Source organism: Hetaerina americana, unplaced genomic scaffold (assembly GCF_022747635.1).
Source record: "Hetaerina americana unplaced genomic scaffold, ioHetAmer1.1.p SCAF_22, whole genome shotgun sequence".
NCBI lineage: Eukaryota > Metazoa > Arthropoda > Insecta > Odonata > Calopterygidae > Hetaerina > Hetaerina americana.
This window is the reverse complement of record NW_027286786.1, coordinates 6,930,126-7,506,841: the sequence shown is the minus strand read 5'-3', so window position 1 is coordinate 7,506,841 and position 576,716 is coordinate 6,930,126. Positions and strand designations below refer to the sequence as shown.

Here is a 576,716-nt window from a genome sequence, read left to right as displayed (position 1 = left end):
CCATAAACCATGATCTCAGAAAAAATTCCTTTTTCACTCACAGGTGGCGGCATATGTTTCGCTCAGAATTAAGTTTTGAACTAGGCTTTAATAATTAGTTTGCCTCAATGGTGACAATCCTTTTTTGACAATGGCACGATCCTTTATGTCGCTATTAGTTTATAATTTATTAATGTACATCATGATTTTTGCCAACAGCTGAGCCAACGTACACTGTAAACAGCTGTGTGAATATTTGACTGTCTCGGATTATTTATTTTAGAGTTTTTAAGTGCATAATTTTCGGTTGATTTTTAGGGCAAAATTTGATCGTCGCGAACCATTCTTTAAAAGATGACTTTTAAATTGCATCAGTTTTCATTATGCTTGAAAAAACCAATGTATCTATCTATCTGGTACCCATTAGCCACTGCTAGGGTGTGTAGCTGGAGATGATTGACACTAGGCATTCAATATTCACAACTAAGGTTTTCTTTTCTCTTGGTTACACTTTAGTTTTTCGAGATTCTATCCTTATGATCGATTTCATCTTCAATTTTGAATTGTATATTTACCTCCTTAATCCATTGAGTTAAAATTTTATTTTCAATGAGTACGAATCCATGCCCTGAGAAGAAATAGCTGGGTAAAATTTTCAGTGGTTATAAGACTCATATTCAATAGTTAAGAAATAATTTCTTATTAGTGGGGCTAATGAATAGCACTCTGAGCTTCTGACCGCAAGGCCTGGGTTCGATTCGGGGTAACGCTGCTGGGCACACTCAACTTGTGTCTACGATACCTGTATAGTAACTATTCGCCGCCACTAGGGTGAGTGGCAGGGGTGATTACACACTAAGCATGCGACTTCAAAAGTGGACTTTCTTAAATTTTAGTAAAAATGATAAAGGTAAACACAATTATCACCCTGAAGTTCGGTTTGAATGGTGAGGGTGGAGTCCCGCAAATACTTAGAATAGTTACAATTTATTCCTGGTTTTGTTTTGTGCGGCAAGGAAACATAGGCATTTGATCAGGACGATAGACGTAGATTGGAGGATTTTTGAAAAGTGGGTGCGGAGAAGGATGGAGAAGATGAAATAGACTGAAAGGAAAACAAACGTCGAAGTGCTAGTTGTGGTGAAAGGGGACGACTCAGGAAAATCCAAAGGAGGCAAAAACAAGGATTCAGAGCTCTCTTGACATTGTAATCGATTGTATATATATATATATATATATATATATATATATATATATATATATATATATGAACTCCTTCAAGGGAGAGAATAAAATCTGCAGTTCCTTCTCTCCTTTGAGAAAGGTGATTTGGGCACCAAAAATTCGGGATACGTTTGAGTTTCATTAATGTGTGTTTCTCTTTGTTTTGTTCACTAGCGCTATTTAACTTTGCTTATGCATATTTGAATTCATATTAACTTTTACTGATTAAGATTCCTAAAAGAAAATTCAATCGATATATTTCAATAGATAATTAGTTTCATTTGGAATCATTGTTTATTCATCTAAACATTTTCAATTAGCGCCTTAAAATTATTTCACGGAGGAATAATTATTACGAAAATCGCATTCGTAACGTATGACATGCAAACGCATATAGTGGAGCGGGGCGCATTTTTATTCTTCCGAAACGCCAAAATATACAGTTATGCGATACATTTTGGGATGAAGCAGCTTTTATCTTTGTCTCTCTTTCGCTTGGCATGTTTAATTTTCGATGAATGACTATACGCGATAACATCTCTCTCTTCCTAAACCCTGTTCATTTTAATATGTGTAAAATAAAAAATTCTGTCTTAAGACTCTTAGAAAGTGATTTATTTCAGGATAGATGAATAAAATGAGTAATTTTTGCAATGGAAAAAAATGTTTTTGACCGTTAAATTTCAAATCTAAGTTCGACTTACCTCTAATTCCGATTTTTTATATTTACGTAGAGTGGTCAGGAAGCTGTGTAGAGCCAAACTGTGATAATATCATATGTATTTGTCGCAGAATTTTAAAACGTCTCCGTCTGGAGACGCAGGTGCGATTTATGACCCCCCCACTCCATGTGGTCCAAACATTTTCTTCAATCGCTGTTGAATTTCTTGAGTTGAAAATATAATATACTCTGACCAGAGTGAACCTAAGATATTTATTGCTAAAAGGATAAGTAATAGTATCGTAGAGAAAGCACAATAGAAATGTATTCCTAAGATATAAATCAAGAGTTAGATTAGCTGTAATTTGAATTTGAATGATAAAATGTAGCTGAGTAACGACGAGGTCTGCGGTAGATGAAAGGGGCGTTCGGAGGAATTTTAAGTTGAAGAAGATGGGAAAATAATTTAGTTGAAAAAAATGGCTAAAGACAGGCAGAAAAAATGCGCTAACATATTTATTAATTTAATATTCAGAGAATGCGTCGCAAAAGCTTGGCGCGCTGGTGAACATATCAGTACAACTTCTCAAGTACTAAGGGGAAGAGGCGCTGGGGGAAATCCATGGAGTATTGGAAGACGGTTACAAAAGAGAGAATAATTAATAGCAGACTGCGAAACGAGGACAACGCAACAAAATGCAGCAATTATAGAACGAATTTGCTACTCTGAGATGCAGTAACAGTGTTCGTTTATAGAAATAATAAAATTAAAAAGAATATTGTTGTGCATTGGAATGGATCAGTTTGGATTTAGAAGTGGACGAGGATCTCAAAAAAAGTGTTTAAAGTGAATGAATATGATGAAACCGTTGGGGTAATGGAGGATACAAAACTTTTCAATTTTGAGCCTTGTTGCTTGACATGATGTAGATTACACAAAAGATTACAAACAGATCACTTCCACCATTCACATATTTATTACGACCCAGTTTTCGCTTATGGCAGCACCATTAAGCCTGATGATACTGTAATTAGCCAAACCTGGTTTGTAATAAATATTTAAGAGGGGGAAGTGATCCGTTTGTAATCTTTTGCGTAATGCTCTGTTTGCAATATTTTGAGAAGTTTCGTTTCCTCTCAGTAATGCTTGGACTTCAGACTTTATGACAGATAGCATTGATGACAACACGATATAAATGTGATTTTGGAAGGGAAAATGTCGAAGGAAAGGATGTAAGAGAATGGCCAAGAAGAGATACACGTGGCATTCCCACACTTGGGAATGGAAATCTCCTTCTTTTTTTCCGCTACCTCAATGGACCGCCGCTTCAGGGTTGCTCCCTCGGGAGGTTTTCCTCTCTCAAGTTCGCACTCCTTCTCCGTCAGGGCCCGTCCAAGGCACTCCCGAAGCTTTTTTCATTTCAATCGCACATCAATGGCACTCTTGATCCAGAGATTGAAGATGGCTCAATCACCCTCACTCTTTCCTTTCCTCTCTTCTCGCACATCCAATACAGGGTTCTAATTTCATTGCAACGACATCGAACAGGATGTGAATAACTATCATATCATTTTTAAGAAACACCTATGCGCTTTAATATGCGAACATTTTCATTTCAATCGAAGTAATTCAATGATTTTGTGGCATCGATTGGCGTAATGAATGGCTGTCGGTTCTTTCCACTCTCTTTTCTATTATTAAATTCAGGGTAAAAATAGCTTTTCTTGTCGGCTCTTTATCTTAAATCCGAAATGGCGACCAACAAGTTACTTCTCTGATTTACGCTCCATTATTTTTGCTAATGAGTCGACCGATGAATTTTACATCAGACTCATGTTTGATTAGACTCACGATTCGAAAATTTCGCTTTAATCATTCGCATCTTTTTTGAAAACATTGTTTTTAAATAAGTTCTTCCGAGCGTACAGTTCATTCAATTTCATGAGTCCTTTTGTGCAGTTTCCTTAAAGACTGCTCTCGGCCATTTTTAATCAGCCCGGAGGGAGCGTCTCTTTACGAGTAGGATTATCGTATTGGCTTCTAATGCGCGTCCCGTTTCTCTCTTCTTTTTCCTCTCAATAATAATTTTTCTCCTTGTGCTTTCAATAAGTTATATCTTAGCATTTTAGATGTTCAATATTCTCCGTTCTTTCTCTTCATCGTGAAGTGCCTCTCGCTCTTGTGCTATACTGTGATTTTGTGTATTCAGCATGAGGATGTGAATTATGAATTTTGCATTTCTTCGCCTAAATTATTTGTCCATATATTATTGCCTTCCAACTTAATTATTTCTCATCCTTTTGTGAAGCAGCTCCCTTCCAGATTTCGGGCTCTTCCGACTTCTCCTTTCTTCAGATACACTCCCACTCCTCCTCTGTGGGCTTCCTCTTGACGGCCTCTCCCCTACTGACTGCTTCTTTTGTGGCTTCCACAAGTCTTCTTTCAATATTTTGCCATCCTTCTGCTCTGCCTGGGTCAACATGGTTTTATTTTTCAAAACCTCTTTAAAAACCCTTCGGAAGGTCAGCTTCGGTTGAGTTTTCGTCTAATTTTCTAACGGCCTTCTCTTTACATTTCTTAGTTCCTTCGAATTAAAATGATGCAGTTTTGCCACTACACTAAGATCAGCGTCGATATCAGGTTTTTCAAAGTATTTTACATTTCTCATGATATTGACTCTCATATTTGCGATAATGTAGTTGATTTGAACTCCTATTCGAACATAATAAAGAACAGATGGTAGCCATTTTCCATTGAGAAATTTATTAATTTAATTTTTTATTATTTTATTAATTATGCACTGGAAAATTGCTACTATCCGTTCTTTATTGCGTTCGAATTCCACTCCATCGCGTCTGAATCTACTCAATTGGAACTCCTATTCTATTTTATTGAATTCTCCTGGTCCACATTTCTCCACGGCGTGTATTATGCCCTTAATCTGCCACTGCTAATTTAAGTTGCGTTCTCAGCTCGATTATTTTCTTGTTCTTGTTCCACATCCATACTTTCCGTCAGCTTATCATTGAGCTTTCATTTTTTTTTTAGCGAGAGCTCCACATTCTCCCAGGATAACGATTTTTCTTCGGGTTCTTTTCCTTCCACGGCAATTTCGTTCGTTAATTTCAGCGTGGGTTATTAACATATGTACTGCTATGAACTCATCTGAGTAGATTTGCTATTTAAACATGCATTCTATTAGTAATATGATTGAAATATCTTACCTCCTGATACTCTACTTGGGCTTTATGGACTAGAGTAACTGTACCGGGGCAAATGCTGCACCTTGTTCATATATGAGTAATGGTTTTTAGTTTCCACCGTAAACGCGCCATCTTCTTCAGACGGGACCTTAGGATTTTATCTTCTAATTGCAAATATTGCGCAATCCCATTATTCGCATTATTTCCGTCGTAGGCGGGTCCGTTCGGGCTCGAATCCTATAGTGTCCATGAAAAACACACACCAGGCGACCTCCAACTGTGCCCATCAAACATCCAGATTGATTACTGTAGCTGGCTGATAATTGATCAGTCGTTATCACAAAATCTTCAGAATGCTACTGGGTTATTTTTCGTTGAGCTAGGCGTACCACCCGTTAAGTAATTACTGTTGAACTGCATTTATAATAATATCATTTGAATGAGCTTTTAAGATTACTCTTCCTTTCTTATCCTATTTTCCTGTCCATATGGCCTCGTACTGTTGTCCAATCACAGTAAAGGGACACTGCAAATATATTGCAGAGTAATATGGTATTGCAAATCAAAATCGCTGTAATTTTTTATCACAGCATAAATGAATATTAACTTTTGTTAAAATATAATAGCTTTAAAAATTTTGTTATTTCACCAATACTGTCTATGCACACTCCGTGCAACTCATGACCTTTTACATAATTACCTGGACAAAGTTATGATGTATATTAAAGTTTTTCATGAAATTATGTCAGTTTCTTGGTATTTGCTGCTAATAGGTCTTGACCAATACATTCCCTTCTTATTCAATTTATTTACTCATATTATTATTAGGTAATCTACCGGTTAAGGTAGGTTTTTGGATGGATGTAATTACTAAAATAAATAATTTGTGACCCCTAGCAAAACACAACATTCTACTCTACATTAGGTCCCTCTTCATCTCTGAGTACTTTCTTCCTCCCTTCATCCCGTCCAACATCCCTATCCAGTTCCTTCCCTTTCCTCGTTTGCCTAACATTCTCCCCTCTATTATAGTCCTCAACATCCCACTGCCGGTCAATACGCCAATCATCCACTTTTCCTGCCTCCATATGATTTCTCCAAACAAACCCCTTTCTTCGGCCACCATACCAAGTACTTCCTCATTTGTTTTCTTCTCTGTCCAGTCTACGTCTATCCTCCTGCTTCAATGACCACGTTTCCGCACCGTACATATCTACACTCCATATCAAAGTTTTTACCAGTTTTTTCTTAATACCATTACTCAACGCCCCTGTCATCAACTCCCTCCACCTTGTGAAAGCCTCTTTGCCTAGCGCAATTCTTCTCCTTACGTCCTTACTACTTTGACCGCGTTGGTCCAAAACACTACCGAGATACGTTAACTGTTCTACCTGCTCTGTTCTACCTGCTCTAGCTCTACTTTTGCTCTCCTATTTTAATGTTTAGCTTAGCCTTTTTCTTTCTAGAAATTCGCATAACCTTTGTTTTATTAATATTGATTCTCATCCCATGCCTGTCGCACTGAATTTCCAATTCACTCAGCAATGATTGCAACCCCTTGGCTAACTGACAAACCTAAGCTTGATCATCAGCAAACCTAACTGATTTTACGAATTCCCCGCCCACTTTCATTCCTACCTCCAGTTCTTCCCACACCTCTCTTATCATTTCCTCTGCATAGAGGTTGAACAGCAACGGTGATAATGGGCAACCCTGCCTTATACCTCTTTCTAACACTGCCCATCCGGACTCCCCGTTCCCCGAGCGCACCTTAGCAGTCTGAGGTATGTCAAGTTTACAGATTAGCCTCCTTTCCTTCAATCTATTCCCATTTTCTGCAAGATACTCATTAGTTTTCCCCAATTCACTCTATCAAACGCTTTTTCGAAATCTACAAAACAGACAAATACCTCCTGGTTGTGTTCTATATTCCTCTCGATTAATATTCTCATTACTGCAATGGCATCACGCGTACCTCTCCCCTTCCTAAACCTAAACTGATCATCCGCTAAGTAATCATTTGCCCTACTCTCTATCCTTTTCTTTATGATCCTGAGAACATTTTTAGCTGCGTGCGATATCAAAATTATCGTCCTGTAGTCCGCACATGAGCCTTTACCATTTTCGGAATAGGAACTAAAACTGATCTCATAAAGTCTTCCGCCCAGATTCCTTCCTCATAAATACTACGGTTCCGCCAATATAGCCTCTTCCTCCCACATTTTCCTAAGCATTTCAATAGTTCCGCGGGAATGTTATCCACCCCCCCGGGGCCTTATTTAGTTTCATTTCCCTTAATACCCCTTCTATCTCATCGCCGAGTATGCCTGGACCTAAGCTATTTTCCTCTACGTCATATTCTTTATCAATGTCTAACTTTGTTGGTCGAAGATCTTTACTATACAGTTCTTCTATATATTCCTTCCATCTCTCTTGGATCTTCCCTGCGTCAACTATTACCCTACCCGCCTTATCTCTAATTGTTAGTATAGGTCTCTCTTTCTTACTTTCCGATAAAGATTTGCTATACAGCGCACCAACATCACCCTTACTCTGCAGACTTTCCAGACTGCGTCTTCCCCCGGGCTTTTTGGCTTTATTTGTTGCCCGCCTCAATTTATTGTTTAATTCTTTGTACTTTATTTTTCCTAACTCTGTGTTAACATTCTTCAATTTTCTCCGCTCATCCATCTTTGTCATCATCTCATCCGTAATCCATGGTTTCCTAGTCCTTTTAGCGTTAACAGTTCCAATAGTGTCTTTTGCGGCTTTAGACAAAACTTTCTTGATACTTTCCCATTTTTCTTCGATAGTACTTGGCTCTTTACGATCCTCCATGATAACTCTACCGCCTGTTGGTACTCCTTCCCTTTCAAACCATTTAATGCTTCTACATTCCATTTTTTAACTCGCCGCCTCTTCCTTATCTTTTTGAAACGGACACTACATTTCATAACAACTAAATTGTGGTCAGAGTCCGCATCCGCTCCCGGGAACCTGTGCGAATTTATCACACTGTTCCTAAACCTTTGCCTAACCAGGATATAATCTAGCTGATACCTCTCTGAGTCACCTGGAATTTTCCATGTATTCCTACGTGTTTTGTGGTGTGTAAACCAAGTGTTGGTAACGACTAATCCCTGTCTCCTGCGGAACTCAACTGCTTTCTCCCCGCGGCCATTCTTCGTGCCTAAACCGTAGTCTCCCACCTCATCACCATCTCTTCTTTCGCCTACCGTCGCATTCCAATCCCCCATCAATATCAAATGTTTCCCCGCGGTAACATCCGTGAGTATGTCCTCTAACTGATCGTATATCCTATTGACTTCTTCTTCCTTATGGTTTCTCGGTGGCATGTATACCTGAAAAATAACCAAGTCCGTCGGTTCTGCTTTTATCTCCACTAGTAGTAATCTATCCGTTACCTGCTCTATGTTGACTACGGTTCTTCCTACCTCTTTATTTAATACTACGGCAACCCCTCGTTGTCTCTCGTCCCCGCCGCTGTATATTACTCTATAATTATCACTCCAGTAATCCCCGCTATCCTTCCATCTCACCTCGTATAGACCTAAAATATCTATAATCTCCCTTTCCATCTCTCGCTTTACATTCTCCAATTTCCCTGTCCTAACATTCCACGTTCCTATTCTAACTAATGTGGTCTTCTTCTCCTGCGTCTTCTGTCCTGCTGCTGCTGGTTTTCCCTTGCAAGGTTTTCGTGGGATGACGACCGCGGAAGCCTTGCCTCCCCCGCTGCCGGGCACGACACACGGCCGTTTTGGCGGAGCCCCGTAGTTGCAAGGACTCAAAATCTCTGCATTGTCCCTCATGTAAATCTTGGGAATGATAATTGAGGTGGTTTCCCGTTGCCTTCCTCAATAGTGTTTTTAACGTGACACCATCACTTACTGGTCGCCCCACTGAGGTCAGACGCCATTGCAGCCGCCTCACTGAGGAACAGACGCTGCGTGGACTACCTTTCGTCTGGCTCCTAACCTTCGACCTATCTGGCATGGGTGACCCTACTAGGAGCAATTTTTATTACTCCCGCCAGCACAGCTCTAGGGGTCATCGGAACGCACAAGCCCTTCCACCGCGTCAAGGTTGTAGTCCGGGGAGGGAGTTACTCTTATATGATTCAAAATACAATAAAATGAATAAATATACAGTAAGGTGGTTTGCAGTCTATATATAAACTTCCGTCATCAAATGTATGACAGATAACTTATAAATAATAATATTAACTCCCATAATGTATTTTAAATATACAGTGTAGAAATTTATTTAAATATCTTCTTCATTCCCTTAATTTAAATAAGTCCTTACTAACCAAGCAGCGGCATTTGGTATGACGGCTACGTTTTGATATTTTTCAAAACCATTTCCAATCAAGAAAAGGCAAGAAAGCATACAATTCAAGGAGAACAGAAAACTTCCTTTCAACTTCTACACATAAGGGGGGAATTATTGAATTGAGGGCATAAGAAGCAGAGTTGAATGGCGTGGCGTAGTCGCGAACATGTTCTTACAGTCATTCAGTCCTACTGTTCTTGTTCTTACCACGAGACTACAGTGGACCTGAAACCGCTATACCTTGTAAGTGGTATTACGTGACTGTAGCTAGCAATCAATTAATAATTCGTATCTTCTAGATTAATAGAAAAATAAATCTTGGTAAGACGGTCGGGAATTGTTTTTTCTTAGCAGGATCAAATGGAAAGGGTAATTGAAATGAAAACACTGTCGAAATAAATTAAAAAAACAAGGGAATAAATATTTGTGGCGTATATCAGCCCGCAGTTTTTCAGTGATAAAAATGACAACATTTAGCTGAAGGAAGTTGAAATAATATCAGTTTTCAATAAGGAAGATCCCTCTTTTTCTAAGTCTCTTTATTTCAGGAAGTTTTCCTAATTACCGGCGATCTTTAAGTGAACAGTAAATTGTATTGTTTTGGAGGATTTTTCACTAAGAGCGTTCACAGAGGGTGAATAATAATTTCTTTCGGGGTGTGAGGGCTATTTTCTATTTTATCGATTTGGTAGTCTACCGTTTAAGGTAAGTTTTAGGTTGGAAACTGACTGAACAACGATACATTTCTTTACCTCTCCTAACCAAACAAAACTTCAATACACCCTCCGACACTTTAATACACCCTCCTACAATTTTGCAAACTCCCTCATTCTATTCCTTCCACTTTCTTGCTCGTCCAATACCATGTCCCATGCCCCTAACCCATAATAAATCACCTCCTCATGCTCACCTCACCATCAAAATACTCCGCATAAATTTTATGACCTTTTTTCAACATTCAACTAAGCCTTGCTCTTTTTTGAAAACCACATAAACTTTGTTTAGTTTACATTCGTTCTTATCGAAAGCCGTTTGCACTGACTTTCCAATTCTCTCAACCACTTTTACAGTTGTTTTAAACAATAAATTAAATCACTAACATGCTGCAATGTAAACAGCAACGCAATAGTTACGTTAAATACAACCTGTATCACTAAATTTTATTATGCATATCCCGGAGAATACATTCCGATGGGGGAATTGATTCGATAGCAATCTACTGCATTTCGTGAAGTGTTGTGTTTTTCTGAAGTATAATGGTTCCACTTTCTTTGAAGACATCATATTTATGAAAGACGTATTTAGTACCTATTTATACGCGACGTTTAGCCAGTATAATGTGAATGAAACACACTACTAGTACCTTTTCCTTTGCATTCGACTATATTCATATGTATTATTTCTAGTACATTTTATTTAGTTTTTATCATATTAAAAATCGAGTAAATTTTTCTCTAGCACTTTCATGGACAGCTTCTTTGCGTTCAAAATGTCATCATTTAAGCAAGTGAAGATTTAAAAATAATCAAGCTTGATTTAGTTTTAAGTGCACTATCTCTCTTGTGTTATGGCGAAATTATATCAAGAACGTCTACAGTTGATGGTGAATTGGAATTTTAATTCTTATTATTGACTCGTGTATCTCTTTCTATCTTGCGTCATGTGATTGTATTTAAGATTCATTACTTAGTCTTAACTTTCAATGCATTGTGTCTCATTGGATCAGGAGTTAAAAGGCAACCACTCTTTTACATTTCCATCAGCGTTATGTAATCATTTACTGGACAAATTATGATGCATAGAAACACTGGTTTGACCAAGACATGGTCATTTGATTACAACGATTCATGATTTTTCACTCGTTAAATGCGTGAGCCACCATTCGAATGAATCATTGAATGGAAAACTTATGTGCCAATGCTGCTAAGTAAAGTAACGCTTACCTAAAAAACTAACGTTAGTAGTTTCCATTATTTTTCAAGGTTAGTTGAAGTTTGTGATGAACATGCTTCTTTCCTCGGCAGACAAAAAAATTCAATAAAATCTTTCCGCTCGTCGAATGAAGTCGTACAAATGCCAAATGAGGAGTGGTATTTGTGAATGCTGCCTGACCTCTGTTGAGTCATCACTTACTAACCTGTGGTATTTGTCACCTCGTATTTTTGGTGTGATATTATTTATTGTTGTTTCTTTACAAATTTAAAATACCCGATTTGAATAGTTTCATTTATGCAAATTGCATTAGAGAGCTCATTTTACAAATGCTTCCTCAACTATTTTGCAGAGTTACAATAGATCCCAAAGTTACCTTCCATACCAATGGGCAACTCTTGACACCACTCTGCCCCTGCGTACGGTGTTTTTCGCCAAAAAAGGAATAATATACGCTCAATTTAGTCTTTATCGGTTTTTCTTCACCATTTTGTATTTCCACCATGAATTAGATATCTTATACGAGGGTCATCCGGAAAGTAGTACCCGTTCGTGAAATAAAGACACAAAAGTAAATATTAACAAACATAAAAAATTTTATTTGAAAGAGGATACTTTAAACTACTTCTCAACATAATCTCCAAGCAAATTAAGGCATTTGTCATAACGTGTGACAAGTTTCTGTATTCCTGCTGCATAGTCCTTCGCCGCCAGCTCATTGAGATACGCGAGGGACCCATCTTGCACAAATTTTTGCATAATGCAGATGGTGTTTAACAATTTCATGAACAATTGTTCGAGAAACATTGGGAAAATGCTCACAGATGTCATCAATTGTGACGCGCCGATCGTTCCTCACGAATTCGTCAACTGAGCTCACCAGTTGGTCTGTAATGACAGACGGTCTCTCCGAACGCTCATCGTCGTGTGTGTTCCCCCTCCCCATGTTGAAGTTGCGACACCACCGCCGAACAGACGACTCGTCCATTACATTGTCTCCATACACCTCCTTTAATTGGCGATGAATATCACATGGGCGAACGTTTCTTGCATTGAGGAATTTAATCACTGCCCTCACTTCACAACTGGCGGCGTTCTCAATTTTTTTAAACATTGTAAACAATCACAGAAACAACACAGGCAATGCTAGCGTCACGCAACTTGGCTCAGAGAAGGCAGACAAGCCACTGAAGCTATCTGACCTCGTCCAGCGGCTACTCGCGTCGTCAGCACTTCATGCGGCACGAACGGGTACTACTTTCCGGATGACCCTCGTACATTTGAAAGGTTTTTCATTTGTGGCAATTAAAATTTCATGAAAAGATTTGTGAAAGAATCTATTTTCTTGCGCTGTTAAATCACCGAGTCCAGTTAAATTCCAAAATGTTTTAAGTACTTTGTCATTGTGCTTTCTACAGGCCCATTTTCTAATGAAAATGGGCCTGGCAGGCTTTCGTAGGCAATATTTGTAAAAACCAATAAAAAGCTGAAAAATACACTTAAAAACCATTTGAAGGAAACTAACCGTTTAAATGCTTAAAATACTTCTCTAATTATTGGCATTTTAAATATTTATCGCAATGTATATTTAACGAGGGATTTTATTTATTGTCGAGTATACGTATAATGACCTGTTTGACTTAATGCGCGTAAAACTTTATGGATCATTAGATAAAATGATCATGAAAATTAAATTTATTACTCTCGACAAAGAATCAATTAAATTTACTTGCAGGATTATGAACACCGGTTTCTGTACTTGGTAAGAAGATTTTTCAAATTAATGCCAGGGGGAAGAAATAGCCTTGGCCTTTGCTGTAATTAATATAAAATCTTCCGACAATCTCCCTCTTTTGGTGTTCAATGACGACCATTTATCAAATGTAGTCGCCAATAATCCTGGTGTGAAATTTCAATGCTAATGTTTCACCCATTTTGATGATTATTACATCCAATTTAGAATTTATAGATGTCTATTTCATTACAACAATTTAGACATCCTCAGCCCTATTAAGTTCAAAGAGTCAATTGAGTTTACGTTTCTTCCCGTAAGACCTTTCGGGCAATGACTGATGTGAATAAAAACATCCAAGGTTAAGGAATTAGAAAGGTATTTTTAATTTTGGCAGAAAAATAATGTACAGAGGAGATGTACAAAGGGGATTTTTGGCGTCGGCAGCGGGGCGTTCTCTTGGGGCGACGGCGGGAGGGATGCGGGTGCTGGCCTTAGGCCTTCTCCTCGGCGGAGGCGGCGGTGCCGGAGGACTGGTTGTCGGCGGGCGGGGCAGGCTCGGCGGCGGCGCAGGCCAAGAACGGCAGCTTCTCGTTGAGAGCGGCTCGGTATTTGGGGTGGCTGCGAAATAATAGTGAGTCGAGTTGAAAAACACAACTTGATAGCACTTAGACTTACAGACGAATGGTACCAACGAATCGAAATTAGCCAAAGTTGCCGGAATCTTTCCTTGGAATTGTGGCTCATAGTGACTGTGTGCATAAAATAAAATTGACGGCGAATGCGTGCATGGCAGATAGTTTCAACACCATAAAACAGCGCCGACAGATATTGCCTGAAACTCATCAAAGCCGATTTTCACGTAGCATGTACAGGTGGACTAGCGGGAAAAAGATTGTAACCACCCTCAGGACGAATATTGGCAGGAGTTATTCCGGGTGCCTGCTCAGAGAGAGAAAGAAAGAGCATCTCGCGGCATTTCTCCTTCCGCAATATCTAAATGATTTGAGGGCGTGCTCCGGTGTTTACGGCTTTGGTCTCCTTTCACCGAGGTCGCAGTTTGGACAGGCGATTGCAGAGACGAAAGGACAAAGGGTGCCGCTGACCCAAAGAGTGGTATTTAATAAGCAGATATGCACGAAACACCATGCCATTGAGAACAGACTCTCATGAATAAGTCATTGTATTCCCCCAACATATTACCCAACAACTCGTGACATGAAAAATGGGCCGGAAGGAGAGTGGTCGCAAATTATTTTTCACCAGAATAATTTACTTATACTTTATTCAGCAATTTAATGGAGAACTTAGGATTGATAATTGCTCCAAAATAGGGTCATTTTAATATCAAAGAATTAACATTTAACGCAAGGACCCTTAATTGGAGCATGTTCCTTCTTGAGTGGAAAGACTATTCTGGCTAAAATATGTGTTCTTAATTTCGATCTTATGTTTTTGCGAATACAAGAAAACTCTTTTTGGGGTTCTACTGCTCTGTGAGAAATTTATAGATTTTGATATCCCCATTAGACACTATGTCATTGTTACTAATCTGTTATTAATTAAAGATACTAATTATGGTTAGTTTACTGGTTGTCTCTGCTAAATGACAATATGTCGGGTGATAATAATTATAATTTACGGAAGAATTTGTAATCCAGATTCAAGTATTCGCCAATTAAAATGCAGGACGCATCTAATAGCAATTTTTCTTTGTTTTCCTCCTTCAGTTTCTCAAAGAAGGTTCCTCGCAACTATTATCACGACTTTTCTCACCTGATACCGTAGACAATTGGGTTGTAGACGGCGTTAGCCTTGGCGAAGAGAGATCCCCAGATGGTGACGAGGGGGCTGATTGTCATGGTCTCAAAGATTCCAGCGAAGTTGATGATGAGGTACGGGGTCCAGGCCATGAACCAGAGGGAGATGGTCATCAAGGCAATCTGAGGGGAGAGAATAGAGAGAGAGGTAAAACGAGGCAGCGGGGTGGCGAAGGGAATGCTGCTCTTTCCCCCCCGACTCAAGAGAAACTGCCCGCTGTGCAAAGTTTAAGGACTCAAACGCAGGAGATTCGACATTTTCAGAGGGAATTGGTATGACGGGCAAGAAGGATCCTATTTCTCTCACCTTGGCCAGCTTGCATTCGGCGCTGGTGTTCTGTGCATCCGCGGATCGAAGGGATGCCACGTTCATCTTCTTGGCCTGCTCCCTCATAGCCTTCTCGTGGGCAGCCACGGCCTAGAGCAGAATTGATTTATGCCGAGTAAATGATAACATTCTCAACCATCAGCAGAAAAAAACAAACTCGTCTGAATTATAGTCAGTCATCAAGACGGGGTTTGTGTCTTTATCTTCGCCAGTAGTGCTCATATTGCAGTGCTAACCTTGACGATGAAGGTGTATGAGTAGATGATGGTGAGGAGAGGCAGCCAGTAGCAGAACACAGAGTAGACGAGGATGTAGCTCTTGTGGAACCAGTCCTTGGTCAGGTAGTCAGTTCCGCAAGCGGTCATGTTGCCCTCCGGGACGTACCTGGGCAGACGTTTCCGTAAACCATAGTTAAAATTTGGACATTGCAAATCAAAATAAGTTTAGAATTATATTGTCATCGAGAGTTTAAGAGTTTAGCTAATATTTAAACAATAATAGATGCAAATATCTGCTTTTACATACATTTAGTTTCACCTGGCATTTCAAATTGTTATTTTACAAACCTGTTCCAGCCAACCATTGGGAAGATGGTCCAGACGGCAGCGTGCACCCAGATAAGAAGGATCCAGACAAGGGCTCTGCTTACTGTCAAAGGCTTACCGGAAAGACCCTGAAATAAGCATTAAATTTGAATTATGCACTTCTCTTTCATGACGGCGGCCGTTATTATCCACTCCTACCGATAATTCTCAAATGAGAATTGATAAATCATTAATAAATGACCACTATTTCAGCGTACCTTGACGATGACGTTGTATCGGTCCATGGCAATGGATACCATGGTCCAAATCGAAGCGCAGCCGAAAAGCGAGCCAGCAAAAGCATAAAGCTCGCACATGAGGGGACCTGCAACACGAGAATCGGCCGAAAACCATTATTACAGTCACTTTTTGTTCTGCTAAGTATATATATATATATATATATATATATATATATATATATATATATATATATATATATATATATATATATATATATATATATATATATATATTACAAATTTTGCGCTATTTTTCCTGAAAAGGTGTTCATTTGAAAGTTTTGGTAGGAATATATTCAGTAGCGTCGTACTTAGGCGCTAGAAAAAGTTTTTTTCATATCATGCAAGGGAAATTTTTTCCCTTGCATGAAATATTTCATTTCTCACATGTTTTATTTCAAGGATAATATGCCAGAGTTCAAATCAAAAAATCTTGCGTAAAAGAACTTTAGTATCTTTCCTTTACCTCAACTCAAATAAATAGGCTGGTGGTAGGAGTGTGACAGGAAAACATTCCTTTTTGCTAAATTAACTCTTAAAAACTCAATGAGTGAGCGTAAGTTAGGGATCAGAAACAATTTTAACTTCTGCAAGATGTACTTTGAGAAATTTGACTCACCGAACACCCACGTCTCATGGTGGCAGTTGACCAGCATGAAGGGGCACATGACGACCATCATGAGGAAGTCGGAGAAGGCGAGGTTGACGACCAGCAGGTTGGAGGGGGTTCGCAGGGACTTGGTGGTCGAGAAGATGTAGATCACGACCCCGTTGCCACACCAGGAGACCACGCCAAGGCACCCGATGACGAATCCCAGGATTCCGTGCCACAGGGGGTTCATGGGAGGGAACTGGTACCTGGGGTGAGAAACAGAGTGCCCCCGCGCGAGGTCAACGTGTACTTAATAATTGAAATTTCTTCATTAAGGCAATGCGTTTCACCGAAGGTATATTTGAAGCTTCTTTCACACTTCCATTACCATGAGTTATTTTTTTCTTTTTAAAAGATTTCCCCGATCAGCTCCTGCACTGATTTCATCAAAGTATATACCCTTCACAAGTTCAGTGTTATGATTATAAATTTTTAATAGCATAGTTCATGGCTTTTTTTGATAAATTATTTCCTAAATTTCGAGAAATTGATTCATTAGATAATGATTGAATGACATTTTATAATCTTTTGACACATTACAAGTATAATGTTGGATGGAATCGGATTGTAAATCCAATAGCTGAAGTCTGCGGTGTTGGGGAGACGTTAAGTGGGAGTTAACGTTGGAGTTGGTGTTCTCCGCGGAGGTCTTTCCTCCCTTCAAGGGCGCCGCGAGCACTCCACTCCAGCCTGGTGCTTTTAATGCCCATGGAATCATTGATAGCACTCCAATATCAGGCAATTCACTCCCCTAATGCGCCAAAAAGGAGAACTTTAAAGCCAGTAATTGTGTGCATCGATAATTTGTCTGATTTTTACGAGGTAGTCGATAATATTTTCTGTTCATTCAATTTTGTGATGTCATTATTAAGGTCACTACTATAGTTCACTGAATTTTACACACTTGTGTCACCGTTTTGCGGACAGTCATTGAGAAGTAATTTTTTCATTCATTCAATAAACGAGAGCCCACATTTAGCATAACTGTAAAAGAATTGAAACGAATTTTTATAATGGAACATAAATAATGTCATGCAACGCTTAGTCAAAAAGAGTAAAATGGAAAATACGGTTTATGACGAACAAGAAATGTTCACTTCCTGTAGCAAATCGACAAAAGAAAATAATTTTAACCGCCATAATTTTGGACAGGAAATGGTGAAATACTTATCGTTAATTATATATTATTATTTTCATCTGTAATATAATTATAGTTATTCATCATTGTAATGTTAATCATCGATTTTAATCCTCCTTTTTTTATCATTCTCCAGGCACTTTTATAATTCAGTAATATAAAATTTCCACTTATTGAAAAAAAACATAAGTACAGTATTCATGTAAGCTACTATTTTTACCATCAAAGTTCCGTATTTTGCTGAAATGGGAACGGGATAAAATTCAGTGGAATAGCTAATTTAATTTTTAGCTGTCACCAACTCACATTCGGATTGAGAAGGAAATGTGAATCTTTAATCTAAAATCAACGATTCGATTTGAGCAATCATTCGAACCCCTCCTCTTGCCATGAGTGAAATATGGTTTTGTTCCTTAAGCTCCCTTATTTTCTAGAGGGAAGAGTCGGCCACTCATCGTACACTGACGGTCGGCCCCTGCGCATCGCATGAGGGATTTCTCGGAGACTTGAACGCCCGGGGCTTACCAGTGAGGGTCGATCTTGGAGAGCATTTCCGGGAGGACCATGTCGACGACCGTTTGGTTGGAGAAGCCTCCGCTTCCCCAAGCGGCCGCCCTTGGTTCACCCATGAGAGCTGCGGTTGCCATCTGGAGGAAAACAGCAAACAATTAATACTTGAGGCCAACTGCGACGAAATACAAGATATTTCTTGCATAGGCCATTAAAAAAAACACAGAAATCGACTAATGCTTGATCTTCAAAGTGTGCAGGAATCATCCTTCTTTCTTAAGAGTTGAGCTATACACTCTCAGCCTCGAGCGAATTCAAGTAATTTCTAAAATTTTGGGAGACGGTGAACAGAGGTGACTTATGAATGTGATATCCATTTCCATTTATGTTTATGATTGAATTGTCGAAATATTGTACTATACGTGGATTCATGTAATGTACTAACAGGGGCCCACTGAATAAAGGGTACGAACAATAACTTACTTTTTTGAATGCGTTTTGCGTTTAAAAAAAGGGAGTCACGTTGCCACACCCCGTATATCTGCTTAAAGGATTTCTATTTCATGCTTCGAAAGTGAAAGAAGAATGAATGGTTGTAAGGCTATGTTTGGTGCCTTTTCGTTTTTAACTACTAATTTTATTATATTGCTATAACTGGAAAAATATAAATATTTCGACTCTATGAAAGGGCCCATACTGTGCTCAAAATTTCACAAGCTCTTTTCACAAGTGATATGGACGAATAGGAAATGAAACGGAAAAGTGAGGGGAAGTATGGTGAGAGGGGAAGAGAGGGGATTCTTGAGAGGAATCGCGAGGAGGCAGGAAAGATGAATGCAAAGCATATTAAACGGCGGTGGGACGTTGAAGATTGTTATAGAGGTGAGAATGTTAGGCAAACGAGGAAGTTGGGATAGGAATAGAATGGGGGATGTAGGACGAGAAGAAGGAAGGAAGAAAGTATACTAAAACGAAGAACAGGCTATTGTAGTGTTTGAAATCAGCTTTTGTCTTACCAGGCGATGCCAAGGAATGTAGCAGTGTCCATCTGAAGCGGAATACATACTAACAAATATAATAACCGTTAGTATTATGAATATATGTTTTTGAATATATATATATATATATATATATATATATATATATATATATATATATATATATATATATGTTTTTATAACTACTCAATATGAACTTTTTTCTCAAATAAATATGTGAAATAACTTATTTTTCAAAACATATATACGTTTGGTCCGTCACTAAAGTAAATTGAAAATAAAGAACAAGTTTCCGCAAATTAATGAAGAGGATTCTCATCAAGGGATATTCTTACTGATTTAGATATAATAGCATTTGTATTGCCTTTTGAAAAACTGTTGGAGAGAACCTACCGATAAACTCGCTTGACTGAAGGTACTAAGTGCAATCATGGAAGAGAATCACGGGACGAGACTCAAACGTGACATTTCGGGAAGGTAGCTCCGTGACAAGAACCCCGCACTTACTTCTGGTTTAAACGTGATGGGATCCTCTTAGGTCAGTCCAGCTGCTGCGTGTGGGCGGAGATTCGCACCGTTGCCTCCGGAGATGCGGAGAAGTGGAGTTACCAGCGACGACGAACAGGCGAGCAGCAAAGGGGCGCTGAAGCGTAGGTCAACTCTCGAGAGAGGCACACTACGTCTCTGACAGTCGGACCCTTCCGCCGCCGGCGGTTATATAGGGAGAGCAGACACTCCCCCCCGGCACTCTCCTCCTCCCCATCCACCCTTCGCCCCCTATGGCAAATCCTTTGAGGTGATTACTCTCCCATCCGCCCTCTGGGGGTGAGGGGGAGGGGAGGAAGTGCATGTGCTATATTTCAGGGATGTCCGTGTGCAGGGATTATCGCTCCCACCTCCGCACTCCTATTTCTTCTCCTTCAAAGCCGCTTTAAAGTCGTGGAAATGCAGAAATCACCCTTGCCCTCCTCTTATAGCTTCGCCACGCCTTTGCTCATGCTTATCTGTGTCACCGCTTTTGCATATGATGAGCACCTCCAAGGCGAATGAGGCGGGCCTTTAATGTCGCAGCAGACGGAATGAATCGTTTTGTGGATTCCTTATTGTAGTCATTATAGTTTACTATGTATTTTAATTTTAACCACGTATATTTCAAGTTTTTAAATTTAAATACTCATAGACATGGAGACTGACAGACATCATATAGTATACATATGTGTGTGTGTATATGAATATATGTATATGTGTATATTTGTACACACACACACACACATATATATAATATATATATTATATATATATATATATATATATATATATATATATATATATATATATATATATATATAACACTTTTTGAAAGACTCACGGACGTGAATAATAATGTATAACACTTAGCACTAGTGGACACAGACAAAAACACAGAAACACACAAAAAAAGAGACTCACTATTTTTCGAATTTTCGGTGGTCGTTGCCACCTTTATCAAGGAGGAGAGGGACAGAACTGCAGTTCTGTCCCTCTCCTCCCCGGACTACAACCTTGACGTGGTGGAAGGGCTTGTGCGTTCCGATGACCACTAGAGCTGTGCTGGCGGGAGCAATAAAAATTGCTCCTGGTGGGGTCACCCATGCCAGACAGGTTGAAGGTTAGGAGCCAGACGAAAGGTAGTCCACGCAGCGTCTGTTCCTCAGTGAGGCGGCTGCAATGGCGTCTGACCCCAGTGGGGCGGCCAGAAAGTGATGGTGTCACGTTAAAAACCCTATTGAAGAAGGCAACGGGAAACCACCTCAATTATCATTCCCAAGATTTACATGATGGACAATAGAGAGATTTTGAGTCCTGGCAACTACGGGGCTCGGCCCAAACGGCCGTGTGTCGTGCCCAGCAGCGGGGGAGGCAACGCTTTCGCGGTCGTCATCCTACGAAACCCTTGAAAGGGAAAACCAGCAGCAGCAGGACAGAAGACGCAGGAGAAGAAGACCACATTAGTTAGAATAGGAACGTGGAATGTTAGGACAATGATGAGGACAGGGAAATTGGAGAATTTTAAGCGAAAGATGGAAAGGGGAAATATAGATATTTTAGGTCTATGCGAGGTGAGATGGAAAGATAGCGGGGATTAATGGAGTGACCAGGGTAGAATAATATACAGCGGCGGGAACGAGGACCAACGAGGGGTCGCCATAGTATTAAATGAAGAGGTAGGAAGAAGTGTAGTCAACATAGAGCAGGTAACGGATATATTATTAATAGTAGAAATAAAAGCAGAACCGACGAACTTGGTTATTATTCAGGTATACATGCCGCCGAGGAACCATAAGGAAGAAGAGGTCGATAGGATATACGATCAGTTAGAGGACATAATCGCGTGTGTTCCTGCAGGGAAACATTTGATAGTAATGGGGGATGGAATGTGACGGTAGGCGAAGGAAGAGATGGTGATGAGGTCGGGGACTACGGTTTAGGCATGAGGAATGACCGCGGGGAGAAAGCAGTTGAGTTCTGCAGGAGAATGGGGCTAGTCATCACCAACACTTGGTTTTGACACCAGAAATGACGCAGGTATGCATGGAAAATTCCAGGTGACTCAGAAAGGTATCAGCTAGATTATATCCTGGTTAGAAAAAGGTTTAGGAACAGTGTGGTAAATTCGCACAGCTTCCCGGGAGCGGATGCGAACTCTGACCACAATTTAGCTGTTATGAAATGTAGCGTCCGTTTCAAAAAAATAAGGCAGGGGCGGCGAGTTAGAAAATGGAATGTAGAAGCATTAAATGGTTTGAAAAGGAAGGAGTATTAAGAGGCGGTAGAGGAAATCATGGAGGATAGTAAAGAGCTAAGTACTATCGAAGAAAAATGGTAAAGTATCAAGAAAGGGTTCTCTAAAGCCGCAAAAGACACTATTGGAACCGTTGAAGCTAAAAGGACTAGGAAACCATGTATCACGGATGAGATGATTACAAAGATGGACGAGTGGAGAAAATGGAAAAATGTAAACACAGAGTTAGGAAAAATGAAGCACAAAGAATAAAACAATAAATTGAGGCGGTCAACAAAAAAAGCAAAAGAAGCATGGTGGAAGACGCAGGCTTAGGGTATGACCAGTTTGAGTTTAGGAAGGGGAGAGGTACGCGTGATGACATTGCAGTAACGAGATTATTAATCAAGAGGAATATAGAACACAACCTGGAGGTATTTGCCTGTTTCGTAAATTTCGAAAAAGCGTTTGATAGAGTGAATCGGGAAAAACTAATGAGTACATTGAAAAAAATAGGAATAGATTGGAGGGAAAGGAGGCTAATCCGCAACCTGTACATGTCTCAGACATCTCAGGTGCGGGTGGGAAACGGGGAATCCTGCTGGGCAGTGTTAGGAAGAGGTGTAAGGCAGGGTTGCCCATTATCACCGTTGCTGTTCAACCTGTATGCAGAGGAAATGATAAAAGAGGCGTGGGAAGAACTCCAGGTAGGAATGAAAGTTGGCGGGGAATTCGTAAAATCAGTTAGGTTTGCTGATGACCAAATTTTAGTTTGTCAGTCAGCCAAGGGGTTGCAAGCATTGCTGAGTGAATTGGAAATTCTGTGCGACAGGTATGGGATGAAAATCAATATTAATAAAACAAAGGTAATGCGATTTTCTAGAAAGAAAAAGACTAAGCTTAACATTAAAATTGGAGGGCAATAACTAGAGGAGGCGGAACAGTTTACGTATCTCGGTAGTGTTTTGGACTAACACGGTCAAAGTAGTAGGGACGTAAGGAGAATATAATTAAATTTTTATATGGTAGTTGTGTCCATCCAAAAACCTACCTTAACCGGTAGATTACCCTAAAAAGTGTCATTGGGATAGGAGGGAGAACATTGGGAAAGTAGAAATAATGATTAGTGTAGTAGATGGAATATGGTTGTGCTTTTTCAGTTGTGGTTGGGAATTATAGCGGTATATAGTATTTAAGGAGAAGAATTGCGCTAGGCTAAGAGGCTTTCACAAGGAGGAGGGAGTTGACGGGGACGTTGAGTAAGGATATTAAGAAAAGACTGTATAATTGATGGTTTCAGGCGTTATTTTATGAAATCGGTTCATTCTTAAGCGGATAAAATAATAATACTTTGTATTTCCACAGATTTATTTCACAAACACACGACCCGGGTTTCGACGTACAACGTCATCTTCAGGTAATCGTCAGGGTTCAGGTTCATCGTCAGGGTCATGTGTTTGTGAAATAAATCTGTGGAATTACAAAGTATTATTATATTATCCGCTTAAGAAAAGACTGGTAAAAACTTTGATATGGAGCGTAGCTATGTACGGTGCGGGAACGTGGTCATTGAAACCGGAGGATAGACGTAGATTGGAGGCTTTTGAAATGTGGTGGTGGAGAAGAATGGAGAAGGTGAAATGGACAGGGAAGAAAATAAATGAGGAAGTACTTGGCATGGTGGGCGAAGAGAGGGGTTTTGTTGGGAGCAATCCTATGGAGGCAGGAAAAGTGGATGAAGGGGGTATTTACCGGTATTGGGATGTTGAAGACTGTGATAGAGGGGAGATTGTTGGGCAAAAGAGGAAAGGGAAGGAGCAGGATAGGGATGCCTGACGGGATGAAGGGAGAAAGAAGGTACTCAGAGCTGAAGAGGGACCTGAGGTAAAGTAGGATGTTGTGTTTTGCTAGGGGTCAAAAATTATTTAATTAGTAAATATGTCCATCCAAAAACCTACCTTAACCGGTAGATTACCTAATTATAATATACTATATATATAAATAAATAAATATATATATATGTATATATATAGGGAGGGAGAGAGAATGAATACCATTCAGCATGATATGCCGCGACATTAACTTTTAATGGAGTATTCCGCTAAATGTGCGTTACAATGCAAGTTTCAGATTGTAACAATCATACCCCGTGACCGGGATCAAACCCGGATCCCTTGATACCGAGGTGTCTTCCTACACTCTAAAATTCGTTGGACGCCTTGGTAGCCTTACTGGATAAAGCACTCGGCCGGACAACGAGGGATCCGGATTCGAATCCCGGTCGGTACGAGTGATTTTTACACTCTGAAATTGTTGAACTGTAATATCGATGGTTACCATATGACCATATCATCATCATTTACAAGAGAATTTATTATGTATATTTTTGTTTCTGTGGATATTCTACTCCCGGAATTAACTCCCGGAAATCTTGGACGCCCAATAAACGGTTTACCCACAAAAGAAATTTCGCAAGTGAGAAGAATATAAAAATTAAAAAGCCAAACGATAAAGCTTTGCCTTTATTCCACATACTCAAGAGTCCATATTGGAAAGTATCATCCAGTTTTCTCAGGAATTGACCTGTTTGGGGGAAAGTATTGACTTCGTTTTCCGAAAAATTACATTAATGGTTACAAAAGCTAATTGGTCATCGTCATATACAAAGACACTGGTTTGGTCCTTAAGGTAATAAGTTATTAATTTGGAATTTGATGAATGTTGTGAAAATAAATCCTGTAATTAGTATCTCGCAGCAGACTTTTGAGATTTTTGTAAGGAGAAAATGAAATGGAGGGAGAGAATGGTTAGCAAAGGCCCATGTTAAGAAAGTTGTGAAATGAACGAAGTTGTGGTAAGTAAGAAATTATGGGGGGAGGTATCTAATGTGACGTTGAAGGCTGAGAGGGAGAGTTGGGAGAGCGTGGGAGAGGAGATTGCATGCATAATAAGCGTATTGGTCGGCATGGAGGAAGGTGTGAGTTTTGGTGCGCAGAAGGGCAAACTGAAGGGAGAAGGCGTTTACGTTTGGCCTTCCAAGTCTTCAGAAATTCTTGCCTTTATATTATATTTACGAGGGCTCAAAGTGTGCACCTAACTGATGGCAGAATTTGCCGAGGCTTAGTAGTTTCTGGATAAAACTGAAGGATATGACTTAGACAGTGGAATGGTTTTTTTCGGTTAACAAATACCAGATTGTCTATCACAAATACTTTTCTATACCGCTGCCTGAAAAACCTCCATTGTTGAAAGTACATTCTATTTCTCATCAGAAGCCCATTAGAAAGAAATTGATCAGCACAACAATTGATAAAGGTTTAGTTGGTTCGGGTACATAAAAACGGCATTGGAAATGTAATTTTTAGTTAACAGTGGTACTGATTCTAGAGCCCTACATTTTGGAACCAAATTTCTCTTCTATTCTAAGCCAATCGTTTATTTTGAAAAAAGCGATGAAAATATGTTCCCATCTTTTCAAAGTTCCATACTTAAATCTATCAAGTTTGAAGTGTTATCCTCTCTTATTTTATCTTTTTATCATACATTGTATAAATTCACTTACTTAAATAAAAGCGTTTATCCCATTGAGTTGCCTTTTGCCTCATATGTTTATTTTGTTGGTAAGTATTAAAAAGCCACGATCAAAGGATAAAAGTTTAACTTAATTTATTCTGAGAGAGAAGAATTAATGCTGGAATTTATATATTTTAATTAAAATTAAAATTAAAACACCTTTTTTTGGTAAAAATATTTTGTCTGCTCTCTTTTGTAAAAAGTATCTGTTAATTTTCAAGCCAAAACAAATTAATGCATGCCTGTATATCTTGGGGCGATTACATGCATTTCAAGTTTTTTTATCTTAATATGATACTATAGGCGCGAAAATTCAAAACGTTGGTGCTCCTCAGGAATAATTTTCTTTCATGGCGGCTATCACATTTAGGGAATTAAAAAAATCATTTTGTAGAGTCGATAAGTCAGCCATTCAAAGGTGTGACGTCTATAATTATCCAGCAATAATATTCATTTTTCAAATGGCCAATATATTTCATTGTCCCTTGTAGCTTACCCATTGCCCCTGCAGTTACCCATTGCCCGTTTAGTAGTCCCCTTAGCCAATCAGTACACGTGTGCTAACGGCTCCCCAAAATACAATGCCATCCAGATCCTGTGCATTGGCGGGAAAACATAAAACCAGACGGAATCATAATCTAACAAATTCACACTCATTCATATTATTAACGCAGCACTCTGGTAAATATTAAGGTAACAGAAATTCGGTAAGATTTTAAATGTCATTATAGGACTTATTTATAGATACAAAACTTTTTTTTTTTGAAAAAAATGCTTCTTAGAATGCAAAATAATAAATATATAATTTGATCTTAAAGTACTATGATAACATAAAACAGCTCTAATAAAAAGGTTCCGATGAAGAAGTGCATACAGGTATAACAAATAGCTTGAATGAGATTCATCCTTTGCATTATTTTAAAAGTCCGTCATAGTTAAATTTAGGCTGTGTGGGCAAAAGGGAAAAAGGACAATATAAGTTCATCAAGCAACATAATATAAACGATTACTTATAATACTTACAACCTATATACGGCATATTTAATAAAAACAACCAGTTTCCAAGTTCTCCGTTCGGCCCAAAAACTCTCAGTACCGTTAAACACAACAGTATTATCATGATCTGAATAATTTGAATACAAATAAATTTAAACATTGATCTAAATTAATTAGTAATTTTAAACGGATGAATTAGATTTTTTAATTTGCCTATGCTTTGATAAACACTTCTTACATGCTTTTTTCTTGCTTTTTAAATTGTATGCTTACCTACTCATTGACTAATATTACTATCCCATATCTCTCTAAACAACTTTCTTGTTGTGCCATTTTACCCGCACCGCCATTCAACCATCTTCTTCATCCCAAAAACTGTAGCCCGATGTGCTTCGTGGTGAGATCTGAGACGCATGGAAATGTGAGTGCAATCCTGCTTCCTGTGTTTGCCTCCTATCCACACCGTCTCAAATGACACCAAAGTACTAGGACGAATGCTGTCCCAGACCTCTTCCTTGTCCATTTGCCCACGACCCACGTTCAAGCTGCCCGCCTCACTCGGAAGGCAGGAGCGCTCCCACGGCGAGCATCACCTAACCCGGACACTCGACTCCGGCGATCGATTAGGAAGCGGTTTTCCGACGTGGACGGACACTTGCCCTTGACCTTTTTCGTGAGTTTTTTTACTGCAGCACTTTATTTAGCCTTTAGCAGCCGTTTATATATATATATATATATATATATACTATATATATATATATATATATATATATATATATATATATATATATATATATATACTATATATATATGTATATATATATGTATATATATATATGTATATATATATATATGTATATATATATATATATATATATATATATATATATATATATATATATATATATATATATATATATATATATATATCTTCGAAATGGAACGCTCTTCGGCGACGCACAAATATATAAAAACACGGATGTAGATTTGTAGAATATAGAGCCGGAGAGGTGAGAACCCGCGAGATGGCGCATATCTGGGTGGCCCAATCATTTAAACCTCCCGGGCTGAACCAAGCCCATTGAATGCATCATATGGTTGCCCCCCCCACCCCCTTGTTCATTTCCTATTGGTCCCTTTACCTCTCCTTCCTCCACCTCTCCCCCGCACATCCCCTCCGCTCTTCCCCGAGAACGCCATTCTGAAGACGACAGCCGTGCTGTCGAAACGTCAAATAACATATTGTGAGTGTCCCTATATAATGTGTCTCTATATTCTACAAATCTACATCCGTGTTTATATATATATATATATATATATATATATATATATATATATATATATATATATATATATATATATATATATATATGTTCGAAAACGTTTTCTTCCTTCCGCTGAGAAAGATGGTTGTACGACAAATATTTTGCGTTTCTGAGTTTTATTTACCATCGCCACGCTTGTGACTGTTATATATATATATATATATATATATATATATATATATATAATTATTATTATTAGGTAATCTACCGGTTAGGTAGGTATTTGGATGGACCCAGCTAATAAATAAATATTTTGTGTTTCCTAACAAAATACAAAATCCAATATCCTACTCTACATCAGGTACCTCTTCATCCCTGAGTAAGTTCTTTCTCCCTTCATCCCGTATAACAACCTTATCCTGTTACTTCCCTTTCCTCTTTTGCCTAACAGTCTCCCCTCTATCAGTCTTCAACATCCTACTGCCGGACACTACCTCCTTCATCCATTTTTCCCGCCGCCATTGGATTTCTCCCAACCAACCCCTCCCTTCGCCCACCATACCAAGTACTTCCTCATTTGTTTTCTTCTCCGTCCATTTCACCTTCTCCATTCTTCTCAAAACCAACATTTCCCAAACCTCCAGTCTCCGTCTATCCTCCTGTTTCAATTACCACGTTTCCGCGCCGTACATTGCTACACTCCATATCAAAGTTTTTACGGAGCTTTTCTTAATATCCTTGCTACGTCAAGAGAGGAGGAGGAGGGTGTTGATGAGAGGGACGTCAACGTCCCTCTCATCAACACCCTCCTCCTTGTGAAAGTGTATTTGCCTAGCGCATTTCTTCTCCTTACGTCCCTACTACTTTGACCGTGTTGGTCCAAAACACTTCCGAGATACGTAAACTGTTCCACCTGCTTCAGTTTTTGCCCTCTTTTTTTAATGTTTAGATTAGCCTTTTTCTTTCTAGAATATCGCATAACCTTTGTTTTATTAATATTGATTCTCATCCCATGCCTGTCGCACTGAATTTCCAATTCGCTCAGCAATGCCTGCAACCCCTTGGCTGACTGACAAACTAAAGCTTGGTCATCAGCAAACCTAACTGATTTTACGAATTCCCCGCCCACCTTCATTCCTACCTCCAATTCTTCCCATGCCTCTTTAATCATTTTCTCTGCATACAGGTTGAACAGCAACGGTGATAATGGGCAACCCTGCCTTACACCTCTTCCTAACACTGCCCATCCGGACTCCCCGTTCCCCACTCCCACCTGTGCAGTCCGAGACATGCACAGGTTGCGGATTAGCCTCCTTTCCCTCCAATCTTTTCCTATTTCCTGCAATATACTCATTAGTTTTTCCCAATTCACTCTATGAAACGCTTTCTCGAAATCTACCAGACAGGCAAATACCTCCTGGTTGTATTCTATATTCCTCTCGGTTAATAATCTCATTACTGCGATGGCATCACGCGTACCTCTCCCCTTCCTAAACCCAAACTGATCATCCCCTAAGTAATCATTTGCCCTACTCTCTATCCTTTTGTTTATGATCCTTAGAAGAACTTTAGCTGCGTGGGATATGAAACTTATTGTCCTATATTCCTCACATGACGTAGCCTTTACCTTTTTCAGAATAGGAACTAAAACTGATCTCACAAAGTCTTCCGGCCAGATTCCTTCCTCATAGATACTACGAATCAGCCAATATAGCCTCTTCCTCCCACATTTTCCTAAACATTTCAATAGTTCCGCGGGAATTTTATCCACCCCCACGGCCTTTTTAGCTTCATCTCCCTTAATGCCCTTCCTATCTCATCGTAGAGTATGCCTGGACCCAAGCTGTCTTCCTCTACGTCATATTCTTTTTCAATGTCTCACTTTGTTGGTCGAAGATCTTTACTATACAGTTCTTTTATACACTCCTTCCATCTCTCTTGGATCTTTCCTGTGTCAACTATTACCTTACCCGCCTTATCTCTTACTGTTAGCATAGATCTCCCTTTCTTACTTCCCGATAAAGATTTAACTTTGCTATACAGCGCACCAATTTCACCCTTCCTCTGCAGACTTTCCAGACTCCGTACGTCATTTTACCTAACTCTGTGTTTACATTCTTCCATTTTTCCTTTCATACATATTCGTAATCACATCATCCGTGATCCATGGTTTCCTCAATCTTTTTGCGTTAACGATTCTAATAGTTTCTTTTGCGCCTTTAGACAACCCTTTCTTCATACATTCCCATTTTTCTTCGATATTACTTACCTCTTTACCGTCCCCCGTGATTTCCTCCACAGCCTATTGGTACTTCTTCCTTTTTATAACATTTAATGCTCCTACGTTCCAATTTCTAACCCACCGCCCCTGCCTTATCTTTTTGAAATAGACGCTATATTTCATAACATCTAAATTGTTGTCAGAATCCTCGTCCGCTCCCGGGAAGCTGTGCGAATTTATATCACTGTTCCAAAACCTATGTCTAACCAGAATATAATGTAGCTGATACCTTTCTGAGTCCCCTGGCATTTTTCATGTACACCTGCGTCTTTTGTGGTGTCTAAACCAAGTGTTGGGGATGGCTAACCCCTGCCTCTTGCAGAACTCAACTGCTTTCTCCCCGCGGTCATTCTTCGTACTTAAACCGAGGTCCCTCACCTCATCACCATCTCTTACTTCGCCTACTGTCACATTTTAATCCCCCATCGCTATCAAATGTTTCCCTGAAGGAACACCCGCATATTATGTCCTCTAATTGATCGTATATCCTATTGACTTCTTCTTCCTTATGGTTTCTCGGTGGCATGTATACCTGAAAAATAACCAAGTTCGTCGGTTCTGCTTTTATCTCCTCTTGTAGTAATCTATCCGTTACCTGCTCTATGTTGACTACACTTCTTCCTACCTCTTCATTTAATACTACGGCAACCCCTCGTTGGCTCTCGTCCCCACTGCTGTATATTATTCTATAATTATCACTCCAGTAATCCCCGCCAATCTTCCATCTCACCTCGCATAGACGTAAAATATCTATAATCTCCCTTTCCATCTCTCGCTTAACATTCTCCAATTTCCCTGTCCTAACATTCTACGTTCCTATTCTAACTAACTTGGTCTTCTTCTGATGTGTATTCTGTCCTGCTGCTGCTGGTTTTCCCTTGCAAGGTTTTCGTGGGATGACGACCGCGGAAGCCTTGCCTCCCCCGCTGCCGGGCACGACACACGGCCGTTTTGGCGGAGCCCCGTAGTTGCAAGGACTCAAAATCTCTGCATTGTCCCTCATGTAAATCTTGGGAATGATAATTGAGGTGGTTTCCCGTTGCCTTCCTCAATAGGGTTTTTAACGTGACACCATCAGTTACTGGTCGCCCCACTGGGATCAGACGCCATTGCAGCCACCTCAATGAGGAACAGACGCTGCGTGGACTACCTTTCGTCTGGCACCTAACCTTAGACCTATCTGGCATGGGTGACCCTACCAGGAGCAATAATTATTGCTCCCGCCAGCACAGCTCTAGTGGTCATCGGAACGCTCAAGCCCTTCCACCACGTCAAGGTTGTAGTCCGGGGAGGTATATATATATGTATATATATATATATATATATATAACTTTTTTTTGAAGTCTCACGGACGTGTTTAATAATGTATTACACTTAGCACTAGTGGACACAGACAAAAACACATGAACACACAAAAAAGAGACTCACTTTTTTTCGAATTTTCGGTGGTCGCGTTCACCTTTATTAAGGACGAGAGGGCTAGTAATAGAGTTCTATCCCTCTTTTATATCTTATATATATATATATATATATATATATATATATATACGTATACATATACATTATCCTATCTTATATATATATATTCAAGTTTACCCAGTAATCACTACCATGGAATACTATGGGCACAATGCAGTTTTATTCACTCTATTTTGCTGTCTAGATCTGACATTCATTTTTTTTACTTAAGACACTGCAGATGACCATTTCAGCGGGAATGAATACAATTTATCTTATCTTTTATCCTAAATATTGTATAGCCTCTCAGTTAATGCGCACAAAATGATCCACACTTCGCTTGTTTCTCCAGTTTAATTTTCATTATTCTTCCTATTCTTCTAATCAGGCAAGACTACTCCCGTTTCAGCCCAATCGATTTGATTCCTGCAATTTCTCTCCCTGTTTTTGTCTTTTACTGTGATACTATCAAGAGCCTCACGCAGATCTGATGCGCCCTCAGCTGGCAGTGCCGCATGTTTAGGCTGCGATTAGGAGGGTGGGTCTACGCCTCCAATCACTATGCCCCCTCTTTAAAAAACTTCCCCCACGGACACCCTGTACAACCGCGTCGGCGTATTTGTTTCAAACTGTACCTTATTTGAAACTAGTGAATCATGGCCACCCAACTCATTCGCGTGCCTGATGCACTGATTTGCGCATTTGTTTTTGAGCAATCTATAACTGCTCATGGATCGGAATCGATACCAAATTGGAAATCAGCCTTCCGCGAGGACTATCGGAAAATAAGTTTGATGCTTCATGCGGGAGAGGTGGGGAGCAGGTACGCACTTGGGGGGGGGGGGGGTCACCAACTAAAAAACGAGAGAATGAGAGAGATCTTAGTAGAAGATCACTTTGGGTCTAGGAAGAGCATGGCTGTAGAAAGGAACTCACAGAACAGCCATATGTATTATGAATTATGTCTTGCGGATTTTAAGATGGCTTTCGGCGGAGTAAACTGGGCGCCATTGAATAGAATTTTTCAGAAGGTAAGAAAAGACTCTTCAAGACTCAGATTGCAGGCATACGGATAGCGTGACGAATCGGGATGGCCAGTGCTCGTCAGGGGAGTAAGACAGGGATGTCTATTACTACCTGTTTCTTTTCAAAACGTATGAGCATCCTGAGTAAATAGTAAGAGAGGCTCGGAAAAGACTAATAGGCAGGCGTGAAAGTAGGAGGAGAACTCTCAAAATCAATTATGTTTGCGGATTATTAAGTATTAGGAAGCCAGACGGCAAATCCTTTCAAATACAAAATTATGCGGATTCTCCAAATATTCGCCACTGCAATATCTCGTATTTCCTGCATCTTTCTCACGAAATATCACTTGTTTTCAATTATTGTCATCAAACTTCTTTCTTTTATTACAATCATTGACGTTCATTTCCAAATGCATTCTGATTTCTTTTACGTTTTCATTCCGTATTATTTCATTTCTTTCAAAATATTTGGTGGCTACTTGTTGTCACTTTGTGGTCATCATAAGCTCTCTCCCAAATTCCTCATATTTTCCGCAGTCGCTCTTTTATGTGTCTGCTTCATCACTTCTTCAAAATGTTTCACTTTTACCTCAGCCAATTTTACATATTCCCATCCACATTTCACAAAAATATAACATAAACACGCCCAGTAATTCCTTTTAAACTCTCGCTAGCACCATTCACAATGCCGTTTCGATATTATCACCGTATTTTGTCTGGATTGAGTTCAAATCAACCTCAAGCACGAATTTATAAGACATTATTGCTTTTTTCGACCGCTGCTTTATTACTTTTACTCTGATTTACTTCTCTGACGTCCACTCTTCCGCAACGTCCACTTTGGAAACTGTTGAATAGTAAGCTGTGCGTTGCATAGAACCTTTTTTGTTCTCGCATCTTTTACTCACGATTTTTGTTTGCCATCATATGTAACCAAAAACCCCATTTGCTCTTAACAACACTATTACTATGTGTATTACACCATAGCCACTTATTCAAGAAAATCCTTTATATTTGCACAAAATCGCAAACGTTTCACCCTTATCATCCACGAGCATGTACTCGTACCATCATTTTTTCAGTCTTAGGTCACCGAGTTCTCTTCTGATGTATCTCATTCCATCCCATCTCAAATTCCCCATAGCACCCTTTCACCTCTTTAGTCTTGCTATTTAAAGGAGCATAACTAGAATTAAATCTTTGAGTAATAGGAGCCATGAGGACATCGTCATGAAATCGTGTTTTTTATCATGCATCTTTACCATTGCACTCAGATTCATTCCTAAGGTCTGACTGTTGCATCAGCTATCGTCAACTCATAGCAGACATAGTGCCATATTATTCCCAAGCAGTTTAAATACCATCAGCACTATTGGCCATTGTGTCTTACTCGTACATAACGGAGCATTCATTTCTCTCACACTCTTCCTCCGAGTATTGATCAATTTCATTTCACACGTCTCGTATTTCAAGTGCAGTTTATTAGAAACAAATATTGTGATGATTTTAGCTGCATTGTAACCAACACAAGCACAATTAATGCCTCGTATTTGCAGCATTAGTTTTCGTCGAGATAAGCATTAGGATTACATGTTTGTACCCATGAAAATAAATTTTTTGAAATAAATTAATATCACAACTATAATTGCACTTTCATCTTAAATTCTCTCAAAAAGAGTTTTCCTATTTGTGAACTGAAAAACGGAATTGCATGGGGCATTAAAGCTGGGGACGTTACGAACAGGAGTGAAATAAATATTAAATTTTTATTTTGAAAATTATTTTTATTGATGTTGATATAATCAACACATTTTTCATTGCTTCACTGTTTCTTCCTCAGGTTTACAATATCCACTTGCTGCTCTTCAGCATGGTTGGTTGGAAACATGGTTGGTTTTCATAAGTATCGTGTTCGTGCTGGTTTTATTTTTATTTTTTTATTTATCGTGCGTTTTATGTATAGTTATAGTTTATAGTGTCAGTCATAGCGGTGTCATTTGGCGGCGGGGGGGGGGAGAGGGTTGTGTGTGGCATGGCGTCGGCCGTAAAGGAGTGCCGGGCGGGCGAGCGTCCCCTCTCACGCCTTCTCCTCGGTGGCCGTGCCGCTGGAGGCATTGTCGGCAGGGGGGGCTGGCTGTTCGGCCCCACCGCACACCAGGAACGGCAGCTTCTCGTTGAGGGCGGCCCTGTACTTGGGGTGGCTGCGACCGATGAATGAGGAAAAGAGAGAGAAAGGGGGGGCAGCAGGTGGAGGAAGGTAAGGAATAGTGATTATCCGAGAATATACTCTTAAATGCTTGATGCTCCAGTTTCATGAATGTGAAAGACAGAAACACAAAAGAATAGAACCCTTCAGTCAAAGGGTCTGGAGTGAATATTGTTTAGAAATTCACCCTTCAGATTATATATCTACTTGAAAATACGACTTGTAATTTTAGCAATATTTTTTATTGACCCAAGAGAACACTTTCTACCCTCTCTTCGTGAATTACTGGGTCGGGCACGAAATACAAATTGCGAATATAAAACCTCCTCGGTGCCCAGATTATCCCCGCGTAAAACTATTATTTCATGATTTTCCTATAATATTAGGCATTATATTTCGTCTGTTTAAAATTTTCACATTAATAATTTCTTCCTAATGTATTCTACCAGTCCATGCTGTGCGTACTCTGGGAATAATTTTTATTCTCTTGCATTAGGTTTTCCCTTAGAAAGAATATCTTCTGCTGCGTCCAGGTTGCATTGAGAGAATAACTATATTTCCGGTAATTTATATCTTAGACTTGCTTGCTTGTACGTTTGCCTTACCTGATGCCGTAGACAATTGGGTTGTAGACGGCGTTAGCCTTGGCGAAGAGAGATCCCCAGATGGTGACGAGGGGGCTGATTGTCATGGTCTCAAAGATTCCAGCGAAGTTGATGATGAGGTACGGGGTCCAGGCCATGAACCAGAGGGAGATGGTCATCAAGGCAATCTGAGGGGAGAGAATAGAGAGAGAGGTAAAACGAGGCAGCGGGGTGGCGAAGGGAATACTGCTCTTTCCCCCCCGACTCAAGAGAAACTGCCCGTTGTGCAAAGTTTAAGGACTCAAGCGCAGGAGATTCGACATTTTCAGAGGGAATTGGTATGACGGGCAAGAAGGATCCTATTTCTCTCACCTTGGCCAGCTTGCATTCGGCGCTGGTGTTCTGTGCATCCGCGGATCGAAGGGAGGCCACGTTCATCTTCTTGGCCTGCTCCCTCATGGCCTTCTCGTGGGCAGCCACGGCCTTTAGGGGAAAATATGACAATGAATTAAGCATATGGACTTAACGGGGTCTTGCTCTGTTTTGGCGATTCCAGAAGGAGATGGAATTGCTCACTCCTCAACTTTAAACGGTCTAGAACAACTTTGAACCTTTTTAATTCCTCGCGTCCTATTAGATATTGGAATTACTTGGACTAATTGTGCTCGAGTTGGCGTGGGTGGGGTCTCGTACGTACCTTAACGATGAAGGTGTAGGAGTAGATGATCACAGCCAAAGGCAGCCAGTAGCAGAACACAGAGTAGACGAGGATGTAGCTCTTGTGGAACCAGTCCTTGGTCAGGTAGTCAGTGCCGCAAGCGGTCATGTTGCCCTCCGGGACGTACCTTGAGTGGAAATTATGTGAATGAAATCGGTTGCAGTTGAAGTTCGGCGTCACATTCATTGAGTACGAAAATAAAAGTGGATATTGAAATGGTTAATATGCATTTGCCAAATACTTGGCGATTTATGTACCGAGTTGAGAGTCCTGTTTGATCGTGGTTACTTTGTTATCGTTTGTGATGAGTGAGTGAGCTGCAAGCAATGAATGAGGCAATGTCGTCTCTCGGGGATGAGAACTGACCTGTTCCAGCCGATCATTGGGAAGATGGTCCAGATGGCGGCGTGCACCCACACAATGAGGATCCACCCGAGGGCCCTGCCGATCGTCAGGGGCTTCCCAGAGAGACCCTGCAGCAGAGAAAATCGTCAGTCCGTCCCCGACCATCCCGTCGGTGTCGGAGTAGTTGCGGTCAACTATCCCTACGAGTGGCTTCATTGAATGTAATTCCGAGACAGGTTCACACAACTTTGTTGGACATTTTACTTTCGCTATTCATCAGCTTAAAGGCTACTCTTACCTTCACGATGACATTGTATCTGTCCATGGCGATGGTGACCATCGTCCAGATGGACGCACAGCCGAAGAGGGATCCCGCAAAGGCGTAGAGCTCGCACATGAGCGGACCTGCGAGATACGTCAGAAGGGGGCGTGAGAGTTAGTTGCGCGGCATGGCCATGTCACGTCAGCCTTTGATAATTATGGGAAGGGTAGTAATGTCGCATGCTTGTATTCACTTAAGTATTCGCTTAGCCTAACGTATGGCTTTTTCGTAAGTACGAGCATTGCTTTTCAATGAAAATGAAAGGAGGACACTCACAGCGAGAGGCGATAAAAGAGTCACATTTTTGGAGACTTGATGTTGGCATTATGAAATAATTTCCAGAGTTAATTGCAATTAGCATCTTGAATTGCTCAGATGGGCTGACCTGGGCCCAGTTGACGACTGAAGAAGCGTAATTGACCAATCATTAGTGAATGCTTTAATAAATAAGTCCCGCCATCAAAGTGCGGCATCATGGTACTTACTGTCTACGTTTCTGAAATCAATGTTTTGGGACTTCCCAAACACCACAATAGACCACCGCAGCGCAGCGGGTGGGGTGAAACCAATCTGTAAAACTCCTAAACCCTTTGTAAAACCCATGTCTAGTATAAACTAACTAGGTTTGGCAATTGAATTTTACAGTACTCATAACATGCACTACTGAATGTGTGCTCTTTTAAAAATAATAGTGTTATTTATTTCTTTTACTCTGATGTAAAAAATGAAAGTGTTGTATATCACGGAGAATACACGGAAGCATTCTATGTACACGGTCATCATTGTGAACCTCAGTGCCTTTCGATGCAACTTTTCAATGCAATTGGGATCATGCATTCAACGTCTTTTTATTTGAAGCGCACATGATTCCCTATTACCTAATCTCGCGTTTCCCTTGTTTGAGTTTCGAAGTATGTTCAGTACTATTTTCAATTTCAATATTCAAGTATTAATACCCGTACCAGCTGTTCCAAAACAACTTTCCGCCGTCACACGTCTGCCTGAAACCCGGTTTCTTCTCTGTGGCCAGAGCCGGTGTCCCGAGACAGATCATTTTTGGGATAAATATTTCATATATAGTAAACTCACCAAAGACCCACGTTTCGTTCATGCAGTTGACCAGCATGAAGGGGCACATGACGACCATCATGAAGAAGTCGGAGAAGGCGAGGTTGACGACCAGCAGGTTGGAGGGGGTTCGCAGGGACTTGGTGGTCGAGAAGATGTAGATGACGACCCCGTTGCCGCACCAGGAGACCACGCCAAGGCACCCGATGACGAATCCCAGGATTCCGTGCCACAGGGGGTTCATGGGAGGGAACTGGTACCTATTTTTCGTTAGGATTATTGAAATATGAGAATGAACATTGTGTATAAACAAGTTATTTTAATTTTTTCTTGAGTTATTTAATCTCCTTTAAATATATAATATTTAAATAAATGTAATAAATGGTGATTTAAACAAATATATTTTGTAGGAAAAATCAGATCGGTCTACGTTCTTCCGTCATGCTTTCATTTCCAAATTCCAGCCGGCCTCCGAATTTCATCTCTTTTCATGCTCTATAACTGCCAATAAAATCAATCGATAACTATATACATGTAGTTACAAATAATTTTTCCCGTACTTGCAACTATCAAAATGCAATGCTATCAAATTTTTACTGATAGCGGATATAACAGTCTCTTTAAATTATGAGACTGTAAATAGTGTAAAAATATCATGAATTACGAATGAGTCCTTAATGCTTTTAATTTAATCCATGCCATATGAGATTTTTACAACTGGTGAAAGTGTAATTTATACGTTTGATTCCATTTGTTCCAAAACGTACTTGGGTAGATAGCTGAAACATCATGATATAGGCAAACAACAATTGAATGACATGATCAATGAAATTTTTCTGTAGTGGTAATATATGTGTGTTTCATGTTTTTTTTTAAATGCCCATGTCTTAACTAAACACCTATTCATTGTTATAAATTTATTCATCATTATTCATTTAAATGTTAGCCTGTTTATTTTTCAAAAAATAATCGGTATATTGATTTCATTCATAAGGTTTTTGAAGTCAGGAGTTTGGGAGCTGGGAACGATTGAGGTAAAGTGGGGTCAGCTCTTGACGTTTCGATATCTAATCCCGTCACCGTCGTCAAGGTTTGGGTACTGATGGAGTTTACCATGCGTCGAAACGTCGTGTTGGCAGTGGAACCCTGACCTTGACCGGTGGAAAACGCCAAACCTTACGGTCAGGAACGATTTCAACTTGGGCATAGTAGTGTCGATGATGATGTAATTAGAAACGGTTCTTTGATGCTCCGTCGCAATTCCGCGCAGCATCACTCACCAGTGCGGGTCGACGAGGTGGAGCATTTCGGGCAGAACCATGTCGACGACGGTCTGGTTGCTGAAGCTGCCTCCCCACTGGGCAGCCGCCTTGGGGTCACCCATCGAAGCGAGCGCCATCTGCAAGGAAAGAACACGGGTGTGGAGCTACATTCAAATATTAGATCAATGGGCACTTGGGATAAAGGTATACGTGCCTGAGTCACGTATGTTGGCAAAACTAGTTCAAAAAAATATGAGTTATAGGGAACTGGGTACCTTTCTGCGGGCCCGTCTTGAAAAAGGTAATTTTTCAGAGTTTAGCGCACGAGTAGATAGGCCAAATCCGACAAAACCGACGTCTAGCTGGTTAGACTACATTGTTTTCAGTCGAGATTTATTTATCGTAAGCACAATAATAAGATGTTTATTTAGAGCTATCTCATTAAGAAAAAAACAATCATCTCTTTCATACTGTAATGCCGAGAGCGTTAAGATGAACAGTTCAATTCAGTGAGGAAATACCCGATCCGAAATTATGTCCTAAGAAATATATTTTGTATTTTAATATGTGATTACATCATTAAAAAGATGTTTAATTATAGGCCGACATATTAATAGCTGTTTTCGCATACGAATCAACCACGGTCTCAGGTACTGAACAATTCAATTAAGTCAAATCACCCCAACAGATCTTCAGATATGATACTGTATTATAAGGAATATGAGGCTATTAATGTAAACCTTAGAGAGGTCGATGATTAGTTCCCTTGATGGTTATACTGAATCAGAATATTTTCCATTTCAGTTAATGCAACCAATAAATGCACGACTTTAATTTTTAATTTAAACTTGTACGTTGGAATTGGGTCAAATGTTTTATAACCGTCATTAGCTAAGAGCGTAATCTTTGGGAATGAATTACGCGTGCGCCTTTATTTTTTCTCTACACTTGAATTGTGTCGCGCCAAATGCTTCGACGTCACTGTCATACATTCAGGTACATCACAGTAAATATGTACCTAAACATATGACGTAGTACCGTAAAAATGCATTGTTCATTGTGGTAAAAGTGCAAAAACAAAGTTCAAATCAAGATTTTTTCTCATCAAGCAATGCCAGAAAATTTGAGCTTGCCACAGTGTCCAAGGTTGGGGATGAAGGTTGTCGCACGGAACGTTTTGGAAGGAGGCCATTTAAGGAAACACCATTTATCAGTTAAATTTGATCAACATTTCAATATCTTGTTCTATCTGTAGTATTCGATCAGAACTAACATACACACACAAATTTCCTAAGAGAAATTATATTGCTGTAAACTATTCAAATGGATAGAATCTCGACTCGGCACACAAAATCTTAGTTAAAGAATAGGAATTATATGCATCGGAACCCTGGGAAAATGCAATTACAGAGGAAAATATGTTTTTTTGATGAATGAGCAAATGAAGCGACGAGCACTTATACTGTGGATGGCATGGATTGTCCAGGTTGGGATGAACAGAGCGATCGAGGGGCCCTCTCTGTTTCCGCAAAGGCTGGGGTGTAGAATAGTCGGCGTTGGTCGCCTGCTAGAGAGGACCGGAATCACACGCAGAGGCCAATGACATCGACTTGAGTAAAACTTACGGTTTTTTCGCCGTCGGGACCACTCATGTGCGGGAAAATTCTTAAAATGGAGGAGTTCACCGGAGAGGTAGGGTCGGGGCGAACGCTAAAGACTATGACTCCCTTCAATGGCTTACGTCGAGGTTTGGATCGAGGAAGTCTGTGTTGGTCAGGAGAGCAGGAGAGAGCCGGACAACTGGCGAGCCAACCGCCAACTATTCGGAGAGGATCTTCTCAACTTAGTCGTTCCTCCGTCGACGCCGGAGGGAAAGCGAAGCAAAGTGGTGTTTGCGGTCGGTTCTTCTTCGCACTCACTCTCAATCTCCGAGATGGGTTGGGCAGTCGGGCACACCAGTTGAACTCTCCAGTGCTCGGCCAAGTCTCTCTGACGAGGAGCGCTCCTCCGCCGCGGGTATATATAGCGGGGCGCCCCCTGGGCTGGACCCGCCCCCGCCCTCCCCCCATCCCTTGAGAAGCCTGCTAAGATGAAGGCGGGGAGGAAGATCAGGGCGCCTCGGATGACGGAAGGCCACCTCTCCTTCTCCTCCGCCGGCGGCGGGGGGATGGGCCCTGGGTGGGGGGAAGGATAGCCTCCAGGTGATAGATCACACAGCCCCAGGTCCGAGCCGGAGCCAATGGGAGGAATTAAGCGAAGGCGTGATCAAGGTGAGACGGTTGCATCGTTTACGAGTGCCTTCGCTCTTGTCCATTTAGCTCAAATAGATCAAATCTCTGTTTTCAGACCCGGGGTATTTTTTCTCATGACCTATCTAGCCTTCCCAAAGTAATCATTTTACAATGTGTGGTACTTTTTCTAAAAAAATGGAAACACACGAATTCAATTAGTTCATAATTGGCTTTAATCACATTTTTTCCATATTATCTCTCATTATATGAATGTTCGGCCGTGAGATTTTCCTGGGAGTTGTTTGATCGCGTCGGTGGATCCTCAAAAATTTAGCATATTATAGCAATTATATACAAGAATTTTATAACAAATACGGGGAATTACATTTACTTTCCATTATTAATAAAAATAATCGAGTAGTAGTAGTTTTTAGGGGAGGCGACCGACAGCTGAGGTCATTTGCGCCATAGGGGATGGACAGGAAAGGACGAAGGGTGGAGAGAACCCGGCGTCGGCATTAGCCTACTCTTAACGAAAGGTGCCAAGGGGTCCGCAGTTTAACGTCCCATCCGACGGACGGCGTACTCACTCAAAGTGCCCTCCACAAAGCACCTCAAGTAGGGATCGAGATACCTCTGAAATATATTCAACACCGCCGGGATTTGAACGCGGGGCCTCTGGGTGGGAAGCCAGTACGTTAGCCACCGCACCATCTCGAACCCCAAAATAATCGAGATAGAAACATAATTAATATTTGTTATCCTTAAGATTTCTCAAATTTGTCACCCATACATACTTAAATTTCTTAGTGTACTTCACCTCTAGAAGGTCGCCATTTGTGCTACAGAACAAAGTAGATTGTGCCCAAAAACATAGTTCCATCTGTTCAATGACGTGAGTTTTGCTGTCAAATCTCCACCCCACAATATTTTTGGAGTTTTTGGAATTAGAGAGAGTTGCTTGGGGTGGGATCGAGAGAATAGGACGGATGTGGCACAATTCAAAAGCCACATAGCTTTGATTGTGGTTGCAATTGCAGGTCGATTGCGCCGTGCTTGCTTCAAAAAAGGAGTCGGCAATTAGGAAACTAACATGTTGACACATTTGAAATGCACAGTTCTTCGTGAATAACTTTCCACACATTTCCGTGCTAACTACATTCAGTCATGATCCTTTGGATGACTGCTCTCCGGTCAAATAGATAGGATGAAGTCCTCTTTCACTTTCTTCACTGAGACTGCTGGGTCCGTGAGAGATGGCTTTCCACTTTTTGGATCTTCTGTGAGGGACCCGTGGGTCGTTTGAAAGTTTCTTTTTCACCTCACAACCATTTCAAGCAATGGCGGGCTATCATTGCCAATTTTCCGGGCACTGTAACCTTACAAATGAAGGAATTTAATTACACAGCGAGCCTCCATCTTCTACTTACTTCGAGTTACTTCAATCTACGGCATCCTATCACAAACCAAACCAATATTAATAGATGCATTACACAAAATTGTGTAAATAATGATCAAATTAAATGCAGGATAAAATTGATCCGGATATCTTGGTTATTTCATAGCAATAGTTACTTAAAAACAATTCCTCCACGTAATCTTTGAATTTCGTGAAAAGATATTCAACATTCTTGCCTCGCATCGATTGCAAGATGGCAATGCGTTCATTGTGGCCCACTGCGGTCTGCGTAAGGCGATGGGCGTGGCGTGGGACTGCACCCCTCTTAGCGTCTGCGATGCGTGCATTTTAAGATCTCTTGTCAGAATTGGTATTATTTAAACATTTTATTTCTATTTTTCTTCTAATCTATGGTTTTAAGTATAGCCACAAAATTTTCCGATCCTTGAATCAATGCTGACAAACTTCACCATGTAATCAGTACTTACCTTGACCTGGACTCGGAAACCCGGTTTTCTGATCAGCAGTCGAATTTGCTAAATGCTCATGGTATTCGCTAGGGGCTATTTTCCTGATTGAATGGTACTCGCAAAACTGATGTTGACTTTTCAAATCCATTACTCGCGACTTAATAACTATACTGTGCCAAAAAATGTCGCGAGAAAAAAATGGCTCCTTTCGGATTTATTAGATATTTAAAAAAAGTATACCGAAAGCTATCAAACTCTTTGATTCTTTTGGGCATCGATATATACTTCTCGGAGTTCACGATGTGATTCAGTGAATTAGCGCAACTTGAAAAAAAAATTAATCACACCGTTGTGGTAAATGGTATGTAATTATCAGTGTGGTTTTAACTTCGAATTCTTTATAAATAAAAAGCGAACATGAAGCTTCCTGTATGCTGAGTGTATCCCCTTGATCTAAGTATTTCTCCAAATTGCACGTTTCAAAAGGCACTAAATGACCAGTACATTTTAATTCCTGCAGTTCACTTATGCTGACCCACTGATACACTTTCATGCACCCACACGAATGAGTATGCCCCCCCCCCAAAAATATGCACTGCAGCTAAACATTCTTCCATTCCGCTTACTTACTGCCTTTGTCCATTTTTTTTGTTTTAAATTTATAGAAACGCCCTATCTTTAATCCCCTACCCTGTCCATGAATTATTCATTCATTTTTATTGTTAATATATTATATGTAACAGGAACTAAGATTTGGAGCGACATAAAAGTATTCCACGCATGTAATATTTTGCTAATTAACTTCCTACTCCCTAAAAAAAGCGTCGTTACCCAAAGCAATACATTTATATGTGTACTGACAACTTTCTTTATTTTCGTCCACAAGACTTGAAGACGTCCTAAGTAAATGAATCTCTCTTCCCGTTGCAATTCATGCCCATCAAATTTAATGAATAACTCTTACACTCCTTCTACCAAACTCTCACGGGAGGTGGGGGGGGGGTTGGGGGTTGCCTCCTTTCCCCCGCCCCCCTCTCTTGGGGGGGTGCAGTGCAGTGCGGAACGGAAGTTCAAGCAACGGGAAGGTTCGCGCATCATCGTTTTTTGTACAGTTGAGTCATCCATCGCCCTCGGCTCGGCAACCATTCGCTAATTCATTCTGCGGCGATTGGCTGGCACCCGGCGTTGTTCAGTGGCCGAAAGAGAGTGCACGGGAACAAAGGGCCGCAGTCAATTCGCGGCCCACTTGATCCACGGTCAGTTATGCTTCTGTCACCAATGGCAATGTTTATGGTAGACTTACAACTAGGAGGGAGTACAAATATCATGCACACGTCAAAAATTTCAAACACGCTTGTAGCAACCTATCTTACAAGTGAGGAATCAGTAAACTTCCGGGGGGTATACAAAATTAAAGATCGCTTACAATCATGGATGTTGATTACAAGTTAATTATCTAAGCTCTTTCTATAAAAGGGGTGATTCGTTGCGTCATCTGAGGAAAGCCACTTCTCTCCAGTTGATTTTTGATTCTGTTCCACTTTTTCGCATTGTTACACATTGGAGGAATGACCAGAGTTTACTGCTAGTCATTCTGTTCCTCGATCCGAATAAAGCTTTTAATAGAGCCCAAGACGCATTTTTACATGGGTTAATGAAGAAAATACGTTTATTGAAAGTGATAGCTTCATTGGCAAAATAGAAATATTGTATAATAACGCTATCACTCACGGCCCCTTTCTCATTCACCTCCCCGAGGGGATAAGACGAAACTGCTAGCTGCGTTCCTGCAGTGCTTTGATGAACAGTCTGAGTTATCTGGAGCTAATATGCAATTTGTAAATATTAGCAGACTATGAGCAGGGGGGTGGGAATAACCCCTGGACTGACGTAGAGGCGAAATACCTCGGCTTGCCAATGGCGTAGCAGCTGAGGTGCATGAGACCAACGGCTAAACAGCACCATAGAAGATATAACTACTTTAAGGCCGCACCAAAGGTCGCATTACTGCCATTTAGTGGTAGGATTCTGGAAGTCAACAAGTTTACTGTAACCATATGTGTTGTGAAACATACTCCGGTGCAATTATCGCCCTCATGAGCCATCTGCAGAGTCTCATACTGCAATTTATTTGGTCTGATAGAAAACATTTTAGCTTAAAGGTACAACATTATAACCGTGTGTAGTGTACATTATGTTCAAATCATTTCACCAATGGGGCGTTGTGTAACGTTTAGTAACCTGACCCGAAACAGTGAAAATTACACAGACTTGGAACTCAGGAAAAAGAAAGAAATGACTCGCTTATTATATTTCGGTAGTCTCAGTCACTTTTTTTAGCTCGAGGGTAATAGAGACGACTTTGTAAGGAAGATTATGTATATATTTATGTATATGTTTAGGTATATATATATATATATATATATAAATAAATATATATATATATATACATTCAAACACGAAATCCCGCCAAACGGCGAACAAATACTCATTTATATAGAAACAGATATAAGGAAAAGGGATAGGAACATACAGTCCCGTGTTCGTCCTTTGTGTGTGTTCCTATCCCTTTTCCTTATATCTTTTTCTATATAAATGAGTATATATATATATATATATATATATATATATATATGTATATACCATATGCACAGTAATCAACCCGAAGGTCGGTTTGGTAGGTGATGGTAGACTTCACCCAGTACTAAGCCCGACGGCGTGTGAAATTCACACATAAGCAGGGTAGGGGGCCAGTTCCTTTCCCTGTGCCGGTTGTGGTGTCCCAGGAAAACCTGGTACCCGAAAAGTTACATCGCTTGGGTGGAGCTGCAGGTGCCCAGAGTGACATGCCCGGGAATCGCACACGGGACCCTCCGGTCAATAGTCCAACGCTCTACCCCCTGGACTACCGCGACCCACCATTAATATTTTAGATTATATATATATATAATATGCTTGTTTATTAAAATTAATGGCGCTTAATCATATTGATATTTATATGTATAGAAAGATGTAACTTGTACATCTATATTTTACACAATCAGGCTATACTCCATTGAATTGTTTGATACCCATATTAAATGGATTAAAGTCTGTGAAAAATAATAAATTAATTTAATATGAGCCCTTAAATCTATATTGATAACGAAATTAGACTAATATACAATTGCATTTCGTACTTTTCAAGCATTCTCACCTTTTTATCTAATAAATATGCTCTATATATAGTATACATTTTAGATGCACATAGCAACGTTGATGTAACTGACTAAAAAGTGGAGGTGAATACATTGTGTGCTTGTTTGTTACTGTGAGTACGTCATTGTTCGTAAATAGTTGTGTTGCCGATTTAAAATCCAATTGGTATTTGTGCGGGCTCATTATTTCCCTGCGGTGCACGAAATTATTTTCGTGGAGTGCCCAATGTTCATTGATCGTCGCTCAGGTGAGAATCAAAGGCAATGAATGAATGGGGGTCCCGGCGCGAGCGGGGCGAGGCGCGGGCCGGGTGGGAGGGTTGCGGCGGGCCGCGCGGAAATTCACAGCAAACGAGGCATGGGTGGGATTTCAGTGAAGAGCAGTTGAGGGATCGGAAGCGCCCCTCAGCGAGTCGTTGCTGCAAATAGGATCGCTTGGGGAGGGACTTTCGAGGGCTTCCCACCAAGGTTCCGCCCCGGGCGCCACCGCTCTTGTTTATTTTGCCCCTCGATTTCCGGCGAGCTCAGACTCCTTCCGATTTCTTCTCTTACCAAGCGAGCATTCATGCCATTCCTTCGAAGGCCTATTGTGATAAACTGAAAAAAGTGATCAATACAGTAAAGCTTGTTTAATATTATCCACATGGCACTTGCATTTTATGCAGTAACGCCACATATGCGTAGTAGACGTGAATTAATTCATCTTGTGGATAGTTTAAGAGGTTTGGCGTGTTTTGCAGTAATATTAAAACTTCAAAGTGAATTATAAAAGAGAACGAATGAAGTTGGCATACAACTAAAAACGAATCGATGCAAATTAAGTGGCATCGACTTTTTCACGCGAAGTTAATATGTTCATGTATGCAATGCACCTTCTGGTGGATCTAAGGCTTTGAGACTTCTCCGCTTTAAGCTGGATGTTGCTCAATGCAACCCTCAACTTGTGTTCCTCCCCATTTACGGTCGCATCAGATGAGCAGTGACACGTGAAAACAGTGTGCCGTGCACGCCCGTATTGGACATGCATTGCAATTGCACGCTGCGGCGCCCACATTGGCTGTGCGCCCGAGAAGAGAGTAGGCGGCAACCGGCAACGCAGACAAATCCCGCGGGTTGCATAACACGAAGGACACTGCCTGGGCCCGCGTCACGCTTTCTTAAGTTAGCGCCCAACAATTCATCCAAAATGGATTTATATTTCGTACGGTGCAGCCGGCCCCTCTTTCCCTTCCGACGCTGGAGTGTAGAAGCAGCTGACGTTCCCTTGACCTTGCCCTCATTTCGGGGTGGGAGGTGCTTTTCGTGTTATCACCTGTTTTCGTGTTATACCCTGCTATTTTCGTGAATGACGTCATTTTTGCGAAGCTCCTTTGCCATGAAGCAACACAGCACTGCACATTCATACTTTGCAATCAAGTCAAGAGCGAAGAAATATTACACTTGCATTACATTGTTAGCTGCCGGGAAAAGTAAAAGAACAAAATGTTGACCAAAGTAAGTTTCGTCCTTCTCTCCCCTGGAGTCTCTTTCACCACTCTCCCCCCTCACCACTGACTGCCGCTTTGACGCGGAGGAAGGCTGTTTGCGCTCTGATGTACCCTAAGGCTGTGCTGGTGAGGGAAATGGTAGAAGCTCGTGGACATGCTAGATTGGACGAAAGGCAGTCTGCGCAGTGTCTACATATTCCTCAGTGAGGCAATTACTGCAAAGGTATCCCACCTCCTCCATCCCACCATTGTGTGTATATGTATATATATATATATATATATATATATATATATATATATATATATATATATATATATATAATGGTGAAGGTTTTGCAAAAGTGGATATTATTATATTAACCATATATATAATGGTTGTCAACCAAAACCTTAATTTTAATTAGGTTTTTAGGTAATTAGGCGAAACACTCTCACAATGGTATTGACAGCAGAACCAAAGGAGACACAGAAGAGAACCGAGCCTTTTAAATGTTTTGAATGCTGTTACGATACTGAGGACAGGGAGTTAAATATTTTACTATGTGTATTTAATTTTATTGTGTACCCCATAAGTATGTTTTAGCTTCGTTCAGTTTTACTCCCCAAACGGGAACTGTGAAGTCAAGTTCTCAATAAATCTTATTATTTTCTATAAAAATAAGAAATTACACACCACGTGAGCATGTTATAGGCTGCAACGTCGAATAAATTGAGGATTATAAACCGGGTCCGAATAGGTTTTTCTATCACTTCCCCAAAGAGTTGCTTTAAAATTTAGCTAACACTTTTATGTATGGTAACCTACATTAGTAATATCATTTGTTTATTTTCAGTTAATTATCATAACAAAAGCAATACATAATTATGTTTACCAGTCATTATATTCTTAAAGAATAAACGATAACACCAAGAGAGCTTTAGTTGTGCAGTGGTACGTGGAATGCCGTGAAAATGCCGTGAATACCTGTTAATGGATAGATAGATAGATAGATAGGATAGATAGTGGTCTTTATTTGGGCGAAATTGAGACCAAATGGTCCCTTCTTCCATTTAACCCATCGTCGTATACATATTACATTAGCCATCAAACTTATAGTTACATTAATATGTACACATAAATACATATAGACAGACATCAATTCATTAACACAGATTTGCACATCGAAAAGAAAAAAGTATATACATATATATAGACACACACATACACATACAAACACATACACACACATACATACCTATATTCATGCACATACCTACACATATACATACATATCCACACACACATACATATACACACATAAACATACATACATGCATTCATACACATACATAAATACAAACATAAGTATGGATGGATAAATACATAAATGGATGTATGAATACGACAAAAGGCATAGTTTAATTTTTTTTCAAACGACTGTTTAAATGTTATACAACTGTTAAATTTTTAAATTGAATTGGTCATGTAATATAAGACCTATGCGCTACGATTGTACCAGATTGCGTGCTTTCACATAAAATTTATATAAAATACCAACAGCTGGTATGCAGGATACAAACCTTAAACCTAACATCTCGTATTTGGTATGCTTAAAATAAGTATAAAATGGTAAAATTATCCCACATTTACAAAGAGTACAGGTGCTTACAAGGGATTCATTTACTTTTCCAGAGCGACGTGCCCAGTTCTGATGTTCCACACCTCCATTCGTTCCCCTTCACCCGCCCCCCCCCGGCCCCCCGCGCCCCCCCGCGGCCTCCTTGTTTCTTAAATCGGATCTTCTTCCCCTTTCCTAAAACTTACAACTTCTCTACCTTTCATCCAGCGCAGCCTTCGTTCCTCCAATCCAAGAGTCCAAACCTTTTCTTTTCCATTTTACCAAGAGTCGCCAACTTGACTGTTTCACAGTTGTAGTCAGTCATTTAAGGAAAGAAAGGTAAGATTTTGGCACTCTTTAATCTGCACACCCGCCTCAGCATCCAAATCTCAGCAATCTCCATCTTCCCCCACTATTTTCGTAGAAATGGCCGCGTCTCTCCCACGCAGCGCACGGCTCCGAGGACGTATAGGACTTTCCTTACATTTCACCTTCCTGCTTGCACACTCTCCCATTCAAATATTATCTCCCGTCAGTCCATCCACATGATATCTGCTTTCAGTAGTCTATCACTGTCAACTCTTGTCTCAAGGATTTTATTTAATAATTCCTGATCAAATGATTTAAGTGTGCTTTTATAAAGATAATAGATATTTTAAATTCATTATATTTAAATAATATAAATTGCCACAGTCATTAAATATTACATTTTTTCACTATTTTAGCAAACAAAAATAAGAGGGTGTTTCTTTAAGAATCATGGGACTTTTGGATTGATTGTTGAGAATTCCATTATTTTGAGCAGCAAATCTGAAAGTTACAAAAATTACAAAGAGAGTAATTTGACATAATAGAGGTTTGCCACTGTTATTTACACATCAGTACAAACACACGTTCACGACATACGACGTCACGAATGACGTCGTATACCGTGCACGACGTCTGAGAGACTTTATTTACTGAATCAAATGCCATCTCGGAATCAAATGGCCTCAATGGAGCATCCCCTGCCATTGAATTATTGGGTGAATAATTCAATGAGACGAATGCAGGGCGAAATTAATACAGGGAAGTTACCATCTCTCCGAAAGCATTTTATCCTTGCAAAATATGTGTAGATAAATAAGTAGAGTTTAGCAAAGATGCTGGATTTTCAATAGTTTGACATTAGTAGAATATGCCTTTAATTTTTTTATGACACACGACGAGTTGAAATAATTGATTAATGCTATAATATTCCATATTCCTCGAATAGTAGAACTGAGAAATTAAAGGGCTTGATGTAGATAATAGTACTAATAGAATCATCCTAATCCTGAAAATATCTTTAGATTAAGATAATATACCATGAACAATATTTTGTGTGACACAGTGTTGAAGTATTCATCTTTATTAGTATCCGTAGGTACTAATAAGGAAAACTAGAAAACCCCAAGTTAGTAAAAGAGATAAACAGAGGTAAGACACCTTGGGGAGAAAAAATAATAAATTGAAGGCAATGTAAACAGTTCCCTATTATGAAAGTGCAACTATCAGAATCATGAGAATCTCTTATCAAATGGGGAATCCTTAAGTTCTACACGAGGGAAATGGCTATCAGACGTGAACATGGAGAGAAAAATGTCGTCAGTTGATGCAAAAAGGTGGGAAGTGGCCGAGGAGAGTTCGTTAATGGGTCAAGCCAATTGGATGCGGAATACTGTAAGCGAAGTTCTTTTGTGGGTCGCGCGAGGCTTTGAACTAGGTATGACTTCGCGAGTGAATGCGGCCGCGAATGGCGTTCAAAGCTGTAAAATGCGTTACCTCACTGCTGTAGTCGTTGAAACTCAATGTGAAATCGGCAGTGCCGGTGCCCTCCCCCCGTCGGCCGCGCTTTTTCCCCATCGCTCTGTGCACCGCTCGCACCGTGCTCGACGCCCCCCTCACCGGCAGCCCTTGCTTCTTTTGCCTCCGGGAGAGTGAGAGTGGCATTCCCCCGAGGAGGAGGAGGAGGTAATGTAACATTCAGTCATCACGTGATGTCATCATTCAAGGTGATAAATTCGAGGGTTGCTCTGCAGCAGCCAGTCTCTGTTCTCCATCTTGCTACCTTCCTATCATAATTCCCTCACAGTTTCCGGGCATGAAGTCTCCCACCACCTCTTCTAACTTACTCGTACTCGGCCCTCCTCTGTCGCACCTCCCCTCAGTGCTTCCTTCAATCATTTCCTTCGGTAAACTATGATTCCTCAGAACGTGCATTGCGTGTTTTTCTATTCTTCTTTTAGGCATCATTCATGCGATTCCTTCTTTCTGCGTACTATTCGTATCTTACATACTTCATTAGTTACCGTTATTTTGCCATTCATTTAATTTTACCCATTTCTCATTTCAGAACATTTACATTGCGTCAAATTTCCTTTCCTATTGTCCAAGTTTTTGTCGTCTAAGTTTCACATTCGTAGAGAAGTGAACTTCATTGTTACGTTGCAATGAATCTCTTCCGTATATCTATAATATTAGTATTTGTCGTTACTAATTCCTTTATCTGAAAGAAAGCCTTATTTTTAATTTCGATTCTAATTAATGCATTCCTCTTTCTTCTTTCATCGATCGCTCGTGATTTTGCTGCTCCAATATAATTCATTTTCCACCTGCTCTAACATGCCATCCGCTAGATGTCACTTACGTATTATATTCGAAACAACACAATACGCATAAATATATCCTTGCAAATTACGTGGTTTTAGTTATTTGTTTATTCCTGCGGTGTCTTTCAGAATTAGCTTGGTCTCGTCATTTGCTTCCTCAGTCAAAATATCAAGGTGGTAAATAGAAACCCCCTCTTATTCGTTTATAAATTTGATTGTTGGCACCATGTCGAATCACTACCATTTACTCTCTATAGAGAATGCATTCCACTGCTTTTCCAATTTCCATTAGGAAATGTAGCATTATATTCTAGTTTAAGCCACCGCATCTACAACTGTGACAAAGAATGTTTGTTCTTTCTTTAATTACTGCCCTACCACTAATCTGAGTGCATGAATTCCCTCTCTCGTTCCTCCAATTTTTTCAAACGAAATCCCAACTGGTGCCAAATTGAGTACTCTTCCTCTCAACTCTTTGGCATAATACTCTTGCCAAAAGATTTGGCGACTCGGTGTTCAGGATTCTAAAGCTTCTAAATATTTCGCATGAATCTTTTCTCTTTTGTTCTGGTGAAAGTGACGCTTACAGTGTTCCTAATATCAATTGGTAGTTGTACTTAACATAATTGTACATATTAAGTTGCATAGCACCCTCAGAAGTTTATAATTTACTGGTATTTCATTATCAATGCGAACATATTTTGTCAATCCCTGGCGCTATTTTCCCCTCGCAGTATCAAGTACAGACCTCGAGGATTCCCTTCTCATCTTCACATAATGCTCTTCTACCAGTATTCTAACATAAAAATTTGCATTTCGCCAATTTACCTTCTCCAAAAATCATTCTAGTTATTGGTCTTACCTTGATTTAAAATAGAATTAGAATTTTCTTACCTTTCGGACAGTAAGCCACTCAAATCAAAGGTCGGTGATAGGTGTGAGTATTGAGGGTTCTCTTGGTACTAAGCCAAGTGGCATGTTAAATTTACACATCAGGGTAATAAGAGGGGTCAGATCCTTATTCCCTGACTATGGTTTCCCATGTGAAAGACCTCGCACTAGAAAACACTCGCGTCTCGAATGAAGCCGAGGCTGTCGAGAGGCGTTAACCTGCAATCAAATCCTGGCCCTCTGGTCGGTAGGGCTACACTCTAAACACTGAAATTCCAAGCCTCCCCATCTTTCAGATATCTTCCGCGAAAATCTCCTTTACAAATTTATTTGAAATACTTTGTTTCCCACCCACAATTTTTGTTTATTGCGTAACTCTAATATATTTCTTTCTTGTTTTTCTTCCCTTGGAATACTATGTTCCCTCTTGAGTGTCTTTCCTTTTGTTTAATACTTTTACCTCTCTTAGCTGGTGATTGCATTTCAGTATCCAAGTTCTATAGGTTTGAATAAAAAGTATCGGTAACAATTCTTTCCCTCACGTGTCCGTGAAGTGCTGAATACAGACCGTGTCGGTTAATTGTGCGCATGATCGCAGATCGTATATCGACATTGATAAGATGGCAGTGTACGCCATTATCACCGAAACTTTGTGGCCGCGAAAGATCTGCGTTAAACTCACCACGAAGTTCTTGACGGAGAGCCAAAAGCGGAATCGAGTGTCTGCTTGCGAAGACCTTCTGCGACGACATCGCGACGATTCCCCAACCCACATAAAGTCCCAACTTGGCCCCAGCAGACTGTTTCCTATTCCTTGGTGAGATCCTCCCTCACTCAAAGGACACCACCACCATGGGGCCCTAGGTGCCGTCAAAGAAGCTTACATGCGTGCCCTTAAGGACCTTCCACCTACCAGGGAGCCTTAGAGTGGTGGAAAAGCCGCTGGAAAAAGTGTTTCGACGCTCAAAGGATGCACTTTAAAGAATCTCCAGATGCATTGTAGCAGCATCTGAATTAAATCTATTTTTTCCTAAAATTTCCCGATACTTCTTATACGAATGATGTCTCCTCCTCTTTTCCTTTTGTGCCACCTCGGAAAAATCGTCACTCGCTCCTTCGCCATCTTCGTAATCTGCCATCGCCGCATGCACCACTAATGGCTTCGTGAATATCTTAGCCACAAAATTTCTCTTATTACTACCGCAGGAATCTCTCCGATCTCGAGGCAATTATCTTCCGCCATGTATCATGTGCCAATTTCCATCACCAATTAGCCATTTAGCGGACACATACTCATTTACATGGAAATAGATATAAGGAAAAGAGATAGGAGCACATAGAGGTATTACCTCAATTCAGCACAAAATGGAGTAAATTTCGGAAATATTGGTGCATTCTATTACTATATGTACATGGACTCAACATTTCCAGCCATCTGCATGACTAAGATATGCAGTTGATGCACAAAAAGGGCTTTAAGCATGGGAGTATCAAAAATTCCACTATTAATCCCATTTTTTGCATACAAAAATATTTTCATCCTCTAAAAATACCAGTGGATTAGGGATAAAAAGAAAACAATGGCCATTAAGTCTTATAAGTATTTGTCTAAAGAAAAAGAACCTTGAAAAAATTTAATAGTGCTAAATTTAAATGTATTCCTTAAGAGACGTTAAAAGCCTCTACAGTAGGCCAACTGAACTTGTCAATGCTCTTATTTTGCCGAATTAAAATTTAATTTTTATTCTGGTCTTATGAGGTTGCTTTATAAAAAAGTACCGTGTACTACCAACTCTAATCCAACATCGACACGTGTCTTCCTTCATATTGTTAATTTTATTCAATAAACCCAACTTTTTCTAACAGTTCTACAGCATGATTTGAATATTCGTATCCTGTTATGGCATGTAAGTATTTTCTTTCGTGAGATTTAAATGTATCGAGTGCATGATCAAACAAATATTTGTGTAGACATGATTTGGAGTGTGCATTTATGGCTGGTGACCTAACACCCCCCGCCACACGCCCTTGCCGCGGCTAACGGGTTATTGAGTAAATGTAGATATGATGTAATTTGAAACTTCCTTGGCTCAATAAAGCTTCTGAAACCAGCTTGTGCTTTCACCTGCCTCTCCTCATTTCTCTTCCCTTTTCACATGAGGTGACGTTAAGTCCGTGCAGTAATTTAAACGAAAATATGTAACTTTGTTTTCTGTTATGCATCAAAGAGGTCAAATAAGTCACAGCGAATCAAAGAAATCTTATTGAGAATGCAGTAAATCCTGCGAAAAACCTCCTTTATAGCTTTGTTTCTCGCGGCGTATTCAACGAGGGCTTAGTTGATTTTAGAATGTTGCTTGGATTCAGATGTCATAGGAAGGATTTTTATAATTATCTATGTAACGTTGCTCTAATTTTACATGTACTGGGCCATTAAGGGGATGGTTTTATTGTCTAGTGTTTTTTTATCCGTATTTGATGAGAGAATGGTTTAGGCTAAGAATGCATTCCTCGAGGGAAAGTGGTTCAAAAAGCGATGACTGCGGATGAGGAGTGAAAGAGGAATGAAACGTTATTTAGTGCTCGATGGATGGCAACTGCTGAAGTGTGGATAATGTTTGTTGGTTTAATATGGACAGAGGTGATGAAGTTATGGTTTTCAAAATGGACATCGATCGATATAGGGAAGAGTGCTGGAGTTGGGTATGTGAGAAATAAATGACACCGAAAAGAAGGAGTTGAGTGAGGTGATGAAGAAAATTAGATTTTCTCTGCCGTGGGGCCAGAGGAGAAGGAGCTCCACGATATATCAGTCCCCGAAGGAAAGATTCAAAATTTGGGATTCTAGGAAGGTAGTCTCAAGATGGCGCACGGTAAGATTGGCGTATGACGGAAGTGTTCCGTACCCGTTGGTGCGGTGTCGTTTGTTTGAAAGTGGTCTGAGTTGAAGCATTCGGAGTCGGTTTTCGTGAGCACGAATTCTGTTGGGCGGACGAACGAATCAGTCGGAGGGGGTTAAAAGGAGATTAGGCGCGCATAATGCAGGGAGTAAGACTCAGGTAATGTCGAGGGAATTTTGGGCATTCCTTATGAGGGAAATGGAGAGAGATTGCCTGAAGATCGTCATCTTTGATAGGAGAGATTTCGTTCGTTGAGGGAATCGGTACCATTGAGGATAGAGAGCGCAGGATACTTGGGTTTGTGAATTTATGTCAAAGAGATAGGAATGTTTGAATGCTAATAAAACAAAGGCTATACGATTTTCCAGAAAGGAAAGGGCTTAGTTAGACATTAAAATAAGAGGGCAAAAACTAGACCAGGTGGAACAGTTAATGTATCTTGGAAGTATTTTCGACCCAAATGAACAAAGTAGTAGGGACTTAAGGAGAAGAATTTCGTTAGGCAAAGAAGCTTTAACAAGGAGAAGGGAATCGATGACAGGGACGTTGAGCAAGGATTTTAAGAAATGCTCGTTAAGACTTTGATTTGGAGCGCAGTTATGTGTGGTGTGGGAACACGGTCATCGAAGCAGAATGGTGGAAGTAAATTGGAGGTTTTTGAAATGTGGGTGTCTGGAAGGATGGAGAAGGTGAAGTGGACCGAAAGTAAAACAAATGAGGAGGAGCTAGGTATATTGGGGAGGATTGGGGGTTGTTCGGAGACATCATGAGGAGGCAGGAAAAATGGATGGGAAGCATATCGATCAGCTAGGGGTGGGGAAGACTGTGATAGAGAGGAGAATGTTAAGCAAACGAGGAAGGGGCGGGGATCGGATAGGTTTGTTGGACGGGATGAAGGAAGTATGAGAATTAGAAGAGGGGATCACTCTATTATTGGGCATCTAGTTGTGTTTTTTATCGCCGTCAGGAGACAAATGAGAAGTCTTTACATTGTTGTATACACATTTATTCAGTTCAAAGGTCATAAATAAAATAAAATCTCCTCCTTCCTCTCCAGATGATTGCCCTTCCGTGGCCATCTCGCCCCTTAACGACCGAGTCTCTATGCATCCGATCCTCTTGCTCTGGATGAAGGGCGAAGACGACGTTTGACCTTGGAAACGACGCAGCAAATGCACGCCCATGCATTCCGCTCTCGAATCAGAGTCGTTGTGGAGGTGGAGAGTTATAGAATACCTATACATACATATATTTATATATGGATATATAAATGTATATATATATATGTATACATACAGATAGATGTTCATACAAAGAGTTTACTCAAGACTGTTCTTATGGCAATGAGCGCCCAGGGAGGAGCAGCGGTGGTGGCGTCTTCATCTCTCCCGGGAACGTCCGGTCGCCCGGCGCCTACGCCTTCTCTGCCTCGGCGGCCGTCGCTGAGGACACGACCGTGCTCTGCGACTGCGTGTCCGAGTCGCCGCTCTTGTCTCCGGCGCACACCAGCATGGGCAGCTTCTGGGAGAGGGCGAGGCGATACTTGGGGTGGCTGCGGAGAAAGACGACGGAGGGCAAAGGGTCACGCCTTCGGCGGGGAGGCGGAGGCCGCGACGACCAGGGCGTCGACTCCGAACAACCACCCTTTGGTCGTCACCTGCATTTCAGCGACATCATGACTTTATTTTGCCATGCCCATCGCTATTATGGCCGCAGTTTGCTCTTCGGACGTTTTTCGCATGTTGCAGTTATTTTTTATTGGGAAATCTCAAAAATCACAATAAAAATGAATCGTAATCAAAAATAAAAGTTAAAGACCTATGGGTCATATGCACTTTTAAATTTCTACGGTTGCTTAATTTTATCCGCCTCGACCCACAAAGATATATATTTATATATATTCTGCACTCATTCTTAGAGGATATCTCTTTGAGTTCCGTTGCAAATTCGGTTACGACGGGTGCATATAGTTATGGCCGATCTAGAGGGCAAAGTCCAAAAACTTTCATTGAGTAAGTTACGCATATTGTCAATTAATCAGATTGCATAATCAGTGCCAATAAAAAATGAGTTTGCTTGAATAGTCAACCGTGCAGAGTAAGATTTTGGGTATTTCGTGTAAAATAACACGCATCTGATGGATAAAATCATTAAACAATACTATACGCCTCACTTCATACCTTTAACTCTTTTCCTCGCGACGTTATTTGTGATTTATTCTACATAACAAAAATCCCATCATAAATACCGTTTATTTTCGCTTCAATCTCGTACAGATAATCGAGAATTCAGTTGTTCCATTCTGGAATGTGCTTGTGAAGTGAATTCTGTTGTGCCATGAAAACAAAGTTCTCAAAGTGTCTGATTATGCTCCGGATGAATTTAAGTTTGTCAGTTTTTGTTAGCTACATATTTGTTTAATTTGTATAGCTCCTCAAGTGTCAATAAACTGAAACATATTTCATTTCCGTTACTAATCATGTAATTCTTTATATTGCAGTTCAACCCTAAATAAATATAAGCTGCAGTTTGAATTAAACCAATATGCGATGAATTATTCTTCATTTATTCGAGGCATGCACATAAAAGGGTGAATATTTTTTCTCAGGCATTTGGTATCACTGATTTCATTCTTTCTTTCAGCGTTAATACGTCGTGAACAACCTTTAACTAGTAGAGCGTAATACATTAGTTAGAGTAAGTCCTGGAAACATGCATTATATAACAACCGTTTGTCCATCGAAACTAAACTCAGTCATATGTTTTTGCTGGAGTGAATAATCTGCCGACCCAAATGTCGCTCCATGAATGTTGTTCCATGCCCAATGACTTTTCATTGTTTTATTCAGAACGGCGAGATGAGGCGAAGGCGAGGAATCGGAGCTGACTAAGGGCCCAAATACCAAAATCAAGTCACTCTCGGTGAAAAACGCGATCGAATCGTCCAAACTATGGGGGCGATGAAAACGCAATTGCGATCAAGTTGCAGTAATGCGGCAGTGGTAGGGAGAGAACTAATGCCATTCTATGGACCGCGCATGCGTAGTCTGAGTGGTGCAGCACCAAGCCTCCTTTTTCCTTCAATTCTCTCACCTGATACCGTAGACGATTGGGTTGTAGACGGCGTTAGCCTTGGCGAAGAGAGATCCCCAGATGGTCAAGAGTGGACTGATGGTCATGGTTTGGAAGATACCGGCGAAGTTGATGATGAGATACGGGGTCCATGCGACGAACCAGAGGGAGATGGTCATCAGGGCAATCTGGAATGAGAAACCGCTAAGATAGACTCTTTCGCCTCCTCGGGAGAAGTTTAAAATGTTCCTGCAATTAATTTTCCTGAACATTTCAATATGAAAAGCATTCATTGAATTCTTGACACATCAGCTGCCGCTTCGATTGAAAGTGTTGAGCCTGGGATGAAATGAGACATGGGTGGAGAAGCACTGATACTTTTTGTCTGAAAGCGACGCATGATATTGCAAATTGTTACAATTTTTAAAATTTTAATAATATTACATCTATGATTCGGAAACCATTGTCATGCCAAAATCAAAGGGCGGCAAGAAAACTCTTAACGATTTTCATCCCAACGATTATCGATTTCGTGCCTTTCCTTTAATGTCTCAATGGCAAATTCTTCTTTTTTAAAACCTAAATATTAAATTTATGTGTGGAGGTCAAATGAAAATCAAACCAAAGAATTTGTGATACACGAGGAAAATTTAATTTTCATTACGTTTATCCTGTAACTGGATAAAAATTTGAATTATATGTAAGAATTCAATGCTTATTTAAAGAAAGATAATTGTAAATACATAACTATATTTTTTTCAACTATTTTAGACTCTTTTACTGTAAATTTTGTGGATTTAAGTGCCAGAAATCACTGACATTGAGAAACCTTTTTTCGTTTATCTTCGTCACTCTGCTGTTAGTTTCCTCACCTTGGCCAGTTTGCACTCAGCGCTGGTGTTCTGAGCCTCAGCGCTTCGCAGAGATGCGACGTTCATCTTCTTTGCCTGGTCCCTCATGGTCTTCTCGTGAGCGGCCACGGCCTGATATCATTTGGACACAAAAGAAAAGAACATTGCGTTACATCTGTCCGACTGTGAAGAGGATACGCTTACTTCCCCCCATCCACCATATGATAATTCGGAGCTGGGGATAATTCGTACTTTCCTCCATCATACACGTTGAAATTAACATTTTTAGAAACATTTACGCCATCAAATTTTTTGCTACTGAAACTCGGCATACTCATCGGTGATATCTTTAATATTTAAACAAATATTGCGATGCGTTACTCATTTAAAACGGATGGCCAAGCAGACCGGCTGAACAAAGCCAAAGAGAGGAATCTCTGAGTCGTGAGCAAGTGCACATGGTTTTCTCGTTAACGATATGTGATTACATTTGGTGCAAGAAATAAGCCTTCGTTGAGTATAACCTTACTTATACTTTAATAGTATGATATTTGTTCCAAATATCATTTCACTATAAAACAAATATTGAGCAACAAAGAGAAATTCATAGCTATTAAAACTTTTGATTTCTAAAATAAACGGCCTTTGGAACTCGTGCTGTGAGACGAATTAGCCTTCACCCGGTTGAAGTAAGAAGTTATAGTTCCGAATGAGGAGAGTACGAGGGAGCGTAGTCGCTTTGCTGCTTGCTAACGGACGCAGTTTCGCTGGAGGATGGCTCACCTGGACGATGAAGAAGTAGGAGTAGATTATGGTGAGGAGAGGGAGCCAGTAGCAGAAAACAGAGTAGACGAGGATGTAGCTCTTGTTGACCCAGTCCTTGGACAAGTAGTCAGTGCCGCAGGCGGTCATGTTACCCTCCGGCACGTACCTTGGTGTTGGAGGAAAAGAAGCAATTTCATTGAGTGTTTTTTTTATTACGTGTGCGTCTATACACATTGCACGCGTGAGTGTGTGCGTGTGTGTGTATACTTGATAATCCTATCGCCAGCAACTGGAATTCTCGGTCGTTTTCTGCACCAAAGTGCCGGTCACCCTGCGGAATACATGGGGGCAAACAAAATGGAAAGATTACGAAAAGGCAAGCAAGCAAGGCTAAGATCCCAATGGGTGCCATTAATCATCTTCTTGCTATTGAAAACGACGTGCCTTGGCTCTGGAATGATTTTGCGACGGTCAGGAATAGCAGGATACTACAGTGATAATCTCCATTTGAATATAGGATTCAATTTCTTAATTTGTGCTCTATTGTAACAAGAGCGTTTTCAAAAACTAGTGCAAGGATTGAATATTCAAGAAAAACATTGAAAAAGAAGAGTGAATTGGCGGCAGGGGCTTACATGGAAATGACGATGGCGATGGAAGTTTGAGATGGATTCGAACGGGAGGTGGACGCGAGGGGTCGGGAGGGGAGGCGGGAGGGGGGCGGGCTCCAGGCGGGAGGGGTGGCGGGAGGGGGGGGCTCCAGGCGGGAGGGGGAGGGAGGGCGGGCGACGGTTCGCATCTCACCTGTTCCAGCCGAACATGGGGAAGATGGTCCACATGGTCGCGTGGGCCCAAATGAAGGCGTTCCACAGGACGGCCCTCTTCGTCGTCATTGGCGTCCCGGAGAGTCCCTGGGGGGATGGAGATTACGGATGAAATCAACTCTGGATTTATTCGGCACGATGTGACAAACTTTAAGTACTTTGTAAGCTTAAGAGGAGTGTATTAAAATAACAAATGAATGAAACTTTGCTCAAAGTACACACAATTGCTGACTTTGATACGGTGCCAATGATCTAGTGGAGAATATAAAAGGAGTCATTAACAGGGTATTGGAGATGAATTGATCATGCAAACGCATTCAACATGAGAATATTATGGCAACCAGTATATTTAATAGAACCATTAATTATTACAGAATCTAAACTATTCACAAAGCAGTTTAAATAAAGTAATCTCAGTAAATCCCATTGATAATGGTTGCAAAGTGTACAAAGGGAGCGAAAAAACGATCTCTTTTGAATAATTTGAAATGATGGAAAGGGGGTCTTCAGGAGGAGGCATTTACTTTTAGTGCTGCTTTTCGGAGTATGCATGTAAATATTATGAATGATTTTTCACTCGCAAAGTGACTTTGAGGGGCAGCGGTTACCCAGTCCATACGAATTAACGGTCACACACACATTTGTGAAAGAGGCAATTGGAGGCGTATTAGCAGGGTTCTTACCTTGACGATGACGTTGTATCTGTCGAAGGCGATGGCCACCATGGACCAGATGGAGGCGCATCCGAACAGCGAGCCGGTCATGCCGTAGACCTGGCATGCGAGAGGCCCTGCCGGTGAATAAAAATTCATCTCCTGGTTTCCGATATTCCGATTGTTTTTACAAGTTATTATTTAGAGCTGCTAGAGCTAATAACTAAATATTGTTAAGCTACCGCTTTGAGTTGGTTTTGGTTGGACACAGACTAAAAAATGATACATATCTTTACCTCTCCAAAGTTAACACAACTCGATATTCGGTTCTACAAAAACCTCTCTTCATTTCCGCATACATCCTTCATCCCGTCCAACATCCCTATCCTATTCCTGCCAATACCTCGTCTGCTCAATATTTCCCTCCATACGAGTCTTCAACATCCCACCGCCAACAAACATGCTTTACATCCATCTTTCCTGCTTCATTTGGATTTATTCATAATATTCTCCTCCCTCCCCCCCATTCCTAGCACTTCCTCGTTTATAGTCCTTTCTATCCTGTTCACCTATTCCTTCCTTCTCCACACCCCATTTCTTGAGTCTCCGATAATTTACGCCTATCATCTTGCTTATGTAATCTTTTTTCTGCGCCTTAATAAACCACCCTCCACATCAAAGCTTTCACGAACCGTTTCATAATTTTACTCCTTACTCAGCAAGACTCTTCCAGCGACTCCCTCCTCCTTGTGAAAGTAATAGTAGTAGTTGTTGATTTGGTTTTAGGGCAATTCGACAGTTATGGTCTTTTGCAACAATTTCAAAAGGTTTATACCCTCTAAACCCTTATAATAAACAACAATAAATAAACATATATTAAAAACCAAAAACATCCCTGCGAGAGCTTTATGGTCTAACGCAATTCCTTTTATTACGAGTATGTACCAACTACTTGAACCATCTTGTTCCCAAAAACTGACATGGTGAGTAAGCTTTTTCTCATGCCCTAACTTTTGTCCTCCTATTTTATCCTTTTATCTTAGCCTTTAACTTTCTCAAAAACTTCATTACCATTTTGACGCATCGATTCTTGAACCATAACTATTAAAATGATCTTATAATTCACTCAGAAATGCTTTAAACCCCTTATCTTACTGACTTGATCTTCCGCAAACCTTACTGATTTTATGAATTGACCATTGTTGTTTCTTAAGATGATTAGCTGCGGTGGTTTCCCGTTTCCATTCTCAATAGTGTTTTTAACGTGACACCATCACTTACTGGCCGCCCCACTGGGGTCAGACGCCATTGCAGCCGCCTCACTGAGGAATAGACGCTGCGTGGACTACCTTTCGTCTGGCTCCTAACCTTCGACCTATCTGGCATGGGTGACCCTACCAGGAGCAATTATCATTACTCCCGCCAGCACAGCTCTAGGGGTCATCGGAACGCACAAGCCGCGTCAATGTGTAGTTCAGTTAGATCTAGCTGATAAATATATATCAACCTAATACTTAGGAATTTATATGGTTGGAATACATGATTTTCTCACAAGCAATAAAATGTTGAGTGCTTGCCGTTGAATTTTTCTGCAGTGCCCTTAAAAATCACCATCATCAAGTATTCACCACATTAAATCTGACTCTTACAACAATCTTTTTAATTAATTATTTATGATGTCTTTAAGCCTAATTTTTTAATAATTTTTTAGAACTACTGACTTCCTTATTAGTATCGTATTTTCAGTCAATAAATAGTTCTAACGGCAATTAATCACAAAACTAGGACAAGCACAGCGACAACTGTTAAAAGCACGCTAATCCACCATTGAAACCATTAACCAACCAAGTAACCAAATCCACCATTAAAAAAATTAGATTAAGATTTTGACTAATTTTAATGTTTTTAAAATAAAAAAATCTTATAGCTTGGATTAAGTTTTAGAGAGACAATTTGAAATAATGCCACTTTATATATTTAAAATCTAATGGCATAATGTTATCCTTAAGTCAAAATTGAGCAGCTTATAATGATCTGTATCTCTCCTTTTACAATAAGCGTAAGATTAAGAACTCCATTTGTTCACTTTTGACATATCCTTTCAATGGACCTACTCCGCGCACGGTAACGTTGAAAACGTGAGTGGCTCCATCGCAATTACCGTCGTCGGGCTATTATGGCCGCCGAGACAGGGAGTGATTGGTGATAGAAATAAAAAATGGAAATTAAAAAATCATGCCGCACTGTAATATTATATATGAACTGTTATATATATATATATATATATATATATATATATATATATATATGTAACATATGTATATGTTATATATACATGTAACATATATATATATAAATATATATATAAATATAAATATAAATATATATATATATATATATATATATATATATATATATATATATATATATATATATATATATATATATATATATATATATATATATATATGAACAGTTTGGTCGGGAAGGACGAGGAATTAGTATTGCATGAATGAAAGCCCTCAATTTGCTGTAGAAGATGTGATGAGGGTGTGCCACTCACCGAAAACCCAAGTCTCATAATAGCAGTTGACGACCATAATTGGGCACATGAAGACCATCATGAGGAAGTCGGAGACTGCGAGGTTGACGACCAGCAGGTTGGAGGGGGTTCGCAGGGACTTGGTGGTCGAGAAGATGTAGATGACGACCCCGTTGCCGCACCAGGAGACCACGCCCAGGCACCCCAGCACGAATCCCAGGATTCCGTGCCATAAAGGGTTCAAGGGTGGGAACTGGTACCTGGAAGAGTTTAAGGACGGAATGGTGAAATACATGAATAGCCCAATTGTTTTAATTAATATCACGGTTGAAATTACTTTTTTTGCCTAAAAATTGTCTTTTCTTTTTAATGCCCATTCAAGCTTGGTGCATGTCTTCGCATTCCACTACTTCAATCATGAGACCTCCCAACCTAATTTCTTCTCGAGCATACCTGTCAATCCTGCCACTCTCTCCTGGTCGAGATATTCAATAATTTTAATTAAGTTTCATAACTTTTACGCCAAGATGAATGCATAGTTTTCAGTCGATTACAACTCACAAATTGAATTTTAAATCAAACGCAAATCATAAAGTAATATTAACAGGCTTCGGTAAAATTGTGTATGAGCAATTATAAAGCATAAAAAACTGTGTTCTAATTTAGGTTGTTCCTTCAAGGTGATTTAAGAACAGCATGTCACATTGCTTTATTCTTTGCTGCCTTTGAAGGAAACCGTCGTTATCGTATCTTATAATCTGAATCGTTTATCACTTAAGATCGAGCGACATCAAAAAGTGAAAAAGTTTCGTTTCTTTTGGGGGTCTAGCTAGAGGCACCGACGATATTCAAAACTAGGGGCCTAATTGTGTTTTGCAGCAGCCCGAATGTTTCAATTTCGATGCATAAGAGCACCATGATGAACCCAAAGTTTGGTTTAGTCGGAAGTTATGAAACTGACCTCCCCTTGAGTCCTAGGGAATGCGTTCTAAAGTCATACAACAGTAAATTAGTGGGTGTAGTTTCCCATTTACTGCGTGTCAACATCCGGTTTCCCAGGAGGAAGATCTGGCGGATCCGATTATCCCTCTGTTTGCGCGAATCTGGGGCGGATTCGGAAAAGGAGCCCACCAAAAGGACACCCGCGTCCCCTATTCTTCTCATACGAATTATGACAACTGCCCGTCTCCCCCCCGTCGCGCTCTCCGGATGCACTGCGATCGGCGGAATGGGGAGGGGGGGGGGTGCAGAGTGGACTCACCAGTGGGCGTCCACCCACGGCAGCATATCCGGGGGGACCATGTCGGCGACGGTCTGGTTGGAGAAGCTGGGCCCGCCCCACCGGGCGCCCATCATTGGCTCGCCCATCAAAGCCGCGGCTGCCATCTGAAATCACGAGAGGACGCAGCGTAGAGTGGGGGTGAGGATCAACTCACTCTCTGGACTTGCGAGTCGCCCATCGCATGTACTGGACATTTAGTTCACAGCTGCGGAACATTTGCTTTTGGCGCCTCGCCGCGATCAGCACGGGAGTTCTTGTTAGACGTTAATTCTCTGCATCGAATCGTCGTTTCATGTGGGAGCCCATTAATGGAACACCATTTAACTTAGACATATTAAGTGAGGAGATTTTAAACTCCAAAATCTTGCAAAATATAGTTAATGACAAATATTCAATTTTACTCTTATGCACACATGGAGGGATAATAAATGAACAGAAACTTGCGATGCCACTCGCTCGCCCAGGCATTGCTGTCTATAAGGAGGCGTGTGTTGAGGGATGTCCAGAGGGAATGATTCTGTAGGAGTTGGAATTTGCCGTGAATTGGATCTGTAACGCAAGGGTTCATGCAACTTCATGGTACGTACGTTAATTGAGGTGTTTCCGTCGTACAAAGGTCAGTGAAGATGGCACAAGCGATCTGCCGCCTGAGGGAAGGGCAGCGCCGGTATAATCCAACTCTGCGTCACTCCGGAGAAGCGGAGCCGGGAAGAGGTCCTGGCGGGCAGGTTCTCTCTCTCTCAACCGGGGATTCGCAGACTCTGGACAGCGGTCGCTGGCGGGCAGTCGCCGGAATCGTAGGTCAACTCACGGAGGAGGCACGCTACGCATCTGACACCGAAAGCCGGCGGCGCGGGAGCATTTATACTCTGGGGCGTGGGTGGTGGTGCCCTGGGTGTGGGAAGGGGTCGTCAAACCCCCGCCCCCGAAACCCCTTGCCTTCGCACGTCGCCCCCTCCTCCTTGCCATATTCCTCAAGGGAATTAAGGTAGGGAAGGAATTATGGGAACGGGAAAACACTCAAGTGACGCGGTGCGTGAAATATTCGCGGCTGTATCGTACGTGTGTGGGGAATTTGGAGGGGCCTGTGTTGCCGCGACGGTCATCGATTGGGCACCGCAGATGTAGTCCCGAGGAACATGTTGCGAAATTGATGATGGCAACTGGTGAGTTTGCCAGTACTCGAGTCATCGTTCATAATATTGCCTGCGTAATGGTAAGAAGTGTACCAAGGTATGAAGAGGTATCTGTTGGTAGGTAGTAAAAGTAAGAGACAGTAACCCAATTTGAGCAAAAAGACATGTCTGAAACTTTGGAAAGATGTTTCACGTGTCTGAAAGTCTTGGTTTTGTGGATAAATTGCTTCTTTTTCATAGAATTTTATCTCGAAATTAACTGTCAAAAAATGACGCCATGCTCCGATGGGCGGAAGTACCGTGCGAGCACGAGTTCACCAGACGATTATAATTACTGACTCCTATTGCATAAATGTCGAGTTAATTGCAACCATTGTGAATTTTAATTGATTTCAGAAAAACGAGGAAGCTGGGCACATAATTTGTCCAGCGAAGACATATTTTACATAAAAAAACGTTAAGGTCCTACATGGTAAAATAAATTCAAATGTCTTCTCAAAAATAAATTTATTTTTAAATTTTATTTAAAAAAATCAGCAACTTCTCTCCCCAGCGATCCCGCAATCCATTCGATAATACACCGTTGCTGGCGTGATATTAAAAAACTCGTTAAAAAAAGGCTTAGGTTGAAGAACGCGGTTGAAAGTGAGGGAAAAGCACCCACAGGGCCAGTGTAATGGGTTATCATCCCAAGCAATGAGGTATTCAATTTCCAAAATTACATTGACCCGATTAATATATCAGGTGAATGAATTAATTCGGAAAAACAATGCGATTAGATTCTAAAATTTGCTCTTTTGGTACAATATGATCGTCACTCTTTGAATGTTTCTCGATGTGTATAATCAAGGATAGTAAACCTGTAGCCCTTATATACTAGGAGAACTATTTTATGGAATTAAGTGACTTATTTAGTTTTCAAAGTGCAATTTTTTCCTTGCATGATCCTTAAGTCTTACATTTCTCCTCCCCTTGCCTTCTGGGTTTTTTACTTTATTGTCATACATATTTTTGCACTAGATCTTGTAATCCGAAATATCAGTTTTTAAAAAGTATGATACGAGGATTCATAAGGGAAAATAGCATTTAAAGGCCGAGAAACCTCTTTTGAGGTTTTGAGATTCTTCTATATAGAGTGAGATGTTTTGTAACATGATTTTTGAACTTTGGTATTCCTGACATCCTGCAGATCGCTCCTTCCTAATAGTTTGTTTTTCTCAAGTTCAGATCTCACAGAAAGCATCTCTTCACTCCAATGGACCCTAGGCCGGCAATACTTACGCGCGCTCTTCATTGAAGAATGCAGATTGATCCTTTGGCGACACCCGGCGATTTTCTCGAACAAGGGCGAATTGGTGCTGCCAATTTCTTCAACACTCCAATTTTAGTTTTTATTCATCATTTTTCAATTATTCGGCTGGCAGATTCACTCGAAAGACCAAGTGGGCTTTTTTGCGTGGTAGAATTTGGGGCGGTCCGTGTTTCATTGCGTCTAGTCGTCATATCGAAGTGAATACCCGGGAGATCGATTCGAATTCATCCCGTGCACGTTTGCGAGTGACATTCCAACATTCATTGGCCCGCGCACTCGATTGGGGCGGAGTGCAATCCCTCCTTGCGGTTTTTCATACTAAAAAGAACACTAGTGTGCCCAAAACGTTTTTCATAAAAATCGCCGATGGTGATTGATAGGTCATCTGATCTTCTTTTCCTTTTTCGAACGCCTCTGCGTATGACGCGGTTGAATGACCTCTTCCACTGCGTCACCCCTCAGTCACACCAAACGCTCATCACTCTTTAAGCTTCCATCAACCCCTGCAATGCAATCATTAAACTGACCCCGTTGACCCCTTAAGCCGTCCACTCCTGCCCTTCTCCCTCCGCTCCGATCCATCTCCTCTCCTCGTTTATGGCAACCAAACCTCGCTCCTTCCACGGTCCTCTTATTTGTTGTCCGTTAATTGCTCGTTTTCTTTGTAATATGTCCAATGTATTTGGCGTGTTGCTGTTTTTGGAATAAATGAATAAATTTGCCAAACACCCTCAGGCCAACCATTGGCCTACCACGCAAACCCTCAAGTAGACAAAGTCATAGTGTGCGACATGAAAAATAATGAGCCTTTTCGGCTCATTAGTTTCGTTCGAACCGCGAGCACACCCACATCCCGCCCTGTGACCACACTCGGGGGTGTGAGGGGGTGGGGGTCTTCTCGCCCCTTATCCGCTTTGTTAGTGGGGGGCAGGAGGAGGGCTTTCCCTTCAAGAGCGGTGCGTCAGCCGCGCTCGTGCGTGCCTGTGTGCGTGGGTGAAGGGGGGCGAGGAGGCAGCAGCCCCTAATCACGGCCGAGGATTCCTCTTCCCTCCCACCCCACTTTCTCCCTCCCGCCCCACGTCTTCCCGGGGGAAGGGGGCTTCTTCCTCGAGAGGGGTTCGGGGGGCCCTTCCTCCCTCGAGTTAATTGAATCGAACCGGCGGAGAAGGAGGGAGCGAGACGAACCTCCGGGGGAGGGGGGTGGTGTGGTCGAGGTGGAAGCACCCTGGGCGACGCCCGCGCTGAATTGGGCCGCGGGCCATGGGTGAAAATGAATTCAAGAACAGAAATTGCTCATCCATGCTTAGAAAGAAATAATCTTTAGCGACCAATTTAATAAAATACCTTGACTCGATTGAATCGGCATATCCCAAAAGTTTTGATGATTTATTATTACAAGGAAACTTCAGTAGATATGAATGTTGCTCAAGGAGCTTTTGTAATAAAATATATAAAAGATGCATTAAAAAGTCCTCTCTTGTCTGGCGAAGAAATTTATCAAAAATTGAAAAGACGTATGTTTTGCATTTATCGTGAAATCTCTTCTTGCCTTATTTGAAGACGATACAGCATGATCTCAAAAGACGCAACATTTCCGTTCGACCGCCCTGAAAAATGTGACGAAGGTGAAGCAAATCCTCAGTGACGATTGACCCAATTTTGGCATCGAATCAGCTCAATGTGTTATTTGCAATGTGTATCAATTGGGGGGGGGGGTAGTTTCCTCACGCTACTTGTATTTAAAGAAGACTGGGAGACAATGATCGAGGACCTCATTCTGGGTGCCTTTCTCCAGTATGTCTTTGATTTTTCCATTCCTCCTCTCTGTCTTTCGAAGCTGATCTCAAGAGGGAAATATGGCTGATGACCCATTGTTTCTCGATATTAATTCTGTTTGATATATGGCCAATCATAAGAGTGTTTTAGTTACCTTCTCCCAAGTTTTTATGCTATGTATCCCTGTGGAACTCGAATTTGAGTTGCATTACGACTTCAGCAAACCACTAGGTTTCCCGTGAAAAATACTTACTATTATGAATGATTGGTCAGGAAAATAAGGAAAGGAAAACACAATGGAAGTCACTTCATGAAAGTATATTCTCGTAAAGAAACAGGCAAAGATTTTTCGAGGCATGACTTTATGCGTCCGAAGGTGTTCACCCGGCACCGGACTCCTCCCCCGTCCGATCCCATCCCTCGCTCCGGAAGCGGCCGGCGGCATAAGGGGGAGGCCTTTCTCTTGCCTCGCGACGCCTTCAGGCCTTCCCCTCGGCGGTGGTGGCGGCAGTCGCGACGGTGTCGGAGGACTGGGCGTCGGCCGCCGACCCCGGCGGGGACCCTCCGCTGCATGTCAACATGGGCAACTTCTCTTCGAGGGCCGCGCGGTACCTCGGGTGGCTGCGGGAGAGAGGCGGTCTCAAAGCAGGACCCTCCGTGGAGGAAGTCCTCGAACACCGGGGGGGGGGCGGTTGAATTCGATTTGTTCTTAATCTGTCTGCACTCGGGAGCCAAGGAGACGTTATTTCCGCGAGGGAAGCATTCGACGTGGGGCCTGCCTGCATTGCTTCCTCCTCCAATTCGGGTTTCTCGTTTTACGCTCAGAGATAATCACAGAATTGAAGGATTGAGGGCCATTTCTTGTATTTCTTACTTCCATTAAAATCTCATATTTTTTTTGCTTTGAGATACACAAAAGAGATATAGTGTAAGCTTTCATTACACTTCATTCTTGGGTACGTAGTTAATTGAGAAATCACTTTTCTTGTGGCATGATACGGATCCAGCGTTCGCCCCATTAAGGAGAATGGATCACTGATTGCTTGCATGTCTCTATGGTGACCACATTATAAATGGGCCATACAAATCATTAGCCAATCGCGACACAATTACGAGCAGGCCGACGTAATGCCGGAAACGGCTCGAGAGTGGTGACGGAACCTGTTATCCATGGCAATGCCCAAGTCGAATGCTTTCAAGGAAACGAAATTTTCCCTATATGGAAGGGGGGAAATAAGTATGAAAAATTGTCAATAAAAAATTATATTTGTACAATTTTTACTTATAATTTTGAATATATTCATAGAATTTGTAAAATTTTATTTATTAAAAAATTTCTAACAATTTCAGCGTAGATGAATGACGATCCATAACGGCTGCGAGTACTTCTAAGTATCGCGAGAACTGGTTCTTTCATTGATTGTGTTTTAAATTTATGTCGAATCATTATATACTTATAATCTAACTAGTTCCTCCCTATTTCCTCCCGGCATATTCCAAGTGTGCCTACACCTGTGCTGATGCTTGTGCCAGGGGTCAGTCATTGCCGAATTCCTCCTCCTGCTTCATTCGACTGCATTCTCTCCGCGATCATTTCCAATTCCTATACCGTACCCTCCTCCACTCACAAACGAACTGCTTTCCGAAACATTATATCCGTGCATTGCGAAAGGGTTTATTCCATTGAACATGACGGCAAAAGAAATATTTATATAGCATGGACATCTATTTTTCATATATATATATATATATATATACTATATATATATATATAAAACAGATATTATATCGAAAAGTTGTTTTTTTATATTTAGGTTTTTTTTTATATTTAGGCACATATCTTTTTTGACGCTGCTACTAAGTTGAGGTCAACCTTTTCAGAATATTGAGCGGCAAAATTTGCATATATAAATTTTTCTTTCATTGATTCTTTTATTGCTCATATTAACTAATGATGTCAGTGCGAATGAAAGTCGTGAGGTGAAATGGCATTTGTATTTTTACTCGCTGATTTAAAATTATATGCAAAGGGTAGATGCGCTTAGTACTAATATATGCGTGAGCATTTACGTGGTTCCTCCACTTACCTAATGCCATATACAATCGGGTTGTAGACGGCGTTAGCCTTGGCAAACACGGAGCCCCAGATGGTAAACAATGGGCTGATGGTCATAGTCTCGAAGATTCCGGAGAAGTTGATGATGAGGTACGGGGTCCAGGCCATGAACCAGAGGGAGATGGTCATCAGGGCAATCTGTGGAAGTCATTGGTTTCATCGCTAATTATGTTCTGAATTGTACAACTTTCGTAGGCCTTAATGCAGAATGTGAATATGCCTCATTGTTTATGATTCAGAGTGGCATAAATGTCTTCATTTAAATCAATGCATAATTTGACTTCAAATATTACAAGATGTCCTTATAATTACACTTTAAGCTAGCAATTTACAACACTCTTTTTTTCTTCTTGATACTTTTGAAAGGGAAATCGTGATGATGCGACGGCTTCCCACCCAGAGGGTACGGGTTTGAATCCTAGAGACAACAGATATTTTTCAGTGGTATTCAGATCCCTTCTTGAGGTGTTTTGTGGAAAGCACTATGGATAGGTACTTGATCTGCGGATGGGATTTAAGCTGTGTGGCCCCTTGGCGCCGTTAGTTAGGAGTAGGCTAATGTCGACGCCGGGTTTCCCTCCACCTTTCATCCTTTCCCATTGATCCCTAATGGTACAAATGACCTTACATGCCGGTCACCTCCCTTAAAACTACTACCACTGCTTTCGAAAATAATCAAAATGGTGTGTTCTAATTTGAAAATGAACATTAACTGTTGACCCTTACAAAGGATATCCATTTTAAAGTATATTTATACAGCGATTAACCAGAAGATTTGTTTCTGGGGTGAATCTGACATCACCGCAAGCACCCGCACTGGGGGCCAGATCCGCGCATCTATTGAGAGCGATGGAGGCTCTTCCTTGTTACCTACGCCACTCTTCGCGCTCCATAGAACTTTCAGCCACAGACAAATAAGTTGGCTTTCGAAATGAGCTTTTTGGACCCAATACTCTTACACTAATTATTCTGGATCCCAACCTTCCAGTCATCAGCCCAACGCTTTACCAAATATGCTAATACGCTGCCTTATAATGTTGACATTAATTAAGTTTATAATATTGTTTAAGCTTAATCAATATAATTCGTTTCCAACTGTCAACAACAGATTAATATTCTTATAGTCGCTCTCTGGAGCCAACTTCTTGTTTCAAATGTTTATTTTTTTAAACTTTCCCTTTGGAAATCAAATGCGGACAAGTCTAATTTCACCTTGGCCAGCTTGCATTCGGCGCTGGTGTTCTGTGCTTCCGCGGATCGAAGGGATGCCACGTTCATCTTCTTGGCCTGCTCCCTCATGGCCTTCTCGTGGGCAGCCACGGCCTAGAGCAGAGGGAAGAAGAATCCGTCGGGCGCTTGACTATTAATAAATTGTCAAAACACAAGTTCATTTTATAAATATTTGAAACATCAAATTGAAGTGTTAATGTTGCAAAGGTTGAATTTATTAATAGTTTCTGATATTATAGTTTTCCATTATTAAATAGATATTCTTTCTCCATTTTAATTTTAAATATATTGTTTTTTACTGAGAAAATATTTCATAAACACTTTAGTATTGAGTACTTAGAAGACTAAAAAAATGGTATCTATGTATGATATAATGTTTCTGGATTTGGGAAAAGTATATACTTATATACATAATGTGTGTATATACTATATATATATATATTACTGATTATGTGTTCTTTCCACGAAAGAAAAACTTTTGTACGATTTATGAAGGGCGTTTTCTTATGTAATTCACAATTAAAACACAACCAACACGAAAGCAGTTTCATTTGTCAGCTCTTCAAATGGCCGTCGTCAGCTCTTCAGAGCGCCGCAGAAAATGCTTGATGACACTTCTTGGTTCGCCTGATATTCTGTCTCCTACCACAGCCGGCTCCAGCAGCAGCGCCAATGCCTCTCAACCAACCATCCTTTGCTCTCGCCACTTCCTCTGTTCTGCTGCCAACCCCTACCCCTAACCCAACCCTCAACCCCTCCTCCTCTCCCCTAACCTCTCGGAACTATTCTATGTAGTCCGCCCACACAATCCCCCCACATACCTCCCTCCCCCTCTCCTCATGGACCACATTTTCCAATACGTTACCGGCCTTATAAAAGCCATAACCACTCCTTCTTATTTTCCCTCTCATTAGGCCGCCTAGGACCTGTTTCCTCCTCTTTGTAAATACCAGTGTTACTCAACAATCTCCTTTTGTTCTGAAATATCGAATTATATTTTGAATAGTTTTCATTTGCATCAATTTCATTGTTTTCTCCCTCCCACATTCCCCCGAACCCCCGGCCCATCTCTCGTAAACCTTCAGACCAATCTCATCCTGAACGACCGCGCCACATATGGAAATATTTACCTAGCCTTCCTTTATGTCTTTCATTAAAAGTTCAAATCTTTGCCATTAACTACAGCCTTTTTGTAAAACTATATTCTACTCGCGCAATTCCTCTCTTACAAGCCCCTACTAATTGGTCCATTTCAGGTCAAATCTCTTCCAGAAGAAGTGCTGGTTTATTTATGCTATATGAGCACATATTCATTCGCATGGAAAAAGCAACCAGGAAAAAGGAAAGGAATACATATTTAAGACGAGTACAGGAATGGTGAGGAAGGTTACCTTCACCGCCATCCCAGTGTTCTTCTTTTTTGTGTGTCCCTATTCCTTTTCCGTATACCTATTTCGCATAAAAACATATGAATATACATACACATATGTAGGTATATGAACCTTGTCAGCTTTGGTTTCCCGTCCTTGATTGTCACCCCATACCTATCAGTTTCTGAATTATTCGATTCCCCACCCACTTTCACTCCAACCTTCCTTCAGTCCTTACCATACTTCTCTTGCCATTCCCTCTTTGTATGCCCTCAGAAGCTTGGGCGATAATGAGAAACCTTATCTTACTACCTTGATACTCACAACACATCCATCCAAACCCTTTCGACTACGATATGTTTCGAATGAGTTGCCTCACCCTCTATTTTACTCCTGCCTTCCGCAATATTTTTTTTTTACTCTATACAACTCACTCAGCCGCGCTTTCGAAATCCATGTTGCAAACAAATCCATCATTGGATTTTAGAGGTTCCTTCTTTCTTTGACTCCTTAGTATTACTTTGGTATCACGTACAACTCACTACTTGCTAAACCCAAACTGATCTACCTCCCAGTAATCATTAGTCCTCATCTTCATCTGTATATTGATGATTCCAAGTACTGTTTTGCTGATTACCAATAAAACTAGTGGTTCGCTTATGGTTTTGTCCTTATCTACGGGCAACCATCACCAAAATTACCTGGACGATGAAGGTGTAGGAGTAGATGATGGTGAGGAGAGGGAGCCAGTAGCAGAACACAGAGTAGACGAGGATGTAGCTCTTGTGGAACCAGTCCTTGGTCAGGTAGTCCGTGCCGCAAGCGGTCATGTTACCCTCGGGGACGTACCTATTTAGGGTGGAAGAGCAAGGAAATATCAGTAAAAGTTCCATAATGATCGACCGTATTATTATTAGGCGTGGTGAGTAACCGACAAGCTACTAATGATCACGCTATTTGAAAAGATAAACATAATTATGCATAAAATATTTCGACTAAGTCACGGCTTGTGGATTGTGAATGTGGACTCAATGTTCAAGGCTAACCGCACCCCCATTCTTGGTGTTGCTTTCGAGTGAAATGACCCTAAGAAGTTCTTCTCTAATCCACCCAGACAAGCTTAGTTATACTAAATGAACGACGTATATCTTTATATGACTCCTACGAAATTTTGTTTTTACCACTGAACTTTTTAATGCAAACACAACCATACGGATTGGACATAAATGGTATGATTTGAGTACTCTAAAGGCACAATGCCCAATAGATATCTCTGAAATAATATTTTCATAGTGACGGCTTATTTCTCGCAGATTTCCAATGACTCTCAGAAACTCCTCTCTCCTGAATCAGGGTTTTTGGCCAGAAGGAACCGTCCAGTGTCTGGGTTGTGATATGCACGAGAGCTGTCTTCTTTCTGGGCCTTAATTTCTCTCAGATTTGCTCTTAGCAATAAGAGAGAGTTATTTGTATTTATTGCTTGAAAAAATTAATTCGACGTATTCGATTTTTCTTTTCTTACTTGACAATAGTTCTTCTCTTTTCTTATTAGACGAGTCCTCGATCTTTGATCATTTAAATTTTATTTAAAAATTCTTTCGTTAGTCATCTGCTCCATCCCAAAAGAATTAAGCTTTGACGGGAACTCATGACTCAAGGACTTCCATTTTTCCATATTATTGGCCATATTTTCATTGCATATAGCAAAATAAGAAAACTCATAGCATTTTAGAATATTTTGTTTTTATCCTTAAATCTGTTTTGATTACTGCCAAGCTATAGGTGTATATTGAATCCCTCAGCCTTTGGAATATTAATAACATCACGATTACTTTAAATTTAAAGTCTTCATTGAAATGTAATACTCACGCATTTGATTGCTATAAAAGAGAAAAATAATCTCACGTAGTGTATTGGCTGCAGATAAAATTGTATTAAAGATAACAAGCGAGCAATATCGAGGCACATTCACTTGGCTCTACATGGTGACCATCGAGAGGGGGAAGTGCTGTAACATGTAAAGAACATTCACCCGCTTTATTTAACTAAAACTTACGGCGATGTTTGATCATCCCCAGCGCGTTATTCTGGATAATTGTCGTAGCAAATTGCTCGCGATATTCCTCAAACAATAGCAGCAACGATCGCTAGTCTGAATTTTGTTTCGTAATAGACTTCTACGGTAAATAGGGACTCTCGGAAGCAGTAAATTGCCTCTTTCCGTAAAAGAATCAGCAGTATGGCATAGGACATTCCCCTTTACTTGAAATTCCTTTGTCGGATCGTCGAACCGGCCAATCATATTTAGAAAACGCGGTGCAGGGGGTAGCGCTTGCCAAATTCCCGTGGTTAACAAAGTACATAGGCAATGAGCATGATTCATCAGATTTGACCATACGCTATGCTTTTCATATGGAATTAGCCGAAAAAACAGTTCATTGATGACACTTCAAAGCGAAAAAAACATTCGTATTGGCGATTTTTGCAGCTTTTATAATTCAGTGATGCGAATTAAAATATGTGAGAAAAACACCAAACGGGATCGGTTTTCGAGAGTAACAGCTAATTATAATGTGTATACAACTGGGGATTTACCGGGGCTGGAAATACTGAGAATGAATGGAATCAAAAAGGAAATTTGAACTAATTAACATAAAATGCAAATGGACAGCGAATTAAAACAACTTACATACAGCGTGTACAGCGACCGGAGAACTCACCTATTCCATCCGAACATGGGCATGATCGTCCAGGCCGAGGCGTGGATCCACACGATGAAGATCCAGGCGAGCGCCCTCTTCACTGTCAGCGGCGTTCCAGACAAACCCTGGAAGCAAATTCAAAAATCTCTCGGATGCCATTGAGTGCTCGTGTGCGCTCGGGAGAGGACCCGAACCACAGCCGCAGCATCCCTTCCCCAGAACCTCGAATCCGAAACATCGCAGCAACACACCGAGTCTCGGAAATCAGTTTGGCAGCCGCAAAGCTTGCATTTATGCTGAATTAATTTTCTCATGCTGAGAAATCACTTTGTAAGCGTGATGGGAACTTGAAAGCATTTTCGTAAATGGGAGAAATACTCCCTTTCAACACTCAGTATCATTTTACGAATCAATTCGTTATTATCAGTGTTACCGATAAGTAGTTATGGGTAGTAGAACAACCCGCACTCCGCAAAGGCTGGGAGCCAGCCTTTCGTGAGACTCCCCTTCCTTGAACCCATCCGGAGAAACCGCTGCCCGTCCAACCGTATATCCCGGTACAAATAAATCACACTACTTTTGGGACATATCTTGTAGCTCTATCCGAATAATTCCCACTACATAATTAGATTGCGTATTTTATGGTAATTTGCAGGCATTAAAAATTCCACTTGCCTATTTTAATTATTATGTGAGAATAAGCTGTAATTGTAAAACAATTAATAGTAATCAGGTTCGAATAAATCCTCAATTGTTTTGCTTACCTTGACAATCACGTTATATCTGTCGAGAGCCACGGTAACCATGGTCCAAATGGAGGCGCACCCAAAGAGCGAGCCAGCCATACCATATATCTGACACATGAGCGGACCTGAGGAAGTGAAAAAAGATTAAAAATTAAATCATTTACATAAATTTCATTTTTTCAGACAGGGATTTCACCTTCAGCGGTAAAAGCTTTCACTTTCTTCGTTATTAAACCCTTGTCCGAAAATGAGGATGAAATGAAACTGCTGAATTATAGATAATTTTAATTAATAATGTTTGCAGACATAAACTTTTTCTTATTTAATTATTTTATTTGTTATAATCGTTTAATATAATTAGAATTCGTCTGGATTCATGCTCTACGAATACCTGATAATGTTATTTCCACTAATTAAAAATATTCAACACGAGTTAAAACACTGGAATAGTCTGAAATGAGAAAATCTAGATAGACGTACATAATGCGGCGGATTTTTAATATATTATGCAACATGCCTCCTTCATAGTTTCCGTGACTACATAGATATTATATTTACATACTTTAATTGCCCTTATATATATGATTTTACTTCAATTTTTAAGTGTAATGGTGACTTCAATCATTAAAAACCACCAGCTGTGTCAAAATGTCAAATTTGTATGGACTTCACCTGAGAAAACTGGATGGAGGGGGACAGGAATGAAAGAAGTGATAGGTTTGGCGTGGGAAGAAGGAGGACATTCGAAGGAAGCAGAGGAGGTGGGCGGAGGAGATGCACTGAGACAATGGGTCGAGTCGTTGAATGCTGTGATGGAAGAGTGCGCTTTGGGTGCACTGGGAAGATACACGGAAACATCAAACATTTGACATTAAAATAAGAGGTTGGAAACGTGCATTTGAGGAAAAAGAAACCGAGAAAAATCATTGTTAGATATGTGGCGCTTGGGGAGGATCAATTTCTTCGAAACACGTTTGAATTATGTTTAACGGCCTCTCAAAAGCCTACAGCTATTAGTTATTCTACATAACTATTATAGGTACAATTTTTGCCGGAAGGTTCTCTCACCAAACACCCAGGTTTCATGGTAGCAGTTGACCAGCATGAAGGGGCACATGAAGACCATCATGAGGAAGTCGGAGACTGCGAGGTTGACGACCAGCAGGTTGGAGGGGGTTCGCAGGGACTTGGTGGTCGAGAAGATGTAGATGACGACCCCGTTGCCGCACCAGGAGACTAGGCCAAGGCACCCGATGACGAATCCCAGGATTCCGTGCCACAGGGGGTTCATGGGAGGGAACTGGTACCTGTGAAATATTAAGAGCTCATGATAAATGATCATATTTACTGCTGTAGTCTCAATCTATTTACCCTCACAAAGCGTAAAAATATCTATGGAAATTAATACCGATAAATGCGGAGGATAATGATTTCCATTGTGAAAATGGCATATTCCTAGGGACTGTTGAAAATAATGTAATTGTGTTCGGAGAATATTGACAAAATCATTCTTTGCACAATGAAAATGGGACTTCTATTCACCAATGGAAAAACCTGAAAATTGGGTAATGAAAATGCTAAGCCTATTAACTTCGAATCTTGTTCGAAAAGTAAGGACCGTTTGGTCATAAAATATATACCCATTAGAAAAAGTATTTATTTTCAATTTTATTTTCCTACAAGCCTACTCGTAACTTTTCTGCATAATTGCCATTCACTTCTGAGCACTTTTGTTATGCTGAATCATCTTCTTTTATTCCTCAGCATAGAAGTTCGCCACCTGGTAAAGTAACCTGTTGACAAATGGCCATCTTGAGTTCCTCGTCTTCAAACACTTGTCCACTCAGCCAGGGTTTAAAGTGTAAGAAGAGGAAATGGTCAATGGGTGCAAGGTTGGGACTGTAGGGCGGGTGGTCGAAAGGTTCCCGACCAATCTTCTCCTTCCCTCGGGCAGCGGCGAGAGGACGAGGGCTATTCCGGACCAAAGCCGTCGATTTTGGATCGCACGTCTCAGCTTGTTGTAGCGTTTTGCAATGCACTCAAGTCAGCTCTAATTATTGTTCCACATTACATGAAATAAACAAAATGAACACCCTTTTCTTCTCAGAAATCGGTAGCCATAGTTTCTCAGCTCGAGCATGAAGATTACGTGATTTTTTTTGGTTTTTGTTGATATGACTGCATTGACTGTTATTTATTTTCTGTATTGTGTAGGATGTCGACGTCTCATCGCCCGTAATGATGAGGGAAAACTAGTAATTTCCGTTTTGTTGACAGCGTTCCAGAAACGCTCGGCCATTCAGAATTCTCTGCTCTTTATGCTGATTGATAAGAATTTTCGGTGCCCATCTTGCACACATCCTGTGACATCAGAGCTTTTCCGTAAAAATCATGCAAGTATTGATTCGTCCAACAGGGGGAAATTTATCAGCTCGAGCACTAATCGTCAATCGTCGATCACTGGGTAGTTCTAGGCCCTCGAGTTGAACGGTTAAATCGGCCTGGATACTGGGCCTGCCTCTCCGCTCTTCATCAGACACATTTGTCCGGCCATTTAAAAGTCTAGATACCATCGTCTAACTTTCCATTTACTCACTACTGTAGGTCCATGATGAACTAGGCGCAACTCCCGATGACTTTGGGCAGTTGACGACCCATTGAAGACAAAACACGCACTTCGCAACTTGCGGAAGCAACGATTTTGGCGGGCATCGTTATCTGCACTCACCGACAGGCAAACGACTAATAAATAAAAAAAAATTAACTGGCTCCGAGGAAAATCAATGAACGGCGCTTCATTAGCAAAACTTTGTTCCATCCGCCAATATTTAAATATAAGAAAACGGTCATTCCTTTTCAAATATTCATCGTAATACATTGATTTCAACATTTCCTAGTACACTTGGTAAAGTTTATATTAATATCGCATCTGATTAGCGAACATCTCAAAATATGAAATCAAAAGATAAGAATCAATTCCAACAAACCAATGACAACAAAATATACGGCGACTGTGCTCAAATATAGTGATTATCTGCTTGAGAATTATAGTTATATTTCAAGGGAACAAAATTCCGAGTGGTACTCAGATCGTTGCCCGTGACTTATATGGAGTGAACTTCAAATTCATTGCACCTCTTGGTATGGCGTATGGCAGGGGATACTTTCATCAATCGTAGTAATTAAGTTTAGTTCCCTAACTTTTATCTTTCCATGTCCCATTTCCTCCTCTCACTAATCCAGTATATAGCTACATTTTTCCTCTATCAAAGGGACAAAGCAATTCAAAATACCGAAGACTACGATACTTGCAATAAATAATTTTTCTGAAGAACTTGAAAAAAACAGGGTATCTTGGAGTGAAAGCCTAGACAGCCACCAGGGTAATTATTTCCTCTCGTTAAATGAATGCCTCAAAAATGCTTAGGCACTTAGTGTCTTTAAATAAACTCATTTAAAAATATACTGTAGTCTCAGAGGATAGTTTTTAAATCTATAGTTTGCATTGATATAGGAGACCGGTCAATTGCCCACCACTCATAATCAATAGTAAGTAACCAAGTATTTCATTAAATGTGAATCTACCATTTAGCTTCACTAATTGGGAAAATATCGGAAGTCCGAGAATACTTCCGCTGTGGGATGACCGCCATTTTGTCCGTCGAGGCTCATACCAGTGGGTGTCGATCCAGGGTAGCATCTCTGGCGGAACCATGTCGACGACTGTCGCGTTGGAGAAGGACACTCCGCCCGTCCACCTGGCCGCCGACAGCGGGCCGCTCGCTCCAATGATGGCGTCCATCTAAGTAAGAGACGGAGGACATACATTGTGGAACATCGAAAATGTTCACACCTGAAAATAACTTAAAATTTAAACGATACTGTATTGCATTCACAACCGTTCCACACAATTACTTCCTCGCTAGAAACTTCAATCGCACTGAAAAACCATAACCAAGGCGGGGTTGGATTTAGTGTTCCCATTGCGGATATACTATATGATATCATGTCGCTATTTGCTAAACGAAAATGTTTATTTATAATCCCTATCCATGATAAAATGATAATTATTTTCCATTGTATTTTTACTGTGTCGTGAGCGCATATGTAGCATAAGCAGCGCCTTCTTTCTGATATGAGACAAAAATAATATGGAGACTTGTGTCCAGGTTTATGCAATTGGGATAAAAAATATGGAGAACCGAAGTGGTGCAGTGTTTATGCTCGGAGCATAGTAATTAGTCTTTTGTATCTCCGAGATAGTCATTTCTAATACCTACATGGCATACATTGGCAATTGGTGATGGCATACATTGCAATTTACTTAATATCCAGTAATTGATGAGCAATTCGTATTAATAAGAGAAATTCTGTTTTTGAGGCATGATTTAGAATGAGATGAAATAAGCACATAATTTCAATAAAAAGAAATTGCGATTCTGAAACACCAAATAGCTTTTTAATTTGTTAATATTCCTTATGTAAAGGTAATTTATTATAATTTTATTTATTTGATTTTTCAACAATTAGATAGCCTGACTGTGTCAGATTCATTTTTATTTCAGTAGCACATGTGATTAATGTGCAATAACACTAAACCATTTAGCAATACGCAAATGGGCGCAATTATATTTAAAAAATCAGTAATTTCTCGTTATCTAATGATCCATTTGACAGGAATCGTGGTCGAATATTCGCGCAATTCGGGAGAAAAAAAAACAAATAAGAGTGGTGACTTCAACGCTCGTCTTACGAAAATTTAATTAATGTTTGTATAACGAAAATTGGCCGGTATCTTTGTTTTAAAGTAAAAACGAAAATCGGGAACTACTATGCACAAATATGTGGCAAAAATTAACATGTTAAGACTGTTATATTGAATTTAAACATTTCAGCTACTTAATATGATCATAATTTTTTTCTTCGCCCTATATTTGTGGCAATGGAACAAATTTTATTATATTTTGTTTCGAGAAACTGAAGAATTACGAATTTCGGTATTGAATTAAGTCTGTAGTGGTGAAATCTTTTTGATACCGTTTGGCACTTAAATATTTGCATTACAAGATTAACATGATGATTTAATTGTACCGCATGGGAAAAACAAAAGGATGCAAGTTCGTTATGATATAATAAATAAAAAAATACATATCTATCATATTACTCATTTTATGACATCTTAAGTTCTTGTAAAATAAGATACTGCGCGTGAACGTGAAATTATTAAAGCTAGAGATGGTCGAAAAGTTTTAATGATACATTTTAAATCTTAATTCTCTGTCGTTTGTGTAAGTTTGTTGCAGGAATCGTTTGCCTTTCATGTACTCACGATTTAGAGCGAGCAGGTATATCTTCGGCAAATAGCGAGATGATCGAAGGCGGACTGTGGTGCAGTGGTAAGTGACGGTCCGAACTCTCGAGGCGAAATGACCCGGGTGAGCGTCGATGGGTGCGTCGCCTTCGTCTCTTTGGAGTATGCTCTGGGTAAAGAACTCTCTTGGGTCAGCTCGCTGCGCAGACACGTCTCGGCGACTCTGACAGCCTTGCGCCCCACGACGAGGACTCTTTATAGCGACGGGGTTCCGGCTCCGTGGTCGAATGACTCGAGGAAAGAATGCATCTCAAAAATTGAATCGTCTCGCGTCCTTTGTCGGGTGCTCCAAGGCCAAGGACGCCTAGGGTCATCTCGCAGCCGACCTTCTCCTCGTCGTACTGCGCATTTTTTGTTCTATGGGCTCACATTATCATAATACCTCTCCGTAATCTGTTTGCGATTATTGCTATACCGACTGACACAATTGTTCAAGGACCCTACCGCTCGCCTTTTTCCAGCAACGAGGCGTGTTGCGAGGGCGAGTGATGTCCTCAGCCACGGCGTACCTCCCCCCGCTTAGGCTCCCGGTCATCCTTTTTGGCAGCGAATGCATTGATTGAGCGATGCACGTGGGCCCAGCACTATGCGTCATCCGCGGTACTACTTATGCATGCAATCTAGCGGAAGGCCAAACGGGTGACCGCGCCCGAGGGGTCAAATGCAGCAAGAGGCCTCGAGGTCACCCGACCTCTTCTTCTTGAAGACCTTTGACGCTGGCCGCTACCAGCTAAAGAATGAGGATGCCAAGTGAGTGACATCAGCCATGTAATTGCCATTCTTCCCTTAAATTTAGGCAACTTAATTCAAGTGTGCTCATATTTTAATTTTAATTGTTCGTGTGTAATTAATTTTCTGGAATTATTTGTTCAGTTTTATTTTTATTGCATTATGTAGGGTTTCTGTAATAGAAAAATAGTTATTTTAAGGTTTAACTTGTTTATTCAAGATTATAAATGAAGTTAAAACGTATGCATACATTATTCAAAAGGTTAAGTATTACTTAGTTCTATAGAGTATTATTTCAATTTAATTTTCTCTTATTTTATTTTAATTATTTTGCCCTTCAAGTGGAAAAAACTAAACTTCACACATAACATTTTAATTAAAATCGTGTTGAGCCTTTTTCCTATCTTAATTTTTAAACGTGATAATGAAACTGTACTTGCAAGTTTCAGGTTAACTGCACTTCATCTCACTTACTCGACGGTTAACCATCTCAACTTTCAGCATTATTTTTAGCTTGGGATTATTTCACGAACCCAATGTAATCATTATCATTTTCCAGGAGCAATTTCCATATTCACAAAGCTTTCTGTGCTCAGAACATTCTCATTTCCATTTTTCAGTTGAAGTATAGATTTCCAAGCATCGGAAACAATTATCTTACACTCAGTTCACCCATGCTATCCATGATGCATCTATAACTTTTGACGCAATTAATTCTAGTGTATCGACCATTGAGGTATTTGAGAGACTTTTACAATTTTCTGCACTTGCCCAGAAAATCTGATGGAGCATAATCCTATGATTAAATATCACTTTACAAATGGTTCCATTCCACCCTAATGCGTTTAGGACGGATATCGTGGAGGGTGAAGGTGCCAGAGGGGGCTAACAGTGAAAACTTTTCTTGGTGAGTGACACATTGAGGGAAGTCACACATTATTCCTTTCATCTTGTTGTCATTCATTTTTGTTTTTTGCTCAAAATTATGGCACCCGCTGGATGCATAAGAACACTCTTTTTTTCATGTAAAATGATTTCAATTATTTTGCAGAGATAGGCAAAGTTATTGCCATCACCACCGCTATTTCTTCTTGAATAGAACTCTCCCAAAACAAGCTTCAAATGGAAATACTCCTCTCGCTCTCCAAACCCGTTTTTAGTTCGTGGCAGTTACCCTCCACCCCTGCTCGCGCTCGTCAGCTGGCTTGAAAAATTTTCCCTCTGTCTAACTTGGATGCTTTTGTCGGTATCAATCCTTTTCTCCCATTTAAGATTTTCCTACCGACAGAGGTCCCGCCTTGAATTTCTTCCCTACCCTATCCTTCTCTTATACACATAAGACTCTCCAGATGACCAAATGTTGTCACCTCTGCTGAACCCCTCCTTTGCAACATCGTCCATGAACTCAGCATCGCCTTTCCCTGGACTCGGTGTCGTCGCGGCGCCGGGTTAGACGCCCCTCCTTCGGGGGACAAATACTTTCACACTCGGCACACACACACACTTCCCCTCTCTCCCTCTCTCTCTTACACACGCACTTAGGCGCAAGTATTCACTCTTGATGCTCACCGAGCGAGTACAATATTGACACTTAAAAATTTTCCATACACTCCTAATAGTTCTTGGATTTATATTTTAGTTCCATCGACGGCTACTTTTGATTTGTCAAGGTAAACTCCAGCTGCAAATTTGATTGTTTTTCAAGTATCTTTTACAATTTCTATTCCATTTCTAAGGATATCGCCGGATTATCTCCGTATTCATTGGCATTTTGATTGAATTTCTCCAATTACTCCTGACCTTTCATAACGCTCTAACTATTAACTTATCTGCACTAATATTGCATGAAACTGGGGGAATTATAGCCTCCCTGATCCTTGAAATTATGCTCACGCTGATGTAAACATACATTTACATTTTGCAAGCCTTCGAAAAAAGGTGTGGCAGGGGGTGTTAAGTCGCCAGGCATACTATATCTAATCCGATAGCTACACAGCCACATGACACCCTCTGATCCACTTCAAGGACACGTGAATGAGGCAACCGGGCATCATTGATTCAACATCTGCCATACACTTTAAGAATATTTGTCTATTAGACTACCAAATATACGGTACGAGAAGAATTCCAATAAGACAGGACGGCATATTCCCAAATGCATCAGATTTACAAATGTATTCCTTACACGCAATACACCACCCGGCCCTGGGGCGCGTGGTGGAGGCGTTAGGGGGCCTAGGGTGATAGCGCACTATACCACTGTTGTATAGGTTTAGGTCATCTATTTAAGTCACTGTGTGCTCAGGATTACGGAGATCTCTGTAAACCGCCGTTAATCATCGTTGGAAATTGAACGTATCCCCATATATTATTAATAATTAAAATTATATCTTATCCGAATCATATCTTCTATTCCGGATTCAAAACCACTATTGATCGATATGTTCGCAATAGGTTAATTCTCTCTCTGGGTCTTCCTATGCCTAGTGGTTTCCATCCCCGGCCTAAGGTGGTAAAATTGTGTTCCTTCATGACTTTTTGTGACAATTTTCGCGAGTTTCAGGCGCCCTTTTTGCCCTGCTCAATTCTGTAGTCAGTGTTTTTTTTATATGGATCCCATGTGCTCGCCGCACACTCTCCATCGGAGTCTTAATAAAGACAAATATCACGTCTTCTTCACATTTTCATCGCCAAATTTACCAAATACGAGTGTATATTTTACCTTCGCCAACTTCTTTAGAACCTCTTTACAAATACTGTGCATGTCTTTTCCCATGTCAGATACGTTGTAATGGTGACGGACAAGTATTATACGTGGTCTCTAGCGTTCATCCGAACACCTCCGATGTTGGTAAAGTTCGCTTATTGTTCAAATTAGTTCTTGCCCGCACATTTTTAGCACTCAAATTCAAAGCTATTCTGCACGCAGTTCTCGAATATGGTTTAGGCCAATATTTAGTATTTGAATGACTGTGTCTTTTGCCATTTCCAAGTAGGATAGGGCATCATCAGGAAACAGTCACTTTATTGTTTTTCAATTTTGATCCGATATCATCAGAGTAAATAAAAACCAATATTCCTCGACGCTGCCCCGAGGTACGACGGATACTAATTGTAAATAATTAGAACTTAAGCCATCTATTACTAAACTTTGTCTGCAGTTGTTTAAGGAGGTAAATGATTCAGTTAATTATATTTTCGTTTATTTTGTAATCTCTCAACTTGTAAATCAAACGAACAAATGGAACTTCAAAAAGACTTTTTTAAAATTCATGAAAATCGCGTTTATTCCTTTCCAACGGTTGTAGGATATCATGTATAAAAGATCCCTGCTGCGTTTCTAGTTTCCCTTTCCGAATTCAATTTTTTCCCTGAATATAAGGTTGTGAGTGTCGATAAATACTATTAAGTTCCTAACAATAATTTGTCCTAGGATTTTACAGAAGAGGGAGTGTGAGGATATTGATCTTGTTCGTTTCCACACTTGGAGATAAACATGACGTTAGCTATTTTTCGGTTAAGAGGAAGTTTGTCCCCCGCAATGCCATATCATATCATCATTTATTCACCAGCAGATCATCAGGTATAGGTTTCGTCAAAGCAGAAGGTGCAAAAATGTATGTACGAGGGTAATCCCAGAAGTACCCGACCCAGCAAAGAAAACACAAAAATTTGGAAAAAATATATTTATTTTTCAACATAATCTCCTTTAAGCTCTATACCCTTTTCCCAGAAATATTCAATAAGTTCAATGCCCTTTTTATAGTATGAACTGTCCTGCTCTTCAAAATAGCCAATAACTGCCGAAATCACTTCACGGTTGGAAAATCTTTTACCACCGAGCCATTTTTTCAAGTTTGGGACCAGAAAAGAATGCGAGGGGGCTAAATCTGGCATGAGGTAGCAATTCAAACTGTAATTCATGAATTTTGGTCATTGTGTATGTCAATGGATTTGTGGGCCGGAGCATTGTCTTCAAGAAACAACACTTTCTTCTTAGCCAAATACGGCAGCCGCTTTTGCTTGATTTCTTCGCTCAAACGTTGCAATGAGTTCGCATAATAGTCGCCGTTGATAGTTTTTCCTTTTTCAAGATATCCAATGAAAATTATCCCACGCGCGTCCCAAAAAACCGACATCCTGACCTTGCCTGCAGATGAAATGCTCTTCGGCTTCTTTGGGGCCGATTTTCCCTTTTGAATCCATTTTTTGATTGTTCTTTTGTCTCGAGGGTGGTTTTGCTCTAGTGTGAATACCCATCTTGCACACATCCTTTTCATGTCCACACTTTCAGTTAACATGCTATGTGCCGCACTTTTTGAAATACCTACTCCGTCTCTTTGCTCGCGCACTTTCAGTCGACGATCATCCAGTATCACTTTGTGGGTTTTCTTCTCCGTTTCTGGAGTCGTCACCTCATTTGGTCGACCAATGCGATGCTCGTCTCGACAGCAGGTACGGCCTCGTTTAAACTCTGCTACCCAATATTTTACTGTTTTAAACGAAGGAAGAGTAGAGTAGAATCCAGTTCGGCTTATACATTGGTTGGGCTGAGGCCTTTCAAATAAAAGTATTGTGTTACATAACGATGACCAATTTTCTCCATTTTCACAAATTCACTGAAAACGTTCACTATTGGTGGCTTCCAAACAAATACTAAACAACATAGCATCTTCAAACTTGAAACATATAGTTAATAAATTGCATAATTTTTAATACAGTGATATTTGTTAAACAACCACTGCCAATTCTAGGCCAGGCCGGATACATCTGGGACCACCGTCGTAAAACAATAGAAACATGAGGATACAATTCAAGTTGAATTCAGACACATTCATTGGCCATAAGACAGGCATTCATCCACGCTATAAAACATTCTTTCGAATACAAAATCTCTTAATTTGCTCTTAAAGGTTACTAAACACATTTGAATTCAGAGAAAAAGGAAGTTCGTTGCACCAAATGAGTCCCATCTTCCCTTAGGGCTAGTTGCATCTTGGACGCACAAAATGGACGCATAGATTTTCTATATTTGGCGGGTGCCGTGATTGTGAACCTCAGAATTGGTAGGGAGAGACTTTAGGTTTATTATTGTGTATACTAGAGTAGTAAACATATAAAAATCATGAAGAGGTAAAAAATTCAACTGCCTAAATAATGGAAAACTATCATATCTAACATTAGCTATCAATCGTACAACTTTTTTTTGTAATTTAAAAATGGATATGGCCTGTGAGAATGAATACCAGAAAATAATTTTATTAGAAACTGTGAAGCTGATTGTCCGGATTATGGAACACAGTGGATTGAGTTTCTGTCAATATGAGAAGCCCTATAAACATGAGGATTTAAATGTGTACCAAAAATTTCATTGATTCAACCTGAGGCAAATATTTACCTTCTAATGGTATGTTCAGCACTTGGATGGAGTGTTCTTATGAGCAAATTGTATTACTTGTGATAAATCAGTATTCATTTTGAGGCAATTGTTTCTATACCACGAATAAATTTTCTGGGTTACAAGAATACTACTGTGAAGGAGTTGCTTAGGTGAGGATGAGGAAATAAGAATGTTAGTGTCATCAGCATATAAAATGGGATGCCTGCTTGGTACACTGTTCAATATATTGGGTAAATCATTAATAAATATTAAAAAGAGTGTGGGCCCAAGGACTGAACCTTGGGGAACACCTTGATTGATTATTTTAGGGGGAGAGGTATATTTTGCGCCATCTTTATAGGTAATAACATGCTGAACTCTGTCGTGTAAATATGACATTAACCAGTGTTTTTGTGAGCCTCTAACACCAATCCTATGTATTTTTTAGAGAGTATATTATGATTGATAAGATTAAAGGCTTTGGTGAAATCAAATAATAAAATGCAGGCAATAAATTTAGCATCCAGAGCATTGTGTAGATGATTAATTGCATCATATATGGCAGATGTGGTGGATTTGTTCTTTCGAAAGGCCTGTTGATATGGTGTCAATACGCTGTAGGATTTTAAGCAAGGAGCCAACCGTCGATAATGGGATTTCCAGATATTTTTGAGAATTGGTTTTGTATAGCGAAGGGTCGATAGGAGTTGAGATCCAGAGAACTGCCTTTTTTCTGAAAAAGAGGAATGACTTTTAAGGTTTTTAATGCTGAGGGGAAGATACCCTCGGTAAAGGAAGTGTTGATGAGATGGAACAAAGGGTCCTTAATTGAATCAAACCAAATCCTGATGATACATTTAGTTATTTAATCAACGCCTGCACTGTATTGACTACCACAGCTATTAACAGCAATTTTGAGTTCGTTTGCGGAATAAGGAAAGAGGAGAAATGAGGTGGATGAATTAAAAATATTTGTATAATTCAACTGATTAGTAGGTTGGTCAAGTGATTGAAGAGTAGTAGGAATGATTATTGAAAACTGTTGCGGCAATATTTGGGTTAGGCGTATGACAAGGTTGGGACACGGATAACTTCTTCGATTCATTTACAATCTTCCAAATTTCCCGAGACTTGTTGGAGTAGTTTAACAATCAGTCATTATTGTATGTCAGTTTAGCAGTGTTGAGAAGTGTCCGGTATGACCTTGTGAGAGATTTGTATTCAAGCTCCCTACGACCAGAAGATTCATATTTGACGAATAGGTCCTTGAGGTTCGTTGATAGGGTACAAATTTCATCTGCAATCCATTGATTTTTTGGATTTCTTCTTGAAATTTTGCGTGAAAATAAAGGTAAAGCAACATTAAAATAGTATACTAAAACCTTTCATAAAAGAAAGAAAACTTTGTTTCAAAGTCATTACCAACATTACGTCAGTTCATGCTCCTGCATTCCGCATATTAATAAAAGCGGTAATATTGAGATCGGAATGACATCTGATTTTATCCGTAATGGATCCAGGTTTGGTTTTGATGGAGAAATACCAGTGAGTGAAAACGGGATAAAGATCAGATACACCAGAGTGGATAACTTCGGATTTTACATTGTTGGGATCAAGATTTGAAATTGTGAGATCGAGTGGAGTAGATGAGGAATAGTTCAAACGAGTGGCGTGGTTTTTACTGACATTTAAGTTATATGACCTGAGTAAATTGAGGAAAGGGTTTTGGTTATTGCCGGTGCAACCTAAATTGTAATTTAAGTCACCGGTCAATGTGAGGAGTGCCTAAGGTTTCCAGTTGAACATGTAGTCAAGCAAAATATCGAGATTTTGTATAAACAAGTGAAAGTCACCCTAAGGAGAGCGATAAATACAAATACAATGTTCGTATAAATAAAAGAACACACGGAACACCGGAAGTTTTTCTCTGGTACTAGGTGCTCGGGTATCGTCGGCGGAGCGAGCGAAACTAAGCCACCCCTCAACAGGATCACTGGAACGTCATTTTTAAAAACAGACCGGCAGTAAATATCGGCTATGAAATAGCCATAAATACACAGATCGGCGACACCAATAGAAGTGAGCCAATGCTCGCACAAACAAGAAACGTCAGGTATTGAGTTATCCAATAGAACTTCCATCTCAAGCAGCTTATTTTATAAGCATTGAACATTAAGGAGGAACGCAGACAGAATAGTATCCTTAGCTAGTTACAAAGTCTTGGATTTGTTGATACCGCAAACAGACCTTGTTATTGTCCTGCTAGAAGTGGTATTAAAAGGCATTGCTGTTGTCGTAACCCGAGAATTATGCGTCGATACATCGGACGGTAGAATTACTTGAGGGGACAGATCTCCATTATCAGTTGGCTCTGCAGTATCGCGATTTGGGACAAGGTTAGCACTTTTACTCTTCCGACCTGATTCAGCTCTGTCGCCCATAGATATCGAGTAATCGAGTTGATACATATCTATCCGAAGACGGGCGCCGTTACAGGCGCGATTTCTTTCCGTACCCTTGCGGGAAAGCCCTCTGTTCCGGGAGATTTCCTTCTGTCAATGTGATGAAGTTGCTGTGTTATCCCTTTGCGCGTAATTAAGATGCCATTCATCTTTGTTTATTAGGTCTGGGTCATCACTGGGTGTGATTTTGTCGTGAGAATAGACGCTTTGAAAGAAATTGTTAACAACTTTCCCTTTTTTGTGCTGTCGGTAATCATATTACCTTGTGACCTTTAAGAGACTCTATTCGTACTTCGTCTCTGCGATTCCCTATTGTATGACTACAAAGTCTTAGGGTTTTCTTCAAAGTAGTAATCACACAGATATTTTACCCGAATTATTCTTTAGCGGTTTGACTGACAATCTTTGATCCCATACGATGCGTTTAGTATTTTTTCACGTTTTTTCAAAAGGAGTTCCTATATCAATTTTGAATGCATTATTGTATTTCGAATGATATTTCCTTCGTTGCCGTAATATTCTAACCTTACCATTATAGCATCATGGATTGTTGTTTTAATGTTTTGTTTTTGCCAGGAATATGTGTCTCTATATTGTGCTGAAATGGTCCAAAGGACACTTCCATGTTGTTTTAGTGCCAGCATTTTGAGGTTTCGTAATATCGTAGATTTTTTAAGAAAGTCGGTCAAATCCTTGAAGTTCCCTATTTCGAAAATAAGCATTTCGTCTCTGGGTGTAACGATTTTGCTAACCGGCGCATGCAATTCATCAGCAACATCTTTGCGGTCACTAATTCCTCCGGTTAAAATAAATGCGTAATCATTTCGGGGTAGTTTATGAAATAGAGATTTCGAATGTTGTTTCACCTGGTTGGTACTCATATTATTTGGTACACCGGGTGGGTGGTGGCCATGCTAAGTGTTACCTCGAATCAATTGCGGTTATTCGCTTAATGTTAACCCATTCCATTAAAAGAAAAGTGAATCCAAGGGGTTGTTCGCAAGTTGAATATTTACTTTTACTAATAATATTCGGAAAATCGCTACCTCTTTGTACACCACACTTCTTCCTACCTTTCTCATTTGATATTATTGCCACCCCTCCCTCATTCTCTTAAACTGGTGTTTACGTGGTAGGAAGAGTTTTTATGGCTTTTTTTTAGCATTTATGAAGCAGGATCCGATATCAGGCAAGATTTGGTCAGATCATTGTTAACCATCCCGAAGAAAGTAAAGGCTACATCATGTGAGGACATTCCCGCGGAACTATTAAATTGATTTGGAAAATGTGGGAGGAAGAGGCTAAATGGGCTCAGTCGTAGTATCTATTAGCAAGGAATCTGGCCGGAAGGCTTTGTGAGATAAGTTTTAGTTCCTATTCCGAAAAAGGTAAAGCCTATATCATGTGTGGACTACAGGACAATAAGTTTGATATCCCACGCAGCTAAAGTTGTTCTTAGGATCATAAACAAAAGGATAGAGAGTAGGGAAAATGATTACTTAGGGGATGATGAGTTTGGGTTTTGGAAGGGGAGAGGTACGCGTGATGCCATTGCAGTAATGAGATTATTAATCGAGAGGAATATAGATTAAAATCAGGAGGTATTTGCCTGTTTCGTAGATTTTGAAAAAGCGTTTGATAGAGTGAATTAGGAAAAACTAATGACTGTATTGCAGAAAATAGGAATAGATTAGAGGGAAAGGAGGCTAATACGCAACCTGTACATGTCTTAGACTGTTTAGGTGCGAGTTGGGAACGGGGAGTCCCGATGGGCAATATTAGGAAAAGGTGTAAGGCAGGGTTGCTCATTATCACCGTTGCTGTTCAACTTGTATGTAGAGGAAATGATTAAAGAGGCATGGGAAGAACTGGAGGTAGGAATAAAAGTGGACGGGGAATTCGTAAAATCAGTTAGGCTTGCTGATGACCAAACTTTAGTTTGTCAATCAGCCAAGGGGCTGCAAGCATTGCTGAGCGAATTGGAAATTCAGTACGACAGGCATGGGATGAGAATTAATATAGCAATATGAATGGTACGGTATAACTAAGATTATACGGTTTTTCGGAGAGACAAAGGCTAAGTGAAACATTAAAATAGGAGGGCAAAAACTAGAGCAGGTTGAAAAGGTCATCTTCACGAAGATTAAAGGCTTTTGATTAGTGGATGTGGAGATGGATGGAGAAGGTGAAATGGACCAATAGAAAATCCAATGAGGAAATGTTACGTATGGTGATCGAGACAAGGGGATTGTTAGGAGAATTAATAAGGCCAGGAAAAATCAGGAGAGCTCGTTCCTTCTATGCCTTGAGGAAGGTGGCTTGGGCCACCGAAAATTCGACAACTAATGAGTTTATTTTCTTTTTTGTGTACTTATGTGTTTTTGCCATTGTTTGCAAGTGCTAACGTCATTTACATTTATATACATATATATATATATGTGTGTGTGTGTGTGTGTGTGTATGTGTGTGTATGTGTGTGTGTGCGCTAACCATTAAAATAAGAGGGCAAAAACTAGATCAGATAGAACAGTTTACGTATCTCGGTAGTGTTTTGGACTTACACGGTCAAAGTAGTAGGGAAGTAAGGAGAAGCATTGCGCTAGGCAAAGAGGCTTTCACAAGGAGGAGGGAGTTGATGACAGGGACGTTGAGTAAGGATGTTTAGAAAATACTCGTAAAAACTTTGATATGGAGCGAAGCTATGTACGGTACGGAAACGTGGTCATTGAAGCAGGAGGATAGACGTAGACTGGAGGCTTTTGAAATGTGGGTGTGGAGAAAAATGAAGAAGATGAAATGGACCGAGAAGAAAACAAATGAGGATGTACTTGGTATGGTGGGGGAAGAGAGGGTTTTTTGGGAGAAAAGCTTTGGAGGCAGGAAAAGTGGATGAAGGTGGTATTGACCAGCAGTGGGATGTTGAAGACTGTAATAGAGGGGAGAATGTTAGGCAAACGAGGAAAGGGAAGGAACAGGATAGGGATGTTGGACGGGATGAAGGGAGGAAGAAAGTACTCAGAGATGAAGAGGGACCTGATATAGAGTAGGATGATGGTTTTTGTGTTTTGTTGGGAGAAATAAAATGTTTGTTTGGTAGTTGTGTCCATCCAAAAACCTACCTTAACCAGTAGATTACCTAATATATATATATATATATGTATATGTGTGTGTGTGTGTGTGTGTGCTTACATGTGCACTTGTGCGTGCATGGATACCCATACCCACATATGCAGAGTATAAACACGTGGGGACCGTGGCAGCGCCCCCTCGCGGAACCGGCCTTCCCGTCTCCCATTCCCCCCTCCCACGGCATCGCCTTTAAGACGCAGAAAGAGAAGGACAAATCGAATTGAGAGGGTCGGGGGGAATCCCTCTCTAGAGTGAGCCTTCCTTTCCTGGTGCGCGCGTAAGGTTTCCGCCGGGTGGGCGGGAGGGTGTCATGCCGGAGCCGGTTTGGGAGGGGGGACATGGGTGTCCATGCACCCGGTTTGAAGCGCGAGGGCACCGGGGCGGATACCGTGGGGAGTCGAAGTGCGTTCGTTGCCAATGGGACCGACCGAGCAAAAGTGCGAACGAGTGCCCAAATATGTGGATAAATTATGTAAAAGTGGCTTACGGTTGGTGTTTCTAACCCCGGTCACACACTTTGGTGGATGGCAGGATATTTGTGAGGGTGCTCATGTGGAAATGGTAAGGGATGAGGAAGGCAGAGGGTTATTAAGGGTTCGGCGAAAAGGAAAATTATCATTCACTTAAAACCCCTGAAGAGAATGAGCAGTGTAGTTATTAGAGGAACCCAGAATGTTCACATACACATACACACGTGTATATAACTTGCCACAAGTTGACTAATGCTTCTACATTCCATTTTTTTACTGCACCTGCCTTATCTTTTTGAAACGGACGCTACATTTCATAACAACTAAATTGTGGTTAGAGTCCGCATCCGCTCCCGGGAAGCTGGGCGAATTCATCATACTGTTCCTAAACCTGTGTCTAACCAGGATATAATCTAGCTGATACCATTCTGAGTAACCTGGCATTTTCCATGTATACCTGCGTCTTTTGCGGTGCATAAACCAAGTGTTGGTGATGACTAACCCCTGTCTCCTGCAGAACTCAACTGCTTTCTCCCCGCGGTCATTCCTCGTGCCTAAACCGTAGTCCCCGACCTCATCCTTCGCCTACCGTCGCATTCCAATCCCTCATCACTATCAAATGTTTCCTTGCAGGAACACATGAGATAATGTCCTCTAACTGATCGTATATCCTATCGACCTATTGCTCTTTATGGTTGCTGGGTGGCATGTATACCTGAATAGTAACCAAGATCGTTGGTTCTACTTTTATCTCTACTAGTAATAATCTATCCGTTACCTGCTCTATGTTGACTACGCTTCTTCCTACCTCTTCATTTAATACTATGGCGACCCCTCGTTGGCCCTCGACCCCGCCGGTGTATATTATTCTATACTTATCACTCCAGTAACCCCCGCTATCCTTCCATCTCACCTCGCATAGACCTAAAATATCTATATTTCCCCTTTCCATCTCTCGCTTAACATTCTCCAATTTCCCTGTCCTCATCATTGTCCTAACATTCCACGTTCCTATTCTAACTAATTTGTTCTTCTTCTCCTGCGTCTTCTGTCCTGTTGCTTCTGGTTTTCCCTTGCAAGGGTTTCTTGGGATGACGACCGCGGAAGCCTTGCCTCCCCCGCTGCCGGGCACGACGCACGGCCGATTGGGCCGAGCCCCGTGGTTGCCAGGACTCAAAATATCTCTATTGTCCATCATATTTTTCTTGGGAATGATAATGGAGGTGGTTTCCCGTGGCCTTCCTCAATAGTTTTTTAACGTGACACCATCACTTATTGGCCGCCCCACTGGGGTCAGACGCCATTGCAGCCGCCTGACTGAGGAACAGACGCTGCGTGGACTACCTTTCGTCTGGCTCCTAACCTTCGACCTATCTGGTATGGGTGTCCCTACCAGGAGCAATTATTATTACTCCCGCCAGCACAGCTCTAGGGGTCATCGGAACGCACAAGCCCTTCCACCACGTCAAGGTTGTAGTCCGGGGAGGGCTATATATATATATATATATATATATATATATATATATATATATATATATATGTATGCACACGCGAGGGTTTTTGAAAATTAGATGAATCTTGTAGGAAAAAATACAGGAAATTGGAAAATCTTGTGTCGAAGCGTTTATTTGAAGTACACGATTATATGGAAGTGAAACTTGGACATTGGGAAAGAGGGAAAAGGCTCGGTTGGAAGCAATAGAAATATGGATTTGGAGAAGGATAGCGAGAACATGATGAACAGTCGAGGGAAGTAACATAGAAGTACTGAGAGAAAATAAAGAGGAAAGGAAGCTAATAAAAGTGATTGAGAAATGGAATGTATGTTGGACATGTTCTGAGGCATAAAAACTTCCTGGAAAATAAAATAGAGGGGAAAATAATAGGAAAACAAGGAATAAAAGGCCAAGAAAAGAAATTTATAGATGATATAAAAAGATCTTTGAGAGTAACAACGTACAATGAATTGAAGGGAATGGAAACGGAGAGAGACCAATCGCTGCAACGACAAGTCTCCGCCTTTGTGAGATCGGAAGCCTGCTGATAGGAGCCGATCACGAGAGGCATCATCGCCACCGTTGTCATCATCATTCCCGTCTGCGGAATCGATTTATGTAGTGCGTATGCATTTCAAGGCGATACTCACTGTCAGTACGGATGGCGAAGTTAACATTAATGCTAATCTGAAAAAAGGCACTGCTAACAAAATCAAACCTTGATAGGTATTCGGAACGCACATGCAACGGCAAATATATAGCTATGGGCTTAATTAAATATTGAAATGTCTGTCTTGTATTAAACTGCAGAAGCCTAGGAAATAAGAAAGCTGACTTTGTGTATCTAACCCAGAGTAACTGATATTATTATAGGCACAGGAAGACTGATGGACACAGGACACAGGCTACCTGATGACTTGGGCGACCGCGAAATTTTCCGAATTGACTTCACAGTTTACCGACGTGATAGATCCGGAGAGAGGGCTTCATTGGCAATGAAAAGCATTTTCGACAGCAGGCCATTCCTATCAGATAATAATAACATTGAAAGTGTTTGATGCACCTCATTGGGATCAAATCAACCTGACGCTAATTTATGCATCTTCTATAGGCCTCTGCACTTAAAAAATGCATGCACTCGATATCAGTTTACACTTGAATATAACAAAAAAGTCACCACAATCGGGCGGTCACTTGAGCCTTCGCGGTATGAATTGGGGCAGTAATAGCGTTAAAGCTCAGATCCGTGACCGCGATTCTTGCAATTCACTGTTAAAATTAGTGCAGAGAAGCCCACTCCATTAAGCAATAGCAACCCGTGGAAAAAAACGCTTTATATTTATTCCTCAGAAACACTACATGCATTAAATTCTTTACTAGCTAAATTCAAAATTCGCGTATACTATTTTAACAACGAAAAAGATTGGACTCCATTTCAGAATTATGAAAAAGGGGCCCTCACAGATGCTATCCCTAGAAAATACCCTGAAACAATCTCGATTCCAGGGAGTACAATGATAATGTTAGGTAAGCACTTCGAAAACAGAATATTATGTACATTCAGGAGTAAGGAGAGCGGGCAAGGGCATGTCGTCCTTGGGGAATAAGTAGCTATTGGAACTAACGGAGCGAGCAGCTCCCTTTTAATCCATCATCCTAGTGTTTACCAAAGTGATCGAGGCCGAAGTTAGTCATTAAAAAATCACGCTGGTTGTTTTATTCCACTAGAAACGATGTTGGCACCTTGAGCACTCATTTTGAACATGGTAAGTGGTGAAAACGAGATAGCCGAGACCGTAAACTTAATTGGCACAAGGTTTGTAAAGGGGGTAGGTTTAAAAAAAGGTTACAAGTAAGGGAAAAGATAGAGAACACACACTAGGTGACTTGGGTTTGTTTGGGAAACAGTGACCCACGTATACTTCAATCACTTATAAAAAGGCAAAATCAATAAAAAATAAAACAAACTTACAAACCACTCGATCACTAGGGTGTGTTAAGGAGTAACAGTCACTATCGTGAATCGCATTCACAAACACACACTCAGGGTTTCACGCAATGGTGACACACAAGTACTTTACTTGCTCTCTAACGTTCCTCAGAACACCTTCGAGTGTGTGTAAGTTGGTATTATCTGCTCGTGTTTTTATTTATTCAGATATGTATAACCATAAATTGAACATGGAAAGTAAAGATGTCGTCGAAGATGGGAAAATTAAATAGTATTACCCGAGAGATGGAGAGAGAAACTATAAATATTTATGGATTGTGCGAGGTGAGATGGAAGGATAGCGGGAATTACTGGAGTGATATTTACAGAGTAATACAAGTAATACAGAATAATACTTGTAAACGGCAGAAATGAATAGAGCAACAATATTAAGCAAAAAGGTAGGAAGAAGAGAATTAAAAATTCAGCAAGTGACTGATGGAATATGATTATTATATGTAAAAGCTGAATCATCGTACTTATTCAATATTTAGCTGTACATGCCATTAAGGAATTCTAAAGAGGAAGAAGTCGATAGGATACACGATCAGTTAGAGGACATAATTGCGTTTTTTTCTGCAGGGGAACATTCGATAGTGATGGGGGATTGGAATGCGACGGTAGGGGAATGAAGAGATGGTGATGAGGTGGGGGACTACGGTTTACGTAAGAGGAATGACCGTGGGGAGAAAGAAATTGAGTTCTGTAGATGACACGGACTAATCAACGCAGTCAATATAGTTTAGACACCATAAATGGCGTAGGTATACATGAAAAATTCCAGGTGAGTAAGAAAGGTATCAGTTAGATTACATTATGATTAGGCACAGATTTAGGAACAGCGTGATCAATTCGCTCAGCTCCCTGGGAGTACATAGGAAAAGTGAATAGGAATAGGATAAGTCAATCATGAATCATAAATGGGATGATATGAACAATAGACGAGAGTAAGGAATGGAATGATATAGACACTGTGTTAGGTAGAAGGGAACGTAAGGGGTTGATTAGTAAACTGAGGCGGGGAAAAATAGTGCGAAAGAAGCTTGATGGAAGACACAATACTCGGATATTGATAGCTTACAAGGTAAATTATGAAATTAGTTCACCTTACAGGAATGTGAGAGCATTTTCAGGATGTAATGAAGGAAAATTCGTGCAGCAATCGAAGACAGGCCACGATCAAATTTAATGGAGGGTACAGCTGGCCAGCAAGCTTAGGCATAGAAAGAAAATACGAGGTAAATGAAGATAGCTTAGGCCCAGGCATACTCGATGACGAAATATAAAGGGCATTTAGAGAATAGAAATCAAATATGGTCGCGGATTTAGTCCTCATTTCCGTCGAACTATTCAAAAGTTTAGGAAAAAGTGTAAGGAAGAGATTTTACCAGCTATTTCGTATCATTAATTTGGAAGGTATTGGGTGGGAAGATTTCATCGGATCAGTGTTAGTTCTCATTCCAAAAAAGGAAAGGTAGATATAAATGAGGGCATTATAAAACTAATTTTTTGCTAGATCTCTCCTACCTTAGTACGATTGGGGTAATAACATATTTTCAACATCAGTCTCAAAGAGAATCCCTTCCAATTCATATGCAAGAGCAATCTGTAATTTAACCTTCGCTCCGTGAGTGAATTGATATGGCATTGTGTAATGCTCAATGGATTCCTATAGTATGCTCAATTAACAGTATGTACGTCAGTACTACATGCTGATACACCATTCCCTGAATATTGGAAAATGATACGGCCATATTTTTCCGGCAGAAGGCTTTTTCGGCGTTTGTGATTTCCACGCCGAGCTTCGCTATTTGCTCTCAGGGTCGAAATGATGTGGCCAAGTTTTATTTACAGAATGAATTCGAAAGAAACTCCCCATCTTCCTGCAGGCACATCCGCGAGCGAGCCTGTCGTGTAGGCGTGCGTCGGCGAGTGAGAGCAGCCGCGGCACCCGCCGAATGCAAACGCCCCCTGTGCGATATTTCTGTTGCCAACGAGTCGATGGCACCCAATGAAATTCAAATTTTTTTTATAGTGATCGCAACGATTTCCGAATATCTTCTCCAGCAATAGCAACAGCGATACTTCCGCATCAGCAGCGGGCTGAAAGTTGGTCGAAATTGATTTTCTTTCCTCTTTAATTACCTTAATCCACCCTCTTGGTTGTGTTGCAGGGAAGGCAAGGCTCTCCATAAGCCTCCTGTAGTATTAAATAGGTCTGTTCTGGCGATTATTCAGGCGAAAGTACATTTCTAGAGTAGTGTATTGCTGGTCGAGTATTAGCTTCAATGTGGGATGGGAGGAGCACGGACAGCGTGCTCCCACCTCCCTCTCTTCAAGGTCACACTCGTGAAGGCGACGAACGAGGCCAAGGGAAACATTCAACGTCACACTTCAAAAACTGAGAAAGGATATGCTTGCAGCGGATTGAGGACAAACCCTGGCCGGTTATTCGTCCATCAATATTTTATTTCAGTTTCAATATTAGAAAAATGTTTGAACTCAGATTGGATCTAATTTTTAAAAACAAGTAATTATTAAATATTACAAAATTATTGTGTAGAGGTGACGAAAATCTTCTCGCTGCTAAGCTTACTTGATTGGCACCCTTTGGAGCCTTCCGAACTCAGACGAGGGGATAAGTGGCTGAGTTCTTTCGTCCAGGCAGCAAGGACACTCATAGCGAGGGGTGACGCGGCAGAGTTGGAGTGAAATGAAGAATGTAAGCGATGGACATGCGGCGTCACAGACAAAGGATAGTAAAATAAAAGAAAAGACAGAGTACAGACAAATGAATACGCAGTTGAAACAATGGGTGGAGAGCCTATGGAAGGCACTTACAAGGAGAGGGTTTTTTATTTTTTTATTATCGACTTAATTGGGCGAGGTAGGGACCTTCCACCTAACCCTACATTACAGACATTTGACGACAATCACATACAACCAAGCCCTAGATCCACCTAGGTGGGAATCGAACCCACGACCTCTGGGTTGGTAGGCGAGGACGTTACCCCGCCGCCACCGAGGCCGGCGGGGGTAACGTCCTCGCCTACCTCGAGGGTTGGGAAGATTGGGCATATCCTGGGGCACGAGAGCTTACTGAAGACTATAACTGAAGCAAAGTACGGAGAAAGAGGAAGGTCAAGGGTGAATCACGACAATTGAGTGATGTGAGTGATGTAAGAAGTAAGCGTTGAGGACTATGGCGGGAATGAAGGGAATGGCAGAGGGTAAAAAGGATCCAGAATGGGAGGTCACTTCTGCAAACAAATCCTCGGATTCACAACCTGTCTTGGCTCCAAGAATAATTCAAGACAATGAAAATAAATGAAATTACAAGATTCATTGTTGCATTCACGAATAAGTACTGTAGTTCTATTGTACGCACATACTGGAAACTTAAGGTATGAGGATGTCCAAATAAAACAGTCGCTGGAATGTTGAAAATCTATTTAAATGTGAATGATTTCCATTCCATGAAAAAACACCTTAGTTGCCACGTAGTTGAGTATGCAAATTATGAGTTTTTGGAAACAACGTATTGCTACACTTAGAGGTAAGTAATTATGGCATCGAGGAAGCAGAATAAATCAGCTTTCGACTTTCCTGGCACCATAGCAGGAGCCAGCCATTGGATTGGTGGAATATAACACTTAATTCACGAGTGTTTGGGACCATTTCGTCAAATCCATCGTATTACATGATAATGATACACGAGGTCAAGGATAAAATGGGAGCAAGGGCATGAGATGGAATAGTAAATAAAAAGATACTTTAATAATAAGAGTAGAGATGGAGAAATTTCAAATGAAAATAGTATTTTCAAATGAAGTATCGAAATAAAATAAAATTTGTCATGTTGATACAAATTAACGACAGTTGTGTGGTGTTTTCTCTAATGCCGCACTCCTTATGTAGAGTTTATGCTAAACTCCTCGCTTCTTCAATATTTAGCGTTAATTCTTTTTGACCTCATACTTGAATGAATGAATTGAGCCCATAATAGTAACCATTCATCACCAAAAATACTATTATAAGTTTCATGGTCGCATCTCCTCTTTTTTCTGTTTAAGTGGGTTTTGTGCCTTGATTTTTCCCATTCGCCCTTACAGTGCCTCCTCGGTTATATTAAAGATAAGGGTCATATTCGGGTGAAAATTAGTCTGCTGTGTATTCACACCATTGCGGTAGCTTGTGGGATGCTGAAATAAATAAAATAAAAATAATCCGTGTCGTACAACTCCGAACACATTTGCACCGTATCCCTTCCGAGGATCCAGTGGGATCCAAAGTATCTTTAACTCGAAAATAGCGAATCAATCATTGAGGACATGGACCTCCCATAGTTTGCAGATCAAATAAGGAGAACACGAATTGTATTTGCAAAATCTCCTTCCGCTCTGCCACAGGCAATAGTAATGAAAAGTTGCCGGTCCGATTTGCAACAGCCAGCCGCCGTCACACTTTTTCCCTCAATTGGGCACTGAAGCCATTGGGCTCTTGGAGCTCTCAAACGTTTTGCGGCTACCCACCGTGGCCAAAGTTTAATCAAGATGATGTAAATATTTCCTTTTTTTAGTAAGACCATTAGTTCCACATTTATTCAACCTCCACAGTAAGTGGAAGTGAAATGCATATTTATACAACGTGATTGAATTGGCCTTGCGTGGCACGATATGAGTGCTCGTGAATCGTGGTTTCCTCTGAGAATTGACCAAAACAAGGATGAATTGGGATGTCGATGCGTGACTTTTCAACAATTCAGCGACTTGAATTACGTTTCAAGTGAAAATGCAACACATGATGGCTTTATTTTTTAGGGATATTTCGGGCTCTGCAAAATAGTTATCTATATGGAAAAGTAACCTTTCTCCAAGAAACGCGAATAATGTGGCACCACTGATCCCATTTGTGACACTTAAGTAAATTATGGCTCGGAGGTAGGCGTGGGAGGGAGGGCAGTAATTGGATTGCAGGAGGCGGCCTGCGGAGACCGAGAAAAGAAAGTCGGCGGGAACGGAGCCGCCGCCTCAGCAACACACCCCTAATTAACATATATATACATATTTTTCCTTCGCGAGGATTATTTCCGCCATCTTCGCAATTGCTGTAATTACTTAAAGCTACTTGGCTCACTGAAGTTTGAAAACCACATCTCTAGCATATGAATCCTTATTTGAACAAGAGAAGAGATTCCAAGGCAGCAGAGAGCTGGGAAAGAGGTTCGCATGTGAAGAGTAGCGAGTTTGTCTTTACCCTGACAAACCAGCTTGTCCATTAAAAAGGGTTTTTTTTTCATGGCAAGTGATTATAAATGGGCATGTCAAATTTAATATCCTGAAACTGGCGCCGTGAAAAATGGAATGAAATATGCAAAATTCCGGTTGAAGTTTCAGAAAAACTCTATGGCCCTTGGCGCATACCAAGTCCAGTTGCATATAATTACTTCAGTAGCCATAAAATATAAGTGAAATAAATATCACATGTTAAATTACAGTAGAATTTTTGTCAATTTGAACTCCACAATTTAATTCTTCAAGTGTTCTACTCCTCCCACCAGCCGGGCCTCTCCTTTTAAGAAAGACGGATAATTGAGGGAACGAAAACATTTCTGAATCACGTGGCCACCACACTTTTGATCCGTGCTTCTTTGGTTTCAAAGGCTTACGCTCTTTGATAGGATTTTACTACTTAAGGAATATCCTACAGACGCTCTGTCATATCACAAATATTAAGGACCATGACTCAAAGGAATACACTTTGTATTTCCACATAAATTATATCTTTAGACGACCTAAGTTTCAACGTGTAGTGAGGTCCACATGCAGGGATTGCAATTAATATAAAGCGTGAGTGGATGGGGTGGAAGGTGGGGACGGTGATGGTTATTGGCGGGTGTTCGGAAGAGGGTTGGAGGGGAAACGCGGGATTGGGAGGGGTGGAAAGGATGACGAGGGCATGCAGGAGGGAGGGAGGGGGTGGGGGGGGAGGTGGAGTGCCCTAACTCTGTGGTTCAAGTGCTCACCGGTGCACGTGGGCAAAGCAGGAAGGACGCCCAAGGGAAGGGTGAAGGAGTGTGTCTCCTGAACGGAACCAACTTCGCCAAGCACCCTCTCGACACCTCACACTTCCACAAATCTGCAAGCTATGTGCAAACGTCATAGTAGGGACTAGGGCATTGTATACACTTAAACAAAAATTAGCATAAAGTTTGTTGCATTATGCCACGATTGGAGCACACTTTTCTGACTGTGACCTTAGCGTCAAAGTGGATAAACTTTAGTAAATATTTGAAGATTTCACCCAAGCCAAATTACGTCTTTAAATTTTAATAAATTCCAAGATCAAGAAATTGTGTCCTGTAATTCACAGAACCTCTAAATTCTTTGATATATTCTAAGGACTGAGAGGAAATGACTTTGAGGAAATTGAGCACTTTTCTTTATTTGGAGAACACATAGAATTAGGCAAGCATAAAAGGAAAATATCAAGTTTTAAATATAATATTAATTATTTATAAATTTTCAATCTAAGAACAACAAATACATATTTTGTTATATGTTATTATTACTCATGATAAATAGCAAGGGATTGTTTGGTTTCGCTTCTACTCCTAACTAATAATATTCTTAAAATGCAGACGCGTCAAAGAGTAAAAGTTATTCGCCTGAACCGGGATTCGAACTCGGATCCCTCGATGTCCTGCCGCGGGCTTTTGCCAGTTTAGCTACTCAGGCATCCTCTTACACTCCGAAATTTTGGGTATCGAGGATCAGGGTTCGCATCCTAGTATCACTCTAAAAATTCTTCATTTTGATGCACATTAGCAGATGACTACGTAAAAAGTTGCGGTTGCAGCATATCCCGCAGTTCTTTAATTTTAGTAATATTCTATCATTTATCTGACCTATTCTTGCCTCTCCTCATTACGTTTCGTTTCATATCACTGCTTTTTCTCTATGAATCTTTTCTCCTACACTCTACTCGTATATTGCCGTATTGTTCCATCGATTACTACGCGCGCATTATCCGTACAAAAATGTTCAGATGATCGAAAAAATGTCGATACGCATCATGCAATAAAAATTGTAACAATCCAAACATTAACATACCTATGTACACAATAATTTATAAACGAGTTTCGAAAAAATAAAATAGGCTGGAAGCATGTCATTCTAATTGCATTCTATTTTATACATATCTGCTACTGTTACAGTTGTTTCATCTCATAAATCCATGAGAAAAAGAAGAAAGATAATTTCTATACATCGTTTATTCTAATACGCAGTACTTATTTATTCTAATACATAGTACTTCACGTTCACGTATACGTCGTATTATGTACACATACGTATAAATATATGATAGGATTGGTAGATCACACTATTCCAAGAAATTCGTCGCCTGCACCTCAATTAAATGAATTAAGTGCGTTTATTAGCTCTTCTGGCACATCACCAAGTTCACTCTTCAAAGTTAACTTTTCCTAATCTTATAGCGTTAGCCCCTCCCCGAAATACAACCTTGACGTGGTGGAAGGGCTTGTGCGTTCCCATGACCCCTAGAGCTGTGCTGGCGGGAGTAATAATTATTGCTCCTGGTAGGGTCACCCATGACAGATAGTCCAATTCTCGTGGACGGACCCCCGTTACTCCGGTCGGGGCTCCACTGTGTTGCCTTTCCAGCCGCCTAGGCTTCTAAGGCAGGGCGTCGTCTTCTGCGTTGTCACGGCGTTCTGGCGATCCCTGCTACTGAAGCCTGGGCCTCTTCTTCGCTGGGAGGGCATCTTGGCGATCCATGCTCGCAATGGGGCGCTTATAGCGGTCCCACGTTGAAACCTGGATCTCTCCGAGGCGTCGGATGGTGGCGACGTCTGAATCCGCAGCCCTCTCGAAGAATCTTCGAGACAGCTCCGGAAGAAGGACGTTCAGAGGTTCCATGTTCCCGTCCTGGTGCATCTCTTCCACGCGGGCGTAGCGCCCGCATCCCAAGATGCACCGTAGCGCAGAGTTCTGCACCACTTGGATGAGAGCGAGGGTAGACTTCGGCACTCCTGACCATACCGGCGCTGCGTACGTGATGACAGGCAACACGCACGCTCGGTACAGTCGACGCTTCGTTTCCGAGCTCAGGACCCCCGGACGAATAATCGGCCGAAGCCGGTTAAGCGCCGCGAAGGCCTTCCCTCGGACACGTCGCGCTTGGGCGTTCCAAAGGAGTTTCCGGTCCATCAGCACTCCGAGGTAGAGAACCTCGGATTCCCACGGAAGGGTGACTCCATTCACCGACAGCTCCTCTTCTGTCGGCGCTCCTCTGCCGGTATGGAAGACGATTGCCTTCGTTTTCCCGGCATTGACTGCAAACCGCCAGCGACGATACCACGAAAGTAGCTCGTCGACGACGATCTGTAGCCTCTCCACGGCGAAAGATATTCGCCGGGAGCTGCACAGGAGCGCCGCGTCGTCCGCGTATAGTGACAGGACCTCGTGCCTCCCATGACTCCTGGGAATGTCATGGGAGAAGATGTTGAATAATACTGGCCCGAGAACCGAACCCTGGGGGACACCAGCGGAGATCCGGTGCACCCCAGAGAACGAGTCAGACCAGGAAACAACGAAGGTCCTGTCTCTTAGGTAGGAGCGGATCACCTCGATGATCCACGTCGGGAAGTGGAGTCTCCGCATCTTCAACAGCAGTGCCTGGTGCCAGACGCGGTCAAACGCCTTGCTGACGTCGAAAAATGCGCCTGCCACCGACATCTTCCTGTTGAAGGCGTCCGTGATGAAGTCCGTGGTTCTCACCAGCTGATGGACCGTGGAATGCCGCTCGCGGAAGCCGAACTGCTCATCCGGGAGGATGTCAGCCTCTCGGACGAAACCTACTATCGGCTCCAGCAGAAGTCTCTCGTACATCTTCCCGAATCCGTCGAGTAGAGAAATGGGCCGGAAGTCTCCGGGTCCCACCTCCGTCCTCGACGTCTTCGGGAGACATATGATCCTCGCTCTCTTCCAAGTGGTCGGGAAATAGGAAATCCTGACGCAGCCGTTGTAGATGCTGGTCAGGTACGCCACCGCTGCATTCGGAAGTTCCCGGATGACGATATTGGGTATATCGTCATTTCCCGGGGCTTTCCTCTTGCGTAAGCAGCGTATCGTGCCCAGAACGTCCTCCTTCCGGAACTGGGGAGCAGCCTTAGCATCTTCAGGGGCAGCATTCACCGCTTCCTCCGACACCGCGATCTCCTCCTCGATGGCCGCCGAATCCGCGTTCCCGGGGTTAGGACTGAAGGTGCCCTCGAGATAGGTCGCAAGCATTTCTGCCTTCGCCCCGGGAGATGTCGCCACCTCATCACCGCAGAATACGATGGGGTCCAGTCGCTGGCTTCCTCGCAGCTTCCTGCAGATCTTCCAGATCTCTTCCATGTCCTCCGCGCCATCCTCCCGCAAGAGATCTTCCCGTAGGTGCGCCTCCCAGTTGTCCGAGCGGACTTCCTGGAGGGCGCAGCGGACTTCCCGGTCAAGCGCATGTAGCTGCTGCCGAAGGTCGTCGGTCCTGTACCGCTGCCAGCGCCTGCGGATGTTATTCCGGCGCGTGATGAGTCCGCGAACCGGGGGAGGAAGCGGCACACGCAAGTAGTACGAGCGCCTCTCCCTTCTAGGAATCGCAGCCTCAATGGCAGCGGTGATGGTAGCAGTGAGATGACCGACCATTTGGTCTGCCATCTCCTCCGATGTTGGTAGGTCGAAGGTTAGAAGCCAGACCGGATCGAACACCGGATCTTTCCACATGCCGGGCGGATGCTCTTAACCACTTGAGCTATCGAGGAAAACCTGAGATGTGTGGGTTTAATATGTCGCCTAGCGCCCCTATTCTTTCGCCAAGAGATGGCGTCAGGGGGCTGTTTCACCCACCAAAGGAGAAATAGACACCACACAAGAGGAGAGGGCAGTGGGTTAGAATTCACTGACGCCATCTCTTGGCGAAAGAATCGGGGCACTTGGCGACATATTAGACCCACGAATCTCAAGGTAAATTACGTTTCTTCGATAGCTCAAGTGGTAAGAGCATGCGCCCGGCAAGTGGAAATATCTGGTGTTCAAGTCCCGGTCAAGAATATATTTTTTCTCTTGTGATCCGTTCGATTCCGCCTTCCCCACCTCTATTGTGTTCGTCCTTTATTTGTGTTCCTATCCGTTTTCCTTATATTTATTTTACCATGTGAAAGAATATTTGTTCGCCTTATGGCGGGATTTTGTGTATATATATATGTATATATATATATATACATGTATATATATATATACATGTATATATATATATATATATATATATATATATATATATATATATATATATATATATATATATATATATATATCCCTCCCCGGACTACAACTTTGACGTGGTGGAAGGGCTTGTGCGTTCCGATGACTCCTAGATCTGTGCTGGCGGGAGTAATAATAATTGCTCCTGGTACGGTCACCCATGCCAGATAGGTCGAAGGTTAGGAGCCAGACGAAAGGTAGTCCACGCAGCGTCTTTTCCTCAGTGAGGCGGCTGCAATGGCGTCTGACCCCAGTGGGGCGGCCAGTAAGTGATGGTGTCATGTTTAAAACACTATTGAGGAAGGCAACGGGAAACCACCTCAATTATCATTTCCAAGATAAATATGATGGTCACTAAAGAGATTTTGAGTCCTGGCAACTACGGGGCTCGGCCCAATCGACCAAGTGTCGTGCCCGGCAGCGGGGGAGGCAACGCTTCCGCGTTCGTCATCCCACGAAACCCTTGCAAGGGAAAACCAGCAGCAACAGGACAGAAGACGCAGGAGAAGAAGAACAAATTAGTTAGAATAGGAACGTGGAATGTTAGGACAATGATGAGGACAGGGAAATTGGAGAATGTTAAGCGAGAGATGGAAAGGGGAAATATAGATATTTTAGGTTTATGCGAGGTGAGATGGAAAGATAGTGGGGATTAATGGAGTGACCAGGGTAGAATAATATACAGCGGCGGGAACGAGGTCCAACGAGGGGTTGCCATAGTATTAAATGAAGAGGTAGGAAGAAGCGTAGTCAACATAGAGCAGGTAACAGATAGATTATTACTAGTAAAGATAAAAGCAGAACCGACGAACTTGGTTATTATTCAGGTATACATGCCACCCAGCAACCATAAAAAACAATAGGTCGATAGGATATACGATCAGTTAGAGGACATTATCTCATGTGTTCCTGCAAGGAAACATTTGATAGTGATGAGGGATTTGGAATGCGACGGTAGGCGAAGGATGAGGTCGGGGACTACGGTTTAGGCACGAGGAATGACCACGGGGAGAAAGCAGTTGAGTTCTGCAGGAGACAGGGGTTAGTCATCACCAACACTTGGTTTATACACCGCAAAAGACGCAGGTATACATGGAAAATTCAAGGTGACTCATAAAGCTATCAGCTAGATTATATCCTGGTTAAACACAGGTTTAGGAACAGTGTGATAAATTAACAGAGCTTCCAGGGAGCGGATGCGGACTCTAACCACAATTTTGTGGTTATGAAATGTAGCGTCCGTTTCAAAAAGATAAGGCAGGTGCGGCGAGTTAGAAAATGGAATGTAGAAGCATTAAATGGTTTGAAAAGGAAGGAATAAAAACAGACGGTAGAAGATATCATGGAGGATAGTAAAGAGCTAAGTACAATCGAAGAAAAAAGAGAAAGTATCAAGAAAGGGTGGTCTAATGCCGCAATAGACACTATTGGAACCGTTAACGCTAAAAGGACTAGGAAACCATGGATCACGGATGAGATGATTAAAAAGATGGATGAGCGGAGAAAATGGAAGAATGCCAATACAGAGTTATGCAAAAAGAAGTACAAAGAATTAAGTAATAAATTGAGGCGGGCAACAAATAAAGCAAAAGTAGCATGGTGGAAGAGGCAGTGTGAGGACATGGAAAGTCTGCAGAGGAAGGGTGAAATTGGTGCGCTGTACAGCAAAGTTAAATCTATATCGGGAATTAAGAAATGGAGATCTATGCTAAGAGTTAGAGATAAGGCGGGTAAGGTAATGGTTGACACAGGAAAGATCCAAGAGAGATGGAAGGAGTATATAGAAGAACTGTATAGTAAAGAACTTAGGCCAACAACGTTAGACTTAGAAAAGGAACATGACGTAGAGAAAGATAGCTTAGGTCCAGGCATACTCGACAATAATAATAATAATAATAATAATAATACTTTATTCATTTTAAAAATGGTACAACCATATTAAATGTCGTCAATCATAATATTACTTAATATATAAACATAAGTTCTTAAATGTGATGAAGGTTGTCACAAAAGAATTCATCCAATGAGTAAAGTGGGTGAGCAAGTAACCAGGTATATACCCTATTCTTGAAACTCTGGATACCATCTGATTTCAACTGAGTAGGCAGATAGTTATACAGTCGTATGTTCATATTGTGAAATGTGTTGTAAGTTGATGACAATCTACAATAAGTAGTATTTAGATTCGATTTACCTCTTGTGGAATAGTTATGGAGGTTGGATCTTAATTGGTAAGTTTCTAGATTAACTTTCACATGAATCAGAGCCTTAAAGATATACAAACAAAATACAGTCATGATTCTATACCTAATAAAAAAAGGTTTGCAGGAATCACGTGGTGGTATATTAGCAAGAGAGCGAATAGCTCTCTTTTGCAGTAGCAAAATTTGTTTAACATGAGGGGAATGACCCCATAACTCAACACCATAATTCAAATGACATTGAAAGAAGGCATGGTAAAGTGTTAAACGATACTCATTTGAAATGATAAAGTTGAGCTTTCTTAACATATAAACAGCTTTACTAAGTTTATTACAGGTCTGACTGATGTGAGTCTCCCAATTAAGTTTTGTATCAATATAAATTCCTAGTATTTTAGCAGTTTCAATATCAGTTGTTTTTGATTTAAGACTGCACACAATATGCTGAGTTTTGTTAGTATTTAATTGTAAATGATTAACATCAAACCATTCCTTAGCCTGTTTTTGGGTAGCGCTAGATCGTAACTTTGCATCTTCTGGATGTTGACACTTTTGCACAAAAGTAGTGTCATCAGCATATAAAACAGATCTAGGTTTCATATTACAGGGCAAATCATTAATCATGATAATGAAAAGTACTGGGCCAAGCACAGAGCCCTGTGGTACACCACATTTTACTTTAAGAGCTGCAGACCGACAGCCATCAAGTTCAACCAATTGGTGGCGATCATCCAAATATGACTTCATTAGTTTCAGTGCAACTCCCTTAATACCATAATATTCTAGCTAGCTACTTATGAGATAGTAAGGGCATTAAGGAAGATGAAACTAAATAAGGCCGTGGGGTGGATAACATTCCCGCGGAACTATTGAAATGTTTTGGGAAATGTGGGAGGAAGAGGCTATATGGGCTGATCCGTAGTATTTATGAGGAAGGAATCTGGGCGGAAGACTTTGTGAGATCAGTTTCAGTTCCTATTCCGAAAAAGGTAAAGGCTACATCATGTGAGGATTATAGGACAATAAGTTTGATATCCCACGCAGCTAAATTTGTTCTTAGGATCATAAACAAAAGGATAGAGAGTAGGGCGAATGTTTACTTAGCGGATGATTAGTTTGGATTTTGGAAGGGGAGAGGTACGCGTGATGCCATTGCAGTAATGAGATTATTAATCGAGAGGAATATAGAACACAACCAGGAGGTATTTGCCTGTTTCGTAGATTCCAAAAAAGCGTTTGATAGATTTAATTGGGAAAAACTAATGAGTATATTGCAGAAAATAGGAAAAGGTTGGAGGGAAAGGAGGCTAATCCGCAACCTGTACATGTCTCAGACTGCTCAGGTGCGGGTGGGGAACGGAGAGTCCGGATGGGCAGTGTTAGGAAGAGGTGTGAGGCAGGGTTGCCCATTATCACCGTTGCTGTTGAACCTGTATGCAGAGGAAATGATCAAAGAGGCATGGGAAGAACTCGAGGTAGGAATGAAAGTGGGCGGGGAATTCATAAAATCAGTTAGGTGTTCTATTGAACAAGCTTTAGTTTGTCAGTCAGCCAAGGGGCTGCAAGCATTGCTTAGTGAATTGGAAATTCAGTGCGACAGGTATGGGATGAAAATCAATATTAAAAAAACAAAGGTTATGCGATTTTCTAGAAGGAAAAAGGCTAACCTAAACATTTAAATAGCAGAGCAAAAACTTGAGCAGGTGGAATAGTTTACGTATCTGGGAAGTGTTTTGGACAAACACGGTCAAAGTAGTACGGACGTAAGGAGAAGAATTGCGTAAGGCTAAGAGGCTTTCACAAGGATAGATAGATAGATAGATAGATAGTGGTCTTTATTTGGGCGAAATTGAGACCAAATGGTCCCTTCTTCCATTTAACCCATCGTCATATACATATTATAATAGCCATTAAACTTATAAATACAGTCATATGTACACATAAATACATATAGACAGACATCAATTCATTAACACAGATTTGCACATCGAAAAGAAAACAGTATATACATATATATAGACACACACATACACATACATACACATACACACACATACATACCTATCATACACATACCTACACATATACATACATATCCACACACACATACACATACACACATAAACATACATACATGCATTCATACACATACATAAATACAAACATAAGTACGCACATACACACCCATACATACATACATATACATATACATATATAAATTAAGAATACACCTACATATACTCAAATTAAATGACAGTGAAGTCAACAGTACAATAAAATGAGGAAAGTCTGAGCAAAGAATGAGGTTTGTGGGAAAAGCTAGGGAGAGCGTGGCATTGCTCAACTAGTAAAAACCCACGCAGGAAAAACACCCACGAAGAGAAGGGGGGTGTGAAAAACCTGCGAAAACCCTATTACTTAGAGGAAAGATGCATGTACATTGTAACAATCATTTTTACAGAGTATACATATTATTAAGTTACTGAAATTGAAATGGAGAAATTAAATACATTGACAACACATGCGGAGTAATGAGAAGCTTGATGTTTCTAAAAATAATTACGCAAACTCCTACCGCTTGAGATGACAAAACAAAAAGCAGGGTAAAAAACAAAGTAGACACAGTGATCTGTATAACAGCTGAGTGGAATGACGGAGGGATACTGGTTAAGTTAAGTACCTGAGGAAAATGAACTTGTGAAGTGCTCTTCTAAATGTTGTTGTTGATGAAGAGTTTTTTATGTCATCTGGGAGAGAGTTCCACAGACGGCATGCTGTAACATGAAAAGATTTGTGATAGATTTCCGTGCGATGGTGGGGGACAAGAAGTTTGTTATTACCCCTGGTATTTCTGTTGTGGATTGAGTTGATGAAGAGGAAGTTTTTGTATAGATAATTAGGGGTGTGCTTTGAAAGTATTCCGTAGAGAAGTGAAAGAATATGTAAATGCCTGCGGCCTTCTAGCTTTAACCAGGATATTCTATTAAATGAGTCGGAAATATGATCGTACTTCCTAAGATCACATATGAACCGCACACAGGAATTATGGGTCTTCTGGAGTTTGGTTTTTAGTTCGCCTGAAAGGTCTTGGTATACTACATCACAGTAATCAAAGTGGGGTATGAGAAGAGTGGACACAAGAAGCATCTTTAAGGAGGGGGGAGCAATGTGCTTTAACCTTTTCAGTGAATGCAGGGATGAGTTAATTTTTCTGCAGATAGCAATTGCATGATCAGTCCAAGATAATGTTTCATTTATGGTTAAGCCTAAATTATTTACTGTCCTTAGGTATGGTATGATAGATCCTTGCAATTTTAGTGGTGGTAGTTTATCAATACTTATTTTAGAATGTATTTTATGGTATCCAATTATGATGGACTGACTTTTGATTGGGTTTATTTTCAATAAATTTTTTATTCCCCATAGTGACAAAGCAGCCAGATCTGCATTAATTTCGTTTATAATTGTAGGTAGGTCTTGAAGGCGGGAATGGTGATATATTTGTAAATCATCGGCATAAAGGTGATGATTGCAATTTAAAATGCATTTACTAATATCGTTTATATACAGGGAAAAAAGCAAAGGTCCAAGAATGGATCCTTGTGGAACACCCCTGTGTATTTGAAGCCAGTTAGAGGATGAATTAGGTGTAGTGACACTTTGGAATCGGTTACTTAGGTATGAGCGAATCCACAGTAAAGACGAGGAAGAAAAATTCAGGTTTTGAAGTTTTGCTAAGAGAATATCTTTGTCAATAGAGTCGAAGGCTTTGGTAAAGTCTAGGAGAGTCATTATTGTCACCTCTTTGCGATCCATGGATAGTCGGATGTCATCTGTTATTTTAAGGAGAGCGGTAGCTGTGCTGTGAGAGGACCGAAAGCCAGATTGTAGAGGATCAAGTAAGTTATTTTCATTCAGAAACTTTGAAATTTGTTCGTGAATGAGTCTCTCGAATGCTTTTGATAAAGGAGGCAAGATGCTGATTGGTCTGTATTCAGCAATGTTAGTGGGTGTGGATTTTTTGGGGATGGGACGGACGAGGGCACGTTTCCAGAGGGAGGGATATGTTTCAGTTAAAATAGACCAATTAAAGATATGAGTTAAAACAGGAAGTACAATGGGAAGTAACTTTTGTATGAGAATAGCTGAAATTCCGTCAGCTCCATCTGAGGAGGACTTGATTTTTTTGAGGGCCTGGAGGACTTCCATTTGTGTGACGGGAGAAATTTTGAATGAGCTTCCAGCAGAAACTGGAGTTGGTTCAGAATTTTGCAAACTGTATATGTATTCATTTTTTGCATTAAAGTCGATTTCCGTCGGTGGGGTTGTGAATAAACGGTTTAGGTCGTCTGGAGAAATGTCAGCAGGTAGGGAGTGTTGATTTTTAGTTTTTCCAACACCAAGGTACTTCAAGCTTTTCCAAATATGTGACGGGGGCTCTTTAGATATTTGGAAGGCATATCTGATTTTGGAATTTCTAATGACTTGTTTAGTTTTGTTACGCAGTTTTTTGTAGATATTGAATACATTTTCGTTTTTATGTTTTTTAAACAGGCTATAGACTGCGTCACGCCTACGCATCAAGTATTTTATTTCATCTGTTATCCAAGGGGAGCGTGGTTTGGACAGTCGGATTTTTCTAAACGGTGCATGTTTGTCTCCTAGATCATTTAAGAACGTATTAAATAGTTCTACTTTTTTATCTATGTCGTTGATGAATTCTATAGACTGCCATGGAATGGTAGCCGCATCGGATACCAGGTATTTGTCATCTATGGACTTGAAATCGCGAGTAAGAATGAATTTCTGCTTAAATTTAGGACATCTAACTGAGTATATTAAAAATAACACATCATGCATGGATATTCCTGGGGCAGAAAGTTGCCCATATGTTGTGATTTTGTCAGGGTTGGCTGTAATTATTGCATCAAGCCAAGTGGCTGATGAAGATGTATGATGGGTAGGTTCTAGGGGAAGTATACTAAGACCGAGGGATGACATAGAGTTAGTAATTGTTTTAGAGTCATGAGTTGAGGAAAGAAAGTTGGCATTGAAGTCACCAGTAATAATAACATGGTCATAGTTCGGAATGAGGGAAGATAATGCTTCTTCCAAGTCGGAAAAATAACCTATCTTGGGTGGGCGGTAAACTATGCCTAAAAGAATTTTTTGTAGGTTGAAGGTTATCTCTAAGAATGCAAACTCGGGTCTTTTGCAGTAAACGGAAGAACTTTTTGATATAATTTTGAATGAGAGATCTTTTCTCACGTAGACACCTACGCCTCCACCACCCTTGCCGATACGATCATGTCGATAGAAGTTGTAGCCAGGAATGTCGATGGATGAGGTAGGCATATGAGGCTTAAGCCAAGTCTCAGCGATGGAAATTGCATGAACGTCGTTGTCAGGAGGGAGTTGATGACAGGGACGTTGAGTAAGGATGTTAAGACAAGGCTTGTAAAAACTTTGATATGGAGTGTAGCTATGTACGGAGCGGAAACGTGGTCATTGAAGCGGGGTGATAGACGTAGATTGGAGGCTTTTGAAATTTTGGTCTGGAGAAGGATAGAAAAGGTTAGGTGGACAGAAAGAAAAACTAACGAGGAAGCCGTAGGCATGGCGAGGGAAAAGAGGGGTTTGTTGGGAGAAAATCCGACCGGCAGTGGGATGTTGAAGACTGTAATTGAGGGGAGAATGTTAGGCAAACGAGGAAAGGGAAGGAACAGGATAGAGATGTTGGACGGGATGAAGGGAGGAAGAAAGTACTCAGAGCTGAAGAGTGACCTGATGTAAAGTAGGATATTGTGTTTTGCTAGGGGTCACAAATTATTTAATTAGTAATTACAGTACCTGTATGTCCATCCAAAAACCTACCTTAACCGGTAGATTACCTAATATAATAGCGTTATCTTCGAAATATTGCTTAAAGCTTTTTCAAATCCATTTTTTAAATAAGTCCCACTGACATCCTGCCAACTTTCCAGGATCCACCGGCTTATTTCTTCATAAGACACTGTTTTAATCCTTCCCGATTCTGTGTAGTCCTTTATACCAGATATTATCCACTTTTCACAACTAGAGCGTAACTTTGATTTGAAAGATTTATTAATGGATAAATCCTGGCAGCCTCGCGATTTCCTTTTTCTTTCGCGAAATTGAGGACTTCTAGCTTAAACACCGTTGTATACGATTTTCTTCTCCATGGGCAGTTTTCTTAAGAAAATTCTAAATTATTAAAGCTTAACACAAGTCGGGTTTGAAATAATCAACTTGTAGGCGGCACTTCTATAGAACTTGGAGGGTGTCTAGAACAGCTGATGGGCGATACTTACAAAGCGAAGTAACAATAACAAACCAAGAAAATTCTATTTTATTTATTCTCTTATTTTTTATATTTGATTTGCTGAAAGTTAATTTCTATAGTAAATAAAAGGGCACATAAACCTATGTCTCGTTTCTACTTACGAATTATAGCAAAAAATCAATAAGGTGGCATATTTTGCTGGCTAATAATTATTGTTTAATTTTTGATTCTTCTGTTAGGTGGAATTAATTTCAATCTCCTGACCCTCATCTTCTGTATACTTACGGTAAATATAGCCACAGGCGATTAGGATTCCATGTATTCATTGGCTGTTATCATCTATTAGTATATGGATATAGATGTATTTTTACACACTTTATATATATATATATATATATATATATATATATATATATATATATATATATATATATATATATATATATATAAATATATACACACACTCAGATGCACTGCATCTTTACACGTTGAAGATAACTGTGAAGCCCTGGGCGAGTGGTATCTATACAAATTCATGATAACTACAAAGTTCTGGCTGCACGGTATACATAAGGTGTGTGTTATCGATGGGAAAATACGGTAATTTATTGTTATCACTTCAATACAGCCTAATACCCACCCTTTACTCTCTATGGCTTTGGTTATCCTTGAGGGATCAATTGTGTTTCAATCTCAGAACAATAAATGCAAAACAACCAAGTACCTTAATAAAGTATCTGGAGATCCACTCACCTTCATTCTTGGCTTGTAAATTGCGTTCCTTGATCCAAAAGGATCTTCTTTGGCTACCTACCCTCAAGGCAATATCATTGGCATAGTTGCTACAAAGAATTGCTAATGGTGAGTTTATATGAAGGATAAACTTATGTTAGGGGTAAACACACCTGTTATAACAAAAATATACATATTAGTTACAGAAGTGCTATGTAGGTGTGGGGTCTTATAAGTCGATGGGGTAGGTGTTGTGGGAAAATTCAGGAATCATGATAGTGATCAAATGCCCAAACTTATTTGCAAATTTTGTTTTCTTGCAGAGGTTCAGACATTCAATAATCATGGAATATACTGCTCTTGCATTTTCTCCCAGCAATGCCAGCCTTGTGTTAGGTTTTCTAGTATTTCCTGGGGTCAACAATTACCCCGTTTCATGTGAATATATTTAATGTTCAGAACCCTGAGGGAAAGTGTAGCCAAATACAAAGACCCTTACTTTTTTGCCAGTGAAGTTTCATACTTTCTCTACAAGAATGTGGTACTGGAGTTCATAGTCTGTGGAGTCAGCTTTAAAGAAGGGCCCATGTATTTAATTAGCATTGGATTTAATACACCCTTTGATAACTGGAATAATTGTTATCTATATGGAAAGGATAATTATGCATTTTATTTATGATAATATCCAGAATCTATCATTATACCCTCCAAATTAAGAGCTAGCAATCCCCTTCTCCAACCCTGCCCTCTGATTCACACTCACCCATTATCCAACTGAAGTGGATCCTCAATACCCCAATTTGTCCCCGTGTCCTTGCTCACCCTACACTGATTCCAAGAAAGAAAACACAATAAACTTCCTCAAGTCCCATTCCATCGCAGAAGTAAGACCTCAAACATTGTTTCTTTACAATTGACATTTAATTATTATGAATGGTATTTTACCAGTTAAGGTAGGTTTTAGATGGACATGGCCTAAACAATTAGATAAAAATACTGTTGCCAGCCTCTCCTAACAAAAAAACACCTGAAATCTGCTACCAAAGTTAGTCACTCTTCAATTCCATTTACTTCTTTTCTCCTTTCACTTCTTCAAATATGCCTATCCTATTCCTACCCCTTCCTCACTTACTTAATGTTCTCCCCTCTATCAGTTTTCTACAGTCCAATGCCAATAAAAATACTCTGCATCCATTTTTCCTGTCTCCTTATGATTTTTACCAGAAATCCTCTCTCCTCCCCCACCATATCCCAGCACTTACTCATTTGTTTTCCCTTCTGTCCACTTCACCTTCTCCATCCATCTCCTCACCCACATTTCAAAAGCTTCTAATCTACGCCTATCATCCTGTTTCATTAACCATGTTTCCATGCTGAACACGACTACGCGCCATATCAAAGTTTTAATGACATGTTTCATAACATTCTTTCTCAACATTTCTGTCATCAATTCCTCCCTACTGGTGAAATCTTTTTTGTCCAAAAAAATTCTTCTCCTTACATTTGAACTACTTTGACCATTTTAGGCCAAAACACTTCCAAGATAGGTAAACTATTCCACCTGCTATAGATAATGAACTCCTACTCTTTGATTTCATTATTCCCATCTGATTTACATCCCTGCCGGCTGTCCTCCCTATACCTTTTTAACCATTTCTTCCATGCATACGTTGAAAATCACAGGTGATAATGATCATCCTTGTTTTACTCCTCTTCCTAACACTCCCCTTCCTGATTCTCAATCTGCCAGTTTAACCTGAACAGTTGGAAACATACACAGGCTGCAGATAAGTCTCCTATCCCTCAAATCTATTCCTGTGTTTTGCAATGCATTCATTATTTCCATGGCATTCACTTTATCAAATGCTTTCTTCAACTATGAAACAGACAAATAAAACCTGATTGTATTCAATGCTCCTTTTCATTAGTGACCTCATTACTCCTATGACATCATATATTCCTCTCTCTTTCCTGAACCTAACGTGATCATTCCCAAAATATACATTTGCCCTGTTCTCCATTCTATTGATGACCCTGAATACCACTTTATCTGTGAGAGAAATGAAGCTTATTCTTCTGTATCCTCATTTATTACTGCCTTTTCCTTTTTGTGGTAGAAACTGAAACCGATGCGATGAAAACTTCTGTCCCCATTTCTTCTCATAAATTCTATGAATTGATCCATTAAAAACTTTGCCTCCCACCTGCTCTTAAACTTTTAGGTAGTTCCACGGGAATGTTGGGTTCCCCGCAGCCTTACTTGATTTTAATTCCCTTAACACCCTTTCTATCTCACCATTCAGCCTGGACCTAAACTATCTTCATTTGCATCACATTCTCTTCCTATGTCTCAGCTGGCTTTTAGCATCCCCTATATATTCATTCCATCTATCTTGAATCTTCCCTGGGGGGAAATAGTATTTTTCCTGGCTTATATTTGATTATTTACAACCATTTCCCTTTTTTACTTCCTGGCAGTGCTTCCAGCATCCTTTACTGCTTATAAATTTCATTCTTTCTCTGTTAACTTTCCATATCCTCACACTGCATCTTCCAAAATGCTTCTTTTTCTCTATTTGTTTTGTGTCTTAGTTTTTTATTGATCTCTTCAAACAACCTTCTGCTAAACTCAGTGTGTATATTTTTACATTTCCTTCTCTCATCTATCTCTTTAATCATCTTGTACATCATCAATGATTTTCTTATCCTTTTCTTATTTACTCTTCCTTTAGCTTCTTTTTTGGCTTTCAATATCCCTTTTTTGTTATGTTCCCACCTTTCTTCTCCAGTATCCAGCTCCCTTTCATTGCTCATAATTTTCTCTACAACTTGCTGATAATCCTTCCTTATTAATCTGGTTAATACCTCTACATTCAACTGACAAAAACATCTTCCCTGTTTTATCTTTCTGAATCAAATGCTACGTTTTATCATTTGCTAAAAATTAACCGAGTCCCTAACTGCTCCCAGGAAACTGTGGAAATCGATTATACTGTTCCTAAATAGTGCCTTACTATAATGTAGTCTGATACCATCCTAATTCCCCCAGTCTATCATCACATTTTGGTACCCATAACTATCATAGGTTTCACCCCAGGAAAACCTGCAATGATATCCTCTGACTGATGGTATACCCTATTGACTTCTTCCTCCACATGATTGTTTGGTGGGATGCAGACCTGAACAATCCACCAAGAAGTTCATCAGTTCAGCTTTTAGTTCTACTTAAAATACTCTATCAGTCACTCACCCTATGTTTACTGTGCTTCTTTGAGCTTTTTTATTAAATGTAATTGCCATTCTTCACTGGTTTTCTTCCCCTCCTCTCTCTATTACTCTATAACACTACCACTCCAGTAATCCCCACTATTCATCCATTTCACCTCGCAAAACACTGAAACGTATGTATTTCCTATTTTCATTTCTCACTTTAAATTCATTAAATTCCCTGCCCTCATCATTGTCATAATATTGTTAGTCCCTATTCCAACTAATCCGGTTCTTTTCTGCATCTTCTGTGTTGCTAATTTTGCTGTCCCTTTTCCTTGGAAAGTATTTGTCCATCATAAAAATTTGGGATTAATAATTGTAGTAGTTTCCTGTTGCCTTCCTCAATAGTGTTTTTAATGTGACACCATCACTCAATGGTCACCCCACTGGGGTCAGATGCCTTTGCAGCCATCTCACTGAGGAACAGATGCTGAGCAGATTACCATCCATCTATCTCCTAACCGTCGACCTACCTAGCATGGATGACCTACCAGGAGCAAATATTATTGCTCCTGCCAGCACAGCTCTCTAGGGGTCATCGGAACACACAAGTTCTTCCACCCCATCAAGGTTGAATTACTTAAGAATGATAATGACTAGTATCATTGTAGAAAAAATCTGACTGCAAAGCATTTCTTGAGTAGTGAGTAAGTCATTGCATGAAATAATCTACACTCTACAGACAAGGTTATGTTATATTTCACCTCAAATTTTTGAAATTTTCAAACTTCAGTTTCAAGGTGGGAGGAAAAAATATTGATTGATTGTTAAAATATTTTCATTGGATGATAAAGACATCCATTGGCAAATATTAGGCACAGGGCAAATCTGGCTCTGAAAATATTGATTTTATCATCATAGTTCTCAGAGAGTTCAAATACAAAATCTTGTGGTAAGAAATTATTATTATTCTCCAACATTTCTGGTTCATAAACAAGGTTGACATTCACATAAATCAATAAAATGTCGGCAATATTATTTCATGAATATTTTTATTATGATTTCTCCATGGAACTACTTAAAGGTTTGGAAAAAGGTGGGTGAATAGTTTTTATAGATTGATTTATTACACTAATGAAAGAGAAATTTGGCTGGAAGACTTATTCCAGTCAGATTGGTGTTAATTCCTTTTGAAAAAAGGGAATAGTAGTAAGAGAACTACAATGTATGAGAATAACAAAACAATTTGTTTGATTTTGCAAACAGCTAATAAGGTTCTCAGAATCACAGAAAATGGAGAACAAAGCAAATGAGGGGATGATCAGTTTGAATTCAGGAAGAAGAGAGACATGTGATGCCATAGCAGTAATGAGATCACCAATAGAGAGGAACAGAGAATTAAATCAGGATGGGAAAGTCTGTTTCATAAGTTTTGAAAACCTATTTGATAGAGTGAATTGGTAGAATTTATTATTGTATTGCAGGAAATAGGAGTAGCTTGGAAGGATTGGGGACTTATCTGCAATCTGTTCATGTCTAAGATCCCAATGGGTGTGAGTGGGGAACGGAGAATCTGGGTGGGCAGTGCTAGGAAGAGGAGTACGGTGAGAGGGGTCAATTATCACCTGTGCTGTTCAATGTATATAGTATGCCTAGGAAATGGTTAAAGAGGCATGGGAAGAACTGGAGGTAAGAATGAAAGTCGATTGTGGATGCATTAAATTAGTTAGGCTTGTGAATGATCAAGCTTTAGTTTGTTAGTCAGGTAGAGAATGAGAATTTATGTAAATGAAATAAAAGTTATGCTGTTTTCAAGAAAGAAGATGGCTAAGTTAAATATCATTATGAAATAAAGAATTGCATTATGCAAAGAAGTTTTCACAAGAAAGAGAGTTGATGGTAGGGACATAGAGTAAGGACGTCAAGAAAAGGTTCCACAAAACTTTGATATGGAATATGGTTTTGTATGGCCCTGGAATATGGTCATTAAAACATAATGATAGGAATTGATTGGAGGCTTTTGATTTGTGAGCGTGGAAAAGAATCGATAAGGTGGAGTGGATAGAAAGGAAAACAAATTGGGGAGTCCTGAGCATATTGGGGGAGGAGAAAGGATTGTTGGGAGAAATCCAAATGATGCAGGAAAGATAGATTCAGAGTGCTTTGATTGGCAATGGTAAGTGGAAGACTGTGATGGAGGGAAAAATGTTAGTTAACACAAGGAAGGGGCAGAAATAAGATAAAGGGACATTGGACCAAATGAAGGAAGGAAGGAAATATTTGGAATTGAAGAGAGCTCATTGTAGTGTTCGATTTTTGGTTGTGTTTTGCCGGAAGATGCAAGAGAATTGTTGGTGTAGCATATAGTTGTTGAGCTCATATTAAACCTACAATACCTGATAGGTTCCCCTCCCCGAACTACAACCTTGGCATGGTGGAAGGGCTTGTGAATTCCGATGACCCCTAGAGCTGTGCTGGCAGGAGTAATAATAACTGCCCCTGGTACGGTCACCCATGCCAGATAGGTCGAAGGTTAGGAGCCAGACGAAAGGTAGTCCACGCAGCGTCTGTTCCTCAGTGAGGCGGCTGCAATGGCGTCTGACCTCAGTGAGGCGGCCAGTAAGTGATGGTGTCACGTTAAAAACACTATTGAGGAAGGCAACGGGAAACCACCTCCATTATCATTCCCAAGAAAAATATGATGGACAATAGAGATATTTTGAGTCCTGACAACCACGGGGCTCGGCCCAATCGGCCGTGTCTTGTGCCCGGCAGCGGGAGAGGCATGGCTTCCGCGGTCGTCATCCCACGAAACCCTTGCAAGGGAAAACCGGCAGCAGCAGGACAGAAGACGCAGGAAAAGAAGACCAAATTAGTTAGAATAGGAACGTGGAATTTTAGGACAATAATGAGGACAGGGAAATTGGAGAATGTTAAGCGAGAGACGAAAAGGGGAAAAATAGATATTTTAGGTCTATGCGAGGTGAGATGGAAGGATAGTGAGGATTACTGGAGTGATAAGTATAGAATAATATACAGCGGCGGGGACGAGAGCCAACGAGGGGTTGCCATAGTATTAAATGAAGAGGTTGGGAGAAGCGTAGTCAACATAGAGCAGGTAACGGATAGAATACTACTAGTAGAGATAAAAGCAGAACCGACGAACTTGGCTATTATTTAGGTATACATGCCACCGAGCAACCATAAGGAAGAAGAGGTCGACAGGATATACGATCAGTTAGAGGACATAATCGCGTGTGTTCCTGCAGGGAAACATTTGATAGTGATGGGGGATTGGAATGCGACGGTAGACGAAGCAAGAGATGGTGACGAGATCGGGGACTATGGTTTAGGGATGAGGAATGACCGCGGGGAGAACGCAGTTGAGTTCGGTAGGAGACAGGGGTTAGTCATCACCAACACTTGGTTTAGACACCACAAAAGACGCAGGTATACATAAGAAAAAGGCCAGGTGACTCAGAGAGGTATCAGCTAGATTATATTCTGGTTAGACACAGGTTTAGGAACAATGTGATAAATTCGCACAGCTTCCCGGGAGCGGATGCGGACTCCGACCACAATTTAGTTGTTATGAAATGTAGCGTCCGTTTAATAAGGTGAGGCAGGGATGGCGGGTTAGAAAATGGAATGTAGAAGCATTAAATGGTTTGAAAAGGAAGGAGTACCTACAGGCGGTAAAGGAAATCATGGAGGATGGTAAAGAGCCAAGTACTATCGAAGAAAAATGGGAAAGTATCAAGAAAAGGTTATCGAAAGCCTCATAAGGTATTATTGGAACCGTAAACGCTAAAAGGACTAGGAAACAATGGATCATGGATGAGATGATTACAAAGATGTATGAGCGGAGAAAATGGAAAAATTTAAATACAGAATTAGGCAAAATGAAGTACAAAGAATTAAACAATAAATTTAGGCGGGCAACAAAAAAAGCAAAAGAAGCATGGTGGAAGACGCAGTGGGAGGATATGGAAAGTCTGCAGAGGAAAGGTGAAATCAGTGCACTGTATAGCAAAGTTAAATCTTAATCGGGAAGTAAGAAAGGGAGGTCTATGCTAACAGTTAGAGATAAGGCGGGTAAGGTAATAGTTGACACAGGAAAGATCCAAGAGAGATGGAACGAATATATAGATGAACTGTATAGTAAAGAACTTAGGCCAACAAAGATAGACATAGAAAAGGAACATGACGTAGAGAAAGATAACTTAGGTCCAGGGAAACTCGACAATGAGATAGTAAGGGCATTAAGGGAGATGAAACTAAATAAGGCCGCGGGGGTGGTTAACAATCCCGTGGAACTATTGAAATGTTTAGGAGAATGTGGGAGGAAGAGGCTATATGGGCTGATCCGTAGTATTTATGAGGAAGGAATCTGGCCGGAAGACTTTGTGAAATCAGTTTTAGATCCTATTCCGAAAAAGGTAAAGGTTACATCATGTGAGGACTACAGGACAATAAGTTTGATATCCCACGCAGCTAAATTTGTTCTTAGGATCATAAACAAAAGGATAGAGAGTAGGGAAAATGATTACTTAGGGGATGATCAGTTTGGGTTTAGCAAGGGGAGAGGTACGCGTGATGCCATTGCAGTATTGAGATTATTAATCGAGAGGAATATAGAACACAACCACAAGGTATTTGCCTGTTTCGTAGATTTCGAAAAAGCGTTCGATAGCGTGAACTGGGAAAAAGTAATGAGTATATTGCAGAAAATAGGAATGGATTGGAGGGAAAGGAGGCTAATCCGCAACCTGTACATTTCTCAGACTGCTCAGGTACGAGTGGGGAACGGGGACTCCGGATGGGCAGTGTTAGGAAGAGGTGTAAGGCAGGGTTGCTCATTATCACCGTTGCTGTTCAACCTGTATGCAGAGGAAATGATTAAAGAGGCATGGGAAGACCTGGAGGTAGGAATGAAAGTGGGCGGGGAATTCGTAAAATCAGTTAGGTTTGCTGATGATCAAGCTTTAGTTTGTCAGTCAGCCAAGGGGTTGCAAGCATTGCTGAGTGAATTGGAAATTCATTGCGACTGGTATCGGATGAGAATAAATATTAATAAAAGAAAGGTTATGCGATTTTCTAGAAAGAATAAGGTTAAGCTAAACATTTAAATAGCAGAGCAAAAACTTGAGCAGGTAGAACAGTTTGCGTATCTTGGAAGTGTTTTGGACCAAATTGGTCAAAGTAGTAGGGACGTAAGGAGAAGAATTGTGCTAGGCAAAGAGGCTTTCACAAGGAGGAGGGAGGTGATGTCAGGGACGTTGAGTAAGGATATCAAGAAAAGTCTCGTAAAAACTTAAATATGGAGCGTAGCTATGTATGGTCCGGAAACGTGGTCATTGAAGCAGGAGGATAGATGTAGACTGGAGGCTTTTGAAATGTTGGTTTGGAGAAGAATGGAGAAGGTGAAATGGACAGAGAAGAAAACAAATGAGTATGTACTTGGTATGGTGGGGGAAGAGAGGGTTTTATTGGGAGAAACCCTATGGAGGCAGGAAAAGTGGATGAAGGGGGTTTTGACCGGCAGTGGGATGTTGAAGACTGTAATAGAGTGGAGAATGTTAGGCAAACGAGAAAGGGAAGGAACAGGATAGGAATGTTGGACGGGATGAAGGGAGGAAGAAATTACTCAGAGATGAAGAGGGGTCTGATATAAAGTAGGATACTGGATTTTGTATTTTGTCAGGAATTACAAAGTATTAATTTAGTGGCTGGGTCTATCCAAAAACCTACCTTAACCGGTAGATTACCTAATAGTAATAATAACCTGATAGGTTACCAATAGTTATTGTGAATTTATCCCTTTGAGTAATATGCAATTTCATAAGTGTAGTGCAACTATAAGAATACCATAGAAATGATAAATATTTTTGAGTCATCATTTTCTTCCCCAGATACGAAGTTTTGTTTTAAATTGGTTGAGCCCACCACTGCCATCACATACCCATTTGTCTATTATATATGATGATGCTATGCATGCTGTTGTTATTCTAATGGCATGGTGAAACCCAGTATAACCAGCAATGGCTCTTGTTCCAAAATCACATGTTATCTGGTTAGACAGGTTATGACTTGTAACTTGATCATGGCTTATGGCTCTGAAATTACTAGATGATTTCCATAGTCTGCATGCCTTTGTAGGGGATGAATGTGCTCTGAGATAGTATTATGGTCAAAATTTAGTTTCAGGAAATTTCAATCCAGAATTTATCGAGTGCCAGTGTTCCAATAGGAACCTATAATATTTCCGAGAGCACTAATTTAATTATTTTTTGAAGTAAATTTTGAATAAAGAGTTCAGAATGGTCTGTTACACATTTCAATTAAGCTATGATACCTGGACTGGAAGTTCTTAAACATCATTACTTTTACATCAGGCTACCCTTGACCAGGTCAGGCACACATCATGTTGTGACAGTAGATTTTTTTACTTGTAGAGCAGTTAAAACTATCATTTTCCTAGAGTTATCTGTGTACTTTTGAAGCGCTGACTTCTATTGTATGCCAAGGAGATCACATATGGAAATTGCATGAGGGAGAGGCTTTAGTATTTGAGTAATTATGAGAAAAAATATTTAGGTTATAAGGTTTTCATTAACCCACACAGCTTTTTCATTACTTTTTCACAGGACATAGTTCTATATGCCCAAAAGAATAAAATAAAATGGAATTATAACTTAGCTGTGGAAATTATCACAAATAGTTGGTTTTATAGCAGCAAAATATTTTTGAAGCAATTAAGTACCTCATTCAAAGTTACCCCATGCAACAGAATGTGTTTGATTACAAAATTTTTTTCTAATAATTATTTATGAAATAAGTTTTTTCAATTAATGTTAAAATGCAGAATTAGTTTATTATATATAGTATGTTTCGTATGTGTGATGAGATTTCCAAAATAGGCCTTGGACAATATTTTGGCCATTTTGTTTCTAAATTTAAAATGTAACATTATGTCATTCCATAAACTGCAATGTGAACATTATAAAATGACTCTCAAATGGTGTTACTGGGAAGGGGATTATTGAAAATCTCATCAAAATTTCCCCGAGGTTCTGTCGGAGGGGATTGCAGTTCTGAGTTGGAATCAGAAACTAATCTAGATAGGCATGAAAGAGTGTGAGTTGGAAGTGGATTCAATGGGAAATGCAGGGAATATAAAAATAAGGCATTGTGACTCACATTGCCTTGAATTTACCCTGAATATCTTAGTGCTTGCAATTTATTAATCTCTCCTGCTCTGAATGAAACTGTGACTCAATATGGATGCAATTGCTGTTGCCTTAGAGCCCACAGAAGGCCAACTGGGTGTGTTCGTGGGTGCTAATGCAGCAATGTTGCAGTGGACCCTCCTGGACTGTGCAGACACCTTCCTGCTTTGCGTGACATGCATGTTGTTGAGGTGGTGTGCTCTAAAAGTGCTGTTAGAGAGTGATCTATTCCTAATCTTGGGGAGCACTTTCTGGACCAGGCATTAAATCTGCCCTGGGTTTCATCCTTGATGCATTAGAGGCTATGAGATGGCAACCACAGGCTCCGAAGCAGCACAGCACATCTTCTTTCAGTTCCCAGTCAGGAAAGAGCATAATCTTTCTTTGGAATTCCTATCATCTCCCATGGGAAGCATTCTGTTTAGCTCATCTCCTACATTGTCCCTACTGCTATGTAGCATTGGTTCTTGGTTGTTTCTCTAGAGATCTTATCCCTGTTTCAAATTGTATCCATCCCATAAAATAAATAATTTTTCTGGGCAAATTGTGTGGGAAATCATTAATGTCTTTATTGAAGAGTAGGGGTGGATTTTTCTTGGAATTCAACATTTCACTCTGAACAAAAGTTATCATTTTAGATCTATGAGCAACTCTTTAACTATGGACTAGTAGTTTGGCTGGACATCTAATGGTTCCACATCTTGAGACTTAGCATTAAATATCAAGAAAATTTGTGATGGTACTTACATAGCTTCCAAATGACAATGTTTCATCTGATTTGGGTAAAATCATGTTTCAAATGATGCATGAGGATACCAACAGATCTTTTGGCACCACCTACCATTGATCTGGGTGAGTTTGATTGGCGAAGTATCACATTCCAAAAATTTGCATTTTTGTTCCTTACTTACTCCTAACAATAAAACTAACTTGTTAAATTTGATACATTACATTTTTACAATTTATATCAACTTCCGGACTTTACATATATCAGATCTAAGCATGAATAACAGTGCTTACTTGTGGAATGCAATGCAAAAATACCTAACTCTTAACGATATCCATATGTATTGTCAATTTCTTTGTATGTTTATGTATTTGGTGGAGAGCTGCGATGTGTGGTTGTAAGCAGGGGAGTAAGATAGGACCGTCCAGCATGACACATGATATTCATTGTATATTCAACTGGGAGGAATGATGGGAGTGAGAGTAGATGGGAAATCTATAGAGTCAGTTGGATTTGTGGATTCCATCATGGGTTGCCATTAATATCTCACAGAATGCTTTTCCAGTTTATTTTTCTCTGTGATTGCTTATGCTGATCTGTATGCCTCTGGAATGCCAATAAGTTACTTGTTGCTTTGCCATCAGATTTATCCGGAAGGCACTTGGCCAACTCTGGCACTCACCCAATTGGCAGTAATTATCCACAAATTGAGTTTTTTTGCAAATATATGTCAGTAATGAGAGATAGCTATATGGATGAGATATTATTAGTTTTCACCTATATAATACATACTCTTCTTTTTGTTCTTCGCATCTGAAATATAATTAGGAATGAATTTTCTACGTATTAGCAATTACAAAGATGTTTCATGCTTGATTGCTCAGAAAAATATTACTCATGAATTCATCCTCAAATAAAAATCAGTGATTGTCCATAGAGACATGTGTACGGTGTGCAATTATATTATTATCGGAAGGTTGTCTTTCAGGGTTGTTCAAATAGTTCCATTTTGCCCTTATATTACAGTTCAATAAGAAAATGATGTGCCACAAATTCCATTTTCTTTTGTGGGTGTTTTTTCTTGGAAAAGTATTATTAGGAGAAGAAGCAGCTGCACAATATTTAAATAAAAGCCATATGAAAGCTTATTTGCTGCACACTTAGATGAAGTAATTTTACACAATTTATTAACTCAATACGTATACAGTTTTGTTGTAAATATTTTATTAATTTTATCCAAAAAACAACTCAACTTATTTTGAAAACAACATATTATATTATGTGGGTTAATCACTTAATGGACATGACATTTCAAAACAGTAATGATCATTTATACTACAGCTCATGCTTACATTGAGATTTTCCTTAGTTTTTATTTTTGCTTCTTAGGGTGGTTATAGCAGCCATCCTAAAGGAATTGAATTTTGTGATATTTGAATTAAACAATATGAAATAAATGTATTGGCATGATATTACCTTGAAGAAGGTAACTAGCTTTGAACAAATTTAACAATTTTACATAAAGTCAGATATGAATTACAATATCCTCTTTCAGATCTGTTATACTTTTGCCTATGCTCTGGTGCTATTGCACTAGAACTTACTATAAGATATAACTAAAATAATTATAATCTGGTCGTCTTTTTGTTTGATATTGTTTCTATTTTAAATTTTAGACAGAAGTTTACGTTAAATATACCCAAGTTGTCATTTTATGGAAATGCATATTAGAAGCCACAATGCTTGATTGATATCTGTTCACAATGTTCATTACATTTCGGAGGTAATGATTAAAAAAGAATAATGAGAAAAAATACTTCTGGTTTTATTTACCAAGATTCTCTTTTAAATTTGTTGTAAGTTAAACATGCATATTTTGAAAGCATTTACTGTTTTAAATTCTCTTTCAACCAGTATTGAATATTTGTCAGACCATGTAATTGAATCATTTCACTCTCCTACAATGCTCAAAACTTAGAATTACATAGGAGCATCAATTGGTTTTTTTTATGGTGAATATCTGTTGCAGGTGTCCTCATGGCATAGTTTTCCATCAATCATTTGCTATTTACTTACTAATTAACTAGCTAGCTAGCTAGAGAGCAGTCTCCTCATTTTTAGAGAGAGGAAGAGAGAGAGTCATGATCAACCCAAACCATTGTGCATATTAGGTCATTGCTGAAGAAAGTTATCTTTCCATAGCCCTGAATATGGAATCCACCAATTGTTTGGTCCTAACTTAACCAGGGAGCAATAAACAAGCCTTTCTATTTGTAATAATTCATTAGCAAGGAATAAAGTATCAATTAATGTATTACTTAATAGCTGATCCTGCAGCTCATAAAATATACTCTTTGAATTATTAGCACATTTCCTTTTCAATACATCCTTAAGTTACAGCGATTTGAGAGGGCGAGGCACAGCAAGTAACTATGAAACAAATATGCAAATCTTAATTTTAATGAAAGGATTTTTGGGAAAGGAATACTGTTGGTAGAAGAGTTAGTATAAACAGATTGAGCTGGCCGTAGGACTCTCCTGATTGTATGTTGTTGCTGTTGCTAGTCTTCGGCCCGTGCCATCCATTTTAACTCCTACATTGAGGATGGGGTCTGCAAAGGAAAGAGTAAGCATTAATAATGTTGGCATGAACTCGGAAATCATCATACAATAGAGAAGCATTGTAGGTTCAGATGACCTATTGACCCTAATTAATGTTGATAAATTAAATATTATACATATGGAAGGCAGTAATAAATACTACAACATAATTATTAGATTTGATTTTTTTTTAAATGTTCGATACATATTTGCAGGGGCAGTTTACAAAATTAATATTTTTAAAAGTTTGCCAGTAAATATCATCAACACTGATGATTGACTGTATGCTCAAAGAAACATGAAATTCTCGACATGAAGGCAATTTAATATGCTTGAAAAAAAGAGAAACTTTCTAAAACTAGGGAAATATAGTGATGGAGTATTACAGCAAATGGTGGGGAGGTGATAAAAATGCTAGTGTGTGTCAGTGAGCCACTTCATTTGCAATCCTCCATCCTGAATTGGAGAATACCATTGTCAAGGGACATTTCTTCAATTTTCTAAAGATTCTTAAAGGAAAATGCTTGGCAATTCCATGGTAAATAATATTTCTTTAAATCTATGTGCAATTGTTTTCGTTTAGATATTCAAGAATAGAAATTGTTCGCATTGAAAATTTGTACAATCATAATGTAGATTTTGACATTTTTGCCATAAATATGTACTCAAAAATATTCCAATTATATCCCAAATCATATAGTTCATTACAAAATCAAAATAGTAACAGATAGCTAATGAAAAATAAAGTTTTATTCTTTGGAAAGTTAATAGACAAAGAAATCACCATGCAATTTGATGTCATAAATGTCTGTGTCCATTTATGAAAAAGGAGTCAATTTCAGTCCTTCTACAGGAATTTTAAAGGCAATGTAAAACCTTTCAAGCAATTAATATGCTTTATATGAGGGTTAGTCAAAGGAGTCACAAATGCCAGCAAGACAAATGCAGGAGCTTTTACAAACATTTCATTGGGAATGCTTGGAACATCCATTGTCCACAGTCCCATCTTAACCCCTCTCCCCAGTGATTTTCATCTGTTCAGGTCCCTAAAATCATTTGTGTTGCCAACGTTATGAAAATGATGATGCCGTAGGCCATACAGTTTATTCATTGGCTGTGTTGACAAACAATGGCTTCCTTGCTGCCGACTATCGAAGACTTGTAACGAGATGGGATGAGTATCAGAATATACAGGGTGAATGTGACATTTATAGCCTGATCAGCAGGCTAGAGTTTTAAAAAAGGTTTTACCATTGAAGCATTCAAGCAGTGAATGTCTGCAGTAAATGAAATATTACAGTGCAGTATTATAATGCAATATTTTAGAAATTTGGGCATTTAATACTGAGAGGAAAAAATCCCAGACAGCACACCAATATCAGCATGCATACAAAATATAAAGATATTGGGGATACTGTTGCATCAACATCTGGCATGGTTGCAGGATAAGAGGTGTAGTTATATATTTTACATATGCATCATGTAAATCCTACCTTCCAAATTTAAATGGCGAATATTGGTTTCAATATATGACATAAAAATGATGTGATGGGGTTTACTTACTTTATTAATCCATTGAGAATATTTGAATGAAATATGTCCAACTTTAGTGTTTGATTTAACCTTCCTATTTTTTGAGAATCTCACTGCCTTTGCTTTTTTATGATTGGTCTCATCTCATCATCATGCTGATCCTGAAATATTACCTGAAATATTCCTGAAGTAATGATTCTAATCCCTAGTCTGACTAGCCAATTAATGCGTAATAACGTGCCAGTCTCATCGTTTAGAAAAGTTCCCCACCTCCTTTCACCGCTAGACGAAGCCCTCCCCATGCTTCCTTCCCCTTCCTGTACTGCTATATTGAAAAGAACAGATAATAGTGGGCATCCTTGTCTTACTTCACTGCCCAGCCCTATTCATCCTACCTCCCTATTTGTTGTCCAAACCTTTGCAGTCAGGTGCATGTGCCAACTCTGAGTAAGTTGTCTATCCCTTCTGTCTACCATTATTTTACACAAAATGCTCATTAATTGTACTCCATATATGCTGTTGAACACTTTTTCAAAATCTATGAAGTATATGAGTACGTCTTATGTGCACTGTATATTCCTTTCTATTAGTGGCTCATTACTGCACTGGCATCATGCTTTTCCCTCCCATCTCTAAACCCTAACATCTTCACTTAAGTACTAATTTGTTCTCTTCTCCAGCCACTTATTTATGATCCTAAGTAATAACTTTGCCGCATGTGAAATCAACCCAGTGTCTTGTAGTCCTCAAATACTATTCTTGTAGTCCTTCCCTTTTTTTTAGGATTAAATCAGTACTTATCTAACAACTTTTTCCAGCAAAATTTCTTTCCCATAATTGGGAAATCTATCAATGAACCCACAAAAACTCATCCTTCTCAACTTTCCTAAATTCTTGAGTCGTTCTGCAGGGGAATAATCAATGCTCACAGCCTTCTTCAATTTCATTTCCTGTAATGATTATTATACATTGCAGTGCAGCACTCTTGATCACATGCTATCCTTATCAACATCGTATTCCCTTTCTATATTCAAACTTACTGCCTAATATCTTTACCATATACTACCCACATGTCTGTGTATTCTTCCCAATTTGTCAAACTATTTTCATCTTAGATCAATATTTTAACAATTGGATCTCTAAAATGGTAGGCTAATTTTCATGTGTAGCATCTTAGCAGTTTCTCCACCATTTTGTGTGGCCCATTTTGTCCATTCCACCCCGTCTCTGGTAACTCTTCATATCCTTGCACTTTCTACCATGCTTACTTTGCGCTTTTGATTTATTGCCTCCATTTATTCATTAATACTATATACTTTCATCTTCCTAATTCTGTGTTCACATTCTTTCATTTCCATCTCTCATTCATCTTCCCATGGTTTCTTCTCTTTTTCTCTATACCATTCCAATTGTTTCATTCACCACTACCTTTCATTAATTCCCATCTATCGTCTTCTCCACCCATCCAATTATCCTAGCTCAGAATTGTATCAGCAGTATCTTCCTGTTCTTCCTTTTCCATACAGGTGAGTATTCTAAATTTCTTATCCTTTAACTCTTCCCCTTCCTCAATCAGTTAAATTTAACATTACATCCCATGAGCCTTAAATGTAGATCAAGACCTGCACTTGGAAAACTGTGAGTTGATCATGCTGTTCCTAAATCTATGCATAACCCTAATTTAATTTAACTGAAGTCTCCCTGTATTCTGGGATATTTTTCAGGTGTACCGATGTCTTGGGTGGTGTTCAAACTGTGTGTTAAACCAAATAAGCATATTTATTCAGTCAAACACTACAGCTTTCTCCCCACAGCCATTCCTTATGCTAAACTGTTTTCTTTTACCTCACTCCCATCTCTCATTTCACCTCCGCATTCCAGTCCCCCATCGCTATCAATTGTTTTCTTCCATGTGTATTCACATCCCAGAACTGGGGACCACAAACATGTGAGAGGGCAATGGGGTAATATGTTTGATTTTGCAAGCAGTAGGGGTTGTACTTTGAATTATCGACGAAAGAATGGAAATGAGGCCAAATGGTTAATTAGAGGATAATCAGACTGATTTCAGAAAGGAGAAAGACAATAATAAGGTCACTAATTAGAAGAACATGAGGTAAATGGGTGAGTGAGGTGAGCAAATGAGTCATTGAAGCAGGATGATAGATTTAGATTGGAGGCTTTTAAGATGTACGTGTCAAGAAGGATGTAGAAGGCGAAGCAAGCAGTAATGACAACAGACGAAGAGATGCTGGGTATGGTGGGGGAGGAGAGGGGATTGATGGGAGAAATCATGCAGAGGCAAGAGAGATTAATTTGTTGGGAGAGACAAGATATTCATTAGGTATTTCCAGCAGAAACCTTCCTTAAGAGGCGAAGTGTTTAATAAAAATAATACTAATAAAGATAACATGACAAGCAACACGCCTCGCACGGCATCCAGTGCCTTCAAGGGTCGTTGAGGCGTGAGCAAGGGCGTTACCCGGGTGTCCTCGTCGTCCCCCTCTCGGCCAGCCTCCCGCTTCCCGATGCTCTTCAGGAGTTCCCGGTTGGCCTGGATCTGGTCCTCCGACTCGCGCATCCGCCGCCTCGCTATCTCCAGCAGCAGCCTCTGCCGCAGCACGTCCAGCGGGTTGACGATGGAGAGAGACGGGCCCTCGCTCATGCGCCCGCCCATCTGCGGCCCCAGGCGCCCCGGCCCCCAGGCTCCCCCGCCCACGCGCATGCCGGAGGAACCCGCGAAGCCACCGCCGTTGCCCCCGGTGCGGATCCTTGACCCCCCCGACGCGAAACCCCCGCTCCTCTTCGTGCGGTGCGCCTGTAGGGGCAGAGCCAATGCTTCACTCGCCCGCCTAAGGATCGGGCCCGCCACACACAACGCCCACTTGCTTTCAATCAACTTGGGCGGAAATTAACATCAAAACAAGGAAAGTCCTACGAAGAAAGCCTACCTACCCCGATAGCCATTTCATTTTATTCCGATATTGAAATCATTGCAAAAACACCTCAACTACGAGTTACATTTAGTCACAAATAATTGTTTTGAAGTATCTAAAGGCAGGCGATGAGGAACCGTGAGGTAAATGAAATATGAAGCTTCGTTCGATCATGTCACTGATTTTGAAATATTATTATCTTACTCGCGACTCTCTGAATCTCTAGGTTTTCTAAGTGTTTACCGCCTTCTTTCTCTGAACTTAATTGCTGAATTTTGTTAAAAATATTTTGTTGCATGTTGTGTGGTCAGATTCATTGTTTTCAGTTCTCACGCTTCAGATAAAGCTAAAGGCACCATTTTTGATAGCAAGAACTAATTATGGCGATGACGAAAGACAGAGGTTGATTGATTGTTTTGATCAATTACTAATTAGATGACTTTACAATCAGTAAATAGGCTAATGTTGCCTGTTGCTTTCCATTTAATGGCATTTGTGTCAATGAGAAATAGGAGACGGAATGCGCTTCCCTGCAGAACATCAGAGGCTATCGTACTTTCGTATCACCTGAAATAATTGTATAAATCAGTGGTTTTGCTGATGATCGGAATGAATAAAACAAACTAAATTCCTTGATTTGTCATATATGCTACTTATGGGCAAGAGTTAATTTTAGTGGTACATGGGAAAAAGTTTTTTTTAAGTCTTTGAGTATAGCGTCCACTTTTAATTTCTGATTTCCCGAATTGGAGGGTGCCGTAAATGGACAATCAGAATTACTCTATATCTAATGCACTCCTTTAAAGGCTTTTGAAGTGTGGGTGGGTAGACGAATAGACAAATAATATCTAGATGACCGTTCCATCGGCGAAAAATCTCAATTTGATTCTTACTTCACCATGATGTAGCAGGTCACGTCCTTGTGACCTGCTGCGCCATTTTGGACTTGGTGCAGAAGATGTGCTTCCCAATATGTTCAAGGCCAACCTAATCTCCCACTGCAGCTAACAGATATTGTTTCTCGGTGTCACATAAAACAATGAAATAATGAGGAATTGGACAGGTCACACTCTCTCTTATCCTTGTTTGGACCTTAGGAAATATTGCGACTTATAATTTCAAAGTTTTGTGTGGAATGTTTATCCACAAAAACTGCGAAAAATTTCCCTTATCCTTTCACTGGCCTTCAGTTTCCATTTAAAGACAATTGTTTATTTCAAAACCTTAATAACAAAATCTTGGCTCTCTACTTCAAGGCATATGCGAAAATTAAACGGTAATTAAAATATATGTACCATGGTAAAAGTTTTTATTCCCGGTTTTACATTCCTGCAAACCTACTTTATTTTCTATATAAACACCGTTTACCTCTAAGCACTTTTCGTAAAGCTACGCCAGTCTCTTTAATCCCTCAGCATAGATGCTTGCCCCATGGTAATTAAACCAGTTGAAAACGACGGCCTAGATCTCCTCGTCGTTCTCAAATGCGTGTAGTGCACCACACCACTGTTTCAAGTGCACGAAGAGGAAATAGCGTACTAGGTTTAAGGTGAGCCTAGGTTTCGTCTCTTTGATACTGACCCAAAAACGATCAGGCACTGCACATTCTTTGCTCTTTATGCTGGTCGAAATACGGATATTTTTATCCAAATTCATCGAATGGCAAATGGCTGTTGAATCGAAACAATAACTTTAGTGATCTCGTAGAGAATCAATAGATAACACTACATACGTGAAACTTGTTTCTGACCTACAAATATTTAAATTTAAGAAAACGGGCCTTTCCTATCAAATATGCTTTGTATTATAATAACTAAAAATATTAACCAAATACGATTACAGCAATTGTGATGATCGACAGTTTTAAGAGTTGAACCAAACCGTTCACTAAACACGATTCTTAATAATTTACAGTGCTCAAACCGTGCATGTTGTACGTGTTTTTTTTAAAGTGCTAGTGTTAATAAATAACGTCGCATACATACTTGTTGCATACTCGTTTTTATCGATCTGTTGGCATTGGGGACGCTTCGAGACTGGGCGCATGCTTTTTCCTCCGGAATCGCCATCTCATGCGTTCATTTTCAGGCGGCAACAGTTACGCCCTCTCCCCTCGAGAAAAGTCAAAGGTATCTCGTCAGCCCCGAGGCAATTTCAGCGGAGAGGAAGTGAAACTGTTGTCACCTAATGCAAGGCAATTTTTAATTTTCTATTTTGATATTCGTTGAATCTATACAAATATTTGGATATAATGTTGAAATTTTACCACGAATATATGAATATTTCATTTCAACCAATTTATTTCCGCTATTGTATATATATATATATATATATATATATATATATATATATATATATATATATATATATATATATATATATATATATATATATATATATATATCCATATGTATCTGCATACATATGTGTATATATATGATATATGTATATATATATTTATAGTATATATTAGTTTTAGGGGAGGTGACCGACAGCTGAGCTCATTTGCGCCATTACGGCTGGATGGGAAAGGATTAAGGCTGGGGACAAATAAGGCTGAAGTCGGCATTAGCCTACTCATAAAGAAATGTACCAAGGGATCTCCCTTCCCTCAAACCTGAAACCACACCCAGAGGGTTGGGGGGGGGGGGGTGCTGGGTGCAGTGGCTGACCTCCTGGGATGCGTCCCTCCTTCGCCTTCGGCTCCCCGCCGCGGCTGCTTCCTCCTCGGCGTCACCCACCTCCGTCAGCAGGAACAGGTCGGGGCTCCTGGGGGTCTCCCACTCCTCGGCGCCGGGGCCCCCCACCGACCCTCCCCGGATTCGGTCGCTCTCCAAGAGTGCTACGTCGACACAAAGAAAAAATATGTACAAATGTGTGTGTTTAATTTATATAAAAAATACATATATATATATTTCTGACCACAATTTTGTGGTTATGAAATGTAGCGTCCGTTTCAAAAGATAAGGCAGGGGCGGCGAGTCAGAAGATAGAATGTAGAAGCATTAAATTGTTTGAAAAGGAAGGAATACAAACAGGCGGTAGAGGAAATCATGGAAGATGGTAAAGAGCTAAGTACTATCGAAGAAAAATGGGACAGTATTAAGAAAGGGTTGTCTAAAGCCGCAAAAGACACTATTGGAACCGTTAACGCTAAAAGGACTAGGAAACCATGGATCACGGATGAGATGATTACAAAGATGGATGAATGTAAATACAGAATTAGGCAAAATGAAGTACAGAGAATTAAACAATAAATTGAGGCGGGCAACAAATAACGCAAAAGAAGCATGGTGGAAGACGCAGTGCGAGGATATGGAAAGTCTGCAGAGGAAAGGTGAAATCGGTGCGCTGTACAGCAAAGTTAAATCTTTATCAGGAAGTAAGAAAGGAAGATCAACGATTGCAGTTAGAGATAAGGTGGGTAAGGTAATAGTTGACGAAAGGAAGGGAAGAGGGAAGATCCAAGAGAGATGGAAGGAATATATAGAAGAACTGTATGGTAAAGAGCTTAGACCAACAAAGTTAGACATAGAAAAGGAACACGACGTAGAGGAAGATAGCTTAGGTCCAGAAAGAAAGAGCATTAAGGGAGATGAAACTAAATAAGGCCGTGGGGGTGGATAACATTCCCGCGGAACTTTTAAAAGGCTTAGGAAAATGTGGGAGGAAGAGGCTATATGGGCTGATTCGTAGTATCTATGAGGAAGGAATCTGGCCGGAAGACTTTGTGAGATCAGTTTTAGTTACTATTCCGAAAAAGGTAAAGGCCACGTCATGTGAGGACTACAGGACAATAAGTTTGATATCCCACGCAGCTAAAGTTGTTCTCAGGATCATAAACAAATGGTTGAGAGTAGGGCGAATGTTTACTTAGGGGATGATCAGTTTGGGTTTAGGAAGGGGAGAGGTACGCGTGATGCCATTGCAGTAATGAGATTATTAATCGAGAGGAATATAGATTACAATCAGGAGGTATTTGCCTGTTTCGTAGATTTTGAAAAAGCGTTTGATAGAGTGAATTGGGAAAAACCAATGGGTATATTGCAAAAAATAGGAATAGATAGGAGGGAAAGGAGGCTAATCCGCAACCTGTACATGTCTCAGACTGCACAGGTGGGAGTGGGGAACGGGGAGTCCGGATGGGCAGTTTTAGGAAGAGGTGTAAGGCAGGGTTGCCCATTATCACCGTTGCTGTTCAACCTGTATACAGAGGAAATGATTAAAGAGGCATGGGAAGAACTTGAGGTAGGAATGAATGTGGGCGGGGAATTCGTAAAATCAGTTAGGTTTGCTGATGACCAAGCTTTAGTTTGTCAGTCAGCCAAGAGGCTGCAAGCATTGCTGAGTGAATTGGAAATTCAGTGTGAAAGGTATGGGATGAGAATCAATATTAAAAAAACAAACAAACTTATGCGGTTTTTTAGAAAAAAAAGGCTAAGCTTAACATTAAAATAGGAGGGCAAAAACTAGAGCAGGTAGAACAGTTTACGTATCTCGGTAGTGTTTTGTACCAACAGAGTCAAAGTATTAAGGACGTAAGGAGAAGAATTGCGCTAGGCAAAGAGGCTTTCACAAGGAGGAGGGAGTTAATGAGAGGGACGTTGGGTAAGGATGTTAAGAAAAGACACGTAAAAACTTTGATATGGATCGTAGCTATGTACGGCGCGGAAACTTGGTCATTGAAGCAGGAGGATAGTCGTAGACTGGAGGCTTTTGAAATGTGAGTGTGGAGAAGAATGGAGAAGGTGAAATGGACAGAGAAGAAAAAAAGCGAGGAAGTACTTGGTATGGTTGGCGAAGAGAGGGGTTTGTTGGGAGCAATCCTACGGAGACAGGAAAAGTGGCTGAAGGGGGTTTTGACCGGCAGCGGGATGTTGAAGACTGTAATTGAGGGGAGAATGTTAGGAAAACGAGGAAAGGGAAGGAACAGGATAGGGATGTTGGACATGATGAAGGGAGGAAGAAAGTACTTAGAGCTGAAGATGGACCCGATGTAGAGTAGGATGTTGTGTTTTGCTAGGGGCCACAAATTTTTTAATTAGTAATTTCGTCCATCCAAAAACCTGCCTCAACTGGTAGATTACCTAATAATAATAATAATATATATGTTGAACACAAATAGTATAGCAACTTTTAATAGGACACTCACCCGGTAAATTGTTCGAGCATTCGGCCCTCTCAGAGGCCTTCTTCAAGTGAGACTGAAAATATGCTGGAGAGTGGAAAGGGGTATGGGCAGGCAGGGGAGGTGTGGAGCAGGGAATGCTGGGAGGGAAATTAAAGATGGCTGGATGGTTAAGGGTGGGACTTTTGAAAGATCGGAAAGCTAATATGTAGTTGGATTCTCGAGTTCTCACCTTTATATTGGTGGCTGAATCAGGTAGGGATTCTAGGATGCTAAAAGCAAACCTCTGGTCGAATGTAAGGTTGTGGGAATTGGCGTGTGAAGGGATAGGAAGAGAAGAGAGTGAGGCAGAATTGCAGGAGTACCGGTGATTATTCATTCGAACGGATAAGGGTGTAATGCATTCGCCTACGTAAAAGGAAGTGCAATGTTTGCATGACAAAAGATAAATAATTTTGTTGAGAGGCAATTAGCGTGGGAACGAGGTGAGGGGGCGATGAAGGTATGTGGGGAGATGGGAGTAGATCTGATAAGTAGAAATGTTTTACATCGGGGGTAGTTGCAAGTAGGGGACATTTGTCAGGGGGGCGCCCCAAAGGGTTGGTGGATCTCAGAAGGTTTTTGAGATTGGCGGGTCGTCTGTATGCGATAGATGGGCATTGGGGTAGTAAGGATGAGGTCGCGTCATTGTCATGTAAAATTGGAAACAGTTCTTTAAGGAGGGTTTTCAGTCTGTGTGATCCGGGGAAATAGGTGGTGCAAAGGTTGAGTCCTGCGTCAGATGTGGGATTGTTTTTATGCGCTGTGTCTGGTCGGGTGGAGCGGTGGATTATATTCTGTATGAGCGTTTCTGGGTAACCGCGTTTGTGGAGTGCAAGGTGTAGGTTGTTGAGGTATTTTTTGAGAGTGGGTGTGGTGTTGCAAATTCGGTGTCCGCGGATAGAGAGAGAGTTAGGAATCAAGTGTTTCGTGTGTTGAGGATGACAGATTGTGTTAGTGGTTTTGTTTTGGTTTGTGGTTAGTGGCTTTGATATGTACTGAAGTGGTGAATTTGTTGTTTTTGTTGTGGCTCTAAGTTTCTCAATAATTCCTTATGGCCCTCAAATTCGTCTTTCACTGTTAAATTCACCTCTTCCATTTCAGACTCCACCATCACCTTTCTTGATACTGACATCTCACTTCACAACAACAAATTCACCACTTCAGTTCACATCAAAGCCACTAAACATCAGCAAAACCTACACCACACAAGCTGTCATCCTCAACATACCAAACTCTTGATTCCCAATTTATATATATATATATATATATATATATATATATATATAGGAGTAATAAAATATCTATTTGGTAGTTGTGTCAATCCAAAAACCTAACTTAACCGGTAGATTACCTAAATAATGATAATAATATATGTATATATATATATGTATGTGGGTATATATATGTGTATATATATATATATGTACATATATAAATATACATATACCCACATACATATATATATACGTACACACACACGTATATACGAGGGTAGGCTGAAAAATAATACACAAATTCTTGTAGACTACAAACGAAAACAAATAACAAGATCGGGTGAAAAGAATATTCAAGTACAATTCTAAAGTTTCAAAATTATGTGCTTATTTTTCAACATAGTCACCGTCAAGGCTAACACATTGCTCCCAACGTGTAACAAGTTTTTTCATTCTGTCACTGAAAAACTCTTTCGGCGAATCCATGACTTGACGGCTGCCTTCACCTCATCATCCGAGGAAAATGAATTACCCTTTGAGGTGTCTCATTAGTTGAGGAAAAAAATAAAAATCGCAAGGCGCTATATTGGGGGAATAAGGACGGTGTGGAATCGGTTCGAATTTCAGGTTTCGCAGAGCCTCTCCAGTTGCGCGCGAGGTGTGTGGACGAGCGTTGTCATGCTGCAAGATTATTGGCGCCAGGCTGCCTTTAACACGACAAACTCGACGTCGTAGGCGTTTTAGTCTTTATATACTGGGAAGAATTAACCGTTGCCCCTCGTTCCAGAAAATCGGTCACATCAACTCGTCGAGCATACAAAAACACAGTGAAATAAGTTTTTTTTGCGGATGGCTGTCTTTGGAACTTTTTCTCGCTCGCAGCCACGAAATTTTACTCCTTATCGATTAACAGTACCTATCAACAGCATCGTCGCCATAAACAGCCTTTAAATGACGAGGAATCTAAGTAGGGGTCACTTTTTCAGCATTTAAAAATTCGACAACAGCACGCTGTTTAATTTGCGTCGACATAGAACTAGATCATGTCTCCATACTTTCTCTTCTCAAAATACACTGGATGAATGAAACGACGTGAAACCTGCGCATGCGTGTTGAGGGGGAATGTTAATTCCACATACCACCAGGAATGCTTCTGAGGGTCATTTCGTTTGCGGTCTACAAGTATGTATGCATTATTTTTCAGCCTACCTTCGCATATAAATTCAGACAAAGGAGCGAGATGGCGTTGGCCAACAAAAGTACAGAGAAACACATACAAAAGGACACCTTCACGTATTTCGAAATTTTCGGTGGCAAGGCCACCTTCCTTTGCGGTAAGAAGGAGCTGAGGAGAAGGCTTGCAGAGGAAAGGACAGGAAGATTTGCGAAGGACAGGCGAAGTTTTGGAAGCAAGGGATTGATATTGAAGGTTAAGGGAATGGAGAATGGAATGAAAATATCTGGCAGTTGGGATAATTAATGTCTAGTATTGATTCCCGGCTCATTCCAGGAATCGAGGAGCCATATGTATTCCTATTCTATTGTTTCGAGTTTGAGGGGAGGGTGGGAGGGATGCTAGAATAGAGACACTATATTTATTTATCAAAGGGAGTGTTATGTTCGGAGGTGTGATTTGGGATCGGGAGCATCCCAACATGAATGAATTCTTGCCCGAGGCACGGTGCTTATTGATCCTAACATGTAGAGGTGTGGTACACTGTTCAACATAGAAGGCAGGGCATAGTTAGCACTTCAGAAGGTAAAATACATTTTTGGAGATACATCTTAGAATAGCAACGCTCTGTCATTAGAATTTTAGTCGCAGAAGGTATTAAAGCTAGTGAAATACTTCTTTCATGTTGACATTGAATTAAAGGGAAAATTTGTATGAACTGTGCAAATGTTTAAAAAAGGTTTGATCGTTTTAAAAGTGGCCGAACAAGTGTGGGGGGTGAAGCGAATGCCCAGTCGGAGTTTCTGGTCCCTTGTTGGAATCGAGGATCGATGATATTATTCGTGATAACAAAAGAATTACTGTTGAAATGATAGCTAAAGCAGTTCAAGTAAGAATTGGAGCTGTTCACAATGTCATTCATAAAATTTTAAATATAGAAAACCAAATGCGAGATGGTTACCCTGGCGGCTTACCATACTGATTCTTATGAAGAATCAGGACTTTCAATTAGTTGAGACTTAAAGCAACGAAGCTTGTTTGAAGGAGATGCTTTTTTGAAAGAATATTAACCTGTGACGAGGTCTGGATCCATTACTGTGTTCTTTATACCAAAACACAGAGTATGGAATGAATACCCACCAGCTCTCCCGTTCGTAAAAAAATCAAGGTTCAACCCCCTCGCGGGTAAAGTGATGCTGACAATCTTTTGGGACTCACATGGTCCAGTCTACTGCGATTTCCTTGAAGATCAGCGAGCTATCAATGCCTAGCACTACTCTGATATACTGGAACACAAAATTAAACCGTACATATAAAAAAATGTAATAGGACGCATTGCAGAATACACTTATGCTTTCGGTCTTTCACTTAGGTCTTGTTCACGTCATGCTAGAAGGATTCGGGCGGAAGGAATGCGAGGGCTGTGGCGGGTGCCAGTGCGGGGCATGCTGGGAAGGGGAAGGAAAGCGGCAAGAATCGAATGGTGACTGCTCAATCCAGGAAATTCACCCGCAGACGATCTGAATGCCCACAAAAATGCGGAATCGCGAGTTTTCATCTCTATAATGGAGACAGATTTGGGAATAGATTTTAGCATGGTTTGGGAGAAGCACTAATCGAATGAAAGGTTGTGGGATATCGCGTGCGAAGAGAAGAGAGCGAGTCAGAAATATAGGAATATCGGTGATAGTTCATGTGGATAGACAAAGGCCTAATGCATTTGCCGATGAAGGAAATTGAACAGTGGAGATGGATTGCAGTTTGGGAACGGCGATTGGAATGGGAGCGAGGTGGAGAGGCAATGAGGGGTTGTGGGGAGAGGGGAGCAGATCAAATGAGTGGACATGTTTTACATTGGGGTCGTTGCCAGTCGGGAAGCTGACTGAAGGAAGTCGGTGGATCCGAGGACGGTTCTTGAATAGTCTGGTCGTCTGTATGTGGGAGAAGGGCATCGGGGCAGTGGAAATGAGGTAGCGTCATAGTCGTTCAGTCAAGCCAGGCTAAGCCATCTTCAGCCGTCGGCTCAGCCTGATTTAACCAAGCACTGCAAGGGAATGAAGCGGATGAACAAGGTTGGATGGCGCTCTCACCTTGCAGTCGCCTCTGGTCCCCGGGCGTCGACGCTGGCAGGTAAGGGGCCTGTCCGAGGGCCTCGAGGGCCCCGCCGACGGTGGCCCCGGGGACGCCCTCCGCCCACGGGACGAGGAAGGAGAGCAGGGGTGGAGAGTGGTAGGCAAAGGAGGGAGAGATGAGGAGGAGGATGAGGAGGAGGGAGGGCAGGAGGGCGGGGGGCCCCCCCGGAACGCCCCCGATTCCGCTGCTGCCTTCTTGCGGCCGTCGCCTCGGGTACATGCCGGACTTTCGATCACCTCGAGGGAAGAGAGAGAGAAAAGGATTACTTCATCACCACTGCTGTTGAAAACGTTATCATGCAATGAGTCACTTAAATTAGATTAATTGTGACAATTCACTCTGAATTATCATGCATGGAGGGTGAATGGATGAAACCGTAGGCATGGAAAAAGAATTATCAAAATACGTGGAAACCGAAACGCAACGTTGAAACGAAACATGATAAAATATTTCAAGAACTTAAAACCATGATGCCGAATCTTAAGATACTATGTGAAATGAAGAAGAAAGGTAGCGAATGCTAAGGATAGTACGTTAGAGTGTATTATTGAGCAGATAAAGGCCCAAGAAGAGCCGAAGCCGGAGTGGGGATTGTAGCGAGAATAAAATATTTAAAAAACTGGATCCCACCCAGTGTAAGATAGAATTATCAAAATGGAGATAGAACTGTTTAGTGAACCAACCGACTGTGATCGTCAACAAATACTCCTTGTACAGATAACGCAGCTGTGCAAAAGAAAAGATGGATCTGCCAATTCCTAATGAACGAATCAATCAAGATGAATTTGGAGAGTTTTCTGTTTTATGTGTGAGATTAGTTGAATTGGGTGGTCAATCGAAAGAACATGAGGGCATATGATATGACAATTTCGTTTGACATCATGCTAAGGAGATAGCAAATGACAATTGATGCATAATGTAATCAATTTTGAATGGAAATTACAATAGCAAACCTTAAAATATCATAAAGTTAATAGAAAATATTATCATGGTACACTATTTATAATTGACATGGAGTAGAATGTCAAAGGGATAACTTTCTTCAATTTGTATGGAAGGTTTTTCAATGACCCGAGAAAGCAAATAAAGGTGGAATTACGGGACAGAGGGTCTTTAAAAACCAAATATTTAATATGGAAAACGATTGGATATGGTACGCGCAAGTTTTATGCAAGTTGAAATTAGCGAGAAAATTTTAGTCCGAGATAGGGATTAAACATATAAGGAAGGGTAATCAAATATAAATATGCAACTGAAAAAGAGCATATTTCAAGTGGCGACAGACGCTTGGAAACCTAAAGTGATATGCGTGTATATATATATATATATAACATATATATATGTTATATATATATATATATATATATATATATATATATATATATATATATATATATATATATATATATATATATATAACACAAAGAAGATATATACGACATCCGAAATATGTTAAATACATGGTGTACAAGAAGAATGAGAATTATTCAAATTGGCTGTCAAACATTTGATACAAAAGGTTGCAATCGATGAGTCAAACAGAGGAGTTTCGTTCTCCCCATCCGACCTGTCTCACTCTGCCCACCATCCGACCTGTCTCTCATCACTATGAGCCACCATGGTACCTAACGATGAAGCTGATGCGTTGAAACTAGTAATGCCTGGTAAAATTATTTGGTGGTGGGATACATTGTTGTTTCACTTCAGAGACTATTTTATATCTAAGTAATAATTTTATTTATTTTTATTGTACTTTAATGTGTAAATCATGCAGATGCACAAAATTCAAATACATAAGTTTCGGTTGAATTAAAATTTGACACAAAGTACAAATTTAATGTTGTGTTCATTGCACACATGTCCATTGCATTTATGGCAGCATTCTTTCTGCGCCTAGCTTTTAGCTGTGAAGCGTATAAAAAACGTGTGTAAACGTATAAAAACATCCATTTTTTGTTGAATTTTTATTTATGTTTGCCTAAATTGCCATCAGAAATGACAATAGATACTTTAATTTGTGTATGTAGGCTGACCCTGATTGGATCGTGATTGAATATTATATTGTCCTCCATAGGATCTTCTGCATGGTTAAGAATTAAAATTGCCTCACTCTTTTGTGTTTTTCTCTCAGTCATATCTGAAGTGCACCATACGTATAAACAGCACAAAAATGCCAAATCCAATCAATTCAAATTCCATGCAATATGCCAAAAACCAGCGATATGATTTCCTCTTGCTCTGGTTCTCACGAGCCAGTTGATCTCGGAAGTAAACGCCTCCCTTAATTTCGTTGTAGTGCATACGCATTTATGCCTCACCATTTTCAGTGATTAATCATGAATCGTGCATTGATCATAAATGTATTACACCTTTATTCTTTAGAAGCAGAGGAAACAAATGGTGATTTTTTCTAATATCAAATATTGAAGAACCCTCCTCTTTGGTCTTATTAGGAAAAGATCCTGACTAAATAATTGCTTTGCTCTTTCCTACCGTGACCAGTGGGATTAGTCCATTTAAATTACATATGTATCTGGGTCATCCGAGGAATTTCTATACGCTCCTTTTACGACTCGCCAATAACTCCTAGGGAGCTGATTTGGTAGGACAAGGGCGCTCCCATTCTGATTGATGTCACCCTCCCAATAGTTCTCGCCCGGAAATCAGATTAGGCGACTTGAGTACATTTGTCGCCAATTTTCCCTATCATTATTTCAAGGGCAATACGGCCTTCCGGAAGCTTGTGGGGGGAATTGTTTGGATTCAGATTTATATTGAAGCAAATTGTGAATAGGTGCCAAAGGCAAAAACTATAAATGGAAAGTTTTGATATGTTAAAGGGAGAGATTTTAACTAAAATGGTCTAATTTATGAAATAATTCCATCTTATGTCTATATTATTCCTGTAAAATTGCCATAATATGTATGAGCAAGATTAAAAAGAACAAAACGGCGCCAAAATAATTCTCGTATGCAGTGACGTTGTCGTGGTTGCCTCCGATGACTTTATTTGCTACTATTCCAGTGATTTCGAAGCAGAAAAATGTCGATATTAACCCATTGACCGCCTTTCCCTCATTGCATGTCATCGGCAATCCGGTCATTCTGGATACAATTTATATATATATATATATATATATATATATATAAATAAATAAATATATATATATATATACATATATATATATATATATATATATATATATATATATAATTATATGTACACACATACACTCGCATAACTGGTGCTTCGCGGAATTATGTAAATTTTTATAGCCTAGAGGTACGAGGAGGTCAGGCAACATAAATTCTTTCAGAAATGAGCCGTACGCCCAAGTTTACTAATTGCACTAGAGGATTTTTTGAATTACATTAGCAGATTCAATTATCAGGATGAAACAAGAGATCATAAGACTCCATCACTTGACTGACGGATTCAGCGGCTCTGGCGTTGTTGGTATTTCCAGGAATGATGAATAAATTGTGCAAAGAGATTGCCTTCCCTGGAGAGCGTTTTTATTTATCGAATCACAAATGATACTACATCAAAGGATGAGTTTTCGTCGTCCCCCCCCCCCTTCCAATCTCCAATTGACGAGTGCTTGACAGATACGAGGGAGAGGGGTGACCTTTGCCGACTGCATTGGTTTTACTCAAGTTTTCTCTTTTTATGTCACATGAAGTTCATTGCGGGGTTTTTTCGCTGCTTTTTCCCGAATATAAATGCATGTTTTAATGAGAAATACCGGTTGGCAGGTATTTTCCACTTTGATGGCCTTTTGGGCGTTTGGGTCACCTTGCCGGGAAATATATGGCGGCTTTTGATGGAAGGGGTCTTTGGAGTGACGCGTCGGGGATTTCCGCGGAGATGTTCCGAATAAAAAGAGCGCGTCGATTATTCAGCCGCTGCTTCCTGCAACATATCAGTTCTCCGTCAAAGTGGCGCTGCCGCTGGTCCGTCAAAAGCAGCTGATTGCTCACGTCGGCCAAGTCCGTTCGTGGCGCCGGGGGTGGCTCTTCCACCCAATCACGGGGTTAAACTCATCTGCACATGGCCCGAGGACGCCATCCACAGCCTTCAACGTGCACTGAAATAGTAGAATCGTGCACTCGGCGCCTGCATTCCATTCGACTCCCGAGTTGGACGCTCCCCCTCCGAGTGATTTGAATTAATGTCCACCATAATCTCTCAAACTTAATCATGCTTTGGCCGCATGCGAAGGAGCGAAGTAGGCTTTTCCAATTTAATACGCAGCTTTTTCGGAGTTTTCCAGTCTGTACACAATAAACGTTCTTTCAAAAGCGCTGAGCCCTGAATAAAATTCACCTGATGACCAGGTGGCCATAAAAGAGCGAGAACATATCGGGTCACCCCTTGGTTTGGATTATTTCTTTTATCTGGTTACTCCGTGACAAAGAGATAAATAGATAAAAGTCTTTATTAGGGCGAAATTGAGACCAAACCCTTCCATTAACCCATAATTGTACACATTATATAATGCCATAAGATTTATAAGTACATCCATACAAAACACCGATACACGTGCATACACTTAAATAAATATATACAGACAGACATATATTAAGTTAAGATTTGCATAACTTAACATATATATATATATATATATATACACACACATACATGCATAATTACAAGTATGCAAGTATATAGTATATCTACATACATTATATGTATGTAGATATATATGTATATGTATATACTGTATATACACACACATACATACATACATATATTATATATATATATATATATATATATATATATATATATATATACATGTGCGTGTGCGTGGGTCACGGTAGTCCAAGGGGTAGAGCGTTGAACTACTGACCTTAAGGCCTGGATTCGATTCCTGGGCAAGCCTCTCTAGCCACCTGCAGCTTCCCCCAAGCTACGTGATTTTTCGGGCACCAGATCTTCCTGGGAAACCATAACCGGCATAGTATTGAGGAATTGGCTCCCCTACCCTGATGCGTGAATTTCACACGCCGTCGGGCTTAGTACTGGGTGAACTCTACCATCACCTACCAAACCGACCTTCGGGTTGATCACTGTGTTTATATTATATATATATATATATATATATATATATATATATATATACTCATATATACAGAAACAGATATAAGGAAAAGGGATAGGAACACATATAAAGGACGAACACAATAGAGGTGGGGAAGGCGGAATCGAACGGATCACAAGAGTAAAAATATCTCCTCAACCGGGACTCGAACACCGGATCTTTCCACTTGCCGGGCGGATGCTCTTAACCACTTGAGCTATCGAGGATATGTAATTTGCCCTGAGATCCGTGGGTATATATATATATATATATATATATATATATATATATATATATATATATATATATAAACATATATATTACTATTATTTAGGTAATCTACTGGTTAGGGTAGGTTTTTGGATGGACATAATTACTAATTAAATAATTTGTGACCACAGTCACGAATTATTCTGTTCCTTCCCTTTCCTCGTTTGCCAAACATTCTCCGCTCAATTACAGTATTCAACATCCCGCTGCCGGTCAATACCCCCTTCATCCACTTTTCCTGCCTCCTTAGGATTTATCCCAACAAACCCCTCTTTTCGCCCACCATACCAAGTACTTCCTCATTTGTTTTCTTCTCGGTCCATTTCACCTTCTCCATTCTTCTCCACGCCCACATTTCAAACCCCTCCCGCAGGGAAACATTTGATAGTGATGGGGGATTTGAATGCGACGGTAGGCGAAGGAAGAGATGGTGATTAAGTGGGGGACTACGGTGTAGGCACGAGGATTGACCGCAGGGAGAAAGCAGTTGGGTTCTGCATGGGACAGGGGTTAGTCATCACCAACACTTGGTTTAGACACCACAAAAGATGCAGGTATACATGGAAAATGCCAATGGACTCAGAAAGGTATCAGCTAGATGATTATATTTTGGTTAGACACAGGTTTAGGTATCGGCCGGAAGACCGATATTCCGGGAGCGGATGCGGACTCTGACCACAAATTAGTTGTTATGAAATGTAGTGTCCGTTTGAAAAAGATAAGCGAGGGGCGGCGGGTTAGAAAATGGAACGTAGAAGCATTAAATAGGATGAAAAGGAAGGAGTACCAACAGGCTGTAGAGGAAATTATGGAGGATGGCAGAGTGCTAAGCACTATCGAAGACAAATTGGGAAAGTATCAAGAAAGGATTATCTGAAGCCGCAAAAGATACTATTAGAACTGTTTACGCTAAAAGGACTAGGAAACCATGGATCACGGATGAGATGATTACAAGGAATACATAGAAAAATGTATAGCAAAGAACTTAGACCAACAAAGTTTGACATTAAAAAGAACATGTCGTAGAAGAAGATAGCTTAGGTCCAGGCATTCTCGACGATAAGATAGAAAGGGCATTAAGGTAGATGAAACTAAATAAGACCGTGGGGGTGGATAACATTCCCGAGGAACTACTGAAATGTTTAGTCAAATGTGGGAGGAAGAGGCTATATGGGCTGATTCGTAGTATCTATGAGGAAGGAATCTGGCCGGAAGACTTTGTAAGATCAGTTTTAGTTACTATTCCGAAAAACTTAAAGGCTACATCATGTGAAGACTACAGGACAATACGTTTCATATGCAACGCAGCTAAAGTTGTTCTATGGATCATAACAAAAGGATAGAGAGTAGGACAAATGATTAAATTGGGTGATGACCAGTTTGGGTTTAGGAAGGGGAGAGGTAGGCGTGATGCCATTGCAGTAATGAGATTATTAATCGAGAGGAATATAGAACACAACCAGGAGGTATTTGCCTGTCTGGTAGATTTCGAGAAAGCGTGTGATAGAGTGAATTGGGAAAAACTAGTGGGTACATTGCAGGGAATAGGAAAAGATTGGAGGGAAAGGAGGCTAATCCGTAACCTGTACATGTCTCAGACTGCACTGTTGGGAGTGGGGAACGGGGAGTCCGGTTGGGCAGTGTTAGGAAGAGGTGTAAGGCAGGGTTGTCCATTATCACCGTTGCTGTTCAACCTGTATGCAGAGGAAATGATTAAAGAGGCATGGGAAGAACTGGAGGTAGGAATTAAGGTGGGCGGGGAATTCATAAAATCAGTTAGGTGTTCTATTGAACAAGCTTTAGTTTGTCAGTCAGCCAAGGGGCTGCAAGCATTGCTGATTGAATTGGACCGGTATGGGATGAGAATCAATATTAATAAAACAAAGGTTTTGCGATTTTCTAAAAAGAAAAAGGCTGAGCTAAACATTAAAATAGGAGGGCAAAAATTAGAGCAGCTAGAAAAGTTTACGTATCTCGGAAGTATTTTGGGCCAACATGGACAAAGTAGTAGGGACGTAAGGAGAAGAATTGCGCTGGGCAAAGAGGCTTTTACAAGGAGGAGGGAATTGATGAATGGGACGTTGAGTAAGGATATTATGAAAAGGGTCGTAAAACCTTTGATATGGAGCCAAGCTATGTACGGCGCGGAAACGTGGTCATTGAAGCAGGAGGATAGACGTAGACGGGAGGCTTTTGAAATGTGGGTATGGTGAGGTATGGAGAAGGTGAAATGGACCGAGAAGAAAACAAATGAGAAATTACTTGGTGTGGTGGGCGAAGAGAGGGGTTTGTTGGGAGAAATCCTATGGAGGTAGGAAAAGGATGGGAAGGAGCAGGATAAAGATGTTGGACGGGGTGAAGGGAAGAAGAAAGTACTCAGAGATGAAGAGGGGTTTAATGTAGAGTGGGATACTGGATTTTTTATTTTGTTAGGAATCACAAAATATTTATTTAGTACCTGTGCCCATCCAAAAAACCTACCTTAACCGGTAGATTACCTAATAATAACTCATTTTCCCTCTTTTCTTTTCTTTTACATCCTAAGTATACTTATCAGGCATGGGATCGAGCTGTTTAGCACTCTAGTCATCCCTAACTCCTGCTCTTCCCTTTTTTGAATTGGTATCAATTTGATTGGACAAGGTCTCCGGCTAAATACCTCCCGCATAAATGCTTTGAAAGCAGCCTCGCCGGGAAGACACCTGGAGTTCGACGCTTCCCTTTACCTAGGAGACGATACCGCAGGGTCTCTTTCCCCCCTCCCTTTGGGGCCTGGATGTCAATCTCCCCTCCTCGCGAAGAAACGTCGTCCTTCCCACATTTTCCTTCTAGCCATTTTTCTACGGGCAATACAATGGCGCACTAGTCATTCCCCGGTAATCGGATTCGAACCCAAATCCTTCAGCGAGCGACGGAGAATGCCCCGAGAGTTACAAGTGATAAAGAACCGAATGCCGTCCTCGGCGTATCACGGTAAAGTATCTCTTTAATTCTCATTGTGCTCACTTCAATGGTTTACACTCAAATTTGCGAAGTTTGTAGTTTTGGATCTCGCCGTGGTATTCGCCGTCGAATTCGTTCGCTCGCTCTTGCCCGTCCGAGAACCGCTCCCCTCCCCCCTTTCCCCTTCCCCCCTTTCTCTCTCCACTCCCCCCCCTCGCTACTAGCGATCGAGCAGAGAGGAAGATCCCTTTCACTGCTTGTTTGGTGAACCGCTTTTATCTTAAAATTATAAAAAAAGAGAAATTGGCGCGATCAATGGGGGGAAAAGGGCGTAGAGGCGCGTGTCCCAAGTACGTGTATCCCAAGGCCCTATCCCTGCGCAAGTTTATCGAATCCAAACAGAAGAATGTTAAACGGGATCCGCGTAATACATATTCCCCCTCTCAGACGCGATGCTCTGCAAACACAATATCGCGCGGTGCGTGGGTGAACGAGGCCTGGTGTGCGCTCCCCCGCCACCCCCCGTCCTCCCCCGAAGGGGCGCACGGAGATTCATTTTGATCATCCCCTCGCCTTTTAATTCCTCGAGGCGAAAGTGCGACTGGTTTCTTATCGCCTCCCTTCCTTTTCCGCTGGATATCCCGCGAGGGCGCGCGTCGCGGGCGTCAGAGTGGGAGGGAGGGAGGGATGAAGGAGGGATGGCGGGAGGGAGGGAGAGCGTCCTTCGCCGCCGATCAAGGGAAGCATTCACCCCCACGACCGAACCTTAAATGCAATTACGAATTTCAAAAGTTGAAAAAAATGATTAAATTCTCAACGTAGATGTTTGATTAGAAATGTTTTTATAGCTTTAGCAATGAAATTGGCATTTCGCATTTGTTTCAAAAGCATTAAAAAAGTTAAATATTTAATTTTATTGACAATTTCATCTGTTAAGCTGTATGTAGTTCAAGTACAAAAAATATTGTTGCTGGCCCTTCATGAAGCGGAGGAATTTCAAAACAGAAATGGGATATACGTACATTCGTGCATTTTCTGGATAGAATAAGTTATATTATGATTGTGAATAAAGGTAATCATTTTAAATAATACTCAAATGCAAATTATTTGAATCTGAATAAAGAAACGTGTGTTTCAAAGACGCCGCAAGTACTCGCCGGAAGCATCATGTCTTCTAATCCAAAAGCATAGAAAATTGAATATTAAAAAAAATGTTGCGAGACACATGGTACATTGTAATAAAGCACAATTTATAAATATTTTAGGAAAAATGAATGCATGTTTCGTAAATATTTTATTGCGATCCGAAGGCTAGTTAAACCAGGATAAGTTTATACAAGCATAGTGCGCCATTAGGCCTTCAAGAGCTTCTTCTCCTGAAAGTTGATATTTGGCCAGTTGAAGTGAAAGAGGGGAAATTTCAGCTCTCCAAACCGAGAAAAGTGACTCCTACTCATTAAGAGACAGAGTTCATTCCGGACTGTGCAGCGGCGGTAATAAACCGGGGGAATTCCGAGTTGAAAAATTGTGATGCCCCGGCATCCACTTCAGCAACAACAAGGGCCCACAACGACAACACTACGGAAAAGCGTTCATTAGGTAAGCATTTCACCCGCCGCCAAACAGGAATATCAAAACCAGTCCTTCTGACTTCGTCATTCATTTATTTTGCCAAAACGTCTTATCTCTACGAAATAAGATATCTGAGATAGAGGCAGTTGTCAACCATGGTGGCTACAGTGTACCATGTCTCAATGAACATTGGATTACAAAAAATGAAGTTGATGAGTATATCATTAGTGAAACGGCAATACCTGTATTTATGTCTTGAAAAGTATGCCCTTTAAAGCAAATGACTTAGAAAAATGCTGTATGGAACTGCACTTTGAAATATCTGCGATCATGTTGAAAGACCAGAATCTGATCATTGCTTCTGTGTATCGCTCCCCTAATGGTGTATTTGAACATTTCTGTGATCAACTGGTACTAGTTCTATCCATTTTTTTACTCTTAAAATCAATATTATAATTTGTGGACATCTCAACATTGACATGACACTAAAAACTAGTGATTGTCAGGTTCTTGAGAATATTTTGCTTTCTTTTAATTGATAATGTTCAAACAAACAGCCTACTCAATTTTCTGCCTGCCTAGATAAGTTAATTACCAATGTTGGTCCTGAACTATATAGTATAAGTATTATTAACTATCTCCCATATGACAATCGTGGTATAAGCTTCACTTTTAAGACTCAAATAACTTCAAAGATATTCTCAAATAGAGGTAAAACCATAACCATTAGGCCCATAACAATGGAAGGTTTAGAGAGTTTCAGACTGCTTCTATCTTGTATCAATAGGCATAGTATTTGAACAGACTGTCGAGCAACCTTGTTTTCAAGTTTTTAGGCAATTTCCCAGACATTTTTGAGCATTGCTTTTCTAAAAAAAATGCTCAAAATTTTTCCTGCCACTCCAGACACTGTAAACAATTTTTTTTAAAGCTGTGGAAGGCAATTTTTTCTTTCAAAACATTGATGCTATGAATGTTGGCAATATGGTTCAAAATCTTCCTCTAAATAATTTAAATTTTAAATGGTATTTTGTTACTCCATTCGAGAAATAGAAGAAAAAGAAAGGTGATAAAGATGATTTAACTAACTACCGCTCCATTTCCATAGTCCCTGGTTTTGGTAAAAATTTTTGAAGCTATAATGAAAGATTAAATATGTGATTTTTTTCTAATCTAATTCTAATAATCTCTTTTCCAAATCACAGAATGACTCTCGATCTGGGAAATATACAATTTTGGCAGTAGAGTCCATAGTTAATTATATCATTAATGCATTTGAAGAGAAGGAGTCAGTCTCGGTAACATTATGTGATCTTAGTTAGGCTTTCAACTGTGTTAATCATTCAATATTACTAACTAATTAAATGGCCATAGAGAACGTGACATCAACTTGGCCCTAAAAAGGACCTTCGAGAAGCCGGAGAGGATGAAGGATGAAGGAGAAAAACCCATCGCCAGAGCCTGCATCCCGTTCGTGTCCACCATATCGAATAAGATTGGCAGGATCTCTAAGGAACATAAGGTGGAGACAATACATAAACCTCAGTGCAAGTTGAAATCCTTCTTATCCACCGTGAAGGACGACCGGAATCTAAAAAGAGCTGGAGTTTACGAAATCCCCTGCGAGTGTGGGAAATCATACATTGGGGAAACCGGGAGAACAGTGGAAAAGCGACTCATCGAACACGAGAGATGTATCTGACTGTGCTACCCCGAGAAATCGGCGGTGGCAGAACATTGCATCGAAAAGGAACATAGAATAGAATTCTCCAAGACAAAGGTCCTTTGTCAGGCCAATGGATACTGGGAACGGATTGTCAAACAAGGAGTCCACATAAGATTGAACAAGAACCTGGTAAATCGAGACAACGGATTCCAGATCAGTAACGCATGGAAACCCGTACTCAAAAAGATCGCGGAATCACGGAATCGAGAGAACAAGCGTCTCGACCAATCACGAGACAGCGGACTCCACGTCAAACATATAAATACTGGGCACAATCCTGGCAATGTCACTTCACCCTGAAGACGATGGCGGAGTGAGCCACATGCTCCGAAATGGTACGACAGTGACGGGGTCCTTCGGGAACTTCATCCTTTCGGCCTTTTCGAGCATTTATGCTTTGAAAAGGTTCGATATTGACGGAGTCCCTTAGGATTCCGGGCGTTTCGCCGAGTGCATCACCGCTGAAGAGCAGAAATGCTGGGCAGCGGAAGGAGCCGGCATCGAGAAAGCCGGTGAAACATCGTGGTTGGTAGCTGTCGAAACGTTGGTGCTACCCAACCTGACCTGGTGCGAAACCCGAGAAGCCTTCATCCACAGTATTCGCCAGGAAAGCCTCAGATCATTCTTCACTCACTTACATACAGGTATACCTGAGATCTTTATCACATTTATGAACTCATGTTTATCTATTAAGTATTATTTATACTGACGACATTTATTATGGTTCTACCATTTTTCAAAATAGATAAATTATTACTATTACTAATTTGATGACGGGATGATATTTCAATTAGTGTTTTTAGGCCCGATTTTGAAGAGAAGTAGGGAAGAAAATATTCCTTCCAATTGGATATTGCAATCGCGACCCTTTCTGAATGGGTGCCCTTCTCTACATGTGGTGCACTTTGACCGCAGACGCTTTACAAGCTTACGAAATAATTTCTCCGCTGTTCGCTCAACATTTTTCGGTCCTCATATTCCCTCGTGCGAAATCAATATTGGTTTTGCTAATCTAATCACGAGCGGAATTTCGGCCTTTGACGATATGGACTTCAGCGCCCCGTTCCTACAGAGGTATAGAAACGCCTCAGAGCGAGCGTTAATTGTTTCACTGATATCAGCATCTTTGCCCCTTATGAGATTCCGAAGCAAACCCAAGGGCAGAGTGAAATTCAGATGCCAGAACAGTTTACGGCATATTGGAGGAAAGGAAACGCCACCCTGGGTTGAAATTGCTTCCTTTGAGTCGACCACTGTCTTTTCGAAGATCAATGGAAACTTGTGCACGACAAGATTTGTAAACATATTTTAAATTCTTAAACATTTTCTTTGTTTTAAATTCATAAAATTTCGGGAGAACATAATTTACCCTTCAGATTAAACAATGGCTTTAGTCGCCTTTGTTGAACGCCACCTTTCAGGCCACCCATTGCAGTCGCGCTGTCGCAGGTTTAGGTGACGACCTTGACGTTTCGATGGAGTCATCAGTTCAAATGGATAGGTAATCAAGGGGCCCGCATAATCATCCTAGAGCATCACATAAAGATGACTTTGGCGAAACTCAAAATCCTCCCCGAGGAAATCCACTGCTGCGAAAAATGTCTCTGAAGACAATCAAGCTTTATTAACATCAGTTTTCTCTTTCATGTGGCCTTAATTTGTCTACTTTATTCAATTGCAATATGACTTTTGAGCAAAATATCGGATGCTCTTGTTACAAAGTCATTCTAAATGGCATGGAGGTAAATTATGGGCTTTTTCAAATGGTGAAGAACCATTATCTTTGTTTCTCCTAAAAAAACTATTATTTCTCTTTAAGACAGTGGCACTATCACTATTCCCCGTGCATCAGATGCTTACCTATCGCATTCTCCCGAAAGAAATAGCTCTTATTTTGTTAATATGCCAATTGACGTGTAGGCTGAATAGATTCATCTCTTGCTCCATTACCCTTTTCTCTCATGTCCTCGTCTCACCGACTGCTTCCTGGATGAATGAACGCCAGAGTTCGCATGTCTTTTCATGAAAATTTTATTTTATATACATGAATTCCATAATAATATGTAATATATGTGTAGAATAGAAATTTAATGGGTGCAATGTAATCATTTTTGACAAAGTAATATTTTCATAACAGCATTTGTCTTGACGCTTCACACTGGCCTGTACGCTACATCACGGATCAAACAAACGCGAAAAATCTCCAAGAATGTGGCCGGGCAGGTGTGGATTCAAATCTCATTCTGGACCTAAAACCCTGATTCAGGATTCAGAAAGTCGCCTGGTCACCTTGGTCAATGCCTCAGCGGCTGCAGCGAATGCAATGCTCCGTTTCCAAAGCAGAGAGGGATGGAGAAAGCTCGTTCCCCTGTGCTCGTAGATATAAATTATGGCTGTACTGCGGGATGACTGGAGCAGGAGGAAGCAAGATAAGAGAGACAGTAAGAGAGATAGCGCTGGCAAAGAATAAATCCTGTCAGAAGTAACAACTGCGTCAACTTCAGTTGATGTCTTATGCTTACATCTGAAGATGATGTAGTGCATTGAAACTGGTCATGTAATAAATCAATACCAAGTATAAAAGTGTTATCGTTTATTTTTACATTATTCCTGTGGCATAAAATAACCTAAACTACTAACAAATTTGTGCGTGTGCAGTGTAAACGTAAACGTATTCCCCAGGGATGATGAATCAAAGATGGCTCCACCTCAAGTGGACGCACGGTATTAAGTGCAGCACTCCTCCTTTAAACAGGAATTTCGTCTGCTTCACTGATTTTCCCAATTCCTCTCTTGCGACTCGAAATGCAATGACTTAAAGGCGTCCTGTTTTCCACCAAGACTCATGTGATCAGATCAGATTGCGGCTTTTCTATGTTGCAACGTTTCCTGGAAAATCTTAACCAATTACTTCCGCCCGAGCGAGTTTCCTCGGCGATTTGAACAGAGGGAGGAAAATTTAGCGCCAAGGCAAGAAAAATTCGAGAGTGAAGCATTCTCAAGATTCCTGACGGCTTATTTTCGACCCAAGTTCTCTCCGTTCTTACTTCAGAAGAAGTTTAAATGCATCTTTCGCTTTACGCTCGCCCCTCAATTTTTTCCGATAAAAATGCGGGATAAAAATATTCCTTGCTTTGCTGAAAAGTGTGTCACTCCCGTTTTCACGTAATTTAAGAAGTGGAGTTTATGGAGCGCTTCTCTCTTATTCGTTTTCAGTTTTATCTTTCGTGTCTCGCTCAACGAAGTATGAATGAGAGCCTAATTCTCTGGAATCACTTCCCCAAAAGAACAGCAAAGTGGAAATTTGAGAACGAGAGATTGTATGAATTGAATGAACGACGAGTTCAATTAGAAATTCTCCCCCGAGGGCCCCTTTTGCCCATTGAATGAATATCATAAGGATCATTTTGGCCATTTGTCCGAACTCAATTAACGAATATAAAACGCGTACTGCGACTCCACTTAGATGATAAAAATATTTAACGGACCCTTTTCCGTTGGAGGGTTTTAAATCATTTACATTAGAGAGGAAAAAAGGGGATCAGGTTTGATCCTCATCAAAACCCAGTTTAAGTAAAATTTAAACTATTTCGTTTAATGGGGGAATCGGTTTAATACTGAAAAAATAGCAGAAAAAAAGGACAAATAAGTTTACTGCGCATAAAAAATTTCGCGCAGTATATCTTAATTGCGACTCGAAACTGGATCTTCAATTAATTAACTAAATTTTATAAAAATAAAATATTCGCGTAATAGAAATAGTGTGTACCCGTAATATCAGTAAATACATCAAACTAATCAATATAACATTGAATTTATTCAAATGGCACTCTTATAGTTTCTATCCTCTTAATGTGTGGTCCAGGGTTGTTTAAGAATTGCAATGAACATGATGCGCTTTTCATGGCCATCAATGTTTTTAATGCCTGTCTGCCTGGACGACCTCGTTACGCTCCTGGTTCAACACGATATGGGAATCCAATGAGACGCAATGGCTTGAAATGGATCTGAAAACCGTTCATATTTCTTAGCGCCAAATGCATCTAGGATTCTGAAGCACGCATCCTCTTTAATACATGTATATTTCAAATGGCCGGTCGTTACTTAATTAACAACTTTTAATCCAATTTTCATTTTATTTTAATGGATCTTTTGATTCTTAGAGGAGGGCATTCGTGCGAATTGAACAATGCCTAATTATATTTCCCCATGACTCATCACTCTTTTATGATTTAAACTTTACTTTGACTTCGGTGATCACTGACCTCCTTAACGACTTCCACTTTTTGACTGACTTCCACTGATTTACCATGACAATATATTGTAGCAGGTTAAATAATTTGAATAAATTAGACACCTCGTTCAGTTTTTCCACAATTTCATAGTAAATAAATTGTTTTCACCAATCATTTCATGCATCTAACTTCGTAACGGATTTTTACCAATGCTCGGGTTTCCAAATGGTGTTTTGATTGGAGTGGAGCAAGAAAGAGTAGTTTTCAAACAATCGTTTTCATTTGTCGATCTAATTGCTTTAACCTTATTTGAACGTTTTTCATTCTCAGTTGACATTTTCTCAAAGTTTTCTACTAGTTTACGATGCCACAGATGACCATGCGTGAAAAAATTTCGTCCATTTAATGAGAATTCCGGACTTCTCAGCTGATCTCAATTAGACTGGGCAATATCCAAATCAAATCTCTGGGAATAGCGCCAATCAAACGATGCAGCAGAGAATTCCTTCCGTGCGGCGGTGACCAATCCGGTGTACTACTGTCTTCTCCGGTCAAATGCCCTGCTCTTGGTGTCAATGGCTAAGGTCAGTATCTATTAAACGGTGAGTCAGGCTTTCTCCATTTGTGCCTCCGCTCGCATTCATATTAACACTTGTTTCACTGGTCTTACTGAAGAAACTATTTCTCTATCATCACTGACTGGTTCAGATTACGAGATGCTTCGCTGCGAAATCACTAGAAATTCATTTCCATTGACTTTGCTTCCAACTCTTTCGTCAGAATTTTGGACGTGGCGAGCTATCGGACCAGCAGCTTCTTGTCTTCTTACGACGTAAGTTGAATCCGCAAGAATGGCTGGAGATATTTCGCAGTCACCCTTGAGGACTCGGCGACAAGCATCTTCTAAACTAGTAATGGGCGGAGACCATGAGTTGCATTTCCATGTGGTGGTAGAGTTTACCCTTCTTGTTTTTCAATTCTAATTCGCATATTATTGGCTGGAGTAAATATGGAGAGGTAAAATACCTAGATGTTACTCACGACTCAACTTGCGGCATCCACATATGTAAAATCTACGGGCAAGCAAATGAAGAACTGGGATTCATTAGGCACATTTTTGGCAGAAGTGAAACCAAGGTCAAAGAACGTTGTCATCTCGCTCTTTTAGAATATATATGTAGCATATGGGATCCGAGTGAAAAAGGCCTCATCCGGGAAATTGAGAGGGTTCAACGCCGGGCAGCCCGCTGAGTTAAAAACTCTTACGATAAAACGAAAAACGTCACTGCAATGCTTCTGGAGTTTGGATGGGAATAATTAGAAGAAAGATGATTTAATGCAACCTTAGACTTACTGAATAAATTCAGATCCGCACTTTTCAGCGTCGAGGTATCGCAAATTATTTACACTCCAACATACATTGGTCGCTTGGATCGTGAATTCAAAATTCGGGAAATAGAGGCCAGAACTCGCCGACTCAAGGACTCCTTCTTCCCACAGTAAATACGGGATAGCAACTGCAGGGTTAGAATATATGTAGCAAAATCACTCTTGTCACCCACAGCGTCTAGAGAATAATTGGTTCTACTTAAATGCATGCACTCTCGCTAATCTCGTGTGTTTTGTTGCCAAATCCCAAATTTATTTATTCTCTGCTGTTTCCGAGCTTCTCCCTCCATCCCTCGTCTCTCTCCCTTTGAGGAAAGGGGGAGGGGAGTCCACACCGTCCGCTGCCTACAGAGGTGTGGCAGAGATTCCTCCCTTGTGACTTTAGGGGCGGAGACTATGATTTCCATGTCCATGTAATATTAGAATTTCCCCCACTAACTTTCCACTTCTGCATTAACTGTTTCGGTGAAGGTCTGTTTGTGGTTCATTTTTATTCCCTTTTTTCGGATAGCTAATAACTAATTTATAAAGCGAAGTGACCCTTGTTTTAATATGTCTTCCTACAGCATTTATACAAATTTACAAGTTATTTGATAGTTTTTTTAACGAACATATTTCCCTCTTCCCTTCCTCTCCCACATCCTTCCTTCCTTATCACTCACCCTTCCCACCTAGTGCTTGCATCACCCACCACACACCTTCCTGGTGGATCGCGAGGTATTTATGATGATGTAGATGTCGAAAAATAAGCTCGATTTTGGGTAAATCTAAAGTGGTTCCCAGGATCATCAATAAGCGCAGGGGAACTGATTACTTAGGAGATAATAGGTTTATATTCAGGAGAGGGAGAGGTATTCTGGATACGAGAGCAGTAATGAGCTATTTATTAGAGGAGAGAAACCCAGAATATAATGAGAATTTGTGTTCGGAAATGAGTGCAAAGGTGAACTGGGTGGAATCGATAAATGTAATGCAGAAAATAGGAATAGATTGGAGAAGGATGGGAGACTAATCTGCGACCTCTACATGTCTCAGACTGATCAGGTGCGAGCGGGGAACGGGAAGTCCGGATGGTCAGTGTAAGGCAGGGTTGCCCATTATCACTGGTGCTGTTCAACGTATATGTGGAGGAAATGATTAAAGAGGTATGGGAAGAACTGGAGATAAGCATGAAAGTCGGTGAACAATTTATAAAATAAGTAATGTTTGCTGATTACCAAGCTTTAGTTTATCAGTCAGCCAAGGGGTTACAAGCATTGTTCATTTTAATAGAGAGTCATTGCGATATACATTAGATGAGAACAATTGTGAACAAATCAAAGACTTTGCGATATTCGAGAAAGAGATATACCTAAGCTAAGGCTCGTATAACTTTGATTTGGAGGTTTTTTGCAGCGCAGAAACTTGTTCAATAAATCAAGATGATAGGCGTAGATTCGGAGGCTTTTGAAACGCAAGTGTTGAGAAGGGAGGACAATGTAAAATAGACGAAAAGCAAACCAATGAATATATTCAAAACAGGGTGGGGGAGGAGAGGGGATGGCCGGGAGAAATCCAAGGGAGGTAGGAAAGATTTTAATTGGAGATGGGATGCTGACGACTGTGATGACATTAGGAAAACGAGAAAGGGGAAGGAATAGAATAGGGATGTTGGACAGGATGAAGGGGGGAAAGAAGTACGTGGAGGTGGTGTTATTAAATCGTCGGATGCCATGCTGTTTCTCTTTGGGAGAGGCAAGATAAATTTTGTTGTACCGTTGTAAGGCTTGTGTCAACCCAAAACCTACCTTAAGCGATAGATCATAAAAAATAGAACACATCTTTTACATGAAATATACCTCTGAGGTGGTATCTGAAACGCTAAAAACTTTCCGAAATCTGCTGTGAAATCATCTGCATATATTATAGACAAAAAAGAGCAATAAAATTTTAAATATTCAGAACCACGTTTCCGAAATTTCTTGCACAATGTTACGGTGAAAATTACCTTTCCATAACCTCCGCGAAAGTTAATAGGGAGTTGATTTAACTTTATCTTGTTGAGACATCGCGGTTGAAGACGATGAATCCCTCGTCCTGGCGTAGCCGATTCCTCACTCCCAATTGAGTCGCGTGAGGAGTGGCCTCGCATCCCTGGCACCCGGCGTCCCCCCCGCCCGGCGTTCGTCTCCCCGCCACCCCCCCCGTCTATGATGCAGTCTACGTCACAACCGAGCACCCCTCCCCTCTCCCTGCCCTCCCCCCCCATGGTCTTAATCTCCACCTGGGCCTTGCGGAGGCCGCAGCTCTTCCATGCCTCTCCCAGCTCGCCATCCACTCTTTGAAGGGTCCTGTGCCCGCCTGGTGGAAAGCACTCCCACCCCGCCCCCCCGGCCCCCTCTCGCGCACTTCTCTCCGCATTCTTCCTGGTTGCGCCCATCTCGAGGCTATTGCCATGCCTCTGCTCTTTCACCGCTCTGTGTTACTTATCCCGTATATAATTTGGGAGATGGGAAACGGTTGAGTGAAAAAAATGGGAGGCGCTGTCAAAGTGTGCATTAAATGTGTTTCATTTTCATTTTTCGGTGGCAATTAAGCAAACTGCTTCTGCCAATGTGCTCGAATGCTCATCTATATACTTTTGCGTCTATTGTCACCAACTTTCTCATAATGCGAACGCTCTTTTTCCGCATGGCGGCATCAAACTAGCGATTGGAATCGCCCTTTCAGTGCTCGGGGGAGTTTCCGCTGAGTTTTATTTTCCATGCGTTCGCCCAAAATTAATGTTAGCAAAACTGCTCACCGTTCGATTCATTTAGTGTAGCATTCGTTTGAATCGCTGAACAATCGCGCTGGCCCTCTTGTTGAGTTTTTTACAGGTCTTTTTCAAAGCTTCACCAGTGACGCCGCCGCAAAAACAACAGTTAAATAAAATGGGATATCTAAGAACTTTTCTACTAATCTGATTAGAGTATCCGTTAAGTACTTTTTAGTTTTTTTTCATTTGAATATGATAGAGTTGAGTTATTACAGTGAAACTTTAGCATTAGATAAAATATTACATTTTGTGTAATGTCCTCCATTTATTGTATTTCAAACGGAACATTCACGAAACCACCTTTAAATGGGGATATTTAGGGCTTCCCGTGGCCCGTGTCGGTGTGGTTACCATTGAAATGCCATCGTCGGCGTCGGCTTATTCCTCTTGCTCGGACGAGTACTGAACCGTTGCTACCTCGAAAAGAGACTTATTAAAAACTACACTTTTAAGAATAAACCGTAAGATGAGATTATTTATAACCTAGTTTTTTACTACATCTTGCGAAGGCACACATTTATAACAGTTTTAAGTACACAATGTCATAAATTACCGTAATTTAGTGATTATGAATATTTTATGAAAATATTTTTTATATATTAAATGTATAAAAATATTTATCTTAGTAAAAATCAACTTTATCGTTTCTTCAGAGAGTACAATTTCGGTGTAACCCGCCTATTGTGCACAGGAATAACTCGTATAACAGTATCAGAGTGCGAAATCCTAATTTGAAGGTAAGAATCTTTTTTGGAAATTAATATTTACATAATCCTAACTACTTCCCAAACGTTTTCCACTCCTGAAAATAAGTGCAAAATATTTGGCTGCTTCATAAATATATTTTGTCACAAAAAATAAACATTATTGGTCATGGACGAAAGTGATAGAAAAATATCGTCCTACATTTTTATAACACACTATCTGAACCCAATCGGGCAAAATGCAATAAGAAAAAGGGTTTTGGTTTTATTTTGTGATTTAAAACATATATGAAAGAATAGGACACATCCACTGTAGATAATATGGAACGATTTCAGAGGTGAGGTGGTTGAGAATGAATGCCTAATAATTAGTTAAACTGCCATAAACTGATGCATTTGGATTTAAATACTTTATTTTCATGATCTGTTAGGGTTCATAAAATTATTTTGAAGTAGAAATATAAGAAAAAATATATAAAATAATTTGTTATTATGCGCGAACTGTTTGCCATTTTTACCGTAACAATGAAATACTGATACAGAGCATATAATTATTCAGATTTTGGATTTAAATGTTTTCTCTTCCTTTTTTTATAGATTATAAAGATCTTCAGCTAATTTACTTTAATATTCTAGTAAGTACGTATTGCTTCCGGACCAGGTGCTTTGTTTGCTTTGATACTACGGAGCAGATGATTCCCTTCCTAGGCTGTGTAATATGGCCCATGTGTTCTTGAAATGCGCATGGATGTATTTGTATTCTCTTGAGATTCATATTTTTGCGTCACTAAAATTCCGGCAGTTCGTTGCTGCCTAAGCGTATATCAGGCGCATGCGTTTTTGTTCGAAATCAATACTTTTATCACTTTATTGGGCTACTTTAAAAATATAATAAACGAATGGTGATTTAATGGGATCTGGTATTTTAGTCATCACCATGACCAGAGCAGTCAACCCGAAGATTAGTTTTCATAGGCGAGGGTGACGGAGCTCGCCTAGAACCTAGCCCTACGGTGTAAACTTACAGTATCACATAAGCCATTTCCTCCTACGGCTACGGTTGATGCAAAGGAACTGAACATTTTGTTTTTTTTTTGGCCGTACCAGTAACCTGGAGTAGCGAGAGGAGGGAGCCGGGCACTCCAGCCCCCGCTTTAACTTCGTCATGATGCAGTTACCTTGTCGACTGTTTTCATTCGAAGCGAGTGATTTTATTAAAAATGACCCCTACTCGTTGCATCAATGTCCCTTCTTGCCCTTGCCGCTGAGCAAGCGATGCTAAACCTGCCAGACCTATTGACATGCGAGGGTGACTAATATCGTGTAACTGCTGGCGCAGCTGCCATGTCAATGAGGTAACTGACGGAGGTGGCTCTTTTCCACGGTGTGTATTTGAAACAATGCAACAGGTTTTACCCAATTAAAGCATCTTCCGACACTTTTCCGAAGCATTCTTATCGGAGAAGCATGGCCAGTGAAGGAATGGGTATTTACAGGTGAGGTGCGTCGCCCCCCCAGGAGAGAGGGGGTAGCCGTTGAAAGGATGAGAGTTAGTCTTTTGAAAATACAAGGGGAGTCAGTCACCCTTCTCCCACCCTCATACAATACTTGCATGAGGGGGAAAGAAGGGGGACTGACTGGGAAAACGGCAGATGTGAGGGCGGTGTTTGGCCCCAGATACTTGACCCCTCCCTTGGCCCACTGACGATTTGGGGCGCAGTTGGGGGAGAGATAGATAGATAGATAGATAATGGTCTTTATTTGGGCGAAATTGAGACCAAATGGTCCCTTCTTCCATTTAACCCATAAGAGGGGGGGGAAGAAGAGCACAAGCAAGAGGGGGACCCGGGGGGGGGATGCCGATGGAATGGTTTATTTCGGGAAAGGGGGCTGATGGAGAGCAAAGAAGTTGAGAGCTTTGGCTCCTTACTATGAATACATCACTTAAGACATTTGGGAAATTTCCGACAGACCTTATGTGACCATTTTTTAACCACTGTTTAAGAAACGTAAAACTAACTTTCACCTATAGATCGATGGGATTTGTACACAAATCAGTTGGAGTTGACCTAGAAATAGTCGATACGGTAAAATACCAAGGTGTTACCATCACTGAAGACTTTGACCGCGGAAGGCTCGTTTGGAGCCGAATAGAGGGTTTAAACTAAAGATTGTAGGGATGTTGTCAATAAATTGGCGCTTTTCGTTACTTCAGATCAGGTTATGCTTCTCAGATCCCAAAAATAATAGAAAAAATGAACACTTGCTTTAAAACAACATAAAACCCACGTAGAATTAATAAAATTGGTGCGTCAAAATGTGTAAAAGATAGTAATGTGGGCGAATGTAATACTTATGCCTCTGTTCACCATGAATCCTCATGAAACAGTTTTGGGAGCATACAAAAAGCTGTCAAACAAAAAGCGATGCGATAGTTCGAATGCCCGTCGTGTGATGGCTCCATTGAGGGATAGGGCGCGCCGCTTAGGCGTGGATCAACGGGTGACCGCCTGGTGGAGGGGTTCCTCATGCGACGAGGCGGCGGTCAGGGGCACCAAGGGCTTTTAGCTGCTGGTCGTGGCCATGTGGGCACCAACGACGTCACGGACCGTGGATCCGAGGAGGTCCTCCGTTTCTTTTAGGAATTGAGCTCCGAGATGTAGCGCGTCCAGGGCGTCGAGGGTGCTCGGCTGGGACTAACGGTCTGCAACATTGCTCCGAGGGAGGATCGCGGGCTCTGGTTTGGAGCCGAGTGGAGGGCATAAACCAGAGGCTTTGGCGATTCTGCTCGGGCATAGGAGCCTCCTTCCTTGACCTAAGGCGTGCACCTTCGGATGGTGCAGGACTGCCCTGAACCGATCTGGGGTCCATTACACGACGGAAGCGGCGAATTTTATACCAAATTTTATGGTCACTCAGGCCCTCGTCAGTTGATACACTCATAATACGTCCCGGTGTGTTCGTAAGAAATAGATCCAATATCAAAATGAAATACACTATGTTATCCCACAGAAGAGCTTTATTGTACGACCCGGGTTTCGTCGAAGATCGACATCATCAGGTACAGAATATTCCCAGTCTGGGTTTAAATACATTTTTCAAACTGTGAGAGGGGGGGGCTGGAGGGGGTGAGGGAGGTTTGCAAAAATCGTTAGGAGGTGATTGGGATGAGAGGGAGAAAGGGTTAGGGTGTGGAGATGAGTGTCCAACTTGGGAAGGTACGGCGGTTGACGGAGAGGGGAGGGGAGGCACCACAGGTGGTAAAGCACCTAGGTACTTACCTAAGTTAAGGAGGGGGGAATGGGAAGAGTCTATAACATCGTTAAGGAGAATATTTGACCCGGACACATTTCTTAATATTTCAAATTTCTCTAAACAGTCGAGCTTGAGTCCCTTATTTTCCAAGTGTAAAATTTTAGGTCTAAAATCACTCTGATGTTCCTGTTCAAGGAGGTGTTTCGCGAACAAGGAGGCGGGGTTCTTTTTGCGTAAACACGCTTCATGTTCCTTGATCCTTTCCTTGAATTTACGCCCTGTTTGGCCAATGTATATGGCAGAGCACTCGTCACAGTGTAACCTGTAGACCCCACTTTTTTCCATGATATCCACCCTATCTTTGGTATGGCAAATCATGTTTTTCAGATTGGACCGGTTGTAGAAGGCGAATTTATATCCGGGCATGAGTTTCATGACTTGGTGGCTAATGTCTCCTAAATAGTTAAGTTTTTGCCATTTATTATCCCTCTCCCTTGTCTCCCCATAGATATTATTGATGGCTTGCCTACGTAACTTTTTCTTGTGAAGGTTGTCTATAAGACTAGAAGAGTACCCATTGCTAATGGCTATTTGTTTAATTATCCCAAGTTCTTTATTCTTGTTTTTTTCTCGGATAGGGGGATAGTTATTAGTCTATGTAGAAGAGAATGGAAGGCTGCATGTTTTTGTGTATGGTGATGTCTGGAGGTTGCGTGGATGACTTGATCTGTGGATGTGTGTTTTCTGAAGATATCGAATTCTAATTTTTTGCCTGAACGCGTGATTTTTAAATCAAGGAAATTAAGGGACCCATTTTGCTCTAATTCTGTAGTGAACTGAATAGATTGGTTGACTAGATTCAAGGCCTGATTGAATATACTCAGCTGTCTTAGGGAACCACTCCATATACAAAAAATATCATCCACATAGCGGAACCAGCGAAACACATTTTTTGCCAGTTTGTCATTAGACAACAGTTCCCTCTCAAAATTGTCCATGTATAACTCTGCGAGAAGCGGCGAGAGAGGGGATCCCATGGCCAGCCCCTCGTTTTGCACGTAAATGTTGTTATTAAACGAGAAATAGTTTTGCGAAACACACGCGTCCATCATGGAGCACAATTCACTAATCACTGGGGCCGCCACGCCCTTTTTCACTAGGGTGGCTTCAGCTAACATGACTGCTTCTTTACACGGGACATTGGTGAACAAATTGTTGACGTCGAAAGAAACAAGCATACACTTAGTTGGGATGGTTAATTTCGCTAGTCTTTCAGCTAACACCTTTGAGTTTATCACTCCGTATTTGGGGGCGAATTTAGTGTAGTCACGGAACAGAGAGTTCACTTTTCGGGCAATCAGGTGGTTGGGTGCGGATATGTTGGAAACCACTGGTCTGATGGGATTTTCTTGTTTGTGGATCTTGGGCAGACCGAAGAAACGAGGCGCTCTGGGGTTCATCTGAATTAATTTAAGTTTCTGCTGGCGTGAAATCGTTATTTCACATGAATTAATTACGTTCTTACAATGTTTCTGGAAGGCGATCGTGGGATCTTTCGGAACGATAGTCATTTGGTTGTCACTGATAAATTTTAGGCATTTGTCGATGTAGACATCTTTCTTTAAAATGACCATTGAGTTCCCTTTGTCTGCTTTTTATATCACTAAGTTATTTTCCTTCAGTGTCCTCTGGATGGATTTTATTGCGAGGAAGTCACTGTCTCCCGGACTCCTATTTCGTCTATTCTCCTTCCGGTAGTTTAAGATTTTATGCGCCACTGCTCTTTTTTCTCCGTGACTGTCTCTGCCAAGAATTAGCTCGCAGTCCATCGTAATGTTCACATAATCTTTATCAGACAAGGGAACACTTGGTACAAAATTGAGACGTTTATCCATAAGGGAAGCTACCCGTGGTTCGAAATGATGGCCGGAGAGATTCACTACTCTCTGGTGAAAACAGTGTGATGTAGGTACCTGATTAGCGTTGGGGTGGTGACTCTGGTGACACAGCTCCTCGAGTTTTTTTATCAGGTTCAATCTTTTGGTGTGGGCCACCTCACTGCTGCGTTGACGTATCTTGTCGTCCAGGCAGATCCACTCCACCCAATGTAGATTCTTTGTCAATTCCATGTGCAGTAGAAGGAGGTAGTGGGAAATGGCATCCCTCTTCACGTACCATTCGTGAAGCTCTCTCCTGACCCAAATCCGATGCGTCCGAGTTAATCCGAGAATCCGATCCGTGGAGATGAGTGTCCAACATTGTTGGACACTCATCTCCACACCCTAACCCTTTCTCCCTCTCATCCCAATCACCTCCTAACGATTTTTGCAAACCTCCCTCACCCCCTCCAGCCCCCCCCTCTCACAGTTTGAAAAATGTATTTAAACCCAGACTGGGAATATTCTGTACCTGATGATGTCGATCTTCGACGAAACCCGGGTCGTACAATAAAGCTCTTCTGTGGGATAACATAGTGTATTTCATTTTGATATGAAGCAATTCCACAAAGTTACTATGGATACAATTAACCATAGATCCAATATGTCCTTTCCTCGGGTAGGCTATTGCAGTTCCAATCGATAACATAGATGTTAAAGTCACCACCAACTATGTTGATGCTGCTATTATTTTTACATGTGATTTTGTATATTTCTTCATTGAGGGTATGAAGTGGTTTTAAAATCTGAGTCTGGAGGTCTAGAGAAAAAACATAAGTTAATATTAGATTGATTAGATCGCAGTAAGGTAAACCAAACACTCTGTTACCACACCATGTTATTATTTCCAAACACACACAGTCTGCTTTCAAAAATACTTTTCATTGCCACGCAAACTCCTCCTCCGGGTCTCGTACCTCCATCGTGTTGGTAAACTGTGAAATCTCTTGGGAAAATTTCTTCGTCGTTTATATCATTACACAGCGGCTGTTTTGCCCAAATCTGCTTAAACTGATTCGAGTGGTGCTTTGATTAAGTTCTGCATTTATAATAAAAGCGTGTAGCTATTTTTCTGCGCTGAAAGCATGCGCGATCGATCGATTATGGTTTTATTAAGAATGTTTTGATTAAAGTGCGCATTTATTCTTCCGATTTGTACATCCCAGCTATTAGGGCTGGAACGGTAGTTGTGTTCATGTGGACACCGCACTCTTTTGAATTAATAGCAGCTAATAGTGATCATTTTGATTTCTTTAGGGGAGCTTACACCAATGTTTGCCAAGAGTCCTCCAATACTGCTCCTTTGGTGGCCCTAGGCATGCATTCGCAGCGAGGGTTTAGCATAGCTGGTAGGCAAGAGCGTAGGTCATATATTGGGAAAAATAAAGTAGAATCCAGCGCTTTTTGTCAATTCAGTTCAGGTAATGCCTCTCAAATCCCCAAAAATATTGAACAAACAAGCACTTGCGTTAAAACAACATATAACCCACGTAAATTTAATAAAATTGGTGCCTCTACATACATAACAGATAGCAATGCAAGTGAATGTAATTCTTTTGTCTCTGTTCACCACGAATCGTCTCAAAACAGTTTTGTTAGCGTACATAAAACCGAAAAACAAGAAGTTATTAGCCATATTAAAATTATAACATTAAATTGCCGTAGCATTAGAAACAAAATATCGGATATTGAACATATTTTTGTCAGTACAAACGCAGACATAGTAGTTGGAACAGAAAGTTGGCTCACGGGAGATATAGCAAACAATGAGGTTTTTCCAAACGGTTTCACAATTTACAGAAGGGACAGACCAAATAGGTTGGGTGGGGGAGTATTTATTGCAGTAAAGTCACATCTTAGTAGCCAACGAAATGAATGCGACGTAGATGACATAGAAAGCGTTTGGTGCAACATTAAGGACTACAACGGCAGAAGCCTATTCTTGTGTTCATTTTATAGACCCCCAGATTCTAACACAGATGTCCTACACAAGCTCGACGAACAAATATCCACTATCAGCAGCAGACAAAGCAACAGTATTACTATAATCGCTGGTGACACAAATCTACCGTCAATTGACTGGGAAAACTACTGCGTGGGAAAATCTGCCAAAAACAGAGATTCATGCCAAGAACTCCTTCATATATTCACAAAACACTCCTTAGAACAAATAGTTAAATCACCAACACGGGGCCAAAGCATACTAGACATCTTTGCGACTTCTATGCCCGAAATCATTACTAACATTGAAATAATAGACGGAATCAGTGACCATAAGGCTATTCTTGTGGAGTTAAAAACTAAGTTCGTCAAAATAAACAAAGAAAAGCGTAAAATATACCTATACAACAAGGCAAATTTTAACGGACTAAGAGAATATTTAAAGATAAAATTACCGGAATACAAGACAAAAACACTGACAACAAATACAGAGAACACTTGGAATTATTTCTTAAATATTTTACGCAAAGGAATAAAGACGTACATCCCGTCCAAACTCAAATGCGACAGTAAGGAACCTAGATGGTACAACGGGGAAGTCAGATCGGCATTAAGAAGGCAAAGAAAGCTACAGTCAAATTTCAAAAAGAGTTTAAAAAGTGACGATATAAGTTTTGTGAATACAACCAAACAGCTACTAAAAGAATGTCGTAGTAAGACGAAAAGTATTATGCGCACAGCACTACACTCTTTTAAATCTAAAATGCTAAGCGAATATCTTGAGGAAAATCCAAAGTCATTCTGGTCCTATGTTAGGGAAATACAGGGTAAACGTCCCACTGTTCACTCTTTGAAGACGGAAAATGGAGAAATCATTACAGATAGCGTGAAAAAGGCAAATATTTTAAACCATTTTTTCCAGAGCGTCTACAACAAAAACACAAACGCACCAAACGATCCTCCACACCCACCCGGGGAACACATGAGCGATCTTACACTGACCAAGCAGGGAATAGTACATCTGCTCCGTAGTATCAAAGCACACAAGGCACCTGGTCCGGAAGAAATACCTGCTAGAATATTAAAGGAATTAGCTGACGACATTGCCCCATTTTTACATATTGTTTTTCTAAAATCGATAGAAGAAGGCTCAGTGCCTCGCGACTGGAAGCTAGCCCATATAACTCCCATCTATAAAGGCGGCGATAGGGATAAACCAACCAATTACCGACCCATTTCTTTAACATCGATCTCTTGTAAAATATTGGAACACGTTATTGTCACTAACATTATGAAATTTCTTGATAGTAGGAAAATACTAATCCACAACCAGCACGGATTTAGGAAAAGCAGATCTTGCGAAACACAACTTGGTCTCTTCATTCACGATATACTTAGATCGGGAGAAAACAACACCCAAGTTGATGCAGTATTCCTGGATTTCAAAAAAGCCTTCGACAAAGTCCCACACAATAAATTGTTACACCAACTTAAATACTATGGGATCAATGAGAAAATAATTAATTGGATTAGGGACTTCTTGTCAAACCGCAAACAAATAGTAGTCATAGATGGGTTGTGCTCAACGGAGAGAGATGTTACTTCGGGCGTCCCCCAGGGAAGTGTATTAGGGCCTCTTCTGTTCTTAATATACATAAATGACTTAAGCACACACGTTAGTAGCAATCTAAGGTTATTTGCTGACGACACGGTGATATACAGGGAAATAAGGAGCCAACTAGATCGCGAGCTACTCTCTAGAGACTTAGACAATATCTCGGGATGGTGCAATAAATGGGGATTAACACTTAATATAGATAAATGTGCAGTTTTGAAATTTTGGAATAAAGGAAGCGAGGAACAGGATATAAACTACAAAATAGAGGGTTCAGTATTGACTACGGCAAATCAAGTTAAATATTTGGGGGTTGTTCTAACACCACGCCTTTCATGGGGAGCACATATCAGGACAATATGCGGATCAGCTTTAAAGAAACTTGGCTTCATAAAACGGGTGGTGGGGAAATGTAATGAAAAAGTTAAAGAGAGGTGTTATTTTGCTCTAGTTAGACCTCATTTGGAATATGCCGCAAGTATTTGGGATCCGTGGGAGAAAATTTGGCAAAAAGAATTAGATAAAGTCCAGAGAAAATCCGCTAGATTTGTTAAAAATTGTTATGATAAAAACACAAGTGTGACAGGTCTCTTAGGGGATTTAGGCTGGGAACCACTTGAAGTGCGGAGAGAACAAGCGAGGCTTAGACTTTTAGAAAGGTTCAGAACAAACGAGTTTAAATATGACACTGAAGGAATTATAATGGCCCCACACTACTTAGGTAGATCAGACCACAAAGATAAACTAAGGGAGATAGATTCCAAGACAGATAGGTACAAATACTCATTCTTTCCCCGAACAATCAGTAATCATAATAGCAAGAAACCGAAGTCACTTTAGAAATATTAAAAACTTTGAATTTACAAGTCGGAACAAAATTAAACACTATAGAGATGTTAGGTATACTTTCAGGTGCATGTGTATGTTAGTTGGTAGTTTGAGTGTTTGCATGTGTGTGGGGTGTAAGTGTTCATGCATGAATGTATGCCTAGTTTTTTTTTTTTATATATGATTTTGTCGTTATTGCATGCGATTTTTTTTTTATTATTTTTCTTTTCTAAATTATGGGTGGTGTCCTAGCACCCCCCGCCACACGCCCTTGCGGCGGCTTGCGGGGTATTGAGTAGATGTAGATGTAGATGTAGATCCTTGCCCTCCGCTCTCTCCCCTTATTCATCCGCACAATTTCCATCTACCCCTCCTCTCTCTCCCTTTCAAGCCCATTACCCTCTTTTCTTTTCATCGACCTACGTACATCTGCTTGGTTGAAGATTAGAATCTTGTCCATTCTCCAACGACATGAAAAAATTAGCATAGACGCGCCCTTCTTTAACGCACATTCGTTTATTCACCGCGGCATACGATCTACCTTCTTGCTGATTGACTCCTTACCGAGGGAAAATAAACGCTTTAAGCGTGATATGGTGGAATAACATGATTAACTAAAAATATAAAATTTTCCACAAATTATTTGTGGAAAATCGCCAATTTTTAATTAATCCTTACAGAGCATTTTTCTATCCTATTTACAGCCTTTCAAATGCACATTGTTAGGGAGGCTTCGATGACTCCAATAAAAATTCTGTTATTGTAATTTGTCAATTAGTTTGCATCCTGTCTCACTCAAGCCTCCAGAAAGGGACTTTCCAACTTTTGGACAGCATCACAGGCCGACCAACATATCATATCCACATTTGCAGGTTGATAGCGTTCATCGAATAATATATTAAATTTCACTCTTAAAATTTTAGCTACGTTGAATCTAGAGCGGATAAAAAAGGTATTTTGAGAATATATCAACTTACTGGTTGTGCTAAATTAAGATTCTTGTCCCCAAGAAGGTGGCCCCCGACCCTCATTGGGCCTCTGGGAGGGCGAACTAGAGCGACCGCCCCCGGGGGCGAACGCGACGGATCGACGAGCTGACTGACTCGGGGAATGTTCCCCGAGAGGACAATCCCCGACGTCTCGAGAGAGAGAGAGAGACGTCTCGGGCCCTCGGTTGCAGCGGCGGCGGCGGCCGTGATGATTGAGTGGATGGAAGTCGCAGTCCCGGGCGCCGCTTGGAGGAGATCCTCGGCGCATCTTAGGGGTCGATTGGAAGTGATCAAATGTGCTCGTCATCGCTCTAAAAATCATATTCTTTTCCCACATCATAAGACTTTTCGAACCAATCCCTCTACGGCGTATGTTATTGTTTCCATATAATGTTGAATTTCAACTCACTCTTTACTGTTATCCCATTAGAAGGTGGGGGATCTTTTGAGGGGAAACTAATTTCATAAAGAAAAGTAGCACTTCTTTCCTTTGTGTCCCACGGACATTGCTATGAGACTTCAGCGTGCTTGACCTCCCGCAACGTATCGAGTGGGGGTTGAGAGCCATTCCGCGTTGCGGGGTACACTTTGAAGGGAATTCTCCGAGTGTAACTGCTTTCTCTCGCGGCGTTGGCCTTCGTAAAAAAACTCCCACTAACCATGTGGTAGTGGTGGAAATCCGCCTTCTCACTTTTCAAATTGTGGCTTGCACGTCAATGAATACATTTTTTACTGCATCCAAAGGTGCGATTTTTTATTAGTTGATAGCATATGTATTATCATGCGTTTTAGTTTTGCATGAATGTATAAGCCACTGTGGGTACAGGTTTGCATGGATGTCTTAATTTCGCATATGGTTTTTTCCCTTTAACGGGTGATGACTTAACACCCCCCGCTACGCGTCCGTGCCGAGGCTTGCGGGGTACTATGTTGGTAGATTAGCATTGAAATAAGCATCGCGTCATTTGTCTTGCATGCATGTAGGGATTTAACAAATTGAATTGAGAATTGGATGATCGATACATGCGTTTTAAAGCTTGCGTTTGTCTCATCGTGGTGAAATTCTCTCAAGCGTTCCCCTCCCCTTTCGTCTCGTGCACATTAAGTCATTCGAATCAGATAAGGGGGGCGTGTCCTTGCCGTGATGCGCCGAATGTCACGGCAGTTTGACGAAGAGGATGCTATTCGAGTCGGGACGCGACCATGTTCGAGCATTGCCCGCGCAATCCTCCGGAATGAAAGCGAATGGCCTCCTCCTCCCTCGATTGCATTCCCCTTCAATCGCCCCCCCTCGCTCCCGCTCCCTTAGGCCCTTGTGCTCGCGCGGGCCATCGCAAGATTGATGCATTCTACTTTCTTAACGCTCCACCTCGCGCTGGCAGTTCAGATATTTAGGATTAGCTTCATGTTCCCATTTATGTTAGTTATATTCGAATAATTATCTGGTTTTAAAATTTTATCAATCGGCTTGATTTTCAGCTTTAAGACAGCGGGTACTTTTCAATGCGTAACTGCCACTTAACTGCAATCTAAATGTAAATGAAGGAAACTTATTTATTTTAGGACTCCGTTGACTAAAATTCAAACCTATAGCCCGTACAAGCAATAAATGACATCTGGTGTGAATGAAAATACTAAAGTTGAAACCATAATAGTTGATTATCATTTCTCTCCAATATGGAAAGTTTTCACAAATTAAAGCCTGAAAATATACTGTCCCTTAAGATATTATCAGTGATGAATTGAAAAATATGGCGGTACTTCCCTTGTTTGTCTGTTTTTAGCTCAAGTTGCAGGAAAAAACATTCCAATCAATTGTAATCGAGGTGGGCGGATTCTATTTACACCAATATCTCCTTTTAATATCGGATTGTTCCCCATGAATATCCTGCTCGCGGTTTATTGGAACAATGGCCCTGGGTGCCTAACATTAAGGCATTGGATAGCAGACCTATGACCCATTATGTCTTTGATCGTTTAACCCAATGACCGAGTGTCGAAAGCATCAGTGCCCTGAGCGCCCCTTATCCTAATGGTTCAAACCTAACGCAATTTAATATTGACAATTGGTGATGTCGTGACAATATGAAACCCGGTATTGGGAGCTAAAGAGTCATTCGGGGAGTGCGAAGTATCTTTGCTCATAAGCAAAGTAATTTAAATAAACGAACACCGACCCCGGTGGTGGCGGGGTCGGCGTCCTCCAACCCAGAAGACGCGAGTCCTCATAGGTTGGGTTCTCCTCCGCCCAGGGCTTGGGTGTATGTAATTGTAATAGTTTTATATCGTTGCTTAAAGTCTGATGTAAAGGTTGAAGTGCTGTTTTCGAACTAATACACAATAAATAAAAATAAATACACATAAATGATTTTTTTCAGTTTTTCTACCAATTATATTAAATGCTATTTCCAATAATTTTTCTACATGCTCAATAGATTAAGTCAGTGAATTGCGATTTCATCTGTAGTAGCTGTTATCTGTATGGTAGCCTTCAAAGCCTTTGGTTTAACTCCAAAATTTTCATATTGATCGTTGTTGTTACAACAATTGATATGAAAATTTTGTTGAAATTTATCATGGATAATTTAATAGCTTAGATATTTTAATTCATAAATTACATTCCCGGTCAGAATTCCAAACGGTACGAACTTATAAGATAACCCTGTGAAACGCGCATTGCACCATGATATTCTTTGAGAATGACTTTGCTCCGTGGACCGGATTGAGTGAAAGAATAATCAGCGCAAGAATAAAATGACTAAATGAAAACATGGATAAGACCGTGTACAAAGATTACGCAAAGGTTGTGTTGGCAAGAAACCTGCGCGCTATATACTCTGCGTGTGTTTAATTTCTCTCTGTCCTCCTCTCTCAGGCACTTTATGTCCCCTTTCGCTTCGGGCACCTTAAACGATGCCCTCAATGTCCATTCTATTCTCGCTACATTCTGCACATATAGTATTTAGTTCATTACCGCCGGAGACTCTTTGCCGAAGACACTGTAATCTATAGGAAAATAGCGAATGACGCAGATCGTGAATCACTGCAAACTGACTTACGCAATATTCAAAAATGATGTGAAGATTTATGGCTGGAATTAAATAGGAAAATTTACCGTCATACATTTCTTAAGCAATACAAAGCACAACCTAAATTTACCAACTTACAAACTCAGAGGTGTTCGGATGAGCGTCGTGGACGATGTAAAATACTTGGGGGGTCACCGTTGTATCGGATTTTTCTTGAGGAAAACATATACGCATGATTTGTAGAGGGGCGCTAAAAAGGCTGGTATTCGTCAAACAAATAGTTGGAAGGTGTAGCGACGAAAAGGAGAAGGAAGTGTGCTATTTATATTTAGCGAGGTCTCAAATTGCGTTCGTGGCGAGCGATTGGGATCCTTTCCGAAAAGTATTAATTACAGAATTGAATGGGGTACAGAGAGAGGGCGCTATATTCGTGTGATTACAGAATTGAATAGGATACAAAGAGTGGCCGCTAGGTTCGTGAAAAACTCGTACTGAAAGGCACAGAGTGACAAATATTTAACTAAGGGTGGGAGCCTTTAGATATGCGAAGACTCAGGGCTAGATTAAACTTATTACAAATATATAAGACGTGTGGTTTTGCATCCGACGTTGGAGATGTAATCAGGCCCCCTGATTGCATTGGGAAGGCCGACGATTGCTACAAAATTAGAGAGTTAGATTGTCGAACTGATAGATTCAAGTATTCGTTCTTCCCGCGCACTTTTCACGACAAAAATGAAAAGGGAACCCCTAAGAAAATAATAGGTATACATTGTCGAAAATAGGGGCTTACACGATTAAATTCCTAAAAAATACTCCCCAAGTCTGGCGTCCTAACACCGTGCACCCTTGTGCCGGGTGGGGTGTAGGTGAACGTATATAAAGCCTATTGTATTTGTGAATTCTTCGTACGGAATGCGTAGGATACTAACCGGTTATAAGTGTCGGAATTGCACGTGTGCCTGCCCACTTTCCTGCAGTGCTTTCTTGTGCTCTTTGTGTAGGCATAGGAATGGCTGCTAACCATTTAATACTCGGAGGCATGTTGCATGATTGGGGCTCGGTTGCCTCCTTGCCACGTCGTTTTTAACTTGGCAATGCGACACTCTTCCTAGGTATTCATGGCAACTATGCCAAAAAATATAAAAAATTCCAAATGATCAAGCTGGAGCGTTTCATGAACGCCGTTTCCTATGGACCTTCTTTCTTTATTTTCCACGCAAACACGGCCCTAGTTGGTGAAGTGATTAGTTGATGCATGGAGTTTAAATTAAAAGCAAGGGAAAGCAACTCGCAGATATCTTTGTCTTTAGTCCCCAATTTAAAACTATTATTATTAGGTAATCTACCTTTTAAGGTAGTTTTTTGGATGGTCACAGCAACCAAATAAATATTTTGTGATTCCTAACAACATAAAAAATCCAGTATCCTATACCACATCGGACCCCTCTTCATCTCTGAGTACTTTCTTCCTCCCTTCATCCCGTCCAACATCCCTATCCTGTTCCTTCCCTTTACTCGTTTGCCTAACATTTTCCCCTCAATTACAGTCTTCAACATTCCACTGCCGGTCAATACCCCCTTCAGCCACTTTTCCTGCCTCCATAGGATTTTTCCCAACAAACCCCTCTCTTCGCCCACCATACCAAGTACTTCATCATTTGTTTTCTTCTCTGTCCATTTTACCTTCTCCATTCTTCTCCAAACCCACATTTCAAAAGCCTCCAATCTACCTCATCACCATCTCTTCCTGCTTCAATGACCACGTTTCTGCACCGTACATAGCTAAGTTTTCACGAGCCTTTTCATAACATCCTTACTCAAAGTCCCTGTCATCAACTCCCTTCTCCTTGTGAAAGCCTCTTTGCCTAGCGCAATTCTTCTCCTTACGTCCCTACTACTATGACCATGTTGGTCCAAAACACTACCGAGATACGTAAACTGTTCAACCTGCTCTAGTTTTTGCCCTCCTATTTTAATGTTTAGCTTAGCCTTATTCTTTCTAGAAAATCTCTACTAGTAGTATTCAATCCGTTACCTGCTCTATGTTGACTACGCTTCTTCCTACGTCTTCATTTAATAATATGGCAACCCCTCGTTGGCTCTCGTCCCCACCGCTGTATATTATTCTATACTGATTACTCCAGTAATCCCCGCTATTCTTCCATCTCACCTCGCATAGACCTAAAATATCTATTCTTTCCCTTTCCATCTCTCGCTTAACATTCACCAATTTCCCTGTCCTCATCAATGTCCTAACATACCACGCTTCTATTCTAACTAATTTGGCCTTCTTCTACTGCGTCTTCTGTCCTGCTGCTGCTTGTTTTCCCTTGCAAGGGTTTCGTGGGATGACGACCGCGGAAGCCTTGCCTCCACCGCTGCCGGGCACGACACGGCCGATTGGGCCGAGCCCCGTAGTTGCCAGGACTCAAAATCTCTGTATAGTCCATCATGTTAATCTTGGGAATGATAATTGAGGTGGTTTCCCGTTGCCTTCCTCAATAGTGTTTTAAACGTGACACCATCACTTATTGGCCGCCCCACTGGGGTCATATGCCATTGCAGCCGCCTCACTGAGCAACAGACGCTGCGTGGACTACCTTTCGTCAGGCTCCTAACCTTCGACCTATCTGGCATGGGTGACCCTACCACGAGCAATTATTAATACTCCCGCCACCACAGCTCTAGGGGTCATCGGAACGCACAAGCCCTTCCGCCACGTCAAGGTTGTAGTCCGGGGAGGGCTTTAAAACTATATGTGCCCCAATCCATAGAGGATGATGATGGCATTGAAATCTGCAGAGACTACTATGGCCTCTTTCGTTGTTTTGGCATTAGGAGTTTTGGTGATAACCTTGCCTCGTTCTAATATTGAAGCAACGTTGGTGCCCGGTGCTTTGCCAAATGTTCATGCGTAGATTCCTGCGGGAGGAGGTCTTTTATTTGATCACTAAACATTCACACAACAATCGCTTGGATTCCCCTCCCCCCTGCTGGCTCGAGAGTTCATAACCGCAGTGCGCACTTTGCTACTCTTTGCACACACTCTCATCATTCCTGTTAAAGGGAAAGGACACTGGGGAAATTTCACCTTCAGCTAATTACATGCTTTCGTCTCTTTCGTTCGTTCATTTTCTTTGGGTTTGAATTTCCTCACCGCTCATGCATTGCAATCGCACTCACTCAGTATGTTGTTGCCTCGGTGTTGATGCCCCCGGGGTTACCACACTTTTTTTCTGCACTCAATTTGCCTATTATTTCTCTTCAATTTCGGTTATCTGGAGTATTCCTCTGCAGATTACTTCGGTAGCAGTGCGTAAACATTTCCATCTATTAATTTCGGGAGCAATGCTCACATTAGTGTCACGGTTTTGGTTTCGCTCAGCGTACAACGCTTTTCCCGATTTGCGTTATTTTCTACTCTGCCCGCCTGGCGGTTTTGTCCGTGAGGAAGGGGAAGTCCAATTTCCCAAGCCGCCCTCCCCTCCCGTCCCTCACATCAAAGAAAGCTCTCTCCGGGATGACGCGTGGTTCGGCTTCCGATTACAGCCGAGTCATTCAGAATGGGGAATGAATTTTGCAATAAAAACACAGAGGATAAAAACGAATAGGGAAGTCTATCATTCACTGCATCATCTCTCAATCGCTGTCACCGACTTCATCGATTCCATCCGGTCCGCTCAAACACACGTGAAATGAACCTAGACGGCTGATGGACACTGGTTCGCCATCGCTGGGCCGCAGGCATTCACAAGGTCATCTCTCGGAATAATTCAATCAATATCTGGAGTAATTTATCTCACTACACAATACGCCATCTTCATCTTCCAAGCTTACAACTATTCCATGTCAACGGCCTCTGCTTACGTAATACTGGATAAATCAGAAGAATTCGTACAAGAAATATCAAGTCGAAGCAAAAGCTTTTGTTGGTGCGCCAAAGAGTTCTTGCTCTGGGCTGTACAATCTAGCAAAATGTGTTCTCCGTGATGATTACGTGTCGGAGATTGAGTTTATCGTGACTCGCTGTCAGCGTGGGATTCCCTCGTGCACCACACCACACCCATCACCTCCACTTGTTGCGCGCAAGTCCATCCACCGTCGCGCACCTCAACAAACCCTCTTCGAAGCACCCCTCTCTCACGAGAGAGATGCTTATCTCTACCTTACCCGATGACACTACAGTCTAACGAAAACGTTTGAGTAATTTCTCTCCTTCCTGAAAAAACGCCATTTACATTTATTACATAGTGCATGTTTGCAGGTCTTCTGGATTTTAGATGGTGGTAACTTGGATTTCTCCTGATTTTATGCACATCATATATATATATAAATATATATATATATATATATATATATATATACATATATATATATATATATATATATATATATATATATATATATATATAATGTATAACACTTAGCACTAGTGGACACAGACAAAAACACAGAAACACACAAAAAAAAGAGACTCACTATTTTTCGAATTTTCGGTGGTCGTTGCCACCTTTATCAAGGAAGAGAGGGACAGAACTCTGTCCCTACGATATACGATGAGTTAGAGGACTTAATCAATCGTGTTCCCGCAGGGAAACATCTGATAGTGATGGGAGATTGGAACGCGACGGTAGGCGAAGGGAGAGATGGTAAAGGTTGCGGACTACGGTTTAGGCATGAGGAATGACCGCGGGGAGAAAGCAGTTGAGTTCTGCAGGAGACAGGGGTTAGTCATCACCAACACGACAAAAGGTGCAGGTATACATGAAAAATGCCAGGTGACTCAAAAAGGTATCAGCTAGAATATATTCTGGTTAGACACAGGTTTAGGAGCAGTGTGATAAAGACGCACAGCTTCCCGGGAGCGCATGCGGACTCTGCCACAATTTAGTTGTTATGAAATGTAGCGTCCGTTTCAAAAAGACAAAGCAGGGGCGGCGGGTAGGAAAATGGAATGTAGAGGCATTAAATGGATTGAAAAGGTAGGAGTACCTACAGGCGGTGGAGGAAATCATGGAATATGGCAAAGAGCCAAGTACTATCGACGAAAAATGGGAAAGTATCAAGAAAGTGTTGTTTTAAGCCGCAAAAGACAATATTGGAACCGTTAACCCTAAAAGGATTGGGAAACGATGGATCACGGATGAGATGATTACAAAGATGAATGAGCGGCGAAAATGGAAGAATGTAAATATATAGTTGGGCAATATGAAGTACAAAGAATTAAACAATAAATTGAGGCGGGCAGCAAATAAAGCAGAAGAAGCATGGTGGAAGACGCAGTGCGAGGATGTGGAAAGTCTGCAGAGGAAGGGTGAAATTGGGGCGCTGAATAGCAAAGTTAAATCTTTATGGGGAAGTAAGAAACGGAGATCTATGCTAACAGTTAGAGATAAGGCGGATAAGATAATAGTTGACGCAAGAAAGATCCAAGAGATGTGGAAGGAATACATAGAAGAACTGTATGGTAAAGAACTTAGACCAACAACGTTAGACATTGAAAAAGAACATGACGTAGGGGGAGATAGCTTAGGTCCAGGCATACTCGATGATGAGAGAGAAAGGGCATTAGGGGAGATGAAACTAAATAAGGCCGTGGGGGTGGATAACATTCCCGCGGAACTATTGAAATGTTTAGGAAAATGTGGGAGGAAGAGGCTATATGGGCTGATTCGTAGTATTTATGAGGAAGGAATCTGGCCGGAAGACTTTGTGAGATCAGTTTTAGTTCCTATTCCGAAAAAAGTAGAGGCTACATAGTGAGGACTAAATTAATGAGTATATTTCAGAAAATAGGAATAGATTGGAGGGAAAGGAGGCTAATCCGTAACCTGTACATATCTCAGACTGCTCAGCTGCGGGTGGGGTACGGGGAGTCCGGTTGGGCAGTGTTAGGAAGAGGTGGGCAGTGTTAGGAACATGACGTAGAGGAAGATAGCTTAGGTCCAGGCATTCTCGACGAAGAGATAGAAAGGGCATTAAGGGAGATGAAACTAAATAAGGCCGTGGGGGTGGATAACATTCCTGCGAAACCACTGATATGTATAGGAAAATGTGGGAGGAAGAGGCTATATGGGCTGATTCGCAGTATCTATGAAGATGGAACCTGGCCGGAATACTTTTTGAGATCAGTTTTAGATCCTATTCCGAAAAAGGTAAAGGCCATAAAATGTTAGGACTACAGGACATTAAGTTTGATATCCCACGCAGCTAAAGTTTTTCTGAGGATGATAAACAAAAGGATAGAGAGTAGGGCAAATGATTACTTAGGGGATGATCAGTTTGGGTTTAGGAAGGGGATAGGTACTCGTGATGCCATTGCAGTAATGAGATTATTAATCAAGAGGAATATAGAACACAACCGGGAGGTATTTGCCTGTTTCGTAGATTTCGAAAAAGCTTTTGATAGAGTGAATTGAGAAAAACAAATGGGTACATTGCAGAAAATAGGAATAGATTGCAGGGAAAGGAGGCTAATCCGAAACCTGTACATGTCTCAGACTGCTCAGGTGCGGGTGGGGTACGGGGAGTCCGGTTGGGCAGTGTTAGGAAGAGGTGTAAGGCAGGGTTGCCCATTATCACCGTTGCTGTTCAACCTGTATGCAGAGGAAATGATCAAAGAGGCATGGGAAGAACTCGAGGTGGGAATGAAAGTGGGCGGGGAATTCGTAAAATCAGTGAGGTCTGCCGATGACCAAGCTTTAGTTTGTCAGTCAGCCAAGGGGCTGCAAGCATTGCTGATTGAATTGGAAATTCAGTGCGACAGGTATGGCATGAGAATCAATATTAATAAAACAAAGGTTATGCGATTTTCTAGAAAGAAAAAGGCCAAGCTTACATTAAAATAGGAGGGCAAAAACTAGAGCAGGTAGAACAGTTTACGTATCTCGGTAGTGTTTTGGACCAACGCGGGCAAAATAGTAAGGACGTAAAAAGAAGAATTGGGCTAGGCAAAGAGGCTTTCACAAGGAGGAGGGAGTTGACGACAGGGACTTTGAGTAAGGATGTTAAGAAAAGACTCGTAAAAACTTTGATATGGAGCGTAGCTATGTACGGTGCGGAAACGTGGTCATTGAAGCAGGAGGATAGACGTAGACTGGAGGCTTTTGAAATGTGGGTTTGGAGAAGAATGGAGAAGGTGAAATGGACAGAGAAGAAAACAAATGAGGAAGTACTTGGTATGGTGGGCGAAGAGGGGGGCTTGTTGGGAGAAATCCTATGTAGGCAGGAAAAGTGGATGAAGGGGGTATTGACCGGCAGTGGGATGTTGAAGACTGTAATTGAGGGGGGAATGTTAGGCAAACGAGGAAAGGGAAGGAACAGGATAGGAATATTGGACGAGATGAAGGGAGGAAGAAAGTACTCAGAGATGAAGATGGACCTGATGTATAGTAGGATGCGGGATTTTGTGGGTGGTTAGGATTAATAATAAAATATATATTTGGTAGTTGTGACCATCCAAAAACCTACAGGTTACGGTAGGTTTTTGGATGGACACAACTGCCTAATATATATTATATATATATATATATATATATATATATATATATATATATATGGACGATGGACATGGATGGATGGACACAACTACCTAATATATATTATATATATATATATTAGGTAGTTGTGTCCATCCAAAAACCTACCGTAACCTGTAGGTTTTTGGATGGTCACAATATATATTTGTATAGTGTTATATATTTGGATGGTATATATATACATATATATGCATATGTATATATCTATATATATATATATATATATATATATATATATATATATATATATATATATATATATATATATATAGATATATATATATATATGATGTTGTCGACGTAATACGGAAGAGCCGAATAATAAATTGGACAGCAATAAGCAAACAATATAGAAACACATAAAAAGAACACTCGCACATTTTTTCTTGATAATTTAAACGGAATTCTGCTCCGTCTTCATCGGATTACTCCTCTCTCATCGAATGAATGACGCCAAGGACTCCATATTTACCTTCTCGAGAAGTACCACTGAAAAACGAGGAATGTTCAAAATTTTGTATACTATTAATGCATTCTTCTTATTTCCGACTGAAATATTCTTCGAAAGAGGTTCACTATTGATTCGAGGGAACCAACCATCGCCTTTGATAAGCATCCGAACTTCATCGGCATCTTGTGATGTGGAAAATATTTTACCATATATATTTCTTTTGGAGGCATTTTTTTTGGCAATGGATGTTTGGCGAAGTGGGGAGGGAATGAGATGCATATGTTTGACATGGAAGAGGGCGATAGAGAAACCGATTTACCGAAATAAAAGCATTTTGAGGAGAGTAGCGCCTCCACCCCGTCCTCCCCTCCTGTTCTGCTTGTGGGCACCGCTGGAGCCACCAATGCGATGAGTAGTGGTGGAGGAGATGGCCGACTTCCGTCCCTCCCCCCTCATCTCCTCTCTCAACGTTTTATTTGGAATCATTTTTCCGTTCAACTCTTCCACTTGTTCCTAATTTTCCCCCTCCTCTAACGCAATTCACAGCACTGCTACTTCATCACTTTTATCTATCATTTTTACTCAACACTTTATTCACTCTATGATTAAAATGAAGTCTATATAATAATTAATATACTCTACTGGTGCTCTCTGATTTATGAACATGTTAAAAATAATTCCCCCTATTCCTGCATCGTAATATTAAGTTCTCCAATACCTTCTTTGCATTTGCCCATCCGGCTGCGTCGATAAATTTTCAAATAAATCCTTAGGACATACTAACAATAGAATATTCTTTATATTGGATTCATATCCATCAATATTATCTTCACAATTTCTTTTCCCTGCCCGAGCCCCAACTGATTCGTGGATCGTTCAATAAGTCCATACGAGCAATTAGAAAAACAAAATATTGTGGCTATTTTTTTTTATTTTTCAACAACCTTGTTTCAACTTGACACACTTTATTACTTGAGTTTCTCAAACTTTTTTAACCCCTCCAAAAAGTAGGATTTCGGAAGGTTCTCAAAATACGCATCTGTGCTGGAGATGACCTCACCGTTCGATGTGAATCGTTTCCCGACGAGACATTTTTTCAAATTTGGAAATAAAAATTGTCGCCGGGGTCCAAATATGGCGAATACGGTGGACATTGTAACAATTCGAACGTTATTCTCATTATTTTCGCCGTCAAAACTGCGCAAGTGTTCACCCATGCATTCTTTTGTTTGGGAGAGAATAATATTCTATGCCAACTAAGGACGCTTTTGATTGCTTAAGTCAACCGGTGCAACAACGACGCATAATGCGAGCTATCCATTTGCCGTTCGTCCCTTATGCAATTTATTGATGATATAATGATTAACCGTGCATCCCAATGCACCGTGACTATCATCTTGTCTGCCGATTTCACCGTTTTCACCACCTTTGGAGCTAGATTGCTTCCAGAAACCCGCTGTTTCGACTGTTTTCTTTTCACTGGAATGCAGTAATATATCACTATTTCGTTCGCAGTTATGCATCGACGCAGAAACTCGTCAAAATTGCAACCGAATAGCGTCAAACCAATCTCCAAATCGACAACACCAGAAAACGCAGCACCCATCTTGCCGAGATTTTTTTCACATCCAATTTTTCGTTCAAAACTCAAAACACTCTATCTTGTGATATGCCTCTGGCCTAAACTCTTTTGTTAAATTTGGCTCGTCTATCACAAAAAACTATATCGTGAATGTAGCCAATTATTATGGGTTACTTCCAATGAACACACCGAACCACATTCATCACTTTTTCGACCACATTTAAGCTCATTTACCCAACTATAAAGAGTCGCAACACAGGAGCAGATGTGTCATGAATTAATTGCATCCAAATCGGTTTTAATATCTTTCGGCGTTAAATCTTTCATATACCAAGTGCATATTTACCGCACGAAGCTCTTTTTTTATCATATTTGTAAATGAATAAGAGTTTGTGGCTTCAATCAATTATGAAAATGAATGATGATAAGATGGCTATGTAGCTGAAAGTTTAACAGCAGTCAAAGGGGACACGAGGTTTTTCTATAGGCCAACTCTTCCGATGCTACGAACGCCTTATATTCGATTCTATAAGAAATGATTGAAAGATCTAAATATATACCCAAAAGTATAACCACATATCTAACTCACTAGCCTCGATACTCATACCCGCATTCCTTGCACTTTGGCAATGTTCTCCTTTCGAATAGCATGTTGAAGCCGGCGAAGGGATTCTTCTCCCCAAAAGCCCTCCGCCCACGCGGTGCGAGGCTCCCTCACTCTCTTTCCCAACTATTAATCGGTCAATCCCCGAGACCCGTGGGTTTCCACGTATCTCGATCGCCTTCATCGCTCTCGATTATTTTTCTCTTTCCTTCTCTGACTTGATTAAGGCCGACTACTTCCACATCCAAACAAGTCGAATTCATTGCCAATAAATGCGCATATGGACGTATTGGTCCATAAAGACAAGTACTGAGTATCAATTGTTTTCAATATAATATCGAAAAACGGAACTTGTAAGGTCACGATTATATAACTCCTTTGGTAAATGTTTTTCATTTCTAAATGCAAGTTACCTCCTCTCGACTCGAAACGTGAAATGAAGAGACGCAATATTTGGTATTTGGTGATGGAAGCGATATGAAATACAGTTCGAAGAGAATTTATTCCTGTCACTCCCGCGGCGATGGGCGCTGAATTGTCAAATTTAAGCTTATTCTGCGGAGATTAAGGCGTGGAGGGAAGGTGTCTGCAACTCAAGGACTCACTGTTTGCCAATGGATCGCGTCGGAGAGAGCAAAATTCAACCCCGCCGCCTTCCCCTCCATAATCCAGATTCACGCGGGGCGCGCGCTCCTAGTGGCCCTCGACTCTGACTAAACATCTCGTGGATTAGGGGAACATTGACACTGTACCCTTGCTTGCTGATCCTTCGTGTCGGCGCCCTCCTTTGCGCCACCTGGGCGAGAAACACTGATCTGGCTGGGACGCTTGAATCTATTCCTCCTCCAAGCCTATTTGGATATCAGCCGAAAGGGACCAGTGCCAAGCCGAAAGAAATTGCAGATCTCTCCCAAAAGGTAAGTTGTAATGAACTTTTAAAATTGGTAATTTTCTAATAAAGGTTAATTATTTGGTCCATGATGGATTTCGGGGATATGGATGTTCACAATAGAGGATGTGGAGCTATTGGCTGTTGAACAAGTTGTCACAAGGGATAAAATCCTATAGCCAAGAAAAATAATGAAGAAGAACTCCAATACCGGTATTTTGGTCACCAGGTGACCATCTACGGGGAGCGAATCGAATGGGAACTTGAACTTGGAAGAAGACCAAGACATTGTCCAAAGTCAAGTGGGTGTTCAGGTCGAGGGGTGAGGTATATATACCTGGAGGGGCAAAGGGGGAGGGGGTAAGTGATGGTCGGTGGGGGGGAGTTTGTTGAGGTCACGTGGGAAGGAGTGGGGGAAGATTGGTGGTTATTAGGAGGGGGCTGCCTATTTTTGAATTGACTAACGAAGTTAAAAAGTGAACTGTTGATGATGCCTGGTTCATTGTTCATGAGTTTATTCTTGTTTAAGTGAATGTGTAAACTCTCGCATGCATCGATTTTACGGTGTTGTATCGGTTTTAATAATGTTCTACATCTACATAATACCCCGCAAGCCGCCACAAGGGCGTGTGGCGGGGGGTGTTAGGTCACCAACCGTAAAAAAGAAAAATACCACATGCAAAAAAACAACACGGAAAATTACACCCACAGCAGCGCACACACTCATGCAAAAATCCCTTCATCCAATACTCATGCAAACACATATACCGCAAAACAACTAAAAAACTGCATCCCATGAAGCAGCACGAAAGCCATCCTACAACACGGAAGCCAGGACACAACAAGCAAGAAATTGAAACATCACTACCACATGAAAATGCACCACGAAACACTCTACCCCCAAAGAGTCTCTAAATGGCAGGGAATGCGACCCAACGTTGCAGGTAGCAGGAATTTGCCCCCGCGGAGAGGGACGAGGGATTGAAAGGGAAACTTAAAAACAGATGAACAGAACATGAATGAGGTCATTCGGAAAGAATGGGTTATTATAGCAAAACACATAAGGTTAGTGGAAGAGCATGCATTTAAATACAACTAATTATTTTTTAGACGCTGAGGGTGGCAAGTGGAATTTTTGCTATCTATAACCCTGCAGTTGCTATCCCGTATTGTCCGTGGGAAGGAGTCCTTGAGTCGGCTAGTTCTGGCATCTATTTCCCGAATTTTATATGCATGATCCAAGCGACCAATGTATGTAGGAGTACGAATAATTTGCGAGACCTCGGTGCTGAAACATGCGGATCTAAATTTATTTAATAATTTCAATCTTGCATTGAATCGTCTCTCAGCCAATGATTCCCACCCCAAATCCATGAGCATTTCGGTGACGCTTTGCGATTTATCGTAGGAATTTTTTACAAAATGTTAAGTCGTTAGGAGTGATGGAGTGTTCAGTTTCAAAAATGTGTTTGGCGACAGCTGATCTTTCGAAACGTCCGTTCTTAAAGTGTGCTATGTGTTCCTTAAATCTGATTTTGGGATTACGTTTCGTCTGTCCAATGTAGGAGAGTTGGCAGTGTGAGCAAGTTATTTCGTAAATACCCGATTTGTCTAAATGTGGTGTTTTGTCTTTCGGGATCCCTAAACACGTAAGAAGAGTGTTACGGTTAGAGTAAGTGACCCTGGTGCCAATTTGTTTAAAGACCTTATCAAGGCCTCAGGTTAATGAGGGGTAGAAAGGTAATGCGATAAATTTGTTATTGTTGTCTTCCCGTTGTGGTAGGAGAGTTGTGTGTTTATTAGCAAGTTTTCTTTTTTTTGTTTCTAACTAATTTGTCTATAATTTGGGGTGTGTATCCGTTGTTAATGGCTATTTGTTTGATGTTTTCCAACTCTTTGAAATAGCGTTGTTTGCTGAGTGGTGTCGTCAGTCATCTGTGTATGAGAAAATTAAAAGCTGCCATTTTTTGTTGAAAGGAATGTGAATCTGCTTTGATGTAGTTTTCGGTGTGGGCCTGTTTTCTAAAAATGTCAAACTCTAAGACCTCTTGGTTTCTAATTACTAGTATGTCCAAGAAAGGCAGTGAGTTGGGTTGTTCGACTTCAAAGGTTAATTTTATGGAATCGTGTTTTTTGTTCAGCCGGTCCAAAAAGTCATTTATGTCACACTTGCTGGGTCAAAAATGGCAAAAATGTCGTCTACGTATCTAAGCCAAGTGTTAGGGAAATAGTCAAACGTGTGTCTACAGTCTTTTGCAAAGTAGTGTAGGAAAATGTTAGCGACAAAGCAGGAAAGAGTATTTCCCATAGCTATGCCTTGCGTTTGTTTGTAAAATTTTTGGTTGAATTGAAAGTATGTTATGTCCATGCAAGTTTTAACCGCACTCAACCACTGTACTACAATCATAGACAAAATATCACGTTTCACCTTAAAAACGGAAAACCCTATGGTACCTAAACTCTACACTTTGCCCAAAATACACAAAGCCGGTAAGAAAATGAGACCTATCATTTCAGCTTTGAATTCCCCCACCTACAAATTGGCTAAATGGCTCACCAAACAGTACAAACAATTAGGGTCCGAAAAAACCTTCGGGGTCAAGAACAGCAAAAATTTCATCGACACCATAAAACACCTACGCATCCAGCCCCATGAGATTCTTGTCTCTTATGACGTGGAACAACTCTTCCCGAGCGTACCCATTGATATTGCCCTTGAAAACATCGCAGATTGGCTACACGCAAAAGACATAACACCCATTGAAATTAAAGAATACGTCACTCTTACTAAAACTTGCATGACCATAACATATTTTCAATTCAACCAAAAATTTTACAAACAAACGCAAGGCACAGCAATGGGAAATCCTCTTTCCTGCTTTGGTCCTTTGCACTTCCCCACCCCCCCCCCCAGGGGATGGGGCGCCACCTCCTCTCTTTGACGAAGACCACCACTTATTAAGGTTCCGCACATGCTCCATATTATTTGACTTTTTTCAAATAAGGTACAGATTTGAAAAAATTACTGTGTTAGAAAGTATACCATCAATAAAGCATAAACAGGGTCCGTACAATAAGTACCGTAACTGGTTCGCTGTAGCCTCAACGGAGCAGTGGATGGGGATCCGATGAATGATGACGAAACATAAAATAATGGATAAGCACAGGTGCCTTTGTTCCTCCCAGTATAATAATTGATATTGGATTAGTCACTGAGAATTATTAGAGGAGGCGAAAGAATGAGATGGGTGTTCGTAAGGAAGGCGCGTCGATCAATGGATGGCACACCTTGGTAATTGCTTCAAATCAGGCGCATGAAACATTATGAAGACAATAGTGGAAGGCGATCAGGATAGAGTTCAGGCAGCTTGGAGAATCGTGAAGACGTCGGAGGGGCGCACACCGCCTCTTGAATGACTGCCTATGTCCCGTGAGTAATAGGGAAGTAAAATTCTTGGGACAACACCTCGCTTACTCAGGGTGTAAGGCCTTCGAGACCTTTATCCATTAAATGTTCGAGGCAGTACATCTTCCCAATCCATTCTTTCCCTTTGCCTCTCCGGGCGGGAGCCTTCCGCACGTCATCGCCATTCAGAGAGGCAGGGGCGGGTTAAGGGGCCCACGGCGCAACAGGGGGCCCCCCCCCCCAACCTCCCACGTGCAGTCGGCCTCCAGCAACCGCCCCCTCCCGTCCAGGCGCGGGTGGGCGCACTCGCTTGGGCGACTTCCCGGCGTCGCCTTTCAACCCCCGCCATTCCGTTTGCTGACCCACGATTGACCCCTTTGCCCGCCCAGAAACACCGCTTCCCCCTCCTCCTCCCCCGGGGGAAGGGGACTGCCGATTGAATCCTCCCTCCCCAGCACTCGGGTCGTTTGGACAGAGATTGGGGGGTTTGGGGGGGTGGGGCGGGGGACGAGACGAGGGGGTTGGTGGGGGGGGGTCGGGCGTCTCCCCTGCTTCCTTCGGACGACACGTCCGCCGTCCAGCACGTGACTGCCTCTCGGCGACGACCCGTCGACCAACAGATAAGGGCAAAGGGCAACCTAACCTCACGCATTACATTAAACGCCTTTAATTTAAATTTAAAATTCATTGAACCGTCTTATCAATGGCGCCAAACTGTTCTTCTATTTTTATTCGCAGGCCTTCTTTGCTGGGGTTTTTGTGTTTGTGCATGCAGATTTTGGCAATACCGAAGTTCATATAAGTTCCTGCCAAAATTTTGTGCTGCTGCAAGAACGCTCTACAATAATGATCCGAGGCCATGGAATTAGAGCGTTGGGTTTGAAACCGAGCGGTGATTCCCAACGCTCTAATTGCCAACTTTTGGACTTTGCCATATCTAATCATGTCAAATATTCCTCTCACATTCTTCGTGAGTACAATCTTCCATCGCCAAATCAATAAGGTGTGGGGCGAGAGCTGATCCCTGATGCAGTCCAACTGATGTGGATTATGAATCCCCTTTTGAAACGAAAATTTACAGACCACGGGTTTTTGGTTTAGGTCGCGAGATCAGCCCGTGGAATGTCACGACAAGTAATAATTTCAAAACTGGAAAAAAGGCTGATGTTGGATCTCTTTTTCTTAGAAAAAATATATTCTTTCTTTTGAGAAAATATAATCACCTAGGCAAGGTACTGCACAATTGTGTAAAGTGACCTCTAGTGGTCCATTCTGACTCTGGTCGATGGTATGCATCGACCGTGAAGGCTTCGCCACCACTTTTGCCTTCACACTCACTTGGTTTGCTAGAGTGTATGACGCAATACCAAGTGTAAATTTAAGCGTTTCGTAATGTGCACCCGATAGATAATGTTGACCCTTCAACCGCGCAATTCCGTGTCTCTACTGCGCTTTCGTTTTCAAGGAAGACCTCTTCCTTCGAGCTTTGGAAATGCACGCGGTTGGAAAGCTGTCCAGTGGTTATCAATGATTCAAGAGCGAGCAAAAACTGAGCATTTTCCGGTACCAAAATTCAGAATCGAAAGAGTAATATCCGGGTTTCTGCCTTTCCCGTGCTCAGTGCTTCTTAATAAAATCTTTATCTAAAGAAATTCTCCTTTGATTTTCAGTATTACCTTGACCTCCTAATAAAACACTTCCTCACTAGGTAACTTCTCCTCACCGTTCCAGATTTCCCACAATTTGTCTGTAATGTTTATAACTTTTCTCCTATTTTGTTAATATGTCATTGCATTACCTTTCTTACGATGAATTCTCATTCGACACCCATCATTTTGATTCGTCAATCAACTGCAATGACTAAAACTCTTTTGCTGACTCGCTAACTAACGATTGATCATCCACAGATCATGGCTTGATGGCCTCGCTGCCTATCAAAGTTCTCTCCTGCCTCACCGCCTCCCTCGCCAACTCCTCCGCTTGAGTTTTGAAGAGAACTCTCGGTGGCATGGAAATCCTTTTCTTACTCCGCACCGCCCAGCCCGACACACCATTCTTCATCCGCACCCGCGAAGCCTCAGCCGCGCGAACGCTTACATCAGTTGTACCATTTCCCTCCAGTCTAGATATGCGTATAATACGTACTGCTACCATCTCCTGTGCATTGATCATCAAGTGCCTCCAGTTAGGTCTGTCGGGCGCCTGTTTGCATGGTCTGTAATAAGAACCAAAGCATATGAATGCATCCTGTTTGCGATCTCATCTGCAGGGTTCGTCCGGAAAATAAGTGTACTGATTTGATTGTCTTTTTTGACAAAAGGGGAGTCGTCCACTACGAATTCGTACCTGAACGACAAACTGTAAATGCTGCATTTTACGTCCAAGTGCTCGACAGACTTCGAAAACGAGTCGCCCGCGTCCGGCCAGCGATCAAAAACATCTGGCGGCTGCATCACGACAATGCGCCGTCTCACACCGCGCTTGTCGTGTCGGACTTCTTGGTCAAGCACGGCGTGGCAACGCTGCCGCACCCGCCCTACAGCCCGGACTTGGCACCACCGGACTTCTTTCTGTTCCCGAAGATAAAGAGGAGTTTGAAAGGAACGCGATACGGGACTTTGGACGCCGTCAAAGAGGCCGTGACGACGTGTCTTCGAGAGGTTCCCGATGATGCCTTCGCGGGAGCGTTCCAGGAATGGGAACGCCGCTGGAACAAGTGTATCGACTCACAAGGGTCCTATTTTGAGGAATATTAGCTTAAGATATGTAAAAGTGTAATACATTTTTTTTCTGAGCTCAGTACACTTATTTTCCGGACGAACCCTGTATGTTCCATTCTTCCAAAGTACTGCCATCATCACGTGTGGAATCAAAGCCATAGAGTCTCACATTCTCCTGCTTTTCCCTTTTTGGTGTCATTTTGATCTTGATCTAACGAAGATTTACAGCCAAATAAACTGCCATAAGGTCTAAAAATGAGTCCATAAAAATACTTCCTCCGTCATTTTTCCAAATTTATGATTAGCTCTGAGTTGAAATATTGTCTATTCCAACAGCCTTCTTCGATGTAATGTTCTTTAGTGCGTTCACAATATCGAAGCGGATCACTATTCTTGGCCACATGCTGTGCATAGTTTTGACACATTACCCTTCAATTTATCTTTCATGGATGACCCCACCATGAGCAAATATTATTTCTGCCGCCATTACAGCTCCAGGGGTCATCGGAACGCACAAGCCCCCCCGATCGAAGGTTTTATTCCATGGGGAGGGTACATTCTTATACGTTCCTCGAGTTTTCCGTGAATTTCTTTCACAGATGTCTATATTTGGTGCGTTGTATATTTATGATATTTTAATATATTACCTTTGATTTACTAATGCGGACCGGAATGTAAATATTTTCAATAGAATTTTGTATGATTACTCCTTAATCCTTGTTGGAAGCATTTGGTAGGAGTGGATTTGTAACTAGTCTGGTGAGAAATGCGTCGATGGTTGACACCAAACGTGCTTGGGAGTCTATAAAACACCGATAGATAAGCTGATAATGACCTTTGTTCAAATTGTACTGGTATTATGGAGCCATATGCGGAGAGTAGGACAAGCGGAGAGAGAATGGCTGGAGGGTATTGAGGTGCAGCGGAGTAGACGTGCGAGGTAAGCTGTGTATGGCCATTGAAAACCATAAAACGAAGTGGAGAAAATGATAGCGAAGGAAGAGTTTTGTGAAGAACGCCATGAAGAAGACGCGACGCGTGGAATGGTAAAGTTAATGCACCACGTGGAATCGACAAACACAATATGAAGAATAAAACAACAAATTCATACCAATGCAACAATGTTGCGGCATCTCCCGCAGTTTCTTTGGAATTTGACAAATTCATAGTGTAAAAATCATTCGCCTTGACCGGGATTCGAACCCGCATCGATTTCAGGCCGAGTGCTTGGACAGTTAAGCTACCGAGGCTTCCTGTTACACTCCGAAATCTATTTTGCAGGCTCTAAAGGAACAAATTCTGATGATGAAATACCGTGCATAACATTTCTCAGGTATTCATAGTCGCGCGCGTGGCGCCACAGTCCACGAGGTTAAAGCCAAAGTTATAAACATTGGAGTATTTTACCCTTGAAAATTTCAAAGAGTACCGAAGAATAGGCTGGTATTATTAAATGATGAATTCCTCCATGAGGGTATACGTAGTGCCCTTTTCTGAGAAAGCAGCGACAAAGAAATAGAAACTTCAGGGTAGCATTGACATAGGAAAACGAAAGTCAACGCCGTAAACAGGTATGCGGTCTTGGCTTTTTTGTTTTCCATTGTTTCACGACCGTCCGTACGTTCATTTCAAGTTTACTTTGACATTTTGGAATATAAGTGAGAAGCATTTTTCCAAGGAGGAAAATTAATTGGAAAGAAACAGGTTTCGAAACGAGAAAAAACTTCACGTTTACATACGGGAGTGGATAGTAATTTTCCACGGAAACGAGAATGGGTCTATCAATGAAATAAATTGGAATGAAATGTGTCGCTATGGTCGCTAGAGTGGGAATAGGCATCGCAGTGCCAAGCTTCACCAATGCATACGGCTAATACTGAAGAGCGCATAAAGGGATAGTAAAATAAGAAATCGGGAAGTGCAGCTGATTATGGCCGCTGGGGAAAGAGACATGTAACCGCGTCGGGATGCGCAGGTCAAGAATGGCCGAGAGCAGACGAGGGAGGGCGAGGGAATGGAGGGATATAATTAAGCTTAGCATTTCTCCTTTTGGAAAATCAAACTAATCATACCAAAAGTAATCACTTGCCCTATTCTCTATAATTTTTGTTGATGATCATGAGAACAACTGAAGCTGTGTGGGAAATCAAACTTATTGTTCTCCAGTCCTTACATCATGTAGCCGTTGGCTTTCTTGGAATAGGAACTAAAACTGCTCTGGCAGTCTTCCGGTCAAATTCCTTTCTCATAAATGCTACGAATTAGTTCATTAAGACTCTTCTGCTCACATTTTCCTCAGCATTTAAGTAGTTCCGCAGGAATGTTTTCTGCCCGCACGGCCTTATTTGATTTCATTTCCTTATTGCCCTTTATTTCTCATCGACGACCAAGTCTGGCTCCAAGCTATATTCATCTACGCCATATTCTCTTTCTATGTCTAAGCTTGTTAGGCTATGTTCTTTACCACACAGTTTCAAATATTCATTCCATCTCTCTTGGATTTTTTCTGTTTCTAATATTTTTAACTCGACTTATTCTTATCAGCCTACTGGTTTTCCTTCTTTGCTAATCCATTTAATGTTTCTGCACTCCATTTCCTAACCCATCTCCCCTGCCTTTTCTTTTTGAAACGGACGCTACACTTGATAACAAATAAATTGTGACCAGGGTCCGTATTCGCTCCCGGGAAACTGCACTCATTGATCACGCTGTTCCTAAATCTGTGCTTAATCATAATTTAATCTAACTGATACATTTATGAGTCCCCTGGCCTTCCCATGTATACCTACACCTTTTGAGGTGTCCAAACCAAGTGTTATGGATGATTAATCCTTGTCTCCTGCCGAGTTGAATTGCTTTCTCCCCGCGGTATATTTCTTATCCCTAAACCGTATCATCCCACCTCATCACCATCTCTTCCCCTGCCTATCGCCGCATTACAATCCCCCATCACTATCAAATGTTTCCCTGGAGGAACACATGCGATTATGTCCTCCAACGTATCGTATACCCTATCGACTTCCTAATCCTCGATTCCTTGGTGGCATGTAAACCGAAACAATGACTAAGCTCGTAGGTTCTGCTTTTACTTCTACTAGTAATATTATATAAACGTATTAGAGATCTGTCATATGGCGTGCATGTCCCTACCAGGAGCAATCATCATTGCTTCCCTCCCAGCTAAGCCCCAGGGGTCATCGGAACGCACAAGCCCGTCCATCACGTCAAGGTTGTAGTCCATGGAGGGGATCAAAGATATATGTTTGTTCCTCAATATTCCATAAGTCGAAGGGAAATAACAGTAGGATAATTCTTAATATTAATCGAAATGCACATACCTCGTATACCAATATTTAACCTGTATTAAACAAGTATAGGGGAAGTATCACAAACATTTGATGCTGAATAAAATACTCAAATGCTTGAACGTAAAAATTGACTTTCATTCAATGAAATTCAAATACGAAATAAAATGATTTTTGTATTTATTCAAGAGTGTGTAAACGCTTTTGAGGTAAAACATATCTACTATCGAAATACCTATCGTATGCTTATTGTGTCGAGAGAATCGGGAACACAGGAAGAAAATATTCGGGGATAAGAGCTATCTAAGCGGGATAGAATCGCACGTTGTTTTTACGCCGCCATTTCCGAAAGGTGTCTTTCAGCACTTTGCACTTCGCAATGCTAAGGACGACTCTTATTTTCCTCCGCTCGTAGAGTGTCTATATTGACTTATTCCTGTCTTGTCTTCAAGGGCTCGGTGTCCGTTAGTTTACCCCCTTGATTTGCCACATGGCTCCCTCACGTTGGAGGGAGCGGGGATGAGGCTAGGGGAGGAGGGGGGGGTCCAATTAGCCCGAAGGGGAGGAGATGCAATAAGGCGAGTGGAGGGAGAGTGAATTCCACGCGTTGCCGCCGCCAACCTCGTCCCTCTGGTGTGTAAGTGCCCACCCAATCTGAAGTGCCCACCTTCCTTGGAGTGCCCCTCGCTGCTTTCTCCAACTCCGCCGTCTTTCGGTGAGAGCGTTTCATTTTTGCCTTTCGAGTTCCTTCCGGGATGGCCCTAGACTCCCTCATCTATCATCCAGTAACTGCGAATTCACTCTTCGGGCTTTTTGAGCAATTAATGTAGCACCATACATTTTAATACACGTTCATAAGAATTTCGTACATAATTTAACATTTCTTTTTCTCGTCCACAGAGATATCCGTGTTTTCGAAAACATCGCAGTTTTCGCGCGTAAACGTGCCATTGTCTAGCGAGCGTGCGTTCGATAGATTTTGTAGTATTTCTCGAAACATTAGCACTCAAGGATATGTTAAGTTTTCCGTGAAGTATCAGTAATCAGGCGTTTTCTCGTTCTGCCTACCCCGCGAGGGAACGGCACGAGAGCTGTGTGAGGGCACACATCTAAGTCTAAAACTTTCTCCTTGATGCCTCGGTGATGCGCGTTGCTTTTCCGCTGCCTGTCCGTCCCTTCATCAGCTGCTTGTGAGCCGAGACATACAGGCAAGCGCAGGGATCGAGCTACGATCAGTCTTGCACAGATTAAAAGACATATTCGATCACATTTAAATCTCGTCGAAGAATATTTGAAAACTTGAGGAGAGCAGAGTAGAATTTCAAGAAGGGTGGCAACCAATTATTTCGACAAAGAACATTCTATATGGTTTCAGTCCCAAAATCCCACTTTCATCCATGAAATAAAGGATATCAGGGGATCTACGAGTTTTTCAACAAAAATATAGTAAAGAATTCTGTCGAAGTCAAGTAGACAAAGAAAAAAAACACAATATTTTTAAAAAAGCTTGAAATGCAGTGAACTGCTCGCGTGTATTCCACCGGGTGAGGGATTCAGGGGCCGACATTTACTTAGGTGACCAACTCCGCCGTCGTCCTCAGGGCGTTGATGGGGTTGACGATAAAATGCACTCCGCAGTAATCAGGTTTTATCTAAGTAAATATTGAAAAGATAACGCGAAACCTAGAAAGGCACATCGCGGATCGTTAGAATCGTTAAGGCACCAAAGGCGCCAAGAGTCACGAATGATATCCTTTGCCACGAGCAGAACGAGGTTATACACAGATTATTAGATTAGTAGGGCAAATGATAGCAACCAATTTCGTTACACGAGGTAAAAAAATATGCTGCAAATTGAAATTAGAATTTCTTATAATTTTGTCGGTATGACGAAGAGGTTCAGGGAAATTAGTCAACAGTGTTTGCACTCATGCACGGTGAATTCAAAAGACTAAAACCAGCAGATCTGAAAAAGCCAACTGATTAAATTCCTTTTTTCAAAGATTTTTCACAAAATTCTGCTCTAAAGTCTTCGTTAACATTTTCAACAATTTCTTTCGGCCGATGATAGATATTGACATTTCACGAAACAGAAACAAATGTTTGGTGAAAAATATTACGCCAATGAATTCTCCGGTCCTGATCAAATACCAGCTCACACACGTATATAAAGAACTAGCGCCACGGTGCGTTTAAGAATAATGTTTAAAAAGCCCTAAAAATAGGTCAGGAGGTTCCCAGCAACTAAAAACAGCTGACGTAACACCTATATTTGAGAGTAGAGGCAGGGAGGAACAAAACAATTACAGACCTATTTTCCTCACATCCATTCATGCAAGGCCATGTTAATTATAATTGTTAGTTCGATAGGGAAACAACTTGATTGTAAGGAGTAATTGATGTAAAGCCAGCACGGTTTCCGTAAGGTTAATGCCTGCGAGACACAATTTGCTATTTTTGTTCATGATATTTTGGGCTTGGGAGGAAAATACTTTCCAGAGAATGTCCAAGCCATTTTCAGTGTACCATATTAATATAGATTTTTTGCTGGGCGCAAATATTGTTTGTAGCAGGTCGGGAGGCATTATTTGGAAAAGTGTAACAATTTTCATCTTCATAATGGCCTTCCTCAATATTGAATTGGTATGTATATGCAGATTTTTAAGTAGAGAGTGATCAATAACTTTGGATTCGTATAATTTGTTGTGCAAAACTTAAATTTTACGCTGTTTGGTTACTTTAATCTGTGTTGCTTAAGGTGAACCTAAAATTCTTCCTTTAGTATTGGAATCTGCAACCTTGAAATGCAATTGCGGAATTTAAGAAACGAAGAACTGTGGAGCTCCAATTTTAACCGTCTTTATGCTCGTCTAGATATATTGGAGAAAAACAAATGTGAACTTAGTTCACAGCAAAAGTGATTTGCTTTGAAAGTACCAGGAATTGGAAGATATACCGGCTTTTAGCATCTGGAATAGTATTTCGGACTCGTACAATCACCTAAAACACTCGCCTTTGCTGTTCTTTCCTTTTTAGGGCCTACATATTCATGCAAACCATCATTTTCAGGCATGAACCTTATCAAGAGTAAATTGAGTGGTCGATGAAAACTCGGAATCTTGCCAAAAATTCAAAATAACAGCACACAAACTTGACTTAACCAAACATTCCAAGGAGATGTAAGGCTTTTGCTCACATTTGTGTTGGTCAGTTATCGTAAGAATTTAATTTTGTGGATATTTAAAAATTTAATTTCATCAATAAATTATATCGTTATTAATCATGATGTCAGTTTTTTTCAATGCACCTATGGTATTATTAAATCATAAAAATTAAAGCAAAGTTTATTAAGTTAATTTTAGGGAGCATTGTGGAGTGAAAGAAAATGTAGTGTGGAGGATTGAAAGAGGTATGTTGAGATGGTTTGGATATGTGGAGTGGAGGACTACAAGGAGATAAATGCAACGAGTTTGGAAGGGAGAGTTGGATGGGGTTGACCTAAGCGAATTCACCGCAATCAGATTGAGGACGTTTTTAGCAAAGGAGTACCCTAGTTAAATTAATAGCAGTAAACCTACCTATATAGTTTAAGCATCAAAAATTTGGCTCACAAACGATGTGTCGATCGTTGTTCTGTTGACATTTGACTTCGTTAACAAATGAACTTGTCGACCATTGTCGTATGGGGGCGATGGAAGTAGCACGTGACGAGCAATACTCTGCATGGGAATTTTCCGTTCACCTGGATAAATCGTCATTTGAGGCGTAAAAACTACTCCCGGAGCGTTATTAAGTTTCTTCTTCCAAAAGGCTCAGCTAGAAGGCGGATTAAAACGTATAACAAAGGGAGAAGGGGTATTTCAAAGTAAGGTAGACCTGGAGCACCAGTCACTGCTGTTACGGCAGTAAACATAACGGTAATGCTTCAATTGTGGAAAAAGATAATTGAATAACGTTAGAGTGCTCTATGTAAGAGTGACGATCTAAATTGAGAGCCATTTACCGATTGGTATGGGAAGAGTGGATTGATATACAAGGTCTGCCCCAAAATTAGTATAGCTTATATTTTCCCGGATAGACGGACGGACAGGCAGCGATTTCTCTGTCCGAGTTCCGGGAGGGCGGGGAGTCTCAGGAAAGGCTGTAGGCCGATGGCAGGTGGCTCCCAGCCTTTGTGGAGCTCGGATCGCTCGTTTGCGACAACTTTATAACGTAACCTCGTCACGCACCGTCGTGACCCGGCTATTGGGACAGCGCTACACCATCAAAATATGCGTGAAACTAGGAAAAACCGGAAAAGAGAGTGCTCTCGAGGTAGCTTAAATAACGCCACGGGTAGATCTGGGGTTTTTGAGTGGCACAGGTTTTTTCGGGAGCGTAGAAAAGATGTCGAAGGCGCCGAAACTCAGGACGCCCTTTGGCCTCAAAAAGTGAGTGTAATCTTGCAAGAGTGAAGGCTTTGTTGGGGAGGGGTCGCAGATTAAGTGTTTGCATGGTTTCTGATGAACTTGGCAAGCCGACAAGTTATGTGCATCGACTTGTGACCAAACCCATGGGCAAAAGAAAGGTGTGTGCGATATTGGTGCCGCGAGTGCTCTCGGACGAACAAAAGGAAACTCACACGCGGATCCGCCAAGAGTTTCCCGACCATGCGAGAGTGAGGACCCACATTTTGTATACATTGTCCCACCAGACTTCTGCCACTTACCCCGCCTCCAATCCATTCTGAAATTAGTGACCGCGGCTCGGTGGAAGCGTTAAAACAGGCCGTGACGAGAGTGCTGAACAGCATTTCGGGCGCCGCCTTCCAGAAGGCATGGAGGCGTGGAAATGCAATGGTTTGGGGTCGCGAGGAGGAGGGAAGGGTGTGGGGTCCTGGGGGTGGGCACGTTGGGCTTGCGCCCCTCCTCTCTGGCCGTAGGCATCCGACTGTAGCGCGGCCCCCTCCGGATGGACCCCCACCGGATGGGCCGAGGGTGCTCGTATTGGGGTGCGCCTCTCGTGGTTGACCCAATTCGGGTGACCCTCCCGGAGGGCGCAGCCGCGTGGGGGCTCTTCCCTTCCTTGCGGCCGATTGACACGTCCTAAAGTGGAGGGCTCAGTTCGATTCGGATGTGTCTCTGCAAGGGAGATTTTCCTTCCTTTAAGGCACGACGTGGCCCCGTTTTCGAATGAGAGGATGAATAACCAAGCATTCGCATGAATCGGGGATGACAGGAAAGAGTCGGCTATATAGGATCTTTATTGAATATCAGGGTCGCGCCACGTTGCCATCGCTTCCGCTTCATTTTTTCGCTATTTCCTCCTGACTTTTGCATTCAATCGACTCTTCTGTTATGGCAATGCTGAATGCACACATCATTTGTGGTATTATACCTGTATCATTTGAATTCTGCCAAAACTACTAATCTAGTTTGAACATGTTATGCGATGGATAAATAGATAGATGTACGTCTTTATTCGGGCGAAATTGAGACCATAATGTCCCTTCTTTTATTTTACACTTCTTCAAGTACATAACAACAATAATAGTAATTAGAGGAAATATAAAGCGTTATAAAAAGAAAAAAGTGGTTATATCATGTAAATAATAAAAGAAATAAGCACGTGGTGCAATTCTGTGGGAAAAGCCTTTAAGGGAGTTCAGAAATGAAGACCCTAGTGAAAACCCACGCATAATAAACACCCACAAGGAAGGGGTGGGTGTGAAAAACCTGCGAAAACCCTGCAAGTTAGTAAAATAAAGCACAATAAATGCATATGAAACAGTATGAGGTACAGTGCAAAACAATATGATAATACATGCACAATACGATTTACAATGGAGTAGAGTAAATGCATTTGAATATACAGACATAAATAATGAAGTAAAATAAGATGTCATATGCCTTAAAGTAAGGTGAAGCTGATGGTCAGAAATGGTAAAAAGGTAAAGAGGAATTAAGAGTATCTATGTCTGTATAGGAGTAGCTTTATAAAGAAGTGTTTTTGTCTTGTAGACTATTCTCTAGTGCATCTGTTTTTGAATGAAGTGAGTGACTGAGTATTTTTATTGCCCTTAGTGAAAGTGTTCCAGAGTCTACAGGTCGTAACATTAAACGAGCTGCTCTAAGTGTGTCGTGTCGTGGTATTTAGTATATCTTATTTCCCCTGGTGCTGGTTTCACTGTGCATACTGTCAATTAGGACAAGTTCATCGGATAAGTTCTTAGGTAGATAAATATTTTTATTATGAAAGAGAAGTGAGAGCGTGTGCAAATTCCGTCCATCCACAAGTTTTAGCCATTTAAGTTTATGATAGCTTTCAGAGACATGGTTTCGCTTCTTGAGACCACAGATAAAAGAAAAGAACACAGGTACTTTGAGCTCGTAATCAGTCCTTTGTCGATTTCGTATCTAATGTCGTCTGTGACTTTTATTAACGCTGCGACAGCGCTGCGTCATCGACGGAAGCCGGATTGCGAAGGATTGATGGACCAGTTAAAGATATGCGTAACTAATGGCAAAGCTATGTGAACCATTTTGGTATGAAAGAATTGGGCATCTCATCGTAATCTAGAACTTTTGAACTTAAAATTTAACTTCCGATGGAGCCTTGAGCACATCGGTTCGATTTCTGTTGGGAAATTGAAGGGATGAGGTGAGGGGTGCGCAGTTGACGAATTCGCTTCTGTTCCCTGGGTCTTCGGGGCTTGTGTGGGGGTGGGGGGGGTGGGGGTGGAATAAGAAACTGTGCCTTTGGTTTGTCAAGACATAGTGGTGGTGGTGGTCTTTGGATTTTACGAAGCCGGAAGAATGATTACTTGATTTCTAGATGGCTCCAATGCGTTCAGACATGTTCAGAATTTATTTATGATATAACGCGAAAGTTACTTGGGAGAAGAATAAAAGTAAAGAACTCATATTTTCATGCATATTAAATGATTTCAATCAATTGAATTTACCCGTTGCTCATCTTCAATTGTTAAATACTCATGTCACAGGTTTTTATCTCCTGGTTTTTGGAGTTGTTGATTTATCAGGTTGCCTGTGCTCTTTATATGTACCATTTGGAACTGGTGTGTTTATGCCGAGTTACGTACTCAGTCATAAATTTTACATTTATTTAATTTTTCTAAATTTTTGAAATTCATTTTAAAAAGGGTTATAATCTGGGCAGCCCTAAAAAACCATATAAGGGTAATTTGTGATAAATTTACTAGCATTTTGATCTTCAGAAATAATTTACAGCTGAATTTTTGGAATTGCTACTACTCATCACCATTTAGCCAAGTAAATAATTCCATATTTTAAAAATAAATTATCAGTGCTTATTGTTTTTACCATGAATTCGTCAAAAAGCATTTACAACAGTTGATATGGGGTAACATTTGTTTATGTATAAATGTACGTAAAAAAATACAGCAAATGGAGTGACACGTTGCCATGCTTCCGTCTTGTTCGATCTGGGCGACTAGTGCCCAACATCGGCATAGAAACTGACGGGATAGTTAGCGTGGCACATTCCTTGACGACTGTAATGCTTGGAATAAGAATAAGTTCAATTAATGGATGTTACTTATCTCCCAGTATCGCCCACAATGGTTTATTCAAACCTGTATGTTGAATGTTCCCTTGGATATGAAATGTGGAAAATGGCAGAGGGTTGTAGAGGAGAAGGTATTGGCAGTCAAAGAAAGGTGGATCCAACGCATAGATGAACGCTATTAATTGGCACCCCGGACATTTCATTCCATTAATCCAGCGGGTTGAGCATTCGGCTGCTGATCGGAGGGTCCAGGGTCAAATGCGGGAGACTTGGGAAGTCATTAGCAATACACAAGCTGTTCGGTGTATTCCGTGCTTTCCATTTCTCTGGGAATTCGCAGGTGGCACAGAAAACGAAATTGGCCTCCCCTCGCTTATCGTTGAATTTCTCGCTAATTCTGCAAAGGGGTGAAACTTAATCGGATTCCATCCTTCGAAGGCTAAGAATTCTCTCGACTTTGTTTCAAAGAGGCGCCGATGTGTACGAAGCAATAGGCCCACCAGTCATATTAAATGGGGTACGAAGTTCGTCTCGTCCCTATTTAAATTTTAACATGCAGAGTTCATTTGTTTCCAATATTCCCGTAGCTAAGTAAGCAAGAGGTATGAGAAAGTTATTGGTCCCTCTCAACCGGCATCGCCCTCTAATGAAAATTTGCATTTCCTTATTAACGAGGCATTCGCCGAGAGGCATCAGGAAACGTCTCGATAACCGGTAGCAAGTTAAGCCGGGGCATCTAGGATAACTCGACGCTCAAGCGGCGCCGAGTTGGGGGTTGGCGATGAAGGACGCATAGCACCGAAACGCCATTCGAATCTTACGCTTCGGATCCACAGAAGGAGGGATGTGAAGGTCACTGCCAAGCCTAGGACGTTAACTAACTTTCAAATTTGGTGCGATCGTTTTTGTTGCTTTTTCGTTTGAAGTCAAGGCACGTGAAGTCAACGAAACTTGACCCGCAGCGCCTCCTGGGCTCGCGGGCGTTAATCTTTAGCCTTAACTTCTTTCGACCGTTCTTTGTTGCACCGTGGGGGCGTGGCGAGATGAAACGAGGACTGAGGACAGCGTCCGCACATTCGGTTACCGATCAACTACCGTCATCATAAAGCTGTATGTTGACAGTTGGTGTTCCTTACGTTGGGAGGAATAGAACCAAGTGATAAGCGGATTAGCATATATATATATATATATATATATATATATATATATATATATATATATATATATATATATATATAAACAATTTTTATTGCTCTGGGAGCAAAGTCCCTTGGAGCAGAATACAGGTTACATTAGGTTTTGAAACCTATGGAGTGAAACTGGTTCTAAACTAGTGAAACAAGACATAATTTAACATCAGTTGAACGAAACATATAGTACAATACATACATACAAATACAAAGAACAATAGTTAAATATTTAGCCTGATAGAACAGTAATAAGGTAATTTGGTAGTGTGGTAGACAGATATTCAAACATTTTCTTGTTGAATTGGGATGTGTTCCTGGATAATTGTACTTTATTAGGCAGACAGTTCCATAGTTTACAGGTTGAAATACTGAATGACTTTTCATATATAGCCGTGCGGTATTTGGGAAGATGGAATGTTTTTGTAATGCGGGTTGATCTCTTTGTCGTAAGTGAATTGAATATAAAATTTTCATATAAATATGAAGGGGTTTTTGAATTCAGAACTTTAAATAATTGTGAGGCCTTTTGAAGCATTCTCCTCTGATCGAGTTTTAACCAATTCAACATTTTATAGTAAGGAGTTACACGTTCATTAAAACGCATATTAAAGATGAATCGTAGACAAGAATTTTGGAGCCTTTGTAATTTTGTACTTAGCTCCTTATTCACATCAGCGTAGACAACTGAGCAATAGTCGAGATGTGGTAATACTAACGTTTGAACAAGCTTCTGGCGTAACGTTATAGGGATTAGGTGTCTGAAATGCTTCATTGTGTAAAGAGTTTTGTGAACTTTATTAGAAATGGCATTTACTTGCTCGCGCCAGGTTAAGGTGCTGCTTAGATAAACTCCTAAGCTTTTCACTGTATTTGAGTAGTCAATTTGAATATTTAAAACACTTATTTTAGGAAGATCACTTGCGAGAAGCATATGTACATTGGCGGTGCTTCCAAAGATTATCGACTTGGTCTTTTTGGGATTTAGATTTAGCCGATTTTCAGTCAGCCATTTACAGATGAGTTGGATATAAGTCAATGGCATGGTTAAATTCAGAGGGGTAGGACTCAAGATATATCTGTAGATCGTCAGCATAAAAGTGATGTTTACAATGAGTTATTATGGTAGCTAGTTCTTTTATAAAAATAGTAAATAATAAAGGCCCGAGAATTGACCCCTGTGGAACTCCACATAGGACAGGTTGGAAAACAGATACATTCCCGTCTTCATCTTTAACAGCTTGCTGACGATTAGACAGATAGGAGCGAAACCAGCGAAGGACAGAGTAAGAGAACTTGAGTTTGCTCATACGTTCCAGTAGTATGCCGTGGTCTACTGAATCAAAAGCCTTGCTCAAATCGAATTGGACTAAAACTGTTACCTTTTTTGCGTCTATGGATCTGCGTATATCATCAGTTACCTTTATCAAAGCCGACTGAGTGCTATAGAGCTTACAAAAGCCCGACTGATACTCATCAAAGAAATTGTGCCGCGTAAGATGCTCCACTGTAACCGTATGAACGATTCGCTCGAGAGGTTTGGAAATAGAGCAAAGAAGTGCAATAGGTCGGTAGTCAGACATATCTTTCGGAGTTGTTATTTTCATTACTGGCCGAACTAGGGCAGATTTCCACAGGGTAGGGAATATAGAGTAATTGAGTGAAGCATATACACGGTCCAGGATATTCCATGCAGAACGATAGCGGATGACGCGGGATGATTTATCGGGATATATCTGGGGATGAGGATCGTTTATCTGTAGAACAGGATCTAGATTGCGTTAATAAATGGTGTTCAAAATGGGGATTGCCTACACTTACATAATACCCCGGAGGGGCGCGTGGCAGGGGGCGTTAGGTCACCACCCGTAAAAGGGAACAAAACCACATTAAAAACAACACATACATGCAAACCTATACCCACAGTGGCGTATACATTCATGCAAAAATCCTTTAATTTTACATGCATGCACATATGTACATATACTAACATTTTATCAGCAATATTCCATGCAGAACGATAGCGGATGACGCGGGATGATTTATCGGGATATATCTGGGGATGAGGATCGTTTATCTGTAGAACAGGATCTAGATTGCGTTAATAAATGGTGTTCAAAATGGGGATTGCCTACACTTACATAATACCCCGGAGGGGCGCGTGGCAGGGGGCGTTAGGTCACCACCCGTAAAAGGGAACAAAACCACATTAAAAACAACACATACATGCAAACCTATACCCACAGTGGCGTATACATTCATGCAAAAATCCTTTAATTTTACATGCATGCACATATGTACATATACTAACATTTTATCAGCAATTGCAACATAGGATGCAGGAGAAATTTATCCAATAAAGTGCAAGCTGGAATTTGAAAAGTAAGAAGGCTAAATTTCACTACCACATGGAAATGCAACATACAACGGTCTCCTCCCCAAGGAGACTGTGAAAGGTAGGGAATGTGACCAAAGGGTGTAGGGAGCCGGAAGGTGCCCCCCACAGAGAAAGACGAAGGATGTAAGGGGGAACTTAAAAACAGAAAAGGCAGAGCAAATAATACTGTAAATAGCACTACATTATTTCATAGTGTTCGAATGCGGCCATTCGGGAAGGATATTGACGACAAAAAAAACGATGTTGTTGAATGTGCATGCAATGGAGTAGACCTAATTATGCCCTAGATGCTGGGAGGGTGACAAGTGGAATTTCTGTACTCTATAACACTGCAGTTGCTATCCCGCATTGTCCGTGGGAAAAAGGAGTCCTTGAGTCCGCTAGTTCTGGCATCTATTTCCCAAATTTTTCATACATGATCCAACCGACCAATGTATATTAGTATACAAACAATTTGCGAGACATCGGTGATGCAATATGCAGATCTGAATTTACTTAGTAAATTCAACCAAGCATTGAATTGTCTTTCTTCTATTGATTCTCACCCTAACTCCATAAGTATTGTTGAGACGCTTTTCGTTTTATCGTAATAGTTTTTGACAAAACGTGCTGCCCTTCGTTGAACCTTCTCTATTTTCCAATTATATATATATATATATATATATATATATATATATATATATATATATATATATATATATATATATATATATATATATATATATATATATATATATATATATCTGTATATATGTGTGTGTGTATATATGTATATATATGTATGATGTTGTATGATTCCTTCACTACTACCCCTTCCTCTGTGTGTCTTGTCTATTTGTCCTTTGGCGGGTGAAACAGCTCCCGAACGCCATCTCTTGGCCAAAGAACCGGGGCACTGGTTGCTTAAAGCATCGCAGATCTCATTGTAAACTACGTTTGCTGGATAGCTCAAGTGGTTAAGAGCTTCCGCCCGACAAGTGGAAAGATCCAGAGTTCAAATCCCGGTCTAGGAAATATTTTTACTCTCGTGGTCTGCTTGTTTCCGTTTCCCCCGACTCTCTTGTGTTCGTCCTCTTTGTTTGTTCCTATCCCTTTTCCTCATATCTGTTTCTATAAAAATGAGTATATATATACATATATATATATAAATATAAATATAAATATAAATATAAATATAAATATAAATATAAATATAAATATAAATATAAATATAAATATAAATATAAATATAAATATAAATATAAATATAAATATAAATATAAATATAAATATAAATATAAATATAAATATAAATATAAATATAAATATAAATATAAATATAAATATAAATATAAATATAAATATAAATATAAATATAAATATAAATATAAATATAAATATAAATATAAATATAAATATAAATATAAATATAAATATAAATATAAATATAAATATAAATATAAATATAAATATAAATATAAATATAAATATAAATATAAATATAAATATAAATATAAATATAAATATAAATATAAATATAAATATAAATATAAATATAAATATAAATATAAATATAAATATAAATATAAATATAAATATAAATATAAATATAAATATAAATATAAATATAAATATAAATATAAATATAAATATAAATATAAATATAAATATAAATATAAATATAAATATAAATATAAATATAAATATAAATATAAATATAAATATAAATATAAATATAAATATAAATATAAATATAAATATAAATATAAATATAAATATAAATATAAATATAAATATAAATATAAATATAAATATAAATATAAATATAAATATAAATATAAATATAAATATAAATATAAATATAAATATAAATATAAATATAAATATAAATATAAATATAAATATAATGTGACGTTGTGCTTGGCGCAGCGTCACTTGCCCAGTTCGAATACGCGCGCCTCTCTCGCGAGCCGTAGAACGGCGGGGCGCTATCTGTTGGCGCCGACAATGTATGTAAGAAAAAAGAAGAGCGGGGCGCGCCGCGCGCAGAGAGTGCCGGCCAACACGTGGGAAGCAGAGTTCGTTGTGAGATGTCCGAGAGAGAAGGTCGTGTGCTATCATCGTCGAGTCACCGACAGCCTGCGAACACCGGGGGTGCGCGTGCCAGCAACCGACCTCGCCGTGTGGGCCCCCCGCAGGCCCCGACCGGAACATCGGGACCCAGCAGTCGACAGCGAGGCGGCCATCTTCGGCTGCCGCCGAGCGGCCACCCAACATCGTGGCCCAGCAGGCGTCGGCACCGCGCGTCATGTTTGCTTGGGAGCGCCCACACCTTTTCTTGTGATAATAAATAGTTCTTATGAAGTTTACTCGTCGGAGTCCATTTTTATGCGCCTCCTTGCGTCCCTCGTGATTTCAGCTGAAGAGCCGCTGCCCACCCCGGGGCACATCAAAGGTGAGCGAGCCCTCCCCTGGGACGAGGAGTGTGATGGGCCAGGTGACAGCCAGCGGCGTGACTCTGCGGCTAGCCATGCGGCTAGCCTGGCGCCCTCAAAACAAGTAGAGTCGCGGCCTCCCTTGTCTCGCGGTATCGGGGAAAATTTATCTATGAATTAAATACCGCGTCACAAATGGCGCCCAACGTGGGGCAGCCTTTCTATTGTTGTGCGAGAAAAGTGACAATTATATTTCGAGAGTGCGCATGCGGCGCGAGTGTAAAATGGCGTCGCGTCGGCCTTGACGAGGCAACAATGGTGTGAAGGAGAGCGAGCGGAGTGATACCGGCATGGTGTGCAAAGCGTGTGTGTGAGCGGGAACGATGCGTGATTAACATCGCGCGAGCGCCAGTTATTACGTACAGCTCTTTCGCGAGCGGTATACAATTTTTCTATTTGATTTATAAATTAGTCCTTTTTTTTTGCTATACATTTTCATGAAATAAAAAAATTTAAAATTCTTTGTGAGGGAAGCAGTAAATAAGAGATTATAATTTCTACTCAATCTTTTGTACTTGAATGTGGTTTGTGCGGTTGCTTTGAGTGGTTGCTTGGCGTTGAGGGTGGGATGAAAGCTGTGAACATTCCCGAGGCGACTTGTTTCCAGTTAAGTTGCGGAGGGACGATCGGTTTCTAAGATTAACTACTATTAATGGCGTGAGGGAAGCTCCGTGCGTGGCCACGTATCCCCAGAGTGGCAGAGGATCCTTTGAAAAGAGGAAGTGGAGTTTGTAATTTTTGAATTTTGAGGTTAGGTTATGCTTTTAATATAGAATTCTGATTTATTCTACCCTATTTGTTATAATAACTGTAGAACAGGGAAATATCTTTAGATTAGGATTAAATTTTTGCAGTAAGCGTATTTTAGGTTAGGTGGGGCAAATCCTTTAATTATTCAATAGGTTAAGAATTTTCTTCTTCCTAATTTACAATGGAGGGTGACACTGGATTTTTGGCGAGATATCAGAGAGATATGAGGGCACTGCTACGGCATTCAGCGGTAAAGGCAGAATTTGAAATAATTAAGGAAATGAGTGAAGAAGAGGTGGAAAATGAGTTGTCAAGTAAAGGACACTCCTTGGTAGGGCCACTCTTAGTGCGCAAAGAGCGATTATTGCGGGCTAAGCTTCTTTTGGCACAACCACGGTTAGGGACACCATGGTCAAAGAATTGGACGAGGATGTGCAGCCTGACGATGTAACCCTCTCAGGAGCTTTATACGCCTTAAACTGGGACGAAGACCTAGATGCAGGGCGGAAAATGAAAGGAGCATGCAGTAAGGGGCATAAAAAGAAGCACATCGAGACGGAGAAAGTTGCCGCAAGCGACGGAGAAATTAATGAGGAACTGAACCCCATTCGGACCATTACAGCAAACGCAGCGGGAGGCCCTCAGCCCAAACTGCCGCTGATGGACTCATATGATTTTCCGCCGCTGGGGGAAAGGAAAGAAGCGTCAGATTTGACCAGAGAAAAGGAAAAACTGCGCATTCTGCCTTCGGAAGCGAAATCAAATCAGAAAGAGATACCAGTACAGAGCGACCGCAACTCTGAGGAAATAAAGGAGTTGCGGAGTCAATTGCAACAGCAGAACGAGATGATCAACAACCTAACGGATGGAATTAGCCGAATTTTACAAAAAATGGGCAGTGAGAAGAACGATAAGGAAGTGAACTTGAGAAAGGGTTCCAAGAAAAAGTATCGGAGGGAAATAACATCCACTTCGTCATCTTCTTCAGAGTCGGAGGTAACGAGCGGGTCGTTATCTACTGACAGCAGTGATGACTCGGACGATGCATCAGGGGACGATGGACATAGACAGAGCATCAGCTATGAGTTAGGAAGGGCCATAACGAGACCTACGTGGTCTAGGCCTTCACAGGCGAGAGACCAGGGACCGGGCTTTGACGGAGCTTGTTATTCCTGCGGAGAGTTGGGACATAGGGCAAATGCGTGCCCGAGAGTCCAGTGTTTCAGCTGTGGCGCAAGAGGGCATATCAGTGTCAATTGCCCCAGTCGACCTGGAAGGACACAAGAAAAGTGCCAACTTTGCGGCAAGGTCGGCTTATTGGCAATTAATTGCCCTAATTGCAAACACCTGTTTACTCGGCAGGAAAACGGACAAGCGGGGAGTCGCCTAGCCCAAGCGGCTTCCCCGCAAACCAATCCGTCGAACATAAATCGGCTGAATTAGATTTAGATAATCATAGGAATAAGTCGATTAGGTTAGGAAATGGTGATTCGATTTTGGAAAAGCCGAGTTGGACAGCCAAATTCTGCGAACCAAATTCGATCAAGGAAGATGTAAATAGTGGAATAAGGGATTGTATAGAGAAAGGAAGGGAGATAAACTCAGATGGGCCAGATGAAACATCTGCTCCTGGGTCGAGTTGGACAGCCAACATCCACCACCCATCTGAGGCGTTGGCAAAGATCAAGGATGAAGAAATCTACAGATCGAGGTGGACAGCCAACCTCTATCTATCTGGCCAATGCAATGGAGCCATCAGGAAAAGCTCTCCAGCTGAGCAGTCGAGACGGACGGCCGACCTCCACTGCAAAGCTGATATTTGCTGTCCAGCCGTTGATTTCACCGAGCCGAGCGGGTCAGCCCGTCTCCGCCCATCAAATCAACCGCATATGGGGCAGAAGGCGCATTGGTCGACGGAGTCAGCTCCGCTCTGCCAATCCGTTAGGTCGGAAAAAAGCGAAAGGGTCAAGTCTTTGGTAGGATCGAACAGGCCAGCCTGTCTCCAGCCGCCAAAGCGAGCAGAGAGTGAGAGAATGAGTGAGAGGCCTCAGAGCATCTCGTCGGTGCCACAAAGCCCGCCGAGACATGCATGGAATGTAGATTCTGCCCAGTCGCTTCACGCGGGCCGGAAATCAGAGCAGGAGAGCGATTATGAGAAATTACCTCAAGTACTGTTCACTCTGGATCGGTTTAGTTCCGACAAAGGGACGGGCCGGAATGAGTCGAGTGAGAGTGTGATATACCCTGTAACCATTGAGGACAAACCTGATAGGCTGTGTCCGGTTCAGGGAGGGGGAGTCGGCGTGGAGTCCACGCCTAGAGTGAGTTTAGCGAGTGTGACGGCAGAGAATAGAGACCAAGTCTCAGTCCTGATCGGGGGAAAAGAGTACATTGCGCTCTATGACCCCGGGGCTCAAGTGACCATAGTAGGTCTCGAGGTGGTGCATCGTCGAAGTAAAATCCATGATTTGCCTGATGCACTATCTTGTATGTACGAGCAACTTTCTGGCGAAGAGAAGATCGCTGAAATTACGGAAGTAAAGGATGAGGACTACCAACGCAGAGTCGAGGAAGTCAGCAAATATCCGGAGAGGTATAAAAATTGGAAGGTCGAAGCGGGCCACTTGTATCGTTACAAGTACGATGAGCTGCTCGATCCAATCGCTGATTGTGAAGAGGGCTGGAAACTCGTGCTTCCAAAAGAATGTCGAGAGCGGGTCATAAGGGATGCCCATTGTGAACCTTCATCGGGCCACCTCGGAGTGGAAAAGACGTTCGATCGAGTCGTACGAGATTACTATTGGAGAGGGGCCTATCACGACATTCACAACTTTGTGAGGCAATGTCAGGACTGTCAACAGTTCAAAACGTCGCAGCAAGCGCCTCAGGGACTATTGGGTAAAAGAACGGTAGAGAGACCTTGGAGCGTCGTAGCAGCAGATCTCATGGAGTTTCCGCTTAGCAAAGCCAAGAACAAGTACTTAATAATCTTTCAGGACTTATTTTCAAGATGGGTGGAGCTAAAGGCGGTCAGAGCTGCTACAGGGGCCAACGTGGTTAAAGCACTTGAGGAGCTTGTCCTATTTCGCTGGGGAACGCCGGAGTATCTCGTGACAGATAATGGAAAAGAGTTTGATAACAAATGCGTAAGAGAAGCATTGGCAGAGTATGGAATAACGCATACAACAACGCCTCCATACCATGCTCAGGCAAACCCAGTGGAAAGATCCAATCGAACGCTGAAGACGGCCATCGCGATGTTTGTAGAAAAAGACCAGAGAGACTGGGATCAGCATTTACACGAACTAAGGCATGCCGTCAACACCGCGAAGCAGGCCTCGACTAAGATCTCGCCAGCCTATTTGAACTTCGGAAGGCATCCACTGCCAGTGAAGAGTTTGCGGCGCGAGCTTGAGAAGGGGGGAGGCATAGAGAGCAGATTGGATCCACAAGCGTGGAAAAAGAGGGCCGATAGGTTAGGCTTATTACGAGATTTAGTAGCCGAGAATATAGAGAAAGCTCAGAAAAAACAGGCGCAAGCGTATAATAAGGGTAGAAGAAACATCGAATTTAATGTAGGAGACCTAGTAATGCGTAGGACCCACCATCTGTCCAGTGGGATTGATAGGTTTTCAGCCAAGCTAGCCCCTAAATTTGAAGGACCAATCGCGATACTAAAAAAACTGTCTCCAACAGTCTATATAGTAGAAACGCGTTCCAATAAGCAAAACGCGAAAGTAGATATTGGTGACTTGAAAAGATATAGCACCAAGATCCACTCGTCAAAGTGGTGAGTCCTCCGAGCGCCAAGCCCACGGAGCACACTCTCAAAAAAATTCCTTATGAATTTTTGCTATTATGTAATAGGTCAGCATTGTGTGTTTGCCTCATGTTATCTTGTCTGTGAGTCAAAGTGAGCGATGTATTTTTCAATAATGTGAAAATCTCTGTCGGACATTATTGTTGTTATGGCACATAGCCCTTGAATTGTGGTGAATGAAAGTTTGAAAACGAGGTGTGATGTGTTTGAGCTGAGGACGTACTGCCTTTTATAGAGTGAATTATCTGAGCGAGTGATGATTTTGTTGAAATTTTGTGAGAAATTCCCTTGGAATGTATGAAAGATTCATGCCAAAAGTTTGTTCATACCAAATGTATTACTTGATGTTCATAGAGAATGTGGTTAAAATTGGAAAAAGTTGTGCTATACATTTTCTATCCAATAGCTGAGGACAGAATCTCAAAACTGAGTGAACTACTGGTAGAAATCTGTGAAATTGTTGTTATTATATTGTGTTCATAGGTTTCAGTTGCAGGCTCGTTTGTAAGCGGTCCACTCGGACGAGTGTCCGGCCTAGGGAGGGGGTATGTGACGTTGTGCTTGGCGCAGCGTCACTTGCCCAGTTCGAATACGCGCGCCTCTCTCGCGAGCCGTAGAACGGCGGGGCGCTATCTGTTGGCGCCGACAATGTATGTAAGAAAAAAGAAGAGCGGGGCGCGCCGCGCGCAGAGAGTGCCGGCCAACACGTGGGAAGCAGAGTTCGTTGTGAGATGTCCGAGAGAGAAGGTCGTGTGCTATCATCGTCGAGTCACCGACAGCCTGCGAACACCGGGGGTGCGCGTGCCAGCAACCGACCTCGCCGTGTGGGCCCCCCGCAGGCCCCGACCGGAACATCGGGACCCAGCAGTCGACAGCGAGGCGGCCATCTTCGGCTGCCGCCGAGCGGCCACCCAACATCGTGGCCCAGCAGGCGTCGGCACCGCGCGTCATGTTTGCTTGGGAGCGCCCACACCTTTTCTTGTGATAATAAATAGTTCTTATGAAGTTTACTCGTCGGAGTCCATTTTTATGCGCCTCCTTGCGTCCCTCGTGATTTCAGCTGAAGAGCCGCTGCCCACCCCGGGGCACATCAAAGGTGAGCGAGCCCTCCCCTGGGACGAGGAGTGTGATGGGCCAGGTGACAGCCAGCGGCGTGACTCTGCGGCTAGCCATGCGGCTAGCCTGGCGCCCTCAAAACAAGTAGAGTCGCGGCCTCCCTTGTCTCGCGGTATCGGGGAAAATTTATCTATGAATTAAATACCGCGTCACAATAAATATAAATATAAATATAAATATAAATATAAATATAAATATAAATATAAATATAAATATAAATATAAATATAAATATAAATATAAATATAAATATAAATATAAATATAAATATAAATATAAATATAAATATAAATATAAATATAAATATAAATATAAATATAAATATAAATATAAATATAAATATAAATATAAATATAAATATAAATATAAATATAAATATAAATATAAATATAAATATAAATATAAATATAAATATAAATATAAATATAAATATAAATATAAATATAAATATAAATATAAATATAAATATAAATATAAATATAAATATAAATATAAATATAAATATAAATATAAATATAAATATAAATATAAATATAAATATAAATATAAATATAAATATAAATATAAATATAAATATAAATATAAATATAAATATAAATATAAATATAAATATAAATATAAATATAAATATAAATATAAATATAAATATAAATATAAATATAAATATAAATATAAATATAAATATAAATATAAATATAAATATAAATATAAATATAAATATAAATATAAATATAAATATAAATATAAATATAAATATAAATATAAATATAAATATAAATATAAATATAAATATAAATATAAATATAAATATAAATATAAATATAAATATAAATATAAATATAAATATAAATATAAATATAAATATAAATATAAATATAAATATAAATATAAATATAAATATAAATATAAATATAAATATAAATATAAATATAAATATAAATATAAATATAAATATAAATATAAATATAAATATAAATATAAATATAAATATAAATATAAATATAAATATAAATATAAATATAAATATAAATATAAATATAAATATAAATATAAATATAAATATAAATATAAATATAAATATAAATATAAATATAAATATAAATATAAATATAAATATAAATATAAATATAAATATAAATATAAATATAAATATAAATATAAATATAAATATAAATATAAATATAAATATAAATATAAATATAAATATAAATATAAATATAAATATAAATATAAATATAAATATAAATATAAATATAAATATAAATATAAATATAAATATAAATATAAATATAAATATAAATATAAATATAAATATAAATATAAATATAAATATAAATATAAATATAAATATAAATATAAATATAAATATAAATATAAATATAAATATAAATATAAATATAAATATAAATATAAATATAAATATAAATATAAATATAAATATAAATATAAATATAAATATAAATATAAATATAAATATAAATATAAATATAAATATAAATATAAATATAAATATAAATATAAATATAAATATAAATATAAATATAAATATAAATATAAATATAAATATAAATATAAATATAAATATAAATATAAATATAAATATAAATATAAATATAAATATAAATATAAATATAAATATAAATATAAATATAAATATAAATATAAATATAAATATAAATATAAATATAAATATAAATATAAATATAAATATAAATATAAATATAAATATAAATATAAATATAAATATAAATATAAATATAAATATAAATATAAATATAAATATAAATATAAATATAAATATAAATATAAATATAAATATAAATATAAATATAAATATAAATATAAATATAAATATAAATATAAATATAAATATAAATATAAATATAAATATAAATATAAATATAAATATAAATATAAATATAAATATAAATATAAATATAAATATAAATATAAATATAAATATAAATATAAATATAAATATAAATATAAATATAAATATAAATATAAATATAAATATAAATATAAATATAAATATAAATATAAATATAAATATAAATATAAATATAAATATAAATATAAATATAAATATAAATATAAATATAAATATAAATATAAATATAAATATAAATATAAATATAAATATAAATATAAATATAAATATAAATATAAATATAAATATAAATATAAATATAAATATAAATATAAATATAAATATAAATATAAATATAAATATAAATATAAATATAAATATAAATATAAATATAAATATAAATATAAATATAAATATAAATATAAATATAAATATAAATATAAATATAAATATAAATATAAATATAAATATAAATATAAATATAAATATAAATATAAATATAAATATAAATATAAATATAAATATAAATATAAATATAAATATAAATATAAATATAAATATAAATATAAATATAAATATAAATATAAATATAAATATAAATATAAATATAAATATAAATATAAATATAAATATAAATATAAATATAAATATAAATATAAATATAAATATAAATATAAATATAAATATAAATATAAATATAAATATAAATATAAATATAAATATAAATATAAATATAAATATAAATATAAATATAAATATAAATATAAATATAAATATAAATATAAATATAAATATAAATATAAATATAAATATAAATATAAATATAAATATAAATATAAATATAAATATAAATATAAATATAAATATAAATATAAATATAAATATAAATATAAATATAAATATAAATATAAATATAAATATAAATATAAATATAAATATAAATATAAATATAAATATAAATATAAATATAAATATAAATATAAATATAAATATAAATATAAATATAAATATAAATATAAATATAAATATAAATATAAATATAAATATAAATATAAATATAAATATAAATATAAATATAAATATAAATATAAATATAAATATAAATATAAATATAAATATAAATATAAATATAAATATAAATATAAATATAAATATAAATATAAATATAAATATAAATATAAATATAAATATAAATATAAATATAAATATAAATATAAATATAAATATAAATATAAATATAAATATAAATATAAATATAAATATAAATATAAATATAAATATAAATATAAATATAAATATAAATATAAATATAAATATAAATATAAATATAAATATAAATATAAATATAAATATAAATATAAATATAAATATAAATATAAATATAAATATAAATATAAATATAAATATAAATATAAATATAAATATAAATATAAATATAAATATAAATATAAATATAAATATAAATATAAATATAAATATAAATATAAATATAAATATAAATATAAATATAAATATAAATATAAATATAAATATAAATATAAATATAAATATAAATATAAATATAAATATAAATATAAATATAAATATAAATATAAATATAAATATAAATATAAATATAAATATAAATATAAATATAAATATAAATATAAATATAAATATAAATATAAATATAAATATAAATATAAATATAAATATAAATATAAATATAAATATAAATATAAATATAAATATAAATATAAATATAAATATAAATATAAATATAAATATAAATATAAATATAAATATAAATATAAATATAAATATAAATATAAATATAAATATAAATATAAATATAAATATAAATATAAATATAAATATAAATATAAATATAAATATAAATATAAATATAAATATAAATATAAATATAAATATAAATATAAATATAAATATAAATATAAATATAAATATAAATATAAATATAAATATAAATATAAATATAAATATAAATATAAATATAAATATAAATATAAATATAAATATAAATATAAATATAAATATAAATATAAATATAAATATAAATATAAATATAAATATAAATATAAATATAAATATAAATATAAATATAAATATAAATATAAATATAAATATAAATATAAATATAAATATAAATATAAATATAAATATAAATATAAATATAAATATAAATATAAATATAAATATAAATATAAATATAAATATAAATATAAATATAAATATAAATATAAATATAAATATAAATATAAATATAAATATAAATATAAATATAAATATAAATATAAATATAAATATAAATATAAATATAAATATAAATATAAATATAAATATAAATATAAATATAAATATAAATATAAATATAAATATAAATATAAATATAAATATAAATATAAATATAAATATAAATATAAATATAAATATAAATATAAATATAAATATAAATATAAATATAAATATAAATATAAATATAAATATAAATATAAATATAAATATAAATATAAATATAAATATAAATATAAATATAAATATAAATATAAATATAAATATAAATATAAATATAAATATAAATATAAATATAAATATAAATATAAATATAAATATAAATATAAATATAAATATAAATATAAATATAAATATAAATATAAATATAAATATAAATATAAATATAAATATAAATATAAATATAAATATAAATATAAATATAAATATAAATATAAATATAAATATAAATATAAATATAAATATAAATATAAATATAAATATAAATATAAATATAAATATAAATATAAATATAAATATAAATATAAATATAAATATAAATATAAATATAAATATAAATATAAATATAAATATAAATATAAATATAAATATAAATATAAATATAAATATAAATATAAATATAAATATAAATATAAATATAAATATAAATATAAATATAAATATAAATATATTGCGCTAGGCAAAGAGGCTTTCACAAGGAGGAGGGAGTTGATGACAGGGACTTTGAGTAAGGATATTAAGAAAAGACTCGTAAAAACTTTGATATGGAGCGTAGCTATGTACGGTGCGGAAACGTGGTCATTGAAGCAGGAGGATAGACGTAGACTGGAGGCTTTTGAAATGTGGGTGTGGAGAAGAATGGAGAAGGTGAAATGGACAGGGAAGAAAACAAACGAGGAAGTACCTGGTGTGGTGGGCGAAGATAGGGGTGTGTTCCCTATCCTGTTCCTTCCCTTTCCTCTTTTGCCCAACATTCTACCCTCTATCACAGAGTTCAACATCCCACTGCCGGTCAACACCCCCTTCATCCACTTTTCCTGCCTCCATAGGATTGCTCCCAACACACCCCTTTCTTCGAGAGGGGTGTGTTCCATAAGTTTCCAACTTCGCGAGTAACTTGCAATGGGGGACTTTATCAAAAGCTTTTTTCAAATTCCTGGAATATCGCATCAACCGAAATATTACTTTCACCGGAATGCATTATATCATGAACAAAGAGTGCGAGTTGAGTTTCGCAGGATCTACCTTTACGGAACCCGTGTTGGTTATTAATCAATAAATCTTGGCTATCGAGGTACATCATTATTGAACTAACAATGATGTGCTCAAGAATCTTACAGGAAATGGAGGTGAGCGATATTGGCCTATAATTACTGGGGTCCTCCCGGTCTCCATTTTTAAATATCGGTGCCACAGAAGCTATCTTCCAGCCGCTTGGCACGCTTTCTTCTGCTAATGATTTCTTAAATACTATATTAAGATAAGGGGCAATTTCAGACGACAGTTCTTTGCACACGCGAGCCGGTATCTCATCAGGTCCCGGAGATTTGTTGGGGTCGATGTTTTTAAGGAGTAAATCTATTCCACGGGTGGAAAAGTCGATTGCATACATTGACTGTAGAAATGTTTTCGGAAGGTTTTCTGGTATATTCTGGGAGCATTTGTTGAAAACACTGTGGAAGAATGAGTTTAATATGTTGTCTTTATCAAAACTACTTTTTACTTTATCCCTCTTTTCGTTGTTCAATGAGTTTACGGTGGACTTTTTTCCCTGCACTTCCTTGACGTAGGACCAAAACATCTTTGGGTTATCGTTTGTATATTCACATAATTTTTTCCTTTCAATTCCACTAGCGCCTTCCGGAAGGCCTTCTTGGCAGTGGACCTAGATGCTTCGTAATTCTGTAAGGTTTCGTTGCGTTTATCAGGGGAGAAATCTTTAACCGCGTTTTTCATTCTGGCATGGCACACCCTTTGCCGTCTTAGTGATTTCCGAACTTCTGAATTGTACCAACGGGGTTCCTTATCCTCTCTTATATATTTACTAGGTATGAATCTCTGTATTGCTGAACGTGTTATCGCAAGAAAATTTTTCCAGGTATCCTCGACACTCCTGGTTTTGCTTAATTCGTCAAATTTCAGAAAGGGACAGTTTAACTCACATTTTAAGCCAGCATAGTAAGCTTTATTGAATAAATAAATTTTTATCTTAGGTTTGTTAACTTTTTCTACACTTAGGTTGTGTAACAACCTAAGTGTAGGTTGAAGCAAAGGAGAATCCCTTTTAATTATCCGTAACACTCCTGCTTCTTTACTTCATCCTTCAATCCAACACCCCGCACTCGCGGAGACATCAGTTCAGTTCTGCACTCAGATCAGACCTGTTTTCCATTCAACTGTCATGGCATTTGCATCCACGCGATGAGCTGTAAGCCAAGCGCCTCCACCCCTGGCGACACATCCTTTCATACCCATGGCGCCTATCCATTGAAAATCCCAGCTAGAGCCTCGTTGCACTCAACTTTCCATTCTTTCATACACATGCGTTCTTATTCCACTGGGCCATAGACATTGTTTCTCAAACTCTGGTGCTCGAAATATCACACATTTTGGGTGAAGCTGAGGGTGCTCCCGTGCCCTCCGGTCGATAGTCCAACGCTCCACCCTTCGACTACCAGGTTCCCTTAATTGGGCTGCGTCAATCACATTCAAATAAATGTGCTCGAATTCACTGAGCACACTGTAATGATGCCAGTGGAGGGCTAAGTGTGGACAATTAAAGGAGTTCTTATTGTGTTAGATTTCTTTGTTCATTTTCAATACTCCTCAAATACATTTCAAAAAATTATTAAGGCGTCGTTTGAGTAACACGAGAATGAATTGCTGTTTTATTTCGTCGGATTCGATTCGGGCGGTAGATCCCCGCTATCTTAGCCTACCAATAAAAGGGGGCTGAATGAAAGCAGACGGGTCGTTGTGAGGGGTTGGGGGGGGGGGCGCCTCGGCGGGGGTCGGGTCCACGACGGGGCGCCTCCTGACCTCCAGACCATGGCCTCTCATTGCGACCCCGCATACGCCAATGCGTCTCAGCATAATATCGAAGGCATTATTTTATTAAACCACCTCTCATGTGTCGTACCTATATAAGAATAAAATTTCAAATAAAAAGATTCATAAATTATAAACTTGAAGATATTTCTATATTATCCATTTGGCCAAATTTGGATAAGTTTCACGGAATGATTTGGATTTACTTCAGGGAGTGGGCGAAAATCAGCAGACCGCTTGGTAAAAAAGCGCTCGGTCATTATTGATGGGCGGGTGGCACGGGGACGATGCCATGGTTCCTTCCGCGTTGGTGAGCCAAGCATCGGCATTTTCTGTTCCGAGCGGTTCCCAACAGGTGAGGGCGCGTGCTCGCTCGGCAGGACGTTAGGGTCGGACGTGAGGGGTGAGAGGGGACGAACTTGTTGGACGTCGAGGGGGGGGGGAGTTAGTGCTGAGTGGACGAACGGGGTTGGGGGGGGACCCACCCCATCATTGGCAGACATAGGTCAAGGAATGTGTAAATCCTTAGAAAAGAATACGAAGGGGGAAAAGTGGGCGCCTCATGGCGGTGAATTCATCGATTCGCGCTACATGACTGCGTTAGCCGACAAATTCAAAAGACAAGGACTCGAATCCGACTCTTGCGGTGCCTACCAAAGGAAAACTCCTCCGCGTGGTGGCTTATTACAATATCTTTCGCGTGACGTGGAATACCAAAGCCGCAGAGGGGCCACTATTAAAAGCCAGTCTCTATGTATACATTTAGAGAGAGGGAACCCTTTACTAATGTACTCGTGGCAACTGTCGTGGACGCATCAATGAATTTCACCACAAATGAAATTTTAGAATAAACACGCACCACCAAAGATGACTGTACTAATTCTCTTAATTTATTGAGAGCATATGATATGTTTGTGAAGGATCGAGGCACTACGCAGTACTGTACACATAAGGCCAAAGAAGGTTAATTAGTTTTAAACCTGGCCGACATCATTTTATTACTTCTCCTTAATGAAAAAGAACAATTGGTAGTTAATGCCTACCAATAGTTCTTTTTCTATTGAATAACGTTTAACTGAAAAATCAGTATTGAAATAAATTTCATGGATATAAGCGTCTTTTACATGGGAAAAACGTAGTCCATACATATAAATAATATACACGCATTCACATCCAATGCCTGGAAATAGTAATGTATTTGTAAGAACTAAGATGGCAGTCATCCTGTAGGAAATTATACCTCAGACTCTGTGAGCATTTGTTTTATAGCGCTATTGTTGTGTGATGAGAATAACGTTGAGGGTTAATGCTAGTTATTAATCCTACGCAGTATATAATTTCAGTTTAATATTCATCAATATGTGGTGCTTAGCGTTGGTTATTAAAGTAAACTACAGGTTTAGCGAAAAAGGAGTATCATGGCTTCGCAAGATATTTTAAGAAAATGAGAAAAAAATCTCGGGCAGTGAAATCTTCATTAAACAAGTTAAATTTATTTTGAAATTCGGGGAGCGAAAATATTTCACGTCATAGGCTTCGAGGAAAGGTTAAAGGTAGATAGATCATTATTGATGGCTCGGAGCCTTTTATCAAGCGGTGCTTGGAAAAAAAACTCAGGAACCAAAATGGATGCATGGCCGGCTAATCATGCCTCTTTTAAAAATAATATTTTTCTATCATTCAGTTTTTGATTGTGCAGCATTCCATAGTTATCAAACGGTAAGTAACAATTTCTATTAGTCTATATGAAAAGAAATCAACATAGATGTATGCAATTGCTAGCTGCAGTCATTAGATTAAGAATAACAGGTAATTAGAAACAATACGAAAATAATTAAAATGGTGGTTGATATTAGAAAATCCAAATTTTCTTTGTTCAAATTATCCAGGAGTCATCATTTGTCGATCTTATATGAAGGATTTTGATTGGCAAAAAAATTATTTTTAATCTCATTGCCCTGTAAAAGAGGGAGTATGATCAAGCTAATTAATTAATTGTTTCGATATAGATTAACAACTGTCCAACTGGACATGGCTAAACCTTTGAACTACCGCTTTAACTTTGTTCATTTTGAAGATACTAGGAATACGACCAAGTTTGAGTAAGATTTTGGGGGTAAATATACTCCTTATTTCGCTCCTCGTCCACCGAAGAGTTTAGACTGTTTCCTTTGAGAGAAAATGAAAATTTAATAACGAAAACTTTTCACTGAGCCCTTCAGAACTTTTAATAGCCAAGGGCTTCGACGCCTCTCGCTTCGGCCGGCCTCGCCGGTGGCAGCAAGACCGAAGTATTTAATTCCTCGGTCCGTATTACTCTCAATTAATCCTTTAGTCCTCTCGTGAAGTTTCATCGGCGTGCGATGTCGCTCGTTCCGTGAGATGGGGCGGGGCGGGGGGGGGGGGGGGAAGAGGGCGAAATGACCGAGATGAGGGCATCAATTAAAATCGCGAGCAGCCAGCATCCATCCCGGTTAGTCCGGAAAACATTCTGCCGGGAACCCCGGTTTATCTGCATCGACCCCTCAAAAGACATGCAGGAGGATATGCGGGAGAGGACTCCGGTTGCCCGTGAAGCTGGACCCTAACTCGCTGTTAAAGGAGCGAACATCGCGGGAACATCTGGGGCGTACTTCAAAATAGCTGTGAAGATAAATTGATTTTTAGGGAATGTAGCTGTAAACACATTAGCAAAAAAATGACACGTATGTACCAAAGGTTTATTGTCGTGTTTGTTTCATAAAATATTTATATGGAATATTTCGCGTTATTGACGATTTATTTAGGTGGAAGAAAAATTTTAATTCGAGGTGTTGCTCGTCTCATGCTGCATTCATCGCTGTGGTGGGCGAACTGAAAATGTTCCAAAGTGCAACGGCTGCCAGCAGGGTGTATGAATCAGCTCCTTTGAGCGATTCTCACCTACAGTGCCAACTAAAACTCAAACAGCCTGATTTTCTGGAGGGGGAGCTAGAAGAGGTACATGTGGCGTTAAAGCGAAGGAAAATGGTACCTATTCATTGTTATCCTAATCCCCCTCGCAATTCCCAATCACCGTTCATATTGAGTTTAAAAACTCGTGGATCCGTGGCTGGCTAATGGCTACACGTTAAAGGAAATTTTGAAACAACCGAGAAAAATACGTCAAATCACATTTCAGTTGTAATCACGGATAGAGGGGTTTTTAAAGACACAATTTTATTCGTTAAATCTCTCGTAATGCTCGCTATAATCTCCAGAGCACAGTAATTTATTTGGTTTTTATTTATATTCCCTGTAAACCACCGATAGGGTGTGTGGCAGGGGGTTAATACAAAACAGATTAATTTTACCCGAACATGATCTATTGTCAGACAATACTATTACTCCTTATCGTTCGTGGAAAAAATGGCATCTTAACTCTATTTGTTCCACACTTGATCTCTCTAATTTTATTGAAATCCCTCCTACCGTAGTACGATGGGAGCAATAATACAGATTCAGCATCAGTGTTAAAGAGACGTCCTCCCAATTCATGCAAGAGATTTAATCTGTAATTAAACCTTCGCTCCGTGAGTGATTACCAGCGTAGCTGCTCTAATATTTTGGATACGCTTCTAAGTTCATCATAACGACGTTACACAAATATAGCACCTCTACGTTGCACGCGATCCGATTCGGTAATCAATCCAAATTCGTGGGCATCCCATGTACTTGAGGCGTATTCTGAATGAAGCCCAACCAGCGACAGACAACATTCCTCTTTGACCTTTTCATCCTATTAACCAGCATTCTAAATCTCTAAATTGTAATAAATCCTAATTTTTTGTTAGCTTGTCCACATATTCCCCGTATGTATTTCACCTAGGCGAGATCGTGAGTGAAGGTAACGCCTAAAAGTATTTAATCTAGTCTACACGTTCCATTTCGGTGTTCCCGATGCAGTAGGCGTTTGGGTGGAAATTGCTTTTTTTCGTAAAATGTATGCCTACGCACTTTTTTACGTTTAATTATAATGCCAAGTGTCGCTCCAGCGTTGTATAAGCATTAAGGTGATTTGGCAAAGCTGCTGCGTCTTCAGGATCATGGATATCACGGTAAACCCCTGCATAATTGGCAAATAAAATCTTACTGGTGACTACTGAGTCAATGTCGTTTGCGTGAAGTAGGAATAAAAGAGGTCCGATGACACTTCCCTGGGGAGCAGATGAAGTAACTTACACTGTATATGAGCTATCTATCACTACTCTTTGAACCCGACTATTCAAAAGGTCTCTAAGTTAACCTCGGATTGTTCGGGTAATTATGGAGGAATTAAAGATGTTCGCGATTACTTCATGCTTCCCTTGGATATGCCTTAAAATGCTATCATTCATAATCGTAATCGAACGATATCTATCGATTGACAAAATGTGCCATTCGATATTCCTTTGATTCCCGCTTAACACCGGATGCGTACGCGTGGCGGCGCTGCCTGTCCGTCCCTCGCCGGAGCTGCTCGACCAAGCATCGACCGTGAATGACATGCCGTCATGATTAGTGATCTCACACAAAATTCAGTGTATATTTGTTAATTTTCAAAAAAGTGAACGAGTCCTATTGAGCATAGCAATTGAAATCTCAAACATATATCATGTTTATTACTCCTTAAAGGGGTTTTTTCATTCCCTTTATAAACTTGAACAGTTACATTATTTCCATAAGATATCGTTCGAAAGTATCTTCGACTAATTTTTCGAGCAACCTATCTTGGTTTCACAATAATTGTTAAAAATATTATAATCAGCCATATAAAGTTAAGTGCGCCGGAGAACGACTAAAATTTTATGCTAATATGACAGCGAATACAAAATTGTTAAATAAATATTTTCGCCTCATAAAAAGAAATATGTATTCCTCTTTATTAATTCAAGGATTAATCAAAATAACATGGATTCTAATCTTCAATGCTCATTGCATAAATGGGAGCATTTACTAAAAATTTAATTTTCTTCTTTCAATGGAGAAAAAACATTTTGAGGGAAAATTTTATAAACTGATTTACGTGTGCACTTATAATACAATTATACAAAGCGATTATAATTTACACGGAATATTCCCTCTGAATATGTTTTCGTCGTCGAGTCGATTTTAGTTTATGGAGGTGTATGAATGTGTATTGGGTCGTCAGGCCATTTCTATTCAGCAGTCGACTTTCCCTTGGCCAGCTCAACGTCGTTTAATGCGGGTGAATGGGTTGCCACGCAAGGTTTGGCGGAAACCGCTTTGCCAAAAAACACTTAGATGGTTTATGAGATTTTCAACACTCCTCCTACATTGTGGACAACCAATGTCTCCTGGATTGATCATTACTTACGGCTAAATGACGTGGATCCATGAAATATATTTAACATAAAAACTCTATCCTAAGTTATGCGTGTAATATTTAACGATTAAAATTAAGTTATTTTTCATATGATTATTACATAATATTTTTCCAATATTTCCCCACTTGACTATTTCGAATCTATATAATGGATTTAGTGCATATGTAAACGCAAATTTATCCATGGTGATTCAAATTTAACTAGTGAAAAATATTCTTAGCACTCATCCCTTCCGGTGGGATTTATACCTGGCATTTGACGAGATCAATTGTATAAAGCATAATACAAAGTTATGAACCGATTAATTTGTAGCAGGAAACAGGAATTAATTATATTGAAGTCTGGATATATATTGAATATCCTGAAAAAGATTCGGAGCATATTGTAACTGTATCATATAATATCTAAGGAAATTTCGAATGCTCTCAAGAATAATATTATATCATTGGTTAGGGTTATTGGTTAGCAGAGGAGTCAATATATTATCTTGACATTTTTAATATATTCTCTTTAAATGTATCCATTTCTATGTGCAAATATCATTCGCCATTAAAGGGATCCCGGTTGAGGGAAATGGTTTTCACTCTTTTAAATTGTTGTATGATTATTTAAATGTTTATTATATTTTAATTACACCTATAATTGCTATTGTTTTTAATTTACTTATTCAAATAACAACATATCATCTATGGTAGAGGATAAAAAACGGCGTTACACGGCTTCTGTGGGCTTACCACAATGTATGCCTACAGGAAACTCGTACTTATAGGCAATTATGCAGAAAGAAATATGAATCCAATTGCACGCATTATTGCCGTTTACTGTAAAATTAAAGTTTATATATCCTCTTAAAAGAGAGGCTCGGAATCAGCTTTAAATACCAAGGCAGGAAAGAAAAGTTAAGCATAGTCAGACCATAATATATGCATTTATTCGCAAATAAACTTTTGTTCAAATAAACCGTCGTTCCAAGTTTTTCCGCCGGATGAATGTCGCCGGCGGCCAGTTATCCACCTCCCTGTAACCCTAATGTAAGGGCCGATCCTTGCCCCGAAATTTCCTGTATAAGAATTAAATTAAAAGTTAGTGCGCTAAGGAGATTATGGAAATTCGTTGCTCCTGCAGTATAAATGAAGGAAAGTTGTATTAAAGTCAACTATTTCATTTGGAGGTCAATTTTCGTGATGTCTACCCTTTCATCAGATACTCAAAAAACTTTCATTTGAGGATTGCAGGTCGAATTGGAAAGATAACCGTCGCAGGGAGACCAACGTCTTCATCGCCTCAGACATTCCTTCAGGAGGGAGAGTTCAAGAGCCGCCACTTATGAGTTGAAGAGTTTAAAGACGACGCCGAGTTTATCAAAAAGTTGAAGGAATCTTTGAGTGTTTTACTTCGTAATTATGAAGATACCTACCATAAAATTTCTACCGTAAAATTAACATTTTGGTCGCCTTAAAACCAGGTAAAACTTCCCCTCAGGGAAGACTAAATGCAAGTTTTAGTACACTTCAACCAAAGAAGAGCACATCTGAAAGTTAACTACATTATAGAAACTTAACTAAATCAATTCTTTATGTTTCATTCAATTGTCACCAATAGCCTAAATTCACTGTCTTTTCCTAATGCATTGGAGAAAGGACTCATTTTTTAGAGATATTTTTTGTCAAAAAGTATGTATACTGATTGCTTATATAATTGTTACCATCTGAAAAAACTAAGGGAAATGCGTATGTTGGTTGCGCGTAATAAAACAGCTTCGAAATTTCATTTGGGTTCTGCGCTCTCCCAACTTGCGCCAACCAATGAAATCCCTACGTCAAAGAGATCAGTAGTATCCAGTTTCTATGTAACCGGAATTTTTCTCTGAAAACTGATCCAAATGAATGTCATGTTGTCTTGTAATTTTACGTGACGTATTATTCGCACCGCTTTAGGCAGGAGAGGGTCAACCAGGCTTCTTCGGATGTGTCCTCGATTGCGGCGGAACGCCAGGGAAGACACTACGGCATGAGGTCGGATTTTTTCCTCTTTATGTGTGACCATATTGTGTACGGGGGTAATTCGACAATCCCTTAGAAAATCAAAGAGATGGTGCTCTTAGTATCGGAAAAGGTTTACTTTTAGTATACCTCGTCACTAACTAGACTGCTGTTCAATTTAACTTTAATCGTCGCGAACTTTCATAATCATATTCGATTGAAGCAATTAACTTTGGCCTATTTAGACAAATAGAAAAAATGAGCCCCGTGGGGTGATTAAACACTTCTATTTAATAGGGTTAACGTCGGAAGAGATCAGAGGCAAGTTGGATGAAGCTCATGGCACATCCCCTCCTCTGAGTTTTCGACTGCTTACATTTGGTAAATGAGTTTAAAAGTGACCGTAGATCCACAAATGATGATCATCGTTCGGTGCATCCAGAGGAAGTGACTTCCTCTGGAACGATTGCAAAAAATACACGAAATTACATTGAGAGACAGCCGAATCAAAGTTAGTGAAATAGCTGAGGCCAGGGGAGCATCACAAATTGCAGTGCTTTCTATTTCATACGAAAAATTGGATTAGAAGAAAATCTCGGCGATGTGGGTGTCGCCTTTTCTCTCAGTGGAGAATATGTGCAATTATGTGGTTCGCATTTTCCCCCACTTCCACTGAAGATCTTATTTTAACACTCATCTGCCTTTAATTTTGTGCTCTTTTCTTTTATTCTCCATATTGACTTGTATCCTGTTGAGGTATTTTTTCTTCCCTGATTGTGCGGCTCTGTCGTCCACTGCTCCCCACGCACTCCTCCTTTCTCCTCGAATTGGTATTTCACCTCGTCATCTTTTCTTTATGCCCTCATTTTTCTTTTCAATTTGCCCATTAATATCAAAGACGATATCGAGCATCTCGGCCATGCTCCTCTCTTTATTTTACTTCCTTCCATGAGTACTCGGCCTCTAATCACTGCTGCATGCATGATATTCTCTCAATATGGAAAGTGTATCAATCTCCTGTGGCTCCAGTTAATTCCAATTTCATTTATGACATAGGGATAGGCTCGTACTTTGGGGGGGGAGGGGGGTGGTTAGGAGTTAGTTAGGAGATAGCAGTGGCAATGGGTATCACCATATTCCAGTGCTGTGAATGGCCTTTCCTAGGTCAAGGAATGTGATGTAGGTCGTGTAATGTCTCTGCATTGAATTTTCTGCGATAAGTCTAAAAACAAAAATGCCTCCCCTTGCTCATCTCTATCTTCTAATTTCAAATTATTCCTCATTTAAAAACTCTTTTGCTTTCCTCTCCATTATTCGCAAGATTGTCCTTGCCAGATTCTTCGATGCATGGGTAATCAGGCTGATTTTTCTGAAGCCATCATTTCTTTTCTGCATTTTTGTCACGATTGCGAATGAATCCTTCTTGAAGTCCACCAAAATTCCTCCTCCCTCATAAATATCACATATTTGCCCTTAAGTCCTTACGTCAACATCAAATTCAGAGCTTCAGTGCCCTTTCTCATTGTTATCACCAATGGCACCCTCTTCTTCTAGTGTTCCTCCTTGTATTTCTTTTCCCTCAATAGTGTTTTCCAATTCTCTTCACATCTCGTCGCTTTGTTTCTCGGTCCCTGCTGATTTCATTTCTCAAATATCTGACCTTCCTCTGTTCGAGAATATTGTGCGTCATTCTCTCTTCTCTTGGGTCCAGCACTTCGTTAGCGCTCAATGGTGTCTCCTTAACAGTTTATTTCTCGGCTTAATTCTCGGCTACCGGGAGCGGAGTCCTCATTTTCTGCCTTTTCGCTTCTGCCGACACCCTGTTGTCATATTCCTCCTTTTTCAATGTCCACTGTCCAATTCCATCCGCGGATCTTTTTCCCGCCGAGTCTCATTCCATCCCTTCTCCTCTGCACCTTCAGATCGCTAGGCCTTCATTAGCATCAAATTGTGGTCTCCGTGGGATTCCGCCTCCGCACTCCTCCACTCGACTCCTAAAGCTCTCGCTCGCGTATGTAGTCAACGCGGCATCTCTTTACATCTCCTGGCATCCCCCGCGCGTATTTTCTCCACGAGCGGTCCTGAAAGAGTGGATTTACTATCACTAATTTACATCGCAATATACAGAATACCAAGAGTGTTTCTCCCCCTTCATAGGCCCCACCTTCTTCTTGTTTTACTAGCTGACCTTCTCCAGCATTTGTATTCTAGTCTCCAAGCATATAGTTAGATTTTCTTCTCCCCACTATTTTTTTATCACGTCGGTGGTTTCGTCATACACCTCTTCATATTCTCATCATAATAGTTTACTTTTATCATGTAAACTTTTATCACTGCGGATATCGTTGCCCTCTTTGCCAAAATGTTACTGTCACTGCACTCTTCACTCTCATTGCAGGACCGTTGTATAGTATTTTGCCCACTACCCCAATTACATTCATGGAGCTCCTTGTATGACTCCACAGCTGCCGCTCGAAAAGTTTTCATTTTTGGGACATTTAATTTCACTCACCTTTAAGATATCTAACCCCTTTCTGCACACCTACACCTTTGCGTCCTCTAGTCGTCCCCATGTCCTGAGTGATTGGCCACTCCGAGTTCCCATCCTAAGTTGACTGATACATTTGATTCTAGTACCGCTTTAGATTAGTTCGCGACTCCATTAATAGGAGGGTCACCGGAAAGGCAAATGTGAGGAACCTCTTTGCTCTCGCAAAATTGCCAAATGTCCAGGCAATGCCACATTCACATGCGACCGCAAAAATTAACCGACGTTGCAAATAAAATATTTTAAACGCTAAAAAACACCAACTACTCCAATAGTTGATTCATCCATTACCATGCGCCTTGAAGGGTAAGCAGTAGGTGTGTATGAATATATAACTATGTATTTACAAGAGATTACAGTCTCGGATGGTTTTCTTGTGAGTGCAATGTCCGTCGAACAATGTCTCCCTTCGCAGTCCAGCGAGCGTCGTGATTCGATTCCACGGCGTGCCGTCGACGTCACTTCCGCCCGCACCCTGATTGGCTGGCTGCTTTGGATCCGATCCAGGTAAAGCTTGACGGACTTTGAAAACATCTTTTGCCTTTGACTTGACCCCCCAGTAAGTTTTTCATCTCACAGGATTGGCTAATTAATTCTGCCAGTGACGTGTAGTTGCTCGCGAGATATACGCATTTATTTATGTCTACATTTAACATTTGATCCATATAGGTGCTCGTTACATGCTCTGTCCATCACCAGCTGCCACTAAGGCTTTTCATATGCCATACCATTTCAAAGGTGAAATTCTTATGTGGAATTGTCTTTTATTACCGAGGGCTCTGATGATCCATTCATGGCGATTGGTAAGATAAGAGGCTCCATTTCCAATCTCCTTTGATGATTTTTCTAATTCCATTGTCTTTCAATGTCTGCGTAATGTCAAAGCAGCGTCTCTCAGTTTCCCCATCCGTCGCTTCCCTTTCGGTTCGATCTCTCTTTCCTTTGATGAACCGCACGGGCAATCGATGGCCATTCTGCAGGCCGATGCGTCTGGAGGGAGGGGACCTGCCTCAGTTATGGGTCGCATCCGTGCCCCTTCGGCCCCGACGCTGATTGGGTAATTTTGTCGTTCGTTATTTGTGAGCAAGGTGGTGTCGTTGGTTCGACATTTCTCCCCGGCGCCGAATGTCTCTAGTGACGGTCTCCGACTGCCCTTCCGATCATCGTCCTCGAGAGCTATCGCAACTCTTCCGGGCATCTTTATCGAGGCGCGAGTCGCTAATTGTTGCACCTGCCGCCCCTCTCGCGGGCGGGCGGGGAACGTCGGTGGGAAAAGGGCGTGCATCATCGGCCGGAGAGTCACGCGACGGAGCGGTCGGCGGGAGGGAGTGATGGATCACCGCAATGGGACAGGGTGGTGGGGGGAGTGAGACATCCGGAGGTCAGCCTTTATTAAATCAACACAGCCGTACGTTACATCGAGAGACCTTGACTCGAGGCCATGATTAAGGCCGTGATTTTGTCCTCCAGAAAGAGGTCATTGTATAAATGGGGATTTGAGGGCCTCGGAGGCGTGATTGACCCCTCGCAAGCCAATAAATCCTCGGGAGAATCCGGTCACGGCGCGACCGGGGGATTACGTGATTCCCGCGCACGGCTTCGGGTGGGGCGGGGGGGGGGGGGGCTTCGGTTTGCACTCGGCTGGCTCGCTCGAAATCCCGGCGTAAAGAAAGGCTCTGTTAGGGGCGGCAGGAGAGAGTGTGGCGAGTGACTGGCGTGATCAATTTTCATCGCTCGCATTAAGAAAAAAAATGATGCACGATAAAGGTCATCCAGATGTTGAATGCATGCGTTTCTATGCATTTGTGATTTGGTTGCACTGAGTGTATTTGAATAATTGATCAAAAATCTAACCCTCAAAAGTTCTCGAGAATAAACTTTACTTCATTTGGAGATGAATTCTATTTGCAGTGCCGTTGACAAAAGATTGAATTTTTCTGTTGTTGGAATGAAGAACCTGTCCCAAGCAACCGTTGCGAGGGCATTAGAAAAGTCTTCTGAGTGGAGGTGACCGCTGGGCAAGGGTCAAAGGTGGCTCAAGGTTTTCAGGAAGGCGTGAAGTGGGAAAATGAGATGGAGCTTTCATAAATTTCATAGGGAATGGTATTGGCAAATTATTTCATTTCATTATGAAAGAAATAACCGTTCGAAATCGATCGTGCAGTTCATCGTCCACCACAGACGGGTGGCCTCTTCTGTCATCATCGTGGAATTTTGTGTTCACTCTTAAACGAACGAAAACACTGACGCACAACTCTCTTTGTCACTCATCACGTTTGGTCCGCACAGAGCACGCATTTCACGAGGAATGTCAGCAGCTTTGGAATTTTTTATCAGTAAAAACTTTAGCTCTGACGAACTTCACATCTGGCTAGAATTTAAATAGTATCTTCGGTTTGACCCCATATTTTAAACAAAGGACAAGCGGCGCGACCTACCAACCAATGTAGATCGAGGCGCACAGACCTACGTACTGTGTGTGTCAATGTACAGCGACCCTTCGGCTCCCTCTTCCACTACTACTCAACCTGCTACACAAAAACGGAGATAACTTTCCGGACAGCCTTCGTATTTCACGCTCCAGGGACTAATGATATTCACATGATAGGAATAGTTTATTAAGCATTTAGTTCAGAGATACGTTACGTTTGGATCAGAGATATTTTTAAAAAAACCTGGTTCAAAATACGGAGACCGGAGTAATGGAGGCATTCTTATAAAATTTTTCTCTCCTACATAATATATAAATAGATTTTTGAAGAAATACATTTTCACAATACATTGAGCTGAAACACATTTTTGCCTCCTTCCTAACATTTTAATATGCACATACTATATAGAAGAGATTGAGACTAAGAAGCATTTATGCACATTTTTCAACTTTAGTCATTTAAATTTATGCTGACGGAATCAAGTAGTCTAAGGAATACAATTGAAAGGTAACCAAGGGATTTTTATTTAGGTAGAATGGAAAATAAGATGGAAAGATAAAAAAAAATTAATATGAAATGGAGAACAAGTGGAATATTTACTTCGAGATGTAATAATATCGTTTTTATCATTCGGGGTAGCACAGCCTTTTTTTCTAATTTTCAAACGAGGTTTAGCATAGTTAATCAGTTTCCTTTTTCCGGACTACAGCGAAGAAGTTAACGCATCTCCCCGCCGCTGTGGGATGGTTGTTACCAATCTGAATATGAAAATTGGTCCACTGGAGGGCCTCCCGTCGAACGCTGTCTCTTCAAAGCCTCGGCAAGTGAACAGCGTGAGCTTGGCAAACGCTCAGCGTCGATTCCGTGGTATCTCATTGGTGTGTATCGGCGGATCCTCTCGATATTTTTCCCTCACACTTTCATTATCTGTTGAGTTTCTTTGATGAAAGTGGAACACGCCAATTAAATCAATTGAATACAGTCAAGAAGTTCAAATGCTTAATATCAACGTATCGTTTAAATGTTATCTTTTCTTTTTACCATCGTATGACTACTCGACAATGTAATTTATAGGCTAATATTACGTAAATAAAACCAAACATTACTGAAAAAAAAATTAAACACCCTCTCGGTCATCTTGTAGCTCCTATTCACAGTAACTGATGAGGTAATTAAATTAATCATTGTCCAGTATCTTCTCCACATTAAACAAAGTCCCAAAAATAGTGGATAGAATCAAAGTTCCTCTTTTGCGACTTTAAACACAGTGACTGTTCTTTTCCTCTTCCCAATTTATCACTTTTCTTTTCTGAGGACAATTTCTGGTCGAATCTTCCTATACTTGATGTCAAGGTGTTTTCAGCCGTCTCCTACATTAACAGACTTCCAAATCTCCGGAAAAAAAAAAAAAATGGGGATCGAGATGGTGCGGGGGCTAACGTACTGGCTTCCCACCCTGAGGGCGCGGGTTCAAATCCCGGCGGTGTTGAATATTTTTCAGAGGTATCTCGATCCCTACTTGAGGTGCTTTGTGGAGGGCACTTTGAGTGAGTACGCCGTCCGTCGGATGGGACGTTAAACTGCGGACCCTTTGGCGCCTTTCGTAAAGAGCAGGCTAATGCCGACGCCGGGTTTCTCTCCACCCTTCATCCTTTCCTGTCCATCCCCTATGGCGCAAATGACCTTAGCTGTCGGTCGCCTCCCCTTAAAACTACTACTACTCCGAAAAAATCCAAAGATATTTTTGTCAATTTTTGAGACATGGCACCTCTGAATCCATCTCCAAAACAACAATACTATGGCCCGCATTACTCTGTAGCCTTACGACTGTTTTGGGCAGCTGACGACTACTTTGTGTCGCCGTCAAGTATGTACCTGATGATGACAAGCAGCGATGAAACCATGATCTTAGAGAATAGATACCGACCGTGGACTTGCTGCGTTTCTTGTTGTACGTGCACTCGAAGAGTTCCACCGGATGACGGCTGAAGCAGTGCCAAAGGAGGCTCCTCTACGCTCCTTACACCGGAGCGTTGCGGCGTCACATAACGGTCTCCTCTTGGCCGTCTCTCCCCAGTCACGTACAGGGTTCGTCCGGAAAATAAGTGTACTGACTCCTGGGCTGGGCGCGCCGCTCCAGGCGCGCCCAGCACCGCTCTGACGGGCTGCGATTGGAGGGGGGTATGTTGGCAAGCGACGCTGAAAAAGGCAGTCGGCTCTGAGCTGTGGTGTAGTGAGGAGCTCTGTTAACGCGAACCTCCACGCTCGACCCACGTCACGGAACGCGATGCCGAAGTTTTTGGAGCAGCGTTATTCCATCAAATTTGCGGTAAAGCTTGGGAAATCGTCTACGGAAACTGTCGGTATGATTAACCAGGCTTACGGGGAGTCAGCATTGTCCAGAAACATGATCTTTCGGTGGCACAAGATGTTCGTGGAGGGCAGAGAAGAGGTCGACGACGAGTCTTCGAGAGGTTCCCGATGATGCCTTCGCGGGAGCGTTCCAGGAATGGGAACGCCGCTGGAACAAATGTATCGACTCACAAGGGTCCTATTTTGAGGAATATTAGCTTAAGATATGTAAAAGTGTAATAAATTTTTTTCCTGAGCTCAGTACACTTATTTTCCGGACGAACCCTGTACCTCACTCCAGAGATTTCTTGAAGTTGTTCCAAAGAATGGGCCACTCTGACCAACATTGAAATATTCAGAGGGGTACGATACCAACATTGGTATCAAAATTCTCACAGCCATTATTCTGCATCCTTCTCATTATTGTAACCTCCTTCCCCAAAATGAACGACAAGGTGCATTTTGGCATCTCCTAAAACACTTCAAACACCAATTTGCCTACCATAATTTTTTTTACACTTAATACTTTCGTAATCTGCCGAGTCTTCTCCTGCAGCATCGGGCCACCCACTGGGAATATTTGATCAGCAAAAGCGCACCTAATATACTAGAGAACGGCATCGCCTTCGCCGCTTCCATTCGTATTCGACTTCCTTTTTGTTTTTTAATTGCTATGTTACTCGCAATCCCTCAGCATCTGATTTTGTTTTTATTTCAATTTTTCAGACGCGTTCGACCGCGTTAGAAAGACGTTAAGGCATAAATCTGGCTCATCGATTCCTGAGAGTCCTTTTTTATGTGCTTTCCTATACTTTTGTTGGCTAACGCCATCTCGCTCCTTTGTTTGAATTATTATTCACACCCGTGAGACTTTCGTACAAATATATGTTCACATGGATATAGATATAAGGATAAGGGATAGAAATACACGCAAAAGATAAAGTAGGGATCAATTGGTGAGAGCAACGGCCCCGCAAATTGAAAAGCCGTGGTTCACCTTCCGGTCGAGGAAACTATTTTGCGCTTACGATATTCATTCTTCCACCCCCAATCTTTCCTTCTTCGATTACCCGATGTTGACAATACATGATGTCGTTGCAAAATATAATGAGTCGGAAAAGCCCAACAAAGGTTTTGCAACACCGGCGAGGAAAACTCACTTGAGAGAGTCAGGGCCCTAAGGGCTGGGCTTCCAGCCTGGAGTCCGTCCGTCAGCTTCGACCTCTGGAGTCCTGTAGATTCTCAGGCTCCGGTGGATGTACCGGACTCCGGATCTCTCTTTTTTGAGGATCCAGGGCTATCGATCCAAAACCTACCGTCGATTGCCGGTGCGGGTGAAAGCACTATGCGTCAAATCGTCAAAGAAGGCCTACGCTACAAATCTTACACCGCTCAAATAAGTCAAATGGTTTTTGAAGCCGCCAGGGTATAACGAGTTGAATGTTGCAACCTAATTTTGTATTCATTTAAAAACAATGCTGCTGGACTAATGAGATTTTTTTCTGGCAAACAATTATTTACTGTGGATGCTAAAACCAGTCGTAGACGGGATTCGCCCACGACCCTGAAGATGTGCCCGTAGTTTCCAAAGCAATATTTCCGGCGAATGCTCACGTGCTAGGAGTTGTGTCCAATGAGGGTGATGCCATGCTACCGTATCAACGAAAATATCAACAAAAATGTTTATCTGCCTGTCCAAAGATGTGTAGTGAAGTTTTGGATGGAAATTCTATCATGTGGAAGGCGGTACGTTTTCCAGCAGGACGCTGTGACAGTCCATACGAGTCATATGGTGCAAAATTGGTTGTCGGACTACGTTGATATGCTTTGATTCAAAGAATTCTGGCCTCTCAACAAACCAGATTCAAATCCATTGGACTAAGTTGTGTGGAGCGTGCTCAAAAGGGTCACCAACAAGCCCAGACATTCAAACATAGTGTCATTGAGAGTCATTATTGAAACGACACTCGCCGATATGGGCATTGGTGTGTTAAATCGGGTCTGCGAACGTTTCAGGCGAAGAAAGGAGGCCTTAAATGAAACAAGTGGGGGATATACGACATAAAATAAATTTGTTGAATTTGGTGAAAATTTTTGTCAACATTTTCATTTTTGTAATGAAAAAATGTTTGAAAAATTGTTTAATCTGTCAGCATTTTTGCGCCGCACCCTGTTTGTGTGTGTATATATATATATATATATATATATATATATATATATATATATATATATATATATATATATATATATATATATACTACCTTGATCAAAAAGTTCCCGGAATGTATTCAGAAAATTAAAAATACAAGTTTATTCATCTAAATCTATATTGTCCCCTTCAAAGTAATCCCCATCGACTGCAACACACTTATGCCAGCGCTTGATCCAATCCTCGAAACATTTTTTATATTCGGTTTTCGGTATGTCCATCAGTGCTTCCTGCGATTTTTCCATTACTTCCTCTCGGCTGCTAAAACGCGTTCCCCGTAATGGTTTTTTAACTCGATTGAACAGAAAGAAGTCACAGGGAGCCAAATCAGGTGAATTCGGTGGCTGTTGGATGGTATTTGTTGCATTTTTCGTCAAAAAATTACGAATAATGATAGCACTGTGCGACGGTGCGTTATCATGGTGCAAAATCCACGAGTTTTCTGCCCACATTTCTGGTCTCTTTCGGCGAATTGCTTCACGCAAACGTCTCATAACGCCCAAATAATACTCTTTGTTTACTGTCTGGCCTTCTGGCAAAAATTCATGATGCACTACACCGTTGTAATCCATGAAAACCGTCAGCATTGCCTTCTTTTTTGACTGAAAACGACGTGGTTTTTTTGGTCTCGGCTCATTTGGTGAACGCCATTCACTTGCCTGATGTCTGGATTGCGTGTCGTACTCATAAACCCACGTCTCGTCTCCAGTAATGATCCTTTTGATGAATGTGGGATCGGATTCAGCCTCGCAAATCATGTCTTTTGCGACGTCAACACGGTCTCTTTTTTGCATGAAATTGAGGTCTTTTGGCACCAACTTTGCTGCTACACGACGGAAACCCAAATCATTAACCACAATGTCTTGGGCGGATCCATAGGCAATGTTCAAGTCCTCCGCTATTTCTCTGATGGTTAATTTGCGGTTATTGACCAACATTTCTTTTACTTTATCAATTTTTTCACCGACTTTCGATGTCGATGGTCTGCCACTGCGTTCATCATCTTCGATTGACTCACGACCACTTCTGAACCGCTCGTGCCACTGGTAAACGACCGTTTTTTTTAGAGAATCGTTGCCGAAACACTTTTCCAACATTTCCAACGTCCGTGCGCCACTAAATCCGTTTTTTACGCAAAATTTAATACAAGTTCGTTGTTGCAAATTTAAATCCATTTCTGAAATTGTAAAAAATCGCCAACACACACAGAGATAGATGTACTCTTGGCTACGTAACTTTTGCAAATGTCAAGTTATGACACTAAGATTTAAAGGGAATATCAACAACAGATGTACCAATTTAACAAAAAAACAGAACTCAAATCGGGACGATGGGAGCGCCACACGGTGGTTATTCCGGGAACTTTTTGATCAAGGTAGTATATAACAAACTTGGACAGAAACAAACAATATAAGAACACAGAAAAAGATCACTCACACGTTATTTCTTGATCATTTCGGTGGAATTCAGCTCCGTCTTCATCGGAAGAAAAAGAAGTTACTTCTATTTCTTCCGATGAAGACGGAGCTGTATTCCGCCGAAATGATCAAGAAATAACATTTGACTGATCTTTTTATGTGTTCTTTGTGTTCTTATATTGTTTGTTGCTGTCCAAGTTTGTTATTCAACACTTCCGTGTTACTTCGACGAAATCACGTATGCAAAAAAAAATGTATGTATGTATATATATATATATATATATATATATATATATATATATATATATATATATATATATATATATATTATACACACACACACACACCCACGAACATACACGAGGGCGATTCGGGAAGTAAGTTCTCCTATTTTTTACATGAAAAATCAAATTTATTCTCAAATTTGCGTGCATCGTTAGAAAGATCGAGCATTTAGCTATTTTTCTACTTCGTCGTCTTGACGATCAATCACTCTTTGCATCATTGTAAGCAGCTTTTTAATACCAGCGTCGTATCTTTCTCCCTCCGCGTCACGAAGCCAACTAACGACTGCTTCTCCGATATAAATTCATCGCCATTAAGTGGAAGTGTATGGACATCAAAAACGTGCGGATTTGGTGCAGGGAGTTTTTTGATGACCGGGAAAACGTCCACGATGAGCAGCGGTCGGGGCGGTCCGTGCAGAATATTGTGTCGGAGGTCCTCGGTTACGACTAGGTGTCTCACCAAAGGAGTGTGCCTTCTCTCTCGTTCCTGCCTTCATTTCCGGCAGTGTCTTACGGAATCTTGAACAGGAATTCCTCATTCACTGCGGATGAATCTTTAGTTCAATTATTTTATCTTCATTGAAAAAAGCCCCGGTTTAATTTGAAATAATGTGAATTGGTGTTTTCACGTTTTACCCTCCACAATGAGGCGAAAGATCCAGTTCAGAGGAAATGTGCATATGATGTGTCGGGCGAGGAAGGAAATGCATTATCGTGACGTAAAGACAGGTCGGAGAAAAGGTTTTCCTCAGGACTCGTCCTCGCCTCGCCATTGCGGGCGTGCGTGCTTCCACGTCCGACCCGCGTGGATCCTCCTAATCGCAGGAGGGTGGAATGGCCGGGAGGGTCGTCTCTTTTCCTGCGGGGCGCCCTGCTCTTACTGTTTTCCGGTTGGGGAAAAACTATCGCATCTCAGAAATTTTCATGCGAGAGATAATTCGCACATTGCTCATTCGGGCACCGCGCTCCGGCCCACATCCCATCTAAAACAATTGTGCCACTCAAAGCAGACAGAGGGGTGATGGGGACAGGGGGAGGGCAGGGGGGGCAAGGAGGCTCGCTCTTCTATCCTTTGCAATGAATGTTTGAACGCGGGGGCGTGGATTTCCCAAAAGTGCTTTGTATCCTTTGCGGAGAAAGAGTCTGCCGAGGTCGATCTACCACCTGGCGGTGTCTTTTTCCTCCACCCTCCCCCCACTCCTCCATTCAAAGCACAAAATCGCCCCCCCCCCAACTCTTTCCCCCCAATCCCCCTCCTCCCCCCCCCCCTCCGACCCCCCACCCCGCACGCACACGCCTTCCCACGCGGCGTGGCTCCACGGCGGCGGCGGCGCTCGTTCCTCCGGCAGTAAAGCGACGCCCCATATTGCATTCGCGAGTTATTTAACCCCCCGGACGGCGGCGGAAACGTGGAGGTGGGGGTTGGGGAAAGGCGAGGCTACTTCTTCCTTCATGGCGGTCGTCGTGGACCGTGGGAGATGGGGTTGGGTGGCACCTCGCACTCGCACTATGAAAGTGTAACGGGGAACAATGGAGACGGGGGCGGCGTTGGGATGGGGTAGGGTGTGGGGTGAGGGGAATGGCACGGTTTAAAGTCCCTTGCTTTTTAAAGGGAAGGTATTCCTGAGTGGAATTTCAGACTCAGCGACGCATGAGGTGTGCGAAAAAAATGGCAATCGCTGCTCTCATATTGGGCCATATATCCGCGTCGCCTTAGTAAGTGTGAGAAATACGATCGACTCACGACTGAATCGACTCACGGCTCGAGAGATACGACGCTTTCATGAAAAATGAATCTCGAGGGAAAAATAATCGCGCGGGATTGAGTAAACCACGGAGTACTGACTTTCGCAGGGTGACGGCAGTTGGAGGGGACGCCTCGCACTTTGGCACGCTTCGCGATCCCTATGGACCCATTACTTCTTAGACGAGTCGAGTCCACGTCCAAGAGTCTCCGGGAGAGAGATCCGTGGTTCTCAGAATGAAGTTGCATAAGCAGAAAAACTAAATGCTATACGATGCCTGTATGGCACTTGGCGTTTGGAATTAAACTTAAAAAAGCGCGTAGTAATGAATTTTTGGAAAAAGAGTAATTCTTTTCCGAAAGCCAACGGAATGGGGAACACCGTAATGGAATGCGTAGACTCGATTAAATACTTAGGTGTTGCCCTATCTCACGAGATATTCTTAGTCACACACACAGGTATGTAAATGGGGAATATTTGGGCAAGCAAACAAAAAATTAGAATTTATTAGAGAAGTACTGGGTAAATGTGATGAAAAGGTCAAAGAGAAATGTTATCTGTCGCTATTTAGGCCTTGTTTAGAATATGTTGCTAGTACATGGGATCCTCACGATGTTGGATTTATTGCCGAATTTGATCGCGTGCAGTGTGGATAGGAGTTAGATTTGTAAAACGTTGTTATGATAAACTTAGTAGCGCATCCAAAGCAGCTAGGCTGGGAAAAACTAACGGAGTAAAGGCTTAATTACCGATTATACCTCTTTTCGTATAAATTGGAAGGAGGTCCCTTTAGCAGTGATGTTAAAAATGTGTTATTAGCCCCATCGTACTACGGTAGGAAAGATCATGTCAATAAAATTAGAGAGAGATTAAGTATTGAACAGATACGTGTAAGATGCTATTTTTTTCACGAGCGATTGAAATATCATCGTCCAACCGGAGAAAAAGTCATTTGGGTTCAATTAGCCTGGTTTCTGGTGAATCACTCTCTGCCGCACACCCTAGCGGTGACTTGCGGAGTGGTGTGCAATATAATGTCAGAGATACTCTGGTCGCACGGAGGGTAGGGTCCTTGCTCGATGACCTCGTCACCTCAGGCGCCGGAGGACACTCTCCAAAACTCGGGAGGCGGTTGAACTTATCATGGCGAGAATACTCTACGGGCGATCTTGCACGCTGCGCCGAAGAGTAGCATGTGACCTTATCGGGACAGCGATTGTGCAAGGCTATAACAGCTGGGCTCCATAGTGAAACGCGTAGACGAAGAATAAAGGAAAAGGAATTGGAACGTGGACGGGTGGAAGAGGCCCTCAGTGTAGTTATCGAAGGAAAATAGAGACTTATGAACGGCTGGAATGCGAGGGAGGGTTAAGGTGGAAGCGGAATAAATACATAACCTTGGGGTTGGGAAGCGAATTGGATGGGAGATGGAGGGCGGATGACTGCAACGAAAAGTATATTCTACTTGGTCAGTGGCGAACCCACTCTTCGAACTGCGTCGACTCAGAAGATGCGCCAAGGGTTCCGGGGAGAGGAGCCGATTTCCGAAAACTCGACGTCATCTTTGTCAGATAGTGTCAGAGATGTGGAGTGAAGCCATATAATAGAGTACGGCAGAGAAAGATAAATTCCGTCCATCAATGAAGAACTGGAAGCTGGAAACTCAACCAACTCACAAGCAAGATGGAGTTATCTGAAGGAGCCAATCGCAGAAATACTCGCGGAAGCGTTTAGATCGGTAAGTAAGAGGACCGACGCAGGTGACGACGGATAATCGAGAATGAAAGAGAGCCTGCGGAATGAAGAAGAGAAGTGAAGAGGGTTGAAGAAATGAAGGGCGAGAATCCCTTTACAAGAAGTTGAAAAATAATTAACGATTGATTATAAGAGGGAAAATAAGACTCAACTGAAATCTTCTGTGAATAACTAAACGACAGCAGAAGAAGGAAAACAGTGAAACAAGCGACACCCTCGGCCAAAAAAGTAATTAAAATATAATTGGAGGACCTGTATGAACGCAAAGAAACCCTAAAATATGTGGTGTAGAGTTAATGGCAAGGTAGAATTACACGATCGCGGTCTCGATGGCCTAATATTTAATCCAACGTTGCAGAGAAAGATTGAGAAGTGGGGGACGCCCTGAGAGGATGACATCAACGGAGTGACCACCAAAGAGCTGGGAGACATAGAAAGAGTGTTTGGAAAAACCAGGAAAGCTCTAAGAAGCGGGAAACTATTGGAGGACTTCGAATGAAGTGTAATATTGCAGTACCGAGAAAGTCGAGAGAAGAGTGGAGCATGAAACTTGTAAGTACGGCGTTGCCTTCGCATCCGAAACACTGAAACGAATGATCAGCCAAAGGATACATAGAGGGAGGGAGGAAATGTAGACGACCTCTCGGAAAACCAATTTGGAATGAAGGAGAGCAGGAAAAGAAGGAGGGGGAGGTTAAACTCTGCTGAAGAGTAGTTATCGGAAGAATAATACGAGTCAACGAACTCTCGAATGCGGCATTCGTGGACTCGAAGCATCTAATTGATTGTGACGTCAACCGGATAATGATGGCCAAGTCGCTAGAAATACTCGTCAGGGATTTCAAATTTAGGAAAATAATCGATCAAATACTTAAAATGCGGATTGTTAATATTAGAAGGGGGAAGAAAAATAGAATGCATGAATGATAGAAAAATGAATGAAGGAGTAAGAAAGGATACGATCCCTCTCCTGCACTACTTAAAAGGTTTGCAAGAATGAGACTGAAAAAAGACGTAAGGAGAGGACGTGAAGGAAAGGAGCAAGGAGGAAATTCATATTCCCCGTGTTACAATTACAACATTGCTGTAAAAGGAGAAAAGCCAGGAGTGTTGCAGGCGTTATTGAACGCAGATCACCAATTACTTCAGAAGTATGTTTTACAAGCGAGAAGGAATAGTTAGAAATTCCTTAAATGCGGAGAGACAGAGAGAGAGCGTTAAACCGAGATGAGCGTGAAATTGTGGGCATTGAAGCGATCCGTTGCCTTTTTGAGAGCAGCGTGGCGTGGGGTCGAAGTGGGTCGGGGGGCACACAAAGTGGAGAATTACTCTAGCTAAGAAAGCATTAAATATGAAGTCGGCCTGTATTTCCTCAAAGGGAAGAAGTTCACCAACAGGTGGTGATCGCGGTGACCAAAGCATCGACGGAGGGTCAAGCCCGCCGTGGTTTTGGAAACAGGGACTCCTTTTGTGCGTCACGGCGCGATGCCCAACCACCAAGCCAAACTAAAATCCAAACAAAAAACATCTACATCGCATCCGTCGGCTTTCAGGGCAGGTTCTCGAGGCCATTACGAGCCGGCCTCCGCTCGAAAATGTGTCGCGGGAGCACGATACTATTCTGCGAGGGCTGTTACTCGCAATTTGGCCTCTGACAAATTGGTATCACCTTCGCGTTATTTCATTTTTTAAGTATTTTTTTCATTGCCGCCATAATCTTCGCGTGCAGTCGGGACGTGCTCTCGAATGAATTGGAGGGGTAATCGAATCGACCTCGTTGTACTTTAAGCGCGGTTGCTGAACCAGTGACCGAAGACTGCTATGGTTTCACCGACACTTAAAAAAAAAAACAGATTAAATCAAATAGCGACTTTTAATGAATAGAAATTGCAACTCTGCACTTCCTGGAATAAAACTCAAAAAATATGCTCTCCCTTCTATCCGTTAATCACGATCACTTTCCCCCAACGTGAATGCTCACCCATTCCCATCGAGTGCATTCGGCTCCCACGCGATGTAGAGAGAGGCAGGAGGTGAGCTGCTCTAGGGACGCAGTGATTCACTTTTTGCCGATCTCAGCAATCATCACTCGATCCAGCGATTGAGGAGTCCTAGCATTTTATTTGGCACACAAACCCTCTTGCCATTGCGCTAAAATTTAAACTTAAGTTTTGAGCGATGATTCTCAAATTCAAATATAGTATTCTTTTATTATTAGACTAATTACATGCCATTTTTTCCATTTCAAATATATTTTCCTAGATAAGAGTGTAAGGCTAACCGACATGAATCAGAACAGACTTTTGAGTCTAGCTTAATTAAAAGTTGGTGTTTTACATTTAAATCGAGATGAAAGTGGATGGAATCAAAGGAGTTTTTCCATGAAATGACAAAGAATAAGCTACTTGCTTTACGGGTTCACTCGCGCATGAGGGCACGAGGTAAAAGAAGCAGGAAATGGGGAGGGAGGGCGTTATCTGGGGAGCGATATCCACGCCGGACGCCTGTTGGCGAGGGAAGGAAGGAGGGGCGGGCGGCGGGTGCATTTATGTGTCTCTAGACGAGCGGAGGTGTCCTCGGGGGTATCTTTCTCCCTTTGAGCCACCCCCGGGCCCCCTCGGCCGCCCCCGCCTCCATGCGGGCTCTCTCTCCCACGCGTCCGCCCCGCATCGGAGCCCCCGATCACAAACGCGCGCGCGCCGGGGCCTTCTTTCCCTTCCTGCCCTCCTCCGCGGCCCTCAAAGGGAAGCGATGTGTACCCTCCAGGCCGGAGTTACGCCTCGCCCTGCCAAGGACATCTCATCGCAGTCAAGACGCATTTCCTTGCAGCACTCTGCCGTGTTCTACAAAAGTTTTGTATTATTATTATTATTGGTAAGCTAACGGTTATTGTAGGTTTTGGATGGACACATGCTACCATATGCTACCGTGACGATTCCCTTGCCTCTCTTAACAAAATGCGACCCGACCTCCAACACTTCAATTAGCCCCACCATATCTCCGTGTGCTTCCTTTCTCCCTTCATCCCATCCAACATCCCTATCGTGTTTCTTCCCTTTCCTCGTTTGCCTAAAATTCTTCCTTCTATCACAGACTTCGACATCCCACTGCCGATCAATACGCCCTTCATCCATTTCTCCTAACGATCCCCTCTTTTCGCTCACCATGCCTAGCACCTCCTCGATTGTTTTCCTTTCGGTCCATTTCACCTTCTCCTATCCCACACCAATCCTTCATTCCACACTCACTTTTCAAAAGCCTCCAATCTACGCCTATCCTCCTGCTTCAGTGACCATGCTAACCGCGCCGTACATGACTACGCTCCACATCAAAGTTTTCACGGGTCTTACCTTAACCTCCTCACTCAACGTCCCTGTCGCCAATGACATCGTCTTTGTGAAAGCCACTATGCCTGGCGGGGCTCCTATGTCATTTATTTCAATGTTTTCATTAAACATAATGCAATTTCTCTGACCTAGCATTTTCTTCTTATTCGTTTATTCACTTTTTACTGGCGGCGATCGGGAAGGAGATTGGCCCCAGGTTGTATCTATTTTCGCCTTCCTGCTGTCTCCTTTTAATTCTCGTCTGAAACACAGAGTTACTATCATGTATTTCCATGAATTCGACAGATTTGCAATGCAACGAACGGTCGTGTGACGTGTGTACATTTCACAATACTCATTTTCATATAGAGTTAGACATTTATTTGCGGCCAAAAGACGAAAATCCAACGATTTCTAATCAGACGGTTTTGATCCGATTGGCGATTCTCCTCAACTCTACCGAAAAACGGGCACACAGTACCTTCTTGAAGACTACACTACCAACACCAAGAAGTTATCCCTGTTTATTTACTTGCCGTCGAGAGTTCATTGTATTTTTTCAATTTGATTATTTTTAGTAAATTTACTATAAAACATTAATTTAGTATACTTCGGATTCCATACGAACCATTTATGATTCGTTTAAACATTTGATGCTTGGCAATTGGTGGCACTGCAAAAGATTAGTCTTAATATTTCCTCTCTCCTCATTTCCTTCGGATTCGTGACACCAAATTGCCTCTCTCTCTCTCTTTCTCTCTCTCTCCCACATTTCAAACTTATATTTATTTCACCATTGCCTTCCTCTCCGTCCTTTTCATTTTTTCTTTTCCCACCCTTCGAACAACATCAAACTCTTCCCAACTTTTCCTTTTCCTCTGCATGAGAAGAGAACTTCTCATCCATTTCCCCTTCTGCGACAATGCTAGCCGGTCTTCGTCGATGTCCCATTCTTATATGAAGTACAAATTATCAAAAAAGGGCTCCATATCGTCTTTATAAATTAAAGGTTCCTTATTAGATCTTAACTTATTTTGTTTAAATGTTTTAAATTTCGAGTGGTGGTTGGATAATCTTGAATTACTATTCATATTTTTATTCACTCATATGTCGCTTCTGAGAAATATGCTACGCCTTTCCCAACTTTTCAATTTTTTGCTCACACTTTATACCTTCCTTCATACCTCAAAAAATGTATTTTTTATCCAATAACGGCGGAGTCATATTTCTTATTACTTTTTTTAAACCGTGTGTGTTTAATGTAAACACTGAGGAGCAGAGGAAGAGACATTGTTATTTTACGCATTACTCAGCATTATGAAGCCAGAACGTATTCATGTATGTGTAGCTTGAATTGCCTTTGTTTGAGTATATTATGCGTATCTGCTTACATTTGAATGAAGATTGCGTTTGCTCTATTGGCCCAGAAACCCATAACCGACCCTTTTTCGCTGTCTGTTCTAAATGTGGATTTGATGAAATACACTGCCAGACATAAAAATTGAAATGTAATAACATTATTCATGTAATGACACTAAGCAGTTTTATTGAGCTGAAGTACGATCGTACGCTGTTTCAAAACCTAATGGCTCTTGATAGGCCCCTTTGGGCAAAACGTGTTTTTTTCCGTATTGCAGAGAGAGAATTGATTTGAAGTTAAGATCCCTGGAGGTTATTTATACTCTGCTCTGCGGTAAGTAGAACACGCAGCTTATGCCCAAGATTATTCTTATTCTTTTGGATTTACTGGTGCTCATAATTAGGACGACTTCTGAGGAATTGATCCCTTTGTTACTCGCGAGGGTGGGCTAGGGAGAAGGGGGCGGGGCAGCAAAGGGTGGGTGAGTGATGGCGCGCTTTTTCCACCGTGCCACCGTGAAGCGAGCGCCATTTCTGTTTCCCATCCGTGGCTTCCGATGGCCTTACCTCCGACTTACCTTCAGGAATGCCTTCGGCAACGTAAATTGAACAAGTATGCCGACCCGCCGGAAATATTTTCCTCCGAAAAAGTGGAATTCTGGAAACGCCAAAGCCTTTGGCCCACGACCGAATGCCCTCGCCATTCCCGAAGCTGAATTCCATAGGCATACTTCCTCCTCCCTCTAACCTTTCTTTCCCTTTCTCCACTTTCGAGAGGGAATGCCGGCCCCTCATTCGTTCCCCCTTCGAACGGAAGAGCACTTCACAGCACGGCGAGTCTCAAATGTAGAGGAATTAGTTTGCCACTGGGGGAGACTCCTCGGGTGTGAGTTTGGGCATTTCTCGAACGAAGTTTGAAAAGAGTTGCTTCTGGAAACATTTGTAACTTCGAGGTTTTCCGCGGTTTAAGAAGACTCAAGGTGTCTTCTTTGACATCGGAGACATTTAACAGATAGCTATTTGGGAATGAAATGACTGTTGAAAATATGCTTTATTCTAGATTTCAATCAAATCTCCTGTGAAAATGCTTTCAAAAGTTGTCTTGGCATTCTTATGAAGAGATTGTTGGAGAGCAACTCTGCGGGGTGAGTGAGCCCCTTGCGAGATGGGATATTTCTACTACTCAAGCCAAAAACGTCAGGTAACGCTGACTCACCACCACGTATGAATTTGCAGTTTTGTTGATGTTTTGAATTTTAGATTTTCGGTTGACACGGTTATACAAATTATAAAAAAGACATGGTAGAATTGAAGTCAAATAATACGGATTGAATATAATAGAGTTTGTTTATATATATATTCATGTAATTAATCATATTTTAATTCATACGTTTGCTCCAAATTATTGCTTTAGGTGAATTATAATGTTCTCTGGAAATAGCAATAATAATAAAGAATGGAAATAGCTTGTGATTTGTTTTTTTGGCTGTGGCACTTCAAGAAAATTTATATTTTTTATTGTAACTATCCCATTTAGCCTTTCTAAATCAAATAATTTTTAGGCATTGGTAATGAAGGTTGATTGAACCTGAAGTCACTGTCAATGTCCAGCGACGTTTCCAGGGGAGGAGGGAAGGATGCTAAATTTTGGCTGGCAAAAATAGTGCGTCAAATATATCACTGTAGTGTACAGTTTATAATATGACACTAATGCATTTTATTATTAGATCAATTGTGAATGATCCGGAACAGATTTCGGAACAACCATAGCAACAGAGCAGCGTATATTTAAACCACTTGCCATTTTTCGTATTTCGTTACTCTGCTCCAGTATTTTATGAGCCATAAGTCGGATCATTTTTATGTTTGTAGTGAACGTAACAGGTAAAAACAATAAATAATTTTCTATTCTGTTTTTATTAATTCGCAAAAATTTCCGGGAGTGGATACATATTCAGATCACTACTAGAGGCAATTGACATGTAACGTTAGATTAAAGAGGATGGAATAGGGAGGAGGCTTTGGAAATGAAATGTAAAAGGAGAAGCCAGGATGAAAATAACGAAGCACCAACAAACATGAGTAAACCTTAGCAGAGAGAGCAGGGAGATGCCCCCCCCCGCCCCAAATGGGCCTTGTTCGGCCAATTTAAAGGCCGAATTAGCTGCTGGGTAAGTGAATGAATTGAGGCAATTTACCGCCATGGTAACCCATATTTGTCCTCAAATCCTGGGATTGATTCGACTCTCTCCCTCCACTCAATCCGAACCCATTCGTGTCGTTGTACTATTCATCACCGCTCTCTTTGCCGATAGTCCTTCGCTCTTTCCTCAAATCTCTAATTCATCCAAAAACCCTCCAAGAGTCACATGACCGCCAAATATTATCCTTCAATATCAGCATTACCATAAAAGGAACGTATTATGTGTCATATGTTTCAATACAGGCTAGAATAGTGTCGCTGAATCAAATCATAATTACACGACACACCTTCATTAACCCCCTCCCTCATTCTCCCAATACTTAATTTGAAATTGATATTATCCCTAACTGGTAAGTATTTTGACTCAGTTAAGGACTCTCACTCACATAACTCGCCTTCTTCGCCTTTCCTAACCCTAATGCCTCGTTGGTCGCAACAACATACAAGCTCAACAACGTCCTCTTGTTGCTAGCATCCCTCCCGAACGCATCTGGCTGCCCTAACCACTGCCCCCTGCCCTCCATCTCAATCCCAAATCCTGACCTCTGGCCACCATCGACCTCCCTTGACCTTTCTTCATCCCTCTCGCGGAAGCCCCACCATCTCTCCGCCATGACCTCGCCCCCCCCCCGCCCTATTCCACCTCAACCGACTTCATTCATCAACCACCTGACACAACAAGTGCTGACGAGAGGCGCCCTCACCTTTCTTCATCCCTCTCGCGGAAGCCCCACCATCTCTCCGCTATGACCTCGCCCCCCCCCCCCGCCCTATTCCACCTCAACCGACTTCATTCATCAACCACCTGACACAACTAGTGCTGACGAAAGGCGCCCTCACCTTCAATTACGAATTCTTCCTCCATCTAGATGTTTCGCATTTCACCCGAGTGTCCTTTGGTGCGTTCGGGTGGCGTGCACCTTGAACTTTAATGAGTACATTTTCTCGAGTTTTCAAGTGATTTGGACGACTTCCACCTTTCACGGTTTGGCGCCCCAGTCGAATGCAAAGGAAGTGAAACTCGCTTCTGTGTGTTGTCTTCTTTGCGAATCACCGGCATTACTACGATCGACCTGATCGCTTAAACTTGGAAATTTCGCGCCCTCCTGTATTCTGCATTCCAATTCCTACCACAAAACGGGCGAAATCCTCGGGGGTTTCCATCCCCCGCCACTCTTTCCCCGGCGGGGTAGGCGAAGGGTCCCACGGAGGTGCGAGGCACCGCGGCGGGGGTGGGAGGGGGAGCAACGGGATAGGATTGGGGGGGATGCGAATGGAATAAGGGTTTTATTTATTGAAAGGGAGTCAGTTTACTGTCATCGTCTAAGATCGGGTTTTTTTCTTTGCTTCCTCGGAGGGGTAAGGGCTCGGAGGGCGCGTGCATTTCATTGCCCCGCGACTAATCCCTCGGGACGAACGTGCGGATGGCGCAAAGAGATTCATTCAGTGATCCTAAATATTCAACGAGGCTATCATTCATTATTGAGCGTTAGTCCGCATCGTCACACGGGGTACATGTGGATGAGTGCTTCTCGGGAAATCCAAGGGGTCAAGAGTCAATTCCTTTGTTGTCAACCTCTGCCGGTGGGATTGGAGTTTCTCGTCCGGGAGAAATACTGAATAGATTTCATCCAGTGCCAAGAAATCACCTGGCCTTTTCACAAAGAAGGAAACTTTTTCAATGCACATCTATCGTTTACAACATTTTATGCAATTTTAGGCATTTAATGCAAAAATTGTCATGCAATTTTTATAACATTGCATTGCACATATTAGGTAGAGTATGTTTAGCTATACATTTACGGCGATGTGGCAATATTTTGAATACGCTGTGATTAACGCACAACTTTCTAAGATGGTAGTATTTTATACATATAAGGTTTGAGGGCAATGTTTGATTTGGTTAGAAAGTTGATTATTGATATTTATAGTCTTCTGCAACTACGCCTAGTTCAATGTGCGTGGGGAGGTATTCAGATTTTACAAGTTCACACATGCCATTTTTTCCCTGGAAGTTGATGTTCTCTCGCGTTCAAGTTTATGAAACCAGAATATAATTAGTTGATGAGCTTGAACTTTTAGCCAACGTTCATCATGTTTACCGAAGCTTTTATTTGGTTTATAGAGATATACTACTTCACGCTCTTCATACATTCTTTGATTATAAATTATTTAACGGCCAATCAACTAATGTTATATTCGACACAAATTAAAAATCTTTCAATTAAGTACCCTAGTAAGCCGTGTGAATTTAGGTATATATTCTTTGAGTTCATTTTTTGGAAAAACTAAAAATTACGTATTTACATAAATTCTAAGATTACTTTTTTGCAAGTCAGTGTTCCAGAATATCCTTCTTTGCTGAAGTATTTTTGTATAATAAATTATGAAGCTGTGTTGATATGCAAAAGTATTGTTATGCTAGAGTTCAGAGTAGGATTACATCTACATTCCTTTTTTATTCGAAATGTGAACCCAAATTTTGATTAAATTAAAGTAGATGCTTAATATCAGACCCAATTTGATTTTTCATATGCTTCTCATGTGTACAAGCTAAATTCATTATGTTTAATGACGAATCGATAAGTATTATTCATTATTCCATTCCACTTTTATCCACCTCAGCCTCTTTGGAATGGCATTTACCTCCCCCCGACAAATGGTGCATATCCCTAGCGTGATAGGAGGGAGAATTGGAGACGGAAACCATACAAGTGGAGGTGGAGAAAAAAGGCTCGTGAAAACTTCAAATATATCGCAGTTTGGTGAAGAGTGCAAATAGTATCGCCGAGGCAGGATAATTGGTACTGATTGAAGGTTTTTAATATCTGGTTGTGGAGGAGAATAGAAAAATAAAATGCAAGGAAAGTTGTTACATGAAGTTACTGGCACGGCAGTGAAATAGAGAAATTATTCGAATTCATTCGCAGAAGGCAGGAATTATTGAGATAGTGAGAGGCAATTGAAATATCTAGACTAAGGAACAAGAGGAAATTCTGGCAAGACGATTTGGAGAGAGGAAAAATAGACTTTTTGGATGAAGTTAGGGAAAATAGTAAGTTTTCAGTACTATAGAACAAGTTATTAGAATATTTATCCATGGTCCTAAGGATGTTTTTGACACAATATTAAGGCCTAGAAGTAAAGTATGCAATAGGACTCGTGTCCATCGAAAACCTATTCTAATCCTGTAGACTAATAGTAATAAATATTTTACTTCTATAATATTCAAGTAACTACAAATACATGCTGTTGGTGATTTTGTTTTTAAATCGCAATTTAAGTGCACTGAAATTAATAAAACAATTTGGCACTTCATTTTACTTTCACTGATTGGGTTTTGAGAGATCAACAATAACCTGTGGTTTACCCCTCTAAGTGCGCTAGAACATAATACTATATGTCAACTCTTGGAAATCTAACGTTCTGTCCAAAATATCGACTGAAAAACTCGATTACTCCCTCTAATAAACATGCTAAATTCGTTGAAGTGGCAGTATTAGTCGATGCGAGGTAACGTGGCGTTACCCGTCGAATTTTAAACTTATATATGATGGTGATGGCGGACATTTTTTTATAATCAGTGCGTTCATACATGACGTGCTAGACAGGTTAGACGATCGTTAAAAACATTAAAATACATACAAGGTCTGTCCTATAGCTCTCCCTAGCTTTTCCCACCAGCCTCATTCTTTGCTTAGACTTTCCTTATTTTATTCCTCTCTATCTTCACTGTCATTTTGAGTATGTGTGTATAGGTAGGTGTATCCTTAAATTATATATGTATATGTATGTATGTATGGGTGTTTATGTGCGTACTTACAGGTATGTATTTATGTATGTGTATGTATGCATGTATGTATGTATGTATAAGTGTGTATATATTTGTGTGTGTATATGTATGTATATGTGTATGTATGTGTATGCATATATATGTATATATGCATGTGTATATATATATATATATATATATATATATTCCTGTTTATATACTTTTTTCTTTTCGATGTGCAAATCTTTGCTAAATGAATTTATGTCTTTCTATATGTATTTATGTGTACATATGAATGTAACTATTAGTTTAATGCCTGATATAATATGTGTACGACAATGGGTCAAATGGAAGATGGGTCCATTAGGTCTCAATTTCACCCAAATAAAGACCTCTACCTATCTACCTATGGCTCTCTCCTCTCCTGAAAGTGACGCAGATTCCAACACGGCCCTTGGCACTTCTCTCCACAAAACTGTATTGCAAGGTCAGGAATTTCTCAGAAATGACCCCATCTGTAAAAATGGAATATGAATGAATGCAGGCGTCTCACTTCCCGTTCAAGTTCTCCCTCAAACGAACCACTTCATCTCGATATACCTGATCTCTCCCTGATTTTAAATCATTTTCCTGGCACACCGAAGGGCCTAAATACGCGCCACCGCAATCACAAACTCCCCTGCAACCTACTTAAACTACTTCAAGTACGCAGTGAAAGCGAATCTGAGGTGCACAGCATAACACCCACGATTTTAGCAAAATTCGATATGTCAGTCGTCAGCAAGAGGCTCATTGTTCCCAACCGCAAAGGTTGACCAGGCCGAAGGTGATAGATGAAAATACATAAATGATGTCAACCAATTTCGTCACAACATAAAGTGGAGATTATTCTGGAGAGAAAATAGCTGAGACCACAACTAGCCTTGAACTGAGAACTCAAAAATAGAGTCACCGGTTTATATAAAATGCATCAGGAGCAATTTTTTGGGCGGGCACGGTGCAGCGCCCGCGTACTACGCGGGCTCGGTAGTGGAGAATGCGGCATTGAACGCGATCCAAGCGCCAATCGCCTGCGAGTATTTTGTTTGGGCGAAATCGTGTTTTCAGTGGACCCCTGTCGAGTGACTCGGTGCAAGCGCAAAATGCAGCGAACGATTAAACAGAGGCACGCCATCACATTTTGTGCTGGGCTGATGATATCGGGTGCGGACATGATTCTCCAAGTATTTTAGGATGTAAGCATTTCAAAAAAGGTAGTGTTTAGGAGGCGCAAGCTCTTCAAAGATGGCCGAGAGTGTGTGGAGGACGAACCCCGCGCTGGACGGCCGTCGACTCCAAGAACCGACGGCAACATGCAATACGCGCGTGAAGTCCTGAATGCAGAGTATCGGTTTAGTACATGTATAAGCACACCCGCAGATAGTGTTCGCATTGATCAGATGACGTTGCACACCATTAATACTAAAACTTTGGTGATGCGACAGATCTGCGCTAAATTAATCCCGAAGGTCTTGACGGACGACTAATAACAGAGTCGAGTGTCAACTTGCGAAGACCCCCTGCAACACGTTGAAGAAGACCCCGGCGAATTGGCAACAGCAGACTATTTCCTATCCTCTAAAGTGAAACCCTCCCTCAAAGGACACCACCATGGGACCTTCAAAGAGTCTTCAAAGAAATTCGCATGTGCACACTTAAGGACGTCCCGGAATTCGCCTGCCAGGTACGGGTCCGGGTCCGAATCGTAGAAAAGTCCCTAACAAAAGTGGGTCGATGCTTGTGGGATGTCCTTTGAAGAAATTCGAGGGATTGTATCAGTAATAGCTGCAATGTAACTGATTATAGCTGAAATACACACTGGTAAATCTATTTTCCCGATACTTTTTATGAAAATCTTTTAGATACAATATTTTGTTATATATTGTATCGCCACTTCATCAGAATCAGCCTTCTCCACTTCAGATGCATATAAACATATCTTAAATTTTTTTTCAAATAAAAGAGGCGTCCCTCATCTCTTTATCTCGAAGAAGAATATATAATTCATTTCTCCTTCTGGCCCTTTAAAAATTTGATCATTGTTTGCAAGTTAATTGCCTTCCTACCGTGCGGAAACAATCTTCAATACACTACTCAAACCAGCCAAATATCTTACGAATGCCAACTAGCAACCTTTATCACACACATGCTCACTTCCACTCACTTGACTCAAAACTCGAGAAAAAATAGTCCTTGCCAGCGTACAAAAACACTTTTAACCGCTACAAATCCACAATAAAGTAGGATTTATGCCCAAAAATCTCCACGGTCACCGGGCACACTGACAAAATAGTCGAAGATGATAACCAATCCCGTCACACCTCTTTCGCATTTCTAGAAGTGGGGAAAACTTCGGATCATATATGGGTCTGCAATGGCCTCAATCTTACATTTTTCGATTTCTGCCACGCTTAAAGCTCACTTTTCAGAACAAACCCTCTTCCTTAAAAATACATTTTGTTATTCAGAATTCGTCAGAACCGGCGTGCCACAGGGTGGGCCGCCGTACTCTCTCCCCCACTCCATCCACCACCAACGTCCCCTCTGCAACAAAGCACTGGCCCTTTGGAGATGGAACAACAATTTCAGGCCTCCTCTTCTTCCAAAAGAAACGCTGCCTAGTGCGGAATCACCCTCGCTCATCAGCACCCTGGCCAGAGTCCTGGGAAATTCAAAACCCCGGCAGGTTATATAGAAATTTCTCTCCTTCTAGAGAAAATAAACAATTAGACTGGCCTCTAATTCCATTGAATTATGAAATAATTTTCATTAAATCCTCATCAAAACTTTTTGGGTTAACGAACTAACTTTCCGGTTGAATGTCAAAGAAATCTCAAACACTCCAAAATTTAAACCATAACTTCCCCCATTCTGAACTGACGTAATATACTTAGGTTTACATATGAAAAACTCCAAAAGAATGCACTTATTAGACCAGTTATTCAAGGAATGAAGAACACAGTTTGGGTCTTTATATAGGTACTTCTAGTTTCAACGCTTAGGCGTAGTCATCAGGTACTCTACTGTACCTGATAATGACGCCTAAGCGTTGTGACTAATAGTACCCAAATAAAGAGCATTGGAGAAATACTTTGTTTTCTTCTTTCCATGAACGTGCACTTGCACAAAGTTGAGCCAAAAAACATCGAATAGACCAGTTATCCTTTCAGGCCGAGAGATGCTTGAGGCGAAATCACTAAATGCAGCGAGCGAAATTGAACAGGAAGGTGCGAGTTGTTTCCGCTAAAATCGGCAGCGTCGTGGATTCCGCTGAGTTCCCACCTCCTTCAAGAATTCCTAACAACACGGAGCAGACCAGAGCTCCACTCGATGTAAGGAGCGGAATGTGTGCACTCCAACGGGGAAACACTCCGCTTCTCCCGTCCTCGAGTGTCCTCTGCCTCAGGCAATGAAACGCCCCCCCCGCCCCATCAGACCCAGCGCGGCTCAATCCACGCCTAACCGAACTCCGAATCCTCTTTCCTCGCCTGCACGATAACAGGCGAACCGCCCTCCCTCACCTCTCCCGGCCCTTTTGCGCCAACGACCAATGAAGCCTCCAAAATAACTTTTAGTCTATCTCCTAGGAACATCCCACTGTGAAACATACAACTCCGATTAATTACATTTACCCAAGCAAGATTATATAGTGTTTCATTGATAATACAAGGGCATTCCATCGAAATCAAGCACATTCATGCAAAAAACCATTGATGAAGTAGCAAGAAGAACACATTTTATTACACGGAATTTACATGAATTAATACAACATTAGTGATGCCATTTCAGCCGTTTACCAGTCAAATCAAAGAAAAGATGAGCAAAATGCACTTAAATAAGAGAATAGTTGAAATTTAATCAATTGCTTTCGATTGAAATTAAATTTAAAATACTCCGCCTTTCCGCCTTTTAAATTTTTTTGGCGTCGATTAGTTGGCAGAGGAGTGAGAAAATTTATTTTATTTTTTTTTCAACAATAATTGTATAAAATTTTTTTTCTCTCTCAACAATGTATTTTTCAACAATGTATATTTCTGTTATTTCATATTTTCAACAATGTATTAATTCCCTCTCCCAGCCTGCTAATTTTTCAATGTTACCATTCCTCCTCCTCTTCCGCCCCCTCTTCCTACCTCAACCAATCCTTGCTTTCCTCCCTCCCTACTCTTCCACTCCGTCCAGAGCTATACATACTGTATTTGACTTGTATTTTTACCTGATGATGTTATACCATAACAAAACCTAGGTCGTAATAAAAGTGGTTTATGCGGAAAGGCGAAGTATTTTAAATTTAATTTCAATATGAAGAATTTCCACCAAGTGACGCCAGAAACTGTTTCATTTAATTGCTTTCGAACTTGAACCTATGCGCAGGATGGAGATAAAAGGGTAATGCGTCCGATGCAATGCGCATTTACACGTGCGCCTTTTCTGTCTCGATGGGATTTGATCAACCATAGGGAAATGAGTAATTTCCTCCTCGGGCAAGTCCGCCGTGCTGACCTGGATTTGGAGTTGAACCAATTTCGAAGTGGTGGTCGTGTTTAATCGCTTTTTCTTCTTTTGAATTAGTCTCAATCCAAAACATTTCGTGCAAAAAATTCCTTCTTTGTTTCGCGAGTCTTCATATTTCTGTTTGAAATCACTATTATCCTCATAGGTATATTTTTAAATAAAAAATACGATTAGTCTCCGGGAATAAAACATACATTTTAAAAATACGTGCCTGTTGATTTTAATGCAACTTTCAGCCACAAGTTCGGGAGGTCGGTCTAGGGGTCTGAATAAGTGTCACCTCTTGGTTTCCAAGAGATGGAATGGATCGGAAAGGAGAGGACGGATCACATTCGTTATTTGTCGCATGACTGCAGTGATACAGGTAGTCACGGGTGACTAGCACCCATCCATCTAAGCTGGAGCACATCGACGGTGTACCGCGGGCGCTCTCGGGATAACTTCAAGTAACGCACGAGTTTTTCAAAGTTGAATTTCTCAATTTTATTGCAAACAGATTTATAATTTTCAAATTGTAATTCTCTCAGAGGTTCGCCTTGCTTTAGTCGTAACTCTTGCGGGGGAGAAACTAGTGTTGATATTTGTCCCCCTGCGTCTCCTTTTACTATTACCGTGAATTGATGAAAATGGCTTCCTTGCCAAAGACGAAAAATAGAACGGATGGACCATCAAATGGAGAGAGTGCATGGGAGTAGTGTGGGAGGGAAACCGGAGGCGAAGCGGGTGCCGAAGAGGGGAGGGAGGTCACGGAGCGAGGACTGGGCGCGCGTCCGGGGAGCGGGCGGCGGCCGATCCGGGGCAGGAGTGGAGGGATCGGCGGCGGACGCCTGGACCGCGGTGTGGGTGCGACGACTCTCTCCGCGTCGGGCCCCTGGCCGCGTCGGGGCCGCCCCCCGCCGCCCCTTCCCGACCAACACCTCGCGGATTATTTTTCCCCCCTCCCTCGCCCGCCGCTTCAATTTGAGCGCTCCTTGCTACAAATTGACCCTACGCATTGGAGGATGCTGTGTAGGAGGGAAATTGGGTGCCTACTCCTCGCCCCTCCTCCACCCCCCGCGGCCCCTACCCCTGCAGACCCACCCCCGCCGCGGATGCCGGCGGGTTTCCGAACGACTGCTCTTTAGAAAGACGACGCAGTGGAAGGGAAGGGGCGAGGAAGGGCGGGAGGGGATTATGTCCCCTTCGCGCAGAGAACGTGGGGGGAGGGGGGTGGCGGAAACGACAAGTGACGACGTTAGAACTTCGCTTCCCCCTTCCTTCTCAGGCGACCAAGGTACACCGCGGCTAATGCACCTAGTTCCATCCCGCCATTAACTTGTTCACCGCAACTCTGTTCCAAGGGAGAAATGAAAGACGCAGCAAATAAAGAATAACGCATGTATTCAACAGATTCAGGCGAGATGCTGTGGAAGTTCGTCATTATGAGAAAGACAATATTTGCACATTTCCAAATCTGTGTAAAAGTGCAGATTTGTCATAATAACGCATGTGTCATAATTAAAAAAAATTGTTATTTTCATAATAATTCTCATTTCTAGGGTTTTACAAATTGAGAGAAGATTTCTTAAAACAACGGCTAATTCATAGATGATGTTAAGCGACCATTAACACATGTGCCGCCCTGCATCGTTGCCCAGATGTGTCCATTTATGCACATGACGGCCTCGCAGTCTCTTCCTTGGCATGCGAACGCTCTCGCTGGCCTCGCTTGTTTTCGGGGACTCGTGGGATTTGGTGAAATATCACTTTCGAGAACTCTCGTTGCGCGCGGCGATACCGAGCAGAACCCGGGGCCATTGAAGATAAACGCCTTCCAACGGAACACCCGATTCGTCGAAGGTGACAAATTACAGGCCTCAAATATCCTGATGCTTTTCAAACCGACACGTCAAGCATATGCGTCGCGAAATATCGGTTGAGCACGGTAATTCAGTACGGTCTATTGTCAATTAAATTGATGGGTTAAATGTACGCTGACGAGGAGGATGTATTTTCTCTGTGAAGCAAGATGGATAAGTAAAAGTGGGAGAAAAATACGAGCAACGGCGCATTGGCAATCGCTGCATCCATAAAGTGCCAAAGGAGAAAATATCTACTCTCTCCAACTTCGAAATAGGTGCTGTCTAAGTTCCGATTTTCCGGAGTGGGCCTTGCCTTGATGTACCTCCATCCGTCTCCACTTTCTCATCCTGACCTTGAAGCAATGCAGTCTTAGTCAAGGTGTACTTTACAAGCCATGACTCATTCGCACTACTCACAGATTTCAACTTTAGACAACAAAACCTGTGCGTGGTTTTAATAGGATGGACTGGAACCTGGCGATGAACCCATTTCGGGGCCAACTTGAACTCTCATCTCTTATTGCTTATATATTCATCTCTAAGAATATTCATGAAATCTCTCGTCTTCATATTTTTTTGCATAAAAAATTCATTGAACTCGGTCCGGTCTTGGGGGAGCAAATTGGCCAGAACTGCGTTTATATGCATATTAATTTAAATAGAACGGCTCCAAAGACTTTCATATAAAAATGGATACTGAGGTTTTTAGGGTATGTAAAATCTGCTTCTAATTCCTTTGGATAATGAATCCCTCAACTTTCTAGATTGAACTATTAAAATTAAAAACAATAGGTTTGATTTTTCCATTTTCAGGAGGAAGTGTTATATAGACGAAGTCATTCACCATAATTCTAGGCACTGCTTCTCTAAAAAATTATCAGCTTTCCACGCCATGGTACACAGAGCATGTTCTATCCTCATAGCTAAAGAGAACACTCTTAAAGAACTCAGTATCATAAAACAGATTGCGGTGAACAATGGGTGTAGAGAACTTTACAACAAGAAACTATCCCGTTTAGCTAAGTTAGCCTTGTATAGTTCTCCCACATCTGGAGAAAACCAGCCACAGTGGCGGAGATTCCCTTTTCTTGGCCAATAATCATTAAAAGTACAAAAAACCCTCCCAAAATAAAAGGTGAGACCGGCCTTCTACAACAAATCAAAATTAATCAACCTGTTATGACACACAAAGGACCAAGTTAAACCCATACACAAGAGTGGGGTGTACAAACTCCTCTGCAAAGACTGCAACCGGATTTACCTTGGCCAGACGGGAAGGAGATTTGAGACGAGAATAAAGGAGCATCGAGCATGCTTTAAAAAAAACATCTCCACGTCACTCTTCGCCAAACATCTGAGAGACTGTGGTCACAGCAGCGATTTCATCCTGCACTTTGAGAAGAAAGGTCACCGCCTCGATGTGCTGGAGCAATTAGAAATACTTCAGCACATGGATTACGGAGGAGATGTTTTGACCAACGAATTTCTTCACCCTTCGCGTTCCCCGTTATTGTATTTTCCTCGCCCATCTGCCAACTAAACTGACACCAAAGAAAGCCTTTTCAACAATGTAAGTAACCCCTCTCCCCAGCCTGCTACTTAATCACCTGAATAATTACCCAGTGCCGTTCGCAATACCCATTCCCCCACTCCTCTGCCAACTAATCGACGCCAAGCAAAACTTCTTTTTTTCAACAATATATGTATATTTTTTTTCTCTCTCAACAATGTATTTTTTCAACAATGTATATTTTTGTTATTTTATATTTTCAACAATGTATTAATTCTTTCTCCCAGCCTGCTAATTTTTCAATGTCACCATTCCTCCTCCTCCGCCGCCCCCTCTTCCTACCTCAACCAATCCTTGCTTTCCTCCCTGCCTCCTCTTCCACTCCGTCCAGAGCTATACATACTGTGTTTGACTTGTATTTTTACCAGATGATGTTATACCATAAGGAAATCTAAGTCGTAAATAAAAGTTTTTGATGTGGAAAAGCGAAGTATTTTAAATTTAATTTCAATAAATAGTAATTAATTGGAGAGGATTGTTTGGAGAAATCCTAAGGAGGCTGGAGAAAATGGATGAAAGACATATTGATCGGCAGTGGGTTGTTGCAGATTGTGATAGAGGGGAAAATGTTAGGCAAACGAGGAAAGGGCAGGAATACGGAATGGGGATGTTGGGCGGGATAAAGGGAGGAAGGAAGTAAACGGAGATGAAGAGGAGCTTGTTGTAAAGTAGGATGTTGGCTTGTGTTTTGTTAGGAGAAACATGATATATATGTGACGAAAAAGTGAAGGAACGATGTTTTCTTGCCCTAGTCAGGCCCAACCTAGAGTATGCTGCCAGTATATGGGATCCTCAAGACATAAATTTAATTTCGGAATTGGATCGAGTTCAGCGGAGGGGGAAAAATTTTTATGACCAACGCAGTGGCGTAACTACTTTGCTAGAAAATTTAGGCTAGGATTCCCTTACACAGCGGCGTTTACAATATAGATTAAACTTATTAAAAACATTTAAAGATGGGTCCTTTTCCGATGACATCAAGAACATAATGCGAACCCCAACGTATTACGGGCGGAGGGATCACGAATGTAAAATTAGAGAGATTGACTGCAGGACAGACAGATTTAAATGGTCATTTTTTCCGAGAACAATAAGAGACCAGAATTCCTGTAATCGAAATCCCCCAGGAGCCGGCTCGACATAATAAGTATTAACCTACAAGGTAGCGACTGCGCAGGGTTATGCGATTATATTTATCTATATTTTTTTAAATATTTTTTTTTGCAGGTTCCCCTTACCTTTCCCCATCCATTTGAAAAACCCTAACCCCCTCTCATCCCTTTCCTCCTGGTGCTGCACCCCCTGCCACACACCTTTTTGGTGGCTTTCAGGGTATTGATGTAAATGTAGATATTTATTTGGTAGTGCTGTGCATCCAAAAAACTACCTCAACCAATAAATTACCTAAATGACCTTATTTACCTTAGTAAATAAAATGATATTTGGTTTCCCTTTCATGTGCTGTGTTATTTTTGGTTCCTGACAAAGGGAACTATCGCGCATGGTTTTGCTGGTGAAGCTGCATGCAGTTCAAAAACTTTCCTTTTCCTATCGCCATTTTGACCTCTTCATTGAATACAATTGCTGCTTGCGTGAAGCCTGCCTTTTGTACTTCCCGCTCCTACTTATTCCCTTTCTTGACGATAGAGGCGCTTCCAATTCAGTTTAATGGTCCCGGGGGAGTGTGGCTGAAGGAGTGCCTCGTGAAGTGGACGAGGGCACTCGGCTCGTTCGTGCCCATCACTCTGCACGGTCGAACTGAGCGTCGTCGTGCAGTTGCGGAGGGCGCGGCGCGGACATGACAGAGTGGCAGGGGCGGGCATCAAGGGCCGGTGCAGGGTCGGTCAGACGCGAAAGAGGACGGAATTTCAAGATGTTTTTCAAGAATTTTCGTTGATTTCAAACCATCTCTCTCACATTTTCGACTCCTAAAATCCTCGTCTGATTACTCGTGATCGATTTCCGAGTCGCTAACGGCTCCATAGACTGAGAGTGGCGATTCCTATTGGTGCCGTTACGTTATCTAACGAGGTTGAGGTGACGGGAAGCCAGGTTCATTCAAATCAAGAGATACACACGGGTCCTATGTGTATCCCTTGCTCATTTTCAAACATTTCATAAATATGACAAACAAAATGATGATCCTGCCTTGATTCTGATCTCGGGAGGTGACGTATTCCTCGGATCGATCTGAGAGTCAGGGTCGAAGAATTTGATCACCTTTCCCCATCCATGGCGTCGTGACCTGCAACTTAAGCTCCCTTGCGGTCATTGCGCGTGACTAAAACTCTGTCTAAACTGATAAGGCATGGTTTTAGGTGGGCGCCTGATGAAAAGGCAGCTTGGGTTTGGACACTCTGCGCAGTAGTGATGCCATCGGTGCTGCTAAGAAAAAGGAAAAAGCAGATGCTGTCCGAATGTTAATATTTTGATATTTGAGATGGATTGTGCAAAAATTTGTGTTTCTCCAAGTGCATGCAGACATGTAGTTGCAAACCTATGTAGTGCTTTATGCGTAGTACTGAGTTTGCTTAAAATTCGTTCGGCGGTATTTAATTCAAGTTTTCCATTTCTTATTTTTAATGTAGTAACTGTGGGCGATTTTTTTTACTTGTTTCGTATTCATTTTCCCTTATTGGACTATATTTAATTCTTTATAATTTATCAGTTGATTATATTTTGCTTTAATTATTAGGTCAGGCTTTATATTTCAATAATATCAAACTAGCTATTGAATGGTATTTTACTCCAGGGTAATTTTTCGGTCATCAATCCTTGTCAGTGGGCCGTAGAAGTCCAGGGGTTGAGACTACGACCAGGGGTAGAGACTATTGACCGGAGGGCGCGGGTTCTATTCCCGGTAAAACCTACCTGGGCTCCACAGATCCACCCAAGCTGTGTGATTTTTTGGGTACCAGGTCTTCCTGGGAAACCATAACCGGGATAGGGAGAGGAACTGGCCCCCCTACCTTGATGTGTGAATTTCACACGCCGTCGGGTTTAGCAGTGGGTGATCTCTACCATCACCTACTAAACCGACCTTCGGGTTGATAACTGTGTTAATGGTTTAGTCCTCGTCAGTAATTGATTTAAGATATGCTTTGTGTCCTGTGTAGTCATTTACGTTGCGTACTTTTCTTGTGATATGTTTCATATTTTTAAGTTAAGGTTATTATCAATTAAATGTTAATCCTTTGATAAATCTGTGTCGACGCTTTTTTATATTTATTGGTTTTATTACTTCGTGGGCTTAAGTAGTGAAACGGTGAATCCTTTTGCAAAGGTTTGGCGAACGACTTCTGATGATCCAGTTTGATTCATACAGACAGCTATATTTTCACCAAGGGCATGACTAACTGCGTACACTCTCCAAACACCCAACTCCGCTTGAAGATTATTTTCCGTAATGTTTAGATGCCAAAATAAGATATAACAATCACACAAACGAGTTATGGATACGAACGCGATGGCAACGACGATGTTCCTAGTCATGAAACGAGGCACCAAACATACAAATATGTTCTTACATTCCAAATATTTGTATACCAAAACTTGATAAAATAAAGTTATTACTAGAATTAAACTACAAATATCAAATTTCTCTTGCTTAAGTAAATCTCCGCCTTTCCCACCTCGCTGTAATAAAGCCCTTCGTTTTTTCAAGGAATAAAAGAGCACTCTCAAAGAAAATACCAATGTTATTATGACCAACATATGGAATACTCTCCCGCCATGGTGATCATTCCTCTGCTAGTTGTCCCTGTTCTAGCACTTGGAATTATGGGGTGCAATATGGCGGATACACTTCTCGCTCAATCCGAGGGCCACAATAGGTGCCTAATTTTATCCTTTCGCTTTTTAACAAGTTTAGTCCCCCTTAAAGATGGCATCCACCCTGAATCTAGGCGATGAAGGCGCCTAAATGACTATTCTGGACGAAGCTTCGTTGCTCAGTGCTCGAGGTGTTTAGGCATTTCGGTGGCGCTGCGCTCGGATTTTGTCCGATCCAAGAGACGCCGCTCACTCTGTGTAATTGGAGCCCTCTTTGCCATGCAGACAAACAAACCTCATCGTTGCCCTTTCGCGGTTACATGGCTAAGCCGGAGCAGGTCGATCCTCCTCCCGATGTGGGGCGGGGCGCCGGGTCCTCACTTCGTGAGCTGAGGCGGGCCTAATTTTCTCTTCGTGAGCGGCCGACGGTTCGACGCGGACTATCCCACCGGGAAACGTCGCCGTCAGCAATTTGAATGGAGTCGTGAATCGCCAGTTCCTCCGCCCAATGGCCGGCTCCTCGTCCTAGATTTCACAAATTTTGTCGAGGCTCTGAAGCAGTCTAAGTGGAACAACTAAGCCCGAAGCCTTTGTCCTTAACGCCTGTCTCGAGCCCTTTTGAAGTACTCAATAAATGGCGACACACCCAATGTTGGATATTCTCTGGGCACATCGCAAATACTTGAAGCGTCTGTTCTGCAATGAGGTCCGCGCAATCACCTCGCACCCACGTGCTCTTGTGTGCGGTCTTTGAAATTGACGGTATCACGTTACATGGGATTCATTAAGAAAACCATATGAAATGTTTATTCCAAGAAATTATGTGAAAAAGATTCCGGTTAACTACTGAACTCCGTCATCAGGGAAGGTTTTCGTGTCGGCCTGCAGTGCGTAGGGATTATTTTCCGCAGATGTCCTGGCATAAAAATCTTGCCCAGTAGAATGACAACTGGGGCGAAGGAAAGGGGAAAGCAGCAGTGAAAATGGGAGACTGGAAAGTAGGGACGGTATCGAGGTCAGGGATGCCACGTCAGGGTCGTGGTGGGTGAGATGGAGAGGATGCAGAGGTCATTGAGGGTTGCGGGGGCGAGGGGAGAACTGCCGAGGGGTGAGTGGCAAGGGGTCACTAACGAGTCGTGAGGGGGAAAGATTGTGATTAGTAAAGTTAAAAGCTGGGACAACAAAATTGGTTCTTGTTCATGCCTGCATGTCGATGAGTATAGGATCGGAGCATATACGAGTGTGCTCAATGAATTAGAGGAAGCGATAGCAAGCAATCCGGATTCATTGAAAGTTATACTACCACGATCCTCTGCTGGTCATCATCCCCAGATATCTCCCGGAAAATCACTTTCTTACTTAACCACTTAGTGGTTCAAATAGTTAACTCAAGTCAAGAAGAGCAGAAGCCCGATCACACTCGTGCGAAGTACGTCAGAGGTCACTCGCACGCCATCAGAACCGGCACCCTCGAGAAAAACCCTCTGCTTTCTGACCAAAATAAAGTCTTTGGCCCAATTTATGGCGCTTTTATTTGTGCCGGCGAGCTGTAATTTATAAATTAGCTTAGCAAGGCGACCATTTTCAAGTGCCATCTTTTAAATCCGAAAAATTGCATCCTTTTGCAGCCTATCACTCTATCTCCATAAACGCAATTCATGTGTGCGTAATCAATAATGTGTTCCTGAATTTTGCCGCAGATCGACGTTAAGGAAATGGGCCGATAATTTCTGGGATATGTTGCACGTATTGCACATATTGCACGTGCAGTTTCCCAATTTTTAAGAACGTTCTGTCTGGTATTTTTTATATTTTTTTTCGGGATATTAAAGCTTATTTCTTTCAACGCCCTTGTCGGCATATAAACAGGACCTGGGGTTTGTTGGGTTTAATCTCTGTTAGTCATTTGATGAATCCTTGTTCGTCCTGTTACATTTAACATTGATTTTGAGTATCTGGTAAATCCTCGGCGATGAACATCGTTCAGGAATGTATTGAGAGTATTAGCTTTTCACTCACTAGTGGCATCGCTACCAATTCCTTACGAAGGCCACGATTTGTTCATTCCCCCCTCCCCCTTTCCGGAATCCCCCTGACGAATGAACAAAGCGTTCCAGGGCCACCGTCTTAGTAAACTCACAGAGAAATTTACGTATTACGTCTCGCAATGCACTGCATAATTATCTTTTAGTTTCGATTTGAGAAAATGCATACTCGTCCAATGACGGCTTATAACGCAACGAAGATATGTTTTTGCCTGCTCTCCTCACTGTAGAATTCTCTGCTTTTTAATCTCTCTCCTAACGTCATTAATGTGCCACCTGGGCTCGCTTTTCGTTTTATCGTACTTTTTAGGGATAAAGTCTGTGACTCGCCTTTCTATAATCCTGACTAATTGTGTCTGAGCTTCTCCGAAATGGGAATCACTCACGCGGATTATGAGTTCGGTAGTAAAGAATTAATTTTAAGCAACATTTTCAGTCAGCTTCATGGTAGATATACATTTTACATTTTGGTTCAATAGTATTTATTTGTTTCTGTGTCAGATTTGATATTAGTGGTATTGCTGCATGACTGGGGCAGATTTAGCATAAGTGAAATCACTTGGCACAGATTCCAGGCAGCGGATGCAGATCCAGATCATATTTTGTGCTAATTAGACTAGTGATGTAAATCCAAGAGGAAAAACAGGGGAGATGAATGAGGAATAGAAATGCAGGAAATAAATGAGGATGAGGAGGGAGCACCAGGAAGCCCCGTTGGTGACGAGGACCAAGGCAGTCCAAACATTTCTGAGCGAGTGCAATGGGGGAGGCAAGGTCACACACCCCGAAGGGAAAGGATACCGCGGGTGAAGCAATGGAAATGGTGAAGGAGAAATGGCCTAAGGAGCCATGGATTGCCAAAGAAGTGGTGGTTTCGAATCGCGAGATCGATCAGAGGAAGTAATGTAAGAATGTAAATACAAAATTGGGAAGGGGAAATTACAAAGAGATAAATAACAAACGAAGGCGAGAAAAATAATTCGGTGAATTGAAATACGGTAAAAGGCGCGAGGCAAAGATTGGAAAATTTTCTAGAAAGCGGTTGAATTAATTAAATGCACTCTACAGGAAAGTGAAAGAGTATCAGTAAATTTAAAACAGTAATTCTTAAGACTCGCATTTCTTGATTGCGAAAGGCATTCAAGGAAAGTAACTAGAGCAATGCTCTTAGCATGAATAATAATCAGGAAGTAGCAGGTACGGCATTGGAGGATAGAAGGTTGATCGAAGGAATCCCTTGAAGTGGACGGCTTGAAAATAGAGGGGTGATGGATTGATGGGCAAGGGCTGCAGGGAAAGGTAGATAAAGGCTCATCGGAAGACAGGCCGGAAAAGGGGGCTTTAAAGGCTGGCTTTAAAGAAACAAGATGCTATGGCGAAATACCGTAATATTCAAAGTCATGCGCGTAGCGCCACAGTGCCCACTGTTAAAGCCAGGATCCGAATTCGAACCCCGGTCAAGGCGAATGATGTTTACACTTTGAAATTTCTGCATTAAATGCATATCAGCCGGTGGATCCGTTAAAAGTTACTGTCACCGCATCTCCTACAGTTATTTGAATTCGTCAAAGTTAAACACCTTATTGTTCAAAGCGTTGGCTTTAACCTCGTGAACTTCACAAATGCAATAAGATCGAGAGTGTGTATTTAGTATATTTTGACAATATAGAGGGAAATGGGTAGAATGAACGAAATTATTGCAGGAAATAGAAATAGATATTTATAGATCGGTGGGATAGGAGACTTATCCATAGCAATGAATGTCTTAGTCTGCTCAGGTGCTTGTGGAGAATGGAAAGTGGAGATGGAGGTGTTAGGAAGCGGAGCCATGATTGACCATTATTTCCCGCGATTTTCAACATATATTTCACGGAAATGGTTAAAGAGTCATGGGCATAACTGAAGGTAGGAATGGAAGCCGATGGAGAATTACAAATAACAGGTAAATTTCCATATGATCAAGCATTAACTGGCTCGAGGAACCAATAGAAAAATCAGGATGTATTTCCTTGTTTCGTAGATTTTGAGGGGACACTCGGTATTAAATGAATTGAGTGAATTTGTGAATGCAACGCAGAAGACAATGAGTCGTTTGGAGGGATAGACGACCATCCCGCAACATCTGCATGCCCCGGACAATTCAACTGAATTTGACGGATAAAGATTCGGAATGGGCAGCCATTATAAGAGGAGTAAGACAAGGGTGTCCGTTACCACCTGTGCTTCAGCGTTAAGATTGGAAGGCATAAATGCGATGAGAACAGTCAACCTCTCTGAGGAGGATTTTGGACCATTGTATTGTACGTAGTAGGGGCATTAGAAGATGAGTCACCTTAGTTAAAGAAGCTTTCATAGTTCGGGAAAATGGACATGGAATATAATAGATGTTATTAAGAAAATAGAAGAGAAAACATTCAAAAGGAGCGTGGCTTTATATTGCGCGGAAACATAGTCGTTGAAGCACGATGATGAGCGTCGATTGAAAGCTCTTGAGATGTGAAATTGGAGATGGAAGGAAAATGAAAAAAGGAAAACAAATGAGGGAGTGCTGGGCATGGGTGGTGAAAGAGATGAGATTGTCGGGAGAAATCATAAGGAGGCGGTAAAGATAGATACACAGCATTCTGATCGGTAGTGGGATATTGAAGACTGTGATAGAGTGCAGCAAGTTAGGTGAACAAGGAAGCGGTAGGGATAGAATAGGGACGGGATGAAAGGAGGAAGTAAGTGTACAGAGGTAAAGAGGGGATTATTGTAGCGTGGAGTTTTACGTTGTCTTGTATGTCGAGGTTAAGAAATGTAGTCGCGCCCAGTGTATGTCCATCCGAAACCTATTTTACCAAATTATAGTAATAAAACGTATTAATATGAAACTTTCCGGACCCGTCGCGATCTCCGGCTGGAGTGAAGATTGCTTCCTGAGGAAGGAAACGACCACATTGGGAAGTAACGGGAGCCTGCCCCAGGGCTTTTCTCTTCAACCAAACCCACTCCACTCCACACTCACCCCTGCGATCGGGCGCTTGGTATTGGCAGTGCTTAGCCGGGCGGCGCTCGTCTCGATCGGGGCCGACTTCCCCCCCCCCGCCTCGTTTCTTCTCCGTGGGAGTGGAGAGGCACCGCCTGCCCCCCAATTCCCCCCGGCAGCGGACGGCCACAATCACACGCAGCAATGGATCTCGGGTGGCCCTGCTGGGCAGGACCCCGAGCCCCCCGGCAACTACTATTCCGCCCGATTCCCCGCCCCCCCTCGAATCCACGGTGGTCTTCCAACGGATGTCCAATCTCGGGCTCCACTCCCTCCGCCCCTAACCCCTCGACGTAGCCACGCTTATTTCAGGTGGTCGGGACGTTTCTCTGGATGGAGACAGAGTGCGTCGGGAGAGGGCGAATGAGTTGAGAGACAGCACAATACATGCGAGGCACCGCCGGGAAGCGCAGAAAGAATTTATGCCATGCTAATCATGCATAGTCCATAATGCAGTTTACCTTATCACCGCAGGCTGATCTGATCCAGGCGATGAAAATAGCGGTATTTACGTCGATGTTTATGGCCACTGCAATAGCTTAATTTTACAAGTGCCGTCCCTTTAATCCGAGAGCTGTTTCAAGTGGGCAGATGGATACAAGTCATTTGAAAATATATTTTGTGGTTGAAAGCATCCCAGGTTTTCCTTTCGAAATGATTTTGAGTTTCTCTAATCAGTCGTTTGGTGGAATGACAGCGCGAGCTCTCCTCAGGGTTAGCAGTGAAACAGGATCCAGGGACACTGACCCGGCACAAGGAGCGGAGCACGTTGCGAGCAAAGGGTTCGGTAGTCGGAGGCGAACCCTTTTGGTGGCTGGGCGGGAGGGTTCGGCTCGGTGGCTGGGTGGGAGCGGTTCCACGCGGAACACGCCCAGGAAAATGACATAAATTGTGATATTCTAGAGAGAAGTCTGCGTGGTATATGATAGACTAACCTGACCAATAAGGAAAAAGGATTGCTACTAATCGCAAATGATGGGTTTTCAGTTACTTTTTTCAATAAAAATGGAATAATATGGAATCAAAATTAATCTTTTATATTACTCTTTGAACTTTTCACTGAGCACTCATCATCAAAGGAAAATTAACCAATGAGAGTTAAGCTTTCAGACGGTTACTGAAAATTACATTGCGCAACATTCAATTAAATAATTAGATGCCCATATTCACGCTACTTCTGGGCTTTATTTTATTTCTCATATAATATGTCCTAGTAATTTGTTCATTCTTCCTTCGCAAGTATAAAACTAAGACAGCATACGTTTGGAATTCATTCAAGATTTACTAATCCACAGTCATCGGACTATACTGTGAATTAAAAGCTCCTGTGTAAAATTGTACGAAATGTTTGTCTTATTGGGATCAATCAATCCGAGGATTAGTTTTCGGCGGCCGCTCTTCAACCTGCAATCCTGCCCCAATCACTTCATTCCTTCACAATTGCATTCGTTCCCTTCACTCCACATGTCCCTTGTCCTGCTTCCCGTGGTCCATCCTAGGCCTTCATCTCTAACTCTTCCCTTCATTCGCGATCTTCAACTGCCCTACCTCAGGAAGTGCCCAACCAATCCCCTTCTTCCTGTCACTGCCCACCCACCCCCACAGCCCCCCCCCTTTTGCACCCTCTTCGAAGTGCCTCTCCGCTGGCGCCATTCCGTCCACTATCCACTTTATTATTTCCATCATTCTATGAATGGGCCTTCTCAGCCATTCCTATTTCGCCTATTATGATACAATAATACGCGAAATAGGAATGTGAACGTATACACGATTTTTCCAATAAAAAATGTGGAATGATTTTTTTCCGCCGACGTGGACGGCTGAAGTGGGACAATTTGTGGTGGGTAGGTGGAAGGTATTGGAAAAGCAGCACGACCCGCGTCAGTTGTCCGTGGGCCGTAACAGTGTGCTGATCAGTACAAAACTGGAACCCTGTTGGTTTGTCGCGTCACGAACTCAAGATGCCACGTTCCATGGAGCATTGACAAGTGATAAAATTTTGTGTTAAGCTCAGAAAATCGGGTTGGGGGACACGGAATTGTCCTGAGGAATGGTTTTCCGCTGTCACAAGATGTCCTGGAAGGGTAGAGAGGAACTTGACGACGAGGAATGCCCTGAATATCCATCAAAAACACAGTGTGATGAAAATGTGCAAAAAGTGAGACACATACTTAATTTTGCTTGACCCCAAAGTGTCCGCATGTTAGCAGAAGTGTACAATATTCAGAAAACCACAGTGCATCGCATTTTCTCAGCCATGAAGAGTGTGTGCTAAAATGGTCCCCAAGGTTCTGTCAGTAGAAAATCTTGCCTTGAATGTCTTGGACCACGGTGGAAGTGATCCGAATTATTTAGAATAGGTGGTTACTGGTGACGGGATATGGATATTTGAGTACGACCCAAGTACAACCCCTATGAGTACCATTTTGGACCACTGGATTATGCCAAAGAGGTCGTGACGAGGGTTCTGTCGATGCCTTACAGGAAACATACCACAACTGGTGGATGCACTGACATTGGCGAGTCGATACATAAGGGTGCTCTTATGGAGAATTTTAGCAACTTGTACTTTGATCTGCAATATATTTTTTCCCAGATTTATTCTACTTACATTTGAGACAGGCCTTGTTTACCTCCTTGTGACCTTGCTGTCTAAATAGCAATCCTCTTCCTATTGTTTCGGTCTGTGTTTCCCTAGTCTTATCCTGAGACTACGGTCCCTACTTTGACGACAGACCACTAGAGCCTTGGTTTAAATCTTGTTTATCCCGAGGTTTTGCATATTCATATCCTTCTCCACATTGGCTAGTATCGTTGTAATTACTTATTTTTCCTTTGACAGCATAGCTATGATCTCCGCAAATCGATTGCAGCATAGCTATGTTCTCTGCATGATTGCCTTTTCTCCTCGAATTCGGACACCACCTTTCACCGCTGCAATTGTGTCTTCTATTTACCAGCGTTGATATGCATTAATGGCGAGATTGAGCAGCTCTTGATAATTTTATACAGCTTCAGCCTTGATAATGTTATTATTTTGGCTTTTCCCCTGATTACATGTAATCACTGCTGCTTTTTGTTTTCCGTTTACGATAGTTTGCCATTCCCCTGTCGTTGTGGCTCATTCCAATTTACTTTGCGGCCCATCGAACCCCTTTTAAAACAATATATTACTAAGAAGGAAATGAAGGCTTATCATAGGATACATTTTCGCGTTTGAATAAGATTTCTGCTCCCATTTTAGCCGTTATGAAATCTTATTTTGAGAGAGCTAACATATTTACTCTTGCTGAGGTAATGAAACTTCCAATTTTCGAGAAAGTCGATTCTACCCAATCGAGATGGCAATTGTTATATCCATTATTAGGATCTTTCTACAATAATATCTTGGGTGTGTCCATCAAAGTTGATCCTAAAACTACAAACTCTAAGTTTGAGTTTGAGAAGTTGATGACAAGTCAAAAATATTGGGAGACTTATTGAAAATTAAGACAAAAAATTATCTAAGAAGTACTTCTAGTGGCTTTTATATGGATTCGGTTCGCGGAGGAAACCCATTTTCTCTTTCCAAGAGCCCGAGAAACAATTCCGCGTCCGCACCAGGATCTCCGACTTACCAGGGCGAAATATGCAAAATTAAGCAAAATATTTGACTCGGAGCGGAACCCTTTGTCCACACCCTTTCCCTTATCGGCGAAATTGCTCCGTTCCCATTCTTCCTTGACTTCCACTTCCCGTCCATTTGGAGAGAGCGTGCATGGCTATCATAAATGAAATTGTTGCATGACATTATTTTAGTGCTATTGTTGCCACAACCAAATATTTTACGAATCTCGTGTTGATCAAGAGCAATATTTCCTTCGGATGATCGTCCTCGCACTCATCAAAGGTCACACGAACGAGCTCTTTTAAACCTCGGATCAGAAAAGGGAGAGAGAGCACTCTCTCTCTCTCCCTTTCCTGATCCGTGAAAAATGCTATTTTTACCCTTTGGTATTATAATACCAAGGTATGCTTTAAGAACCCCATAATGCATCATTATAAACAAAATAAAGGACCACAGTATTTGCTGAGTCGGAGCAGCTGCTAATGTTGAAGAATGATAACCTCCTTTCCCGGAGATTAATCCCTGATGAAAGTTTCTGAGGTTCCACCATGTGTCAGGTCATATAGGGCTGACGTTTTCATGGACACGTTTGCGCTGGCTGCTTACATTGCAAGTGCTACTCAGTGCTTAGCGCGAGTGTCAATCGGAGTTGTGTTCATCAAGGCGCATCCCGACAGCTTCCTTTGTAATTCCGTCTCAGGAGCCCTTCGAGCGGTAGACTGGTGTTTCCGCCTCGTCAAAATCCACTGAGTGGTCTCCCCTGAGACTGTGCTCGGTCAGCGCTGATTTCTCCGATTCTGTAGAGCCTTTTTCCTGGTCTTTTTTGGCTCTTTTCAGGGCCAGGGAAAAATCGCGGTTTTATTACTGCATGAATTTTGTCCATGTAGTTTGGCTGCATGGGCAAACAGTCTTTCCTGCGCTAGGTTGAATAGAGTCAACGAATGCCCCATCGTTGGCAAGGGTGATGGTGATGAATCCGTTTAGTTATAGGTTGGATTGCGTCAGACTCAGATTTCTTGAAATATGTTTTTTTCCCCCTCTAGATACATTTTGCAAAAAATTATTGTGTCATTCTAGGAGGACTTATTTGTCTCGCTTCCCAGTCTGTTTAACATGAATCCAATTTTGATTTTGGAGTTTTCACATGGTTTAGGACGTATATCCGCTCTCAGCCTAACGCTCCAGCAAACAGTTCCTCTGAAAATCTCCATGGCTATCTCATTGCAGTCATTCCCTGCTCATTGATTGCAATCTCTTTCCTGTTTTCCGAATCTCCCTTCGCCCACCACCACGTTCTAATCTCCCATCACCATCGACTGCTTTCTTCCAAGTTTATTCGCAATCACTTTGTCTAATTGATAGTAAACACCCTCAGCTCCCTATGACCGCTGGTCGACATTTACACTTGAATTGACGCGAGATCGACTGCATCATCTCCTATTTCGAATAATAACACTTATTTCGTCATTCACTTGTTCCGCGTTCAATAGCCTGCTCCCAAGTTTCCTATTTGTTGCACTGCACGTTTCCTCTCCGCCCCTCCGCTAAATGTACTCTGTAATTGCCGCTCCAATTGCCACGCTGTCATCTCTCCAACTTACTTCTTAGCACGTCTGCATTTCTGTCTTGTTTGTCTTGTCTTTCTCCGTCTTTTGCTGTCCCTTCCGCCCTTGCCTCCTCGCACACTCTTGGGTCTGTAAGAGTGAGCCACCGCTCAGAGTTTGTCTCAATGCCGTCTCTCATTTCCTGATTTGTTTCCGCCATATTTTTGGGGAAAATATTCCAGGCGTAAGTATCCCCTTGCGTCAAGGTGGTCGTCATGGTGGTGGGAATGTGCAAACACAAAAAGGACGTTGTTACGTCATTGTTCCCTCATCCTAGAATTAGGGTCGAGGCGGAACGAAACTGGGAGTGCCCGAGAAGGGTTTAGCTTGATTTCCCTTTAGAAGTTTCCCAGCCGAAGTCCCGTCGGTTGGCTGAGGGATACTCGTGCTGTCCATGGTTCAATTCCCGACTCATGAACAGCGAGAAAGGGCATTATGTCTTCAACTGGGCACGACGCACCCCGACTCTCCCCTCCCCCACCTTAGGGGGCGCCGTTCGGCATCATTCCTCCTCCTCCTGAGAATTCCCTCACTCTCTGTCTACATTCGTACAACTCGGGCATTCTCCGCTATTTTCATTTCATCATGCGCCTTGTGCCTGCCATTCGTTTTTCATCAGAGTTGAAACCTGATTACAAATGATTATTAATTAATTTCACTCTCCGTATTTATGTAATTTGAATGGTTTTGTTAATTTTTCACAGCGCATGACATCTGACTAGTTCTTTGAATGTCAGAAACATCCCTATCTACGTATCCCAATTCTTTTCTCGCCTCGACTCAATTTTAAGTTTGATTCGATATATATACCATCTCTCGATTTTATTAGATTTGATCACAAAATTATCATTACCCTAAACCAATATATTATTTTCTGAGGGCCTGGCAATGGTCTGAGGAAATATTCGCTTTTAATGTGGCGTAAATGAAGTGAAGTCGTTCGTGGTTTCAGAAAATTAAATCGAATTGAAGGAAATTCTAAATATCCTACATGAGTATGAAAATGATATATAGTATTCGCGAAGAGTTTCCATGACTACTAAAACGGCAAACGCTTAAGGAGCACCGAATGTCTCCTTATTCAAGCTCCGACCCCTCTTCCTTTTCAGTTGTTGAAATGGGCACATCCAGGGATCGTCACCGACCGTCTCACGGCTCCGGACACCTTGGCCATCACCTCAGCCCCGTCCGCTCGCCCGCCCCCGGGTGCGGTCGGACGTGGAGCACCCCCGTCTCTCTCCCTCCCCTTTTGGCAAATCGCCACTGCCCGATGGTCGCCTCCTCCCCGCTGGAGCCGCCCCTCCTCCTCTCGCTCATTATCGGAGCTCGCCGTTCTACTTAACCCAAACAGCATCGGTTATCATGGCAACAAGAGAATCGGAATAGTGTGGATACATTTCCCTTCGTTTCGAGGAGGCTTCCACGGGGCGATCAAACGGCGCTGATGACGTTTAAGGGCGCATTTCCTCAGGTCTCCTGTCGGAGACTATCAACGACAACGTAGATTATTCTCTTTCCATTATAATTACCACAAGACGACTCACCAATGTTCCATAACAGTTTTTTCGAAATAATACTTTCATTAGTATTTATTTTAATGGAGAATGCAAATTCGAATCATCTAAGCAAACATTTTATAGCAGATACGAAGGTAATGACAATTGTTTTCGATTCTTACAAGCATGTTGAGCAATCGCGATCAAGGATTTCTTTTCCTTCGTCTTCATTCATTTTGCCACTCTCAAGTAGATGCACGAAAGCAGCCACAGGGTTGCTTCCGTGCACATCCTCCGACGCCTTCCTTCACCTGCCCCATCCGGTCACGTCCCTCCGGCCACGTCAGCCATTCCCACCCGCTTCCTCACCCCACCACCATTGCCAATTGCACTGACCCACCCATATGAAGTGTTGAAGTGCAGGGGTTTCTTTTCCCAGGATTTCACAAATAGAAATAACTTCCGATTCGTTTGGTGTGCCCACACCTTTAGTTTAACTGAGCACTCCAATTCTTAAAGCCAGCTACTAATATTATTGAGATAGAAAGGGCCTCGCATTCCGATTTTTTACTTATGTCTCCGTGGATGACCTCAATTAAAATCAGTGAATATTCAGAAAGTCATGGACGTTAAGTTTGTGTTTATTGAAAAATTACCGTAAACGGTAGACTATGAATAATAATCTGGTAATTATTGCTGGTTGCTCACAAGCGAGTCTCGTCCATGTAAAAGAGTGAGAGAAGATGTATCACGCTTCCTTGTGGACCTCTAGAAGCTACTCCAGCATCGCAGGAACTAATTGCAGTTTCATTACTTAGCATTTCCTGGCGCTCAGAAGAAAATTCAAGAAGTCAATTCACTAATTTGTCTTTTACTCACCTTTTGATATTAATTTATTGTGTGCTACTTGAGGAGAAGGTTTTCTAATTTGAGATTGCAGCGCATCCTAATTTTCTTGTTTTATGAGGCTTGAATGATGAAAAAACCTAATTTTCCTCTTTAAAAGAGTTTTTTTCACCCCAATTTGCATCTGTATGTATGTGTTTTTGTGTGATAAAGCATCGCAATCTAGGAGTTCCCTGACGCCACACATAGAAACAAGCTCACCTCTGTTGCGGGCGAGGGATGCTAATGCTATTGGACGATAGCTTCGGGGATCGTATTGATTTTGCATTTCATAGAGGAGGTGCTTTCAGTCTTTTTTACAATCTGAATGCCTCCAATTGTTTCCTCAGTCCCTTGGAGTGTATGGTCATGGTGCTTATTGGTTCATTGGTGCTAGAAGGATTGGCTTTGAATCATCATTAGTTTGCGCGCTTTCAACTTGCCTGATCAAGGCGTCAGCTTTTTCTGCACTACCATCGACTACCTCGCCGTTTTTGCTCTCAATTTACTGAACGACCTGGCGTTAATCCTGTAGCTCCCGAGCGTAAAATCCATTTGCCTTTGAATTATCTTCAACCAGTTCTTCCGGTATTTTTTCTTAAATTTACGCAGGGCATAGCTCAAGCAACTCTTTGAAACCAAATATTTTTGGTTTAAATGAGTTGCTTGAGGTGCCTCTTCCCTTTCTGTCAGCTGGGGTACCTGCTTATAATATTTGGTTGCGTTTTAGTCAATAATATAGTTACACTTTTCTAAACGCCTATCTTATTTCGCTTTTATATCAGTTTGCGTCCTTACAGCAACGCTTTAGTATTGTATTACTAAGGGTATTGATTTCACTGCATTCCCGCGCGTAGGAGGGATCTCCAGCCTCTAGACTCCAGTGCAACTTCCAATCAGAGAACATTTATTTCGATGAATTCCCTTGATAATAAAAGGAAAAGAACTTTGTTTTAGCAGCGCTTTTCATTCATTCATACGCGCAGTTAAAACGATGAAATCCTACCCTGGCCTTCGTGAGTGGTTCGGCTCGACTTTCCCTTGGGACTGCATGCGGCACCCCGAACCTGAAGTTCACGTACCTGCGAACGAGAGGAGAAAAATAATGAATATGTGCGCAGTGCTATGCAGGATTTGTTACCCTTATTTGTTGAAAAGTAAGATGTCTCATTTTTTAATTTTCTCGCAAATATTCCAGTTAAGTGCAAAATGATAGGCACAAAGAGTTTCAAAAGATTTAAAAGATTCTTTATAACTCTCTGTGTCTATAATTCTGCCATGAGCTCTAAGGTTTAAATTAGAAATGCCACTCTTGAATTGTATTTTGAAGTTAACTTAACGCTAATCATAATGCAATGAAACACAACTCATAATGTTAAGTGCATTATTTGAAATCTGTGAACGAATGCTTCACCATTAAAAAAAATTATAATTTAATTTCTAGACTACATATATTTCCATTTCAGACTCCTCCCTTATTACCGTGTAACTTGAGAGTACAATTAACATAAATAGACAGGAATGGCTCCTTTCATGCGTAAACGTAGTGTAACGCTAAATGCAACGCTAAGTTGCATTATACTATGTATTTTTTCAAATAATTAGTCGTTAAAACTTTTCGATGCTAAATTTGTAAATGTAAAAATTTAAAACGCCATTACATGCTCTCTCGAAATATACGAAACACATCAATACATTTCTATTAACATATAATACTTATGTGTGGAAGGCGACGGGAAAACACCATATCATTCTTCCTAGAATATGCAGTATTATCATAGAGCTGATTGTAGTAGCTGCAGTAAACTAATCCCAGGATTGAATTACTGATAATGATGATGATGCTTATATGCATGCCTGTTTTGTGCATTTCGAGAAAGCTTTTGACAGAGTAAATTGGTAGAATTAATGCATTTGTCACAAAAAACAAGTACACTCCTAGAGTTGAGGGATAGAAGACGTATTCTAGAAAAGTTTCTCGAATGCTAACTTATTCTAGAAAAGGTTCATCAAATTTTTATATGGAGTGTGACTTTGAAGGGCATGATCTAGGTCACGAAACATGGTAATAGCAGCAAGATGATAGGTGTAGGTTGGAGGCTTTTGAAATGCGGGTGTGGAGAAGGTAAGAGAAGGCGGAGCGGACAGAAAGGAAAACAAATGAGGAGGTGCTAGGCATGGTGAAAGGCGAGGAGAGGCGATCGTTGGGTGAAATCCAGAGGAAGGAGGAAAGGTTGAGAGCATTTTGATTGGCAGTGGGATGTTGAAGGATGCGATAGAGGGGAGTGCGTTAGTCAAACGAGGAAGGGATTGAATTGGATAGGAATGTTGGACGGAATGTAGGGAGGGTGGGAGCATAATGTGAATTAAAGATGAGCTCAATGTGATGTTTGAGATCTGAAAGGACTCCATCCACTTGTCAAAAAAGCTTTCCTTGACCGAGACTTGAGCCTTGGAAATTCGACTGACCGGGCCTTTACCAATCAAGCTATCGAGGAAAAGTAATTAAAAATGAAACTCCCGGGGGTTTCTGCGACTAAGTTTCGACTATTTCGTCTGTGAGTTGCTCTAGGGAGCTGTTTCGCCCACCAAGAGTAAGATGGGGGAAAAAACACGTAGAAACTATAGAAAGCAAAGAAATCACGCAATGTTATAAAGAGTAGGAAGAACGCGTTTCATTGCCAGAGGAAGGAGATGAGCCACACTGGGCAAAAGCACATTCAAACATTGAAACCTAACGGATGGGGAATATTAGCATAAATATACGTAGATACGTATGAGAAAAAGAAACAGGAACACAAAATAAAAGACAAGGATAAGATTGGTGGAAGAGACGGACTACCAGTGGTAAAAAGTATATTGTCCGGTGCGAGAATGCGAAAAGATTGTAAATTGATTGATAGAATCATGTCAATACTTTTGGAGTAATATATCTAGGTGAGCAATGATAAAGGAGTTCATTTATACCTTTTACGCATTTTCTCGGGCATCTTCAAATGTGTTTACTTAGTTCAATGGTATTCACGGCGAAAATATAACGGGTTAGTTTAATATATAGATATTAATTAAATATATTGGTTTGGAAAGCAGACTCACTAAAAATAAATTAAATGTCTAGTCTAATTATACCAGATTATGATACTATGAATCACAGGGAAATACACTTTTGATTTTTAACATATTGGAAGTTGTTATTTTATTTTATTGCTGTTTGAATATTAAACAATTTTTCCATTTAGGAAAACGGAGGAATAAATATAGGTTTTCTAATACATAGTAAAAAACCAGAGTACATGTACCAAGATTACCATTTCGCCCAATCAAAATGATTGGCGGTACTCTCAATTGTAGGATGAAAGTTTGTGAATTATTTTTATTTGTCAGAAAAAAACAGTTTTTTCGGGAAAGTTTCACAAAGAAAATGGATAAAATTGCTTTAGAAGTCATCAGTGTGCAAATGAGATCGGGGATTGACGGTCAAAGCGAACGAGACAGAAAACACTGGTAGAACCTGGAATCGTACGAAAGAGAATTACTCGACCCGCAGAGAGCAGCGAAATAAAATGGCAGCGGACAAAGTATTGGTCAGTAGCATTAAAATATATGCAAACTTGTATGTTTCCCACCCATTCATTTGTTTAAAATATAATATCCAAACTATTCATTCGAAATAGCGATCGCCGCATTGGCGTCAATCGATAACAAAAATCGGGGATCCGCATGGGAGTCAAATGTAACGGAGGACGAATACGGCTCGTCACAAGTTCTCGTTGTTTTTGGAAAGATATAAGTAAATCATAAATATATGGGAGGAGACCTTATTAACTTTTAGCACGAATTAAAATACGTTAGTTACGACTTTAAAATGCCTTAAAACAGTTATTTGGGAGCAGTGCCTTCGTTCAAATGATTGCAGTCAGGTTATTGCAATTGGGAAGATGGGAATTTTGGATATGGATTAAAGGGGTGCGTGCGGAACACCTTCTTGTGGTGCGGGGTGCCAGGTTGTGCCATGCCATCAGATGGCAGGAAACATATTTCAGTCTGTCCGCCAAAATGTTACCTTAAAGGGTAGAACCCTGAACGGTATCAATACATTGATGATCCGTTAGAAATAAGTGGCACCATCTCACTTTTTTTTCCCCACAGGTTTTTGTATCTTAATAAATCAATCCCCGGGAGGCCAATGGGCCTGCGGTGGGAACATCATTTGCCTCCCGTAGACTTTGAACGGTCTCATTTAAGAGAGAAAATGTATTCTCACCCCGCTTTTTTTCTGCCCTCCATTAGCCGGGCACCCTTAGCAGTTCGAATTTCGTCGCGGGTTACCGACCTCGATCCGGGTGCAAGGGAGGGGGGGGGGGGCGATGCTTGGTGCGCCATTCGGGAACAGGGTGGCGGCGGGGGTCGCTGTTCACCCTCTCGCCCCCCCACCCCCCGCCGCCAAGCCTCGGTGGTATAGAGTAAATAGAGAAGAGTAGCTCTCGGTTAGGACTCGAATAAATGACACGATCTCGCGGGGACCCCTTCGCTCCGTCTGCCCGTTCACCGCCAGTCACGGCCAGCGGGCGGAGTCCAGTGCGCATCGGTTATGTGCCCGTCGGACGAAGCTCGTGCACATTCTGCGCTCATAAATGCCATTTCAAGGTTTGCGCGGAAACTAAATGCAGAATCAGACGAGATAACAAAACAAAATTATTGCCGAGAAAAAATTGACGCGCTCTGGAATCGTGACGCTCGTGACGCGGTGCTGGCTCGCCGAGGAGATACGTGGCCAAACGAGGTCGTCCTCTCCAGAGTAAAGGTGGAGCTTCGAGAAATATCTATCGCAATCAATCAAATATTAAAGAGCGCATTTAAAAATGAAAAGACGTTCCCAAGAAAATTTCTATTCATTTTCACCAGATTCTGTTAATGCTGGATTCTTTAAAAACGAACTATTACATAATATTTAGAAAATCTAATTAGATGCTTCAATTTTAATTTATATATTCACTAAGTCTGTAGCCATGCAGTTTTACGGCATTATAGCATTGAATTTTGAATATATGCACCTTTGTATTGGAAATTTAATAACAGCAATTTAAGTGTTGCTTTTATACTCAAAATAAATTTGAGACCAAGCACACTAACGTTTACATTGTGGCCACTTGCAGTACTTAAAGTGACAAGGATGTACGCTTCACGCCGCCGGTTTCTCGGCTTCATTTGAGTATTTCTCATCACCTCGTCTCAGCTCATCACTGAGTTCTGCAATCAACCGCGTGATGGTACGCTTTCTCTGCGTCATTTTTCCAAGTTGCAGGCCATTATTTTCCATTTATGAGTGTATGATTCACTGTAAATACAACTGTAAGACTATACTAACTGCATTCATATTCATATTCAACTGTGCGAAATGGCTCTTCTGGCGAAAAAAATCCTGACATTCAACACTACAGTGAGTTACTCCTCATCTCCGCATACTTCCTTCCTCCCTTTGTTCTGTCCAACATCCCTATTCTATTTCTACCCCTTCCTCGTTTGCCTGAAATTCTCCCCTCTGTCAGTCTTCAACATCCAAATGCTATTCCAAATTGTACGCATCCATCTTTCCTGCCTCCTTTGGATGTCTTCCAATAATTCCCTCTCATCCCCAACTATGACTTAATCGTTTTCTTCACATCGACTTTCACCTTCTCCGTCCTCCACACGCAAATTTTAAAATTCTTCAACTTATGACTATCATTCTGCTTTGATGTTCCCATGCCGTGTAAAACCGCGCTACATATCAAAGTTTTGACTTGTCCTTTCTAAATCTTCTTTCAACTCTTCAACTTTTCCTGTTCATCAATTCCTATTCTCCTCTCAAAAGCTTTTTTGTCGAAAGAAATATTTTTTCTAATGTCACTACTAGCGTGATCTACCACTGCTTCGTCCAAAACACTTTCGGAATAGCTTAACTGATCCATCCGCTCTAGTTTATGACAACTTTTTTTAGTTTATTTTTATGTTTAGCTTAGTTTTTCCCTTTCTCGAAAACCCCATAACCCTTTATATTATTTAAATGTATTATCACCTCATACTTATCGAAACATTTCGAATGTTTACGGCAGCCCCTTGGCTAATTAGCAAACTAGAGCTTGGTCATTAGCAAACCTGATTTTATTAATTCCCCGCCGATTTTCATTCCTCTCTTTAGGTCCTCCAATGCCTCTTAAATCCTCTCCAATACCTCCAACCCAAAGCAATATCTCTTTAGAATAAATTTTCTCCACATATACATTAAAAATCTCAGGTAATACTAAACAATGCCGCGTCACTCCTCTTTCTAACACACTGCCCACTCGGACTCTCCGTCCCTCACTCGAACCTGAGGAGTCTGAGACCGGTTGCGGATTAGCCTCCTGTCCCTCCAACCTACTCCTATTTTCTGCAATTTCCTCATTAATTCTACCCCATACTTCCTATCAAACACTAAAATCTTGAATCTTGAAATATACGAAACAGGAAAATACATCCTGATTGCATTCCTTGTCCCTCGCCAATGGTGACCTCAGTACTGCAATGGCATCACGTGCGCCTCTCCCTTTGGGTATGTACCATTCTGCAAGGTATGCGGTGTAATAATAATGACCCCGTTTTTTCATCCCGAGTGTGTTTTTCGGGTCTTCATGTTACGTGGGTACTACGACGCTTTCCTACTCGAATGCCTATTTTTCCGAAATCACGTCATCCCTTCCATATTACGCGGATATTTCCGTGCGTCGGGCGAGGAGCCATTTCGCACTTTCTTGCTGCATTAGTGTCACACATCAAATTAAAACCCCTACACGAGGCTGCGAGCCTTGACCTTTACGTCTCACCGCCCGCGCGAGGGCACCACGTCCCATTCCCCGTCACCCGTCACCACCCTCTGACCAACTCGACGTCTCATTTACCATCCGCAGAGGGAAAAATGATAATATATCTCGCCCAGCACAACTTCCCTCTAGCCTCCTATCATTTTACAAACTTCACTCATATCCGTTCGGAGTCTCTCATTTTTCAGAGAAAGAAAGGCGAAAAGCCAGCCGCGTTTCGATCGAATATTTACGCAGGGGTTGTGCCACGTTTGTCGGATGTGGCCGACCACTGATACGCCACTGATATCAATGAATCCCTCGCTCGGAAAGTGTGCTACAAAGTATACTGCCCGTCAAAGACGGAAAATGAAAAAAAACACTCTGAGATATTTACTTTTTCTTGGTTTGCTAAACAAAGTATTCAGATAAAAATTACCAAAGAGCTAAATGAATTAATTACATTTTATGCATCCTTGATGACCCTTACCTGAAATTGATAGTACTTCCAGCAGCATATAATCAAAATAAAACAATATCGTGGTCACGGTAACCTCTATCATAAAACCGAAATATATTTAACAAATTGCAAGTGGAAAGAATGTTTTTGAACGTGGGAGCAAAGCATACTAAAATTGTGTGAATGAAATATTTAATAATTAATTCTTGGACGTAGATCGGGAACAAGTCATTTAAAAAAGCGAAAAGTTGACATATATGCATTTGGCTCAACGATTTCCTAATGCAGCTAAAATTTGACCAGTCGGGAATAAAGTGTTCCTTAATTTGTGAAAGATTTGGATATTTTGCTCTTGATATAGTCAGTATTGTCCAATGCTCCAAATGCCAATTTTTTAGCTCTCTTTGGAGTTTGAAGACCATATTTACAAACTTACCACGAAGTATTTAGAGGTGTTGCAAAGTAGCCTAGATTTGTTGCTTGATGCATAAGGGACACTTCAAAGAGCTCTTCTTTCTGCATAACTGCGGCAGTTCAGGGATGACTGGAGAAATACAGAGGACGGATATCACTAAATTGAAACAATTACGAGCAAAGTTAAATAACATTGGTATTTTTTTAGTTTATCGGCGGTTAAGAGTGGTGATTGCGTTGTAAGTTATTGCTCGCTCTCGGAGAGAATTGCTTCGGTCGTGAGGTTGGCTGGCGGCACAGGCGCGCATTCCCCACGTGTTCGTTCCTTCGCCATCGCCCCTGCGATCCTCTTCGTTCTGATCCGAATCCCCGCATTCCCAAAGATGACACATATTCGCGATTTCCCTCGAGTCTCCGCCCTTGGTGTTAATTATTTCCCGTCTTTCAACCAGAGGGGCTGTCGCTTTCTAGAATGCGTATGATTGAATCGAAAATGTATGCAAGATATGGTTGAAGCCGATTCTTCGTGGAAATCCTTCTGCAAAGCATGAAGAAAGAATCAAAGACTTTGCATTTCCACATGAGACGGTGACGGGTGGGGCAAGGGTGTGGTGTATGGCGGTGAGACAATGAGTTCAGGGAGGAGGGTAGAGGTCATTAGTTGACCTTAGGTAGTAATTGTGAAATGTCTATGAGAGAGGAATGGTGAGGGAAAAGGAGGTCAATGGTAATGCTTTCCTTTCTCTCTACATAGGTCAGTATGGCCAATTGTTCAGGAATGTCCATCCACGAAACGAAACTGACGAAATTCAGCGTGGCAACGTTGCCTCCCCCCCTTAAGCAACGACCTGGCTCTACCTGGCTTTTTCTTGTTTCCGCGAATAAAAAGGGAGCTAAAAGATATCGTTTCGGGGTATCGAGGCGGTTCAAGCAGCGTAGACAAAGGCTCTCAACATTATTCCGGAAACCCACTTCCAGCGGGCTTTTGGCGATTGGCAGACGCGCCGAACTAAGTGTATCGATGCAGGACGGATGTATTATGAAGATTATTATGTAATTGTAATGATAGCTGCGATAAATTTTGATTTTTGAAACCAGATAACAGTTGTACGGACCCTGTGTATGCTCTAAAGCGAGGCCAGGTCTGGGGAATACGGTGGCTGCGGCATCATCAATGTGTTGTTTTTGGCCAAACTTTCGCGCACTAAAAACGATGTGTGATCAGGGGCGTTGTCATGGTGCAAAAGCCAATATTTGTTCTTCCAAAAATTCGGGCATTTATGGCGGATTGCTTCGCGCAAATTGCGCATAACTTGCAGATAGCAATATTCCTTATTTACCATTATACCCTGTGGCAAGAACTCATGATGCACCACGCCCCCGCAATTGCAGAAAACTTCAAGCAAAACTTTCACAATCGATCGAACTTGGCGCGCTTATTTCGGTCATGGCTCGTGCTGCAGCTTCCATTGGGATGATTGGGAGTTTGGGAGTTTCCACGCCGTAACCATAAACCCATGATCTAGTGAAACCAGTTATGGCCCTCTGGAGCAAATTTGGATCGTCGCGGACAGCATCATTAGCGATGTTATTACGTTGCTGTTTTTGGTCGAAATTAAGCAATTTTGGTACGAATTTCGCGGTGACCAGTGTCATGCCCGAATCATTGGTAAAAATCAAATGGCATGAGCCAATCGATATTTTTATGTCTTCAGCAACTTCTCTAACGGTGATTCGACGATTGACGAATAGTATTTTTTTCACTTCAGCAATGTTTTCGTCTGTTGTTGACGTGCTCGGACGTCCGGCAAGCTCTTCGTCGTTCACATCTTCTCGGCCCTCTGAGAACATTTTGTACCACCAATAAACGTTGCTTCGCTAATTACCGTTGCTTCTTAATATGCCACAGTCAACATTCGGAATGCGTCCGCGAACTTAACATCATTTTTCACACAAAATATGATACAGATTCTTTGACCCATTTTTTGGAACAGGCAAAAATCGAAGACAAGCCAAAGCACGTCCCAGTAAAACAGCTGTCAACAATTAACGGAACATTCAAAATGGCCGAACTTTTCGGAATAAGGGAGAGATACAAGTACCATATATAACGCCACAAAAAATAAAAATCACATATGCGTAACCCGCGGAAATTCCAAATTCGCGATACTTTTTGAAAAAACCTCGTGTATGTATGTGTGTGTGTGTGTGTATATATATATATATATATATATATATATATATATATATATATATATAATTGTATAATTCCCACCCTTAACCGCCATCTTTAATTCCCCTCGCAACCTTCCGCTGATACCTTTCTGAGTCACCTGGCATTTTCCATGTATAGCTGCGTCTTTTTTGGTGTCTAAACCAAGTGTTAGTGATGACTAACCCCTGTATCCTACAGAACTCAACTGCTTTCTCCCCGCGGTCATTCCTCGTGCCTTAACCGTAGTCCCCGACCTCGTCACCATCTCCTCCCTCGCCTACCGTCGCAATTCAATCCCCCATCACTATCAAATGTTTCCCTAGAGGAGCACACGCGATTATGTCCTCTAACTGATCGTATATCCTATCGACTTCTTCCTTATGGTTGCTCGGTGGCATGTATAGCTGAATAATAATCAAGTTCGTCGGTTCTGATTTTATCACTACTAGTAATAATCTATCCGTTGCCTGCTCTATGGTGACTACGCTTCTTCCTACCTCTTTATTTAATACTGTGACAACCCCTCGTTGGCTCTCGTCCCCGCCGCTGTATATTATTCTATAATTATCACTCCTGTAATCTCCGCTATCTTTCCATCTCACCTCGCATAGACCTAAAATATCTATATTTCCCCTTTCCATCTCTCGCTTAACATTCTCCAATTTCCCTGTCCTCATTATTGTCCTAACATTCCACGCTCCTACTCTAACTAATTTGGTCTTCTTCTTCTGCGCTTTCTGTCCTGCTGCTGCCGGTTTTCCCTTGGAAGAGTTTCGTGGGATGACGACCGCGGAAGCCTTGCCTCCCCCGCTGCCGGGCACGACTTACGGCCGATTGGGCCGAGCCCCGTATTGGCCAGGACTCAAAATCTCTGTAGTGACCATCATATGTTTTTATTGGAAATGGTAATTGAGGTGGTTTCCCGTTGATTTCCTCAATAGTGTTTCTAACGTGACACCATCACTTACTGGCCGCCCCACTGGGGTCAGACGCCATTGCAGCCGTCTCACTGAGGAACAGACGCTGCGTGGACTACCTTTCGTCTGGCTCCTAACCTTCGACCTATCTGACATGGGTGACCCTACCAGGAGCAATTATTATTACTCCCGCCAACAAAGCTCTAGGGGTCATCGGAACGCACAAGCCCTTCCACCACGTCAAGGCTGTAGTCCGGGGAGGGATATATATATATATATATATATATATATATATATATATATATATATATATATATATATATATATATATATATATATATATATTATACATATATATATATATATATATATATATATATATATATATATATATATATATATATATATATATATATATATATATATATATATATATACATATATTTATATATAACAGTACTTCTGTTTCTTCCGATTCAGACGGAGCTAAATTCTGTCGAAAGTACCAAGAAATAACGGTTGAGTGTTCTTTTTATGTGTTCTCATATTGTTTCTTGTTTTCCAAGTTGTGTATATACTACCTTGATCAAAAGGTTCCCGGAATAACCACCGTGTGGCGCTCCCATCGTTCCGATTTGAGTTCTGTTTTTTTGTTAAATTGGTACATCTGTTGTTGATATTCCCTTTAAATCTTAGTGTCATAACTTGACATTTGCAAAAGTTACGTAGCCAAGAGTACATCTATCTCTGTGTGTGTTGGCGATTTTTTACAATTTCAGAAATGGATTTAAATTTGCAACAACGAACTTGTATTAAATTTTGCGTAAAAAACGGATTTAGTGGCGCACGGACGTTGGAAATGTTGGAAAAGTGTTTCGGCAACGATTCTCTAAAAAAAACGGTCGTTTACCAGTGGCACGAGCGGTTCAGAAGTGGTCGTGAGTCAATCGAAGATGATGAACGCAGTGGCAGACCATCGACATCGAAAGTCGGTGAAAAAATTGATAAAGTAAAAGAAATGTTGGTCAATAACCGCAAATTAACCATCAGAGAAATAGCGGAGGACTTGAACATTGCCTATGGATCCGCCCAAGACATTGTGGTTAATGATTTGGGTTTCCGTCGTGTAGCATGCCAAAAGACCTCAATTTCATGCAAAAAAGAGACCGTGTTGACGTCGCAAAAGACATGATTTGCGAGGCTGAATCCGATCCCACATTCATCAAAAGGATCATTACTGGAGACGAGACGTGGGTTTATGAGTACGACACGCAATCCAGACATCAGGCAAGTGAATGGCGTTCACCAAATGAGCCGAGACCAAAAAACCACGTCGTTTTCAGTCAAAAAAGAAGGCAATGCTGACGGTTTTCATGGATTACAACGGTGTAGTGCATCATGAATTTTTGCCAGAAGGCCAGACAGTAAACAAAGAGTATTATTTGGGCGTTATGAGACGTTTGCGTGAAGCAATTCGCCGAAAGAGACCAGAAATGTGGGCAGAAAACTCGTGGATTTTGCACCATGATAACGCACCGTCGCACAGTGCTATCATTATTCGTAATTTTTTGACGAAAAATGCAACAAATACCATCCAACAGCCACCGAATTCACCTGATTTGGCTCCCTGTGACTTCTTTCTGTTCAATCGAGTTAAAAAACCATTACGGGGAACGCGTTTTAGCAGCCGAGAGGAAGTAATGGAAAAATCGCAGGAAGCACTGATGGACATACCGAAAACCGAATATAAAAAATGTTTCGAGGATTGGATCAAGCGCTGGCATAAGTGTGTTGCAGTCGATGGGGATTACTTTGAAGGGGACAATATAGATTTAGATGAATAAACTTGTATTTTTAATTTTCTGAATAACTTCCGGGAAATTTTTGATCAAGGTAGTATATATATATACATACGAGAATATATTCATAAAGTACGGGCCGTTTGCTTGTATTTAAATATTGGCTCATCAGGACACTGTTTAACTCCTGCAGCGCTATCTATTGATTCATTGAGCAGCTATAGCAGCCTTTGCTTTGTTTCAGAAGTCGTTTGCTTGTCCGTGCATGCAAACAACAATGTCCACGACAATCGTTCATCCCGCCAGCTGTGAAGTGCGTTCTGTCACACGATTCTTGTATGCAAGGATTGTCGGCTGCTGAAATTCATCGGGTCTAATGCGTAGTTCATAGACATACAGTAATGAGTAAAGGAAAGGTTTGACAATGGTGCCATGATTTAAAAAATGGACCAACCAATTGTCCATGACGAAGAGCGAAGTGGCAGGTCCAGTATTCTGACCGATGAAATTGTTTCGCAAGTGGAAGAAAAACTGCGATTGATCGTCGATTGACGATTAATAATGGCCTGGCTGAACGATTACCTCAACTTGGACGCATCATTGTCTACAAATTTGTCACGGAAATCCTGTAATATTAGAAATTGTGTGCAAGGTGGGCACCGAAAATGCTCACCGCCCACCACAAAGAGCAAACAATGCCCAGTGGACGAGTGTTTTTGGGCCGTTACCAACAAGATGGAGGCGACCTGTTTTCTCGCATTGTTACTGGGTACAAGACGTGGATATCCTACATCAATCCAGAAACAAAACGTCAATCGATGCAGTGGCGACACTCTTTTCATCAAAACCGAAAACGTTTAAGCAAACTCCGTACACAAGTCGAAAATTGATTACTACCGTTATTTGGGACATAAACGGTGTTCTTTTAGTGGATATAATGGAACGTGGGGTAACAATTACAGCTGATGTGTACTCTGAAACGCTCAACAAACTGAGACGTGCGATTCAAAACAAACGACGCGGGAAACTGCCATTTGGTGTAATTCTCCTCCACGATAACGCGCGTCCTCACACTGCTGCCAAAACCAATAAGAAAATTCCAGATTTTCGTGGGGAATTCTTTGACCACCGACTACTACAGTCCTGACCTCGCACCTAGCGACTACTTCCTCTTCTTGCACTTGAAACGGTGGCTCGGTGGACAACGTTTCGAAACCGAAGAGGAACTCAAGAGCGGCGTTGTCAATTGGTTGAACTATCAGGCAGCGAGCTTCTACGCAGAGGATCAAAGAAGCTGGCGCAGCGGTAATAAAAATGCTTAGAAGTGAACGGCGATATTTAGAGAAGTGAATTAGGTTTGTAGATGACTAAAAGTGCCAATAAAATGTGTTTCATAAGGGTATACTACCTTGATCAAAAATTTCCCGGAATTTATTCAGAAAATTAAAAATACAAGTTTATTCATCTAAATCTATATTGTCCCCTTCAAAGTAATCCCCATCGACTGCAACACACTTATGCCAGCGCTTGATCCAATCCTCGAAACATTTTTTATATTCGGTTTTCGGTATATCCATCAGTGCTTCCTGCGATTTTTCCATTACTTCCTCTCGGCTGCTAAAACGCGTTCCCCGTAATGGTTTTTTAACTCGATTGAACAGAAAGAAGTCACAGGGAGCCAAATCAGGTGAATTCGGTGGCTGTTGGATGGTATTTGTTGCATTTTTCGTCAAAAAATTACGAATAATGATAGCACTGTGCGACGGTGCGTTATCATGGTGCAAAATCCACGAGTTTTCTGCCCACATTTCTGGTCTCTTTCGGCGAATTGCTTCACGCAAACGTCTCATAACGCCCAAATAATACTCTTTGTTTACTGTCTGGCCTTCTGGCAAAAATTCATGATGCACTACACCGTTGTAATCCATGAAAACCGTCAGCATTGCCTTCTTTTTTGACTGAAAACGACGTGGTTTTTTTGGTCTCGGCTCATTTGGTGAACGCCATTCACTTGCCTGATGTCTGGATTGCGTGTCGTACTCATAAACCCACGTCTCGTCTCCAGTAATGATCCTTTTGATGAATGTGGGATCGGATTCAGCCTCGCAAATCATGTCTTTTGCGACGTCAACACGGTCTCTTTTTTGCATGAAATTGAGGTCTTTTGGCATGCTACACGACGGAAACCCAAATCATTAACCACAATGTCTTGGGCGGATCCATAGGCAATGTTCAAGTCCTCCGCTATTTCTCTGATGGTTAATTTGCGGTTATTGACCAACATTTCTTTTACTTTATCAATTTTTTCACCGACTTTCGATGTCGATGGTCTGCCACTGCGTTCATCATCTTCGATTGACTCACGACCACTTCTGAACCGCTCGTGCCACTGGTAAACGACCGTTTTTTTTTAGAGAATCGTTGCCGAAACACTTTTCCAACATTTCCAACGTCCGTGCGCCACTAAATCCGTTTTTTACGCAAAATTTAATACAAGTTCGTTGTTGCAAATTTAAATCCATTTCTGCAATTGTAAAAAATCGCCAACACACACAGAGATAGATGTACTCTTGGCTACGTAACTTTTGCAAATGTCAAGTTATGACACTAAGATTTAAAGGGAATATCAACAACAGATGTACCAATTTAACAAAAAAAACAGAACTCAAATCGGAACGATGGGAGCGCCACACGGTGGTTATTCCGGGAACTTTTTGATCAAGGTAGTATTTTTCCCTGTGACCAGACGGCCCTTACTTTATGAGCATGCCTCGTATATAATAATAAAAGTTACTATAAAGATTATGACACTGTAGAAACGTTATTATAATTAACTTTGAAGCCAAGTCAGAGGAACTTCTCTTTTTACTGCATTTTGCTTTTTTCATGTAAAATGCCGTGATTTGAGGAAAGAAATGCCTTCTGACATCACTGTGTAAACTATCTCATCATTTATTAACATTAGTTGCATTCTACAACAATGTATGAAAGCACCTTCTGTTCCCATTCCGAATCAAAACCCATATTGGATTACAGAACAAAAGCCAACAAGTTTGAGGAAGCTGAATAACCGATATTTAAAACGCTTTCATAGGACTTTGGATAGCGTCGGCAAAAATAAAATGGGTCGATAATTTTGAACGAGCTGATGACCACCCTATTTATAAAGTGGCATTAGGATGGCGATGGACGGAAAGGAAAACAAACAAACGATGGCGTCGTGGAAATGGTGAAAGGGGAGGAGAGGAGAATTTCGAGAGAGAGAGAGAGCAAAGGAAGGCAGGCAAGATGGATGCGCAGATTTGTGATCAGCGATGGGATGTTGAAACTCAGATTTGCATGGAAGGGAAGGCAAATGAGGAAAGGGGAGGAGTAGGATAGGTATTTTGAAGGCAATTAAAGGAGAAAAGAAGTACGTGGAACTGAAGAGGGCTCATTATATTGTCGCGTTGAGTGAGGACAGGCGAGGGAATGTTGGCGTTCCAACCATTTAAGACTATTAGGTGCTTCGTTCTTCCAGGAAAATATCCCTACTAATACTTCTCATATATCGTACAAAACGTCTGCTTCCTCCTCCCTGTGACTTTCGGGCATGCGAACCTTGATTGTATCTTGATGGCTTGGTTCCGCTTTTATACTTAGCCAAAGAATTCTTTCACTCACTGCTTTGCTATATTCTCAGCCTTCATCCCAAAGTACCATGGTTACTCCTCCCCATTTCCTCTTTCTCTAATATCAATTATTATAATTATTATATTACCACGGGACTCTCAGGTTTTCTCTTCATCTCAATTCACACCGACCTAGCAAACAACTATACTCCCTTTCCTCATCTCCCATTTGATGTTTTCTGACTTCCTCGTCCTCATCATCATGCTAACATTCCATGTGTCTGTCCTTGCCATTATTTTCTGCTTCTGGTAACTCTTCTTCCGCTTTCATTTCGGTTGTGCAAGGATTTCGTGAGATGATGGTCGCGGAGGCATTGTCTTCCCCGCTGTCGGGCCAAACTGAGCCAGGACCAAGCCGACTGGGCCGAGCTTTGTTCATTGGGTCGGGATTCATTTCATCTTCGTGCTGGTGCATATTTATTATGAAAATAATAATGACCTGGTTTCCCGTTGCCTTCCTCAATAATGTTCTCAACGCGGCGCCGTCACTCAAATGGCCACCCCTCTGGGGTCGGGACATCTACTACTACAACAATCTCACTGAGGAAGAGATGTCGTGCCAATTACCATTTGTCTTCGCTTTTTTCCTTTGATCTATCTGGCGTGGATGACCCTACCAGGAACCACAATCATTGATCCCTCCAGTACATCGCTGCGAGTGAACGGAATACTCAAGCCTTTCCACTATGTGAAGGCCGTGTTGCACGGGAAGGGATCGCATGAAAATAGTACTTACGCCAATGGAATAAGGTATATGTGTTCTCTATGACCAAGAGCACAAAGATTGTACTAACTCTCCTAGATGAACGTTAATATGAGCTGTTTTTTATCAGACATAATGTATTTATTAATTTTGAGGTGTTCTACCTGCCGACGGGGGTGCAGTGCGGCAAGAGATGGCTCGGGGGGGGGGGGGGGGTAGAGGAGGAGGCGGGGCCGGGGCGGGGAGGGGGGTGAACATTAAGAAAACAGGGAGCGGGGGCGGGGGAGGCGTGTGCTTGTTTCTCTCTTGCCCGGCTTCCCCGCCAATTCAATTGTGATTCCATTTCATTGCCGCGTTTCCCGCCCCCCGCCTCCCACTCCATTTCCTCCCCCAGCGCCACCACACGGACTCATGCTGTAAATTTCTCCTTCACGCCAAAAAGAAGAAGATGGCGTTCGAGCGTGGGCCCGTCGATCGATTAAGGGGAGGAGGGAAAATAAACAGGAATGAACCAAGTGTGAACGTGCGTCGGAATGTTTTCCTTGCGACTTCCTTCGCGACTCTTCGCTCACTTGTTTCTCCAGCTTTCCCTTTGCCAGCGAGTGAACAATCTCACCCTCTTCCGTCCGTTCTCCCGCGTTTCAACCCCCTCTCTCCCCCTCTCCTTCCCCTACCTTCCCCCTCCCCCCCTTCGCCGAGACGCGGTCGACGCGTCTATGGCGTCAGTAGGCTCTAATTTCAGCCCTCACGCACCAACTCGGCGACTCGCGATAGCATGTGGCAGGGGGTGATCACTCGTCCAGCAGATGCTATCCTCAATACTGATCGTAATCCAACTGTAATAAGCACGACCCCCCTAACCTTATTCATTACTAACATTCATTCGAACTGAGAGTGGCTTTGAGAAAATTTCATCGTCAGCGATTTCTGTTGATAATCAACTCTCAGTTGCGATGAAATGCCTTCACCTGTGCTGTGAAGTAGGTGACGATATGTAATTACCTTATTTTTTAAACTTCCTACGGTCATGGAAAGGAACAAACTATGCAAAATTTCACTATTTAAAAAAAATTATTTTTCCTCACGCCCAAGCCAAGGATACCAGCGAACGGCAGGGACGCAACGGACTTTCCAGGTGACACATAGCTTCTTCCCCCCCCTCCTCACGTTCCACCCCCTGATCCCAACCCCCTCCCTCCTCCAAACACACCTCGTTTCTTTTGCTTACCTTCCTATTCCCACCTCCCCCCACCCCCCATTTTCCACCCCCCTGTCGCCCTTACTCCCTTCCCCACCTTTACTTTGGTATATATGGAAGAGCAACTTTGTAGAGTCACCTGAAGATGACATAAACTGTTGAAACCCGGGTCGTAAATAAAATTTTTTAAAATAGTGAAATTTTGCAGTTTGTTCCTTTCCATGATGGATCAATTTCACATAATTATCCCTGAAACCGTTCGGTTTGTCAAAAGTTCCTACAGTCAATTATTACAGCATACATGGTTTCTTTTCGTCCTCTCATAAATATACTACGGGTTACTTTTATTTGCTTTTAACCCTCAAATATTTCCTAACAAAGAGTTATCGTTCCCATTAGTGTGCTCCAAACTAGCGCTGACAGTGAATTTATTTAAAGGAACTTGAATTTGATGAATTTAGTAGTCTATTCGCTGATCTTTAAACTGGCCTGCACTTCACTCGAAAAAACGGCTGCATTGCTCCAAAATTACACCCACCACATGTGGCGCGGCCTCGGATTTGAAATGAACGTCAACACGGTGTGGAGTGCCCGAATATGAAAAGGATGCAATCTCTGATTATCCTCGTCTGCTCTCTCCTCGAGATAAGGCGGCGAATCGCGAGCGTGGAACCAATCCCCTCGACGCCGCTATTCTTTGTAGTTCTCCTCTCCGAAGGAGTGACGAACACCCGCGGTGTATAACATAGCGGACCACTCGAAATGCAACGGGCCGTCGGGTGATGCCTCCCTCACAACTCACATGCTCGCGACCTGCCCTTTCCCGTGGCGGGACCATCGCACGCCTGACGTCAATACAGCCTATCACTAGACCGCCCCCTTTCCCACCCTCCAAGCGGAAGTAGAGGCGGCAGATACCGCAGTCGACTCTCATGCCACTCCAACCCCCCCGCCGCGTGTCGGATACGAACGAGCCAGCGGAACTCCCGTGGCTCCAGCGGCCCCAGGTTTGTTTTTCCGACTGAGGTCCCATCCCTCTCAACTAGAGCTTTCGTCCCCACACACCTTTCCGTCAAGATACCCTCCAACGCACCAATAGCAGCCAATAGAGCCGCTCATTCAATATCGCGGTCGGGCTTCGTGGAAGACGGTGGGCAGCAGATGCAATCCTAATTATACCATACTTGTTGAATCGTAGGCTATGTGGTAGGTTGAACCCGGAAAAGAGTCACTATGCCGAGTAGCTGAGACGTTTCATTATCGCAACAACCGTTGCGTTTTCGAAAAATGAACTTAAGCTAATGTAAAGAAGATATATCGAGTGTGAAAACAGTAACACATATTAATAGTAACACAGTAAACAAAGGTTTTTTAATGCAATTTTTCAACTCACTCTGGTCCACCCACAAACTCCTCTTTTTATCGTTGCATCTCCAATTGACGCTTTTGCCAGGAATATCAGCAATTTCGTGGCCTCGTAGTGCTTTCATGATACCGTTTGTGCGTAATTCTTCTGATTTTATCATTATCCTTCGTCATTTTTGCTGAGTGTATTTGCCAGATGAGGTTGCTTTTTCCTGTTTACCTAGTTAAACCGGTGCAACAAGGACGCATGTTCCTCTCCATTTATCGCTCGTCTTTCCTGAAAATGACCGATGCAGATGATCCCGCATCTACCCCTTAATAGCGTGGCCAACCAACACTTTGTCGGCCGATGTCACCGTCTTCGCCTCCTTCGGAGCAAGATTGCCTTTAGAAAGCCAGTGCTTTCCCTGTTCCTTTCTTGGTCTCTGGAGTTTAATAGAGTCGGACAGGCTGTTTTCTTTAAAACATGAAGATGATCTTGTTCTGATTTGTTTTGAAGAATCTGATTCAGAAGTTGAGCATCAAAAATATTCTTTTCTTTGTGTTTATCTGCTTAGATAACTTTTCAAGCGCAGGTAATATATATATATATATATATATATATATATATATATATATATATATATATATATACTACCTTGATCAAAAAGTTCCCGGAATAACCACCGTGTGGCGCTCCCATCGTTCCGATTTGAGTTCTGTTTTTTTTGTTAAATTGGTACATCTGTTGTTGATATTCCCTTTAAATCTTAGTATATATATATATATATATATATATATATATATATATATATATTTCCCTTTCCTCGTTTGCCTAACATTCTCCCCTCAATTACAATCTTCAGCATTCCACTGCCGGTCAATATCCCCCTCAGCCACTTTTCCTGCCTCCATAGGATTTCTCCCAACAAACCCCTCTCTTCGCCCAACATACCAAGTACTTCCTCATTTATTTTCTTCTCTGTCCATTTCACCTTCTCCATTCTTCTCCACACCCATATTTCAAAAGCCTCCAATCTACGTCTATCCTCCTGTTTCAATGACCACGTTTCCGTACCGTACATAGCTACGCTCCATAACAAAGTTTTTACGAGTCTTTTCTTAACATCCTTACTCAACGTCCCTGTCATCAACTCCCTCCTCCTTGTTGTGAAAGCCTCTTTGCCTAGCGCAATTCTTCTCCTTACGTCCCTACTACTTTGACCGTGTTGGTCCAAAACACTCCCGAGATACATAAACTGTTCTGCCTGCTCCAGTTTTTGCCCTCTTATTTTAATGTTATGCTTGGCCTTTTTCTTTCTAGAAAATCGCATAACCTTTGTTTAATTAATATTGATTCTCATCCCAAACCTGTCGCACTGAATTTCCAATTCACTCAGCAATGCTTGCAGCCCCTTGGCTGACTGACAAACTAAAGCTTGGTCATCAGCAAGCCTAACTGATTTTACAAATTCCCCGCCCACTTTCATTCCTACCTCCAGTTCTTCCCATGCCTCTTTAATCATTTCCTCTGCATACAGGTTGAACAGCAACGGTGATAATGGGCAACACTGCCTTACACCCCTTCCTAACACTGCCCATCCGGACTCCCCGTTCCCCACCCGCACCTGAGGAATCTGAGACATGTACTGGTTGCGGATTCACCTCCTTTCCCTCCAATCTATTCCTATTTTCTGTAATATACTCATTAGTTTTTCCCAATTCGCTTTATCAAACGTTTTTTGGAAATCTACGAAACAGGCAAATACCTCCTGGTTGTGTTCTATATTCCTCTCGATTAATAATCTCATTACTGCAATGGCATCACGCGTACCTCTCCCCTTCCTAAACCCAAACTGATCATCCCCTAAGTAATCATTTGCCCTACTCTCTTTCCTTTTGTTTATGATCCTGAGAACAACTTTAGCTGCGAGGGATATCAAACTTATTGTCCTGTAGTCCTCACATGATGTGGCCTTTACCCTTTTCGGAATAGGAACTAAGACTGATCTCATAAAGTCTTCCGGCCAGATTCCTTACTCATAGATACTACGATTTAGCCCTTATAGCCTCTTCCTCCCACATTTTCCTAAGCATTTCAATAGTTCCGCGGAAATGTCATTCACCCCCACGGCCTTATTTAATTTCATCTCCCTTATGCCCTTTCTATCTCATCGTCGAGTATGCCTGGACCTAAGTTATTTCCTCTACGTCATATTCTTTTTCAATTTCTAACTTTTTTGGTCGAAGTTCTTTACTATACAGTTCTTCTATGTACTCCTTCCATCTCTCTTGGATCTTTCCTGTGTCAAGTATTACCTTACCCGCCTTATCTTTAACTATTAGCATAGATCTCCCTTTATCACTTCCCGATAAAGATTTAACTTTGCTGTGAAGCCCACCGATTTCACCCTTCCTCTCGATTGCGAGAATTGTAAAATTGCACCGTTCAGTAATTCCGAAGGTTAATTCAAGATGGCCGCCAAAACGTCAACTAGAGATCGAACGAAAGGTTACAGTATCGATGCTTTTAGGGGCACAATGAAAATCATATCTCTTCATAACTATGTGGATTTCTAAGAAATATAACTCCCATAAAACAATAATGATTTTTACAAACTGATGGCAAGCCATTAAGAAAGAGGACTTTATTAACTTCACGTGATGACGCACACTCCTTCTGTTGACCAAAGGTAAACCATTTCCAATTTCGGGTGTCACCCTGCAACCGTAGTAAGAAAACCCCTTTGTAATAGGAATGTTCAAGTTGAACAACATTCCACATAGAGAATGGGAGCCTTGCTACAGTGGGTGTTTAACTTAGAGTGGTGCTTAATTTCCCATCTTTAATGAAACATTGCTCGAGTGTCGGCCACTCATGAAGTTCATTGTGCCTCAGTGCTCTCCCTAACCTCGCGCACATAATATCCCATCGTTTGAGAGATATTTTCTGATGGTAGTCCTCAGGTTTAATACAGCCCGAATATTTCGGCAAAAATGAGTTTTGTCAGGAGATGAATTTATATAAAACTAGATTAATGTATTTTTAGTTCTGCAATTCTCCATTTGCGCACTGTGAATGATTCCCTTTCTTAAGAGCACAATTTATTTATTTCAATCCCCTCGTTCAACAACAAAAATGCCCACGCCAAATTTATTGATCTTGTTTAGGCATCTGGATTCAATGTATATATATACATTTGGCATATTTACGGAATAAATAAATTGAGATAGCAGCTGCAGAGTAACAGAAAGGTTGAAAAAGTGTTAATGGTGAAATACTGGCTAAGTCAACGACCCACGGTACATAAGTGCTCTCGAAAAATATTTCCTTTGTGAGTCACAAATTGTCGCGAGCCGTGCCATTTCTATGCGACATTCTCCTGGAGTTGTGTTGAGAAAAAAATAGAAAAATCAGAATGCGTCGTCCTCTTATTAATTTACTACGCGCATTCCTGCGCCTTCCAGTAGTCGGCGCCACCATCAGGCATAATTTTTGAGATAAGTATACTTGATGATAACGCCTTTGCAATGAAACGTGGGCTTTGAATTCTAATAAACGAGGAACGGTGCAAAGTGCGATGTTTGTTCATTAAGTGCTCCTCTCTGATCATGCCACGCTCAACATGATTGTATTAACGGTGATTATAGTTCGAAGAATAAAGAAAGAGATCAATTTCTTCAAAGTATAAAAATGACTTAAATCAAGCCTTCATGAAATTTGTAAAAACGATGTTATATACCAAAAAAGTCATGGAGATTTGATCTGAAACTGCAAATAAAAATAAATACACATATTCCCCCAAGCATTATCGCGTTAATCTTCGATCCAAATTTTCCAGAGTGCCATTAGATTTCACGAGTGAATAACACTGAGGAACATCACAATCATTGGCCGTCCTCGCCCCCTCCCAAGGAGAAAGATAATTTCTCGTTCCCCTTCCCACCACAAACTGCTGTTTAAACCGCTCGACCCGTGGGTTGGTCGCTCCGTAAACTGCGCAAGCGGGGCCGGGGGGGAGGGGTGGCCTCCTAATGTAATAAACGGCATAGGGCTGGCTATTTTGGGTCGGTCGGGAACGAAGGTCGGTCTCGCGCTGCGGAGGGGGAGGTCAGCCCCGACCGACACTCTCCCCCCCCTCCTCTCCCGCTCTCCCGTGCCGAAGTTGTGGGGGCGGCAAAGGGGATCTCCAGGGTCTGGTTGAGGGGTTTTGTGGGAATCAAATGACGGGAGGAGACCGCACCCTTACCGCGAGATTCCAATGCAATGGTGCATAGTTTGCCAGAGACGTGCTTTGGCGTGCACACTCAATATAACCTTCTCAAGTGGCACCACCAGCACCACCAAGTGGTGTTTTGCGATGGCGGTCCTCTTGATCATTGCTTCATCTCGTGGCAGTATATTCTGCTCGTCGCTCAGTTACTTGCGAGTTATCCCTCCACTGCAGCGTTTTTTATGCTTTCAATTGACGAACAATTGTTAGAATGAACGAATATAAAGACATATATGGTAATGAAACAATTTCAGAGTGTAAAAACCATTCTCCTTGAACGGGATTCCGGTCAAGGCGAATGATTTTTACACTTTGAAAATGTTACTCTGAAGTTCATATTACCGAATGACTCCGTTAAAAGTTCCTGTTACGGCATCTCCCGCAGTTCTTGGAACACATATGAAAATGCATAAATGAATTAGATCATGTTAGGTATTCATTACTCACAGCCGATATTTCTAAAAGTAATCGCAATTATAATTACCTAAACGATGGAGGAAACTGAAGAGGCGCATCTCAAACACAACTCAAATGCCAAGGATTGCTGATAATGATAGATAGATAGATAGTGGTCTTTATTTGGACGAAATTGAGACCAAATGGTCCCTTCTTCCATTTAACCCATGATGAGGGCAATGGTGAATGATGGCAGGATCTGTCCCAGAAATAAGTAGAATAAATCCAGAGGAAAATATTTATTCCAAATTGAAGGACGAATGACAAAAGTTCTTCAAAATATCACCCTTTGTGCATGGATACACCGATGCCAGAGGCTCTACTATTCGCGCTACGCTACTAGGAGGGCATTGACGGAAACTTTGATCAGGCACCTCGTCAAGGCCTCTTTGACGTTATCCAGCATTTCAAAACGGTTGCCTTTCAAGCTCCTTTTTATTCCAGGCAAGCAAAAAGAAGCCATGCGATGCCACATCGTGACCGTAGGGTAGCTAGAGCAGCGTTACCACTTTGTCCTCGGCAAGGTACTCGGTACATCGCAAGGTAGGCGGTGTGGGACTGGGGCGCGTTGCTGCGGCCTCCGGTTGGTATAGTTCTCCTCCCTGATGCATCGCACTCTTTTATGCAGCCTCTTGAGGACTTACACGGAGAACTTACCGTTCACTGTCACAAATTCCCGGAACAGACATCATCATTCTAAAAAGAATTCTGGTAAATTTTTTCCGCCTTATTCAAGACAAACCACGTGCATTGCTGCAGGTGTTATCATAAATAACATGCCCACAAACCAGGCTATGTAGTTTAACGTATTTTGTTCCGTGGGGCATAAATAGCCAACATTGCTATGCCCTGTTGCACTGCACGTGACAAGAAATTACTTTCGATATTTCTTCGTTCCGCATGCTCTCTCGATGTAATCTGTATGTGCATGATCCAAGCTATAGGAACACGGTGTCAAGAGTAATATATCTGAGCATTCGCATGAATGAATTCTGATTCATATGAATTTAACGTATTTATAGTGATTTCCTAATGCATTAAAAATTGAATTTAAAATGGTTTCCTTTTAGCCATTTCTTCAAGGGTGACCTAGCTTGCATCAAATTCCGATAGATGTCACACATCGCCACACTTACATATGTGCATGTGCTCCATCTCCCTCCTCCTGTTGAGCAGGTAACCATGCCGATAGACACTGCCTCTCGATCGAGAAAATGCAGTTAACATTCGCCAACATGTCGCGGACACTCCAATGTAATTGCATGGCGTTACATAATAAAGGGGAAGCGTCATAACACCGTCACTCACTCTGATTTAGTGCTGGGTGCTCCACGGCTCCGTGGTGTCCTCTTCCTTGGAATCGATCTCGCTTTTACCCCAGACCGTGACCAAAGCAAAGCATCGCTCAAAACGCTCTACGCTTATGACACAAGTAAAGTTGCACAAACGGGTAATACTACTATTAGTATTCCGGGGTTTATTCTTGAAAAAATAATTATTCTTTACTTTAATAATGACAATTTTTAATTCTCGAATTAACTCCCTGTCCTTGATTCAAATCTCGTTCGCCATGTGAAACCATCTCCATGGTTTCCCGGATTCCCCTCCTTTCGCAGCCCCACAGGGGTGGCCTGCGCGTCTCCAAAAGGCCTCCGATCAACCCCGATGGCCGAATGAAAGCAAGGGCCCCCCCCTCCCTCGCCCCCCCCCCATTCAACCCTCGCCAGCGGATGGCTGACCCACCATTTTTTCATCGCCACGCCACTGCATATAGGTTTCTGCCCTGGTAACTCGGAGTGCATCACATATGTGATAACGCCGGTTGCACCATCAAAATAAGTTATTGTGCAATCCACAGCAGTTTGTTTCAGTCTTCAATGTTATCTATAGTGAAGGCCGTCCATCTAATGTGCCATTCACGCTTATGTATCACTCGCCGACTTGACATGCCACCCTGAGAACCACAAGAGGGTGGAAACCCAGTTCCAACTCAAGAGTGCACTGCCCACGTCTCATGCCGGAAATACTTCCAATTTTTACTAATAAGCCAATCCACGGGGATTGGGTTATTAGTAAAAGACCATCGACTGCCCGAGAGTTAAAGAAATCAGAGAGAGGAAAGAAATAGTTCTTGTTTCCATTGTCATTCAATGCGGTAGAATGGGGGCCAAGGCGATTGAGTGGCAGCAATATTGAGTTAGGTAGAAGGTCCCTCCTTTTTGCGGTCGCGTCGGAAGTCGCTCTTGGAGTGCGAGAGGATCGCAGTTCCGCTGCCTCGGAGGTATTGGGGGAGCGGGTGCGGGGGGGGGACTTCGCAAAATAGTCAACGGAGCGAGAGACAAGGGTGGAGCGCTGGTGTTTTGGGATGCCCATTTGCTTTGACTTTTGAAACACACGCACACGACAGCGGCCCGAGAGCCATGAGAAGGGTGAATAAGGACGTAAGCAGCCGGACGGCTGATAAGGACGAAGGTTGTGATGGAAAGATGTAAACATAACCCTGGCAACCTATATAACGTAATAATACACCGTTAAGTGCATTTCGTTACCATTTGGAGATGATTGGGATACATATAGATTATGAGCATTTGAAGCCACTGGCAACGTCTAATTATATATCAGTTTGTAAAGCTGGGAAAGAGAGGAGGCTAATTAGCTCTCTCATTTGGGTAGTATCTTAGACAGAACGTGACATTGGAGGAAGATTTGGGGCAACGTCTAATTATATATCAGTTTGTAAAGCTGGGAAAGAGAGGAGGCTAATTAGCTCTCTCATTTGGGTAGTATCTTAGACAGAACGTGACATTGGAGGAAGATTTGGCAATGTATGACGTTAGGGAACATGTCATTTCTGAAGATGGGGGAAAGTGAGTCGAAGAGTAAGGGCTTGAAGAAACGTTAATATTCACTGCTTTGATACGGAGATGGTAGGATTGGATTAGCAAAGGAGAGTTTTGCAGCCAAAGATTCAAGGAACGAAATGGCGATGGATGGATATGGTATGAACAGGCAAAAGGGGTTCTGAAGGTCTCAACGCGGGGAAGAAGTTTATTTAAGTAAAAAGGATGATTATAACGTATGAGACATACACGAATAATGACGTTTATAGCATTATGATTGAAAGGAATGGAGTCATTGCTGCAGGTATTATCGATCTAAAGAATGAAATGTGAGAAATGAAAATAAAAAGAGTAATTTATGTGATGAAATACAAGTATTAGAGTGATTTAAAATCGGTTTGTTCTTCAGCAGTATTCTTAGGAGACTTAAAAATATGATGCGGATTCACCCGAGAACACTAAAATGATAACATATATTTACGATATTTTCATTTAAACATCGTTGCCTTAATATTATTTATATTGTGAGGTAACTTGGACATTATTTTCCTAGGCTGTAAATGCACAAACCTCTGCGGACGGAAGTTAAACTCACTGCTGTGAATTGATGCCCCACCATTTTAAAAAGGTCATATGAATCCCAATCTGTGACTACGGCAGCCTCAAGAGGTATCTGAGTTCCGATTATTTTGAAATATATTCACATGAACAGCAGTTGAATCACTCTGTTGTACTAAAACCATAATATGATCTGTAGAAAGAGCAAGACGCATTCAAATGCTGAAATTGGATTTATTCAGTGGATATAAATATAAACTATCCCCTCACTCTCGCTAAGAGGAGGCTGTTTTCGACGCCGGGTTGCCATCAGCCCTTTTTCCTCCGTTCTTCGAACATCCTGTCCCAACCGAACTACCCCAACCTATCCCTCAAATATTGCGAAATAACCTCAGCTGTCAGTTGCCTCCACCACCCCCGGGCGATAAGGAGTAAGTACATATTTTACTTACACTGTGTTTCACATAAGTTAAAAGGGAAATGGAAATAATTATGGCGTATATCAAGAGACGGCGATTCTTGTCCTTTTGGTACCCTAAATTGTTGAATAACTCATCATTTTCTATTAGCTGTAAGTACGGTGTAAAAAACTTATTTGCGTTAATTTGTTCTTCGGGTTTTAAAATCTAATGAATGGAGTTTTGTTTTTTGGAAACTCTTTCCTGTGAAATTGTCTGTACTGCGACCTTTTTATGTCCTTACCCTGAAATTTTATAGAAAGCCATTTTACGAGGGTGGTTCAAGTGGAATACTTGAAAGAGCTCTAAAACGTCAAAATTGTGTCCCTCTGCCCTGTTAGGTGAAATGAGTATTAGCCATTGGTTCGATTAGTGTCCCTCAGTTAGCAGTGCGATGCCACACAGCAGCAATATGGTGCAACAATATTGTAAACGTGCCGACTGCATTTTCAACACGCACCGCAGGTGGACATGTGCTTGCTGAGTAGTTGAGAGGGAAAACATTGACATGTATCGATTAATGAAAGCTAGCGATTCATCTCTGTTCCTCCAACAAGTTTACACGTGAGCTGGGAAGTTCCAAAGCGGCATTACTTCTCCAAGAGCTAAGTCTCTTGACAGTGGGCCACACCTAGAATTGACACAACTGGCCTTAATGGCAGTTAATGCCGACATATGTCAAGAATAACCTTGAACTTTCATATTGCAGTAATATTTCTATTACACACCATAAAGAAGAGTACATAAAGAAATAATAATTTAACTGAGAATATTTTGTATTCAAGAAAGTACAATGATAAAAATATGTTTCAAGGTTTTGATTTGACTCTTTAGCTTAAGTTGTTGCAATCGCCGTATTTTTTCTAGTTTCACCTAACTAATTTAGAGTAAAAACTAATTCTTTTAGTTGAATAGAATGAACACTTGTTATTATGGAATAACTCAGCTAATTTTATTCCACGGTATACCGCGGTATCGCCACGGTAATAATTGTAATGAAAACAGGTAAGAGTCGTTGCTTGTAAAGAATGCGTAAGTCCCCACCCGGATGACTCTATCAAGCGTGATCAGTGGAATTTCGATATAAGCAACGTCGTGAGATACAAGAGACTAGAAAGACCTGGAAATTAAATGCCGCGCCGCCCTCCCGCTCAGGGTGCCCCCCGAATCAGTATTCCGAAGCGGCAGACGCCGGGGGGCAAAGCTGGACTCCCGCTCCCGAAGTTGGAAGGAAAATGGAGTCTCCGCATGCCTGTAAACCCCCATTCAACGACAATCGCACCTCAAATGGGTATCGCGAAGATATCAGAATTAATAATTTTGAAGGGCATTTATCGGGGCGAGATTTAGACTCGGTGGTCCCTTCTTCCGCCAAACCCCTAGTCCTTTATATGTCAACGGTCATCACAACAAAGAGTGAAAAAGTTTTATAGTGGTTATTGGAAAATAAGAAGTAAAAAATAATAAATTTTAAAAATGCAACATTGTGAAAAAATTACATAGAGGGTGTATGTATACATTTGTGGGAAAAGCATAAGGATTGTGAATAATTCCTTAACAAAAAAAACCGCAGGAAAATATTCATGTATAAGAATAGGGTGGGGGTGCGATATTGCACTTGTCATTAGGGCGCGAATGAGAAATTCGCAGAGATGACGCCATTGGCATGCTCGTGCCGCCACCGCCCGTCCGCTCGACCCCTTTGGACGGCAATCCCGTCCCCTAATTCCCCAAAGCACCCGGCGGAAAGGAATCCCATGCCCTGCCGTTTGCCCGCCTGGAGTCTTTACTTCTCCTATTCATGAGCGACTGCGATCATCGGGAGGCGCTCCCCCGGGAAGTCAATCAACTACGGCGGGGCTGGCGGAGGCTGGGGGGGCACGGCGCCTTCTCCTCCCCTCTGCCCCACCAGAGGGAGGGGAAGGAGATTGGCGCCGTGCACTCTCGCGAGTTCCCCCGCCGAGTCGCCCTGGAAACGGATTTCGCAGACTTTATTTATTTGCGTGTGTGTCATCAAGGGATTAATGCCCGTCATCACAACGTGGACGTTCGGGGAGACGCTTTGGATTAAATGGAATGAACCTCGCACCGACGGCGAGGTATTAAGTCACGTTCGAACCAAATTACATTTGAGGTAGACAATGGAGAATATAAAATCAAAATCACAACGACAGTTCCCAGCTTGCAATGGCAGTGGATTTTATATTGATTATGAGAATGAAAAAAGTACACTTTGCAACGGGCGCTCATCCGATCGCTCCCCGCACCACGTGCTTCCAATCACCGGCCGCTAATCTTTCACCGAAAGCGAGCGGCGCCGCATTCGTTCGACATTTGAACTCGCCAACCGTGTCATTTTCCATACTCATGAATCATTCGAATCGGATGCGGAACGCGTGACTCGTGCATGAGCGAGTGTGGTTCCAGCAATCCACGGCGTTCGATACATTTCGGCAGCCCTAAAAAAATGTCCACTTAGCTAGTTGTTTATCCCATTGCGTCCACCTGTTTGTGTGAGACTCGGGATTTCTCCACTTGCTCGGATTCCTCCTGGATACTCAAGCGAATGAAACGTATTCACAAAAATTCCCGCCGTACCTGAATTGCGCATGTTCAGGGGATGCCATATTGACCATCTAAGGAAAATCGCTAGTCAGGATGGCTAGGAAAATAACAAATGTGGTGGTTAGGGAATACAAAACAACTGCGCTGAGCGCAATGCGCGTGCAACTACAAACAATGTTGATTCGAGTTTGTCCTTGAGAAGTCCCAGAGGCGGGCGGGGCCATTGGTGGAAGAAATTAATGTAATGGGCTTTCCTCTCATCGAGGGGCCGAGGTATTATGGCGGGCCCAAAAATGTGGGTCAAGTGGAACTTCATGTGGTGACACGTTTGAGGTATATTCCACTTCAAGCATTTTCACAATCAATTATTTCTGGTACAGGTCATGAATTGGGCGCTCAAAGGCCTGTGGCACGGCTAACCCTTCCTGCTTCGAACCACTGTGCCATCATTCGCCAATGCGGCCACCACACCCACTCGGAGTCGACCGAGAGGCCCGCGGTTTGATGATTGGGGGTAGAGCTCACTTTCAATTATATCCTGCACGGCGTGTAAAATTCACGCATAACGTATGGGGGGGGGGGCGAGAGCCACTACCCCTCCCACTACCACCTGCGGTTTCCCAGGAAGATCTGGCACTCAAAAAATAATACAGCTAGGTGAAGCTGAAGGTGCCCGCGTCACCCGGAAGGAAACTCGGACCCTCCGGTCGGAAGCCCAGAGCTCCACACGGTAGAATACGCCTATAGGGTCTGTCCCAAAAGTAGTAGGTCTGATTCGATTAAAAAAGAATCATTTCCAGAATGGATTCCAACGTCTTGCAAGTAGCAACCTTAGGCGTCCATACACCATTGCCAGCGGGTTATACAGGTACACGCCTTGTATGCTTTCCGGAAATCAATGCCCGGAATACTGTTAAGATCCCTCGTCGCGGCCTGTTGCAACGCTCCCACTGAGCCGTGGTGACGTTCTTTCAGCACGAAATTTAGGCGGGGGAAGAGGAAGTAGTCTGGTGGGGCATTGCCCCCTCACTCGTATAGTCGAAATTTGAATCCTCACTCGTATGGTCGAGAAGCTCTTGGTAGATCTACTTGTGAGTTTGCTTTTGCTCGTCCGAGAACACTCGCGGTACCAACTTTGCACCCCTCTCATGCCCATGTTTTCGCTCACAAATCGATGCAAATCACTTTTATGGGTGCCAACTTCATCAGAAACCATGCGAACACTCAATTTGCGATCTCTGTCCAACAAACCCACTCTTTCACTCTTGGAAGACTTTCTTCACTTTTTGAGGTTGAAGGACTTCTTGAACGTTCGACGTCCCCAACATGTTCTCTACTCTCCCGAAACAAATTGTGCCACTCCAAAACACCCAACCGATCTACCCATTGTGCTTTCCCCATAAGCTACCTTGAGTATATCATGAGTCCCTTTCCCGGTTTTGTCCAGTTTTACACAAAATTTGATGGCGCACCGCTGTTCCAAAGACCAATTCATGACGGAGTGTAACGAGGTCACGTTTTAGAGGTTTCGCAGACGAACGATTCGTAAACCGTAAAGGCTGAAATCCAAATAAAACCAACCTTCAGCCTTTCCTGAGACTCCTCTTCCTTGATCCCTGCCAGAGAAACCGTCGCCCGTCCTTCCGTCTTTCCGAAAAAAATAAGCCATACTACTGTTGAGACGGACCTTATACTTGCAAGAAATTAACTTTTATTGTTCGGAGAAACTCGAGTGCATTGAAAACGATGGCTCCTGAGCGACAAAAGTCTTGTGACAGTGATAAAACCTATTTAATTGATTTTATTTTCTAGCTGATTATTTCTTCCTCCCGACGTTCCTTTTATAAAGAGTTATACACAAAGTCCGTGTGATCCATTCCAGAAGACTTACTCCGCCGTGTGATATCCGTTGCAGCCACCTCAAAGTTATATTATGAAACGGTATTGAGGGAGATGATGAAATTTTTGAAAACAGAGTTAACTCAAAATATCTTTTCACTCAGAATTTGAAAGGTTATGCTCCAAGTAAATTACAACTTCAGGCAAGGTGTTCGTATTCAGGAGCTTAAATGGGGTATCGGCGTCGAGGCATTTCTCGCACCTTTTGGGAAAATAATCCTCGTGTGAAGCTTCTTTGGCTAGTCGTAGCGCCATCCATTTTGTGCCCTTCTTGAGTCTCCGGGGAGCGATAATCCCCATTCGAATTTCATTGGAACAAAACGGAGGGACCTTAAGAACTTGAGCTTTTGACAAAGGCCTCACCGACCTTTGCAGAGTCTCTTCAGAGTGGGAAGTGCGACAAAGGAGATATTTCCGGCAGGAATCACTCTTGAGTGAGCATCTGAATGAATTCTTCAAGTTTCCAAATATGGGGCGTAGTATTAGCCAAATAAAATTTCGAGGTGACCTTCATGGAAAACCACAAGTACAATTTAAGGGCGGCAAGAAAGCATTAGAGAGGAATCAAAGAAATTGGAACAGAATGAATGTTCAGAGCAATGAATAGAATGTAAATTATGGGGATTGTATTCTGCGCAGTAAAGAGGAGGGCACCGCGAAAAGGGCTCGAAGCTCAGCTCAAGGGCTCGAGTGTTGTACAAGAGCTCTAAATTCCCAAAACATCTTATTTTGCAGGAGGTTACTTGCTAGGAGACACATTATTGTGATTATTTTAAATACATTTTAAGTAATTAAATCAAGAAGAAAGATTCATTGTAAAAAATTAAATGTTATGAAAGAGGAGTGTGGTGACTTTCAACAACTCCGTCCGAGGAAAAATTCATATTCTAAGAAAATAACTTTGATCTGGTCTTCAACAACTACAGATAACTTGGGAAAAATTAGTTCAAATAGTCAGTAAAATTCTATCGTTTACGCAAAGGGCTAAGAGGAGAGTTTTGATTTTCTCGAACTTTGTATCAATTTTTATCTTTAGTGAATTTTTCACTTATTTCTCAATGTCATATGTGCATAAAACCCCATTTTTTTAGGAATGCGCATTTTTTAATATGCATGTATAGTTGCCATACAGCTATATCTAATAGTTATGCAGTCGTGGATACCTGTATATATAAAAGCAACAAATGGATCAGTTAATACGTAGGCCACCAAGGTTTGTATTTTACGTCAATTTATATTAAAGCAGGAGGGCACGATTTTTGATATTCATAGCAAGCTGTCAATCATTGTCCTGGTCCATCTAGCCATCGCACCCCATTATGGAGCGCAAGCAATGTTCTTGAGATTTATACAAGATGTGCTTATATTGCATTGACGATAAAATGTAAAATAAAAAATATAACTTCCAGTTTTCTACTCGCATCTTCCGTGATTCAAAAATATCGCACTTTGTTGTTGAGTCACAGGCTCTGATCTCTCCATTCGCCAGACGCATTTGCATAAGTCGCAATTAAGAATTTCAGCCCGTCCACGTTCCAATTCCATAGAGTGTGGATTACGAGATAATAACGAGAAAAGAAAAAGTTATCCGAATTTATTGTGCTGGCGGATAACCCAGTGTAGGATGAATTGAAGAGAAAGAATGTTCCTAACCGTACTGGAAATTAAATTTCCAATCAAGGGATGAAAAAAACTATTTTAAGGGTGTGGATTTTAAAGTGGCGCGTTCCATTGTTATGTTGGTGCTGAAATATAAATTTCAATGTAATTTACGTTTCCTTTATTTCACTTCGGTTAGAGCATCCACCCGGTAGATCCGTGGTTCGTATCCCAGTCAAGAACACTTTTTTAAGTTTGAGATCTGATCGATTCCACCTTCCCCGCCATTTCTGTGCTCGTCTTTTATAAGTGTTTCTATCCCTTTTCCTTATATTTGTTTCAATGTGACTAAGTGAGTGCTCGCCATGTGGCGGATTTACGTGTTTGTGTTGGTCCTTTATATGTGTTCCTATCTATTTTCCTTATGTCAGCATCATTGAAAATTAATGAATATATAAATATATATATATATATACATACGAGGGTCATCCGGAAAGTAGTACCCGTTCGTGCCGCATGAAGTGCTGACGACGCGAGTAGCCGCTGGACGAGGTCAGATAGCTTCAGTGGCTTGTCTGCCTTCTCTGAGCCAAGTTGCGTGACGCTAGCATTGCCTGTGTTGTTTCTGTGATTGTTTACAATGTTTAAAAAAATTGAGAACGCCGCCAGTTGTGAAGTGAGGGCAGTGATTAAATTCCTCAATGCAAGAAACGTTCGCCCATGTGATATTCATCGCCAATTAAAGGAGGTGTATGGAGACAATGTAATGGACGAGTCGTCTGTTCGGCGGTGGTGTCGCAACTTCAACATGGGGAGGGGGAACACACACGACGATGAGCGTTCGGAGAGACCGTCTGTCATTACAGACCAACTGGTGAGCTCAGTTGACGAATTCGTGAGGAACGATCGGCGCGTCACAATTGATGACATCTGTGAGCATTTTCCCAATGTTTCTCGAACAATTGTTCATGAAATTGTTAAACACCATCTGCATTATGCAAAAATTTGTGCAAGATGGGTCCCTCGCGTATCTCAATGAGCTGGCGGCGAAGGACTATGCAGCAGGAATACAGAAACTTGTCACACGTTATGACAAATGCCTTAATTTGCTTGGAGATTATGTTGAGAAGTAGTTTAAAGTATCCTCTTTCAAATAAAATTTTTTATGTTTGTTAATATTTACTTTTGTGTCTTTATTTCACGAACGGGTACTACTTTCCGGATGACCCTCGTATATTATAAATATATATATAATATAATGAATATATATATATATAATATAATGAATATATATATGTTTATATATACACATATATAAACACAGATTTTGAATTTTAAGACATATAAACAAAAACAAATGACACTCACGAAGAATTCTGCATGTCCGGGTTTTCACCGCGTTGTTGTTAACAACAACGCGGTGAAAACCCGGACATGCAGAATTCTTCAAGCCACCGCCGCGAAAATCTACGCAGCCATATACTTCGCCTCTACGGGGAGGGAACTCACAGGAAGATAAGGAGATTTGAGAAGTTGCGGAAGAAGAAAGGAAGACTCCTGTCTTCCTTGGCCTTCCTCCAACGCTGCAGGGACACGGATACACTGCCCACCTGTGTTGAAGTGAAACACCACCTAAGAACCAAGGCAGCAAAAAGAATTTTTCGTCGCACTAGTGAGGCCTTACTTCGAGAGCGGGTGCACCACACACGCCTTGCTCTCCACCTCTGTTCAGAAGAATTGTTCGCGATTCATCTGGAGTTGGGCGACATTCTCTGCGCCTCTGATTGGGACAAAATCGAAAGAATAACTTACGACTCTTCCCGCACTGCCCAGGCGTCAACCCGGGATACCCAAATCAAGAAATTTAAAAAGCTGAACTCGAGGCAACACCCAGTTGATGGTCCTGAAAAGGGCCGTGCGGTTGTTAACCTAACGAATCTGACCTTAGATGACGCTTGCACTGCGGTCCTATCCAAGGGCCCAAACTTCGCCATTGCTCCTACCGTGATACCGAGGGAGAAGATTATAACTGGGATCGAGTCGGCCATCCGAAAGCTTCCCAAGGGAGACGCTGATGAGATAAGGGAAGAAGTAGCACTCATTCTACGCAACGCTAGACCACCTAAGTCTAATATCACAACTGCCGAAAGACGAGCTCTGAGGAACCTGCAAGAAAATGAGAGCATTCTCATAATACCTGCAGACAAAGGGAATGCAACTGTGGTAATCAACAAAGAGGACTACCGGAGCAAAATTACGGAACTTCTCCAAGACGGGACGTATAAGAAACTCAAGACCGACCCGACAGCAAAAATAGAGCGAAACACCAGAGCTCTAATAAAGAAATCCCTCATTCCGATGGAAGAACAACGTGGACTATTTTCTTCGGCTCCCAAACCACCCAGATTATACGGACTGCCGAAAATACATAAGGAGGGGATACCACTCCGACCTATAGTCAGCCAGATCGATGCTCCAACATACGGACTGGCGAAATACCTGGCCCAATCTCTACAGTTCTACGTCGGAAAAACATCGTCATTCGTGAAAAACTCCGGGCATTTCATCGACATCCTGAAAAAGATCACAATGGACAGCAACGAATTATTGGTGAGCTTCGATGTTGTTTCACTGTTCACTAACATCCCGATTAAGGAATCGGTGGAGATCATCAGAGGCCTAACCACCAACGGCATTCCGGAAGACTTCCCCACACTGGTGGAGCATTGCCTCACGAATGCTTATTTTTTGTGGAACGAAGAATTCTACGAGCAGACAGAGGGTGCAGCCATGGGTTCGCCGCTGTCTCCGGTAGTGGCTAACCTGTTCATGGAGCATTTTGAAGAAAAGATCCTTAATCAGTACGAGAAAAAACCTAGGATGTGGTTAAGATATGTGGATGATACTTTCGTCATCTGGCAGCACGGCGCAACAGAACTTCAGAAATTTCTTCAATTTCTCAACTCACAACATCATTCCATCAAATTTACGATGGAAGTAGAAAAGGACAACCAACTACCTTTCCTGGACGTCTTAGTCAAAAAGAAGAGTTGTGGGAAGCTGGGACATGCTGTTTACAGAAAGAAGACGCACACCGACCGTTATCTAAACGCAACCTCTCACCACCATCCGCTCCAAAAGACATCTTTGGTGGACACACTAGTTCACAGAGCGTATGAAATCTCTGACGCCGATTCTTTGCTGACTGAAAAGAAACATCTCCTGAGAGCACCTAAACAAAACGGCTATCGGAACGATATGGTCCTAAAAAGGACCGCCAGGGAAGAAAGGCGAAGACGAGATTCTGACAAGTCAATCAAGCAGACGGAACCGGACCCAAAGGCATACGCGACTATCCCCTTCGTATCCGGAACATCCGAGAAGATAGCCAGAATCCTTAAAAAGCACGACGTGGTGACAAGATTCAACTGCACCAAGAAAATAGCGGACGCGCTCCCCGGACCGAAGGACAAAATCTCGAAAGACCTATACGAAGGGGTCTATCAAGTACCGTGTTCATGTGGGAAAGCCTACATCGGGGAAACATGCCGAGCTATGAAAGTTCGGATGAAAGAACACCTCCGGGCTACTACGAACAAACAGTTTCACCTCTCGGCCATCTCCGAGCATAAATGGAGTGAACCCGGCCATGATATTCTATTCCATGACGCTACAATCATAAGTAAAGAAAGTAGATATTACCCACGCCTAATCAGAGAAGCTATTGAGATAGCCAAAAACCCGGCGAATTTCAATAGAGATGAAGGCTACCATCTCCACAACGCGTGGAAGAGAGTCCTCCGAAAAAGGACCAATCAGAGAGCAGCACTTGGACGGGACCACCTATATAAGGACGGCCAAAATCTGAGTCCCTCATCTTCGACCTGAAGACGCCGGATGAAACTTCGGCGAAACTGTTGTCGGCTTCAAACAACAACAACGCGGTGAAAACCCGGACATGCAGAATTCTTCAAGCCACCGCCGCGAAAATCTACGCAGCCATATAAATGACACTCACATTTGTAATTTTGACGTCTCGAGACAGCACGACCGTGGTCATCAGAATAACGTATGCATGGAAATGGATATAAGAAAAAGGGATAAGAACGCATATAAAGGACGAACACAGAAGAGGTGGGGGAGGCGGAATCGAGCAAATCGCAAGCGCAAAAGTACTTCCTTGAGCGGTACTTGAACTCCGGATCTTTCCACTTTCTGGGCGGATGCTCTAACAACTTGATCTATCGAGGAAACGGAATTTACACTGAGATTTGCGGCTCTTTTATATTAACCAAGCGCCCCGATTCTATACATATGCATATATACATATGTGTACATATATACGTATATATTTTCACCATTCATTCAGCTTCCTGCCCAGTAATCGTTTATACAGCTTATATAAAGACACTGTGATTATAGACAGATACCGACTCATTTTCTTTCAGGACTCAAAGCAATCTTCTGACCACTCTCACACCACCAGCTGAGCTGTAGACCGGTAAACGTCGTGGAATATTTCAATATGCAGGCAATGAGTTTTCTTGATAGAACCTTAAAATACACTTATCCACCACTGGTGGGATTATTTGGTCTTCTGGCACGTTTATAAGTATAAAAGTATGGAGAGACTTAATCGTAGCGCATAAATCCTTGGGATAGTTCCGTGCCGAAGCAATTGCAGAGGAGTCAGTCCTCTCGGATGTGCATAATCCTCACGTGAGAACAGCCTACGATTCCCGACTCCCTGCTTTGACAAGAAATATATTTGAGCTGCAAGGCGGTGGTTACTATTAATAATTATTGCTATAATCAAAGTGTATTTATGGAAGCTGGATGAACGATTGCTGGGCAGGAAGATGAATTATGTGAATTAATATTCATTGAGGGTCTTTCGTGTTATACGAGGGTCATCCGGAAAGTAGTACCCGTTCGTGCCGCATGAAGTGCTGACGACGCGAGTAGCCGCTGGACGAGGTCAGATAGCTTCAGTGGCTTGTCTGCCTTCTCTGAGCCAAGTTGCGTGACGCTAGCATTGCCTGTGTTGTTTCTGTGATTGTTTACAATGTTTAAAAAAATTGAGAACGCCGCCAGTTGTGAAGTACGGGCAGTGATTAAATTCCTCAATGCAAGAAACGTTCGCCCATGTGATATTCATCGCCAATTAAAGGAGGTGTATGGAGACAATGTAATGGACGAGTCGTCTGTTCGGCGGTGGTGTCGCAACTTCAACATGGGGAGGGGGAACACACACGACGATGAGCGTTCGGAGAGACCGTCTGTCATTACAGACCAACTGGTGAGCTCAGTTGACGAATTCGTGAGGAACGATCGGCGCGTCACAATTGATGACATCTGTGAGCATTTTCCCAATGTTTCTCGAACAATTGTTCATGAAATTGTTAAACACCATCTGCATTATGCAAAAATTTGTGCAAGATGGGTCCCTCGCGTATCTCAATGAGCTGGCGGCGAAGGACTATGCAGCAGGAATACAGAAACTTGTCACACGTTATGACAAATGCCTTAATTTGCTTGGAGATTATGTTGAGAAGTAGTTTAAAGTATCCTCTTTCAAATAAAATTTTTTATGTTTGTTAATATTTACTTTTGTGTCTTTATTTCACGAACGGGTACTACTTTCCGGATGACCCTCGTATTTTACAGCGGGTCAAGGGACTGCTTGTATTGCTTAAAACTTAATTAAAAAATATCGGATTAGGACAAGTGAGGGGTTAAGGGTTAATACCTCTCTTCCACTACAGAATAATGAATTAACTCCCTCTCAAAGTGCCCTTGTGTGTGTCCATTGTCCTTCTATTGAAACGAGGCCATACCTCCGTACCGATCCGGGCAAGCGATGGGAAAATTGTCGAATTCCGCGAGGAATCCCAATTACACTGACAGTCTATAGCGAACAATAATATTTGTAAAATGAAACCTTGGAAACTCTATTTCCGCTTCTTATTGATCTCAAAAACCTTCCTATGCATTATTTCACGGAGAGGTGGATCGCCAACTGCAATCAAATGGATTTTCAATACGAAATAATATTCCATGCCGGGGTTTTTATAAGAGCAACACATTAAGAGTTATCCCGTGAGAAAATACCATTTTTTTATGCTTGTCGAGCACCAAGTGTTATTTCATTTTCTTCTGCACGGATCCCGTCCCCTATTTGCAACCGAAAGGGTGCCATACAAGGATGACAAGAAAGAAACCGGAGGAAGAAACCGAAGGACTCCTGCCCATCCGGTCTCCCCGTTCCCCACCTGCAGCTGAGCAGTTTGAGACATGTACAGGTTGCGGATTAGCCTCCTTTCCCTCCAATCTATTCCTATTTTCTGCAATATACTCATTAGTTATTCCCAGTTCACTCTATCAAACGCTTTTTCGAAAACTACGAAACAGGCAAATACCTCCTGGTTGTGTTCTATATTCCTCTCGATTAATAATCTCATTACTGCCATGGCATCACGCGTACCTCTCCCCTTCCTAAACCCAAACTGATCATCCCCTAAGTAATCATTTTCCCTACTCTCTTTCCTTTTGTTTACGATCCTTAGAATATCTTTAGCTGCGTGATATATCAAACTTATTGTCCTGTAGTCCTCAAATGATGTAGCCTTTACCTTTTTCGGAATAGGAACTAAAACTGATCTCATTAAATCTTCCGGTCAGATTCCTTATTCATAGATACTACAATTTAGCCCTTATAGCCTCTTCTTCCCACATTTTCCTAAGCATTTCAATAGTTCCGCGGGAATGTTATCCACTCCCACGGCCTTATTTAATTTCATCTCCCTTAATGCCATTTCTATCTCATCGCGTAATATGCCTGGATCTAAGCTATCTTCCTCTACGGCATATTATTTTTCAATGTATAACTTTGTGGGTCGAAATTCTTTACCATTCAGTTTTTCTATATATTCCTTCCATCTCTCTTGGATCTTCCCTGTGTCAAATATCATCTTACCCACCTTATCTCTAGCTGTTAGCATAGATCTCACTTTCTTACTTCCCGATAAAGATTTCACTTTGCTGTACAGATCAACAATTTCACCCTTCCTCTGCAAACTTTCCATATCCTCGCACTGCGTCTTCCACCATTCTTCTTTTGTTTTATTTGTTGCCTGCCTCATTTTATTGTTTAATTCTTTGACCTTCATTTTGACTAACCTCTGTATTTACATTCTCTGATTTTCTCCGCCCCTGCTTTATCTTTTTGAAACGGACGCTACATTTCATAGCAACTAAATTGTGGTCAGAGTCCGCATCCGCTCCCGGGAAGCTGTGTGAATTTATCACACTGCTCCTAAACCTTTGTCTAACAAGGATATAATCTAGCTGATACCTTTCTGAGTCACCTGGCATTTTCCATGTATACCTGCGTCTTTTGTGGTGTCTAAACCAAGTGTTGGTGAAGACTAATCCCTGTCTCCTGCAGAACTCAACTGCTTTCTCCGCGTGGTCATTCCTCGTGCCTAGACCACAGTCCCCCACCTGATCACCATCTCTTCCTTTGCTTACCGTCGCACTCCAATCCCCCATCACTATCAAATATTTTTCTGCGGGAACACACGCGGTTATGTCCTCTAACTGATCGTATATCCTATCGACCTCTTCTTCCTTATGGTTGCTCGGTGGCATGTATACCTGAATAATAACCATGTCCGTCGGTTCTGATTTTATCTTTACTAGTAATAACCTATTCGTTACTTGCACTATGTTGACCAAGCTTCTTCCTACCTCTTCATTTAGCACTATGGCAACCCCTCGTTGGCTCTCGTCCCCGCCGCTGTATATTATTCTATACTTATCACTCCAGTAATCCCTGCTATCCTTCCATCTCACGTCGCATATACCTAAAATATCTATTTTTCCCCTTTCCATATCTCGCTTAACATTCTCCAATTTCCCTGTCCTGATCATTGTCCTAACATTCCACGTTCCTATTCTAACTAATTTGGTCTTCTTCTCCTGCGTCTTCTGTCCTGCTGCTGCTGGTTTTCGCTTGCAAGGGTTTCGTGGGATGACGACCGCGGAAGCCTTGCCTCCCCCGCTGCCGGGCACGACACACGGCCCATTGGGCCGAGCCCCGTAGTTGTCAGGACTCAAAATCTCTGTTTTGTTCATCATTTAAATCTTTGAAATGATACTTGAGGTGGTTTCCCGTTGCATTCCTCAATAGTGTTTTTAACGTGACACCATTCTCTTACTCGCCGCCCTTCAGGGGTCAGACGCAATTGCAGCCGCCTCACTGAGGATCAAAAGCTGGGTGGACTACCTTTCGTCTGGCTTCTAACCTTCGACCTTTCTGGCATGGGTGACCCCACCAGGAGCAATTATTAATACTCCTGCCAGCACAGCTCTAGGGGTCATTGGAATGCACAAGCCCTTCCAACACGTCAGGGATGTAGTCCGTGGAGGGCTATATATACATATATAAATAAATATATAAATATATATATATATATATATATATATATATATATATATATATATATATATATATATATATATATATATATATATATATATATATATATATATATATACAGAGTCGCACCCAAAAGTGGTAGGACTGATTTTCTCTGGCGCGAACGGAGTGGTAGAGGGGGGTCTGCCTGGCAGGGTAAGGTGGAGGGGGCTCTTAGCAACAGACCGACACCGACCTCAGTCGCCTGCGGGCTGTCGTTGAGTGAGGACACCGTTTTTAGGGAAGCAAGTTTTTTGTCCGCTCTAAAAACAAAATGAATCTGAATTTAGAGCAACATCATTCCGAGTAATTTTGTGCGAAACTCGGGAAGACGGCAACTGAGACCCCCGATATGATCAAGCAGGCTTATGGGGACACTGCCTTAAGCCGTTCCACAGTATTTGAGTGGCACAAGTTGTTTAAAGAGGGTAGGGAGCTCGCTCGTTGAAGACGGCCATCGCTCCGGACGGCCGTCGACGGCAAAGAACCGACACGAATGTGGACATAGTGAGGACACTGCTGAACACAGACCGACGCTTAACCAGTGAAGAAATTGCAGACCAGTTGGGTCTGTCTGCATCCAACGTCCAACGCATTATTTCACAGGATTTGGCCATGCGCAAGTTGTGCGCCAAGATGGTTCCGAAAATTCGCCATGGCGCGCTCGTCGTCAGACAGCTCCTGGCCAAATACGGCGTTGCCACGTTGCCGCACCCGCCCTATTCTCCCGATCTGGCACCACCGGACTTCTTCTTCTTCCCCCTGATGAAAAGACAGCTCAAGGGACGACGTTTTGACTCGATAAAGGCCGTTCAAGAGGCTTCGACGAGGGTCATCAACAGAAATTTACAGCGGGCGTATGAGGAATGGGATAAACGTTATACTAAGTGTGTAGCAGGTCAAGGAGCATACTTTGAAGATTATTAAGTCGATGTAAGTATATCGTCAATAAATTTCTTGCAAAAAAATCAGTCCTACCCTTTTGGGTGCGACCCTGTATATATATGGATACACACACACACACACACACACATATATATATATATACACACACACACGAGGGTCATCCGGAAAGTAGGACCCGTTCGTGCCGCATGAAGTGCTGACGACGCGAGTAGCCGCTGGACGAGGTCAGATAGCTTCAGTGGCTTGTCTGCCTTCTCTGAGCCAAGTTGCGTGACGCTAGCATTGCCTGTGTTGTTTCTGTGATTGTTTACAATGTTTAAAAAAATTGAGAACGCCGCCAGTTGTGAAGTGAGGGCAGTGATTAAATTCCTCAATGCAAGAAACGTTCGCCCATGTGATATTCATCGCCAATTAAAGGAGGTGTATGGAGACAATGTAATGGACGAGTCGTCTGTTCGGCGGTGGTGTCGCAACTTCAACATGGGGAGGGGGAACACACACGACGATGAGCGTTCGGAGAGACCGTCTGTCATTACAGACCAACTGGTGAGCTCAGTTGACGAATTCGTGAGGAACGATCGGCGCGTCACAATTGATGACATCTGTGAGCATTTTCCCAATGTTTCTCGAACAATTGTTCATGAAATTGTTAAACACCATCTGCATTATGCAAAAATTTGTGCAAGATGGGTCCCTCGCGTATCTCAATGAGCTGGCGGCGAAGGACTATGCAGCAGGAATACAGAAACTTGTCACACGTTATGACAAATGCCTTAATTTGCTTGGAGATTATGTTGAGAAGTAGTTTAAAGTATCCTCTTTCAAATAAAATTTTTTATGTTTGTTAATATTTACTTTTGTGTCTTTATTTCACGAACGGGTACTACTTTCCGGATGACCCTCGTATATATAAATATATATGTGTGTGTGTGTGTATTTCGTCTCAATTGAGGAGTGAGAGTTGCCGAGGATTAACTATAACATTGTCTACTCTGCGCTCAGACTCTCACAAACCCCCGCATCTCATATCGAATTAACCGTTTCACTCGCGCCCCCCCTCTCCTATCGCCCATATCAAAGTTTTTACGAGTCTTTTCTTAATATCCTTGCTCAATGTCCCTGTCATCAACTCCCTCCTCCTTGTGAAAGCCTTTTTGCCTAGCGCAATTCTTCTCCTTACGTCCCTACTACTTTGACCGTGTTGGTCCAAAACACTTCCGAGATACGTAAACTGTTCTACCCGTTTTAATTTTTGCCCTCTTATTTAAATGTTTAGCTTAGCCTTTTCCTTTGTAGAAAATCGCATAGCATTTGTTTTATTAATATTGCTTTTCATCTCATACCTGTCGCACTGAATTTCCAATTCACTAAGCTATGCTTGCAACCCCTTGGCTGACTGAGGAACTAAAGCTTGGTCATCAGCCAACCTAATTGATTTTAGGAATTCCCCGCCCACTTTCATTCCTACCTCCAGGTCTTCCCATGCCTCTTTAATCATTTCCTCCACATTGTGAGCAGCAACGGCGATAATGGACAACCCTGCATTACGCCTCTTTCTAACATTGCCCATCCGGACTCCCCGTTCCCCACTCGCACGTGAGCACTCTGAGACATGTACAGGTTGCGGATTAACCTCCTTTCCCTCCAATCTATTCCTCTGTTCCTCAATATACTCATTAGATTCAAATGATGGATAACACAGAGATTTTATATATATAATATATATATATATATAAATATAATATATATATATAATATTATATATATATATATTATAAATAATATATATATATATATTATATATATAGTATATACATTATAAATAATATATATATAATATATATATATATGTATTTATAAATATACATAGATATATATATTGGTGTACATATATTTATTCCACGGTGATCGATTTCATTATCCATTTTGAGAAGCTTCCGTCAAAAGTCCGTATGCTAATAGCGGTATTGCGTTGCACGTTGCCTTGAGTTAATCTTAAATCAAAGCGGGGTGCACGCTGCCCCCCCCTCGGGGGAGAGGTTTGGGCGGGGGGCGGAGGGTTAAACGGGTGGTGGTCACCGGGGATCCGATGGCTCTCCGAAATTCGTTAAGCAAGGCTGAAAGGGGGGGAGGGGGTGGCAGTGCCTTTTATTAAAGGAGCCATGTGATTCCAAATGGGATTAATTAGTTTGCCTCATCATGTGACTCGCAAAGTTGTGCAGCTGCGGGCGCCCCTTCGGCCCGGGGAGTGGTGCGGCCAGGAAAGGTGGTTCTTGGCGGTGCGGGACCCGCGCACATGCACCCATCCCCCTTCAATTGGGGCCCATCCCTTGGCTCAAATCAATTCCAAGAGTAGCTTGTATATTGAGTGTTTAGAGAACGTTGACTGTTTTCGAATCGTCGGTGGCCATTAATAGTATTTTAAATCCATATCATAAGATAATCTCGGGTACAATAATCGCGATTTGAAGTCAGAGTCGGCGAAAAATCAATTGAATTCCCACCTGCTCATTTTGGCGTGTTTGGTGAGTCGACAGACAGCGTCAGTTGGCGATGGAGTGAGTCTCGGAATACCCTGGAAATACAGGCCGGGAGGTTTGTTGGGTGGTGAACCTGTCAGGCTCTGCGGTTAATCGAAAGTTGTTTCTTATGCCAGTGATTGACATACCAGGTGCACGAGTACGAAATGCGGGCGTAAGGAATTAAAAAATCGGGAGAATAATGAAAACAGCTGTATTCAAAGTATGCCTGATTGCTAGTTATGACATTTTCACCATCTTTCGGGTAATTAGTGGATATCATGCCAGTTAAATATCTTTCCATTTAGCCGCGAACCATTAATCGAGTAATTTTTTGCACATCTTTTTGGCATTTTCCGTGTTCCTTGTGTGCAAAATCGAAGTCACAACTGAAACAACGCCGAAACCATCGCTTACATCGCTTTTTATTGCGATGGAGCATGTTCACCATAATATTATCGAATTAAGCGCTTCGACTTAGCAGCAGCTTTCTTCAAACGAAAACAAAAATTTATGTTATCCTCGAATGTTCTTTGTTTGGTTTCAATTGCAACTCATTTGATTCAACAGCAGAACACTATGCCAACACTTTTTCAATTTATTACTTAGTGCGCGTCTTAAACTTGTTTCATGGCGCAACAAAATGGCAAACGTGCCAAATCTTTACACCAAAACCTGCATTTGTCCGAAAATGCTTTCTGAAATCCGAAACTCATACTTGTGGACCTAGCGGTCTCTCAGGTTTCGATGTGAGAAATGAAATTGTCTTGGATGGATCTCGCATCGTCAAGAATCCCCATTCTCGCCACGTCAATCCCCCACGGATCGCTGGCAGCACAGCGTGCCCCCGTCTACCCCCGGGCCCACACCCTCCCCTGACGCCCATCCCATGCGAGAGCCCCATTCTTGAATGGCATATACTAAATTCCGCATTCCACACTGCCAACTCTATTAGGGGTTCCATTCGAAAGGGAGCGGTGGTGACCTGCACCATCCGTACGGACTCGAGTAATATTGTGAGAGGTTGACCCAGCGCACAGAGATTTCGGCGATTGAAATGGACCGGATGCCGCGTGTCCACCAACGTGCATTAAGGGCAGAGTATATAAAGACATTTCTGCGCTTAGTGCCATTCACAGCTTCGCCCCGGAATGCTATTCCAAATCACAATTAAATCGAATACGAGCCGTGAATTCAGAAATGAGCACACACGCACAATGTTCTGCATCCAATTCAACAGGAAAAGCTAATCATTGATTATTAGCAATTGGGTGATTTTTTATTCGAGCTACGTTTTTCATCGCTTCGTCTGCACTTAAAGCTGAAGTGAAAGAAAGCGAAATATTCCGCTGCGGTGTCCGTTCTATATCTCCGAGTGAGATTTCCAAGTTGAGAATGGGGGCGATCGTGGGCTCTTGAGCGCCATTCTCGCATTTGAATGACCTTCGCGTCTTCAAAGTCCTAGGCAGCTGTGAGCAGGGAGGTGACCGAGTTCACATGATTAGGTCAAGGAAACTAAATTAGGTGAATCCTTATGCGAATGTTTATCCGATAACTTCAATGCTAATTCAACGAGCAGAAATAATCAACCGGCCTTAGAGGTGTCGGAGGCTGGATTACACTTATAATGTATGTTTTCTCGTGTGCGGAGAGCTATGCTATCATTCTGCAATGCTCCCGCGGAGGGCAATGAAGAACGCGACCCGCGGTCACCGGAGTCGCTTCCCGCCTCTCCTCTCTCTCTTGCTCCTCGTCGCTACCTCTGGAATTCTCTAACTGCTCACCCGAGAGGCATTTTTACTGTTTCAAAAGTTCATTAATTAAAATGAATTTCCGCTTAACATTAAAACATCTATGCTCAATATTGTTAATGCAAAATTCGAGACTGTCACAGGTTTATTGGAAAAATAGATAATCCTGCGGTCAAATTTTTGAGAGTTTCTCTACTGATTTTCGGCCAAAAGCTTGCATAGAATAACGAAGGATCGACGGGCCCTCGTTCCTTTTATGCTGTACAAATGACGGTCCATCGCACACATAGGCATTTTCCCCAACCAAACGAAGATCTATCCTTTGCCTCCCGCTCCCTCCAACTCGAATTCCCACCCCCGCCCTCCCGATCACTCCACGAGATACCCAACGGCGGCGGCGGCGGCGGAGGGAGGCGCGGTAGGGCACGCGGGGAACGTGACTGCTTTGAACATTCGGAATCCAATTCCCCAAAAGCAGCTCAACTTCTCTCTCTCTCAATCTTCGAGAGTCTTCCACTAATTGGTGATTGATTAGCCCCCCCTCCCCTCCCTCCCTTTCCCCCCACCTACTTTGCTAAAAATTACTCCCTCGAAATTGCTCCTTCGCGCAGATGATGAATGTAAAACGGTTTCATTTTATTGGCGCTGTACATCTGTCGCTTAAATTTACTTCTGTCTCTCTCACAAGATGCAATGATTCAATCTCAATGAGACAGTGGATCTTGGGAGAGGGGGGGGGTCCTCGTCCTTTGCCTAATTTCTCACAATTTCCCGTCTTGAGAACTACCTGCTTGAATTCCTTCTGGATTAAGTGTATGGCAATTTCCTTCGTCGGATGGTTTTCTTTGCTATTGGTTTTATAAAAATTATTATTCAAAACAACTGCAAAGTGAGGTCTAACGTGAGAAAGAGAAGAGGAAAGAATGAATACGACCGTGTGGATATGGTTCTTCCTCTGAGTACAATTTATATAGTGCGCCTTAATTTTGCAATACCTCTATCCGGTATGCGAAATAAATGTTTAAGAGCGACACTAAATCCAGTGTTATATTCTCAGTGGCAATAAATCTGGCTTTAAGGAAAGTGAGGTTGGATCATCAGTTGACCCGAAGGTAAGGAGCGACCTCCCCGATGCCCTCTTCCCGGAATCCTCCCGCTCCCGCTGCGAATCCCAATTTCACTTCGAGCAACCGAGTCCTCGTAGCAATAGATAATAATTACGCGTACCTTTTAGCCTCCGAAAATAAAATACAGTCTACGACGATGGGCAGGCAAGTTCGAAGAAAACTCAAATAACTAGGGAAACCTAAATGAAATTTAAAATATATATTGTAAATATATGTCAATGGTATTCAAAGCCATAATGATGATTTCAAATAAATAAACGTGGATAATTTATCTTTCACGGACTAAAAATGAATGGCACTCCCCCAGCTGAATTTAATACCGGAGGTATATTCAAAATTGCCATAATGAACAATTTATTCACATCATTTATTGCAAGAAAAGTTAATTTTGTATCATACTTTTGCCTGGATTTCTAATGTACCACGCGATTTATTGATTTTAATTCAGTATTGCGTCAATAATAATCTTTGCAACTAACCACAGAGGAGGTCGTTCATATATGGGATCACGGAAAATGACCAATGCACATCCAAGTACCGACATGAAGGATGAAGAGTGCGAGATTTTCACGAGATTTTCAGCAAGGACAAATTGCGATGCTGACTGGTGAATGTGAATTGATTGTGGTGCAGCATCCACCATGGTGATTTAAAATATGGCTTCCGGCGATAGATATGGCCAATGAGATACTTCAGTCCATCCCTTTTGAACGCTCCATTCATCATTGGGTGATTGTACAATATGTTAATACGACATTCACCGAATAATGGTAAGTGACTTTCCCCCCAGCCATCATCCCTATGCATTTCTGGTGATGCCGGAGGTTATTACGCAAACCTTTGCTGTTTGCTCTCAGGAATAAAATGATGCAGCCAATTTTATTTGCATTGGTATTTTTGAAAACAAAATCCTCATCTTCCTGCAATATTAATTTCATCGGAAAAACGATTTACAGGCGACCGTCTTAATATTTGGGTTTCAACAATGTCAAAACCCACCGCGCCAAAAATGCCTCTCCTGTGCACGATTTCTATTATCAAATATTGAATTTCTTCCCATTCCATAACTATCGCACTGAATATCCGATTCACTCAGCAATGCTTGCAACCCCTTGGCTGACTGACAAACTAAAGCTTGGTCATCAGCGAACCTAACTGATTTTACGAATTCCCCACAAACTTTCATTCCTAACTCCAGTTCTTCCCATGCCTCCTTAATCATTTCCTCTACATATAGGTTGAACAGCAACGGTGATAATGGGCAGCCCTGCCTTCCACCCCTTCCTAACACTGCCCATCCGGACTCCCCGTTCCCCACCCGCACCTGAGCAGTCTGAGACATGTACAGGTTGCGGATTAGCCTCTTGTGTCTCACCCGCCCGCCTTATACTCGCCACCGATACACTCTTCTCTATTTCCTTACCGATGAGACAGGGGTTGCTACAATACCAACGTTATTAGAAAGTTGAATGCAGTATATTAAGGGCTCGCGAATGATGCAAAGAGAAGGGTCGAGATTTGTGATTACATTTTTGGGGTTTTTCCAACTTGATTTTGCTGCAGAATTTTACGACAAAGAACTAATATTTGTATCCATCTTGTCCGTGGTCGCTGTCAACTCGCCCCCTCTCTCTCTCTGTCTCTTACGTTACCCTGGTGGATCCTGATTCGCCGACACAGGGTTTGGTCCTTATTGCCTGCCGAGAAGTCGGAAGTAACTCCGCGTCGATTGCGTCCTTCCTTCCGCCTCGTAGTGCCTCTCCCTCAAAAGTCTTCCTCCTTCCAATTCCTCCCGAAAGGTCCCTCCATCAACGCCACCAATTCCTTCCTTTTTGAAATATTTTCTTTTCCAAACTGACGATAATACTTTTACTTGAAGAAAATTCTCTTATTTAAAATTTTTTCCGAGACTCTCTGAATACTTCTGACATGGTCTAACCGAAGAATACTTTTGAATTGATCTCCTATTTCAAATCTAGATATAATGATTTTCTTTTGAAAAAGCATTTTCCCAGTGCTCAGTGATCTTCTCGGCCGTGGGATGATCGCCTTAGCACGCGGTTCCCACCCCATCTCTCTCCCTGCCTCCCTGCCAACGCCCCCTTATCCTATTCTTTCAGGCTGGTCTCTCACCCTCCCATTCCTTCGCTCCTACCAACCTCTTCACTCAGAGCTAAAAGCCAATTTTGTAGTGCCAACAAGATGCAAATTAAAAATATATCTTTTTAATATAAGCCTTTTTAAAAATTGGATAACTTGTCTACAAATTAACTAAGTAGCAGAAAGATTTAAATCACGATTTTTACTCCTTTTAGGTTCTTTTTTACATTAACAGCTCAAGAATAGGAAATCGGAGGTGTTTATTGTGACAATTCACAATCAATGCGATTTCAGTGGGAAGAAGTGCGTGACTGCTTACTCAATTGCCTTGCGGCCTTCGAATAAGGGAGTCAAGACAAATTTACTGTAGAGATTTGGCAACGGTTGAGGCCATTTCACTTGTTCCTAAACGTGAAATCGTTACGCATGCTACCGTACACGTTTACCAACTAAAAAACTTACAAAAATTGAGTTGATAACTGTGATGGCACACTCCAATGCATACGCGTCACAGTATCTCCGATTCTTCATCAGTATTCTATGTTTATGATAACTTAATGATATTGACTGCGAAATGACCTTTTACGCGCAATTGCGATAGCAGGGCGCTGGGGATTTAAGCTTCAGTCGAATATGGTGGCACAATAGTTCTGAGCAATGTTTCATCAGCAGCCCTGAGATTCCTCTCAACTGATCGTTCGTTCAGGTGGCGCTATCCCGTGTGTCCATAGCATGGCGTATTCTCCAAAGCTTATTTTCAGCCCACCGATCCCTGCTGCTTAAATGTATTTCATTCGCATTCCTCTGATCTCGTGCACCAAAGGGGAAGGGCACGGCTCTTCTTCGTGCATTGCGGGTGCAGCACTCATTTAGCCATGGAAAGAACTTTTCTCTGTGGATTAAAATTCGGACTTAGGTCAAGAGTCAATGAAGGAGTGTCCTCTGCGTCGCATTTTTACGGGAACATGTGATTGTATTTTCATCACAAAATTGCGTGGTTTTCCATAACTTATGCGGCAAGGCGATTTTAGGGGGAGTGGCAGACGTTCAGAACACCGGCCATTAGAAATTAATGATGATTGATGCTCTATATTATATATATATATATATATATCGGGAATTACGTTCAAATGACTGCGCATGATGTTTCTTACTTTTATTGTCAACAATTGATTGAAATGAGAGACAATTCCGTTCTTTAAATAGCTTAGCTTTGGCAGTCGATTTTTCCATAACCTTACGGCACAGCTTTCTTAATAAAGGCCGTGCGGGGCTAAAATTATCCCTTTCCGTGCAAGCATTATTCTCGTCTAATATATATTTTTCTAATAGTATATGTAAGTTGTGAATGTAATTGCAATGATTACATCCGCACTTTCTTTGGCTTAAAAGGAAGGCTAATTCAGAGGAATATAAAAAAACCTTGGGCATATTTCTGCATGTTTCCGCATATCTTGAGATTCTTGCCTCAAATTTAGTTGCCGAAATTGGGCCATAATTGTTCGTAAATTTCTAATTACTTCCTTAGAGCAAAAGTATGTCCCCAGATCATTACATAATTGATCAAAACTCTTTCTATTCTAGATCAATAATTGCCCATCGTTTAAAATACCCGGGACTATTTCTACTCTGCGATAATAATTTCGGATAAAAAAATTATAACATTGCCTTGCATTGTTCCCAATTTTAATTATTAGTACCTCCAACGTCGATCAATATAGTAAATCTGATTTAAAATACGTGCATCGGGTTCTCAGGACTCCCACGCCTCGCTGCTTTCCCCACCAGGGGAATTGCTAATTTGACTCTCGTGTGGAACCTATGAAAACTATGCCTTCGTATTGAAGAAAGCTGGAAGTGATATTTCTTCTCTGTAAAAATCAATGAGTTGTAATTGTTTCCTTAGGGTAGCGAGTTTTCTTATGTCGTATGAAACCAGCGAACAATGTGAATAATGCATCTTCCGAGCGACGGACGCTATCAGTGGTTGTCAGGACGATACTCAGAAAATGCCGATGCATTGTCTCGATATATATCACATTGACAGACGTCCTTTCAATTGTACCTGTCGAAAGACAGCAAGACAAGGGAATGTTGCTGAATATTTCCCTCCAACAGCTATTCCCAATTTCAAGCTTATGTTTCTAATTCAACCATTATGGTTAATATCACTATTGCCTACACAAAATCCATTTTAATCGTAAGCTGGTAAATAATAGTTAAAGATGGACAACGCTGAAAAGGCTGAAATTTTATTATTATTAATATTTGGTGGTCTAACGTCTAAGGTAGGTTTTGATAAACACGCCTACAAAATTAGGCGTGTTTAGCAAGTAATAGCCATAAGCCCTACGCCAGAATAAACCTTCCTTTAAATCCTCATGCTTCCTTCCTTCTCTTCATTCCATCTAACAACCCTATCCTGTTCCTGCCCCTTCCTAGTCTGCTTATCATTCTTCCTTCTATCACAGTCTTCAAAATCCCGCTGCCAATCAATATGCTCTGCATCGATCCTGCCTCCTTTGATGTTTCTCAAAAGCCATCTCCTCCCACTCCCACCATGCCTCCTTGGTTTTCTTTCCTCTCTTCCCATATCACCTTTCACATCCTTCTCCACTTCCAATCTCCAAATCCTCCAATCTCCGCCTATCTTCTTGCTTCAGTATTTTTAAACTCTACCAAAGCAAAAGTTTTGAAGAATATTTTCTTATTATAACTGCTCAACGCAAATGTCTTCAACTCTTGCCCAACCACCTTGTCAAAGCTTCTTTGTTGAAAAAAATTCTATTTCTTACGACCGTTTTGACTACCCGTCCCAAGCGACTGCCAACATTCATAACATTCCTTATTTTAAATCTTATAGCTTTTGCTATCCTATTTTAAGGTTTAACATAGTTTTTCTTTTCCTTTAAAACCTAATGACCTTTGTTTTTCTCACATTGATTTTCATCCACACTAATTTTCTAATGTGCTTAGAATTGGTCGGAGCCTCTTAGTTTGCCTGACTAACTGCAGCTTAATCATTCGGAAATCTGGCTAATTTTCGAATTCACACCCAAATTTCATCCCTACCTGGTAAGGGATGAAATTTGGCCTCTTCGAAGGTAGTTTCTATAAATTCCTCCATGTATGGGTATAGAAGCACGGATGGTAATGGATTCCGAACCCTGACATACCTAGCCCCTCTTACGAACACTACCAATCCAGGCTATCCGTCCTCCATACGCAACTGAACAGTCTGAGATGTATTGGTTGTGGATATATCTAACACGGATCAAATTTATTCTGAAATTCATTGATTATTTTGATTCAAATTACTCTAGCAAACGTCATCTGAAAATCTACTAAAGAAACAAACACAGCTAAAATTGTCTCTCTATTAGTGTCCTAATTCCTGCAATGGCGTGCCTCTCCCCTTCCTGAACTCAAATTGATCATCCCCTAAGAAATCATTTCCTCCTTTCTCCGTCCTCTGATTGACAATCCTAAGTACCATCTTTTCTTCGTACAAATTCAAATCAATCAAATTTTCAAATTTTTCTTCCGAATCCGTCAAATATGGCTGCTTCCTTCTTTTGTGGAATCCGAACTAAGAATGATATGACAAATCTTCCAGATAAATTCTTTTCTCACTATTGCTAAAAATTATTCCATAAAAACTATGCCTCCCAAGTTTTCCCAAACACATAAGTACGAGTAGTAAAATGGCTTTCATAGTAAAAACTGGAGCAAGACTTTTGTCCGTCATTTCTTTTAGGCTCAATTAGGTTTTTCTAAGTTTTTGAATGGATTTGTCCCATTAGTTACGCGTAGGTTGCTAGCGCAGAACTTTTAGCTTGTAGTAATCTCCAACCAAGATAACTTTTAGCCTGCGCAAGTGATAATTTCGGAATAACATACTATTCCTCTGGGAATAAATTTGGCCAACTATCGTATTGTTGCCCCATAATATCGCACAGCCTGTCACTGAGATAACTTTTGATACTTTCTGTATTTCATCCAAAGGCACATTAGCAAACTATGGTTGAATTTAATAATTTGAAAGTCATTTAGCAACGATTACTTAAAGGTGAACGTTTTATTAATTCTAAAACGTAGCTTTGATAGCATAAACGTAAGTAGGATTTTTTAATGCTTTGGAGACAGGGATTTCATCATGAAAGTATTTTATTTTTCCGTGCGATAGCTTTATTGTCCTGTTGTTGTTAACAATTTGTCTGGTGTAGTCTATAATTAGATTTTTTAAGATTGCTTTATGTAATGTACCCAACAGAAATTGCTCTTTGCCATTAACGCACGATGCTTCACAAAATTATAGGGTCATTTCCTGACAAGGATGTCGTTTTTCAAGTCACGCCACGGGGCTCGGTGTCACGTGACCGCCATACGGGGGCGGGGTGATTATGCCTCCGGTAAAAGCGCCACGGCGGATGCAGTGCGTCGACGTCACGCCCCCGCCCCCGGGCTTCTCCAGGAAAGATAGCGAGCAAATGAGAGAGAGGGAGAAAGGGGATGGGGGGCCGGGGGGGGAAGGCGCTCTCGTCCTGTCCCCACTCCCCCGCGACCGGCGCCACGCCACGTCGGGTCGTGGGGTTTTTCCTAATTTATACCCTCCTCGCTCGCCGTAGTAAACGACTCCATTGCTGGAACAAAAACCAAAATGAAGCTGTAACACTCCCACGGGAGAGGGAAATATTGGGGAGCGCGAGGGTGGGTGGCTGGGCTGCATGGGAGGGCGACCGAAGGGCAAACGCCGCGCGGAGGCAAAAGTACGGCAAGTTGCAATAGGGTGGAAGGGGCGTCACTCCGTCCGAGAGAGACGTGCGTGGATCTGCGACACGTGTTCCAGCTCCAGAATTGGTGCTGGAACGCTCACACTCACGCTCCAGTGAGGTTAAAGTGACATCATTGATAGTAAGAAAGTGTCAGGAGTGAGTTTCATCGGTGATGAAGGAGGTACGTATTTCTTTGGGATTCGGAGCAGTATAGGTTTTGATATTTGGGGAATAATTTTTAATTCCTTTCCATAATATCATTATGTTATTTATTTTCTAATTAAAAGTGTCGAGAGGGTATGCTTAGTGAGCCAGTACTTTCGACGCCGCTGCTTTTACGACATGAACATTTGCCTTATATTTCACTCTTTGAAATAGCTGGGCCTCGGTGCACTTAGCATTGTTCATTCAATATATATAAACATGCTGATCGTCTTCAGAACTTCCTCACAAGATGTGAACATCTATTATTATTTTTTCCTGTCATTTTGATTAGTCCTGGTTAATTGTGGAGAATGCCATGATTATTCTGGAATAACTTATTTATTTGATGGTCCGAACGAATGAATGGCGAGCGCGCGAAGCCACCGGCAACTAGATGGTGATCTTGCGTAGACGACTGCGTCTCTTCGACGCATTTCCTCACTCATTTTTTCCTCTTTCCATTTCTTCCCATAAGGGATGCACACAGAATGAGTAGAAATGATTCTCTAGCATGAGAGGGTGAGTGCGTTTCTAGACGTGATGCAGCGCCGTGCACAATCTGAGGGCGTGCTTAAAAACGGAAGGGTGGTGGTCTTTGGATTGTGGAGTGGGGGCGGGAGGGGGCCGGCAGGGTTTGGACCCTCTCCGCCGTGGCGGCGCCACCTCCGGCGACCCCTCCTACCCGCTCTCTCTATCTCTGATTGGCTGCTTCTTACGCCACGCTACTCTCGAACACTCTCTTTGCATGCTTTCCTCCAGACAAATATTAGTTTCACCCAGCAAACAGCAAAATATATTGTATTGGCTTTTTCAACAAAAAAATATGTTTCGCCATTGCCAGCTGTCAATTAGACAATCGTCTTATCAACTGAGTAACACCCTGGAGACCTAAAGATTTGTTTTTTTTTTAATCTTAAACCTCACTATACTTATCAATGAGGTTTGTTCGCTAGCCTCATTGATTGGCTTTGGAGGACTGGGATTGGAGGATTTTTGGGCCGAATTCTCCGTTATTCTCTATCAAATGATATTTTCCTTCAGCTCAGCACTTTTGTCCAAAACTCATCTTTTATAGCAACTGCCAATCTTTTATTCCCACATTTTGAGCCCGGAAAATACTCCATCTCTCGGCAGGATTATTTCAAAGCAACATTGGAAGGTAAATTGCCCTTCGTCGTACATCACTACACGAATCAGCCCCACGCATAATACTGCGCTTTTACTTACCATTTTCATGACTCTCAGCTGGGCAAATTAAAAAAAAATGAAGAACCAGTGAACCAACAACTACGAATGCAGTGAAGGCCAAAAAATCTACATACATATATATTTCATCCCTCTGTTGAATTCATCTGAAAAGCGGCTCGTTTCTGGCTCGTAGGTACATTATCAGGTTTTTTCTCATGCATCAGCATTTGGCGGGGCGGGGTGTGGGCAGTCCGGACCAAGGTCGACATCTCCCACAATGCACTGCGTCGATAGGGTCAGATTACCCTGTTTTTTTCATATTAGTGCTTGTGGTTTGAGGGAATAAAAAATACCCGAGTGAATCTTTGTTCATTTGAAGGATAGAAGCCGTGGGGTTTTCGTAAAATATATGTGAAACAACTTATCGATGTCACGTGACCAGGCCGAAATCACTACATGGAAAGAAGAATGAGAGTCACATACGTGATTATGCAATTGAGGCTGCAGCAGTGGGGAGATGATTGAGAAGAGAACGCGGCATGTACAGGTGGGGTCTTGGAATAGCCTGACGACGTGAACGACAAGTAAGCTACAGGAAAATGAAGAAGGAATTACTGACATGTTTGGGCCTGAGTGAAGCGATATGGAGAAAGGAAGGAATTGCTGAAGCTACATCACTATAGCCGGGGAGACAGTCAGCGTGGTGTAGACAGGAGTACCGAATAGGAATCTCGTCATAGGGGTAAAGCATATAATGTAGGGAAGGCGAGTGATCGAATTGCACAGGTTGAAATATATTGGGACTCGTCAAAGTGGAGCCTGGTGTGCGTGGTGGTGAATGGCACCGGGAAGCAAAAGTAGATTTCACGCACGATCAAGTAAAAGAAGCAAATTCCAAAATATGCGGGAGATGCCACGACAGTAACTTTTAATGTAGTCATCCACTAAATGCGCATCGCAATGCAACAATTTCAGAATGTAATAAATTTAAGAGTGTTTTACCCAGCTAAGCTATCGAGTCGTCCTCTTGTACTTAGAAATTTTGGGGGATTTTACGAAGCACGATATTGTGACGATATACCGTGCATACGATGTCACAGGCATTCGTAATCACGCGCGATGCGCCACAGTCCACGAGGTTAAAACCAACTTAATAAATCAATTCACAAAGGTAACACAAGGGGTGTTACGCCTTTGAAAAATTCTATGGATATTTCAGGGAAAGAAACACGTGATGGTGAGGTAGGGGGGATGGGGCGCAGTCTCGGATGAGGGGAGAGATTATGGGCGAAGCATGGAGAATCAAGGGCGGAGAGAGGAGAGGGGGGATTCGGATGATGAGGGAGAAAGGCGTTTCTTCGTAGTCGGCTGAAACACCATCAAAGGCGGATGTGCTCACGGAAAATGCCAGAAGAAAGAGATAGCTGGCAGTGGTATTACGTATAAACAGATTTCGTAGAAATTCTTCCATATTCACCACTTCCAGGAGCAGATGAGTGCCGCAATTTTTGTTTTGAAATTCATGCTAAAGTTTCAAATGTTCAGCAGGTTTTAGCAGAACGTTGAGTTTTGATTTTTTAAGCTACATCGGGAGAGCAAATGATTGAATTCCAAGATTAAATTATGTAAAATGCAATAAAGGAATAGGGACCGCAAACAAATGGTAATTAGCTCTTGAGAGCAGGCTAAATGTTTCAGTAGATGAAACACTTCCCAATCAGCAAGCACTAAGAGAACTAAGGATTGGATGGCCGTTGAAGATGTGAGTGGATCAAAGACGGACGGATATGGAGAGAAGAGTGGAGTGAGAGCTGAGTCATTAATTATTTATGCGAGAAACAACTAAGGCCAGGAAAATGTGGAGGGGAAGATTAATGCGAGTGTGTGTAGAAATTTAAGGGAGAGGGAATAGCATGCATAGCTTTACAATGTAGTTCCCGGTGTTACTTTATAAAAGCGATCTCTTGATATCACCAGTGAGAACTATATTTTAGAGTGTGATACCATTTTCAGGATATAGTCTGAAAAAAACTGTATGAACCAAAAAACGAAATAATAGAAACATGCTTCAAATAGAATCGGAAATGTTTGAGATATGGTGGAAAAAGGTAGAATTATTTTATAATGAAAATCCTGCTTCTACATTATGCCTGTATTTTAAAGATAGTAAGAAAATTCAAAGATACTGCGATAGATGCCACGGCAATAACTTTTAACCAAGTCAATTACTTATGCGTGTTAAAACGAAATAATTTCAAAGAGCACCACTTACTACACTTTCAAAATGCATTTTAACAATTTAAAAAGTTACTCTGGCGAAATTTCCCGCAGTTTCTTTGAATTTGACGAAATTAAAACACCCCTTGTGTTTTACCTTTGTGAATTGCCTTTTAAAGTTGGTTTTAACCTCGTGGAATGTGACGCGATGCGTACTATTACAAATATATGTGACATTGTATGCATGGTATTCCGTTCCAACATTTAGTTCCTTTAAAAGCCCCCAAAATATTGGTGTGTGAAAGGACGACTCGGGAGCTGAAATGACTAAAGCACTCGGCCGAGTATCGAGGGATCCAAATTCCGGCTAAGTCGAATTTTTTATCTCTTTAAAAATATTGCTTGGAAATTGAAATTTACTCAGAATATATGTTTGGTTCTGGAATACTAGATGATTGAATAGAAAACGTGCTGAAGGAGTTGAAGCTCAACAAGGAAGTTTGAATGGATAAAATTTCTTTAGAGTTGCTACAGACTTTGGAATAAATAATAAAAAGACATTTCAAAACTTATTTTATACAATTTTGAGGAAAAAATCCGGCTAGAAGACTTCATTAGGCCAACTTCATTCCCCATTCCGATTAGGTTAAAATTTTAGTCATCAAATTCAGCAAGAGTAGTTTTGACAATAATTATAGAATTTTGCTTGAATAATGCGAGGAACTAAGTAGGCAACAGGGAAAGAAGATCTATTTAACTTTACTCTGATGCAATTCTCTATACCAAAGAATATAAAGTATTCTGCCGTATTATTTCCAAAAGTAGAACTTATCTCGTGGAAGAATTCCTAATTTGTGGAACTATGAAGGCACTTTTAATATAAAGCATAGTGTAAAGTCTAACTTTGAGAAAATGATGCATATCAGAAAATAGAGAGACATGTTATTTTTACACAGTTTTTATTGGAGGAAATATTTCCACATTCGCGCTTCAGATGCTTGGTCAGGACACTTCTTTCGCTTGGAACTATACATGCTTGCGTAACACGCAAAATGGTGCTGGGACATTAATTTTAGAACCCCAGAGTTCATCTTTGCATACATTTATCTTTAGAATTTCCACAAGAAGTTACACAAGAGTAGCCGGAGAATGACTCTTAATGATTTTGAAGGAAGGTTGGTGATTTTACGCGAGAGATTTCCAGCAAGTGGAATTGGAACGTTGAAGCATCCTTAGGAGGGGAAAAAACACTTTTTTTTAGTTTTGCGGAAATGTTAATGTTATTCTGGGTAATGGAAATGATTTTGTTGATTATGTATGTGTGGATTAAGGTACCAGACTTACGAGGCGATGTATCAATGAGTGGAAAACAGCGTGCTTGGGTGAAGAGCGGTGGGAGGGGTGTTTGGGAAGCGGGTGTAATCGGCAGTGAAAGGTTTCATACGAAAAATGACTGCGTGTGTCTTCCATTTGACATGAAATTAAAGTTCCATAGCATTTATGATGTCCAAACTATTCTTTTGCTGAAAGTGAAAGCTGTTTTATGAAGCGATTTTAAGCTTTTTTATAATAAATATAATTGATGCTCCGTAGCAGACCATAGGCAGCCGAGTACACTTAAGCAATAACAATGGATGAAATATTTCAGGAAGGGTTTGTCTGGTTCGAAGCATTGCTGTCAATATAATTAAGGCATATATATATATATATATATATATATATATATATATATATATATATATATATATATATATATATGCCTTATGCGAGGAATCTAATTTAACAAATTTTGGCACTGAAAGTGACCTGAGAGGAATAGCTTTCTAAGCTGAGTTCGAGAAGCTGAAATTTGGTTTGAAGTCGGTGTGTACGCATAAGAATATTCAGTTTTGATGATAACCAATGGTAGAGTGAGAATATATATATATATATATATATATATATATATATATATATATATATATATATATATATATATGCCTTATGCGAGGAATCTAATTTAACAAATTTTGGCACTGAAAGTGACCTGAGAGAAATAGCTTTCTAAGCTGAGTTCGAGAAGCTGAAATTTGGTTTGAAGTCGGTGTGTACGCATAAGAATATTCAGTTTTGATGATAACCAATGGTAGAGTGAGAATACAAAATAACAGTAGTAAAAGATTGATCATGTGACATCGAAAGTCCTTAAATCTGGATGCTTGCAGGTTAATTTTGGAGACATTTTCCTTCCTAATATTTTTAAAAATTACCTAATTTTGTGATGATGCTTTTCACGATACTTTAAAGCACTCTAGTGGAAACTTAAGATAGTAATGTAACTTTAAATATTAGTAAGAAGTAAATAAGCTTAAGATAATGCGGTGTCATTACTCAAGCAGCGCAAAAGGTATGGGTGGCAAGGGTAATAAAGTGATGAGAGACTAAAGTTTTTAGCAAGGTGAGTTAAAAATCGGAGTGGAGGGAATTAACTACATCGGGTTAAGCAGTTTACGTATTCGAGTAGTATATGAGTAAAGTTTTGATGGTAATGGGGACATTATAAGAATTGAGTTGATTAAAGAGATGTATTGCAGAAGAAGAAAGATGCTACTGACGAGGGATACATTAAATAAAGACCTCGACGTGGAGCTTGCGATACTTGTTTTTGGAATTCCTGTGAAAGCATGCAATTTCTCGGAAAATAATAATATAGTCATCAAATTATTTAGGACAGAGAAATTTCGTGAGAACGGCAACAGCTGCAATATTGACCAAATGTTCACCCCTTACCACCAAGTAAGATTTATTACACGACCGATTTCAATGTACTACATCACTTGCAGGGGGAAATGAATTATAAAATTAAAACTAGCCTTGGATAAAATAAATAAATCTAGTGAAAAAGTGCTATCATTTGGTCAAAATTGTCGCACCTGGCTTAACTTTATGGGATTTACACAACAAATTGAAATTGATTAAGTAGCGTTGACTAGTGTGTGTGTGTGTGTGTGTAGTGACAAATTTACTCATTTCATTTGAATCATCTGGTCATTATTATGTCCGGACTTGACCGCATCACGCCTGAAACTACACGATTCGACAGTTGTTCCCCGATATCACAAATCTACATTCAAAGGTTTTTGATAATGATCTAGCTTCGTGGCGAAGAATGAGGGTTTAGTGTGATCGAGGTCTTAGGAAAGGGAAAACGGCATTCATTGTCTATAGAGTCAAAATGGAGAAATATGCAGTGAAGAACACAATGCAGTGGAAAATTTAATTGGCGGGTTCAAACGACACAGTACTAGAAAATGTCCAAAAAACTGATAAATGACTCAATTGTCTCCTGTGATTGATTCATTATTTTCCGTGATTTCTCCACCGAATAAGGTGTTTTATAAACGTTAAAATACATTAGTATTGGCACTTTTAATTTTATTAGCATTAAAATTTTTATTATAGATCACTTAATGCGTTCATTAGTACAATATGCCCATGTGATTCCAACTGTAAAACTTTTTGCTATTCTAGATTGATAAACCTCATTGTTTTGCTTGGTCAAATTAATTATATGTTCCTTCCCAACACTCAACCAAAAATGTATTTGATTATAGTCATTCTAAAAAAAATCTGATTAATCTTTTAGATAAAAATATTATTTTATTCGGATCAATTTAAATTTTTTAAACACAACCAAAACACAACCGGACTCTAACACAAAAATAATCTTCCTCCTCTTCATCTTTGCACACTTCCTCCCCCCATTCATTCTTTCCAACATCTAAATCCTTTCACCCATCCCTAACGCCTAAAATATCTATCAGTATTCTGCATCCCATTGCCTTTCAAAACGATCTGCATCCATCAACCAAGCCTCTTTTTGATTTCTCCCAACAATATATCCCCTCCTCCCCTTTCACCATGCCTAGCACCTCTTCATTTGTTTTCCTTTTTGTCCACTTTCCCTTCTCCATCCTTCTCCAAACCCGCCTCTCAAAAACCTCCAATTCATACCCATTGCCTAGCTCCGAGGGCCATTTTTACACGCCGTATAAACCCGCACTCCTTAGCATTTCACCTTTCTTGGAATAAGAAATAACTCCGATCTGACAACATCCATCCGTGAAATTTTTATCTCGTACGAGGGTGGTTCCATTAGTACCCGACTTGACCAAGAGATGGCGGTAGTTGTTTGAAATATATCACTGTATTATAAAATATGCCATCTATAAAGTACGTTTCAAGTTTGAAGACGCCACGTTGTTTAGTATTTGTTTGGCAGCCATCACGAGAGAACTTTTTCAGTGAATTTGTGAAAATGGAGAAAATTGGTCATCGTTATATGATACAATACTTTTATTTGAGAGGCCTCAGCCCCACCAATATAAAAGCTGAACTGGATTCTACTCTGGGTGAGTCTGCTCCTTCGTTTACAACACTAAAATATTGGGTAGCAGAGTTTAAATGAGGCCGTACGAGCTGTCAAGACGAGCATCGCATTGGTCGACCAAATGAGGTGACGATTCCAGAAACGGTGAGGAAAATCCACAAAGTGATACTGGATGATCGTCAAATGAAAGTGCGCGAGCTAGCAGACGTGGCAGGAATTTCAAAAAGTGTAGTACATCGTTTTTAACTGAAAATTTGGGCATGAGAAAGCTGTGTACAAGATGGGCTCCCACTCGAGCAAACCGAGTGTCGTGAAGATGTTACCATTGAATGTTTAGCAAAGTTTCACAGCGACAAAGCAGAATTTTGGCGCCGTTTCATAACCATGGATGAAACAAGGGTCCATTAATTCACATTCGGGACAAAAGAAAAATTAAAACAATGGATTCAAAAGAAAGAGCCTCCCTCTAAGAAGGCGAAGGTCGTTTCACCTGTAAGCTAGGTCATGGCATCGGATTTTTGAGATCCACGTAGGATAGTTTTCATTGACTATCTTGGAAAAGGAAAAACTATCAACGGTCAGTATTATGCGAACTTATTGCAAGAAATAAAGCAAAAGTGGTCGTGTTTGGCTAAGAAAAAAGTGTACACACACGAAAGACAATGCACCAGCTCCGAAATCCGTTATTGCAATGGCCTAAATTCATGAATTAAAGTTTGAATCTCTACCTCAGGCACCCTATTCGCCAGATTTAGCCCCCTCGGATTATTTTCTGTTCGCAGTATAGTTCTTATTATAAAAAGGGTATCGAACTTATTGAACATCGCTGGTAAAAGTGTACAGAGCTGAAAGGAGGTTATGTTGAAAAGTAAATACAGTTTTTTTCAAAATTTTTGTGCGCTCTTTGTTGGGATGGGTTTTTCTGGGACTACCCTCACACACACACACACACCCACGTACACACAGGATTGAATTTTCATAGAAAACCATAATGATATTATTATTAAATTATTTTCACAGTATATTCTGTAAATTTTTATGGAGCTTACAACCAATATTTTGAAATATAGACTTATCATTTATGGAACAGATATTCTTTTATTTAGGGTGCATGCTAACTTTAGTTCAAAACCTTTTAATTACTCGCTAATTGGCCCTATTTCACAGCTCGCTGTGGACAGACTTTACAGATTACAGAAATATACTTTAAGCAAAACCCGAAGACTGGCAGTGAAGCTTTAAGATGACGCGCAGCGCATTCAGCTGTCTATTTTGAGCAGTATAATACCGATTGGTCACCTGGCAGGGCCAGCAAGGGATATCGGGAAAAACTTAAACATTATCAGGTTTTTCAGTATCATAAATATTGAAACATTAAAACTGAGTATTTTACTTGGCGGATAATTTTTGTTATATAATTTAATGTTCTGAATATCCGCGTCGAAACTGTATTTTAGGCATACTATAATTCTCATCATCAATAATTTTGATTTCAGTTGGCTTTTTGCACGGAATTACTGTTTTGAATCTTTTCTTTTATTTTTGTATGTTTCTAACATAAGCCTAACGGGAAACATACAAAAATTAAAATAGACAAAACGTCTCCATATTAATGTTTGCATGCGATATTTATATATTTGATTGGGATCATGACGCAATGGCAAAACCTTGCTCTCCCCGCGGGTTATAATTTCTATAGCGCACATTTCATGTGTTTATGCAGTCCATTGGTATATTTAATCGGTCACATCGGAAATAAATCTCGGTGGTGTACTAGCCTCGCAATGACTTTCCCGTAAAGGCTTCCTCTGGGACTATTGGAAGCATGCGAGAAAACATATTCAACTCCGAGGGTCATGCCAGCGAGTCGCTGCGGCAGCGTGGCGCTGTGCTTAGCACTGCCTCGAGATGTTTCCTCAGAGGTAATCTGTTGCTTGGGACTTTTACTCACACTCTTCGGCTAATCCCGGCTGAGGGATCCTCCCCTCCGTGCCGTTCGATCCCCTCCTAGCCGCCCTTTAGCGGGGGAAGGGTTTCAACCGAAGGAAAGGGGGAGCCCGTCGGGAGGGGGGGCTCGGACCATGCGAGATGGGGTGGAACCTAGGTCCATGACGTCATTTCCGTAATCATCAAGTCGGGGCCGAGATAATTGGATGCTCGGTCGGAACTCTCGTCCTCTCTTAAGCTAATCCTCCCCCCCCCATCCCTCTCTCCCTCTCCCACCCTTCTCCTGGCTCTCATTCCGCTTATTATCGCCACTACCGCTCGTTACCGCTCCCCTTCTCGAGGACCCGCCCGCGGACTCTTGTCACGTCCGGCCGTGTTTCCAAAACCTACGGCCTTGTTTGTATCGGGGTTGCTCCAAATATATTCCATCCCGGGGAATAATTGAGCATGTTTTAAAATAAATTTATGTATGAATGAACGGAAATGAAATTTATTTGCATTTACAATTTCCTATTTAAGCCTGCACGATTACATGAGGCAGGCCATGTGCCAAAAGACATTGGGGTAGTTTATGACGCAGAAATTAGGTGAAAGTTTTTAATAGTTTGAAAACTGCGAGGTAATCTCCTCCGCTTTTGTGATCAGTGATCGAGAGAGGGAAAAAGATTCCTAATAATCATCTGCATGGTACTCAAAACTTTTCACTATGTTCCTAGACCATAAGTAGTCCTGGTTTAGTGCTGTTCCACGCGCCAAGTGCCAGCAAGCATTAAGTTCAGGATGCGAAATAGTAGTGCGACTCCGGATTATCATTCCGGTTTTAAGGAAACAATCAACATGAGAGTTTATAATCTGTATCATAGTGTTGTCTCACGAAATATTGTGCGTATTGTGTGAAATAATAATTGGTTTCTGGAAAATTTTATTGCATATACTATAACAGAGTAGTAAAGTATCAATTGTTAGTTTTAAAAACTGTCATTCAGTCAGTTAAGGAAACTCAACGTATTATTTTTGCAGTGACCAAATGAAAACACTTTTTCACTGGACATTGATTTATTACGCGACCATTATTGGTGCACTGCGTCATCCTCAGATACAAACCTGTGTTCCGGTGCCGTCTTGGTTCAACGAGGAGGAATGGGAGGGAAGTATGCGGTGAGAGGGGAAGTGGGAATGCGGCGGGAACGGAGAAAGGGGAAATGTAAGGGAAAGGAATGGTAAAGGAGGGCAAGATACAACGTTAACATTGTTTTGTATAAACGTTTTTGAGCGTTGTATTTCACCATCCTGTGCTCCCTTACATTTCCCCTTCCTGTCTCATCCCCTCCTCTTTCCCACCGCACATTTCCCTGGGGACTTTCCGACACAATTAACGCGACCACGGCAGTGGGGCTGGCCCATCTGACCTCGCCCTTAAACCTCTTTCCCAAACGGAAATTCGCTTGGGAAGGATAGCGATTTCAAGCGGCTCACGCCTCGCTCCCCTCAGCATGCTCGCCGAGGGGAGTGGGGCGTGACGGCTAAATAGACCCCACAGGGACGGTCTCCAGGAGTGACGGTGTCGGTGAGCCAATCCAAGGTAGAAGTTCTTTGGGGGAGATAAGGATCGATAGATACGCGCGAAAATCTTAGAAAGAAAAGTTTTTTCAACGTTCCCCGTCTTTCGGTGCTTTCCGCGTCTGCCCTCCGTCCACTGCTCACAAAGTCACCCCATCCCCTCCCTATCTCCCTCCCTCCCACTCTCCCTCCCTCTATCCCTCCCTCCCCGCCATCCACTTCCAACAAAGCACTCCCTAGACCAAACCAAACCACCCCTTATCACCCCACATCCCTCCCCTCCTCCGCAAACCTTTTCCGCCTCAGGATTTTCGGTCGCCCTAGCAATATCCATCCCCTATTGACCCCCCCACCCTCCCGCAATCCCGTGGGTGGAACATGCCGAAGCGGTCTAATGGAGCACCCCCTTCAAGGATGATCAGTGAAAGGGAGTCACGGAGAGAAGCGAAATTTGGAGTATTATTCCAGCAGGACCCGATTTGATTTGACTAGGAATTCGTGCGACAGATGACCACCGTTTCTTCAAGGTTCATTGGTAAACATTCCTCCGAGTGTGCACGAGTCTGTGGCCGGCTCGGTGGGCCGGCGGATCGGCGCCTGGATAAAATATTTCCGATTATGAGTGTTTCTATTCGATGTTTTTGTGCGGTCTGATTTTCACCGCTGTACCACCGTAAATGTGTAATGTACATTTCAAACTTCACTGACCGATGACCAGTGGTAATGGTATGAGTCCAAAGCCATTTATCCTTCCTTTTATGCATCTGCTTTACTTTTCATTTCCCTTGTACAGTTTTAGGCAGTACTTGGAGGAAAGAGCTCATGACAGAGGTTAAAATTGTTGTAGCTTCCCAGTTATTAAAAATAAATTACTCTGCTACACGCATTTCAGCTGCTTAAGAGTCATCGTCATATAGTGACAACCCAAAGTACACCACAACAAAATCAGTCCATAGACTCAAGGAAAGGGAAAGGGGGAAATTTAAGTTGGGAATACAGAATGGGGTAAAGGGATTACTCCTTTCCGTAACCCATACCGCTAATTACCCCTTCCATGATCTATTCATATGGTTGGAAAAGTGCAAGTTTTTTCCTATCTGTCATGAGTTCCTTCCTCGAAAACGTTGCTTGAAAATGTTTACAATAACCAACAATATCTACACTTTAGCAGTTGCTACCGATTATGGACTAAATTTTCCATCCTTTTGTTTCTCTTTCCCCTTCTTCCAGAGAAACATCCACCACCCACACCGTTCTCTCATCAAGCTCGTTTACCCACAAAAGAATCATAAATGTAAAAGTCTCCCCCCATCCCTCAATAGCCCAGGGCTTTCCTAGGACTGAAATTTATAGTTTTGAAAAATTGAACTTCATTACAACCATTCTCCTAGGGCTGCATGAAATAAATAAATATTTTTAAATACTCCATTATAAAAAATAACGAATTGAGCTCAAGCCTTTCGTCGGAGTGCCCATCCGTGTCCTTCAGACGACCCCCGATCCTAAGCAACATCCAACGGAGCCATTATTTCTCCCACCCCTCCTCTCTCTCCTGCTCATCAACACTCAGCGATGCAAATGCGGACTTATTCTCCACCCAAATTTTCTCTTCCATATTCTCATTTTCCACTTAGAATCCTCATCTTAACCTTGCTTACACCACATGCAAGCCAGAGATTGGATTTTATCGTCTACCGTCCCACCTTCTACCCGGTGGCTTCTAAGTGGGCGAACTCTCTCTCTATTCGCACTTACGGCATCGTCATTCCACTTACCTCTTACAATTAACCCTTGCCCTCACGGATCGCCGTCTATTAATATATATGCTAAATATTTTGACAAATGCTTTTCCCTCGGCATAATCAAAGCCCTTCTGAAGGTGCAAGCAGCAAGGAGGAAGGGAAGGGAGTCTCATATCTGGCGATTTCGTGCAATTGGGATCCCCGGAATCATTGGGACACATTGGGATTGTACCTTTTCTCTCTCCGGCACCCCACCAAACACCTCAATTTCCCCTTATACCTCTCCTTTACGCTCCCTCGCTCTCATCCCGCCAGAGAGCAGTAGTATATGCTGACTTGAGGAATCTTCCCCGAATCGGGTGGTTCTGGGGAAGAGGTTTAGGCTCCCGGGTAGACTGGGTAGTAGGGGGGGGTCTGAGTTGAAGAAGCGCACCATTAGTTGGTTTGGGTAGTGATTGAAACTGCGGTTGGGAATTCCAAAATAATATCCATTTCCACCGAAATTTAAGAGGACGTCAGTGAAAATGGACGCTCGGCTAACTCTTGCTCAAGACTACCGTGTAATCACCCGATTGAAATCTTTTTTAATCTTCTCCTTTCCAAAATTCCCAGGCGTAATTTCCTTAATTCTCTGATTCCCATATCATCTTTTGAGAGCGTAGTCTTGGAAAAACTCACTCGCAATCTTAACCTGGTACCTGATAACATCGGCCGATAAGGGAGTCGAGATAGTCATTTTAACGCAGCGAATACACCAGTAAAACGGCAAACAAATTCGACACCTTCTCTTGAAGACCCATACCCAACGACCCAGGCGCAGAGTCCCAGGCAAAAATTATCTCTTTTCTTTACACCATGTGAAAGGAAACCAATAATAAGAAACTCATAAGGCTAAGGCCTTCTAAGTTTCTTACAGTGTAGGTGTAATATTTGTTGACTAGACATACAACCACAACATGTACGCCATCGATGTCAAACAATGACACCAGCATTAGAAGTCTGTAAATGAGCAGCCTTATTATTAATCTGTGAAAGAGTACAAAACATGTGTAAAGAATGAGAACGTGACAACCCTCTTTGCGAAGCACCTCATCGAACGTGACCTCAAAAGTGACTGTGACTACAAATTTTTAATTTTGAAACTAAAGGTCAAATAATCGATGCTTTGGAGCAGTTGAAATTTTGAAATGCGTCCTTTGCGAGGATGAACTTGCCAATGAAATTTTGCATTCCTCCCACTCCCCACTCCTAGACCAAACACTCTTCAAAGTCAACGATGGACACCGAAAGATGTAATTCTCTTCCCCTCCCAGCTACATTTTAACCTTTTTACCCCTCCCATACCCTCAATCCCTCTCTGGCCAACCCCCCTAATCCCCCGCTCAGAAGGCATAATTGCAAGTTGGCTCCAGTGACGACCACCGTGGTGATGATGTTCAATGTCGAAACCTGGGTCGTGTTCTGAATAAAGTGCGTGGAATTGCATAGTCAATAATTTCATTTAATTTCAATATGTTATGTAAATTCCGCCGGAGACAACATGTTTTAGTCTGTAAATATCTGCCGCGTTCAAGGGGTGGTCTAAACCCTTCACATTTCACCCCTTTCCCTCATTCAATGGGTTTCCATTTGACGAAAGTTTATTGAATCCAATTGTTCAGCAATGCGTTCACGACAAAAATTCTGCGCTACGATTCCCCGTTTTGAATACTACAAAATAGCTATAATGGAATGTAAATTTGCACTGACCGTCATTCATGCAACTTTTCTCTTATGGAGTAATAAACCGAAGAATATTTAGCAATAAATGCAGAACAAAATCAAGGTCTATAAAATCAAAAGAAAACTAACAGGCGCTTTGCTTAATGAATGTTGAACCGAGAAATCGTCACGGTTTACAGCTGTTATGATGGAAGTATAATCTCGGACGTTTTTGCGACATCTGTCGGTGATGACCAACGATGTGTCGTCCGACGTGCGAATCTCCGCTCCGGGGTAATAAAGAGTGGGAATAACGACGGTTGAAAGCAGTGCCGTTCCCCGCGGTCACTTTTCTCGGGGTCACTCGCACTCGCACTATCGTATTTCACCTGAGGAGCCGGATTGCATTTCCGTCATTTGAGCTGTCGGTCATACCACGGTTTCATTTTATTTGCCTTTGACATGCATAATGCGATTTGTCGAGGCCCGATTTGTTTTTGTATTCTCATTCTGCAAGTTGCTCTTCCTATTGGCACATGTACATGATTTTAATATTCCCATGATGCGTAAAGCTGGAAACAGGAGAAGGTGAAGCCCCGTGAAGGGTGCCACGGTCGATGGTCGCAGGGAATGCGACTTCACTCGTAATGCATTCGAATTTCCTGGGCGGACAGAGCCTCGGGTGATTTTGCCTCCGGGAACGCGAGACGCGCTCGCCGGGATCGATTGGGGACTCGATGGCTCGGAAAATGGGGGAGTCTAACCTTAAAAATAAAATATTATATGAAATAAAATATATATAAAATATAATTTTATATTACTCGTAATTACAAGAAAACTAAAGTTTCCTACTCACACAATTTTGATGTGTAGTCATAACTTTTGGCGTAAATTCAATTATTTCTGCGCGTCAAATATTCACGGAAAGGTCTTGAAAAAACATTGATTTTAACTGCTCTGAAAGCCTCCGTTGCCACAGCTTGTAGTTTGCCTGATCTTTTTCAGGGTAGCCAAATACGGAGATGACACTCTAGTACTTCTAGTCCAGGCGTTATTGTTAAAGTGAAATGGGTGAATTACCCTCATTACTTCTGTATAAACGAATGAGAGAGCTTTAGATGCTGGAAATTACTTTCTTCACACTTCTGTTGCCTGTTTAAAAATATATTTTAAGTTATTTGTTCTCTCTGGCTTAATTTTATGGAATTTGCACAAAATATGGAAATTAAGTAAGTAACTCACACACATACACGCATCAGGCAATGATGATGACTCCAACGCGGAAACCGAGGTCGTGTTCATAGAAGAGGTGCGTAGAAAGGCAGTTACTTTTTTCATTTTAATATTTTTAGATGGATTGACTATTACTTTCTGATAATTATCTTTTCACATTAATGCATCACGTCAGTTAAATAACGGTAAGCGCAAGGAACTGCAATCCGAATGGGCTAATGTTCGCAACTCTTAATATGGGGATGTTGTAAAACCAAATAACATAATTTTTAAGTAGTTGTTGCTTTAATTGTCTTCTGTTTTCAATTTGTTTAGTCTCTTCAATGCCTTCTGAACCTGTCTGTTGATTTTATGCGCTTCGATGCGTATTATTTTGAATTGTTTCCCAAAAGGGCATTTTAACTATGTATTTTCTTCGTGGTGCAGGGACATCAAAAGGAAAAAACTCAGTGTCATCGATTGCCCGATTTGCCCTCAATAATCTTACATCCCGAGCCTATTTACACGAAAGTGTAATGAAGAAGAGAGAGAATTACCCGCGTACTTCATCCAGCTCCCTTTCCTCGTGGTGGAAGGGGTCTTGCCTCTTCCGTGGGCGTCCTCCATCTCCCTTGAGCTGATCTCTTGCTCAATGAAATTGTTACCAATCCGCCGTAACACCTGTTGCGCTATTTTTGCTGCCATTTTATACTAAACAGCAATTGGGGTGTTCTTAAACTCTTTACCTTGACTTCATGGGCTTGAGTACATTTTTCAAGTCCTTTCGGCATAGAAAGTTACTCTCACTTCCTCCCTAGTCAATAGCCGTTGTATTTTATGGGACTCTTTTTCGAGAAAGGAGACGGCGCAATTTTTGTCAATCGTGGTAATTGGTGAAAGTAGACCAAACCTCATTCCACGAAAGTTCAGTCTTTTTATTCTTGTATTGTGTGTGTGTGTGCATTAATTTTGTGGGGTACACATTGCCGGCCGCATTGTCTCTTTTATCATGAGCATCCCTTTTCTAGGGTTAAATTCTTACATGGGGATGCGACACAGTCGGCGACCTCCCGCATCATTCCTATTCAACTGCAGATCCTTCCCATTTCCCACCCACTGTAACAACCGTTGAAGTACGCCCCTCGCAACCCACCGGCCCACTCCCCCTACGCTTCCCAACCCATAACACCAAGGTCCTTCCAACTTCCCAACCATTGGCACACCCTCTAAATTACGTCCCCCCTGCCCCTACTCATTTCACCGCCTCCACTTACCCCCCCTCCTTTTCTCTTCCACACCAACTGTATTGCATACAGTATAGGCAGACATACACACTAGTCTACTCTGTATATCTAATAATGTCACCTGATGATGTTGTCTTGCGAGAAAACTGTGGCCTCGCAAAAAAATTCTAGTGGAATCTGCGAAGTTAGTCTTACTTCATTTACACCTGGTAAAGTTTTGTTCTTTCGATTCAATAGAAGTGATTGTCAGCCCTGGACTTCCCGAGGTAAGTACTCCGGTGCCAGTGTTGCTGTAAGGCAACCTCTGATCACATTTCGATCCGAGGATGAGGGCTTGAGATTCGCCGGCACTACTCTCCACGGATCGGAAACAGATCCCTGCCCAGACTATACTCCGCTGAATAATGTTCTCAGCGCAATATCAAAGCAGCTACGACAAAATGAAGGATTCATTATTATTGAGGTATCACAATTATTTAACTATATCCTTTGTTTAGGAATTAACTAAAAGCAATTATAAATATTGAATTCGGGTATCGGAATATTTTGGTGGCCAACGTAATGGTTTCTCAATCAAAGGGTCCGGGTTTGAATCCTAAACACGGTAGATATTTTTCAATGTTATCGCAATCCCTCCTTGAGATACTTTGTGGAGGGCACTTTGAGTGAGTGCGCCGTCCGTCGGATGAGACGTTAAGCTGCGGACCCCTGGGCGCCTTTTGATAAGAGTGGGATAACGCCGGGTTTCTCTCCATCCTTCCTCCATGACCATTCATCCAACCGTAATGGCGCAAATGACCTCAGCCGCCGATCGCCTCCCTTGAAACTACTGCTTAATATTGCATTGCACTATTACCCATAAAAACACCGATCGATATGGTGTCTCATAAATGTGACACCGAATTACTCCGTTTCAAAAATTACGGTGAGCTTTAGAGAAATTTGCTTTTTCTTATTTTATATTATATTCAATGCACGCATTATGACAAAATATAAATTTTCATTAACTTATTTCTCAAAAGGGGTGCATCGATATTAGATAAAATCGCATAATCTATCGTTTATCTTCCCGTCAGTCAGGTATGTTTCCCCTCTTCGGCATCTAATATCTATGTTACCTCGACGAGGGTAATTATTTTTCATTGGGAAACTTTCTGATTGGTCCAAATTTTGATGCGAATGTTTACCTGTAAGATGGAATTACTACATTCGATAAAAATGTTTTCGTAACTAAGAACTTGAGGCACATTGACATAAACCCCTTGACACGCCGGTCCATTGATACGAGTCTTAATCAACTTAGTGCGGCGGCAATTTTTTATTATTAAGTTTTTTTTCCTTTTCCTCGGATATCCAGATAAAGCAACGCATTTCTTGAAAGAAGATGACGATAAATTGGTTTATATTTACGTTTGAAGCTTCTTAAGAACCTTACATTACATTCAACCGCTCTCCAATGACAAGTTAATATTTCACGGTGGTATTTTCAAAATAGTCACATTTTTAAAAAATATTTCTTCACTGAAAATTTATGCAAAACTTTTCAAATGATGAATTTTATTGCTTCGTTCAACAAATGTGTTCAAAGTTATTGCATCTATATTTTACAATGAGTCGTTCTCCGACTTTTATTTCATGTAATTCGAGAAAATCTATGAGGGTAACTTATAAATGTAACACAAATATACAATACGAGGTCTGTTCAAAAAGTATCACGACTTTTGTGTTTTTTAAAATTATTTATATGAATATCTATTTTGTCCCCTTTAAATTAATCCCCATTTGATGCTATACACTTGTGCCAAGGTTTTTCCTATTCTCGAAGCACTTAAAATAGCATTTTTTGTGATCTTGCTCAGCTCCTCAGTCTTTATCTCGTCAATCGTAGCGTAGCGTCGTCCTTTCATGGGCCTCTTCAGTTTCGGGAAGAAGAAAAAGTCACTAGGGGCCTCTGGGGGATCTGGAGAATACGGTGGCTGGGGCATCATTAGTGTGTTGTTTTTGGCCGAAAATCCTCGCACAAGTGACGATGTGTGAGCAGGGGCGTTGTCATGGTTCGGATTGCTTCGCACAAATTGCGCATAACGTGCAGATAGCAATATTCCTTATTTACCGTTCTACCCTGTGGCAGGAACTCATAATGCACCACTCATCAGCAATCGAAGAAAACTCTCACATTCGACCGAACTTTGCGCGCTTTTTCCGGTCTTCGCTTGTGCTGCAGCTTCCATTGGGATGATTTGGGGTTTAGGAGTTTCCACGTCATAACTGGTGTTGGCGTGCTCGGGCGTCCGGCACGCTCTTCGTCGTTCACATCTTCTCGGCCCTCTGAGAACATTTTGTGCCACCAATAAACGTTTCTTCGGTCCAAGGTACCTTCTCCATATGCCGCAGTCAACATTCAGAATGCGTCCGCGCACTTAATTTCGTTTTACACACAAACTTTTATAGAGATTCTTTGATCCAATTTTTGGAACAGTCAAAAATCGAAGACAAGCCAAAACACGTCCAAGCAAAACAGCTCTTAACAATTAACTAAATATTCAAAATGGCCGAAATTTTCGGCATAAGTGAGGGCCATAAGTACCGACATAACGTCACAGAAAAATCGAAAATCAAATATACTTAACATGCGAATATTCAAAATTCGTGTTTCCTCCTTTGTATTTATTTATGCATGTGCATGTGTTTGCATATATGCATTGATATAGATAGAAGAAAAGTGCCTGATATGCTCATCTATGGGAGAATATTAGATACAATCGAGCGACTCATTCCGACATCATGCGTTTGGTCACGGATCACTCCTCCGTGAGGGCTCCCCCCGGATATCCTCTCGGTGAAGTGGTGTCGCGGGGGTGGATGTCCTTGCAGGAGGATGTGCATCGCCGTTTTCCAATGCAAACACGACGAGCGATTTTGAGGCGACGCGGAGCGCGGCATTCAGTCATTCGCATTGGAACGTGGGCGTGCGTAATCGAATGCAGCCCGTAACGCGTATCCTGAGGGGTAAGCAACAAAAGAGCACATTTGTTTCACAAATCACAAATGCTCCAGGATGCGAAGTGCAATGCATCGCAATAGTAGTTAATTGCAATATCCTTCTTCCAAGTGACGCATTAGTACGTCAGATCAGTTTTAGTCCCTATTTCAAAAAGGTAATGGCTTTGTTATGTGAGGACTATGCAACATTAAGTTTGATTGGTTACGCAAAGAAAGCGGCACTCCGGATCATCAATAAGGGTGTGGTAGCAAGGCAAAATTTAGGGATGATAAATTTGAATTCAAGAAAGGAAGAGTCACGTGTTATCCCACAGTAGTAATGAGATTACTAATGGATAGGAGCATATAATAAATTAAGTTCGCAATTTACTGTTTAGTAGAGTTCAAAAAGGCGTTCGATAGAGAGTGAATTGGATTGAATTAATGAAATTGTTTCAGAATATAAGAATTGGTGGTGGTTATTAATACCTGTGCTTTTTAACGCATATGTAAATGATACATACGAAGAACTGAAGAAAAGAAAGGAAGTCGGTGGACAATTCATAAAACCTGTTAGATTTGCGAATGATATTTAGTTTGCCAGTCAACGAAGGGGTTGCAAACTCTGCTGAGTGCAATGGGAAGTAATGGCGATAGGTATAAGATGAGAATGTATGTTAGTAAGACAAAGGTTTCGCATTTAATCCAGGAAGTGCTTACTAACTTAGTTAGATGTCGCAGTACAAGGGCAAAAAGTAGAGCAGGTGGAACTGTTTAACTCTCTCTGAAGTGTTTTGCAGTAAAATGGCCAAAGGAGTGGGGAGGTAAGGAGAAGTGGTGCACTAGGCAAAGAGGCTTTCCCAAAGAGGAGGGAATTGATGACAGGGACGTTGAGTAAGGATGTTTAGAATAGGCTCGTCAAACTTTTCATCATAGCGTGTTTTTGAAAGGCACCAAAATATGGCCATTGAAGCATAAAAGTAGATTGGAGGCTCATTGAAATAAATAAGTGCATAGAAAAGAATACAAACGGGGTATTCCTAATGGTTTTTGGAGAGGAGAGGACATTTCTGAAATAAATCCAAAGGAAGCAGGAGAAACGGATTCAAAGCATTCCGTTTGTCAATGGGATGTTGAAGACTGTTATAGAGATGAGGGCTTTTGAAAATTGAGGAATAGGTAGGAATAGGATAGGTATGTTGATACGAATGAATGGAGACAGTGTACCTGGAAGTGAGGAAAGTTTTTTTGAGTTTTTGCTGTCAGATTGTTTTATCGCGAGAGACAAAGAAATGTATCGTTCACCCTCATTGTTGGCAGAAATCAATTAATCGTAGTAATAATTATTATATAAAATCAGCCTGACAACTAACAGCTGAATTGCATCTAGTTTTAATAAAAAATTAATAATTCTTTTAAATTATTTATTTTCAGTATTTAATATCCTAGTCATTATAATTGAATTACAGCCAATAAATTCCAATAGCATTGGTTTAATAATTTGACGAAATTAACAATTATGGATGCTTTAATGATTTTGTTGGAGGTAAAAATAGCAAGAAATTCACAGAAAAGTTAGAGCAAAAGACCTTAAATAACAGAGGAGAAATGCATTAATGAATTCCTGTTCACAATAAGATATGGTTATCATCCGCACATAGTTTGAGGTACCGAGAAGACTGAAGTACTTATAATTTGAAAATGACTGGGAAGGTAAAAAATATATCAGAATTTTTACAAAATGGTGACAACAATGCCTTAAAAACCAATTCATAAGTTAATGAATTGGATATAGTCATAACTATCCAGGCCATCAAGTGATAAGAAAATAGTGATAACATTTATAATCTTAATGCTTTGGTAAATTAAAATATTAGTTAGGAATATGCAAAAATTGGTAAATTTTAAATGGTACACAAGAAGGAGAATGATTGAAGACGTAAAACGGCAAAAAATGGAAGATTGAAATAGAGGGAGGAATAATAGATAGATCTGATAAAGAAACGTTCAACCACGCCATCATTATTTAAATTTATACTTTCATCTGATTGAGAGAAGAAAAATAGACGTAGAAAAAGGAAAGGAAGTAAAGATGAATCTTGGAGAAGAGGAAATAATAGAATATAATAAGATGGGAAAACAAGTATTGACATTTCGAAAAATGAATGAACTGCAATACCAGCTAACAACAAAATCCACAGTGACGAAATACAAAAAAAGGATGCTTTTGTTTGGAAACGAAAAAGTTTCGTTGTTTGTACGAGGACATGGAAAATTTACACCAAGTTGAAAATTTAGATTGGAGGGTAAACTTTATGGAAAATATTAAAAAAGCACCAAGAAAAACTGATCCGCAAATCACGAAGAGAAAATTTGAATATGCCGTCCAGTTGCAAAATACTGGAGAGGCACAGGTATGGAGTTCGTGTCTCAAAGGAATTAAAGCCTTGGAATTGGAATGAAAGGAAGACTCTTTAAGTTAGTATATGAATGCTCTGGCTATGGTGGGAAACCAGAATGTTTGAAAAAAAACCTTATAATACCAAAACAGGGAAACAGGGAATCGTATCCAGGGTATCCTCGTTGCGGGAGTTGAAGAGTGTCAGTTTGAGAGAAATCTATGAAGAAAATAGAGGTAATTGCAGATTATGTGCCCACTTATGAAAGGGAAATAGATAGAAATAAATCATTTGATTTGAAAAGGGTGACTCTCTACTTATGAATTGTATATACCTGTACCTGTATGTGTGTAATATATATGTACCTGTATATATATGGGTCGCGGTAGTCCAGTGGGTAGAGCACTCTGGGCACCTGCAGCTCCACCCAAGCTATGTGATTTTTCGGGTACCAGATCATCCTGGGAAACCATAACCGGCAGAGAGAAAGGAACTGGCCCCCCTGCCCTGATGTGTGAATTTCACACGCCGTCGGGCTTAGTACTGGGTGGTCTCTACCATCACCCACTAAACCGACCTTCGGGTTGATTACTGTGTTTATGGTTTATATATATATATATATATATAATTATATATATATTATTTCAATATATATATTTATATATATAAATATATATTTCAAGTTCAAAGTTCAAATCCCGGTCTGGGAAATATTTTTACATTGGTGATCTGCTTGATTCCGCCTTCCCCACCTCTCCTGTGTTCGTCCTTTGTGTGTTCCTATCCCTTTTCCTCATATCTGTTTCTATATAAATAAGTATACATATATATATATATATATATATATATATATATATATATAATGTATAACAATTAGCACTAGTGGACACAGTCAAAAACACACAGAAACACACCAAAAAGAGACTCCCTATTTTGCGAATTTTCGGTGGTCGTGTCGTGGCCACCTTCATCAAGGAAGAGAGGGACAGAACTCAAACAGAACTTCGAAAAATAGTTAGTTTCTTTTTTGTATGTTTTTGTCTGTGTCCACTAAAGCTAAGTGTTATACATTATTATTCACGTCCGTGAGACTTTCAAAAATATAATATTATATATATATATATATATATATATATATATATATATATATATATATATACATATATACATATATATATATATATAATATTATATATATATCTGTATATATATATATTTATATATTTATTTATAAGAATGTGCGTGTATGTATGTATATATCCCCACCATACCTGTGTCCGTCTTTTTTATGTGTTCCAATCTCTTTTAGTTATATCTATAATCGTCTGAATAATTTTTAGTTCGCCATTTTGGCAGATTTCCTTGGTTGAGAATACATATATTGAGGCTGCATAGTCCCTTCCCTTTCTACCCTCTAAGAAATGCATTTAAGATAATTAGAAGCCCTAGGTGGAGAAAAACGCACCTAGCTAGGAATGGAACCCGCGATCTCTAGGCTGACCGGTGAGAACGTTACCCCGCCGCCACCTGGACCGTCAGAAGCGTTTGTGTTTGTGGACCAACTTCCTCTTGTGCTGCCTCGAGGATAGACTCTTCGTTGAGCTCCGAAACTGGTTGTTTGACTTTGCTGCTTCTTGCATAACTACGACCGCCGGCGTTAGCATATACGTATAGGATTTTGGGGAGATGGCAAAAAATGAGGCCAAATATAAACTTTGACTACCCCCCCACAACCTGTGACCCATCATGTTGACCCCCGGGGGGCAGGCGTGTCCCTCGCCAGCGGCGACCAGCCTTCCGCCCCTGGGCTTGACGAGGCAGGGTCCCCCGCTATCGGAAGCGGCCTCCTCCTGCCCCGGGGGTAGCGGCTCTCGGGATGGAAAACAAAGTGGGGATTTGGGTGTGATAACGTCACGGTGAAAGGAGAAGATTTCGCCCGCTGACTTCGTGACCATTCCACGAATCTGTGTTCCGCGCGCTGATTTCCACAATGACGTCATTCCTATTTTCCCATTTTTGCATTAATCAGGTGAACTCGCAGGGAAAAAGGAGAAGAACAATTTTAAAATAAGTTTTTATTTTACGTTATAGTTGTAATCTACCTCAAAATTTCGCTTCGTGGTCGAGGGGGTCCATGGCGCCAGTGAGGAGCGCAGTGCCAATATAAGCCGCCATTATTTCGGAGACACGGCTGCGTTCCGCAATCTTTTCATAGAAAAAGGCAAAGGCCGCTACCCCCTCATATCAGCTACCACGGTGCTTGCATGTAGATGTTGCGTGGTTCTGCCCTCTGATACTCCGAGAGGCTGCGTGGTCCCGCTGCATTGGTTCTGTCTTGCCCCGAGTCATCAAGCGAGCGCATGTTTCTTAAGATCTCCATCATTCGCTGGGCTATTCATTGGGCCTTTGGGTGGACTGGAGATAAACACAAATGCCCGTCCCTAGCATAAGGGTGGCTCGAATTGGCGTAGGGCGTTCATAATCCTCCGCCTTCCATTTTCGATCGGAGTTCCCCTCGACCTGCTTGGTATTCGGTCAATACTCTCGTGGGAGAGCGACCGGGGGTTTCCAAGAATCAAATGGTGCCTCGAAGCTGGACGTCGAAGACCGACGGAGGGCGCCCACTCTCGCTGGGTATTCCGCAACTGCTCTCAGAGGCACCCGCACCCACGCACTCAGCAGGACATGGAGGCTCATTTGATATTTTGAATCGTACATTTTTATTTCGAATCGTGCCTATGGCCATTGCTTTCCGCTTTTTCTTAAGTATTTTATCGACTAGGTTTGAGTTGAATCCATTGTTGGCGGCTCTTTTCATAATTATTCTAAGTTCTTAAGGAAAGGGGAGTGAGCAGGGGCCGATGGATCATCAAGTGGAGGACTGTGTATTTGCGTGAAAAATGGGGGGCGAAATCATTGGGAATTATATGATCCGTGTATGTGGGTTTCCTTTAATTGTAGAACTTGGCATCAATAGGTAATAGTCACCATTTGTACACTGAGGAAGAGGTTTTAAGAATGGAAAAATTTTACTGAGGGGGAGATTTTAAGAAAGGTTTAAAGTTTTCCTCCTAAAAAGGTCTCTGAATCCGACACTAAGAATCTAGCGGATTGGATTGTGAGGTTGGCTCGAGAAACGAATCTCTGGCCATCAAAGAACAAGTTTCCGAAACGATCATGAGTTTGTTGGACAAAGCAGTGCGGGTAAATTCCCGTTCTCTCAGCCTCCAGCAGCACCCGTCCCCCATCCGACAGTTGAGGAACACCATTAAGAAGGAAGACCTCATCATTCATAAAGCGGACGAAGGAAGTCGTAGTGTTGGGCGAACGTGTGCATGTGGAAAAGTGCTTGGAGTTCATTAAAAACAATCCAATCACTAACCTTTCAAAAGATTCAACCTTGACTTTTTAAAGTGAAGTGGAACGCGCGGTGTTTAAGTCTGAGATTTTTATTGCAAGGAAAAAATACAAATGAACTCCTCTGCTCCCAAGTTGTACGGAACACCCAAAATGCATAAACAGGCGGTGCCGATTCGAACCGTGGTTTCAGCGGTGTCCCCCCCCCCCATACCTTCTCTCGCGCATTTCAAACAATATGTTCCGAGATTTCATACTCATGCGCCCTGCCCGAATACGCAGTCAAAAGCTCAATTGAGCGTTCCAAAAAGCTTGAAGGAATTAATGGTCCGGGTAAAGTAACGATACAAAGTTTCTTTTGATATAAATATCATCTTTACCTGTGTACCCAAATCGGAATCCTTACTTTAAGCTCAAAATTTACTCAAATACTCCAACATTGCCCCAAATATATCAAATTAATTAATCTCTCTTAATGAAATGGCAGCTAATTAAAATTATTTTACTTTACACCGCAATTTTTTTATCCAATCAGACGGTCTAGCTGGTAGCCTCTCGTGTACAGATTGCACTTAGCTGAGAATCAATCAAGATCAGAGAAGAGTGAATCATCCTTTCAAATACAGATAATTTTATCTTCCTTACTCGTTTGCAAAAACAGAAAATAATTCTTCTACGAAGAATTAAATTCACTGTGGCTTCAACCACGTTAGGAATGAATGCCATGGCACATTAGATCGTAAAGAGGGCTATGGGAAAATAGTTCTAGCAGATGTTTCATTGCAGAGATCGTAGTAGAACGCGGATGATTATTTTAATTGGTAGTGTACCGATTAACGGTTCTCAACTTTTCCTCCTCCTAGACGAAATATTCGTCAGGAGAACCTCTGTTCAATATTGCCGATAAACACGTGGAAAATGAGTGCATTGGTTCCGGTTCGTCGATGAAGTTCTCTGCCTGTGGACAGTATCAAACCGTGAGTTAGACTCCTTCCACAGTTACCTTAACACGATCCATTCTAATGTTTCCTTCTCCAAAGATAAATAGATCAAAGGCGCAATTAAATTCTTTGATCCGGTAATTACCATGAAAGAAAATACATACAAGTTCTCTATTTTCTGGAAACCCAAATATACGGATCATACAATTTCCAATGATTCCGCCCACCATTTTTCGCACAAATACGCAGCCCTCCACTCAATAATCCTTCGGCTGCTACACACTTCCCTTCCCCCGCAAATTTCCATAAGGAACTCAGAACAATTGTAGATAAAGCCATTAGCAGTGAATACAATTGAAACCTAGTTGGAAAAATAGCTCAGTAAAAGCGAAAAACAAGACCCTAAGTCGAATTTTCCCCTCTTAGTCCTCAATTTCTAAAGACTTCAATTAGTTTTCAATCGCATTCCTCGGAAATATATATCTCCTATAAAATCTCAAATCATCTTCCAACTACACTCAGAGAGGCCTTTTACCCGCCCCTTACTCTCTCTCCAAACTCAGCTAATGGCAAAGACAAACAGGATACACTTTTTGAATCAGGCATCTACAAACATAAATGCGATAATTCCAGCACATCTTATGCGTCGCTCAAATCAAGAGGAATTTCATAAAACAAGGCAATAAACATGCCAAGGGTCACACAAATCAAAACCTCTATTTCCTCTTCACCAAACACCCCTTCGATTGTAAACGTAAAGGCAATTTGTCCCAAATATAGTACATACAATTAATGTCCTTCCTGAAGGATTAAAAATGGACGCTCTAGAGCTAACATAGATTCGAAGGCACTTGACAGATTCCTATAAAATACTTTGTAACGAGCAATTATAAGCTCATCCTTCCCCTCTCCGTTCTAAAAAAATGGCCTCGAGGGTTAACAAAAGCAACGGTCCAACGTACCAATTTGCACCCACCCCTCCCGTGCCCCGGTCCATGACACGTCATAACCAAGGCACCACCGCGTTTCCGTTTCGCTTTCTTTCCTTTTTCCGTTACCCGGATAACCCCGACCATCGACTTTCGCTTCCAAAACACTTCTACCGACCTTCAACTTTTCACCCGCCCTCCTGCAGAGCCACCCCCTCTCCTCGAGGGTTAACAAACCAACGGTTCTACGTACCCGCCCCCCCGTTCTGTTCCCCGCCCTTTCTATGGGCCACACCTCATGCCTAGTCATAATCAATCCGACCACCTTCAACTTTTCTCCCTCTCCGTCGTGCATAGCCAACCTCCTTCCTTCAATTCGAAAGTTGCACATTCAACAGCTGAATGTGTAACTTACACCTGATGATGCTGAAAGTCGATGAAACACGTTTTGCCATAAAAATAAATCCGTGGAAAACTAATAATTCGTTTCATATGGACATAAAACAATTCCATGAAGTTAAGCCTCAAAGTGTCAAGTATATAAGTTTTAGCTGCTGTTCATATTCAGGGAAGAGGTGATCTGTCGGACGACGTGCGTTTGCATCGAATTCCTTTTTTCTTTCTTTTGCTCTGATTTCTTCACTTCTAAGAAACTCAAAGAGAAGACCAATCGATTCCAGCTTAAAGCACAGGTGGTTTTTGGAAAGTCCACCTTTTTTGTATGAGACGATGGAATTCCATATTGATTGGTCTAAAAGATGGTAAAATATTTTATAGTAATATTCCCATTTTCTAACTATTGGGTAATATGTTATGTTCTGATTAATTTTGTCGGTTCCTATCACTGCGCCATTTTACTCCGGAATAATCCTTGGCTTTCTTTTAATTTCTCCTTTTATTTTTCCGTACATAGTGTATAAATTACGTTATCCATAATTTAGATAAAATTATATTAATTAATTAAAATAATTGAATTTAAAAAATGAAAATTCTGTCTAATGGAATAATGTACCAAAGAGGAATCTTCTTTCTTGTCTTTCAACTGCACAACACAAATCTTGTCTATCTGAAATCCAATATTGATCTTTCTCTTCTTCAAATTCCTAGGAATGTATTTAGTGTTAATTCGGACGGTGCCGTAGGAATTTTTTGTCAGCAACAAGATTATATGCTTGTTGTGGAGAGCTGTAGTAATTATCCGCTGTCCTCTTCCCAGGGGATGTCCCTTCATCTGGCATATTACGGATTGTGATGACACGGCGAGATACACTTCCAGTATTTCAGTGCCTTATCCCGTGTGTATGACGCTTGACCTTATATTTCTGAAATGAGGTCAGCACAGCGAAATGAGTCTCTTGATGCCAAATCTTGAACTTTTTGCGGGGTGAACGACCCTCACCCAAATCTACCTTTATTGAGAACTAAGATCTCATCTATTTAAATAATAATGAGAATAATTCAATCGCGATGGGACCTTTTTTACTATTACTACGCTATCCTAGGAGGCCATCACTTCATAACAGTTGGATTTTTCCCATTTAATAGCTTTTTATGGCCTTTAACTTTTCCAATACCTGTGAGTAACTATTACTTGGGTATCATCTCTTAATTGAAGGAAAGAGTTGGCTAGCAATTTCAATTTTCTTTGAATAAGAAAGAATCCATTTACCTCTCCAGAATATCTGGATTTCTTTCCAAAGAACATCGAGTTAGTTAAGAACATCAAGATGGCCCACCGTTAAAGGAAATGATTGGCATTTCATGGTATGCGCTGGCACCAGTCACCGAGTGTCGGGTCAAGCCGTGCCTGATGCTTTTGGTCGGTTGAATGCCCACAACTGGCTTCGATTTAAATCCGTTTGATTCTTATGGAGACTCAAACAGATACTCAAACTTTCAACAATTCTTAACCTTATATATAAATGCGAAGGCAATGTGACTGGGTGTCAATGATATACTGAATGATTGAATTCAGAATACGAAAATGGAAAATCATTGCGGAATAGAACTATAATCTATGCCAAACAGCCTTAATCCAAATAGTCCCTCCTCTGGAAGTGGAGGCCATGCTGAGACATTTGAACACTTTGCCGCCTGTGCTGCGGCGCCTTCACTTGTCCAACGTCTTTCTCTTGTTTGCAAACTCTTCTGAAGTGATTTCATAAATACCCATCGAATAATAGGCAGGTAATCCTCGATTACACAAGATTAATGGAATAAGCCTACTTTTTGCAAATCACGACCATTTGACAAACACATACGAATATTCTTTGCAAGGCATGGGAACGAACAGTTATAATTCCCCAACACATTTTAACGTGTTCATCATAGTTTTGAGGGATATTTTGTTGAAAGAAAACCGCTCTGAGATTTCCTTTGCTCCGTGTAATCAAGGCTTTCAATTCTGATAAACCGTTTCATGAACATAGTTCAGCTCCGTCGATAGCAATTCAGAGGTTTCTTAACGTTGATTGATGAAATTGAGCCAAATAGCGGGGGAGGGGGGGTGGAGCGCACCCCACCCGAAGAGGGGGACGTGTGACCCTCCCCTTTGAAACGAATCAAACGGAATGTTAGGAGCAACCTCCTCGGCCCCTCTCTCCCCCCTTCCGCCCCCGAAGGCCCCCTCCTCCTCGGACGGAGACCTCGCCCCCACCGCCGCCGGAGACAAGTCCCATGGGGGGGCGCGCCAGATGGCGTGGGTCGACACCCCCTCCACCCCCACCTTCGCGCCTGGATACGCTCCCGCTGAATGTGCCTTTGACAGGGCGAGAGATTTAGGTGGTTGTCGATCCGGTTCATTGTGCCCTTTCATTGAAGCGTTTCCTCAAAGAGAGTTATTTATCAAAAACCACCACAGTGTTAGGTAAAAGCAATTTTTATGTTTTTTAAAATATTATTTTTTATTTTATGAGCTAAGAATATTTGGGAATGAAAGACGAATGGTTAAAAAAAGATTTAACTAAGAAAGACATATTCATTTCTATTCAAATTTAAACAACGAAAGGAAAATAGGTGCTTTGTGTAGGGATCTGAAAACTTAATTGACTGTCATCTATAAGGTTGTTCCTAGATTGCTGTTGATGTAATCTATTTTTGATATCATTTCGTAATGGCATGCAAAATAGCGTCGTGAAACTGCTTTGCGTGGTTGAAGAGATTGAAAATATAGCGATTTTATTAGGGAGGTGACCTTATTTCGATTCTCGTGTGGTCAAGGAAATCTTGGCATTAATAAGCAGATATGAAAGCAGCTCATTGTTGCTTTTCGCGATCGTTCAGGCCGCAACTCAACTTTGGCCCCACCGTTAACACTTCCTCACATCCCTTAGTTCTTCCCTTTTCTTTTCATCACGGTCAACGCTAAAGACTGTCTTTGGGCTCTTTCTAGAATCGCCAAATAACTGGCAGTCATTTGGTGAATATGAGTTGGCTGAATCCCGGATTTTTAAGTGTGGCGACATTTAAAACTCAACATGATTAAGTGAACTTTTCAATCACAGATTCCGAGAAAACTCACTTTTAAGGGAAAGGAGAGTGTTTTTTTTGACCGTATCGATAACAAACGTAGTGCATCTGTTTAAGCAATCTGTCCTACTACATAATCATAACGAATAAAGACGAGACATTACTTGAGTAATATGTATTTTAAACAGAGTGACAAGGGCTTAACCATGTGGAAACCTTCCGTAACGTAAAGTTAAGAACCGGTTTGTATTATTTGCACACTCCCTCTGCAATTCCAGCCATGAACTCGACAGTTTACCTATATTTTCGATAAGGTAAACTTTGTGAAAAAACACAGTGCGCAAAACGTTTGGAAATTCTGAAAAGCACATCTTATTTCTTCCAGAGGAAGGATAATTCTAAGGGTGCCGGTTAAAACGAATTGTTGATCTCCTCCCGCCACCGTTCACCGTCCATCCAAGGCGGGGACACTAATGGTGTGAAAAAATCAAAGAGGTCACATTTCAGGAGATTAACGGAAGTTTTTGACTTGGACGAAACTTGAAAAAGACAAATAGGATTTGATTAAATTATAGGAATTGCATATAGGAAGTGGAAAGACGTGAGAACAAGGGTCCAGAAGTCCAGCGGGATGAGCCTGGCTCACTCACTTTTAAGGATGATCTCCGTGTAATCATCAGCTTCATCCAAGCTGTGATTTTTGGGCTCTACCAGATCAACCGTGAGGTTCATCACAGAGGGTTAATCGACTAAAACGGGGATGGCGAACCTATGGCATGTGTGGCTCAGTGTGGTACACGGAGCAACTATTTCAGTACTCCGATCACGGGGGTCATTGCAGCGCCGAAATAGCAACTGAAATCCATCTACGTTGCAAATGAGAGGCTAAGAAGTGCACCGTACAAGTTAGCGGCCATCGGAATAAATCCCTTTTACTTCGAGTCGCCAAACTTTTCCTGCGCTGTATACTTTGTAGGCATTCGCATCAAAGCACGCTTACCATTGATCTCAGATGTCGCATAGGAAAAAACTGGTAGATCGTCTGCATCAATCAGAATATGTCCATCGCTTCAATTTCACCACTTGAGTGCTCTCTTTCTCCCATTAAAGTTGGTTTAATTTACTCATAACGCGTGTTTCCCTTGGGAATAGTGGATACATGGTTCGTCCGGAAAATAAGTATACTGATTTTTTCCCGCCGCTCCAGGCGCGCCCAGCACCGCTCTGACGGGCTGCGATTGGAGGGGGGTATGTTGGCAAGCGACGCTGAAAAAGGCAGTCGGCGCTGAGCTGTGGTGTAGTGAGGAGCTCGGTTAACGCGAACCTCCACGCTCGACCCACGTCACGGAACGCGATGCCGAAGTTTTTGGAGCAGCGTTATTCCATCAAATTTGCGGTAAAGCTTGGGAAATCGTCTACCGAAACTGTCGGTATGATTAACCAGGCTTACGGGGAGTCAGCCATGTCCAGAAACATGATCTTTCGGTGGCACAAGATGTTCGTGGAGGGCAGAGAAGAGGTCGACGACGAACCACGGCCTGGACGCCCATCAACGACACTCACCGACGAAAATGTGCGAAAAGTTCGCGATGTACTGAACTCTGATCGTCGTCTTAGTGTTCGGATGATAGCAGAGCAGTGTAATGTGCCAAAAACAATAGTGCACGAGATTATTAGGGAGCAATTACAGATGCGAAAAATTTGTGCAAAGTTGGTGCCGAAAGTGCTCAGTGATGATCAAAGACTCAATCGTTTGGAAATCGCGACACAACTTGCGGATCACTGCAAAAATGATCCACATTTTTTAGAGAACTTCTTTCTGTTCCCGAAGATAAAGAGGAGTTTGAAAGGAACGCGATACGGGACTTTGGACACCGTCAAAGAGGCCTTGACGACGTGTCTTGGAGAGGTTCCCGGTGATGCCTTCGCGGGAGCGTTCCAGGAATGGGAACGCCGCTGGAACAAGTGTATCGACTCACAAGGGTCCTATTTTGAGGAATATTAGCTTAAGATATGTGAAAGTGTAATACATTTTTTTTCCTGAGCTCAGTTCACTTATTTTCCGGACGAACCCTGTATATATTTCTCTGAACTCGAGGAGAGTCCACAATATTTATTGCAAATATTACTTTATCTTGAAGCAAAAGGCCATATCATATCCAAAGAGAAAGTTTTTTTAATAAATGATAGATAGAAATTTTTCCATGATATTTAATTCACAAAAAACCTTTGTTTCAATCTGTGATAAAACATTTTAATTTCAAAACAAATAAATGTAAATATCATTCAAAACTATTAATTTTTATCATAACAACATCCTATTCCTCTTATGGACATAAAACCAATCGATCGATGCCTCTTTCTCACCCATTTGGGTTGGAACGCGAGTCAGGCGTAGACCCCTACGTATTTCATAAACTCCGGCAATCGTTCCCCATCGCTGGGCTAGGATGTCTCACCTCAAGTTCCGGTCGGTTCCAAAACCCTCAAACCCTGGAGTCCTTCGAACTCTCTCGTTTTTATGGCCCGGAAACGATGCTGTGTGCGCCGATTCCGTGGTGGTCACGCCTAGCGCCCCGCCCACGCCTAGCGCCCCGCCTACGCCTAGCGCCCCGCCCACGCCATCTCTCCTGTGTCTAATACTCCCGAGGGTTTCTACACAAAAGCCTCCAAAATTTCCACCGTTTTAAACAAACGGTGAACTATGCCGAGTGCACTCGGATTTGTCGAGTGCACTCGGAGGGCCCTAATTGGCCCTTCAAGCGCCCCAGCGGTCCCGACTCCTCCCTCCTCGTCAGCTGTCTCTTCTGTTGTCGCAGGGGCGCTCGAGAAAGCTTCCTCAAAACGCTGTTCGGACGGAAGCGCAGATGTGAAGATATTTCTGCGAATCGGAGTGCAAAAACGTAGTACAGAGGATATTTAAAATTCTTTAAAATTAAAACACCTACGGAGATCGTGTTCCCTGATTGATTCCGTCAAATCAAACACAATAAAAATCAGTAGGTTAATGGTTGATCTCAAAGCCCTTGCCCCTTTTGAGACATTATATCCGACCCCACTGGCGAGGGGGTAACATCCTCCCCTGCCAACCCTAGGGCAGTGGGTTCGACTCCCGCCTGGGTAGGTTTTCCTTCACGTAGGACTAGTATGTAATTTATATTGCGTACCAGAAGCAAAGGAAGTTAATTCGATTTTCTTGAAAGAGGCCCAATACAAGAGGGAGTACCAACAAATATTGCGGAAATATTGGATCTACTCGTCGTAGTTTTGCAAGGAAAAATCAATATTTTCCCAGTTCAATTGTTGCGACACTCGACCGTTAAACAAATGAACCTGGTTTCAAGCCAAAGGAGTCCCTTTTTTCCGTTTGACATTTCTCGTCTTTCGGTTTGCCCTCAAATTCAGCTTGTCCGACTTTTCAATTCCTTGGTTTCTCATGTGTTAAAGCGCTGTTTTCTTTTCTCTGCATGTACCAAACGCGAATAAAACTTGAAATATAAATTAAAAATTTTGAAAGTATTAATTAGGATATATTTATTAATTTCTCGTTAATATTTATATATTTAACTATATCTGTCGGGACATAAATACTTCCGTTTCTAGCTAAGTTTTTACAATAACTGGAAACAATTTCCTATGGTACCCATTTTAAAATAAAAATGCAAGTTCAATTTATTGCTAAAAAATGGTAAAGAAAAAAAACACAAGTCTAGAATTAATTCCCGCCATTTCTCCATAAGAGTTATTAATCATTATCCAATGTCCAATTTCTAATTACAAGTTAATAGACACTGGAAAATACACATCAGTGTAGGTATAGGAATGGGTACGTAGGTTGACATAGAACAGAATGGAACACTTCAAAGCAACTCATCTCTAAATTAATCTCTCGATCACCGCACTCAGAAATTATTTTAAAGAATATCAAGAAATGACTTCGTCTTCGATCATCTTCTAAAAGTATAGCACTAAACATTTCTCTTGAAGTAGGAAAAATAAAAAAATACTTCAAGGAAAATTATAATCATTCCACCGAGTTGGTGACCGGAACGGTAATGACATGGCAACGGTAGGGAGGTAGGGAGGGGGGGGAGGGAGAGGGAGAGAGAGAGAGACCATTTGAATTGGACTTTTGCGTTAGAATTAGAGTTCATTATTAGTAATTATTTTTCCATTTGTTCTATTTTATTTAATCTTGAAATATTTTTTCCATAATATCCATGCGTGAATGTGCATGGCACTTCGTGCGCATTAGTAGGTGTTGTGACATTCGAATCCTTTGGTGACATGAGCACCAGTCCAGTTCGATTTAATGTCGACACGCGATGTGGCGCCGCCTCAGCCCTACACGTAACTCCACCTTTTACCACTTTTGCATACAGCGATTGGATCATTAGTGCTGTAAGAGCTCCTTCAATTATGCTCTTTAAGTGTTGCACATGATCACGTATAATTATTTAATGGGTATGTAAATGTATGCATATATTGAATGAGCTATTTATCAAGAGTAAAATATAGTTTTGAGGAGGTAATGTTTCAGAATGGATTCGTGGCAGAGTTCCTGTTGAAGAAGAGTCTCCTGCTTGCACCGCTAAGCGGAGAGAAAAGAATGCTCAAGTTAGGAAGAACTGCTCTTCGGATATTAACAGATTAGTAAATATCAAATTAAATTTTATTCTCGGCGCTATGTGATTTAAGACAAGTTTTGTACAAAAAGAAATGGAAAATCATGCCGTGAGAGACATTAGGGTGGGAGCAAAAACGCCCCCTCCACCTTTGGACCCAACCCCCGGGACAGGGGGCAGGATGCAGGTGGAGGGTGAAGCTGTTGGAGAATTGGAGGGTAATGAGAGATGGACGCGGGGGTGTGACCTTAGGAGGGGAAAAATGGCCAAGAAAAATGGAGAGGAAGTCTTCCTAAAACATTTCCACTAATCGGATGCCCATATTTAAAAATCTGTTCCAACGCTTGCATTCACCGGTCCTTTTCATCCAAGTTGGGAGGGATAGCAATGTGCGATAGGACAGAAAGTTTCAAAATGCTGTGAAAATAACTCACGTTAACTCCGTTCAACTTACTAAAAGACATCGACATGCTACGTTACAGCGATGGTTGGGCTCAGTTGACCTCCAAGGCCCCCCAGGTGAAAAAAATCCGCAGAGCAGCCCCTCCCCGCACTTTCGGATCAGTCGCTCGCGGTCCATTCGATTGGCCTCTTTAAGTAATCCGTCGCACGAACAGAGGAGTGCTACGCAGTTCCAGGGAATGCCTCGTGCGTGGCACGCAGCGAGTCGGTGCCCCCCCCCCGCGATCCGGGGGACAGCGCTCTCCCACCCCTCGGGGGCTCATCCCCCCTTGCTCCCTCCCTCGCCACCCTTTCTTCGTCCATCGATTTTTTCAGCGAAGGCAACACCACGAATAACTTTGTCCACCGATTTAACTAAGGATGGCAACACAATCTACAAAGCACTGCGTAGGCGTTTGGGGGAGGTTGTCATGGCACCAGTTGCAGAGGCACGAATTTCAGTTCAGGCGTATGCTATATATATATATATATATATATATATATATATATATATATATATATATATATATATATATATATATATATATATATATATGTGAACATACACCCACTGACGTCATTCAATCATCTGCGTGTTCAAGTAAATCACTCAATTTCTCATGTTAAACAAAAATATTCGTTTGTTACCATCGGATATAATATTTAATCATTTTGTTAAATTTTGCTCTTGTTCAGTTGTGTTTGTATCGTCAATTTAATTAATCGGCAGGCATTTTTTATAAAAAGTTAGGTAGCAAAGAAACCGCAAGAAATCTGCCAATTTAGCTCAAGCTTTGGGATAAAGAGACGTTTTTCCCTAAATTCTGAATTCATAGCCCAGAGTATGACCTTGGTCATTATGACCTTCATATTTTGTCTCAGCGTATTTGGGTGAAAAAGTTTGCTCTTATTCCTCGAAACGTTAAATTTTTCCCTGGTCACGGTACTGTAGGTTTTTGCCCCTTGCACAAAACAATAGATGAATAATACTTTCGTTTTATTTTTCAATATTATGCTCCAAATTATGAAGACACAAACTTTGAAGACCAGATTCATCAGAATATCGCTCATCTCAATTCTTTTATTTTGACTTCCTAATGAGTCACCAAATATATATCAATTCGTTTGGAGAATCCTTTTCATCATGATTTCTCATTTTGATTAATTTTTTGCATAATTTTCTATTCATTAATTTTTATTGGTTTTATTTTTACAGATTCAATACTTTAAAAGAAGCTGACGATAACTAAGTGTATTCTGAATGACTCTAAAGGTTTAAAATTGATCCTGATTCCTTCATGTATATAAAATAGAAATAACTGGTGAAAACGATACTAGTTATCTGATTCTTATCAACAATTTGCCATAAAATTTACTCATTTTTCCGATCAAAATTGTCTGGTGAAGTTAGTAGCAGAAATTAGCTGAATGAAGTGGTTAAATTTCATTGCAGCAAGAGTAGCAAACAAAAGGAAGGCGAAGAAAAAAGTTTCCATTTTTTAGCGCATTTGTCCACGTTCCGTGGGTGGGTAAACCCATCAATGCACCGTGTTTTGTTTCCATCGATTAACGCTAGATAAAACTGTTTGTACTTACTGTGATGCCAAAATTTTCATTTATAAATATTGGTAACGTTTCCTCAATTAAATTATAATCTTGTACTGCTCGCAATCTAAATCAAAAGCCTAGAAACGCGGGCTGAATTAGGAATTAAAAAAAGATTTTCAACTTTGATCGTAAAAATCTGGATGCCAATGATAAATTTAAAACTTTACTTAATAATCCGACAATTTTAACCGCAAATGGAACTAAAAAATGACTAAAATTACTCTATCCCTTATTCAACTTGATTTTTTTGATCGAAAAGTTATAAAATTTGCGTTCAAAGACGGATTCCCAGCAATATTATTAGCTTAAGAAAAGTTTCAACGGAGACTACCTTTGTCATCATTGTCCTCCGATTGTCTGAAATGGCGATACTGTATGCCCTTATTGTCTTTTTAAAAGCCCAGACACTAATGTTGTTAGGCATTTAAATGTACCACGAGCCTTTAGAGTATTTTTTACCCTTATAACAAAAAATATTCTCAATGACGATTTTATTATCCTTAGTTCACGGACACTTGGTAGAAGAAATTTAATATCCAATCACTGTGAAAGTCCCTTCTTACTTGCATTTAATTTCCTGGATTCGGAATTTTTCTTTCACTATGGGTTTTTACTTGACCTCTTTCTATGGACACCTAGCAGCTATTGTTTACCCTAGCATCTCCCGGGGACTCTACATCCTAATGGCCATATACGTCCGTAGAATATGGTTATAGTATTTCAAGTTAACAATGGCTTCTAATTATTGGAAAAAAATCGACTTTGGAAATCGGGATGCATTGCGAAAAGGACTGCAAAAATATAGAGCTCATATGTTAAAAATTGACACAATTATCATAAATAGAGGAATATCAAAAACAGACGAAAATTTTCATTTAATCTGTAAAAAGTATCGTCAAATATCATTCATATCGGTGAAAGTAGATACAAGCATACTTCGCAAGAAACATGTTCAAAAGAATGAAATTATAAATGTGAAGAGCTATAAATGATATAAGGTTAAACGAGAAACACTTAAAAAGCCTAAATAAAATCAACAAACACAAAAAATGAGGGATTCCAAAAGTTATCCCTTCAATTATGTAACTATATGTACCTAGTGTTACACTATCAATCGTAAAACATTACTAGGTAGGTAGGTGCTTACCGGAATTTGTTTTTCTCTCTCTACTTTTAATTCCAATGGATCACTCCTGGAATTCAACAACCAGCCTGAGTGTTCGGTGACATTTGCAATAATTTTTCCGTTATTGATGATGCCTGCATTTACGAAAAAAGATTAATTCGCCTCAGCGGAAAAGCCGTATTTGCTATCGATGGGATAGAGTTAAGCATTTCTTAAGCAAATATCAAACACATGGCCGTCCCACTGGCATAAAATCTTTCATTCATGATGATTCGGGATAAGCCTTAAAGAAGCCAGGTTTCACAATACGGGTTGTAGGAAAATATAATGGAAAAGTAAGAGAATACGTTACTTTGCCTTATTTACTTTTCATTTGGAAAAGGCGACAAGTATACATATGGGATCGATCCATGGATATATGACTTAAATGAAGGATTCGTTAATGAAATGAGAAAATCCTCTTATTTTATTTAACAATTTCTGTAAGAAACTAGTAAGCGTTACGTGCATGCTGGAGAAATTAGGTTGGGAGCCTCTTGTTTCTCGCGTGCTAAGCTTAAGACATTTAGAAAGCTTCGAATCCAGGAGTTTTCTCGTGGCACAGAGAAAATATTGACGGTACCAAATTACATTAAACCCCCGGGATACAATGAGAGACACCGCTCACACAAACACATTCATGTACTATTTCTGGCCTCTCAGGATATGCAAACGCAGCCAAATAGAACCCAGGATCCAGAAAAGATAAATGAACTGGAATGCTAGATTTCGATACTTTGATCAAATACAACAATAACACATGATGTACGTAAAGGCAAAAATATGAACAGCATTTTTTTAATACGACTTTCAATCATGAGTGTGGATTAGCCGATAATCTGCCATTAGTGTGCACCCACTGCCACACGCCCATGGTGGTGGCTTTCAAGGTATTACTACTACTATTATTATTATCATTATGTAATTCACGGGTTAAGAGGTTTTTGGTAGGACATAGCTACTAATTAAATAATTTATTCTATTGTTTCAGGCTTCACTTCGTGGAAGTAATTGATATCCATTATAGAAATAGAAAGAAAGACTCGTACTTTTCCACAGATTTTATAATACGGTACAACGCGTTTCACCGACTTGCGGCATCATCAGGTACCTGATGATGCCGCAAGTCGGTGAAACGCGTTGTACCGTATTATAAAATCTGTGGAAAAGTACGAGTCTTTCTTTCTATTTCAATAATGGATAAATAATTTATGACTCCTAGCAAAACACAAAATCCTACTCTGCATCAGGTTTCTCTTTATCTCTGAGTACATTCTTCCTCCCTTCATCCCGTTCAACATCCCTATCCTGTTTCATCCCTTTCCTCGTGTGCCTAACATTTCATCCCCTCTATTATAGTCTTAAACATCCCACTGCCGGTCAGTACACCCTTCATCCACTTTTCCTGCCTCCATAGGATTTCTCCCAACAAACCCCTCTCTTCGCCCACCATACCAAGTACTTCCTCGTTTGTTTTCTTCTCTGTCCATTTAACCTTTTTTTAATTTAAAGCATTTAATTTTTTTTTTAAGCTAATCTACCGGTTAAGGTAGGTTTTTGGATGGACACAACTACAAACAAACATTTTATTACTCCTAACCAAACACAAAATCCATCATCCTACTCTATATCAAGTCCCTCTTCATCTCTGAGTACTTTCTTCCTCCGTTCATCCCGTTCAACGTCCCTATCCTGCCCCTTCCCTTTCCTCTTTACCCAACATTCTCCCGTCTATCACAGTCTTCAACATCCCGCTGCCGGTCAATACCCCCTTCAGCCATTTTTCCTGCCTCCATAGGATTGCTCCCAGCAAACCCCTCTCTTCGCCCACCATACCAAGTACTTCCTCGTTTGTTTTCTTCTCTGTCAATTTAACCTTCTCCATTCTTCTCCACACCCACATTTCAAAAGCCTCCAGTCTACGTCTATCCTCCTGCTTCAATGACCACGTTTCCGCGCCGTACATAGGTACGCTCCATATCAAAGTTTTTACGAGTCTTTTCTTAATATCCTCACTCAAGGTCCCCGTCATCAACTCCCTCCTCCTTGTGAAAGCCTCTTTGCCTAGCGCGATTCTTCTCCTTACGTTCATACTACTTTGACCGTGTTGGTTCAAAACACTATCGAGATACTCTAGTTTTTGCCCTCCTTTTTTAATGTCTAGCTTAGGCTTCTTCTTTCTAGAAACTAGCATACATACTAACTGACAAACTAAAGTTTGGTCATCAGCACGCCTAGCTGATTTTTCGAATTCCCCACCCACTTCCATTCCTAACTACAGTTCTTCCCATGCCTCTTTAATCATTTCCTTTTCATACAGGTTGAACAGCAACGGTGATAGTAGGCAAACCTGCCTTAATCCTCTTCCTAACACTGCCCATCCGGACTCCCCGTTCCCCACCCGTACCTGAACAGTCTAAGACATGCACAGGTTGCGGATTAGCCTCCTTTCCCTCCAATATATTCCTATTTTCTTCAATATACTCAATAGTTTTTCCCAATTCACTCTATCAAACGCTTTTTCGAAATCTACGAAACAGGCAAATACCTCCTGGTTGTGTTCTGTATTACTCTCGATTAATAATCTCATTACTGCATTGGCACCACGCGTACCTCTCCCCTTCCTAAACCCAAACTGATCATCCCCTAAGTAATCATTTGCCGTTTACCTTTTTCGGAATAGGAACTAAAACTTATCTCACAAAGTCTTCCGGCCAGATTCCTTCCTCATAAATTCTACAAATCAGCCCATATAGCCCCTTCCTCCCACATTTCCTCAAGCATTTCAAAAGTACCGCGTGAATGTTATCCACCCCCACGACCTTATTCAGTTTCATCTCCCTTAATGCCCTTTCTATCTCATCGTCGAGTATGCCTGGACCTAAGCTATCTTCCTCTACGGCATATTCTTTTTCAATGTCTAGCTTTGTTGCTCTAAGATCTTTACTATACAGTTCTTCTATATATTCCTTCCATCTCTCTGGGATCTTTCCTGCGTCAACTATTACCTTACCTGCCTTATCTCTAACTGCTATCGTTGATCTCCCTTTCTTACTTCCCGATAAAGATTTAACTTTGCTGTACAGCGCACCGATTTCACCCTTCCTCTGCAGACTTTCCATATCCTCGCACTGCGTCTTCCACCATGCTTCTTTTGCTTTATTTGTTGCCTGCCTCAAATTGTTGTTTAATTCTTTGTGCTTCATATTGCCCAACTCTGTATTTACATTTTCCATTTTCGCCGCTCATCCATCTTTGTAATCATCTCATCCGTGATCCATGGTTTCGTAGTGCTTTTAGCGTTGACGGTTCCAATAGTGTCTTTTACGGCTCTAGACAACCCTTTCTTGATACTTTCCGATTTTTCTTCCATAGTACGTACCTCTTTACCATCCTCCATGATTTCCTCTACCTCCTTTTTGTACTCTTTCCTTTTCAATCCATTTAATGCTTCTACATTCCATTTTCTAACTCGCCGCCCCAGCCTTATCTTTTTGCAACGGACGCTACATTTCATAACAACTAAATTGTGGTCAGAGTCCACATCCGCTCCCGGGAAGCTGTGCGAATTTATCACACTTTTCCTTAGCCTGTGTCTAACAAAAATATAATCTAGCTGATACCTTTTTGAGTCACCTTGCATTTTCCATGTATACCTGCGTCTTTTGTGGTGTCTAAACCAAGTGTTGGTGATGACTAACCCCTGTCTCCTGCAGAACTCAACTGCTTTCTCCCCGCGGTCATTCCTCGTGTCTAAACCGTAGTCCCCCACCTCATCACCATCTCTTCCTTCGCCTACTGTTGCATTCCAATCACCCATCACTATCGAATGTCTCCCTTCGGGAACATAGGCGATTGTGTCCTCTAACTGATCGTATATCCTATCAACCTGTCCTTCTTTATGGTTGCTAGGTGGCATGTATACTTGAATAATAACCAAGTCCGTCGGTTCTGCTTTTATCCGTACTAGTAATAATCTATCCGTTACCGGCTGTATGTTAACTACTCTTCTTCCCACCTCTTCTTTTAATACTATGGCAACCCCTCGTTGGCTCTCGTCCCCGCCGCTGTATATTATTCTATACTAATCACTCCAATAATCCCCGCTATCTTTCTATCTCACCTCGCATAGACCTAAAATATCTATTTTTCCCCTCTCCATCTCTCACTTAATATTCTCCAGTTTCCCTGTCCTCATCATTGTCCTAGCATTCCACGTTCCTATTCTAACTAATTTGGTCTTGTTCTCTTCGTCTTCTGTCCTGCTGCTGCCGGTTTTCCCTTGCAAGGGTTTCGTGGGATGACGACCGCGGAAGCCTTGCCTCCCCCGCTGCCGGGCACGACACACAGTCGATTGAGCCGAGCCCCGTAGTTGCCAGGACTCAACATCTCTGTATAGTCCATCATGTTAATCTTGGGAATGATAATTGAGGTGGTTTCGCGTTGCCTTCCTCAATAGTGTTTTTAACGTGACACCATCACTTACTGGCCGCCCCACTGGGGTCAGACGCCATTGCAGCCGCCTCACTGAGGAACAGACGCTGCGTGGACTACCTTTCATCTGGCTCCTAACTTCGACCCATCTGGCATGGGTGACCCTACCAGGTACAATAATTATTACTCCCGCCAGCACAGCTCTAGGGGTCATCGGAACGCACAAGCCCTTCCACCACGTCAAGGCAGTCCGGGGAGGGGCAAGGTATTATATAGATGTAGATATCCTAAGCAAGGAGTGTTACACAGGGATAATTAACGCTTTATTTTGAAATGTTGCGTACAGTAATGTAAGTAAAAGCAAATGACGAACGCATTTTCCTCCGTTTATTTTGAATGCGTCTTGAGATTTTCTTTTTTTAGGACCAAGAATTTAGCTAGGAGAAGGAATTGCCTTTGATTAGACCTTGTGCTTTTTAAAACCTTTTTACTGTATTTTGTCTGAACTGTCGATATTTTTTCGCCTTTTCATACCAGAACTAACTGATTAGCCAGTCACATATAGCTAAAATTCCTAGTTATTCTTGCAATGTTCCCTCTAGAGGGACTGTGAATTAAGTTCGTCTTTAACCCGGCATACTATCTTGCACTTCTAATGGTCTTCTTCATTTGATCTCTAATTGGCCCTCACTCTTCAGTGTGTTTTATTTTGTCTCTGGGGCGAAAATAGTGGCACCAATTCATAATTATTACTCTGGCATACTTCTTTCAATAATTTTTCCTGAAACACGTTAAATTAAGAAAAGCTGCATTTTCATGGACAAAAACAGTTCTCTAATTTATGTCACCCAAGACCGAATGGAGATCAAAGGATTGTATTTTTCTTTCCCTTGCTACGATGGCTCAATTCAGTCCATCCAACAAGTAACTTCACGTTCCCGGTATCCTTACGTTATAAGAAGTAAAATTTTACTTTTTTGCAATTTTGCAATTTTGGGATGGGATTTCAAATGGAATTAAGGCGTTCCTGGCTGGCCTTCATGAACATTATGACATTTCTATACAACCTTGAACTACTTCTTATTAATAAGTAATGAATGTTAATGTGCAATAGTGAATCTGGGTTACCATTTATAAGGGCCACCTTTAACCGAATTGGCAGATTCCTTCAGATCGGGAAGAAGCGGTCGGTCGCCTTTTTATAACCCTCTAGTTTGAATCTTTTGACACTTTCCGATCGCATCCACCCCCGACTTCCAAAAGTCACCTTATTCGTCGTATCAGCATCTTCCTCCATACTTAGGTTCCATTTTATCTTTGCCTGAGCCCGTAAACACAACCAATTACAATTATCTGTCATCCTTCCAAAATTAATTCCTCCTCCAGAAAATGCCTAAAATAGATGTTAAGGAAGTAATTTTTCTAAAGGTATTTCCCACATTTGTTTTAACAATAAAATTTCTTTCCACAGTGGATAACTCAATTGAGGATTGTGATATCTATAGGAAAAGTGTTAAAAATTCAACTCCGTGCTCCTGACGATGATATTATTCTGGTGCCATGCATTCAAAGCGTCAACATGAGTCTTCCTAGGAGAACGTAAAAACACTTAAATATTGAATGAAGACATCAAACGGAGGTGGTAAAATACGTCACTCAAGAGGAGGAATATGCACTCGCATAAAACTGAATGCAGGGAATCCTTGCGTGTGACATTGAAGCCTATTATATGGTGGCATAGATTGAAGAGAATATGTTAAGTAATTCAGTACATTACCAAGCGAAAGGTGTACTACATCATTATTTAGTCACTAGTTACTAACAAATTCCAAATTTCAAGGCAAACGAAAGGACGTGCTCTTGGAGACTATGCATGCAATATAACTTTTGTGGCAACTATGGACAAGGACGAGGAAAAGGAAGGAAATAATTAGTGATGAACGACTATAACACTGAAGATAAAAGGCTCGTGGAAAAATACATTATAGTTAATGTTTGAAAAATCCGATATTCTTGCACACAATTGAAGTTAGTGAAGACCATGATAAGAGCTGCATGCGAACGAGGATTTTTAAAAACTTTCCCCCAAAATCCATTTAATAAACTATAGAGGGTTTATATGACCATTGCTGGTTTTTGATAAATGAAATTAGATTTGAATACATCACACCGATCAGTAACTCACGCTCGAGATAACTCGCGCCAAGGTATTTAATTGTAAACGCTAAATCTCAAATACGCGCAGACAGAGGAGTTTGGTGTATAAGAGATAAATCCTTGGATTGGTCTACGTTTGTCTATATTGATTGAAAAGATCATGGAGTAACGGGTGATTAAAATCAAATAAACAGCCGCGCATTTAACCGTAAAAGTTGTTGCCGTTTTGAGGAGTGTCCGATGATGGCGAATACCGTCGTGGCGGCGCTCGGATCACATTTGGCGGACACTCACTCCTCGCACTCCCCCAACCACCCCCTTCCACCCCCACTACACTCTGCCGGAGAAAGCTTCCCGCCGTTAACGGCGCTCCACCCCCGACAAAGCACACCCCTCCATCTCCCCAAAATCCCGGCCATAAAACAAAGTACAGGCGCGAAGCGAAAGATAACGGATTTCCCGGAACGGGTTTTTGCGGAGGAGGTAGGGAGTAAAGGGGGAACGGGGTTGGGTGTGAAAGCGGCGAGTGGTGCGGCGGCGGCGAGATTCTTGGCCTGGGAAATTAAAGGTCTGAATGGAGACGACGCTTTGGTGTGAGTAGAGCAGTCAATCTTCCCTTTCAACCGCGGAAATAGCGAAGCTTGTGTTTCAGAAACACCGAAGGGGAATAGAGAAGGCTGATCCCTGCTCTCGCCTTGCTGTTCCAATTAAAAAACTCCAATCATATTGTAGCCAACTGAGAGATGCAATTTTCATGTAGCCTTTTTTTTAGGATCTTAGAGGCTGTACGGGGGCGTGTGTATTTTGAGAACTGTTCAAATGAAGGCTGGTAATAAAGGCGCGTAGTTATTCACAGAAAATCAAAATATATTTTGACACATTATAATGCGTAAGTTTTATGCGGTTAAAGATTAATTGATTTGAATCCAGGATTCCGGTGGCAGCCGACTTGATTTCGCGTATGAAAACGATGGAGACAATGACACGCAAGGCTTCTTTGATGGACCACTTTTGTCTGTGAAAATGTGCAACCGATGCCGTTTTAACGATCAATGAGGCATGTGGAGAGTCTCTTCTTCCGCATGCGACGGACAGAAGGTGGGTTAACTCAATTTCTCAAATTAATAGAAAACCTGTAGCTACAGTCGCGGCTCTTTCGGACGTAAATATGAATATTGCTCATGCAATTGTGAGAGCAGGTCGTAGAAGGTTACCATTTTAATTTTTTTAAATACTTTCAAGCACAAACTAATCAATGGTATTAAGTATGTGTTCGTATGAATTGTTTGCGTGGAATTGGTTCCGCGAAACCCACCCCGAGTATCTGCGAAAAACAGTTTTAAGTACGTTCAATATTCTCTCTAAAGTCAAGACCTTTCCCCATGTTGCATTTCCTCTTCTCCAAAGTGAAGGCAGAGGTTGGTGACAAGAACGTTTCATCACCAGAAGTACGCGTATGTGAACTGACATGTTTCAAATTTCAAAGGTAACCGCTGACGAAACTTTCGAGTCGTAAAATCAAATAAGCACCTGCCAAATATCCATGCAAAGTTGAGTATGAAGGCTAATAGAAAATTGACCATATTCTAACAAAGGCAAAGGCATATATTTGCTCTATTACTTAGCAAATTAAATTTTCTAAATATTTTAAGAGTGCACTATTGCACCGCTTAAGTTGAAATTGCTATGGTGGAAAATACCGTTTGGCAAAATAACTTTCATTGAGTTGGAGGTGTCATTTTGAAACATGTGGCTGGGAAAGTAAAAATATTAGGCGTTGACAAAGACATATATATGTGTATAACTTTCTAATAGGAGGATTAGATAAATTATTTGACAATGTTTCATTGTAGTTCACCGCTTTCATTTCGCTGCTTGGTTTTCTCGAAAGAACTGAATTAATCGCAGCTCCGTCAACAATGGCTTCAGACTATGCTGGTATATCAATGGTTTTTTTCGACGGTTGCTAAGCAGAAATTTTCGCCTTTGAAGTGGCCTTTGGACCTAAACCGACTTTTCCTCTGACACCAAAGCCCTTCATCCCCTTTGTCGCCAAAGCGTCGACTACTCAGTCCCTCGTCCAGAAAGGCCGTGGGACTATTTGTCGAATCATATTCCACACCAATGCTGGTATAGTAACGCCTCTTTCACTGCAAAATAGCGAATAATATTTATATACTCCTCAGTGAGTTTTCATTGGTGTTATTAACGATGATCAATTGCTTTCCATGAATATTTTTCTTAATGTTCTTTAGAACAAATGGTTAAATTAGGGTTCCTGCTTTGGCAAATGCTTCCCGCATTTGCCAATGGCAAGACACGAGTAATAAAATATATACCTTCTAACACTTTGTTTTCTGCTGACTTGTAAATGACTGTAAAACCCATAACTCCAATGACGCTTTTACATACATACATACATACATATATATATACATACACACATACATACATACATACATATATATATATATATATATATATATATATATATATATATATCCCTCCCAGGACTAAAACCTTGACGTGGTGGAAGGGCTTGTGTGTTCCGATGACCCCTAGAGCTGTGCTGGTGGGAGTAATAATTATTGCTCCTGGTAGGGACAGCCTTGCCAGATAGGTTGAAGGTTAGGAGCAAGACGAAAGGTAGTCCACGCAGCGTCTGTTCCTCAGTGAGGCGGCTGCAATGGCGTCTGACCCCAGTGGGGCGGCCACTAAGTGACGGTGTCACGTTAAAAACACTATTGAGGAAGGCAACGGGAAACCACCTCAATTATCATTCCCAAGATTAATATGATGGGGTATACAGAGATTTTGAGTCCTGGCAACTACAGGGATCGGCCCAATCGGCCGTGTGTCGTGCCCGGAAGGGGAGGAGACAAGGCTTCCGCAGTCGTCATCCAACGAATCAATTGCAAGAGAAAACCAGATGCAGGAGCACAGAAGACGGCGGAGAAGAAGACTAAATTAGTTAGAATAGGAACGTGGAATGTTGAGACGATGATGAGGAGAGGGAAATTGGAGAATGTTAAGCGAGAGATGGAAAGGGGAAATATAGATATTTTAGGTCTATGCGAGGTGAGATGGAAGGATAGCAGAGATTACTGGAGTGATGAATATAGAATAATATACAGCGGCGGGGACGAGAGCCAACGAGGGGTTGCCATAGTTTTAAATGAAGAGGTAGGAAGAAGCGTAGTCAACATAGAGGAGGTAACGGATAGATTATTACTAGTAGAGATAAAAGCAGAACCAACGGACTTGGTTATTATTCAGGTATACATGCCACGGAGCAACCACAAGGAAGAAGAGGTCGATAGGATATACGATCAGTTAGAGGATATAATCATGGGTGTTCCTGCAGGGAAACATTTGATAGTGATGGGGGATTGGAATGCAACAGTAGGCGAAGGAAGAGATGGTGATGAGGTGGGGGACTACGGTTTAGACACGAGGAATGACCGCGGGGAGAAAGCAGTTGAGTTCTGCAGGAGACAGGGGTTAGTCATCACCAACACTTGGTTTAGACACCACAAAAGACGCAGGTATACATTGAAAATGCCAGGTGACTCAGAAAGGTATCTGCTTGATTATATTTTTGTTAGACACAGGCTAAGGAAAAGTATGATAAATTCGAACAGCTTCCCGGGAGCGGATGTGGACTCTGACCACAATTTAGTTGTTATTAAATGTAGCGTCAGTTTCAAAAAGATAAGGCAGGGGCGGTGAGTTAAAAAATTGAATGTAGAAGCATTAAATGGTTTGAAAAGGAAGGAATACAAACAGGCGGTAGAGGAAATCATGGAGGATGGTAAAGATCTAAGTACTATCGAAGAAAAATCGGAAAGTATCAAGAAAGGGTTGTCTAGAGCCGCAAAAGACACTATTGGAACCGTTAACGCTAAAAGGACTATGAAACCATGGATCACGGATGAGATGATTACAAAGACGGATGAGCGGCGAAAATGGAAAAATGTAAATACAGAGTTGGGCAATATGAAGCACAAAGAATTAAACAACAAATTGAGGCGGGCAACAAATAAAGCAAAAGAAGCATGGTGGAAGACGCAGTGCGAGGATATGGAAAGTCTGCAGAGGAAGGGTGAAATCGGTGCGCTGTACAGCAAAGTTAAATCTTTATCGGGAAGTAAGAAAGGGAGATCAACGATAGCAGTTAGAGATAAGGCAGGTAAGGTAATAGTTGACGCAGGAAAGATACAAGAGAGATGGAAGGAATATATAGAAGAACTGTATAGTAAAGATCTTAGAGCAACAAAGCTAGACATTGAAAAAGAATATGCCGTAGAGGAAGATAGCTTAGGTCCAGGCATACTCGACGATGAGATAGAAAGGGCATTAAGGGAGATGAAACTGAATAAGGCCGTGGGGGTGGATAACATTCACGCGGTACTTTTGAAATGCTTGGGGAAATGTGGGAGGAAGGGGCTATATGGGCTGATTCGTAGTATTTATGAGGAAGGAATCTGGCCGGAAGACTTTGTGAGATCAGTTTCATTTCCTATTCCGAAAAAGGCAAAGGCTACATCATGTGAGGACTAAGGGACAATAAGTTTGATATGCCACGCAGCTTAAGTTGTTTTCAGGATCATAAACAAAGGGATAGAGAGTAGGGCAAATGATTACTTAGGGGATGATCAGTTTGGGTTTAGGAAGGGGAGAGGTACGCGTAATGCCATTGCAGTAATGAGATTATAAATCGAGAGGAATATAGAGCACAATGAGGAGGTATTTGCCTGTTTCGTAGATTTCGAAAAAGCGTTTGATAGAGTAAATTGGGAAAAACTAATGAGTATATTGCAGAAAATAGGAATAGATTGGAGGGAAAGGAGGCTAATCCGCAACCTGTATATGTCTCAGACTGCTCAGGTGCGGGTGGGGAACGGGGATTCCGGTTGGGCAGTGTTAGGAAGAGATGTAAGGCAGGGTTGCCCATTATCACCGTTGCTGTTTAACCTGTATGCAGAGGAAATGATAAAAAAGGCATGGGAAGAACTGGAAGTAGGAATGAAGGTAGGCGGGGAATTCATAAAATCAGTTAGGTTTGCTGATGATCAGGCTTTAGTTTGTCGGTCAGCCAAGGGGCTGCAAGCATTGATTAGTGAATTGGAAATTCACTGCGACAGGTATGGGATGAGAATCAATATTAATAAAACAAAGGTTATGCGATTTTCAAGAAAGAAAAAGGCTTAGCTAAACATTAAAATAGGAGGGCAAAAACTAGAGCAGGTAGAACAGTTTACGTATCTCGGAAGATTTTTGGACCAACACGGTCAAAGTAGTAGGGACGTTAGGAAAGAATTGCGCTAGGCAAGGAGGCTTTTACACGGAGGAGGGGGTTGTTGACAGGGACGTTGAGTAAGGATGATAAGAAAAGACTCGTAAAAACTTTCATATGGAGCGTAGCTATGTACGGCGCGGAAACGTCGTCATCGAGCAGGAGTATAGACGTAGACTGGAAGCTTTTGAAATGTGGGTGTGGAGAAGAATGGAGAAGGTCAAATGGACAGAGAAGAAAACAAATGAGGAAGTACTTGATATGGTGGGCGAAGAGAGGGGTTTGCTGGGAGCAATCCTATGGAGGCAGGAAAAGTGGCTGAAGGGGGTATTGACCGGCAGCGGGATGTTGAAGACTGTGATAGAGGGGAGAATGTTGGGTAAAGAGGAAAGGGAAGGGGCAGGATAGGGACGTTGAACGGGATGAACGGAGGAAGAAAGTACTCAGAGATGAAGAGGGACTTGATATAGAGTAGGATGATGGATTTTGTGTTTGGTTAGGAGTAATAAAATGTTTGTTTGTAGTTGTGTCCATCCAAAAACCTACCTTAACCGGTAGATTAGCTTAAAAAATATATATATATAATATATGGACGGCACAATAGAAAACAAATAAAACAGGAAACACTTAAAAGGACACTCACATTGTAGATTGTTTGAGCTTTCGGCCTCCTCCAAGTAAGACTGAACATTTTTTTCGGAGAGAAGTTTGGGGTCTGTGCCGTCCAATTATTATTCTGCTCGTGTGAGTATTTCTTCATGCATATATATAAAATATATATATATATATATAAAATGTATATGGAGTTAGCATTAGTGGACAAAGACAAAAAACAGAAATATACAATTTTTTTACCTAAATTATTATTCACGTCCATGAGACTTTCACAAAAGTGTTATCTATACTCCTTTGTTTCCGATTTGGGTGAAGTATTTCAAGAACTGAATTATAAAAATTCTTGAATATTTAATAATAAAAATTTCGTTTTTCTCATGACTTCCTGTAACGGGTTTATTTTCGTATTAGGTACCATTGAAAATCAATTAAATTCCGTTTCGTCGCTCTACGGTAAAATTTGGCTTCAATAGCAATTAATCGTTAGAATATGTCACCAATAAGTTAAAGAGAGTTTTATATTACGAAAAGGACCCCAACTGTTTTTGTGGTATGAAGAGTGACATAATTAATTGTTTCCGGCATTAAATTGTGAAATTTTTCCATGGTAAAAAGTGTCAAAATAAATATTGAATCCGTGCTCAAGGTCCGTGTTTTACGCCTTCCTTTATGCCCAACCGATTCCTTTCTTAATTTCTAGCCCACCCCCACAGCCAATATATGCACTTGCATGGATGTCACTTCTTTGCCTGGTGATGAAACCTGGATCGCATTAACGTTCGTCTTATGCACTTGGATTTACAAAGATTTATTTTGACATTATTTATTGTGAAGAGTAAAGTTTCAAAATCAATAATTATCCCAGAAGGGTTTCTTCTTACCGGTCAACCAGACAGTCTCTCTATCGGAGGAATGATATATAGTAAGGCTGACCTTTTGAAATACGGCGTCAAGTTTAAATATCTCACAAGATATGCTGCGAACATTTACATGTTTCCTTAATATTTATATTACAATAATTTATAATTACAAATAAAATGTAGAATTATCATGGAATAATTTACTAAAAATGTAAATCTCTCTAATGGCCACTTATAGCACTCTTTCCATATTCAAAATCCGCACATATTTTGGTATTCTAATCATAATAAGTTTACTTTGGTTTTGCATTATGAAACTGGAATCACATACATATATGTATATGATTCTAGTAATTCATCGTACTAATATTGAGGAATGATTATTCATTACTAGATACAGTATAATAAATTATGCGTGAAGCAAGACATTTTCAATCACATCCTAGTCTTTTCTTTCGCCAAAATCGCGATGTTATCAAAATATTGGAGGAAAAAGATGCCAAAATTCTCCTGCATTGACATGAATGAAAATCATCACCAGCTAGGTTTTACTAGTTAGTCTAAAGTTTACATAGATATCGCTCCATCAAATACTCAAAACGTGATATTTTATTCGGCAACTGTTCGCTAAAAACGTTCAAAATGGAGATTGAAAGTGCCCGGAGAATGTTTTCCGCAACTTGTATTTATTTCTCTTCGGGCGAGGCATTCACGTCATAAGGCGAAGATGCTCGGAAATCTCCCCTCCCTTCGGTCGACCCCTAATTCCGCACTCAATCCACGCCTCCGCTCGCTGGCGAAGCTCTCACGGGTAATCGTTAATTGATGAGTCTCCCAAGGAATCTTCCCTTCCTTGGAAGCTGGGAGATTGGAAAGAGGGTGGACCACAAAGCCTACTGCGGAGTTTGTTTCTTCGCCTCTTACCTCTACATTCTGGAATCCCATTTTTCACATGAACAAATAGACGTACCAGGCTGCACTGATACGATGCTCATTCATCAAGCGGGTCGGTTTCTTTTCCTCAGGAAGCGATTGTGTTTGGCAGTGTAAGACATTTTAAATGCCTGGGTCTTTTGCATAAATGAAAGTATTAAACTTTAGTCATATGAAGAATTAAATGATTCTTTTCATTAATGTCTCTCATGAATAATAATAACTTATGGAAAATATTAATAATGTTTTAAATATTCAACCTATTTGTAATGTTCAAACATTTGAAGTATCAACTTCTATAACTTTGTGTTCTATCAATAATTTCATCAATGATGACTTTTATTTTGAGATTTAATAAAAATCTAAGTTTAAAAGCACTCATCTGTTGACTTATCATTAGTTATTATATTTTATGTAACTTTAGACGAGTTTAGATGGTAAATGAGGTCATAATGATCTTATAAGCTGTATTCAGCTGAACCCTTCCTTGGGCATATTACATATTCACTTAAATAATGAATCCCATGCAAAAGGCTAGTTTACAGCTGAATTATTAGATATAATAACTAGAAGTATAAAATAGCCACACATTTAATCTATGCAATGGTTGTTTTCCTTTTCTTTGTATTCCCGTGCCAATTATCTTTTTTCATTATCGGGTAAATTAAACGATTGGAGGATATTTTTTGTGCCAATACCAAAGTGGTACAAAGATATCAAAATTGAAATGTTATAATAATTATTTTGCTCATAATATTCTACATCTGGTGATTTAGAACAATATTGGAAGCATTTAAGGAGTTAAGTTATATGCATGCTATCGTTGATATTCAAATCACATTACAGTCATAAAGTTCTCAGTTGTGAAATATGTATCGTTAAATTAATGTTATTATATGACCAACCAAATGAAGTTTAATTATCATCAAATAATTTGAACATAATTTATAACAATATGTTACGGTGAATAAAAAAAAATGGTCTTTCAGCTTTTAATACAATTATTACTCTTAGGCTAGTGAATGGATCATGGAATATTTTATAGAGATGAAAAAATATAAATATGACCATGCGGTGAAGACATCTTGCCAGAAGATCTAAACATAGAAAGAGGTTTTGATTCATATGAAGATTGCTTATGGCACGGGTTAATGATGGCGAGAAAGAAAAGGCATTACGGAAATTTTAATCAATTAAGAACGTGGTGGTAGACAACATTCCCACGAAACTAATGACTGACTTGGGACACATTGAGAGAAGTTTTCATTGACTATTTCTTTACATTTATGAGTGAGGGATTTGGCCGGACAGGTCCTTCTTCTCACCGACCCATTTATTCAAACCTCCCTACCAGATATTTCATTCTCCTCTGAAGAGGCCTTGCTTGGCAGGCAAAACACCTGGTGTCAGGTTTTCTCCAGGCACTTAACTTCTCCCGCTATCTACTACCTTCCTTAGTATTTTTATTTACATCTGTGTGATTGAAGGGTCACTGGCATACGAGGAATCCTAGTAAACCCTGAATGAGTGAATGAGTGCAAGGTCTAACGAACCCGAGTGATTGAGTGATTGCGAACATGAACCTGGGCCTTTTTCTTTTGTGATTTTTGTTTAATTTTCTTTGCTATAACGGGTCCCTGGCATAGGATATATCCTTGCAACCCCTGAGTGTGTGTGTGAATGTGATTCACGAGAGAGGCTGTTATTCCTTGACATACCCTAGTGATCAAGTAGTTTTCAGTTTGTTTCCTTATTTATTAATTTTGAATAATTTCTATGTGATTGAGGTACACGTGGGTCACTGTTTCTTAAACACACCCAAGGGACCCATAGTGTGTATTTTCTATCTTCCATCTTACTTGCCCCTCTTTTTACATCCCCCCTGCTTCAAAAAACCTATTGCCAATCAAGGTTTACGGTCTCGGCTATTTCGTTTTCCATTGCTTCACGACTGTAGGTACGTCCATTTTAAAATTACACCATAAAAATATGTATGCAAGTAGCCAACCCTTAGGTTTCCATTCACACGGAGGGTTGGAAACATTGCTGATTGAATTGAAAAGTCTGTGCATAGGTATGGAATGGGAATTAATGTAAGCCTAGCAAATTTTTCATGGTTTTTGAGAAAAGGATATGCTAAGTTAAATATTATAACATGTGCTAATAAACTTAATTACGTGAAACAGTTCATGATGCGGGTACCTGGTGAAAAAAAATTGGGTCAGACAGCGAAGATTTCCCGAGGTGAAATGCATGCCACGTATACTGATGACAATGACGTTTGATAAATTCTCTAAGAAAAAAATTGTCAAATCATGGATCTTAGGAGCGTGGCAATGTACTTGGCGGAAACATTGACATTTAGGCGAGATGAGAGTCGTTAATTGGAGGTTTTTCAGGCGTGGCCATGAAGAAATGTGGAATGGTGGATTAGACTGCGAGGAAAATCAATGAGTATGTGATCCACATCCTGAGGGAGAAGAGGTGATTTTTGAAAGAAATGGAAAGGATGTAGAAAGGGTGGTTGCAGGGTGGAAAGGAAGTACTGAGAGATGAAGAGAGGATCGTTGCAGGGGTCAGTTTGTTTTTCGTTATGACAGGCACACAGTTATATAGATTGTATCCATTCAAAACCCACCTTAGACAGTTTAATGTCTATGATAATGATCGATGAATAGCAAACAATAATGCACTATTTTACTGATGATAAATTATAAATCCCCCTGGTGTTCGAAGAATGCTAAATTATCATCGAAACTAAAGTAGAAATGTGCTTTCTTTGCAGGGGAAGAGTGAATTATTATTTTATACAAAGCCATCATGTTTGCCTTCCACAGCATTGCGCCTGAATTGACAAATTAGACCAATGATAATGATTTTATGTATATAAATAGATGAATATATATATAATTATATATAAGTGATGTAATTAAAAAAAGTAATGCGGTTTTCCAGAAAGGTAAAGACTAAGTTAAACGTAAAAATAGGAGGGCAAACTTGGAGAGATTGGAAAAGTACGCGTATCAGAAGTGTTTTCGCTGTATGCTGTAATATTTTTTCATCCTTTTGATTCATATGTGAGGGAGAATTACAGAATTCCATTCGGTTTTTTGAGCGAAAACCGAATCGAGCGACTCATTCCGACATCATGCATTGGAAGGTATTCATCGAACGCAGCCCGAAACGTGTATCCTGATGAGTAAGCCACAAAAGTGCAGTAATGTTTTACAAATCATATATGCTCTAGGATGCTTGGTGTAATACCTTGTGAGAATAGATTCAATCGTTTTCAAATAGTTTTTGAAAGTGTGTTCACCTCGTCCGTGACTTAAGACGCGATCTGATTTTGAATTACAATTAACTTAATGAAGTAAAACGGAACGCATTGCCTTATATATGAGGATGTCGCGCATTTTAGGCCCAGAGATCTAATTTGCCGAATCAGCTCCTTTGACCTCGGCGGAAAAAAATGATTATTTGTATATAATTTTTGCAAGGGGCCATTTTCATGAAACTTCAAGCCAATGAGGCGTACAGTGTACTGTGAATGAACTTTGTGCAACTTGTCCGCGCTTTTTTCTCAGGAAGGATTGAATTTTGCTTCTCTTCAATACACATATACAGAGCCGTAATGGCTTTCATTATAAAGGTGAAAGACGCCTTACTTCGCATTCCCAGAGCTATTCCAGTTCGTTTCTCGAGTAATGACTCAGCACGGTGTGAACGTGCGACTAATTAGCTCTTCTCGCGCTTTTTCCTCCATTTCCCCCATTACTATTAGCTGATTGAATCTCATCCTCTGACGAAAATGATTTTGAAACCAGGGATATTTCATCCGATGCAATTTTTGATGGTTAGTTAAGTTACGTTCAAATTTGAAACCGACCAATTTGAACTAGAAGCTCGGGGAAGAAAATTGATAACGAAAATTATCGCACTTCCCATAACCTAATATGAAGCAGTTTGTTATACAGCCGGCCGTATAACCGTATAGTATAAGGTCGAACGCGTGTGTGAATACTTCTAATTCGAGAAATATATTATAAATGCAGCTTAAAGTATCAAATGTTTTTAAAATTTTCTTTTGCGAAGCGGAAATTTTAGAATTATATTGATATCTCTCAAAAAATCTATTTTCCTTTCGATTAAATATAGTGTATAGCTTATAGTACAGCTTAGAATAAAAAAATTCCTACGTACTCCTGCATGACTTTGCCCTTTCTTCTGGTTCATCAAGAACATGTTTATCTCCTGGTATAAGAGGTACTGATTGTCATGCATCTCATTACTCAAATCACTTGTCAAATAAAACACTGAGCTGATTTCGGCTCATCAATTGGGAAAAAAATGATAGAGTTAGAGATCTTTGTAAGAGGATAAGTGAAAGTTCGGATTGCAGTAGAATGACAGTTGCTCTACTCCAACATTGGCAACGAATAAATAGATTAAAGTCTATAATATACCCTAAGCCATGAGGTTCAGTCAAATAAAAACTGAAAGCCCGCTACGACGACCAGTCCGAGCTCCAACAAGGGTTTAACCTAACAAATGCCTACGCCTGTGAGAGTTTCCACCACGCAGTCTCCTGCCACAGCGATGGCAATTTCGATACTTAAAAGCTAACTTTTAACTTTTATCGTACTGCGTATTACTGTAAGCTTTCCATTTGACTGCATCTACTAATATAGCTCATTTAAGGTATTTATTTCATTTTGGAGGATAAGTTTAATCGTTTTCTTCAAATGACTCCTCAAGGGAGCGGTGGTTTCAGCAACATTTCATTCGCCTATCTTTTCATCTTTTGTAATGTCTTTTTTACATTAACTTCACATTTAAATTATGATTTTATGTTCAAAAGTTGCAAAGTTTTTCATACAGGTGCTTTTTAAAACATAAGATCTTGAGCCCTGCAACATCGTAAATGGACAAAATAAAATGGAAAATCCTATCGTAGTCGTAATAAATTACCACCACTCGTCCCGCAATGAAATAAAAATTTTTGTTTTGTTGGTTTGTGGGAAAATAAATTCCACGACAGTGACTAACCTCAGTCTCTCAACGAGAATATCTTTTTGTGGTAATGTTTGCGGGAATATTACTTCCTCGCCACGGACAAACTAGAGACACAAACACTCAAACCCAGTTGGAATCAATCACAGGGGTAATGGGGTTCCGTTAAGGTTACCTCGGTTTATCAACAGATATACACTATCCGTGACTGTTTGTGAGAATAAATTCCGCGTCAGGTTTGAAAAACAGAGCTGAAACATTCACAAGCACTCAGGAAAACAATCACTCACACATTCAAAAAGGGTCTCACCACTGGGAGATTATTACTCAAATTTAGCAAAATTAGCAAAAAACAGGGGAAGACGAGATTGTGCGTCGGATACGCGTATTTTGGCCACAATGCAGCCCTCCTAAGCCAACTGAAGGGAAAAAGGACACATTAACAGCCTTTTGTTCTAAGTTAATCGGCCAAATAGGCCAAACGCACATTCAATCCGCCATATGGTGAACATACGGGCGCCTGTATGTATGCTCATTCGCATGGAAATAAGAATTAAGGGAAAGGAATAGGAACACATACTCAAAAAAGAGACGAACGCAAAAGAGGTGGGAAATGTGGCTCGTCTCATTCTTTTGACTACGCGTGCCACGAAACGCACTCTTCCTATCCTCTATAAAGATTGCTTTGCCCACTATCCTTTCTCCTTTGTTCATCCGTTTCTCCTTTGGTGGGTGAAACAGCTCCCCATCGCCATCTCCGAGCCAAAGGCGCGGGGCACTTGATTACATAACCCCCCCCCCCCCCGCAGATTTCAGTGTAAATTACATTTCCTGGATAGCTCAAGTGGTTAGACCATCCACTCGGCTAGTGGAAAGATCCGGTGTTCGAGTCCCGGCCAAGGAAATATTTTTACGCTCATGATCTGTTTGATTCCGTCTTCCTCACCTCTCCTGTGTTCGTCCTTTATATGTTCCTTTCCCTTTTCCCTTATATATATATATATATATATATATATATATATATATATATATATATATATATATATTTCCATGTGAATGAATATTTGTTCACCATATGGCCGGTTTTCATGTTGGAATGTATGTATGTATGTGTGTGACTGCAATTATTTATAGGATATTATAGACTATCATTTCAGTCTATCATCATCAGAACTATCATTTTGCTTTTTGCCTACGCTTTATTAGAGCCGAAAGCTTTCTGATGGTACTCGTAACTCCGTGAACAGGAAAATTAGGGTTTTTACGACTGCTCTATCTACTCCTTTAAACGCTGTGGCTCCTCTCCTTAAGAATCTTCCCCTCGCTCTTCCGTTCAAGACCATCTCCCCCATCCGACCCCACCCCATCTCACCAACCCCCACCCCAGTGCCGCCTGTGACTCACGCATGGCTTTGCGGAAGGAAAACAAAATTTTCGGGAGATATGCGAGCGTATTTCTTCCATTACTGCGACCGAGCATAAAACAGATCGGTGGAGCCGCACATAACGATGCTTTATGCCTTCCCTCCCTCAATCTCCATGGAAATGAGCTCCAAAGTTCCGTTCACTGAGATTTATAGCTGCGTATGATTTTCTCACAACTGAGCTCAATGACTGAAAACATGAGGCCAATTTTACATCGAGAATCACCAATTATCGTGCGTCATCTAGCTGCTATAGATGCAGATTACGTATATATATATATATATATATATATATATATATATATATATATATATATATATATATATATATATATATATGTACGTTTTTATTGAAAAATTGCTGCCTTTACTTTAAAACATCATCAACAAATGATTGTCATTATAGATTGAAGTGATTTGCAGCATGAAGAAGACAAATAGGCTCGCAGTGTGTTAATATTCCTTCATTTGTAAGATTATAGTGCTCGGCAAGGGCAAGATAAAATGATGGCTATTCATGGAAATAAGAGCCTATCAAATGACACCGTTTTGAGGCGGAAAAGGAATTTCAAACCGTCCACGTGTCCCTCACAGACGATCCAAGAAGTGGAAGACCTTCACTCACGGACGATTCTGCCTAAGCAAAGAAAGTGGAAGATTCAATCCTATTGGACCGATGAGCAATCACCTAAATGCTCTAGACTCATATTAGCTAGTACGACAGTGTATGTGGAAAACTATCCACGAAGAACCGCACGTGTACCTGAGCTCTTGGCCACTCCTAGACAAAGATATTCGCCTTGCGCGTTGATTTATTCCATTGACTTCATTAGTATGGTTACATCCTACATTTTTAATACGAGGGGAAGGAAACAATCAAGTAAGAGCTATAAGTTGTTTGACTGGTTTTATTTTAGCCTGTATCTTTATTTGCTTAAACTGGCTCGTTTGACGTGACTTGAAGAGTATCTAATAGTTAGTTCAAAAGAAAAGGATGTATTCTACCAGTCAAACACTGCTCAGCATCTCCACGAAGAGAAGAACTACATTCGTCGGTAAGGTAACATGAATTTCCTCCTCGGAATAATTTTACCTGACCTTCGCAAAGTACCTCTTCTGATCGTTTTCTCTCAGTCGGCTGTTCTAGTTTTGTCGCCCACGAAATAAACCATGAGTGAACATTATATAGTCATAAAATTCGAAACAGTCCAGAGATTAAGCAAAAGCGATTCAATAAGGGAAACGAAAACGTGTTTCGTATGCACATCGGATTTCAGGTACGGAATCATCGTGAACGCAATCAGATTTAATACACCTCTCCAGGGTATTAAGCCTTCAGGCGTTTAAAGAGCGCGCGCGTCCATTCTCCGGCAAATAAATTCCTTTTAAGGGGGCGTGCGTTCGAGGACGACTACATATGTGTTTGCCTAGAGTACATGCTTTGCGCACGTGCTTATTTTTCGCCGCTGCCCTCGGTGGGCGGGAGGGCGATGTCCCTCCCCTCCCCCACCTTTCCCCTTTCGCATCCCTTAATCCGCGAGCCAATCCTCACCCCCTCAATCCCTCCTAATCCCTCTTTCTCCCCTCGCACTCCTTATCCCTAAACCCCTTCTTTACTCCCCAAGGACTGTCACCCCTCCCCCCGGTGAGGCATTGCTCGCCCGCCTCCCTCGGTGCGCCCCGCCTCGCACTCCCCCCCCCCCGCCCGCCGTCGATGGCTCTGCTCGCTTCTTTTATTTTTAGGTGCATAATATTTACTCAAGACTTAATAGTAAAGTTTTCAATGGATTAAAAATGAGATTTAGAATCATGCTGAAGGATAAGAGGAGAATAAAGATATGATGAAATGTATCGCATTGATAAAATGATTCGTGGCTTATTTTGTTTTCGTGTGTGTTGCGTGTTGTGTTGCGTGTGTGTTGCGTGCATAATCACTGTTTATTTATTGAGGTACACGTACAATATTGTACCTATCAATTCAAACAGGACATGCTGCGCTCATCTGCGTTGAATAATAATTATTTAGACCCAGGTTCAACGAATTTCAAGCCCGGTTTTTGTTTTAATTTATGAAAAGGGTAGTTAAATAGTCTCTGCGGGATTTTTATGGTTAAAGTTATCAAAAATTGTGAGAGGGTCACACTTCTAAGCCCCGCGTAAGGCTAAGTTAAATCAAACTTATATATTTCTGAAGTGATAATTTCTATAATCTAATGGCTCACATTGAAATAAACCACTCTTAAACTTTGCACTTGGGTTGTGCACGAAGGCCTTGTCACCAGTAACCACTTATTCTAAAAAACTCGGGTCACTTTCACAGTGCCACGCAGTCCAAGAGGTCCGAGGCAAGATTGTCAAACAAGCAGTCTTCCGACAGCATCTTGGGGATCATCTTGGCACACTCCTTCCTCGTGGCTGAGTCTTCCGTAAGAATGCAATGCGCTGTGGTTTTCTGAACATTGCACCCTCCTGCTATCACATCCTGGCACTTGGGGGTCGATCAGAATAGAGCGTGTGTGTGTCTCACTCGTTGCCCATTTTCACCACGCTGTGTCGTGGATGGATGTATCCTGGGCATTCCTCGTCGTCAACCTCCTCTCCACCCTCCCGGAACATCCTCTGCAGAAGCAGAAACCAAAACTTAGTCATGCTCATTGTCTCCGATCCCGATTTCCATCTACGCTAAATGCAAAATTGTATCTCACATCATTCATTGCTCCATGGAAAGTGGCATCGTGCATTTGTGACGCGACCCTCGATTAGGGGTTCAGTCTGGCAGGAAATACAGACTGTAGGGGCCGCAGAAAACTGAAGCGGGTCTTGTTGCTTTTCCAAGACCCCTCACCAGTTTGCCCGCCGCAAATCGTCCCACTTCATCGTCCGCTTTGCCAGGAAAAATTATTTTACTTCCTTTTTGGAGACATACCCTGGATGAACATCCTTACCCATGCATCAGTCTTCCACGGCCCATTGACATCCATTACCTCCTGTATCCCTTAGTCCTGCTCTTTTCCTCATAGATCTCCGAACAATCTGGTCTCCTCCCTTAATAATCATTTGATTTTCTTCTGTCCGCGATACTTTTCCCATTCTCCTCCATACCTCACAGCTCAAAAAACCCTCCGCTTCTATCCTATTCACACGCTATCCTCAATGACCATTTGCCCGGGCCGTACATTACTTTATTTCGTACTGAAAATTTCCAAATTCTTTTCTTTAGATACTTAATATTTGTTTTATGATTAGGTATTTGGCCATGATTCAATTATTTGGCCAAATCTTACGGATACATGTTACTAGATTGCATTAAATCATTTGGTGATCGGATTCTGTCGCTTGTTTATTGCATACATTATATCCGAGGCGTGTTGAATATATTCACTAATGTGTATCATTAAGAAAACAGCCAAGAGATTATTACGAAAGGAATAGTATTGTGTTTTAAATATTTCCTATGCGTTCTTTGTTTTTATGAAGATACCTAACGAAACTCGATAGCGTTTATGAAATTATATTTACGGACAGAGTCATCGCCGAGAATGCTCGAAACCTTCCCGGCATAGGCAGAAATAACTTTACGGATGACTAGAATACCCTTTTAAAATTTTAGGCAACTTTACGGATGACTCTCGGATTAAACATTATTTCAATGCAATTGAATGCAATGAAATAAAAATACATGCCTTCCAACATCTCACATATTGATGAGGTTGGAACTGATCCTAACCATTCAAAAACTCTTAAGACGAAATCATTCTAAAGAAATATACATAATAGCTAGAATAGAAAGCATGTTGCGCTTTGATTGCCCTATCCCTGCGAATTCTGGATCCTCTTCATACTTATAATTATTCTTTAGCATTTGCAATTAGAAAAAACTCCTTTCATTTCATCTTTTCCTCAGGTATTTTTATAAATCCAAATTTTATAAATCCACATTTTATAATACCTACTGCATGATTGTTATTTTGCAATAACATCGGTAATAATTTTTGGAAGATTATTCAAAATAAATGTATTGCATTTTATTGCAATACCGTCGTATCTCATGAACCCATAATCACTAAGTAAACCCTGCCAATTGTTTGCATCGAATCGCATACAGTTGAAATGTTCAGTTTTGAAAGTCGTCTTAGTTCAGCAGGTCCAATACTCCGAAACAACGTACCTCGGAGCACACTATTGATGCATGCATTTCCATCTCTTTCCTACTTAAATTTCTTTAAATTTAAAGAAAACCCTCTATGCCATCTTTATCCTTTTTCTGAAATATTTTAGGCACCGTTTCTTTCAGCCCTGTTTTCCTTCATTGCTCTCGTCACTATTTCTGGCCTCGGAATCTAAATGTAAGGTGCATCTCTAATCCGGAAATAGAAGTTATCCATTCCACTTAGAGTACGAGGGTAATCCCAGAAGTATCCGACCCAACAAAGAAAACAAAAATTTTGGAAAATTTTCATTTATTTTTCAACATAATCTCCTCTCATTTCTTTACTCTTTTCCCAGCGATGTTCAAAAGTTCGATACCCTTTTCATAAAAAGAATTTTCTTGCTCCTCAAAATAGCTATTAACTGCCGGCATCACTACTTCACGGTTGGAAAATCTTTGACCACCGAGCCATTTTTTCAAATTTGCGGGCAGAAAATAATCCGAGGTGGCTAAACCTGGCGAATAAGGCGCAGGAGGCCAAACTTAAATTCATGAATTGTGGCCATTGCAATAACAGATTAGTGAGCTGGTGCATTGTCTTGATGAAACAACACTTCCTTCTTAGCCCCATGCGGCGGCCACTTTTGCTTGATTTCTTCGCTCAAACGTAGCAATAAGTTCGCATAATACTTGCCGTTGATAGTTTTTTTCTAATTTCAAGATAGTCAACGAAAATATCCCACGCAAATCCCAAAAAACCGACGCCATGACCTTGCCTGCAGATGAGACGGTCTTCGCCTTCTTTGGAGCCATTGTTTTGATTACTCTTTGTCTCGGGTGTCAAGCAATGGACCCAAGGTTATGAAACGGTGGAAAAAGTTTGCTTTGTTGGTGTGAAACTTTGCTAAACACTCAATTGAAACATCTTCACGACACTGGATTTGCTCGAGTGTGAGCAAACGCGGCACCCATCCACCACACAGCTTTCTCATGTCCAAAATTTCAGTTAATATGCGATGTACCACACTTTTTGAAATGCCTACTGTGTCTGTTAGATCTCGCACTTTCAGTCGACGATCATCCAGTATCACTTTGTGGATTTTCTTCACCGTTTCTGGAGTCGTCACCTTATTTGGTCGACCAATACGACCTCTTGACAGCTCGAACGGACTCGTTTAAAACTCTGCTACCCAATTTTACTGCCGTAAACGAAGTAGCAGACTCACTCAGAGTAGAATCCAGTTCGGCTTTTATATTAGTTGGGCTGAGGCCTTTCAAATAAAGTATTTTATCACATGACGATGACCTATTTTCTCCATTTTGATTAATTCACTGAAAACGTTCACCTATAGATGGCTGCCAAACAAATACCAAACAACGCGACATCTTCACAATTGGAATATAAGCTTTATAGATTACGTACTTTCTAATACAGTAATAGTTTTCAAACAACTAACCCCATCTCTAGGTTAGGCCTGGTCATTCTGGGCCTTCTCATGCGGGCAAACAGATGAGCGAGCAATTTTACTCGTGGATGATTTGAACTTTCTCATAAGCTTTTGGCGCACATGTGTATTTACACACGCGCGCTAAAGTTTAAGTTCTGAGCTTAGTGAATGCGATTGTACTAATATTCAGGGCCGTTTATTTTATGGCCGCCGATTTTATACTAAAGGTTATTGGCATGAAAGACACAAGAGACACCCCTTGAATCTAATTCCGAGAATCTTAGCCAATAATTAGCTGAGTAAGGATGGGTCAGCCTTGAAAAATATTTAGTCCAGTCGGTTTGTTGGATATTAGTTGATAGAGGATTGTTTTGTATTTGATTGGTCATTCTTTTGCCGAACCGGCCTCGGTGCGGTCAGCTGCAAATGGTGCACGATGGTGGATTGAATGGCGTCAGTTTTGTCAATCCTCTCTTTTATATCCTTTATTTTATTCTTTGTCTGAATGAGCACTTTTCACGACATTTGAATTGACGACGACAAAGCGTTAAAGTGAATCATTTACCGGCTAGGCAGCACTGAGACTTGAAACCCTGAGGAAACTACCTTTGGGCCTCTGTATTGACTTTTTGCATTGAAAAATATTTCAGCGGAAGTTAACTTTGCATATTTTGAAATATTTCAGAAATGATGAATGGCCAAAAACCTATCTATCTTAGCGAGGGCAAGGATTGAAATCCACGACAACCAGACCCATCTGCACCATGGCAATTTAATTCTTCAAAATGAGTGACAAATCGATATATTTTGTTTATATAATTAATGAAATACTTTTGCTTTAGAGAATTTTAAATAATAAGTCAAACTAACGGCAGGGATAATTTGGAACTGAGCGTTGAGTCAAGAAATTCCTTGGACATATAGTTCTGTCTTTCGAATATTCTTATGCATATCCCAGATTAACATCCCGCAGTGTCTAATATTATGTCTAGGCAATGTTTTTTTTCCAATGATAATTTATTTGTACGACCGCATTAAGGTTTAGTCGGTCCAGTCCTTCTTCTTTACTTCACAGACTCGCTTACTTGCGCTTCTCTCTAATTCACTAAATACGAGCGCAATGTATGAACATTACCTCCGGGTTAGTGTGGTTTGTTTTGCACATAAAATACATTAATGTGGAACTAAATACATTTATATAGATAAATTGTTGGTATTTAAAACATTGATCAAAGAAAAAATTACAAACACCCATAAAAACCATATTTTTGCATTAAACAGAATAAATGACAAACCTCTCGTACCATTTGCACAAAAGTGTTGTCAAAATTTAGAATAAAAAGATGTAAGACCGCTATTTTCCAGTATTGTTTTGATAAGTCTTCCGTTTTCAAGTTCTTTGTTAATAGAACACGGTAAGAATTTTCCTTTAAAATATTAAATACGCGGCAAAACCCAAAAGATTCACTTCCGAGTTTATACTTTATAAGGAGTGAGATCTTCTTTAGGAAAGCCAAGGCATAAACAATTATTCGTCCGCCGTCTCGTGACGTGAGTGCGGCTCAGGAAGGAGAGGATGCTTGTGATCTCGTGAGAAGGGAACCCTGGTGACGCAACGTTAGGTGAACATGCCAACGTCCAGTCAAACAGAACAGGAAAGAGAAGAGCGTGAGCAACTAGAAGATACCCTCAGTGAAGTAAAGGAAACAGAGACGTGTTCCAAATGGACGAGTGGGACGCATCGGCTGGGGAGGGAAAGGCCAAACGCTTAGGGCAACTCGGGATGAGGGAACGAAATGCCAATGAAGAGAGACTATAAGAGTTGTGGAACAGGAAAAATGTGGCCGTGGTGAGCACGCTCTATCCGTCAACATGGTCGCAGAAGATACACGTGGGTGACAAAGGGGATTATAGAGTCGGACATCGAAACGACTACATCCAGGTCAGAGATACGTGCGTGTGAGGACGAAGTGATAAAGAGGGAGGGGGACTTCGGTGCGAATAATATCAGTGATTACAACCTAGTTGCCTTGGAGAGTCATCTGCGATGCAAAAACATGCAGAGGGGAAAACATGAAATGAGATGGCGAAGCACGAAGCCCCCAGAAAAAAAGGCAAAGTAAAAAACGATTCATTATGGTCGTCGAGAAAATTGGAGAGATGAATGGAGAACCGTATGGAACGTAGATTGACTGCTCTGAAGGCCTCTTGAAATAGCAGAAGAGCTACTTGCTCGGAAAAGAGCTGAATGGAGCCCGGTGGTGGTGTAGAACTGAGGAGATAAGGGAGTTAATCGAAGAAGAGAGAAAGCAAAAGAACCTTAGATATGAATGCAAGAAGGCTCTACGCAGTATATTACGGCACTAAGACGTTTGAGAGTGAAAAAAGGTGAAGACGGAGTGGGTTGAAAACTGATGCGAAGAAATCGACGACTATGTGAAGAAGGGAAACTGTGAAAGACCTAATCGAGAGCAAAGAGTCGATGCAGAGAAATAATTACGAAATTTAACTTCATGAGAGATGAAAATGTGAATATACTGATGCGTAGAATATGCGTCCGAAGCAGGTGTAAGAAGTATGCCGAAGAACTATTTCCAGGGCCAATGCAACAAGAAAATGTTTCGACGAAAGACAAGGTAGAAGAAAGCGGTCAAGGCCAAAGTACACTCACAAGCATATGAGACGACGCAGTGAGGGGTCAAAGAAATCGGGAAAGTGCCAATAACCGACAGAAGTACGTATTAGCGTAATAATCCTCAAAATACTCGAGAAGCACGTCCAGTTTGTTAAAATCCAACACAGCTATGAAGGTGGAAACTCACCAAGAACCTCGAGAAGAATGTAACAGTAACTCGTGTAGGGTAAGAAACTGTAAAAACAATCAATAAACGTGAGAAACATATAACCAAGAGCCTAATGCCATAGAATAGAAAATACTGACAGTAATAGTCAGCCTACGGATCCAGCAAAAGATTTGAAGGCGACGTTTTGGAAAACCAAAAGGATCAGAAAGGACTGATTTAAGAGGGAGACTGCACTTAAGTCTAAGACATCTGGTTGAGGCAATGAGGCCTAACAACCAGCGACGGAACATAAACATATTGTTTGCAGACTTTGAGAAGTCCTTATAGTGTCCATTTCTTACAATAACCAATAATGACAACACAAATCGATTCGCGTTATTGCAAATGAAAAATGGGAGAAAAATGTAGGCTATGAGCTGTGAAGGGGTTTGATCAGGATGCAAGGGGTTTGGTCAGGATCTAACCGCCGTTATTTATCATGTACTTAGAATAAATATTGATTAAGCAAAAGGAATCTGTATCTGTTTGGGTGAGCGTAAAAGAAATTAATCCGCTTTACTTCGTGGATAATGCCGTAGTTATAGCAGAGAATTTAGATGCACTGAAATTATTCTCGAACAAAATCGTTTCAGTATTGCATAATTACAATATGAAGTCAAATAAGAACGAAACCAAAATTGCGGAGAAGAAAAGGTTAACACAGCTGTAGCACTGGTAGAACAAATATTAGAACATGCTCGCACACCTCGGAAGAAACATTACATGGTGTGGAAAAAGATCAATGGGTAAGAAGTGTATTAAATAATCCCAAGCTAAAAATTAAGTGAAAATATTAAAATATAATTCTTATGCTTAAGGAAGATATGACTGCTACCATGACATGTATTTATGAAAACATTTCGGTGGAGAGTGTGGAATTTCATGCGCCAGAGACAAGAGCACAGGAAAAGTATACTGGGTAGAATAGGAGCCTTAAAAACAAGGGGGATGGAGTCGAATACTGAAGAGGAAGTGAACAAACCAAGAAAGAAATTAAGAAGTATACGGAAAAATAGAAGAGGAAAAGATCCCTTTTGGAGCATTTAATGTGAAGAAAAGAATGGATTACACACAGCTTGAGAATGAATGGATTTTCAGAGAATAAAATGAAAGGGTAAAAATAGCTCGCCACAAGTAGCACAAGGCCAAAGGATGACCATATTGGCCAAATAAAGAAGGATTTGGCAGAGAAGTGTTACCACGGCATTGGAGAGAAGCAGAGTATGGGCGAAGGAAGAAATGAATTGCGCGGCAGTCAACCAATCTCCGGATTGAAGGACCAATGACGGTGATTCGCGCCGTTCGTTGGTTTGTTCCACTAAATCTCCGGCCGATAAACTCGTAGCTCGTCTTTCTGGATGAGTAACCTTGTGATGCATGCATCCGGCGAAACATCGAGTCCTCTGCCTACAATTGAGTCGCATTTAAACAAGTTTTCTGCTCTTTTGAGCCATGCTCTAGATTATATTTGTTTTGAATCATCTTGCTTCATGAATGTACCACTTCAGGAGCTTTTCGTGCATGTTCATTTATTTTTTCTTCCTAGCTAACATATTTGCCAGTGGTTTATGTTTTTATATTAGCACTTTTATGCCATTCTTTGAGTTCGACAGTTATAATTGCATTTAAAGGAAATAATCAGGTAAAATAGAATTGTGATCGAAAAGAGGTTTTTAAATGGTAAACATGTTGAGGTGGAAATACAACTTACGATTTGCGTTCCGCCCAATGTGCCTGCAGTGACGACCTCTCGGTCCCTTCCACTTCAAACTCGACATTTCATTTCGGTGAATTGAAGCATCGGGTGTTCTCATCCCCCACCCTCGCCCAAATTGGATGCAACCACTTCTTACCGGTTACGTTTCTTCCGCCGTTCTAGGTTTTTGATCAGCCAAATTGAAATATTCCCTTGCTTCTGTCCTTATTTCGTTTTTGTAAAATAAGATATCATATTTCCTTCTTTTTATGCTTCTTTTGTTATAATATTGACGTCAGATTAAACATAATATCACCCCGAGGTTGCAAATGATGAAGTAGTCTATTTATCCGCTTGCGATGCCATCTTCCTCTCACATCCTCCATGCCGAATGAACTTTTTTCGTTGGCGCTCTGAATGATCACGAGGCAAGTTGAAATTTGTTTCCCCGCCTTTATTGGTCCTCGTTTTCCTCGAACGGATCATCTCAATTTTCAACGACATTGTTATTTTATCAATCAAATTTTAATTTCATACGCTAAATTCCAACCGTAACCTTAGGAAGATTGCTTTTTGGAGGCAGAATATTATACCATGGGATACATGGATTTCGTTCCCTCATTCCACTTACTTAAGAAGAAGTAATATGAGCCTGAAAAGTTTTAGGAATTGAAAATAAAATATGATTTAGATTAATATACCTGACATTTTTCAATGAGAATCATTTCCAATTCTGCATTTATGATTCACTCTATTATTCATAGTCAGCAAACGAGGATATTTCTACAAAAGATAAAACGAAAAATATTAAGAATGTTCTTTATCGTTTTTCCAACTAACTACTCGCAAAATTCTGGTACCTCAATGCAGATTTGAACCACTCGTCATTGGATTTCACAATACTGTGCTCGTTACTTTTGGTTCAATTGTTTCAAATTAGTCCAACCACTCTAAGTAAAATGCAACAGAAAGAAAGCTTTTCGATGCAACAGAATGTCGAGAACAGAAAAATTTAAACTTCTCGAATGGAAAGATGGAAAAGGAAACAGTAAGAGGGTCCATCACAAAAGATTTTATCTTCGTTCCATATTGAGAGTGTAGAGTCAATGGAAATGCCACTTCAAGTTCGCAAAAAATATATACTTATGTGATAAATCAAATATAGTATTTTTTGTTGAGCAACTTCTGTGTTACGATCCATGACTTCCCCGATGTAAGTAAAACTTATTAAGGTGCAAGAACAAACAAAGACACACCCACCATTTACGAAGTTTTCTTCAATTCATGTGAATGAAGTGGACGGGGGACATTAAACCGTTAAAAACAACAATAAACAAATGCTATAAAAATTGTAATCTCTCTCCGATGACTTGTCATTAGTAACATATAAATTACGAGAATGATTTACGGCAACAATACATTTTAAAACTGTGGTAATGAGCATAACTCCGATCACCAATATTCCATAAAATTCAAAAGTACCACTTTCAAAGTATACTCAATTACTAATTTTAAACAAAATAATCTCAAATTCATAATCGTGTGGTTGGTTAACCTCTTTGAATAGGTTTTTCTTTCGTCTATTTCGCAGATGACTTCGCACAAGTGAAATAGATCTGTGATATATTTGTTAAAACGACGAGCTATTAAATGATATTGCTAATGTGCGCCTCGAGCGATTGGACTAATTTGTTCGATTGGTATGAAGGATTACTTGAAATAGGTGAGGGAATACTGAGGTGAGAAGGGGAAATCACCTTCGAGCAAAAGTAAAAAATGTTTAAGTCCCGATAAAAGGTTTTAAATCGAAAATAGGCTCCCATATAATTCCATTTCAGTAATAAACTGGGAAGAATGCAGGCTGCGAAACTTGGAGTTTAAAGGAGAAGATGCCAAATACCCTTGAGCTATGATTTAAAGTGTTTGATGAAATTTATCAAAATAGATGAGAGGTGCAATTTAAGGAAATTTAGAGGTCAAAGGTGATTGCAACTTGCCGGGAACCTATGGAAATGGACCTACGTAAAATTGATAGCGGAAGGAGGTGTGATTGGAAAGGGAGGCAAGGGGAGATCGCATCCGCGGTGGCGAGATCAGAGATGGAGGGGGGGTGCAGGCAAACCGCTCAGAGATACGAAGGAGGAGCGGAGAATTCACCCCAAATAATCCTCGGAGGGTCCATATAACAAGTATCATTCCTCTTGCATCGATACACTTGTAGTTTGGCGCGTCTGCCACTCGTCAAAAGCCCGCTGGAAGTCGGTTTCCGGAATGCTGTTGAGAGCCTTTGTCGTCGCCGCTTGAACCGCCTCGATGGATTCCAAACGACATCCTTTGAACTCCCTTTTCACTCGCGGAAAAAGTCAGGTGGAGCCAAGGCGGGGCTGTATGGGGGGGTGATGCAACGTCGCCACGCCGAATTTTGTCAGCAGCTGCCGCCCAACAATCGCACCGTGGTACGGCGCGTAGTCATGGTGAAGTTTCCAATTCTCTGCAATGGCTGGTCACACGCGCGTTACGTAATTTTGCAGGCGTGTCAGTACTTGCACGTAAAATGAAGCATTTACGGTCGTATCAGCAGGCACAAACGCCTTGTGAACAATGCCACGTCGGTTGAAAAAAACAATCAGCATGGTTTTGATTTTGGATTTAGACATCCGAGCTTTTTTCGGACGCGGGCACCCCTACGTGTGCTCCCTTTTCACTCGCGGAAAAAGTCAGGTGGAGCCAAGGCGGGGCTGTATGGGGGGGTGATGCAACGTCGCCACGCCGAATTTTGTCAGCAGCTGCCGCCCAACAATCGCACCGTGGTACGGCGCGTAGTCATGGTGAAGTTTCCAATTCTCTGCAATGGCTGGTCGCACGCGCGTTACGTAATTTTGCAGGCGTGTCAGTACTTGCACGTAAAATGAAGCATTTACGGTCGTATCAGCAGGCACAAACGCCTTGTGAACAATGCCACGTCGGTTGAAAAAAACAATCAGCATGGTTTTGATTTTGGATTTAGACATCCGAGCTTTTTTCGGACGCGGGCACCCCTACGTGTGCCATTCTGAACTTTGACGCTTTGTTTCCGGATGGTACTGGAACACCCACGTTTCATCGCCGGTATCATCGCTGTCGAGAAAATCTTCATCTTCCTGGACCCAGTCCAAAATTTCTAACGAAACTTCCACCCGCGACAGTCATTGTTCCTCGCTCAAGACTTTCGTCATCAGCTTCGCTCACACCTTCCTCACCGCAAGATCCTCTGTTACAATGGTGTCCGAATGAAAGGCCGGTCTCCTCACTGATAAGGGCGATGATTAAACGCCTGTCAGAGTCCAAAACCTTTTTTCACTTTGGCCACCTGAGCATCGGTTCGAGCGGTCCTCGGGCGTCCGACACGGTGCTAGTCTTCGACGAGCTCCCGGGCTTCCTTTAACATTTTGTGCCACTCAAAAACTCTTGTGCGGCTTAAGGCATCGTCTCCATAAGCCTGTTTAATGAGTGCAAGGGTCTCCGACGCGGATTTTCTGAGTTTAACGCAAAACCTCTCAGCGTAGCGTTGCTCCACGGTGCGCTCCATGCTGGCACGACGACACCACAAACAATCACACGTCACAAAAATTCACCTCCTGTCTCAACGCATGCCCGGAGGCGACTGAACTAAAGTGCGCCTGAGTGGTGGGGGACCGTCTACCGAGCCGACCGGTCCGATCCCCATTCACCACTCCGTTGAGGCTACAGCGAACCAGTACCGATACTTATTGTGCGGACTCTGTATTTTTAAGATAAAAATATGGTTAGCGGCTGAAACAAGAAATTTTTCACATTATGAGAAGTTTTCCTTCAACCAGTACAAGAACAACAAAATTATTGTTCAACGTTAAAATAGTGATATTTTGGCGTATAATAAGCCACATTCCGTGTTTCTAAACTACTAATAATTTTATTAATTCAAATTTATAATCAAAACGAAGCGAATTCAATTCTAAAAATTAAATTCGGCCCATATTTCCTTCCATTTGGGGATGAATTCGGAAGGTTTCTTAGCAGATGTAATGGCCCTTTAACGATTATATATACGACTACTTAATTATTATATATACGACTTCTTAACGATTTAAGTAGTCGTATATATATATATATATATATATATATATATATATATATATATATATATATATATATATATATACACTGAATAGTGGACTCTGACGATTGCTTAAGACGTTTTCTTCACCAAAATATTTCGTTTGCTAGAAAAAATCTTTTGAGCAACCCAATGGTCTATTGATGGGCTCCGTTGCTGGTGACACTTGCATTGGCCAATATGTCGATGAACTCTTCTCCTTGGGGTAAATCTCAATGAAATATGTTTTTTGCTAGTGTTGTTACGTAGACGACGTTATTTCTGACTAGTCTGGATCAGCAAAGCAGCTTTAATGGTTTGAAGGCAGCAGGTGCCTAGCTGGCATTATTTCCCTCAATATTCACATCATGTGGGAATGAAATAAATAATTTCCCAAACCTTCTTGATTTCACCATTCCGGGAAATCATATTGATTAACTCCATTTGCCTAAATATCGATAATATATATGAGCAAACTAATAATCAATTGTAATTCTAGACTTTGTTTTCAGCAACAATTGGAAACTCTGCATTTGATCATTTAGCCATGAATGAATTGGGCTTTGAATAAGAACTGTATTTTCAAGTAATTAGCTTATTGCTATGGCCATCAGGAACTGTAGGTCATTTCATTATTCAACCGCGGAGCAACTAAAAATGTTCTATCACACTTCACCACTGATAAGTTGCATCACAGAAAATCTTTAATACATCGTCGTAAAATAGAATAGCAAAGCAGGCTTGAAGAACCTCATCGTAGGCGTAAAAGGCAATATCTCTGAAATGGAAGAAAGTGGAGTATACTAATATCTTACATTACCAATGTCTAAGTCTATTCGTAATAGGCAGGTGGGTAGCTAAGCGAAATTTAATACGACCCTCCCTCCTGGAAATATCACCCTTCCATTCAGCAGGTGCCCGCGATTCCCCTTCTAACCCTTCCCCCCTCTCCATCTCGCTCCCTCATTCCTCCCCTATACTATAGTTCCTCTCCCGCATTCCCAGGGGTATGAGTTCTTTTGAGGGTATGCAGACGCAGATATTTCCGTGAGGAGCATTTATAGTTTATAGCAAAATCTTTGTTTTACCAGGTATTTGTGCTTCAATTGTGTCCCAATTCAATACTTCCATATAAGTAGCGGAGGAATCCTAATATGGAGAGAGAGAAGGAGTGATGGATGGACGTGTCATGTGAAGCAGAATGCCCAGGAATATGGAGGGTGGACAGGAAAGAGGATTTCAATTAAAAGTGGTTATTATAAATTTCTAAAAATAATATTTATGGTGAAAGGTAAAAAATAATTCTACTTTAATGAGTAGTCTCGTTGACAGCTTGAATTACATTGAAACATTTTTTACCGAATAATTTAAGCAGCATTCATTATGCTGAATATTAAAACATATCATAAATTACTTTATGCAAGAGGGAAATGTATATAAAATATCTGACTGAATTAGAGGGATATTGCTCGGGTTTACCTGTCGTCCTTTTTACTTGCTCTGTGTATGGGCGTCTTTATTTCTCCCTCGGCGCCCTTCCACAACTCTTCTGTGCGCCGGGCAATTTCTTTGTTTCATTTTCGCCCTCGCCGGAGGTTGTCCGTTAGACTGTCAATGTCACCTCCACGCATTCTCACCTCCTCCCGCCCCGCAGGTGGGGAAGCCTATTGTCCCATCCGCATTGTTCTTCCTTTTCCATTGGACGTAATTCCCTTCTCAACTGTCAAGTGTGGCGTCCGTCGCTTGGGAACACCTTTACATATTTCCTCCCTCAACTGATTGACGCGGCGGAGAAGCACGGCGGCCATCGAGGACCTTCATTTATCCCATTTTCCAGAGATGTCTTTTTGGGGCGTCTTCTCCAGAGGAAACATTTTTCTCCGCCACCCTATTTTAGCTGCATGGGCTTCGAAAGACAGTACAAGGTTTGTATAAAAATTATCGGGAACAATTTTTTCCTGAACCGACTGTACGTGGCAGCGAGCTCACATTGCGCAGACTCGGTGCCGGGGAGAGTGACCGTCTGCACGCGCCAATGTTCAATTGCCTGCGAGTGTTCTTCTAGGCTACATCGTGCTTTTACTGTTGAGTGACCAGGTGCAAGAGGAAAAGGCAGCAAACTATTGAGCAGCGGTACGCCATCAAATTTTGTGTTGAACTGGGGAACTAAGTTACGGAGACGTTGGATATGATTTTTCAAGTGTTCAATGATGTGAGCATATCACAAGCTGCGGTTTTTAAGTGGCGCAAGCTCTTCGGAGAGGGCCGAGAGAGTGTGGAGGACGAGCCCCGCGCAGGACGGCCGTCGACCTCAAGAACCGACAAAAAAAAGCAACATATGTGCGTGAAGTGCTGCATTCAGACCGTCGGTTATTAAGTGTGCGTATGATCGCAGATCGTATCTTTGGCATTGACATAAGATGACAGCGTGCAAACCTTTATTACTGAAAATTTGGCGATGCGAAACATCTGCGCTAAACTCGTCCTCCCGAATGTCTTGTCATAGGACTACCAAGAGCAGAGTCGAGTGTCTGTCTGTTTGCGAAGAAGACCTTTTGCAATGACATCGCGACGATTCCCCAACACCCTTACAGTCTCGATGTGGCACCAGCAGACTATTTCCTATTCCCTTTAAAAGTGAAATCCTCCCTCCCTCTAAGGACACCACCATGGGACCCTAAGTGCCGTCAAAGAAGCTTGCACGCGTAGTACCCTTAAGGACCTTCCTCCTACCAGGGAGTCTTTGAGTCGTTGAAATGTCGCTCTGGCAAAAGTGTGTCGAAGCTCAAGGGATGTACTTTGAAGAATTTTCACGCATTGCAGTAATGGCTAAAATTAAGCTATTTATCCGAAACTTATTCCGGGCCTATAATCCAAAACTTATGCATTTGAAACCAACCAAATATCACGGGCTATATTGGTTCAAATTCAAAAGATTGGTGTGAGAATCCAAAGTATTGCGATCATTCTTTCGTGCTAATTTAAGATTGCGCTTGAAAGAATCGTCGTCCGCATTGCATCGAGAATTCTGTATATTTTGAATGCTTAAATTACTCATTTCTGCTTCGCCATCGTGACTTCCATAGCGGTGTCTCCCCGATCACTTCCCCACCACACTCTAAGCTATTGCACGCCCCCTCTCCTCCCCCCATCGCAACCAAAATGCCGCCTCCCTAGATTTCCCGCCTGCCTCCATTCAATCGCGCCCTTCACTGCCCTTCCATCCCATTCTTCAACGCCATCGATCTACGCCCAATACACTCACGTCCTTTACTGTGACGATTTACACCACATCCGTCCAAGAGTCGTATTCTTTTCGTCATTTGATGGAAAAATTAACTAAGCAATGTGACGACTCCATGGACACGATGTGGTGACTATTCCTTTAAATCATTTGGCTGGACTCCCTCGCTCCGAGGAACCATCCCCCCCCCGGGGGGGGTACGTGATTACCCCTCTGGTGCGCGTGCGTGAAGTTCGGGTGATCGGCGGAAGAAAAGGGGAGGGTGTGGTGGGGGGCGTGATGATTGTGGCTTCGCTGGAAAAGCAGATATATTGCCTGCGACGGAAGTTCTGCTCTCGTAATTAACTCGGATTGAAGGGCTCCTTCCTATCTGCGAACACTTTCCTCAAGTTGGGCAATATTTGCCCCTTGTTAAGCTTACTGCTTGAACATAACTTTCCAGTCAATGTAAGCCCTCAAGTTATTACATTCCTTTTTGCCGTGATATATGCATCAGTGTTCAAGATGCATTGTAAAATTTGAATTTATTTGTTTACCATTGAAAAAATAAGTAAATGCGTTATTTTTCTTAAATATGTAATTTCAATTAAAGCTTTAGTTTTCAAAGTATTCTTTTTCCCTGCAATTGATGCATATTATAGGGCAGTGCAATATTTCTGTCATTTATTATGAATTAGTCAATTCAAACCTTTTAAAGTTCAGGTTCCTTTTTGTATCTGTAAACATAAATTTAAAATATCCATATCGAGGTAATATTTTAATTGCTTATTCAAATAATCAGGTCTTATGGCAAGATATTAGGAGAACGAGATGCCACACTAAAAGTATACTATATGAACTGTGGATTGACTCATACTGAAGGTACAAGCAGCTATTTCTAGAATTTCTTTCTTTCTCGGAATTACCCTTTCTTACTTTCCAATGCTAATTTGTTTCTATTGGATAAATGTTTACCACATTTTAAGGTGCGTGCGATGCTAGTTGACAGTTTTACGTATTTGCATGTGCGAAAGTCAAAAAAGGTTTTCCATAAATGTTTGCAGCCACTGTGGGTCTAGATGTGCATAAACATTTTGGTTTGGCATGTGTTTTTATTCTCTTTATTGGGTGGTGGCCTAGCACCCCGCGCCACGTGCCTTTGCGGGGTATTATTTAGATGTGAATGTTTAGTAGGCCATAATCTGAACAAAATGTGCGCCACAATAAGCAAAAATATAGCAACATGCATGAAAAGGACTTCTTCAATATATAACATATTAAATCAGTCAAAGTGGCGAAAATTGGCCATAAATTGGCAAGGCTCTTTGTTTTCACTTTAATGAAAACAGTGGAAATACGATAATTAAATAACGTATTCTCATGAAATATTTATTTCCTAATTACCATCGAAGGAAATTATGATGGACCATCTGGGCAAATTCATCCCATCTTTAGCTATTTAGTCCAAAAAATTAAAAAACTGACCTACAATTCTAAATATCGAAAGCTTCCGGTGACAAGGAAACTCACTTGCTGCTCTCCCACCAATTCGAATGTACAGAGATATCAGAGATCTACCCAAGCAAGAAAAATAGTGAAAGCATAACATTTGATGTTTTTTAAACTGATAAAAATGTATATAAACCGCGAAACGAAGTTTCATGTTCAATAGACTTTCGCACTAACGAACCAGGAGACGCACAAATTAAACTATGCACTCAATTTAACAGTTGAAATTTTGCATGAAAGATTACAGGAAGAATGTTAAGCACTAAACACTTAAGAAGAATTAAATATAAAAAATTTATGAAATCGTAATACAGCCAGCATATAGTCACAGAAACTGCACTCCTGGGTCATGGCTGAAGAGCAGGTGGGCAGAAGAGGGTTTGGCAGGAGCCCAGTCATCGTCAAGCCTCTTCACTTCAGTTGCCGTACAGATAATGAAAGATTATATGCAATAAAAACCGAATCATCGTTAGTTTTTTTTCTCTCTAGTGGCACTAATCGACATCATGAAGACCATCTCCTTGCTCATAATATTAGATGGAAAATTTGCCAAGTTCTTTTTTGATGTGCATCTCTCGGATAAACCTTACGTGAGTGAAACCTAAATTGAAGACTGAAGACCAGATGAGAGTCTTGCGCTCTTTCGTCGAAAATTAAACTCTCGGGCCGCCATAGAGGTCATTTAACCGTAGAATTTCAGAACGCCTCCCGGTTTTGAAGGCCAATCAAGTGGTTGTCGAGGTAATGTTCGGCAAACTAGCCTTTAAGCATGACTTGGCTCACCTTTGAGATAGACGAGAGCAGAATTCCATTCCTATTTTCTCATAAAATTGACATGCATGTCCTTGGGCGAAGTTTTCAAGAGATAATTTGCAGAAATGTGTAGAACGATGATGTAACATTCTAAATTTTCAAATTATTGTTTTATATTGAACGAATGTTTACCGCTTAATGCTCTGTGAATTCTAGTAAACAATGTATTTTCAAATTGAAATATCTATTATGCAAAGGAAATATACCACCGAATTTTCCAGAAACTTCATTACTAATAACCAGTCATATGACTGGGAAATAAAGTTTATGCATCAATATTTTTAAAGCATTGAGAATATAAATTAACAAGAGCCAGGAAAAGATTAAGACGGATCACGATTACCTGAAGAAAAGACAAGTATGGTGACTAAAGTGGAAGAAGGAAGTCTTGAGAGGAATAATACTCGTAACTCGTGAGGGAAAGGGGGCAACCTCAAGGTGGTCAAGGTCAAAATAGATTTAATAGTGTATCGTCACATGAGGAAGATTATCTCCGAATGAGATGAGGAAAAAAGGCACTCGTAAATGTGGTGGAGCTTTGACATTCAGGAAGGTATATTACTAGCAACGATTAAGAAAAAATTCGGCATATGAAATGGCAAATAAAATAAACTCTGGCATAATAAGGGGATTAAAAAAACTATGTATACAGATTCCAAGAGACTGCGGGAGATGCCGTAACAGTAACTTGTAATGGAGTAATCCACTAATATGCATTTCAATGCAACAATTTCAGAGTGTAAAAATCATCCGCCTTGACCGAGATTTCAGGGTTCAAGAGGACGCCTCGATAGTTTAACTGGCTAAAGCACTCGGCCGAACATTGATAGATCCAGGTTCGAATCCCGGTCAAGACGAATGATTTTTACACTCTAAAATTATTGCATTAAAACGTATACAGAGTTTACTATCATCGGATGTGTTTAGCAAATTAGCAACAGAGAGAATAAGATTGAATTGGGCGAATATGTCGTGCGGCAGAGAAGAGTGCTGAAATAAATCGGAATGAATGGCAAAGGGAGAATACCAATAGACGTTTCGGGTTTTTATTCGTTCCAAAGTATCAAATTCCATTTTCAAGGCAAGAAAAAAAGATATTTTTGTGGAGTCTATTTATGTATAAATTAAAAGCGGGTGGAAATTCAAACTCAAAGACTTTAAAAACCGCCCCTTTTTTAATGGAGCGTAGTTAAATGCACTTGCTATATACGCACGCTATGACTTATTTTACTTCATATATTAAATTTCAAAATATATTTTTTCCGCAGGTTTGTTTCGATGAAAAATTCTAAATGATATTTATTTGAATTGACGTATCTCCCTTTTTTATCATTTTTTTGTTGCTCAAAAATTGCTTCAGTCCACGAACATTAAAATTTATAGCATACATTATCGTATATGTAGGCACGTGCACCAAATTTAACTGAGAAGTGTGGTTATATTTTTGAGATCTTCTTTTTTGTGGCCATGTTAGTGTAAATATATAGATTTTAAAAATATGGTAGAATTTGTGTGAGCACATAAGAAAATATATTCATTAAAATCACGCTGCTGAATATTGGGCCGTCAAGAAACACGCAAACGGCCCGTAATTAAGTATATATATATATATATATATATATATATATATATATATATATATATATATATATATATATATATATATATATATATATATATATATATATATATAAAGAGGTTATCACATTTGCATTATTCGCGACGCGCGAATGAGGAGACAAGTATGTGTTGACTGCCGGTAGACGCTATTCAATGCATGTACATCTCATAAACGGACGAATTGAAACCATTTGGGGTTCGGGACGGTGCGATGGGTGCTAACGTACAGGCTTCCCACCGAGAGGGTCCAGGTTCAAATCCTGGAGACAAATATTTTTCAGCGGTATCCCGATCCCTACTTGAGGTTCTTCGTGGAGAGCACTTTGAGTGAGTACGCCATCCGTCGGATGGGACGTTAAACTGCGGACCCCTTGGCGCCTTTCGTAAAGAGTAGGCTAATGCCGACGCCTTGTTTCTCTCCAACCTTCATCCTTCCCCTTCCACCCCTTATGCTGCAAATGATCTCAGCTGTCGGTATCCTCCCCTCAAAACTACCACTACTCGAATCCATTTTCGTCCGTTTTCTCCGCCCAGGGGCACACCTCGAAGCAAACTCCCTCGCGGTTGGCGATCGGCAGTTGTCGAAACTGGCACCACCCCGTTTTCCGAGCACCACTCTCGCTGCCCAGGGGCGTGCCGATAAGGCCCTGCCGCCTCTCATTTCCATGCAGTGGACACGTGGCTGTAAAAACATTTCTCCTGGATAAAGCCACTTCCGGCACTCCACCCCCGCCCCTCATCCCCCTTCCCTCCTCCTCCCGTGCGCCCCCCCCCCACCTAACCGCCTTCATTAAATCAGGATTACGCGGAAAGAAAAGGGCCTACCGTCCGTAGACTGACTCCCTTTTGTTTGCCCAGGCTCCCCCGGCCCGCCCTCCCTACACCTCCCTCCCAAACCACCCCGCCCCTCTCAACGGGCCACCCGCATTCCTTCTTCCTCCCCATCTCCTCACCCCTCCCCCGCCCCTCCCCCCGACTCGCGTCTACGTCTACTCCACCGAGAGGGGGAGGGGAGGGAGTTCTTCGCTGTCCCTATCGGGATCCATCCTGCCTCGTAAAGGTTATCTTAACAAAAAAACCAAAATAGTAGCCGCAAATGTGCCGTGCAGATATGCGTCAGAAAGTATGGCAATGGATGGAGGAACGAAAACCAGTCGGTGCGAAATTATCACGCGTAATTTCGAAAACATATTCATCATCGTCCCATTCAAACTTCGTCGCATTCCTGTCTGTGTCTTTCGTAATTCCTAAGAAACTCATATTTCTCTTTCATCTAAATTTAATATAATAAAATAATACCCTGCGAGCCACCAAGAAGGAGACTTGCAGGATATTATCTACACTATAGACCTCCCTATTCTGGAGGTACATCAATTTTAGAGCTAGAGGGAGAAGTCGCTAGTATGAATTCCCATTAACAAAATAAGTGAATTGTAATCGGAGGGGATTTCAATCTTCCATCCATTGACTGGAAAAACTACAGTTTCCTTGCAGGAGGTAAAGACAAGGAGTCGAGCCAGTCACTGCTTCGTGATTTCACATCACGTTCGTTAAACCAGTCAGTACTAACACCCACCGGAAGAAACAATATACTTGATCTAGTGGCAACAAATTTACACGAAGTCGTCCTAAATAAAGCAACATTTGATGGACTTAGTGACTAGAGGATAGTGTTAGTTGAAATTAACTTGATGGCTATGAACAATCAGATACCCAAAGGAAATAATTACTTGTTTGATCGGGTCGATTACGAAGGATTAAGGTGTGAGATGCAGCAGTCTTGTGGTACATTTAAGGAAAGTAGTGGATACAGAGACGAAGAGATTTTATGGAGTGTTTCTCTCGACGTCATACGGGCTACAATAGAAAAACACATGCCTACTAAATGGAAAAGTGGCATAAGGGAACCTAGTCGGCACAGCGTAGAAGTACGTTAAGTATTACAGACACCAAAGAGAATGTTACTCAAAAATGAGGATAGCTCGCAAGGCAGAGTCTAGCAATGCACGAAATGAAAAAATACATAACTATGAAACAGGTAAAGCGTAAGCAAGGATACCATGCCGCCAGGCGTTAAAAGAATTTACAAATAAAAGATGGGTTGAATATGAGGACAAAACCCAAAAGCATTTTGGGCAGATGTACGGGAGGTTCAGGGAAACTAGTCGACAGTGCCATCGCTAAAAAGCAACCGACATAAACTACCACCAGTTTAAAACAATCAAGTACGCTAAACGACTCTTTTCTCAGCGTATTTAACAATCATTCACTGGAGAAATTGTTATCGCCAACCAATCTCTTCAATGACCCTATACCTGAAATTGCAATATCTTCTCTTGGAATCAAATGCCAATTTACATACATAAGTCCAAGCAAATCGCCAGGCCCTAAAAAAATCCCTGCTCGCGTATATAAAACCTTTGAATATAATTCCTTATCTGGAGTAATTGTAAGGTCAATCATGAAAGATATTAATTTTAAAAACCCAAAGTTTTCGAAAGGTAGATCTTGCGAGACTCAATTGGTACTTATCGTTCATTATATTTTCGTCTCGGGTGAAAATAATGTTCAAGTCGGTGCTATATTTCTATATTTTAAAAAGGTATTCGACACAGTCCCTCATAAAAATCTATTTGATGAAGATGCAGAAATACATAGAGAAATATCCAGTCATGAAGATATGGTATAATTAACTGACGACCTAATTGCAATCCAAGTTGTACGAAACACGGAAGCTAGAATTAAACTTCAATATATGTTTTTATTAATTTTGGAAAAAGAGTATTTCACCCAAAAATACTTAGACCATACAGAAAACGAATATAATAAACTTAGAATCAGTAAAATACTTGCATGTTACGACAAATAAGGGTATGTCTGGGGAAAAAACATACGTGAAATTTGTGGAGGAGTAAATAAAAAGTTAGGAATCATAAAAAGAATACATGGGAATTGTAATAAAGGGGTCAAGGAGCTTTGTTTTTATACGTTAATTAGGCCCCACCTAGAGTATACTGCGGGTGTATGGGATTCTCATGAAATAGAAAATGGAAATTTTCCATTTGGGCTTAATTTTGGAACTAGATCGAGTGTAACGTACGCAGCTAAGTTAATGAAAAGTTGTTATGAACAAAAGAACAGTGTCACGACATTGCTGGAAGAATTAAGATGGAGTCTACTAGTTGACCGTAGGTTTAAAAAGAGGTTGAATTTGAGGCAGGCTACTTATTTGGCCATAATTCAGGCCCCGACGTACTTTGGTAGACCAGATCACCATTGTAAAACCAGGGAGGTTCATAGTAGAACGAATAAATTAAAAATGTTTTTTCTTCCTCGTGCTGTTACAAAAGAATTTTGTATGAGGATATAAGCTTCTGTGGATGTAGGTATGCATGCATTTGTTAGAATTACATGTGGTTTTATTCTCCTTTACGGGTGGTGACCTAACATTCCCCGTCTCACGCCCCTGCAGTGGTTTGAGGGGCATTATGTAGATATATCACATTTTCTTGTTTCCAGGTCCTACTCCAAATCCTTGTTTTACTTTTTATTCATTGTTTCCTAATTTTTGTAAAATTATGTTTTCAAATAGGCCGTTAATCTTTTTCCAAGTAATAAAGTAAATTTTAAGTTTACACTCATATAATGGTCAAAATAATGCCAACATAAGCACTAATTTTTAACCAATATAATTCCTCTTTTCAAAAGTTGATTTTAGAATTTGGTATTCACGTGTAAAATTGCCATTTTGAGAGTAGGCCTTGTGCATGTGATGCGGACTTTTCAAAGAGCGCCACGTAAGAAATTATTATAGTTTCCGATTCGCCTCATGATTTTCATCCACGGTCCGAGGGATCTCTCCAAGGAATTAGTTTTTCCATGGCATCAGATGCTGAGCATCCATGTTCTTGCTTTCATTTTGCCCTCTTTCCGTTTCTAAAACGGCATCGCTCGAGGGTCAAAGTAGTCTCTCATCCGTAACTTTAGACAACTGACCTATTTCTCCTCGCTTCTCGGTCTAATGGGTACGATTGCTCAAAAATGCCATTTTAAAAGAGCCAGGATACATATGTTATTTATTTCATTCCTATTTAACAAGAGTGCTCAGAATAGCCTCCTCTATCAATTGAATTCTTGTACAAAATGAAGTGAAATTCACCAACGATTCAGTGTCACTACCGGCGGCAAGACGCTTTGCTTCTGAAATCTAATATCGTGGGTAAAGAACTTCGTTGACGCGGGATGGGGATTCAGGGGGAGGGGACACGGTCCCCCCTCCCCCTGGAGGAATCGGGGAATCGCGCCAATCATTATCTGGCATCCCCACGTTAGAACTCGAGGGTCATGAATTATTCATCGCCATCGAAGAACTTCCCGGCGCATCATACCCCCCCCCCCGGTGGACGCCGCTGAACTGCGCCTCCGCGCCACCCTCTCTTGTGGCGCACGGAGTGCTGCACCGATGTGACCCCTGCACCCCCCCGCGATAAGCCGCTCTCGATCCGACGGACGCGTCCCCGGAGCACCCCTCTCCCTCCTCTATTGTTCGAAGCCGTCGCTCTATGGAGAAAGTGATGAAGTTATCCAACAAAACACGTTGTGCCACTCCAAGCAAATATCAATCTCCTGGAGAATTTTTCATCACAAACAAGTTCCGTCCGGCTCGAGTGATCCGGGAGAAAATGCCCAATTTAATCTGATGCCTGAAGCCTTTTCGAGACTTGCAAATTGAAACTAGTTATTTTTCTATTTGACTCGTGCGCTTTTCTAGATAATAAAAGAGTGGCATTTGCCAATCATGCATTGCTTCGGTCACTGAATAAACATGTTAACTGCTGAGAATGGCATAAGTCTTTTCTTCACTTATGGTGGTGATGTGATATCCGACGCCATGTCGGTGAAGCCTACTAAGAAGAGTCGTCCAAATTGCGCCGGAACGGCCTTTACTGCGGAGCCGACGATTGTGAAACTTGAAATCTATTGCCTAATTTGGACGCCCATAAACATGTATTTGATTGACACTTGGGCGTTGTCCTAAGCAGTGCCAGTATTTGGAACAATGGCAGTTTTTTAGAGGCCGTTGACAACTGGATCTAGGGCATGGAAAATTGTGACAGTTGTGACGCGGTATTTAATTCATAGATAAATTTTCCCCGATACCGCGAGACAAGGGAGGCCGCGACTCTACTTGTTTTGAGGGCGCCAGGCTAGCCGCATGGCTAGCCGCAGAGTCACGCCGCTGGCTGTCACCTGGCCCATCACACTCCTCGTCCCAGGGGAGGGCTCGCTCACCTTTTATGTGCCCCGGGGTGGGCAGCGGCTCTTCAGCTGAAATCACGAGGGACGCTAGGAGGCGCATAAAAATGGACTACGACGAGTAAACTTCACAAGAACTATTTATTATCACAAGAAAAGGTGTGGGCGCTCCCAAGCAAACATGACGCGCCGTGCCGACGCCTGCTGGGCCACGATGTTGGGTGGCCGCTCGGCTGCAGCCGAAGATGGCCGCCTCGCTGTCGACTGCTGGCTCCCGATGTTCCGGTCGGGGCCTGCGGGGGGCCCACACGGCGAGGTCGGTTGCTGGCACGCGCACCCCCGGTGTTCGCAGGCTGTCGGTGACTCGACGATGATAGCACACGACCTTCTCTCTCGGGCATCCCACAACGAACTCTCCTTACCACGTGTTGGCCGACACTCTCCGCGCGCGGCGCGCCCCGCTCCTCTTTTTTCTTACATACATTGTCGGCGCCAACAGATAGCGCCCCGCCGTTCTACGGCTCGCGAGAGAGGCGCGCGTATTCGAACTGGGCAAGTGACGCTGCGCCAAGCACAACGTCACATACCCCCTCCCTAAGCCGGACACTCGTCCGAGTGGACCGCTTACAAACGAGCCTGCAACTGAAACCTATGAACACAATATAATAACAACAATTTCACAGATTTCTACCAGTAGTTCACTCAGTTTTGAGATTCTGTCTTCAGCTATTGGATAGAAAATGGATAGCACAACTTTTTCTAATTTTAACCACATTCTCTATGAACATCAAGTAATACATTTGGTATGAACAAACTTTTGGGATGAATCTTTCATACATTCCAAGGGAATTTCTCACAAAATTTCAACAAAAGCATCACTCGCTCAGATAATTCACTCTATAAAAGGCAGTACGTCCTCGGCTCAAACACATCACACCTCGTTTGCAAACTTTCGTTCACCACAATTCAAGGGCTATGTGCCATAACAACAATAATGTCCGACAGAGATTTTCACATCATTGAAAAATAAATCGCTCACTTTGACACACAGACAAGATAACATGAGGCAAACACACAATGCTGACCTATTACATAATACCAAAATTCATAAGGAACTTTTTTTGAGAGTGTGCTCCGTGGGCTTGGCGCTCGGAGGACTCACCACTTTGACGAGTGGATCTTGGTGCTATATATCTTTTCAAGTCACCAATATCTACTTTCGCGTTTTGCTTATTGGAACGCGTTTCTACTATATAGACTGTTGGAGACAGTTTTTTTAGTATCGCGATTGGTCCTTCAAATTTAGGGGCTAGCTTGGCTGAAAACCTATCAATCCCACTGGACAGATGGTGGGTCCTACGCATTACTAGGTCTCCTACATTAAATTCGATGTTTCTTCTACCCTTATTATACGCTCGCGCCTGTTTTTCCTGAGCTCTCTCTATGTTCTCGGTTACTAGATCTCGTAATAAGCCTAACCTATCGGCCCTCTTTTTCCACGCTTGTGGATCCAATCTGCTCTCTATGCCTTCCCCCTTCTCAAGCTCGCGCCGCAAACTCTTCACTGGCAGTGGATGCCTTCCGAAGTTCAAGTAGGCTGGCGAGATCTTAGTCGAGGCCTGCTTCGCGGTGTTGACTGCATGCCTTAGTTCGTGTAAATGCTGATCCCAGTCTCTATGGTCTTTTTCTACAAACATCGCGATGGCCGTCTTCAGCGTTCGATTGGATCTTTCCACTGGGTTTGCCTGAGCATGGTATGGAGGCGTTGTTGTATGCGTTATTCCATACTCTGCCAATGCTTCTCTTACGCATTGTTATCAAACTCTTTTCCATTATCTGTCAAGAGATACTCCGGCGTTCCCCAGCGAAATAGGACAAGCTCCTCAAGTGCTTTAACCACGTTGGACCCCGTAGCAGCTCTGACCGACTTTAGCTCCACCCATCTTGAAAATAAGTCCTGAAAGACTATTAAGTACTTGTTCTTGGCTTTGCTAAGCGGAAACTCCATGAGATCTGCTGCTACGACGCTCCATGGTCTCTCTACCGTTCTTTTACCCAATAGTCCCTGAGGCGCTTGCTGCGACGTTTTGAACTGTTGACATTCCTGACATTGCCTCACAAAGTTGTGAATGTCGTGATAGGCCCCTCTCCAATAGTAATCTCGTACGACTCGATCGAACGTCTTTTCCACTCCGAGGTGGCCCGATGAAGGTTCACAATGGGCATCCCTTATGACCCGCTCTCGACATTCTTTTGGAAGCACGAGTTTCCAGCCCTCTTCACAATCAGCGATTGGATCGAGCAGCTCATCGTACTTGTAACGATACAAGTGGCCCGCTTCGACCTTCCAATTTTTATACCTCTCCGGATATTTGCTGACTTCCTCGACTCTGCGTTGGTAGTCCTCATCCTTTACTTCCGTAATTTCAGCGATCTTCTCTTCGCCAGATAGTTGCTCGTACATACGAGATAGTGCATCAGGCAAATCATGGATTTTACCTCGACGATGCACCACCTCGAAGTCCCACTGCTGCAACTCCAGCGCCCACCTCGCGAGCCTACCCGTAGGTTCCTTGAGATTTCGTAGGTATTGGAGTGCGGAGTGGTCTGTGATCACGAGGAACTTGTAGCCCTCTAAATAAGGCCTTAGTTTTTTTATGGCCTATAGAATAGCTAATAACTCTCTCTCTGTCGTCGTATAGTTTTTCTCAGCTGATGTGAGAACTCGGCTGACATAAACGATTGGATGTTCTCCGTCCTCATTCACTTGAGAAAGAACACCTCCAATTGCTTCACTACTCGCATCAGTTTGTACGATGAAGGGTTTAGAGAAGTCCGGCCTTGCCAAGACCGGGGCTTCTGTAATGGCCCTTTTGTATGTCTCAAACGCTTTCTGCTGTTCCTCTGTCCATTCCCACTCTTGACCTTTGTGCAATAACTTGACCAATGGAAGCTTGATTTCCGAATCGTCCTTTATGAACCGAGCGTACCATCCAATCATACCAAGAAATCGTCTTAGTTGTTTGAGGTTAGATGGTGCTGGATAATTCACGACTGGAGCTATCTTTTCCGGATCTGGTCTAAGTCCCTCTGCGTCTAACAGATATCCAAGATATGCAGCCCTGGTACAACAAAACTCGCTCTTCTCCTTATTGATTACTAGCCCTGCCTGGTCCAGTTTTCTCAACACAATTTCGACCCATTTCAAATGTTCATCGAATAATTCGGTGACTATGATTATGTCGTCCAGATATCCGAACATTATTGGTTCGAATTCTGGCCCGAACAACGAATCAATTAGTCGTTGAAACGTTGCTGGTGCGTTCGTCAAACCGAATGGCATTCGTCGGAACTGGAACAGACCTGAGCCAGGAATAGCAAAGGCTGTGTACTTCTTAGACGATTCCTCCATAGGAATCTGGTTGTAGGCCCAACGGAGATCGATTTTCGATATATACTTGGCCTTCCTCAGCTTGTCAAGGATTGAATCCATATTAGGCAGAGGGTACGCATCCTTCTTTGTAACCTTATTAAGGTCTCTGTAATCGATACAGAATCTCGCGCTACCATCTGCTTTCTTGACAATGACTGGCGCACTGCTCCAAGCTGAGGCCGACCTTTCCACTACTCCCTCGTCTAACATCCTCTGAAGTTCCTGTTGAGCTACTTCCATCATTCTAGGAGACATTCGTCTCGGCCGATGTTTTATTGGTTCTGCTCCTTGAACGTCAATATGGTGTTCTGTCAGCAGCATTAACTTCGGGCCCTCTGTGATCGCTTGCTCTATTACCTTGTTCAGTCTTCTTCTCTGGTCATCAGTGAGCGTAGTGATGCCTCCACATTCCATGTTTTTTTTCTCACCCTGTTTCACTTCCTCTCTATTAAATTCGCTCAGTAGTGCGCTGAGCCTTACGCTTTGATAACTCTCTAGGACTGATAGACCCGCGCATTCTGCGAAAATGTGTGGTTCATTTCTTGTCCCTTTCTTCCAAAATGGGTGCCACGGGCCCTTTTTTGCTCTCCAACACTTCTCCGCGGACATCGTATCAATTGAAAAAAGGTTTTTCAAATCCGCTCCAACGATCACTTGATGAGAAGACAGGAAATCAGCGGCTTTCCATTGCATCTTCACCGTTTTTTCATCGATGGTAATCGTCACATCTAGGTATCCCAAAGTCTTAGCTGGTATGGGCGTCATTGGCATCGTCACTTGAGTTATTGACCCCTTCAGTCTTGACTTATACCTTTTCACCACCTCGGGACCTACTATGGTCACTTGAGCCCCGGGGTCATAGAGCGCAATGTACTCTTTTCCCCCGATCAGGACTGAGACTTGGTCTCTATTCTCTGCCGTCACACTCGCTAAACTCACTCTAGGCGTGGACTCCACGCCGACTCCCCCTCCCTGAACCGGACACAGCCTATCAGGTTTGTCCTCAATGGTTACAGGGTATGTCACACTCTCACTCGACTCATTCCTGCCCGTCCCTTTGTTGGTACACAACCGATCCAGAGTGAACAGTACTTGAGGCAATTTCTCATAATCGCTGTCCTGTTCTGATTTCCGGCCCGCGTGAAGCGACTGGGCAGAATCTACATTCCACGCATGTCTCGGCGGGCTTTGTGGCACCGACGAGATGCTCTGAGGCCTCTCACTCATTCTCTCACTCTCTGCTTGCTTTGGTGGCTGGAGACAGGCTGGCCTGTTCGATCCTACCAAGGACTTGACCCTTTCGCTTTCTTGCGACCTAACGGATTGGCAGAGCGGAGCTGACTCCGTCGACCAATGCGCCTTCTGCCCCATATGCGGTTGATTTGATGGGCGGAGACGGGCTGACCCGCTCGGCTCGGCGAAATCAACGGCTGGACAGCAAATATCAGCTTTGCAGTGGAGGTCGGCCGTCCGTCTCGACTGCTCAGCTGGAGAGCTTTTTCTGATAGCTCCATTGCATTGGCCAGATAGATAGAGGTTGGCTGTCCACCTCGATCTGTAGATTTCTTCATCCTTGATCTTTGCCAACGCCTCAGATGGGTGGTGGATGTTGGCTGTCCAACTCGACCTAGGAGCAGATGTTTCATCTGGCCCATCTGAGTTTATCTCCCTTCCTTTCCCTATACAATCCTTTATTCCACTATTTACATCTCCCTTGATCGAATTTGGTTCGCAGAATTTGGCTGTCCAACTCGGCTTTTCCAAAATCGAATCACCATTTCCTAACCTAATCGACTTATTCCTATGATTACCTAGATCTAATTCAGCCGTTTCGTGTTCGACGGATTGGTTTGCGGGGAAGCCGCTTGGGCTAGGCGACTCCCCGCTTGTCCGTTTTCCTGCCGAGTAAACAGGTGTTTGCAATTAGGGCAATTAATTGCCAATAAGCCGACCTTGCCGCAAAGTTGGCACTTTTCTTGGGTCCTTCCAGGTCGACTGGGGCAATTGACACTGATATGCCCTCTTGCGCCACAGCTGAAACACTGGACTCTCGGGCACGCATTTGCCCTATGTCCCGACTCTCCGCAGGAATAACAAGCTCCGTCAAAGTCCGGTCCCTGGTTTCTCGCCTGTGAAGGCCTAGACCACGTTGGTCTCGTCATGGCCCGGTTGTCCCATCGGCCATTGTAACCTGCCCCAGAGGAGCTGGGCGTGACCTCTCTCGGAGGGGACAGCTCGCCATTTTTCCCCATGGTGGGCGGTATTCTCCCTCCTCCGTCCGTAATGGACTTTTTCTTGACCTCATTGGGTTGAAGTTCGCTGGTCTTCTTATTCATTTCCTCCACATTGCTCCCCAGGGCCCCTACTTTCGCTAGTTTTCTTGATTCTTGCTCTTCTCCTTTCCTCACATAAGCGCCAGTCGTGATTAGCGACTCGCTAGCTGGCATAGGGTCATGATAACGAGCATTGATTGCCATTCTTCTTTCATACTTCTGACCACAATCCATCAGTTCATCCAACGTCTTAAGGCGTCGATCCTTTATCTCATTTCGATATTCTGGAAGTATATTGCTCAATGCGACCTTGAGCAGTTTCCTCTCTGACAACGGTTTCTTCAAATATTTAGAAAGATGTTGTAAGTTGCCTATAAATTCTACTATCCTCTCCTTCCTCCCTTGGGTTCTATTGGTAATTTCCCTCATCACTTGCTCTTCGTCCCACTCTTCGACGAATCTCTGTTTAAATCGTCGTTCAAAGTCATTCCAGTCTTTGATGTACTCCTCCGTGGCCGCATACCAGTTGTAAGCGGTATCTCGAAGAGTAAACGGCAAAACCTTCAAGATATCGCTTTCCGAGGCATTAGTGCTGGCTCTGATGTTTCCCAACTTCTGGAGGTACTCTCTTGCCTTTGAATTGCCGTCTCCTCGAAATTCAAGCTTCCAACTCTGGAACGCCTTTATGCATCTTTGCGAGATTTCAGCTGAGCGTGACGAGCTCGTACGATGTCTCTTGGATTTAGATGCCAATGTTCTCGGAGCACTGGCCCTTCCTAACTCAGAGCTGATGCTCTGTCTATGTCCATCGTTCCCTGATGTATCGTCCGAGTCATCACCGCTGTCAGTAAATAACGACCCGCTCGTTACCTCCGACTCTGAAGAAGATGACGAAGTGGATGTTATTTCCCTCCGATACTTTTTCCTGGAACCCTTTCTCAAGTTCACTTCCTTATCGTTCTTCTCACTGCCCAATTTTTGTAAAATTCGGCTAATTCCATCCGTTAGGTTGTTGATCATCTCGTTCTGCTGTTGCAATTGACTCCGCAACTCCTTTATTTCCTCAGAGTTGCGGTCGCTCTGTACTGGTATCTCTTTCTGATTTGATTTCGCTTCCGAAGGCAGAATGCGCAGTTTTTCCTTTTCTCTGGTCAAATTTGACGCTTCTTTCCTTTCCCCCAGCGGTGGAAAATCATATGAGTCCAGCAGCGGCAGTTTGGGCTGAGGGCCTCCCGCTGCGTTTGCTGTAATGGTCTGAATGGGGTTCAGTTCCTCATTAATTTCTCCGTCGCTTGCGGCAACTTTCTCCGTCTCGATGTACTTCTTTTTATGCCCCTTACTGCATGCTCGTTTCATTTTCCGCCCTGCATCTAGGTCTTCGTCCCAGTTTAAGGCGTGTAGAGCTCCTGAGAGGGTTACATCGTCAGGCTGCACATCCTCGTCCAATTCTTTGGACCATGGTGTTCCTAATCGTGGTTGTGCCAAAAGAAGCTTAGCCCGCAATAATCGCTCTTTGCGCACTAAGAGTGGCCCTACCAAGGAGTGTCCTTTACTTGACAACTCATTTTCCACCTCTTCTTCACTCATTTGCTTAATTATTTCAAATTCTGCCTTTACCGCTGAATGCCGTAGCAGTGCCCTCATATCTCTCTGATATCTCGCCAAAAATCCAGTGTCACCCTCCATTGTAAATTAGGAAGAAGAAAATTCTTAACCTATTGAATAATTAAAGGATTTGCCCCACCTAACCTAAAATACGCTTACTGCAAAAATTTAATCCTAATCTAAAGATATTTCCCTGTTCTACAGTTATTATAACAAATAGGGTAGAATAAATCAGAATTCTATATTAAAAGCATAACCTAACCTCAAAATTCAAAAATTACAAACTCCACTTCCTCTTTTCAAAGGATCCTCTGCCACTCTGGGGATACGTGGCCACGCACGGAGCTTCCCTCACGCCATTAATAGTAGTTAATCTTAGAAACCGATCGTCCCTCCGCAACTTAACTGGAAACAAGTCGCCTCGGGAATGTTCACAGCTTTCATCCCACCCTCAACGCCAAGCAACCACTCAAAGCAACCGCACAAACCACATTCAAGTACAAAAGATTGAGTAGAAATTATAATCTCTTATTTACTGCTTCCCTCACAAAGAATTTTAAATTTTTTAATTTCATGAAAATGTATAGCGAAAAAAAAGGACTAATTTATAAATCAAATAGAAAAATTGTATACCGCTCGCGAAAGAGCTGTACGTAATAACTGGCGCTCGCGCGATGTTAATCACGCATCGTTCCCGCTCACACACACGCTATGCACACCATGCCGGTATCACTCCGCTCGCTCTCCTTCACACCATTGTTGCCTCGTCAAGGCCGACGCGACGCCATTTTACACTCGCGCCGCATGCGCACTCTCGAAATATAATTGTCACTTTTCTCGCACAACAATAGAAAGGCTGCCCCACGTTGGGCGCCATTTGTGACGCGGTATTTAATTCATAGATAAATTTTCCCCGATACCGCGAGACAAGGGAGGCCGCGACTCTACTTGTTTTGAGGGCGCCAGGCTAGCCGCATGGCTAGCCGCAGAGTCACGCCGCTGGCTGTCACCTGGCCCATCACACTCCTCGTCCCAGGGGAGGGCTCGCTCACCTTTTATGTGCCCCGGGGTGGGCAGCGGCTCTTCAGCTGAAATCACGAGGGACGCTAGGAGGCGCATAAAAATGGACTACGACGAGTAAACTTCACAAGAACTATTTATTATCACAAGAAAAGGTGTGGGCGCTCCCAAGCAAACATGACGCGCCGTGCCGACGCCTGCTGGGCCACGATGTTGGGTGGCCGCTCGGCTGCAGCCGAAGATGGCCGCCTCGCTGTCGACTGCTGGCTCCCGATGTTCCGGTCGGGGCCTGCGGGGGGCCCACACGGCGAGGTCGGTTGCTGGCACGCGCACCCCCGGTGTTCGCAGGCTGTCGGTGACTCGACGATGATAGCACACGACCTTCTCTCTCGGGCATCCCACAACGAACTCTCCTTACCACGTGTTGGCCGACACTCTCCGCGCGCGGCGCGCCCCGCTCCTCTTTTTTCTTACATACATTGTCGGCGCCAACAGATAGCGCCCCGCCGTTCTACGGCTCGCGAGAACGTACAGTGACGCTGCGCCAAGCACAACGTCACACAGTATTTTAAGGATGGCTGGACATGACTTGTTTGTAACGGCCTGAATATACTGTGGGGTTCAACGTATTGCATATTGATAAGTAATACTCTTAAATCATCAGCTTGCATAATATTAAGATTCTATTAAAGTGCATAAAGGTTAATAATCAATGACTGGGGGCGAATCGATCTTTCGGAGTCATTGCCGTTGGGGCCATCTGCACGAGTCAGTCGTCATTGGTGATATATTGAAAATACCTAGGACGATGGGAACAGAAATACTTGGGTCAGGAATTAGACCATCCGAATTTCTCCTTGGTTATTTAATATTACGTTTTCATATTAGATCATGAAATTTTTCCAAGAAGTCAGTTATTTTCAATGATTTTGTTTGTTAATTAAAAGGAAGAATCGAAAAGAAAATAATGAATATGTATGCACAAGGTGCGGCGGCATAATTTCCTGTTTTAAAGAATTTTTGCCTCATAAAAAGGAAATAATGTTGCCGTACCGAAAAACGTATGTGTATATATATATATATATATATATATATATATATATATATATATATATATACACATACGTTTATATATATATATATATATATATATATATATATATATATATATATATATATATATATATATATACACACTAACACGTTTCTAAATTTTCGGTGGTATCACAATAGTTATGTATGTATATATATATGTGTGTATGCATGTATATATACACATACATACACACATATACTATATATACATACATAACTATTATGATACCACCGAAAATTTAGAAACGTGTTAGTTTCTTGTCTTTTTGTGTATTTTTTTGTTTTCGTTCACTAGGGCTACCTTATCATACATATTCTGCATATATATATATATATATATATATATATATATATATATATATATATATATATATGTATATATATATATATGCATATATATATATATGCATATATATATATATGCACATATATATATATGCACATATATATATATATATATATATATATATATATATATATATATATATATATATATATATATATATATATGAGCTGTGATGGCGGAGGTAACAACAATTTCTCCTGGTAGGGTCACCCATGCCAGATAGGTTGAAGGTTAGGAGCCAGACGAAAGGTAGTCCACGCAGCGTCTGTTCCTCAGTGAGGCGGCTGCAATGGCGTCTGACCCCAGTGGGGCGGCCAATAAGTGATGGTGTCACGTTAAAAACACTATTGAGGAAGGCAACGGGAAACAACCTCAATTATCATTCCCAAGATTTACATGATAGACAATGCAGAGATTTTGAGTCCTGAAGAAGAAGAAGACCAAATTAGTTAGAATAGGAACGTGGAATGTTAGGACAATGATTAGGACAGGGAAATTGGAGAATGTTAAGCGAGAGACGGAAAGGGGAAATATAGATATTTTAGGTGTATGCGAGGTGAGATGGAAGGATAGCGGGGATAACTGGAGTGATACTTGTAGAATAATATACAGCGGCGGGGATGAGAGCCAACGAGGGGTTGCAATAGTATTAAATAAATAGGTAGGGAGAAGCGTAGTCACCATAGCGCAGGTAAGGGATAGATTATTACTAGTAGAGATAAAAGCAGAACCGATGAACTCGGATGTCATTCGGGTATACATGCCACCTAGCAACCATAAGGAAGAAGAGGTCGATAGGATATACGATCAGTTAGAGGATATAATCATGGGTGTTCCTGCAGGGAAACATTTGATAGTGATGGGGGATTGGAATGCAACGGTAGGCGAAGGAAGAGATGGTGATGAGGTGGGGGAATACGGTTTAGACACGAGGAATGACCGCGGGGAGAAAGCAGTTGAGTTCTGCAGGAGACAGGGGTTAGTCATCACCAACACTTGGTTTAGACACCACAAAAGACGCAGGTATGCATGGAAAATGCCAGGTGACTCAGAAAGGTATCAGCTTGATTATATTTTTGTTAGACACAGGCTAAGGAAAAGTGTGATAAATTCGCACAGCTTCCCGGGAGCGGATGTGGACTCTGACCACAATTTAGTTGTTATTAAATGTAGCGTCAGTTTCAAAAAGATAAGGCAGGGGCGGTGAGTTAAAAAATGGAATGTAGAAGCATTAAATGGTTTGAAAAGGAAGGAATACAAACAGGCGGTAGAGGAAATCATGGAGGATGGTAAAGAGCTAATAAGTATCGAAGAAAACTGGGAAAGTATCAAGAAAGGGTGTCTAAAGCCGCAAAGACACTATTGGAACCGTTAGCGCTAAAAAGACTAGGAAACCATGGATCAAGGTTGAGTGATTACAAAGATGGATGAGCGGAGAAAATGGAAGAATATAAATACAGAGATAGTCAAAATGAAGTACGAATAGTTTAACAATAAATTGAGGCGAGTGACAAATAAAGCAAAAGAAGAATGGTGGAAGACGCAGTGCGAGGATATGGAAAGTCTGCAGAGGAAGGGTGAAATCGGTGCGCTGTACAGCAAAGTTAAAAATTTATCGGGAAGTAAGAAAGGGAGATCAACGATTGCAGTTAGAGATAAGGCGGGTAAGGTAATAGTTGACGCAGGAAAGATACAAGAGAGATGGAAGGAATATATAGAAGAACTGTATAGTAAAGAGCTTAGACCAACAAAGTTAGACATAGAAAAGGAACATGACGTAGAGGAAGATAGCTTAGGTCAAGGCATACTAGACAATGAGATAGAAATGGGCATTAAGGGAGATGAAACTAAATAAGGCCGTGGGGGTGGATAGCCTTCCCGCGGAACTATTGAAATGTTTAGGAAAATGTGGGAGGAAGAGGCTATATGGGCTGATTCGTAGAATTTATGAGGAAGGAATCTGGCCGGAAGACTTTGTGGAATCAGTTTTACCTCCTATTCCGAAAAAGGTAAATGCTACAGCATGTGAGGCCTACAGGACGATAAGTTTGATATCCCACGCAGCTAAAGTTGTTCTCAGGATCATAAACAAAAGGATAGAGAGTAAGGCAAATGATTACTTAGGGGATGATCAGTTTGGGTTTAGGAAGGGGAGAGGTACGCGTGATGCCATTGCAGTAATGAGATTATTAATCGAGAGGAATATAGAACACAACCAGGAGGTATTTGCCTGTTTCGTAGATTTCGAAAACGCTTTAGATAGAGTGAATTGGGAACAACTATTGTGTATATTTAAGAAAATAGGAATATATTGGAGGGAAAGGAGGCTAATCCGCAACCTGTAGATATCTCAGACTGCTCAGGTGCGGGTGGGAAACGGGGAGTCCGGATGGGCAGTCTTAGGAAGAGGTTTAAGGCAGGGTTGCCCATTATAACCGTTGCTGTTCAACCTGTATGCAGAGGAAATGATTAAAGCGGCATGGGAAGAACTCGAGGTAGGAATGAAAGTGGGCGGGGAATTCGTAAAATCAGTTAGGTATGCTGATGGCCAAGATTTAGTTTGTTAGTCAGCCAAGGGTTTGCAAGCATTGCTGAGTGGATTGGAAATTCAGTGCGTTAGGTATGGGATGAGAATCAATGTTAATAAAACAAAGGTTATGCGATTTTCTAGAAAGAAAATGGCTAAGCTAAACATTAAAATAGGAGGGCAAAAACTAGAGTTTACGTATCTCGGTAGTGTTTTGGACCAACACGGTTAAATTAGTAGGGACGTAGGGAAAAGAATTGCGCTAGACAAAGAGGTTTTCACAAGGAGGAGAGAGTTGATGACAGGGAAGTTGAGTAAGGATATAAAGAAGACACTCTTAAAAGCTTTGATTTGGAGCGTGACTATGTACGGCGCGGAAACATGGTCATTGAAGCAGGAGAATAGTCGTAGATTGGAGGCTTTTGAAATGTGGGTGGGGAGAAGAATGGAGAAGGTGAAATGGACCGAGAAGAAAACAAATGAGGATGTACTTGGTATGGTGGGCGAAGAGAGGGGTTTGTTGGGAGAAATCCTATGGAGACAGGAAAAATGGTTGAAGGGCGTATTAGGGGGACCGTGTGGGGTGTATCAGTGGAATTTTGAAGGCTGTAACTGAGGGGAGAAGGTTAGGCACACGAGGAAAGGGAAGTAACAGGATGGGGATGTTGGACGGGATGAAGGGAGGAAGAAAGTACTCAGTGTTGAAGAGCGACCTGATGTAGAGTAGGATGTTGTGTTTTATTAGTGGTCACAAATTATTTAATTAGTTATAATGTCCATCCAAAAACCTACCTTAACCGGTAGATTACCTCATAATAAATAATACTAATATATATATATATATATATATATATATATATATATATATATATATATATATATATATATATATATATATATATATATATATATATATATATATATATATATGCGAATGTACAGCACTATATATATATATATATATTAGTGCTGTACATTCGCATTAGTATCCGTTTTGAATTCAACTCATTCTTGTACCTGTCAAGACTTTTAAAAATGGAGACACTCTTATAAGATGAATCTTAGCGATCTTTTGGTGTCGAGTGAAGTGGTTAGTCTTCCATTCAAACTTCGAGTGCGAGCGATCGGAGATCTGCCATGCGATCAGTCCGGCACGTGGGGCGAGGGAGACGCACTCGTCATTCCCAGGCAAAATGGGGGGTGCGCGACCTCATGCCCGAGCTGTGCCTCCCTTCACCCGAGGGACATCGCCGGGAAACGAGAGGTTCCAAAGGGACCCTTGGAATCGGAGCAGAGAAGGTGACGCTCCTCAGAGGCACGCTCCGGTGCCGTAGGGCGTTAAGTCTTTTGAGACGGATTTTATCTAAATCTACATTAATACCCTGCAAGCCACCAAAAAGGTGTGTGGCAGGGGGTGTAGCACCGGGAGGAAAGGGTAAGGGATGAGGGGGTTAAGGTTTTTCAAATGGATGGGGAAAGGTAAGGGGAACCTGCAAATGAATTTATAAATATAATCGTTTAGCCATGCACAGTCGCTACCGTGTAGGTTAATACTTATTATATCGAGCCAACTCCTGGGGGATTTTGATTACAAGTATTCTGTTCTCTTATTTTTCTTGGAAAACATGACCATTTAAACCTGTCAGTCTTGCAGTCTATCTCTCTAATCTTATATTCGTGATCCCTCCGCCCCTAATACGTTGGGGCTCGTATTATGTTCTGGATGTCATCGGAAAAGGACCCATCTTTAAATGTTTTTAATAAGTTTAATCTATAATGTAATCGCCGCTGTGCAAGGGAATCCCAGCTTAAATTTTCTAGCAAAGTAGTTACGCTACTGCGTTGGTCATAACAATTTTTGACAAATCTAGCCCCCCTCCGCTGAACTCGATCCAATTCCGAAACTAAATTTATCTCCTGAGGATCCCATATACTGGCAGCATACTCTAGGTGGGGCCTGACTAGGGCAAGAAAACATCGCTCCTTCACTTTTTCATCACATTTATCCAGCACTCTTTTTAAAAATCCCAATTTTTATTAGCACGACCGCATATTTCCCGTATTTGCTTTCCCTAGTCTGGATTGCATTTAGGTCATTAGCTACCGTGACTCTGTCTTCGCGACTTCGAATGTCCCCATAAATCACCGCATCGTCAGCAAAAAGACGGAGCCTGCTATTAACCACGCTGCTGAGGTCATTTATGTAAATAAGAAACAAGCGGGGGCCTATGACACTTCCCTGTGGTACATCCGACGTGACCTTGACAGTATCGGATGATACACCGTCCGGGACGACTGTTTGAACGCGATTTTTTTTAAAATTGCCTAATCAAGAATATAACACTCCCGTGTATTCCATAAGTTTCCAACTTCGCGAGTAACTTGCAATGAGGGACTTTATCAAAAGCTTTTTTAAAATCTAGGAATATCGCATCAACTGAAATATTACTTTCACCGAAATGCATTATATCATGAACAAAGAGTGCGAGTTGAGTTTCACAGGATCTACCTTTACGGAACCCGTGTTGGTTATTAATCAATAAATCTTGGCTATCGAGGTACCTCATGATGGAATTAACAATGATGTGCTCAAGAATCTTAAAGGAGATGGAGGTGAGCGATATTGGCCTATAATTACTGGGGTCCCCCCGGTCTCCATTTTTAAATATGGGTGCCACAGAAGCTATCATCCAGCCGCTTGGCAAGCTTTCTTCTGCTAATGATTGCTTAAATATTATGTTAAGGTAAGGGGCAATATTAGACGACAGTTCTTTATACACGCGAGCCGGTATCTCATCAGGTCCCGAAGATTTGTTGGGGTCGATGTTTTTAAGGAGTAACTCTATTCCGCGGGAGGAAAAGTGGATTGCATGCATTGGCTGTAGAAATGTTTTCGGAAGGTTCTCTGGTATATTCTGGGAGCATTTGTTGAAAGCACTGTGGAAGAATGAGTTTAATATGTTGGCTTTGTCTAAACTACTTGTTACTTTATCCCCCTTTTCGTTGTTCAATGAGTTTACGGTGGACTTTTTTCCCTGCACCTCCCTGGCATAGGACCAAAACATCTTTGGGTTATCGTTTAAATGTTCACCTAATTTTTTCCTTTTGAATTCCGCTAGCGCCTTCTTGGCAGTAGTATTGGTTTCTGTGGCCTTGAGTCATCTGGTGGGGCGGGGGGTATGGGTGGCGGGGATAGCACCCTCCCCTCCTCGTATCCCTCATCTACATCTACATAATACCCCGGGATTCACCTAAAAATCATGTGGCGGTGGGTGCAAGGATCATGTGGCGGTGGGTGTGTGATAAGGAAGAGGAAGGGTGGATTAGGGATGAGGAAAAGAGAAAAAACATTCACCAATAAACCCCGAAAAAAAGTGCTTATTCAAATACGTGCTCACAGAGAACTTAGTTCCAAGCAAGTGATGATTACACTCACTAAAACATTCTTCGATGTACCAAAAAAAGGGAGAATAAAAATGAACCGCAACAATTAATACAATCGACCTCCACCATCGCCAGGCAGGTCTTACCGAACTGGAAACTTAGAAGGGAGAAGTCCTATGAATTCATGGGCATGGAACTCATGGCCCCCGCCCCTAAAGTCACAGGTAGAGATGACGCGAGGCATCTTCCCGACGGTGGGGGTGAGGGATGGAAGGGTGCGTTTGAAAGCACTAAAATAAAGGGTAGGGAGTGTTGTAGCATGCACCACGTTAATTGCATGTCCATCAGAATGCTGGTGCATAGAAGTAAAACGAAGTATTATACAGTTACTGAGAATGCTAATGGCGAGCATCACCTTGGATGTCGACGGGGGTGTGACGGAGTTGCTGGGGCGATGAATGCGAGGGAGGTGGCGGGATTGCAGGTGGCGGGCGGGCGGCCCCCTGCTGCCCCCGGGGTGGCGCGGGGGCCCCTCTTGGCTCGCGTGTGGTGGCCTCGGCCCGTCACGTCTCTTGTCGAGGCGCGACGGACCGAGGGAATTTGAGGAACCGACGCAATCAAACAACGAGCTATGGCATCGCGACATTTGTGTTCTGGGACGAAAGTACCCTCAAGTTTCGGAGGGGAGTGACGAAGTTCATTTCTTCGGCGTAGTATCGGATTAGAAAGAGGCACGCAACTGAAATTTGCATTGATTCGGTCTCATCAAAATTGCGAGTAATCAATTTCGGATTCAATTCCGAAAATTCTGTTCTAGACCTATTTAAGTAAATAGTCATAAAATTCCTGTGACGTGGTTTTGCATTTTACATTAATTCGTGCTTAGCTTTGCTATAAAATCACTTCTTCACCATTTCCTAGGATTGTAACTTGTTAATTTCTGCTGCGTCATTTCCGGTTTTTCGAGGACGCAAATGGAAGACAGAATAATACGCAGGAATGTAAAGCGCCCGACTCAAAAGAGTTTGGAATGTTTTAAAGGTGGAGGGTGGATACAAGTGCCGCGTCAACATGCTGCCATTCTTTGGAATGGGCTGAGCCAGCCTGAACAGGGTGAGATCTTCATTCCGCTTCAGACTAATTATCAACGACAGTGTCTCCCGTCGGATACCAATTTTCGAAGTGAAGTATTTTCGGTGGAATTACATCTTGTAGGAAAATCTAGTCCTGACCTTCAGTTGCTTCTCATATCCGACGGCACTTCTGAGGAAGCGTGAGAAGCTGTTATTTTTTGTTGAAATATCGCAAATATATATTTTTTGTCCTTTTGTAATATTCATTATGGCTGTAATATTTTAATTGAAATTGAATCAATTTGAACAATATGGTTACAAATTAAAAATATATTTTGTCGCCACGCATTACCGAAAAGAATACAATTTGTATTTCCGCATAAATTATATACTCTTATACGACCTTAGTTTCAATCCGTAGCGCCGTCATCATCAGGTGCTACGCGTTGCAGCCTAGGCCGCCTGAAAATACATAATTTAAGTGGAAATACAAAGTGTATTATTTATTAATTATGGATCGCTTTCTAAAGTAAATCTGAAAAGTACATCACATCGTATGCATCGTTACATATGTTTATTTCAAGATAATTTTAAAAGTATTCACAGTCAAATTGTTTTCACATGTTAATTACTTAATGAATAAGTTGTTTTTGGTTCTGTAAATTGTACGTAGATTGTATTTTATGCGTTTTTTGATCAACTTTCAAACAACTCTCATTAAATGAAAACATTGTCAAATAATAATTAAGCCAATTGTGTAAGTAGAATTAAATTCACCTAAGCCCTTCATGAATGCAAGATTGGTCAAAGTGTAGATGTCTCCCCATGCTCTGCCCAGAAATTTTTTCATCCCCTTTCAACCCTTGGCTCCACTGCCGCTCCACCCTTCATCCCTCTCGGGCCAGGCTCCGACCGCCGTAACGCCACACCCCGCCGGCAGGGCGCCCAGCTCTAACCCATCCACCCCTCTTCTCTTCCCACCTCTCCTCTTCCTTTCCAGTTTACCCTTTATTGTCTAAGTTCAGCTCCAAACGGTTTCCAGAAGCTGCAGCCGCTCTCAGTATCAATATTCATGCAAAAAAATCACTAGATTTTATATCTTCAATCTATAGATAACTAAACTTCGTTGAATAACTCGATAAGCTTCAACTCCAGGCACGGTCTGAAACCAGATGCGTGATTTTATGACAAATGCCTGCGTATCTTCCAAAACCAAAGCGTATTCGACAATACGTTTCGAACTTGGCGTTTTGTACATCTTTGGATGGTGCCGCTTTACTGATAGTGGTCGAAACCTATGACTCACGAAAATTTGATGACCTCGCTCACATTCGTCTGCGTCTATGCACCGGCGGCGACAGGTTTCATGCACTCGATTTAATAATAAATAATTTTAGCAGATCTTTGGGGAGGACGAATCTTACAGTGTATATTATGCAATTTCATGCTTTCATTAGCATTATTTTGACAGCATTGAACATAAAATGGACATGCCCTTGTAATAATAAAAATTTTAAATGTGCACACATAATTGAGGAAGTCAAGGAGGCGCATTAACCCGCATCCTCCCGAGAAGGAATTTAGGAAGGAAAACGCCAGAGAGAAAAACCCTAGAGGACTCGCACTTTGGAGTCTGGGAGGCGGTGCTTTTGACAATCACCTCTGTGATGCCCAATAGTATTTATGATACAAGTATTTTCCCTCAATCGATTCACTGCAAATGATAATGCTTCTCATTTAAATAATTAATTGTGGCAAAGAGTGGGCATCTTAGTCTAAGGTCTAATAATTACATATGGCTAATTATCATTCATTGTTATTGCATGCGCCTTTAAGTTTTAAAGTGAATAAGAATATCTATTCCACCGTGAGTCATCCATATTTACATAAACGAGTCGATTATAACAAGCAGGAATTACAAAATGGTATAAAAGGATAGCGTGTATTTTGGGAAATTAAAATAACTCCTAAAAATAATATTACATTTTTTGTAACAATTGGAAATATTTACCATATTGCCTTATTGATGTGTGATATCTTGGAGTAAAATTTACTCTTAAAAATATATTAAAAGTAATGAATATGTTACCGTACATGCACTTCATGTTTATACGGAAAGTTCCCCCGCCTGTCCTTCATATTTCTGATATGAAAAGCCCTATGCTAAAGACCGCCTTGTGGGACGCCATTTGCGTCAAAGGCCGAGTCAAACAACTCCCTGCACGCTCGCTCCTGGACACTGGACGTCACATTTCCATGGCAACCAGATAGTGTTATCTTCCTTGCAGTTAAAGTCTTCCGAATGGCCAGAGTATGGAGAAGGCCTCATGACACGAAGAATGAAGGCAAGAAGAGAGCCAAGTACTTGAAGTTTAAGCAGTGCAAGACCTATGCACTTCAGTAAATAAGGAGATTTCCCCTCCGAGAGAAGGATGTTCGCGGCGAATTCGCAAAAGGAGAGCGTACAAAGAAGAGGATGGGGTCAGAGAGAAGGCTGTTGGGAGCGATTGGAGGAAGGCAGGAAACAACGCGGATCCATGGCATATTGAGTGCGATGGCCTTTGGAGGGAAGTGGAGGCGGATTTGGACGGCAAGAAGGGAGGCCTGGGACAATCGATGAAATAAGGAGACCGGTGGGCTATGGGTCGAACACGGTCGGACGCAAGGGTATAGCCTCGGCATATCTTCACTCCTCCAAACGGTCCCCTTTGTCCGCATTTCCTCCATCGGGGCCTCGAAGTCCTGCCTTCGATTGGTTGAGTGCTAGACGATAGCCTTCCAAAGCGTGGGATGTGATGGGAGGCCTCTGGGGACGTCCGCGGGAATTGGGGTCCGTTCCGAACGGCCGGGAGGGAGGGCGCGGGGGGGGGGGGGAGTTGAAGGGATGGGCCCACTACGAAATGGGCGATCGTGTGAAACTGAGGCGATCTTCGCTGGCAAGAGAATGCCATTTCCCTCCGAGAGGTGGCATTTCCTGAGGCTCAGCTAAGGATGTATGCGCCTCAATTTTCTTGACCTCCATTTGGACATCCTCTTCTAAAATTTTGCGAATCGAAAGCCAAATCATCGGAATGATGGAGCAGCCTCATGTTTACGAAAGATATCCCGCGGTGCCCAGTTAAACTGAGTAAAATAGTACTTCTCATCCAAAGGGTTTATGGATGCAAACTTTTCAGCATTAGCACGCAACGTCTGAATGAATACAGCTGAACTGAATCACAAGTTAGTTATTCAGCATGTCTATCACTGCTACTCACATGGACCCAAGCCTGGAATTCACGCCTATTCGGGTCTTCTAAGTCAGAAGCTCACAGCGCTCACAAAGGACACGTCTTTTTCCGCATCAAGATGGACGACGGTATTGAAAAAAATATTACGCGCAAAGATTGGCATACTCCTAAACGCAAAATGTTATATAAAAAAAGGGAATAAGATGAAATTTTTTACTTTTCCATCGAGCAAGTAAAAGGAAAAAGGGCTGTTGCACCTTTATGAAATTAAGAAAATGGCAAAAGAGTTACGTGACAGCGTAAACAAGTCAAATACTTCTTAAGGTCCATTCAAAAATGTCTTCAAAACATCAGAAGCAAATATGTAAGTGTGCAAAACGAAGTTATGCACACCGAAGTTATATATATATATATATATATATATATATATATATATATATATATATATATATATATATATATATATATATATATATATAAACATATACATATATATATATATTATAAACATTTATATATATATATATATATATCTATACATGAGTTCCTTCCTTCTCTCCCTTGAGAAAGGTGGCTTGACCACAGAAAATTCGGATACGGGGGTTCGGGGGTTCTCTTCTTTTGGTTTTTCCACTCAATATCAGGTCCCTCTTCATCCCTGAGTACTTTCTTCCTCCCTTCATCCCGTCCAACATCCCCATCCTGTTCCTTCCCTTTCCTGTTTGCCTAACATTCTGCCCTCTATCACAGTCTTCAACATCCCACTGCCGGCCAACACCCCCTTCATCCACTTTTCCTGCCTCCATAGGATTTCTCCAGACAAACCCCTCTATTCGCCCACAATACCAAGTACCTCCTCATTTGTTATCCTCTCGATCCATTTCACCTTCTCCACTCTTCTCCACACCCACATTTCAAAAGCCTCCAGTCTACGTCTATCCTCCTGCTTCAATGACCATGTTTCCGCGCCGTACATAGCCACGCTCGATATCAAAGTTTTTACGAGTGTCTTCTTAATATCCTTACTTAACGTCCCTGTCATCAACTCCCTCCTTGTAAAAGCCTTAGCCTTTTTCTTTCTAGCAAGTTGCATAACCTTTGTTTTACTAATATTACTATGTTATATGCAAAGAAATGTGCAAACCGATGTTTCAGTAAACCGATGTTTCCATCTGAAACTTAGTTTTGACGATAGGAAACCAAATAATTTTAATCTATTTAAAAGTCTTGACATGCGTGGTGTCGGCACGAAACAGAATAGTTTGATAAAATATACTTTTTTGTAAAAAATACCAAATAATACTAAAATATATTTTTTGTAAAAAATATATTTTACTATTATTTAGTAAATATTTTTTTTGTCCTCGCCGGACTACAACCTTGGCGTGGTGGAAGGGCTTGTGCGTTCCGATGACCCCTAGAGCAGTGCTGGCGGGAGCAATAATAATTCCTCCTGGTAGGGCCACCCATGCCAGATAGGTCGAAAGTTAAGAGCCAGATGAAAGGTAATCCACGTAGCGTCTGTTCCTCAGTGAGGCAGCTGCAATGGCGTCTGACCCCAGTGGGGCGGCCAGTAAGTGATGGTGTCACGTTAAAAACACTATTGAGAAAGGCAACGGGAAACAACCACAATGATCATTCCCAAAGATTAACACATGATGGTCTTGACAGATATTTTGAGTCCTGGCACACTACGGGGCTCGGCCCAATCGGCCATGTGTCGTGTCCGGCAGTGGGGGAGGCAAATCTTACGCGGTCGTCATCCCACGAAACCCTTGTAAGGGTAAACCAGCAGCAGCAGGACAGAAGACGCAGGAGGAGAAGACCAAATTTTTTAGAATAGGAACGTGGAATGTCAGGACAGTGATGAGGATAGGGAAATTGGAGAATGTTAAGCGAGAGATGGAAAGGGGAAATATAGATATTTTCGGTCCATGCGAGGTGAGATGGAAGGATAGCGGGGATTACTGGAGTGATAAGTATAGAATAATATACAGCGGCGGGAACGAGAGCCTACGAGGGGTTGCCATAGTATTAAATGAAGAGGTAGGAAGAAGCGTAGTCAACATAGAGCCGGTAACGGATAGATTATTACCAGTAGAGATAAAAGCAGAACCGACGAACTTGGTTATTATTCAGGTATACATGCCACCTAGCAACCATAAGGAAGAAGAGGTCGATTGGATATACGAACAGTTAGAGGACACAATCGCCTGTGTTCCCGAAGGGAGGGTGAATGCGACGGTGGGCGAAGGAAGAGACGGTGATGAGGTGGGGGACTAACATTTAGGCACGGGGAATGACCGCCATCACCAAAACTTGGTTTAGATACCACAAAAGACGCAGGTGTGCATGGAAAATGCCGGGTGACTCAGAGAGGTATGAGCTAGATTATAATCTGGTTAGACACAGGTTTAGGAACAGTGTGATAAATTCCCACAGCTTCCCGAAGCGTCCGTTTCAAAAAGATAAGGCAGGGGCGGCGAGTTAGAAAATGGAATGTAGAAGCATTAAATGGATTAAAAAGGAAGGAGTATCAACAGGCTGTAGAGGAAATTATGTAGGATGGTAAAGAGCTAAATACTATCGAAGAAAAATGGGAAAGTATCAAGAAAGGGTTATCTAAAGCCGCAAAAGACACTACTGGAACCGTTAACGCGAAAAGGCCAAGGAAACCATGGATCACGGATGAGTTGATTTCAAAGATGGATGAGAGGTGAAAATGGTAGAATGTGCACATAGAAATAGGCAAAATGAAGTACAGAGAATTAAACAATAAGTTGAGGCGGGCAACAAATAAAGCAAAAGAAGCATGGTGGAAGACGCAGTGTGAGGATATGGAAAGTTTGCAGTGGAAGAGCGACATTGGTGCGCTGTACAGAAAAGTTAAATCTTTATCGGGAAGTAAGAAAGGGAGATCTATGCTAACAGTTAGAGATGAGGCTGGTAAGATAATAGTTGACGCAGGAAATATCGAAGAGAGATGGAAAGAATATATAGAACTGTATAGTAAAGAACTGAGACCAACAAAGTTAGACATACAAAAGGAACATGACGTAGTGAAAGGCAGCTTAAGTCCAGGCATACTCGACGATAAGATAGAAAGGGAATTTGGGAGATAAAACTATAAAAGGTTTTTCGATCCTGAGTGAAATATGATGAATACAAGCATTTATTAGTACGGTAGTGCGACCTGTCATTCCATATTCTAATTACCTTTCATTTATGGAATAATTCGAATAATATGGGTCTCAGCTTATCTTTTATTGATTTATTTTACGCTTAAAATAAGCGTTCCGTAGTTTAGATTTATTTAATTTTGTGGTATATAAAACGCAGTGGAGCGACAAAAGCGAGTCTTTCTGGGCAAATGTTCGCGGTAGTAAAAACGCGTTTCGCGTCCGCTTGGGTTGCCCGGAGGGGGGCGTTGGAGGTGGGCCACGCCTGAAACCAACTTGATTTCGAAGATGAAGCTCATCTACCGACGCCGCTGAGCACTAGGTTGCTATTGGAATGTATATCCACGGTCAAATCTCGGTTTGAGCGCGGTCCCGCCTATGTCCAATAGGCACATGCATGCATATATTCTGCACTGTTTTTTTATGGAGGCAAGTTAAAAAACTTAATTAAGTAAGTATAGCAATCATACTGTATTTAAACTATACTCCTTTACTTTCGGTGACTATGCCCGTGAGAATCTCCTTCCCCTCGGTGGCATTTAACCACGTTTCCTGTTCTGCGACTTTTAATACCCCTTCTTTCATGTAGATGTCGACACCACTCAACTACATATTTCTTTCTTCATGGCCAAATATTGGGTCATGAAAGACACTGACGTAACAAAAACCACATTTTTCATGTTTTTCTGAAATTATAAGGTATTTTTCATAAAATTACTCCCCGATTTACCAGATACAACTGTGATTAAACGAATAAATTACAAACAGATTTTTGGTATATTTTACGAGTATGTATCATCAAGTCGGTTCTCATCGATGCATACAATTCAGGACGCAGTTTCCGGCGTAATGTGGTGGAAATCCTTCATGTTGAAAGAAGACACTAGACTTCAGACCTGAAGCTACGCTATAACGAAACCTAGGTTGTCATGAAAATATTCTGTGTGGAAAAGGTAACTGTCTTCTTTCATCAGGCTATACAAGGTTAGAATAAAAAGTTTCGGTAACAATTTTTAAGTGACGTATTCGTAAAGTGCTGGATTAAGACCGTCTGGTAAGTGTGCGCATGTTCGTATATTGTATTGGCATTGATAAGATGACAGTGCACACTATTAAGTAAACTCGTCCTCCGGAAGGTGTTTGAAGGGACGACCAAAAGAGCAGAGTGTCTGCTTGCGAAGACCTTCAGCTAACGGAATTACGACGATTCCTCAACCACTTAACAGTTCCAACTTGGCAACAGCAGACTATTTCCCATTTAAAAAAGTGAAATCCTCCCTCAAAGGACACGACCATGGGACCTTATATGCCATCAAAGAAGCTTCTACGCGTACCTTTAAGGACCTTCCAGAATCCGCCAGCCTTTGAGAGGAGGAAAAGCCGCTCTGGCTAAAGTGTGTCGATGCTTAAGGGATGTACTTCGAAGAATTTTGAGGCGTTGTAGCAATATCTGAAAGAAATCTTTTTCCAAAACTTGTCCGAATACTTAATATATAAACCACGCTAGAGCATGTAAGATATTAGAATAACACAGGAACCTAATATTTTTTCCCTATCATTTTTTTCATCCGCACCCGTCTCTTCTTTTACACTTTTTTCGCCGCTGTCACAGTCTAGCAGTTTTTCCTATCTGCTCTTTTGTTCCTGTGAATTCGAGTATTCCTCGCCAAGTGGTTCTTTAACGGCACCAAACTCGGCACCCCTTTCTCCGAGCACAATTTCTACCTCTCTCTCATGGTGCATTATTGTTTAATACCCTCATCCACTTTCCCAACTTTCCCAACAACGCTCAACCAACGGAAAGCACTCATTCAACGCAATAATTTAGTATCTTATTAACATTATTTCACGGCTTTCTATATATTTTGCTCTCCTATCTTATTCTTTGAAAAACCCTTAAATTCCACCGAGATGTTAAGCTGAAATCCATATTTATCCCGCCATTTACAAGCTTTATTCTATGCAATAAGTGAGCTATAATTCACTTTCATTGACAACCATTTTCATTACCGAGCATCAACTTTTTATTAAAAAATCCACATTATATTGAATTAATTCCAGTTGGTATCAGTTTTATTTTAAACATCTCCGTCTATTCTACAAATTTTATAAAAATTATATCCAGGTGTATAAAATAATTCAATTTTTCATGTCTCCACTAATGCCACCGAATTATTCTTCGCATTTTCCTTGTCAGCAAATGACTGCTTTTTCCTTTGACGGATTCACTGCCTACATCATTCCTTTTTCGGTCTATAACTGTAGATTTGTCTGATCTTCAGTCAAAAAGATTAAGCATTAATCTTGTAGAGTGGAACGGGCAGTGCAAAAGGTTTAGATAAGAAATACTGCTGAAATTATGTGGTGCAAAACTATTTCGTCGGACCAGGATTCGAACCCGGATCACTAGATATCCGGACAATTGCTTTAGTCATTCAAGCTACCGAGGCGTCCTCTTACACTGAAATTCACGAAATTTCAAAGGAACAAGATTTTATGACAAAATACTGTCTGTACCATACGAATTCGTAATTTGAAATTGTTTAATCTGATTTTTAAAATTTTAATACAAATTTTCGGATGCTAAGTTAGAGTTAAAAGTTACATTTGCAGCATCTCTCGCATTTCTTTGTATTTTTCAAAGGTTAAAACCTTCGTGTTTGTAGCGTTAACTTTATAACGTCGTGGACTGTGGCGCTATGCGCACGAATACGTATGCCAGGGACATTGTATGCGACCTATAACCTCAACTGACTGAAGCACTCGGCGAGAGCAACATGGGATCCGGGTTCAAATTCCGGTTAAGGAAAATGAGTTTTGAACCTTTAAATTGTCGCATTTCAATTGCATATTGGCGTATGATTCAGTTAAAAGTTACTGTCGCGGCATCTCCCGCAGTTATTTGAAGAAATACTCCAATGAGTATTGGAATGAATGCAACATGTAGCGGTCATCAGAGGCATTCTCACGAGTGGTGACATCGAGAAGGAAATTGAGCATCTACCTCGAAGTGCCTTTCTCTCTCGGGGTGGGTGCCCTCGGCGGGGTCGTAGGGATTTCAGCGGAGCCCCCACCCCCCTACGGGGCGTCCCCCCGTGAGGACCGGGGCGCCCGAATCCTTAAATCTGAATGATATCCCTGCACATCCCAAAATCGTGTAACTACAGAAGATTCTGGAAATTCTAGGATAATACAGGCCAGATAAGACGTTTCCCTGTTTCGCCCCGACGTCCTGGTGTTCGCACATTAAAATCGCCAATGGCTCGAATGAGCCATCACCTTGGTGACCCTGGTGCATTCGGTCTGATTCCGAGTCGGACAGTAAAGAGGACGAATGGAAGTGGACATCGGACGGAGTGCGCACAATGGACAATCAATGTGTTTTCGCGATTGCTCCCTTTCTCGAATTCATCGAAAGGGAGAGTGCTTGCTTCGTTCGCTCGGGCTTCCTTTGCCGCGGTGCCCCGGACGCAGTCCGGGGAGGTGACGTCAAGGCGATGGCAGCTAACAGGACACCTCTCTTCTGACGGAGTCTCACGTGCCGACAGCAATTATTTCAACATGCCCCCCCCCCCACAGTTTCACAACGAATTGCACTACTTGCCGATGGAAGTCCTGTTTCCGTCATTGAAAATCATGCTCCGAAGTACTTTGCTTGGTCAGAATGGAATTCCGCACGAGGCCTTCAGACGCCACCATCCATCATGATGATATGTAGTTTTTTCGTCGAAATGTTTTGATACCCTCAAATTCCCATACGAACAATCATCATTAGGAGTGACGACGTTTATTCCGAGGGAAAAACCGAAGTAGTACGTGCGACATTGGTTCCAGAGGAGGTGGAAAAAATAGCACTTAAAATAACTGCCAGATAAAATGTTACGTCCTAAGTTAGCGCGACTCTTAATCCCTAGCCAGATATAGTATTTGGTCCGCTATTCTCGTCCACCCCTTTGAGCCGGTAGATGGGATTCGTTTTCTATAAATGCATGACTGGGGATATTTTTTAGATATCATTCCAAATTCTATCCATGACCCAAGTCATCGATATTTTCCGGATCACTAGAAAGAGCTTCACAATCCGATTCATTAATTGAAACTCGGTAGATGATTAAAACGTCGGTGGATAATTTTTCTTTTAAGTTACTTTTGTACTAGAGCCGATGGAGGTTATGTTTTTTTTTCTATTTCTGAGCAAATTCCGTGAGTCATGCTTTCGTCACAAATTGGGGTCCATGCGCTGGGATCCGCGCCACCGCACCCAAACCCACGCCCTCGAGGGGGGAGGGGAGGGAGAATCCACAGCGGTTGCCTTGGAGACGAAGCCGGCCTTCCCCCCCGGGCCCCTTCCCTCACGCACGCTCCCACGGCAAAGAGGGGGGCAAAGAGCTGGCCCAACCCACACAGAATGCCGGAAGGGTGACTCTCACTGCGTGCACCCTCGGCCCGGACCCCTCCCCCCCCCCATAGGGGAGGAGGCAACCTCCTCGACGCCCTCATCCGCTCCTGCCGAAATCTCAGACGGGAAAGTCATCCGGGATGGCCATTTTACCCTAATATTATCAAGTAAAAGAACTCGAAACGAAATATTTTATATTCATTTCTTTTCCAACTATTCCCTCGACTATTTATTTACAATCCAAAATTTCCATTCCAAAGAGATCCAACGCTACCCGACGATACTGAATAGTCGCCCCCCCATTCCCGGTGCTGTCAAATATCTTGGTTTCTCATCTCAATTTTTGTTGCCAAAATTTGCTGCAGACGATTCAATTTGTTAGTCCACGTTTTTTCAAATTTGCCCATTCAACAGTTTAAATCAGCTGGCACCGGTAAAGGTAGTCGAGGAAGAATCGGTATGGGTAGGCAGTGATTGACAAGGTCACCCTTCATCGCCCGTACTCCTCAGCATGACTGCTGAGGAAGTGTTAAGGACTGCAAGGAAGGGCCTGGAGATGGGAGTGAAATTTAGAGGTCAGATTATTAGGTTAATTAGGATTTGAGGGCACGTGGTATTCCTTGGAATAGAGCATTGAATTACTGACCGGAGGACCCGCGTTTGATACCCGGGCAAGCCTCTCTGAGCACCCAAGCTGTGTGATTTTTCGGGTACAAGAACTTCCTGGGAAACAATAAGCGGCCCAGGGAAAGGATCTGCCCACTCCCGTATTACCCTGATGTGTGTATTTCACACGCAGTATAGGGCTTAAGTACTGGGGGAAGTCTAGCGACACCTATTCGGGTGAATAACTATGGTTTAATGATCAAGCTTCAGTTAGTCAGAAAGCCAACGGATTGCAGTTATTATTGAATGAATACCAGCAGTAATAGTGAGAGAGATATGGAATGAAGATTAACTACAAGTACGCAAAATTAATGAGAAATGAGAAGAAATGAGATTCTCGAGAAAGAAGAAAGCTAGCCTGAGCATTGAAGTGGGAGAGAGTTGACGGAAGCAGGGGAAGCAGTTCATTCGTGTTGACATCGGAAAGTAAGCACAGAGGATGGACATTCTTGTCGAATTTTTTGCTTAGTGCATTGATGACCCCATTTACGGAAATAACGAGAATGATATTCTTTAGTTTGAAAAATCCTCCTTTCTGTGTGTTGTAAGCCTTGGTTTCATTGAATTATAATAGGGATAAACGTTTTTAAATTAGATTCATATAATATGAAAAAAATGCTTTTTGCAAGCCCATTCATTTCTCATATCCGGAGCATTGAACTTTATAACCTAGTATGACCGTTCTACGTATATGCCAAGATTCAAGTTTCTAACGTGTGAGGAAAGGTATGTTTTCCTTTGTAATGGAGTGAAATATTTCAAAGCAAATTACAAAAATTAGCACAATTTTACATCTTCATTCACACAATACCCCGCAAACCACCGCAAGGGAGTGTGGTGGGGGGTGTTAGGTCACCAACCATGCATGCACAAAACCCAATCATGTTACCTCTTCACAAATATCATCTTGATCATACTTCCTAACAAACTTGGTGACACGAAAGGAGGTACTTACATGCAACATTATTTAATACGTACATTCATGCGTGCATACTTTCGTACGTACATTCATATCGTACATTTGGATACGTAGCACATTAAAATCATGCTATAGAACTGCTAAAAATATGGGTCTATTGAATAAAAAAATAACTTGCTGGAAAGAGCATGTAGGGTATGGACAGAGTACATACACTGCAAATTCTAATTATCTCTTACGCGATTGCTGCCATATCTTTTTAAATCTCTAGCGGCACAGATAAAAAGCTTTTTAAATCCATCCGCTCCAGTATCTATATCCCTGATTTTACGCACGTGACCTGATCTACCAAAGTAAGTCGGGGCATGTGATATATCTTTAGCATCCTCAGATAAGTAACCTGCCTCAAATTTACGCATTAAATTTAACCTGTATTTAAGCCTACAGTCAACTAGTGGCTCCCATGCTAATTTTTCCAATAGTGTCGTCACAGTTTCATAGTTTACCGATGCGATAGAGACAATAGATCAAGGGGAGGGGTTTTCTTGGCAGTGAAAAATATTTTTGAAAACATAAAATTCGTATTTGATAGTAATAATATAAAAAGTATTTTGTGTACTTACTGTGATCTAATCAACCCAACTTAAATTTATGCCCCTTCTACAGGCCTACAGACTCGGACGCTCAAACACTTAATACACTCGACGAGCTAATATATAAATTAATAAGTAAAAATAATAACAGCTTTACCATACTAGGTGGTGATTTTAACCAGCCCGGTATTGATTGGGATAGCAGTAGCATTACAACCCAGGGCAGTGATCGCGGTTTTTGTAATTTATTTTTAAAATGAGTGCAGAGAAACTCCCTTCTGCAAGCTGCTCTGCACACCCTCCGATGGGAAAAACAATTAGACCTATTTCTTAGGAACGCACCAGAGAGTATTATGAGTGTAGCCAATGAGAAGGGCTTGAGTGACCATAAATCCGTCCGAGTCAACTCTGGCGTAGAAATATAAAAAGACTAATAAACCAAAACGGAAAATTTATAACTACCATTTCACACTTTGAAATTTTGCCAATCAATGAAGCTCATCCCTACCCGAGCAGACACGTTTCTTTGCTGACGTAATTTTAGTGGCAGAAAGTACGACGATCTGAATTTCGTTTGAGCATAATGAAGGAATATTTTTTCCGGAAAATGTGGTGCTTAATGCAAAAGATCCCATAGAACCTGAGGCTGGTAAATGCGCTTCAGAGAGAGGAGTTGGGACCGTCGGAATCTTTCACCCGAAGCCAGAGGGCTCGTGACACGCGAAGCCCGACGGGATAAAGCGAAGAATACCTCGGAAGCGGAGGCGTTTGCGATGCGACGATCATGCTCAAAGAAGGCGCGCCTTCAAAGAAGACGGCAGTGTGTGAAGACTTGTAGCACTCGAAACTCTAAAGGGTCCATTGGAGAAGCCGACGAGGGATGAGAACGGAAGCCAGCTCCCGGAGCTGGATGCTGGCAGTCGGATGGAAGTAGACGAAGAGCGAAATGTAGATTATAGTGGCTCGATAGTCGCTTCTAAGGCGAAGGGTGAATCGGAGAGAGCTAATCGGAGCACCAAACCGATTAATAACAGCGCGAAGGAAAACGCGTCGAGATACAAAGGATTCAGCACGTGCACTGGGAAAGAAGGTATCGAAACTACACCCCAAGTGAGACTAAGAGAATCGTTTGCAGTTTCAATGATTAGTAGCAAATGGAGGACTATGGTATGCGAGAGGGGGGCGAGAAAAAATGTGGAGGCCGGCTACATTTGACCAATCTTCTGATTGTGGCACGGTATGTGGAATAGTTTTGACCTAAGTACTGGGGGAACGGGAGGTAACCAAATCTGTGATTGCCTTAATTTTAAATTTTCATCTTCCCCATTAGTATTATTCACATTTGCAGTTAAGTCTATTTCCTCCGAAAAAATATCTACAAACTTTTATAATTACAAATATATTGTTCCCACTATACTCAAATTTACCCTTCGATCAGTTTGTAAGGAAAAGCATGTAAACAGGAAGAGGAACCAGAAGGAAAACTGGTTTGATTAAGCATTGTTTGGGTTAATGTGGGTCAAATGGTAAAAAGGGTGTTAATGCGACTGGTAGGTATAAGTAAAGGCAGAACTATGTACTTGCATGGTACTTCCAAAACTGCGCTACAAACATTGCTTCAGCGTATATATGCATATACCAAGTAATCTCTTCTTCAAATAAGTTGCCCTTATTACATGCATGTTCTACCTTGATTCTTTCATTTAAATAAAACAACTATTCATGTTATATCTAATGACGCCAGTGATAACCCATAGTGTTTTAGTCGCACGGGTTGGACACTTTACTGTATCGTATACTGCATAGGATACGCTTGCCAGGCTAAAATGATCAACCACCTATTACGCTTTCGCGGCAAAATAATCAATGCTATTAAATCGTATTGACTTATAGAAGTGTATCCTCGTGGAAATACTGTTGTAGTTTAATTGTCAATACAACGGACTTCGGAATTATTAATACGCAATCAATAACACTTTTCCACTAGATATTGATTCAATAGCTTAACTTATCATGTTTTCATTACTAAATCCATTGGTTTTCAAAAGTGAAGTCATTTGAAAGTTTTTCTCGTACATTTTATTTCTCGATTAGTTAGACGTGAAAAAATCCCAGTCGAGCTTCAAAAGGGACAGGCATTCGGGGAAGGTTGCCAGTCTCGCGATCAAATACTAGCTAGACGGCAGTCTTGCGGCTGAAGGATTCTTAAATTAAGAAAAGTCCCTCCAGAATTCATTGAAATGAGCTTACAGGGAGTGGATCTGCGAATGCCGTACCCATGGCTTGTAACTATTAGCTCTGAAACTATTGCGAATGAGACGTGCGAGGCAGGTGCTTTCCGATATTTTTGGTTTATTTTCCCTCTCTCGTGGAATGAAGTTGGAAGCCTTCCCCCATTTGGGGTTTGCAACGGACCCCGTCGTATGAGCGGAAAATGAAAGTGGTGGGCCACAGAGGTCCTGCAGGGGCGGAATCCGGGAGAGGTCAGAGGGGGGAGGGAGTTCCTGATTAGGGGAGAGATCGAGCAATCAACAGGCCACGGATAATGAAATGAGTCGAAGGAATGTTCTCCTTTCATGCCCGAGAATGCCTCCCTAAACCAATCACCTTTGACCTTTGGCGGGTTATTCTAGATCCATAAGCCTCGGGGGCCAATTCGTCGGTCGTCCTCTATGCATTTGATTTTTTGTGAATCAATTATCTTCTTGAAATTATTGAGGATCATTAAGAATATTTTAGGCGAATGGAATGTACTACATCGTTCGATCTCAGTATTCCAGTCTATAATCCAGCTCCAGCACTTCCCGTCGAAACAAATGGGAGGAGGAGTCGCTTCTCTGGCCTCCCAGGGGGGGACCCGCTGGGCAGAACTGATCCCATCGGCGGTGCCGGCCCTGGTCGCGTCCTTCCCCAACCACCCGACGAGGCGCGTAAGGCGGCGACGGGGGCGATGTCCGTGTCGCCATGAAACTTGTTTTAAATATCAGTATTTTTAATCTTTGCCTTTCGAATGATGCTTTTTCTACCAGCCACCAAAGAAAAAGAAAGGTTCACTCCCTAAGAAGAGGAGCCCTTGGCAACGTGTGACTCTCTTCCCACTCGCGAGCTCTTTCTTGTTAATAAACGCAAGCGATGCCAGGCATTGCCAGACTCATTTCGAGAATTGCGCAGTTTCCATTCAACGTCCTTGAGGTTCTCCTTTATTTCGAATTGAGCATCAGACTGAAGTTTTAGCATTCCGTGATCACAGATTCTTTTTTTGAATTCGAGCATCAGCGTTCCAATTTAACACTATCCAGCGCGCGTAGGTATGAATTCAATGGTTTGATCAGGTTCTACTTTGTGAAAATTCATGATCACTAAATGATTACATTGGTATTTTTTTCGCAGTTAACTTTATCGCACTGCTAACCGGTTTTGAAGCATTGGCGAATTCTTTATGATTTCCCCAATGCGTCCAAACCGGTAGTAGGGTAATAATTTTTTTCTGAAAAAATCCCAAGTTTATTAATTATTCAGTGGTGCGTAGATTTTTTGACAAAAGTAAAGATATTACCGCTGTAAATATAACGTCATCACAGGAATTCAACAATTAATATTTATTGACGACCATGAACCACCGTGTGATATCACCCCACACCATGGACGTAAACAAGTAATAATTGTGGAGTTACTGCAGTTTGCTGGAGTTTCTATTATCTCTGCAATGGAGAAATTTCACTGAGATGGAACTTCTCGATGGTATAGAAGATATAAATAGTTGGATTCACATTTAAGGGGAGATTTGGGAAATCAGGGGAATGAGTCACTTATCTCGGCAGTAGTTGTTGAATGATCTCCCAGTAAAATTCCGAGGAACGTGCATCTACGTGTATATACGGGGTCCACTATAAAAGTAACGCGCATTCTCTGGGAAAAATAGTTTTATTGATCGTATTTGTACAAATGCGCATTAATTCCATGATGGACATTTATTCAAGGCATTTAGGCCATTTGTCAATTTCCCGAGCGAATATTAAATACTCAATAATTCCACATTAACGTATTTATCTCGCGGCTCATGTTTCAATATCTTGTGAGGATTGTAAAGAAACCGTCGACACGCATTCAGACGACTCGGTTTCCGAGGGTGGGGTGCGTGTGACGTGGGAGGGGAGAGGGGGTGGTCGGTTGGTGCGGAGGAGGTGGAGTGGGCACCGGGGGAAGTGCGGCACCACCACGCATCCCACAAACCTCTCCCCAGGATAACCGAGGCTAGTGCAGATGACATCGACATCGAAGGTGGCTCGCTCGAAGATGCAGCGCAGACACAAAACCTGGCTCGCACGAAATTCCTCGGAGTCACGCCGAAAACCACTCCGTGCATATATGCTCCCCCCGTGAGTCCCCGACAAATCCGGCGTCGACGAAAGCACTCGCCCGCCGCAGGGTGCCACGGGGCACCATGGTCAGCGTGGTTTCCTCTCCGCTTGGATCGGACGCCCGAGGGGGGTCGGCCGCCCTCGTCGGCGATCATCCCTTCTAAGCGCGTGCGCCCCCGGAGACATTCCCCTGAGTTTATTTGAATACAGCGTCCCGTTGAACTTTGATGAACTTTTTCATTCACTTTTTTAAGAAATTGATTCACACTTGGTCTATGAATTTGTATTTTGAATCCCTAATTTACTAACTTATTTTTTATAAAATTTGTCGCCAAATTACAACCCTTTCTTGGTGAAACTCAGGCGAGCAACATATATGGACAAGCTTACAAAATATTAGGATTCATCAGAAGAGCAGCGGGTAAATGTGATGAAAAGGCCAAAGAGAAATGTTATCTGTCATTGGTTAGGCCTAATTTAGAAAACGCTGCAAGTATATGGCATCCTCAATAAGTTGGATCGATTGCTGAATTGGATCGCGCACAGAGTGGAGGAACTAGATTTGTAAAATCTTTTTATGATAAACTTAGCGTTTCATCTAAATTATCAGAGGAGTTAGTTTGGAAATCATTCACGGAATGGAAGTTAAACTACAGATGACATGCCACGCGTAAATTGGAAGGGCGACTCTTTAGCAGTAATGATGATGATGTATTGTTAGCTCCATTGTACTACGGAAGGAGAGATCGTGTCAATAAAATTACAGAGATTAAGTGTTGAACAGAGAGATGTAGGATGTCATATTTTCCACGAACGATAATGCATCAGAATAACGTTGTCCGAACGCACTAGGAGGGAACTGCATTCTGTGTCAAAAGTAGTCAGGTGTGACATCACTCCTTGCCATGACCCTTAGCGGTGGCCAGCGGGGTACTGTACAATGTAGTGTATGGCACAAGTAATTATCGCCCACTTGTTTAAAACATTTCTCAGAGTTTTCTCATCATCGCTCTCCTGTATCGGCGATAGATTCACTTGGAGATTGCAAGAAGTGCTTGTGCGTGCGTGCGTAGACGCGAAGAAGGCCACTCCCTATCATTCTCTTTGCTTTCGTTTCCCTGGCCCTTCTGGAAATACGTCGCGCCGTGCTCACGTCATGTCTACTCAACATCGCCGGCCAATGGCAGACTCTTGAGCATCAGATCAGCAACCCCTCTGATCACTGAGTCTCAAAATCACGCCATTTGATTTTTGCCGTTTTTTTTTTTTGAAGTGGACGGATGAATAGGTGACGTTCAGTTAGATCTTATAGTAACTTTATAAGAAGATTTGACACCACCGGTAACCACTCGCGCCTGAGTTCATCTGAAATACATTACAGTAAGCATTCCGCGATTAGCATGTCATCATCCGAATCACTCGTTTTCCTAATTGTTATTTTAGTTCGGTAAATTTATCGTCGGTTCCGCACGACCGAAGCATTACGCATGAAATAATGTGGCCATTACTTGGTGGGAAGACCTCATTCATAAAAAAGCATCAAAATTGAGGAGCGAAACAAAGGACTAGTAAAAAGCAGCGCCATAAACATCTACGTGTTAAGTTACCCGCGACCGCTCCGTCCGCCTTTCCCACCCCCTCCCCTGCCACACCCACGCACAGCGGGGAAGGGGTCTGGTGGGGTGGGGTGTGAAGAGCCGCGTATAATTGGATCACTCCTCTCGGGGGATCCTAAAGCCATTAAGCCGGAATCATAGCCCTTATAGGTGACTGCGATCGAGGGAAGGGGCCAGAGACGACCCCCGCCAAAGAACGGCGGCGACCCCTCGCCACCCCCGGCGACTGCCCGCCCCACCGCGGACCACCTCCCTTTGGGCCGGAATACCTGGGCGCGCGTCCACCCGGATTCTCGAAATTATGACGGAGGTCGGAATTCGGGCGAGGTGCCCCACGGCGGCGGGATACGGTGCGGGGGCGGAGGTGCCTTCCCCCGCTATGACCCAAACCCCCCCTCCACCCCCGGGGCAGAACGGCACCCCACTCGTCTCGGTCGTCCATCGAAGGGCCGGGGAGGTAGCGCCATCGACTTCCGATACGCAGAGCAGCAGTTGCGCGCTCGTCGGGGGACTCCGATGAGCAATTCGTGCTGCCGCATCGTTTCACTGTGCCCAGTTCACGGCCACGCACTACACGCTGCTATATTTGGGCCAAATGCATGCCTAGAAATCATACAACGAACAGCGGTGGTAGTTATAATTAGGCGAGGCGACCGATAGCTGAGGTGATTTGAGCCATTATTGATGGACAGGGAAGGAGGAAGGGTGGAGGGAAACGCGACGCTGGCATTGGCCCACCCTTAACGAAAGGCGCCAAAGGGCCGGCAATTTAACGTCCCATCCGACGAACGGCGTCCTCACTCAAAGTGCCCTGCACTAAGTACCTCGAGCGGGGATCGAATATCACTGAAAGATAACAGCCGCCTCCGGGATTCGAACCTGGGCTCTCTCGGTGGGAAGCCAGTACGCTATCCACTGAACCTTCTAGATTCCCTCTATAAACGAGGAGTGAAATTTGCGCCCGGATGTAATGCGGAACCGCGAGGCCGCGTTGCGTGTAGCTCAGCTTCATTCGGTGGCATAAGGCCGCATTAAAATGGGTGTAAATAATGCAGCAGGTATACCATCATCATTTTTGGGTGCTCAGCGCCTTGAATTTGCCGTTGACTGCATTATTGAAGTTCGGCAAGAGTGCAGCTGAATGGCCCATTTAACTCATGGAAGAGTTTTAGGACCACATTGGAGCCTTAGTGCCTTTTTTTCGTGTTGATTGCCTTCCCATATTGTTGGGCGTGAGATGACTCCCTCCGAGAGCCTCAATCTTCAAGGACGGGCGTTGGATGCCGGCGGGTGGGTGGGTGGGCAATTGGGCTTGTAATCACAAGTTCTGCGAGAAAGTCATTTATGGATTAAAAGTTACACTATTTACTTTATCTCACTTGAAACATTTCCTTGGTGTAACATTTGGAGTGCCTAATAACATATGAATAAACTTTTTCTCGAAGCTCGTGGGTGGAATTAACGCTGCCCGTGCTCGCTCCAGCAGTCTCCATCCAAAAGGGGTTCAAGTTTTAGTTTCGATAATTTCGCCGATATACTAAAACTGCAGCCGTTATTATTTTATTTCACTGAAGTCTTCTAGCTTCTTTCATTTATTTCCGAGGCTAATAACATTAAAACCTCAAAATTTCCATTCCCATAAACGCTCACCACCCGAAATAAAGGCTAATAATCGCGTACTTTTCAGGCTCTTAAAGGAGGCGCGCTTTCAGAGGAAAAAAATGGAATTTAATGACTTAAAAGCTTCCGGGTCCATACGAGCTTTTCAAAATGCCTCCGAGTTAATGCTAAATTTATCCTCCGCCTCAACGGGTTTAAAAACCTTTCTCTTTTAACGCTCAATGACTGATGCCACAAGGCCTCGTTCCTTTCTTTATTAAGTGGATGCGTCCGCACACTTCTCCGAAGGGACTTAAAACTCACAAACATATACACACACACACACACACATATATATATATATATATATATATGTATATATATATATATATATATATATATATATATATATATATATATATATATATATACACATCCCTCCCCGGACTACAACCTTGACGTGGTTGAAGGACTTGTGCGTTCCGATTACCCCTAGAGCTGTGCTGGCGGGAGCAATAATAATTGCTCCTGGTAGGGTCACCCATGCCAGATAGGTCGAAGGATAGGAGCCAGATGAAAGGTAGTCCACGCAGCGTCTGTTCGTCAGTGAGGCGGCTGCAATGACGTCTGACCCCAGTGGGGCGGCCAGTAAGTGATGGTGTCTCATTAAAAACACTATTGAGGAAGGCAACGGGAAACCACCTCAATTATCATTCCCAAGATAAAAATATGACGGTCACGACAGAGGTTTTGAGTCTTGGCAACTACGGGGCTCGGCCCAATCGGCCATGTGTCGTGTCCGGCAGCGGGGGAGGCAAGGCTTCCGCGGTCGTCATCCCACGAAACCCTTCCAAGGGAAAACCGGCAGTAGCAGGACAGAAGACGCAGGAGAAGAAGACCACATTAGTTAGAATAAGAACGTAGAATGTCAGGACAATGATGAGGACAGGGAAATTGGAGAATGTTAAGCGAGAGATGGGAAGGGGAAGTATAGATATTTTAGGTTTATGCGAAATGAGATGGAAGGATAACGGGGATTACTTGAGTGATCAATATAGAATAATATACAGCGGCGGGGACGAGAGCCAACGAGGGTTTGCCATAGTATTAAATGAAGAGGTAGGAAGAAGCGTAGTCAACATAGAGCAGGTAGCGGATAGAATATTACTAGTAGAGATAAAAGCAGAACCGACGAACTTGGTTATTATTCAGGTATACATGCCACCGAGCAACCATAAAGAAGAAGAGGTCGATAGGATATACGATCAGTTAGAGGATATAATCACGTGTATTCCTGCAGGGAAACATTTGATAGTGATGGGGGATTGGAATGTGACTGTAGGCGTAGGAAGAGATGGTGAATAGGTGGGGGACAACGGTTTAGGCAAGAGGAATGACCGCGGGGAGAAAGCAGTTGAGTCCTACAGGAGACTGGGGTTATTCATCAGCAACACTTGGTTTAGACAACACAGAATACGCAGGTAAACATGGAAAATGCAAGGTGACTCAGAAAGGTATCAGCTAGATTATATTCTGTTTAGGCACAGGTTTGGGAATAGTGTGAAAAATTCGCACAGCTTTGGGGGAGCGGATGCGGACTCTGACCACAATTTAGTTGTTATGAAATGTAGTGTCCGTTTCAAAAAGATAGGCAGGGGCGGCGGGTTCATTAATCGACCAGAGGTCATCTCTGCTTGGCTATCCACTTTTCAAAATCATCTTTCGTGTTAAAAAGGTGGACAGCGATGGTGTTAGGTATTTCAAGTGGTAGCATCAATGGGAAACAATGCCTAAAAGGCAAATATAAAATGATTTTTTGCAATTTTTCAAATTAAAAAAAATAAGTTAAATTTTCTGATGACCAAGCTTTAGTTTGTCAGTCAGCCAAGCGTTTCAAGCATTTCTGAGTGAATTGGAAATTCAGTGTGATAGATACGGGATGACAATTTATGTGAGCAATGCAAAGGTTATGAGGTTATGAAGAGAGAGGGAGGCTTGGTGAAACTTTAAAATAAGAGGAAATGAAGGGTATGTAAATCACATCTAATCATCTCGTACAAATCACAATCATATCACATATCGTATATTAGGCCGTGTTTTTTAAAACAATTCTATGGAATTCAGGGTTGTTCTGTCCATGTCCATTATAATCCTGCCGTAAACGGCAGAATATCAAAAGTAAGAAACATTAATATTTAACGGGACTTCGACCTCCCGGTCATTTCATTCGACGTAAGTGTAAAATATATGGCCGGGCAATAATAAAGACGCACTTGAAAATGGATGACTCGCAAGGCGCGAAATGTTATTCCTTTCAGCCTCTTCAGGAGAGGGGAATGGGCTCAAGGTGGCCGCATTCGCGCGTGCGCACAAATTGAACGCAGTTCCAGGGGAGAGCGACCCTGGATTTTGCCGGCCCTGACCTGAAGCACTTGAGTGGCTGTCAGTCGATCATTCAATTGCGTAAAAACGTATTAAATATTCTTTAAATATTTCAGTTGCCACAATTTTCCGATAGTTTTTTTTTATGTTTAAATGGTTACGTCACTAAATATGTCAACTTCTGTCCAAAAATGCACTAAGAAAATTTCCAAAATAGAGAATCGGTTTTTTAGTAACATATGGTTAGTTATTTGCCCTTTCCAATAGTTAGAATAACCTCTTCGTTCTAGCATAGTTCCACTTTGGGGAATTTGATAACACGGGAAAATTTGAAATAAATTTGATAATTGTTGTATGTTTCGTTGGAATCGATTAAATTTCGACGCATGTTATGAAAACAGCCGATAGCGAGTGATTCCATGCGACCAAAACGCTTCGCAGGACAAAGAGTTTTATCTCTCTCTTTCTTTGCTGATTCAGTTGCAACGGTGGTTTGTGTTTTGCATTGTTTTACCCGTATAACAACAATAGCAAAGGATCCATGGAATAAATGCTCTACAAATCCTTTTAAAACAATCTTCCATGCATTCAAATTTCTTTATAGCTAATAGAAAGGAATAATATGGAATGAAATTTAGTCAAATGGAGAACCGTCTTCGTTATAACATGTAATTGTTTCGAAGATTGTCATTTGCTGCCGTAACACAGTTTTCGCCTTTATCCCTGAAATTCCTCCTTTCCCCTCTTCTAACATAAATTACCCGAGGAATTTCACTCATTGTATTGTTATCTGATTTCTTTCTGTCAATGCCATAAAAATTTCTCACGCAGTCGTGACAAAACTCGTCTCTAGTTTTGCCAAGACAACTTACAACCACCCCCCGTATCAACAAATTATTCGTCAGTATATTTCCACGCACTAATTATGTCAGGAGTATACTCTGTACTGTCAATTTTTCGACTTTTATCTTTATTGGCGTCGATGAATTCTCCCAAGAAAAAGATTGGGTGTGTGATCTTTATTGATGCAAAAAATCACAGCCTTATTACAATTGTCACAGAAATTACTTACTCCTGATGTCTACAATTAGATTTATCACTGGAAATATGCATGATAATCGTTCAACAATTCGTTTATACGCTCTTATATTAATTAGGAAAGGAAATAGAACTCCACTTGAAGTATATAGTTTACTCCAGCTCTTTAGGCTCCTGGTTGCGACGACTCTAACCATAGATCAACTTTTTACTCTTAAACAAACAAAATGAATTGTACCTAGAATCATTTTGATTCAATGATAAATCCATAACTTTGTCATTTATATATATTAAATTCCAAGAGGGATGTAATCTATTTTTCAGCACCTTGATGTTTGCTCAAATGAAATCATTAGTTAGGTTGCCAGATGAAGGGATTTCCCCAATCAGGTCCTTGGGCAAACACTCCGCGGTGCTTCCCTCATTTTCCGATGTGGTGTCGCGTGAAAAAAACTCACAAGTTTTAAATTGAATTCCTCCACCACGCAAGAGAAAATATTCAGCGCATTTACGGCCTTCCTTCCAATAATTCCTTGGCCCAAGGTTTTGGACGTCAGTGGTTAGCAATTGAGTGAATGCCCTTTGTGGGCGGAAGGCTTGAAGCTCGGACAAAATGCCCATTCCAATCCACCTAACTGCGCCAAATTTTAATCGTCATTCGATTTTTTCTGTCGAATCCCGTATTAAGCCGCTTTCGAAGAACAACGTGGAATATTTGGACAGTGGATTGTTCACCTGGTCTTTCTTTTTGGAAGCAATGAATTTGTAACCAAAGGGTGAGTAAAACAAATAATGCGGAAGATTATAGCCACTCTTCTTAGCCTGATATGCGTCCCTTCTGTTTGTTCGACCAGTGGTGGATTACTTCCCCTCTATTTTGGGTGTCAGTGCAGTTTCTCGCGAGTGAGGGGAGAGGCGTTGGGGGGCATTGTTGAGCCTTATGACCCGGGACGCTAACCCGAGCACCACCCACAATCTGCAGGAGTTCTGCAACCCCTCTGGGTGTTGTGCATGATTGACTGAGATTCTGGATTGGAAGTAATATAGATTGGAATGAAAACTCATTTTGGCACCAACTAGCGTTATACTAATGGGTAACCTACTGACATATACCGAGAATGCCCCGCGTTTGCAACCGATTTGCGGCTCAATTGAAGTGCGTCGCGTCGGCCCACGCTTAATATTTATCGCGAGTTCATTTAATATGTCGTGTTCAATAAACTTTTAAATCTCTTGCAGTGGGTACGCTGTAATTCGTTCCAGGGGTGCGCCTCGTGGGAAAAGGAGCAGGGTTGGCATCACTGGAACCTTGAGGGTTGTGTGCCCCCACGCCGGGGAGTGGCTCGGGAGGAGAGAGCCCCGTCCCCTGGAAGCAGCCCTCCTTCTTTATCCTTGGCGGGCGACCCCTTTTGGGCACCTCGAGCCCCTCCCAGCCCCTATATCGGGTTTGGGCGCCCTTCATTTCGGTGGGGCGAATGGAATTCCGCACCGCAGCCCCCGGCCCGCCCCGCCGTCGCAGCGACCCCCTCGCGCTGACCTTGCCCCTCTAGCCGCTTCCGCCGCGCTCTGGAACGACCGAGCGAATGGACAGCGGACGGGACGCGATGCTGAGCCCACGCGGACGGCTCCTCCTCGCGACTGCACCAGGGCCAGTTGAGGTCCATTGAGATGTAAGGGTCATCATAGGGAGTCTGCCTATTAACGACAGGGTCGGGATGGGCCACAAAAACTATTATTCTATATGGCACAGTACTTGGCTTCCTCTCGTTTTATCCACATAATTTCCTTCTTCATCTCTTCATACCTAGTTAGCCAGGATTATTACGCCCATAAGACAGATCCCCCTGCATCCTCTCTCCCCCTTGTCCAACATTCGCCGTTCTACCATGGCTCCTACACCACACCCTAGTTAAATGTGGCGTGCTATATAATTGATGTAATTGTCATTACACATTGCAAAAAATAGTAAATCGTTCATAATTCCTAGAAATTACGTGCGCGTAGGGATTAGAATGAATAAGATGGGAGTAGACTGGAAGGATATTCGATTTCTGCAAACGTTGATCCCCGCGAAGGGGAGACTGGTGGGTAGTGCTAGCAAAAGCAATGAGACAGGGCTTATCATTATTACCCTTGAGTATCGCCATCTGCGACGGCACCAAACCCCATTCAGCTGAAACCTCAGACGCTATTTAAAATGCCTCAACGGGGAGGAAATTAGCGAGAAGATTAAAGTATTTGAAAAGCTTCGAAAGATGAAGTGCAAATTTTTACCTTCGTAAGATTTCCTTGCTATGATGGAGAGATTCCGGCACACTGCCAAGCTGCGTCGCCGTCACACGTCACATTCAGACCCACGTGACAAAGAAGGGCCTTCGTCGGACTCAGCGAGCTCCTTCTGGAGCCGAGCCGCACGCCAAGTGCTTTAGGGTATGACTGAGCCTGCATCCTCGACAGAATTGCATTTGTGTCGACCTAGTTAACCTTTGACCCCCGTCTCCACCAATCAGGGACAATCTATGGCTCTCAGTCCACTATATAAGACGGCCAAAATTGGCGAATCCTTACTTCCGACCAGATGACGCCTGAAGAAGCATGGCTCGAGAAACTGTTGTCTACAAGAGACACCCTGATGTAGAGGAACGCCTGATAGCCTTAATCATATCTGGATAAACGCCGAAATGTATAGAAATGAAAGAAACTTAATATTTCGTTCATGATTCTGGAAAATTACAAGAGACAATCAAGTCCTTCATAACTACATTACATATTCCTGCTATCTTCCGCATACAAGGCACTTAAATGCGTGTAGTACGAGTGTTCCGAAAGTCCTCCGCATTATCATGAGTTTATTACTCTCTTCGCCGAAAAATACAAGAATTTACATGCAAATTGGATTCTTGAAATGAACAGCAAGTACAGGATCAAAATTTTGAATGAAAATTCAGAGTTCTTTATAAGGTACACTAAGTAAAGTGATTATTAATTTTTTGAGCACCGCCTCATTAATTGTTGTATAGTTCTCATCAGAACTTTAACTGAGAACGGCACAAAATCCACTTTTATTTCATCAATTTTCATTTAATTTAAAATATTTCACTTAAGTGAAACATCAAATCTCTGAAAATGCAACGTACTTATTTCAGTATTTCCAGGGGTGGTTACTTATCGAGAGAGAGAGAGAGGAAATGCCACATTCATGGCACGAGGGAACGGAGGTCTCCTCCGGGAGCACCGGACGCCAGGTTTTCTGGAGAGCCCACTTAGAAAAAACTCAGAAGGAAATTTAAGATCTCACTTTGAATATTTCTGTGAATTAAATCGACGGTGACAGGATTAGAAAATAATATTTTGTCTGCACCCTAGTTAAATTAGTTGGAAAAATCAAATAAATGTACACTGAAAAAGATGTACATTGAAATGAATGCCGCACTGAACATATATGCCTCATTAATTTTTTGATATCTTTCAATTTTTGTGTTGTAATATCAAATTAGAAAAAACTTCAAATGACCCCAAGTAGCAAATCGAAAGGAAGACGAAGGCGAAGAATACTCAAATGATGACTCGGGAATGAAACAACCAGGTAATCCAAATCAATTGCATTAAGAAATTATATATATTGTATTATATAACATGTATGTATATATATATATATAATGGAAGAATGTAAATATAGAATTAGGCAAAATGAAGTACAAAGAATTAAACAATTAATTGAGGCGAGCGACAAAGCGCTGGAGCGAGTTCGAAAATTGAATGTAGAAGCATTAAATGGTTTGAAAAGGAAGGAATACAAACAGGCGGTAGAGGAAATCATGGAGGATGGTAAAGAGCTAGGTACTATCGAAGAAAAATGGGAAAGTATCAAGAAAGGGTTGTCTAAATCAGCAAAAGACACTATTGGAACCGTTAACGCTAAAAGGACTAGGAAACCATGGATCACGGATGAGATGATTACAAAGATGGATGAGCGAAGAAAATGGAAGAATGTAAATACAGAGTTAGTCAAAATGAAGTACAAAGAGTTTAACAATAAATTGAGGCGAGCGACAAATAAAGCAAAAGAAGCATGGTGAAAGACGCAGTGCGAGGATATGGAAAGTCTGCAGAGGAAGGGTGAAATCGGTGCGCTGTACAGCAAAGTTAAATCTTTATCGGGAAGTAAGAAAGGAAGATCTATGCTAACAGTTAGAGATAAGGCGGGTAAGGTAATAGTTAACACAGGAAATATCCAAGAGAAATGGAAGAAGTACATAGAAGAACTGTATAGTAAAGAACTTAGACCAACAAAGCTAGAAATTGAAAAAGAATATGCCGTAGAGGAAGATAGCTTAGGTCCAGGCATACTCGACGATGACATAGAAAGGGCATTAAGGGAGATGAAACTAAATAAGGCCGTGGGGGTGAAAAACATTCTCGCGGAACTATTGAAATGTTTAGGAAAACGTGGGAGGAGGAGGCTATATGGGCTGATTCTTAGTATTTATGAGGAAGGAATCTGGCCGGAAGACTTTGTGAGATCAGTTTTAGATCTTATCCCGAAAAAGGTAAATGCTACATCATGTGAGGACTACAGGACGATAAGTTTGATATCCAACGCAGCAAAAGTTGTTCTCAGGATCATAAACCAAAGGATAGAGAGTTGGGCAAATATTTACTAAGGGGATGATCAGTTTGGGTTTAGGAAGGGGAGAGGTACGCGTGATGCCATTGCAGTAATGAGATTATTAATCGAGAGGAATATAGAACACAACCAGGAGGTATTTGCCTGTTTCGTAGATTTCGAAAAAGCCTTCGATAGAGTGAATTGGGACAAACTAATGAGTATTCTGAAGAAATAGAATAGGCTGGAGGGAAAGGAGGCTAATCCGCAACCTGTACATGTCTCAGACTACTCAGGTGCGAGTGGAGAACGGGGAGTCTGGTTGGGCAGTGTTAGGAAGAGGTGTAAGGCAGGGTTGCTCATATTTATCGTTGCTGTTCAACCTGTATGTAGAGGAAATGATTAAAGAGGCATAGGAAAAACTGGAGGTAGGAATGAAAGTGGGCGGGGAATTCGTAAAATCAGTTAGGTTCGCTGATGACCAAGCTTTAGTTTGTTAGTCAGCAGGCTGCAAGCATTGAGTGAATTGGAAATTCAGTGCGACAGGAATGGGATAAAAATCAATATTAATAAAACAAAGGTTATGCGATTTTCTAGAAAGAAAAAGCCAAGCTAAATATTAAAATAGGAGGGCAAAAATTAGAGCAGGTAGAACAGTTTACGTGTCTCTGTAGTGTTTTGGACCAACACGGTCAAAGTAGTTGGGATGTAAGGAGAATAATTGCGCTAGGCAAAGAGGCTTTCACAAGGAGGAGGGAGTTGATGACGGGGACGTTGAGTAAGGATGTTAAGAAAAGACTCGTAAAAACTTTGATATGGAGCGTAGCTATGTACGGTGCGGATACGTGGTCATTGAAGCAGGAGGATAGACGTAGACTGGAGGCTTTTGAAATGTGGGTTTGGAGAAGAATGGAGAAGGTGAAATGGACAGAGAAGAAAACATATGAGGAAGTACTTGCTATGGTGGGCAAAGAGAGGGGTTTGTTGGGAGAAATCCTATGGAGGCAGGAAAAGTGGATGAAGGGGGTTTTGACCGGCAGTGGGATGTTGAAGACTGTGATAGAGGGGAGAATGTTAGGCAAACGAGGAAAGGGAAGGAACAGGACAGGGATGTTGGACGGGATGAAGGGAGGAAGAAAGTACTTATAGATGAAGAGGGACCTGATGTAGAGTCGGATGATGAATTTTGTTTTTTGTTAGGAGTAATAAAATGTTGGTTTGGTAGTTGTGTCCATCCAAAAACCTACCTTAACCGGTAGATTACCTTTAAAAAAAAAAAAAATATATATATATATATATATATATATATATAAATGTATGTAAATATGCTAAATTTACCTGGTGAATCAGCATTTAAAGTTTTTACTGTCAGAATTTCGTTTTCTGATGATTTCGCTATACATCGTGTATTAGTCAAAACTCACATCTGAATATCACATTCAGATCAGTAAAAATCGTTTCGAATATAAATCTATCTGAAAATGATCCTAGAGCATAATCACGCTACGTTCTCCTGGGATTGGTCTGCTCATCGAAGCAACGGCTTTATTATTCATTGTTCTCTGCACTAGTCAAACATTAACTAGACTCCTCATCGGCCACCCGAGCATACTCTGTGAATTTGCCTCCGTTGGAAACGCTCTTTATGCTGAATTTTTCCAGCGAGATGGAGTTCGTTTCATCTTTGGGACATACAGTGATACGCGTCAAGGACATGCTACTCAGTAGTGGTTATGACCAACAATACCCTCGGAATAAAGCGCCTTAGTGATTGACAATTGGCGTCATAGCGACGCTGCTATTGCTTGGTTATCCTGTTGGCATGACGTCATTGCAAGATTGTTTCCTGCATCTTATAATGAATGGAAATGCCCGAATGCGCGAATGATAAGGGCACTCGGGCATTGTCTGCGAATAATGGCGTGAGATAAGACTTCCATCGCTACAAAACAGAGTTTTTTAAGGGTAACAGTTTCAGGATTAACTAAACATAACAGTTTCAGTTTTAACTATGTGGAATCTCTCCATTATGAGGGTGAAAAGAAACTTCACACTTCCATAATAAAGATTTAATATAATCACGACCAAAGTTTTGTGCTGCGCATCATCATCAGGTAACATGCATCAACGCGTTTTTTAAATCAACAAATGAATGCAGAACAGTTTACAAGTAGGGCCTACAGCGCGCTTACCACTGTTAGGGTGAGTGGCAGAACTAAATTAAGTGGAGATGATTCCACTGAACAAATGCAACATCAAAGTTGAGTATTGCGTCAATATTAGTTGCCAATATATTTTTTAAGGATTTTAAGTGATGGAGGTATTTTTTGAAACAGTTGAATTTTTTGTAGGTATCTGTGTGCTCGATAATAATCCACTCTATTTAATGCGCGCCGTTAAGTGACTCAAGGGTTAGATGAAATAATAATCACACTCAAGGTTACTGGTATAAGATGAGTGTGCATTTCCGTCGTCATTCTGTTTCTTTATCATTAACGGGGTAGAATACATTCTTCATCTGTCGGCCTTACACTTGACCTCTCTCTCCCAAATCTTATTTTCAAAATTTCTAAGGCAATGGAACACACGGCGATATTAGGGATGCATTTGCATTCAACACCATTGCTAGAGAGATCCGCTTTCAACGCAACAGATGTAAATCTTCAATTTACCTTTCGTTCCCATGAGTAATTCCTACTCTATTTTCAATTATCTACATGTTTCCTCCAATAATTCCTTAGAAAATCCAAGAGATGTTGCTCATAGTATCTGAAAATGTTTGCATTCAGTAAGCCTCGTCTCTCAATGGACTGCTGTGTTAAAGTTTCAGCCATATCATCTATTGGTTTTATTTTAACAGCCAACTGAATCAAAAATATTTATTTGCTTTGGAAAATGACAAAAATAAGTTTCATGCGCTGGTTAAACACCTCTATTCAAAAGGCTTATGACCAAAAGAGGTCAAAGTCAAGATGAACGAATTCAACATCCCCCGAAATGATTTACAAAATCCACGAAATGGTTTCGAGTGATCGACGAATCAAAGTTCGCGAAATAGTTAAGGTCATATGTATATATCGCATGGTACAGTTATTTCAAATTTACACGAAAAATTGAGTGCTTTCAGTGGAGAATAAATGCGATCATGTGGTCAATTCAGAGGCTGGTTTGGCGCCATTCTGTGGAAATCCTGAGGTGTTTCTACGTCGATACATGACTGTGGACCAAACATGGATACACTACTACAATTCAGGGACAAGGAAACAGTGGAAGCAAAGGATTTATAAATGTATTCCGGCTCCGAAGAAGGCGAAGACGGTGAAATCGGCGGGCAATGTGATGGCCGCGGATTTCTGGAATTTAAGCGACAATGTCTACATCTTTTATTTGCAAAATGAAAAAAAAATAAATTGAGACTGTTATGCCTCGTTTTGCACCGATTAAGCGAAAATATCAAGATGAAAGGACCTCATCTGGCAGAGGAAAACAATTTTCTTCCATCAAGACACTGCACGAATGCACACCTTCAGAGTTTCCATGGTTAAAATTAAAGATTAAAAGTGCGAACTAATACAGCATTCACCATTCATATTATCTGGATTTGCCTTCAGTGACGTTTTTTTCAAGCCAGAGAAACACAGGGAAAATTGAATTTAGCTTTAAGAGTAAATGACAGATATTTTTAAATATTAAACTCTATTAGAAATGCCAGAAAAAACTGTGGATGAGTCCACTGCAGGTCACCTATTTCTTAATGCCTAGTAGGGCATTAATACTAAGATGTATAAATGCTTTCCAGTAGAGAGTGAACAATTAATAACTTCAACCATTTAAATGCCATTGATTTTCCGTCTTTTCCGCAGCGGACTCGTTCCAAGGAACAGTTGAACTCTTCATAAGTTCGTTTGTCACGTTCAGCATTTATGGAAGTATCACAGAAATATTTTCGTCCAGATTTGTCGAGTTGAGGAGCGAGCGATCAGAGTATTAGCCATTGATTCCTTTAGGTGTATATTATTAGTCTAAAAATATGATCCTTGACTCACGTGTAAGCAGCTGTGGTGCAAAATTCGAATTTCGAAACTTGAACGTTCACTCTATTTTCGAAATATACTTACCTGTTCATAAATCTTGGCTTATCATTTCCTGTACGCCAGTCGCAGTAGATAAAACGCTCAAGCCGAACATACAGGATCGACTGAAAGGGTGCATATCTGTCTCGTGCTAACGTATTTCTAACGAATGCCGAAATGAATCATGTGCGCGGTACGGGCATCGTCCCTTGTGGGACTCGCAGCAGCGCCGTGGCGACGCAGCGGCAGGATAGGGGCTGAAGGGGTGATGGGGGGGGGGGCAAATTGCCGCTGTGGCAGGAAGGAGTCCAGCGTGCGGACAGATTAACGCTCCCCAGGAGTGATCGCGATTTGCATATTCATGACTCAATGATTGGGTGGCATGCAAATCGCACACTCGCTAAGCAAATACGGCCGAAAAACGAAAACTTCGGCTAAATTGATTGACAGTGGACCTATGGCGTGCCAAACAGCGCCTCGCAGCCATTGCCTGAGGACGCTTCCTACGTGTGTCCCTGTCGCTTGTCCTGAGTCATTTCCACTCGCCGTCTATGCAACCACCGCCCTCAGTCACAGGTACTGCTTGAACCGTTTGAACGCATTACGAGCCTACCCTCTGCATCTCCGCCTCGACGCCAAAGTAACGAGCACATCTTGTTGATTATCGTGGAATGATTTTAGCGTGATGAAAAATTAATAGACCCCAGAAAAGTATTTAGGCGCAGTAAGTCGCTTTGTTGTATCGATCGAATAAGGAGGGCGGATGTGTTTTAGGAGCTTAAAGATGTGGTGCTGGTTCGGCCAGTGGTGTACATGCGTGGGCGTAAAGCGGGTCACTTCAGATGCGTCGTTGACGGGATTTTGGGAATGGGGTTCGTCGCCGGAGACGGTGAATGAGTGCAGTGTTTCGGGTCTTTTTAGTGATAACAGGAAGCGTTGATTGCATTCAAATTGCCAGTCAACGGCTGACGCTCCCACACATACATAAAACATTTTAAAACCTTCCTTTCCCGTGAAAAACGTTTGGCTTTAAAATATATGGTTTCAGGCCTAAGTACACTCTATGGTAGTCTTAAATGCCCATGACATTGGAACAATAATGCACTTATCGACAGAATTATATCGTTCACCGTGATACAGCATCATCAGGTACAATGAATATAAGGGTTGGGGCACCACAAAACTGATGCAGCGCCATGATCGGGAGAAGATTTCACTTTTATCCGAAGAACGACTTCTAAGAATGATCCACCATTTGTAATTTTGGAGTTCATCACCAATAGTTAGCCGAGTGGATCGACGGTTTTCGAGTTCCTTGCTCATTCGAAACACTTCGAATCTTTCGCTCATTCGTGCTCCCCGGAGCGAGAGTTCGGATGGTGATGTTCCTTTATCAGTCGACTTACGATTTTTTAAGATTGACCTAAACAAAATTCGCGCCATTTGAGATAATCAACAAATAAACAATAGTACAAATAGCATCCATACGCCTTGGAGTATTTCACCAGGAAGATTCACCTAAAAAAACGGAACTTTCAAAATAAATAAATGCTAAATCCTTCGACGCTTTCGCGTCGAGTTCGGAGCCGATCTGATTGTGGCGATAAAAGTCCACCACTGAGATGGAATGTACCTGAAGTATAATTCGATGAATGCAATAGATATAATCATGAGTAAATAATACCGAGCCCTGAGGTCTCGCATTGATATAGTAGTGCCGATCGCTTCAGCTTCAAAGAATACGTATCCGATTTTCATTCTGCTTCACTCGGCAATGAATGAGATAATCTATAATTTTCCAGAAAACATTCAGGAGTTTTGCCTCCTCACTTTCGGGATTACGGCAACTTAAACCTCTTTTCCCTTCGAGATCGCGAGGCATTGGATTTCTTTTGGGGCGGATGGAGAGGGGCGGAGTGGGGCAACGCGGTTTCTATTTTGCGAACGGGGAAGCGGCGGTCGGAGGGAGAAAGGTGGCCAATGGCTGACGGCTCTCGGAGATTGGATTTTCAGATTCGATAATCTGAGTCTGCGGCGATATTATCTCCCGTCGGCATTCCGAGGGACGCCACGAGACAAAAAGGGAATGGATTGAATGTGAAATTCGGAAATGGGTCGGATTACGGCGCACGCGAGCGGGTGCAAGGGAGCGCCACCTCCACCTTCGACGGCGAAAGAGCGACCCCCCCTCCCCCGGAGGTGCGGGCCGACGCCTGTTGAATCGGATGGTGCCCTAGGAGATGAGTCCGCGGAATGCGAGAGGAGCGGCCGGGGCATGCGGGGGCGCCGGCTAGTCGGAAGATTGCGAATGCGGCCCCAGGGGGACCCTCTGCACCCTAGGGTCGCCGTGCACGATCAGGCTTGCGAGAATTGAGTCAATAGGGAATGGACGCTTGAGAAATAGCTCGTTTATTTCCCTCAGGGTCCCTCAACATGTCATCGATTGAGGGAATATGTCTCCAAGAAATACTTATATTTTGTGGCTTGCAGTACAGTACTTGGTCGTTGAAACCTTTGTTTTCAACAAAAAATGTGTGATGGCAAGTTTTCATCTGCACGGGTAATTTTGACGTTTTAAAGAATTCACCGTAAGACTATTCACTTGAGTTTGTAGGGTGTAATCATTGTTATAAAGAAGAGTGAAATAAAAATCTTTAAACTTCTATATTTTTGATCCCATAATTTCTTAAATTGTACAAAATATTCTAAGTTGCATTACTTCCACATGTACCCAACATGGTGTGAAATAGAGGTGTTCCAGAATTCCAAGGAGTTAACGATGACTCTAGAAATACAAGCATGGCTTTAACTCTTATTATGGCCAGCGGTGTCAGTTCTTGGTGAGCCTGACCCGGTCAAGGGCAGTTGCTTAGACAGGCAATGCTGTTAAGGAACTGCCTGGTTCACTTGTAAACTGGTTGGAATGACAGATACTTTCATTAATTGGTAAATTTCAGTTGCTCCTCCTAACTACTCAACAAAAGAATGTTCCACCGTGGTGCATACAGCAAATGCAGCTGGCATGTTTAAACTATTGTCGCACCATATTATTGCTTTCTAGCACCACACTGCTAACTGTGGAACTCATCAGGACATCTATTAGTAATAATGCCAACTAACCGCGCAGTGGGACACAATGTTGACATTTCAGTGTACTTTCAAGGATTTCACTTTATTCACTCTCGCATTTTTCTAATTTTCTCTCCAATAATCTATTTCTTTAAGGGAAGGGTTTCAATCATTGGGGGAAAGTGCGAAGTGTCGGTGTAGCTTTTACAAGCAAATTCTGTTCAATAGTACCAATTAGAAACTTTTGAACCACATGAGTACTCATTTATTAATCATCGTACATGATGTTTACTTACCCAATGGGGGAGGGGCACTCGGACACACGAGCCGAAGGCAGCCGCCCCCATTACATCACATAGTACCCTGCAAGCAACCGCAAAGGTCTGTGGCGATGGGCGAATACACACCAATCTATATTTGACCGAACATACTTTTCCCTCCTAACGCGGTCGGACAATGTTATTCTGATCCCTTATCACTCGTGGAAAAAATACATCTTAAAGTCATCTGTCCTACCCTTAATCTCTGTAACTTTATTAACATGATCTCACCTTCCTTTAGCACGATGGGGGTAATAATATATTTTCAACATTGCTGGTAAAGAGACTCCCTTCCAATTTATGCAAGAGATTTAATTTATAAATTTTCTACCATTTTCATAAATATATAAATTACATAATAAATGCATATAAATTACATAAATCTATCAAATTTGCTCTCCCCTCATCACATGGAGTGGAGGGAACGAGATTCATCGTAATTCCGGAATTGTTCATTACGATCAGAAAATAGTCTCAATTGTTTTTCTTTTTTTACCTTTCTAGATTGATAATTTATGGTTTTTTAATAATTGATGGTATTCCTCCATTATTAAGGGGACAAAGGGTACAGAACCATGTGAACTCAAGTTTTATTCTGGCCATTTGGAGACCAATTCCAAGGTTCAATTTGCAGCGGGATGGTAAGAAAGTCCAGCTGAGATTCGAAAGGGCATTTCCGTCATATGGTCATCCGCGCAGCGCGGGTGAAGCGCGTCTGCTACCAAGTTCGACGACGTGTGAAATTAACATACCATAGGATAGGGGAGGGAGAGGGGGGAATATTTGTATCCCCATACCACCTATGAATTCGTTTTGGATACCCGAAAAATCAAGCATCTCGGATAAAATTGAAGATACCCGGGAAGCGAACCCGGGCTCTCCAGTCATCAGACCATTCTAGTACAAGGAAACGTAGGTTCCTCGATGTCGAACAACCAACAACGCTTTCAAACGACCAAGGTCGTTTTTCTTTAAGGGTGTATTATCAGAGGCCCCTCAAATCGGCATTTAGGGTAACGGTTGCAGAAAAATAATGTGCGCGAGCTAATGTGGTCCTATTAGTGTAGGGAAGGCATCCCTGTCCGCGCACTCGGTCTGATGCCGGAGTGGAGCGAAGGGGAGAGCGCCATGGGGGGGAGGGGCGTGGTCGAATCGCAACTGATGACGTCGCGGAAAATTAAGATCATCGCGAGGGAGGCCGTTCTCTTCGTGATGAGGGCGAGATGGCGTCCCCCCGCAATCATCGAGACTCTCCACGCGCATTCTTGGATCTCGAAAACAGCCGGATGAAGGAAGTCTGTGATGAGACGAGGGGCGAGCTTGGGGTCCCAAGTGCGGAGATGAAAGTGAAAGTCTGAATTCGGGTCCAGGAGAACGGGAGTGGCGGGAACACTCGCGGCCTCTACTTCCGGCCCACATGTGGACTCTCCCGACGCAAAAGGAAACGGAGTGCGCCCACGGGGCGGTAGGGGCAGTGTTCCTCGGAGGCACACGGGGGGGAAGGGTGCGTCTTGGAGGAGGGTGGGCGCCATCTCGAGATAGGAAGAGGAGGCGATGGAAATGGGGAAAGAGATGAAGCGGGAAATGAATAAAAAATACACGGTTCTGGCTGCGGCTCGCTGACTTGAAAGGGAAAGAAATGATGAATTATTCATTCCTCTCTGTGGATGTATTTATATGTATATATATATATATATATATATATATATATATATATCTATATATATATATATATATGTATTTATATGTATACATATAGTTATATTATATATATTTATATATATAGTTATATTAAAAAAATATATATATATACACATACACATATATATATATATATACATATATATATACATACATATATATACACACACAAGCTTTCCCTCCCCGGAATTCTACAACCTTGACCTGGTGGAAGGGCTTGTGCCTTCCGATGACCCCTAGAGCTGTGCTGGCAGGAGTAATAATAAATGCTCCTGGTGGGGTCACCCATGCCAGATAGGTCGAAGGATAGGAGCCAGATGAAAGGTAGTCCACACAGCGTCTGTTCCTCAGTGAGGCGGCTGCAATGGCGTCTGACCCCAGTGGGGCGGCCAGTAAGTGATGGTGTCACGTTAAAAACACTATTGAGGAAGGCAACGGGAAACCACCTCAATTATCATTCCCAAGATTTTCATGATGGACAAAATAGAAATTTTGAGTCCTGGCAACTACAGGGATCGACCCAATCGGCCGTGTGTCGTGCCCGGAAGCGGGGGAGGCAAGGCTTCCGCGGTCGTCATCCCACGAAACCCTTGCAAAGAGAAAACCAGCAGCAGCAGCCCAGAAGACGCAGGAGAAGAAGACCAAATTAGTTAGAATAAGAACGTGGAATGTTAGGACAATGATGAGGACGGGGAAATTGGAGAATGTGAAGCGAGAGATGGCAAGGGGAAATATAGATATTTTAGGTCTATGCGAGGTGAGATGGAAAGATAGCGGGGATTACTGGAGTGATAAGTATAGAATAATATACATACATATATATAATAAATATACAATATATAGTCAACATAGAGCAGGTAACGGATAGAATACTACTAGTGGAGATAAATGCAGAACCGACGAACTTAGTTATTATTCAGGTATACATGCCACCTAGCAACCATAAGGAAGAAGAGGTCGATAGGATATACGATCAGTTAGAGGACAAAATCGCGTGTGTTCCCGCAGGCAAACATTTGATAGTGATGGGGGATTGGAATGCGACGGTAGGCGAAGGAAGAGATGGTGATGAGGTGGGGGACTAAGGTTTAGGCACAAGGAATGACCGCAGGGAGAAATCAGTTGAGTTCTGCAGGAGACAGAGGTTAGTCATCACCAACATTTGTATTAGTCACCACAAAAGATGCAGGTATACATGGAAAATGCCAGGTGACTCAGAGGGGTATCAGCTAGATTATATTTTGGTTAGACAGGTTTAGGAACAGTATGATAAATTCGCACAGCTTCCCGGGAGGGGATGCGGACTCTGACCACAATTTAGTTGCTATAAAATGTAGCGTCCGTTTCAAAAAGATAAGGCAGGGGCGGCGGGTTAGAAAATGGAATGTAGAAGCATTAAATGGTTTGAAGAGGAAGGAGTACAAACAGGCGGTAGAGGAAATGATGGAGGATGGTAAAGAGCTAAGTACTACCGAAGAAAAATGGGAAGGGATCAAGAAAGGGTTATCGAAAGCCGCAAAGGACACTATTGGAACCGTTTACACTAAAAGGACTATGAAACCATGGATCACGGATGAGATGATTACAAAGATGGATGAGCGGAGAAAATGGAACAATGAAAATACAGAGTTAGGCAAAATGAAGTACAAAGAGTTTAACAATAAATTGAGGCTGGCAAAATAGAAAGCAAAAGAAGCATGGTGGAAGAAGCAGTGTGAGGAATTGGAAAGTTTGCAGAGGGAGGGTGAAATCGGTGCGCTGTACAGCAAAGTTAAATCTTTATCGGGAAGTAAGAAAGGGAGATCTATGCTAACAGTTAGAGATAAGGCGGGTAAGGTAATAGTTGAAACAGGAAAGATCCAAGAGAGATGGAAGGAGTATATAGAAGAACTGTATAGTAAAGAACTTAGACCATCAGGGTTAGACATAGAAAATGAGCATGACGTAGAGGAAGATAGCTTAGGTCCAGGCATACTAGACAATGAGATAGAAAGGGCATTAAGGGAGATGAAACTAAATAAGGCCGTGGGGGTGGATACAATTCCCGCGGAACTATTGAAATGTTTAGGAAAATGTGGGAGGAAGAGGCTATATGGGCTGATTCGTAGTATTTATGAGGAAGGAATCTGGCCGGAAGACTATGTGAGATTAGCTTTAGTTCCTATTCCAAAAAAGGTAAAGGCTAAATCATGTGAAGACTACAGAACAATAAGTTTGATATCCCACGCAGCTAAGGTTGTTCTAGGGATCATAAACAAAAGGATAGAGAGTAGGGCAAATGATTACTTAGGGGATGATCAGTTTGGGTTTACGAAGGGGAGAGGTACGCGTGATGCCATTGCAATAATGAGATTATTAATCGAGAGGAATATAGAACACAACCAGGAGGTATTTGCCTGTTTCGTAGATTTCCAAAAATCTTTTGATAGAGTGAATTGGGAAAAACTATTGCGTATATTTAAGAAAATAGGAATATATTGGAGGGAAAGGAGGCTAATCCGCAACCTGTACATGTCTCAGACTGCACAGGTGCGACTCGGGAAGGGGAAGTCCGGATGGGCAGTTTTAGGAAGGGGTGTAAGGCAGGGTTGCCCATTATCACCGTTGCTGTTCAACCTGTATGCAGAGGAAATGATTAAAGAGACATGGGAAGAACTCGAGGTACCATCCGACCGTCCGTTTTCTCGGTCACTTGACCGTCTAAATTACTGCGTCCAGCTGAAGCTGTTTACAGCATGCGTCTATTGAGGTGAGTTTCTATTTTTATTTACTTCATTTTAATTTGTTTGCTTGTATTATTATTATTTTTTATCATTCTTGTTGATGTCTTTTTAATTTTCTCTGCTATATTTTATTTTTTTATTAAACTAGTATAAGCATTTTTCCCTTTTTTTTGTTCTTCCTTGGTTTAGTTTTATGTAAATTCAGTGTGGCACAGGGACATGCCCAGTTGTTCCTATTTTAGGTCTTTTGTGCGTTGTCAAGTCTCCAGGAGAGTAATTCCATAGGTATATCAAGAGGGGATTTTCGGTGCTTCGTAATGAAGCATCCATGTCCGTAGCCATCTTTTTTGCGATGGTCAGGATTGGCGTTAAATTGAGGTCCTTTCTCAGCTCGCTGTTTCTAATGAACCATGGGGCTCCGACGAATTTCCTAACGATTTTATTCTCCGTCGATTGTATTTTGTTAAGGTAAGTTTTAGCAGCTTGTAGCCATACTGGCGCTGCATAGGTTAGCAGAGGACGGATCATGGCCGTGTAGATGATCTTTTTTGTTTTTAGATCTAACGGTGATCTTGGTTGCATGATGGGGTTTAACGCTGCCACCGCTGCTGTTGCTTTTCCGATGGCCTGATTAAAGTGCTGGGTCCATCTGAGGCCTTTATCAATAGTTACTCCTAGGTATTTTACCTTTTCTTTTCTAGGGATACAATCGTTACCCAAGAAGAGGGGTGGCCCAACTCCTGCCTTTGGCCTCCTGGTAAACGTCATATGCACGCTTTTTTTGCTCTTTGCTTTTAGTTTCCAGTCGATCAGCCACTCGTTTAGGGTATCTAGCTGAGACTGTAGCCTATCGGCCGCCCAAGACGGGTTTGTGGCCTGTGCTGTGATCGTGGTGTCGTCAGCGAATAAGTATAGTTCAGTGCCAGGGTTTCGTGGCACGTCGTTAACGTATACCGAAAAGAGTGATGGCGACAGAACGGAGCCCTGTGGGACACCGGCATTGATGCTCCTCCTCTCTGAGATGCAGCCGGCATTGTCGACATGGAAGGTTCTTCCTTCCAGGAAGGACTTTATAATTCTTAGGAGGTACGTCGGGGTCGGTGGGTTGGTGAGCTTGAGGAGTAAACCCTCTGACCAAACACGATCAAACGCAACTTCCAGATCCAGGAAAGCCGCCTGGGTGATCATTCCCTTGTTAAAACCATTTGTGATGTTCTCAGTTAGCCTTAATATTTGGTGAGTTGTTGAAGTCCTGGGCCGAAACCCTGCCTGCTCGGGGATGGTTCCTTCCTCCAGGAACGGGATTAGTCGATTTTTAACGGCTGATTCGAAGAGTTTACCTGTGGTGTTCAATAGACTGATCGGCCGATATGATGCCGGGTCGCTGAGTGGTTTTTGTGGTTTTGGTAGCATTTTGATCTTGGCCCACTTCCACTCAGACGGGAAGTGGCCGGAGTTTAGAGCGGCGTTGAAAAGCTTGGCTAAGAACAGGTGGGCGTTCGGTGGGTATCGTTTCAATATTTTGTTGAACTCGAGGTACGAATAAAAGTGGGCGGGGAATTCGCAAAATCAGTTAGGTTTTCTGATGACCAAGAATTGGTTTGTCAGTAAGCCAAGGGGTTGCAAGCAATGCTGAGTGAATTGGAAATTCAGTGCGACAAGTTTTGGGATGAAAATCAATATTAATAAAACAAAGGTTATGCGATTCTCTAGAAAGAAAAAGGCTAAGCTAAGCATTGAAATATGAGGGCGAAAACTAGAGCAGGCAGAACGGTTTACGGGTCTCTGTAGTGTTTTGGACCCACACGGTCAAAGTAGTAAGGAGAAGAATCGCGCAAGGTAAAGAGGCTTTCACAAGGAGGAGGGAGTTGATCACAGGGAGGTTGAGTGAGGATATCAAGAATAGAGTCGTCAAACCTTTGATATAGAGCGTAGCTATGTACGGCGCGGATACGTGGTCATTGAAGCAGGAGGATAGACGTAGACTGGAGGCTTTTGAAATGTGGGTGTGGAGAAGAATGGAGAGGGTGAAATGGACAGAGAAGAAAACAAACGAGGAAGTACTTGGTATGGTGGGCGAAGGGAGGGGTTGGTTGGGAGAAATCCTATGGAGGCAGGAAAAGTGGATGAAGGGGGTATTGGCCGGCAGTGGGATGTTGAAGACTGTGATAGAGGGGAGAATGTTGGGCAAAAGAGGAAATGAAAGGAACAAGATAGGAATGTTGGACGGGGTGAAGGGAGGAAGAAAGTACTCAGGGATGAGGAGGGACCTGATTTAGAGTAGGATGTTGTGTTTTTCTAGGAGTCACATATTATTTAATGAGTAGCTATGTCCATCCAAACACCTTCCTTAACCGGTTGATTACCTAATAATAATACATACATTTATAAGAATACAGATATAAAGAAAAGGAGCAGAAACATATATAAAAGTGAAACAGAAGAATGGCTGGGAAGGAAGAACCGGGCAGATCGCAATCGTATGAAAGTTTCCTTGGCCGGGACTTGAATATATGCATGTATAGGTATATGGATTACGGGTATCCAGGGTTTGAGCGTTGGACTACTGACCGGAGGGCCCGTATCTCTTGGTATCCACGGCCACCAGCTGTTTGTGATATTTCGGGTATTAGATCTTCCTGGAGAACCATACGCGGCATTGGCCATCCTCATCACCCTTATATGTGAATTTTACAGGAAGTTGGGGTAAGTACTTGGAGAACTCTATCATCACCACCCAAAACGACCTCCTGGTTAGCTACTGTGTTCATGGTTTGTGTACATACATGGTTATGTCCATGGTTTGTCTGGAGACATTTGGAATAATTCAGCAAGCCTTGTTGATGAATCTATGAGTCGAAGCCTGTGTTTTGAGTGGTACTGTCGTTTAAATCGGGCAGAATCTCGACAGATGAAGATTCGCAAACGGGGTGACCTTCCACTTCGACAGACCCCAACCATGTGAAAATGGTGAACGATTTGGTGCGGACAAATCGCTGTTTAACTGTTAGGGAGATGGCCGAGGAAATGAACATTAGCTTTGGATCATGCCAGCCAATTTTGACGGACATTTAGGGCATGACGCGTGTCGCATCAAAAAACGTCCCGCGGGTGCTGACTGATGAACAGAGACAAAAACGTGTAGACATTCGTCAGGAACTCCTGGATCGAGCCAATGCCGACCCAGAGTTTCTTCAAACCATCGTAACCGTTGACGGAACCTGGGTTTACGGTTATGATGTTGAGACAAAGGCCGAGTCTTCTCAGAGGAACGGTCCTCATTCTCCGCGACCAAACAAAGCTCGCATGTCCCGGTGCAATGTGTTTATCATGTTGACCTTAACCGGTAGATTACCTAATAATGAATAATATATATATATATATATATATATATAAATATAGTCCTGTATATATGCATGTGTGTATATGTAATATATGTATGTATATACATGTGTGTATATGTAATATATGTATGTATATACATGTGTGTATATGTATATATATATATATATATATATATATATATATATATATATATATATACATTCAAACACGAAATCCCGCCAAACGGCGAATAAATACTCATATATAGAGAAACAGATATAAGGAAAAGGGATAGGAACACACATAAAGGACGAACACAGTATAGGTGGGGAAGGCGGAATCGAACGGTTCACAAGAGTAAAAATATTTCCTTGACCGGGACTCGAGCCTCGGATCTTTCCACTTGCCGGCAGAAACAGATAAAAGGAAAAGGGGTTATGTGTGTTCCTATCCCTTTTCCTTATATCTGTTTCTGTATATATGAGTATTTATTCGCCGTTTGGCGGGATTTCGTGTTTGAATGTGTATTTGGCCAATGTGGCTCATCTCTTTCTTCTGGCTATGCGTGCCACGAAACACACTGTTCCTTTCCTGTATGATGTTGTATGAATTCTAACCCACTGTCCTTTCCCCTTGTGTATTGTCTATTTCTCCTTTGGTTGGTGAAACAGCCCCCTGACGCCATCTCTTGGCTATGGAATCGGGGCGCTTGGCGACATATTAGACCCACGGATCTCAGGGAAAATTACGTTTCCTCGATAGCTCAAGTGGTTAAGAGCATCCGCCCGGCAAGTGGAAAGATCCGAGGTTCGAGTCCCGGTCAAGGAAATATTTTTACTCTTGTGATCCGTTCGATTCTGCCTTCCCCACCTCTATTGTGTTCGTCCTTTGTGTGTGTTCCTATCCCTTTTCCTTATATCTGTTTCTGTATATATGAGTATATATATATATATATATATATATATATATATATATATATATACGTATATGTATGTATATACATGTGTGTATATGTATATATGTATATATGTATATATGTATATGTATATATATATGTATATATATATATATATATATATATATATATATATATATATATATATATATATATATATATATATATATATATATATATATATATATATATATATATATATATATATATGTGTGTTTGTGTGAGCCTGTGTGTGAATATACATACGAGGGTAGTCTGAAAAGTTTCCGACATAACAAAGATAGAAGACATTTTTTCTGAAATTTTCTAAGGTCGGAAGCTTTTCAGGTCACCCTCGTATATGTTTGTATGTCTGTGTATAGGCAAGCATCTACCCCCAGAGGCGGTGCGAATATTTCTCTCTCATCCCTAAATTACCCCAGCCCTATCCTTCCTCCTCTAATGTCGCGATAATCCTTCCTCCCCTCATGTGTCCGACAACTCTCCTTCCAAGTCGTTCTTGCCGTGGATGAGAGGCGTTTTTGTGGAATTTCATTGACTAACTTTATGCATTAATGAATTAAGATCACAGGTTAGTAGCAATCGCATGGTTTTTGCTGACAAAACGGTGATATACATGGAAATGGAAAATGAGCCAATTAGAGCCCCAACTACTCTCTAGAGACCTAGACGCAATCTCGGATTGGCGCAAGGAATGGGGATTAATGCATAATATACGAGGGTCATCCGGAAAGTAGTACCCGTTCGTGAAATAAAGACACAAAAGTAAATATTAACAAACATAAAAAATTTTATTTGAAAGAGGATACTTTAAACTACTTCTCAACATAATCTCCAAGCAAATTAAGGCATTTGTCATAACGTGTGACAAGTTTCTGTATTCCTGCTGCATAGTCCTTCGCCGCCAGCTCATTGAGATACGCGAGGGACCCATCTTGCACAAATTTTTGCATAATGCAGATGGTGTTTAACAATTTCATGAACAATTGTTCGAGAAACATTGGGAAAATGCTCACAGATGTCATCAATTGTGACGCGCCGATCGTTCCTCACGAATTCGTCAACTGAGCTCACCAGTTGGTCTGTAATGACAGACGGTCTCCCCGCATGTGACGGCTCATCGTCGTGTGTGTTCCCCCTCCCCATGTTGAAGTTGCGACACCACCGCCGAACAGACGACTCGTCCATTACATTGTCTCCATACACCTCCTTTAATTGGCGATGAATATCACATGGGCGAACGTTTCTTGCATTGAGGAATTTAATCACTGCCCTCACTTCACAACTGGCGGCGTTCTCAATTTTTTTAAACATTGTAAACAATCACAGAAACAACACAGGCAATGCTAGCGTCACGCAACTTGGCTCAGAGAAGGCAGACAAGCCACTGAAGCTATCTGACCTCGTCCAGCGGCTACTCGCGTCGTCAGCACTTCATGCGGCACGAACGGGTACTACTTTCCGGATGACCGTCGTATATATATAGATAAATGCGCAGTTTTAATATTTTGGAGCAAAGGAAGTGGCGAACAGGATATAAACTATGAAATAGAGGGTCCAGTGCTAACTACGGCCAATCAAGTTAAGTATTTGGGGGTTGTTCTAACACCACGCCTTTCATGGGGAGCACATATCTGGACAATAAGGCAGATCCACTTTGAAGAAACTCGGCTTCATTAATCGGGTGGTGGGGAAATGTATTGAAAAACTTAAAGAGAGGTGTCATTTTGCTCTAGTGGGACCTCATTGGGAATATGCCGCAAGTATTTGGGATCCTTGGGAGAAAATTTGGCAAAAATAATTTGATAAAGTCCAGAGAAAATCCGCTAGATTCGTTAAAAATTGTTATGATAAGAACACAAGTGTGACAGATCTCTTAGGGGATTTAGGCTGGAAAGCACTTGGAAGTGCGGAGAGAACAAGCGAGGTTTAGACTTTTAGAAACGTTCAGAAGAAACGAGTTTAACTATGACACAGAAGGAATTCTAATGGCCCCACACTACTTAGGTAGATCAGACCACAATGGTAAAATAAGGGAGATAGACTCCAGTACAGATAGATACAAATACTCATTCTTTCCCCGAACAATCAGAAATCAAATTAGCAAAAAACCGAAGTCACTTTAGAAATATTTAAAACATTGAATTTACAAATCGAAATAAAATTAAACATTGTGAAGATATTTGGTGTATTTGTAGGTGCATATGTATGTTAGTTGGTATTTTAGTGCGTTGGCATGTGCGCGTGGGGTGTAAGGGTATTTGCATGAATGTATACCATGTTTTGTTTGTGGATGGTATAAATTTGTGGCTTTTGCATGCGGTTTATATCTTAACAACGGGTGGAGCCCTAATACCCCCCGCCACACGTATTTGCGGGGTATAAAGTAAATATAGATGTATGCAGACCGCTAGTGCGTAGTCAAATGAAGGTGACAAAATGAAAGGACATGTCAGATTAATGCCATTGCCAGATGTTCAGAAACTTAATTGCTTGATCTTAAGACGCTGCAAAGTTAATATTAAAAGTCGTTTCTAAGTCACGATATGATTAAATTACCCAATGTAGTTTGATCAATGTCTTCTTCTGTATTTTAAAATCGCCGAACGTGGACCTACGCAATGAGGTGCATATCATATTTTCTCTTCCAAAACATCGTCAAGCCCATCGTTTCTCGGTTAGGCCTTGGGCTATTGATTATTCTCCCTCAACTACGTTCATTCCTGTCAAGTTATCTCCAATGGGTAACGGTTGAAAATATGCAGTGCTCATCATAATATCCACACCTTCTGTTTGCCGTTTGCAGTATCGTATTCCTCTATCGTATGAAATCATGTTATAGGATAGTGGACTTGTGGAGTGGAACGGAAGAATAAGCGAGACTTTAAGTAAATCTCTCTCGTTTCCTCAGGCACTTCACTCTTTCTTCTCCTGCCCTAAGCCCAAGGGTTCGCCAGACCCATAGCCCCATGTACTCGAGGAAATGCCAATCCCTTTGTCCAATCACAAGGGGGGAATTGAAGGGTTTTTTGGTGGTGACGTCACGGGGGCTTGGTCTTCCTCCGTCCTCGGTTTAGAGAAAGAGAAGGGAGGAAAATCCATTCCATCATGCGAACGTTGTCCTCCAGAACGAAAGTTTCAACTTCAATTGATAAGAGAGGCCATTTTCCTTGTCATACTGACTTGTGGTAGGGCCCTAAATAAAGTAAAGCGATTTTGATATCGGTGTAATTGTGTCCTTCTCATGATTATTTCTCTGAATATTTCCATTCATCAAGTTTGCAAACACATTTTCTTGGTTTCGCGACGTGTTCGAGTTTTCCCTATGGCGTTGAAAATACTTTTTTACGTATTATTCCATTGAGCAGTATGCTCTGAATGAATGTGGGGCGACATTGGAAAAGTCTATTCCTCTCCATCTTCCGCCAAAACAAGACCAATCGGCAGGTTGGGGTGATGAAACACACGGTGGATGCTATGTTGTCTGATAATTGCCGTATTACTTTCCAATCTGCTAGCGGTCACCTGCCATGAAACAAGAGCGACGCCGCATCGGTCAACCTCCATTGCACGCTCAATTCTAATCGCCCCGCGCTCCTCCCTGGACATGAAGTCAACCAACTGGTTTCGGCGGTGCCGGCGGGCGTGTCGCTGCATGTGAATGGCGGGTGAGGGGGCCCCGGGAAGCCATTGAATACGGAGGGGTGGGTGTTGAAATGTTGGGAAGGGGGTGAATAAGGGGTTGAGGAGGGACCGTTGAAGGTAAGGGAGGCAAAAGGGAAGGCAATGGAAGGTTTCGAATGGTATAAATTACCGCAAACGTTTAAAAAACCTTAAAAACCTCCGAAACAAATACTAATTGAATTACAATCAAACAAAATCATATTCCTGAAAGCTTATAATACCTAGGGCCAAATTGATTTCAAGGAAATTTTTAAATTTTGATACAGAAATGCGTGAGAAATAAAGAATGAAAATAAGCAGAACCACACAGTCTTGCATTGTGCTTTGACGGAAGAGTTTAACTCAATTGTTCCAATGTGGTCAACCTCGTCCCAACTACGGGTCATTCCTAAGACCGAGCATATCTCGCGGTCGGCGAGAGATTCCGCTTGAATCAATTCCAGTCGGGTGAACGTAGGTACTGTCCGCATCTTCACAGTTGCACTTACTAGGATTTTACTTCTTTGTGAATTCTTTCCTTACAAATGGCTGACGTATGTGAACCTCTGATGCCCTGTGTGCGCAATGGCAAGCCATACATATTGATCTAAGCTGTGTATATATAAGAAAGAATGAAAGCGGCCGAGGAGAATATCTGGCAGACACAATGTCACCTTATCAAATTTTGGGACATCTGTTCAGGTGTATTTGCAGAGCCAGGTAAAAAATACCGGAATGCATTGAATGATTGGAGGTTAAATACTCGTATGAGAACTAAAAAGAGGTGTTATTTCGTGTAAGCCATACGTCATATGCACTGCACTTCAATCTGTGGATACCATTTTTTTCCATCGTATTTATTTTCTCTTTAGTATGATTAACCAAGGGTCTCAGGGGGTTGGAATTGCGGAATGGTAAGTTGAGTGTGTGTCACGAGAATGATTGGGCTGTTGTCTGCCCTAACACCCCATGGTACGCCATTTCGCACCACCTTATTGATTCTACGAGGGTCATCCGGAAAGTAGTACCCGTTCGTGAAATAAAGACACAAAAGTAAATATTAACAAACATAAAAAATTTTATTTGAAAGAGGATACTTTAAACTACTTCTCAACATAATCTCCAAGCAAATTAAGGCATTTGTCATAACGTGTGACAAGTTTCTGTATTCCTGCTGCATAGCCCTTCGCCGCCAGCTCATTGAGATACGCGAGGGACCCATCTTGCACAAATTTTTGCATAATGCAGATGGTGTTTAACAATTTCATGAACAATTGTTCGAGAAACATTGGGAAAATGCTCACAGATGTCATCAATTGTGACGCGCCGATCGTTCCTCACGAATTCGTCAACTGAGCTCACCAGTTGGTCTGTAATGACAGACGGTCTCCCCGAACGCTCATCGTCGTGTGTGTTCCCCCTCCCCATGTTGAAGTTGCGACACCACCGCCGAACAGACGACTCGTCCATTACATTGTCTCCATACACCTCCTTTAATTGGCGATGAATATCACATGGGCGAACGTTTCTTGCATTGAGGAATTTAATCACTGCCCTCACTTCACAACTGGCGGCGTTCTCAATTTTTTTAAACATTGTAAACAATCACAGAAACAACACAGGCAATGCTAGCGTCACGCAACTTGGCTCAGAGAAGGCAGACAAGCCACTGAAGCTATCTGACCTCGTCCAGCGGCTACTCGCGTCGTCAGCACTTCATGCGGCACGAACGGGTACTACTTTCCGGATGACCCTCGTACTTTCCCCGGTGGGCTGCAAAGAAGACGCCGAGCTATAAAGGAGCGCTTCTTAACGAGCATATTCTCGCTCGAACGGTCGCTGTGACCATTTTTCGCCATGACGTGTCGAATGTTATCAAACTCCCGATTGAAATTTGCTTCAGAGAGTGGAATGCTTAATGCAAAATTTAAGAGGAAATGAAAGGAAACCAGTTAATGGGGAAAGTGATGGCGTGAGCTGGCATGGATCACATTTGATATTTTTCCTAAAAATTGCGAAGTTGTTTCTGTTCCGATCCATAGAAACAGTGACATCGAGAAATAACAAGCTATTGTCAGTTTCTGTATCACAAGTAAACTAGTCACTGGTTTTAGATGAATTTAAAGAGAGGAGGAAGATATCTGTGTTTCGGTTCCGGCCCATGCCAAAAAAACCCCGACCCACCTTTCTCGATCCACGCCCCCTTCCTCAGGTAACTCCCCCCCCTCCGCGGAACCACAACCGATCCCCCCGTGCATAACTATTGTTTATGTTAGAAATTTTTTGCCTGAAGATGTCACCTGTGTGATGTAACCGGTGGTGCCGAGTTAATAATTTTTTGTGACTTCCAAAAAGTTTATCTTATTACTCATGATGTATGTTCACAAGGTTGACCCCGATGTCATTGGAATAGAGGGGAATTTATTAAGAGGATAGATGAGGGGAGGGAAAGAAATTATGTAATGATTGAACCAATAAGGAGGAAGTACATGGAGATCAATAATAAACCGCTGCGGGGCACTAACAGGACGGGGAAAGCGTGGTGGATGACGCAGTGCGAGGATATGGGGAGTTTACAGATGGCGGATGAATTGAATGCTCGGTGCAGGAAGGTGAATGCACTATTAAGTAATAATATGGGAAACCCGTGCGAACTATTGAAGATCCGTCAGGAGAATCGTTAATTGAACCAGGAATGTTTCGAGAGAGATGGAATGAATATTTTGTACAGAGATTAGAATGGTATGATTATTGGTCCATTCACGATAGGCATAGAAATAGAATATTACTTGGATATATTATGACTGGGAATGGTTGATAACGATATAAATTGAGCATTAAAGGACTTGCAACTTAAATAGTCTTTGGGGTAGTATTTTCGCCTAGCAACATAAAGGTTTAAGAAAAAGTAAGAGTTTATAAGGTTAAATTCGTAGCATTTATGAGGAATGAATCCGGCAGAAAGATTTCGTCAGATCGGTATTAGTTCCTATTCCAAAAGATGGAGCGGATTATAAGCAATAAGTTTGACTTTTAAGCATTCATCTTAAGTGGTACTTGGATTATCAATAAAAGGATATAGAGGAGAAAAAATAATTCCTTAGGAAATTAACTCATTGAATTTGTTTGGGTTCAGAAAGGGAAGAGGTATTTATGATGCCGCAGCTCCAATGAAGTCAGTAATCAAAATGAGTATTGACTAAATTCACCTATTCATTTATTACGCAGATTTAGTGTGGGCGCTTGAAGTAGTAACTTAAATGAAGAAAATGTGAGTGTATTGGAGGGATGGGAGAGCTTCCTGTGCATGTCTCGGACTGCTCAAGTGCGAGCAGCGGGTGGGCATTCGGGATGGCCGGGGTTAGGGAGGGGAGTAAGTGTGGAAAGGTGAATGTCAAAAGAGGAAGGGAAAACTGGAGATAAGGTCGGTCGGCCATTTAAGGAAAGATTTAGATTTGCGGATAATCAAGCTTTAGTCTCCCGTTCAGCCGAGGGATTTTGAGCACTGCTGACAGGTATGGGATGAGACGACTTGTATGTGTAAGAAAAGCAATGGTCACGAGGTTTTCGAGGAATGAGAATGCTAAATAATAAGGTAAATCAGAAAGTCAGAAAGTAGAGTGTGTCGAGCAGTTTACCTATTGTACAGATGGATGTGTTTTGCATTAAGATGGCCAATGTAGGTGGGGCATAATGAGGGCAATTGCTTGAGGGAAATGAGTGTCTACAAGGAAGAGGGAATTAACGACGATCGGTGAGGATGTTAAGAAAAGTCTCGTTTTAACTTTGAAATTGGGCGTGGTTTTGCACGGCACGTAAACATGATAATTGAAGCAAGATGGTAGGCGTAGATAGAGGGGCGGAGGCATATTGAAATATGAGTGCAGATAAGCAGGTTAAGAGTGAAATGAGTAGTAAGGAAAACAAAAAAGGAAGTGCTAGGCGTGATGGAAAGGAAGAGAAGCCTGCTGCTGATAAGGAGCGTTGCTATGAACGGCGCGGAAACATGGTTATTGAGGAGAGTCGAGATGCAATTAGGCCAAGATTGGAGGAATATTTGAGACAGGTGACAGGAAGGATGGAAATCTTCAACTGGGTGGAAAAGGAAGATACTAGCACGATGGTGGAGGAGAGTGGCCAAATGGAAGAAATCCAAAGAAGGTTGAATGGATTTTATTTTGATTGGCGTGGGAATGTTCTGATGGAGAGAGAACGAAGGAGGAAGAGGGAGGTGGGGAGAGCCATCCATGTTGGACGGGCGATGGACTATTCGTGGAACTGTATGTTGTAGTCCGGGGTCATCTTGTGTCTTCGGCTGTGCTAAGAAATTTAAAAATGTTTAATTTGTGTCCGTCCAAAAACTCTTTTAAAAGATAGAATATCAAATAAAATTCTACGTCGAATAAGGCATTTTAGTGCATGCTACAACACTCCCTACACGTTATTGTAGTGCTCCCCCTTCAATCCCTCCTAGGGGGTGATGCCTCTCGCCAATCACTGACAGCGGCGGGGTGTCACCTTCTCTACCTGTGACTTTAGGGGTGGGGAGAATGAGTCGCATGGCCATCAATTAGTAGAACTTGCCCTTTCTTGCCCCCCGATTCCGCATGACCTTAGAGTACCGGTGTGGCAGAGGTCTGTCGCATATATGGTCATGGTTCATTTTTACTATTCCCTTCTTTAGCGTATACCAAAGAATTTTTGCAGTGAGTGGGCCATTGTTTGGAGCTTAGTTTTCCACCAGCATGTATATGGATTTGTGCGTTTTTCGGGGTTTATTAGTGAATGTTTTTTCTCTTTTTCCAACCCCTTAAACACCCCTGCTCTCCCTTATCCCTTACCCATCCTATCTGCCACATATCTTTTTGATGGATTAAGGGGTATTTATTTAGATGTGGAAGGGTGGCTGCATCACTGGATCAAACGTTCGCGTTTGTAGTCCGTGATGCAGGGGTGTTCAGCCGAATGGGATTGGAATTGAGCACCGCGCGCTCAGAAGCGGGCGCGGCGCGGAAGATGTGGAGGCGTCGCTGGCACCCGACGCTTAACCCCACCGCACTCCTCCCCTTCCGTTCCACTTGCCGAGGGTCAAAGGAGCAGGGGCTCTCTCCCCAACCTCCGAAGATTGCATTATTCGTATTTATCCGAGGGAAGGGGACCCTCGGAGCTCCCCTTCGTAACCAGGGAAGGAGGTGAAGCGGAGGTCCAGGGAAGGGAGGGGCTGCCCCCATGGCGAGAAGCGGGAACGCCCGTCCTCCGCTCGACCCCGAGCCGCAGACAGCATCACCAGATTGCCTTTTCCTCCGAATTTTGTTGTCATAAGTTCTTAGCCTCAAGATTGTTAAGGATCGGGTCTGAGCCCATACTTCGGACCATTTATCAAGCGCCCGATTTTTTCCAGCCTTTCCAAAGAACGATATCTCCCCTCATCACTCCGGGCAGCCCCTCACTCACCGGCCCTGATGCCTCCCCTTCCACCCCCTCCCCATCGCCCTCCCCCCATGGCATCCGGCCACCAATGAGGAGACGTGCTTTCAATTGGCGCGTATTATGAGGCCCATTCCCCCGATCTCCCCTCGCCTCGGGAGTGCGCCCCGAGGAGGAGCTTGCGATGAAGCTAGGAGGTCAATCGGGGACACGACTACGTCAAATCCTCTTCTTTGATTGGCGGAACGACCTCTCAATCCCCTAGATTAATTGTGGTGACTCATCCGCGTCCAGTTTTCGTGATCGTGAGATGTCAAGTGGCGACTCATTCGTTTCGGCTGGCTGTGTGATTGGGAGCCAACCTTTCTGGAAATACAAATTTTTAAGAAAGCCAAAATTATTGTTAATATCGCCGGCCACATGGCTAGTTTCGTGTTAATACGTTCCCCGGGGAAACTTGGCGTAACATTTGAGAGGATGACCACTCTCCTTTCTCGCATCGTCTGGCAGGTCTAACCGTACGCCACGGAGGGGTAATTTAGAAATCACATATTTCGTCTAATGCACCTCAACTGATACGCCGCCACACCCATACACCTTCCAGTACACACTTGGCGTTTGAATGTAAAACTGCATCGTTAGGATCAGGTGGAAAATATTTACTAACATCGAAAGAGCAAATTATTGATTAAAATTCAATGCCTTCAACGACGCAATGAGGGTCTGATTTTTATATCTCTTCTGACAAGATACTGCTCGATAACAAGGGTACAACCTAGCACGGAATCTATTTTCTTGATTTTTTTTACAATGGCATGCAATCTATTCTCTCTCTTTTTGATAATTGTTTTATTTATGTACAGTCTCACCATGAGCGTGCATTACCTACGCTGTTCTCATTGCATATCATCTACGTTGTGATAGGCTCAGAGGTTTTTCAATAATTGTTTTATAGTACGCATATAGCATCTATAATACAACGAATTATATGCAAATATATTCATTTCCTTAAATATTAGTCTACGTTTTGTTAAAAATGTTTAACTTTCGGGAAACATGTGATGAGCCAAATCAGTTAAAACAGTGTAATAAAATAACAGAAACTGTCGGAAAATATTGGCTTTCTGCAATTCCGTTTCGCCAACTCATTCAAATTCATAGCATTCCTTTCCAGCGTCATTATTCAAGATGTAAATTTTGTTTCTAGGGCACTTTAATATCATTTACGGGTATGAGATATAATGCAATTGATAATACGATTGGAGGGCTCACCTCCACTTTGACTGAATGTATAGTAAGTTTAGCTAGGAAATTTACAGATTTTAAGCCCTCCAGGTGTAGGCATTTGTAGACAGGGTATACCGCGCCCTTTCTTTATCTTAAAATTTCTTTCATATTTCATGGAGAGCATTAAAAGCTAAAGAGATTCTAACACATCGAGATTAGAACGTATTCTTCCCTAATACAGAGCTAATGCAAGGATGAAATTGCGAATGAGAGAAGATAACTTTAGCGAGTGACTAAATATTCGACGGAATTAGATAATATCGCCAATCATGGGTCAGCGAGTAAAGAGAATTTTAATTAATGTGTTTATACTGACCAGTAAATATTTCAAAGGGAGTAATTAACCTGAAATTTATTCAACGTCTAGATATTTTAAATTGAATCTTTAATTAGAGGTATGAGTGCCGGCATAATCAGTTCATATTGCTCTATTAGATCCACATTAAAAGCTCGAAGTATAATAGGGCGGTTTCAACGAAAACTTCATTAAGTTGAGAGCGCAGTTCAGCCGCTCCGCGTGATAACACCCGTGTTCTGGAGTGGTCGTCTTACTAAGTTCTTCGAGGTGACCGGCACAGTTTTAATTAATTTTGAATTTTCATATTTTCTTGTAAAGTTTGGATGAAACAGGTTGGCCCTCTTCATTTTGGCGAAATCAATCCCACATATATTGTACAATTATTCGCAAGTTAGCGTCCGTCGCAGAAGGTAAGTTGACGTTCGGAAATCTTATTATTATATTATCTTCGTGTACCAGTAATGAATATTTGCAAGCCTTTGTTTTCTTCACCTGTTTGGAATATTTCAGTAAGTTCCTCAATATTATTTCTGGCGAAAGGATTTTCCTCTTGGCCTTCGTGAGTGGTCTTCGGCGTATCGCGATGAAGAATACATTTCGAGGACCAGTAGAGTGAATGGAGCATTGAGAGCGAGTTGACAATCGCATGAGTGGATCGTACTGTCTTTGCCTAAGTGCTGGTTTTTTATTTTACAACGCACCGTATATGTACTATTTCCGTAGCTGTGGACGTATGGAAAAATTACGCGATTAGTGTTTCAGTCGATGGCGAAGCAGCAAATGTAGGTTTCTAGTGGTGAAAGCATAAAGAAGTGCCATTATTATATTTAATCCAACTGACGAGTATGATTCGAGAAGAATGTAAACTCTGAAATTTCATCTACATCTACTTTATACCCCGCAAACCGCCGCAAGGGCGTGTGGCGGGGGGTGTTAGGACACCAACCGTAATTTAGAAAAGAACAAAAAAACCGCAAGCAAAAACCACAAAACTATACATCCACAAAAAAACATGGCATATATTCATGCATGAACACTTACACCCCACACAAATGCAAACACTTAAACTACCAACTAACATACACATGCATCTGAAAGTATACCTAACAGCTTTGCAGTGTTTAACTTTGCTCCGACTGGTAAATTCAATGTTATTAATATTTCTTAAGTGACTTCAGTTTCTTACTATTATGATTTCTGATTGTTCGGGGAAGGAATGAGTATTTGTATCTATCTGTACTGGAATCTATCTCCCTTAGTTTATCTTTGTGGTCTGATCTACCTAAGTAGTGTGGGGCCATTATAATTCCTTCAGTGTCATAGTTAAACTCGTTTGTTCTGAACCTTTCTAAAAGTCTAAGCCTCGCTTGTTCTCTCCGCACTTCAAGTGGTTCTCAGCCTAATTACCCTAAGAGACCTGTCACACTTGTGTTCTTATCATGACAATTTTTAACGAATCTAGCGGATTTTCTCTGGACTTTATCTAATTCTTTTTGCCAAATTTTCTCCCACGGATCCCAAATACTTGCGGCATATTCCAAATGAGGTCTAACTAGAGCAAAATAACACCTCTCTTTAACTTTTTCATTACATTTCCCCACCACCCGTTTAATGAAGCCAAGTTTCTTTAAAGCTGATCCGTATATTGTCCTGAAATGTACTCCCCATGACAGGCGTGGTGTTAGAACAACACCCAAATATTAAACTTGATTGGTCGTAGTCAGTACTGAACCCTCTATTTTGTAGTTTATATCCAGTTCCTCGCTTCATTTGTTCTAAAATTTCAAAACTGCGCATTTATCTATATTAAGTGCTAATCCCCATTTATTGCACCATTCCGAGATATTGTCTAAGTCTCTAGAGAGTAGCTCGCGATCTAGTTGGCTCCTTATTTCCCTGTATACCACCGTGTCGTCAGCAAATAACCTCAGACGGCTACCAACGTGTGTGCTTAAGTCATTAATGTATATTAAGAATAGCAGAGGCCCTATTACACTTCCCTGGGGGACGCCCGAAGTTAATTATCTATCCGTTGAGGACAACCCATCAATGACTTCTATTTGTTTGCGATTTGACAAGAAGTCTCTAATTCAATTAATAATTTTCTCATTGATTCCATAGTATTTAAGTTTATGTAACAGTTTATTGTGTGGGACTTTGTCGAAGGCTTTTTTGAAATCCAGGAATACTGCATCGACTTGTGTGTTGTTTTCTCCCGATCTAAGTATATCGTGAATGAAGAGACCAAGTTGTGTTTCGCAAGATCTGCTTTTCCTAAATCCGTGCTGGTTGTGGATTAGTATTTCTCTACTATCAAGAAATCTCATAATGTTAGTGACAATAATGTGTTCCAATATTTTACAAGAGATCTATGTTAAAGAAATGGGTCGGTAATTGGTTGGTTTATCCCTATCGCCGCCTTTATAGATGGGAGTTATATGGGCTAGCTTCCAGTCGCGAGGCACTGAGCCTTCTTCTATCGATTTTAGAAAAACAATATGTAAAAATGGGGCAATTTCGTCAGCTAATTCCTTTAATATTCTAGCAGGTATTTCTTCCGGACCAGGTGCCTTGTGTGCTTTGATACTACGGAGCAGATGTACTATTCCCTGCTTGGTCAGTGTAAGATCGCTCATGTGCTCCCCGGGTGGGTGTGGAGGATCGTTTGGTGCGTTTGTGTTTTTGTTGTAGACGCTCTGGAAAAAATGGTTTAACATATTTGCCTTTTTCACGCTATCTGTAATGATTTCCCCATTTTCCGTCCTCAAAGACTGAACAGTGGGACGTTTACCCTGTATTTCCCTAACATAGGACCAGAATGACTTTGGATTTTCCTCAAGATATTCGCTTAGCATTTTAGATTTAAAAGAGTGTAGTGCTGTGCGCATAATACTTTCAATTTGCTAATGCACTGATTGTTATTATTGGCTGTGAACCATTCTGACGAATTTAGACACCTGGTGTTTCTAGTTGAGAGATGCATTAGATCGGGTGTTTGTTATTTGTTTTAAATAGGTTGACTAGGTTTGAATAGGGGTGGTGGTGGTTGTAATATTTTGCAGGGAAAGGCGATGAGGAGCACGGTATCAAGGTTCAACCTGCTTATGACCAAAGATGCGAAAGGCTCACGGGGTGCAGCTTCCCCCTCCGACGGACGTGGCACTTACAAAGATGAATTATTTGAATAGATCTCCATGCACGCTCACAAGAGGGTTGTTAAGATGCCATTGCGAAAATGACCCCATTAGGATTCAGTCCTGGACGTGTTACTCCACGCGGCGCAAGGTTCCAATAAGAAGTAACCGCCTCAACCATTACTTTGCGCCTGCTGTTGGAGACTGTCTAGGCTAAGTTTGACATGGGAGGATCAAAAGACTGAAAACTATTCCGATCCATAATTTGGATTTGATGAAATGTTTCACACTACTTTCCGGGACAATCTCGTACAAACGGAAAACTACTGCATTCATATACAAAATCGTGACTAAAATCTTAAACGAGACTCAGATGGATACAAAATTTAGCATTATGATAGTTTGAACTGATATCTACGGTATGCAGTTAGGTTTGGGACCATATAATAAAGGATAATATTAGTTGATACGATGTTTGAAAGTGAAATTAATCCTTCGTGCCTTCTAATTGAATGTTTCACATCACAAACATCCTCTAATTTTAAAAACCGCGGAAGAAATTATTTCAGGAGATAAATCACATAAAATATTCTTATTTTGCCAAATAAAATCAATTTGTCTAAATTCGAATATTCCCTATAGAACTGGCTTGGCACAATTATGAACTGTACATTATTCAAGCTAACTATCGGTTTCTTGTTGCTCCGTGCACGCAGGTGTGGGCCTCAGCACCTATCAGTGTTACCTTTGCACGTACCAAAGGTCAACAAAACCAATTATGACACAGAAATAAGAACTATCTATATTTCAATTGCCCTCCCATGACCAGGAATCCGTGCTTTGGCACCGCTGTGCAGAGGCGAGCGGGGGCGGGGGGGGGGGGGTAAGGACTTCAGGGGGTGGAGGAGAAGGCATCTAAGAGTAGACTGAGGCGTGCCCTGTGGCGGGCACATGAAACAGGCATCATCAGCATTCGCCTCGGCGCATCGTTGCTGCTTTGTTCCAAGCGAACTGCATTCTGGAGCTCTGCTCGCTCCGTGCGCCGCCTACGCCTCCGCCGGTCCCGTCGCCCGCCTCTGCCCCCTGAGGCCACCGAGAGGCCAAGAGGGCCGGGCGAGGGGCAAAAGATCCGCCCTTTCTCTATAAAGATTCCCCTCATCAAAGTGCGGGGCGTGCGGAAGCGAGTCTCGCAGGCGCGACCGCCCGAGCACGAGGCTACCTGGCGAGGGTGGGGGCCATTCCAACAGTGCTACAGCCGGGCGTGAAGTGGTGGTTGAGAGGGCATCTCGGAGTGTCAGGGCGAGTGCGGGTGGCTGATGGATACCATTCCCCATATGAATCACCGCGGCGAACAATCCTATTCCCGCATTTCGAAGAGTTTGGAAACATAAGTACACAAATTCAGTTTAATAATATGAAGAATATCATCAATGCGACAGTTACACACAGCCCGTCACTCGTCCAGTATGAATAAGTACATATATTCGAAGTGATATTACTAGTATATCGCGATCTTAAGGAATAATGATAAAAAACTGAAAGTACGAGGGTCATCCGGAAAGTAGTACCCGTTCGTGAAATAAAGACACAAAAGTAAATATTAACAAACATAAAAAATTTTATTTGAAAGAGGATACTTTAAACTACTTGTCAACATAATCTCCAAGCAAATTAAGGCATTTGTCATAACGTGTGACAAGTTTCTGTATTCCTGCTGCATAGTCCTTCGCCGCCAGCTCATTGAGATACGCGAGGGACCCATCTTGCACAAATTTTTGCATAATGCAGATGGTGTTTAACAATTTCATGAACAATTGTTCGAGAAACATTGGGAAAATGCTCACAGATGTCATCAATTGTGACGCGCCGATCGTTCCTCACGAATTCGTCAACTGAGCTCACCAGTTGGTCTGTAATGACAGACGGTCTCCCCGCATGTGACGGCTCATCGTCGTGTGTGTTCCCCCTCCCCATGTTGAAGTTGCGACACCACCGCCGAACAGACGACTCGTCCATTACATTGTCTCCATACACCTCCTTTAATTGGCGATGAATATCACATGGGCGAACGTTTCTTGCATTGAGGAATTTAATCACTGCCCTCACTTCACAACTGGCGGCGTTCTCAATTTTTTTAAACATTGTAAACAATCACAGAAACAACACAGGCAATGCTAGCGTCACGCAACTTGGCTCAGAGAAGGCAGACAAGCCACTGAAGCTATCTGACCTCGTCCAGCGGCTACTCGCGTCGTCAGCACTTCATGCGGCACGAACGGGTACTACTTTCCGGATGACCCTCGTATATGCCAACTGTCCTTTCAAACTAAATGCCGGGAGAAGCCTGAGTTATTAACATGAGCATACCGATTCTATCAGCATACATTCGTCCCCGTTCCCTTCTTGACTACATGCACCCCCTCTCAAGGGAGCATTTGTCGCCCCTATCGCTTGCAGAGGACGTTGGTCGGAGTAGTTGCTGTGTAGAGCGAACGGGAGCTGGGTCTGTGGCACATCTTTGGCGGCCCCAGTGGCGGCGGGGTAGCTTCCTCGCCTACCAGAGGTCGCTGCTTCGATTCCCGCCTATGTGGGTTTTTTCCATCTAGGGCTTGGGTGTTTGTGACTGTTTCTATTGTTACAATCATTGTTAAAAAACTCCGATGCAAATGCCAAAGTGAGGTTTTAGGATTAATGTGAAACAAATAAATAAGCATACGATACAGTTTCGCAAAAAAGACGTGTGCACCCATGTTGCAATGAGAATTTTATTCGGAGTCACCCGCAGAGTAAACTTTCCCATTAAGTTTGATTACTATCTCGCATTTAAATCTTACTTGAATTTGAATCATTTATGTACAATATTTTCGTAGATGTTAACTAAATTTTACAAACGCATATATACTGCGCACGTTTGGATGGATCATAATTGTAATGAACGGGAAGATTTGAAATGTTCCGTGAATATTCGTCCTCAGGAGCAAATCCACGCCAAAAAAGTCAATTTTTTCGGCCCAAACATTTCGAAATCAACATTTACAAGTACTCCGAATGGTGCCATGAGAATGCTCAGAGGACATCGATCTCAGGAGAAATCTCAATGGTTGTGTGTGTCCCCGAGTTACCTTCCAAGATGACAAGGGGGAGTGTGGCAGTGGGTGCTCGTATTGATCACCGGTCATTAAAGCAATGATTTCTAAAACTTTATTGTGTCGTCTACCTTGAACATTTTGATTGCCCCCTGGCACAGGAAAGGAATTCTGGTGAATCTACCTGGCTGCCTTAAATGAATATTAGTTTCACTGATTAATAATTGTATTTTTTCACAAAATAATCTTTACAATACTACCGATTTCGACGCATAGGAGAAATCCTCAAGTATATAATCTCATACTTGCTCATGCCTAGGCTAAAAAAATATACTCTTACTACATCTATATCTACATCAATACCCTGCAAGCCACCGAAAAGGTGTGTGGCAGGGGGAAGTGAGTAGGGATATGGATGGGAATGAGCGGTGGAAAGGAAGGGGAGGGGAGGGTATCGGTTGGGAGAGGGGGCGTGGGATGGTACATTGGGGTGGCTGACGGGGGAGGGGAAGAGGAAGCAATGTGCAGAAGGGAAAGTATTGTGAAGAGGGGAAGACACAGCGTTTACGAATGCATTTTGTGGATGGACAATAAACTTCCAACAGAGGTGATTATCTTACAGAGATGTTTTCATTAACCGAATGTCCGGTAACTCACTCTCTTATTACTTGTGACTGCTAGAAAAATGTTTTTGTGTGAAAAATTCCGAGTTTATTTATTCAGTGATCATGAATTTTCACAAAGCAAAGCCTCAAGCCAACAAATTCGAATGTAAGTTTTGATGACAATTGTTATTATTTTGCTGCATATGTGAATAAGGTACGTAGGCCAGCGTTTTCTAATGTCCCCTTAGGATCATTCGACCAAATGTTGTGCTACACCACCTCGGAGCGATTGGTGGTCACTGACAATCGGTGCAACGTGTGAATAGGTCGATTGTAAGCGATGTGGATCCATCTACTATTGTGACCGAGTGTAACATATGGGGGGGGGGGCCTTATGTTGATCGGTTCTGGCCGGTTGCGGTCCGTTTCCCCTCAGCATCCCGTAGTTGCCGCACCATTAAACGCAAAGAGCGGCGAAGGGAACGCTGTGGCTCCGAGGACCTCGAGTGGACCGCGGACTGCCTCTCAAGACGGACCAATCCTAAACAAGTTGGATTGATGCCTACGCATTACAGGGCGCCGGCGTACTTTTCCTTCATACCTTGCAGAATCACTATCTGAACCCGAGGGAGAACTCGTTCTCAAAACGGGAAATCCTGATAGCTGTCTTTTTGCGTGATATATATTTTGCTATCGTTTCTTTTTCTGTAGCAGTGACGATCGCGAAATAAAAAGATGTTTGAAACTGAAGCTGGTTCTGGGCTCGAGAGGAGAGGCCCAAAGAGGAGGGCGGGGGGCTCTCTCCCCTGAGGCCCCTGGAATGGCGGGGGGAGGACGTGGTTGCGGCCCACCAAGAGGAGGGGCCGACAGATGGCCCGGGTGCCGTGTGAACGATGCCAACATGCCGGGAGCGGCGTCCCCTCTCAGGAAATCGGAGGCGTGGGCGAAAGAACGGCCTCGTCTCCTCTTTCTTCCCACGCTCTAAAAGGCTCTTCTCCCGCCATTCGCCGGCGCCGCCTTCCCCGTCGGCCCGCGTCGGTCCGAGCCAAGTCCACTCCCTCGCCCCACTCGGAGGGCGTTCCCGGGGGACTTGGGGGAATACGTAAGAGTGGAGCAAGGGCGACCTGCCACCCACGGTTCTGCGGGGACTACAATTCGAAATGCCACCGTCCCCCGCACCCTCCTTTCCCCCGGCCGTAGGACGAAGGGGCGGGAGACGAAGTGGAGGACGGAGGATTAGTGCATGCACATAATGGCATGCTTGAATATACACACACACACATCTACATATATATATATATATATATATATATATATATATATATATTTATATTTATAAAACACTTTTTGAAAGTCTCACGTGACATTAATAGACCGAATATTTCACACTTCTGTCCATATAAAACCCACTAAAAAACAACAATAATTACATTATTACAACAGTTGCCACCCAATTCACACCAAAAGCTCCATTCCTTATTCCCTATCCATAATATGACATAGAATTTGCTATAGCCCCGACTCCCTTGATAATTTCCTTTCAAATCTACACTGTTCCCTCCTCAAACGAGGTTATCCCGAATCCCTCCTGAACAAAAGGATCCGAAAACATGCCTACACTCCCAAACCTTCCTCCGCCGCGGAACCCCACCCTCTTTATCTGTGCACCACATACTTCCCGGGCTTAGAATCTCTACGATTAATCCTAAAAGACATCTACCCTATCCTCAAAAATCATAATGCCAACCTTTTTCCCAAATGTCCCTCTGTTACGTTCAAACGCCCAGCCAACTTATCCGATCTCCTCAAATCAACGAATCCACTCCTTAGCTCCCCGTCCCGTCCCAAAACCACTCCAAGTCCATGCATGTACACCTAGATGCAAAACATGTCCTACTCTCAAAACCAAAATCCCATCCATCCCCCATCCGCTATTCAACTCTCTCTCACCAATGCCCTACTCTACTTGCACGTCTAGCAATATAGTTTACCTTCTGAAGTGCAAAATTTGCCCTGCCTTTTATATTGGACATTGTACCACACCCCTTAATACTAGAATTAATAACCACCGCGCCTCATGCTAGAATTCTTCCCCGATTGATATGCTCCCTATCCCCAAACACGCCTCCGAACACAACACTCCCTTTGATAAATGCCATAGTGTATCCATCTTAGCATCCCTCCCACCCTCTGGTCATCCACTGAAAATCAAAACACTAGAGCAATCCTTCATATGGTTCTTGGATTCCTGGCATTGCCCAGGCTACAATGTTAGGCATTAATTACCCTGATCTAAAAATATTTTTATTCCCCCTCCACTCCCATCACCTTCCAAATTTTCCCCAACCTTCTAACGCTTCCCCTGCAAACTCTTCCCTTTGGAAACCTCACCTCACCTTCCCCTTCCATCCATCGTTCCAACCCTTGTATTCCCTGCAGCTCTATCCCTCTCTTCCTTGATGAAGGTGGCTGCGAATATCGAAAATTCGAAACTTAGTGAGTCTCTCTCTTTTTTGTGTTTCTGTGTTTTTGTCCGTGTCCACTAGTGCTAAGTGTTATACATTATATATATATATATATATATATATATATATATATATATATATATATATATATATATATATCACGATTGTACGGAAAAACTCACACGAGCGGCACAATAATGGGCTGACACAATATAACGCAAATAGAATAGAATAGCAACATTTAAAAGGACACTCACTCAAAAAGAAAAGGATAGAGAGTAGGGCAAATGATTGCTTAGGGGATGATCAGTTTGGGTTTAGGAAGGGGAGAGGTACGCGTGATGCCATGGCAGTAATTAGATCACTAATCAAGAGTAATATAGAACACAACCAGGAGGTATTTGTCTGTTTCGTAGATTTCGAAAAAGCGTTTTACAGAGTACATTGGGAAAAACTAATGAATATATTGAATAAAATAGGAATAGATTGGATGGAAAGGAGGCTAATCCGCAACCTGTACATATCTCAGACTTCTCAGGTGCGGGTGGGAAACGGGGAGTCCGGATGGGCAGTGTTAGGAAGAGGTGTAAGGCAGGGTTGCCCATTATCACCGTTGCTGTTCAACCTGTATGCAGAGGAAATGATCAAAGAAGCATGGGAAGAACTGGAGGTAGGAATGAAAGTGGGCGTGGAATTCGTAAAACCAGTTAGGTTTGCTGATGACCAAGCTTTAGTTTGTCAGTCAGCCAAGAGGCTGCAAGCATTGCTGAGTGAATTGGAAATTTAGTGCGACAGGAATGGGATGAAAATCAATATTAATAAAACAAAGGTTATGCGATTTTCTAAAAAGAAAAAGCCTAAGCTAAACATTAAAATAGGAGGGCAAAAACTAGAGCAGGTAGAACAGTTTACGTATCTCGGTAGTGTTTTGGACCAATACGGTCAAAGTAGTAGGGACGTAAGGAGAAGAATTGCGCTTGGCAAAGAGGCTTTCACAAGGAGGAGGGAGTTGATGAGAGGGACGTTGAGTAATGATATTAAGAAAAGACTCGTGAAAACTTTGATATGGAGCGTAGCTATGTACGGCGCGGAAACGTGGTCATTGAACCAGGAGGATAGACGTAGACTGGAGGCTTTTGAAATGTTGGTTTCGAGAAGAATGGAGAAGGTGAAATGGACAGAGAAGAAAACATATGAGGAAGTACTTGGTATGGTGGGCGAAGAGATGGGTTTGTTGGATGAAATCCTATGGAGGCAGGAAAAGTGGATAGAGGGGATATTGACCGGCAGTGGGATGTTGAAGACTGTGATAGAGGGGAGAATGTTGGGCAAAAGAGGAAAGGGAAGGACCAGGATAGGGATAATGGACGGGATTAAGGGAGGAAGAAAGTACTCAGAGATGAAGAGGGACCTGACGTAGAGTAGGATGATGGATTTTGTGATGCAAACCTACGGGGCTAATTTAATATCTTACTGAAATCACGTCATTTTTCGGTTTCGTTTTACCGCTGTCTTTGTGTCAGCACAGGTAACGGCAATAATGACTCTTTTCAGTCAAAATAGGGAAAATAACACGTTAGAATATGTGAAGCTTGGGTCAAAAGAGGTGGAGATGTTAATATGTGCTTTTACGCAAATGTGACGTCCACTAATTGGAGTCTTGCGTGACCAAATTAGCAGAGAGAGCAATGTACACTGATGAATTCTTCAAGTCCATTGAGATGAAACGAGTGTGGTAATCACATTAGGGAACTTGAAAAATTCTGCACGAAAAAAATAGCTTAAATTCATTAAACTTAATTTACAAATTTTCAAGATTCACAAACAGAATAGGATATGAGTTGTAGAAAGCAGCCTATTCCCTCTGTGCTCATTGGAGTTATGAAGGGAGGGTGTCCAAGCGGAGAGTGTCTAAGCTTGCAAAGCAAGTTTTTCTTGTGCGATATTCGCTATTCTACAAGCGTAACTTCTTTCATTCCAGTCCCGAGCATGTTTATTGCGAATTACTTCTTGTTTGAAGATTTCCAAGAGTGTAGATTTTCTTCATCGCCATAGACTATTTAAGACTTCTAAAATAGTGTCAGAGACTTAAAGGTCAAGGACCAAATTCTGATGCAAAATGGCAGCTGCTCTCATCAATCCACTGTCGCGGTGAGCGTGCATGGTGCAGTGTAACAGTCTGTGGTCAACAGTTGCGATTCAAGTGGTTAGATGCCGTACCCCTCTAAAAGTTTAAAAAATCATTTTGATCCCTTAAGTTTATCTTAGATATAAATCACGGGCATTTAATATTGATTTGATTATTTGAGTTTGTTTATCGGAAGATATTTTAACATCCACGTGAGCGGAATTATATTTGAGTCTCTCGGTCATTACTTTGGCTAGTATAATTGTGAGATTCGAAAATACGCCGGAATCCTTTCATAGCTCCTCAAATGTCTTCCGTGACAGCTGGGAATATTTTATCATCTTCTTAATAAACACTGACTGTCGTCGCTGGAAAACTGTAATTATATACGCTGAAAAAGAAGTACTAGTAGTATTTAGGGGAGGCGACCGACAGCTGAGGTCATTTGCGGTATTAGGGAGGGATGGGAATGGATGAAGAGTAGAAAGAAACCCGGAGTGGGCATTCGCCTGCTCTTAACGAAAACCACCAAGGGGTCCGCAGTTTAACGGCCCGTTTGACGAACAACGTAATTACTCAAAGCACTCTCCACAAAGCACCTCAAGTAGGAATCGAGATACTCCTGAAAAAAATCTGTTTTCTCCTGAGTACAAACCCGGTCCCTCTCGGAGGGAAGCCAGTACGCTAGCCACCGCGCAATTCCATCCCCTTCCTGAAAAAGAACAACTTTTTTTGTGGAGTAATAATTTTGAGCGTTATTTTCGCACAGGCAGTAAATGCTATGATGGTACAATTCGGTACCCGAATATTTATTTGCGAAATTCAATGGATGTTTAAAGTTATCGTGTGCACTTAATTTATGAGTTAGTGCTTGCATTATATGCGACTTTATTTCAATAAATATTAAATATCTGGATGAGTTTCAATTATAAGAGGAATCATCTTGCAAGTAATATATTTTTTTGGGGCACATGACCTCATTCATACTTATAATTGAACCATAATATTTACGATATTATTTAGATACATATGTTATATATTCAACTAGAGTTTTCACGGAATAACCTTAGAGAATACTATGATCATTGGGAATTGACTCGGCAAACTTCGTGTCCTTCTTCGTAAATCATGAAATATATTTACGTGCAACTTATTCATTTGTATACAACTGTTAACATATTTTTCTAACTTCGTCACAATCCCGACATTTCTTACTTGGTACAGCATTTGCAATTACCATTTCCAAAAATTGATTGATTGAAATTGATTGAAAAACGAAGAATGGACTGATGCACGAAGAAAAAGAAAGAACCAGTTTTCATGATACTTGGAATTAAATTTCGAAGGTCAGCGTTCAAAGTTTATTTACAAATAGGTTGAGTGCCTTTAGTAAATATTGTGTTGATTTCTGTCAATATACTTGACGATTAAAAATAAATAAAATAATTTTAAAAGGGCGTCAGATCTGCTTCCGCCACCGATTCTTTTTTGGCTTCACATTTGGTGTTTGTCGCATAAGTACTTCACATACATTAAACTAATAGGGCATTCTTTTCACAAAAAAATCAAAAATTTAATTATATTTTCATCTAACTTGAAATGAAATTTTGATGAAAAATACCTCTTCCAAAATTATAATGTTGTTTTTGAAGGGTTTAAAATAGCACGCTCCTTACGATTTTTACCAGAATGCGATATACGAAAAGATGCATGCCAAATTTATATTGGAAAATATTACGCGCATTACAGTGCAATGCTCAAAATGTGCAACACTGATGCAAATGTTACACTCAAGACTGGTAATTCGATACGTCATTATTTTACTAAACCTCACTTCCCTCCTGCCACACCCTTTCGGGGAAAAAGCAGTAAAATGGGTCTGATGTAGAAATTTGGCAATGCTGACTGAAACGACCGAACTAGTTACCATGTGGATATATTCATTGCGTAGGAAATGTAAAAATTTCTTTTTTATTTTATTTTATTGTTTTAATTTTATATTATATACATATATATTTATATATTACATATATTTATATATTTCATTTCTAATGTTTTAATTTTTAATATTTTTATTTCATTATCTCGATGGAGAATTGTTGAGTTCGGACCGTATTCTGACCAAATTTTGTTTTGCCCCTTGACTGATTTCGCGTTTGAAACTTAATTTTAAAACGATCAAGGTGATTTGAAATTCAATTTGACTTTCACCCATCATCGTAATGAATTTATTAAGCCAGTTTATTTTCCTCTCAACGTAGAATATTGCAGTCATCCCGGCCGGATGAGAACTTCGCTTGCCGTCATCACAGAATTCAGGAAGTCAGCACCCTGTCGTTCACGAACTTTAAAGAAGTCGAAAGAACAACAATTCCATGGGCAAGACACGGATAAGAAGAGCCCAGCTCGTTACTCTTATTGTCGCGTCTTTCAATGCATGTATTATTTAACCTTCACTTAAGTAGACTTGGAAATTTTCCTCTTAGGTAGAAACTGGGTAAGTTTTGGGCTACCATTTGAAGTAAAAACCAGGCTCATTTTTAGTCCTGCTTCAAAATAACACATAATGCTTTCAATAGTTGATTCATCTAGAAATGAAATTATTGATAGTATAGCCTACCATACATTCGACGCCAAGTAGATTTGAATATCTATCCATACCTATTTGTGAATTTGTTGTAGTTTATTGATGGAACTGAAACACGACATTATTGCATTCAGAATGGGAATTCCATTTTAAACGTCCGTATTTCATACAAATCGCTTTTGGGGGTTCAAAGTACCCCGGGGTGGAGTTTTCTGAGGGAATTTGAGTGGTTAACAAGTAAACTGGCAAGAGATTTCCTTCCTTTTTTCGAAGTACTAAACAAGTTCCCTTGCATTGAACCTACTGTTGTCTATATGTCTTGAATATTTTGTTTTATCTCATCATTCATAGGCGATCTCCAAGCGATCATGAGATATTTTTATCAGAAAAAAAGGGACTCTTCAAATTTGTGCTTCCGCGAATGTGAGACTTTGACCTGCCTACGTGTTTTCGCTCCCATTAAACTCTCACGCCACGCGTCCTCCTCTCGTATCTGCTGCCGTGGGCCTCCCTCATTAATGTCTCGCGCGGTGCGGCCCGCGGTTGGGTCGGATCCATGGGGACAGCTAACAGTCACGATGGTAATGAACATCAATGAAAGTTGAGTAAAATTATGGCGCAATTCTTGTAAAGACACAGCGTTCAATTCCACGACAAGACTTGTTGACTCTGTTCCACTATTGATTTCAATTTTCTTGCTGTTAATAGTATCTCAATTAACTGCAATTATATTTTATATGATTTACATACACCTCTTTGTAAATATAGAAATAATTACAAAGGTTTCTGCAGTGATTCGAACATCACCCGATAGCTTTGACGTAGTCATCCGCTACGTATGCATTACAATGCAACTATGTCAGAGTTTAAAAATCATTCGCCTTGACCAGGATTCGAACTCGGATCCCTCGATATCCGACCGAGTACTTTGGCCAGTTAGGCAATCGAGGCGTCCTCTTACACTCCGAAATTTTGGGATAAGATGTTATGACGACAAACCGTAATAATATGTATAATGTCACAGATATACATAGTCGTTCACATAGCGCCACAGTCCATGCTTTTTACACTTTAAAAGTTTTGTATTTTGACAAGCGATTGTCTTAAAGTTACCTAGCGGTCAAACCTTTTCGATTATTATACAATATATGAAATATTTTTATATATTTCATGTAATACATTAAGAGTAACGCATAGGCAATACGTCGTAGGTATTACCTAACATGGGAAGAAAATTTAAAATTCACCTGTCGCCAACTAGTTAACGATTTCATTCTTTGATTCCTTCAAAATGTCAGGAAACCGGAATTAATTAATTCGCGGCGACTCCAGAGGCGGCACCTCAGCAGCGGATCCATTACTTGCCCCCCCCCCCCCCCGAACGACACTTCGTCCCGACGGCGCTGCGACCTGACGCCCGCTTCGAATGGTATATCCCCTCCCTCCCTTCCTCCCCCCCGCTGCCCCTCCCCCCCCCTCACTCGCCATCGGCCTCTGGTGGTGGCCGCGGTGAGGAACGCTCACGGATCCTCGTTTGTTTTTTAATTAACCGCCCGCCCTTTCCTCAGCGTCGCGCCCCTCGAGTCGGAAGAGCAGCCTTCGCTCGTCCGAATGAAAAAACCTTTTACATGCATGTCACGATTTTGACGCTCCATGAAAGGTGGCACTGAAATGTAGCTTTTCAACGAATGAATGAATTCTTATGAATGCACGAAGACTAAATGCACCCGATTCAAGTTTATTATATGGTCAATAGAGAGTCGCTTCGGATTGGCTATCACAAATAAGGAAATATTGGATAAAGTATTACAGTTGCTGATTCACCCGATGTCCTCTCGGTTCAAGCTGGATTTCCCTCCAGAGGCCTGCCCTCGAATGATTCCTTTGAGAACAACATCCATCTCTCTCCTTGGGCGAAGCGCCTCCTTCCCGGGCGAGGGACGCTCCTTCGCCCGGAGCGCGTTGCACCGGAGGCGATGGCTGACACTTCCGTCATTGCTTCGAAACCACAATGACTAATGACCCCGAGAGCCTCAAATCACGAGCATTCTGTCAACCTTTTCAATCCAGTCTTTCTCTGCACGAATCCCAGCTTTTGCCCTGCAAGATAAGCTTTTTCATTTGACTCGGCGCAGTAGCGTAAATTCATAGGTTTAATAAAACGATACAGCATTGAGATTTTTGTCGTCATGGTGCACCGAATCATAAAGAGGATGGCTTTAACAGTGCCAATACTATTGCCATTATTCTTGTTCAAACTATGGCATGTGATATTTGAAATTATTATGTAAAATGCGCGACGAGAACATATTCGCGCGCGCGCGGTTTGTGACGATTTTCAGACAAAAATGCCGGCTCCTTTATGGTATTCGTTCAGTTATTTCTGCAGCGTGCATTCATGAACTCTGCAAATGTCTCAGGTTATGTCCTCGTTTGTTGGCTTGGTTTGACAAATGCCATGCGAAAGGGGTATCCGGAAAGATGGTGACGCTGAAAGCAAGGCACTCGGGGGAAAATCCGAGAAGCGGGCAAAACTTACGGAGTGCCTTTTGGAATAAAAACAGAAACGGGAAACTGGAAAAGGGAGAAGAAAGTTTTATGGAAGACGCATCGCCATATCATGGTAATTTCACAAAGGAAGGGTTGTATTGGCGTGCTCCACAGGAAGGTGAAAGCATTGTCAGAAAGTAAGAAGAGGATATCCGTATACACAATCAAAGATAAACCAAGGAAGTTATCAATTGAATTAGGAAAGATTCATAAAAAATGGACGAAATATATAAGGAAGAGTAAAGTAAACATATTAGGCCAGTGAGGTTAGATACAGAAAAAGGCAAATGGGGATGGCTTTGGTCCACGTATACTTGATGGCGAGATGGAAAGGGCATTTGGGAAATAGAAATCAAACATGGCCGTGGGGCTAGATAAAATTCCCGCTGTAAATAGTGCATGAGTTTCGGAAAACGTAGGAGTCTATACGAGGTATGAGTAAATTTTTTTAGCAATGTTGACGAAGGAATTTGGCCGGAAGATTTCGTCAAATCAGCATTAGTTCCCATCCCAAAAGAAAGAAAGATCAGCCATACGTGAGGACAAGAGAAAATATATAGACTTCTCTTGCAGCGATAGTGGTACTTACGTATAGTCATCAATAAGACGACGGAGAGGAGAAGATGATTACTTAGGGGATTTTCACTTTGGGTTGAGGAAGAAGAGAGGGAAGTGTGATGCCATTGGTCGCTAATAGAGAGGAGCGTGAGGATGTAATTGTTTGCTCCATTTATTTCGAGAATGGGAGTAATAGTGTGAACTGAGTAGAGTGAAAGAATATGCTGCAGAAAATAGGAATAGATTGGAGGGAAAGGAGGCTAATCCCCAACCTGTACATGTCTCAGACTGCTTAGGTTCGAGTGGGAAACGGGGAGTCTGGATGGGCAGTTTTAGGAAGAGGTGTAAGGCAGGGTTGCCCGTTATCACCGTTGCTGTTCAACCTGTATGCAGAGGAACTGATTAAAGAGACAGGGGAAGAACTCGAGGTATGAATCGAAGTCGGCGGAGAATACGTTAAATCAGTTAGGTTTGCTGATGATCAAGATTTAGTTTGCTAGTCAGTCAAGGGGTTGCAAGCATTGCTAAGTGGAAGTGTTTTGAAACAAAATTTTCAAAGTAATAGGGACGTAAGGAGAAGAATTGCACTAGGCAAACAAGTTAACACAAGGAGGAGAAAATTGATGACATGGACCTTGAGCAAGGATATTCAAAAGAGACTCGTTAAAACTTTGATATGGAAGGTGGTTATGTACGGTGTGGAAACATGGTCATTGAAGCAGGACGATAGGCGTGGATTGGAGGCTTTTGAAATATGGGTGTGGTGAGGGCTAAGTGGACCGAAAAGAAAACAAACGAGGAAGTGCAAGTTACGGTGGAAGAGGAGAGGAGATTGTTGAGAGAAATCTGAAAGAGGCGGGAAAGATGAATGCAAAGTGTAATGATTGGCGATGGGGTGTTGAAGACTGTGATGGAGGGAAGAGCATCAGGCAAGTGAGGAAGGGGCAGGGTTAGTACGGGGATGTACGGAGGAAGGAAGCATAGGGAGTTAAAGAGGGGCTTAATGTAGTGACAAAATTTCGGTTGTGTTTTGTTGGGATTAGCTAGTAATTGCATCGTTTCGCCGTAGTCTAATGCATGCCCACGTACCCCAACCGGAAGAAAGCCAATCATATAAGGATCCTGACTCAATTCTAATGTTCGAAAATCGACGCTAATGCTTGGCCTTCCCGTCCAGTCTCCTTGAGTGGCTGCGCATGGAGAATCAGGACGAAGGGCCACCCTGCGGGATCCCGGCCCTCTCCTACCGCCCTCCGTGAACGCGTGCAGAAAACGCAAAAGGGTGACGGGCGCCGTGTTGCGTGCGTGCTCGTCTGATTCTGAGGGCAATAGGGTGGAGGGTAGGGGGTCGGGAAATAAACCCCTCCCGGCGCCGACGGCCATGAATAAGTTAACCCTCCGTGCACGGCAGCCTCTGCAAAGGGGGAGGCGTGTCGTGGGGCGACCAATCGCGCGCATTGGATGTATTTTTTCGCCTGTCGCCCGAGAGGGGCCGCTTCCTTCCGCTGAGGACCTCAAACTCCCGCCTCGGTCACACGTGGGCTCAAAGGACGCCGCGATTAATAGGCCGTGGTGATCCTCGGAATGTCCTTCACCCGACGTGGCCCACGTGTACAGCTTTCACCATTGTACGAAGAGAAGGCGCCATGCGTGTACGTAACTAATTATGGACGAATTGTTTTGGGTAATCTACCGGTTAAGATGAGTTTTGGATGGAAACAAGCAACCAAGTGGCACAGCGACGGGTCCCTTTTAACAAAACACAATCCAACATTGAACACTAAATTAAGCCCCTCTTCATCGCTGTACAATTCCTTCCTCCCTTCTTCCCGTCCAACATCCATATCCTGTTCCTGACCTTTCCTCGTTTGCCTTGCATTCTCCCCTCTATCACAGTCTTCAAAATCCCATTCCCAATCTACACGCCCTTCATCCATTTTTCTTGCCTCTCTAGGATTTCTCCCAACAATCCCCTCTACTTCCATCTTACCATACGCAGCACTTCCTCATTTGTTTTCTTCTCGGTCCATTTCACCTTCTCCATCCACATCCACATTTCAAAAGGCCCCAATCCATGCCTATCATCCTGATTCAATGACCACATTTCCACGCACTACACAATCACACTACATATCAAAGTTTTATCGAATCTTTTCTAAGCATCCTTACTCAACGTCTTAGTAATCGATTCCCTCCTCCAAGTGAAAGTTCCTTAGCCTAACGCAATTATTCTCCATAAGTGTCTACTACTTTGACTATTTTGGTGCAAAGCACTTTCAATGCACATAAACCGTTCCACCTGCTCCAGCTTTTGATCTCCTATTTTAATGTTCAACTTAGCTTTTGTCTTCCTCTAAAACCACTTGCTTTTTGCTTTAATTGCATTTATTATCATATCATACCAATCGCACTTACTTTTCAATGTAATCAGCAGAGTTTATGTACAAGTGTCTGATTAATTTTTAAAATTATTAACCTTTCTTCCCCCCATAAAGTATAAGCAAAGGAAGTTTTTATTTAAATGTCAGCTCTAATTTGATGTTTAATATATTTCCATTTCACATTCCGATGCCGTTGTAAGTGCAGCGTTTTCCAGAAGAGTGTTTGGATTAGTCATTCTGATTGGTTTTCTAAACGCAAGCGCTCTACCTCGTGACATCTTTTGATGACGGCGGATGCTACAGACATTTTTAAAAATGAACAGGAAGGACATTTGGTGATTTCAACGGATATTATAAGTTTACGGCCGACGTTTTGACTGAACTTGAGTCATCTTCGTGTGAAACACCATACCTAGAGTCGACTCAAGGATTCGAAACTTGGATCGTGAAAATAAAATATCAGTTGACATTTTTCAAGTACGAGGGTCATCCGGAAAGTAGTACCCGTTCGTGAAATAACGACACAAAAGTAAATATTAACAAACATAAAAAATTTTATTTGAAAGAGGATACTTTAAACTACTTCTCAACATAATCTCCAAGCAAATTAAGGCATTTGTCATAACGTGTGACAAGTTTCTGTATTCCTGCTGCATAGCCCTTCGCCGCCAGCTCATTGAGATACGCGAGGGACCCATCTTGCACAAATTTTTGCATAATGCAGATGGTGTTTAACAATTTCATGAACAATTGTTCGAGAAACATTAGGAAAATGCTCACAGATGTCATCAATTGTGACGCGCCGATCGTTCCTCACGAATTCATCAACTGAGCTCACCAGTTGGTCTGTAATGACAGACGGTCTCCCCGAACGCTCATCGTCGTGTGTGTTCCCCCTCCCCATGTTGAAGTTGCGACACCACCGCCGAACAGACGACTCGTCCATTACATTGTCTCCATACACCTCCTTTAATTGGCGATGAATATCACATGGGCGAACGTTTCTTGCATTGAGGAATTTAATCACTGCCCTCACTTCACAACTGGCGGCGTTCTCAATTTTTTTAAACATTGTAAACAATCACAGAAACAACACAGGCAATGCTAGCGTCACGCAACTTGGCTCAGAGAAGGCAGACAAGCCACTGAAGCTATCTGACCTCGTCCAGCGGCTACTCGCGTCGTCAGCACTTCATGCGGCACGAACGGGTACTACTTTCCGGATGACCCTCGTACTATTTTCCGTTCCTCTCCCAAAATCGAAAATCTTCACAAAGTTAAAGCCTCTGACCGTACGATGAGTAAATAGTTAAAAAAATAATGCATAAAAATAAAATTTCAATGATATGGATGTGATAATGACGTTTTGATGACCACATGAAAATTATATTTTATGCTTTTGGTAGATATGATTGTTGTTTTAGGCTGTAAATGTATTATAACGTAAATTTTTCACACACCGTAGTAAAGACTTGAAGGCTGTATAAAAGTAGTAAAGAACATGTATAGATAGAGTTCACGAGGTGGCGATAGGCGACTTTCAGCATTTTAGTTCGTGTCCATTCATTCGCAAAAATTATTCTAGTTTGTAATTTATTATTATGTTATTCTAGTCTGCTTTTCAGTAATAATACTGGTGCAGAATTTCTGAAATATAATCGTACAAGATCTTGAGCTATTTTAATTAAACACACACAGATAAAAATATTATCAAATTTAAATATCGGTAGTCATAAAAGAAGAGAATTTTACCGTAGGAGTAATGGTTAACACAATTTACACAACATTTAATAAATTTTGAGGTGCTTAATACATTTCGTGAAATATTAATATAAAGTAGTAGCAATTCTCTAACAAGAATTTATTTATTTCTGTGATGCAGGATGCCATTTCGAAAATGTACTCACGGTGAGTTTTACATGGGATATAGTCTGGGCTTCATTTGTGAGAGATCGTTAACTGCGTTCGCTCAAGCGGAGGAAATGACGCGCGGAGCGGAGTCAGTCTGGACAGAAGGCCAGCGGGTTCTCGGCGGTGGCCTCCTTGATTGCGTTGGCTTTAGCCTATGGTCCGTGTTTTTGGGCTCTCCGTGGGTATACGCGCATCCAAAAAGATAATTATTGATATTATAAGATATCATTATCATTTGATAGTTTACCGCGTGGAACAGGTTTAGGATGGACATAGACTGGAAATTGTTGAATTTCTTGGCCTGATCTGACACGACTAAAATTTAATCTCTTCAATAGATCTTTCTTAATTCCGCACTCTTTCTTTCATTCCGTTCAACATCCCTATTATTCTGCTTACCCTTCCTCGCCTGCCTAATTCTCTCCCATCTATTGCAGTCTTCAACATCACATCGCCAACCAATTAATTATCTTGCCACTCTGCTCCATTCGGAATTCCCATACAATCCCCTCTCCTTCCACGCTATGTTTATACTTCCTCGTTTAGTTGCCTTTCCGTTTTCTTAACTTTTCCATCATTTTCTACACCAAAATCTTAAAAGACTCTGACCTATCTTCCTACAGTAATCAATTTTCCGCTACTACGTTCCACATCGAAGTTTTCACGAATCACCTCTTAACACTTTCACTCTGCGATATAATGGTAAAGGGAGCATAAAGAGGCCTAAGGGATGAAATGGCAGCAGTTGCATAATTTATAATACAATTTATATTGGCAGACGATCATGAAATCATCGACTCCCCTCGTCCACGTGAAGGTTTCTTTGACTATCGCGATCCATCTTCTTCTTTCCCTGCAACGTTGACCATCTTGGTCAAGAACACAACAAAGATGCGAAAACTGAACGCGTAAAAGCGTATAAACGTGTCCATAATATATATTTTGAACTTCAATTTTAACCTTCTGTGTAGCCTTCCTCCTTCTCGAATGCCTTATAGTATTTCTTTAGTTTCGATCGATCTTCATCTCATACTAATCAATTCGATTTTTGAATGCACGCACGAATGATTTAATCCCTTCGTTTGCCAACTGAATGTAGCTTGATTATCCATAAATCTAACTGAGTTCATGTCTTCCCTAAGGACGCTTAATCCTGCCTCCAGTCCTTTTCATGCCCCCGTACCATTGCCTCCGCACGTTCATTGAAAAGAACTGGTGATATTGGGAATTCTTGGGTTACTCTCCAGCCTAGCACTCCCCATCCCAACTCGCTAGTCGCCACCTCCCCAGGCAAGATGAGAAATGCACACGTTACCTATATGCTCTGTCTCTCCAATCTACGTTTATTCCTAATCTTGGCAAATACATTTGTTATTTCTATCCTATCCACTCCATCGAACGCCTTCTCGTAAACCAAAAAAGACGCCCTGATTGTATTCCGAGTTCCTCTCTGTTGTTACACCAAGTGGCTGCTGTTGACTGCCCCTGCTGTGCCATCGCGCGTGCCTCTCCCCTTCCTGAACCCTTACTGGCCATCCCCTACTTAATCATTTTCCCTCCTCTCCATTCTCATTTTGATCATCCTAGGTAATACTCTAGAAGCGGGTAAAATCAAACTAATTGTTCAATTGTCCTCCATAAATGGAGGTCCCTTGCCTGTCCCCTTTTTAAAATAGGAAATATCGTAACATTGATCTGGCGAAATATTCCGGTCAAATTCCTCCCCCATTAATGAGTGTCTAAACATGGCTATGAAAACTCTTGATTCAAAATTTTCCTATGCCCTTAGTTAGAGTTTAGGATATTTATTCTTTCCCCATGGTCTGATTTTATTTCAGTGGCCGTGAAACGCTTTCTATTTTGCGATCAAGTATGTAAAACCTACAGCATCCTCATGTAGTTCTTATTCTATTTCCATATTTAAACTTACGGTTCTAATATTCTGGACACAAAAGTCTTAAATAATTTCCTACGCTCGAGAACCTTTCCTGAGTTAATTCGTAATTTTTCAGTTTATCTTTGATAACATGCAAGTATTATCTTCTTTATTCCTGATACAACTTTCACCTTCCTGTAAGGCGCGCCACTTTTATCCTTCCTTCGTCATCATTCCGTATTCCCGCAATACCTCTTCCGCCCCCCCTTCCTCGCCCTCTCGAATCATTAACACTTATTTCCTTTCATACCTCTTTGAAGTTCGTTCGACTCCAATCTACTCTCCCTCCTCATTACTTTCTCAACCCGGCAGCCCGACCTCCTTTCCTTCGATTACTCGGACCTTCAATCCTGATTCCTCAACGCACATCACCTATGTTTGTCGCTTACAGCACTCAAGAACTCAGCTATCAACGCTTTCATTCATTTATGCTTCTCTTCTTGGATACTAGGGTCATCTCCACGCAAAAACACCACACGAATTAAAGTGCTTTTTTATCATCTGTTGTCTTTATTTCCTTTACTTTACTTAAATTTTGCATATTCTGAGAGATCTGTTCCAGCATTTGCACATTTTTACAATATCTTTTTAAATCGGATTTGCAAAATTTTAGGAGCTGTAATGCCATGCAGAACATTCGGTTTATAAATCGGTCGAAGATATAACTCTTAAGACGAGACGTGAATAGCGTTTTGTATTGCTTACATCCCTGTGTACATATATTGGCTCGGTATGAATCAAGAAGTGGATGCAAGCAAGCGATGGTTTCATTGATCTCGTGTCATTTGTTTCGCGGAAGAAAATGAAGAAACCGGGATTAACCAGAGCATAGCGACCAGCACTCCTTTGGGGAGCGCATCTCATTGGTTTGTATTTGTGTGAGTGCGAATCATATCGTGAGAATCCCTTTCATCAATAATTGAAGTCCGAGCGCAGGATTGCGTGGTAAGCCCACGGTAGTCGAAAGCAAGGGTTTTGGACAACCATTGAATTCATTTCAGTGAAGAGCTTTGCATGGCAATAGATTCAAAGTTATGATGAGCTCGGATAGAATTTTACATGCTATCTAGTGGTTTTTCCCATGTGAATATTTGCACTTTCTGAAAAACCCCTGAAATATTTCCCTAATCGCCCCTATTAGAGTATAATCTATCTAACTTATCTTTTGCTTGCAAAATTTCTCATATATATATATATATATATATATATATATATATATATATATATAGCTGTGATGCATTATATATACTTCATGCTTTCGATGCAAAGTAATTCGCTGCATCATTGCTTTGCGTGGAGAGCTTGGAGTATATTCGTGCCTGCTTCGGCGACTCCGCTGACACCGCGACAACTTGAGGACACACTTCCATGCGTGAGGGGATGACCTCCAAGCACATATGGGGGTGCTCTTGTGACTGAAAATGACCCGAGGTAGTGACGGAGTTTATCCTCGATTATTTCCAAAACTAACTGCGCAGCATTTTACCAGATCATTGAGGCAGTTTCAAATTTCAAATAACGCTGACAAAGTAATACCTATCTCTGATTTATGGATAGATGTGCACCTACTAGATGTAATGCTTTGTTACTTTTGTCCGGAGTCGTATCGGATAACAGTGACTCAGCCTTATTCGACTGAAAATGTTCAATCGATTTTTGCCTCCTTCCAGTGAACAGATGCCAGTATGGATATTTTCCTTCACAGTTTAGCGAGGGGCGCAATTTATGTACTCCATAAAGAGTTACGGGAATCTTATTTCGAATATTCTTTGGTTTCCGAGGTCAATATCAGTTTCTTTCGTCGGTGGGAAACCAAACAGAAACAAGAAATGGAAACGAGTTTTCCTCACGGAGAGAGGGAGGGCGGGTGTAAAGGGATCACCACTCCGCGATGGTGATCTGTCGACTCCATGCGCTTTTCCCTAGAGCGCTCTCCATTTATACTCGGCGTCACGTCATAAATGACTCTGACTTCACGCCCGGGCGATAGTTGGAACACTTAGAAAAGCACACCAACACAACAATTGGTCTGACGAGAGATTGGCAACTAATCCTTACGGCCATTGGAGTTTTCTTCCCCTTTCTTCTTTCTTAGAAAAGCGTTGTTAGCGTCAGGTGCACGTCTCGAGTACGCTCTGTAAAACTTTATTGTCCTCATTTGCTCAGGTGTGACGCGCATTGCATAAAGAACAGCTGTCAGCCTTTAATTTACAGGACATTTTTCTTCAAATCCGATCTATTTGAGTGCAACCATTATTTGAGAATACGAAGCCAACCGATCTAAGATGCATTCAGATGTATGACAAGAGGATTTTGTTCCCTTTGTCTCTCTTTTTCTTTTCCCGATAAAAAAATCAACAAAAGTGAATCGCCATTATCGTGCCGGAACTGTGTTTGCATGAATTGTACTTCTTCCTGGTGATGCATTACCTAAACATAGCGGTCGCCGTGTCAATTTTTTGGAAAATGTGGAGAGTCCATTTGACGACTCCGTTCATTCCGTGTCGAGCCAGCAATCCTCCAGGAGTGCCGAACGTCTCGATCAGATAAAAGAACACTGCCGTGCAACTCTTGAGGTGGTGCAAGACTAGATTACTGTACTCGATTCGCGGCCCTTTAGACGCACTTTTGCACGATACACGGGTATAACTTCGACCTCTAGGCGCAAGCTGATTTGCTTGAAAGGCATGGTAAGTGGTGACCTTCATTACAAATTTTGATAATGTCACCGTTTTGAGTCGGCGGTAAACAACAGAGTTTAAATATAATATATTATAAAAGTGCTTCTTAAAAAAATTCCCAAATAAATCGTAAATGTAGTATGCAATGTGGCGTGTTTAATTTCATTTCACGTCTGGTGCTGCCGCGTAAATTCGGACGATTCAAGGGCATAAGAAACGACGATAGACTAAGAATTGGATTTAAAGGAGAATAACAGGCGTCTTACCCTGAAGTAAATAAGATTTTAAGAGAAAGAAATGTCTCATATCGATATTTCGGTCGATGAGGTTAAGCGATGTTAGTACGTGGACGGGTTTTCGATGACTCTGCTGACAAGGTGCGGGTGGGGGTATTTCGGCCAGAGCCCTCTGAGACCCGTCCGTCCACATCACGAAGGCCATGTACAATGGACTGATTGAGGGTTAAATACGAGTGCTACACACATCGTGCTTCGCCTACAGCTTGCCTATCCTTAAAATGGATAAATTATGAAAAAATGCTTGTTGATTAATTGAAAATTATTTCTTCTCCGATTACTTTAATTTTTAACATTCCTCTATGTATTTACAGGAACATAAACTGCAGTATATTCTAAAAATCCCTACTTACGACTAATATAGAACTTGTTATGTGCTGACTTGATTGTCTTTTCTACAATGTAATAAATGGATTGCCGGATATGCCGCTCTTTGTCATGAAAATATATAACCAAGTAAATATCAAATAATAACCCAAATAACCCAAATAACCAATGAAATTGGTCAAATATTCAAAATATTACACAATCACTCTAGATAAATTCTCTGGAGTAAATCGTGCTGATCAAATTCCAATATTAATTGACCCTGTAATGGCGAAAAACTCAAGCGGTATCGGGAAACATTTTTTAGGTTTTGTCCAGGAGAGAACACAGCTGTACTGCGGTTGTATGATTTTACATTGTAATGTTAACAAGCAATTTAGAAATGTGAAATCGCCTTGGGAATTAGAAAGGGGTTATTATGAAAGGCAATCCAGTGTAATGGATTTGGACGAAAAATCTTAGAAACAAACTCTAGAGCTTTCTGTGTTCAATCATTTGTTTGAAGTTTTAACTTTGTCTTCTTTGATGCTTCAAAAAGTGTTTTGAAGCCGTAAATTGTCGTAGATAGTTAATATTTATTTTCTTTAGCTAAGAAATGGTGGATTATTTCAGCCTAAACTTGGAAAACCCTAGCACGTTATGGTTGCGAATATTCGCATCGATCATGCCCTGAAAATAACAAACAAAAGAAACATAATTTTATTCAATAAGAATTTCAATCAATTTAACCAAAGTTAGAAGGATCCGGGCGATTCTATGAATTTCCAAATTCATGTCATTTAATTTTTACCTTCGCTTTTTCGTCGATTGAATTTGTAATATAATTAATGCTGCTATTAAAGTTTTACAAAGTCTCAATTTTGATTTCAATGAAATTTTTGGAATATTTAAAAAGCTTAAAGATTACTACAACGGTTTTACAACGAATGAATCATTTGAACCGATGAAACAGGTTCAGCAACGATGGCAGTAGGAGTAGATGTTTAATCACCAATTTCAGATATTATATGATGCTGAAGAAGGACAAGGTTCTATTTCCACAATGAAGCAAACGATGAATGCACTTCAGATGCAAAATTCACTTTTAGAATTTCATTTTTTAGTAATATTTGACTCAAAATCAGATTTAGAGTTTCCGGCTTGGTAGGGCGGAAGGAATTCATGTTCCAAGAACAATGTTAGCACTGTAATGAAAACGAGGCCTTAATAAATGGCGGCCATTTCGACTTACAGGGTCATCTGCAGGCATCTGCAGGCTCGCCCGGAAGTGACTCAGCGAGGCGAAATGGATTTCACTAGTGACAACATATTTTGCGGATAAGTGTTAAGATTATTTTCAATTAATACACGACATGTCTGTCATTGCAAACTATTACTACTTTTAGAGAATGATAGTGATATTTTATATCCCTACAAGCCACCGCTAGAGTGTATGGCAGGGGGTGAATACAAACCGGACTAATTTTCACCCGAACATGACCCTAACGCGGTCGGACAATGTTATTCTGATTCCATATATCGTTGGTGGGAAAAAATGAAATCTTAAATCTATCTGTTTTACATTCAATCTCTCTAATTTTATTGGCATGATATCGCCTATTGTATAACGATAGGGGTGGGTATGGAAATGATACCCACCCCTATAGCCTGTTGTTGGATTGATTTGAAAGTGAAATGCTGAGATACTGAAAAGACGAACCTAATATAAATAGAAGCAACATACGTTCTAATTCAATTCAAGGAATTGACTTCTCCCGAGTGATCGAGAAAAATGTGAAATAAGTACTGAATGTTATTTGAAATTCCAATGAAATTGATTAACTTTCAAATTCAGCCCTCCAATTTAGAGCTGACTCGTCACTTTGTTCGCATTTGCCTCAGCAGGTAGAAAATTTTCTAAATTTAAATTTAAAAAAGATATTTATGATTGTAGAGCGTTTATAATAATAAAATAGTCGTCGTTTTTCTCAACATTTGTAAGAAAAACTAAACTTTTTATAAATTAGATACGAGTGTAACCAAAGAGAGATTTCAAAGTACAAAACCGGAAAAATTTTCATTGTAAAAACTTGTTTGTAATTTTTATATTTTATTTTTAATATTTATTCCTTCTATTTTTCTGGCACGGTTTATTTCACTAGCATATAAGTATTGTGGCAATTGTTTTCATCGCCATTTCCTCATTCTTTTCATTAAGGTTTCAGGTATCTTCAACATTTTTCACTTAGTCTCCAGTTTCCCCGGTATAAAGTAAGCACGAAAGTACTAATATCCGTCACGTGAAAATGCATCTTTGAAATACAAGTAATTATATTCATGCAACTCTAATTCTGCTCGACGGTGCTTTCCTCATGGGCGCATACTTTACCTCGCAGAGTGCCTGTTATCAATACCCTAAGCACGGTGTATATCCACGTTGTGGTGGGGGTGTTTCTCGGGATGCTTTAATCTCGACATAATTTCGGGGTTTGCACTGGTATCGCCGATTCAGCGTGTCACGGCGGCACTTTTGCGCGCCATTTCGCGACAGAGAGAAAAAGATAGGATGGGCGTTGCGCGGTCGCAGCGGTTCACGTATCTCATAACGATCGGCTGAATACCTTCTAAAACAGCAACATGTGGTTTACATCTACATCTGCTTAATACCCCGCAAGCCGCCGCAAGGGCGTGTGGCGGGAGGTGTTACGACACCACCTGTAATTTAGAAAAGAAAAAAACAACACCCAAATATTAAACATGATTGGTCGTAGTCAGTACTGAACCCTCTATTTTGTAGTTTATATCCAGTTCCTCGCTTCATTTGTTCTAAAATTTCAAAACTGCGCATTTATCTATATTAAGTGCTAATCCCCATTTATTGCACCATTCCGAGATATTGTCTAAGTCTCTAGAGAGTAGCTCGCGATCTAGTTGGCTCCTCATTTCCCTGTATACCTCCGTGTCGTCAGCAAACAACATCAGATTGCTACCAACGTGTGTGCTTAAGTCATTAATTTATATTAAGAACAGAAGAGGCCCCATTACACTTCCCTGGGGGACGCCCGAAGTTACATCTCGATCCGTTGAGCACGACCCATATATGACTACTATTTGTATGCGATTTGACAAGAAGTCTCTAATCCAATTAATTACTTTCTCATTGATTCCATAGTATTTAAGTTTCTGTAACAGTTTATTGTGTGGGACTTTGTCGCAGGCTTTTTTGAGATCCAGGAACGACCTGTGCCTTAAACGGAAGTGCCCGAATTCTCCTAAGCTGGATGGAGCTGTGCGATAAAACTTGGGGGAGTGAATGGTGCTATGAATATCAGTGCTGTGTGTAATTATTTCTTTAATCGGTGCCGTATATCCTGAAACCGGAACACGTGGTCCACCGGAAGTTCCCGATTTCTTGGATACCGGTTGAAGTTGTGTGGTAAAACTTAAGTATGTGAATGTTGTTGTGAACATTCTTGCTGTGTGTAAATTTTTCATTAATCTGCGACATAGATGCAGACTATTTGAGTACTAATTCGAGTGGAACAGTGAAGCTTGAATATGTGAGGGATGCTCTGGACATCCTTGTTGGGTAAGATTTACTTTATATTCTTTGATTGGTGGCATACACCCTGTAACCAGAAAATGTGGGGTATACCTGAAGTGCCAGACATTTGATAGCACTGCATTTATTGTATATAATACTGGGGCAAGTCGGACTTTTTTTTCCGTAAATTGGAACCCTAGGTCTAATTGAAGCGCCCATTATCATATCAACGAGCGTATGAATCATCTTTAAACATTGGGTATGGAATAAATGGGATTTAGTAACACATAGGGCAGTGCTAATCAAACGCAGTAATGGCAGGGAGTGATAACATTGATGGAGAGGCAGACCTCAGTTCTTTAGCAAGCCAGTTAAGTGTAGCAAGTGAAGCCGTGCGTCGTCTTGTGGGCAGTGAAAAAATCTCGGCGTTAAAAAAAGGCGAAATCACAGTCGAAATCAAGAAATTGGAGGACTTGTTCATGACACTAAAAAATAGTCATAATAGGGCTCCGGGAAAACTACAGGCCAAGTCCAAAAACAATGATGTAAATGTAAAAATAATAAGACATATAGTTAGAGAAGAGTTGAAGATCTCCTGTTCGGAACCTGCAGTGGGCCCATCTTTTGCTGAAATCGCTTCCATTCAAAGGAATGAGTACATGAGCGAGATGTCTCCAATAGGGAGTAAGAAGGCAAACAAAACGTGCACTAGTAATAACCCCAGGGGAAGGAGCGGAGGAAGAAACAAGTGACGACACGAAGATGAAGGTACTAAAAATATTAAACCCCAAAAAACATGGCATTAAAATCAAAGGAATCACTAGGACGAAGAACAAAGCTATAAAAAATTGAGTCCAAAAACGAAGATATCAAAGAGAAACTGGAGAATTGCAAAGGATTTGCCGATAATTACCTACTGATAGGGAAACCAGTTAAGGTTCTCCCTAGAATGGCATTATATGCGGTTAAATCAAGCGTAACACCAGAGGATCTTGAGGAAGCTTTGAATAACCAAAATGACCTATCTGCAGGTAGCCACGTGAAAGTATTGTTTAAATTTGGGAAAAGCGATGAACAAACAGCAAACTGGGTAATCGAGGTAGACCCCATTAGCAGCAAGAAGTTATTAAATAGAGAAAGAGCTTTCTTTGAGTTTAGCTCATATAGAGTGAAGGACTTTATTGTAGCAACGAGGTGCTTCAAGTGCCAAAAGTTCAGGCACACTGCCAAAATACTCTCACGTGCTGTCATTCGATTGTGCAACGCCTTCTCTTCCGCGAAGTGTTTTTAATTTATTGGATTGGATTTATGGCCAAGATGTACGTTAATTTGGTCCAAAATAATTCCGGAGAGTTTGTATCTCGTCGACGTTCCTTTCAAGCGCAAGAACACCGTGTTCATTGGAGAAATGAGAATTTTCGGGACGGTTGAATGGGAGGCGTCCGGTTGAGTGGTTAATCCCGTAAGCTGAAGCCTTACGCCCGTCATCGTCGGCGCCGAAGTGGTGTCCGAGGCACATTAGAAAGCGGGCGCTTGCCTCGCAGTCCAATTGTCGCGCGTGTCCCCCTGGGGGGAGTTGAGGCTGGGAAGGATCCGCGTCCTTGCAACCCCCACCCTTCCCGCCCTCCCCGAAACCCCAAAGGGAGCGAATGGGTGAAAGTGACAGCTTCCCGCTGTCCGGGGGGATCGTGCGAGTTTGAGAATCGCCGGCGCGCGTGGTCCGCAGCTCCCCTCAATGCTGGTGTCGCAAGTGGCGTGAAGGGAGGAGGTGTCAGCAAATACATTCGGAGGACTGTCTTCGGCATTGAGACGCGGAGGAAATATTCCCACCTGAACTGCTGCTGGATGCAAGCGATGGACCGAGGAACTTGACAAGTGTCCTCATGTCATTCTGGCTTTTCAGACGTCCCGTGCCCCCTGCCCTATCCCCCGAGGGCGAACCGATGACTACTTTCAATCAGGAAAAGCTCCCTTCAGCAAGGCTCACTCTGGGGACCATGTGAAGGGCCGTAGTAGTAGTAGGGGAAGCAATTAGCCACACGGTTTCTCTTATCCTTATAATCGGTGGAGATTTCAATGTTCCACCAATTGATGGGAGCGCATATAGTTTTAAAACGGGGGTAAAGATATCTGCGAATTGCAATTGAATTCTTTTATTTTTAACTCATTGTCTTGACTTTATTTTTTATTTAAGAATTACGTTGCAATTAGGAGATTTTCCTGGTGGCAACGGTCAAGTTTGGTCAAAGGTCACTCTTACAACGAAAAATACATACATACACGCAATAGAAAAACAAATAAGAGACAAAAATTCTTGCATACAATGACACTTCCACATCACATACAAAATGCCGTCCACATCACATTCAAACAATATTTTCATAACTAAAATGAAGTTTATTACCCAGTGGCTGCTTTGCATTTATACTTAAAACTTCTAAAATTGGATGGAAAGGGCTCAAACAAACCTCCAGGGTGCTGGTTCCAATCAATTATAGTTCTATTTAAAAAAGATTAGTTTTTCTTATTTGTTTTTTGCGTCCTTATTTTTATTTTGAAACTATGGTCGTTTTTTCCCTTAAAGTTAAGCATTTCTATCTCTTTCCATAAATCTTCCCACGCTTCGTCCTTTTTAACAATTCTATGCATCGCGCCTAAACTACTCCTTTTTCTTCTATTTTTCAAACTCTCCCATTTCAGTACATCTAACATTTCTGTGACACTATCTGTTCTTTTTTACCTTCCGAGTACATATCTTACTGCCTTTCTTTGAACTTTTTCAATCTTTTTAATATGTCCCACCTCATATGGATCCCATACTATGGAGGAGTATTCTAGGATAGGGATAACCAGTGCCCTATATGCTTTTTCTTTTGTGGCTACGCTACTTCCTTTTAAATTTCTCATTACCCAATGCAATACTTTGAATGCCCTCCGTGTCAAATTATCTACTTGGACCCCCCACCCAAGATCTCTAGTTAAGTAAATGCCTAAATATTTGCAATGACTGCTACATGGGATTCTTTCTCCAAAGAGGATGTAAATTTCCTTTTCTGCATTCTTTTTATTTGAAAAATGTATATGCTTACGATTACTGTAAATGTATGTACTTACTTACTCTTATATTAATGCCCATATTATTATTTGCAACCCAGTCACCAAGGCGATCGATGTCATTTCACTTCACCAACTCGTCATTTCACCAACTAGAGGCGATAATATTCTTGATTTGATAGCAACGAATATTCCCGAAGAAGTCGTAGCAATAGAAACTTTAAAAAGAATTAGTTACCACAAGGCAGTAAAAGCTAAGTTTTCGCTACACGGGGTCCGAAATTAGAAGCCTAAAAGTAAAATTTACTTTTTTAAAGAAGGCAACTACAATGACCCGAAGTGCAAGCCATAGAATCAATTTGCAAGTTTCAAGAAAGATAGTAATCACCGAAATACTGAGGATACGTGGAATGACTTCCTTGAGATCACGTGCTTAGCAGTCAACAGGCTCATTCCAAGTAAATTTATAAAAGATAGCATGTAACCTAGATGGTACAATGCAGATATTAGAAAGGCAGAGCGACGTCCAAGGTTATGTCACGCCAAGATGAGAAATATTAGCGATGATATCTCTAGCAACAATAAGAATGAGATTAATTATTATTTTAAGATATCTAGGGCGAATGTCAAGAAGGAATTTTGGAAAGCGTCAAACGAATTCCAAAGGAAAAGATTAGCAGAAACTGTAAAAGAGAATCCGGAAGCATTTTGGCTGTGCTTGAGAGAAGTTCAGGTAAATAAGTCAGCCGTTATTTCACTAAAAATGCTAAAGGCGAAGGAATAACTAGTATTAGGAAAAGGCTAACTTACTTAAATTCCTTCTTTCAAAGCGTCTTGACCAACGTATCACGGAATATCTCCGAAAGTTTATCAAATCAACCGATGTCCAAATTTGAAATCCCATGTGATGGAAAAGAACGTTTGGTGAAAAATACTAAGCCTAGTAATTCCTCCGGGCCCGATTAAATACCCGCTCGTATATTAAAGGATCTAGCTTCGGAAATTGCGCCGTATCTAGAAATAATATTTAAGAAGTCCCTGGTAAATTATAAGGTTCCCAGAGATTGGAAAACGGCCAACTTAACATCAATATTTAAAAACAGAGACAGAAGGAAACCGGGCAATAACAGACATATATCCGTCGCATCCATTTGTGCAACATACGGTCACTAGTTTGATCGTGGGACACCTTGATAGTCAGGAGTTATTAGTTAGACAAAGGAAAAATTCTGCAATTTCTGAAATATTTTTAGCCATGACCCTCATTTCATCGCGAAACCTATTTATGATAATGCTGCTCCTCAATAAGATTATGATCTTGAAGGAGCAACTGAAGTTGTAAAGCAATTGCAGTGATTTTCGTTTCCCTAAATCTTAAAAATGATATGTTAACTCGTCGGGTATTAAATTTTTTCATGGTACAGTTATTTGCAGAGCTGTTCTTAAAGTAGAAAGCAGCTTGACATTTTAGCAACCCTCAAAAGAGTCAAACCACCAATAATTACCATGAAAAAAATGTTCTTGAGCGTTGAATCCCATTGTGAAAATATAGTATGTTGTGATGCATTAATTTTAACGCACGGAGGAATTGGAAGGAGCGTGGTGGCATTCACGAGACAAAATGTAGAGGCGCAGGAAATATATCGCTCTTAATATTGGCGACAAGTCCTGGAAAGAGTGATTGATATGATAATAATTCAAGTAGCTATTAAATATTTAAATTCGTGTCAATTCAGAAGAATGAGGAGTATTTCAGCGTATTTCGCCGCGGTCCAGATGCGCGAGGAGGAAGAGTTTGGATTTTGAAGTCATGCTCCGGGGGAATTCTTTTCCTCCGATGGCCATGGGTACACTTGAGAGGACGGACACACGAGAAATAGCTGGGGGTGCATTGCCCCGACGAGGAAAGTTCCCACTGGAGCGGGCCCTCCCGCGCGACCCCCGAGTGGTGCCCTCGCTCACCTCAATGGCAGCCAGCGGCACCGGTCGTCGAAAGGAGGCCGCCCCACCTCTTCGAAAGCCGAGAGTTGGGGCGGCGAATAATTCCAAGTTAAAGGAGTGATTTTCCGGAATGAAGTGAAAATGAGAGGCCGCGAGGGTGATTTTCGCGATTGTTCTTGCGAGAAAGGGGGTCGCGCGTGGTCCGTAGGGAGTGGCGCCACGCCTCCGGCGCTCACAATGAGCGAAACGCCATCCGTCGCACGGCCTCCTCCGCTCTGGTGCGTCACCAAATGTTGCCATTGCGCACCGATGCGTCCCTTTTACTATTGCCCTCCGTCATTATCGTACGACCATGACCAAACCTCAACTTTGGCATCAAAACAATATTTGACAGGATGAAACCTATTTCCAAGGAGCAAGAGAAAGGAATGATGAATAATTCTTGGTTAGATAAATAGAACTCAAATGGCGGGAGTTATGACTCCGCACTTCTTCGGTCCTGGTACCCGGAGGCCAAATCGAAGATAGAAGAGAAAATAAAACCTAGGCTTGGTTCCTATCAACATTGGTACTTGCATTGCATTTATCAAATTCATTACTTCGATTTAAGTGGAAAATTCCTTGCAGCCAGTTCCACTTGCATAACTGCTGTTGACAACTCTGATGAGTTTACCTTGAAACATATTTAGTGAAAAGATTGTCCCATCACATCACCTTTCGCTTCACAAAATTATGGCTGAAAACTCGCGAGAATTGGACAGACTGAAAATTACACTCTTTTTAATTTTTTAAATCAAAATATGGTTCGATAATTAAAAATATGTTAAAAGCCAAATTAAGATTTGAAAATTATTTATTTATGTTATCAACTTGTTTCGACGTTTTTTTAAAGTATTTCAAAATATACCTATTGCATCGGGATCATTCAATTGTATGTACGTCAAATGAAATGCACAACTAAAGTTCATAACTTACATCAAAATGTTAAGTCTCACCTACGTCTACAACTAAAAGTGCTTTTTTATCAAAATGTCACAATCCTGACACTATTTTGACATTTCACAGTGAAACAATATCACTTTCCTTAATTTAAAGCCATTTTAAGCTAAATATACTTCTCAAGTGTTTGTAATGAAATTAAATCATTTTGTGTTGCCACTAAGTTTAACCTTCAGCAGTGTTTTCCGGAATAATTCAGTCCAACATCCCTAAATTGCAATACACATTATTATAATTCTTAATTTGTTAAATCATTATGCTTCCTTTCCATTCTAATATCCATTTCTTTTATATCTATAACTTGATATTCATCTCTGTGTTTATGTTCATAATTATCAGTCTTAATTGATCTCTTCAAATGAAACTTCGCGATTTGTCACCTACCATTTCAATTATATTTACAACATGGTTTTATTACACTGATCTTTGGACAAGAATCATTTTTTCTCTTCGTTTTGCTCATAAATATGCGTTCTTGCCTCCCTTTCCGGATCGGAACTACTCCTATCTCACTCATACAGCCAAGCAGCATATATTCTCAACAAATTCAACATCCAATTATTAATATTTCTCTTTACGGAATAACACACGTATCATTTAGGGAAAGGCATATTGCATTTGTCCAATACATAACTGCGTATTGTTACTTCTAACCTTATTTCAATATCTATCAACAATCCATAGTAAACGTTATTCTTAGTAATACAATAATTTATTCCTCCACGAGACCAATAGAAACATCATCTAACAAAGATCCGTCGATTTGCAAGAATTTCGCAAAACTGACAAATATCAACTTCAGTTTTAAGGTTATTATCGCAGGCAATTGCTGGATGCTCGCCGTCTGTTTGTGGAAGTAAAGGCAAAGTCAGCATCTGATGTCGCCTGCTCGAATACCGAGAGTGATTGCGTGTTGCAGCCTAAGAAATGGCGCTCTCTGATTCGGAGCAAAAGGCCGCACCTCTTAATTGAACACCTCTGCGTCAAACCGTTGCCTCAGCAGCAGATGGACCAAGCACACCAAAAAATATACCTAAATATGTATACGGGAGTTTACATTCTTTTGTTTTTCATTTCGATCGAAAGGGACGCGAGAATTGGAACGTCACTTCTCCTTGACCACGGAACCACCTGATCCCCCCCCCACCCAAATGCGCCTGTCGTCCATCTTGCTTCCCTGGTTGCCTGTGCCACGTCGCTGTCGATCCGGATATGCCCGCCACCTCCCCTTCCCGCCTTCCGCCTCCCCGTTTGCCCCGTCCCTTTCGACCCCAGCCGCTAACCAGCCTCGGCCGCACGAAAGTCACGCCCCCTCCCTCCCGTCTCGCGACCCAACCCACGCGGCTCGCCGCCACCCGCTCCCGCCGCCCAAACCCAAATCGGTCCCCACCCCCTGCGTGCCGCTCTCGAAATAAGCGCCCTCACCTCGGAGCATATTGGCATTCGCGAGGCACGCACCGCTGGAGACCCGCCTTCCACGAACCCCAAAACTAACCACTGTGTACTACTATTGCCATTGTTCTTTACAAAAATCACAAATGGAATCCCATTCTCTTTCTTTCCTTTTCTTTGAACAATATACCATATGAACCAACATGCCAATTTGGAAACAGTCCCGATGCTTATTGTACGGACCCTGCATATGAGTATGTTGGTGTGTATGTATGTATTTATGTATATATATATATATATATATATATATATATATATATATATATATATATATATATATATATATATATATGTGTGTGTGTGTATATATATATATATATATATATATATATATACATACACACAAACAGACTCACATAAAGGGTCCGAACCATTAGTATAGGCAAAATGAAGTACAAAGAGTTAAACAATAAATTGAGGCGGGCAACAAAAAAAGCAAAGAAGCATGGTGGAAGACGCAGTGTGATGGTATGGAAAGTTTGCAGAGGAAGGGTGAAATTGGTGCGCTGTGCAGCAAAGTTAAATCCTTATCGGTAAGTAAGATAGGAAGATCTATGCTAACAGTTAGAGATAGGGCGGGTAAGATAATAGTTGACACAGGATAGATTCAAGAGAGATGGCGGGAATATATAGAAGAACTGTACAGTAAAGAAATCCGACCAACAAAGATAGACATTGAAAAAGAAAATGACGTAGAGGAAGATAGCTTAGGTCCAGGCATATTAGACAATGAGATAGAAAGGGCATTAAGGGAGATGAAACTAAATAAGGCCGTGGGGGTAGATAACATTCCCGTGGAACTTTTAAAATGCTTAGGAAAATGTGGGAGGAAGAGGCTATATGGGCTGATCCGTAGTATTTATGAGGAGGGAATCTGGCCGGAAGACTTTTTGAGATCAGAATTTAGCTCCTATTCCGAAAAAGGTAAAGGCTACATAATGTGAGGACTACAGGGCAATAAGTTTGATTTCCCACCGAGCTAAAGCTGTTCTCAGGATCATAGACAAAAGGATAGAGAGTAGGGAAAATGATTACTTAGGGGATGATCAGTTTGGGTTTAGGAAGGAGAGAGGTACGCGTGATGCCATTGCAGTAATGAGATTATTAATCTAGAGGAATAGAGAATACAACCAAGAGGTATTTGTCTGTTTCGTAGATTTCGAAAAAGCGTTTGATAGAGTGAATCTTGAAAAACTAATGAGTATTCTGCAGAAAATAGGAATAGATTGAAGGGACAGGAGGGTAATCCGCAACCTGTACCTGTCTCAAACTACTCAGGTGCGGGTGGGGAATGGGGAGTCCGGATGGGCAGTGTTAGGAAGAGGTGTAAGGCATGGTTGCCCATTATCACCGTTGCTGTTCAACCTGTATGTAGAGGAAAGGATTAAAGAGGTATGGGAAGACCTGGAGGTGGGAATGAAAATGGGCGGGGAATTCGCAAAATCAGTTAGGTTTGCTGATGACCAATGCTGAATAAAATAGGAGGGCAATAACTAGAGCAGTTAAAGAGGTTTTCAGAAGGATGAGGTAGTTGATGAGAGGGACGTTGAGTAATGATATTAAGAAAAGACTCGTAAAAACTTTGATATGGAGCGTAGCTATGTACGGTGCGGAAACGTGGTCATTGAAGCAGGAGGCTAGACGTAGATTGGAGGCTTTTGAAATGTGGGTGTGGAGAAGAATGGAGAAGGTGAATGGACGGCCGTCGTCTTCAGAATACCGTTCACGGGGAAAAGCGGAGAGGACATATGCGGGGTAAAGGTGAGGGAAGGAGAGATATAGAACCAATAGGAAATGAACAAGGGGGTAGGGGATATGTAGGCAGCTATATGATGCATTTAGTTGGCTTGGTTCAGACCGGGCGGTTTAAATGACTGGGTCACCCAGATATGCGCCATCTCGCGAGTTCTCACCTCTATTATACTGGCAGATTTGGGACGGGTTTCAATCACCGAAACGGAGAAGCAGTCATCAAAAATTAGTTGTGGAAACAGTGTGAGTCGGGATGGGATAATTCAGGAAGGTGAGAGATTTTGTGGAATGGCGGTGGTAATTCATGCGGAGGGAAAGGGTGGTCGTGCATTCGCCCACTTAGAAGGCAGGGCAGATGTTACAGGAGAGGCGATATATAATATTTTCTGAAGTGCAGGTTGGTGACCGGTTGGGAGTGGGTACTGAGTGAGGGGGAGGGTGTTAAAAGATGGCAGCATTTGCAGCGTGGGCAGTTGCATGGTGCGGATTGGGGCGGGGGAGAGACGGGGGAGTTCGCAGTTGGTTTTGTTGACTTGAAGATATCTCGCAAGTTCGACGGGCGTTTAAACGAAACAGAGGGACAATGTGGGAATAAAAGTGATGTGGACTCAGTGTTATTAATACTTGGGAAGAAGTCACGAATTAAATATTTAATTTTGTGTGTTCCGAGGAATAAAGTGGTGATAAGATCACGGCATTTTGGGCAGTTTGGTCTGGGTAGGGGAGTGTATTGGGTTGACGGTGAATATATATATATATATATATATATATATATATATATATATATATATATATATATATATATATATATATATATATATATATATATATATATACACACGGTCCGTACAATAAGTATTGGGGCTGATTCCAAAAATCAAAATTTATTGCAGTTATCATTACAATTACTCAATAATCTTCAAAATTCATTCCTCCTACATCGATACACTTAGTTCGGCGCGTCTGCCGTCCGTCAAAAGCCCGCTGGATGTCGGTTTCCGGAATACTGTTCATAGCTTTTGTCGTCGCCGCTTGAACCGCCTTGATGGAGTCGAATCGATATCCGCTGAGTTCCTTTTGAGCTATCCTTTGAGGTAATAACGTTTTGAGGTAATAACGTTGTCGAGAAAATCTTCATCTTCCTGGACGCAGTACAAAATTTCCTGCGAAAATTACACCCGCGGCAGTTTTTGTTCCTCGCTCAAATCTTTCGGCACCAGCTTCGCGCACACTTTCCTCATCGCAAGATCCTCTGTTACAATGGTGTGGACGGTTACGGCTGAAAGACCGAATTCTCTTCACTGATAAGGACGATCGTTAAACGCCTGTCAGGGTCCAAAACGTTTTTCACTTTGGCCACCTGAGCATCGGTTCGAGCGGTCTACGGGAGTCCGACGCGGTGATCGTCTTCCACAAGCTCTCGGCCTTCCTTCAACATTTTGTGCCACTCAAACACTCTTGTGCGGCTTATTCCCACAAGCCTGTTTAATGAGTTCAAGGGTCTCCGATGCGGATTTCCCCAAGTTTAACGAAAGCTTTCACAGCTCATTATGTGTGTGTATATATATATATATATATATATATATATATATATATATATATATATATACATACAATGTGGGACGCGGTAGTGCAGTGGATAGAGCGTTGGGCTGCTGATCAGAGGGTCCCGGGTTCGCTTCCCGGGCAAGGCACTCTGGGCACCTGCAATTCCACCCAAGCTTAAGTGATTTTTCGGGTACTGGCCCCCCTACCCTGATGTGAGCTGGGACCCTTAGTACTGGGTGATCTCTACCATCACCTAGTAAACCGACCTTCGGGTTGATTAATGTGTTTATGGTTTTTTTATACATACAATAGGCATATGATATATATTATATAATATATTTATATAAGATATATATGTACATTTATTTAATTGAAAACCTTTCTGAACACGGAAACATCAAACTCATATTCTGAAGACGGCTGCCTTGCTGTAAAAAATGTCAAATATATACCCAAAAACTTATCTCAGCACATGGCACAATGAAAGCATTGGGCTGAGGTATGTTTTCAATCAAACTGCATGTCTGTGTCCATGTATCTGTATATATACGTACATAAATATTATTTATATGATACTTATGTATATATATGTATATGGGACATATATTATTATTATTAGGTAATCTACCGGTTAAGGTAGGTTTTTTGGATGGACAAAATTACTAATTCAACAATTTGTGACCCCCAGCAAAACACAACATCCCACTCTACATTAGGTCCTTCTTCATCTCTGAGTACTTTCTTCCTCCCTTCATCCCGTCCAACATCCCTATCCTGTTCCTTCCCTTTCCTCGTGTGCCTAACATTCTCCCCTCTATTACAGTCTTCAACATCACGCTGCCGATCAATACCCCCTTCATCCAATTTTCCTGCATCCGTAGGATTTCTCCCAACAAACCCCTCTCTTCGCCCACCATACCAAGTACTTCCTCATTTGTTTTCTTCTCTGTCCATTTCACCTTCTCCATTCTTCTCCACACCCACATTTCGAAAGCCTCCAGTCTACGTCTATCCTCCTGCTTCAATGACCACGTTTCCGCGCCGTACATAGCTACGCTCCATATCAAAGTTTTTACGAGTCTTTTCTTAACATCCGTACCCAACGTCCCTGTCATCAACTCCCTCCTCCTTGTGAAAGCCTCTTTGCCTAGCGCAATTCTTCTCCTTACGTCCCTACTACTTTGACCGTGTTGGTCCAAAACACTTCTCAGATAAGTACAATTTTCTACCTGCTCTAGTTTTTTCCCTCCTATTTTAATGTTTAGCTTAGCCTTTTTCTTTCTAGAAAATCGCATAACCTTTGTTTTATTAATATTGATTTTCATCCCATACTTGTCGCACTAAATTTCCAATTCACTCAGCAATGATTGCAACCCCTTGGTTGACTGACAAACTAAAACTTGGTCATCAGCAAACCTAACTTATTTTACGAATTCCCGCCCACTTTCATTCCTACCTCGAGTTCTTCCCATGCCTCTTTGATCATTTCCTCTGCATACAGGTTGAACAGCAACGGTGATAATGGATAACCCTGCCTTACACCTCTTCCTAATACTGCCCAACCGGACCCCCCGTTTCCCACCCGCATCTGAGACATGTACAGGTTGCGGATTAGCCTCCTTTCCCTTCAATGTATTCCTATTTCCTTAAAAATACACAATAGTTATTCCCAATTCACTCTATCAAACGCTTTTTCAAAATCTACGAAACAGGCAAATACCTCCTGGTTTTGTTCTATATTCCTCTCGATTAATAATCTCATTACTGCAATGGCATCACGCGTGCTTCTCCCCTTCCTAAACCCAAACTGATCATCCCCTAAGTAATAATTTGCCCTACTCTCTAACCTTTTGTCAATGATCCTAAGAACAACTTTAGCTGCATGGGATATCAAACTTATATGTCCTGTAGTCCTCACATGATGTAGCCTTTACCTTTTTCGGAATAGGAACTAAAACGGATCTCACAAAGTCTTCCGGCCAGATTCCTTCCTCATAAATACTACGAATCAGCCCATATAGCCTCTTCCTCCCAAATTTTCCCAAACATTTCAATAGTTCCGCGGGAATGTTATCCACCCTCACGGCCTTATTTTGTTTCATATTCCTTAATGTTCTTTCTTTCTCATTGTCTAGTATGCCTGGACCTAAGCTGTCTTTTTTACGTCATATTCTTTTTCAACGTCTAACTTTGTTGGTCTAAGTTCTATACTATACAGTTCTTCTATATACTCCTTTGGACATAAATATATATGTATATACGAGGGTCATCCGGAAAGTAGTACCCGTTCGTGAAATAAAGACACAAAAATAAATATTAACAAACATAAAAAATTTTATTTGAAAGAGGATACTTTAAACTACTTCTCAACATAATCTCCAAGCAAATTAAGGCATTTGTCATAACGTGTGACAAGTTTCTGTATTCCTGTTGCATAGTCCTTCGCCGCCAGCTCATTGAGATACGCGAGGGACCCATCTTGCACAAATTTTTGCATAATGCAGATGGTGTTTAACAATTTCATGAACAATTGTTCGAGAAACATTGGGAAAATGCTCACAGATGTCATCAATTGTGACGCGCCGATCGTTCCTCACGAATTCGTCAACTGAGCTCACCAGTTGGTCTGTAATGACAGACGGTCTCCCCGAACGCTCATCGTCGTGTGTGTTCCCCCTCCCCATGTTGAAGTTGCGACACCACCGCCGAACAGACGACTCGTCCATTACATTGTCTCCATACACCTCCTTTAATTGGCGATGAATATCACATGGGCGAACGTTTCTTGCATTGAGGAATTTAATCACTGCCCTCACTTCACAACTGGCGGCGTTCTCAATTTTTTTAAACATTGTAAACAATCACAGAAACAACACAGGCAATGCTAGCGTCACGCAACTTGGCTCAGAGAAGGCAGACAAGCCACTGAAGCTATCTGACCTCGTCCAGCGGCTACTCGCGTCGTCAGCACTTCATGCGGCACGAACGGGTACTACTTTCCGGATGACCCTCGTGTGTGTGTGTGTATATATATATATATGCTTTCGTAGACGTAACACGGAAGTGCCGGATAGTACAATAATAACACAGTAACACACAATATAGAAACACAAAAAAAGAAGAACACTCACACGTTATTTCTTGATATTTCGACGGTACTATCCGTCCTCATCTGACATATATATACATAAACCATAAAGCCATATACACAGTAATCAACCCGAAGGTCGGTTCGGTAGGTGATGGTAGAGTTCACCCAGTACTAAGCCCAACGGCGTGTGAATATTCACACATCAGGGTCGGGGGGCCAGTTCCTTTCCCTGTGTCGGTTATGGTTTCCCAGGAAGACCTGGTACCCCAAAAATTACATAGCTTGGGTGGAGCTGCAGGTGTTCAGAGTGCCTTGCCCGGGAATTGAACCCGAGACCCTCTGGCCAGTAGTCCAACGCTCTACCCCCTGGACCACCACGACCCACACACACACACCTACACATACATACATACATATATATATATATATATATATATATATATATATATATATATATATATATATATATATATATATATATACATATATGTATGTGCACACGCTTATTTATTTATTTGTTTAATTATGTATTTATTTATTTATTTATAGGGAATGATGAATTTGGGTTCAGAAAATGGAGAGTTACGCGCTATTTTCCTGTGCAGCAGTGAGATCACTGATAGTGAGGAACGTGGAATACAATCAAAGTACGTACATTTCCCTGTTTTGTTTAAGTTTCTAGATCTCTATAATTACGTAGATGTCTCAGAACAAGAAAGTTGGCAGCTTTATGCGCCCCCTATAAAAGTTGAGCAAAAAAGTTATGAAAGCGGAATCTCTATCCGTGAAGACACGATAAATATCTCCGAATGTTGAATCCATAGGTTTTTCTTTTCTGCCCAGTGCTTTATTTGGAGAATTATATTCATGAATGTTGTCCGGAATAGGGCGACGTGCTGCGCTCTCTCGGCGGCCCTAGGAATCGACCCTCTAAGGGGAAAACTTTCGCCTCCTCCAAACGAAACGGAATTTAGTTCATGGCCCGCCCCCTCCTCCACCCTTCAGGTCCTTCCCACCCCCTACCCATCCCCCGCCCTCGACTCATTTCGCTTTTTCCTTCTTTCTCCCTCACCATGCTCCTGAATCTTTGATCAAGCGATCGTTGCGCTGCCGATTTGCGGTGGGAGCTCGACGAATGACTGGGTGGATTGTCTGGGAAACGACAGAGGGCAGCAGCGGTTGAGACCAGCGTTGGGGGGCGCACCCCGTCTGATTGAGACGGCCATTAAACTTCACCATGTCCTTATGCCCGCTATGTGGAACCAGGCTCTTAGCTTCAACAGGCGATCAATTTGCATTAACGTCTTCAATTTATTCCGTGGAGTTTGATTTGCGGATGGATCGTGCAGTAAAGTTTCGTCGGAGGTACAGCGCCGCACCCAATGATAACACACTCGCTCATCAAAGCACTCAATGCCGTCGTGCCATACGGAAGGAACTTCACTCTAGCCATGTCCCGAGCAATCTTCCGGCAAGAGAGCAAAAAGCAAGAGCTCTATTAATTCAAAGTCAAAACATGAAATAAAATTAACCTTTTACGTGCGTGTTTTATTTTTCCCACATCTGGTCTTTAATCTCAGCCATATTTTTCCATTAAGTGTCAGTTTTTATGCTAAAAAACACAGTAAAAACACTAAGGATTGATTTTTTAAAATTTAGATACCTGTCCGTTAGCTTGTTTGTTTTTATACAGTATTCAAATCTAAGCTTTGGATATGTCGTTGAGTTCAAAGCATGGATGGCTATTAAAGCGAGATAGCAGTTTATTAATCACGAGGGACTCATACCTATAAAAACGCTTCGGCTGTCATGCTTGCCTCCATAAATGGGGCGACTGGATCAAAAACGTCAATACTTTTGAAGTGAATATGAGCACAACTTTCTCACTTAACAGAGATTCTTCAACGTGGTGTGCCGAAGTTCTCCGGGAACACGTCCGGGACTGCAAATAATATTCAAATGCTCTTTCCCGGGTAATGACTATGAAATGTCCGGAGTATTTCGTCTTTTAAAATTGAAATAATTTGTAGTGGGTGGTACTCCATTAAAATACCAAGAATGGACGAAAAAATACAGGAACACAACTGAAGCACGAAACCAAAGATTTTCGAGGAGTAAATATTAAAATGGCGCCCGCATTTGCACATCGAGGGTTGACCTGTTTACATAAAGCCATAAAGTGACGGGGTGCAAACTTTGGTATATTTAATGGAAGTCTTTTCACTTGCAATGCAGGGATCGCAAATTTTCATAATGCTTACCTCGGTCTTCTTCAAGCTTGCAGTGAAATCGAAAGAAGGAACATCTGAACAGATAATTTTCTTCTTGAACGTGCTCCGCTACCTGCCAGATAACTGCCAGCAATTCAACTCCAAAACCAAAATAATTATCCATAATCTTAATCCGTATTAGGATTATCCGTTGGTAGGCGAGGACGTTAACCCGCCACCGAGGCCGGCGGGGTAACGTCCTCGCCTACCAACCCAGAGGTCGTGGGTTCGATTCCCACCTAGGTGGATTTCCCTCCATCTAGGGCTTGGTTGTATGTGATTGTCGTCAAATGTCTGTAATGTAGGGTTAGGTGGAAGAAGGGACTATTAGTCCCAACCTCGCCCAATTAAGTCGATAAATAAATAAATAAAATATTAAACGTAATTGGGAAGAAAAATTTAGATAACATAAAATGAATAGCGCTCAGGAACAGTCCGACGTTTCTTCCCGTTGCGATGAGCAAGCATAAATATTCTGTTTAAAATTTAAGTGTAAGTCAGGTGAAATGTTAATGAAAATATGGTTTATATTTTGTTTGAAAAAATTCCTCCAGGACTTCCATCTCGATAACATATCTCGTCCTCAGTTGAAACGGTTATACATCAATTCACGAATGGGATCTCAAATGGAGTGAGTGGGAAATGTTGAGATGATTTCCTATCAAATAACGTTTATTTGACCAGCGGCACCTAGAATATAGCCCCCTCATCCAAGCGCAGAAATTATCTAGTCTTCAACTCATCGCCCTCCAAATAATACTGGAGCTACACTGCGAGTGTCGTATACGTATTATTTCGGCAGTGACAGCGTGTATTTCTCGATTCTAACTCTGGCGTATGTCTCAAGTTCATCCTCTGAAGTGAGGAATGTCACCTTTTTGCGGAACCTCGGCTCCTCCCGATCCGGTCGCCGATCTTCATCTCCTTGCGACGACCGTCGACGTCGGCCCAATCCACCGCTCTTTTCTCTCTCTCCCCCAGAGGGACCGTAACTACCACCACACTCATGATTGGTGCATCAATGCTGGATGATATGGATGAATGGGAGCATTCGCGGAAAAGGATTGGTGGCTAATTGGTTTATGAATTATGTTCTCAGTTCTGACTTGTGGAAACTATCAAGTAACAAAACCAGTCTCTGACGAGCACAAGACTTTGTTTGTCAAAATATTTTTTCCAAAATAAAAAAACCTTCCCAAAAAGTCGAAACGGCCAATTCAAAAGTAACCGCTGTCTATCAATGCGTAGAAAACAAACAAAAGAAGGTAAAAATATTGCAAACATATCCATACAAGGAAAAGGATCATAAATACTGTTCCAAATCAGTCCATCAATTTATTTTACCTTTGTTAAATGCATGTTTTTTAAGTCGGTGCCTAACGACTACTTATATCATAAGTATAGTCACGCCCACATATCTCTAAGCCTCTTCCAATCTACGCTCATCCTCCTACTGCTTCGAAGAGCGCCTTTCGCACCCATTTAAAGTACAACATTCCACATCAAAGCCTTTTCCAATCTTTTCTTCGTATTTTCACTCAGTAAGCCCGGCAACAATGCTCTTCTTCTTGCAAGTGCCCCCTTAGCCAACGCAACTCTTCTCCTTATGACCCCTTCACAATGCCCCTAAAATGTTAAATACTGTCTTGATACATTAATACACTGTCTCCTTCTCCGGTTCATTCCCTCCTACTTTAGTTCATCACTAATCTTACGCATTTCTTAAGAATTTTATTACATTTGTTTTTTTGTGGTTAATCTTACTCCTAAACCCCTCGCACTGTTCCTATCAAGTAATCAGTAATAACCCTTGCCCGACGGGGACTCACTATTGCTACATCTTCTGCAATCCTACTTGTAGTGCGTATTCATCTCTGCACCCACACCTTTTCCCAGCTCCCGCTCTTCCCATCCCACCCTTAACATTTGCCCGGCATTCATTTTGAAAAGTGACGGCGATAACGGGCAGCCCTCTCGCATGACCCGGCCTATCCCCGCAAATCCCAATCCCCTCTGCACCACCTTGAATGGCCCGGTCTAGCATACATACAGTATTCGAATAAATTAACTGCCACTTCAATCTACTCCCATATTTGGTAATTTTTCTATCAAAATGGCCCATCCTATTCGGTCAAACGACCCCTCAAAACCCTCGAGGAACAAATATATATTCTGATTGCATTCGATGTTTCTTTCAATTAATGTTCTCAACACTACAATGGCATCACTCGTTCCTCTCCCCTTCCTGGAGCCAAACTGATCGTCGCCTTGGTCGTTTTTGCACATTATAACTCTGCCTTCTATCAATGAATATCATAACTATTAACTCTGCTACTACTTGTGCCATTGAACTGATATATCTATTGCATACAGAGGCTTTTTTGGGTGTCGGGATCAGCATTGACCGAAATAAATCTCTCCTTGTTTTTTCTTCATTAATATTACGTTTAATCTCCAAGAATTCTTACCTTCTAACTTAACCTAAAACTTTTACTACTTTTGAGAGGATATCATATAATTCTACGGCCCTAGGTGACTTTATGTCCTTTCACTATTTTTCTACCCCGCTGTTAGCTATAAAAAGAGCCGAACTATCCTTCTCTTCGTTGCATTACCATCCTTTTTTAGACTAATCGGCATAATTTCATTGCTACAAATTTTTCTGCATATTTCTTCCACCTTTCCAGGATCTCTTCATTATCTGTTAATTATTTCCTTGTCAAATTCTTAATATAGATATAGTTTTTTAGTTGCTGCATCCACCAATTATCTTCCAATATATCTTCTCCTATCTAAAATGTCTCTGCGTCCTTAGATTAACCTCTTCACCACATTTCCTTGCCCCTATTAGGTTAGTTTATTTTTTTATATCCCAGTGTATGCGTCTCCCCCTTGCCGTGTTCACATTCTTCCAGTCTTTTCTTCCACATATCTCCCCCTCAATCATATCTCCGGTAACCCATGGTTTCAAAATTCTTCATTCGTCTATTACTCATGTCATTTATTTTCCTGCTCCTTTTAATCCACTATTTAAGTCCACCAATCTTTCTTTAAACAACTTCATTCCTACACCCTAATATAAAGGAAAAGGGATAAAGAAGCGTCTAGAGAGGATGAACACAAGAGAGGCGGGGAAGGCGTAATCGTGCAGATCACACGTGCAAACCTATTTTCTTCACCGGGATTTGAACCAAGGATCTTTCGACTTGCCAGGTCGATGCTCTTCATCACTTCAGCTATTGAGGACACGTAATCTACGATGAAATCTGTTAGGGGTTTATTTAATTAAGTACCCTGATTCTGTGGCCAAGAAAAGACGCCTGGGGGGTGTTTAACCCAGCAAAGGAGAAATAGATGATAGAGGAGGAAAGGAGAGCAGGAAAGCACTCATCAAACGTCATGATAGATATGAACAGCGCGTCTTGGGGCACACAGCCAGAAGAAGGAGACGAACCACATGGCCAAATAGACTTTCAAAAACGGAAACCAGCCAAATGGCGAAAAAATATTCATTCACATGGAAATATTTAGAATAATGGAATATTATGGTGTATGGAGTATAATGGAATGTAATGTATGTGGAATATATGTGTTTCTATATATATATATATATATATATAAATCTGGCTGGAAGACTTAGTGAGTTCAGTGTTAGTTCCTATTCCAGGAAAGGGAAAGGCTACATAATGTGAGGACTACAGGACGGTAAGTTTGATATCCCTCGCAGCTAAAGTTGTTCTCAGGATCATATACAAAAGGATAGAGAGTAGGGCAAATGATTGCTTAGGGGATGATCAATTTGGGTTTAGGAAGGCGAGAGGTACGCTTGATGCCATTGCAGTAATGAGATTATTATTCGAGAGGAATATAGAGCACAACCAGGAGGTATTTGCCTGTTTCGTAGATTTCGAAAAAGCGTTTGATGTAGTGAATTGGAAAAACTAATGACTATATTGCAGAAAAGGGAGGGAAAGGAGGCTAATCCGCAACCTGTACAAGTCTCAGACTGCTCAGGTACGAGTGGGGAACGGGGAGTCCGGTTGGGCAGTGTTAGGAAGAGGTGTAAGGCAGGGTTGCCCATTATCACCGTTACTTTTCTACCTGTATGAGGAGGAAATGATCAAAGAGCCATGGGAAGAACTCGAGGTAGGAATGAAAGTGGGCGGGGAATTCGTAAAATCAGTTAGGTTTGCTGATGATCAAGCTTTAGTTTGTCAGTCAGCCAAGGGGCTGCAAGCATTGCTTAGTGAATTGGAAATTCAGGGCGACAGGTATGGGATGAGAATCAATATTAATAAAACAAAGGTTATGCGATTTTCTAGAAAGAAAAAGGCCAAGCTTAACATGAAAATAGGAGGGCAAAAACTAGAGCAGGTAGAACAGTTTATGTATCTCGGTAGTGTTTTGGACCAACGCGGTCAAAGTAGTAGGGACGTAAGGAGAAGAATTGCGCTAGGCAAAGAGGCTTTCACAAGGAGGAGGGAGTTGATGACAGGGACGTTGAGTAAGGATGTTAAGAAAAGACTCGTAAAAACTTTGATATGGAGCGTAGCTATGTACGATGCGGAAACGTGGTCATTGAAGCAGGAGGATAGACGTAGATTGGAGGCTTTTGAAATGTGGTTGTGGAGAAGAATGGAGAAGGTGAAATGGACAGAGAAGAAAACAAATGAGGAAGTACTTGGTATGGTGGGCGACGAGAGGGGTTTGTTGGGAGAAATCATATTGAGGTAGGAAAAGTGGATGAAGGGGGTATTGGCCGGCAGCGGGATGTTGAAGACTGTAATAGAGGGGAGAATGTCAGGCAAACGAGGAAAGGGCAGGAACAGGATAGGGATGTTGGACGGGATGAAGGGAGGAAGAAAGTAGTCAGAGATGAAGAGGGGTCTGATGTAGAATAGGATTCTGGATTTTGTGTTTTGTTAGGAGCCACAAAATGTTTTAGTTAGTAGATGTGTCCATCTGAAAACCTAGCTTAACCGGTAGATTACCTAATAATATAATAATAATATGTATATATTAATATATATAACGTTTTCTTTGTTCTTCTTCCTTTTACTCCAGTTAAAGCTTTAAAATTCCACTTATGCACTCTCCTACTTTCCTAATAATTTGATGAGTACGAGTTAAGCAATTCAATATACTTTTTTATTTCATCCAAATTTTATAAAATTCCTTAAATAATTGTATTATGTTAAAAAAACCATGTAAAATTTTCCTTAGGTGATAACTTGTAATATTAAATCTTTTCATGAGATAATTAAACGTATCGAAACGCAAAGTGAATGAAAACTTTAACCATCATGAGCAAATCATTTCAGCGAAACAGTATGAAACACCACTTTCAGTGAACAGGAGTATCAATTTTAGAATATTAAAGCACTGCCTATTTCAGCAAACGATCGCCAATGCGGCCGACACGTGTCTTGTGAACTGTTAAATACTATCTTCGCAAACGCACTCCTTAATACCGGGTCTCTGTTCCAAGGTCAGATCAAGATCTCCAAAAAAGGCAATCAGGCGCTCCAAAACGCTCTCTCGGTCGCCTCCGGGCAAATGAGAGGCGCTGCCATTACCGGAGTGAGAGTTGTCTTCCGGCCGGCTTCGGGTCCCATTCCGTTTTGGGTCGCTTGCCCCATCGGACGCGAGGCCCCGCTTGCGTCCCCTGCCCACTGACCGACTGACCACTCTGACTGTCCGGCGACCCCCTGCTCGCGACATCGCCCCAATTTTCAATGCGAAACGACCAACGAGAGGCACAATTAAGAAATGCGGTCGTCTTGTGGAGGTGATGCAGGCAGAGGACAGGGAAGAAACCAATAGCAATGAAAACTCCTCGAGGCCAAGCGTGCCGAAGAAAATAATTTTAAAAAAACACCTGAATGTTTAATAAACCTCTTGGTCGAAACATTTACTGCATTTTTTGATCAAATATATATTCAGAACTAGTGACCAACACTTTTTTACACAATACAGCTCAGTTGTAACGTAACTCTTCGCGATGGACTTAAAAGTTAGAAAAGTTATGTCAATCCTCTAAAAATAAGGTTCAGCATTTCATATTCTTTTTTGTCTTTCTTATACTGTAAATTAATCTCACATTTTGGATAATATGTGCTTTCGAACGCATCATTCACTTAATCATATGTAAATAGCTGTTGGGTTTGAATTTTCGATTGCATCTTGAAAGGAAAAAGTGATACTCTTACGACTTTTGAGTGGTAAAACCCCGCGGAGAGATTCTCCTAGTTTATTTTTTGCAAATCTCCCAAAACGATATTGTGAGATGATTGATCACGAACTTGTTTGAGAAATATGAAATGCCTCGTCTCCACACTCGAATCTATATCACTTAACGTCGCATTCCACTCGTCTTGGACGCTTCCCCCCATGAATGGGAACCCCTCCCACTTATTGCCGTCGTCGAATGATCCAAGCTATGCGATCGCCAATCGGCGCGGATGATTCGCGCGGGAAATTTATTTGCGGGAGAGAAGCGGGGCGGCGCTGCCTTCGTCATTCCGCGCGCGCCCGAACTCCAGCGTCTTACCGACTGGGGTGACCTCTCCCGGAACGAGAGCGGATTATCGACGGTATTTCGGGAGCGCTACTTCACCTCCAGAACTATCAATTATCAAGAGGAATACAAACTAAGAAGAGCAAATGTTTTTCAGGAAATCTCAGTGCAGTCACCCGATAGTTCAGGCCCAGCGACTCGTGTTGGCGGTGCGCAGCCGGGTCTCGCAGATGGAGGCTCCGCCTTTGGACACGTGACCCCCAGACCCCGCCGCTAGAAGACGCTGAAGCTCACGGCACACCTGGACACGTACCAACTTATGCCCAGGCGTTAGCGGTCTCGGCACTCATCTCTCAAAGCCGCGCCTAATGTTAAATTGATAATAGCACTTCGATGGGTCGGAAAGAAGGCTTTGATGTAATCTGGTGATGCACAGTAGACCAATCGATACCTACCAACGAACAGGGTGCGTGAGGATAGGCTGTGCGGAGATTGAAAAATGCATTTTGATGTGTGCCGATCATTTCCAAAACAAATTTAAATGAAAAACGGTTCGCTCTTTATCAAGGCTAGCATGTTCTAATAAATAAATGTATATTTGGGGGCATTATAAATTTCCCGTTACAATGGGCGCCTTAGAGTCGCCACGGTGCGGTTAATGCGGTGGAAAAGTTTTCCTTTGCGGGCGTGTTCTCTCACTCACCTTTTCTGCGTCGAGTTTCCCTCTCTCCGAAGCTGTGACAGGTGCCGGTGGATGCTCGCCGCGATGCTTCCTCCTCCCTGAAAAGAGCGGAGAAGAGCCGTCGTCAGCGCGGACTCGGAAGGGACGTTCAAGGGGCATGCTATCCACTCCACCACCCCACTCTCCAGTATCGCGTGTTTTTCGCGCCGATTGGGAGCATCGGCGAGAGTCGAAATTCGTGCGTGTGCACGGGCGTGGGCACGCACGCGGGGAGAGAGGTGACGACACTCTCGGTCGAGATCCGTGCGCCGACCGCAGAGGACTATGATGTCTTCGCGCGAGCGGAGCATACTTACGTACTCTCAGCAAATAAATATTTCATTTCTTTTTTGCTCCGTTAAGAGAGAAGCGTAGGCTAATGTCGCATTCATTAGAAACCTCCGCATTCCTGGGTCATTTATCTATTTCCATCTCTTTAAAAATAAAGGTAAATGTTTCCTTTTCTTATCTTTCCTTAGTTCATGGCTGGTGACTCAAGGCAAAGATTAGTCATTTTGCGTACGACACCAGCATTCATGGTTAAAATTAGGAATCATGGAGTTTTGCTTAAAGTGATTCACAAAACATTCAGAATGGTGTTCCAATGACATCTCTAACTAAATGCAACAGCTGCCGAGGCAATGCAAAGCAATGAGAGAAGGAACCATGGGCCTCGGGGGCGTTCTACGAGTTCGCATCAGGGATCACTGATTGGGAAGGGCACTTGGGTGTGAGGCACGTTGGGGCGCCTTCTTGAAGGCTATAGCCATTGTCATACGCTCGCTTGGAAACCGACGCCGGGAAGGTTGAGCAAAGTTATCTAGACTTAACCTCTCTCATGCAGGACCTGGCATCCAACATGCCGCAAGAGTGTAAGGGCCACATCCAAAGCGAGGATTGAATTGAATGAACAATAAAGCGATTGAATTCGGAGGGAGGTTGACATTTTTTAGAGAGTAAATTAATTGAGTAATTTCTTAATCTTTGTTGTGGTGTGCGCACGTATTAAATGACTATTCTCTTGATGTTAACGCGTACATCCTTTGAGGTGTATAATTGGAAAGTACGGAAAATAACCAATAAATCTTATTTAAAGCAAAAATGTCCATTTTGGGATTGAATGAAAGAAAAGGGAAGTTGGTCCTTCGGTGGGAAAGTGAGTCGAGGGGTTAATGGCGATCTTATCCGCGCGATCACGGAACGGGGAGAGAATCAAAGGAGGGGCCACACTTATCGAAATATGGTGCCGTTCATTTACGAAGCGAAAATAATCGAAGTCCACAGTAATATTACATACTTACTCGTAATTCGACTCTAAATAAATGTACGTAATGCGTAATGCATTTATTTCGTTTTAGGGGCTTCGGTGGATTGCAAGGGATTTTGGAGACTTCTTCAGAAAAACGTATTAATAAATTTCAACATCCTGAATTGAAGAGGGATTTTTCCGGGATACATTCAAAAGATTCGAACGCCCAGAAATCAAATGTATATTCAAAGGCCGCGTAGCTTAAGCCAAAAGCTGTCATTTAGGGGACACCGAATATTAAGTGCTATATGCAAATTGAATTGAAAAAAGGAAATTATTTTCCCACACCCTGTATAATATCAGGAAAGAGGAGCATTGAAGGGGGATCGAGATGGTGTGGTGGCTAACGTACTGGCTTCCCACCCTGAGGGCCCGGGTTCGAATCCCAGTGGCGTTAAATATTTTTCAGAGGTATCTCGATCCCTACTTGAGGTGCTTTGGGGAGGGCACTTTGAGTGAGTACGCCGTCCGTCGGATGGGACGTTAAACTGCGGACCCCTTGGCGCCTTTCGTAAAGAGTAGGCTGATGCCGACGCCGGGTTTCTCTTCATCCTTTTTTGTCCATCCCCTATAGCGCAAATGACCTTAGCTGTCGGTCGCCTCCCCTCAAAACTACTAGGAATATTATTTTTAGAGCCAACCTTGGTGCTATATTTTACATTTGTTTCCCGAAAAAATTCGCGGCATCAAACGAAATAGGCATTTTATGGGATGATGGGAAAAAAACAGTCAACCCTCTCGGTTGAAATGTTTCGGTAATTTTAAACGAGTACTTAACGAAGATAAATACGTATTAACATTGATCTATACGAATCTGAGGCCGAATCCAGAGATTTTCTTCCAAATTGCCTGAATTTTTTTGAGCTTTCCGGAACATTTACCATTAATCTGCTTCAAATTGTGTTTACGATGTGCTCGGTCGGTCATCAATCTTCAAAGCCAGGGTTATAACTCTTTCAATAATTCGAAGTACATATTCTTATCCTCCTCTCGTCGCAATATATCATTCTACACACGGCAAATCTTAATTTAAGGGTAAAGCAAATCAAGCAAACGAAAAACAAATTTTCCAAATCCAAATTTCCGATTTTCTCCGAAAAATTAAATAAATATGAGACACATTAACAACGGATTTGGTGCACTGAGCTCTGCAATCGATTCACGACCGCCTCTTTAATTTCATGCCATTCCAGCGTCATAATCAATATAAGCATTTTAATTGATTCATTTGGGGCTCGTGATGGTGTGGTGGCTAACGTAGCAGCTTCCAACCCAGAGGGCCCGGGTTCGAATCCCTGGTGGCAGGTAGTCTACTTGAGGTGCTTTGTGGAGGGCACTTTGAGTGAGTACACCGTCCGTCGGATGGGACGTTAAGCTGCGGACCCCTTGGCGTCTTTCGTTATTACAGTACGCTAATGTCGATGCCTGGTTTCTCTCCACCCTACATCCTTTCCCAACCATCCCTAATGGCAAAAATGACCTCAGCTGTCGGTCACCTCCCGTGAAAACATTACTAGATCGATTCATTTCCTGTTAACATATTCTTTGGAATCGTATTAATGTCTATTATTATTATTATAAGCTAATCGATTCTTTAATATTTATGTTAATACCACTTAATAATAAATTGAAATCATTGCAAATTTTCAATCAGTACTTTTTCTTTTCTCTCTCTAATATAATACCTAAAAAATATTTGCATTAGCACGTTATTAGTATTTCTGATTTTCTTTGAATGGTGATGAATAGTGAAGTCTGTATGTAAAGTCTCCATCAATCAACCCCTCCCCTCCCCCCGGCAGACGTGACTCCTGCACCCGTCTTAAATACTTGTGCGTGATTTCCATGCAAGTGGTAGGCATAGGAAAAACCCTCGAATTTAAGATATTTGAGGGAATTTTGACTTTGATTTGGTAGTCAATCGTCTCCGCCATCCTCTCTTTGCAGCCAGCCCTCTTTCGCATCAGACTGTATTGATTGCTGTGTGCAGACTTTTGGTTTCCCAGAACCCTAGCATTCCTCGTGTTGAGATTCGCTTTGGACGAATTCACCCTTGTCACTTGTCCGGCTCAACCGTCTCTTCAAGGCTAATTATTGGAATCCGGTTCAACCTCTCACTTACGCAGCGCATATTTCTCGCCCTTTCCATCTCCCGAGTGAACCCGATCCACTCACTCCTCTCTCTCTCTTATTTGTTTCCCCACTAACACCTACATTGAACACTGATTTTTGTCGAAATATACGCCCGTCCTGGTACATCCATTTTTCTTTTGCGGTTCTCTATCCATGACATAACTGAGGCAAAGCGCATCATTGTGCTCAATTAATATTATCTACATGTAGTGTATACACTTCTTTCCTTGTACTCTGCTTTTTCTCCTCCATTGAGAATATTGTAAGGCTCCCACAGGTTCTAAGTTAGATAAGATCATAGTGCACACATTGTGACAGCATATCAATTTTAATTTTAGCCTCCAACGCACACTTGATCCTATCAGACCTGCCAACGTGGAAGTTTATCTTGAATGTAATAAGAGTAATAAGTATTTCCCCGGTGCTTTCATTCAGTATTCCCCTTTCATTTCCATATGCATTGAAACAAGGAGTAACGAATAAAAGTGTGTGAACGATATTTAGTAGTCCGGTCTTGCATTCAACTTTCTACTTATTAAATATTTGGATTTCAAATCATCCTGTTTAACTTTGTTTCAAATATTTTTGCCGTTGAATAAGGAAGCCAATTATAAGCATATAGTATGGTAAAGGAGATCGGAACTTTGCCCTCTCAATATGAAGGCATTCATAATAATTTTAATGACGTGTAGTTAACCTGTCAGAGGTGAATTCAGCTCTGGAGTTAAATTATAATTTCTATTGCGCAGAACCGTTAGTTTCCGAAGACATTTTCTATTCTAGAGATTTATTGAGTATAAAAAACAAGACCACTATATTCTGCTCCACATATTATCCACTTCCCAACATGAAATGCTTCATGTGATTAGAATGAGATTATAACTAATTTATTTGATTAAAAATCTGCTCGAAAATATCACACTTTGCTCTGCTATAAACTTTATCTGATTGAAACTGTATGAGTTACATATGAGGTAAGAGTTTCCACGAAGTTTAACCGAGAGCAGATGACTCCATCCCTTCGAGCCGGTCCATTCCCCCACCCCCCATCATCCCCCGCCCCCTCCTCGTTGCTTACCGACTTACGTCACTCCCTCAAACATTCCAATGAATATTTCTTCAATTTCCTCTGCGTTCTTTGCGATTCTCGCGAAAACTTCCCTCCCAAAACTGGCGCATAGCAAAACAAAAGTGGAAGAAGAACTTACACAATAAACATTGGCGATAAGCTAAGCTAAACTGATTTCCCCATAATTCTAAAATTTTTGGGCAAACTATTCGTTAATCGCCATTAGCCAAACCGTTTTTTCTACCGACAGCAGGAGAGGAGGAACTTCGGCTGGAGAAGCGAAGGAGAGTAGTTTTTGCGCGAGGGAGCCCCGAACTTTGCAGCCACCCCTGGGCCGGGCGGATTCGCGGCCCTCCCGCGACCAAATTAGCGCTGCGATCGAGGAGTGACGGGCGCGCGAGGGGGAGGCGGAGAGGGCAGGGACTTCGGCTACGCGGACACTCAACGCTTTGTTTCGGGGCGTTCCGCGGGACGCTATGTGCCGTGGCGAGGTCACGGGCGAGAGGGGAGGGCGGGGATGAATGAGCACTTTTGCCCCGAGCCGCAGATTTGTCCGACGGCCGCCGTCAAGGAGGGTCGGGGGCCGAAAAAGGGGCCACGGGCCGTCTAGTCCACAGCCCCCCCCCCGGGAGATTAGTGGGCGATTATTGTGTGCGCTGCGCCCCCTCGCCCCGCTCCCTTCCCTCTCGGTGGTGGGGGGGGGGGCCGAGTAGGGCGGGGCGCTGCCCGGTGGGCGAGAGCGCCGGGGGTTCGCCATCTCCCCCCGCCCCCACTCTCTCTTCGGCCCCACCGCGCGCCACCTTTCTTCATTTCCCTCGGCCGTCGAGTGTGCCAACATGAGTGGAGACTCAAAATGTGTACTCCATGAACATAAAACAGAAAAGTTGCGCCATTTTAATTTCATATCAAAAAATGTATTCTAGATCGTTGAATATCTAGCATTTAATCCGATATATTAAACCGTTCCGCCACTGTGATGTTCGGCTGTTGAGGTTCACTCCACATTTCTTTAGATATTTTTCTAATACCAATGGTCAAACTTATCGGCGTATAGGTAAAGGCTGTACCGTCGCGATACAAAATGTCCATTAAAATAATAATAATAGCATATATTCAGAGTATATCAATCCACGTGCATTCACATCTATGTCGTTCCGAAGAGAAAGTAGCCACTTTGCAGCACTGACTAAATCTTAAAGATAGAGAGGGAGGCAGAGTTACAAATGGGCTGAAGACAATTCCAAGGAAGAATGGAGGTTGTGGAAAGCGTTTTTCTGTCATCCGATTGCCTTACTTTTTTATTGAACAATTGGGAGGTCGGAGTTTAAGTAGATGAAGGATTGTTAAACCCAGATTTAAGGATAACGGTTAAGCTTAGTTTAATCAGCCGGCCAAAGAATTGCAACCACTGCCAAGCACTGCGGAGGCAGTCTGACGGGTATGCGACATGAATCAAGAGATAGAAGAGAGGGGAAATGTTTTGGACTCGTGGAATCGGAAGGCAAAGTTGAACGTAAGACCGCAAAGGGCTGAAACAGCGTGGGTAGAGAAGATCGCTCGTGTACCAAATATGGAAAGTATTCTAGAGGCAAAGTAGTGAAGAGGGCATTGGAAAGAAATTGATTGACCTTCGGAAGCAAAGAGGCGAACGGCGTCGATGGGGACCGTGTCCAACTAATTAATCCTTCCATTGTGCCACAAGGTTTGTCCTTCTCATCTGCATGTGCTTGCCCTCCGCTGTAGGTTTCTCGGTTTTCATTGTCCTTTCCTATTCTGCTCTTCTTTGAAATTCCTCCTTCTGCTTTTCCATCGAATCCCCAGCATTCTCCTTCGTCACCATGTTTCTCAGGCTTCTATTCTTCACCCTGTTCACTTTTCCATATCTCTGAAACGTCGAGTTTTTATTTCCCACATGAACGCTTTAAGGAACTGCTTCCTTAATGCCAACCTCAGGCCATTTGAATATAGAAGTTGCTTCTGCTTCATGAATCCCTTCTTTGTCTGTGCTATGTTTCACTTTGTGTCGGTCGAACTTCTTCCATCCTAAGCCCGTATATATGAATGATTCCACTTGCTTTAGTTTCGCTCGCCCAATTTTTATATCGGCTTTCAGCTTCTTTCTTCCACACTCAGTTGGAGTTTTAGTTTTCTTCCTGCCGGTTAAGTGTGCGCATGATCCTAAATCGTATAGGCATTGATAAGATGACAGTGCTAAGCTCGTCCCGAATGTCTTGACTGGCGACCAAGAGCAGAGTTGAGTGTCTGCTTGCGAAGACCTGCGACGGCTTTGCGACGATTCCCTTACAGTAGTCCCCCCGACTTGTCACCAGCAGACCCATATTTCCTATTCTCAAAAGTTAAATCCTCCCTCAAAGGACAACATCATGGAACCCTGATTCAAGCCGTCAAGGATTCTTGCACGCGTATCCTTAAGGACCTTCCAGATTTCGCCTTCCAGTCTTGGCAAACTCAAGGGATGTACTCTGAAGAATTTTGAGCCATTGTAGCAATATCCGAGATCAGATTTTTCCGATAACATTTCTACAAACCATGTATTCCTAAAGTATTTTATCCAGAGCCATCGAAGTTGCTCGCTGGTCCTCTGGCGTTTCGGCCACTGCCGTAATATCATCTGCAAACCGGAGTACGTGTATATTGACTTCTTCGTTATTTTTTAAACCGATTTCATTCCAAATCCTTGTGCCACTTTTATTGACTCTTCTAGATATGCTTTGTATAGTGCTTTCGAGAGGCTACATCCTTATCCAACACCTTTGTTTACAATGCCTCATATTATAGATACGTTTTTCATTTGCCCAGATGTTACCTGAACCTTATAGATCAAACAAATTCAAGCATCGTGTATGAGCCACACTACAGGAAAAAAATGTCGGCATGCAATAAAATACAGGGTGCGTTCCGAAAGTAATACAATTATTTTTATAAAGTACTTTATTGAATATATTTCCACAAATACGTAAGTACTGACCTTTGGCCTCAACACATTTTTTCCAGCGACTCTACCATGACGGGTACGCGCCCTGGAAGGCGTCTTCGGGAACCTCTCGCAAGGTCTTCGTCACGGCTGATTGATGCTCTTCTATGGACGGAAAACGGGTTCCTTTCTGGGGAACGAAAAGAAGTCCGCTGGGGCGACGTCAGGACTATAAGGAGGAGTGGGGCAGCGTTGGCACCTGGTGTTTGGCCAGGAACTCGCGGACTCGTAGTGCGTTGTGGCAAGCATCTTGGGCGCGAGCTTGGCGCACACGCTCCTCATCGCTAAATTTTCAGCAACAATGTGGAACACAACAGTAGACGGCAATTTCAGTTCATTGGCAACCATCTTGATACTAAACCGACGGTCAGAGTCCAACGATTGTCGAGCACTATTCACATTGTTGTCGGTTTTGCTGGTTGAAGGCCGCCCAGAGGGCGTTGTTCGTCGTGAACCTCTTCCCGGCCCTCCTTAGAAGGCCTTAATCATCCACCTCCTCCTCCTTTAACTCGTGAGTAGGACAGAGCAGAGGCCCCGTAAGCCTCTTATATCATTTCGTTGGTCTCCTCAACAGACATTTTTCAATTAAGCACAAAACTTAGTGATCGAGTAACGTTGCTCGATCGTCGATCCCATTCCATTCCAATTGGCGCCTAGAGGTTTATAATAACTGACGTAAAGCCGCTTTCACAACTTGGAGAGCACTGAAAGTGATTTTGCGGCAAAGAATAGCGTACCCTCCACCTACTCCAAGTGCTTTCATTCCACTCCGATCAGTAAAAGCGGCGCGGGAAATTTAACTACATTATCTTTGTAAAGAGCCCTGTAGTAACCGCTTAGTAGGCACGAGAAAAATGCCCATTGTACCACCACTATCTCTAATAAAATCACACAGCGAGATTTATATATTTAGTGCTAAACATAAGGTCATCATTCTTCCGCGAATTTAGTCTATTTCGAGTGCTTTCAGTATCTTGTTCCGCTGCTGTCTTCTCCAAGTCCACGAATGCCACTTATAATGGATTTCTTACGTGTATCGCGAGTGCCCTCAAGTTGAGGATTGCCACCTTAGCCACTGGATGTTTCCTATATCCGCATCGGTGTCGCATAAGGAAGGCTCTCTTTTATCTTTACAAGGGTAGACCCAAAAGTTTCTGGGCTGACCTAAAGATGGCGGTAGTTGTTTGAAATATATTCACTGCATTAGAAAGTTTACAATCTCAAAAGCATATTTTTCAAGTATAAAGCCGCCAAGTTATTAAGTATTTGTTTGGCAGCCATCAATGTTGAACTTTTTCAGTGAACTTGTAAAAATGGATACAATTGGTCATCGTTATGTCATACAATACTTTTATTTGAAAGGCCTCAGCCCAACCAATATAAAATCAAAACTGGATTCTACTCTGGGTGAGTCTGCTCCTTCGTTTACAACAGTAAAATATTGGATAATAGAGTTTAAATGAGATCGTAAGACCTGTCAAGACAAGTATCGCATTTGTCGACCAAATGAGGTGACGACTCCAGAAACAGTGAAGAAAATCCACAAAGTGATACTGGATGATCGTCGACTGAAAGTGCTCGACCCAGCATACATAGTAGGCATTCCAAAAAGTGCGGTTCATCGCATATTAACTGAAAATTTGGACATGAGAAAGCGGTGCACAAGATAAGGGCCGCGTTAGCTCACACTCGACCAAAACCAGTGTCGTGTATATGTTTCCATTCAGTGTTTAGCAAAGATCCAAAGCAAAAAATCAGAAGTTTCGCGCCGCTTCATGACCATGGATGAAATATGGGTCAATTACTTCACACCCGAGAATAAAGAACAATCAAAACAATGTATTCAAAAGAGAGAACCGCCACTAAAGAAGGCGAAGACCATTTCATCTGCAGGCAAGGTCTTTGGGATGCGCGTGGGATAACTTTTATTGACTATCTTTGAAAAGGAAAAACTATCAATGGCGAGTATAATGCGAACTTATTGCAACGTTTGAGCAAAGAAATCAAGCAAAAGCGGCCGCATTTGGCTAAGAAGGAAGTGTTTTTGTTTATCAAGACAATGGGGGAAATTCCTGCTACCTGCAACGTTGGGTCGCATTCCCTGCCTTTTACAGTCTCCTCGGGGGGTAGAGTGTGTGGTGCATGTTCATGTGGTGGTGGTGTTTTACATTCTTGCTTGTGTGTCCTGGCTTGCGTGTTGTAGGATGTCTTTCGTGCTGCATCCTGGGGTGCAGTTGTTTGTCAATTTATGGTATATGTGTTTGCATGAGTGTTGGATGAAGTGTGTGCGCTGCTGTGGGTGTAATTTTGCATGTGGTATTGTTCCTTTTAACGGTTGGTGACCTAACACCCCCCGCCACACGCCCTTGCGGCGGCTTGCGGGGTACTATGTAGATGTAGATATATGTAAATGTTCACAAATCCATTATTGCAATGGATAAAATTAATGAATTAAAGTTTGAGACGCTACCTCATGCACCTTATTTGCCGGATTTACCCCCATCAGACTATTTTTTGCTCGCAAACTTGAAAATATGGCTCGGTGGTAAAAGATTTTCCAACCGTAAGGAAGTGATGGCGGCATTTAATAGCTATTTTGAGGAGCAATACAGCTCTTATTATAAAAAGGGCATCAAACTTATTGAACATCGCCGGAAAAAGTGTATAGAGCTGAAAGGAGATTAGGATGAAAAATAGAACTTTTTTCCAAAATTTTTGTGTTTTCTTTGTTGGATCGGGTACTTCTGGGATTACCCTCGTTCTCCCACACTTCGGCTAAAGATTGCTGGTAAATAACGAAATGCCTGATAAATAACTAAATTAAATAATATTAAATACTTAACTAATTTCGGTTAATAAATACTTAAGAAAAACTTGCAAATGAATTAGCGTAGTAATCACATTTTTCGTAAGTTTGTAATGATGTAGCTTCTAACTAGAAGTTATTAATTTTTGTAAATATTGCATTTATACTTTGGATACCATTGCTACAATAGAGGAAAGGCGTCGCTTTCTTGCAAGTTGTTTATATAATAAAAACGGCTCAGCTGGAATACTGAGAGGAAGATATTGAAAATAACAATTGGAAATGATGAGCTTAGTTTAAGTCAGTTGAAATGTGGGTGTGCGGTAGGATGGAAAATATGAAATGGGCAGAAAGGAAAACAAGCGAGGAAGTGCTGGGTACAGTGAGAGGGGAGGAGTGGTGAATGCCGGGATAAATCCAAACGATGTAGGAAGGGTGGATGCAGAGTCGATTGTAAGTCGATGAATATCGAACAATGAGAGAGAGAGAGCGCGATTGGCAGGCGAGAGAGACGGAGGCATAGAATCTCCAATGTCGTGATAGAATTTCACTGCTATCTTGGTACTCTGCTGTGTCATATTTCTTCACCTTCTTGTCCTTGAGCTGAAAAGTGGACGGCACGGTAAAAAGAAAGTTATTCTATTCGAATAAGGTCTCTACAGGCTTATCCTAGAAATATCAAGAACAATCGCCATAACTAATAGAATAATGAGACCTCGGTATTTTGGTTTCATTATAAGTCGTTTAAAATACCATTTGTTAGACAATCTACAAAAGTACGTTACTTGCACCCCCGTTGAAATATTTAGAGGAGGGAAACACAAAGACGATTCAGCCAAAATTATCTCCAACTTCCAATAGGAGTGGCACCAGAAGATGAGAAAGGGGATATATTGATGGGTACTTTGGTCATTTGCAGTGAAAATCACTCATTAATCATAATCCGTTATTTTATTTTATTCCGTTAATCACATTTTTTTATAAGGTGATTGATTGGTTTAGCGTAATGACAGCATTTTGAAATCATAAATGTCGTTCAATTAGACAAATATAGGCATATGTATTAATCCCTTGAACGCAAGTGCCATTACGTTTTTGAAAAGGAGGAAGGTCCACACAAGGATCAAGTTGAAGTGTATGCCGTTTCCAATGCAGAACAATGGTTTTGCTTTTACGACTGCATCATGCCAAGATCTTTACTTGTTGCACATTCACATTTTCCACCGGGTCGTCTTATTCTTATTACATGTAAGAGTTTTCAAATTCTCTGCTATACCCTTAAATGGAAAAACCTGTTTCATATATACATATATTTAATGTTTTCTAAAGAAAAGAACGACAGTAATCGCACGACATTGCGTCAATATCAAAGCGTATAAATTATTCAGCTTGCCGTAAAAGTTACTGCCGCGTCGTAGCAGTTCTGCCGCAGTTCTTTTGAATGTGGCAAGAACCCCGTTCATTAGCCACACACACGCACACGTGTGCTCCTGCACACGCACAAGGGTGCATCTGCTTTCAACTTGGATCCCCCACTGACACCACCGCCACCTTCCCGTTAACATTCGCGCGACAAATGGTGCTGGGGACGAAATTTCGAACAAAATGGCCGCATTCAGTTCTATTTGTTCTCGTTAGTTCTCCAATTGTTCATCATACTGAGAATCTAAGAGTGATAAAAGTTAAGTTGTCTTGTTGGCAGCGAGCCATTGTCCAAATAGAAAGCCTGGAAAAGTGAAATTGGCAAATGCGAGCAATTCGAGCGTGGCAAACCCTCCAGCCGTCTTTCATGGACACTAGGTCATCCACACATTGAATCACAAGTCCGACCTCCGAGTTTAAACATCGACCAAGTCAAACGCTGCATTTCATCTCCATCCAGTTAATTTCCAGTAACCTTAGGTTGCTGTGGTTAACGTAATTAGGCATTGAATGTCTCGTCGGAAATATTTCCACCCTTACCTGGAGGAGCGGCTTTCTCCCCTCGGAACGCAGTCGCGTCGGTGACTGATCAGTAGGGGATGAAGTCTTGGCGCGGGCGTGGGGAGGGGTGGGGTCAAGGGGGAGTGGTCCCCCGTTGTCCGTGGCGTCCTTCACCCCAAGGACACCCCGGTGAGTGGGCGACTTCTTTACCGAACCAATCTACGCTTTTGGTGGAGGGACCTTGGAATTCACCTCTTGGCATGAGCCACTACCGAGCCCTTCACCGCATTCACATGCGAGAGGGGGAGGGCCCATGCAAGTACATGCTCGAGGGAGGGGGGAAACACGGCGGCTCTCTCCCTCTCAGCGTCGGTCGAGGCGCGTTTGCGTCTCACTCGCCTTCGAATTGGAAGGTGCGGCTATTCATTCAAAACTGAGCAAGCCGTATTTGCAACTTTCGCTCAGAGAGATAAAACTTTTATATCCACTAAATTGATTTCTCGAAGGGTCGAATTCTACGAATTTCCGAGAGTTCGAATTATTTCCTATTCCATTTCTAGGATTCGATTTTTGATTTAGAGGAAAGTAAACATGCACGTCAAAATAACTAGTTTTTTGCACCAAAGTCATTTTACAGATTGAAGGAACAAATCAGGTAAAACGAAGCAATGCGAATTTGATAAGTTATTTTGCTATAACTCCACCAGGTTTCATCGATAATGATGTGGAACAAGCATAAGGAGCGTCGGTATAAAGTTCAAATCCACATCCTTGCCACAATCTACACAGTTCAAAGAAAAATATTGTAATACGAGTAAGAGAGATATTAGTCGTAATCATTTTTTTAAACGTAAAAGGGCATTCCAATCTCTCCGGATGAATTGTTAATGCTATGCCATGGTAATTGCACATTCTTTATGGAAGAAAAAATATTTTAATCCATCCAAGGAATTTTTATTTCCTTAATTATATTAGAATTAGGTTCTGGCTCTCCCGGCCAGATGTGGAGTTCTGTTTTTTATTGGAATTCGAAGTTAACTCGAAGCCTATCTATCCTGGTTTTTCCAATAAAGTTGTACCAAATCTCTTTCACATTTTTGGGGAAGCATTTCTGATGCAGAATCGTGTTCATCTCATCTAATTCCTAAATTTCAAAACCCCCTCAAAATTTCTAAGGAGGGACTGCGCATTGGCAATGGGAGCCGGCTGAATGGCATTACCACTCATTGAAGCATGATAAAGGCATGCAAAATTTTAAGCTGGAGTATTATTCCGTTGGAAAAAGTTGAGAGTGAGAGAGAGGCTGCCAATGGTCACAGTTCCTTCCTTCGCCAAAATTACTCCCCGACTCTAATAAGAGGGCACTTTCACCGCAAAACACTCACTAGACCTGCATTCGATTTTTAGGCTCGGAATGTAATGTGGCGCCACCCTTTAACCTTCCCTTCACTTTAAAATGGCGGCTCCCGCCCCCCAACGGAGCCTTGGAGCCCGCAAATCTCTCCGCTAAAATAATGCGCACTTTTTCCGCGCGGTGCGGGCCCGCGAAGGCCCTTTGGCGCCTTCCTCTTCGGATCAAAAGCGTCGAATACTATCGAGAAGTTGCGGTTCAGCACCGTGAAAGAATTACCGCTGTAATTAATTCATGAGACGTAACTTGAAGTTGAAAACACAACTGATAGAGAAATATTATTACTATTATCGAGAAAACAACCTATTGCTGCATGCTTCTGGCGCCATATTTGAAAGAATCGAGCTGAATGTTTGTTATGATTTGAACAGCAAAGGAGTAGAGGAAAGGTTCGATCTGCGTGGATTGCGAGTGGCCAGGCGGCGTCGTCCGGTGCGAAGTGAGATCCGCGACAGTCGCCGCATTCGAACGCCCGGCGCGGGCAACGCGCGTTTTCATAGCGCGCACAAAGAATGAATGGGATGGAAGACACCCCCCCCCTTCAAAATGCAATCAAATGGCATAGCTAGGGTTGCTTTCCTTTTCTCCGCTCTTATAAATAACTCCATTGGACTCATCTTATGCGAATGGAGGGTTGGGCCAGGGTGAGGACGCCCAGAGTTGATAAACGAAGTCGATCCCGGGTCCTTTGGTAAAAAGCTCAGCTCTCCACTCACAATGCTACAGCGTTCCTTCATCTGTTAAATCATAGCTTATATATAATGCAGGTACTTACGAGCTCTTTTAGCTAAAACATTCTCTTATTTTCCGAAGAACAAAATATTTATGTTAATTTCTTATAAGTAGCTCAGTGGAATAACATTGTCCTAAAAAGGAGCCCTAAAGAGACATTTTCAAAATATTTGCACTAATCCTAATCTCAACAATGTCCCGCAAGTCATCTCAAGGGCGTGTGGCGGAGGGTGCTAGGACATATCCTGTAAAACAGATAAAAGCCACATGCAAAACCAACTAATTCGTGCTCTTTTCCACAATCTTTGTATTTTTTAAATACAAGGGTTGTGGTTGCTCCAAAATAAGAGGTCAATTTTTAAAAATTCATTCATTCATTTCAGCATAAGTAGAATGCAGAATAGAAAGGCTTCGAGTTAACTTTGAATACCAATAAAAAACAACAGAACTCTACATTTGGCCGCTAGAGCCATAATCTAATTCTGATATCATTAACGAAATAGAAATTCCTTGGATGGTTTAAAATATTTTATCTCCCATAAGCATTGCATTTGGGCCGACAAATGTCGTTCGTAGTGGAATTCCTGAGAGTAGAGTCCGTATTCACCTTAAGGAAGTGTTTTGGGAGCATGATCACTCCATCCTGAGCACCTTCAATGACGTTTGGGATCGCTTCTTTCCATTGAGTAGCCTTAAAGAAGACATGAACCCACCCAATGTAGACTTGGATCTTTTTCACATGCAATTCCTGAGCTAATTAATATTGGTCACTCATATTGTTTTGCTTTGAATATTGATGTAAAAAGAGCCCATTGTAAAAAATCACTTGAATCGTAATCTGACTCCTAAATTTGTCCTTAATTATACTTTATGTCACGTTAGTCTGTCTCTCTTCTCTAGATGCAAAAGTATTCACTGCTAATTATTTTGTTAAGTAGTATAATCTATACTATGACTAAATTTCCCAATGCTAAAGCTGTGTTGCTAAGGCGAGTTCATAATATTTTTCTCAGAAAACCTAAAATACCTAATCACTCACCCACTACAAATGATTGGTATATTATTTAAATTAGTTGGATGATTGTACCCGAGTGTGACGCAAGCGTGCTCCGGGGATTGTTTTGTCTTTGTTATTAGAAATATTTAAGGGCTGTGACATTAACTCTCAAGTTAAAGTAAATAGATTTACGAAAGCGTTACTTCCAGCAGGTGCAATTCACCTGATTATCACGCAAAAATTTACATTTCAATTCTTTGAAATTATTCTTAACTGCCATCAGTGCATTATTATCAGAAAAATGGCACGCCAGACAGTACTTATAAAATAGTATCTGCACATGTTATTTACGAAAAAAAAATAACTTTGCATAAGTTTCACGCATATTATGTCATTTTTTTAAATTCCACCTAATGATTGCATTAATGAGGCCTAGGCATCAGTACTTTATGTAATCTTCATAAATTGAGGATGACATACGAGATGAGACATCGTAGAAGTCTTGACTTATTTCGTTGTTAGTTAAAGGCATCGATTGGAATTTAACTGAACTGTTTAAACGAACTGTTTACCGCTGTTGGAGTTTTTCATTTATTTAATACTACTAGCCGTAAGAGGTCAATTCTATCAAAATCAATTTGAAAGCTCCAAGTACGTTGTAGGCATTTCCCACGTGATGCAAAGCTTCTGCAAAATATGGCTTGCAACAGCCGCCTGCGTCATGGGTTTCGTTCCGATCTGGTGTTGAACGTAGCCATGTTATACTATCACAATTATTTGCTGCAATACATGAGAAAGGCCGATTTGAAAATCTCAAAGTTTTTGAAGGATGACGACATTTCTCCATGATTGATTTTCACATTCCACGATCCTTTTCTTTGAACTCCGTAAGTATTTTCATGATCCGGATATCTTATCATGCGAGCATAGTTAGCATGATTTTAGCACGATCGATCGGAGTAGACTGTAAAACAAGAAGTGGAATTGCTTACTTATCATTCAGATATTATATATTATAAGGCCTCAAATGGAAATTTTAAACTTGCCATCGCCCCGCCTCAATTTAACATTCTCATATTTGGGTTTTTTTAATGCCGAATTGATTTGGGGGCGCCACCCTATATGCGTCGTACAAAGCATTTGGATTGCACGCTTACTAGATCTCGTTTGTTTCGGTGATCCCGCTAGCTCGCCCTCCGCTTGAAGCTCCAACGTGGTCCGTCGTCCGGTGCCGCGCTTCCTCAGCGCAAGGAGCTCTGCTATCGACCTATCAATCCCCGCCGTGGCTACGTGCCTGCGTAATTCATCAACCCCGTGGAGTTCGTTCTCATCCTTAGAGATTTTAAGTCCTTAAAGTAATGAATTAAAACAAAAATGTAATGCGAACACTTCCATTTTGCGTGCCCACTGCTTTTTAACTCTTCTCGAATAGGACGTGGCTCTTTAATCATAATGTTCTCGCAGACAACGGAATCCCAATTGTTGCCAAGAGATTTAAAGTTCTGGCTAAAAATTAAGCCTGAATAATAATTATTTGCCCATTGTACTTTTGAAGTGTTAGAGAATGATTAAATGAAAGCAATTCGATTCTGGCAAACAATTCTGCAACCTAGAGTCGCTAGAATCGGAGTAGGTCCACTCATCAATGCTCTGCAATCGTCTTGACTCCATAACTCAGCAGCTTTGGCTTTATTGTCAAAATTGTTATGTAAACGCGTTCTATCATATTTGGGTGTACCTCTACCGGCTATTGGCGCATAGGTAGCATAGACCCAAGGTTGACATCTTTCGGCCCTCTGCCCCCTTGATATGGAATCGCAATTGATCTTCTAATCCTTGTTTTCTGGATATAACAACTGTATGCATTTACGGATTGAGTGATAAGGTAAAAGACTCACCTGAATCTGAATAATGCAATGGGTTTTAAACATCACGACTAAAGTAAGTTATTCCTTACAAATTTATATTTAGGTGTGTCGACCTTTTTCAGTGTAATTACTTTCGCACTATACAACAGAAATAAATACTTTATCCTGTACAACGTTTAGAAAAATTCGAAAACCGTTTTTTGCGCACAAGGTAACAGTCTTAAGATGCTTAAATTAGCCGGGAAAAAACCAGTCAGTCGAAGAAACTGTAAATTAGTAAGAAACCGAAGAACAGTAAATCAAAAAAGACACCAAGTTTGCGGCTATTGGCTTTTCTGGAGGACCAATATCGAAAGTCATTGAATAATTTTTGATTTCGATAAAAGTAACCCTCTCTTTAAAGCTACAAATCCTGTCTCTGAAAGAAATGAATAAGGCTGGCTTTCTAAGACTTTTCACGCTAATGTTAGATGAAGTTGTGACTTTCCAGTTACCGAGTAACAAATGCTTAGATATTGGCCGAACAGAACCATATTAATCATGGGTAGATCCGAGGTCGCGAACAATCCCATGCTCCCCTCTCTATTCGTAGCTAACATTTCCGCCCATGATTCAGTGATCTCACTCAGACTGGTCACCAATCACAGTGCGTCCTTCCGGGCGTCCTGATGGAGCTGTGTCGCCCCCCCACCCTCCACCCACTCCCTTTCCTGGCGCGCGCAGGGAAGGGAACAGGGTTGGGGTATATACTCCTCCCCCCCCCCGGTCGCCGCTTACTCGGTAACCACCTCCGTATCCGTGGACGCCATCTTATATCTGCTCCTCCAAGAGCTCAGCTTAATGTATACTTAAGCACAGCCCGAGGTATCCGAATGCTGCGCAAATCTGATTTCTGTCTCTCAAGTATCGATTCCGACTGAACTTGAATGCTAACACTTTCGTCGGGCGGTATAATATTTGTTTGAGAATTAGGAATACGGAGCCTGGGTATGGGTCAGGAATGAGATACCAAATATAATCCAATCATTTGCTTTAACCTGACTTAGAATTTCCAGGGAAACCATAGGTGGCACAGGGAAAGGGTTTGGCCTTCCATAATACCCTGATTTGTGCATTTCAAATGCTTTTTGGCTTAGAATTGAGTGAGCCCTAACGTCGGTTCAAATGGTTACGTGTTCTTACAAAGAACTAATGAACATTGCATTAGTAAAGACATGGATTTTACGACGAACGAGTTATCTTTATATCGAATCCGCAGCTATCTCAGCTCCTTATTTGAATATTGCAAACAATGAGGGAATTCAAATTCTTTTTTTGCACTTCGGTTTCTGGCGTTTTGACTTGTGTGTGTGGATTCTAATTTTGTTCCGGGAATAATAATTTATCGCATTTTAAATATATTAATACTCACTTTAATCTCTCAAAAATTGATAAAATCAACCAAATTTTCCCGATGCGGTATTACCTCGCTCAAAGTCTGGAAGGATAGTTGTCACATCTGCTTTCAGGGCGATCTAATTTGTTAATTGTAGTATTTGCGATTTTATTGAGGTAAACAATGAAACACTTGGGATACTCTCATTGGTGACACACCACTCGGGAGTATTTTCGATCACTGGATCACGATCCAGCACGTTTTAATTAGAATGGACTATTTAATGAAATTTTAATTATATGCTCGCGATTTTTACTACTATTTTTTGATTCAATGAGTTTCTTTCAACATGTTTTTCGAAGATTTCTTTATTAGTACGCACCTCGTTGAAAACGCCTTTGAATTAGCACGCATTCATTGCGGTCTGACGACCAATCACACGATCTTTCCCTGACTCGTGGGGAGACCTTGAGTCAACTGAGCGGGTCTGCAAGGAGGAACCGTCCACGGTGCCATCGGCGCTGTGGAAGAGGGCGTCTCCCGAGGGCAGCACTTGACGGAGACGAGCAAGAAATCCGCGCGACGGGTCGGAGTGTCGATGCGGGTGCAGGAGGGGCCTTTCCCTCGCCCGCGGGCCCCAGCCTACACCCCGCGGTTTCGACCATTCCCTCACTCTCTGATTGACATTTGCGGTCGAATACTAATTCAGTTCTTCGCGCACTCAACCAATCTGGAACTAAATTATCTCAAATATAATTGATGCTAAGCGGTGCATCTTCCATTTCTTGAAAAACAAGCTCTCTGATCTTAAATACGCGCATCAACTGTCGATATTGGCATCCACCACCGATTGATCGTTGAGATGAGTCGCCCAAACAATTAGGGCCCCGCTGCAGTCACCCGGGGGAGCGGACGTGCGTTCGGTTTGGGCGGCCCTGCCGGGCCCCGTGCTGGCGGGTAAACCGGAGGGTAGGAGCACTCCATCAGCAACTGCCCATGGCCTGTTCCTCAAAGTTTAAAGTAAGTTAATAATCCTTATAATTTTCTCCTGATGACCCCTAAGGCCTGCAATAATCGATGCATCACGGGTTACTTCCCCACAGTTCACGTCTTGGGGATTCAAAAGCTTTATGCTGTTGAGACAGAATTTTAGAGTAGCGGCAAATCAGATCACAGCTTTGTGAAACGTGTCCCCGCCTTCCTCTACGGCCCGACCGGGTCGTTTGCTTGAATATTTGACACAAATGAAGGTTTTGACCAAAGCATTAATTCCAATTTTGTGTAACATATGTCATTCACTTCACTCTTTTTCCCCTAAATGCTGCGGGGTATCAGCACTGGGAAAAATTATTTCGAAAAGAAATTCAGCATTCACATTTAATTTAAGATAAATCCTTGGTGAAGCTGTGTGAAATAGAGGGGGTATTTTAGTATTAAATTTACGCACAGTAACTCTATAGCGACTCCTTCGCAAACGCGTCAAGTACGCGCGTGGAATTAGCCCCACGTCGTTGGCCGTTCGCTGGAAGGCATCATTTTCCCCTGCAATTGAGACCATGGCACTGAACTGTGGTTTGAGGTCTAGATTATTCCCTTAAACTCTATTTGAAATCTAATGGCTTGCATTCTGTTTGGCTTTGTCAACAGTTTGCTTTTGGTAGATTTGAATGATGTCACCACGTATTCTTCATAACCGTATGGAGTGTTTTGCGGAGGATGCCTTCAATGAATCTCGCTGGAACCTCTCGCCTTCTTCTAAGCAACTGCAAGTATCTATCGAGGCAATCAGAACCCCAGACATTTGTGGCTCGTTTGCACAGCTGTTATTTGGCATATGCATGTTATTAACATGTTTGGTTGGCCAATTATTGAGCACAAGGTTACAAATCTCCATTTAATTGCCATACTATTTTATCAAAAATTTATATAAGGGGTTTATATTTGATTCAAATATGCTTACTTTAATTTCGCAAGTATTTTCATCTACATTTCCAATCAATAAAACTGAATGTCCTACCGCACTGCATGGCATTATGATAATCAGTGTCAACTGATTGGCAAAGAAGCAGTAAAGAATTGTTTTCTGAATATGTGGAAAAACGTTTATAAGTCAAAATAAATATTGCAAATATCTTGATGTGACCATATTAATGTCAGCTAGAAGGCACCGAGAGTTGTGGAGAAACTCTTACTATCATTTTTTATGCAAAACCTTCAGAAAATTACCAATAATCACGGTATGTTAGTTCGGATCTTCGGAGGCAGGATGTGAAGGCACCTTCGGTGCTTACCTGTTGACCGCGCGGCGCTCTCAAGGTGGCCGCTGTCCGACGCTGTCAACCACCGCCGCCGCCGTGGGGGGCCTCGTCGCGCACACGCTGATCTGTTCGCTCTCGACCTGCTCTCTCTCCTCCGCTCTCTGCTGTGCCGCGCGCGCGATCCTCTTCTCAACCTCGGGTCCACGACTGAGCGAGTCGGGCGCGGCGCTCTCTTCTCCTGCGCTCGAGGGGGCGGGTCCAAAGGGTGGGGGGGGAGGCTGCGCGGAGGCGGCGCCGGGGGAGGGGGCGGGCAACAGGTGTCCCTCCCTCCCCCTCGAGCGAGCGCCGCGGCCAGGAGCTTCGACGCATGGCCAAAACGTCTCGCGTCTCCCATCGCTCTCGGAACCCTCGCAGAAATAAGAAGTCGCGGGTTGGCGAGAAGACAGATGGCTTGGCCTTCTACGCCCCGTAAATTCGTTGCACTGCAACCAATCAGTTTTCAGGACTGCAGGCGAGAGTTGGGCGTCGTGTTTCCCGACCGTCACGCGGTCATGTGCATGCTGGGACGATGGGACATTCATTTATGCACCCCGCAAGGCATCGCGCCAGAGGGCGGTGCATACGTGAGTCCGTCGCAATTAGGGATGCCCCGCGTCTTCGTCGAAATGCGCGTAAAATACCAGTTCGGTGCACGCGTAATGAATTTCGGTTTGGGGACAGTGTCCGTCGCCATATGGTGCGCCCCCTCCCCCTCTTCCTCGGTATTCCCCGCCAGCCATTGGATGCCCACCGCGGAGGTGGTGGGGGCGGAGGAGGGGGCCGTGCCCCTCTTGTCCACAGTTCGCTTCCCCCTGGCCTACACCTGGGCCTTCCCTGCCCCCCGTGTGAGGCCTCCCAAATTAATTCATTCAGCTTTGGCGATATTTTAAATTCCGGAGTACTTTGGCCGAGCGTCCAGCTCCTCCCACTGCAGCTCCTCATCGCCCCTCCAGCCCCCCTCCAGCTCCAGCACCCCTCCAGCTCCAGCACCCCTTCCAGCTTCAGCCTCCCCTCTAGCTCAAGCCCTCCCTCCAGCTCCAACCCTCCTCCAGCTTCAGGTCCCTCTCCTCTTTCCCCTCTGCTTCTTACTGGTACACTTTCCCTGTTACTCAATTTTTATAGCGTGTTTGGTTGTCGAAATGTACGGTTATTGTTCAAGAGCTGCTAATTTCATTACAGTTAATTTTCCCGCAAGATGCACGCGTTGGCCTTTCTGTCTTTTTCCCTTTTTATTAATTTTCTTTTCTTGGAAATTTCTATGGGTACTCTTTGTGTGCCGAAATATCTCGCAACATGCTTCTCTCTTATGAGAGAAGTCATTTCTCTAGAATTGAGAGGCAGAATTATTATGTTTTACAGAAATAACACGAAGACGAAAAAAACAAAGTCATATCAAGTTAAACAGGTATGAATAATGTCAATTATCAAGTTAGCTAAAACGTTCAATATATTAGCTTTGTGAACTAAAAAAATGTAATGCAAATTGTCGGATTCCTAAAATCAATCACTAATATAATGCAGAGTTTCGTGCATTTTACACAATGAAAAGGGGACTTTTAGATATCCACCGTGAATGCAAAAAGTGAGTAAACACGAATAATGGAGGATAGCGCTAAGTCTCGCTTGATCTTCAGGCATATGGATTTTGAAAAACCTGGTGCCTTGGGGCCAGTATCCACCCATGAGTCAATTACTGGTTTCTCACAGCATTCTAATAATCAGAGCGTAAAACAGGTTTACCAAAGTCTGGGGTGGGGTCATCCCAGACTGTATGCCGGGAACCTCCGCCCGGCAGTCACTAACGCCCCCTCTACACTCATAAGCCTATCACGATGCCTCCATCCTCGTAAAAGGGGATACATTTTAAGCTTCAATTCCTACTAGTAGCAAGTATCCAGGGATATTGATGATATGACCCATATTCATTAAATATCCCCAGTAAAAATGCTTACAAACCGATTTGATTGCAATTGCATTCAGTGGAAAAGCTAAAATTTTAATCACAATTTGAATTATTGTTATTCTGTTTATGTGTATGGTAGACGTAATCTCCTCCTCCCGTAAACGTGTGGGAAAGCATATTGCAAAATCAATCATGTATAAAGTGTAGAACCAGTAGTACTTTTTAGAAATAGTTTGCAGGCATTATTTTCACCTACACAATATCTTCAAAAATGAACTCTTCAGATACGACACAAATAACCGTAAAAAT

At 41.4% G+C, this 576,716-nt stretch overlaps 5 protein-coding genes across 6 annotated transcripts; all 5 read right to left on the bottom strand.

Annotated features, from left to right (window-relative positions):
• Positions 1-13,450: 13,450 nt before the first annotated feature.
• On the bottom strand, positions 13,451-20,054 carry LOC139689314 (opsin-1-like). The gene is made up of 9 exons (XM_071586393.1): positions 19,865-20,054; positions 18,375-18,496; positions 16,679-16,917; positions 16,039-16,145; positions 15,803-15,909; positions 15,473-15,620; positions 15,216-15,326; positions 14,865-15,031; positions 13,451-13,709 (listed from the first exon to the last, which is right to left on the bottom strand). The coding sequence occupies exons 2-9, from the start codon at positions 18,494-18,496 to the stop codon at positions 13,583-13,585; spliced, it is 1,128 nt and encodes a 375-aa protein (XP_071442494.1). The 5' UTR covers positions 19,865-20,054; the 3' UTR covers positions 13,451-13,582.
• Positions 20,055-34,479: 14,425 nt separating this feature from the next.
• Positions 34,480-41,221, bottom strand: LOC139689268 (rhodopsin-like). Of its 2 annotated transcripts, none has more exons than XM_071586315.1 (9): positions 40,963-41,221; positions 39,240-39,358; positions 37,981-38,219; positions 36,868-36,974; positions 36,591-36,697; positions 36,204-36,351; positions 35,879-35,989; positions 35,528-35,694; positions 34,480-34,917 (listed from the first exon to the last, which is right to left on the bottom strand). In XM_071586315.1, the coding sequence occupies exons 2-9, from the start codon at positions 39,356-39,358 to the stop codon at positions 34,794-34,796; spliced, it is 1,122 nt and encodes a 373-aa protein (XP_071442416.1). In that variant the 5' UTR covers positions 40,963-41,221; the 3' UTR covers positions 34,480-34,793. The 2 variants fall into 2 exon arrangements, with proteins under 2 accessions (XP_071442416.1, XP_071442415.1); XM_071586314.1 differs by lacking the exon at positions 40,963-41,221 and adding an exon at positions 40,847-40,888.
• A 15,793-nt stretch (positions 41,222-57,014) lies between these two features.
• On the bottom strand, positions 57,015-66,830 carry LOC139689299 (opsin-1-like). Its single transcript, XM_071586370.1, has 9 exons — positions 66,601-66,830; positions 65,993-66,117; positions 64,753-64,991; positions 62,220-62,326; positions 61,517-61,623; positions 60,731-60,878; positions 59,969-60,079; positions 59,118-59,284; positions 57,015-57,576 (listed from the first exon to the last, which is right to left on the bottom strand). Exons 2-9 carry the CDS (start codon positions 66,115-66,117, stop codon positions 57,438-57,440), a joined length of 1,143 nt encoding a protein of 380 aa, XP_071442471.1. The 5' UTR covers positions 66,601-66,830; the 3' UTR covers positions 57,015-57,437.
• A 3,710-nt stretch (positions 66,831-70,540) lies between these two features.
• LOC139689275 (rhodopsin-like) lies at positions 70,541-83,934 on the bottom strand. Its single transcript, XM_071586320.1, has 9 exons — positions 83,731-83,934; positions 82,076-82,203; positions 79,470-79,708; positions 78,420-78,526; positions 77,674-77,780; positions 75,655-75,802; positions 73,566-73,676; positions 72,325-72,491; positions 70,541-70,858 (listed from the first exon to the last, which is right to left on the bottom strand). The coding sequence occupies exons 2-9, from the start codon at positions 82,201-82,203 to the stop codon at positions 70,717-70,719; spliced, it is 1,149 nt and encodes a 382-aa protein (XP_071442421.1). The 5' UTR covers positions 83,731-83,934; the 3' UTR covers positions 70,541-70,716.
• A 52,215-nt stretch (positions 83,935-136,149) lies between these two features.
• On the bottom strand, positions 136,150-574,658 carry Dh44 (diuretic hormone 44). Its single transcript, XM_071586425.1, has 6 exons — positions 574,499-574,658; positions 553,572-553,648; positions 146,875-147,153; positions 139,899-140,068; positions 136,773-137,108; positions 136,150-136,221 (listed from the first exon to the last, which is right to left on the bottom strand). Exons 3-6 carry the CDS (start codon positions 147,134-147,136, stop codon positions 136,150-136,152), a joined length of 840 nt encoding a protein of 279 aa, XP_071442526.1. The 5' UTR covers positions 147,137-147,153; positions 553,572-553,648; positions 574,499-574,658.
• Positions 574,659-576,716: the final 2,058 nt, after the last annotated feature.

Bases quoted from the DNA above. Each gene is read 5' to 3' on its own strand.
- LOC139689275 (XM_071586320.1), bottom strand. From the start codon at position 82,203: ATGGACGCCATCATTGGAGCGAGCGGCCCGCTGTCGGCGGCCAGGTGG. The intron at 79,709-82,075 runs GTATGAGCCTCG...AATATTTCACAG, and splicing joins CCCTGGATCGACACCCACTG to GTACCAGTTCCCTCCCATGA. The intron at 73,677-75,654 runs GTAATTTTGGTG...CCTCTGCTCTAG, and splicing joins CCTACACCTTCATCGTCCAG to GCCGTGGCTGCCCACGAGAA.
- LOC139689314 (XM_071586393.1), bottom strand. From the start codon at position 18,496: ATGGCAACCGCAGCTCTCATGGGTGAACCAAGGGCGGCCGCTTGGGGA. The intron at 16,918-18,374 runs GTAAGCCCCGGG...TTCTCACCCCAG, and splicing joins TCCAAGATCGACCCTCACTG to GTACCAGTTCCCTCCCATGA. The intron at 15,621-15,802 runs GTTTGTAAAATA...ACGTCTGCCCAG, and splicing joins CCAATGGTTGGCTGGAACAG to GTACGTCCCGGAGGGCAACA.
- Dh44 (XM_071586425.1), bottom strand. From the start codon at position 147,136: ATGTACCCGAGGCGACGGCCGCAAGAAGGCAGCAGCGGAATCGGGGGC. The intron at 140,069-146,874 runs GTGAGAGCGCCA...GTGTCGACGTAG, and splicing joins GGACCAGAGGCGACTGCAAG to CACTCTTGGAGAGCGACCGA. The intron at 136,222-136,772 runs GTAACGCCCTTG...TGTGGTCCCCAG, and splicing joins GGGACGACGAGGACACCCGG to TTCTGGGATGTGAATACACA.
- LOC139689299 (XM_071586370.1), bottom strand. From the start codon at position 66,117: ATGGCAGCCGCGGCTTTGATGGGCGAGCCAATGATGGGCGCCCGGTGG. The intron at 60,080-60,730 runs GTGAGCCATCCT...AAATGATATCAG, and splicing joins CCTACTTCTTCATCGTCCAG to GCCGTGGCCGCTCACGAGAA. The intron at 59,285-59,968 runs GTGAGGAAACTA...TTCTCATTCCAG, and splicing joins CTGAGTGCAAACTGGCCAAG to ATTGCCCTGATGACCATCTC.
- LOC139689268 (XM_071586314.1), bottom strand. From the start codon at position 40,873: ATGAGTGGTCCCGACGGCGAAAAAACC. The intron at 36,698-36,867 runs GTAAGAGTAGCC...TCTCTGCTGCAG, and splicing joins GATACAATGTCATCGTGAAG to GGTCTCTCTGGGAAGCCCCT. The intron at 35,990-36,203 runs GTACGTACGAGA...TTTCCCCTAAAG, and splicing joins CCTACACCTTCATCGTTAAG to GCCGTGGCTGCCCACGAGAA.